General features: G+C 43.4%; 7 protein-coding genes and 4 long non-coding RNA genes across 27 annotated transcripts in view; 6 read left to right on the forward strand and 5 right to left on the reverse strand.

The window, feature by feature from the left end:
• LOC149916916 (uncharacterized) overlaps nucleotides 1-65281 on the reverse strand; it is a 137176-nt gene extending 71895 nt beyond the window's left edge. For both annotated transcript variants that reach the window (XR_016468992.1, XR_016468993.1), the window contains exons 1-2: nucleotides 64724-65281; nucleotides 63296-63347 (exon numbers count right to left, since the gene is read on the reverse strand). This is a non-coding gene — a long non-coding RNA (uncharacterized LOC149916916). The remainder of the gene's footprint in view (nucleotides 1-63295; nucleotides 63348-64723) is intronic.
• Nucleotides 65282-87985: 22704 nt separating this feature from the next.
• FOXD3 (forkhead box D3) lies at nucleotides 87986-90343 on the forward strand. The gene has a single exon (XM_031604736.2). It carries the CDS (start codon nucleotides 88184-88186, stop codon nucleotides 89375-89377), a length of 1194 nt encoding a protein of 397 aa, XP_031460596.2. The 5' UTR covers nucleotides 87986-88183; the 3' UTR covers nucleotides 89378-90343.
• Nucleotides 90344-95439: 5096 nt separating this feature from the next.
• ALG6 (ALG6 alpha-1,3-glucosyltransferase) lies at nucleotides 95440-116043 on the forward strand. The gene is made up of 15 exons (XM_031603764.2): nucleotides 95440-95540; nucleotides 97379-97490; nucleotides 100800-100884; nucleotides 103765-103854; nucleotides 104721-104809; nucleotides 106761-106843; nucleotides 107488-107552; nucleotides 109791-109976; nucleotides 110479-110614; nucleotides 112641-112726; nucleotides 113294-113378; nucleotides 114480-114550; nucleotides 114902-114970; nucleotides 115112-115310; nucleotides 115577-116043. The coding sequence occupies exons 2-15, from the start codon at nucleotides 97409-97411 to the stop codon at nucleotides 115772-115774; spliced, it is 1524 nt and encodes a 507-aa protein (XP_031459624.2). The 5' UTR covers nucleotides 95440-95540; nucleotides 97379-97408; the 3' UTR covers nucleotides 115775-116043.
• Nucleotides 116044-118255: 2212 nt separating this feature from the next.
• Nucleotides 118256-142566, reverse strand: ITGB3BP (integrin subunit beta 3 binding protein). Of its 2 annotated transcripts, none has more exons than XM_031603760.2 (9): nucleotides 142432-142566; nucleotides 139768-139810; nucleotides 137012-137147; nucleotides 133791-133854; nucleotides 130730-130808; nucleotides 129522-129615; nucleotides 127521-127580; nucleotides 120815-120913; nucleotides 118256-119405 (listed from the first exon to the last, which is right to left on the reverse strand). In XM_031603760.2, exons 1-8 carry the CDS (start codon nucleotides 142434-142436, stop codon nucleotides 120855-120857), a joined length of 540 nt encoding a protein of 179 aa, XP_031459620.2. In that variant the 5' UTR covers nucleotides 142437-142566; the 3' UTR covers nucleotides 118256-119405; nucleotides 120815-120854. The 2 variants fall into 2 exon arrangements, with proteins under 2 accessions (XP_031459620.2, XP_090002935.1); XM_090146809.1 differs by lacking the exon at nucleotides 142432-142566 and adding an exon at nucleotides 141120-141978.
• EFCAB7 (EF-hand calcium binding domain 7) lies at nucleotides 142492-170539 on the forward strand. 3 transcript variants are annotated; one of them, XM_090146806.1, is made up of 15 exons: nucleotides 142492-142630; nucleotides 145543-145730; nucleotides 149952-150163; nucleotides 151491-151577; nucleotides 152429-152624; nucleotides 152850-152912; nucleotides 153637-153755; nucleotides 158139-158280; nucleotides 159767-159876; nucleotides 160860-161017; nucleotides 161221-161354; nucleotides 163442-163590; nucleotides 165590-165799; nucleotides 167762-167869; nucleotides 168944-170539. In XM_090146806.1, exons 2-15 carry the CDS (start codon nucleotides 145544-145546, stop codon nucleotides 169016-169018), a joined length of 1950 nt encoding a protein of 649 aa, XP_090002932.1. In that variant the 5' UTR covers nucleotides 142492-142630; nucleotide 145543; the 3' UTR covers nucleotides 169019-170539. The 3 variants fall into 3 exon arrangements, with proteins under 3 accessions (XP_090002932.1, XP_031459578.2, XP_090002933.1); XM_090146807.1 differs by lacking the exon at nucleotides 142492-142630 and adding an exon at nucleotides 143159-143272; XM_031603718.2 differs by lacking the exon at nucleotides 152850-152912.
• LOC149916918 (uncharacterized) lies at nucleotides 153762-171687 on the reverse strand. Its single transcript, XR_016469388.1, has 3 exons — nucleotides 171276-171687; nucleotides 160832-160928; nucleotides 153762-154853 (listed from the first exon to the last, which is right to left on the reverse strand). It is a non-coding gene; the product is annotated as an uncharacterized LOC149916918 (long non-coding RNA).
• PGM1 (phosphoglucomutase 1) lies at nucleotides 170625-189852 on the forward strand. Of its 3 annotated transcripts, none has more exons than XM_031603751.2 (11): nucleotides 170625-170648; nucleotides 181023-181185; nucleotides 181561-181707; nucleotides 182418-182543; nucleotides 182785-182975; nucleotides 183384-183538; nucleotides 184114-184229; nucleotides 186948-187083; nucleotides 188485-188668; nucleotides 188967-189101; nucleotides 189617-189852. In XM_031603751.2, exons 4-11 carry the CDS (start codon nucleotides 182453-182455, stop codon nucleotides 189704-189706), a joined length of 1098 nt encoding a protein of 365 aa, XP_031459611.2. In that variant the 5' UTR covers nucleotides 170625-170648; nucleotides 181023-181185; nucleotides 181561-181707; nucleotides 182418-182452; the 3' UTR covers nucleotides 189707-189852. The 3 variants fall into 3 exon arrangements, with proteins under 3 accessions (XP_031459611.2, XP_031459603.2, XP_031459595.2); XM_031603743.2 differs by lacking the exon at nucleotides 170625-170648 and adding an exon at nucleotides 170877-171198; XM_031603735.2 differs by lacking the exon at nucleotides 170625-170648 and adding an exon at nucleotides 178434-178706.
• Nucleotides 189853-204072: 14220 nt separating this feature from the next.
• On the forward strand, nucleotides 204073-339422 carry ROR1 (ROR family WNT receptor 1). 7 transcript variants are annotated; one of them, XM_090146811.1, is made up of 11 exons: nucleotides 279045-279193; nucleotides 279377-279520; nucleotides 279944-279970; nucleotides 294502-294573; nucleotides 305198-305485; nucleotides 307017-307047; nucleotides 327452-327579; nucleotides 328228-328545; nucleotides 329370-329615; nucleotides 331991-332202; nucleotides 335552-339420. In XM_090146811.1, exons 4-11 carry the CDS (start codon nucleotides 294531-294533, stop codon nucleotides 336974-336976), a joined length of 2691 nt encoding a protein of 896 aa, XP_090002937.1. In that variant the 5' UTR covers nucleotides 279045-279193; nucleotides 279377-279520; nucleotides 279944-279970; nucleotides 294502-294530; the 3' UTR covers nucleotides 336977-339420. The 7 variants fall into 7 exon arrangements, 6 of the variants coding, with proteins under 6 accessions (XP_031459636.1, XP_090002939.1, XP_090002937.1 ...); XR_016469389.1 differs by lacking the exons at nucleotides 279045-279193; nucleotides 279377-279520; nucleotides 279944-279970 and adding an exon at nucleotides 204073-204407 and having other exon boundaries at nucleotides 335552-337482; nucleotides 337970-339422; XM_090146812.1 differs by lacking the exon at nucleotides 279377-279520.
• A 2415-nt stretch (nucleotides 339423-341837) lies between these two features.
• LOC116235581 (uncharacterized) lies at nucleotides 341838-343975 on the reverse strand. The gene is made up of 3 exons (XR_016469391.1): nucleotides 343843-343975; nucleotides 343532-343640; nucleotides 341838-343399 (listed from the first exon to the last, which is right to left on the reverse strand). It is a non-coding gene; the product is annotated as an uncharacterized LOC116235581 (long non-coding RNA).
• Nucleotides 343463-481926, forward strand: CACHD1 (cache domain containing 1). Of its 5 annotated transcripts, XM_090146814.1 has the most exons (30): nucleotides 343463-343666; nucleotides 349050-349126; nucleotides 356773-356876; nucleotides 391820-391977; nucleotides 424088-424150; nucleotides 434205-434353; nucleotides 445010-445116; nucleotides 451371-451497; nucleotides 453629-453773; nucleotides 455032-455248; nucleotides 457873-458022; nucleotides 459011-459244; nucleotides 460850-460999; nucleotides 461578-461701; nucleotides 462341-462458; nucleotides 463160-463328; nucleotides 465186-465328; nucleotides 465949-466139; nucleotides 467278-467388; nucleotides 469687-469809; nucleotides 471444-471543; nucleotides 471664-471780; nucleotides 472821-472981; nucleotides 473651-473737; nucleotides 473921-474037; nucleotides 475004-475155; nucleotides 475523-475684; nucleotides 476507-476584; nucleotides 477506-477631; nucleotides 480220-481922. In XM_090146814.1, exons 3-30 carry the CDS (start codon nucleotides 356840-356842, stop codon nucleotides 480456-480458), a joined length of 3855 nt encoding a protein of 1284 aa, XP_090002940.1. In that variant the 5' UTR covers nucleotides 343463-343666; nucleotides 349050-349126; nucleotides 356773-356839; the 3' UTR covers nucleotides 480459-481922. The 5 variants fall into 5 exon arrangements, with proteins under 5 accessions (XP_090002940.1, XP_090002941.1, XP_031459678.2 ...); XM_090146815.1 differs by lacking the exon at nucleotides 349050-349126; XM_031603818.2 differs by lacking the exons at nucleotides 343463-343666; nucleotides 349050-349126; nucleotides 356773-356876; nucleotides 391820-391977 and adding an exon at nucleotides 393242-393706 and having other exon boundaries at nucleotides 480220-481926.
• LOC149916919 (uncharacterized) lies at nucleotides 464250-465505 on the reverse strand. The gene is made up of 2 exons (XR_016469392.1): nucleotides 465443-465505; nucleotides 464250-464623 (listed from the first exon to the last, which is right to left on the reverse strand). It is a non-coding gene; the product is annotated as an uncharacterized LOC149916919 (long non-coding RNA).
• Nucleotides 481927-483292: the final 1366 nt, after the last annotated feature.

Below are 483292 nucleotides of genomic sequence, written 5' to 3' on the forward strand. Positions count from 1 at the left end.
GTCACTCTCCAGCCTCTCCAATCTTTTCTGCCAAATGATGTTTTCCTTAGCAGGAACTTCCAATGTAGCCCCAATTGTTTCTGTTTTATTGAGGGATTCCTCCTGAGTGGATTTTTCGATAGCATTTCTAACCACACCAGCAGCCACGCTCCTCTAAAGCAAAATTATCTAACAGCTTCCCAAGTTTAATAGCAGCAAAGGTTTTAATGCTATCTTACCCTAGTCCCCTGAGCCTGCAATAAGTTCCTTCTCCTAATATTCCATTATGTCTGACATACTCTTGCCATCCATAGAGAGAGATTGGATCTTGTACTGTGGGCTTCCAGGCTATCACATTTCTGCCTTTTCTAGCACATGTCCTGCTCTCTCTTGGAGGTCATTCTGTCTCCTCACAGCAGGCAACCACATAGAACAAGATTAGCCAAGAAATCTGACTTTGAAGAATGCTTTTTTTTTTTTTGGCAGAGGCAAGGCAAGTCTTTTTATATTATATAGCAGCTTTTGGTCTGGCTGTGTTCTTTCTTTCTAATGGTTATGAAAGCTGCTTCAGAATGAGCTGTTTCTCAGTAGCACGCAGGGCTCAACACGGTGGGTGACCGCTGGTCCTTGCTGGCTTGTTTGGATGCCAAGCAGACCCCACTGTACATGGTCATAATAACATGGGGTTGATACCCAGCAGATTGGAATTCAAGTCCCAGCTGTGCCAAAACTAAGCACTTATGGCACTCTTGATGCATCGATCCAAAGGCATGGAATGTGCCAGTGTTCTAATAGCTACAGTGATATTGGGTACAAGTTGGATAGAGACCTGTGGTCTGAGTTTTGCCAGCCAGTTTCAATTGACAACATGGCAACATTAGAGCACGAAGAGAGTTGGTTCACTGATACTTGAGATTCTCAGCTAAGAAGCACTTGGTGATATTAAATGCTGTACTTCTCTATCTCTGAATGCTAGATTAACCTACTATACAAGTCATAGTGTGTACACCTTTAAATATCTCTGCATAATCACCTGAAGACGGTTAGACCATCAGCAGTTGCCAAGTAATTCTCACTGTATTTACGTATTATCACTATCATCTCCATTACTTTAGCATGGCAGACACCAACTGCAAATACTACACTGCAATTTCTGACACATTCTCTAACATTTGAGAGGTATATTTATTTGTCTAGCCTCAGAATAGAATTATTGGAACTCATAAATAAGGGGTTGGTGAAAAAAATACGAGGGCAGCAGGGAATTCATAGAATCTTTAAATAGTTTAGGGCAGAAGGGACCTTAAAGATCATCTAATTCCAACTCCAAATTAACTATATTCACAGAGATAAAACTGTGTTATGTTAACGAACCAAACATACATCACATGTCTGTACTTCACCGGGATGCACTCATGTTTTCTGGTCAGAATTGCTTGTTTCTTCTTGGTGCTAATGCAGTTCTAACACTGGTAACAATATACGAGATTAAATGTTTGCCTTCAGCAAACATAACACTGTGGTAAAGCACTGCACCAGCAGCAACTCACCTGTGTCAGTGCTTTCACAGTTAGAACTGCAGGAGCACGAGCAAGGCATGGAACACTCATGTGGAGAACAGTACTGGATTTAACAGGGAGCCCATGCAGGGAGTAGCTGAAGTATTCAGATGCTGAGCCTCAGCTGTGAGCACTCAAACAAACCTAATAGGAGTAAGCAACATCAGCCCCAACCATCCTTACATGGCGAGGGGAACGATGAATGCATGTGGTAACTGCAGAGGCAGATTCACCAAAAGCTTCTGTGCATCTTGCTCTACATTCAGTCTAAATCCTTTACAGTGCTGCCATACTGCACCTTTTGTCCACAGAAGATGACTGCTGACTCCATGGACTTAAGAGTAATAGCGTTCTGGGCAGCCTGGTCTGGTATTAAATGTGGAAGTTGGTGGCCCTGCCTGTGGCAGGGGGGTTGGAGATTCATCATCCTTGAGGTCCCTTCCAACCTGGGCCATTCTGTGATTCTGTGATTCTGTGAGTGCAATCTGTATGCAAACAAAACATTAATATGACATATAAAAGTCCAAGTCAATAAAATAAGTTTGCAGTGAGCAAACTTGAGATCACTGAAATTCGTCTGTTCTTTGTGTCCTCCCTGGATTTTTCCCCATCCCTGTTATCTCCCATGCAGTTTGTATATATTGTGTGATTTGGCAGATAAAATTAAACAGCACCTTTACTGCTAATGATGTGAAATATAGGCTTTTACCTGGGCCCACTGCTATTTAATGACCTAAATACTATCCACACTTTTGATAGCTGGTTTAAAACTGTATTGATTTCCCTGAAGTTTCTGTTGCTTGCATTGCAAAGAGCTGCACTAAAAAGCAGTGACTCAGCTCGTCAGAACCTACAGCAGTTGTTAACATGTCTTGGGTGGGATAATGTAGTAAAGAAATCATAAGAGTAAGAAATTCTGGACTCAAGAGTTTCTTGACAAGCCCTCTGATTATTCTCCTCCTGCTCATTACTCTCCTTCTCCAACTCAGAAAAAGAACTGAAACAATACAGGATGTAGTTACCCAGCAGAGTACATCACTGCTCTACGTGTAGTTTAACACTCCTGCTTCTCTTCCTAGATTCACCCCAAAATCTCACTCTTCATCTCTCTCACCCATGCACTGCAACTGATTTTATGATTCCGTGATTTCACACCTTTCTTTCATAGGGTTTATCTTAACTGCGACATTAAATGCTGTGCTGTGCTGCACCTCTTGAATTCCACAGCACATATATGTTGAAGACTGCAAAAATTCTTCATTCCATTTTAAAGCAACTGGATGAAACTGAAGAGTCAACATTTAGAGCAACAGATCTTCTTTAGGATTTATATGAAGAATGAAGATTTGTTGTACCCATAAACTGAAAAAACCCTGACTTAGTCCATCCAGTCAGCACTCCGAGTTTTCAAGGCTCTGTGTTTGAAGTAATACTTATTTCAACAGTTCAGAAATATAGGGCTGTTTTCACAAAGTCCTATTTATTTCGTGTGTCCGTGTTTTGTATCTGTGCTTGCAAAAATCCCCACCTTCTTCATGCTCAGTTTGGGAAGAGCTACTGAGTCAAACTGAGCCTCACAGTGCAATATTCACAGCTCTTATGACTTTGCTTTTCATCAGTATCTCAGAACCCTACTTTTGCTACCATGGCACGCTGATGCTTCATCCCAGATACAGAATGGAACCAGTTTGCTTGGCTGAGTGCTGCTGGTGCCCCAGCTGAGCCCACAGACAAGGTGAGGTGTGAGCAGAGATGGAAAGAGTGCAGCAGAAAATGGATGGCTGAACCCATCGCTTGGCAAACCCGCATGAAACAGTAATGATTTGCAGGCATTGCAGAACAGATGATCTTTAAAGATTTAAAAGAGAATATGTTCTCTTCTTTAAAAGAGAAATAGTGACTTTTCAGGTTGGAACAAATCCTTAGGCCTTCACTTGCAGTTTGTATGGAGTCAAATGGCAACTCCAAAAAAATTCCCTTCCTTATCTCTAGTGACCTATTGAACACTGAGATTGTCTGGCATCTCTTCTAAGGCATAATAATAAAAATAATAACTACGGCGGTGGTTTTTCTATCAGCAAAAATATTTATAGTTGCATTTGAATAATATTCATCCCATTTTCGTAATAGAAAATAACCTAATGATGTGGCAGCTTATGCTAGTCCGGGGGTTACTTATTTGCAGATCAAGAAGAATTTTGTTACAGACTGGGAAATATAAATTAGAGAGATCTTTATTTCAGTATCTCTGCTTCAAATGAGATGCTGCCTTTAATCACCCCACAAGGCACAAGATTTCTTCTTGTGGAATATGCAATGTGAAGATTCTCCTCTGTTTACACTGGTGAAGGCAATTGGTTTTTCTTTCACAGGAAGGGATGACTCTACTCTTCTTTCATAGAATCATTAAGGTTGGAAAAGCCCTCTAAGATCCCCAAGGCAGCCCCAGCCCCCACCCCCACTGTGCCCACTGCCCACGTCCCTCTGTGCCACAACCCCACTGCTCTGGAATACCTCCAGGGAAGGTGACCCACCACTTCTCCAAGAAGCCTGTGCCAATGCTTGGCTACTCTTTCAGAGAATACAATTTTTGTCATATCCAACCTGCATTTGAGGGCGCCATCTCTGCCTTTATTCAGTGGCGCGTGCCTGTCCAGCTGATGGATGTAAAACAAGCAACCTTGCCATAAAGGAATCATGACCTAAGACTATCAGTGCCCATGGTTTCACTGGGCTTTGCATACAGCTCTTAGGGTACCAACGCAAGAATTAGTTTTCTTTTACTTCATGGACTGGAGTAGAGCAGTTTCTCTCTCCACTTAGCTGGGAAACTTTGACCCTTCCCTACTTCTACTTGCTCCTGCTTGTGCAGGTCCCTTCATTTCTCACTCTGTCACTGCCATACCTTAAAAAAGTAAAAGAATGAAGCACAGCTTCTATTGAAATTTTTACCCACAAATGCCATGCCTAAGTATGCATAGGACTATGTATCAAAAGATCTGAATGCACTTCTTTGGTGTCATTACCAATGTCATTTTATCTTCTGATGTGAAATATAACCATTTTGCATTATTACAACTTTAAATGTCTGTTGTTAGGACCTATTTATAACTACTGAAGTGTTTCCCTTGAGTACCCTTAGCAACTAATTTCAGGATCTGGATAAACGGAAAATAAACTTATGCCAGCCTATGTAGACATTTATCAAATCAAATGATTACAGAAAATTAATCTTTCTATAGTGGTTTATCAAGCCACAAGAAATCAAGTGCATTTTAAATGCATGAAGCTCAGTGTTAGCAAAAAAAAACCAAAAATAGAAACAACAACCACAAAAACTCACTTCCAGCCAACCATACAGATGGGTTGTATGAACAAACCTGAACCTGATCTACTGCCTTCAGGAGGAAAAATGAAAGGATGAATGAAAGGTTAAATGCACTCTTCTTCAAAGGCTTTGGGTGCTCCTTGAGGAAAGGATTTGCCCATTGTTAAATGAGATTATTCTTTAATTTATATAGTTTTGTTTTTTTTTCAAAGTTTCTTTCTAGGAATTCTGCAAGCTAGAATACTGAGGGCCAAACCTGGTAGGAGATTTTGCTGCTTTTGCAGTTGTGTCACCATAAACAAGGTCAGGATTTTGGCCCGGAAGCACCGAGCACTTTCCTATCTGCTGCTGGCACCAACTTGCGCTTGGCAAAGCCAGCTAGGACTGCTTGTGCATCTGTCACTCTCCTCCCTTTGAGCCCTAATCCCTTCATTTCCAGACACCCATGCACAGAGAATGCTGCCCTCCGACAGGTGATGGCATGAGTCGCTACAGCGATCAGCAAGCACGGCCCTGCCACACACAGCCTCTGGTTCTGCATATTCCCACAGCCACATATTTATTTAATGTTAATGCCTCGTTGTCTTGACATTCGTAATGTGCTAAGCTAGGAAAGTAATTAAAGTTAATTTCGACTTGGGGGAGGATGAGAAAAGGTGTGGGGGGGAAATCCTCACTGTACATTCTTATTCATATTTCTTCCCTGTTTTGTGATTCTCAATCGGAGTTTTCTAATAACAGATCATTTCTTTTTGTCTAACTTTAATCTGGCCCTGCTTGACAAGCACCATCCTTTTCATTGAAGGGTAAGACCACTTAAAGAAAGGCCAATAAGCCCTTGCACTGCTCAGCTGACTAGGGTGATTTGTCACCCTGTGCAGTGGTGGTCACACCAATGGATTTATCTCAAGGTAAATGGAGATGCTGAGACCTGGGACCTGGAGCTTTGATTAAGGCCCCCTTTTTGTAGTGTTGATAGATGTTGCTTGTGTTTATCTATTTGAAATGCCACTAAATCTGTGAATACAATGGAAAAAGAGAGTAGTTTGCAGCTGAAAACATATTAGTGATTTATGTTTCACTAAGAAGCACAATAAAGAGACAGAGGCTATTAAGAGGAGCTATTTTCATGAGAAATAGTTCTGCTTTAAAACATTATCAGCCACACCTTGATAAAGACCTACATGCATGCATAATCGTGTTTACTTATCCCTTTAGTTGAGTGCAGTATACGTTTGGAATGCACAGCCCCAAATTATTAATAAGCCAGTAGGTGCTTTGCCATGCAAATGTGTAAGAATAGGATACTTTGCATGTTAATTGTCTTTCAGAGAAAAAGAAAGTGTAAAGCTCTGACCCAGGGCTTCAGATGGACTCTGCATGCCTTAAAACAGCTTCAAATCCTAGTGACCATCACTGCCTGCATTTATTCACAACATTGTAGTAGAAATAACCAGTGGGGTGACACAAAAGGATTATAATGCATTGATATAACTTATAACATGAATCAATGTCAACAAGACGCACCCATTTAAATGAATAGGGTCAGATGAGAATGCTGTATCACCCTGACTTGTGTGACAGTTACAAATGCATAACCTAGTATGCATAATAGGAGTGTACAAACCGGTAGAGATTTGTAAACTTGGTTCATTTCAAGCAGAACTGACCCACGGGAATGGAAAAAGGAGAAGCCAACTGAGCTGTCTAGCAATGAGTGGCTCTGTAGTTTGTTGTTTAACGAAAGGCATAATTAGGTTTCATTTTCTCAAGCTTGAATAGAGCACATGGACCTAAAATACTATTAAGTAGCCAAACTGCTATTTATCTACAGCATTCAATTAAAAGAAAAAGATAACACATTCACTCCCAAACACATTTCTGTTTACAAATGCAAAATAAAGCTTCCTTGGTCTGCTTCATGTATGCAAATATATAGGCAAACTGCAATTACATGTTTGGAATTAACTGCGCCATGTTATGATTTATTGAAACATTCTGAGGATTTCTCTTCAGCACTAATGAACAGGGGGGGTGGGAGGGTTGCTGTATAATGTGTGTGCACCTGGAGCATGAAAACTAGTACAGTAAGTTATGTACCTGTAGGGCGATGCTCTGCTGTGGCTTGGCACTGCAGTGTGCTGACAGTCTAGCAAAGCTCTTAAATCTGGACAACACCTGCACCTCATTTGCTTTACAGAAGCGCCATGACCTGACTGCTGATGGTGAGCCCTCCCTTTCATCCTCAGGATTATGACAAGTTATTAATTGCCACCATTAGCTGCAGCAGCCTGCTTGAGATCTCTGCTGCTCTCTGGAGGTGAGAAACTATGTGTGTGTGAATGCAGAGAGAAAAGACGTGAAGCATTGGGGCAAACAGAGCAACAATCTGCCCAAAAGGGATTGTGAGATTGTGAATAATTTATTAGAAAACATTTTTCTTTGTCCTTCCCACAGACCCACAAATCCTCCCTAAGCGCTCTTTACCAGCCTTGCAGATAATGTACTTACACATCTCAGAGCTTGCTAAATAGACTGAACAGGCCACAGAGTTCACTCCTAAACACCGCATCTTCAGAGCATCTTGCACAATCAAACACTTTCATCTTTTTCTGGAAGCATTTCCTACAGATTTTTTTTTTTTTTGTAATTAGGTAGAATATAAAATGACAGTTCAATGCTAGGAAAACATTATTATTTGAGGGGCTTTTTTTTGTAACTATGTACTGAATTTGTCAGTTCCTAGCTCCAATAGGTCAAATTTCAGCATGGATTGACACCTAATTTCACCACTCTGCTCTGAAATTCCTCAACCTGCCTCACTGATATTTTCAAACACCAACATTTTCAGCCACCTAATTATGGCTGAATCTGAAATGCAAGAAAAAGCAAATTCAAAACAGAGTTACTTTGGTAACTTCATTTTACAGGCCAGAATGTTCATGTTTCTACCATCTCCATGTACAGCCACTAGCACACAATGAGTATATTTTGGTATAAGTAGCAGAAGATAGTAATTCTTAGACGGGACAGGGAGAGATGATGACAAGAAGCATGAAATATTAACTGATGTCAGCAAAAATAGCTTTGAGGGAGCTGTGCTGGTTCAGAGCACCTGCAGGCTGCCTGGAGATGGGCTCAGCAAGGGCAGGCTTCTGCACAGAGCTACAGGTCAGCAGGCTGGGTGTTCCCTGCACAGAAGTTCAGAGAAAAGGGCAAGTAGTGCATGTCTCAGCTTCATCCAGGTCAAGAGCTAGAACGGGATCAGTGTGGTTGCCTAGACCTAGAAACTCAGAAGGACCTCAGGAATACTGACACTCCAGTAGTCTAAATAAAGGAGAAGAGTTGAGCTGTCAGAGGCTCGAGTCCACCCTAAGGGAAGGACTACAAAACAAGAGCAGACTTCATTTACAGCTCCATCTTTCTCTGGCTTACAACAATAACAATGTTGAAAATGAAGTAACAACCTCCAGAACAGCTGCAAACTGAAGTACAAACTCCAGAACATGCTGCAGCCCTGGTGCTTTTCTCTGGCACCAGGCAGTACACCTGAAGCACACCCTGTTCTACTTCCCATCGTTGGGCTGCCAGTGCACCCTTACTTTGAAGCAGCATGTGGAGATGAAGAAAATTGCTGAATTAACCTGAATTGCAGACCATTTCCTTGTATTTCAGAAATCCTTTTACAGTCTTTGCAAGACATCCAATATCATCACATTCTACCTCTAATAGAAAAGTACTGTATATTTGACAGAATAGATTTTAAATACAATACATGATGTTTTTCATTTTTTTCCACATCTAAACTTCTAAATTCCTCTGCCTGGTCATCTTAAAATTTCATCTTAAATAAAAGTATTGCATTTATGTGTGAAGATAAGTTAAATAATAGAGAACGCCCACACCCAAGGCCTTATCCCTTATCTGCCAGGGCAAGAAGAGACCAGGAATGATTCTAAAGGCCATATTTAAGTAGAATGCATTTATAACTGGGATCAGAATTTAGAAAAATTAATTAATATTAATTAACATTAATTTTAATTAATTAAGGAAAAACACAGAGGCTACCAGAAAGCTCTTCAAGAACTACAGAGGCCAAACATTCTGTGCATGCAGCCCCATAGAGCACAGGGTTTCTCTACTTGTTATAGATAAGCTTAAAGTATTGCTCCAGAGTGCTTGTTCACATGGATGTTATTTCTCCATCTGAACTGTAAGAGCAGCACAGGATTTCATACCCCAGCATACCTTTCGTGCTTCATGTCAACAAAATCAAATGGGAGGTACAGTTTGTTCAGATCACTAACAGCTAACCAATAATAGTATTAAACTGTTATAAATAAAATAGAAGTTAAGGCTGAGCTTACCAAGATGTTTACTGAAACTTCAGGTCAAAGTAATGCAAACTTGCAGATCATTTTTCAGTTTCCTTCGTGTGGTGACCCTCCTGTCAGCTGTGAGGCAGCCTGAGGAACGCTCCAGTCAGCTCTGGGGTGAGAGCAGGGCACGATCTGGAGGCTGCACATCCAGCTCCAAACACTTCACAGCACTCCGTTGTCATATAAAGTTCAATTTTCTTTAAAAATGGTAGGTTTTTATGAGGGCAATCCTGACCTACGTACCCTGCAGCTGCCCCCCACTCTGCACAATCATGGCGGTGCTCTTCCCGCCCAGCAGCCCAGCTCTGTGCCATCATGGCGACAGCTCTCCTCACTCAGCAGCCCAGCTTTGTGCCATCATGGCGGCAGCTCTTCCCACTCAGCAGCCCAGCTCTGTGCCATCATGGCGGCAGCTCTTCCCGCCCAGCAGCCCAGCTCTGTGCCATCATGGCAGCAGTTCTTCCCGCCCAGCAGCCCAGCTCTGTGGCATCATGGCGGCAGCTCTTCCCGCCCAGCAGCCCAGCTCTGTGCCATTATGGCGGCGGCTCTTCCCGCCCAGCAGCCCAGCTCTGTGCCATCATGGCAGCAGTTCTTCCCGCCCAGCAGCCCGGCCTGGCCCACAGCGCCCACTCAGCAGTGTGCAATGGGCACTGTGTGGGCGCAGGGCAGGACAGGCTCAGTCACTGCAAACTGTTTGATGTGTGGTGATACGTTGGCTGAACACGGTCCTGTGAATGGTGAAATATACACAGCTGTGCTTTCTGTTTTGAGAAATGAATTTGAGAATGAGTTTCAAGATTGCTGGAAAAAGCATCATTTTGTGACATATTCGTGACTCCATTTACAGCCAACATAAATACACTGCCTGTGAATTTTAAATGGAATGTATATAGTGACAGTCTGACATCCAATTCCAAAATCTGACCATGTCTCAGTGCCAGACTTTTATCAGCCCTCTCTTACCAAAGCAATACCCCTCACTTCACCATCATGCCTTATTCACAGCATTGCTTTTGGCACTACATACATGTGTGACTAAGGATGAAGCGCAGGAAGAGTAAAATTTCATCCAAAATCTGTGGTGAACACCTTGAGAGCTCACTGAAAGCTGCAGCCAGTGCCATCAAACCAGGCTGATGCATTAGTGGCACGACAGTGAGACCGCATATCCCACTGGTTTTAGGGCTTTAGCTGCTCTTTTTTGATGTTTTAATAAATATATACAATGAAAGTTTTTATAGTAATATACATTAACAATATCATAGATTGAATATATGGCCCAAGACAATGCCCCTTCACTCAGCACAGCCCCAGCAAACCAAAAGGCCATACACCTATGCCGTAACATATTGGTTTCTTCACGCCCCCAGTCCCTCCCTTCTGATCAGCTTTTCACAGCACTGGAATGCTGATAGTAAAACTTCTCAGCCCTAGGTTGTGCCCGTCCATTAGCCCTGTCTCAGTCACCTGGCCCAGGAAGCCCAGCATGTCTAATCTCTTCCTCCTCATAAGCCTTAGAGCATGTGTAACACCATGCATTCAGCCTTTGCAACAAGCAGGAATGGCAAGCACTGCATTCTTTCATGATTTTACATTAAAAATTGCTGTAAAATGTTATCATTCAAACCTAATTTACAAATATACAAATATATGTAGAAACAACGACATTGTTTTCTCAGGATTGTTTTCTCAAATCAACTTCGCATTGCCCTTTTGTCTTATAGCAGTGTTAAAGCTGACCTCTAAAATTATTGTAAATGTTTTGAATCCTTTGTTTGCTTGGTAAGCTACACATAGTGCAATCCAATGAGAAAGGACAGTTCCTAAGGGCTAAATGAGAGACAGGATTTTCACATTTGAACTCAGAACCTTTCAGTACTGAGATCTTCAAGAACAGCTGCAAACGCACAGATACAATGGAATAATCAGAGAAAAGAATTATAAAGTATGAAACATTGTTACAGCTGAATAAGAATATCTATTTTTTAATAAAGATACTGACATAGATATTTTCTGTTGAGTGTATCTATGTAGAGTAGGCCTGAAGCCTTTGGCATCTGTTTTGAAATCACATAATTAATTCAACCAATTATTTATCACAACCCGAGCCATTCCTGTTAAGTGTTCTATAGAACACCTGGAGATGTACGAAGCATATAATCCCTTAATGCCCTCATTAATAAGCCTTAACTTTTCGTTAGCCCTGAAGTGGTTGGGCTGTTGGACTTGATGATCTTTGAAGGTCACTTCCAATGGAACTACTCCATTCTATTCCATTCTTCAAACGTTAGTCTGAGCTTCAGACTAGTGATACAAAAGCACTGATGCATTTTGAGGATCTCTATCAGACAGCTTAAGAGATAACTGAAACTTTCAGATAGCACAGCTGATTTGTTCTGCATTTCTGTGATGAAAATGCTAATATTTAGAATACACTACACTGTGTGGGCCACATAACAGCAAGTAAAACAGACTAATCTTGAGCTAAATCCTGTTAGACTACACAGTAAAACCTCCTGGTGAAATTCAGAGCATTCAGTGTTGCTCATGTATTATTCTTCACTTTCAGGCGCCTGTTTGCACAACAGAAAATGATCTGGTTGCACTTTTTTCTTATGGAGTACATAAAAATGTACTTTTCCTTACATTCAGCATCCTATGATATAAACATTAAAATACATTAAACAGGAAAAGAAATGTTGTCATTTTTAGCAAGCCAAAATGTTATGGTATCCAATATGGACACACACCTAAACCACAAATGGGCTTCCTCAGTGTTGGTTTGAGAACCAAGCCTCTCAGGTGGAGGCAGCACAGCAGAGCAAGAGGCAAAGAGGTTAAGCCATGGGCAAGCTGTGTACACACGCAAGGTGTGTTTGTTTCTGTAGGAATGAATAGAGTCACTGTGAGGAGCAGTGTTATTTTAACACCTCTTCTCTCCTTGGCTCTGTGGCCAGTTCACATGTAGCTGAGTGTTTCCGTGGAGGAGCGAATCCATCTGTGTTTTCTCACCTGCAGGTGTTGGGGTTTTAATTAAAAGCTCTAGCTAATATGTTGCTATTTTGTGAAGGGATGTAAATTATAGCAAAGACGAATTATGAATGATAATGAGAGGCAGAATAACTCACTTGTAGCCATTTCCTTCATTTTTCTTCAATGCTCTTTTCCACTGGAACATAGGGAAGTGTGCTTTAATGAAATAATCCAGTATTAACACTCATTTGCTCTCACACTCGCTTTATACATGCAAGCAAGAGGAATACTTCCACTTGCACAGGATTTGCATCAATTTAATAAGCACAACCATGTGAGGAACACACAAACCAAACCTTAGGATACATTATGCAGACTGGACTTCTTAAAAAGAGCTTAAACAATGCTGACGTTCAAATTCTGATGCAGGTAGCAAAACAATGTGCTATTTGCAATCACTTGCCATTTGAGCTGTGGCACTCTGTATGTACAGGCACACAACCAAGTGCCACAACTCATACGGAAGCATCCCAACTCTAAGATCTTTGGATGGTTTGGATCTTTTCTGCTCGTTACTATTAGAAAGCAAGATTGATCAGAAAGCTCTCACTTCTCTGCACATGTCAGGACTGGAAGCATTTCTGTATGTCTCCTACAGTGAGATTGATTTACATTTGTGAATCTCATTTTCAGAACAGAATACAAATAACTCTATCATGGCTCACCAGAATGCTCCTACATCATTCTCCTCATATCTGACATGATTGGTAGGGAAGAATCCCCCTCAAAAATTTTTGTAGAGGAAGTTTTTAAAAGTCCCTAAGTTATCATCAGGACTGTATATTTTAAGTATGATTCACAATATTCTGCCCTGGATTCTTATATCTCCAGACCTCAGCATGACATGAGTGCTAAGAGATGAGAGCAAACAGGGTCAGGCTGCCCTCGGTGCTGCAGGAGAAACCCAATGGAAAGAACAGTGATTAAAACTGACCCAAGAAAGCAAATGGAACCTGGGTCAATATCAGAGGACTCTGAGGTGTTAAAGAGCCATAATTTATGGTGCAAGCTACACTGCAATTCCAGAATGACATCTCTCACTTCCTATCAAAATACACCGTATAGATATGTCTCATGTCTGTAAAAATTTCAGAAGAATAAACTTGCCGTTCAAGATGAAAGAATGGGAGAAAAGAGAAAGCTGATGAAATGACAGAAAAAGGAGAAGAATGGTTAGTGGTGTGGCAAAAATGGAAAAAAAATAAATAATTCTGTACAGAGGTGGGAAATGGTTGGCCATTGGGTGAGAGGACATACCTGGGCACTGAGATAGCAAGGAGAGAATGAAAAAAAAAAAAAAAAAGAATAGAACAAGGGTAAAAACAACTGGGAAGAACAGCAGAGGCAGGAGGGCAGGAGAGATGAAGCCCAGTGCCAGAAAAAGCACTTGTTAATTACACCAAGGCAAGTTTGCTATAGGCAGTAACATAATCTGTTCATCAATGGGAGGTGAAGTGTGCACTATTTGTCCCCCAGCCATTTGTCTGGGAGAAGACGTGTGTTCAGTGGGTATGGATTCTTTTCTTCTTTCTTAATATACATGTTGAATTTTCAGTTTACAGATGGCAAGGTCAAACAAATACTCCTTCCCCTGCACAAAAGTGTCGTTTTGGCATCACGGAATTGAGTAGGGAGGGAAGAATCAAATACAGCTTTCAAAAAGAAAGAAATCTTCAAGTGTTCCTTGGGATATTTTATTTTCTGGCTTCTGGAATCATCTCACCTAAGAAAAGTAACACTGAGATCTTCAGCTTTGACCTTTTCTCCTTTCTCTACATGCTTTTTCCCTTTACCCTGCACAGGTACATCCATCAGGACTCTGCCTCAGATACTGAGCAGGACCACAGCCCTGCACTTGCCAAGTAGGCACAGAAGCTGCTGTGCAAATAAGAACATGGGCCAGCCTGCAGCCCTGCTACCCAGGGATCTACCCAAGTGCAACACCACACACAATAGCAAGATGGGACCTTTTTCCAAAGAAACCTACCATCTGGATGCATTTAGCTCAATTAATCTCTCAGCTCCATAATCAATGAAATAATAGAATAGAATCATTAAGGTTGAAGAAGATCCGTAAGAACCCCAAGTTGTAACCCAGCCTATCCACACTGTGCACTGACCACATCCCTCAGTGCCACATCCCCATCATTCTTGAACACCTCCAGAGACAGTGACTCCACCACTCCTTGGGCACCCAGTGCCAATGCTTGGCCACTCTTTCAGAGAATAAATTTTCCTTAATATCCAACTTGGTATCTTGCAGTAGGGCCCAGCAAAGGTTCCCCCGGGCTGTTTTAGCAGACTGGCTAACTGTATGTGTGTGTGTAGCACAATCTCGTTTGCATTCATAATTATATCCCTGCCAGTGATCTGACTCTTCATCTTTTTGTCAATCATCAATCACATCCAGACACAGCTGATATAACATTGTCACTTGCATGTTTTGAGGATGTGTCACAGCAAGAGTTCAGTGTGCCATAAATTAACTTGCAATGCATTGAGCACTCAGAGCACTGCAACCTGGAAGTAGCAGAAGACAACGTATGCACCAGGGTCACTCAGCACCAAACGCCAGCTTGGTGAGCATCACTAAGCAGCATGTTTTCCCTTTCCTTAAGGAAGGTATATCAGCGATCATTATAAATGCATAGTGATTGTAAGGCTACATTCCCATCAAGGGGCTGATGAGTCATTAAAACCCCTCAAGCTTTGTTCTCACAGTTTATTGCCTCATCATCATCACCACCCCTTCATGAAATTATTGTCTTTTAATTAGCTCTAGCCCTTTCATTACTGCTTGTATCATTGCAGAGAGAGAAATAGGGAAACAGCTCAAATAAAGTATCTGAGTGCCCCTTCTGAAGATAGTAAAAAGGTATTAGCAGTGTCATTTAAAATAATGGCTTTTATGATATGGCAAACTACTTTTTTTCCTAAATGAAGGAAAACCTTGTTACGTCCCTTGATCCCTGTTCCAGAGGTGCAAGGATTTCAAAAGCAGTTGTCCAGGAGTGCCTGAAGCTCCGTTCCCCTACAGCAATGCTGCAAACCCACGCGTTCTGCATCTCCAGTGGAAAATGTTGATTGGAATATATTAAATAATAGGAAGCATCCCAACTGTAGTCATCTCCTGTATTTAAAACACGGGTTTACATGCTTCATAAATTTCAGTATTTGTAATTATACAATATATATGAACGGAGTGAGTGAAAGCGAGCATATATATTATGTGAAGAAATAGTATTATCGATCCTGTATTGCAGTGCACAAGAAAATTAGTTAACCATACAGTTCATTGGTTTAAAGATGGCAGTAAAACTTAAACGCATTCTGTTGTGAAGTTAAATATAACAGCTAGGACACAAATAGAACAATTGCTTCACACGGATTTCCCTGGCAGCTGAGGGATTCATGGGCTGGATCCTGCCCCCAGCACGTGGCTGCAGACCCAGAATAACCCTGCAGGAATAAGCGGTGTTACTCCACATTTGCACCAGAGTAACCGGAGCAGGATTTGGGATCCTGAGGTTTAAATAAGGCTTATTTAATAAAAGGGGAATTTATAATGGCTCCCAGCGGAGCTGGAAGGCAAGGTGGAAGCTCAGCAACACAAACACCAGAAATGGACTTCAGATCCTCACCACAAGTTAGTTTATCTAAAAGACTGCTTCCTGTTGCTTTTTAATGAAAACAAATCTGACTAAGTGAAACTACTTCTGCATGGATATTAGGAAAAATTCCTTCTCTGAAAGAGTGGCAATGTTCTAGCAAGGGCTGTCCAGGGAGTGGGGGAGTCACTGTCCCTGGAGGTGTTCAGAGCCACGGGGATGTGGCACTGAGGGACGTGGGCAGTGGGTATGGGGGGTAGGTTGGGGGTGGGCTTGCAGATCTCAGAGGTCTTTTGCAACCTGAACAATTCTGTGATTCTAAGGGAGGGGCTCCTGAGAGTTCAGTGTAGTCTGCCACAGGCTCCTCTGTTTTTGATCACTCCCAGCTGTGTTGCAGACTTCAGACCATGTCTACACGGGTTGGAGGCTGGCACTCCAAGGCTGTTGTGGATGTTGGTATCTGGCAGAATGGGAATTTCATAGGAAGCAGCAAGATTTCCAAGCAAGAAACATGTCCCAGATCTCACTCTTGTTCCTACCAGGTTTTTGCTTTGTGAATTTCAATGTGTCCCTCACTGCTCCTTCCTCTGTGCGAGATGGATGGGGGCTACAGAGGAGATGATGCAAGGTTTAATTATCCTGCACTGAGGAAGATCTTCTGTCTCCCTTGGAGAAAATTCTATGAAAGCCCCAGTAATGTCAGAGTGCCTCACACCAGCCAGCCCCCCGCAGCCACCAATAGTTCCCCCCAGCCCGCTGGCTGCATCGGAGCCAGAAGGGGAGCAGAGCAGTGGCAGTCAACAGAAAATACAAGGAATTGCAAAAATACTGGGCAGGAAGATGGAAAAAATAATAAATTCTGCATTTAATTTCTCTCCCCCCATTTCATACAAATGTGATCTAATTTAATTTAACAGAAATCTCTCTCCTGAATGCTTCGAAAAGGTTAAAACGCAATTTTCTGAAACTAAGTTATTAGATAGAGGAATATTAACCTTTGAGCCCCATAGACTTTTACTCTTTTTTATCTCCTTTTCATTTTTGTTTGTGGGTCTATTCATTTTGGGCGATCTCGGCGGGTTGCTAGGTAACAGGCGCCCGGCGCGCAGGCATCTCGCTCCATCCGTCTCCTGGCTCCATCCGCCTGGTCCAGGCCTCCTCCTTCCCCAGCCCTGGCTGCCGGCAATGCAGGCCTGCACGGAGAGCATTTATCACGGCCTCGCTCAGTAATGGCCACTCAGTGGAGGGGAAATTGAGCTGACCCGAAGGCCAAAGCTGTTAGGGAGACTGGTGGGAAGGGTAAAAGGGTCACGGTACCCTTTTCCCACCCACTTAGTGGGCAGTAAGCAGTAGAACAGCAGTGCCACTGTTTTCACTAACATATCCTGAGGCTTTGCACCTGAAATAAATGTTTGTTTGACATTAACAATAAAAAAAAATAAAAATCCGGTTCCTTCACTGAAGCTGGTTATGCTGTTTAAACTTCTGCAAGGTAGGGGTAGAGTGGGGAAACCTGCTTAAGAGTGATTTGTTGCACACTCCAGACAATGCAATTATTTCCTTTTGATAGCAATAACTCTCATACGTTCCCATCCTCTTTGATTTAGAGAAGGCATGGATCACAAAACCAAAACAGTAAGTCTTTTGTTTCCTTTGGGTCAAAAGCACCACTTACCACGAGGTGCCTGAAGACACAACTTCTGTTGACAAAGCAAATAAAGAAATAAAGAAATTGCACCAGCCCCAAAGCAACCGAAGCGCAATTAGTCTGGTTGATGCTTCTGAAGGGCTGTGGGATACAGCCACGTTCTAACCCTAAGCTAGGGGATTCTCTTATCTGGAAGCATTCACCAATTGGGAGACAAAATATTTGCTAATAGAAATTGCATGGAAGATACTGGAGAGGCACTGTCCCACCTGTGTTGTGCCTTAAGGACCCGAACCTTCAAGTAGGATCTGGTGTTAATCAGTAAAACAGCATTGCTTCCCACTGCTTTCCTCTCAAACAGATGCGGAACTGTGAGAAGAATAAGATTTCTCCCACTGTATGGAGTGTTCTCAAACAACAATATTTAACCAACAAAAAAGAGACCGAGTCAATCTCGGTTTTAGTGATTCCCAGGAAAGTCATCAAATAAAAATGTGAACTTTAAAATTGATCAGGATTAATTTCACTGACACTGTATCATAACATATATCTCTTCGGAGACTCATTTGTTGGGCTGCAGATGCAAAGAAAGTAAGGAAAGAAATAAATCAGAATACAAAAAGGCAATTAGACTTTTGCCATTGATAGAATACTAAAAATGTCTGATTTATCAAAGCGTTAACAAACAGAAGTAAACACAAGACGTATATTTTCCAGCAAAATACCTGTTTAAGAAAAATAAAATAAGAATCAAAGCCATATTTATCAATACATTTAATTTTCTAATATTGTACCTTTTGATGCAGAATGCTATTTCAACTGCTAATTTCAGGAGTGCAGCAGTATAAAATGATTTATCACATGAATACCAATACAGCCAAAATCCTGTTCTCATCTCTATAAAATTATCTTGCCCAGAAGAGAAAATTCTCGTATATGCTATTATGTGCATATTAAGGATAAAATATTAAAGATTTACATGCACACATATACATGCGCGTATACCAATCTAATTTCACAAATATTATATTGAATTTCAGTGTGATTATGGGAGATTCCTTTAAAAACTCAATGATTTGGAGCTCTGCAGGATTTACTGGAGATCCAGATAGCAGTAATGCTCCTCATAATATTACTAAAGGCATGAAACACTCACATATTTCACAGTTGCTCCGTTATAATAATACAATGAAAACAGTCAGATTGCAAGCTTTATTTCCTATTTCTGGCTACAGTGAGGTAGAATCTAAATGATCTGATGTACTGCTGGCTCATGTATCACGTTTAAGCAGCTTACTGCGCTCAAACACCTGCAGAGATGGCAAAAGGAAGTTCAGAGAGTGGCTTCTGAAACATCTGAGCAGATTTAAACTTTAATCTGGAGAGAAGATGAGATGCTGGGTTACCTAATGAACTTGAGAAATATCTAACATCAGGGGGAACAATTTCATCTGTGGAATGGAAAGAAAGGAATCTCCTTCACTCGGGGTCTCTACAAAGGAGATTTCCTGCCATTGTATTCATCACTTTTGTACCGAATATCATTAGGGCATCTGAGCATCTCTAGAAAATTTCTAAGACTTGTATAAACGATTGTTCCTCAGAACAAACTCAGAGCTTTTCAGAAGAAGGAACAAAACTAAAAGAAATTAATTATTTTAGAAAGAAAACTGAAAGGTAGGGACTTGGGAAAAGGTAGTCAAATAATAGTCCTGCGAGTGTCTCAACTATTCTTGGTCAGATATCTGAAGTTTAAATTATTAATAATATATAAAAAATACTATGATAGAAATCTAAAAGGAAAATTACCTATGCAGCACCAGCATGATACACAGGGGTTATAATTCCCCATCAACTCCAGAAGATGAATTTTCCAACCAGTGTTTAAAACCAGGTCTACATTTTCTCGTATCACCTGCTTGCCCAACAACCAAACTGCACAGTTACATCCTATTCTAACTGGTGCATAAGCAACATTTTCCCTCACCAAACCTAAATGCTGGTTTCAAAAAGTGATCTGTAAATATCTTATTCCAAACAAGAAGGAATGAAGTAGTGACATCTTACTGATGTGGACACAACTGATTGCTCTGACCGATAAATCTGTTTTTCACAAACAGCAATGGGAAGCTCTTCACTGGAGTTACAGGTCTATGAACAGCAGAGTAGTATCTTAAATATGAAATTATACAGAAAACAAAGTACAAATGTTTAACTGCTTTTCTGTGATAGCATTTGTTCACCATAATCCTCCTGGAAACCAGACTAGATGTCCCGAAACACCCTGAACTGGTTACTCACTGATTACTTAAATCTGGAAAGCATAGGATAAATTATTGAGCATGGTACCAACCCGGACCTAAAAAGCTATTTTAAAAACAAAGCAGGATTGTACAGTCTGTAAAATAAAGCTATCATACTTTCCTCTCATGTCCCTGTTATCCATTCCTGGAAGTATAACATATTGTCTCTTGTCAGGAACCAACATGGAAAGGAAATTACGTGGCTGTCTAAAGTTATGTCTTCACTGCAGAACAGTCCTTCACTGTGGCTTTGCACTGATGGATCTCTGATGTTACAACACAAGAGAAGGCCCAGCAGTTTTCTTCTGTTGTAACTTGCACAAATCCACCTCACGCTGTGAGAGAGAAGCAACCACAGCTCACTACATTGGGGTGATGGTAACACGTTCAACTCCATTGTACTTACGACTTCTTCTAATTTGCAGAAAATTATATGTTTTAAAAATCCTATTTTTTACTTAAAAAAATTAAGAAAACAAAGGAAAGATTAAAGAAAATCTCGTGCAATGATGCCTGCTTGAATGTGATGCAAGCCTGATGCATTCAGAAGCACAGTTTTCTCTTGGTCACCTTATGCTAACTACATGAAAACCTAATAATTAAGCACAGATGTTGCTAATGACTCAAGTGTTATCACTTAACAGAAAGAGAAAAAAAAATAAACTTGATCTTTCCAGCATGCTTTGTGGACAGGGTGTGGTACATCTCCTCACTGATATTTCCTGAAGTTGAAATTCAGATGTTCCTGGTCATGTCTGTTGGTGCGTACCTGGATTTACGTCCTCCTGAAGTGTCTTATGATTACCTGCCCTCCCCATTTCTTCCCATTAGCAACAAGAGCAGCATGATTCCTAGAGCTACTACAACTTGTTATTGTTTTATTAAGCAACAAATATGACAGGCAAAAAAGTTGAGTGCATAGTGAAGTCCACTGCATGTTAGATCAAACTGAATCCATGAGGATTCATCAAATCATAAATATACAGTGGTTTAGAAATATTTACCAAGGAAGCATTTACCAGATATAAGAGACCAAGGCAGTCAGCACCTACTGATCTCCCATGGAGACCTGGTTCCTACATGCCATCCTTCAAAAAGTATAAAGCAGAAAAAAACCAAGTGGCAGCACTGGTCCCCATCCATCCCTGGCACACACTTCTGACTGTGCTCATTTCCCAGACAACCTTCCCTATTGCTGGGACTGTTCAGTTACTTTGGAAGCAACTTTTCAGTCACACAAACAGCACAACATGGCAGTTTGTCTCATGACATCAAGCTGAAACCTCCAGCAGTCCAGAAGCTGCTCTGCCACTGGCTGCTGAGCTGTCCCTGCAGAAGAGAGCAGCTCGGGTAGCTGGGGACAGCAGGTCAGGAATCCCACCTTAGATAACCATTTTTAGGCACACTCACTTTAAAGCTGTGAACATCTCTCTATGAACAACTCCGTTCCTATGAATTTTTAGATAACTTACGTCACGCTCTGATGAAGCCCTTAGATCTACTGCTCTTGAGAATGTTTAATTAGTGTTAAGGATGATGGGCTCAATCTGTAACCTTCTCTACGTGCAGCTGCCATTTTTATAACCACAGCCACCACAAGCACATGAGGAGCTGTGTAGCTTTGAGCTGCATGTCCTGAGGAGGTCAAACTGAGGGAGAGAGAATTTGCTCCATCCTGCTCCATTACACGACAGCAGAAAGCACTTGGAGAAAGGAAGATGCAGCAGCCTCTGCTCCCTTAGCATAGCATGCAAGGGGCACTTTGCTGCACCCATTGCCTTCTTTAAGGTGACAAGACTGCAAACCAACTTGCACCAGAAGCTTCAGAAGCTCAGCATTAGAGCCCTGCGCTGCTCCCCCTGCCCATTAGTTAATGCTAGAAAAATACAGCTGTCAATTCTCATGTAACAGCTGAGATTTGGTGGTTCCTAATGAAATACAAGCCGCATTAGCACGAGGCATGTTAAAACTGCTGCTTCAAATATGTGTTACTAAAACAGTCAGAGTAAGCTTCACTTGCTCTGAGCACTGTTTACAGACCTACATACCGCAAGTCCAAGTTAATGTGAATAAAAACTGAAACTAAAGTATGAGTGATATCCTTTTGATGTGGCTTATGTGTGCACTTTCCTTTTATAGCAGATGGATATTTTTCTCACAGGAGATTAAGCTTCAAATTGGGGAATGTTTTCCTTGACGTTTGCCACGACAGTCCTGGCGGAGATGAACGTGGAAAATGAGTGTGAATGTTTTTTTTTTTAATTAAAATGCTTATCTTTGTGCTCCTTGATGTTTGTGGATGCTGAGTAATGCCGTGCTGTGCCCTGCATTCACTTCATAGGTTCTATGCTGGCTAAATTAATTACAAGACAAGCTGTTGGAATTAAGTGTATTTTAAGTTCAGAGACATCTGTTTAGAGTCTTCTAATACCTCCGACCCCTTTGGAAATAAACTTGTTAGTATGAGAGGTATAATTTTCATTTCCGCTGGCATGGTGATAGCAGGACTTCTTCAGTTTCAGACTTCGTTTGACCTATCAAGGGCATAAACTCTGAAGACGTTTTCTCACTGTTTCTGTTTTCCTAACAGACAGAAGTGTAAAGATCCATTTAAATGTAACCCAAGGTATGAAATGAATGCTGTTCTTGCTGTTACTCTCTTTAAATGCCAGGATGATTGTTATTTTTAAAGGAATAAAAAATGCAGGCGGAAAAAAACGCCCTTAGGATTGCAGAAAACTGCAAGAACAATGTGTCTGTCTGCCCTGTAATTGGTGCAAAAATAAAATGTGTGAATAATGTACTAAATATCAAATTCATTAAGTGGAATGGTAGCAATCATAAGTAGGAGCAAATTGGAAATAAAACGGAGACTTCAGGAGGCTTGAATTCAAAGCAGGAATAGATTTCCTGCTCTAAAATGATGGAACTTTGGTTTTGTTTTATAATTACACTGTGAAGACACTGAATTTCATATAAATACTCAAGTGAAGGAAGAAATTCCTCAAGTTTCTGCTTACAAGGAGAGGATTAAAGCCTCCTTTATGCTGACAGATGTACGACCCACAGATCTGTAATGTTCTCAAGGACAGAACTGCACTGGCAGAAGAGAAACTGAGGCTCAGGGAGGGCAGCACAGATCCATCACGCCTGCATCTGTGCTCCCACAACGTCACCACCACAGCAAGGGCTGGATGGCAACCAAACACATCTACACACACCTGGGCTCCCTCATCCTAATAGGAAACAGAGATGGGCAGGTTCTCCCTAGATGTTTTTGTGCAGGCAACACAAAGAGCTTTGTCAGCACAGGGTACAAGGGGTGCAGTTGCTCTCCTGTGCCAGAGCTGTGGTCAAAGCTGTGTGCAAGGAGATGATGATGATGTTACCTGGCATTATGGCTGCCCGTCTTGGTGGTGGCCACAGGAAATAACTGATGGATGAGAGGAGCTGGAAGGAAGTTGGAGGAAACTACAGCAAAGGAGAAAGGAGTGCTGGAGAAGGAGAGCTTTACCTGAAGGAGACAAGAGGTTGGACAACGGTTGGACTGGATGATCTTTTAGGTCTTTTCCAACCTTGGTGATTCTATGATTCTATGATTCTATGATTCTAAGAGGGAATTGGCCTCTTCAATAAGCCTCCCCATGCCTTAGGGAGATGCTGCTCATTTCTCCCAGGCTCGTGAGGGTGCCTAGAGGGGCACAGCAGGCATTTTCTTACGCATGATCAGACCTTCCTTTATTGCTCAATGGTCAACTACTGGAATATTTAAAGAAAATAATAAGTGATCAAGTGATTCAAGACAGGCTCTGAAAGATTTTACTGTCATTTAAGCTCTTTATTACCCACAGTACTCAGAGCCCGTGCATCTTCAGACATTAGAAATCTTTCATTTCGATACAGTTATTCTGCTGTGTAAACTGGACACAGTTTAAAATGTCACCAGCTGAAAGTGAAATGCCAAAGTACACAGGATTTAAAAGGTCCTCAGCCATCAAGGGCTGTGGCCAAAGCAGACGTATCTTAGATTAAACATGTCAGCTCGCTAGGATACTTGTCATTGAGAGCGAATCTCTATGCAGGCTGAAGGGTGCCTGGAGTGACAGGAGCCAGCCTGCCCTGCTCTCCTGGTTGCCATTGTTTGGTTCTCATAAATGGAACGCTAACTTGGAATTAATTTCTTGACATTCACTTGGTTTTCCAAACTGCTCTCTTTCTCCCATTGCCTTTCTTTCCTCATCAAAATTATTGATATGTGTTTACAGCCTCATCTTCAGCTTAATAAGTCTTCGTCCTCTTTTTTCTTCTTTTTTTTTTTTTTTTATTTGGGAATTAAATTGTGATGATAGAGCATAGCTGGATGCTTCTGTGCAGAGTACCTTGGAAATCTGTATGTACTGTAAATCTCTTTCTATGAGCTGTGTTAATATTCTGCATATACCCTATCAGCCCATAATCTCATGGCATCATTCATTTCTAAAGCACTGCACATCCAGGTTTTGCATTAGCTTTTTCCACAAAAATTCAACAGATAGAGAGTAAACTAAACTGACGTGAAGAAACTCTCTTCATTGGAATCCAGGGAAAAAATAAATTGTGTTGGCACATTTTATTGTGTTTCTGAACAAAGCAATAAGGCTCCAGTCTGAGCTGAGAATAGCTGGAATTTTGGAACTCACCGAAAAAGTTTTCTCTTGGAAGATGGATTAAATTGATCATTTTTTCCTAGACGGAGTGCACTTCAGGCTCATTTTGCTTTGTAATTAAGAAGAAAGCCAGAAACATCATTTACACATTAAGAATTTAATAGATATATTTTTCTAGCTTTATGCATTAGCACAGGACAGCCCATTAATGAAATAAGTCTTCCTTCAGGGTCAATTTAGATGGGCTGTAATCTTCTGCAAATATATTGCAAATGAGGATCATTTAATGATCTTAAAACTAACTGCCAGAAAAGGATTGTTATAACTCTCCAGACAACAAAAAGGGATTTTGGCATGGCTTGTAGTACCTTTGTAATTAGCAAATGTTTAATTTCAACCAAGTGTTTCACAAAATTGAAAATATTATCTCTGGTGGAGGTCAGATTCAGGCTCTCTGACCTGGGACATTAATTCTGAGAAAGGAAAAAGCTGTAGTTCTGTTTGTTGGTCAATAAAACAACCGCTCCAGACCTGTTTTCAAATCTGGATGCTTCAGATTGACCTCTGAATCCTCTCCCTATATGACCAGATCCTGACCGCAAGGAAATTCTAAATGGAAAGATATAGTTAAGCAATAGCAAATGGGTGAGGAGAATGAACATTTTCTCTGAGGCTGAAATTAATAAATCTAACCCTGGCAATTGGGAAGCCATATTTTTACTTGGCAAGCACACAAAACCACGTTCCCAACTCCCACATTTTGTTTTGTCTCTGTCAATATCTTGGATTTCCTCGTGGTACCCCTAATATCTTCCTGCAATCATATTTTGTGCTCCAAGCAATGGCACAGACTCTTGAGAATGTGGGAAGTTCATGTGAGCATCCCCAGAGCAGTAGGGAACTCTGCCATGTTTTTGTAACTCACACAGCAGTGCTACAGTTCCAGTGTCTCTTACAGGACTCTTGTGGTACTGTGGCATCACCTCTGACTTGTGGTCCTTCACAGTGTAATGGCAATGACAGCACCTTGCTGAAGGAACTGGACAACAAAGTGTCCGTGTTTCAAAATTGGACATGAGGAGTTTGTGTAATAAAGCATCACAACTGCTGTCCACTCCTTAGGGCTTTCACCATGCCCTGCATTCACAACTACAGCCTGGCAGCTAAGCAGAAACTTGCAACTTCTTGCACCTTTCTACAATTTATACAACCATGATTATTCTGCTTCACCTTTCCAGCAGGCATTGAGACACCCAGCAGCAAACAGATTAGCTGGAATGCTTCCATTGCCCAAGCAAGGAGGAATTCCCATGCCTTTTCTCCTTTCAGAAGTCTTGCAGTCTTTCTGGCAGATTTTCTAAGGTAACTCACACAAGTGTGCAGTGGGCTAGCTCCATTTTGAAAAGTTGGTCTCCATAGAGCACTTATGATTTCATGTACCATTACAAAGCTTGGAACAAATTTTGTATTAGAACAAGAAACACATTCTTGATTCTATAAAAGGTTTCCAGTCTCTCTTCAAACTTCAGAGCGAAAATCAGTCATTTTCATATTTTCTTTGCTTTCCTTCTTTCCTTCCTTTCACAATTGCCTGTAGGCATCACATTTAGCTGACTCACATTTACTTGTTTTGTGCTTCATATACAAAGAGTAGCATTTTTTTGTAAATAGTGTTGGAGGAATGGTTGGTTTGTGCTTTGTTGGGAATCTTAACAATGAGTTTGACAAGAGACCATTTAGGTCAACACTGCATACTCATGGAAACTAACCTAAGCTTACTTAAATCTCTTTAAGTCCTTTTAAATGAAACATCCAGAGTTCAGGGCATACCCAGAACTAACTTTGGTCAGAAGTTAAGGATTCTGTGCACTTAGCAGAAGGCATAGGTCTTTAGGATTTTTTAGGACTTACTTTTAGCTGACTTCAAGTTTTGTTTAAAGACCTGAAAGCAGTAAACCGTGTTTCCCAAATTTTGATAATTATTTTTAGCCCTCTTTGCTATCTGAGAAGATACAATATTAGCCTGTAGCAAAGTGTGACTGAGCACAAGAGCTGGCCAATATGAAATAGATTTGGCCATCAGTTTCAAAGAGGGCTGTCTACTTCCTATTTGCATAAAAATTCATCGAGGGAAGGGTTTGTGTATCTCATAAGCAGTTACTTCTTTTTTATCTTTCTGTGTACTAAAAATGCAAGATTACATGCAAGTGGAATGGCAGTCATCCTAGTGAAAACTATTTGCCAGCATGACCGCTTTAATTCACTGGCTCAAGCTCTAAGAAATAGCAGAGCTTTAAAAAAGAGCCCTATACATAGCCTGTATTGTTGCAATCAATTGAACTCCTTAATGAAGAAAACCTCGGAGGCTAACTGGAGGCAGTCTGAGCTTCCCTCTGTTTTATTGCACAACCTTAGACACAATGTGTAAAAAAGGTCAAGACATCATGTAGGCTTTTGCATTAAGCAGCAGAACACTAATTAGTTTTACTGACAATGAGTTTTTGTGCTTGTGTTCTAATATTTTGATGTTTAGTTTTGCTTGAAAACTGAGTCTAACGTGATACAAAGCCTCTTCTATTCTCTGTTGTCTTTTCCTCGAGACTATTTTAAAAGTCATCATGTGTTCTCCAGCTTGAGTGCTAAGTGTTCTGTTACTTCGGTTTTAATTTGATGTTCCTACTCAAGCCAAAGAGAATAAAAAAGCAAAATCTAGTGGGCCATTGTATTCATCTCTGAAGTAGCATTTGTAGAAAACATCAGCCGGTAATCATTTCCTCTAGCTCTGTCTCTGAAATTTGTCCTGCTGATAGCCGGCTGCAGCACTGTCTCTGTGTATTTAACTCATCACTCTAAAGGCACATTTTTGCTTTTTTCCCCGGGATATTTGCTCTAGGTACAACGATCAGGGGTCCTACCTAAACAATAAGAAAATTTGTAAATAGGCTTTTGTAACCAAATGATCTTTTATGAGTGCTTTTTGGCTCTAGGAAATGCTGCCATTGCATTCATTTAGAGCAGAGCTTACTGCTGCTATGTATGCGTGTCGGAAACAAAGACCAGCCTCAGTGAGCCCTAAACCTCCAGCTCTATAGAACAGTTATGCATCTGCTTCAGATGCACAGTCAGTTGATTGCTTTTATATAAAAAGTTAAAAATATGTGGAAGTGTCTGCAAGATGAAGGTTTGTTAACATTGTGGTTCCCTGATGGATGTGAACGCAGTGCCTACCACAGTGAAATTCTGTCTGATTCACTAATGGGATAGAAGTACTATGTAATACTAATGATATATCACCGTTAAATTATATCCCACCAGTTCAAACATATCCATCGTGTGCGTTCCTGGAAGAGACAAGCTGCCTGACTGTGTTGTGAATCAGCCAAGTGCTTCAAGATGACTTTTGCCCAAATGCAAATCCAGTTTATTGAGCGCAGGGCTCTGGCCTGGCCTGAGGAGCCAACAGGCCGAATGCTCGGCTGCCCAGAATGGGCTGAGGAGAAATAACCTCCAGTTTTGGCACAGAAGTGCTATTTCATTCAAAACAATGATACTGTTAAAAGTACAACAGCTAGGAATGGGAGCTGCAGAGCCGTAGTCAAAAGCTCAATTCAGCAGCCACGTGACAGGCTCAGAGGCAGCTGTAATGGCAGCAGTTCAAAGGTCTACAGAGCTCAAAGAAGAAGGAAGCCAAAAGCTACTGCAGAGCAGAATTTGTCATAACTGAGGATTCTGAAGTAAGGATTCTGAAGTACCCAAGGAAATAAAACTAGTAAAAAAAGTGTGCTTTCCTCTCCTTCTAGAAGAAGCTGGGAAAAGGAAAGAAAACAGATTAATTCACATGTAATAAAACAAGATGGCGAATCCAAACATTTCCTTCTACTTTAATCACAGATCCACTGCACTGGAGAGCTCATATGCCAACGCCATCCCTGCTGCTGCTCTCCCTCTGCACCATTGCCAACCGTAATGAAGCAGGAGCCAAAAGTTGTCTGGGACTCCATTTGAAGGGGAAGCATTGCTGTACTGTGAGCAAAAATGGCAGAAACAAGGCTGGCTTTTTCCATAGTGGCTGGGAAGAAATTGGCCTAAGTAAAAGAGCTCTGATCAAATCTTTCCCCAAGTTGGACAGCTTTTAGCATCTCCAGTGTCGGGTCTCCTTACAGATGGCTTTTAGCACAGACCCCAGACAGGACTCCGGGTGCAACACTCAGAGGAGCCCACCAGCAATTCACTTGGCACATGAGTCAGAAAGTTCTGCAAAAGCCACATTGAAATGTCATCTGACCAACCCGTTCCCACAAGGAGAAAAGATGTCGAACTCTATTTGCTCATTCTGCATGTTTATAACACGGAGATCAGAAATTGGCTGCTGTTTGTTGGTGGGTTGTTGAGGTGGTTTTTTGAAGTTTACTTTTTGTTTTTATTTACTGTGTACATTGGAAGCAACATAACAAACCATTTTGGAAGGACATGGTTTTTAGTGCATCGCGATACACAGTGTGTCTCATTACACAACTCAATATTTTTAATTACTTGCCTTTACTAGTGAGACAAAATTTAGAGTCAAGTTTCAAGTAATCCCTTTTATTGGACTAATGCAGCAATATTGACAGCCGTTCTTTAGGGATACACAAAATTCCCTTGCAGGTCAGGAAGGGGTTGACTCTAAGGAATGGATTCCTATACCCAGAAAGCTGCTTTGTCAATAGGTACGTTTAGTCCAATAAAAGGGATTACTCAAACATTGGCTCTGCACTTAGTCCATAAAGAAAATACCTGAGCTTTTTAGTGAACACATTTATGATTCTAAGGATGTCCATTTTGAGAGGAATCATTCCAAACTTGACTCTCAATAAGATGTAGTTACAGCCTGTGTCTCCATCTTTGTGTTTACAAACATGAAAACAAAAACAAAACAAATCCACCCTTCTCTGTATGTATCTGAGTGGTTCTGAGTAGTTCAGGGAAGTTGTATTGACTGACACCAGCTAAGTCTATGTCTGCAGACTTCCTTGTAGTGTTTATGTACCATTCTTTAGAAAGAACTTTCCATAGATGCCCATAGTAAGACAGTCAAACTACAAAAAGCAAAAAAATCCATTGCTGTAGAAGAGCTACAGCCTCTTGAACCAAATCTGGAATTTGAACAAAAATGAATTTGATTATGGAGTCAGAGGCTCCTGAAAATAGTTTTTATAAGGTAATATAAACCCTAACACAACCTTAATTATAGTGACACAATCTCTGTGCTATAAATAATGACATCTTTGACCAATATGATGCATAGTAACATGAAAAGTGATGTAACATAAGCAATGTCACTGCTAAAAGTTAAAGGGGAGCACATTTTTCTCAGACTGAATACCCACTATCAATTCAGACAGCACATATCTGATCTAGATTTATGGCAGTGAATAATAGTGTCATGAATGCTAAAGTGTCTGCAGCTTTCAAATTGTTGGGCAAATCTGTACATCAAAATCAGTTTAAGAGAAGCACAACCCTTCATCTGAAATAATTGCAACTTGAATAACATTACATATGCTTTTAAAGTGTTAAGTAACTGCCTTCATTTTTTTGTGCTCTTAATAAACGCAGTGAAGATTGGTGTTACCTATTGACTGGAATGCCTGGATGAAACAAGATTCATGCAACAGTGAGAGGACAAAAGTCTTTGGTAACATGGGAATTGTTCAATCCCTATGGAAAATACATGGCTTTTTCTTCAAGACTTAGCAAACATTTTGGTTTAAAATACAGCTTTACTTCAAAAACTCAGATTCAAGCTGTTTCAGCATTTCATTTCTGATGCTCTTGAGATACCCCAGACAGTGACACAACAGACTGTGGCATCAGTGACATACATCTATTAAGCAAATATTTAAGTTAAAACCAAATATCTACATTATCCCCAAGTGCCTTAAACTGAATGGGACATTCCCATGTGCTCAAACCACTTAGTTATGGCCTGAATCGTGAATTCTGGACAAATTTTTGGTGGTTCTAATGAAACGAATTCCAAATTACTGAGTGTATTACTGGCTGAAAATGAAGGAAGAACTTTAGGATTTGGTCATCAGCCCAGAACACAGGTAATTTCCTCACTGCTTTCCTTCCTGGGGACACCACTTCTGTGACATCTTTAGTCCACAGAGCATTTATGGGAAATAAAGATGGTATCCCTGTGAAACACAGCCTGCCCTGGGCAGGAGAAGACAACAGTCCATACTTGGACAGACAGCTGCTGGAGAAGGCAATACTTTGCTGCTAAAGTAACACTACACCTCATAAAATGGGCTGTGAAATAGTGTGTAACTAGACAGAGAAATGGAAAGACTGACAGAACACCTGACAGACTGAGATGAGTGCTGGGAGCACGGGCATCCTGCAAAGCTGCAGGGGGAGGTAAAGAGGTACTGGGCTGGGTGCCTCCCACAAGTGCTCCCATTTCTCTGTGTCTTCCTCATTCTTCTCTGTTTCTTTTCCGAGTGATAAAATAGCAGGGCTCATATGTACTGGCCTGACAACGTGGCTGTGGTGCCTGGATCTCAGAGCTTTGAGTTCATGGCAGAGGCAACAAACCCGAGGAGGAGCCCACCAAGCAGATGGCCCTGGTTTGGCAGTGCTGTCTTGGGATTGAAGCACTTTGGTGCCTTCTCAGTCTAGAGCACAGGGATGTGTTGAGGCACGCGAAGGATGGGAGCACAATGCAAGCACTTATTTTGTTTCAAAGGGATATATCCAGATAATGAAAGAATATGCCTGGATGTTCTTACTGTGTAGAGGCGTTGGCTTGACTTCATCACTACAAACCAAGAACAACATCAACGAAATAAAGAGAATTATACCAGCACAAAAGCAATGTTCTTCTAAAGCATGATCACTCATAGCATACTGTAGACACGTGGTGACTCAAACTATACATAATTTTGCTATTTTGTGTTAACGTTGTTAATGTGATTAAACAAAGCCCAGAGAATACAATGGCCCTGGTAAGAAAAATGATTTCTTGCACATACATTTTAAATGAAATGCAACAAGACTTTGTGATTCAGACCTTAGTAGGCACAAAATTTAGAATAACTCTGTTTATCTGTGCAAACTTTCCTTAGCCTGTTGCAACTCCAAATGTTTTAACTGTTACACATGGGTGTTTGGTAGAATATACTAAATAAAAAGTTTACAAAGACTTTATTTTTCTCCAGCCTACAAAGGACTCCAAATCTTTACTGTTCAGCACAGCTGCCGAGAATAGGCACACTGGGGCTTTTGTCCAGTGAGTCAAACTGAGTGGGAGTGAATACCATTAACCCTTAAAACAGAATTATCTTATTCTTTTGATTTTACTGCGCACTGTAATATGTTTGTGGCCATATTTGGAACACATCCGGCTCAATCTAGAAGGACACAGGAATAATAGATATCATTCAGATCATAATTAGCCATGTACTTGCAATAGCGGGATGTAAAGTAAAAGGAAAAACACTAAAAATGTTGTTTTTTTGGACTGTGACAAAGAGCTTTTTAAATGAGTTTGGGCATTTTTAGTGTCTGACTCATGTCTGGAGATTTCTGCTATATTCCAGAATCCTTTAACTTTTGTGTTTTTTCTTTCTGCCTTTGACAATGACACACTAATAGCTTCAGGCTTCCTACTGCCTTCTCGTGCATACGGCCCTCCTTTGTTTTCTGTTAGAGAGAAAATGTCAGAATTTTAGATGGTGGATTTTGTGATCATGGCAGGAGTTAAGGAAATTTTGGTGGATCCAGTGATGACTGATTGGAGCTTCTTCAGCCTGAGTTTCCACTTTTTATCTTCGGTTGTCTTTTGTTTCGTGAGACCACACCATAAACTCATACCAGGAACAAGGAAACACATCTCTGAGAGCTACTGAATTATCACGCATATGTAAGTAGAACATTTTTGTTATTTCACCAAAGCTTTCTACAAGGCATTCGTGCTGGGGTGGCTACCAGTGTGTGCCAAGAATCCCTGCACAACTAAAAGGTCTGCAGGTCTGGGACCTCTGAATCTGGTCCTTCAAACAACTGAAATCTCTCTTTTCTTATCTAATTCTCATACAATTATTTACATTAACAATTTTATAACCATAGGTCTGCATGCATGATCAGCTGATACTACTAAATCCATTATAATTATTCAGATAATATAAATCTAAGACTGACATTTCAAAAGTAGCAATGGCTTGGGAAGGCACACCAGGATTTTGAAAATTCATCTTGAATTTGGTTTCAGAAAGGATCTGGAACACTGTGAACCAGCACGTCTTTGGCTTTCCATGAGACCTATACCTCTGACGGCCCACATCTCTCTGAAAGTAAGTCAGAGCCCATGAAATGTTTGTGCTATTTCCAAGCAGTAACTTGTGATGACTCACAGTGCTCACAGTAGCACTGCATCCAGAAATCCAGGAACACAGCACCCAGATCTCACTGCATCATGTTGGTCCATCACTGCACTTCCTCAAACAAAGTAGCTTCTTCCTTTTGACAGTGCAGCCCTGTAGTGTGCTGTTAGCATGCTCATCAGCTCAATGGGAAAAGCACAGACTTGCTCCTCCTCAGAACATCCTTTCCATCCATGCTGCATTGGTGCTTGATAAAAGGGTGCCCAGAAAGAGAGTGATATGGACATTAATGACTTCACTTTGGCATTTGATGGCAAGGAGTTTTGACAACATGTGCACGCCCATACTGGATAGAAGGTCCAATTGTACCCAGCAAAAAAAGAGTGGTGGGTGTGAGAGAGAAACAACAAAAGCCTGAAGTCTTTACTTTCTGACATAACTCAGAAGTAATTCTTTTGATGGCACCGCATTTACAGTGGTGTCAACCTGATAGTGGAAGATGTCTAAAGATGGCAAAGACAGATGAGCAGGAGGTTGGCAACAGGATGCAGAATAAAGTGAGAACAGATGCATATAGGATGAGCATAAAAATAGAACAAAGCCCAGAGCCACAATTTTGCAACAAGAGCAGCAAACTATTAATCGCAGCGCCGAGTGACAGAGCCTGCAGCACCCAAGCAGCCACAGTCCTGCACCTTTGCAAATTACACATACATTGACAGAAAAAAATCTGTACAAGCTCTCCCACATTTCACTAAACGAAGGCTCTAACTGATTGTGTAAAAGTAAGGAGGAGTTCCTAGTGTCACTGTACAAAGCTAAGAGGCTTCCAGAGATGTTAAATTGGATCTGACCATCATCTTGTAGGCTCCAAATGAAGCTGGCGGGAGTGATTAAGCAAAAGGGTTGTGAAGAAAACCTAAAACATTCAGAGAAGTAGAAAAAAAAAAAAGGGGGGCTTAGTGCAATCCTTTGCATATTGTTTTTCCTTTTTTCCCCCCTTTTCTTCTGCTTAAACGCTGGCTAGTAAAAAGGGCGATTAAATGGCATTGAAAACATACAGCTAGGTTCTCCAGGAATCCAAGGACAGGAACACTAGCTTAAGACTGAGGAACTACAAGTGCTTGAGATCAAGACATCAAGCAGAGAAGAAAGAGAAAAGGAGGGCATACTGAGCAGAAGGCCCCATGTTACCATCCTAAAAATGAGGAACATTCTTAGGTGTCAGGTTGCCTATAGTTCTAACGTTGAAACCAGCAGTGCCTGTACTTATATTTTCCTTAGATCTGCATCACTTCTGATAGTATTTCAGTTTCCTTTATTCACGAAAACAGCCCAGGAAAAGCCAAGGCATTGTTTCATGGATGCTGCTCCCATCCTGGCTCAACGCACAGAACTCTTCCAGCCAAGATGGGCTTTGTGCTGCCACTGATGGGGCTGGTCAGGGGGAGACAGGGCTGAGAGTGAAAGCTGTGCTCCAGGCTAAGAACAGCACAGGAGCCCCAAGAGTGCTGTGTTCTTGGACGCCCTTTGAAATTACCCTCTGACAGTACTTCTGGGACCCTGTCTCTTTGCTAACCAATCAGATAACCTTTTAAGGAACAATTATCATATTTTGTCATGGGAGCTTTGCTTGAGTATGCAGCTCCCTGCACCTGTGTTTTCTATAGCTTTACTATAACTGGATAAGCAAATAGCATCCAGGGGTGAGACCTTTCCTTGTAGCCTGTGGCTACATGACCTGGCTACGTGACCTGAGCCTTACCCTTCAGCTCCTTACTCACGGTTATGCTGTGACACCAATAAGATTTATGCTTTTGGGGGTCAGCACTGCAAATCACAATGTTCTCATGACATCACGTGCAAGCTGCCTGGTAGAAGGACACGTAGGACTAGTCACTATTCACAGTTAGAGAGCTTATCTCTGAGATGTTATGTTCTGAGCAGTTTAAGCAGATGGTTTCCACTGCTCCCAAGTCATGGATCTGTTTGTATGTCAGGACACTCAAGGACCTGGGAGTTCATGGGACTGAGGATGACCTGAAGTTGGTAGAACCTTGCACTGGTGGCCATGGGCACTCTTGTGCTTCCTAATACTCCAGAGAAGAAAGACTACAGCCAGGAGAAACACAGAAAGAAATAAGCAATATCTAAGATGGGCACTCTCAGCTAAGGGAGAAGTAAATTCTGATAATTTATTTTCATTTTTTATGATAATAAGACATTTCATATGAGAGACCTGACATTGCTCACACAGGACTGCACTGTGCAGTCATTTAGAAATGCTACAGGAAAATCAAGTTGTATGAGTTGCCATCATTCATAGCATTCATCCATCCTCTGGCATGCAAGCAGCAGATTTTAGGCAAAGGAGTTCTCACACTCACACTCCTTTCTGGCTGTAATAAACCCTGTTACTGCAATTCCACACTTTAGCTTCCATCTCCCTTCCCCCAGTTTCTACCTTCACTTTCCCTACTCATGGTTTTGTCAACATGAAATTATAAAGCTGCCTCTAGCAAACTTAGGAACAAAATATGGCATGAATTTTATTACTAGAGCAGAAGACAATACTTTGTTTTCACTGCTGTTTTGCTGTATTATCTATTGCCCCATACTGAGTCAACGGCAGGTATACAAAATGCACCATTTTGAAGAGTAAATGCAACAGAATACATAAGGGCAAAGATATTTTGTACTATGGTGTCATTAACAAAGTTTTCATACCAGGCCAAAATAGCTTTCCCAAGACCAAACATATTTGAAATTCATTCTCTGAAAATCAGTTGTTAGAAAAATGGATTTTGTACGGCTGGAGAAATTAGGAGAAATAAATGAAGTAGATGGGAAAATGAAAGAGATACTGAAAATTCTCCTCTTATTTATTAAGAGATAAACAGAAAAGCGGAATTCTTTGCAGAGCACTGGGGAAATAAACAGCAGAACACAGTCAAAGCCAGGTTGAATCAGGCAAGAAGCACAGTTATGGTTCTGCAGCTGCCCGTGCAGAAGTGATCCAAGCAACTAAGTCTCTTCCATGCTTGTCTTTGAGTCCTCAACCCAAGTGAGCAGGAACCATTTGAGATGGATCAGTGGGCAAGCAGCCTTCAGAGAGGATCCAGAATGAGGTTCAACTCCTGTAAGGTACCTTAATTGGTTTGACAGTGCACCCAGCTTAAAACAGCGAAGAAGCCAATGAAAATTAATGAATTAACTCAAATGACATTGCAGACTTAGATGGGAAGTATCCCTAAGAGAAAATGGTGGTAGAAAGACTAGTTTCAATACTAAATCAGACCAATGGTCCATCTAGTAGTAGATATAAAAAACTATAATGGACAGTTATGCAATAAGATACCCACCGGGGAAATTCCTAATACTTGGTGATTTTATTCTGGAGTAAGAGGGCTTACGTATTTCCTTCTTACCTAGAAGGTAAGAATGCCTACAGATATTCTTCATACTATGGCCTCATCTTTAATTTTTCGCCTTTTCTGCCTCACTATCTAGTGGCAGGGAACTTCAGAACTAAATATTTTCAAAATCCTTTTAGCTTTTAGTAGTATTACGGCCACACAGTCGTTCCCTTGTTTGAGTACTGGGACAAAAGTTAAATTGATCATATTCTTCTAGAGTATACATTTTGCACAACAGATCACATCAGCCTTCTTGTTGAGTTAAGCACAGGGACTTTGACTCCTACAAAATATAAGCTTTCTAAAATTCCAACTGCATTTATTGTTCTCTATTGCTCTTTTATCTCTTTCAAAATGCAGCAAGTTGAACTGACCAAGAAGTCAAAGACAAGAATAGCATCGAGCACTGACATGATGCTGATGATAATTCTATATTTCTAATTTTATTTTTATCAATCTTATTCAGTGAGAAAACATTTGTAGTACAACAGGTCCATATTATTTCTTAGGGCTTCTTTATGAGTGGTTTTCTCCATGATAGAGGAGAAAGCCATCAGATGAGTTATAAAGAGTGGTCTCTGACTGGCATCAATGAAGGTGTGAAGTCTCAAAAAGTTGTGTCAAGCTCTACAGCTGTGACCTTCTAAGCAGTGTACTACTTATCTTGATATAAAAATTTTGCACTCCTCTTTTGCAACACATCGGAGCGTTTCTGTAGTTTTCCTACAGATTTTGTAAGGCTAACTGAACTGAAGTTGCCTTATGAAGTATCACATACATATTGTCCATGGCAAACATAAAGAAGCACCAGGAAGTTGATTTCCATGTAAGGTCTCCGAAATTAATTAACGGTGAAAAAAATTCTGTAAGACACAGTAAGGGTCCTCTCATCTCTACACACACATAGATTTTAAGGTCAAAGGGGACTGTCCTCCTGCATAACAATGGCCACAGGACCTCCACACTGATTTCTCTAATAAGCATACGGTACTTTGTGAGCTGTAATCCATCTTGAAGGGGAACGTTCAACCTCAATTCGCGACTCATTTTTACAGTTTGATGAACTCATCAGCAATAACAACAAACTGCTTCAGGAGGAGGAAAACAGAATCCCAAATCCTCTGTGTGATCGAGACTCCACTAAAAGCACGTCGCAAGAAAAGGTGATGTTAGAAATTAAACTCTAATTTTTATCTTAAAATTTAACCTCATTTCTTCAGTCCCTGATTTTAACAAACTGAGCACTGTGGCCATGTATCATTTACTACCTCACATTAAGGGAGTATTAGGCAGATCCACTGAAATAATTCTCAGTCTATAAGAAAAAAAAAGGTCAATATTAGAATTTGTATCTTTCTTAGCCACTACGTCCTAAGTGCAGTATAGGAATCCAGACACTTCAATAAAGTTGAACATATCCAATAACTCTGAGTCCTAACAGAGAGTGTTACATGGGCTGTTCTTCATGTCCGCAAGATACACATATGCTGACAGCTTGTGACAAGAGAAAACAAGAAATTAATTCAGATAAGAATTTACAGGTATCGTTCTAGCTAAAGGTCATAAGTAAAATCAATCTTGTATAGGAAGCAGATTTCCCATTACTGAAATATCCCTGGTATCTCATGACTGCAAGATTGCTCAGTACATCTCCAGTAATAAGGTTAACTCTGGCCAGTATGACTTATCATATCAAGAGTTATATAAGAATTATGCTCGGAGAGCAAAAGGTGCTGGAATATGCAGAGGATGCTAATCGCAGCGAGGAATATTAATTGTGGTGGGGCTGGCATGAAGCAGAGTGGCTGGAAATAAAGGATCTTTGAATGGCAGTGTCTCATCTAACACAGAGTTTGTGGGATGTGAAAAATAAGGGCAATTACAAGATAGCATCCAGTGTAAGCTAGCAGGGAGTTCTGGTGGAGGTGGCAGGGAAGTGACCACACACACTACTTTTAAATGTGTTTTATTTGGGGCCAAGACAGGACAAGAGGAAAAAAAAAAGAAGGAAAAGGACACATAGGATGAAACTGAATTTCACAAACATCATAAATTGTTTTCCAGAGGAAAAGAAGTATTCTGGAACATAAAGAAGAAAGGACAAGAAAACCACCATTTGTCTGTGCTCCTGTGCTCTCTAATTAAGAAAAAGCAGCCTTGCAAAGTCACAGAAAGATAAATCCCACAATATATGATAGTAAACAAGGAATGCAGGGGGGAAGAAAGATCTAAAAGTAGATACTGTGTGCAACCACCAGGTGGTTGAGAAGTGTATGACATATGGGGAGCTGAGAAGAAGATCAGATGGCAGAGAGGATGATTGAGTGGATGCCAGCAGGGAAGAGGCCACATGAAAGACCAAATCCAAGAAATTGGGTCTATGTATCCAAAGCTCGAGGTGACAGTGTTAAAGCAATGAGATAAATGAATCAGCTCTCAAGGCAGCAATGATGATGGATAAGGTGGGATAGGATCAGCTGCCAAAGGAGTGTAAAAGGGTTCTAGAAATATTCAGAAATGCATCACAGAGACGAGGAGGGGAAGGAGGGGTATGGGAAGGAGTAGTTCATTTATTTGAAAGAAGTTACGGAGCAGAAGGCATCGGATTTTATTCACTGTCTCAGTGTCACTTTGCTTTGTGGAATTTGTTAATGACTTTGTATAATGGTACTAAATGAGAGAGTGCTAGAAGACTGTTTCAGGCTCCATCCTGATTGAGGTGCATTGTTTCTCTGCTCTGGTGGCTGGATATGTAGGTGCAGGACTTGCAGGTTGCTGAGCTCCATACTGGACCTAACTTGAATGCTCTTCAGAGACCTTGCAGGGGCTCTACTGAGGCTGGCTCTCACTAAAACCCAGAGGAACTAAACAGTGAATAAGGGGCATGCAAGCCAGCATGTTCACACTTGGCATACCAAGTCTGTGGGCGGTGAGGATGCTCAACCTCTCTCAGAGATGATGTTTTGAAAAAGAATATAAGGAAATGGCTATTCTATATCTTCACTGAACCTTACTGAAGTTCTGGTTAGTTCCAGAAATACCTTCACCTCTGCCTGTGAGCTCGGGCAACGTAATGCAGTCTCATGGGGATGTCCCAAAGCATCCTGCAGAGCAGTTCTGCCAAAGGTGCAGTGATCACTGAAAATCCCTTCTCACTGTTGCAGACTGAAAGTAAACTTCCAAATCTACCTCGCATCTGTAATACCCACATCGCCTGTGTCCTGAGCTTTCTTTATAAATAAAAGAGCAATTGTTTGGGCTCTCTGCTGAGCGAGGACAAAATCCTTGATTTTGTTCATAACAATATCAGCCTTCTGCTCTAAGTAAGGATTCCAGTTTCTTTAAAAATAAAATCAGAGATTGCAGTCCCATCTGAAAACAGTTACTCTGAGCCCAATCCCAGAAGGTGCTGGGTGCCTCCAACTCCCACTGCATTCATGGGGGACTAAATGTGCTTAATGCTGTACATGATCCTAGAGATATTCCTGAAGTGTAAGAGCCAGATTCCCCATATCTTTTAACCTGAGGCACTGCTTACTCCTGCAAATAGAGCACAGCTTGACCCTGCAAGTCCTTAGCATGAAAGGTTGCACTTACTGCTGTGCCCAGTACCACTGACAATAATCACTGCCATCCATAATAAAGTTTTGCAGGATGAAGCCTTAAATAAAATTTATGTCACTGACCTACAACCAACAGCTGCAAGAAAAAAGTAAGACTGCAGTGAAAATTCCCAGCCCATTAATGTGGATATTGCACTACCTCCGCTTCAGACAAAAGCTGCACTCACTCCATCCTTCAGAAATGGGCAGTCCAAACAGTCCAACTGGACTCTCATTAAACATCTTTTACTGAGTTTTACTATTTGATGAAGGGCCTCAAAATTTAAACATCCTTAAATATGATTCATCACAATTGTACTTGAAGGATGATCAGCGAGGTGAATGAATTCCCTGTCGCAGTCTCTGCTGTAGAACAGACAGATGCTTAGCAGCAATATTGGGCTTTATGTCTAGCAAATTATTTATTAAAAAATTACTGGAATGATGAGGAGATAGGGCAATGAACGCAAGCTCTCCACAAACTAAGGAGGAGAGAGAGATTTGGTCTGGCTTCATTGTCCCTATTTGTGCCACTATCTGAGAGCAGCTACAAAGAGCACCCAGGATTAACTTCATGCATCTGGCACAGCATGCTGAGCGTGCCTCCATGTGTTGTCTGCCCGTGAAATGGTTAAAACTTAAGGTTACCCATCCAAGGAGTAGAAAATGAAGGTTCTCAGTTTGATGGACAACAGCTCAGAGATCCCTGATGTCCCAAAATATTAGGTTTCTCTTCTAATAATGTTGGAAATATTGCCTACTGTCATGATTAATCTTAGCAGCATCTCCGGCTGATTGCAGGTGACGCAGTCACAGCGCAGTGCCTGTGTTGGTTTCCACACACCGTCAAATCTGCTACAAATGCCGGGGTGAAGGGGAAAGAACTGTGATACCAGGTATCCCGGTGGCTAATAGATTGTGACATGAAAGAAGGAAACCTTTATTTTAATTCAAAAAACAAAAGCCAAATAGCAAAACTTATGTACGTGCCTAACTTTTTTTTTCTTCCTCAAGTGGAAAACATTCGCCTGCTAACAACTCTTGGCTGGCATCAAGGGAAAGTGGAGGTATTTGCAGATGTGGAGGAAGACATACAAAACATTTTTCAAATCAAAGGCTTGAATTATTGCACTGGGTTCATGAAGTTTCACAGGCATGTAGACACACCATTGTCTGCACCCTGGAACAAGCTGCCCTTTCTTCGGGAAGGAAAAACAACTCAATGTTTCTTACAATCCGATCTGTATGTATCAGGGAGCTATCTATATTTTGAAATTCTTTGCATTGTCTGTGGTAAGGGTGTGCTGTTTTGGCCCAACAATGGCAACATTGATTTTAGAATTTCAGAATTTTGGTGCATAGAACAAACTGTGAAACAAAACCGGCCTGCTCTCAATAGTACAACAACAGTGCTCTTATATAAACTTGCCTTTCCTATGCCATTTTACATAGTCAAAGATCAATACCGCTCATTCAGCCAACATTATTAAAGCCATTTATCAGCGACTTTTTTTTTTTTGTTGTTAATAAAAGGATTTTGCCGACAAAGTTATGTCATCTTCCGCTCACTTGGTAGCAGAGCAGATAATTAGCTTTGTTGTCTCCCCAACAATTGGGCCTTGTTTATGAACTTACATTTATTAAGTGAAAGTATTTGGAAACTGATGGTACATTGAAGTTTGGTTGCCATGGGCAATAATCATCCCAAAAAAGTCATGACCTCCCTGTTATGCAGCTAGTAACTAATTGAAATGATACAAATTACTCCGATTCTCTGTCTGCCAATTTAGAGGCTGGTTGTGGTCAAGGGTCAAATGAGCTCCTATTCATGAAACTATGTTTGAAGTGGCTGCTGCCATAGCAAGGGGCTTGGTGTGGACGCAGCGACTCCTCTGGACATTACCCCATACTGTGGAGGAGAGTGTTGCACAGATAGCAAAACAATAAGCCTACCACCACTACCTTCAGCCGACACATCAAAAGCTTCTCTGTGTCAGTCATTTAGCAGTAGCTGCCTCTGACCAGGATATGCTTTACTGGGTAGAGATAAGTGCTGTATTCATCCCCAAGGGCTACCTTACACATTTAACTGGTGCTACAATGCCTTCTGAGGTAGGTTTAAGAAATCAAAGTATCGCCCTGTTTGCACTCGGTTCAGTAGGAAAAGCAAAGACCTCCTTTTCTTTGAAAAATAACAGAAGAAATTAAAATCTGATAGAGCGTCTGAAGCATCGTCCTTTAAAAACATCCAAAATAGTTCAACTGTGTGCTACAGGGAGACAGCATGTTTATCTCGGTAAACATGGGGACCTCAGCAATAAAAAGTCAATAGTGCAATGAGAGTTTATCCTTTAGGAAATTCAACGCAATTCCAAGGAGTGTTGCCCAAAAGCTGGTTAAATTTGTGCCAAATATACTGGTTTACTGGGTGAACATTCACAATGCCAGTAAAGAGATTTCTTTCTTTGTGTAAGCTTCTACAGCTTTAACATGTCTAAATCTATTAAAAATGTGATGGAAGAAACCATGCCACATGAACAAGTCAGGCTCCTTGGATAATGAAGATTAACATTTTCTATGTTTCAACATTCTTTGAAAGATTTACTTTGTAGTTTTAGTACAGCACATTTCAACAAATATTTCTGTCAACATCAAACGCGCTGTAGGCCAAAGCAACCATGTGCTGCACCATCTACGAGGGGCAGAGAGGATTCTTACAGCTGGATTGTCTCTTATCCAGCAACTTTTTTCACATTAGAAGATACCAAAAAGTCAGCTGTACATCTACTATCAGATCGTGTTATTGTGCTCTTTGTATCTGCTGTAGTTTCCACAGAGGCACTACTTTCGGAGCAACCTAGATTCAAGACATGAGCATGATACAGTCACAGGCACCAGCCCACAATGCTGACCAGTTACAGTGGCTGATTTGCCAGGTTTCTGGTCAGAATTTTAAAGAGTATTTTGCATTTTAGCTTTTGAAGCACTTCAGTCTTTCAGGTTTTGATTCCATTTTCCCTAATATCTTAATACGTGTTCACTGTGCTTAGCAGTATGTTTCTTACACACAATCTACCCAAAACACAGCACAGTTTTAAGATGTCTCTCTGATGCTCACTGTCTGCAGGCATAGGTACGAGGTAGAGTGAAACAGAAAACAGCAGTTCAGTTCCTAAGAAAACTATATCTTTTTTTTCCCATCTACATCAGTGTTTTCCTGGGAAAAATACTACTTCTTGTCAAGTAATAGAAAATGAAAAGCATTCATTTCAAAATTAAATACAGTTTTGAAGTGTTGTTTTTAACGAGACACTGTCACACTTAGAATAAAGCGAGCACCGGTCATGAAAAACATTCATAGAAGAAAACAAAATTTCTTTTAAATACACACAAAAAATTGACCAGTGCTATTAAAGAAGTCTTTCAGTGCTGTTCCGTGTCAGCACTGTCATCAGATCTCCTATTGTGAAGACAGTTAAGAATATGTCTTGTGCTGTGACAAGACATGGAGCGAGGTGGAGAAGCCACAGCATTGCTGGTTCACACAGACTGGGGGTCCTAAGAGGAATATTTAGACACAGTTCTTCAGCCTGTCACAAAAAGAGAGTGAAAATTATCTTCATGACTAAGAAACTAAGCACTATGCTGAAGAAAAAGTACTTCCTCACTATAAAACCTGTGTTAAATCCATCAGGTCTTGTCTAATTTCTGCTCTTACGGAGAGTATTTGGCCAACAGCTTCTCCCATCTGTGTGAAATGTCTGTCCCGTCACTTCCATGGAGTCACTCCTAATTTCCACCCTCATGAGAGATGATTCAAGCCAACCTGTTGGAGCTATAATGAAAAAACAGAAGTGTGTATTTTCCCTCACGGAACCTACCATGCAGTTAAACTGTGTAAGGCTTTCAGCTCTAACGAATTGCATTGGACTCCATCTTCCAGCCATGAGTGCAAGAATATGGGCAATTTTTGGGTCTGTATCCTCAAAGACAATTCAGAAAAGCTGTTTCAGAGTATCTCTTCCATGCCTTGGCTTTGCCAACAGCATGGCTGACTTTGGCTATGCAATACACACATTTAACATCACCCAAACAGGTTTTAGCACGTGGGAACATAGCAGCTTAAAAGAAGGGGCAGTGATTCGTTGAGTCAATGACATGTTTAATTCCGAGTGTCTAAATACAGTGCTGGGTGTTTAATCTGCATTTAAAAAAACCCTATAAACATACATTTACACAATAAAACATAACCATCTGAAAGAACCATTACAGCCAATTGTCCTTTGTCAACTAATTCCTTCTGTTCCCTCCCAAAAGGTCTCATCGAGTCTCCCTTGGAGCCCCTACTTCCAATAACAAGTCCCTTCCTCCCCAAGGCTGCCAGCCCTCACCATGGGGCCAGCCTCCCCCTGGATGGCAGGGAAGTTTCATTGGGGAATAAATGCAACGAAAGAATGTAATGAAAAAAAACAAACACTGCCATGAAATGGCAGGGAAAATGGATGCACAGCCCTCCTCTGGGATATATCCCTCCTTTTTGTAGGGGTATGTTACCAATTTGATGAGAGCAGAGCCTTCAAAATACCCAAACTCATAACCCTTATGCAACTCCTATGGCTGTTCAAAAGAGAAAAAAGCACATTTTTGAGGAATTACCAAAATACATATATGTGGTTATATGCATATACATAACTACAGACATATGCAGACATATGTAAGTACTATTTCCAAGAAAACCTGCTCTCTTCCAACATAGGGTTTTAGCACAAGAGCCACTCTCACAGCTCTTTGAAGTGGAGCTCATCCCACCTCATTTTGCACAGGTTTGGGCGCCGGGTGATCTAAAACCCTTTGCATCAAAATCTCACCCTTGAACAGAACTGGGAAGTACCCCAGGAACCCACTGGACAAAGCACGGGGCCCTTCTGTACCTCAGCAACTTTCCTCTTGATGTCAGTGCATCAGCTCAGAGCAAAGGATCTCCACGTTAACCTTCAGACTGCCGCAGAAGGTGCCACAGGCACCCACAGGGCCAGCTCCTGAGCACAGATCCCCGGAGAGGTGGGGGTGATAGATGCTGATGTATGTCTTTAATCCCATCTTTCTGCTCTTTAAGAATTTTCCCGTCTTAAAATCTGTGTCGTTATGTGTTGAATTGTTCAACAGTATGAAAAAGTTTCCTTAAACAAGCAAAATTAATTAATACACTTGGCTAAAATTCGATGAGAACAAAAAGTAGATACAAAAATGGCTATTAACTGCTTGCTACCCAATCCCACATCTCAACAAATAACAATGGTCTGTTTATGCTGCATTACTCTTCTCTAATCTCCACATATTACTATAATTATTAACTACTAGTCCTAAAATCTATAGAGTTATCATTATTGTTATTATTATGAAACTCAATCTCATTTTCATGTCATAAAGATAAACCAAATCTCATTTCAATTAGTTGCAGCAGGAGGGAATGAACTTTAAACAGACATTTAATTTCTGAAAAAAAAAATTAGGAAGTTCTTCATGGAAATGTTATGGCATTTTGAAACAGATTAATAGTTCAGTATGAACACATCCACCCTGCAGCTAAATGACGGCGGTGCTGCGATCAGCAGACAGGTTAAATGAGCAAAATCAGTTGATACCAGTGGTTTGGGTCTAATCAAATAGTATTCATTTTTATGACTTTTTAGCTACATTATTTTTTCATCCCATGTGCTATCGGAACTGCTGCTGTGGGCTCTCTGATCTGTAATTGGGTTATCCTTGTCTTTAATGCATCTGATGGCTGAAGAAGGGCCAACGAGGTGCTTTGCACTCCTGTTCCGGGCACAAATGGTTCAAAGTCACATCGTCTCCACATGAAGCCCATGAATGTGACGTGGCTGAAAAATACCATACTGTGAAGGGTGCAGTTCTGGGACCTCCAGGTCATGGAAAGGGAATCCAACACAATGTAGTTACTCATCAACTGAATCCCTGCTATATCCAAAAAAGAGATGTACTCAACACTATGACAGCTGCATCGGTGGGGACAGAAGCCCTGGAGCCTTGCTACCCTTTGCACCCCTTCTAGGATGATTTTGTACCTCTTTAAATAGTGGCTTCCTTTCTTGAGTGCCCAAGGATAAAACCATGGTGCAAGGATGCCACGTTTTTCTAAATAGAGCAAAATAAATCACTACAAAATTATTGATGAATGCTTTATTGGTGAAAAACATACTTGTGTTTGTATTTTGGTTTGCCCAGAAACATCACTAATATTTTCAAGAGCACAGAGAATAAGCACTGATGTTAAAAATCAGATTGCATTTTGCAAGTGCATCTTGTTGTTTCCACTTCAGATTTTGAAAGCTGAGTTTTACAGGTTCAGTTGTAAGGCCGAACAGCATCTCATTTTAGTGGACTGTTGGATTTAAATGAGATTTTTTATTCCCCATTTAGAGAGCAATGCACACATCTTGCTTGGTATTTTACTTTTCTTAAAAACTTACTCCCAGCAGTTAGTATTTTTTATTCTTAGCTTTGTTTGCTTGTCATCTTGGAGTACCTATTTGTTTCGTAGTGCTGAATATCTGTGCTGGAAACAGTACTGAGGAAATAGGTGACATGCTGGCACCATTCTAATGTGATCCCTGTAGTGCTGCATGGTGGAAGGACATGCGTGCAGCTTAGACTAAATGAGTGCCAGAGGCAGTGTCCTCCCTGCGTATCAATTAGCACAGGGAATAGTCAGATACCAGACCTGTTTCAAACACTTGTGACATCATTGAGTAACACATGTCTCGGGCAGCATCCCTTCTATGAAGATACCTGTAAAGCTACAAAAGTTACTTAATTATTCATTGTAATTATTCATTGCCCATCAGACCCAAGTTTGAAGCCAGGAGCCGCAAATCATATATATATATATATATATAAAGGATGGCAGCAGCAGGGATCTTCTTGCCTCCCCTTTATCTGCCAACTCTCCTTCCGCTTTTTCCCCCCAGTTCAATAGGAAAAACCAGCAGCCGTGCTGCTCTGCACCTCGCATAGAACACCCCCCCCTCCTGGTTAGCGCCCACATTACAGCCGCAGGAGACGTGTCGCCCACCCCTTCTCTCCAGCGGCAGTTCACACTATCAGGTTTTCACCGTCTCCTGAAGTTTCTTCAGGCTTCAGAACCATTAAATGCTTGACATTAGGCCAAGACTACGATATAGGAATAAACAGATATCCTCTAGACACCCGCAAGCATTTCGCAGAGCCTGTAGATATTTGGATCCAGCCCCATGAAGGCAGCGCTAAGAAGTTTCTCCTCCTCCTACATGCAGTTCCTCCATTCCCAGCACTCAGGCAGCCAGACGTGTCCCACCAAGAGTCACCTTACAGAGAAGCAACAAACTCCAACACCCCCATTCAGGAATATCAGAATTAAGTTTGAATCAAAGGATCACAGAAACCATAGAGTGGTTCTGGTTGAGAAAGCCCTCTAAGCTCCCCATGCTCACCCCCAGCCCACCCCTGTGCTCACTGCCCACATCCCCACAGCTCTGGAACACCCCCAGGGACGGTGACCCCCCCACCCTGGGCAGCTGTGCCAGTGCCCAACCGCTCCTTTAAAGATGAAATTTTTCCTTCAAACAACTCTAATTTAGCTCTCTTTTATATTATAGCACAGCATTTAGGAACATAATTACCTGCCATTTTGTCCTGCAGGACTCTCTGACTTCAGGGCCCTTAACAACCTTTTAATGGAGGGTTGGGGATATTTGGCTGCAATAAAAAATCAAGTGGCTTGTTTCCTTAAAGTAGATTAATCTTGAATTAAGGCTGTGTAATATCATTTGAGGTCTCTGGTTGATCGAGCAATGCTCACAGAGCTGGCAGCAGAGCTGTCTGTTGGCCCAGCAATGGAATTCCCACTTGCCCTTTCTTTGCTTCATGTGTATATGAACACCATTTATTTTTAAGGGAAAAAAAAAAAAATCAACTGCATAAATTCATCCAATTATCTCATATGAAATTACAGGTAAGATATAACAACAAAACATGTAGTCAAGATAGTTTCTATTTAATATTGTCACAAAGCAAAGAGGACTCCACATTTCTCTTTCCTGCCAAAGCACCAATGGCACCAAATGCAACAAGAACCCAAAAAGAGCTGGGAGAACTTTTGGAGAAAGCTGAGAAGTTCCACACGAATGTTACCCATCAGCAAAACCCCATGGCCAAGACTTTTAAAGGCACACACAGTATCAGCATGCACCTTTATAGTAGCTGCTTTTCAGAAGATAAGACCTTGGCATTTTATGGAAGCAGTCAGGCTCCGTTAGGATGATTCCCAATGAGCCTCCACACTCTCTCTGGCCGTTTTAATAACGTTGGCCCACATCACCCTACAGTCTTGTGTGCATCTACTTTAATACTTCCTCAAATGATTGAATGGCAGTTATTTTCTGAAAGCTTTTGCTCTGGATCAGTGAGATAGCAGCCAGTCTGTAACTTAGGAAAAGCTGCTGATTACCATCTGAATCACATGGATCACCCGAGTCATTCAGATCACCAAGGCTTATTTGTTTGCTCTATTTCCTAATTGTTCCTGGAATCAGCTCAGTGCTTTCCCTCAACAACGAGTTTGCCTTATTAAGCTCACCCATGCACAACAGACATAGATTCTTTACATGCCCAGGATTGCTCCTGTTCCCATCTGTGCTAACCAGCAGTGAAAAAAGTTTTAGGGTGCTTACAAACCTCCTAGCTACAAGACTCCTAAATCATTCCAGATTATGATTTATTAGGGTTGTTAAAACACAATGGGAGATGAAATTGTTATAGGTCTTGGAAACTACAGGGAATCGTCATTTAAGCCACGCTCAAAGCTCAAAGGAAATAGCATTCACTTGGGAACAGCAAAATACTGTGCTTATGGTGCTCTCACCACAACCAGTTTATATGCCAGAGTAACTTCCCTCTGCAAAGCAAATTATTTTAGACATTAAAGAATCCTAGGCATGTTACTGATAGCTTACAGTTTTGTTAATGGAGTCTCTGTATCTAATAATAATGATGATTTGTCATTATGTAGCATTTTCTATTTGAAGATTTATTTGGGATTCATCACAAATAGAGCCACATATGGAGTAGCAGGAATCAGCTATTTAGCAACATACTGTGATACCACAATAATGTCAGCTATTCAGAAGGGAAAGTGAAAAATGTAGTTCAGAGACCTCAAAAAGAATGTAGGAAGAGTGAACAGAATAATCCAGTTAGAGCCAAGGCGTTGGGGCTATCTAAAAAGAAATAAAAAATGTTCAATGTCCCCAGATTTTCAAGACTTTGGTGTCATTTTTCAAGCCAACACATACCATGTCCATCATGTCTGTAATACAGTGGGACATTGGGATGTTGTAGCTGTAGAAAGGAAGGGTGCTACCTCAGAGTCATTAACAGCCCTTCTGCAGTCGTGGTCAGAGTTGGAGATGTTCAGTTAGAAGTATATATATGTTATTACACTAGATAGTAACACTAGATAGTAAATCTTGAGAATTCAATGCGAATTTTGTGATTCCCTCTTAAAAAGTTATCTGCATGTAATGTTAACTGGATGCTTACTGGATGATGGTGGTGGTGATCAAAACAAAGGCTTACTTTAGAAAATTAAAAAATTGAAAATCCAGAATTTCTGCATTTCATGGAATGATAGAATCATTTGGGTTGGAAGGGACCCTTAAAGGCTATCTGGTCCAAACCCCCAGCAATGAACAGGGACACCCACAGTTCCATCAGTGCTCCCATCCCTTACCTTGGGTGTCTGCAGGGATGGGGCACCACTGTCTCTCTGGGCACGCTGTGGCACTGCCTCACTGCCCTTACTGTAAAAACTCTTCCCTGATATCCCATATAAATTTCCCCTAACACAGGATGGAGGTAAGATGGAGTTTCATCTTCTTGCTCATCCTTTATGATCAGTTCTGCTTTGCTTTCTCATTAGGGAATTGTACTACCAGATACTAGCAGGGTTTTATGTATGCGTGGATGTATGCATATATATAAATATAATTGTGTGTGTATATGTACACGTGTGTAGGTATTTATACAGAACTGATAGTCTTCATATAAATTAGCTAGACTTCTCCTCTTAAAGGTGCAAAAGGAAGCAGAAAACCCAACTCTTTCTCTCAAAACTTGCTTCTTGTGTACCCTGTGTACCACACAGCTGGTTAAAGTATTTATTCAAGGCCACACACTTATGCCAGATGCACAGAATGAGTCCATTGATCTCTGTAATAACCTCTTCAGAGCAGTGATGCTGTTCCTTGCTATGGAGCTTGCTGCCTAAACATTGATCAGCCTCTGCAATTCTTGGAGAGCTCCTGCAGCTGTGCCCAACCCAGCTGTGTGACAGCAGCCTTCAGCAAAGCAGCAGAACTAAACAAAATGTTCTGAGAAGGGTCATAGGGGGAAAAAAATGTCCATTAAACAGAATGTTATTGGAGTTCTTTTATTACTTCTCTATATTTCAGGGAGGGGTTTGCTATTAATATCTTTCCTCCTGATCCTTTCCATCCTGCTCGCCTTGTTTTCAACCTCCATTCTCTTAATTTTAGGGCTCTCCTCAATGGTTTATAAATGTCACCATTTGTCATGTGCAAATCCATTTGTAAAGCAGGCTCAAACCTTCCCAATTTGCCCTGCTGCAGTCCAACGATCCTCCCAGCTCCAGAGACAACCAACCATTTGTTGTCTCTGATACGCCCCCCTTGCAGTGCCTGACAGTGCATCTTACAGGACATGAGCTATCCCTTCTCTTCAAGTACAGCCTGGCATTTGGTTCAGAATAAATATAGACTTCAAGCAGCAGTGTGCAAGCAGAATAAATGCTAACCAGCCCATCCTTATGCCATCCTGAGACCAGGTTGTGCTCTTTGCACTGTGCAGGAGGGCAGAAGGAGGATGTGAGTTGCAGAGCAACTTTGGTGATATCAGGAGCTGCTGTAAGTTGGAGAGAAGCAGATGCTCTTCCCTGTGCCATCAGCACCCACTGGACATGATCTGTTCCTTAGAGCAGTCAATGTAACTGTTTGGGTAGCCATAGTTAGTCCAGATCCATCAAATGATTTGGTTTAGCTTAAAGAGTTTTAGTTCAGGAACACTTCTGACTGAGCTGGGTTAATGACTCATTATACAAGCAGTTGTGCTGTCACAGCTGAAGGTTGACAACTTGCAGAGGAAGCAGACACCATAACCCAGATCAGCTGCATTTGCAGCATCCCCTCAGACCCTGAAATGACTTAAACAAATCCATACAAATTCTGATCCAATGATTCTCAGAAATATAATGAAGCCTTGAACCTATCCCACAAGATGCTAACAGAAATAGCATTGCAGGCTGCAAGGCTATGTTAGCAGCAGAGGGACAACCGCATGTGATCAATCATTCTCACCTATTCTGGCCTGGTGAGGTTTATGCTACATAAAAACACTACCATGGAGATAATAGTAAGATACTACCCTTGTACCAAGGGTAACAACAATAAGTCAACGTAATGTACTCGTGCATGTATTTTACAGAGCTGACAGGGAATACTTAAGCATGAAGGATGAGAGAATTGAAGGCTTGGAAGAGTTTTTGCCTCAGCCTGTAATAACATTTTCTGTTTTCAAACCTTCTTCATTGTCTTTTGTGACCCTTTTGATGGCTGAGGCATCCTGTGCTGTACCTCTCTGCCTCTCACAAATACTGCAATAGCTCTGTAATAACAGGGACCTGTTCTCCAAGTTCTTAACTGAAGTGAGTAGGAATTTGTTCGTGGACTTCAAATTTGGAACTACAGACAGTTTACAAGTTTACCAAATGGTATCCAGAATGTTAACTGAAAAAATAATACCAGATCTCAGAGAAGTAGATCAACGACAATTATGAGCTTGATTTGCTCCTCTTCATAGGACTTTACCTTTTACTTTGGTAGCTACTAGATCATTTATAGAAATTAAACATCAATAAATTCACTGCAGTTTCACCTTACAATTTTACCAGAAAAGAACTAATACCTGGAAAAGATAATAATATAGCACAGCTGACTCCAGTCTGACAGCAAAGGAATAAAGCCAGAAATGGTTTTGGCTCTCCATGGCTTGTTAGTATTATTATTTGTCAGCATTATAAAGCCTACTAGAAACATGGCTGAGCAGACAAGTAAGCATGGGAAGAGCTTAGAAAGAGCAAAGTACTTGTTTTCCCCAAGATAGTGCCAGAAGCCAGCAGAGGACAAATAATGGTGCACAGCTTGCATGGAATGTCAGACAGCAAAGTTTGAGTTCAGCTGGCAGATGTCCTTGCAGTCTGCCCTGTGTCCAGAGACAGCTTCTGATAGGAAAAGCTGGAACACAGCACACCATGGGAAACCAAGACCAGAGGATCACAGAACCACTGAGGTTGGAAAAGACCTCTAGATCATCAAGTCCACCTGTCAACCCATCACCACCATGCCCACTAACCATGTGCACGTCTGCCCTGACCCAAGTACAACACCTTGCATTTGGCCTTATTGAGCCTCTTCAGGTTCATGCGGGCCCACTTCTCAAGCTTGATCCCTTTGGTTGAGGTAAGATAGACCAAAATTAGGATTAATCAAACACCATCCTCTGCATTGCTGTGAAAACACTGCAGGTACTACAGAAACTCCTGTTTCTGGCCATCCTGTGATCCTGTGATTTCTAGTCTCTGGCATACACAGTTACTATTCCCACCTATGCCAAACAGGCCAATGTATCCAAACACCTGTACATAAGGTACAGCACATACTGTACCACATACAAACCTGAACATAAGATGCCTGACATTAGGCATTTAATATTGCTAGCTCAAATTTCTTCCAAATGTTCTTGTGTGCCAAAAGCCTTCAGAATGAGGAATAAATGAGGTGGATTGAAGATGAATGGAATTAATCTAGCTGCAAGAGGGCAGCACTCAGACAACAAAGGCAGCTTCACCAGTAATTTCCATCTGTGTTTCCTTAACTTTGCCTACTTCTTCCACCTTTCATCTACCTAGCAGTGCTCACCTTAGCAACCTACTAGGCTGCTGTGTTGCTTGGGATGCTACGTATCACTATCTATGTGAGCAGTGGCAAGGCAAATTGCTGTTTTGAAGTAATAGATGTTTGAGTATGTCCTTGGTTCAGTTAAATTATAGCTCAGTGAGAGTTTCAAGAGAAAATTATGTGATTAAAGTCCAACTGATTATTAAGACTATGTTTATCGATGTGTAGTAAGTATCACTGATAAATTTTAAAAACATTCTTAATAATCCTTTAGTATCTAATTATCCTATAAAAACTCATATTAAATTTCAATCAAATCAGCAGCTGAAATGTATAATTTAAACTAAGTGCAACAAAAGAAGCATCCTAGATGCAAAAGGAAAAAAAAAAAAATAACACAGCAAATTAACAGCTATTTACAGAGGTTTTGTCTTAAACAGAATGGTCGTTACATTTACTGGGGCTCTTCCACATTGAGGTGCCTGACTCAGTCAGCCTTTGGTTAGTTGCAGTTCTGGTTGTCTTCAAAAGTTATCTTCTCTAATAGGCTATTTGTTAGAAAAATAAACATCAGCTCATTTCTTAAGCTGAGGCTGAAGCAGTAAAGTGCTTGATAGCCTTGCCTTCTCCTCAAATATATATTCACATATGTATGTATTTATATATATATATATGTAAGCTTAGAAAGTCTTTATTGTTCTTTTATTCCACATATCTTCCTGATCTTCTCCTGGAGTTCTGCAAAAACAGGAGGGTAACCCATTCCTCTGTAGCATACGCTGTCCTGGGGGGAACAGTGCACCACTCTGTGCTCTGTGTATGGCACCAGAGCAGCAACAGGGACCCTTTCATAAGCAGGGTGTAATAAGAGTGATGTGATACAGGGTTTGCCCTTACCATTTGTTGCATGCCAGCTACGCTGGTGTTGTCACAACACTTAGACATACTGATCTTGCAAAACACAGGGTCACCCATAGCCAGATTCAGCATAAAACAAAATCACTGCCCAAAACCTAAGAGAAACGAGGGCTGTGCAATCCTCAGGTGAGAAATCGTTCCACCCAAATGGACCATGAATGTAAACACTGACTAACGAGAGTGGTACAGATTGGGCCATTAAAAGCCAGGCAGAGATGAATGGAAACGTCTGAGCAGGAACATAAAACAGGCCAATTTCTGCCACTAAGTAGGAGTGGGAGTATAACAGTCCTTGTTATAGAGTTGCTGGCAGTGATGCTACTGTTAAGGCTGAAAAAGACATCACATTCCAAATCTCTCTTTTCACTTGTAAAACAGTAAGATTTTGAGCTTGATCCCTCACTTCAAAGGTAGCCACTGCCACTGCTTAACAAAGAGAAACATGAGATGGATGAGAAGAAAAAAAGCAAGCTGGCTACAAAAGGTTATAGAGACAACCCAGAGTGGGAAGTGTGAGATTTGAGTCACTGTGAAGTTGAGTTCTGCTTTTCTTTTGCAGGTACTGATTTCTCCCACCACAGAAAGCCAACGCAGAAATAGCCAGAGAATAACCCAGCTTTTGGTTTTATCCATCAGCAAAAGGTTTTCGTGCATCAAATCTGTTTGTGGATTCTAAAAAGGCTGATTCATGGTGTGGTTTAAGAACGCTGTTTGTTCCTTCAAGTTCCTGATTGCTTCCAGGGGATCCATTTGACTTCTCCTGACTCGAGCTGAGAGTCTTTTCAAGAATAGAGAGAACAGAGGCTCCGCAGAGCTGAGCCACAGGCTTTGAGGTCTGAACATTTGTCTTTGTTCTGATCAGAAATGAAACCTGAAATTTTCAATGAAGGAAAATTTGTACAATGTAGGAAACGGTTTCGGGGCAAAATTGAAACAATAATTCTAACGTGGCCTCTTAGAATGTGACCTTTTTATCTCTTAACAACATTTAAATATAATAAAGAATTTGAATATTTGAAAAGTAATTTTAACATTTGAAATTTCCACTTTTTTTGCTCTGAAAATGTCAAAACAGGATATTTCAGCTTTCTGGGAACTTCTTTCCCTCCCACTTTCACTTGAAAATGAGAACTTTCAGCCTGTATTGATCATCCACATGGCTCCCTGGGACAGCCAGCCACCAGCAGAAAGGGAAAGGTGATGGACTGCACCAGGTCCTGTGACACCAGGTGCAGCCATTCCTTTCCTATTGCCATTGCCCAATATAACTTATTATTGGATAGGCTGTGGAGGAAGAGGAGGGTAGGCTGGGAAGCATTTCTTTGTTAACCCCTTTGTCACTGTGTTAGAGACGCATGCAGTCTACATTTGTGGTTGTGTCTTTGGAGTGGCACAAGAAAATACTTGGACGAAGGAGCAGGCAGAGCTTTTGGGATCTTCAGTGCTTTATCAAAGATAACAGCCAGTTGTTTCCTGCTGCCTTCAGTGCTTCATGCACTGAGAACACCCATTGCAAGGAACTCCCACTGCGTGGTGCATGTAATCTGTAATTGTGTATAACTTGTTTACACTGAGCAGGCATGTTAAGCACTGAGTGATGTGGCTCCCACCCTTTGCAAAGCTCCCTACATTTAGGTGCCACTAAATCAGACTGCAGCCTTGTGAGCTTTGCTGGATGACACTGAAATACTTTGAAGAGTTCCTGATGGCATCTGCCCCTGCAGCTCTCACCACAGATGTTCCTGCCTCCAAGCTGTGTGTCTGCTCAAGCTGATCCACTCACAGCCTGGTGAATTTTTGCTATTTAGATCATTATTGCAACTATTTTAGGCTGAATATTGACTGTCAGCTGTTAGTGAGGGAGAAATAGCAATTCTAAACTCTCAACTGGATTGATTAAATCAAAATGTGACTGTGAATCATAAGTCTCAATCCACAGTATTGCCCTGGTGAAAACGTGGTGCAGTTCCCATCCTGGAAAAACAACTGTTCTGCTTGGCAGTGGAACACCTCCATCCAGCCATGCCTTGGGGACAGCTCTTGGCCAACAGGATGGTCTCAGTTCCTCTAAAATGGAGCTAATCATTCTACCCACATTTACGGATCATTTTGAGATGCATGAGTGAAGAGAATTACAGAACAACCAAAAGTTATTATGTACCGTGCGTGTGTTTGCCCATAAATAATAAATTCCTGAGGCAGACATAAGAACATAAGACATAAGAAGTTCCTCCTATCATCTTATGACAAATTCATAAGCAATCTCTGTACATGATTTCTCACCTGTTCTTTTTTCAATGGTAGGTGTCACTGGAGACTCAAATCCCCCTCTCTCCTTATCTAAGTTATATGGGTTGTGATATTTCAGAATGGAAACACTGCTATACAAAGCAGAAGCTGCAAAAAGTGCCATGGTTTTAATTATTTTTTCTCACTAATATTTTTCTAATGGTCTGTATCTTGAGTTGTTCTCCTGTTTACAGCCCACGAAGTTGCAAAACCCAACCTGTGCTGTGCTGATGTCTGACTGCGTGTCAGCATTACCAGCAGCCCAGCAGTGCCAGTGAACTGGTGGTGGTGGCTCTGCTGCACCCCATCCCAGTCCTGGCCAGCTGAAGTGGCAGCTGGGCTAATTTCCCTGCCTCTGTGTGTGCTCTACCAGGATTTTACGCTGGAAATAAATTGTCACATAGAGAATATTTAAATTCAGGAAACAAAATGTTCCCACTAATTCAATGTAGCCATCTCCTGCCTACTAAAAGTTATGAGTTATGTGTGAAGTAAAAAACCTCTCTGCTGCATGAGATAATGAGAAAACGGGAATTCTTTATTCATTGTACTTGTCCCTCTGCACATAACATTTGTATATCATGCTGGGACTAACCTGTGTCACTGCACTTATAGCCACAGACCAGACTAAATGCCTACCCTTCACTGTTTTTACGTCATGATTCATATACTCTCTCTGCTCTTTCTGACTGCCTGCAATTACTTGTGACAAATGATTCTTCAGTGTACTGTCTGCTTTACCTTTTCAAAATGTTTCCATGGTTCACAGATAAGTCAGCTAGTGTACACTGTACTGTCTGGTGGGAAGTAAATCCCAGGGCACACACAGGAACGAGTCCCACGCCACTTTACCAGCAGAACTGCAACTGTCCATTCCCTGTGGACCGTCCTTGGCTCCACTGCTGGGGCTCTGTAAGTGCTGTGCCACAGGGAGCCCAAAGGGACACACTGTTAGGCTCTGCACAAAGAACTTGGTATTATCCATGCCCCATCCTTGGAGGTGCATCTAGGGACTGGATGGGCCCTGGGCAGCCTGAACTGGTGAGGGGCAACCAGCCCATGGCAAGGCTTGGAAGTGGATTATCTCTGAAGTCCCTTCCAACCCAACCATTCTATGATTCTATCATTCTGTGATCTATAACAAAACATCCAATCAACAGAAAATCATTATTTTGGTGTCTCCCATGAAAGACTATCCTGCTGAATGATTTCCATCACTACTTCCATTGCTTTCCTCTTTAACCACGTGTATTTCCAGGGCTGAATGTTGCCTTGATTTAAACGTGTGACAATCTGGGTTGCCTAGTTGTCTCACTTGCAATAGTGAATGTCAGAGCACCTCCTCTGAGGTCAGCAGAGCTCCACTGATAATGATGCTGAGAGATTCAGTCCTCTGACTGCTCCTGATAGCACAGGGTGTGAGTTGGCATTCTGGTTTTTGATTTCCACCCCTGCAATACATACAGTGAGCTTATGTAATTCATGTAACAACTTTCATGCAATTATCTGTTCTTTGCCAACGCAATGGATCAAAACATGACAAACACACGATGTTTTCTCATAGAAAATGATCTTCCATTTGGAAGTGAAATCTATTGAAAAAGTCAGCAACACTTCCTTCTTTGAAGAGATTCTTTTTCTGGTTAAATTTCATTTAAAACATTTTTATGGCACCGTTTGCCTTTTCTATTGACCATAAGTTACACTTTCTAATTTCAGAACTTTTTTCTGTAATAAATACTTTTCTAAAAGTCGCAACATATTTCAGTGTTTGGAATTGTACAAGAAATATTGCAGAGAATGGATTCATTGTGACAGCTGTGAACTCACAACAGCTCTAGCACTGCATTAAATTACTCTCTTGTCCTTTACCAAAATCTGTTTAGGTGTGTGCTCATCTCTTCTCATCACGGTATCTTTGTTCAGCAAATCACCAAAACGAGATTCATACCACTATGCTACAAACATTTATTCTGGCCTTTTCTATGCACTCCCCTCTGCATTAGCCAAAGCAGGAATGATGAATCTTCAAACCAGTCCTGCCAGGCAGCCCCTCTGCCTGACTCTGCAGACCCTAACTCTCATCCTCGTGTCTGATAGTTAACTCACCTCTAAATTGCATCTGATCTCACCGTGTTTGTGAAGGTGTTAGGAGTGAAAGATACTGCAATGTTCCTGGCTGCTCACGCTGCCCGCCTCCAACATATTTCACATTCACATGTGGTCCTTGGCCTGCCTGTGCTCCTGCCCATCTGTTTGGGAGGCACTGTGCCTGCCTGCGAGTCAGTCGGGTCTTTGGCCAGACACCGAGGGGTTTGCATGGGCAGGCAGCACAGCGCTGCAGTGACATCTGTTCTGCATGACATGGCCCTCTATGGGGGCCCTGCTGCTGCACACTTCCTTCCACTCAATTACACCTGTTGACTGTCATGTGCCAAAGCAGAAGAGCAAAGCAGAGGACAGGAAGCAGCCGCTCACACACACTTCTGTCTGCCCCTCAGAGAGACTGGAAAGCAACAATGGTTTGAAGGTTTTCATGCGGTCACTGAAGAGAGTTACTCTTCTTGCACTCCATTTACAGAATCTGATTTTCTGGGCATTTTCTTGCAAAACAGATGCAAAATGCCACCATCAATGACTGTGTAGACACAAAGAAATGGGGAATAAATGCCTGCATGGACAAGGAGTCTCCATCCAACACAAAGGATGTCATGCAGAAGGACCTGCCGTTGAGAGGGTCTTATTTGTAGTGCAGGTGACCATTTACAATTCTGAACTACTCAGAACTAGTCCCAGGTGCCATACCAAATGAATGTAATCAAACCCCAGTAGCACAGTTTATGGGTGTCCTGGAAGAGCCCACTGTCAGGCATCAGAATTACAGAAATGAAACAAAAATCACCTATCAGCCATGCTGATGGAGCACCACGTTCCTGCCTGGGCTCCAAATGCAAGCAGCAGCCAAAAGCTCTGTGCTGGGGTTGTCGCATGTGGTAAAACCTGGTTCACCTTCCCCTTCCCTTGTTTTGTCAGCAAGACAGCAATCAGTGTGGGCATGCCTTCCCGTACTCCAGATGCACCTTCCATTCACTATTGAGTTGTATTCAGCAACACCATCGAGCTTCACAGACACATCCACATGACTGTAACTTTGGCTTGAGAGGAAAAAAAAAAAAAAGATGAGCCCTAGAGAGAAATCACAGCACAGAATGTGGGAAACTGACGTTCTTCTGAATGCTCTCTGTTCTGGTCTCTGGTAGCCCTGCTTCTGCCTCACAGCCATCCACAGTGCACATTCACCCAGCAGCCAGCTCAGCCCATTGCTGCTGCGGTCACAGCTGACTGTGCTGCCTCTGACACAGAAATCCTGAGCAGAGACCGAGGAGCTGGCATGGTGAAACCACACAGGACAGCAACCCTGCTCAAGTTATTTGTTTTTATGGATAGAGACACTGAACACAGACTCTGAATTGTCCCTCTTAGAATGCAGAATGCTACACTAAAAAAAAAAAAAAAAAAAAAAAAAAAAAAGAAAGAAAGAAAAGCAATTCAGAGAGAAGAAAAGGATGGAAATATCCATCATTCAACAGCACTGACAAAAAACAAACCCTGGCAGCAGCCTCCGATGCAATGCCTTGTTTATGCCAATGCTGGTTGCAGCTCCGTTCAGATCAGAAGCACAACAAATTGTCTGTTCCTTTGCATCCAGCAGCTCTGATCGCTAGTGACCATGCTGACAGAGCCCATTGCTGCATTTGAATGGGAACGATGAATAGCGGAAACAGCTTCACTTGAGCACATACAAGATTGTTTTTATAAAATTCAAGACTATTTACAAGTTTGGCTTGTATGGCCTGGGCATTTTATTTACTTTGCTGTTTTTTCGATAGGGAGACAGCACGAGGGCGATCCATCTGTCTGAACTGGAAGCTGCTTATAAATAAACAACAAAAAACAATGCATGAAATTCGTGTCCCCCTCTCCTGTTTTTTCAGCCTGTGTCCCCCCCAGAATCTAAATCAACAGGAGATCAGACTGTAATTTGTGAGTAAATTTCTTTCAGCTGAAACAAACAAAAATAGACAAAGATAACCATCCTCCTCATACTTTATGCACAGAAATGCAAGTTATTTTCCACTCCATTTAGACTTTTCACCTTCCTTTCATTTACCTTGTTTTTTACAGTTCAATAAATATTTTTCCAAGCTCCACTTGCCAAACAAAAGAGTTTAGCTTCAGTGTTACTCCTCTGACAAATATCCTTATGGTGTTGCACATGTGAGCCATTGATAAACAAATTAAAATTCTGTCCCAGCTCAGAGCTCAGCTGGCCCATTTCATCTTGCGGTATGGGTTTGTAAAGGTCTGGGTGTCTGTCATCCTCCCCTAACCTTGTCTTTGTCAAAGGGATACAAAAGCCTGCACGCTCGGGGCCTTACGATACTGATTAGTGTGAGTGACAAAGTGGAGTAGCAAGTCCACTCAGCCCTTCATAATAAATCTATCAAAGAGTAATAGAATTCCATCAATTCTGCATCATCCCCGAGGGTCGCTGTGCTGGGATGGAAAGTGTGTTCCGCTGGGATTGTACAACTGTTATTATTCAATTACACTCTTTTCTTCCTAGTTAAAGACCATGATATCATTATCACTTAATGAATACATATAATTGGATCTGGACTCTATGTTTGGCTGATGAATACCACTCACTATTCATTCAGTCTCAGCTCATCTTCTGACCATTTATTATAGACTTTTGGCTGAAAACCATGATGACAAAGGGAATTTGAAATTAGCTGAGATTTCACTCAATGCTCAGTTAGACACAAAGGCAAAATACAATTCCAACGCCTAAATGAGGCTGAGAACACATGGAGAAGTTGTGCCTAACTTAATAGCTGTTGATTTCTGCACAAACGCAATGAGGTAAATGCAAAGATATTTTTCAAGGCAGTCCCATAACTTTGCAAACAAGCAGAGATTTTCTCCCTTTCTTCCCCCAGCTTTAATATAGATATAGATGTAGATATATAGAGACTCAAAGGTAAATACTGAGCTTTTAAGTTGGTACTTTATTTCCCAACTTAGGCACAATATTAGCTTTAAAGATATCATCTGAGGCCATTATGATCTTTAACTCAGCCCTGCTAAGCCAAACACAATTTTATGATGAAATAACAGTTAAATCTGACAAAGCAAAAGTGCTTTCTATACAGTATATTTATTACGCCTAATATCGAGACCATCATTAAGTTTCATCAAACAGTGTGCCCCCAAAGGAAACTGGCCCTCCTATTCATATTGTTGGGAGTAAATGTAGCATACCTCCTTTGGATCACTGGTGAACAGGCCACCTCATTAATCCTAGTTAGTAGATGCTGCTGGGCATGTGGAGCAGCCAAATCCAGATGCTACCCACAGAGCCTCTCCAGGCAGTTAGGGAATCACAGAGTACCACCTCAAGCCCTCCATACATCACTTCAAATTAAATTTACATTAAGTGCTACTCCATCAGAGCTGAGAGAAGCTGACATCTTTGGAAAATGCAGATGATAATCCATTAAATCCTATTATATACATGTCTTCTAATTTTACTTAAGCTCATGCATACCAAAGTGTGAGTTTGTGTTAAAAATTAAAGACCCTTTTACTAGAACAAAAGACTTTATGAACTGTTGACTTTGGGAGGGTTTATTACGGGATCAGGCTATTCTGTCAAGACAAGTAGACTTTTTTTTTTTTTTTTTTTTTTGCCTGTAAAATTTCTGGTTAATCATTTGTTCCAGGGATCTTTTTTCAAATGCACAATGTGTCTTTGCTATTTCCATCTCAAACTCTTTGTTCTCTCGAATGGAAGTGCAGCCTCTTTAACTTAATCAAATGTTATGAATGAAACAGTGGGACACATATTGTCTCCTTTTGCAATTAAGAAAATATTTGCTGGCAGCTCCAAAACTGGCAACAGTAAGAAGATGCTATAAAATCATCACAGTGAAAAAGCTAAGGATTTAATTGCCCTATTATCACATATGTTAATCCCTTTATATTTTCATAGTCCTTAGTCACAGTTACTTCTACTTTGATGAGTCTCTTCTAATTTCATAGCAATGATCTTATTATTTTTGATTCAAGGCACTTAAATTTTTATATTTAACCACTGTATTTTATGTTTATGCTTCTGTCTGATTTACTTTTCTGCAAGACCTACGCTAAAATGGAAAACATACAATTTCAGAAGAAGGTAATAATTATTTCAGATATTAGGCAAAGCATACCACACACACACACAAAAAAAAAGCATATCAAGAAACAAAATACACACGTGGTCTTACATACACACTATTAATTTAAAAGCTATTTATCAAACCTTTTAAAATTTAATCAGAGTTTGGATTTCAGGCACTTAGATTTGCTTTAACTCTCAAATCACTTCTTTCCAAGCGTTTCACTGTATGCCTGCTGTACAACACACGCAGTATCAGTGTGTTAGTTTTTAACCACTGTCATTCCTCAGCAATTGAAGAAGTGGTGGGACAGACTGTCATCAACATAAATAAGAGTACCACCATAAAATTCAGCTGAATTAATGAACTGAGCAAGTTGAAGTTTTTTGAGTGGAATATTTCTGATTTGGATAAGCTGAGGATATTTCCCTGTATTATTTTATAAGAAAATAGAGGTAGCTATGTTTATAATGCTTATAAACTATGTTGATGGCTTTGAGACCTCTTGAAGAGGCTATTAACACTGATGAAATGCTTATGCCTAAACCTCCAGGTCTTATTTAAACTTCTACACTGTATTTTGAAGGTGCCAATAGTTGGGATTGGGTAAGTAGAACTCACTGTTCTCTCTATGTTACAAAACATCCACGACTGTCCCACAGAGAAATGAGTGGGTTCCATCCATCTGGAATGGAGGAGGTTTTTCCTTTACCTCAGGACATCCTCAAGCTCCAATTCAAATGCAGCATCTTATTAAGAAAATATCACACAAAATCTACCACCTCCATTTTCTTGTTTCATTTTTAACAAAAGGGCATAAGCTGTCTTTTATCTGCATCTGATGGGTCAAATTTTGTTTCCAGCATCACCAGCAAATTGAGATTGAATTGAATGATCAAAACAAAGTTAATCTCAGCTACCACACTGTATTTAGGATTAAAATGAGTCTGAAAGCTTCCTGACCTGTTGCTGGTTTCTACAGCTGTCTGCCAACTCCTTCTCTTTCTGTGACTTCCTAGAAGAGGAGCTGAGTGTTATTATTTACATGCAGAGATGAAGCCATCGCCAAGGTCCCAGTGAGCAAGACGTGGTACGTACATACAAACAACGAGAGGTAGCCCTTGCCCTCAATAACTTACAGTCCAAATAAACAAGACAGACAGAAGGTCAGAGAGGAAACAGAGGCACAAAGAAGTGACGTGATTTGCCTGTAGTCACCTAGTAGATGATTGGCAGAGTCAGGATTAGACTAATAGATCACTGAATCAATCCACTGACTAAACATACTGTTTCCCATTATTTCTTGGGAGGCAAACCAGGAAGAATGATCTCACCCGGCTAAGAGCCACAATAAAAATAACAGCAGCACTGAGGGCAAGTTCAGAGCTTTCTACACGATGTGCTGTGGATCAATTGGAGGAGAGGCTGCTCTCTCCACCGCCATATTTTGAATTGTCTTCACAGCAGGAATGATGGAAGACAGAGGAATGGCTGACAGTACTGAATAAAACCCCATGTAAATTTCCCTTATGAACATCTGATCAGTATTTATATGGGCATAAAGGGTTATTTATTTCCCTGTCCCCATGAATGATTTACATGCTGCTCTACATTTTTATAACACATGTGCACTGGGCTTGAGGAGGAATGTACTCTGACTGAGTCTTTTTCCAAAGAAGCAGTTTAGCAGAGCAGGAGCCTGGAGCCTGGGTGGGGGTGGGCACATTTCAAGTGGTTTTAATTCTCCTTCACGGTGGCCATTTCCTCCATCCTTTCCACTCTTAACCCTTCTGTTTTACCCCCTCATGTCACTGAGTTTCATCTTTCCATAAGTCTCTCTGGTCTCAAAATCACTCTGTATGGAACATCCCGTTTATATCTTTTAGGGGTGAGATTCAGGAAAGAGACTGCAGCATTTTTAACACGAATCTCTCAGAGCTCCCTCAGGTTTTCACATCGACGCAAGCTCTGCCAGTGTCACCACAAAGAGTTTTCCTGAGGACCTCAGCAGCATTTTTGAGAACTCAATACTTCAGCAACAAACTGGGATTCAGAACCTGATTTATTCTGAGTCCAGATCCACTTCTGTGGTTCATAACAGGCAAACTCAAAGTTCAGATCATTTTCTGATACAAATTTTACAGTTCACACCAAGCTCAGTGCTTCCCCTGAGTTTGTTTCCTTCTCCAAATATGCACCTTAACAGTGTGAGCAGAACTTGAACAGATGTGCTGAGGAATATTACACATAGATCTTAGGAAAGACTCTTGAAATTTGAATTTTGAATTTGAAAACCAAGAGGCTTTTGGCTTTCAAATTTAGGCAGGGGAGGAGGAGTTCACCTTGAGAGAGCGCATCTTTTTCCTGGATACAGTCAGGTGAAATACCTACCTGCAAACTCTGTGGGTGTTGTCAGCTTTCCTTGGCCTGCTTCCACTTGAAGGGAAGATGTGAGGGTCAGAACTGAAGAAAAACAACAGCTGGAACTCAAGGTTGTGTGCCACATGAACCAGGGGCTGGGTTAGGCCAGGCCTGTCCTGCCTGCCCTGCGGCCGCCCTCTGCCTCACGCCATCTTCCCGCTCAGCAGCTCAGCTCCGTGCCATCATGGCGGCAGCTCTTCCCACTCAGCAGCCCAGCTCTGTGCCATCATGGCGGCAGCTCTTCCCACTCAGCAGCCCAGCTCTGTGCCATCATGGCGGCAGCCCTTCCCGCCCAGCAGCCCGGCTCTGTGGCATCATGGCGGCAGCTCTTCCCACCCAGCAGCTCAGCTCTGTGCCATCATGGTGGCAGCTCTTCCCCCAAGCATCCTGGCCCATCCAGATTCACATACTACATTCATTTGTGAACAACTGATTTTAAAGGAGGAATCCCAGGAAGAATAAAATTTCATCAAAAATTTGTGACAAACACCTTGAGAGCTCACTGAGAGCTGCAGCCACTGCCATCGAACCAGGCTGATGCATGAGTGGCACAACAATGAAACTACCTATTCCACCAGTTTTAGGATTTTGTTTCTCTTTTTTTTAATGTTTTAATAAAAGTTATTTAAAAAAAAAAAAAAAGTTTTATTGCTTAAATGCATTGATTATATTACAAATGAGGGCTGCTCTGAAAGTAACGCCTCCTGTTTTACAAAGTCAGCCCACAATATCAGATGTTGGTGGTATGGCAGTAAAGGTTGGACCTTCCCACCAATATCCCCTTACTTTTGTTGCCATGTGGCCTACAGCAGCAAAAGGGCAGTCTGACAAAATGACATCTGGGAGCTTCAGCAGCCACAACAACCAACGATGGCAAATCCACAAGTGGCAGTCCCATGCTCAGCCTTTCCCAATGGGACAAGGCACTGTGGGATCACCAACCAGTTTGTAGCACTGCTGGCAGCCATCAGTGATAACATTGGTCACATTAGTGGGGGAATTTTCAGATGAACAGAATTTATAGGCCAACCAACGGTGGAAGAAATCACAAGGAGTCCACCCTGTTGGAAAGAGGAGACTTTTGCCATAGCTATCAGATTTTACTGTTGACTTAATAAGTTACCATAACAGAAATACAGCCAAATTTCAAGCAGGCAATGCAGCGAATGACCTTCTCTGGGAGTTTTCCCACATTTCAAGCCCTGGGCTTCCCCAGTGTGTGTGTTCTTGGTCAGCTTCCCCCAGCGACCTGCCTTCACTAACATTTTCTCACAAAACAAAAAAGAAATTATCATAAACAAAGATTACATTTGGTTCAACAGTAAGCTTTTCACCAACACTTAACCTTTATGGGGAACCAAATTATTTTTTTCCATGACTAAGAAAAATCTGGCGATATATAATTAAAACAACAAAGAAGAGTCCCATTCTATACAAGTGTAATTACTTTCATGTGGTATCACTGTAATTGAAACACAGAAGATGTTTCAGTCTGTATTAAAAGAGAATTTCTTCCAGTGGGTTTCCTGAAGCTCATTAGATATTCCCTGGCCTATTCTCCTAAGTAATTAGATTTTAACAGGATTTTCAACAGATCAGAGCAATCTCTGTGGGTGCCAATAGGAGACTCTCCCTCTGGCCTTACCAGCAGGGCAGCATGGATAACATCCAGGCTGGGAGTTAATAGGACAATTACTGGCCTCTTTTAAATGAGTTACATTAATGCACTTAAGCTAAATGGCTCTGCATATGATTAAATATTAACATCTGCAAAATATGAAATCATGATATGCAATCAAGTTTTGTTGTTTTAATTTCCCAAATGCCGGATTTTGGTGGTGTATGCAAATGTGCATTGGATAGTGTATGTTAAACTTTCAAAACACAGATCAACACTATTTGCAAATGGTTCTTTTGGAGCTACTTAGTTAAACATCTTAAAATAGCACAAGCAGAGAGGAAATTATCAAAAATGATATAAAAACAAGAAAAGGAAAAAAATTAAAACTTCATTTTGAATGTCTCAAAGGGAGCCAGGTCAAGACTTCCTTTGCAAACAACAAAAATCAAAAATTGAAATTTGGAGGTGTGATACCAGACTACTTCTCAGTAGGGATAGGAAAAGGAACAGGAACCAGCTGAAATACAGGGTGGTATGGGCAGAGTAGATGCATGCTGCAGTGGATAATATTTTTACAAAACAGTTTCATAGGGGTTGCCTACGGCTTCCTTGTGTTATATGAGAAGTTGTGGGTTTGTTTCTTCACACTCTGCATAGTGCACATACAATTAATAGAATGTTGAGTGCCCACAGATACACACATGCACGTGCACATCCACACATATATGTAAGACATATATACAGAGAGAGATGTTTTATTTAGTAAGAAATTTTGTCACCACACATTCAAAGGATTGAGTGATCAGGCCAGGGCATACCTCTCATTTCTAACATAGTAAACTGGGACTTGATGGAGTCTATTTGTAAGTTCATGCCTGCTGAGGAAAATATGTAAGCAGTAACTGAATTTGCAGCGATGTGGTGACGAGGGGAAGAGGGAGTAGTGTGCTGTACGGCTATACGGCTAAGATCTGTCCCACATTACAATTAGTTGTTGTTTTGCATATCTCATCTCCTCACCAGATCTTGCACTCCGTCCATGATAATCCTGACCCCTACTTACATGTCAGATGCCTGAGCACGGCCATGCCTCACGTTGACTCAATTATCCTGGAATGCTCATGCCCTCTCCGACACAATCACAAAGTCATCTGACAAGCTAAGTAAATAGGGCTTTTATCTGGGCTGGGAACACACTTGCTTTGCAAAGAGGAGACGGGCTGTGTCCTGATAATTTGGAAAAGGAATGGGAATGGGAATAGGGATAGGGATAGGGATAGGGATAGGGATAGGGATAGGGATAGGATAGGTTAGACTTTAACTGTTCCATTGGAAGGGGCCTATAAAGACCACCAAGTCCAATTGCCTGATGAGTTCAGAGCTCATCAGAAGTTAAAACATATTATTGAGTGCATCATCCAAATTCCTCTTGAATACCAGCAAGGTCTCTTGAAGTCCAACTCAAAAAATTTTATGATTATTATTTCTTGTTTTCAGCTGGATTCCAGTTCAGCAGGTGCTATTTGTATTTGACCAAGTCCATGATGCCTAAAGGAGGACTACCACTCTGGTCATAGGCTCTTTTAATTTCCCCCATGACCCAAATATTACCCCTTATCATGGTACTGTGTGTTGGGACTGAGCTTGTGATATTGTGCAGTGGTGTCTCTAGGTTACAGAGACAGCTATTTGTGTTGGGTAATGAGGGCTGACAAAAGTGTCCTACCAGTTGCCTTTGTTTGAAGAAAATTCAAAATAGCTTCGCTTTAGAAGAAAAGAAAAAAAAAGAATTTGCATTCTCTGCCCAAAGTGCCCAGACTTTCTGAGCAGTTCTAGCCATGCCCCAGTATGAACACTTGCCCCAGCTGTGGTTTGTGCTTCCAAGAGAGGGAACTCACGCTGGAGCTCAGCTCTGTCACCATCTGCCACCTGGAAGCACTGCCACAAGTGCTGGCCATGCAATAGCAGCCTCTCGCAAATCTGCTGGAGAGACACAAATGTTCACATGGTGCAGGAGCTAACGACGGCAGCTCTTGGAACCAACATGGAAAATATTAGTGTAACAGCATGACGGGAATGGAAAACAAAGGAGAAAATGCAGGGCAAAATAGAGACACACATTTGGAATACAAAACTGAGTAAGCACAGAGATGTTGTGGTTACTGATGTTATTACTTGCAGCATGTAGACTTGTGACCCACCCAGGAGTGAACCCAGGCAGACTCCCATGAAAAGCGCTATTATGAGACCCATGGAAAGTAGGGCAGATCAGTGCCTACAGTTAGCTTGTCTGACACTTCTCATTGTGTGAATCTTTCAGTTCCTGTGTCCTTGCTGGTCTGCACCCATCTGAGCTAAAATGTCCCATGATTGCTGTCTGCATCAAGCTGCATTATCTTGCAGATGTTTCAGGGGAAAAAAAAAAAGAAAGAGCAAAAAAAAAAGAGCAAGAAAGAGGATTCACATCTCCTGGCCATCACATTGAGGAGATCCCTCTTCGGTATGGATTAGACTTAAAATTTAGCTGCAGGGCTTCCATTGCTTCTGGGAGTAAGTCTTTGACTCTTCCCTCAAAATCTGTCTGGATTTAGTCAAGCTAAAAAAAACATTTCACTAGAGTTCTTAGAGTTGGCAACTACGTCCTCTGAAGACTTTTCCTCCTGCACATAGCACATTGCTTCTACTGATAGCTGCATCATCTAGGCAGCTGTGAGAGAACAAGGAGCATCTCACAGCCCTGGCACCAGAGCAGGACTTGGAGCTCCCTCCTGCTCAGGGCCACAGTTCCTCCTGTGCTCTCACTTCTCAGTGCAGAGGAAACAGGAGTCAAAGCTAAGGAAAGGCAGTAAGGAGGAGAACACAAACCTGAAACAAGGAGGTGGGTGTTAGAGACTGGGGTTGGGTGAGAAGGGGATTTGAGATGGAAGAATTTTCAAGCTGCAGGCACTGTAAAGTGAGCAGAGCATTTGCCATAAGTGTGCTGCATGAGTGGGCTCTATGTTTATGTAAGAGTTGTCTCCAAGTTTATGCTGTTTTTGTTGCAGAGTCTGAAATCGTGCAGCTGGAGATTCCCCATTCACATACATGACAGAGACAAATGAAGGTGACAAGAATAACCCTACATCAGGCCCTTCTCTAACTTCAGCACACATGGGTTGACATATCAGCACTTCCCTTGTGTCATTTTGGGTGCATTGATCTAGCTGTGTGAAGTGAGATTGGTGCCTCTGGGGCCAGAAGACCACATGGCTGTGTTCAGCAAGAAAACATGATGGTGGGATGGGGTATAGGCAGGAGGTGACAGCTGGAGGTTGTAGGAGGTTCAACTGGTGTGGAAAGTCTTGCAAAAATAAGAAGAGGCCATCAGGGTTTTGATGTGAGGGTGTCACATAATAGGAGAAGTCTTCCAAAGAGCAGTCAGCACTGGCGCAGGCTGCCCAGGAGTGGTGGGGTCACCATCCCTGGAGGTGGCACTGAGGGACATGGCAGTGGACAAGGTGGGGGTGGGCTGGGGTTGGGCCTGCGGACCTTTTTCAACCTGTATGATTCTGTGCTTCAATGATTCTATAACTGCTTCCCATTCACACTTTGAGTCATTACATTGGATTTAGCTGCACCCAAAATCTCTTAGATTTGTCCCCAATACTGTGGCTAGCAGTATCTGACTGGTGAGCTCAGTGCTTGCCAGCACAGAACTCAATGTAGGGCTCACATGTGCCACGTCTGGACATGGTAGGTAGAGGAGAATCCCCATACCTTGGGGTCTGTGTGCCCTCAGGGCAGCTGTCCCAGGGGCACATCTGGCTGCACACAGCAGCCTCACAAGAGAGATCTCCAGGCTTCCTTCTGTGATCCAAACCAGCACGGCTCATACAGTACCGTAAGGGTGCTTTTATGAGATTCACTCCTTGCAATGTGAAGGTTTTTATGAGAAACACGCCTTCCTCTCTGTCATTTATGATAAATAATGTTTATTGATGTTCACTTCCTTCGGTGAAATAAAGTGTCAAACAGCACGTTGGTATTTGCCAATTTTCTTTTCACATTTCATGTTATGTGCTTTTTATGTTACATGCCTGATTAAAAATTTAAACATTGTCACCGTCAGTGCTAAAATACGTTGCCAGAGCATCTCTAATTATGCTTCCTTGTCTGCTCTGAGCAGGGACTGACATTTCTGGGTCAAGATCTGGTTGTTGATATGCAGCACAGGAAGTATCCAATAGCCACTTGCTGAAAAATAGCTCCTTTTCTCCCGCACAATTACAGAACACAATGCAGAGCGGGTACCCGGGGGAGATGCTCACACCACGGCAATTCCTGGCTCTAGAGGCCCTCATCCACTTCCCACACCTCATTTTGCTTTGCAGCTGATTAACCCCAAATAAAGCAGAGCCGACAGAGTGCTGGAGGGCGATCCCCCTGGAGGCTGTGCCTGCAGGGAGGCGGGCAGGGCCCTACCTTTGGCATTTTGGTTTCCAAGCTCTTTTTCCAACACATGCAGGAAGCCAGGCAGGCCTGCAAGCATCCACTTGAGCAAGTTACGTGGTGGTGAGGGGCATCTAACAACACAACTGACCTCCAGGAGGAGCCTTTGCACATATAAAAATGCCAATGGTGATATACGCTGTTGGAAATATGACTATTAAAAAAAAAACTACCCTTACAGGATTTGCTACATTTGTTTGCAATGGCAGCACACAAAATGCTCTAGGTTTTTCCAAGGGAATCAATATTCAGAAAATTCAGCTGTTCTCCTTGGGAGCTGATGGTTGATGAACAGTTATGAAATCCAACCATAATTTACAATGAATGTTCAAATTAGTTAAAAGGTGCTGTTATAAATGACTCAATGCTTCACCGGTGCTTTAGGCAGTGTCCTTATTTGACCCATTAAATGCTCATTGTGTGAAGACTGATACGTTCAAGATATTGCAAAATTCCCTCCTTGTTGTTGCCAGAATTGTCTTGCATTTGTATTTGCTGTCAGAAACTATCACTATGTTCCCTTTTGAAAGAGGAAGAGCATATTAAAAATCTGAAATGAGGCTTCTTGGGCATCAAAATGTTTTTAAGTAACCATTGACGTTCTAGAGACTTTACTCAACTTTTCTGAAATCATTTGAATTATTTTTAGATATAACATCCTTTATTTGTGACCACTAGAGATGTGGCCCTGATCAGCACCAAAAGATTAAAGGGAAAAATGTATATGGCCAACAGGAATTTGCAGGCAGCTTGAAGACCAGCCATTGGCTTCTGCTCTGCTGAACTTGGCTTTAAGTGCAAAAAAATGGCAATACCAACAAAACAGTCAAATTTGGGACCTTGAATACCAAAAGTGTCTCTTTAGGCAGCCTTTAAGCATGATATGCTTTCAGGGTTGGACCAGATGGTCTCCAGAGGTCCCTTCCAACCCCTACAATTCTGTGTGCTTCTGTGATTATCATAAGTCATGTTGGTAGTGTCCAACCTGCAAAAAGTGGGCTTTCTGAACCTAACAGTGCATCCTCGTGTAAAAGAAAATGTGGCCTGCCAATATGCTGCTATATTTGGGTGGTGCATTTTGTTTACACTTGTAACCAAACTTCACATATTGACCAGTAAATCACAGAATTGCAGGGAATGGAAGGGGCCCTCAGGAGATCATCGTGTCCAACCCCACTGCCATGACAGGTACCCTACAATAGGTCACACAGCTGGGGGTCCAGACAGATCTCGACTATCTCTGTAGAAGAGGAGTCTGCCACCTCTCAGGTCAGCCTGTTCCAGTGCTCCATCACCCTTACTGTAAAGAAGTTCTTCCACATGTTTGTAGGGAGCTTCCTATGTTCAAGTTTTAGGCCATTACTCCTTGTCCTATTGCTGCGCACCACCGAGAAGAGCCTGGCCTCATCCGTTTGCCGTGCATTCCTTCTCCATCCAATAGCTGTTTAATTTGCACGATTTTGCCTGATTGGGATTTTGGCTTTTATGGGTGGTATCCTGGATACTGATTGCTGACATGGCTAAGGGTGAGGCTCAGGTATAGGGTCAAAATGCAGCATGTGGTCTCAGTGCAGACCTGAGCACGGTGCTGCTCTCCCTGCAAGGCTGAGCACTCGGTGATGCTGGGGACAAACAACAACTACAGAGCCAGAAATGGTATTTTCAATTTAAAAAGTGTTATTTTGCTTCACTTGCAGCTGTCTCCGTGGCATCAGGCTGGAGGTTGTTGTGGAAATCATGTCCAAGACCCTGAGCTCCAGCTCTGAACTCAGAAACCCGTTATCTCTAATGAGGAGGGGAGTCATTGTGTGGTAGTGGTAATAAACATTTGTTCAAACAAAAGGGAAAGCGAGATTAGAAAACATGCAATATGTTCCAGCATTAATGGAAAACCTATTTGTGCCATCTATTTTGGAAAAATTATTGAAGAACAGTTCATCCATGTGAAAATATTAGCACTGTAATTCTGTCAAGGTCAGCGAGACCTCGAGATTTGCTGAGAAATCACCTTCATTCCACCAGGTAAATAAAGAACTCGTTTTTCAAAGAAGCCTATTGAAGAAGGCACTCCATAGCAACAGTTAAATTATGAATACAGCACATATGTTCCATATCATATCATTTACAGCACACTTTAGCATAGACATAATGCTTAGTAACAAACTACAATACCATTCACAAAATGCATTTAAATAGCATAATTTAGTTCATTAAATTCAGTCATTTACAGTAAATCAAAATTATCACAGGAATTGAAGAGAGTACACAGTTGTTTGTTTGAATAGTTAAGCTAGGTAAGTCAATTCCTTTTTGAAGGTCAAGGACACAGTTGTTTCCATTTTCTGTTGTAAAAAAGATACAGCCTGTGTCATCAGATAATTTAGTGTCATCTGAATGCGACCAACTCCTCTCCCCCTGCTTGTTCCATATTATATAACTGGCACACCTAAAAGATATCTAAGTAAAAAAAAAACCACTCCACTTATAATGTTATCAAATGAGACTTCTTTTTCTTTTACGGACTGAACAGAAGTGATTCTGCCTTGTTAAAGGATTTCATCTTGCAAATCTGCAGCCTATTGCTTGGGAGCAAAGACGGATGTTTCCCCCTATTCCAGCCATCAATTGCTCGGCCTGTGGAAATGTTATTATAAAAGACAAGTGGATCTGGAGAAGAGAGCTTTTCTGAAAGAGAGATTCTGACTTTGTCTTTGGAGGTGCAGAAATGGCTTTGCAGGGCAGATCTATGGCACAGGGTGAGTCACTGTTCCCCATGCCTAAAAACCGTGCACTGATTTTCACTCCAAATCTGCCTGACTTCTTCTTGCTCCTCACTCTTGACTTGCCTGATTGATACAGATTGAAAAGACCGTGATAAAATTCCTGTTGCCCTTCTAGAAACTTCTAGTTTGTCATCAGCCCTGGGTTGGGCTCAGTGGAATCCTGTCCAGTGGAGTTCCACAAACTGGACTCAATCACTGTGGGCCCCTTCCAGGATATTCCATGATTCTATGATTCTGTGAGTCCTTTACTCCAAGGTGTGGTTTTCTGATCCCTTTAAACACCCTCCTGCCATCAGAACCACAGCCAGCCAGGAAGCAGAGACCTCCACAAGGTCTTCCCTCCCTCATAATGTTGATTGCAGCCGAGATACCTCCATTGCCAGTGGAATGCCAACGCTTTTCTGACCACTTGGAGGAGAAAAGGAATAAATAAGCAAAGATTTCCCATCAACAGATTATCCAAGAACCATTAAAGTGCTAATTCATTAAGCCTCATAACATCCTGCAGCGGGAAGGGATTTTTCTTTTTCTTGTTTAAATAGCTGCAGATGCTGTCTGCCCTCCTTTGGGCACACATGAGGTGTAGCTGTGTGGTGGTTGGGCTCAATGGTCGTCTCTTCCAACTTTAATGATTCTAGAATTCTAGGATTCTGGGATTCTATGATTCTATTCAGTACTAACAAAAGCTTCAACCTGGTTTTAGCACTGATTTTACTCTAAAAAGAGCTCACTATAACTCTGCTCTTCCTGCTCTGGTGTATTTCTTAAACAGTACACTTCTGAAGCAAATGGAAACCATTTCATGGAAGAGGCAGCATCTTTGCCCATTTTATAGGTGGAGAAACTGAGTCACAAGGAATACCAGTTCCTTGTTTCTGGAGAGATGCAGCCCAGGGAGAATCCAACTTCCCCAAACTGGCCTGGGAATTGTACAAAATCATTAACTCATCCTTGAAATTTTTTCATGATATGTTGTAACCCTTCAGCCTGCCATCTCCAGAGCCCCTGGTCAGAATTATAACCGTGCACCTGTGGCTGCAGCCAAAGGTAATAGGGGGATGCATCTCATCTGCAGCTGGGCAGTTGATAATGAAGTTATGTTTGGTTGCTGCTGGGTCCTTACCTTAACACTACAGTATTAATTCACCACCAAAACTGTATTTAAGACTTGCTACAAAGCAATGAGCTCAGGAGGAGAATTCCAGCCTCCCTTTGTGGTAATTATATATCTTTTCTGTTCAGAGACTACATTAAGGCTGCTGCATTGGCTCAGAATTTTATCTTTAATTTCCACTTCTCTCTGTTGCATGGGCTCCAGCCAGGGGTCAGGCAGAACACTGACAAAGGACCTCATTCACAACCAGCAGCAGCCCCTCCGCTGTGTCCCCAGTACCAAAGCAGTGGGGCAGTGACAGGGGATGAACTCCAGGCCTGCCCTGAAGCCACTGCTTCCTTCTAACACCGGTCTTGTGTGATTCCCTTGCTGTGTGCAGAGGGCATAGCAAGATGTCTGCACGCTGTGCCAGTGAAGGTGCTAGCATTCATTGGCCACCTGGTCGAGCTGCAAGAGGTGTTGAACTAGATGACCTGTTCATTGCAAAGGTGTTGAACAAGATGACCTTTAAATGTCCCTTCCAGCTCAAATGATTCTATGACCATCTAGTGCAACCCTGCTGCTGCGGACAGGGACATCTCTCTCCAGATCAGCTTGCCCAAAGCCCCACTCAACTCAACTTTGAACATTTCCAATGATTGGACATCCGAGCATCCTAGAGCAACCTGTTCCATTGCCTCTCCTTCCTTGTCATGGATTCCCAGAGCTCTAGGAGTAAGGGGTCATACAATGGCTAGGTGGGGAGCGGAACTAATGTGGTCATGTCTCCACAAACCACTGGGGACGAGGATGGCCATCAGCCCTATGGATCTCTGTGTGCCACTCAAGCAGGTTCTGGGTGCAGCCATGCTCGGTTAGAGCAAGAATAGAGATTTATGTTAGAAATAAGGAGGAAATTCTTCCCCACAAGGCCAGCGAGGCTCAGGCACTGCTGCCCAGAGCTGTGGCTGTCCCACCCCTGGAGGTGCCTGAAGCCATGGATGGGCTCTGGTCACCTGGGCTGTGGGAGCTGGCCTTGCCCATGGCTGCGGTTGGGATTGGATGACCTTTAAGGTCCCTGCAACCCAAACTAGACTGAGATTACACAATTCTATAATCCTGCGACTGCTGAGCAGGGCAGGCAGTGGGGAGCAGAGCTGTGTGCCCAGCCGGCAGCCAGCCAGCACCCAAACAAATGTCTCAGGCAGCCATAAACCTGTTGAAGGAATAAATTAGCTGTACAGCAAGGTTATGCTTGGGGAATGTCTCCGCCATGGCAAAGGTATCCGCTGTACCTGGTGATTAGGTTTATATTACAATGTGGCTTTTAAGGCTCGCTGTGCTGAATAAAAATTTAGGCAATTAGCGATCTTATTTCTTAGGAAGAACTGCTTGCTATCGTATATTAACACAGATTTTGCTCAATTAAAATTGTTCGCAGTCAGCAAAAACAATTTCTGCACTGTAATGAAATAATGAAATAATTATATGCAAGGGAGGACTTCTGATCTTTTTAATTATTCTATTCTTCATTTTTAAAAGGGCTATTTGAAAACGCAGTCCTGTAATTGATTGCTATAAATCAGTCAGAAACATTCTAAGGATCATAAATATTCTAACTTTTAAAAGACAAAGAAATGCTAAATATTCAATGAAATCCTTCAATATTCAGAAAATTTAATCTAGGGTAAAAGGATAGACTGCTCTTTTGAAAATAAAAAGTAAATTTGTTGTCCTGTGAAAAATGAAATATCTTGAATGTCAGTAACAGAAATGGAATTAACAAGAGATCTTTTTATTGTTTTTTAAGGTCATTAGGCTGTGAATTCTATAATTATGGAAATTGTCAGTCCAGTTCTGTGCAGTGTTTGCTCCCATCCATAAGGTATTGGAATGTTCAATCAGTCTCTCTCGTGGGAAAGTTAGGTCATAACTGTAAGTGTACCAGCAAAATTGAATTAAGCAAAGAGATTTCATTAGTATTTATAGCCAGAAGGCATCTGTAAAAGTACAGGGCAAAGAAGTTATGTGGAAGTCAAAGGAGAAAAAAAAATGGGTTTCTGGTGACAAAGGCGAATCTGAAAGAGATATAAGTGTATAATGAATAAGAGCTATTGAGCGCTGCTCCAAAGAGGGAGTTGCAAAGATGTCAAATATTGATTTTCTTGTGTATGCCTTTGGACTACATATGTAATTGTTTGGATTTGCTGTCTTCATGATACAACAATATTTGTTGTTGAAGGTTAAAAAGCAGAGTGTGAAACAACCCAAAAAGTCTGAAACGTGTCGGAGAATTACAAGAATTCCACCAGGAGGATCTCTCTAGCAAATAAACATTTTTATGACAATCAAAAGCATTCGGCCATTGAAAGTACTGCTCCCATTGTATGCAACGCCATCGAACCATGCTGCGTTTATTGACTGAAAATAAACAGTTTGTTTCTAATGAGTTTCTCCAACTTTTCATACTGGGAAATATTCCGTGATTGAGTAGATGCTCTCAAAGTGCTCTTTATGTTGCTGTGTATGCACACACTGATAGAAAAAACATTTCCTCTTATGTGAGTTATTTATATATGAATGACAAAGCCTCTCTTGGTCTTAATGCAGAACTGAGACTGTATTTCCTGATTCCAATTAATGCTTTAATTAAATAAATCTCCTGACATACTTTTTAATTCTGCACAAGCAAGTACACAAGTCACCTTAAAATTCTCCTCTTTAAGAGTTACAAAAAGCTGACATGATAGCTCTTGGTATTTCTACACAAATTGATATTGACCCTTTGGAGTGACCCAGCAGATGGGAAACTGTCCGTGTGACCTTCACAGTGGTGCATGGGGCAAAGAGATCTTTGTTGGCACTGCTGGTGATGGTGGTGTGATGCGGGGGACCCTGCAGCACCCAGAAGCAAAGGAAAGTTGGAGATAACCCACTGAGGTCATTCAGTCTCCTTTGAGGTGGTCACGTTTGGAGCTGGGGTCTTCATTTTCCAAAGTGATGGACTCAGCAGAAGCTAATGGGGTTTGACCTTCGGCTGTTGAACAAAAATGAAGAAGCCCAGCTGTAAATAAGAGCACAGATGGGATCAAACTTCTGGCGAACCCTGGCCTTGCTGAAGTCAACATCAGCCCTGATGCTCTGCGGTGCTGTGGGTTCACCCATTGCCTGCAGGGTGAGGAAATGGCTCAGTGCCTGGCAGCTGAGTGAGATGTGTGCACCATTCGCCTGCCCACAAGAGTGAGAAGCACCATCCTTATGTGTTCCTAATCCAGGAATAAGTCACTTCCCTGCTTGTGTTTAGAGAATGGCATTGGAGCACTTCATCCCTTGCAGCTGCAGTGCAATGAACTCTCCATACGAACCCACTTGGAGAGCACTCGTCACCTCCCTAGGATAAGGCTAATCATAAATGAAGTGTGCATTTGCTAATCTTAAGTAAGAATCCTTCATAATGGGATATGTTCAGCACCAACTGCTGTGGCACTAAGGCAGCCATCTCACATTGCTGGGAGGCCACAGGGCGTGCAGAGCCCCCAGCCCCACATCTCACTGATGAGCAGGGCTGGCAGTTTTTGGAGCCCTGCTGTCAGAGCACAGCGTTGCCTAAGCAAGCATTAAGAGATTATGGTAATCGTAGGTATGCTTATTCCAAATAAAAGGTTTCATTAATCAAGCCATATTGAGATAAACCTGTCAGTGGACAGAGGAAACTAGAAATCAAACGCTGTGAAAGTTCTGACAGATTGTTAAATAGAAACCCTTTAAAACTGAATTTAATTTACTGTGATATTACAGATATTTATGCATCGATAGGCAAGTGCAGATTGAGTTCGGAGGTCAGCTTCGGTGCTTGAAAAATAAACGCGCAGAATGAAACAAAAGGTGACAGTTACCTTTGTCAGAAATTACGGTTTATTAAACCAAATGCGGAGCTCTCACCTGATCTGCTTGAAGCAGAGAGCAGAGCAAGGTTGGGTGTGATTCAACGCGGGAGATTGGTGAACAACTCATAACAGAAAACACGGGCTCTGTTTGCAAAGTTTGAGGGATGAACTCCAGCAGAAGAAGGCGGGATTGGGCAGTGCAGCAGGGAGGCAGGCAGCAGCTGCATGGGGCAGTGAGTGCTGAGACCCTGGGGCAAGTTGCTCACTAATTATGTCATTATGGGGCAGCTCTCTGTCAGGCAATGTGTATTTGGCTTCTGTACTTTCTGTATTTAATTCCTCCTCCTGAAATGAGTTAAACCTCTCCCTTCTCGCAACAGCGGGAGAAAGGTGAGTTTAAGGAGAGTTTTCCATTGGGACTGGACAAAGCTGTTGGCCAATGGAAGTGCCATCACTCTCTTCCATGTTGTTCTCCCAAGGAATGAGCAGTCACGGAGGTGGAGTGGAAAATAAAACGTAGCTCCTCTTTCAGATGGTTATCTATATGTGTTTCTCTTTCAAAAGGAGGCTGCAATGGGAAGGGAAAATCTGGAATCAGTTGTGCTTCAGCTCTGCCAATGCCAAGGGTTCTGCTGGCTCTACCAAGCACAGGAGAAGGACCTAAATATGAGTAGTCCTAAGTGAAAGCTATGTTGGTGCTATATGATAGGAATATATTTATCAGTCAGACTTACATGAGATCATATCTAAATCCATGGCTCCAAAATGTATAGTATATTACGTTTCACACACATAAGAAACATGTGCAACATGCAGGACGTGTTAGCTAGAGCTGTATGTCCTTCCCAGCCTGCAAACTCCTCCTCAACTCAAGGAGATCCATGCAAATAATGACCACGATGGCAGTAACCTCATCAGCAAAGTTGGTCACATTGGTCAAGCTCAGCTTTCTGAGAAGATGTCCCATTTTTCCCATAAAAGAGATTAGGGAGCTGTTTTTCTCAATGGCTGTACAAAAGCCCAAAGGCAGAATGTGGTGATGAAGTCCCAGCCATGTGCCCACTACACTCATCATCTCCTGATGCGTCAAGGTCACATCAGAGCTGTGCTCACTGCATCTTCCACACAGCAGTGACCATTGCTCCAGGCTGAGGTTCACTAAGAAGTGAAAATAAAATGGTAAAATCTGTCAAGAGGAAGCCAGGAAGGAAAGACAGTCGTGTTTCATCCACACAGAGATGAAAATTTACCTTGCAAATTTTAATAAGACTTACCTTGGAAAATGAGAATCTAGTTCAGGTTTAGAATGTTAGAATATATGCTAACTCAAAGCATATATTTAAGTCCCATTCATTTACATGCTTTAAGTACTAAGCTGGAAACACGGGCTGGAGGGCTGGAGGAGTACCCAGGAAGCCCACATGTTCACTCCTTGGTGAGAGGAGAATCTCAGAGGCTAGAATGGAGCTATGGGCACCTACACAGAGGCAGATCCCAGTGGGCAGAGGACCCGTGACCATGTTCATCATTTTGAGACCTATGGCTCTGCTTGCTGAGAGTAAATGTTAACTCAGTACTGGTGGTGAGCTAAAATGAACAAATAAGCTCTGAAGAGTGATGATGAGTTAATGGAGCATCTTCCCAAAGAAAGGAGGGAAAATGAAGCAACTGGAAAGTCTGAAATAAACCCAAGGAATGTAAGGGTGAGTCCTCCAGTGGGTGGTGGACAATCCTACCCAGACCATCACCTCTAGTCCAACTCCAGGCAGTAGTACAAGGAGGGCTCTGGTCCCACACACACCCATTGCTGGTGATTGCATCTTAGTGGGCTTTTCCAACCTAAACTCTTCTATGATTCTACAGCAGAAGGCGACAGCAGCCCTCCATGCTGTATTTTCTGAGATGAGTTTACAAAGCAATTAAGACATTTTGGCAAACGTTGAGGTGCAGATTTTCTCCCTCTTGATAGATCATTCCTGGCTTTTTTTTCTGCTCTCCTTCTGGACTGATAAATGTTGCTTGGTCCCACAGATATATTATCTCTCTGTTTGGTCACTTAGAATCCATTTCACCTGCCTGTTGAACTCCTTCATCGTGTAATATTTCAACAAGAGCCCCCTAATAAACTTTATTTATAGACTCCAAATACTGCCTGATGCGCTCAATACACTGTGTCATCACTTTCTGAGCTGGAATTCCTCTTGGAAACCTTTAGCACCTGGGCAAAAGCAGGAAATTCAACACAAAAGTAATGTCAGTGTGGCTGAAGGAATAAGTTGCCAATGTGTGCTCTCATCCAGGCACTGTCTGCAGTCCCTTTGAGATGCTCTGGAATCAGCAGGGTTTTACAGCACTCTTTGGAAGGCATTAAAATACTTTAATAAAATGTTTAATAAAGATTCCTCTAATAAGATGAAGGATCTAAATTGAATTCACTGAAGTACTGTAATGGTCAAGATTTGTGGGGAATGGCAAGGAGCAGTTCTGCTGGAAATGATCCACATTGCCCCCTCCAGATAAAAAGTAAAAGAGAGAGAGAAAGAAACAGATTTTGGCCCCTCAAGCTGGATTTTGGGGAAAAAAAAAAAAAAAAAGCAAACTTTTTGGTTCTGAAACTGTCAAACCTCTTTCCAAGGTGTTTGAGGAGAGCACAGCTGAAGCCAAGCTACCTCCATTCTGCCATTAGGAGGTGGAGGAGAAAAATGTTGGAGTGGCTCAGACAGGGGCTTGGGACCCTGGTGACTGCTGGCTTGGTCAGGACATGGAGGGGCTTTGCTGTGTTTGTTTTCTTAACCAAAATGAATAAACAGAGTCCCCTAAAATGCATAATGGCACTCTCCAGACAGGGAGCTACCTGGCTTAGCAAGCGAAGAGCTGCTTGGGGAGGTTTTGGAAGCGAGATTATGGACCTGCTTGCATAAATACCTAGCATGGGCTTTAACCTGCATTTTGGGTAAAATTCAGCGCTGTGCAGAAGGCCCATAAAAGGCCCACGCAGTGCTTACGTGCCACCAAGGCACCATTTGGCGGGCGCGATGCCTGCGGATGGGGCTGCGCGCGTTGCGCGGCGCTGGAACTCAACGTGTTGGGGAAAAATATTAGCAGAGCGATTTTATTAACAGCAGTGATAACTCACTGCTTGTCTGTCTGTGTTTGTTAAAGGGAATCGAGGGTGTTACACGTGAGCCAGAGGAACGGCTTAGGAAAATATCCAGGAAAAATAACAAAGAAATGAAGCTTCTGCCCACCCTGGGAAGTGGGAGAGTGCGCAGAAGGCAGCTGCTCCCAGCTGGGTGATACAACGCATCCCAAACAGCTCTGGGTCCCTCAGGTGCTCCTGCAAAGGAACATCTCTGAGTTCTGAACGTGTTGGTTTTGTGGTGAGGACAGGACAGGGCCGTGCTGATGTCAGCACAGGGATTTCCTCACAATCCCTGGGAATCCCCTTTGCTTCCTCTCCACCTCTTGCATCTCACTCAACAACTGAGCAGGAAGCTGCCGTGCCTTCCTCACACCTCCTCCTTACCTGCATGCTGATAGAAGCACATTTAGCAGCAGGTTGGCCTGAACTTCTGCCACAGCCACTCTCAGACTCTCATTTCAGATTGTGTCCCCTCTTTTTGGATTACATCTCCACGTTTCCTGCCAAATACATCACATCTGCACCATCCCTTTTGGCTACAGTTCTGCATAGATGAATGGGAAAAATTTATGTCACGTTGATTTACTCCCCCTTCCTCAGACAAATAAAGTTGTCTCCAGACAAAATACAACTTCCCTCCTGAGCTGCTTGGGTCTCCTCTCTGCCTGTTTGTGGAGACACCTCTGGGTTTGGGAGGAGGAGTGAGGTTGGGCACAGCCCCCATCCTGCAGGTGAGGATGTGGCCCCCAGCCGCCCATCAGTTTGTGTAGAGGGCAGACTTGTAACTCAAAAATCTGAAGAATAAATGAATCTTGATTGAATAACTTTCCTTTCCCAAGTCAGATGGCAGCTAACTGTGCAGTCATCTTCTGCAGAGGGCAGTGGAGTTCCCCAGTTTGCCCAGCAGTTACTGTGTATTTGAACTTATTCCGTGAAATTTCATCTCTCCATGCTTTTGAAGCACCAAAAGCTGAATTGAGTTCCACTCTTCTGATGATTTTGTTTTATATTGTGAGCCCCACAAAGCCACATCCTGGGAACACCTGAGTACTGGTCTTGTCAAGTCACAGGGACCAGGACACAGCCAGAAGCACCCACCCACCTAAAGGAAAATGAAAGCTGAATTCATGGCAATTAGTAGTTTTACATACATGCTGCCTTTGGTAAGTGCTTGGATCCCCACCTGCAAGAAATGAGCAGGCAGAGGCTCAATAGGAGACCATGTTGTGAAAGGAAGGACTTTATTCCCATATTCAATGGGGTGGGCACATCCATACTATTCCATCTCCCTCCATATGAATCCATACCCCTCCATATCCATCTGCCTCCATCTATGTCCATCCATATCCCTCCATTCCCATCCATAGCCCTCCATCTCCGTATGCATCCCTCCATTGCCATCCATCTCCATCCACGCCCATTCATACTCCTCCATACCCATCCATCCTTATCCATACCCGTCCATATCCCTCCTCACCCCTCCACACCCCTTCATCCCCATCCATACCCCTCCATAAACCTCCATCCCCATCCACATCCATCCATACTCATCCACACTCCTCCATACCCCCAGCCCACAACACAGCTCTGTGCATGACCTCTGTGTAAGTCCTGGAGTGAAAGCTGGGCCTTGACTTCCCAAGGGACAGAGTCATCTACAGCCACACAGTGCAGAAAACCTGCACCTGATGAAACCCACATGCAGTGAAACCCACACCCTCATACCAGCACTCACAGCACCCAATGCATGCAGACAGTGCCAGGGTTAGGCAGCCCCACATAGGCACAGCTCCCACGGCTGCGTGGCTTCAGCTTCCCCCAGCTTGGGTTTCCCTAAAGGCGAACTGGGGCTAAATAATGAATCGATCTAAAATTAACCAGAGGAATGGAAATGCTCTAAAAATAAGTGAGCAGCTGCCGTGGTCGCAGCCCCCTGCTCCCGTGGGGCCGGGCTGGAGGAGGGGGTTCAGCCCAGCCCCGATTTATGCGGCTGCGCTCTGCGGGAAGCGAGGGGCATCTGTGCACCCTGGTGTGCGTGGAGCCCCCGAAATTCTGCTGTTGGCTTCTCCCAAACCCGATTTCAATCCATCCGTTCATCCATATTTATTTATTTATTTACGTTGTTTTACATGTCAGCATTCTGGGGCCGCCGGGTCGCCTCTCGGTGGCCGGGTCCCCATTCGGGGGTGCGGAGCCCGAGGATCGGGGCAGCCCCGGCGCTGCGGTGCCGCGGGGCAGAACGAACAGCAGCCGGCCCCGCACAGCGCTCCCGCACTCGCTCTGTTTCGCACCTCCTGCTTTTTTCCCTGCCTGCTCCCGTATTCTCCCAGCTTGTCTCTTTTATTCTTTTGTACTCGGGCGCGTTGTCCTGGCCGGCGATCTGGGGGATTGAAGGGAGGAAGGGGGGGGCGGGAGGGGTGGGGAGGGGGGGCTTCGTAAAACGGGACAGATAAAAACGAGCGACATCATATTGTTTGACAGAATGATCCGAAATGATCAAGTGCCTTCTCCGGAGCTGGGGGGGGGGGGAGGAGGATGGGGGGAGGTAGAGGGGGGGAGAGGCGGAATGGTGAATTCCTAAAAAACGAGAGCGGCTCTTCTCCCCGCCGCCTCCCCGCGCTGCTGCGGCCGCCTACGGGGATCCGCCGCCCGCACCGCACCGCACCGCCCCGTCCTCCGCCCAGAGCCCTCGTGCGTTTATTTGTAAGGGGATAAAGAAATGGGGAAGGAGGGGGGAGAAGAGAACGGCCCCGGCTCGGGACCCCCCGTTCTCCCGGCGGCGAACGGAGAGCGCAATTTCCGAGAGAAAGGCTCGTTTTGATTAAATCTGACATGCTGCTGCTAACTCCATGCTAATGGGAAATAATTAACATAATAGCCATAATTAAAAGCACGCTAACAATGCCATAAATTTATCACACAATTTTACTAGCTTTCTGCCCCTAACTGCTCTCTCATCGTTAATTAAACGTGTTGCCTTTCGCGGAATGGATGTTTATACATTTCCAATACAAATAAATCCGAAACCGTTTTGGAAACGGAACCGACTTGGTTTTGCACTGAGCAGTCCCGGCTTCACGGGCGGGTAGGGAAAGAGAGAAAATAAATAAATAAATAAATAAAAAGAAGAAGAAGAAAAAAGAAAAGAGAATGAAAGAAAGAAAGAAAAATAATAACCAAATACGTAGAAATAGAGGCCTTGGGGGAAAAAAATAATAATTATTATTAAAATAAATCAATAAAGGGGGGGATGTATGAGAAACTGCTCCAAAATGCGCATCTTTTGCGGACAACCCGGCCCGACCCTCCAGCCGTGGGGATGTGGGGCTCCCAGCCATGTGTTCGCACGGAGGTTCCCACCCGATGTGTTTCTTTCGAGGCTCCCACCCCACATAGTCGGTTTGGGGGTTGTCCCACCCGACGTCTTGATTTCGGGGGGCTCCCATCCCGTGTATTTATATGGGGTCTCCTCTAACAAAGCGGTGCTGCTTTAATCCAGGTCGGGGCAACGATTCCTATAACCCATAAGTGAAAGTCAGAGGCTCCGGGAGATGAAAGCGGACACCTTCGGTTTCTCCTTCCTCTAAAACGATGACAGAGGCAGAAATGCCCCCTCTGCCTCTCCCCGACCCCAGCTCAGCCTCCGCGTTTATTTTTAACTCTCCTCGCGGCCGATATCTCTCTTGGCCGTATTAAAGCCCGATGGAGTTGTAATTAATTTTTCCCTCTCTATCATAACTTCTCCCATCCTCCTCTCCCCGCCGCTCGCCGCGTCTCTATTTCCCTCCGTATCGATCCGGACGACACCGTTTGTTTTTCTCCCGTTGTTGAATCCATCCGTCCGTATGGGCGCCCACTCCTATCGCTGCGGCGGTGTCACTCGTGGGGGTTCCCAACCCCGCAAACGCTGCTTTAATTAATTCATCCCTCCTCGAAGCGCGGCCTTAAACCCTTAAACCCGGCTGGATGTGGGCTCGGAGCCCTTTTTCCCAGCGGATCGTTGTGGGGAAAGTTTCCCGTTAAGAGATCCCCTATATAAAAGCTTTTCTCCCTCCGAGCCCGCAGCGCTGTGGGGTTGGAGGTTCCCAAAGTTCTCCGCCGCCGCCCGGAGCCCCGCGGCCCGCACAGCCCCCAGGGCCGCCCCGTCGGGGGGGGACGGAACGGAGCGGGGATCGGCACCGAGCGGCCCTCATCGAGGGGAAACGCCGCGCTTCTCGAGCTAAGCGCCGTAATTAATGCGATGAATCAATTAATTTGACTTTTATCGAGTCGAAGAAAAAGCGCAACAAATGAAACAAGGGGGAACGGAGTTTGGTCTTTCTCCTCACTTTTACACCGGGGAAAGCGATGCGGGACGGGACGGGGGGGAGGGGGGGCAGCGGGAGGGAGCGGAGTGCGGGGGGGTGCGGGGAGGAGATGGGGAGGGGCGGGGGGGGGCGGGAGGTCCGGGCGGGGGGGTGGGTGGTGGATGATTTTATTTTATTTTATTTTATTTTATTTTATTTTATTTTATTTTATTGGGTTTGAGTCTGGTTTTTCTTTTTTATTTCCTCTTTTTTTTTTTTTTTTTTTTTTTAACTTTTTTCCCTTTATCTCTTTTTTTCTTTTTCTTTTTCTTCTTTTTTCTCTTCTCCTTTTCTTTTTTTTCCCCCTTTTTTCGTCTTTTCTTTCTTTTATTCCTTTTCTCTTCGTTTTCTTTTTCTTTTTTTCTTTTTTCTTTCATCTTCCTTCCCTTTCTTCCTTTCTTTTTTTTTACCATTTCTTCCTTTCTCCTTCACCTTCTTTTCATTTTTCTTCCTTTCTTTTTCTCCCTTCCTTCTTCCGTATTTTCTTTCTCGTTTTTCTTCATATTCTTCATTTCTTCCTTTTTTCTTTTTCTCATTTTTTCTTTCTTTTTTTCTTCTTTTTTTTTTTCATTTTTCTTCTTTTCTTCCTTTTTTTTTTTCTCTTTTCTTTCTTCCTTTTTTCCCCCTCTTCTTTTCTTCCTTTTTCCCCCCTCTTTTCTCCCCCACAGCCTTTCCTCACCCACCCACTCCCCTCCCGCACCATTCCGTCTCCGTATTCCCTCTCAACCCCACCACACATGCGGCCGCCGCACCACCGCGGCCACCACCGCAGCCACCGACCGCGCAGAGCCGGGATCGCTCCGCAGCACCGCCGGGGCTGAGCGGACAGAGGGCGGCCGGGCCCCCCCCGCCCGGGCCGGGGCTTACCTGGGGCCGCGGCAATGCGCTCCTCGCATTCACCCACACTCCCTCATTTCCTACTTTTTCATATGCTAACGTTCTCAATGATTAAGTCGTTAACACCTCTGGGGAAAAACAAAATAAAGAAGAAGGGGAGGGAGGAGGGGGGGAAATGAAAGAACAAAAAAAAGAAGAGGAGGGGAAAAAAAAAAGAAATAAAATCGGAAAAGAAAAGATAGGGGGAAAAAAAGGAAGAAAAAAAAGGGAAAAAATCAGGAAAAAAAAAAAATAAGGAGAAAGAAAAAAAAAATCAGGCGAAAGGCTTCTTTATTTATCATTCCCTTCTGTTATTTTACGTCTTTTTTATTTCTCCCTGCAACTAATCTCACAGATTAATCAATGGCCACCTCCGAAGCTCCGCTCCCCGCCGCCGCTGTTGGAAAAGCCCGAACGGCCGCGGGAGCGCGCAGAGAAGCGCCGTGGGAGCGCGGCCCCGAGGCTGCGAGCGCTGCCAGCGCCGCTCCGGGCGCGGCGGCCCCGACGGGGCGGACGGGCGGAACGGAGCGGAGCGGCCGCGGCTCTTTGTCGACGGCGCGGCGGCACTCGGAGTTTTGCGTGACTTCACGGCGGGGAGCCCGACGTCACGCGGCCACGTGACGCCGCCTCCGAGTATATCTTTAACGGGAAAGTAATCTATCAGGCAGTCCGGCCCGCCGCGCCGCGCCGCCGAAGTGCCGAGCGAGGCCCCGCGCCGCCCCGCGGCCTCTGCCCCCCGCCCCGCCCGGCTGCGGGACCTCCCTCCCTCCGCCGAGGGGGCGACCGACCGACGACAACAACAACAACAACAACAACACCGCCACCGCCACCAAAAAAAAAAAAAAAAAAGAAGATTTCTCAAAAAAAAAAAAAAAAAAGCAAAGCAGAGCACGCAAAGCGAGGAGCGAACGGCGGAGCGGTGCGCGGCGGCGGAGGGGCCCGCGGGCGCGGAGCGGTGGAGCGGAGGGGCCCCGCGGGCGGCGGGCGGGAGGCAGCGGCGCCGCCCGAGCCCCGATGCCCGGCGGCCGGAGCGGGGCGCGCAGCCGGAGGTGACCGGGGGGGATCCCCGGGAGCGGAGCGGGCGCGGCCCCCCCATGCCCCGCGGGGACGGCGCCGCGGGCGGCAGCGGAGCCGCGCGGGTGTAGCGGCCCCGCGCTGGGGGAGAGGGGCGCGGGGGCGGCCCGCGGAGCGGGGATGACTCTATCGGGCGGCGGCAGCGATATGTCCGGCCAGACCGCGCTGGCGGCCGAGGACGTGGATATCGACGTGGTGGGCGAGGGAGACGACGCGCCGGGCAAGGACGGGGACGGCGAGGCCCGCAGCCCCGCCGCGCTGCCGCGGCTGCCGCTGGACGAGGCGGCGGAGCCCGGCGAGCCGGGAGCGGGCGGCGAGAGCGGCAGCAGCGGCAGCGGCAGCCCGGCCCCGGCGGGCCCCGAGGGCGGCAGAGGGGGCGGCGGCGGCGGCGGCGGCGGCGGCGAGGAGGGGGCGAGCGGCGCGGGAGCGGCGGCGGCGGCGGCGGCGGGGCAGAGCAAGCCGAAGAGCAGCCTGGTGAAGCCGCCCTACTCGTACATCGCGCTCATCACCATGGCCATCCTGCAGAGCCCGCAGAAGAAGCTGACGCTCAGCGGCATCTGCGAGTTCATCAGCAACCGCTTCCCCTACTACCGGGAGAAGTTCCCCGCCTGGCAGAACAGCATCCGCCACAACCTCTCGCTCAACGACTGCTTCGTGAAGATCCCCCGCGAGCCCGGCAACCCGGGCAAGGGCAACTACTGGACGCTGGACCCGCAGTCCGAGGACATGTTCGACAACGGCAGCTTCCTGCGGCGGAGGAAGCGCTTCAAGCGGCACCAGCAGGAGCACCTGCGGGACCAGACGGCGCTCATGATGCAGGGCTTCGGCGCCTACGGGCTGGCCGGGCCCTACGGCCGCCCCTACGGGCTGCCCCCCGGCGCCTACCCGCACCCCGCCGCTCTGCAGTACCCCTACATCCCGCCCGTCGGGCCCATGCTGCCGCCCGCGGTGCCGCTGCTGCCGTCGGGCGAGCTGAGCCGCAAAGCCTTCAACGCGCAGCTCGGGCCCAGCCTGCAGCTGCAGCTCAGCAGTTTGGGGGCGGCGGGCTCCATCGTGAAATCCGAGCCCAGCAGCCGCCCCTCGTTCAGCATCGAGAACATCATCGGCGGCCCCGCCGCCAGCTCGGCGCCCAGCGCGCAGACTTTCCTGCGGCCGCCCGTCACCGTGCAGTCGGGCCTGGTGGCCCACCAGCCGCTGGCGTTAGCCAGGACCACCGCGGCCATCGCGCCCATCCTCAGCGTGCCTACCAACATCATCGCGGGGCAGTTCCTGCAGCCCCCCGCCGCCGTGCAGGCCAAGTGGCCGGCGCAGTGACCCCCGGAGCGGTGACCCCCGGCACGGTGACCCCCCCGGACGTATCTCTGGGAAATGGCGGAGGTCGCTTTCGGGGTTTTTATTTTTCTAACAGAGGCGAAGTGACGGTCGCGTTTAGGAGCCGGGAGGGCTTTCGCTTTTTTTGAAGGTTCCGGCGCTCCGAGCGGTTTTATCTGAAATAAGCGAACGAACGGGGAAAAAAAAAATGTATAAAAATATTAATAATAAGCGGGGGAAATTTTAAATATTAAACGAAAGAACAACAACGAAAAAAAAAAGAATTTTGGAGGAAAAAAAAAAAGGAGGAAAACGCTGTCGTTCTATTATAGAAGTCTGTTTATATATGAATGAATATATGTATTCTAAATGTTATCCCTTCGTGTTGTACACAACTTTGTAAATAAATTTTTCAAACGCTCCGCCCGTGTGCGTGTGCGCGCCGACACCGCGGCACTGCGCTGCGCTCCGGAGCCGCCGCTCTGCGCGTAACATCCGCGCAACCTCCGCGGGCAGCGCGCAGCCGGTCCGGTTCTGCCCCCGCTCCTTTCCAATCGCCTCCTAACAAACCCAAATTCCGATCCCCGGGCAGATTGGAGGGATCCGATCCGCTCCTCGTTGTGGTTTTATTAGTGTTTATTGTTATTTATTATTATTGCTATTATTTTGATTTTTCTTTTTCTCCCCTAATTGTAGGGATTTGCCGAAGCCCAACGCGCTGCGCCGGACCGTCCCCCTTCCCGTCCCCAACCGGAGCGCTGCGGTGCGGCTTTGGCGGCTGTTTCTGGGCGAAATGGCTCTCAGGAAAGCTTGGGGCGATCCGAGAGTCCGCGGTTTCCATTGCGGGAGGACGGCATCGCGGAGCGGCGGCACGGCGCGGAGCTTTCGTTTGCAGCGCCGAGTGCCGGGGAGCGGCTCCGCGGAACGGGAACGGCCTTTTTTAGCTCGTTCCGAAGGGGCGGCCGCGGGATGGAAGAAAAAAAAAAAAAAAAAAGCAAAAACCCACGACATTTATGTGCGGTTTTTGTGGCTGAAATCACGGCGGTGCTCAGAGCCGGATTCGGTCAGCGCTGCTTTGGCCGTCGCGAGTTTCGTTTTGGCCGCGTTCATTTTCCGCCCCGATAAATCCGCGGTGTTCGTTTTGGGACGGGGAGTGCGGGAGGAGCGGGACGGCAGCTCAAAACAAAAGCAAAGTGTCGTCGGCTCTGCCGCTGAGCCGTACGCGTTATTTCTCCCCGAGTCAACCTTCGCACCTCCGCACATCCCCTCCGAAACACACCGCGCGGCTCCGCCAACTCGGGAACGCTTCGGCGGTGGCGGCGGCGCTGCGGGAACGGGGTCGAACGCTGCGGGAACGGGGCTGAGCGCTGCGGGTGCGGGGCTGAGCGCAGTAGGAAGCGCACAGAGCGCTTTGGGTGCAGAGAAGCGCTGCTCTGCGCGGCCCACGGCTTCGCACCGGCGGCTATTTGTAGTGTGTCCCCCCACCCCGGGAAAAAGAATAAATAAATAGAGGAAGGAGCTCCAGCCTTCCTCTTCACTTATAGGTTCCAGAAGCTGCTGAGTGCGGGCTTCCCGGCGCCGCTGGGTAACGGGCTCATTCTACGGCTGAGCCTTTTGTTGCTTAGAAAATGACTCGCTCGTATTTCCGCGCGTAGCGGCGATACCTCGGGCTCGGCATGTGCAGCTCGGCCGAACCGGTGGCGTCCCCTCCCGGCCCCGCGGCCCTCCCTCCCCTTCTCGCCGCCTTTTCCCCACCGCAACGGCGGAGCGGCTCCGGAGCGGCCGCGGCCGGGAAAGGGGCAGCCCCGGGGCGCGGGGCCCGGCGGGCAGGTGAGGGCTGGGGGCTGCAGTGCCGCCGCGGGGCTGCAGGGGGCGCGGGGACCGAAAGCGGGACCCCCGGGGGGGGCGGCATCGCCGCGGTACCGGGCAGGGCGGCGGGGAGGGGGGGGGAACCCGAGCCCGCATCAGGCGGCGATCCAAGCGGCCCGACACCGACACAGAACGGCTTTTTCTTTCTCTTTCTTTCTTTCTTTCTTTCTTTCTTTCTTTCTTTCTTTCTTTCTTTCTTCTCTTTCCCCGTTGTGGTGGGTTTTTTTGTTTGTTTGTTTTTGTTTTTTGTTTTGTTTTTTTTTTAAATTTTTCTTTCCTTTTTCTTTTTAATTTCTTTTCCTTTTCCTTTTCCCCCCTTTCGCTTCTTTTCCCCTTTCTCTTCTTTTTCCATTTCTCTTTTCCTCCCTTTCTCTTCTTTTCCCCTTTTCCTTTCCTCTCTCTATATCCTTTTTCCCTTTATTTTTTTTTCTTTCCTTTTTCCCCCCTCTTTTTTCCTTTTCTATTTTTTTCCCTTTTCTCTTCTTCCCTCCCATTCCATTCGTTATTTCTCCCTCCTCCCCACCTTCTCTTATTTTTCTGTCTCTTTTCCCATTTTTCTTTTTTTCCTTTCTTTTTTTCCCCGTCCTCTTCTTTTTCCCTTCCCCAGACCGTCCGACGCATATGGCCAAACTTGACGCGGCCGCTGACAGATGCCTATTAGTATAAGACGTGTCATGTTGGTCTCTGGGGTGCATTGAAAGTAACTAGATCCTAAGCACTGGGAAAATGACCGCACTCCGCAGCACGGAGAGTTTACTCAGAGCCCCCCCAGCCCCGACCCCTGCGATTATTTATGACAACCGCCGAGGCCCCGCTCAGAGAAAGGTGCAATGAGGTTTAGTCCCGATCCCCCGAAGCCCGAATCACCCGGGTACGGGAAAGGACGGACCCGTCGGGGCCATTCCCTCGGGGCTCGGCTTAAGGTTTACGGGTGCAGAGCATTAAAAAAAAAAAAAAAAAAAAAAAAAAATCGGGAAAACCCCTTTTGTGATCATTTCAAAATGTTTCTTTATTGCAGAGGGATATTCCAGAGAGAGGATCTCCACTCGGGGAAAACGCGCCCTAAGGGCGAGGGTTGTTTTCCTTCCTCCTTTGAGTCCGCGGCAATGGGATCCCGGGGTGGGGGTGCGGAAGATGCGCGCTGGGAGCGGGCTGTAGCGGAGCGCGGAGCGCCGGGAGACATCGCGCATCCCGGGGTCAGAGCGAAGCGTTCCCGGTCCTAACCACGAAACGTTTTGGACTTCAAAGCTACAAAGCAGAGGTGTGACGCCCGCGGAAAGCGTGAGCGGCAGTGAGTGTTCAATGTAGCAGGTAGGGATGGACTCAGCGCGTCTCCCGGACTGAGCTGGGAGCAGACGCCGCAGCCGTAAAACGCACTTAACAGTCTATTTAATAGTGGCGAGGTCCTTGGAAACGCAATCTCCATGCTAATCTCGCTTTTTTTTTTTTTTTTTTTTTCTTTCTAAATCAGAAATGAAAAATAGGTCAGGAAGGTAGAATCTTCCCTTTCCATTGAAAATGTGGTATTTCCTCTATTTTAACAACTAAGACAACTTCGGTAATGAAGGATCCGGTGATGCCTGGTTTAAAGCAGCAAGGCAGGGCTCGGTGAGCGAGCGGAGGATGTACGACTTTACTAAGATCGCAAAACGAGAGCGCTCTCGAGCTGGAGGCTGGGTGAGATCCCCATGTCCCCGGGGCAAAGTGCCAACGGCCCAAAGACCAAAAACCAAAAGCCAAATGCCATCGCCGTCCCCTCTCGGGTCCGGGAATCGCGTGGGCATCGGGGAACAGAGCAAATCTCAGCCTCCCTCTGCCTACTTTTATGAGGTGCTGGCGTTTCGGGGGAACATAATAACAAAATCCTTCTTCCCGCAGGTTGGGCTGGTGTTTGCAAGCATGTGTCCTTCTGCTCTTGGTAGGGAAGCGGGATGGGCGAGGATCGGGGCTCAGGCGATGCCCGCCGGGCAGAGCTGGGAACAACTTCTCGCAGCCGCGGTCCGCCCGTCCCCGCTGCCACCGGCCCTGGGAGCGACTTTCTCGTTATTCCGACCGCGTTTCGCCCCGGATTTCTGGGGTAGCCGGCAGGAATTTGCCTTACCCGCGTTCGGCTTTCCATCACCCGAAGGGATGGCGTGAAGAGCCCGGCAAACTTGCTGGAGCCTCCCGAGAGCGCGAAGGGTTAAGGAAAGCCGTTTATCTGCTCATTATCGGTTTCTCTTTACTACTGAGAACCGAACCCGAGCCCCGCTCGTATCAATGTGTCCTTAATGCCTTTTCCAGTCATTGATCTGGTCAAAGTCACCGCAGAAATACTAGTGACAGAGACTCAATTCCAGACAACGTGACCAATGCAAGTATTTAGAAGGCATTCAATAAAAAACCTTTCCCGGAGAGCGAACGATTTCACCTTGCAACAAAGAGCGCTCGGCTAATTGAAATAATGCACTCGGATGTGCGGCCGGGCTGGGAGCCGGCGGGGGAGGGGCTGCTCGGTGCGGGGCCGGGGAGCCCCGGGTTGGGGGCGGGGGGGGGGGCGAGGAAACGCAGCCCGGCACCCGAATCCGAACGGCCGTAAGGAGAGAGCTGCAGGGCCGAGCGACCGTAGCTCGTACCTGGAAGCGTCTGCTCCCCTCCCTGCCTTCTTCTCACCTTCTTTGTAATCGATTCGATGTTGGGATTATGTTTATTTTACGGATCTATCAGCCCCCAGACGCCCCTTAGGATCTGATTCATCTCCAGCGCTACGTTTAATTCAGCAGCTACTCGCAGATAGATGTAAAACAAAAAAATGTAATGAATGTAATCTATCGTTTTCATGAGGTTTATGGCTCCAGACACACGTCAGGGCAGATTGCTGTGTGCACCTGTGTGAGGCCACGAGCTCCCTGTCTCCCCGTACCTGCCTGTTTGGGGTGGCATTCAATTGCTGGGGATGCTGCCATTGCTGCAGGTGGAAGCAGCACTGCCATCTCCACGTCATTTGTGCTCTGTTTGCAAACAGTCGGGGTTATGGAAATGCGTGTTACTGCATTGGAAAACCTTCAAGGGGAAAAAGCCATCTCCGGTGGTATTCAGTACTATTTATTTATTTTTTTAAAACAAATATATTTAAACACAAGTATGTATTGTTTGTGCATTTCGGAAAGAACCCATGCATGCTTAAAAAAAAAAAAAATAGGGGAATTGTATCTTCGTGGAATCTTTTTACTTTAATGTTCATTCTATGACATGAGATCAGACCTTTTTTGATCATACACTTTCACCTTTCAGTGGTTGGGTTCAAACCTATAATGAAATGGTTTAAATGGGTTGGGCTCATGCTTTACATGTTGGTCAGACCCTTAGGAGATCTGGTGGTTGGAATTGCTGTAGATTTCTTCAGACTGTTCTGTTCTATTTCCCCATCCCTGGAGGCATTCAAGGCCAGGCTGGATGTGGCTCCGGGCAGCCTGGTCTGCTGGCTGGTGACCTTGAACATAACAGGGGATTGGAATGAGATGAGAGCATTGTGTCCCTTTTCAACCCAGGCCATTCTATGATTTTCTTCTACTCTATTCCACTCTATCCTATCCTACCTTCTATTTTATTCCACTCTATTCTACTCTGTTTCTACTCTATCCTATTCCAGCCCCTTCCAACCTTTTAGCCCTTGGATCCCAGTCCAAGGACAGCCCTGCTGCCAAATGATCACGAAGGTTTGGCCACGAGAACCACATCATGTGTTCTTATTTACAGAAATAACCTGTTTTCTACTAAATTGCACACCCTACCCTCAGAGAGACGTGCAATAAGAGGAAACTCTGACCAACAGAGACTTCCTAATACTGGTAAGGGAAGTAGGAAGCTGATGTGGGATTATTCAGGCTGAGCATGCACTCTGCCAAGGCCTCGATGAGGATCACACAGCAGAAGGCGGTACAGCAGGAGCTGCTGACCAGGCCTCTCCTCAGGTCCTGTCTCCACACACAGCCGCTGACAGCTGCTTCCAGAGCTCCGGCGCTGCGAAGAACAAACCCTCCTGCTGCCACTTCCCTTCTGTAACAAGAAAAGAATAATCATAATGTGTCCAAAAATACCCGCTTCCGAGCACCCCCCCGCTCGGCCCTTCCGCAGCCCCACACAGCCCCACAACGGCCCAACGCCCGCCGCCACCTCAGCGCCAACACCGCGATCGGAGCTGCGCAGGCGCCAAGCTCACGCGCATGCGCACTGCGCCGCCCCGCGCCGCCTTAGGGCCTGGCGGAGGCCGGAAGCGTTTTCGAACGCGGAAGCGCGCGCGCGGCCGTTGTGTCCAGTAAGGCGGGAAGCGGGGAGGCGCGCGCCGCTCACCTCAGGGCTCGGCGGGACGGGACGGGCGGCGGGAAGGGAAGGGCAGGGTCAGCGCTGCGATCTGCTGAGCAGGAGCGTGGCGATGTGGGGCGGGTGCGAGGAATGAATATGTCAGAGTTAAACGTCTGACAGGGAGGAGGGAACGCCGTGGGCCTTTGGGTAAGCGGTGTTGCTGAAAGGAGAGGAATTCTCAGCTTGGTGCACGCTCCTGAGGGATGAAGGGCGCTGCTGAGCATCTCCCCGATTACCGCTTGAAGGGCCGCCGGCTCCTTGCCGTGACGGGGATTTTTTGTGCCTAAAGGCGCTGTTTTGGCTCCAGGCGCCCTCAGGTGCTGCTCCGAAGGCAGAGGGCAAAGCTGGAGCTGAGGCCGCCTCCTGGAAGCCTCCCTGAACGCTGGGCTCTGTGAGGTAGCAGCAGTTAAAGATCCCTGCTTTGCCGCCCGATTAAAGCACAGTGTTGGTATTCTTGAGGTATGGGGTAATTACTGAAGGAGAAAAGGAGGCAGGGAAGGATATTAGAAGGACCGTCAGAGTTGGCTGATGGTGAAACGCTCACAGGGTTGCAGCGTTTTGTGTTCATCATGCCTGTGTTGTTCCTGCAAGGTGTAGCAAAGGATGCACACAAAGATCAGCATTCGCTTTTCAGCCTATAGATGGGGATCTGCTGCTGTCACGGGTCTATATTGTTCAAAGAGCTGTATTTCCCCTCGGTGCTGGGGGGTCCCAGCTTTCCACAAGTGATAGGTATGAATTTAGTTTGAGCAGCGCACATCTTGTGATGTTGCTTTTCTGTTACTGAGACAGCATACTAGTGCTTTTTTTTCTGGCATTGTCAACTATGTTGCACTCATTTAAGCTGGCTGCTGCCTCTTTTGCCAGGAGAGGCCCTGGCAGCTGTGCCCAGCTGTCCTCTGCTCCGCAGTGCCTCACTGACATGAGGAGATGGTGCTGCTGGTACAGCTGAGGGACACCCAATAGATGTATTGCTATTTTCACTGTCAACTCTGGAACAGTTTCTTCTTTTTTAATTTTTTTTTTCTTTCTTTCTTTTTTTTTTTTTTTTTTTTTTCTGAGAGGCTGAACTTTAGCTTTGACTCTTCTGAGGCAAATTTTGCGTTTTCCATTTATGCTTTTTTTTTTTTTTTTTTTTTTTTTTTAAATAGGGCAACATCACCATTTTCCTATTACTTGGATCTCAGTGTTGATGCATGTGGCAGAATCAACATTTCTGTTGGTATAATTTTGGAATAACTTTAAGCCAGCAGAGAATCTTCTATCAGACCTCCATTTTCCGTAGCTCAGCTATGCTGTTTTTACTCCAGAAATTGACATTAACTTAATGCCATATATTCACTGCTTTAAACTGTGTGCTTGTTAACAACGTTTAGTCCTTTTTTCCCCTACTTTATTGAGCTAGGATTGTATATATGTTTCTTTGAAGGCACTTTCCTCTTTCAGGCATGAATACCAGTTCGTGGGCTACTGAAGATACTTAACAACTTTCTGTTGTCACAGGTGAAACGTGCTTTGTGTGTATAACAGATTGTGCAGAACTTATTAAGGGGAAGCTTAATTACATACATGTATGTACAGAATAGACTTAATTTGATAGCTGAGTTCTTCAAAGCAATTTGAAGTCTTTTACTTTCCTTTTGCTGTTGTTTTTATGCAGTTTGTCAGATCCCTGGCCAGCTTCTAGCTCAGAATTAGGAGAACTTGTCAGTAGTGCCATTAAATGGCTAAGAAACAAAAACAGATGGTGCTGTAGCTGTTTTTTTTTCTTTTGTCTGCTTGTTTTTTTAGGTACCTTTTGGCTTGTTACAAAGAGAAGCTATGGAGAAGTGGACCTTAATGACAATTACTGTTTTACTGGCACTTACTGTACGCTGGACTGTATCGCTTGGTTCTTATTCAGGTAATTCTTGTTCACAGTCTGTAGAACAACACTTGAAGGTGAATTATGGAGCTTGTGATAAATTAAAGTAAACTTGCATACAAAATCATAAGTAGGAAGCAGTGTGCTGCTTCAAGTATTGTTGTGGCTTAGGGCCTATTTCCCTAAGGCTGCTATAATAGCTTGGCTGCTTTGGTAAAAATAAGCACAATGATAAATATCCCAGCTGCATGGGGGGTGCAGGGAGGGTCGCTAATGCTTTGGGAGCAGCAAAAGAATGGCCGTCTGTCCGCTCCTATGCCTTTGTCACTCCTGTAGTTGCAGTGTATTACTACAGTCCAGCCATAAATTTGTTTAATCTTGTCCTTTAAGTTCTAGAACAGATGCAACCTTAACTTATATTTAGATAAAACTGTGCTGGTGATAATGAAGATGGTATAAAGGTGACGCGAAGTGAGTGATTGCACTGTGTCCCATAGCTATACTTACTTAAGGTTGTTTACAACGTGAACCAGAGCTATATTCTTTTAATAGATGAGTATTTCTCCTCCCCATCTCCAATGCTTGCAAAGAGCTAGCAAGTTTTTTCGAACCTCTCAGCGGCATTCCAACACTGTGCATACATGTGCACAAAGATCTCTCTCTGTGGGTTTTTATTTTTAAATGCCTCGTTACATTCAGTCCCCATCAGCTAAAAGAATCACAAGCTCAGTCAAATTCTAGTTTGCTGTTAAGGCAATTGGGAACTTCATCCCCTGAGCTGTTCAGTATGGTTCAAAGTGATTTTTGAACTGGTAACTCCTGAGTTTTATATACATGAAGGGATTTGCTTGAAGATAAATTGCACTTGTGACTTGTTACGTAGTTATTTTTAATTTGCTTTCTGGAAATGCCCTCATAAAAGATCTGTGATGGAGGCTCTCTTCTGCCCACCCGTGTGCAGAGAGACAATCTCTATGTTGCTGAGTGACAGTAAATTTCTGTTGTACTGTGCATATTTACATTACTAATTGGATTCTTCTGAGTTGAAAAGAATTGCAAACCAATCCAGGTTCTGAAAGTCTTAAAATAACGACTGAATTAAAAAACACATTTTTCTCTGTTTTTTATGTGTCTGTATGCACACACTTATTTCATACAGAGCAATCACACTTACTTCATACAGAGCGACCGTATAACTTCTTTTGGAATAGGAAAATCTGAATCCAGTCCAATCCAGCAAATTATCAGAGCACTTGTTTAACTTTCAACGTTGTCTGGGGGAAAAAAATTAATCTGAACGTTAGAGCTGTCAAATACAGAAGCATACTAGAATTCCTCCCTCCCATCACCCTGCTTTGATTTCCTTCACATGAAATAAACCTTGAATTAGTGGGGACAAGAAAGAAATCGGACAGGGTGATGTCTAAACTGACGTGGTCCATTTTTGCTTTCTGTCACTGAGTGCAATATAACTGAGAAAGGATTAGAAGCAGTCCGTGTTCTCAGAGGCAGGCTCTGGTTGAAGTGCTGATTCAGCACACTCGGAACCGTGCGTCGCATGGCTGACCAGATGGAGGGAGGTTAATTCTGCCCTCATTTACTGGGCAGTGTTGGATTGCGCTTTCATTTCCATTCTGTTGCTGCTTGCTATTTAGCATAGTTTTGGATCTCTGGCTAGAATTAGGGTGATGATGGGGATAAAACAGATAACTGATGCCTGGTTTTGAGTGGTTACTAATTATGATGACCTTAGAATAGTTGGTCTTGCATAATTACTGGGGAAAATTAAGCTTTGTGTATCTGAGGTTTTCATGCAATTACAAAGTTCATGCTAAATGAGTAGAAGCTAGATACTCGTGTTGAAAGGCAGCATCAGACCTTTAACACTTTGCTTCCTATTAATAATAGAACTGATTAAGACCACAGTAAATTAAAAGCATTTCAATTCATTCTGAAATGAGTTAATTTCTTTATCTATAGCTTTTTTACCTGGAAGGAAGGGAAATTGTCTGTGTATGTGTGCTACGTATACTCGAAAATCTGGTAACACATTTTTTCTATTTTAGAAACACTGTGACAGGTTCTTGTAGATTTTAGCTCTAGAAAGGACACTGATAAGAGTCCTATTGGTCAGTGAGCTCCCTGATTCAGGAAACTTCTAGTTGCATGTGCCATATGATGGAAATAATCTGTTCTGTCTCCTACTCAGGAGTAAGTTAGTGGAGATTTATTCTCTCTACTACTCAGAAATAAACAGAAGATATCTGAGCTTGTGTAGCTCCCACAGACTTAGATCATGGGGAAAAACTATAGATAGTTTTCCTGTGTTTTAAAGAAACTCTTAAATTTTGTCTATTTAGTGTCGATGTTTTAGTGGAAGTACCATCAGTCCAGCTTCTGTTCTCAGTAAGCAGAGGTTAATAGAAATAAATAAACTGTGATACAAGATGCTTAACATTCTGCCATTACCAGAGTCAGGCTTATGTTAAGAAATCATTGCTGAGTGGGCAGCTGAAGTATTTGCACTGATAAAGCTTTTTTCCATGGGAAGAAAGCTTTTGATTTCCTGAGAGATTTATGTGCATGTGTGTGAAAAGTATCCTTTAACATAATTTGCTTTGCAAATTGCTATCTAACAATCACTCACTTGAAAAATGTGAGAGAGGATTCCAGTAAACCAAAATGGAACAGTTATTTAGAAGTTTTCTATGGAAAAAAATACTCTAAACCAATTCTGTGTGCTGATCTGATAAGAGGTCTGTGTTAACTACTAAGAATCATGAGGTAAGGAACAGATTATATGATTTTCTTGGTAGCATCACAAAGTAATAGAGGAAAGGGAGAGGAACTGGAGGGGTTTTGGGAGGTGCTGCTTCTAAGTGAATTTAAAAATAAGGCTGCTTGTTAATTACAAAAGCAGTGGCGAGGTACCACAGCGTGACTGAAGCCTTGTCTATGGTTGCTTACTGAGGAAATGTAGTTGGTACAACATGGGTGTAAGATATCTGCTATGAATGTTTTCTTATTGCAGAGAAAGTGCCACGTTTCTCATCGGTACTTGGTAATGATTTTTTTTTGTCAGATGAGAAGGCTGTTCTTCACACTGGGATATCTTGATAAATGCTCATCACAGATATATCCAGAAAGCCGAAGGAACACGTGAAGCTTTTTTTGGTAATTGTTAGACTGTAGAACAGATAAGGTCTTTTTTTCTTCTCAAACGTAATAGAAGAATGGAGAATAAAATTAGTATTGTAAGAATATGCAAATACAGTTTGCTTTTTCTCTAGACATGTATAAACAGAATAAATTCATAAATACTGTAACCATTTTTTTTTTTTTTTTTAGGTGCAGGAAAACCACCTATGTATGGAGACTATGAAGCTCAGAGACACTGGCAAGAAGTTACTTACAACTTACCCATCAGGCAGTGGTACGTAGTGCTGTTATGTTATAGTTCAGGTTACCAAGGGGTAAATGGAGTGAAACTTTGTTTTACACCTCATTAAGTATACCTTCATCTGTCATGTCGGCCGTATCTTTTGCTGTTCTCAGAACTATTCTAAAAATACTTTTCTAGTGGCAGAGTATCACCTGGTTCTTAGACTGAAATACCGTTTTCTTCACAAAATAAGCAAGCTAAAATATGGAAGTTTGGCTTGCTGGATATTAGCTTTCTGGAGGATATTCTGACTGGTGATATTCACTGCTGTGAAACTCCAACTTTGTTTTGAACTGAATACTACAGAATAGAAGATGAATTCAATTCTATTTCTGTAAATATGCAGGGACAATCCTGAAAGCTTGTTGCTGTATGGAACTTTGCACGTGACTCTGGGATTCACAATATAGAGCCTATATTATCATTTTATTTTCCTCTTTCTGGGACGCCTAAACCTCTCATTATGCCAGAGCTGGGATAATGGAGAGATGTAATAATAGAGTTGGCAGCTTTGATCCGCTCTGTAGGCAGAACTGCATGTACTCAAAGTTCAGAGTTATGGCAGTCGTTATTTCTGGGCGTTCCCAGGGCTTGGGTGAGGCTGTGTTGCAGGCTGGGTTTAGCCTATGGGCTGCCGCTTGGGCATCGCCGTCTTGTTGTATTGGGTCTTTGTTTTATTTAGAACAGAAGTTTTACAGATTGTGGCTGCTTTGGAAACGGAAATCTGCAGTGAAGTGGTACTTTGTCTTGGGAGTTTGGAAAGGACATTTCAGCTGACACGCGAGGGATTGCTTTGTAGAAGAAAGCTGAGCTTTCTTTCTCCTCCTGTATTACAGAAATGCATGTATCAAGAGACACTGTGCTCTGGTACACTGGGAAAAATAGATGCTCAGATTTGAGGCTGAGATTTGAATTGCTTCTAGTATTATTTGCCTTAGTATTTAGAAAAGCTGTCTGTTCAGCAAGCACGTTTATTTAAGTAAGTAGAGCAGTTCTCTTATGAGAATGCAGTCCTATCAGATTTCTAGATCTCCTGATTTTTTTTCCCCACAGAATTTGTCATTATTACCATTGCACAGACCTGTATATGTAACATAGCTGCATATTCCGTGCATGTTTCCAATGATTCAAAAAACATTTTTCTTAAATACCAGAATAAGAATTTAAGTAGCTTTGTATTTTTAGATCTTCTCATTATGTATTAAGAGCTACGTAAAAAACATTCTTTCTTATTAAAATGTCTTATACTGCTATTTAAATCTCTGAAGGGTTTTTTTGTTTGTTTGTTTTTTGCTAAGCGTTACTGGGTTTCTGTTGGAACTGTGAATTTACAGAAGGTAAAATCACAAAACCAGCATGCAACTTAATTGGAAAGCTTTCCACCAAGTGGCAGGCTGCTAAAATCTGTATGAAGAATCAGAACTGCTTTGGCATGAGCAATATTGAATGGTAAAATAAGAAGCAGAGATGCAGCTCGAAGAAATATGACTTATCATGAGTTCGTAAGATATTTCAGACAGCTCATAAGGAATTCAAGAAACATCATTTAGAATAATAAATGTCAAAAATTTTTTGAGTTTGAAGGGGGAAACTGGAAAATGCAAGAGCTTGCCCCTTGGCAGTTATAATAGACTGGCATGTCTTTCTTGCTGTAAGGTATGAAGGATCTGATGCCTTATGTTTGTAACTTCTATTTTTCTTGGATAAAGCCCTTTGTTTCTCATTTGGAGGTGACTTAATTCTAGCTGCTGTCAGCCTTCCATAGAAATGCTCGCATGAGGGAATTACAAACAGGAAAATCCTTTTTCTTTGTGTCTCTCATGTCTTCCTCCTGAGTTTTCCTCTGAGGTAGGAACAGATGAAGTGCTTGTGGCTGACACAACTGATTGAGATTTGTAACCTGTTGGTTATTCAGGAGGCATTGCTCCATTAACTTGGTTTGCTTTCTAAAAGTTTCCTTGCCTCTTGGCTCCTACATTCACACTGATGGAATTGCCTCACTAAACCAGGTGTGCCATACTTTCTTCCACGTCTATGCTGTCCTTTGTTTATCTATGATATAGCTTGATATTGCCTTTTTTACTTCTGCTGAGTTGTTTTCTGGCAGCATAACTTCCAGTGAGGCTTTTTCAGACTATTGGTATGTTGAGCAGAAGCAGTTCTCAGCTTTGTAAGTTACACTGTGCAGGAGTTGCAGGTAAATTTTAACTGTTCAGAAATGGTTGTTGCTTATTAAATGTACCATCCAAGTCTAGAAAGAAAAAGGGGGAATCTGGGACTATTATAAGGAAAACAATTAGTAAATTCCCATTCTCTTGAAATTTCCATTTAATTGCATTGCTCCTATTTCCTTTTTGGCAAATTGACTGCCGTCTTCTGGTATAATCAACATACATAAGAAGTAGAGGTTGTGTTTGTAGATGGAAATGAGGATCTGCAAAACCTTCCACATAAATATCTACAACTGTAGATACTGATTTTGTGCAGGCTTTGTCTTAAATCTCTGGATTTTTTTCAAATGCAATTAATGTGAAGGATTTTTTTCCCCTTCAGGTAAGGAAACTCCAACAGTAGTTTGGTTGGTTTTTAGATTTTCTGTTTTGCAAACACAAATGAGCGTGTTTTGAATTGCTTTTGTTTTGTTTCTTGAGATTTTTTTGTGTGAAAAGTAAAGCAGCTAAAAGGAAGTTAGCAACATTTGTGAGTTTTGAGTACGTTGATTTAAAAAGAAAAAATATATAAATTGATTTAATGTTCAGTCTTTTCCTTGAGCAAAAGCAAAGCTGGAAATGTGGATTCTTCACCTGAGTGATTCTATGATTCTTTTTATATATGTGCATGTATATATTTATGTGGAATTTTTTTCCTTAGGTACTTCAATACAAGTGATAACAACTTGCTGTACTGGGGCCTTGATTATCCACCTCTTACTGCCTACCACAGCTTTCTGTGTGCTTATGTGTAAGTTCATTATTTCAAGTATTTACTACAGTGGAGAATGCAAAACACCAATTTCCCTTTTTTTCCTCCCCTCTGAGGAGTGAGAACAGGAGCTGAGAGCTATCAAACTGATGAGATGGAAAGTATTGTTTGCTACTTTAAAGCCAGGGAAATAAATAAAATGGGGATCCCTGTTGCTTGAAGCCAGTACTGCTATTTTTGTTTCCTAATTATTGCAAGAGGAGCTGAAGAGTTTTGTTATTTTGCCAGGCCCTGAAGTTTTATCAGATTTTGGTATGACCTGAATTTTACAGTCTTTCCCTGTAAGCTGTTGTTGGATCAGTGATGTACAGAAAAAAAACGCTGTAGGATTTGAGTGCATTGCATGGGAAACCTCTCTTGTATTGAGAGCCTGAGTGACATTTGATGACTGGATATCATGTAAATAGAATTCTGTTGTTGGAATACTTTTTCCACAAGAGCTTTACTGCCATTGGAATGAGACTTATGGAATAAGAATGTAGGTTAAAGTGCACAGGCACAGTTATGTGGGGCATCTATGTGAACTGTAAATGGTTTATATTTAATACTTAAGCATGAAAGGTATTTACAATTGTTTTTTTAAAAGTCAGTGGAACTAGAAGGTAGTTAGCTTGTCCTAATAAATAGTGTATTCCCTTTCTTTTTAATAGCTGAATTCTATAGCATAAGCAGATCTAGTGGTGACAAAAACCTTTCATTGATCACTATTGCTTTTTGAAATATTTCTTCTCATTCATCTTAATACTTGGAATATGCTCCTGTGCATGTCATCTTTATTACAGAAAGGAGTGTAAAGGGAAATGAGAACTGTCTCCATTTTGATGTGTCTGTACTTTGTTTTACAGTGCAAAGTTAATAAATCCTGATTGGATTGCTCTCCACACATCTCGGGGCTATGAGAGTCAGTCACATAAGTTATTTATGCGTACAACAGGTAGGAAAATGATATTTCCTTTGGTTGTAGGATGATCACACGGTTTGGTCTGGCTTATTAATTTAGCATGCTTAATTTCATACATCTGTTTTCACCAGTTGCTCAGTTCTTTGACTTGGGTGGCTTTGTGGAAAGACCTTTATTGTGAGCTTTTATACCTTACCTGGCAGTGGGAGATATTTGATATTTTGAAGATGTCACTTTTTTTTTCTTAGTGGTTGCTACTTCCTGAAAATAAATTTGTGTTAATAAAAAGTAAAAGTGTATTTTAGTACTTCTATACTGAATATCACTTCCATGCAGTTGCTTTTCTGACCGTTTGATTCTTTCAAACTGCTCTGACAAAGATAAGGGTAGAAAAAGAATGGAAATAACTGAATTTAATTGGCTCTTTTAGAAGGACAACAAACAGTGCATCCAGTGAACTTTTGTTCTCAGGGCAACAACAGATGCCAAATTACCTTGTTACTGTTTTCTAGCATTTTAAACCTGTCCTTTGCTTCATGTGCTGATATTGTTGCAGAAAATGCTTTCTGATTACAGTGGCAGAACTTGCTGTTCATCAATAGCTTTTCTGTACTTCATGAACCTCTCAGTCTGGTCTCTAATAATCGATTGAATTGAAACAAAAAAATCTCTAAAACTTAATTATCCTTGAAATGGTCTGTATTAATTCTGAAATCAACTCACTTGATAAACCACTGATAGATCTAGGAGTACTGATTAAACACTTCTTAAACAACAGCCATTAAAATAATGCATTAAAATAATTCAGAACATTCAGTGTCAGCTGTTCATGTTACACCTTTATATTAAGTGTCAGTGTATTTGTTTTGCTAATGCCTTGGGTACATTTGTTTAATTGTGGCTTAAATCTACAGAATTATTATTATACTGAATAACTGATACCTTTATAAACATTTTCTTCTAAAGCCTGTGATGGAATAATAGCACGTTTTCTGAAATCTGCTTATAGAAATAATGTAAGCTTAAGCTCTTAAGGCAACAATCAAGAAGAATTCAGCTGCTGGTTTTGACATAATCCTAGGCAGATGAACCTGCTGGTTCTTGTCTCACTGACCCTCTTATAACTACAAGCTGTAGGCAGATTATGAAAACCAAGGACCGAATTTAGTCTGTTTGGCCACATCCATAGTAGCTAACAAAAAAATAAGTTGGAATTTTTTATAATCTAAAGCTTGTTACATACATTTATGGCTTTGAACTATGTATTCTGACAAAAAAAAAAAAAAAGAAAAAGCTTCATTGGATCTAGTTGTAGTTGATTTCTTTTGAGAATTAAGAATGCCTTCTCTCATTTCAGCATGTGAGGAACTGGAGTGTGCCCCATTATTGACTGAGGCTGTGCCAGAAGTTAGGACAGCTGAACACATGGAAGCAGCAGCCTTTGGGCATCAGAAATGTTAGTGTTAGGAACATTATCTAGAGCAATTTCTTTTAGTCCTTTAAAGTGTAACGACTCTGTTTATTCTAATGAAGAACATTTGAGTATTTTAATGTTTACTTGCCTATATTTTTCCACTGTCTTATGTAAAATATTTGGACAGTGTTAGATGCAGTGTGACTGCCAAATTTGAGCTATCCTTAAAACAACAACATACTGCAGTACAACGTAAGACGATGGAAAAGCATATTCAGCTGAAACTATAATGCCTGCTTCTTGACCCTCAGTTGACTTGAGTGACTAATATGGAGTTTTCACATTAAGATAGAGCTGTAAAGCCCACATTCAGAGATAGTCAACAGGTCTGACTTCAGTGCTCTGTAGTTATCTGAGTTTTTACACAGGATGCAAACAAGATGTGGAACATCAGAAGGTTAAAATTAAGCAGTAAAATATTCACAGCCCACATGAAAATGGGCAATGTAAATTGTATTACGCTGAGTTACGTGGGAGGATTCTAATGTGGGTTTAATCTTTATTTTTCAGTGTTTGTTGCTGATTTGCTGATTTATATTCCTGCAGTTATTTTATATTGCTGTTCCTTAAAGGAAACATCTACTAAGAAGAAGGCAAGTATCTGATGTTTGTGTAATTAAAAGACAAAAACAATAAAAGCCAAGCTGTCAAAATGATAGAAACTGAACAGGGTGAGAATTAGTTAATGTATAGAGCACTGGTGTCAATTCACATAAAACCAATGACAGTCGGTATAGCTCACATTAGCAACTTTTCAGTGAAGAAAAAAAGGGATTAACTTATTTTATAGCAATTATTTTAAAGTTTTCAATAGCAATAGCAAGATGCACTGAAGTACTGAATTATATTTCTTTCTGAGTGTATTACTTGATTGGTAAAAACAAGATTTGAGCTGTGATGTTTGAACTGCTGTGCCTTGCACCCTCCTTGTGGCAGAACCAATATTCTTCTGGAATAAAAAGTCTTCCAATTTTTGGAGTGGTTTTGAGGCTTAAGATGGGTGTGAGTGATTTCTGAGCTGGTTGGCAAAGAGCAGGCTGGGCTTCATTCAGTGTTTTCTTATTTATGGAAATTCTGTATCCATTTTTATTCCTCAAAATATTACTGACAGATTAGTTGGAGAGAAAGATTCCTACATCTAGGATGCACCATGGAGGGGCAAATTTATCTACTGGAGTTGTAGTATGTTTTTTATGTCTAATTCTTATTTTCTTTCTTTTTTGATCCTTCTGTCCAGGTTTCCAGTGCTCTCTGTATACTTCTTTATCCAGGCCTCATTCTTATTGACCACGGACACTTCCAGTATCCTTTTTTTTTTTACAGTGAAGTGAAAGGAGTTTCCATTTATGAAGTAACACTGTTCTTTCAGTAATTGTCTTTTGCTGAGAGGGAGGCAGATGACTTCATCTCAGGGGCCTCTGCCTACCACAAAGCAGAACTGGTAGAGCAAACCATATGTCTGGAATATATTGGAGATGAAGAGTTGCTACTGGGACAAATCAATCCAAACATAAATAGTGTTCTTTCTGTGCCTGAAGCTTGTATTTCTGTCAGTCACTTTATTGCTGAAAATGTCAATGGTAGTATGACTGAAAAGAAGAATAGCTTGTGCTCCTGTGATTTGTTTGGAAAAGGAATTGCCTGAGATCTTTTTGATAGCAGAAGAGCATGTCAAGCACAATAGTGTGAAATGTTCATTTCTCTAAAATGTACCATTCCATCTTGTCCTTGCAATTACTCAGGAGTGGATTCACTTTGCATAATGCCTAGCCATTTAGGAGTTAGGCATCTGAGCTGTGTCACTGGAGCTAATTAGTCAGTGTTGGTGGTAGGCACCCCCACAGGTGGGTCTTTTTACTGTTTCTGTTCTTATGCCTGCTTCGCCCATCAGCAAGTAAATGTTGTTAGCTGGCTATTCCAGGCTGTGCTGCTCAGTGGCAGCTCACAGAGGGACACAATCCTGCAGGTGATAAATGTGGGCACTGAAGTATTTTAAGAGATATGAAATCTCAGCATCTGCTAAACCAAGTTTTGATAATCCAATAATTTACTAATTATGAGCTTGGATGGCAATGCATCTTAGAAAGAAGCTCTTGAAAGGAAAAAAAAAAAAATCATTGCATTAGATATTTGAGATACAGTTCAGGAATTCTGAAATTCTGTTTTTGACCTGCCTAAAGGTATAGATCATCTTTAAAAAGACATCGTGTATGGCCAAGAATAGGATGAATGCAGCTCATCTTAGATGAGAGGAGCTGGTAAAACAGTAGAAGGCCCAGGATTTGGTTTCTGGTGTGTAAGAGAGATACAACAAGGAAGACAATCTGGTTGGTAGTTTTCTTGTGTGTATGTCTTATGGTGTATAGAATCAGCAGTAATGTCCCTAAGCTAACCTAGGGAATATTTGGTTTTCAAATACATAAATAAATATCTTGAACCTTAATCACAATGACACGCTGGGACAGCTTGTCAGTAGAGGCTGTGGAATCTGCAGCACAAAGTTCCTTAAGAAAAGATTCAGCAAGTGTGATGTCAGTAATGGCATAGGTAGAGCAGAGTGATGTACTGCATGGTCTCCTGTGGTCTCTTCCAGCCCAATGACTGTGAATAACTTTACTATTTGTCACCAGCTCCCAAGAAGTCAATAGGTTTACTTAACCTTAACTGCTGCTGCTGCACATCCCTTAAAGATCCCAGCTGTTGGTTTAACAATTTGTCAGTGCGAAATTGATGAGATCTCAAATATTTGTGGTGATTTTGGATGGGAAATGAGTGGATTGAAAACAATTTAGATTATCTGAATGTGTTGTTATAGGTACTTATATTGACAAAGAGAAAGCAAAATAGAGAATACAAGCATATCTGATAGTTTCTGCCATGGTGTGAGACTAAGGGTAGGAGACAAAGCTGATCTTCTGTTGTATTTTAATTCTAACTAACTTTCAGTCTTCACCTGAGTTTGGGAACCTGTTTTCAAAATGCAAGGGATGTAACTGCTTTTAGTAACTCTTATTCATGGTTTATACAGTTTTAGCCACTAAGGAACCTCCTGGTGGATGAGGGTGCATTGCACATGTAATATTATCTCTCACACACGCACAGCAGTCCTGGAGGTAAAGAATACACAATTTACATACCAACACTTGAATATTCTTTAAGTATATTTGTGAGAGGAGAGGCTCGTGAAAGCTTTAATTATGGAAGTGCCATAGAAGTATATTCTGTTGCATCTTATTGCATTTTGTTACTAGTTCAACTCAAAGCTTGGTTGACTGACAATATTTTACATGTATAATTAACATAAATGCAAGATTTGTTCTCATTTTTGCCCATGTAATTTTTGAGTTAAGTCTTAGAAATATATTTTTTAAAGGCTTTAAATAGAAGTATTTCTCTGAAAATAGCCACAACTGACAATGTGGTTTCTAAAACTAGGGATAACTTACTTTGCATGCAATTTTACACTTGTCCCTCAGGGCACTCATTACTAATTTCCAGTACTAAGATGTGCATCTTGTCCTTAACATAAAAAAAAAACATATACAACTCAGTGAGCCTTGGATTTGCCTTGTGGGGTGTACTTTGCTTGTCTTATGACTGGGACCTTCTGGGGTCGGTAGCATTTTGCTTGGCCTTAAATTATAAGCAAATGGAACTCTACCATTCTCTGCCTTTTTTTTGCTATTTACTTGGAAAATGTTTCAAGAAGGGACTGAAAGGAAAGGGGTAAGTGGCTTTAAAGCATTTGATTTTGCTTAAGAATATACTCAGGCAGCCTGGCACTGAGAACGTGATTCTCTTTATGTTCACATTGCTGAATTAATTTCTAGAGGAAGATACCTTGTCCTAATGTATTCCTCTCCCGCAAAACAAGCGTTTCTTGTTGAAATCTACATGAAGTATTTCCACGTAAAGATAGCAAAATCTCTTAAGCTGTCTCTCCTCAGGACTCTGCCTTCTGTCTGCTAGATTAAATGTGGGCTATGATGGGCAACCCGATGGACAACCAGATTAGATGGACAGCAGTAGCTCTCCGCTTCTCATGGAGTTGTTCTTGCTAATCTGGGGATGATGAGCTTTTCCTGTGGTACTGGTGCCTCTTCTTGTTCAGGCTGGTTACCTTCAGTTCTCTTTTTTAAAAAAGACTTAACTTATAAAGAAAGAACTGACTTTTGTTAAGAGTAGCTGTCTTTATCGTCTCTGATGTAAACTATTCTCTTTATTGCAGGTTATTGTTGTTAATTAAATTAGCAGGGACAGTGGTGGCTTCCTTTGCTGTCTGCTGGCTTCCATTCTGTACTGATGTGGAACAAATCATGCAAGTACTCAGAAGACTCTTTCCCATTGACCGAGGCTTGTTTGAGGCATGCATGTTTTCTTCTCCCCCACCCTGCTGCAAATGTTCTGTATTCTTAGATCCCTTGAGAAACCTTCATCGTGACCTTTAGGGATTTCATGTGGGAGACACACCACAGAACTCGTAATTTGAGATGGCTTCTTCAGCAGTCATTTCTTGCCAGTTATTTAATCCAGTATTTAACCCCAGCTCAGCTGGCATCTTCCAGGATATTATACGAGTAGACAACACTTATCCCATCATCAAACTCATACTTCAATCCATACATTTTTCCACTGAGAGAGATTCCATAGTAATTGACAGTGTCAGAAGATATAACCTTAAATGTTAGCAGAATCAGCCTCTTTGATTCTACTCAGCTTTTTTTGACAGGATTTAAAACAAACAAACAATTTTGAGTGCAGTGTAGATGTTCCTTTTTAACCTGACTTGTACTTCTAGTGCAAGTTTTCCTCAATTTTTTCCCCAGAAGTTGTGAATCTATTCTTTTCCTTTCCCCAGGTTGTTTACACTTGCATACTGTGCAGTGCTGAGTGCTGCAGCCTTAATCCAGTAAAGCAAAGACTTGTTTACAGGAGTATCACTGGTACAAAAAGGGTGCTTCTTCCCAAAGTAACAGGGAGTTGTTGGTGCTTTGTTTAACGTGACACAAAACTTACTGTCACCTTTGCAAAAGCGAGTTCTCAACTTCAAGTTGAACCCAGGAAATGAAGCTCTGAATTTTGTTTCTTTTGATGTTGCAGGGATTTAAGCAAACACACATTGGGCTCATCTTGAATTTTCTTTTAATCTTCTTTAGATATAAATAATAGCACAACTGTCTTTTTTTCTTGAGAAGCTAATGCTACTGTACTGCAGGCAGAGTTTTGTTTAGGTGACAGCATTCTCAGAGTATATTCTATGGTTTCATGTTGTTGTTTAATAAACAAGTGCACAAAAGACCTCCTCAATCCCCTGAAAAACAACATCCCTATTCCTTGGGAATTATCTGAAATTTATTAAAAGTGTGGTGACCAAAACTATTTGTTCTTGTGCAGTTCGAAGTTCAAAAATAATACTTGTAAGTGACAATAACCAGTGAGTCTGAAAAAGCTTAAGGATTTTAGTCTAATATTAGCCCAGATATTTTGTGAGTTGATGAGGGGACTGACCTGCTGGATGCTAATCTAGATAAAATGAGAAATTGTCCACGTAAGCAATGTGCAGTAAATTTATACTGGGGTGCATGTAACAGGTTCTTTGAATTGGTTCCCATTTACAGAAGCAGTAACAAATGCTGATGGTTGTAAAATCAGATTGGCTATTAAGTAGGCGTCCCGTGTGTGTGCTGGTGCTGCCAGACCCTCTGTTCACTTGTAATCCTCAGCAGATTTGAAGCACATACTCTGTATTGCTGGTGAGCATATGAGGAAAGTGGCTCAGTTGTTGGTGCTAGTAGCTCTCTTGCTGTTATGTCTACACAGCTGTGTTTCAAGCAGCTGTTTAGGGATGAGTTTCATGAGCATGATAGCTGTAGTTACAAATTTAATTTTGAAAGTGATCCTAGCACAACTGCTAATGTCTTTAGACTTCTTGATTTATTAGTGGTTAACTCTGTCATTGCTAGCAAGCAGTAAGCACAGCTAAGTACATTCAGGTATGTAATGAAATGTGACAGTATACAGAATCTCTTCACATTTGGGAAAGGTTTCATATACCCCAGAGTTTTTCTAGGGACTGGTGGCTTCTGAGCCTTATTCTCATGAAATGTGTGATCTTGTGACCAGTTGTAGGCTCTTGTGCTGGAGAACTACTTTGCATTAGAACATGTTTCAGCTGGGCTTTTTGAAACTTTCTGTATTTGACTGAAAATGAGAATCATTTAAGTTACACCTCAGCTTATACTATATATTCACAAGTGTATTTTGGCAGTATTAATCATTAAAAAAAAAAATCTCCCCCTTTCCCCAAACCCTCTTTCTGTCTCTGACAGAAGCTTTAGTGGTGCAGTTGATGACTAATTGCCTATTTGTTTGTTTGCTTCTCTTCCCCAGGATAAAGTAGCCAACATTTGGTGCAGCCTAAGTGTCCTTATAAAGATAAAGAATGTAATATCACCTCAGACACAACTCAAGCTCAGGTAATACATAGCTGAAGTGCTTTAGATGTATTTCATCTGCAGTGTTTTTTGCAAAATCAGTAATTTTTTCAATGAATTACAAGAAATGGTGTTTAAAATCTTGAAAAAATATTTTCTTTGTGTTTTTCTTTCAAGTGATAAATGTTTCCCAAGTACTGTTAGGAAAATTTACGACTACAAAACTTCCTGCTTTTTTATATAGTGATCTTTAGCTACTTAGTTGGCTAAGACTGAATTAAAATCTGCATGCTTTCTTCTTCAAACAATAATTACAACTTTTGATGCTCTCCGAAGTTGGAGTTCTTCTTTTTCAGAGAAGTAAACAGTTTGAGTTTAGATTTACAGCAGCTGAAATCCTAACGAAACCTTCCTTTTTCAAAAACACTTCTACCAGTGAGGACCACTCAGTGCTCTCCATCTCTAATTGTTTCCCTGAGTGTTTTTTTTTTTGTTTCTGAAAATTACTGTTAAATTTCTAAGGTGCACAGAGATTTCAGAAGTGATTATGTGATACAGCTGAAGTAGTTACTCATATATTCAAACCAATTTTCTTGCAAAATCCCTTAGTTTTGCTGTAACATTCCTGAGCCTGCTTCCTACTTGTATCAAGCTGACTGTCCAGCCATCCCTACGAGGATTTAAATTAGCACTGGTAAGTGCATGTTTTTAATTGCTCCTTGTTGTATGTCTGCCCCTGGCTGCTGGTATGTGACCATTCTAATTAGAGCTGCCACACGTGCAGCACTGTGTGCCATTCAGTGCTGTGTTGGTTCTGCTGAAAAGATGGTTTTAAAAGCATATTGCTATCAGAGATGGCCAGGAGGGTCTGACTGGTCTTTTACATCCAGACTTAAAATCTTAGCTTCAGTTTTTAAGAAGCTTAGTGTTGTATTTTTATTATTTACCTCTGAAGAACCCCTACACGACAGAGATTCTTATGGAGTTTAGTTTTTTCCTTTCTTGTGCTTTTATTTTTTTAATGCATTGGCTGCAAAATTCTGTGAAAAAACTCACAGTGAGCATTGTAAGCTCATCAGTAGCTTGAAAAGAAAATTAGGTTATTTTCCCAAATGTTTGCATTTTAGTCTCCTCGTATCTTTGAACTTATCAGCATTTATGTTACTGTCAGTAAGTACAAAATCATATTGCCTTGAAATCAAAACGTTATGGAGCTGATGCTTAAGTAATAAGGTAGTTTTCCTTTTTTAATTTTATGTAAGTGCTGTTTGAGAGTTTATTGCAACATTGCCTGAGGCCAACACTTAGCCTTCCTGAGAATTGCTGTGTGTATTCCAGCATATTTCTATTTGACTAAAAAAAAAAATTAAAAAAAAATTGAAACCAGTTTGGGGTATTGGCTGTTGATGATGCTGTGCTCGAGTGATGTTCACAAGCTGAGCTGTTCCTGCTGTGACTGAGATCTGGCAACGAGGATGTGTAGCAATGCGTTCACATGTTGGGGAGACTTGTCAATAGGTCTCAGTGAAAGGGGCTTCTTTGCATGAAGTGTTTTCCGAATAATTCTGGGTAAGCCTTGTAACAGTGCGTTGGGTGGGTTTTCTGTAGGTATAGGTGGTTACAGAAGCAGCTCTGTGTACTTGCAAATTGCACTGGAGTAAATGTAGCAGTTCATTAGAAAAATCAGCTCATTTAGCTCATATATTCATACAAAGCCTATGGCAGCAGAGAACCTAAAGCGGTGCTTTGTGCTGCAGTCACATACGTTAATGTATCTCTGACTTCCTTTTCTCAGGTTAGTTGTGCGTTGTCATTTTTCCTGTTCTCCTTTCAAGTACATGAAAAATCTATTCTCCTAGTGTCGGTGTAAGTAAACTGTTTTTTCTGTATATTTATTCTGGTCTTCCTCATCTTATTACTTACTGCATGCTGCTTTCTCCCTTACAAATATAGCTGATGTTAAGTACACACTTGCTGTTCTGAGTAACTTGTAAATGAAAAAATATAAATACAACTGTGCTGGTCTTTCCTGCTGTAAGCTCTATACCTGAATCCTGCTGCAGGTGTTTGTGCTGGGCTGAACGTTCTGTGTGAGGCTTGGAGGAGCAGGGAAGCAGGGCACCCAGGCAGAGGATGTGGTGCTTAATGTGCTGCCTGGGTTTTCCTCAGCGCATCCGTGTTTGTTTGTTTGTTTTAATTTTAATTTTTATTTTTTAGACCAGTCTGCTTAATCATAAATGAAATCCCTTTTATGGCCACGTGGTTTCTACTTGTATCAACCTTCAGGTGAGTCAGACACTTCGCGTCATTTTAAGTGTTCTTCCCTGATCCTATTAAGTATCAGGGTATTCTTTTCTGCTCTTCTTTTATGCTTTGTGTAAGATACCTCAGTGTGCACTCACTTCTGTGCTCATTGTCTTCTAACAGTATGTTGCCTCTTCTTCTGAAAGACGGCCTGCTGTTGGCCTACGCTGTGACAACGCTGGCGTTCCTGTCAGCCTGTGTGGCTTCCTTTGCAATATTTGAGAAGACCTCAGCAAAGGACCTGCAGCTGAAGCCGTTCTCCCTGTCCCTGCGGGGCTACATCACTTGGTTTAAGCCCTTTCCCAAGATTGTCAGGAATCTGGTGAGTAACTTGAATTCCTACAGCCCTCACTTAAAGCTCGTCATGGTACTGAAATATTTGCATGAAGCCACATATGTCCATAACTGAATGAAGTGTCCTGCAGGGAACGCCGTGTTGTGTCGGGGTAGAGGTATGCTAAGTTTTTTTTCCTGTGATGTCATCTGTGTGTAGATTGAAGAATACAGAGCACCGAAGTAATGGAAGTAGCAGCTTATTCATGTGAGGTGTTAAATCAGTACTAGCTAACACATCATTGTGTCTTACAGTTCCTTCTGTCTGTAACCCTGATGGGCGTCCTGTCTGTGATGAGTGCTGCCATGCATCCTCCACAGAGGTTCCCGGATTTATTCCCTGTATCAGTGTCCAGTATTTCTTGCTTACATTTTTTATTCTTTTTGGTGTATTTTAATGTAATCATACTCTGGGACTCAAAAAATAGTAGGAATCAGAAAAAAGTCAGTTAACCTGTGAAGATTGTGGACTGAACTGTGAAAGGACAGTGGTTTTAGTGAGCAGTGTCTGACACTGCAGGTGAACTTGTTTATGATGTCATGCAATTCTTGTAAGCTAATGAAAATTGGGAAACGTAACACATTTAGCTGTGAAGTGATCAAAGACTGTTCTAAAGGTGTATCTTGAGGAATACTTGGAAGTGAAAGTTGATGTGTTTTCTTCAGAATTGTAATACTTGTTATTGCCTAATAAAGGACCAAATTTTGAATGAATGTTAAAATATCCTGGCTGTATTAGCAAAACAAAAAACTGTTCTGTTGGCGTTAAGTTCACATGTTTCCCAGCACAGAAAGCACATGTAAGTCAACGTAGTGTGGGTGAGTGGTAATTGCTGACTGGTAACTGTAAGTTGTCCTGCTGGATTGTTTTATAACACAGCTGCCTTGTGCAGCCTGTCGATGCACGCATCATTCTCCCATGTAGAGTGCTGCAGATCATCCAGGCTGCTGCTTGAAGCTGTGCATCAGCGTGGGGTGCTCCTGCTGCTGTGATCTGAGCAGAACGGCTGATTCTTCATGACTTTTTCTTAATTCATCTGACAGCAGGTATTTAAAACAAAAGAAAACAAGCGTGGTGGTGGTGGTAACTCTTAATATTAAAGACTTGAGCAGTCTGGCGGGAAAGTTTACGTGTACTAAAGGAACATTCCTTTCAACTATTAGCAAAGAGTCAGTGATTATTTCAGACATCCCCCTAAGATAACACTGAGTGCCATTTCCATAGGCCCTGCTGTCAGCTGTGCTTCCATACTGACACGCTATTTACTGTTTGGTTCCTCCTTAGAACTGGAGCAGTTAGCAAGCTACTGGCTTCCATGCTTTTTCTTCTCCCAAAAAAGTATTTAAGTTAGTTCTCTGTAAACTTGTGGCAGAGAAAAGGGGAGAGCAGAGGTGGAGATGCTGTCTAAATCGTTGTTCTCTTGCTCTCATCACAGTTAACAAAGCTTCTGTCTGACCTCATCTTTAAAACAAACAAAACAACCCCAAACCGACACGCATTTTGATGTTAACAGAGCTGTTAGCTTTTAGCAGAAATGAATGTTCTTAGCATAAGTTTCGTAGCCAGACCTTGGTAAGAATTGCTTTAGCACTGCACACCCTTGTTTAATGACTCCTGCCTGACTTCCCTGCTCTCTGCACATACCAAACTGTCACTGACATTAGCACATTCTGGAGCTCCCTCTTTGCAGCATCAGTTCTGTGTGTGTGAATCAGCTGTTCCGTGTGCTTCCAACTGTGAGTTATGAATACTGTCAATGAAGTGTCTCCAAGCTGACTATTTCTTCAGTTTTTCCAGCTTTATTTGTTGTGGAAAAAATAATCTCAGCCAACATTTGACCCAGGGTAGCTTAGACAAAAGGCATTCCTGAATAGTAATTATAACTTGAGAGGGGGGCAGTGCAGCTTATCTTATTTCTTTACCTACGCAGTAATAGTTTGCTGGAAAGCAACAAAACTTAAATGTTTTCACAAGCATTTAGAATTTTTCTGAGGGAGTGTCTCCCAGCGTGGCACACCAGATCTCTGCCACAATCCCTTCTTTCTTTGAGAACATGTAGGCTGAGCGGGCACCGATGTGTATCGGGATGCATACATAGGAATCTTTGTCTGCAGAGCTAAAGCATGCAGCATTCCCACAGGCGTGCTGAGAGACTGCTGAAGCTTCAGGAGCTTTGAAGACCTTCTGCTTTCATTGAAATTAAGTGTGAAACAGCAGATTAAGATGGAAGCAGAACAACTTCACGTTCTATGAGCCTGTTTTCTTGTGTTCATCACAAGATCAGGGCAGGGTCCTTCCCACCCGTATAAAAACATTAGTTTTGCGTGTATCTTTTTTCTTTGTCCTTGAGATGGCCTCCAGGGGTGATAAAGTGAGAGTCATCCGATCCACCTTGTGTGGAACTGGAAATGGTTCTTAACAGACCCAGCTGTTTCGGAAAGGCAGAAGCCTGGTACAGGGAGAGGTCAAAGAAACAGTAACTGCTTAAATAGCTAAGGCATGTGCCACGAGTATTTGCAGCAGAAGCTTAGGGTGAAAACATTGTATTTCCCTAAAAATGGTTAAGTAACAAATGTCATTGTGATAGGGTGAGCTTTGTGTAAATAAATTACTGCTGTAGCTGACTGTCCATCATCACCCATACTATAAAATTCTCTATAAAATCCTCTATAAAATTACTTTGTTCTCCTAAGACCTGTACAGAACAGCTTGCTGTAGATGGCATACAGTTCACTTACAGATCAATGATTATTTAATTTTCAGTTACAAAGGTTACAGTCAGGTTATATAAACTATTACCATTTAGTCCCAATTATTTATTTTTCCATTATCATGCAAACAATCAGCTGGTGAAGCCCATGCACATAGCAACAACAAAAAGCAGTGCAGACAAATGAGTAACAATTAACTTCTCACATTGAACTGCACAGGAATTAAATGCAAAAGTAATTTTTATTTATTAAAAACTCCCAAAGCTTCAGTACATCCACGTTTGACTATGTATATATTTAACTACACATTGTAATGTTTCTTACTCAGTGTTCTAGAAACTGGTTAGCAAGAAATGATGTTCAATTTTCTGTGTTTATATTGAACTTCACTCTCTGTTCATGAAATTTAAGGGAAAAAAAGTCATTCTGGGGAAAAAGTCATTCTATTGCACTCTCACCACAAGAGAGGCTGCACCTAACTAACTCAGCAGTTCAATTTTGAGCATAGTGAGCAAAGAGAAGTTGTTTGGTAAAAACTTCTCTACATATCATTTAATACTGAAACCAAACTAAAATGATGACGTACAAAGAATGTCAACAGAATGTTGACAGCATTAGAGAAAGCATCTTTGTAGATGGCAAATTTGTCCTTAAGTGGCAGCTATAGATGAGTAATTTGCCCAAGTATAAACAAATCAAAGGGTCAGCAATTGGAACCTTGCATAATAGAGCTTCCTTTATCTTTTGGTCACCATCATCATTATAAAAAGCTGTGTCACCTGTCAAATATTGTAGATTTTTAGGAAGTCTGTTGGAAACCCAGACGCAGTCATTTAGATCGTGCTTTGCTGCCTTATTGCTGGTGAGATTAATTGAGCAGCCCAGCAGGAAGCAGCCATTTCCTAGAGCATCATGCTTTGTGAAGTTTTCCATTGCTCCCTGAAGTTGTGGGATCCAATGCTTCTCTTTTACAACATTTTCTTCTCAGCAGTTCTTGCAGGAAATGCTTTACTGCAACTTTTTTTAAACCAGAGCAACATAACTATTTTACATTCTTACTGCAAATATATAGAAGAAAATAGTTAATATTCCATGCAGCAGTAAATCTAGATCAACGTTCTGTACACACGCTGGGATAAAATAACCACAAAGAAATGTATTATTTACATTGAGATTATCTGGTTGTGCACATTGTTAAGTTTAAATAGATGCCAGAAATTTTATCTAGAAGTGCACCTGCCTAGCACAGCAAGCAATTCCTAACTGGTATTTGCTGGGAGATAGGCTTACAGTTGGTCCTTCTCTCCTTTTAAGTACAATCAAGCAGATGTAGAACTTTGGGTTGATGTGGAATGCATTTTTCACATAATGCCTGTGGGGAGATAAGGAATGACTAAAATAAATTGCAGTTAGACAACATCATCATCATTCATATGATCTGCTCACAATTATAGTTCTGTCCTGTGTCCAGCAGCAGCCTTGCTGCTCAGAAAATAGATGCACACACATCCTAAGGCAATGCAGGCCAACAGATGGTCTCTGCTGAACTGCTGTAACGTTTGGAACTGTTTTAAGGAAATGCTATGTTCCTATCTACAGAAAAAAGTTGAATAAATAATGGTTAAAGAATTGTTTAGCTATCACAGCCATGTATTTGTAAACCACAAGAAAGCAAAGGGCTTTAGTGCACTGAGCCTCACAGGGAACTGGGCTCCATAGAGGGGGAGCTGGTTTGGAAGGAGGAAGGAGTAGGGAATCACTGGATAAGCAGCTGCTAGGTGCTGGGATGACAGCACCCTGTGGCCAAGCACAGCTTGAAGCTGTTTTTTTTTTTTCCCCTTCCAGGTTAATGATGGTTATGAATAAAATTTAACCTTCACTGAGAAGCAAAACATGTGTATGACTTCACCCCCATACTAGCTCAGTTGTACAGCTGGTAGAAACTGTACATCTGCTTCATATTCCTCAGTTACAACAACTTAGAGTGCTTCAGCTCTCCAAAAGGAGTGATGTTCTTACACTGCAAAGGGAAACACTACAACCTGGCGTTCTCCCCTTCTTTGGCTCACAGGGTTTATGAAACACACGAGCAGGCAGTTTTTGCATGCCTGGGTAACACCCAGTGACAGACAAGGTCAGCCTCTAACTGGGCTTTTCTTACAGCACTGCAACAAGGAGAAGCAGCCAAAGGTGGGAGAATTTAGAAACACTTAAATACGACTCGAGGTGTCTGTTAGTGTATTGTTTTATGCTTCGTGTTCTGGGAATGCTAAGAATGAACCATTCACAGGATTGGAGGAGTTGACCTGTTGTTTTGCAGAGGGCTTGTATAAATTTGCACATGCAATGGCACCTCGGGATGCTTACATCCCACGCTGTGATAACTGAATGCTGGAGGTGCCTGGGGTCTCCATGCTGTCCCTCCCCTGTACCCCTCCTGCCTGCTTGTCCTACTCCTGTGCATTCATCTTCTTGGTGAGCTGTAAGGAGTCACTCATGGCAGCTCAGAAAGCGTTATTTGCTGCAGTGCACACATTTTTGTACTTTGTTTATGTGTGTTACAGCTGAATTGCCACTCTTTGCAAGTATCCAGTTAGAGACTGACATTGTTTACAGGGAGAAATGCAACCAGGTGTTTTAGAGTGGGATAGTTTTTTTAGTATTTTCAATATGTCAACATTTCTCCCTTTGAACCATCCCAGTTTTGATTGCAAGCCTATATCATAGATCGCTCTGCACATGTTTGAAAATAGCATGTCTCAGTTCTCAGGGTCACGGTACCTGTGTGCAGCAGCTGGCGAAGTTGCACAGCAGACAGAGGCTACAGAGAGTTGAGGAGCAACTGCAGGAAGGCAGAGCTGCTGGCTGGCTGAGCGTACTCTGCAGGGGAAGAAAATCAGTGTTTTGTAAGCAGAACAGTGGTGTTTGTACAGAATTGGTGAAAATCTCCACGTAAATATGAGTTAAGTGAACTATGCAATAGTTGCAGAACTCTTCACTTCATACTGTACATAAAAAATCTGTAAGGACCGTAGACACGTAAGGACCATAAAGAGCTGTACAAAGGATTTGAGGAGAGGAGCAGCCATCCCTGAATCCCCTGAGGGAATGGCAAACAGCAGAACCTACCTGAGCCCTGCTGGCTGTGCCTGTCTCAGAGCGGCCAAGCGCAGGGCTGAGCAGGTGGCTGGGAGAAGGGCAGAAAGAACTCAGGGAATGGGAACATAAGGGGGAGGAAGCAGGTGCCTTTCTGGGTGGCTCTGCAGCAGATGATCAGCGCCGGGCTCTGCGCAGCGGCTGCTGACGGTTCACAGTGCATTTTGGTTCTACCACCACAAAAGGGTGAGGACGGAATTCAGAATTATTTGCAATATATTAAAAGTACTAAGGACCACAGGCATATTTGCAGTGTTTAAAGCTAAAAGGACTTCCTATGAGGAAAAGGGCTGCACAGAAGCCCACAAAGATGCATCAAAGCCAGTAAAGACACAGGTGATGGCAACGACAAGTCTAATTCTCACCATGCTCTGATTTCTCAGCTGCAGGTGGTGTGACACAGCAGCCTTGCCTGCAGTACCAGCAGAGGTGCCGGTGATGTTACATGGAGCAGGCCACAAATCCTAAACTACATCTCTTAAGATTACTCTCCAAAAAACATCCAGCTCAACTTTGCCTCAGGTACAATTTCACAGCATTATAGCTAATAAACACCCTTTCCTTATACAAATCGTCATTAAAAAACTCCCACCAGCTATCAGTTAGAATAGGAAACTCTCCAATCTTGTATGACAAGCTGCTCAAGGAGGTTGTGGATGCCCCATCTCTGGAGGCATTCAAAGCCAGGCTAGATGTGGCTCTGGGCAGCCTGGTCTGCTGGTTGGCAACCCTGCACATAGCAGGGGGGTTGAAACTAGGTGAGCATTGTGCTCCTTTTCTATGATATGATTCTGTGACAAGCAACAGAAAAGACTGAGATGCAATTACTAGCTGCTTTCTTTGGTTTCTTTGTGCTAAATGCAACTAATTCAGAAGTCTTGATGAGGCCTTTACTTGCTGACAGCAGCATTCATGCTACACAGGACCTAAAGAACCCATACACACAAGCAACCACACTGAGACCAGCATGTCACTCTGAGAAGGTGTCTTAAAAAATGTAAGCTGCCCAGATTCATGGAAAACTGACTCTGCTTTTTGTTCTAGATGTATACAATGATAGCACACTTCAATGAGCCATATTTATAGTAATATTTATACAGATGGCATTTAGATACTCAAAGAGTGAAGAAAATATATTATTTACTTTGCAGATGGTCCAGACCAGTACAGTGTTTGTCACAGCAGTTCTTTGGGTGAGCAGTTTATTCGGTGAGCTCACAAGGGCAATTTGTTGCTCAAAAAAACTTAAACAAAACAACCCTTCTCTCTCTCAGTATTTGACATGAAGAACCCATATGTAAGCTCAAACGTATCCAAGCACAGATAGCAATATCAGCCAAACTTCCAACTGAAAGTCTGCTGTGCCTGCAGCGGGCGGGCTGGGCAGGGCTCTCTGGAGCGACAGGAGGACAGGTCAGCACTTTGGGGCTGCTCGGCACAGTGCAGCACCCTAATGGTCACCAAAAAGCCTGGCCCCAGTGCCAGCAGGCCAACCTCCCTGCCGCCTCCTGCCCCAACCTGCTACAGCATCAGCAGGGCAAAATCCCAGGTTTCTTCTCCAACTTCCACTACTATTCTTTCCCAAGTTTGGCTGCCCTAAAACATTCGCAGATCTAAAAAGCGGAGAGAAAAAAAATGTCCACCTGTCAGGTGATATAAAACCAATCTTGTACTAAATGTGCCAGAATAATTTTTCTCCACCTCAACCACAGTTAAAACCGTCAGTCTATTCATTACTGTCTTTTTATAGTATTTTTATTTAATAAAACCTATTAAGACTACCATACAAATCTCTTTACTTATGCTTTTATCTTTTAACTGATCAATTTTTATATTGCTGACATCCCTTCTTCACCATTTGCTCATTTAAAAATTCATAGTATATGAGCTATGTCTCTGGAGAAAACGTCTATAAAATTTGTTACAGCTGGCAAATGTGTATGAGTCAGTGATAGCACATGACTAAATGCTTCACAGAAAATAAAATTTGTTTCTGTAGTAAGCAGAACTGTTTAAATGTTATTTATTTTTATGTTTCAAAGAAAATATATTGTGAAGTGCTGCATTGATTTAATACGCAACAATGTCTGTGTACACGCTGTACCAGGAAAATTTATGAAACCTTTGCACAACTCCTTTAATTGAATTTTCCAAATCTCTCACCACACACAAATAATCAATATCTTCTGCAGAGAAAACCAGTCAGAATTATTACAGTCTTTCTTTTCAATTTTGTTGTCATCAGCACATACAGAGCACCTGGATATTTGTAACGTCTGGATAGCAAGTTATTTACACCTCTTAAACATATAATTGCTTCTAAGTGAGTCCAAACTAATGTTTCTTTTCTTTTTTATTTAAAATAATTATATTCATGGGAGAAAGCAGTATTTATTCTCATGCAGGAGTTGCTACACGTAGCTGTTGAAAGTACTACAATGCTTTAATTTTTCATTAAACTTAATGCTCCAAAGTCTCGATCCGCTAGGATTAAAAATTAATGGCTATCGAGTCTGTAAAAAGGTACATAGGAAAATAGAGTGTAAACACGAGTGTGAAATTCATGAATAAATGTGGTCGACACCTAAACATAAAACGCAGGCTGACAGTTCTATGCGTACATAACGTCGGGGGCCTGTAGTCGTATGTCTCATGTGCATTTCTGTATCTGCCACCAAAGTTAATAGCTTAATATTTCATCTGCATTGCAGAAGATGTTAAATCATGGGAGAGGTTTGTAAATTGCCCCCTTCTATCCAAAAAGCTTATCACGCTGCAAGCTCAGGCCCAGGCACTTCTTAAATCTCAGGCTAAAGGTGCACTCCTGAGGCGTGGGTCCCATCCAGCTGAATGTGGCAGCAAACACTGCAGTGCTGGGGTGCCATGGGAGCACAGCCAGCAGCCCCTTACCTTTCAGCAGGGCTCCTGCAGTAGACGAGGCTGTTCGCCTGCACTGGGCAAACCACAAGCACTGCACTTTTTGGATAGCAGCCTCCGTGGTTCCTGTTATCTCTGCTGAACTGCAAAGGACTTTACGAACTGAAAAAAGAACTGCATGCATGGACTGAGAACACATCCTGCCAAATGTGCCTGAGCAACAGGTTTTCATCTGCAGTACAAATCAGCACACAACACTCTTCTCCTTAACGTGTGCTTTGGGGCAGTTTTACAATTAGTTTTGATTGTGAGTGCAGGAGGGTAGAGTGATTTCTTTGCATGGGGAGATTCGAAACAATTTATGATCAAACAGAGCAGGTGGGTCGGACTGAGCCCTCAGGTGTGTGCACACAGCACAGTTCTGCTTCATGCAGTCCCACGTACAAACGTACACACTGTCGTATAACTTAAAGACATAACTTGGATTTCATTGAAAGGATCTTGACCTAAGCTAAGAAACTTTTTTGTGTCAGTGAACAGTTTTTCCCAAACAGATTAAAGAACTGAAATTCAGAAATGAATTTATTCTCGTTCATTTGAAAATGAGGCAGAAATATGTTGTAAGATGGATTTACTTTCACTCACATCTATCCCCAGCAGGACAGACCCCACCTGTTTAGTTGCTTACATACAAAGACCCAATAGAAAGTCCAAACTCAAGCTGACATAAATTAGGATGAACTGTGGAATACTCTATTATTGCCATTCTGTTTTGAGAAGGAACTCTCCTTATTTTATTTTGCACTGTTTCTGAAACTGAATTGTATGCTTCGTGATGTATGCATGGTTCTCTTGGACAAAGAGAAATCCCGCAGAAGCAGATCAGAAGGCAGAAGTGGCCAAGAAGTAAAAAAAGGAATGCCTCACTCCTATGGCTGCGATATAATTTGTTTTGAGAAGATGACTACCAGAAATCAGCAGGCTGCAGAACTTGCAGTTGGAAATACTTTCCTGAGTGCCTGAGGATTCAGAGGCAGCAGTGTCAAGCTCAGATCTGCACTGCAAGGCAACGGAAGATAGAACTCTGAAACTCTTTGGAAGAGAATCCCTTAATACAGAAAGCCAAGTTTCCAGACGGGACAAGATGAACCAGTTTAGACTTCTTGCACAAGAAAATGAACTTCAACAACAAGTCTCTCCATTTTATTGCCTTTCTATGTAGCTCAGGGAGTTTTAAAGGTCATAACGAGAGATTATCCAGCCATATTTTAAGCCTAAAGCAAGGCGTTGTTTAGAAGAAAAAAAACATTGTATCTGTGCTTTTCATAGATGTATTTGCAGCTATGACTCTTGGACTAACAAAGGTGTTTGCCTGCTCAACGAGAGCACAGTCATGGAGAATTTTTGCATGAGTTTGAGCAGATTAAACTGGCTGCAAAAAAAAAACAGTCAGTCTTCTTGCCTTGTGGCAAACAAGGTTCAAGTGCCATGCTTCATAGCTGGTTACAAAGGTCAGCATTTTCACTGCCTTCTTTGCAAGGGACAGCAATGCTGGGCAGACAAGCTGGAGCTCAGTAGTACCTGGTCCCTAATCTCTGGAGTTGGCTTTCATTAGTAATCTCAGTTGGGTTAAATCAAAATCCATCTAGTCAACCCTGATCCAGTCTTTTGGAGAGCAGCCACTCATGTTTCAAAGAAGCAAACTTGAGGCCTTGCATTACAAGCAAATGAAAGTTAGGAACATTTAGAACCGAACTTAGTGGGGATGATCATATGTGGCACTGGATTCATCAGGGCGAACAGAGACAAATATAAAAGGGTTTTTTATTTGACTGTTAGGACATAGCCTGAAAATAGTTTTCCTGTTTCCTTCCTACACAGCAAATATTTGATCTTCTCTAACACTCCCTTACTGTTTCTTACTTAGACAGCAGAGTCATGGACATGATTTATGTCACTGTTTATTTTTGGGTAACAGAAATTATTAATATAATTTGTACAAACCATCTCAAATAGCTTTCCTTTGTAGAACACTGAAGTGATTAAATTTTCCTTTAAAATATGCATATCACAACCTACACATTCATTCTCAACACACATAAAGCATGTTTTGGACTGCAGCATACTGACTAGATTTCATCTCTTGGCAGCTGTTTTACAGTTTGCTTATATTCTATTCAAAAACATTTTGTTTACTGTAAATGCTAGTCATGGACAAACAATGATGGCATTTTTTATGCTGGTCACACAAAATGATATACTGAGTCCTGCATAATGCTGCCCATTGAGCAAGGAATGTTTTGTATTAAGTTGTTTTAAGCAGAGGTTGTTTATGTAAAGTAAATAAATTTCATGCCTCACCATGTGATGATAATGTGACATTCCATCAGTATCAAGCCACAGAATAGTCATAGGTTTTAAATTTTGAGCATAACTAATTACAAATAATTACAGAAAACCACATCCAAAATTAAAAGGCAAAGTAAAGCATCTCCAAATGCTTTCTTTTTATCTCAAAACTATTGGCCTCTTCTACTTCTGTGTTTTCAAGACTGCAAATAAGAAATTATTAAAACAAAAGTGACGTTTGAAACATCATCAAAAATCATCAACTTGAGCTCATATTCTATTTCCCATCACACTTTTCCCAAATGCTTCCTTTCTTCTCCAGTAAGACTGAACACTGGCAACGTGTTCAGTGGGCTTTTTACACCAACAATCGTTAAAGAGCAGGGCACGAGGGAAGCAGAGGCTGTACTGATCTGCAGTGGCCCACAGTGCTCAGCACTACCACTGCCTGATAGTGGCTGTGCTTATTGGAACAGAAGGACAAGAGGAATCTGAGCACCCCCCCCCCACCTTCCCTTAGCCAAGGCACTGAAGGGGCTGTGTGGACCACGTGAGATTAAACACCACCAACTTCAAATATTTTCACAGGCCTAGTTATGAGGAAACCTAATAGCTGGGATTTCACAGTCCCCTGGAGTGTGCTAAGTACCTCCCAGTACATACAGGGTGATAAAGGTTCTGCTGCAGACAGCGCGTGTTACTCGGCTTATATACTCCAAATGCGAGGAGAGAGAGGAGAGTGAGAAAGAACAAAGATAACTTGGATGTATGAAGGATAGGGAAAGTCTCAAGGGCCTGACTGCACTGAGTTCTGGATCGTGCCTCAAGTGCAGGGCTGTTAATGAGACACACTTTTACGGAGAAATACTCAGTACCACAAAATAGCTGAAAAGATGAAATTTCCATTTGAATAGTGCAAGAGTTTAGGCTGAGCTGCAAGTTCAGAAGAAATACATTTGATTACTGCCACTTTCATACACTAAAGGTTATCCAGCTTACTTCAGGTGGAAAGAACTAAGGAGGAATCAACTAAAAGGAATCGTCAAAACATCAGTTATGTAGAAGTTACAAAATTGGTCTGGTTTTGGTTTTTGTTTCTCAGTACCTCGGGCAGGAAATTGTCTGTGGTTCCTTTTCAACAGCTGCAGTTCTTCTGCTTGGCTCACTAGTGAAGAAAGAAACCTAAAATCAATAAATGATACCCCAGAGATTTCAAGGAAAACAATACCAATGATTTCTTATTCATTTGTGAAGCACTTGTATTTTCCTTCACGTTATTAATAGAAAGAAAAACACCAAGCGTATCTATGGATTGCTAAAAAAAATAAACAAAAATAAGTCGAGAAGAACATAGTTTTGAAATGTGCTTACAAGTCTTGTGTTACATTTTATTCCCATTTTTATCTTCTACTGTTGACTCTTTCTTCTAATCCAGAGAGTGGGGGAAATGAGGATTCTTTCCCATTTTGACGGCAACAGGAAGCTTACAGAAACAGTGCACATAATAAAGTGCCAACAAGAGGCCTGACATCTCATTTGCAACCTTCTCCTGGATGCGATAGTTGTACTGTCCTATCCACGTGTAGGGTAGTAATGTAAACATAGACTGTTTTCACAGAGCTTCCTTTTGTGTAAGAAAGCCTCTGGTTATCTGCATGACTGTGGGAACGAGCACGGTGTATACAAATGCAAAATGAAATCTGAATGAGCATTGGAATACAAGGCAGGAAAGAAATGTTAATTTAAACAACAGTAGTGCTGGAATCGTGTGGTGCATACATTCCACAGCTGGGGTGCATACACCTCATGCATTAGAGGAGTCTCAATGATCTTTGGTCAGAAAAATCTTGTGGCTTCCAAGTGCAAACATAAGCAGCAGAGTCAGCCAGCTGATTTCTGCTCTCCTGCAGCGAGTTCCAGCATCAGGCTCTGCAGGTAACAGAGCACCCTGATGGGTTCTGGAATAATGTATACCAGCAAAACATCACATTTGGTGCAGGATAAAAAACTTTGTATGCTTATCATCTTTGAATGCATGTCCCATGAGTGAACACTGTGACTGTGCATATGTATATTATGTTTATATTCCCTTGTCAGCTGGGAACTAAATTATGAGGTTAAGTGCAAAAAGTCCAGAGGACCAGTGTTATATAGGTGAACCTTGGAGGCGAAGCAGTCATTAGCTAAAAGTGTTAGACACACACCTGCATCATAAACATGCCGTGTGGATATGGATGCTTTCATGCTGCTGTGAAAATTAAGGAACAGACTAATCCAAGGCACAGAGATCAAGGCCTGAACAGCAACAGAACTCCTTAGTGCCTGCAGCTAGTTTGATCACTAAGGAAGGACCAGACCAGGCAGAGAGTTATTTTTTTCCTTTGGATAACCGGCAGCATTTTTTGGCTGTTAAGTGTAAGTCAGCAATGAATGATAAGGATTGGGTGTGGTTTTGTTTTTTTCTTGCATTAGAATACTTTCCTGTGACATATTTGCTTTCTAACTGCAGAGGCTGCTGGGAACTTAAGTACAAACACTCTTCTAGCTGCTGAAGATTCAGAAGTCCCAAAAACCTGTGGCTTGGAGTAAAGATAAAACTTTCCTAAAACAAACACGCATAAAAGAAAGTATTTGACTTTCTGAGTTCCTATTACAGATGTGCCATCGGTAAGGTGCCCCTCTCCCAGCACAATAAGCATCTGGTATGTCCATCATTTAAAGACAGATGAATAGCAATTTTTAAAGCCTGGAAACCTATATTCAGCTTAATCCTTCTAACAGGCAAACAAACAAAACAACTTCCTTCCAAAAAGAGAAGAAAGGAACGCAATCAAAGTGCGAACGTTTAGCCTAATCACTAGCTAAGTGCCCACTAAGTAGCTAACTATTTACATGAGAAAAGCTGTTGCTCTTCCAAGTTTTTCCTCTCCACCTGCGGCTGAGTTAGAAGTGTGTGGGTTTGCCTTTCTTTTGTGTCCCCATTGGGTGCACAGGGACGTTTAAGGTGTATTTGCTCTGACCAGAAGAATTCACGCGGCAGAGGCCCTCAGTACAGCACTCCATTCTAACACGGTGGTGTATAAATATTGTCGAAAATCCTTCTTACTTAGCGCTTGAGTTTTCTGCAGCTCAGCTCTCAAGATGCAAGACGAGTCGGAGACACCGATGATATTTTCCAGCTCTCTGCTGCCCTCTAAAGCCTGGAAAAAAAACATAATCAAAGACCGTTAAACCTCACTCCCAAACTACCTACACAGCTTATAACAAATTTCGAAAAGAAAGAACTTTAGGGATACTTTTCTCAATACTACACGAGACTTTCTCTTACAGGGCGAGCGGGATTAAGGAGTTTAAGGCTAAGAACATGTGTTACTTTTGAAAACGGCATTCAGGTGCTTTTGAAAGAGTTGCTTAAAAATCTCCTGTTATTTACGCTTCATTCAGAAGTCTTCAGCTGTTTAAACAGATTAACACTTGATCCCCAGGAAAGCAATCTCGGAGCATGTACAAGCTTGCTATAATACGTTAGTAAAAGAGAAATCTGCAAGCGTTTACCATTCTATGGAAATATTGAGTACCCTCCCAGCATGTGAAGGTAGATCTGAGAATATACAGTGGCAAATGAGAAACACAAAGGTTTTCTAAACAAACATTTCCACTATAGGATTTCCAATTATTAGCAATGGTGGTTTCTTTTTTCTTTTTTTTTTTCCCTGTGAATAAAATGCTGTCGGACCACATATAAATGAAAATAAATGATGAAATGCTCTCAGTATGCTGAACTATTTCAAGAACATTGATATTCGGCAGCTAACCTTGTCCTAAATGTATTCAAGAAAAGAAATCTGAGCAAACCAGAAGAATTATTTGCATTTTAGCATGTATTAAGCAGACTCTATTAAATGATGATACATTAGAGGTAAATTAAATAGTACAATCACTTCAACACAAAGGGATATTAAATCTTCAAGGACATATAAATCTGCACAGTAATAATTCACACTGCAAGTTATAAATAGTAGTTGGTAACTACTTCATATGCTTCTATTCATGTACAAAATGAGGAGAGAGACGCATTTTAAATAGCTTGCTTGGAAAAGGAACTTCTAATTCAAAAGTATGTATCTATTAAGTTGCCTTATGTGTGTGTATGTGGGCATGTGTTCTCTGTTCTTCCAGGCCAACTCTGCTTGGATTCCAGTATTTGCTTCCCTGTTCCTTTAAACTTAAACGTTGCATTGAAAGTTTTCATTCTTATTTCAAATTCCACACTAAAAGCCAAAGAAGAAATAAATAAATCGATGTAAATCAGACCTGTAGGCTTTTCAGGTTTTCTCTTGTTTTCAGAATTCTCACCAATGAACTTTTCACATTGGACTGCAAGGCTGCAAACCTGCATGTGAAGGTGAAAATAATTGCTATTAGCCACAAGGCACTGCAAAAAAAACCAAAACAACAACAACAAAAAAAAAAAACAGTGTTTACAGTGTATCCAACAGCTTCTTAACATTGTAACAGGATGGATGTAAACAATCTGTGAACCAACGGGAACCAAACCTGACTGTGCCATATAGCATCAAATACAGCTTTAAATATCAATATGGGAAGTGCCAAACAGATGTATCCTAATTTCAAGCATAGAAACCCAGGTTCAGTAATCAGGATTTCCTTACAGTCACACATCCAAACAGGATGACAGTGGTACAAACAGGAATGTGACTCGTTGGTACCATCACATCTATTACCCACAAATACATTTTATTGCCAGTGTGAATACCAGACTTTGTTATCTGTAAAAGAAATTAAAATCATACACCATCAGATTAGATCTAATTTCAAACCTCAGTGAATGATTGAGGATTTGCACTGAGTATTCCTTAAAAAGAAGTCCCACCATGAAGGTTTAGGCAAGGTTCCCCTGCAATGCACGCAAATCAAATGAGGCAACAGGAATCATCTACCTGCTGCATCTTCCCATAAAAGGGAGAATCACACTCATAAGAAACCCCAAATCCAGTGTTTAGAAAGAAAGAAAGTGTATGGAAGCTCACATAAATAGCAGTGTGTAAGCGTTCATTTTTAAATGTGTTTTACTGGCATGTTCCTAACTGCTTGTCTTTCAAACACTTGCCTTTTTTTTTTAATTAAAAAAAGAGCATACTGCATTATTGAATGCCAACATTTAAATGTTAAGAAATACCACGATTACATAAATCCTCCTGCAAGCTCAAGGTTACTGACACTGTGAAATGAGTCTGAGTGTTGACCAAGGGATTTACTGGTTCACCAAGAATAAAATAAAAGCTCAGATCCACACAGACCACCATCCCAAAGCAAAGCAAAAAGCCCTTTTATTGGAGTCTGCGGCTTTCCAGAGCTATAACTGTAAGATGTTTTTATCTTTCACTTTAAGTATTTCTTTTTTACAATCCAGCACACCATCCAGACAGTGCTGCTGCCTGGCAGGCTCCACCACTAAGAAGATACTTCCTGTCCTACAAGGAAGGAATTTCAACCTGATGGTGGGGGAAGTTTCCTTTACAAGACAAACAAACAGAAAAGCAAGCACATCAGCACCACAACTGGAATAATCAGACAGGAGAGTTACAACTTTAAGTGAAGGATTAATTATTTGAACAAATGTCACAGATATTATTATTAAAAAGCAATGGATGCATTAGTGGATCTAGTCCTGAGGTAATTTTTATCTGGGACATCAAATGCAAATACAAATAATTAATACAAACAACAGAATAGAGAAGCAGAATAACAGATGCATACTTGAACATATGATGAAAGTAACACATTCAGGTATAAAAGCCCAACCCTCTAATTCCAGCTTGCCAACTAGCAAGGTGATTCTTCCAGTGCCACCAATTGCAGCACAGCAGTTGCACTCTGCCTTCAGTTTCAATAGGACTTAAGGTAAAGGAATAAAAGGAAAGAACAAAGAAGTGTGCTGACAAAGCAGTGTGTGGCAATGGAGGTTGCCTTATGTTGGGAGGTAAGTTCTTAACAAGGACAAACTGCAATAGCAGGAAATTCACCTCAGGTATTTTGAAGAGAAATCTTCCTGACCTACAGACACGAGAATTTACATAACAATTGGATGCCCAGGAACTGGGCCTGAATGAAATACAGGAGAGTCACAATACACACAGTGAGAATAAAGCAGATCAAGTTGTAGAGGAGAGATGAAGACATGGAATAACCACGCTGATGCTGAGTTGTGAGTGAGACTTTTGGAGACAGATAGCAAGGATGGACGTCAAGGACATCAGAGGACAAGCTGCTGAATCCTGAATCACCAGCTGAACAGGTAGAATAACACAGAAGGTAAGATTAAAAGAAGAACAGTGCAGTCCTGGTGAATGCAGTTTTGGTCAAGTTCAAATAATGGAGAATGTTATAGGAATATTGAGGATAATTCATTGGATAACTTCCCAAGAAATCGGAAGGCATCCTCAATACAATCCAACACACAGAGATTCACAGGGAAAATGACCAAGTTCTATCACAGTAAAAACAAATATTTGCTTTGCCCAGCTCTTTGGAATGAGTGTGTTTGTTTGGCAGGGTACACAAATAACACAATAACACACATACATGGCACCTCGCTGCTGGCACAGAAAAAAAATCAGTTCACATTTCAGCTGAAATTTGGCAATGTTATAAACAATTCAGTGTTTCTCATAACAGAAAAGATCGAGCAATACTAATAACAAGAGACACTAACAGCCTCACCTGGAACAAGTTTTTGTCATTTCTCCTTCCTCACGTCTGTCAAGCTTAGGAAAGCACTTTTATCACATACCTTACCCAAAACATTTCTTAGTGCTTTCGTAGATGTGGACTGCTCCAAGTCCAAGAATCAGAAGATTATGGCTTAAAATAAGATTATGGCAGAAAATACAAGAATTTTAAAAGATTCTACCATGCAAATGTGAAGTTTTGTCATTGTTATCTGTGATCAGATCTTAACTGAAAAGCATCCCAAGGTTATTGTACCTTTATCTTTGGATGTTTATGATTCCAAAAAGGTAAAGAAGGTATGTTTTCAGGAGAGCCTGGATAGGCAAAGCATACTTTTATATAGATAGCTTAATTGTGATACTTCATTATGTAGTACTATGGACAAGACTCCTGTAACAGGCAGTGCTATATGCCTCATGCTGCCACTGAGACAGAACTGTTGCATTGCAAACCCTGCATTAATCCATACCCATAACCCTCCCATTCAGTACCTTCAAATATCCAATCCTGAGCAACTGTAAATATTAAAAATAATCCCTATTAATTTAATTCTATATGGAACATGAATCCCTCCCAGCTGAAAATGACAGCACTGCACCTACAAAGCACTTTACACACTTACGCATCCTTCACTGTTTGAGGCTGCCCTCTTCTGGATAATCTGCTTTCTGAAGTAGTTTCATTTCCTATGAGTTTTACAAGAAAGGGAAAAAAACAACAATGAGAAAAATAAATTATTAGCCTTCTGAAGCACATGAAAAGCTGTTAATATGAACCTTGACTGCTGAATGATCTTTCAGGAAGATTATGTTTCAATTATGAAACAGGGCAGATTCCTTAGTAATGAAACACCCTAACTTGATTATAAATTATTCTTTCATAATTTGACCTCTTAACAGTTCACATGACATTTATATTTGTGGAAATCTAGGGATTAGCATATTGACAACTGTAAGCCTGTGTAATTCTGACATAGTTTCTTTGTTCTACATGTAAGTTTTTTTATTAGTATAGCACAAAGCTTTACCATGAAGCACCATAATAACTGAGCAATGAAACTCTCACTTTCCTTTAATAAGAAATGCTTGGCCCCCAGCTCCATCTGGTAAACAACTACAAGGAAATAAGGTGCAAATTATTTCCAAGGGTTCTGACATACTGTATTGACAGTATCATGTTCTAGTTTGTCAAATGATGGGGCACGATAGATCATACCCCACTTGTCATTGCTCTGCATGTCGAGTCCTATTTCTGTATTTCAGCACTACTATGTTTTGGAAGGGAACAGGAATAGGTTATTACCACAACAGCCTGTTCCCATGGCTTTGTTAACAAAACCTCAACTAACACCTGATTTACAAGTGATATCTATTAAGCAGTGTAACACTTAAAATAAAAGTGTCTTTTCAGAAGGAAAAGAGAAATAGTGGGTTTAAAAGGACGACTTGTAACTGTGATATAAGAGGAAGTCTGCTCCACCATCCTGTAGCCACATGAATATGGGGGGAAAAAAGAATGCTAGTACTAAATAACTGAATAATGATTCATCTCAGTGTCAGCTATCATCATGTGATCAGTCTTTTCATAAAGAATGTTTCCTTATATCCATATTTATTAATGGTATGGAAATATGGTATGCATTCACCTTTCCATTGACATCCTAATAGACGTCCATTTTAGTACGAGATATTTTGCTCCATTTTTTCTTTTACCTAAGATACAAGGCATGTAATGCAAATGCCTGAAAACTGAAAAGTTTTAGAACTTGTAATAGAGTCAGACAGTGTATTACAACGTGTTGAGTGGCAGAAAGGCATCTGACTGAAACTAAACAAACAAGTCCTTAAAGCCAGAAATCAGATGTAGGGAATATCCAAGAGAACATATAAAGAGCCACAGTATATTTAATTTTGTATTTGACTGCTACCATCATAAATAATTCAAAGCTTTCTACAAAGCTAAGGTTTACAAGTACAGGTAGATATTTGCATGGGAACCATGAGATCACAGCCTGAACCAGTGATTGAGCACCTGGTGAAGGAGCATGGCCAGCCCTGGGAGCACAGGTGTGAGCAATTTGCTTGTGTAACCTTGGGTCCACCCCTCCCTAACCTCATTTAAGGGCTGGCAACTGAAAGAGAAGTATCTCTATTTGGAGATCACCTTCTTTGGAGTGTTCAGTGAGCCCCAATCCTTGGAAAGGGTTAAGCAATTCTTTCTTTATCCTCAAATTGTGAACTCTACTTTTCTTGGGTGATCTACAACTGGTTAACAGCAACTTATATCTGTTTCTGCCTATCCTTACAATATCCAGTCAGGTTGAAGTATAGTTTGATTACTGCACAGGCAGCCATGAAATAAAAATGGGCATTTCATTAAAAAAAAAAAGTAGAAGGCTGGGTTGTATATATTTATTTTTCTCAGAACCATTGTTGAGATGTGACTGTGCCAGTAAAAAAATTGACTGCTCAGAGTGCCTGTAGTGGATGGGGCATAGATTGTTCTAACCTGATTCTTTAGAGTACAAGGAATCTTAATTCAGTAGTCATTAACTACTAGGCTTAATGTGCTGTCACTTCACTTGAATCTAATTACTTGCTGTTGTATTCTGGGTAAGAATGTAGGATGCCACATCCTGCCAAGACAAGTCAGTAAGTATGTACTTGCACTGCAAACATCAAACTAGTTTTCAAGAGGCCACATGCTTCAACTGCATATACCTGCATCTTATGTAGATGTGAGGTATGGAATGGAATCATAAAGTTTGTTTTAAGAAAAACACGTCTTTAAAAAAAATATGCTTTTAGGGGCTAAACTTCAAACAGGGTTTATTCTGTTCTGCTCAGAATATTTCTGCTCATCATAACTCATGAATGTTGGTGAAGCCTTGATTACTGTCTATAAATTCCAAACTATATGGGGCATCAACAAAAAGACTTAACAAGAACTGATGGCTAAAAATTAAAGCCAGACAAATTCAAAATCAGCCCAGAGACTTTTATTTAATAACGAAGGTAACTGAACAAGCAATGTGATAACCAGAGAAGTTATTTAATATATATTTGAAGTCTTCAGAGTGAGACAACCATCTCTGGGAGCTGGCCTAGCATCTAAAGTGCTCACCCAGAGATTGAATTCAAGCCCTGTTTTGGCAATCAGCTCATGGAAGGTGAGTTGGAACTAAATGACTTTTACATTCCCTTTAACCTAGCTGTTATATGATTTTTTTTTTATAGGACTTGTACTGCAAGGAGACGAAAGATCTTGGGTTTTATGTGGAAAAGGTAAGTGCCTTTGTATTATTGCTTTAATAATTAACACTAGGTGAGTTTGGTTCTTCTACACTTAAAACATATGACATCCATACAAGCAGGTTATTCTACTGAAAATATACTTCATAGTTTGTTTGCATCAAAGTTGTCTGTGGAGATATGTCTTAAAAGGAAATGGAAATAATATAATTATAAAAGGGTGAGAGCTCATGACAATCAGAGTTGTGTTAGCTTAACTAGAAAGTGCCTTACTCTGAATAACTATGTTAAAAATTACATAGAAGGAAGCAAAGCAGGGTTAGACTAACTCAACTTCTCTTTGACACTTGATCTAACAACTTGATCTACATCACTTTCTAATGCTGAGTCTTCCTCTATGAATATGGAAATTCAGTATGTATGCATGAATTTATTCTACTGGCATGAACAAATAAATCTGTTCCTCCATCTCAAACTGGGAAGCTTTAAGACAAAAAAGAAATCAAACATACTGCACGAGACACATAAATCACTAAATCAAGCCAATAGCCAGAAAAATGTTGCAATAAGAAAGGCAAGATGTTCAACTAACCATGCGATAAGCAGTTTCTAAGATCCTCTGCATTATGACTTGAGGGAGATGAAAATGGACTTATCTGGCATGTTCCTGTTGTTGGTGAATAGCAGTTCAGCTGCTGCTTCTTGGCTGAAGGGCTTGCTTCAACTGGCTAAAATGTAGTAGAAGGCAAAAGAATCTGGATCAATATTGACTACAGACAAAGGAGTTCTTATATCCACCTGAAGCCACAAAAGTTACAGAATTTTCATCTGTAAACTAAATACATCCTGGCCTCTGTTTGTCTTATCACAAGCGCTGCATACGGCATCCCAAATCAGTCAGAGCCTCTCTGAAATCTATTTGATGAGACAGATTTCTAAGTAATTCCAAGCTTTATGTACTCTTGCTTATGGGGAACCTGTCATACGTGTGCAAACATCAGTTTTAGCCAAAAACGAGAAGACAAAGCACACTTCAATTACTAGCCTCCTTGTTTTCATCTAAAAAAAAAAGTACATGGCTTCCAAAGATTCGGATATTCTGGCATACGTATGTACATGTATTATTTAAACAATAGTAAAAAAAAAACTGGTGTTATCCTACTGAGAACTTAAGGCATATGGATATTTTTAGTTCCATCAAAAGATAGTAGAAATCGCTAATTAAAAACTAAACACAAAAGTCCATTAAAAGAGTCCATTAAAACCAAAACTTTGGCTTAGAATTTCAATATATTTCATGATACAGAAGTAGCACTTTAATGGTGTATGAGGAATTTTGCAGAGAAGTCTCCATTTCTGAACTATAACCTGGAGTGCAGTTTGTTTTCTAGATTGCAACTCTGAGAAACTGGGATTCCCCTGTGCTACCAATACTAAGAATAAAAACATGTTTGTTTGCACACAAAGGGCTTCGGTTCAGGCAAGAATTTGCTTCCAGCTAAGAAGTCTAGCAGCTTTATATAATACCATCAGTGACAGTCAAAAAGGAAACATATAGAGAAATAGAACATATGTACCTTGAGAATCCACTAGTATCAGCTGTATCTTATGTTCTCTGAAATCACTAGTGAAGTGACTTGGGATTTCTGCTTACCTATTAAGCAGTGTGCCCAGTTCCTGACAGTACCTCACTGCCATGTAACCAGTGATTCATGACTAAACAGAAGGGCAGGAATGCACACCATGCAGCAAGTCAAAAAACACAGCTTCTGAGTGACAGCTTTCCTGTTCTTGCCTAGCTCCCATTTTGAGGAGACAGTCAGCAAGTATGTCCACCACTGCTTCCAAATGAGATCAGCCACCTCCAAAAGTGGAGAATGTATACAATGTATGAGTGATTTCACTGTATTGACATCTGTCATGCAGACAAGGGGTAATTTAGGTGAAGCCACCTTTTCCATTCCCTTCCAATATTTTTCTCACAGGTTTAAAGAGGAAACAGCAGTGAAACAGAGATGCTGGTGATCTTATCCCCCCCCTCCCTTGAAAACACAGTACTATCAAAACAAAATGCACCAAGAAAGAGAATGAGAGACTTCTTCAGTTTTTTGTTACATCTCTGGGCCCTTGGAGGTTGAGGAGCAAATTGATTTGTCCCTATTTCTGCAACTGAAGCAAGGAAAGGAGTAATTCATCCCCTTCCCAAACAAGCAGCCTTTTCTAGCAGGTCAAGCCCTGTTCTGCACACAAAACTTGGCTTTAAAGCAGCAAAAGAACTGTGTGTAATTTCAGCTGGACCACTCACCTACAGAAACACTGCTACACCCCAATAAACAGATGTAGAATTACAGTCACAGCTGCATTCTGAGCAGAACAAGTTGGTACGCTAAGCTGCTAATTAAATTGCTAATGATTTTTTTTTTTAGTGCTATTGCAGAATTTTGCCATCTTTCTTTCAGCAGAAAAAAATCCTGTAAATTTTAAAAATTGTATATCTGTGTTTTGCTAACAAACAGTGAGAGCTCCAAGTATGAGCTGCATGTGAGCAGTTCTCTTGAGAAGGGCACAGATGTGGAGGTTTACTGGGAGCTCATTTACTGACCAGCTATTTCTCCTAATGTACTTTTATACATTTTCCCTTCATTTAAATGCTGCCATCCTCACAAAGACCTCGGTATGGTGTCTGCAGCAACACCCACTGTTGGTAGAAGCAGATAATAAACTGACATATGTCATGGCATGCTGCTATAGCTGCATTTACAAAAAGTAATAGCAACAGTACAATTTTATTTTTATTGTGATAACTGTGGTGAAATTTATTGCAGTGTAAGTACTTTATTGTTTCATTATGCCAGATCAGCTGAGGGAGGTAATTATAGCCTTGACATGAAAATGCCTTTAATGTTTTCATTTCAATTCTGCAGTTTATAATATGCAGATTACAGCATTATCATAATTCCATATTGTTACATGTACAATTACATGGCAGAACATTTGCTTCAGGATAACAGAGCTAATTTCTAATGAATGATTTCACCAAGTAGCTTAACTCATTCAGCTCTTGGGTAAATAGAGAGGGCAGCAAAAATATGCCTATTTCTCTCATTATATTCAAGTATTCATGCAGGCACACATTACTTAAGGCCAGGCAGTTGTAGTACGAATGAAACACTACAGATTATGTACTCATATTTGCATCTGTAATTGTGTGCCTTCTTGAGAATTTTCTAGATGAGCATCAATCTGTAATATTCTTTAACTAATGAGATACTGTGTTTATGTACAAATATATGTATACAAGCCTATGTACAAATATCTGACATTATTTCATACACCAAAAATACTTACATTATGTTTCTTAACACTGTCTAACTTCAGTGATCTCTTAGCTCTGCAAGATAAAAAAAATACAGGCAAGTTTTATGGCCATCGAGATACAAAGCTTCCAGGTAGTAAGGTTTATCATCTCTAATTTCAATGACATTTACCTCTCTCATATCTGGAATTTTTTTATGCTACACAAGAAAAATATGATCTCAACCAAAGCAAATATTAAGTAATTAAAATACACTGTAACAAAAACATTGCTTGTTTAGGAAGATTAAATGTTTCCATATGAAAATCCAATTTTCCATTTTTATACTAGAGATAAAAATCAAGACACTGAGGTGAATTTCACAGGATGCCAAATATACGCTTCTCTTAAAAACCATAAACAACGGAAAAATGCAAAAGCATTATTATTTACATACCTTCTGAGCAAGGGTTGAAATCATTTTTCCTTTAGTAGGATTATCAAGCATTTAAAATGCAGGTACAGCCAAGGTGAAAAAAGTGGTTCTTCCCATCATTTTAGCTCTTAACATGATTCAGTGCTACCAGACTATGACTTAACTGGGGAACAGATGCTCTATGTCTTTACAGGTCCCCAAACCATAAGAAACTATTTTCTAGTCTTCTCCACTATACTGATTCAGGAGCACGCCAAGCTCTCTCTGCAAAATCTGCTCTGCTGAACTGGATGCCCAGCTGTTAATGGCAATGCTAGGAGAGGAAAGCTGAATATTTATAATACTTTATATCGTACAGCTGTCTTCTAAAGAGCAGTCATCAAAATTTTATTGAATGCAGACTAAATGCTCAAAGGAAAGAAAGGTCAACATAAATTAAGACTATTTTTCCCAGAGACAACTGAAACTTTTAAAGTACATTCTTAAATCTTAATGGTTTAAAGCATTACATAAAACAATGAAGAGAAAAATTTAAAATCTTTGTAAGAACAGTCCCCAAGGAACATATACTATATCAATTTAAACAAGAAGATTTAGAAATGTGTTATATTTCAAGATCATAGCACAGTTTTTATCTTGGAAAAGAACATACTGTAAGGAATTAAGATGACCTCGTTCCAAACATATCCTCTTTTAATTTACAGTACCACTCCAAAATTGCAAATTTAAGTGTTGGAAAAATTGAATGAAAAAACATTTTTGAAATATAACTCAGGTGAGGGTCTTTTATGTATATGAGATTACAATGATCTCTATTACAAAGAGGAAAAGAGAAGTATTCTGTCTTTAAAAAGCCAAGTAAACAAGTAACACATTTAAAAAAGTGACGGAAACTCTTGCCAAAGGGCAGTCAAAGCTGTAGCAGTTTGATGGAATTCTTTACAATGTATTTCTTTATTTAATACCAACCCATGTTGCTTAAGGAATACAGACTCCATTACATCTTCTGCTCTGGTGGCAGCAGAGAAACATATTTATTAATACACCTACTCTGAAAGGCTGCTCTAGGGACCGATGCATTTGCATGTTACACTAAGGCATGTTATGATGGACGTTTTTATGACAGACTTCCAAAAGAGCTGGAAGCCAAAGTAAAGGAGAATCTAGACCCAACATAGCTGCAGGAAGAAGATAAATGAGAAACTATGTGAAAATCATGCTAAATTATAAATTGGAAAATTTCTTAGGGAGAAAGCTGTGGACCGGCGGAGACTGTATTATTTAAAGTCTGTCAAATATTGTGTACAGCAATAGAGTTGAAGACAGCCCCAATTGCCCTCTACTGGCTTGCAAAACCCTGCAAACACCCAAAGCCATGATGCTGAAGGAGCAGTCCCAATCCAGACAAGCACTTCTGCTGGAAGGAGCTGCATGGGGACAGCTTTGGCTTCAGGAGGTCGGCTTAGCCTTGCTTGTCCCAAGGTCAGATCCTGTCCCACTCAGCAGCCCAGTTTGCCCACAGGCTTCTTTTTAGAGATTGTCTCCCTGATTCTATAATGGGAAAAGTAAAAAGAGCTCTTGGCATCTGCTGTTCGCTCAGAACAAGTTAAAACCTGTGCTTAATCTACATGGACTCCTTGGCTGGGATCACTGAAATAAAACTCATCCAAGTTCAGTTTGGTTTATCTTTTTTATATGACTGGAAAAGCCTTGCTGTGGCTCTGGATGAGAATCCAATGTCAGAGTTTGAACAAGAACGGGAGGCAGAAAGATAACACACGTGATCATAATACACAATAACTTATTTACCTCAATCAGATTAGATCAAAATTACCTGACAGGAATTATTTTACTCTGTATAATTCAGAAAAATGTGATGGCCTATCTTTGTATCTAGCAAGGAACGTTTTGCTCGTGTTTCTCAGGTTAAAGCACCGTGTATTACTGCTGTGCTGTATTGCTGCTGTCTTGGTCGCATTTTCAGTTTCTCACTAATATCCTGTGACTTTTACTCGCTCACTTTGGACTTTGGGTCCTTTCCAACTCAGGCGATTCTACGGTGCTAAGATTCCTTCGTTAAAAAATACCCTAGCGACTACAGCAATCCGCTCTGAGGCCGTTTCAGTTTTAGCTCCCCCCACGCCCTCCTCAAGACAGAGCTCAGAACCGAACCCGCTCTTCCCCACACGGCGGCTGCCGCCCGCCCGCCTTTCTCCTCAGCGCGCCCCCCGCTAACGGCCGCCCTCAGGGTGGGCGATGGCGCCCGCGCGCCGCTACGTACGACATCGCGGCGGTTCGAACAGCTCCCGCCGCCTCGCGCGTCCCGCCCAGCGCCGTGCAGCAGCCTAACGCCGCCGGCTGGAAACGGCGCCGACGGGGCGGGGCGGTGGAACCGCGTCCCTCAGGCCCAGGTGTTCGGGCACTGAGTGAAAGGAGGGGCCGGGGCTGCCCTGCCTCACAGGGGAGGTTCGGCCGAGCAGGTTGGTTCCGTTCTGTGGGAGAGCGGGCATTGAACGTCTTCTCTGTGAGGGCGGGTTGTCAATATGGCCGAAGAAGCGGGGGGAGGCGGGCGGGCGGGCAGGACCGAGCGCGGCCGGGGAGCGCGGAGCCCGCTGCCCCTCAGCGGCGTTGGCTGCTCGCTGAGCTCCTCCTCGGCTTTCTCCTCCTTCCGTTGTGTTTAATGACACCGATACCCGTTTGTAGGAACCAGGCTGTATCGCCGTCCCCGGTGGGGTCCTTCTGATGCCAATGTCATACTGAAGCGTCAGGCAGGCGGGCTGCGTGTTACAGATAGGGCACTTCATCCGTGATAAGCGATTATTATCTTTCTTTCTCAAGAGTAAAAGACCTGTATAACTCAAAGCTGTGAGTGATTCAGGCCTCCGGAATAAGAACGTAATGAGTCCTGAAGGGGACCCTGCGATGCTGTTGTTGCTGGACTTGAGATGTTCAATTTGTTCTACTGGAAGATATTTTCTGAAATCAACACTGGGTAAAGTAATCTGAGAGGCTGTTAGACCAGCAGTGCACCGTGATGGAGAGTCCCTCTGTGACGGCCTTCTGAAAGCCTTCATCACCTCAGGCAGGAGCAGAAAGCTGCTGTTGGAGCTTGCTGGCCACTTGTGAGCAAACAATAGTACTTACTGCTTGGAATTGCTTTAATTTATAAAGAAATACACTTAGTGATTTTTTAAAAATTCTTTTAGAGCTATATTAGCAAATATATAGTGAACAGTTATATTAGTTCTTAAAAAATTCAATAGGACAAAAGGGAATAGTTTTAAATTGAGACAGGGGAGGTTTAGGTTGGATATGAGGAGGAAGTTTTTCAGCCAGAGGGTGGTGAGGCACTGTTCACAGGTTGCCCAAGGAGGCTGTGGATGCCCCATCCCTGCAGGCATTCAAAGCCAGGCTGGATGTGGCTTTTCAACCCAGGCCATTCTATGATTCTGTTAACGTACTAAGTTTTGCACATGCTTAATTTCAGACTTACCTAAGTATCATTGCCATAAATAAGTCTTAAAAACAGAATGAAAGGTCTTTAACTTCATATGCTTGAAATTTTGACCAACTTTTCTACTGGCCATTCTTCTAACATTCTTCCAACTGCAAAACCAGGAAACAAAAGCCCAACCCTTTTGGGCTGACACCAGAGGAAGAGTATGTAATCAACTTAACAATCGCATTTTTTTTTAAAAAAAAAAAACAAACCACTGAATGTTGTGTGGTGTTTATCATAGAATGGCCTGGGTTGCAAAGGAGCACAATGCTCATCCAGTTCCAACCCCCTGCTGTGTGCAGGTCACCAACCAGCAGCCCAGGCTGCCCAGAGCCACATCCAGCCTGGCCTTGAATGCCTGCAGGGATGGGGCATCCACAGCCTCCTTGGGCAACCTGTGAACAGTGCCTCACCACCCTCTGGGTGAAAAACTTCCTACTGATATCTACTTCCTACTGATATCTAACCTAAACCTCCCCTGCCTCAATTTAAAGCCATTCCCCCTTGTCCTATCACTGTCCACCCTTGTAAACAGTCATTATGTTATACGTCATCCCTGCTGGAGGCGTATGAAGCAAGATGGTTTTTCAGCTAGCTCGTGTAATGGAAATTGGCTTTTGAGTGTGTATAATCAATGAAAATTATATAAAGGAATATTATATAATCAAATAATATTAAGATGCTATAACAATGAAAGAAGCAAGAGAGTCAGGCACAGCAAGACAAAGAGAATAAATAGGATACTTACCCATGCTGTGGACTTGCTCAGGAAACTCCAGTGGAGTGGATCTTCCAAAGAGAGAGAGATCCTTCCCCACTGGTAGTCAGCTCTTAAATGGGTCTAGGAGAGGTGCAGCCAGGCTCCACCCCTTCCTGCAGCACAGGTGAATTGCTTTCACCTGTGCTCCCAGGGCTGACTCATTGCTCGCCTCAGGTGATCAATCAGAGGTTCAGGCCGCGACTCAGCAGTTCCATACAGAGTGACAGAGGGAATTCCAAGAAGTATACAGTCCAAAATAAGCATGGTTACATGTTGTTTTCTCTGAGGGACAAAGGGGACTTTTACAATGCTCTTCATACCAACAAGTGTTGCAGGGACTCCCACGTCACGTTAGTCAGTCATGATCATGCAGCTGCAAAGCTCTTAAATGCTGCATCCATTCTCTTTGATATTTACTTTGTTGTTGTTGTGAAAAAAGCTTTTTAAATTATTCAGTGCCTCCCACAAACAGTGGATTTTTTCCCCAGAAAACACTTTTTGGTACTTCTGGTGACCAGTAGCAGCAATGAGAGTGGCACTGTGAGCGAAACCGTCATAGGGATGGGATGTGATATGTTCATTCATTTTATCTCTGTGACAAATCATGCTGGACCAAGACAATGGTGGTGAAATCATCAGAGCCCACAAGTGCAGCTCTGTGCAAATTCTCCCACCATTTTTGTTATTAGCTAACATGGCAAGAGTGGAAATTTTAGTAGTAAGTTAGGACAAATCCTACTGATTTATTTCTAAACACAGCATCTATGATGCAAACCATTGCTAACTCAAAAATTCGTATTATGCTTTCAAATAACATGACCATGTAGTTGTTGTTATGTCAAATGTCTGCAGTGAAAATACAACACAATAAAAGTAGACCTTTTACTATCAAGAGAGTACAAATGGTGAATGACAAGTAGCTCAGTAGTTCAAGCTGTTTTTGTTTTGCAGACCTTGTGATACTTTTCTGCAAAGGTAGGTTAATATTCTTATCCCAGGGTTAGATGCTGGGCAGTGTGCAGTCTGAGGCTTTAGGATAAATTGTGGTGGTTGGTGTTTCAGAGGACAAAGAAGAGTTATTATTAAACAGGCAAAGGAGTGCCAAGTTGTAACTGTGATTGTGTTGTTCACAGAATGGCCAGCAGCCCTGGGAGTAATGCAGCCCTCGCTGATCAGAAAGGCACACACACAGAAGTCTCTCAAGCAAAGAAGTCTCAGCATGCAGAAGAAGCCATCTTTTACAAGAACTGTCGAGCAGCTTATCTGACTGTTTTCAAAAGCAGTTTAGAAAATATTAAATCAAAAGAACAACTCACTTTGGGTAATTATTTGATTATTTTTTTCCCCTCTAACTGTTGTGTGTGATGGTTGCAGTGGGTAGTTTACTAATAGCAGCTAGTAATTCAGTAGTGAGAGTATCCCAGTGTATAATATCAGTACCTCCTGTAAGGAATTTGTAGTAGTTTTAGCTAGGGTTCACGTTTCAAGCTCTGGTTGCTGTATTTTTGGAGATATCCTTTATTTACCCGTTGTAAAATATATCACAGTGATTTCTCAAAGTATATAGAAACTACCATTCCTCAATGCTTTTCATTTTCTTCAAATCCTTAATCTTTGTTGCTGGATGGCTCATGGAACTGGTAGTAGTTACAGAGCTTTTCATCTCTAAATCACCAGTATAAATGAGCAAAAGTCAATACCAGCTGACAGCTTACAAGGGTTCATAAGTGAGCTGTTGAACACCACCAATTTTGATGGAAACATTGTTGCTTACAGGGGATGGGAAGAGGTACTGCTCTTTGTTTGTGACATTTCTGCAATACCTTCTTTCCTATCCCTGACAAATAACTCAATGAGTTGATACAGTTCATTTCTAGCTGACAATTGCCACTATAATCACAGAAAATCACCATGATAACTGGCATTAATTGGCACACAGGTTGGTAGACTCATGTGAGAAGTTTTGTCAATGTTACCACCCTTACTGATAACCTCACTCATCAATTCTAATCTACTTTATATATGTGAAAATGCCACCTTTCTGATACCAAATTTATACATGGACTATTTCAGCCATTGGTGTTTTCTAAGGATTCTTACTTTTATTAAAATTGTTACTTAATTAAACAGTTTCTATAGACCTTATATATAGTATCTACGTACAAGTGGTATTGCTGTCAGCATGACCACAGGGGGAAAAGAAATCTGAATGTTTCAGTTGTGCTGAATAAAGGTGATAGTAGAGAATGAAAGCTGTGGAAACTATCAAATTTGTTTTGAAAGTCAGTGGCATTTCCATGCTGCTTGCATGGAATCATTAAGCATAATTACGTAACCTTACCTGAAAAATGACAGCTGTTTTTTGGAAATCATCTTAATGACAGAGTAAGATAAGGAATAAGTAAAATATGACTCAGTAATAATATGTTTCGGTTGTGAAATAGATTTTGCTTTCTCATATAAAATTTCTCAAGCAAATATCATATCAGCTGTGCCATCTGTTGGATTTGTATTGTTGTGGGCTGTTTCTTACCATTTTTTTTTCTTGGTTTACTTTGGTTATGTCATGAGAAGGACTATTTGTGGTTGTCTGCAGTAGTATGGGATTGTGCTAGGGCTGAAACACACTTCCTGGGTGCCCTGTTTTCTACCTGGAGTTTTGTGGTTATGTGAAAATCACAGCTGGCTTTATTTGGAAGAAATACTTCCAGCTCATATTGTTAACAAAGAAAGTATGAGAACGTAAACCTTCAGTTAGATGAAAAGAACCCAAATGTGTAATTTTAAAAGTCATGGTTTTTATTTTGATCTTATGGGTTTCAAGATACAGCTCATAATACACTTGGGAGTGTTGATATTAAGGTTGTTTTCCAAAGCTCTCCTAATAGATTATGATGCCAGCAAGCAGTTTGTGTGTTGTGTTTGTGTTGGTGTACAATTGTTTGTAATGAAAAAAAAAAAACAAAAAAAAGCCAACAACTAAAGGAAAAAAAGGCTTAAGGATGGTGACACAGTGCCCTCAGCTGCCCTTAACATGTGCTCAATACCCAGCAGACTTGGACTCCAGAGTACACCAAGGCAGGTCCAGAACTGGGCAGCAGAGCTGTGGTCTCTGTGAACAAAGTGGGCTTGGTGGTGATGGGCTGATGGTTGGACTAGATGACCTTTGTGGTCTTTTCCAACCTTAGTGATTTTGTGACTAAAAATCCATGCTGTATTATCAAATCATTTACTTAGGTCAGAATTCTAGTAACCACTTTTCTTTTTTTCTGCATATGTGAGGAAACATTTTTCACTAATTGCTGCATTGTCCATGGCTAAAATGCAGTAAGTATCTGCATCTAAAACCATCAGCACAAAAGCTCGGGGTATGTCTCTGATGCACTGATTTTTATTGTTTTTAAATTTTTGGTAGCTTCTTTCCTTATGTTGATACATGAAATTCTATGCATCAGCAAACACATTCTTTCTGCATACAACTTAGCATTATCAGGGCTTTCTAGGCTGTAATAAAAGTACTTTTATAACATCCTAATGATAGTTTTGGATGGTCTGGATTTTAAAATAGGAGCAGTGTGAACAAGTGGCATCTCTTTTATATGTGGTTTAGCTTTCATCTCTATCCATACCCTGCTGCTGTGTGCTTACCAGGTGTTTGGGCATTTCGGTTTCAAGGTCAGCTCAGGAAGGGCAAATAGTAGATCAGGCTCCCACTCCTCAGAGATGTAAGAACCTTCTTCTTTTATAATGTGAGAGTACTGAGAGTTACTGTAGTCTTATGTTGCAATTGAAATAAATTCTGGCATTTATCAAGTGAGCATGCTCCATTTGAAGCAGCTGTGACTGAACGATGTTTGAATAATAATCTGAACAGCAATATTCACAGAGAGATTGGCCCTGCAAAATGTTACTTTGCATACTGTATTATAAATGTATACAATATTGCATACTGCAGTATTAATTGGTGTGGTTAGCAGAAATGCTCTGTAAAGAAGGATAAATAAATACAAACTTGAGAGGTGTAGTGAATAGCAAGCACTGCTATGTCAGGCTGTGTAGAATGTAGTGTTGCCATGTATTTGAAGAATACTCAGTTAAATATAAGTTAATGCTGCACTGCACTGACCTTTCAGGGAGCTCTGCTATCCATGGAACCAAACACAGAGTCAGTAACCACCTTTCCTTGTCTGACCTTGGTACTGAAATCCAACAATAGCTGCGTGCCCAACTTTAGCATGGGTAAAGATGTAAGCTTTGCTATGTTCTCCTAGCTGCTTGTAGAGGGGTCAGGGCAGAAACCTTTATTTAGTCCTTGGCATTCAGTCTGAGATTAGCAACAAAGGTGTCTGGTTTTGTTTGTTTGTTTTTATGGTGACGCTGTTGCCTACTGAGCATTGTAGCAATGCCACCGCCTCATTGCGGGGATGCTGCTGAACTGTTCTCAGCTGGTACGGACTTGGTCAGCAGCCAGCTGGCTAAAAGTCAAAGTGCCTCGATAAATGTAGTCTCTTTTATGTTTTCCTAAAACACTTTATTAATGGGAAGATTTAAAAGCGTATCTCCAGTTTCAGGTAGGCTATGTTTGAACGTAGTCTAACGTCATACCTGCTCCACACTGGAAATTGATAAAAAACTGCTTTCAGGAAGGGCTTTTGGGAGGCAGGCTAGATCCAGCTGATTCATTTTGAAGAACACCAAATGTAGGAGCAGTGTCATTTTCCCTTTCCATTTAAAATTCATGTTGCATAATATGAATTGATAAGTTCGAATGTATAGATGTGAGTTAAAAGATTGGTTAAGATAAATCTACACAAGAACTTAATTCTTGGCAGAGTGAATGGGAAAACACAGTAGAAACAGCTTTCACTCTGCAAGCTTTCACAAGATATTGATATTAAAGCAGAGGATACAGACAATGGGCTGAATTGTACACTTGTCATTTAAGGAGGCTGTCTTTGAAGTCATGGGTATTTTGCTTCATTAAGGTTTTGACTCTGTTGATTTTATTTAAGGAAATCATCCCACTGACCTTAATAGAACAGTAGCAGTGAGTAAGCAGTAAGTGAAAACTGCAGGTCAAAGCTTTTAGCCAAAAACAACAACAAAAACAACAAAATCAAACAACAAAACTGTGTATTTTTTTTTCTGTTGTAAGAATATTGCACTCTGGCTTCTTCTCAACAATGTGGCACGTGTCATCTCTGTGCTGGATCATGGTTTGTGAGTGCAGAAGAATGCAGGCCTAGAAACAGAAACTGCTCCTTTCATGACCCCTTATCTGCCCCTCAGGCTGCTCTGACCTGTTTGGTACAAAGCACAGAATTGAAGGCTGGGGAAAGTCACAGTCAGCCTCTATCAGCAGAATGCAGGATTGAGACTATAAACAAAACTGTCTTTTACAGCTGGTTTTCCCTTGAATTGATGAGTCTTGAAAATACATGTAAAAAAAAATCAGAACACGGGAAGTAGTTAAAGGATGTTTTGAGACAACTCCTTTATTGGCTGCTGGAATATGGGCTTAATGTTTTGTTTTATTGTTCAGTACTTCAGCAGGCTGGAAGAAACCCATCTCAGAAGACAATTAATAAATACTGGACTTCACAAACAACCGCGCTGAATTTTGATGATTTTTGTACTATTTTAAAAGAAGAAACACCGGCTGCAAAAACTGAATTGCTTGAAGCATTTGGGAAAATAGACACAGATAACACTGGTTATATCTTACATGATGAACTTCATAAACTTCTGACAACAGTAAGTATCAGTAGGAACTTAATTATCCATTCTTAGCCTTTAATAGAGATTTTGGGAATTAGTGCAAGTATTCTGAGTGTGTAAGCATGTATTACTGATCAAAACAATTAATAACTGACTCGTGGTGGTTGTTGGTTTTTTTTTTTTCATTGCTCAGAAGTGAGTATAAGACAAGTTCAAGAAGATGTGGAGAAGAGTAAATTGGAAAAGAAGGAAGAAATAATTTGTATGATATATTTGTTGTGGTTGACCCAATTAACAATAATTATTTGTTAACCTCCATCATGCTGGCAGAACATTCAATCCTCACTCAATATGAACAAAAAAACGTAGTTGCAATGGCAAGAAAACATTCTTTATATGGTAGAAAACAGAAGTAACAGATATTGAGTGCTCCTGTAGTTGTGCCATAAATATCTATACATCCTGAAATGTGACATAAAGTCAGTGCATTGCTTTATACAAACCCAGACTGAAGAACTTACTGGACACGCCTGCAGCAGCAACTGGAGCTGCTCCAAGTGGGGAGGATTTGATTTGTAGCAATGTGGTACCAGGACCATATGTCCACATCATGTTCTTACCAGCAATGAAGTTCACATTAGATTTTGGTCCTGATTGACACCATGCATCTATAGCTAAAAAGTGACCTGAAGTAGATTTCTGTACGGGAGTTGCATGTTGCTGTGTCATGCTAACAGCCCCATCCATCTGTGTAGAGGAAATTGCTGGAGGACCTTTGTGGAAGGCTTGGTTTCTTCCTGACAGATATAACTCACACCCCTGTGGCAAGTGGGCCGCTCAAAATAGTGATGCAACTTCAAATGTGGTTCCAAAAGGAGAGAAACTGCTTTGAATTCACACTGATTCCAAATATAAACAGGTCCAAGGCAAATTCATGTGTGAAATAAGCCTTCTAGTGAATTGAACTAAACTGCAGATACAGACTCATCTACTGTAAGTGTAAGAGGGTAGCTTATGAGTGAAAAAGGCTATTAAGAAGCTAGAACTTGTTTGTTTGCTGTATTATAAGTGAGAATGACTGGCAACAGGAATTGGCCAGTATATGGAAGATCTGTGATTAATTTAAGTGTCATTCACAGGGGCTTTCCAGAAGGCAGCACAAAAATGTATAAACTGATGCAGTTCATCTGTTCAGTATTTAGTAATGTTGCAGGGACATATTTTTTATAATGTTGATCTCTACTTTGGTGAATCAAACAATTTAAGGGTATTAAAATAATCTTTCTTTGTGTTTTAGTAAACGTGATGTAGGTGGTCAGTATTCTTGATTAGGAACTAAAATTAAGTTGGCTTTTCATTGCAGGAAGGTGAAAAAATGACTTTGGATGAAGTGAATGCAATAACTAAATTACCTGATTTTAACTGTAATGGCAAACTGGACTACAAGAAGGTAAGGCAAACATGTTCTTGATTATGGCAGCAATGGTATTACTAAATGCAGTCTATACTGTTTCTGTGTGTTGGTCCATTGATGACCTTACCTCAGCCCACCAGCTGCCTACATTCTGAAACATAGTATGTATTCTGCTACATGTTTCTGTTTCCCTCACTTTATCTCACAGTATACAGCTCTTGCTGTTACCTCCTGCAAGTGAGCCTATTGTAATAAACACAGCCTAACAGTAAGCATGAAGCCAACAACATGTGTGAGGATAAGAGTGAATGGCAGGATAAAGAAGAAAATTGACAGCAAACTTAGCTAACCTGTGAGAGCTGCTGTGTCTGATATTTCATAATTCTTAATGTGGGGGACATTATTTTGTATATTGAGCACCTAATTTTGAAGATGCAGCACCTTATCAGTTATTCTGACAACGACTGTAAGCAATGACTAAGCTTTGAACTGAATAAACAGCCCACAAATATTTGCACATAAATATCATTTCATAGAGGAAAACCAGCTCCCTATTAAAATCCTATAAAAATAACACTCTTCAAATGCCGTAAGAAAAAATAAATCATCTCCTGGGTTGAAAAGTTCTTGGGCTGGAATATTTTCATTCCATATTTCCACCTCCTTGTTGAATTACAGTTCTGTTTTGCTGTCTTACTTGAGTAGTCACTCTGATTTAAAGAAATTAAAATTAGTATTGTGAGTAAATGTAGTAAGAAAAAATTCATTACATCTGTGCTTTGATTACTAATGTTACAGTTTTAATTTTTAAAACTGTGAGAAAGAATGTTTTGCTTGCTGCATTATCACAGAATCATAGAATCATCATTACTTTCCTTTGTCTCAAGTTTTGTGACTTATATATGACAACCAGTGAGCAGTGCTGCAGGGCTGCACTAGAGAAACTGGAGGCTGATGATCGATTGAGGCATCGGCAATTTGGAAGTGAAGCTGAAACTTCCCCTGAAGGGCTCACACTGCCAGTATCAAAACCATCACTGAAAACCTTGAGGAAAACTGACCACAAACCAGCACCAACCAAAGGTATTTATTTTTCATGTTGGGAGCTTTAATTTTTTTTAGAGATCACGTTCTGAGTTAATGAGCAATTGAGCACCATTTAATTTTTAATTTTTCTCAAATAAGTGAGGCTGTAATATTTATTCATTTCCACTGTGACAATTGCCTAAGTGTCTCAGTAGAATATCTGACCCATGTTTAAATGGACTTGGGCTGAATCTATTATCTGAAGCTGTCAAATTCTTAAAGGTGTATTTGGTGGACTCTCACGTGATTTTCAGACCAGAGAGAAGATAGAAAAGGAATGTTCAGGTATTGTAACAGCAAATTAATTATTTCCTTCCCACATCAGAGATGAAACCTTAAGCATCTATCAATAAGCAGTGTGTTTCAATTGTTGAGGCCACTTTTCAGGAAGAACATTAAACTCATGCTGGTTGTGCTTGAAGTTGCAAAAACTTTGCCAAACAGGAGGAAGTCTGATAGCTAATGGATTCCAGAGGTACCATATATGAAATATTTATTTATGTATGAGATGTGTGCTGTTTAAGTTACTTCAGTTCTAAGAAATACTGAAGAAGAGCAAAGCTAACAAAAGAACCATGAGGGCTGAATGTATGTAGCTAAAGCATCAACTGTACTAACTGTAAGGTAAGGAATCAGGAAGTAAAGGCCTGCAAGTAACTTTCTTGGGCAACTGTGGATTAGAAGCAGGTTAAACTTCTCCACTTAGGGCAGATTTACTGTGATTCCAAGGGAAGTTGAATCCCGTGGTAACAATTTCTTCTCCTTCAGGCAGATTTAGAGTCCAAGGTTCTGCCATCTGTATGCCTGTTCACCTGGGATGCACAGTCAGGAAAGTAAAGACATTTGGCCAATGACTGATTGTGTTAAATTATTTTAAGTGAAGTCAGCTTATCAGATAGAGAATCTTGTTTTCCATTGTTAATCTTTGTGAATCCATAAAGGTTTTATGAGAAGTATCACTAGAAGTAGGATAAATAATGTCATTGTATCTAAATATCTGTGTTTATAGGTGATAGCAGAACTTCTTCAAGACCAGCTCAAAGCTGCAAAGCATCCAGTTCTTCCACCATCAGCGTGTGTGCCAGTAGCAACAGAAGCACAAACCTAATTGAGCCGAGCACGATGAAGGTATCATGTAAGCTGGTCTGCTGAAATTATGCTGTTTTCCTCTAGACAGTTATGGTATTGCATTTTAAACAAGAAAGTGTTTTTCTCTGATTTTTAGCTTATGTTTTATTAACAGTTTGTCAGGGGCAGCTATAAACTATCAGAAGGTTTCCTGATATTATTATCAACAGTTTCATATACTGTTGGTTTTGCTGACATCCAGTTATTGAAAATAATTTTTCAGGTGTGAAGGTTTAATAGAACAAAGTGTGTTTTTTTATAAATGAAACCACTGCTGGAGAAAACGTTTAATGACTTTTTGAGAAATTTAAAATTGCATAATTTATTAGGTTGGTGAGAACTTCAAATGCTTAAGTAGTCTGAAAGATTGTGTATCATAAACCTTTATTTGAAAGGTAATTGGAAATAAATAACAGATCTCTGAGCATATTCTGTTTGTTGGGCATTAATTTGTAAATATATACTGTAGACTGAAAATATTGATTTTTAGTTAGATTAATATGTTCTATCAGTATTTTCTTTTAGATCAATCACTCATTCAATATAAATTCCTGTGGGAGAAAGACAACAAAGTCACTTTGCTAAGTCAATATTTGTAGAGTGTTAATATTGATCTTTTTCCTTTGTTTTCCCTTTCTAGACTGAACCTTTACTAGTTTTCTTTCAACAGAAAATAATAGCTGTAGAAATATAAAACATTAACTGGAAACTGCTAGGATACATTAAAAATGTGCACCTCGAGACCTCTGTATAAAAGGAAAAAAATGGTTATGGCCACATAGTATAACTGCTGCTAGAAAACTGAACTGATTGTTCTCATGAGTTACATTTTTGTTTCAAATAACAACTCTGTATTTGTTATTGAACTCTGAAGTCCTTTATATCTTTGACATTGCTATACAATGACATTTGTTCTATATTAAAATTTAAAAACATAATCTCTAAGGAATTTTTTGCAGTCTTGTTTTGGTATCTGGACCTCCATGCAATTTAACCTGCAATTTCACCTTGTTCAAATGTGATATGTAGTGCATGAAACCATTGCGTGCTTTCCCAATATTGGATCCTTCTTTCTTTGAATGAGCTGGTAAGACCTGACTGAAGAAAAAAAAAGAGGTGCAGTTATTGAATACTAGCAATAAGCATCATATAAGAACTAAATCTATCAGTAAACATGAGCAAGTGTAAATTGTACTACTAAATTTGTTAGCCCTAACTATTAAGGAACCAATACAAGCTCTGTCAAAGTCAATGAACATGTACACAGTGAGCCACTGAGCTGTGGATTGGAATCAGGTACTCAAAAATTCAGCACATTTATCTTAAGTGCAAAAAATACACTTATTCTGCATATCAGATAACGATAGCTCTAGAAATATAAAGCATTGACTGGAAACTGCTAAGATGCATTGAAGATGTGCACCTTGAGGGTACTGTATAAAGGGTAAAAATGTATAAATGGGGAAAAAAACAGAAGAGACTGGAGGCATAGCATCCTCTCAGGCAGATTGTATCCACTTTGCATGGCACTTGGCTTGCCTTTTAGCACCCCTGTTACACTGCTGTGTGTTTAAGAAATTATTAGACAGATATGTATTTTGTCTGCAGTTAACCTGTCTTGTTGGGGCAATAAGAAATTACTGCCATCATAAGGTTGGATGAAGCTGATTTCACTTTTTTGACAGTGGAGTGGAAGTCGAAACAACTGACCTGTTGGGCTTCTTGTGTAGCTGGCTGACATATAACTGATACATAGCTGATGGAGATTGCAAATCTCTGCAAAATATTCTTCTTGTCAGTATCAATCAAGTTTTAAAAAGTCAACAAAATAGATAAAGCAATGATATGTTCCAAAATCTCTCAGCTATGGTAGCTATGTTGTCCCTGCTAAAAAATCTCAACTTCTCATTCACTCTGCTGAAGTCAGTGAAAGACATGTATGCACAATGCTCAGCAAAGGAAATGCCTGAGGAAAGCCTTGATCTTGAAAGACCAATAGAGTACAGCAGTTCTGTTAGAAGGGGACCTTCAAAGATTATCAAGTCCAGCATCTTCTGGGCTGACCAAAAGTTAAAGGGTATCACTTAAATCCCTCTTGAATGCTGATAGGTATGGGGCATCAGCCACCTCTCTAGGATTCCTGTTCCAGTGTTTGCATCCTTGTGAAATTTCTGCCTCCACTCATATACCAAAGCAGCTTGGTGCAATTGAACTAGCAAGAATTTTCGTGCTTATTCATCAGGTATTGCACAAGACAAAGCATTGAACTGAAGTTCTTTAACTGCAGGAAGAATTCCTTTCACAAACGTTACTTTTTATTTGTAATTATGCATCAGTGCACAGACAGTTTCAATAATGACTTAAATTGTAATGGCAATTGTATGCACATTATTTGGACAGTGACCAGCAGTAGCAGCAGTGGTACTCCCTAATGTTTCCAGTACAAGCATTTCCCACTGTTTTAGCTATGATTTGATAACCTTGTGCTTTTATATTTCACATCCCCTGTTTTGCATTGAAGCTGCATATTAAAATCAAAACAGAAGATCACCTTTTAGCTGCGTTACGTTTACATTCCTGTTTGTGGTCTGACAAGGATATTTTGAGAATATAGCACCACCTTATGCTCACTGCAAGAATAACAGTTTAGGATTCCTAAAGCACGGTCAAACTTTTGCTTCCTGTTTTTCAGATCTTAATCAGAATGGCACTTCTTGAGGTATTTCCCTGCTTATCTGGGTAGTGTTCTCTTGTTGTAACAATATCTGTCCAAATGCAAAACTGTAAAAAATGCAGTCATCCATCTGAAATAACAGCCAGGAATATGGAAGATAAAGAGGGCAAAGCTACTTGCTTGGGACTGTGAGCTGATAATTGAAGACTGCTACGGCAGTGAGAAAGGGGAAATAGGAAGTGTTAGAATCATTTTTATATATGAAAACTGTTAGAGTATCTTTCTGAACAGCTAGAGTTTGGATGGCTGCTTGAACATTGTATTGTACACTTGGCTTTTTGACTTTGAGCTGTTTGGATTGTTATTTTTTCAAACCATTTAATAAGGTATAAAGCTTAGAGACTGTGGAAACTAACAAGTTATCTCAATTGTGTCAAGTTTTAAGGAAGGATCCCAATTTGGTACGTATTAATTTGGACAGGACTAAGGGTTCTTAAATCGACGAGTCCCTGAGAAATTTCTATTCCTATGGAATGTAGGCTTCTGAACAGAACATTTAAATTTAGGATCAGAGCTGCATGCATTCCTAACTGTGTTAGCAACCTGGGTACAGTTCACTAGGAAAATCCAGTTCTTGTCTGAGACCTTTTGATCACTGACTGTAAAGTATCATCAAATGAGCACGAAGGGATTGTGATGAGAACTGATTCTTTAAGAGGTGTGAAATGAAACCTGGGATTCTGATGAAGGCTGTTTGGCCTTAAGTGCAGCAAGGAGTCAGTCTATTTACTGGATGTTGCATGCAGACCTCTGCTTTTATCAGTTCATTTCTCAAATCAGTGCTAGTTTACTTCTTGAACTGAATATTCTGCACAGTTACAGCCACTTGTATAGAACTCTCTGTTGAGATTACACTGAAAGATTCCTTCTGCTAGGCTATGCTCAGAAACTTAACTTTCTATTGCTAGGAAAGTAACTAGAAATAATGGATTTAATCAAGACCAAGGGAGTGAAATCAAGAATGTCCTCCTTTCCTTATGGCATAGAACATGCCTACAATGACTTTATTTCTCTTCAGCTAAATGCTATTAGAAATTGAAAATTGGGGCCTGCTATTGGGAAAAAAAAAATAGTTTTGAAGCTTGTAGCAGTTTTAACATCTCAGTAAGATCATGGCTTCTTAAAGGAGGCTCTTCTCAAACACTGCTGTCTTCTGTTTGTGTCTTTCCAATGGCTGTGGCAGAAGACAAAAAGAAACACTTGATTTTACTACTACCTGTGCTTGTCATTTAAGCAAAGAACTCCTCGTTGTTCAGCTAATCCCTTATGGTTTTTTGCTTGATTGTTCTTATGGAACTAATGGAGAACAATCCCAATGTCTTGGTGGTAAATCACACAGCTGAGAGTCTTTCATGAATTCAGTTTGGTTCTTCACGACAATTAACATTTCATTTTAACCATTTGTGATTTGATGTAATCTGTGCATATGTGGAGCGTTTTCACAAGTAAAGCAATGTTACCAGCTTGTCTGCAGGAGTTGAAAAAGACTGAGAAAATTCATTTAAAAAAGAAAAGAGAAGATGGATGCTACACCTTGGGGCATCTTTTTATGCAGCCTTCCTTAAATAATCAAATTAATGTATTTTACAGGATGAACTTCTGTCTTAATCTTTTATTAAGGCAACATTTAATGTTCACTTGGTTTCTAGGAATGGCAATGTGCACAATCCAAAGGATGCTTCTACCTAGAGGAAGATGGTGAAATCGTTAGTCATAAGTACAGGCTGCATTTACCTCAAAGGTCTACAGTGTGCATAACTATCAAACCTTTACACCTTCGTCAAATAGAAGGTAAAAATATTTGTATCTCTTCAGAGAATTTTCCTTTCTAAAAAACACATATTTTTTCCCCACTGATACATCTTCCTCTCCTCTCTTGCAGTATTTAGTGATATTTTGCAAACATCATAATACTGCAATATTTTTCTCTGTTGGCAAAGTCCTATTAAAAATACAAATTACTTGCCATACAATTTTTTCTCCTTAGTTATTTTGTTCTCACTGTGTGGGCAGTAAAATAACATCAAACTGTGTTGTCTTTCTTTTTGTCTTACATTATTAGACTCCAAACACAAAATGTATTTGTATACTTATTTTTAACTAAGTATTTTAAGATGGGTTGGTAATTGAAATTGGCAATAAACTTCACTGCAAATAATTAACTGAAAGTAGTAATTCTCCAGTTCCAACCTGGCTGAAATGGGAACCTGATCAACAGACTTCTAATGGTAAATAAAAGTGATCTGAAGCTAAATGATTTGATAGTGTCTCAGTGTTCTGCTTATAGCTTTTGTTTTCTTTTTTTCACGTGTCAGCTTCTTAAATTGTGCCTTTGAATTGTTCTGCTGCAAAATTATTCAGGCATTCCTTGTAAATAGAAGAGTAACTGTTTGTGCACAAATTCTTCTTTTGCACATGTATAGAAATATCTTTGTATTTGGTTGTGAAGAGGAAGGCATAATACTGTTATGTAAGGGAAGTATTTCTCTTTTAGCATGACAGTTACCTTTTTATGAGATTCAAAATATCTTCAGATTTCTTACAAATTTGTTTGCTCCTTAGTATCCTGAACTCCTAACTGCAGAAAACTGAGTCCCTCCATTGCATGTATTCTTTTGCTGTAGCCTATTTAACTTCAGGAACACTAAATTGCCCATTGATTGACTGCTCTCAAGGACTGAGCAGCTACAAGAAATCAAATTGATTCTAATAGCACCAATCAACATATTTAAGACCTTCACTGCAGTCATCCTGACCTATGATGCTATGTATGGGGGTCTTGCTGTTCAAATCTTAAAATTTACTTATCAAAAGATGTGTAACTCTGAAAGATATCTCTAGCTTTTGCATGTAACATAAGTTTCCAGTTAAGAAGAGTTTAACAATGTTTTATGGAATGTCAGAAGAGATTGTAAGTTTGATATTGCCCTTAATTGCAAACATATTTGTATAAAGAAAAGTAATAAGAAATAATGTTCTACTAATTGTAGAAAACAATGCAAATATCTTCCTTAACTATCAAAGTATTTAATATTTGAATGATTAATAGCAATCATTATCTGTAAGGTAATTACATGACATGTAACAGTTTTTCTGATTTGTCTAAATAGGAAGAAAATGTTGATAGCATATAATGGTTTCTTTTTTTTTTTTTTAAATCTTACCTTAACAGAGACCAATGCTATAAATGCAATGGAATTATTTACTTTGGGATTCAAAGAACAAACAATTTCGTGAAATTATTAAGAATTTGTTTGGGGATTTTTTTTCTTTTTAGGAAAATCTTGTCACTGGTTGTCAGTGGATACGGTGTTGTATGTTCTGAAGGAAAATGAAACCCAAGAAAATCTGCAGCTTGTCTGCTTTACTGACCACCAAAACAAAGAGGTTAGATATTTCTGTTAAATTCCTAGATTATTTTTTATCTTTAATGTACCTGTTTTTGCTACATGGGTGAGTTTCCGTGTGTTTGGAAAGAGTTCAGAACTGTTCCTAATCAGACTAGAGGAGAGGAGAAGCATTCTGTGCATGTTGCCTTCCAAAACGGGCAGAATTTATGCAAGGTGATGTAATACTGTCTTAGTTCTGACCTTTGGATGGGCTGAATTGCAAGCCACGTGTTTGGAAATTTAATGAAGTTCCTGAGAGGGCCATATTATCAAGTAGCATGTTGGCAGGTATCCCCAAATTGCTGGCTCTCTGTACAGATACTCTGTGGAAACTAAGTTGCATTTCTGCACGCTCAAACCCAGAGTTCAGAATTATAACATTTGTTACAATTTCCTTTCCTTTTCTTTCTTTCTTCCTGACATATATATGATCTTAAACTTTATGGTTCACAGAATATTCTTGCACTGTAGCAGAAAGAAGGGAAGAGAGATGGCAGAGTGCAATGACTCTCTCCTTCCAAGCAACAGGGAAATCAACTTGCTTCTTAAAACCTGTCACTTGTGAATTTTTACATAGGAAGTTTTTGTTGCTAGTTTGAGCAAACCTGATAGAACAGGAGGGGAATGCAAAACTGGGTGGGTTTTTAGCATAATTTTGGCTGCTTTTGTATTAAAGTTTAAGATTTGAAGAGAGCTGATAATCTGAAAGATGATGGGTCTGCTATTAGACACTTCCAGTTGTTCTCCCCTCATCTCTGGTCCTGAATAATTTTTTAACTTGTAATGCAGTGCAATTAGGAGTAATTTTGGGGCCTTCAAAAAGGCATCACATGGCTTCTTCCATGTTTGTATTTGTCTTAAGGAAAGAAACTAGCAGTGTTTTCAAGTAATTAATCAATTATGTATAATTATTACTGCTAATAAAAGAAGGTATCATTTGACAAGTAACTTACAGGTTTGTCTGTCTTCCTTTAAGAGTAGATGTTTGGATGGAAAGGGGAGCTTCCATCAGGAGTTTACTGGCTACTCCCATTCACAACAGGCTGTAGGCTGAAAAAGGTAAAAACACCAATTGCTGGAGAAGCAAAACTGGTGTACAGAGATGAAGATGGTGAACTGGCTCTTACCAAAGAGTTCCGGTGAGTCCTTTTCCCAGATAGGTGTGGTCACCAATACAAAAATATGCACTCCAAATAACATCTAGCTTTTTAGTTGCTAAAATACAGCTGCATAGAATATTCTCAAGTAAATTCTTTACTGTATACCAACAGTGTTTGTAATTACTGAAACAGTAGAGAAAATGAAAATGTTTGGAAATGGTTCTGCTTTTTTCATCTTTTAGAGCAGCTTTATTGGATATATTTGAAACAATTGATTTGGATGGAAATGGCCTTCTGAGTTTGGAGGAATACAATTTCTTTGAACTGAGAACTAGTGGTGAGACATGTGATGAGGAAGTGTGGGCTATATGTAAGGGTAAGTCTGTTGCTGTGCAAAATACAACTACTTAGGACTATAAATCTGTTTGCAAACTGTTGTCTACAGCACCCTACTATGTATATAGTTTAGGAGGACTGAGTATTTTGTAGCCTATTCCAAGAACACATGTATATATTAATATCATGTTTTACTTTTTCAGTCTCCTGTCCCTCGTTTTGCTTTCTTCTGGTTTATGTGCCACTGTCCTTCTGTTAAGAAAATTCTTCCTATTGCTAATTGCAAAGCTCTGTAGATTAAAATTGTTACAGCTGCCAAAAACTACAGGTTTTCTAAGCACAGATCATATAGTGAATTGGGCTATAACAGATATTCATTGATTTAATCTCTTTTCTGCAACTTAAGCTGATACTGCTTTCATAGCTCATAAGGTGTTGAGAGGGGCATTTAATCAGCGTGTATAAGATGCTTTAAAACGAGGGCATCTTATTATGCTTGCTTAGAAAAGTAGACACTAGAAAATAGCTGTTGCAACTATATATTTTCTTCAGATGTAAGCAGTTTTTTCATTAGAAATCTGTCTTTTAAAGGTTCATATATGGTGTGTCAGTTTGTCCATATTGTGCTAGATGAGAACTGTGAGATTTTGAGGTTCTGTAAGTCAGATGAGGATGCTGACAGTTAATTTTCTTTCAGCTGTACTTTAGTTTCTGTCTGCAGATTCATGTCATCAATGTTACTGGACATCCTGCAGCTTGCAGGAGCAATATTGGGCCACAAACATCAATTATAAAGAAAAAAGAAATTCTGTGGCATTGCTTTAACCCTGCACATATTTACCTCCTAACAAGGCTAGAAAAATGTAACTACCAGTGGCTGTATGCTGCTCTGGTAACACAGTGCATTAAGTCAGTGGTTTCAAAGCATTGGCAGTTTATCTGAAACTAATGGACAAACTGGAAATTTAGAAGGTGTTGTGTGTAAACTAGAAGTTTCTGTACAAAAAATAGTTCTTCTGCAACCTGGGTCTGAAATGCCAGTATGGTATGCCATTATATATCAGCCCATGCCATCTGTTAGATATAACTCCTTTGTAGGCAATGACACATTGATTAATTTAGGCTAAAAAATACTTAAGATCTGGCAAGTCCTGCCAACTGTTTCTCCCCAAATCACTCAGATATATTGGAGTTTTTTCCTGAATTATGGAAAGATCATACAAAAATACTTCCCTATAAATCAATGTCTCTTTCGTCCCTTTCCATGTTATTCCTCACTGTATGACTTTGTCAGTGTTATGTATCTGTGAACTAGTCTCAGTGTGAATAGGAGGAGTGTGTGTGATATGTTTAAAAGAGGAAAGAAGAGAATATGGTGAATGTATTACCTGGTCGTTAATCAGTTGAAGGGTTCAGACGAATATTATAAATCTTGACACCAAAGTTACAGCCATTTATTATAGCATCTGTACCCTTGGATAGATTTATTAAACTGGTAATCCCTTTTTAATAATATATAGTAAAGATTTAGCATTGTTATGAAGATGAGAAAACCATTTTTAAGAATCGCTGACACAAGGACATTTCAATTATGTGTTTGCTGACATTAGATTGGTCAATCTACCATATTCCATCAAAAGAAGGGTGCTAGGATTACTGGCATTTTATTGCTTTTTAAGAACTAAGTAAATCACTCCTATATCAAGGACCTGAAGCACTAAGGATGCTGGCCCCATCAGACTTTCATTTCCCGTTCCTAATAAACCCTTTTCTGCAAATCTCAACTGCAACAGATACTGCTAACAAAAAAAAAAAAAGAAAGAAAGAAAGAAAGAAAATCAATATGAATTCTTTCTCTTTGGAAATCTCATCCTCTTTTAGGATGCACCCTTCTATACAAAGGTTGCAGTTTCTTGGCATTATCTAAAATCCACAGTGAAGCCCTGCAGAAGGCTGGCATCGAGTCAAGGGCATTCATTCCCAAAGCATGCTTAGAGAGCCTGAGGCTGCAAGATGGCTCTGTCTTGTAAATCTCATTAAGTACAAGTTTAGCTTTGGAAGGACAAAAGGTGTTTGCAGAGAGAACAGACGTTGTTTTAGTGTTACCTTGCATTTCTTTTTAAACAGAGAATTTTGATATGAAGAAGAATGAACTAACAAGACAAGGATTTATGGATCTGAATCTCATGGAAGCCAATGACCGTGAAGGGGATCCTAGTGACCTTTGGGTCACTTTATTGTCACTGGGCTACAATAAAGCATTAGAAATGACAGAGGTATGATAGCTGTACAGCAAAAGTAATTGCTTTACATACAACTTGCTGCATGTGTTTAATTGCAGTGCTGTTTCTGTCCATCATAAACCGACTTTGGTAGATCAGTGTTCCAACCCAAATGCTGCTGATACAGGGTTTACCTGATAATTTTTCAGTCACTATAGCATTCTGCTTCTTAGAATAAATGCCACCATTGTAAAACAGGATTTACCTTTTGCCTTAGACAAGGCAGTATTTTGTGGGATAGCAGCAGTGGGAATCTTGGGTTATATCCTATGAAAACATTCACACACCTTGCTGGTAAGCAGTGATAAGAAGATAGTGGTAGTAAACTGTGATCTGCCAGCAAGCATACAAAACTCAGAACTTAGCCACTTTCCTGACCCAAGCTGCAGCAGAAACCATCAGTCATGGTATAAAAGAAAAGTTACTGTAATGCAAACAAGTGATTACTGCTTACAGTAACTTAAAAACTAACACAAATATCAGATGGAGAATGAGGTGATAGGAATGGATTTCTAAAATATTAGAGTGTGTTCTATTAGCTAAGGTAAGATAACTTCAACCCCACCCCAAATATGACTCAGAGCTAATAATTTATAGTCGTGGCTAAATGGTGCCTTACACAACAGTGTCTGAATGGGTTCAATATAAATTTGAGTGAAAGAGCTTTGGGTGGCACTGTTTGCTTAAAGGGCCAGGTGTTATTTCTCTGATTTAATTATGTGCTTATAGATTCTTTTAAAAACCATATCAGCATTGGCATTAATAGTTCTTACTAAAGGAAGAGGGAATTTTGAATGAAGAGGGGAAAAAATTGAAAAAATAGTTAAAGACATAAAATATGCAGATAATTTCATAATTTATCTTGTTGGTTTTTTTTTTCACAAGAAAAGCTGATTTGTTTTTGTTTGTTTAGTCTTAACAGACTTATAGTATTTATTTAGCTTTAGTTAAAATAGCTTAGGACCATATGGTTATATAGTCCCCATATAAAAATGTGTATGAAACATAAATGCAGACCCAAAAAATCCAGTATGGTAGAGAAACTTTGGTTGGCTGTCCCTGAAAATCCTGAGATTGCGGTGAAAGATTTCTTAAGGAGTGGCACTTTCTCCTTTTCCTACAAGTAGGCCTAACATAGCAACTACAAAAGTGTCTTTCTGCATTGAACCCATAAGAGGGAGCTATACTCTAAGAAAGAAGATTTTTGGGGAGGTTTTATCACCTTAAAAGTTTCTTTCAGGTATGTTGTGTCTTATATTAGCTATGGCTTTATGTCTATAGTTCTTGCTTTACAAAGGAAAATGTAGCTTTCTGAATAATTTAGTTACTCATATAACAGGGTATATGTACTAAGTGGTGTCTGTAATTTAACCTCTTACTTCCTGGTTTTTCAGTGATTTAAAGTGTGATATTTCAGGAGCATTGAGCCTATCAAGTTCAAGGCAGAGCTGAAAAAATCCTAGTGGATTCCTGTAGCCTTTTGAAAGGCACCAAGGTGCTGTTACTTAGTCTAAGAAAAAGTAAACTCCTGGTTGTTAGACACGCTTCTCTCAGCTGTGATGTTGTGAGAGCAGTGTGCTTACTGCAACGTGGCAGATATTTAAAATCCATGTGAAGTGGCACAGATAGTGGAAGAGTGACAAGTGAAGGATATTGGTTTATTTCAGAAACTGAAATAAATTAGTACTTCATATTCATTCCTGCATGTTTTGCTATCCAAGAAAGGATTTCTTATGTTGGAGGAGAAAATACCAAACTGCCTATCAAGTGTATTGAAACTGGCATGAAGAACACTCTTTTGTCCTGGCCTTTTACTCTGTTCATAAGACCACCACAGCTCTCAGGTTTTGAATTTTTAATACCTAGTGACGTACTTTCATTTGGATAATTTTATTTCAGAGTATATATGAACATCCCTAGGAGCTATGGATGAAAATCTGAAGGAAAAAAACCAAGGCTAAATTGATGATAAAACTCTTCTTCTCCACTGCAGGCATGCCCCTTTGTCATTGACATCTGTGCAGAAAAATGCAAACCCAGAATTAAAGCCATATATCTAGAGGCAGGCAGCTGGCAACTCAACAGGGCTATCTGCAAGTCTGTTGTTAATAAAGGAGATGCCAAAGTAATGGATGGCTGTGAAAACATAATTGTCTATACCTATAGGACTGGCACGCGAATCACTTCTGTTATTGAAAATAAGGTATGGCATGATACTTCTGTAAGGTACTTTGTTTTAATGTCTGTTATTATTGTTCTTTTCCTTCCATGCTTCATTTTTGGGAATTACATTTTCTGTTAACTTGCCAGTCTTACTGGTCTACTTTGCTACTAATCAGTATGAACAAACATAAATCCAGGTAAAACTTGTTGGTGAGATGCAGATTTTAAACCTTTTTGCATAGATCTCAATGAATATTCTGGTAATTCTCTTTCATTTATAACAGGAACCCTAAGAACATAAATACTGTGCAGTAAGATGCTAAACTTAAGATGCTTGAGGTCTTAGAAGTTCATAACAAGAAGTGTATTTTTAAATGGGCAAACATGCAAAAGGGGATGGATTGGTGGACTAATATTAGGACTGAATGCAGAGGTTCTTTGGAGCCACAGGTTTAGAAATGCACTTCGCCCTTTAGGTAGGTATACTGGAGTTATTTATATGTTTAGAGGTATGTCAGAGAAGGAGACAAGATCTGTACTGAGGCAATCAGCTGGTGAAAATCACTGACCATTGCCATTTATACCATTTGGGTTTCATATGTAGCTTTGCTCTGCATTGAGCAAATAGTTACACTTCCTTGAAAATCTCGTTAGAGAATTTGTTGGCTGGAGACTTTGCACTGTAAATGTCTGGAAAGAAATAATGAAAGGGCAATTTTATGCAATCTGCCTTCTTTTAAGCTTCCCACAGTGCAAGCACTCTGATTGTATCTTCAGTTATTGTGTTGATGATTTCAATGGAAATAATTCTTTGTTATTTCTGTAATTAAACTGTGCTAGTTCTTGAGGGATTCTGTTTTCGTTCTGTGTATGCATTTCATCAGTGGGTAGAGAAAGGTGTCTGTCTTGTAACCATCCCCAGTCAGGATGCGAGCTGCAAAGATGAAAAGACCTCACATACAGAGCCTCAGTCTTCTCAGAGAATAGTAGAAATGAGTCTATTACTTCCTCATTTGCGTGACAGAAGAAATAGTTGGTGAGGCATTTCCTGTCATCCAAAGTGCAAACATGATCTAGGATGCCCTCTGTGCTCGGTGAATTTCTCTTACCTTCTTCCTGTTGCTTTAAGTATCTTCCTGTACAGATCATTTTCGTGGCCAAGTAGAAGTGAGGATTTCACCGAAGTGCCCAAACACCGGGAGATCACAATGATAATAAGATTAACACTGGATCGTCTTTACATTTCTGCAGCCAAAAATGGCCATATTTACACTCTGTGGCCCATAAATCCTTCATGCTGTGTGCACCAAAGATAGGCTAGAAAGGGCTGGCAAAAAGAGCTGATAGGAGCTTCTTGTGTGTCATAAGGCTGATTGCTTAAAGTGACTGTGTTTCTGTTCCATTTCTCAGTACAGAGGGATTGTTGGACAGCCTTGTCTAAGAACCAAATTTCCTAGGCTCTCTGCTGAGTGAATGGCAGAGTGTAGTAGTACGCCCTTAGATCCTGCATCTGAATATTGCTTGAGGTAAATTTGTGGTCAAAGAATTTTCCAGTACCTCAACTTTCAGTTTTATATATTGGATCCTTCTTGGAAGCATTTGCACACCTTTAGTAAGAGTGTCTGTTGAGTGATTGTACTGAAAGGAATTCTGCCCAATGTTTTAAAAAATCTCTATGAAGATGAGCTGCTTTTCTCAGGAGAATGCTTGGAAGAAACCATGAGCAAAAGACTGTGACAAGTCACATCTTGATGAGTGTCCCTTACAAACTGCTTTGTGTGCAGTATCTGTGACTTGTGGCAGTCCAAGTGAGGAACTCTGGTCATATCTGAAAGAAAACAAAGCACGAAAAGTGCTCCTACTCCTGACATGGAACATTTAACTTCAGAATTTAACTTAATAGCATAGCTGAGGAAATAGGAGGAATGTGTAGTTCTTACATAAAAAGAGCAGTGCTTTACCATTAAGACTAATGGGCTCTTTCATGTTTTTTTACTTGCAGTCTGATAACAAAGTGATTGTTCATGTCAACAATGAGCAGAGTAGGAACTGCCTAAGTAATAGAGGGCTTGCTGTTTTTGCTGTGGAAGTGGCACCAAAATCTATGATGGTAAGAATTTATTGTTTAGCTATCTAAAATCTAAGTGAAAAGCAAAAATAATTTAACAACTGTACTGTTTCCTTTTGCAAGTCTTTTATCATGATAATAAGCATGTGGATGGTGAAGAGGTCTGTCTTCATCACCAGGACAGATCAGATATCATTTTATTGCCCTTTCAAAGCTGAACACATGCTTGATAGAACCATGTTTCGCAGTGCAGATTGATATAAAATTATATTGCATTTAGTTTGTCATACATGTGCTCCCAGATTTTGGATGATAGTGCCTCTTTCAGTTGTCCACTCAATACATGTATCACTTAGTCATGTTTTTAATACTCTCTTTGTTTTTTTTTTTTTTTAAATTATTATTATTACTTAAATTTTAATCAGATGTATAGATTGTTCTGAGAAACAGACTGAGCCAGGCATGTGTCAGTAAGAGAAAAAAATATTGTGATATTTTCCTTCCTTCATTTATGGAGAAAAATCCAACTCTCTTTTCAAGAGGTGGAAACTATTTTATATTTCAAATATATTTCAAATATGCAAACTATTTTATATTTCACAGCTTTCCAGGTTGCATGCGTTCAGATCACTGTTACAAGTTGCCCAAGGAGGCTGTGGATGCCCCATCCCTGCAGGCATCCAAGGCCAGGCTGGATGTGGCTCTGGGCAGCCTGGGCTGCTGGTTGGCGACCTGCACACAGCAGGGGGTTGGAACTAAATGAGCATTGTGCTTCTTTTCAACTCAGGCCATTCTATGATTCTATGAAACAGATACAGCCCAGTGACACTGGCAGGGTGGGGGCCCAGCTAATATTGCTACTGACAATTCAGATAATTGTAGCCTCCTCCTGTAGTGTGTTTTATTCATTTTAATTTCTGCTTTGCTTAGTATAAACTGAGGCCCAGTGACCCCTGTGAATTCTTTGCTGTCATAATAGATGCTGATTGTTTTTCATTCACTGTTTGTCGAACGCGTACTGAAATATTTAATGTTGCTTGCATAGCATTCTAGGTTATATGCATACAATCCTTCAATAAACATCTATTTCACCAATGTTTTCTCTCTTGTGTACAGGTTTCTCAGCACGTGATGCCACTGAACGAGCAGGAAGAATGGCTGTATAACTGTGTGCACTCCCTCTTACGCTAAACATTGTAGTCAGAGTGCTGCTTCTTGGCAATGTTTAAATCACAGCTTCTGCAACACAACTTGTAGGTGTGTCCTCCAAAGCTGGTATGCTTCTCAGTTTTATTTGTTAAAGCCAATGAATCGTGTAAGTACTTATTTCTGGTATCCCATGTCTGCTAATAGCTTTTAAGAAACACAAATAGTGATAGCATAGGGATGGAATAACTGCAAGTCTGTAAAACTGTTTGACAGAATAGAATGTTCACATGCTGTCTAATGAAATACAGCATTGTGAAAGTGCTGAGATGCTAAAAATGAGTTCTGTTTGGTGATACAGCTGACAGTTTTAATAGAATTGTGTTTCATAAGGTCTGCTTCCCCAAATATGCCCTTATTTGCTGCAATAGCTAATATAGCTCCATACTGTAGTACATACTGGAGCTGCTTCACTGAGAAAAAACTTTGTTAAATTGATCTGATGGATTCCTAATTCAACACTGCCATGATTTTTATGTGAGAGATAAAAAGGGATGGGGTTATTTATCTCCTGACAAAGGATTTCAATTTTTTTTTTGTCATTTGATAATAACTTGTTCTAAAAAATTATCAGCTTTTAAAATACTCTTTTATATGAAATAAAATCTGCCTTTTCACATGCAATAAGGGAATAATATTTGTGCTCCTAACTGTTAACTGCAACTAATTATTTCCAACGTAGCTGAAATAAGAAGGCTCGAGGTACTAAAAGTATTCAGGCAGTTATGTTTTCCTCCAAGTGTCCATATAAAAAATGATGACCCTGGTCACTGAATGCTTCAGGAGTGCCTGAGTTTAAAATAGCCCTTAAATATATGTGACCTCATCTGAAAGGGCGGCGAGCAGTCTTGAAAAGCTAAATTTGTCTGCCAGCTACTCCTGCACTACGCTGTTGCTCTGCTGTAATCGTACACTGGGCAAGTAAATGTCAGTTACAAAATGAGAGTGCTGCTAGAGGCTGGCTGTGATTTATGCTCTTCAGTAACTGGAACTCAGGCAGGTCTGCTGGTGAGCTTTTTTTTTTTTCTTCCTAGCAAGTGCAGCAGATATCACTTTCATTTCTAGAACGGCCTAAAAGCAGTAGAAATTGTACTAAAAGACTGCAGAAATATTTGGTAACTTGCAGCCAGCCACAAAGAACCCTGTAAACACTGCCTGAGGCAACGTGTGGATACGTCAGGAGTTCCTGGTAGCATCTCTGAGAAGGAACTGGAAATAGAGAAACACCCACACATGCTGCTGGCAGTACAGAGCAAGCAGTTATTTGCATTATTTCTGTTTGTGAATTGGTGTCAGGCCTGGTAGACCTAGCAGGAGTCCATGTGCTATTCTTACTGCACTTCAGGAAAGAAACAAGTGCCAAGCTGAGTAATCACTGCAAAAAGACTTGATAGTGCTGTGGTTAAGGTCTGGTAGAACGTGACACAGCAATGGGGAAAGGAACCTTTTCCTTTACAGATCTCACTGTTAAGAAGAGTTTCACCAGCTCTTTGAAGGGAAACATAGGCTAGTTCTGTTTTCCATGGAATATCCACCTTTTCTGCCCAGGACAGTGGGGATCCCGGCTGTGTCTGCAGACTATTTCCAGTTTCCTTCAAGTTCAGGTACGACCAAGGTAGGAAAACATTCTAGCTACTACTATTAAGGCAGAACACAGGTGTCGGCTTCTTTCAACCGGCAGCCAGGAGGGAGAGGCAGCGTCTGCAGCAGCGGCAGCAGCAGCAACACTGCCTTCTGCCGTTCTCTCCCCGCTTAGAACCAAAGTCCCGCTGCCCTCGGCGCCCTGACAGCCGCAGCCCGGGCCCCGCTGCGCCTTTAAGGGGCGGGCGGCGCGGAGCCGCGCGGGGCGGGGAGCGAACGGGGCCGGCTCCCCCCGCGCCCGCCGCCGCCGCGCCCGGAACTCGCAGCCCCGGCCGGCCATGGTGCACATCGAGACGGTGAAAACCAAGGCGTACGCCGACCAGAAACCCGGCACCAGCGGGCTGCGCAAACGTGTCACCGTTTTTCAAAACAATGCCCACTACGCCGAGAACTTCATCCAGAGCATCCTGGCCACCGTGCCGCCGGCAGAACGGCAAGAGGCCACGCTGGTGGTGGGGGGCGACGGCCGCTTCTACATGAAGGACGCCATTCAGATCATCGTCCGCATCGCCGCCGCCAACGGGGTACGCGGGGCCGGGGCTGGGGCGGCTCTCGGCGTGGCCTCGGGCCTGCGGGGCAGGAAATGCGGTGACAGCGTTACCTGCGGCTTCGCGAGCCTTCGGAACGCACGGGCGGACGGTGACAGGCCGGGGGGAATGGCTTCCGACTGAAGGAGGTCAGGCGTGGGGAGGAAGTTCTTGGCTCAGAGGACGGTGAGGCTCCAGCTCTGCTTCCAGAGCTGTGGATGCCCCGTACGTGGAGCTGCCTGAGGCCGTGGATGGGCACTGGGCAGCCAGAGCTGGTGGGGGCTTTAAGTTCCCCTCCAGTCCGACCGTTCTATGATCTACGAGCGGAGTGGTTGGAGAGGCTCTGACTCAGTGCTCCTTCTTATTGTGGGCCAGAGCTGTGTTTCGTACCCAGCAGCATACACCAGTGGTGGGTGCCTCCCAGTGCTGCTGAGACCACAGCCGCGTGGGTTCACCTCTGTCACAGCACTTGGTCAGCCTGGGTCTAGCCAGGAACAGCTGGGCTGGAGCTGGGTTGGAGAGTGAGGCCTTTCCTTCCCCTTGGCCTTTTGCAAGTGGAGAATGCCATCCTCTCCTGGGCCACCTGGCTCCTGCTTGTCAGCAGCAGCCTTCCCTCCTTGCAGGGTGAGCAGAGGATGCTGAGTGGTTAGGGTCAGGCATTAGGATGGAACCTGACAATTACCTTCTTCAATTTCCCAGCAATAATCAGATCTGTAACGAATGGGCTGAAGGAGAACGTGACAAAATGTGAGATCACTGCTTCCTTATGGCACAAAGAAGCATATAACTGCCTTCTTGGACCATGTAGAAGTTTGCTTTCAGTGATGCATGGTGGCTGGTCAGCATTAGATGTGTGTCCCGTGTCCCTGAGCACCAGCCTTGCCAGGTGCACCTGTGAGTGATGGATGCTACAGACTTTTGTGTTGGGAAAGGCACAGCCACAGTTTTATTTATTTATTCTAAGGAGAGTTGGAACTGAAACATGCAGCCTGACAGCACCTTGGATGCCCATGAATAAGCTGACTGGGAGGTTTGTTCACTGGGACAAAGCCTTGGTTTGTTTAGGCTCTCACCCTGGTGGGCTGTGGCAGCCTTCCAGGCAGTTCTGCACTCTGTGCCTCAGTCCCAGCAGCAAGCAAGGGGCTGAAGGTGCACCAGGCTGGAACTAAGTGCTGATTGCTCAGAGCCCTCCTCTCACATCGTGCTGGTGCTCACGTATGTGCAGCATCGCAGCACTGAGCTCTGCAGAGCAGGTCCTGGAGCCTGCTGGCTGGTGGGCATCTGCTTTGCAGTGTTTTGACCAAATTGATTCAGAATGCTAGGAGAAAATTGGTTCTGAAGTGAGAAAAACGTTCTGGAAAGGCAAGAAGGGAAACAGGAAGCAGAGAGAGAAAAGAGAGGATGAATATTTGGGTTAAGAGCCAAGGTGCTGGTGTATGGAGTGAGAAATTTTACTTGACAAGCTTTTCATTCTGAATCATTAATTTATAAAGCAAGCAAGTAGCTGTGGCCCTGGGACAGGATGTTAGGCTTTTTCAAGCAAAAATTGATAGGATGAGAAGTGATGGCCTCACATTGTGCTATGGGAGAGTCAGATTGGATGTTAGGAGAAATCTCTTCTTCAAAGAGTGCTCAGCACTACACAGCTGCCCACGGGTGGATGTCACCTTCCCTGAGGGCGCTCAGAGCTGTGGGGATGTGGCACTGAGGGATGGGGGCAGTGGGGATGGAGTGGGGTCAGGCTCGGTGACTTTACAGAGCTTTTCCAACTGTGGTGATTCTCTGGTTCTCTACTGGCAACTCCTGATGAAGGTTCTTTCTGCCCTTGTGGCAGAACAGAGAGAGTGGTATGGACTGTTTAATAAATTTACAGTAGATGTAAATCTGAATTAGCAACCAGAAGGAGGAACCACGACCTGCTCTCCAAAATGCAGAGCCTAAAGAAGCTCGATACAGTTGTATCTGAGTGTGAATTGTATGGGCCTTAGTAAAACACAAGTGTTGCATTGCCAAACTTAAGAATGGCAGAACCACCAGAGATGAGGTGGATGGAGAGTTTCTTTATTAAATGCAAAATGCCCATTTTTAATAAGTTTCTATATATTTGCTGTCCTGTTTTGGAATAATTGGGAGATGCTTGCTTGCTTCCTGGTTTCTCTCTAATTAGAAATGCTGGTTCCCTGATAGCCACTGCAGTGCAGTTGAGTACAAGCCTACGAATATCCTGTTTCAACAGAATAAATGTGAAGTAACTGGATGTCAGCCACCCTTCCAAGAGAAAGGTGAGCAATTCTGTGTAAGAAACCCAAAGTTCTCAGGAACCTGCTGCCACCTGTGTGCAGTGTGCTTTCTTGCACAGTAGTACCCCATCCTTCTTTCTGGGCCTGGGGAGTCTCCTGATGTCAGCAAGCAGGTCTCAGTGCAAGGTTCAGTCATCTCTTGGTGAGAAATAGTGAGACATGTAGAGAAAATGCCACAGGTCGCTGTGCTGCACTGCTTTGTCTGCAGAAAGTGAAGAAATATGAAGATAAATCTGGGCTTACTGCCCTTTCTGACAGCTTCTCTGCCTGTTTCTGATCACCGAGGTGTGTTGTATGGGATGCACCTGCTTGTCTCAGCAGCCAACCCACAACTTGAGCCAAAGCAAGTGCTGGACAACAGTATTTCTGGTCCTAGGGGAGAAAGAGGTGATGGCATCAGTGCTTTAAGTGGCTTTAAGATCTGGTGTGGTGGAGTGGTCCTTCAGGTGCCACAGGAGAAACCCGAAGACCACAGTTTATGGTTGTTAGTTTCACAAAGTAAAGGGTAGGGATGCTGAAGAGAGTTCTAGTTTTGTCTCCACCTGGAACAGTTACCATTCACCTAAATGCTGGTGTTGGAATAGCAACAACTCAGTTTGCACTTCTGTGGTTAAGAAGTGTTTATCCTATTTATAAGGTTGCATTTATAAAAGTAAACTAACATAGACACTGTTGGTTTTGCCATTCTCAGTTGGCATCCAGCGTAGCCTACTGCTTTGTTTTGGTCTGTTGTGCCAGGTTTTCTTTGTGTTATTCCACTTAGTAAGCCTGACTTCTTAATTACATGAACAAAGCTTAAAACCTCTTTTTGTCATCACCTGTCAGAGTAGAACTGACTGGCTGTACTGTAGCTTTAAGTCAAAAGTGTGCACAAGTTACAGAACTGAGGTTGTAAATCTCGATCAGATCACGTACCCAGCAGCAGAGTGGTTCACTGATGTTGTCACCTGCTACTTAACGAGTTTATTGTGCTTCAGTTCCTTTGCAAAGAGAGATTTTGCAGTGCTGCAAATTGCTTGAAGGTGTTTTAAATGCTGGACAGTGCTTTGCATGCTAAACTCTAACCTGGATTTGTTTCACTGCTGCAGGATAAACAGTGCTCTACTGGAAATACTGCTCACTACCCTGCAAAGTTTGGTTTCCTGACTTGGCTGCTCTTAAGCTTTTTTGTGTTTGAATTCAGTTGCGCTGCTCAGCAGCTCTTTATTTGCTTAATTTGGTAGCTCTGCTTCGTTTTCTTTGTGTTCTTCTGCCACAGTTTCCTTTCTGTCACTGCAGCCCCCATCTCACTTGTTTCTCCTACCTGGATTTTAAGTTGAAGGCTGTCAAGGCAGTGATGATGCTGTCCGTGCTCAGTGCCTTTTGGAATAACTCCAGAAATTCCAGCTGAAGGGAAGAATTAGGGTGCTTTGAGTTAATCTTTGCAAATCCTGCAGACAGAGAGTTGAAATCCATACTAACAGAGGCTTAACTGTAATCTCCTGGAACAGTGGCTATAAGCAGACACCTTGGCTCTGGCTGTGCTGGTAAGGATCCTACAAGAGTCTGATGCCTTTGTCCTGGTAAAGCTTGGGGTAGGAGAGCTGAAGTTAAGGACCCAACTTCTGTGTCTTATGGCTGAGCTTCACCAGGAACAAGAAATACATTTGATGGGTTTGTGTTCTTTCCTCATGGTTCTCTTTGAACTAATCAGTAGAATGATTAATGCTTCAAATGACAAACTGAAATATATCACAGAAATAAAAAGAATTGTCCTAAGAAGGAGAAAAGCTAAAGGGGCAGAAGGAATCAAAATGTGGATGTTATCTGGACGTTTACAGCCATAGTACAAGCTACTGAACTTTGAAGCATCAGCTCTGCAGAACTGAGGATGAGAGTAGGTCACTGTTGGCTGTGTCCTGCAATTGTCCAGAAGAGCAAACACCATTCTGATATTTTCGGATAGTGTTGCTGTAAGTGAAACCCAGGAAAAGAAATCTTACAGGAATGTGGTGCCTGGTGTGGGATACCACCCCATCCCAGGGATGGGAAGCATGCTGTTGTTTGCAGCAGGGGAAGGGCAGCTTGTGGCCACGGGCAGGTGTGGGTGTGCTCCAGGGAGCTGACCTTTGGATGGAAGGTTTCTCAATTGTGATTGTTGCTGTGTGCTCCTATTGTGGCAAAGGGGATCAGCCCCTACCTGCGTGGCAAACCTGGAGCCTTCTGTGGGGTCCAGAGCAGCCCTGCAGGTGATAGCTCCATCCCCAGCTCTGCAGAGCTTTTTTCTCACATATCTTCTTTCTGCCACCCACCTGCCTTCTCTCCTGGTCCTCGTTGGGGTGCAGTGTAATTATGGAGCAATGCAGGAAGGGGGCAGGAAGGAGTTAGGGAAATGTCTTTTCTGTTCTAAAGCAAAGCCATGAAATAACTGCAAAACATCCTTTTTGGCTTTTGCACTGTATGCGTGTCCCATCCTCCCCCTCTTTTTCTTTCTTGAATGTCACATTCAAGACTGAGTGGAATGAGAGAATGTAGTGTCACAGCTCACATGGGGACAGGGGACGGGGCAGGGGTCAGCAACACCAAGTCCAGGGAGGAGTTGCATGCTCCAGTGTTTTGCTGAAATTCAGGTTCTCTCAAAATAGTCTTGTTTGTCTTTTTATCATTAACCAAAGTCAACAGTTCATAGCTTTGATTCTGCTCTTGCATGCCTAAAGTGAATGGGAACCTACGTGAGCAGATGGCTCTGCTCTGGCAGGTTGGCTGTTTGGAGGGGAAACATGGAATTGGAGACTTACAAAGTGTGACCACACGGGAAAGCTAAGGAAATTGGGGAATTGGGATTATTTCCTGTAGAAAAGAGGGGATACTGTGAGCCTCTGTGTTAAAGGATTATTGTAATGTGCAAGAAAGTGTCAGAAGGAGGATTATGATTGGTTTGTTCTCTGACAGCTCAGGAGGACTTAAGCTGCAGGGAGAGAGATGTAGGACAGACTGCAGGAAGATGCTTCTGACTGCTCTGGCACCACACCTGGAGACAGAGATTTCAAGAACAGGCTGCAGGAGCTTTCTGAAGGGTACCTGGGGGATGTTTGATCCCACACCAGATTTGGGGAGGGATCAGAGGACCTGCTGAATTCCTTTTCCTCCTGTAAGTGATTACATGTGCCTGAGCAAAGACTCCCAGGTGGTGAATCGAATGAGCCTTCCCCTCCCCAGGGCTGAGGTCTGCCTCTTGAGTCTTTTACCCTTCTGGATCTCCTGGTAAGCGTGCAGACACTGGCCTAATAGTCCTGGTTGACCCATTGTTGGTGTTGCAGGAAAGCCCTGGGATTGGGTGAGTGCCCCAGAGACAAGCTCCATGGTTATGCCACTTCTGTCCCTGTGCTTTGCACATACTGCCTCACAGCTGCATTCTGTATTTTGTTAGAAATAATGTATTTCTTTTAATGTATCTTAGTATGGCAACAGTGACTATCACCTTCCTCCCTATGCTGAGTTTGGTTCCTCTGCTCCACAAGTGCAAACTTCATTAGGTCCTCATCCAGCCAATGTGTGGGCACCTGCTCAGGGAGGACGAGGTGTACTGTGGCATTTTGTGGCACAAAGTGTTTGGCTGGGCGAAAGTGCTCACAGGCTTTTCCCTGCCAGGGAGGCTCGTTCTGGGAGCTGGGCTTTGTTTTCTGTGCCACTAGAGGGAAACCTCAGCCTTTGCATGGAAATGGAGGCACTGCAGCTGCAGGATGCTGGAACAGCACGAAGACATACATGTAATAGACACATGGATGGTTGCTGGCTGCATGGCACAGGCAGTCTTGCTGTTGGAACAAAGTAAAGATTGTCGTAAGAAAATCTGTCAATGTTTGGAGCAAAAAAGTCAGGAAACAATCCTGTGGGAGCCCCCACAAAGCGTCACAGTTCAGCTGTGTACACAACTCCTTTTCTCCTCCCCTCCTTAAGTATGGAACAAAATGAGTCATTAGGAAGTGTACGGTCCTTCATTATCCAGAAATATCTGTGAACTCTGCCAGCAGCTTGGACAGAGGACTCTAAGTGTCATTAAAAGGGAAACCATGGTTTCAATCCAGCATTTGAGGCTGACGGAGATGATGCCTCAATAACTGCTTGTATTTGGGTCTCTGGTGGGTGCAAGCTTTTCCAAAATTAATGACTTTGTTGTAAGCTGTGTTTGAAAGTTTGGGGTTTTTTCTAATAACTTTTGTCATGCATAGTGCCCAGGGTAGGACTCATGTTGGTATTCAGTTGAAAGCATTGCTTTAGCAGTGTTTTAGCTGGTAATGGATTTCCCTTAGTTAAGCAGAGGCTGGTTGTGCACTGCAGACGATGTCCCGTTATTTGGGGGAAGCTGGCGCCGGAGCTGTCGGGATGTCAGAGTGGGACTCGTGTAAGCAAAGTGTGGGTAACAGATCCGTTGCCTTCCATTTTAAGAGTGACCTTTAGCTTGCTGGAGGCTGCAAAATGCTGCCGTGCCCGCGGGAGGCTTTTCCTCCAGGGCCACGCAGATCTGCTGGGCTGGCAAAAACGCTGTGCAGCGCATCGGTGTGTGTGTGAGCGGGTGCTGAGCTGCTGACAGAGGGCAGGCGGACGGACGGTGCCGGCGGCGATAGCACAGAATGGTGAAGGGCCGTGCCTGGAGGGAGCAGAAGGTGGAGAAGGAGGCAGAAATCACCTTTTGCTGAGTGCTGGGAGAGCAGCGTGGGGTTGTGTGTTCTTCGTGACATTGATCCTCCACGGCAAGTGCAGAGAAACATCTTCAGTTACAGGAGCCGTGTTCAGCTCAACGTTCAAGGAGCTATTTTTGGGTGCTCGGCAACTCTGCTGAGCTTCTGTCCAGTAGGTGTGCCATTGCTGGTGTCAAGACTGATACATTTTTAAAAAAAAGTTATTCTTTTTCTTTTTTATTTAATCATAGTTTACTTCTTAAATGCATTTATCTGAAAAAAGAACATGGAAGCTGCTCCTCTGCCTCTGCTGACTGTGCCAACAGCTCCTTACAATGATCAGAAACCAGGAACCAGCGGATTACAGAAGAAGACCTATTATTTTGAATCCAAAATGAACTATTTGCAGAACTTTATCCAGAGTATATTTTTTTCCATAGACCTAAGAGATCGACAAGGATCTTCTGTGGTAGTTGGAGGTGATGGAAGGTACCTTAATAAGGCTGCAGTGGAACTGATAGTCCAAATGGCTGCTGCCAACGGGGTTGGTAAATGCTAGATGATTAAATTCCTATGGTTGTATAGCTGATAAATGCAGAAAACCAAAACAGAGTAGTCAGTGGGAGATCGAGTTTTCCCATAGATTTTACTCAACTGCTAACAGATAACATTTCGATGGAAAATCAGACTGGTAATACTGAAATTAATGTTTAATTACTGTTAAAAGAAAGTTAGCACTGAGCGGAAACCCATACAGTGATTTCTGGTTGTGTGGGAAGCAGATGAGCCAGGGCTGTTTGCAGCAGAGCATGGCTCAAGCACCGCAGTGCTCTTGGGGTTGTATCTGTGTTTCTTGTTGCTTTTAAGAAGAAAAGGCTTTGCTGTCTGTTCTGTGTTTCCTAATGCAGAGCAAAACTTTACACGAAGAGATCTGGCTTATGGGAATGTGTTTGACAGAAAAGCTTATCCGATCACAACAGGGTGATTTGTAATGAGCAATTGAATAAGAAGAGAGAGATATATATTTTTCTAAATCAAAATGTTTTCCAGCTGGAAAAGAAAAATCCTCTGGCATTGCAAATTAATGTGTTCCTCTTAAGTCAGTGTATGGGCTGAGTCAAAGAGCTGGAAAATGTGCACAAAGCAAGAGCCAGGCCTGCTGCCCGGGCTTCTCCACACCAGGACAGGTTTCCTGTTGGTGAAGATGAGATTAAGCTGATCTGCATCACTGAGACTTCTCTGCTGCATTTCTTTCCAGCATTGTGTCCTGTGCCTGGCTGAAAACAAGTTTCACTGTTGAGTTTGGTGTTTTTTGTTAGTTATTTCTAAGCAGTCTGGCTAAAGCCTGTGACTTTGTTAATCAGTTTTGTGCTAATCTTGCTCTGTAGAGTAGGAGAGATGAGTCTGAGGATGTGTTCGACTATAAAAAGCCACAAGGGAGGGCATGCATGTCATATTTTGAATGTGCAAAAGTGTCTGTCAGCATGTGGCAGAGACAGGTGCTGTCACCTCTGCAGATGCGGGATCAGCAGGATTTCTGAGCAGCACCAAGCACACCACTGTGCCAGTGGAGCACCATGCACGTCGTCTGCTTTAAATGCCAGTTATGGGGTTAAACAAGTGTTCAAGGTTATTTGTCAGCTTAATGTAAAGGGCACACAGGGGAAGGTCTGTGTTCAGGGCTATACTGCACAGAGTATGGCCTGTTTGGAGCTTTATGACCAGCATCCTCAGCTTGAAAAGCATGGTTTTGGGGTGAAGAACACCAGAAGCATCAGTCTGTGTCACTGGGGTGTGGAGGGGACCCGTGGGAGGCCCTTGCTGCTGGGACAAAGCATGAAGCCAAACCCACGTAGATCAGGCTGCTACAAATTTGATGTATGGCATAATGATCTAGATAGTTGGGTACTATAAGGGCAGCAATACTCTGACCAGTTGGTAGAAGGGCACTCACACCTCACACTGGGTTTCTAAGCTGCTGTTTCAGGTCTGTGCCCATAGCTTGCTGGAGACTGGACGTCTCAGCTTCCCACTTGCCTGGCAGCTGTGAGGCTTAGCACCCAGCTGTGCCACAGGCAGGAATGGCAGCCATCCCACAGAGCCAGCTTAGCACCGCATGGGGGATTCAGGCCGGGCAGGCTGGCTTTTGTCTTCTGGTTCCTCTTGCTTTTGAATGAAATTCCTCCTCTTTTCTCAGCTGTATTCACAGTCTAATCTCCTTGGCTGATGGAGAGTGGTCTGGTGTATTTTTAAATCTCTATCACCTCATTTGGGGGCTATGGTAAGGGGCACGTTCTTCCAGAAAAACATTTATCTTCTCTTTTACTGCGTGAACCCCAGCAACTGAGTCCTGATTACCTTGTGCTGCTTAGCACATTGCTCTGGATTTAATCTCAGTGATATTACCAAATTTATGGCAGGGAGGTGCATTACCCGCTGAGAGTAAGAGAATCTGCATGCGGTCCCATGGGAGCAGTGATGATGATCAACTTTTGTTTTGCTTTGGCTTCTCTCAGTCCCATTGTGTCTTTTGAAAGCAATGTTCGAGACCACAGGCAAAGGTTTTTTTGTTTTGTTTAGATGCCTCTGGAAAGCTCTGCTCTAGTGCAGGATGCCATTTCCAGTGTTCATAAGCAAGGATGCTAAAAAGGCATGACAGAGCAGGGTCAGATGCTGACCTTCAAGCTATATAGCAGAGAGCTTGCAGCCTCCCAGGTTCAGAATGTTTGCTTCAGGACCTCTGCCATCCATGTGCCCCTGACGAGGCCCTGCTTTACCTGTTGTTGGTGTTGGGGTGTTTGGTGCTTTGGCACTCAGAATTTGAGTCTCAAAGTAGTTTGTTCTGCCCTTTGATTTTCAGATTGGTCGCTTGGTCATCGGGCAGAACGGCATTCTCTCCACCCCAGCAGTGTCCTGCATCATCAGGAAAATCAAAGCCATCGGTGGCATCATTTTGACAGCCAGCCACAATCCTGGGGGGCCCAATGGAGACTTTGGAATTAAATTCAACACGGCCAATGGAGGTAAAGTTGCTTAGTTGATTCTTGTTTGCTTTGTTTCTGCTTGACTTGCCTTGTGTTGGCAACAAAGAACTCAATTTAATTGTTTTAACATCACAGAGGTTCAGTGAGTGGCCTGAGCAGTGGGTTTCCCAGAACATGGAATTAGTGTGGTTAAAGTTGGCAGGGACCTCTAGGTCCATTTGGTCCAACCCCTGCTCCAGCAGTGACTCCCAGAGCAGCTTGCTTGAGAACACATCCAGTGTGATCAATTTGCTCACTGGTATTCTTCTCCCAGTGAGGCATTCCCAGCCCCAGGCCTTCTGGTCTATCTCTGCAGTGTTCTCTCCTCATGCTTTGTTTCTTTAACTTCTCCCCCTTGCCCATTATATCTTGTAGGTCCTGCTCCAGAAGGTATCACGGACAAAATTTTCCAGATTAGCAAAAAAATTGAAGAATATGCAATCTGCCCGGATCTCAAGGTGGACCTGGGTACCATTGGAAAACAGCAGTTTGATTTGGAGAACAAATTTAAACCCTTTACAGGTAACTGACTGCTCTTCCCCTTGGGAAGTTTCCTTTCAGGTGAAACTGGCATGGGCCTCTGTAGGACAAGGACACTTGGTGCTTTGAAGGGCACGTGGTCTGACCTTCCCTTCTCATCTATTGGATGATCCAAGCAAGAATATCTGTCCTGGTCATCATGGATTTATTTATTTAATTTTTTGCCTTCATCTCACCTTGTCTAGATATTTTAATTATATTGTTTCTGTTCACTCGTCCCATTAGTTGCAAAGATGCAAATTTTAAGGCTATCAGGTGCAAAATTCATGCTGACATTGGTGGAGATTGAAAGTCTGTTTTCATATGTATTTTTGTTTCCTCTAATCCCACTCTACACATAACTGGAGTGGAATGGAAACTTCTCAAAGGGTATCTCCAGCTGCGGCTGGAGTCTGTGACTAGCAGAGAACTGGGGAAAATGTTTGCCTTCAGGATTTTGTTGGTCTGTTTGGTCTGTAATCCCATTAGCAGTGGCAGCCCATAACCAAATGTTTCTTAATACAGGAACATTATCATCATCTTTATGAAATGATTCTATGGGATGTTTAAAGGCTCTGTGCTGAGCCCTGGCCCTTTGCACTGAGGATTGTCAGCACAGTGGCTTGTGTACTAAAATTGCTTTTCTGCATAGAGTTCAGATTGTCAGAGTTAGTTTCTCTCTGTTTTTTCTTTTCTTTTTTTTTTTTTTCCAGTGGAAATTGTGGATTCTGTAGAAGCTTATGCAAATATGCTGAGGAACATCTTTGACTTCAATGCGTTAAAGGAACTGCTTTCGGGGAAAAACCACCTCAAGATTCGCATTGATGCAATGCATGGAGGTATGGGTGGGCTTGGCTCTGCTGGTCTGTATGGTGTTGCCTCCTACTTCCCAGAGAAGGGTTTTCCGCACTTTTTTGTTACTGATGTTTGAGAGCAATGAGTTCTGTTATGGTGCTGGATTGCTGTGAATCAGACATGCAGTTTGTCTTCTTGTCATTCTAATACCTCAGTGTAATTGAGGCGTAAGTCCTTCTTTACCCTGTACTTGAATTCCTTCCTTCCCACATTTTCCTATGGCAGTTGTGGGCCCTTACGTGAAGAAGATCCTGTGTGAGGAGCTGGGAGCACCAGCAAACTCTGCTGTGAACTGCACCCCACTGGAGGACTTCGGTGGCCACCATCCTGACCCCAACCTGACCTATGCTGCTGATCTGGTCCAGACTATGAAGTCAGGAGAGTATGACTTTGGAGCTGCCTTTGATGGAGATGGGGTAAATGGGCTGCTCTGTTTTCATCTTTTTACCTCCTGATGGAAAAGGGAGGACGTTGGCTCAGGAGGATGGATGTGAAAGCTTTTTTTCTCCTCTCCATTCTGTAGCTGCACAGGGATGGGAACTACTCAATGCAGTTCACAACTGTTGGCAGTAGTTGACTACTGTGTAAACAATGAAGTCCAAACTGTATTTAAATGGCTTTAAAGGTTATGAAAAATCAGCAGGATGTTGAAATACTGTAGAGGTGTTGCTATTTAACTTTTTCCAAATGCTGTATTTAGAGCAGTACAGTAAAAAATCCGTGTCCATGGGTTTGTAAGCTGTGCCAGCAAAGTAGCACAGTCTCTGCTTTGCAGCCTCTTTGCACAAAGCCAGGACATGAGCTGTTTCTCTTGTCTTTGTCAGGACCGCAACATGATTCTTGGCAAGCATGGCTTCTTTGTGAACCCCTCTGACTCCGTCGCTGTCATCGCTGCCAACATTCTCAGTATCCCTTACTTCCAGCAGACCGGGGTCCGTGGCTTTGCCCGCAGCATGCCCACCAGCGGGGCTCTTGACAGGTAGCACCTACCTCTGTGCACAGTGCCCTGACAAGGCAACAACTGTCTTTTTTCTGTGTCTGACACGTGTCCATAGTGGGGAGCGTGGGCTGCCCCATGGGCAAAGCATCTGGCTGCTGTGGGTTGAGTTCTGGAGTCACTGAAATTTAACGTATTAAATTCAGTTTGAGGGCATGGCAGAGCTGGGTTCTGCTCTTGGCTCTCTTTTGTCTATATGGATATGGTTCACCCCCTCCCCCCCTGCTTTGTGATTTTTAAATTTTAATTTTAAGCTGATAATCTATTTGTGAAATGCTTTGACATCTACAACTGCAAATCAATTTAGAAGAGCTGTATATACATATATATATTTATCTTTAGTTTTGTTCTTCCCAACAATCTCCCAAAAGGTAACACCAGGATAAAACGCAGCATTGCTGTACAAAGAGCAACTCTTAATAATAAAGCAGAGACATGATCTGCTTTTAGTGTTACCCCTCAGGAGATGTGTGGTAACTGGTGGGGCTCCTGCTGCAGTGTTTCACATGGGTGCACTAAGCCCAGCTGTGTGTGACGTAGCCTTCTTGCCTTCTAAGGGTGGCCCACGCGACAAAGATTGCTTTGTATGAGACTCCTACTGGCTGGAAGTTCTTTGGAAACTTGATGGATGCAAACAAACTGTCTCTGTGTGGAGAGGAAAGTTTTGGTACTGGTAAGTGGGTGTTCCTGATCTCACTAATGGAGGCACTATTCCTCTTCGTAGTTCTTTACTGTGCTGGCCTACTTGGGGTTTATTTTTCACGTGAGGTTAATGCTTCTAAAATCATTTAACAAAAAAGCTTGCAAGAATTCCTGGTGAAAGCATACACAGCGCTCAGAGTTCTGTCAGGCAAAAGAATCCCTGGTGAAAGCATACATAGCGCTCAGAGTTCTGTCAGGTAAAAGCTCTTCTTTTTCCAGAAGGCATAAGGAGATATGCAGGAAGTCTAAGGGCCTCTTTACTAGCCCGGTCATTGAGTCTGTGGGGATTAAGTGCAGCGTTAAATGTATTTTTCAACTCTTGGTGGCCAGGAAAACCTTCTAAATGTTTTCATTTCTGGAAAGAAATATGGTTTGGAGCATGCAGTTTTATTAGGGGAGGTTTCAGGTCACTATTAAATCTCCGAGCTTAATAGGGCCCTCATTTTCCTGTTCTAAAAACAAGGTATGATTTATAAAGTTTAAATTAACACTTGCCTTTGAACAGTCGAAGCGAGTTATTGGGTTACTGAGAAACAAAGCGAACATCTTTAGGAATTTACCAGGGGTGCAGTGTGATGCATGGCTGTTATTGGTGCAGGCTCTGCACCGTGCCTGAAACGTGCGGCGTTGTGTGGCTGTTAGGCTGCCACCATTCTGGGGTTTGTCTGGCCTGGGTTGTCCTTAAGATCTTGTTCTTCCATTGTGTGTAGTGCTCAGCTCAGTGGGGCAGCCAGAGGTGCAGGGCTTGGGGGGATCTAGGTGGGGTGGTTGGGGGTCAAAGCTTGCATGTTTCCAGCCCACCGCCTCATATTTTAGCCTGCTTTAAGGTGTTTCATGGAGTAAGAGTGGTTTCAAATACCAGATATGAAGTGCTTTGTGAATCTCTGTCCCAAAATGTTACCACCTGAGTTTTTGGTAGCTGAGGACATGGCACTGCAGACTGGCTGAAAGCTGGTTGCTGTGGGGCTGAAGAAGTCACCGGGGCAAAACTTTTGCTATCAGATGCTATTCTAATAAAAGAACTAGGCCTCAGTCTGGAAGGAAAGGGGAATTTTGGATGACTTTGGTATCTCTGTAAAGATAACTTGAGGGTAATTGTGAGCATAGGAAGATTTTGGAGTTTAGCCCTGAATGATTTCAGCATGCTTTAAGTTTATGTTGCGGCCTTTAGCTGGTGAGAATGGCTCAGCATTTAGAAAATACAAACAGCAGCAGCAAATGATTCATGGAGCTGCTGATAGGAGCTGGGCTCTAACGAGCAACTCTCTGAAATTGCTTCCATCTTCTGTTGCATGTGCAGTGAGCTCATGGTTTCTCTCCAGGCCACGATAGGTAGGTGACTACATTGCCAATAAAAGTGACTGAAACCACTTGCAATGGGGCTGAGAGGGAGGCTTGATGTTTTGGCTGTGCTGCATCACACCTGGGCTGTGCGCTGGGGTCGTTGTTGGGGGAACACTGGGAAAGGGTTGGGGCAGCCTTTGCTGGGCTCCCTGCAATGCAGAGGGCGTTTGTCTGTCTGGCAGAGGCCCTTTAAAGAATGAAATGGGGTGAGGGAGGTTGTTCGATAGCAATTTAATGAGGAGTTGTTTGGAGTCTGACAGTGTGAGTGCTGAATGGGAGCAAGGTGAAGGAGCAGCCAAAGAGACCCAGTAAAAATTGAAACAAACTGCGACCCGGCGGGACCAGGGTCCAGCAGCAATTAGAGTAATGCGACGTGACAGAATTCCTGCTTGCTTTCTGGGGTGTTTTATTCCAGCAATAAGTTGATACATCACATGGGACTCCTGTTTATTTAGCATTCCTCTCCATCACCTCTGCGCAGCTCTCAGCTGTGCAGGGCTGTGAGGATAATTTACCACTGCATCCACAATGTGGGGTTTGTGTCTCGCACCTCGTGGCCCCAGCTGATTTTTTGGGGGGTGAAATGGTGGCTCTGGCCAACTCTCCCCATTGGCAGGTGTGCCCTGGCTCCTTGGGGTTTTGGTAATACTAGCCTGGATGTTTTCCAGAGCCCAAAGGATAAAACCCAGAAGCTGTGCATTGAGCCTAGCACTGAGCTAACCAGTCAGGAAGATGGAGGCTGGGTTGGTGTGCTTTGGCTGCTGTTGGATCCCACATTTAAATCTGGTGTTTGGGGCTGGGATGAATTGATCTCGTTGTGTGAATGAAGTCCTCGTGCTGCTGCCCCTGTGTCTGCTGTGCTCCCCAGCACCCTGCAGTCTTGAAGCTGTTAGGGTTTGGCTTCCTTAGTGAGGGCTGGCATTTCTCTTGGTGCTCAGCCAGTGTCTGGACCATTAGGGTATACTGATTTGGCAGACAGTGTGTGACAGCTGCTCAGAGAGGCTGATGGTAGTTCTTGAGCTGCTCCTTTGCATTTGCCTTTTTATTTATTTATTTCCTTTTTAGTGCACATTCCCCCTCGCTTCCTTGGGAACAGAATGAAGGATCTGTGAGCGATGAGTATGTTTTAAAGGGAACTGAGTGTTTTATTTGGGCTATAGCTGAAAGCAGATGATATCTTGAACTGCTTTAACAACACATGAACATCCAGCTTGTGAAATGCCTTCCATTTGTGGGGCTGTACTACTGCCAGCTTGGTGGAGGAGTGGAGGTGAAGCAAAGCTGTGTGCAGGTTCTGGCCTCGCAGGAGGACAACATAATGTGTCTGTGCTGTGGCTCTCTGCAGGCTCCGACCACATCCGTGAGAAGGATGGGCTCTGGGCAGTCCTGGCCTGGCTGTCCATCCTGGCTGCCCGCAAGCAGAGCGTGGAGGACATCATGAAGGATCACTGGCATAAATATGGCAGGAACTTCTTCACCAGGTGAGGAAGTGCTCCAGACACCTCGTTCTTCCCTCTGCCCTATGGCCAACCAAGGATGAGCCCTCAGGAAGGAGCTCAACGACCTGAGCACCAACAGCACCAACCTTGCTACCACAGCAGTTTCTGCCTTGTTGCACACGCTTTTTCTGTGGTGTTGCAGTGGTTTGAAGGTCCCTGGCTAGTTTGTGCTGCTTCTGTGGGTCCAATAAACCTGTGGGTATTCACCTTAACCTTTCACGATGTCCAGGTTAGAATCTGTTACTATGAATACAATCTATTCAGTATCAAACTCTGTGAAGGTTGTGCAAGTCTTCTTATATCTATCTGACAGGTAGTATGTATGTATGTATTTATTTATTTATTTAATGGAGATCTTTTCTTGCAAGAATTTTTCCTACTTTTAGAACAGTATGCTTCTTTAGTTTACGTCTTACAAATTAATTTGTAATATCTTGAGTGATGGCTTTGCCTCACTGAATGGGCACCCAGCTCCTAGACAGTTATTTACCTGGTTGAATTTCTGTCCAGTTCCAAAATACTCTTACTTTGAACTTTGTCTATACCTATAGACACAGGAGATGAAAAAGGAGAACTGACCTGCACATGAGCAGAAGAGGTCACGTGCAGGTCATGATAGCTCTCTGCTATCTGGAGTGAGAGCATTAGGGTAAAAATCTTTCATTTGGAAGACCTACATGAAATTTCCGTCTCCAATGCTAAATGTAAGAACTTTTTTGCCTTTTTTTTTTTTTTTCCCATACCACAAAGCCAGCATACATCTAAGGCATTTAAAGCTGTGGAAGAAGTGCCAAAATCTAGTATAAAAAGGTAGTCTTCAAGCACCAGAGATATGTCTGCATAGAAAACTAGGTGGAATGGAAGGCAGCTAGCAATCCTGTGCATGCTCTGTCTGGCTGGGCAAATAAAAGCTGTACAGATCACACTGGCAGTCAGAGTACAGAGTCTCAGGTCCTGTGCACATGCTGGAGCTGGTGCTCTTTCTGCTTCTCTTACTTACATTAGCTAGATCAAAGCTGGCACTGGATGTTATCATGTGCTGGGATCACACTTTTGCTTTGCTGTGGGGACACACTGAGATGCTCAGGCAGAACTGTTATCAGGAGCCAGTTGAGATCCTATTAGAGGAATTGGAATAACTGCTTTGCAGCCAGTGTTGTTGGAGTCTGGCCCTTGATCTTTCTCAACTTTAGATGTATCTGAAATAGGTTGCTGTACAGATTTGTACTGCATTCATACACTGCTGCATTATCTTCTTTCTTCTGGTCCTTGTCTCCACTATGAGTAGAAAACAGGGGGCTGATCACAGCATTGTTAAACAAGAACACTGCAGAACAGTGCTGCTAATTACACACCTTCTTAATTTTGTTTTTACTGTCGTAGATACGACTATGAGGAGGTGGATGCAGATGCAGCTGGTAAAATGATGAAGGATTTGGAGACTGTAATGTTTGACCGCTCCTTTGTGGGGAAGCAGTTATCAGCTGGTGACAAAGTCTACACGGTTGAGAAAGCTGATAACTTTGAGTACCACGATCCCGTGGATGGAAGCGTCTCCAGAAACCAGGTGGGCACAGTGCTGCTTGGGGTGGCCATGGCCTCTGAGAGTGCTGAATATTGGGCATCTTTGTTCACTGCATCTGCCCTTTCTCTGAAGTCAAGGAGTGCATTTGACTCTTGGAAATGGTTTTTCTCCCTATCTTGGCCAGTGGGATCTTGGCCTTTGTGAAGGGAATGGCTGCCTTGGAGGGGATGCTAAAAGAGGGAAGGAAGGGTCTGGAGGCTGCTTGGAGCAGGGCCAGGCTGGGTGCCATGGACTGTGCCAGGGTACCCAAGGCTGAGCAGCTCTGCCCCTCTCTCCTCAGGGCTTGCGGCTCATCTTCTCTGATGGCTCTCGCATCATCTTCCGGCTGAGTGGCACCGGCAGCGCTGGAGCGACTGTGCGGCTCTACATTGACAGCTATGAGAAGGATGCTAAGAAGATCCACGAAGACCCACAGGTAGGTGTTAAATCTGAGTTGTGGCATCGCTGGTTCGCAGCCTTACTAAAAAGCATGGATATTTGCTTAGTACTGCTTTGCTTAGAGCCATGCGCTGGGTGTTTTGGAAGCAAGGGCTTTGATATCTTCAATCCCAGTGTAAATAGCTTTTGGAAAAGCTCTGTGTGGAACGAGCATTACTTATTCAGAATCTCTCACAGCTGCTTTTGCAGTCACGCATTAGTTTTCCTGTTTATGTTACATCTGTGGCTGATTCCAGGTGTGGAAGGACACTTTCCAACCTGAACTGACCTTCTGGGCAAAACGTTGCTTCGCTAGGGATAAGACGAGCTCTTTTCTGTGCATCACCTAATACTGAAAGAATCCTCATTTTCTATCCCCCAGCAAATAGAACTTTTTGTGCATGGCTTGCTGTTTTTGACAAAGACATAAAAAATGTGGAAGGTGGACGCGGTGCGCACAGGCTGCGCATGGTGCTCTGCCCCCGGTCCTGAGCCATCTCTCCCCTCTTGCAGGTCATGCTGGCTCCTCTCATTTCTATTGCACTGAAACTCTCACAGCTTCATGAAAGAACCGGCCGCACCGGTCCCACTGTTATAACATAAAGGCTCATCCTGGCACCAAGGGAAAGAAGCCAGCCCGTCGCCTCTTTTATTGTCGGGTCTGTCGCTATAAAAGGAATATTAATTTTATCTGTGTATTTAAGAACACTGCCCGCTACAGATAGACAATAAAAACCAGCTCCTGTCAACACTTTTTGTGCACATTGCTGTGCTGCTTTTCTGCGTCACGCAGCACTGCTGGCACGTTGGTTTGGTGCTCGTTAGCTCAGCCTGTTGGGTTAGCATATGTACTTCTTTTTTCTTTGCTTAAACAAAAGGCTCTAGAAATAACAAAGAACCCAACTCCCTGAATTACTGATGAATGTATTCTCTATCTTGGACACTTTCCTGGAAAAGAAGCGCACTTTACCCTTGTTAATATGTTGTCTTCAAAATTTGATGTCTCTAAATAAGCAATGGACGTGCACTAATAGTGAGTATTTTTCACTCACGTGGATTTTTTCCCTTTCAAAACAAATTATGTACATTGCTCTCTATTTACCTTGCTATCTGTATAAGAAAAAAACCACAACACAACCTCCCTCAAGAAATAAGCAGTAACAGTCATTGCAGGATATTAAAGTGGTATGAGCTACAATTACTGTTCAGTGTTCTTTTATTTTCTTGCACCATGATCTTCTTTTGAAGACCAAAAGACTGTTTTGATGAAGTTGTTTGGTTGAATGGCGAGATCCTTGGAATGATCACAGTTGCATGCATTAATGTGCCAAGTCTTTTCCAAGGGCATGGAGAAGGTGACTTTGGAAACAGCTGTAGCTGCTGAGTGTCAGTGCAGCTCCCTGCCCTCGTGCTGGGGCTGTCCTCTCCATGCTGAGCTGGGTCCTGCTCCCATCCTGGCCTGCTGCCATTGTGCTGGGGAGGATGAGGTGTGCTTGTATTGCCCTCAGCCACCAACATAATGCCCTTCAGCACAGGGGCTTGAGCAGGTAAACCCAGCTCAATCTCCCCTTTCTTTAGGCTGTTAAATGATGTTAATAGAAGTAGTTGCATTGGTGGGAGCAATGTTAGGGGGTTTTCCCTCTTTTGCTTTGTGTGCCTTTGTCACCCAAGCCATAGCTGGACTGGACGGTACAGGGAACACTGCCCACACAGCTGAAATTCAGGCTGGGCCCTGGGCAGGCCTGAGGGAATGGCTCTGTTTTCCAGGAATGTGAAGCATCCCACCTTTGCCCTCTGCACAGCGCTGCCAGCAAAACCTCTGAAGTTGATGCAGATGTGCTGACAAAAAGCTCTTTATCTCATCTTCTGTACAGAGGTGAGGTGTCTCTTCTGACAAGCAGACCTTCTGCTAAATCCATACTAGCAGCTTTGCTGGCAGAGCTGTTTTCATTGAATCACAGGCTAGTTTGGGTTGGAAAGAACCTTAAAGCCCACCCAGTTCCAACTTCTGCCATTGGGCCAAGACACTTGTCCAGGGCCCCATCCAGCCTGGCCTCCATGGATGGGGGAGCCTTGCTGCTGCTCATGGTGTGCCTGAGCCCTGCTGCTGGAGCTCTGGTCATCAGCAGCTGTGTGCTGGTGGGAATGCCTGTCACTTAATGAAGCACAAGGAAAGAAATGCAAAACCCCAGCATATGCTGTGGCTTTTGCATTCAGAGAAGAAAAGGAAAAAACTCTGAATCAGAAGTGATTTGTGTGTGAAAGGGAAGTTCAGTGTGGTCCAGCCCATGCTCTTTGCTTTACCCTCGTGCACAGAAAGGTGTCAAAGGGAGCCTGTGCAATCCAGGCTGTGTTCAAGGTGTGAGCATTGGTGCTGTTTGGGACTTTGATCCCCTCTCTCAGAAAGGATGCCTGGCTGAGTTTGGAGAGGAAATGCCTTTCACTTGGCAGTCATTGCCTTGAGCCTTCTCTGGGTGGTACTGGCCACATATAACTCTCTTGAGTGCCTCCTGAATCACTTCAGGCCAGCTCCTGCCAGGATGGCAGAGGAGCACGGGTGACAAGAACTGAAACCTGCTGTGTTTCACTCTGCTGTCACATCACTGCTCCGTTGCCCTCCTCTGGTGCAGCACACATGGGGTTTGTCTGCCCCTTTTTCTGTTCAAGCAAATTGCTGTTGGGAAACCTCCTTTTGGGTTATTTTCTATTTTCACATGTACTGGCAAATACTGTTTTCACTCTTGTGATAGATGTCCTCCTTCCCTGAGAGCTGGGCTGTGTTAAAAATGTTCCATGGCTGCAGCTGCCCTGTATTGGGGGGCTGGCCCCCTCTTCCCTTTTTAATCTGCAGTGGAGGTTTTTCGTTATGTGAGTGAAGCACTGGGGCTTTAATGAAGGATGCTGCTTCCACACCATGTCAGGCATCGTTAGTGCAGATGCCGCTGGGACTTGTTGCTAAAGGAATGGGTTTGCCAGTGCCCAAATTAATCCAGGAGTCGCCTGGCTTCTGAGCACTCAAAGCCTAAATCTACTTGACAGCTTCTGGAGGGACAAATATGGTGTGGAAACATTTGATCTCTCAGCCAGCTAATAACTTGAAAACAATGTAAATCAGTGATTGTAAAATGCTCTGAGAGACAATTTATTTACATTTGCATCATAGAGCTTCAGTCCAGCTCGACTCTCAAAACAAGCTGCAGTTGCAAATAACGCATCTGTACTTTGTGTGGACATCTTCACCTCTCAGAGCCCGTTGGAAAGCCGGGTCACGTCCTCCTGGTGGCACAAACTGGGGTGACCCCAGTGCTGTGTGCACTGCTGACACAGGAAAGCTGGTGTGCAGTTTGGGGGGAGCAGTGGAGCAGTCTTATTTGTGCCACGTGTGCTCCTCCCGATGGAGCCACGTTCTGGGCAAGTGAACGAAAGCCTGTTCCTTGGGGCTTCAGCAGTGTGTAACATCTCCAGGACCAGGCACAAAGCTTCCTCTGCTCTCACAGCTTTGCCATAGGTACAGTTGCTCCTTCCCCTAAAACAGAACACATTGCCCCACTGGCTCGCTGAGCAGCATGCAGCTCTCAGCCCAAGTGCCAGCAAGCTCACTGTGAGCACACAGCAAATGAAAGCCGATTGCTAGGATAACTCACGTAGCTCCAAGGGAGACCTCCACCTGGAGCTACCAGGTTTTGTTATTCATAATTTTCTCCGGAAATTCACTTTTACCCTGGAGCTGGATTACGGTGTGTTCCTTCCAAGGCAGCGGCTGCCTGCAGCAGCAGAGCAGTGTGCTCAGCCCATGCTGCTCTCACTGGGCAATGGAGGTGTTTGCAGAGCCTCAGCCCCTCCGAGCTTCTGAGTATTTGCATGAAAAATTACCACTGCTCTCTTTGCTTCTCTTCAGGCTCAAGCCGTAGGCTGCTGTCCCAAAGGAGCCCAATCAGATCCAGATGTCTCACCAGTTGTATGTTTTTTAATCTTTACCCCAACTTTACATAAGGCAGTATCTGATTTCTACATGCAGTCTCCACCGCCCAGAAATGAAAATACATCTCGAGCAAAAAGCAAGATATTCAAGGAGTGGAAATCCTCCCAGAGTGGAAAGAAGCACCAGATCTCAGGTTTCTCATCCCAGCCTCGGTGCCAGGAGCTGGGTGCAGCGGTGGCAGGGTCACTGGCACTTGGGATGATGGTTTGTTCTGCTGGGATTGGTGAACAGTGCACCCACCACCTCTTTGGGCACCTTGTGCCAGTGCCTCACTGCCCCTGTAACAAAAAAAAATTAGATCTGGGAAGATCAGGGCCAGCAAACCTGAGCTGGGGCTGAGGAGTAGCAGGGCCGTGTGGGTGAGGAGGAGGAAGGTTAACAGCAAGGCTCAGGAGCTGGTGCTGGGTGGAGGTGAGGAGCACAGGATGATGTATGGACACCAGAAGGAGTTCAAGTTTCAGAGCAATGATTGGTGGTGCAGGGTGACAGCCAGACATGCTGTGTGTTAGTGTGCAGCTCCCTGCAAAGGGCTCCTTGAGTCACTCCTGTGAACCGCCCTGCACCTACAGCAGAAAGAAAAGTCAGAAACAGTGCTTTTTGAAGGGAATGAATGGGCAAAGAAAGGCAGTGCTGTGTCCCAGTGAAGCTGCAGAGCTCTGTACCATTCCACTCTGTGTTTATGCACTGCTCCTTGGAGAATGGGAAAGCTGGAAGGGAGCGGAGGAGTTCAGGAAGTTCACAAGCAGAGTGTTTGTGTTGTTTCTGGCATGGAATTACCAACTGTGGGCGTCCCTTCGTGGTGCCATCCACCTCCCACAGCTACAACCAACCCCACTGCTCCCATTAAGGGTGGCTCAGTCGGTTCCCGGCACAGCAAGGCTTGTGCTGTGGGTTGGGGCCACAAGCAAGGTGCAGCCGGAGCCAGAATGAAGCTGATCAGTGTGGGGTGGAGTGCTGGAGGCAGCTGCTGCTGAAATGAGGCACAGTGCTCTGCCTGCTGCTCGGTGCCACGTGGGATCCCCACAGAGAGCCGCTGTCCTCAGCTTTGTGCACATCTGTGAGCACAGTCACTGATGTCCCTTTCCTGGGCAGAACACACTGCTGACGTCTCATTGTGGCTGTGCTAATGCTGTGCATTAATCCTGAAAGAGAAAGGGAAAAGAGAGAGAAGGGTTTGTGTCTTCTCCTGACTATGCAAAACCGAATGAAACAGGAGACTGAGGCTACAAATCCACCCTGTCCCAGTGCAGCCCAAAGATAAAAGCGTTAAAATGCTCTGTAATTAGAGCCAGCCTCAAAGAAGACATTTTATGACGGCAGTAGTCAGATGCTCAGCTCTTACACCCTATGGCACAGAATGAAAGAATGTAATTTTTCAGCAGTGCTGGGGTTCTCATTTGGCTCAGCAGCAGTTCAGAGTTATTTCTCCTTTTGTAAGAAATATGAACTGACTGTGAGATTCTGACTGCTCGGGTGGCACGGAAATATATTTAAATAATGGTATCTTCTGGTTCCTACACCTTTCAGCATAAGCACTGCCTTTTACAAAGAACCAAAGCAAAATGAAAGCATCAGTTATACACAGCATAGGCTCAAGAAGTTAATTAGAATGTTAAGTGTTATTCTGAACAGTTCCATCAGAGTTTGTTAGGTTGCTAAATGGCCCCCCAGGCCCTGATGGGCTTAGCCAGGAGCACACGAGCTCCTACCAGATTGCAGAGGTGAGCGTACCTTGTGCAGATCAGTGCTCAGCTTTGAGTGTCTTCCTGATTAAACTGTTGCTTTCGTGGAAATGTAGGCTCTAGGTTATATGGAGAGTAGAAAAGTCACAGGGCTTAGCTGAAGGGCTGATTTCTAATCTGGGATGACAGCATTCAGCCTGTGCTATAACCACCTATTTGAGCTTATTTTTGATATTCTGCTTTTTCAGTGCTCAAATTGAAAACTCAGTTACCAGCGATCCCCACACGCTTCCTGAAATCAAGAGCTGAACTCCTTAATGAGCAGCACATGGCTGTCACACCTCCTGCACATCGCTGCTCAGAGCTCTGCAGCCTCATCTCCTGAAGCCTTGGGCGGTCACCCACCTCTCTGCGCCTCTTCTAGGTGACAATGGGGGCTGTGGAACTGAGGGATGTGGTCAGTGGGCATGGAGCAGGTGGGGTATGGATTGGGGAGCTTAAAGGAATTCTGTGCTGCTGGGCATCACTTGTGCTGTTTGCAGCTTTAAAAACACGGTTTCAACACTTGAATTCAGGGATGAGACAGAAAGAAACATGGCAGAACACAGACAGAGCCACCTGGGTTGATGTAAGGGGAATGTCACCGTGCTTGAGAGTGTTAGGGTTGGGGTTAGACTTAGGCTTTGCGTTTGGGTTAGAGTGAGCTCAGCCTTGGGTTTGAGTTAGGGTTAGGGTTGGGTTCATAACTTGCTCTATTGATAGTAATGTGATGCCAGACACGAACTGCCAACTTTTAGCTGTGTGTGTGCTATTAAAGTGTGTGTGTAACAAGAGCCCTGAGGACAGCCCCAAACTGTGCACTGCTCTTGCCCAACTGTGGGTGCAGGGAACACACTGCTGGTCCTGGGATGTAGAGCAGGGGGACCCAGAGCTGCAGGGCATGAACAATTTGGCAGGCTGGTTTGTGCAATCAGGGCAGCGCTCTTAAAGCAAAGTTTTCTGTAATTGCAAGATAAACTTTCTGATTTGTGTGCTTGTTACTTTGAATGGAAGAAGCTTACTGTAAATTGAAGCTGTTTATTGTTTACTGTATTGCAAAGCAATACGTGGGCAGAGCTGTTGAGTAGTGCCCAGCTCCCAGCAACAGGTGGGACAGCAGAGCTTCTGGCACTACCTCTGGCATTCACTGCTGAAAACATTTAGGTCAGCACTGGCAATGTAGGATTTTGTGCTTCTGCTTTCACAAACAAATGAGAAAAAAAAAAAAAAAAGAAAAGATGGAATGGATCCATGCAGATTAAAAAGTAGCAGAAATGGAACTGGGCATTCACAGTTTTGAGTACTGGTAAGCTCTCTATCATAGAGGGAATCAAAGGCAATTTTTAAGCAGCTATTGTGTGTTCTGCTTTGAACTGATTGTTGTTAAAGTCTTATAAAAAGCAGCTGAGCTGCATTTTTCAATTTTTCATACTGGCCTTGAAAGCCCACAGAGTGGTTGACTGCTCCGATGGGGGAGTGGGAGGGGTGTTAAACTTCTTCAGTGGCAGAAAGAAGGTACAGAATAAATAATAGGCAACCAATTTTTTCTGCCTTGGCCAGGTGAGTTGATGCTGAAGAGCACATAACCCCAGGGTATTCCATAGGAATTGCTTTTCTGATGCAGGGAGGTGCTGGAGATTCCTCTCACTGTGCACTGATTCCTGCACAGTTGTGCGCTGTGATTTTGTAGCTCAGTGTCACTGATCTTTTGTCCACCTTAACTTCTGGACTTTTTTTCTTTTTTTCCCTACTTTGTATCCAACTTTTTCTTTTCTTTCTTCTCCTTCAGTTTTCCAACGTTCCATCTTCTCCATGCATAATATTTTTTCCCTTCTAGTTTTTCCCTTCTGGATTTTTCTCTTATGTGGTACAGGAGCAGACTTCTAGATCAGTATCTCCCTTTACCATCTGCCATTTTCCATTTGTCTGTGTTTTCAGCATCAACTGGAATTCCCTTTGTATAGGTCCAACTCGTGTGATTGAGGAGTTGCTGTACGATCAGGTAAGCTTGCAGACACAGCTGGTTTTATAACGTCCTCCATAGTGTCCACAAAAGCAGAGCCCAGCAGCAGCTCCCACCAGGAGTTTGGGCCATACAACCCGAGCTGTGTGGGTTTGTCCTATTAAAAGATGTTGTAATACGTATGGATAACTTGAAGCAAAGAATATGTTCCATAGCAACTGCAGTGTTTGTAGTAGCAATAGATGTGGGAATGCCTCAGCGCTGCACTTCAGTGATTGTCTGTATGGACATGCTGCAAGGGAAACTGAAGTAATGAAGCACTGCCTGGAAAAAATACATGCAAAGTTAAATTTTTACAACTAGTGTAAGCAACTTCTAAATGAAAATCACTGAGAATCAAAGGGAAAGAGCTTGTCAGGCACTACTAGTCCAAGCAGCATGACTTAAGCCACGTCTTGTCAGGTTGTATGGCAGCTCCATGCCATGGCCCTGTGCCCTGTGCCCTGTGGGTGTGCAGCATCCCAACAGCAGCAGCTCGGCACTCACCCTGCTCAGAATACAGACAAAAACTCTGTATGGGGACACCAAGGCACTGCTGGGCAACCAGGAATATTTAGTCCAAAAGGAGAAGCAAGGGGATATCTTTGTGCTATGTCTCGTTCCCTGAGCTCCAGCACTCCTACCTGCTGCACAGAGCAGTGAGGCCAACGCAAACCCCAGAGATCTTCTTAAAAGTTAATCTTGTTGTGGGATTAAATACTACAAAACAGCATTTAAAAACATAAGAAACAAGTTTTCAAGAAACAAGCTTGCTTTATTTTGACGCCCTTCATTTTTTTCCCATTAATAAAATTTGGCATTATTTTAAATCCAGGTCATGAGAGACCTTGAGTGGTCACCAAAGGCAGTGGTGGGATGCTGAAACCAGAGAGGAGGTGACTGGCAGTGGTAGGAGAGAGACAGGATGCTGGGGAGGGAGCACCTTTTGAGAGCATTTTCTCAGCAGTAAGGGATTTGCAAAGGGTGGAGTTTGTGGTAGAATTATCTGGAAGACATCTCTAATTTTTATACATATAAAGCTCTGTGGATTTTTAGTTTTGTATAACACATAGAAACTAATACAGATGTAAAGAATGTTTTAATGGACATCTTTTAGCATAAGTAATAACTCAAGAAATATAACAAAACACAAAGTATTGAGTTACTTCCCAGAGTCCCATTGCTTTTATTCCACGTACAAAGAAACGAATGAGCCCTGAAGCAGTTTGAGAGGTAAAGGTTAAATATTGGATACGTATTCAGCATTTTAAAACTAAGAAACTGTGGAGCTCTGCAAACCCTTGTACACAAAGAGCTTGTCAGCACGAGTTGCTGAGAGTGCTAGGAGATCAGTGCTGGCAGCCCAGAGGAGACGAGCAGGAAGGGTTTGAGCTGAAAAGCATAAAGAAGAAAAGAGTTAATCGTGGTCTATAAAACCAACATTTCTTGCATTTGTTCCTTTGGCATCACAGTGCCACTCCAAACAGAGGCCAACTGTTAACAGAGGCAAAGCCAACTTCATCCTTTGCAGGCTGACGAATGGTCATGTAAGTTACAAAATAACCCAAGACCTCAGGATTAAACTTCTCCAATTGTTTTCACATGATGCAACTTTAAATCTCTCTTTTGAACAGTATTAAATTTCCTTTCATTCCCATAAACTTCAGAAAAAGTTGACTGCTCTCACATTTCAGACTGTGACCCAGCTAACTTGCACTTTTCCCCTCTGCTAGTCTGGAGAACTGAATAATGAAATTCAGACAACGGTGACCAAATGTTGCTCCATGGAACTTTCCTTTTACAAAACAGATGAATGCTCCTGGGCTCCAAAACACTGCAGGGAACAAAACTTTCAAACCTTATGGAAATAAAATAGTAAGCCTATGCAGTGACTTCATCTCCTTTATCAGATCAGAGACGTTTTCGCTGGAATTGAAATGGATTAGAAAAAAACCTTCTAAGTAGAGGAAAAGAATTAAAATATCCCACTGAAGCCATTACTGAAATACTGCTTTATTTCAGAAAACACACCCACATGAGTGAACATTGAATTTCACAGAGAAGAAAAACTGCCACATCATCATTGTTCACAGAATCCACGTTGCAGATAGAAGTGTGCTATGGTCAGTCAGGAAAATAGAAAATAAATATTTCAGTGTTTGTGATCAAAGGAAAAGATAAGCCCCTGTGCTGTGTGATCTGATCCTGACAAAGGGCTGTAGAAGATGACCACAAATATGTGGCTGATGTGAGGGCTGGGATTTCTCTCTGGAGGTGCAGAGGGCTTTCAGATCTCCTGGAAACCCGAACAAGTTTGTCCATCCAGCACCTAGCCAGATGAGGCCCTTTATTTATATAAGGAGAAATACCCACTGCGCTGCGGATTTGTTGCTGTGTGAGTGGGATTGCAGTCATTTAGGCCCACTGCAAATGAAGCCACCAGAGTCAAAATAAAAGGAGCCAAAATATATAAATCCAGCAGACAAAGTTTATGGGGGAACTAAACCAAATATTCAACATGGAGATTTAGTGCAGCTGAACTGCTGTAACTAACCAGGGTACCTGACATCATTCTGTGTCCTACGGGCACGGTCCCCATTTTAGTGGCGCGTTACGCTCACGCTGATATCAATAAAAGTTTTACATGCAAAATGAGTGGAAAATACAAGATGTTAGATAGTACAGTACAAGTCTATAAAGCCGATACCCCTATCATGCTTTTGGCAACCCCAGCCAACTTCCATGCAAATTCCACCAATGGATCTTTACTGATTTTGTCTTAATTGAAAGCCTTAAAGGTGAATTGAAATGTTGGAATAAAAACCTGTTTAAGATGCCAAATCCCTAACAAAATCCCAGTGCAGGCTTACAAGTAAATAAATTGTAAAGGCAAATGTGCAGGCCTTCTTATTAACCTGTCAAACCACGAATTCTGGAATCTGTTCTTCTCTTGCAAAATTTGTGACATTCTTCTCCCCCTAATGACTGGAGTATTTTACTGCTTTGCAGGCCTGGCAACAAAGATGACATTGTTTAGGAAGGTGGTGAAATCTCCCTTGCTCATGGTGATGACTGGGGGACCACTTCCCCATTAATTTATGTGGAGAATTGGGAGGTACAGACCGGATGCCGTGGCCCTTTCCTGGCAGTGCTGCTCACTACACGTTGGGCTGGGGCTGCCCGTGAGGTCGTCTGACATGGTGTGAAGTCGTGGTTGGAGGCAAACGAGTGTGAGGGTAGTTCAGTTTTCCAAAGTATTGCTTTAATGACCTCCTCCCTGAATTCAGTTGTTGAGGACTGGGTCAAGTGATTCCTCTTGCAAAAAGCAAACAAACTCTGTAAGAGAAATTGTGGGCCCTTTGACAGTAAGGGCCTTCACCTGACATATTTTGCACAAACCTGATCATGCCCAAACTAAACTCAATCCATTACCTGCTTTTGGAGACTTACTTCTTGGGGTAATGAGGAAATCAGAGATGAAACAATTGCAATGCTTTCCTATTGAAAGATCCTTACAAAGCTCAGCAACTCAGTGTAAATCACCAGCTGTGGGACTTGGAAGCATCACTGCTGCATGCTGCTCCTGTTGCCTGTCCTGCTCTGCGCTTTGTCTGGGTGTTGAATTAATGCTTTGGAAGGGATACTGAATCTGATGAAACGCCGGGTGTCAGCATGCGGTTATGAAAATAATAACAACAAAAATAATGCATAATAAGCATCCCCATGTTTGCATGTGTTATTAAGTAGTCACTGGTGTTTGTGTCCCATTCTATTACCCATGTTCTTCCAGAAGGGTAACATTACATGTTACGGAGCTATGTAATTCAAGAATATAAAGAACAGAGTCCTTCTGCTATATATATAAAATTCCAACTTAGTACACATATGAAAGGCAAAGAATTGTGGTCTGTTTCAAGGCTTTTGCCTTTATCTTTTCCATTGCCTGCTGCCAATTTTCAAAGTACTCCCAGATCACAGACCGAGCTGGATTATCTGAACAAGAGCTCAGCCTCCCGGTCCTCCCTGCTACCACTCCCCAGGGATACAGCCTGCCCTCCGACCCCTGGCAATGCTTTCTCCCACTGCCATCTGTGGCTCCCCAGTCCTTTGCTTTCCTCTTCAGGCAAAGACATTTCAGCTTGAGAAGGAAGCAGGGCTGTGCACACTGACACCAGCACACCTACCTACTCCTTGGCTTTCTTGGTCCCCAAATGAAGGGAGGCCCTGGAGGGGCTGTGCATCCCTCCTCCTACAGACACACTGAAATATGTCATTATTTGGACTGCACTCACTCCAGAAAACTCAGCTGGGAAATGAAGGATGCGCTCATTGAGACAACGTCAGCGCTGCTGCCAGACAGAATTCCCACCCTAAAGAGTTGTCAGCGTAAGCACAGAGATTTGTTAGTCTCCAGTACTCAATAAGTACCACCAATTGCTGTTTCCTACACCATGGCAGCATTTAAAGATCAGTGGTGAACTCAGATTTAAATGAGGACTTTCCGTGGGTACGTGGATTTTAGGAATCAGTGCAGGGCCTGGCCCTGCCTTCAGCTTTCACCCTGGAAGCCTCACTGGGCTCTGATTCTAGTTGCATTTCAAGTGGGCAGAGGATGATTGTTAGGCCTCGGTGGTTGAAATGAGGAAGATCTGGAATAGATTAATGGGAGTATGAGAGATGGAAAGGAAAACAAGAACTTTCTTATAATGTGACACAATACTTAAGAACACACACTGTTGAGTCTCTCTCTTTGCTTGCTGTACTTCTGACACTGTTCTCTTAGAATATTTTGCTTATCATCCTCTTGTTAAGTTTATTGTACTTACAAATCATTCCCAGACAGCCAGCTTCTTAGATATCTTTTCATTAAAAAAAAAAAAAAAAGAAAAAAAAAGATTTTGTGTGTAATACATTTTCCCTGCAGGAACCGATTCCTCAGTGACGCTGACTACAAGCCTCTCCTTGTTTTAAAACACACAGTCATGCTTCAAGCAGCGGGCTCTTCTCCCCAGAGCCACCTCCTCAACCTCTATCTGTGCATCGCATCTCTGCAGCATCCTGCAAACCATGTAGGAGAAACTGCCTCTAATTTGTCCACCCACCTCGCAGTGTGCAATTACCTTGACTACTTCTTGCCATCAGATCCTTACAAATACTCTGCATTATTCTTTTTGGGGTGTTCAGGGCTGTGTCCGCTCTGGTTCCTTTGTTTAATGTATTTTTAGTTCTTCCACTGTGGTATGACAGAGTGCAGCATGTTCAAGGAAAAGTAGGGAGAATATTTGTATTGATTTCAAAATGCTGCAGATTAAGAGCAGATGTAGTATGTATTCCCCAAACGTATGTTTTAACTTTCATTTATGTGCTGTGCTGAACAGTCTTCAAGCCAGGAAGTGATTTATATTCGCTAATTGCATGCACTTTGGTAGATTTGTAGCTAAAAATAAGTGGTTTGTTTTTTAATTACAAACTATTTACCCTTTCACAGAGCCTGTATCTAACATCTAAGAAGCAAACCAAAGACTTGGGGAATCTATGTGCAGTTTCCTGATCTGCCACAGACTTCTGTGGTGTCCCTAGGCACTGGCCATAGGTTATCCCTGGGCCCAGGTGACCCCAGCAGTGGGGATTGGCCCACGAGGCTGAGCTGGAGGAACACTGCTCTCTTTTGTCCCATCAGAAGATGTTTTCCACATGATCGGTGGCTGAGTGGACTTGCTGCGATGAGCATATGGAAAGCAGAGATCTGTTTATTGTGGTCAACTTGCTGTTAGTTAGATCAGCTCAGAAATAACTTGAAACGTCACCCTAGAGGGCCAGGGCAAGTGAGCCCAGGCTGGTGTTGCAGAAATCCTATCTCAGCTGTACAGCCTGACCTTCTCACTGACATTTCCTCTGTAACTACATGGTAAGTGTTGGGGCCCTGAGGGCTCTTATGGGTCTTGATGGCCCTGACTGGGCTTACTTAGGGCCTGCCCCAAGCCCATTGCCTAGGGACTGTGTTTGAGCCCCTATCTGTGCTATTCACAGGAATGTTTGTAACATTACCTCAGCTACGACTGGTCATGGGCCCTGCTGGTTTCTGGAGGGAATTCCCTACTTGACCTCAAACCTCTCCTACCGCCACAGACCTGTCTGACTCGACCATCATCACTGGACCTGGCCCTCACCTGTGGCACACTCTGTTCCCTGTCCTTTAAGGACTAAGGAGCAAAGATAAGTGCTAAAGAACCACCCAGAAAGGTGGGTCGAGGTCCTAAACAGGGAGAAACTTCTCTGCTCTAAGGAGGTAACTGTCAGCTTAGCTCTTGAACCATCTCAGCTCCTGGTTCTTTGTGTCAGAAGCCAATTGAGAGGCCTCCATCTCCTTCCCTAACACACAGCTAGGCGCTTATCTGGGTTTGGTCCTCCTGGGGCTCTGTTAGTGTCTGATGAGAAACACGAGATTCATACGGCAGAAAGCAAACCTGAGGGGGAGGGGGGGGGTGGAGTGGGGGTGTGATTCAGGAGGAAACAAGGAAAAAAATCTTTTAATCCTGTCCTTGTTCCCATTCTGCTTATTAACTTCTTGTTAAACAGATTCTGACTTCCAAAATCCTGCCCCCAACCTCAGAGTCCTGGGGAAGCGATCGTTCCGAACGGAGAGCAGTTGTCACGGACGGTTGTTTGGCGGCGCCCCTCTGCCCGCAGCCATGGCACAACGGGCGCGAAGCGGCGCTTGGGGCGGCAGAGGGGACCGACCTTGCAGATAACGAGTGTGTTAAATGTTGATTTCACTGTGGCAGGGAGGCTTGAAAAGAGTTCCTCAGGTGCCAGGTGGGCTTCTGAGCTCCTGACTGACAGGAAGAGGAGATGCACAGCGAGTTTTAAGCTCGCTGAGGGGAAAATTAGAAACCTCTCAACTTGTGTGTGAAGGGCAGCTGAGAGATCGCTTTCCCAGACTGTGAGCTCGTGGTTTCTTTGCCTCATTTCAATGGAAACGATCTTAAAAGTAAAGCGGTGCAGCCAAAGAGCTCAGCAGGGTACACTTTGGGAGGCTCTGGCGCACAGGGCAGGCAAAGGCAGAGGCAGAGACGATCGAAGCGGGGCGATTCCAGCCTTCCCACAAACCCGCTCCCCACAGAGCCCCGACGGCCGAGCGGGGCAAAATGGCGCCCGGCGGCGCGAAGCGAGCGCCTCCCCGGGGCCGCGGGGCGGGAGGCGGCGCGCGGAGCGGCCGGCAGGGGGCGCTGCAGGGCCGGGCCGCGCGGGGGCTCCGCCGGGGCTGGGCCGGGCTGCGCGCGGAGCGGAGCGGGCGGAAAGTGACAAGTGAGGGCTGAGGCGGCCGCCCGCGCCGCCTTCCCCGCCCGCCGGCAGAGCGCAGCCCCGAGGGCGCGGCGCGGGACGGACGGAGGAGAGAGGAGAAGAGAGGCGGCCCCGCGGCGCTGCGCGGGCCGGGCCGGGCCGCTGCGCGGTGGATGTCGGAGTAACGCGGCGTCGGCTCAGGAATGCGGCAGCCGCCCCGGCCGGGCGGCGGGGACGGGAGGCTCCTGCTGCTCCCGCTGCTGCTGCTGCTGCTGCGTGCGGGGAGCCGGGCCGAGCCGGCGGACACCACGCCAGGTAAGAGGGCGGCGTGAGGGGAGCGGGCTGCGCTGAGCGCGGACGGGGCGCCGCGGAGCAAAGGCTGCGCTGCGCTGTATTGCGATGCACTGCGCTGTATTGCGATGCACTGCGATGCAGTGCGCTGACCGAGCGCGGGGCGATGGGCTCCGTGCTGCTCCGAAACTCCGCCGGGCTCCGGGGCGCAGAGCGCGGCACCGCCGGGAGCGTCTATGGGGCGATGCTTCGCCGTGCCGTAAAAACTTCGTCAGCGTATTTGTTTGAAAGAACGGCCTCGCGGAACGGCCCAGCCGCCGTGCTTTGAGGGCGCGTTCCTCGTCCCGCTGCTTTGCCGAGTGGGGATTTCAGCCCTACGGGCTGCGCGCTGTGCTGGGCGGAGCGGCCGCGCGGCGCTGGGACGGGGAGAGAAGGAGAGGGGAGACCGGGCTGAAGCGCGGGGCTGCGCGGGGCTGGAGGAGCTGCGCGGTGCCGGGCCGAGCGGGATGGAAACGTCAAACGCGGCTTTCCGGCGTCTCCAAGGAATGCCGAGCGCGTTTAATGCCGGTGGAAGAGAGAGGGCTGTCTGCGCAGGCGATGCGGTGCCTGTTCGAGCGGGGGGCTTTTTTCCCCTCTTATCGCTTCAGTGTAAGTTTCGAGCGTTTGGGTTGTGCTGTGAAGTTTTATGGGCTCCTGCGAGCCGGGAGGGAAAGGAAACCCCGCAACCAGTCTCTGCGAGTTCTCTTGGCAAGGATCTTTCGAAGTAACTTCACTTAATGCGCCTATGGTAATTCATGACTACTAATACAGTCGTTAGCATACAATTATTTTCTGCACTGAAGTATTTCTTATATCGTAACTGACGTCTTTGGCAAAAAAATTACAATATCGACTCATGGGAGGATGAAGGGATTATATATTTTTGGTGGACACGCATCTGTGTGGCCACATTACAGCCCTATGCTGTTTTCTCCTCCCTCCCTCCCCAATATCTAAAGTCTAGGCTTTGTAGAAAAATCCGGGTAATTAATGAAACATCTGAAATGCTAATTAAAAAAAACCAAAACATCAATAGTAGAAAGCATTGTGCAAGTTTCTTTAAGATAATTGTAATGTCTGTGGGGATGGATGTGTCCACCCCAGGAAACCTTCCAGCCAGAGCCCTTCAGGCCTTTACCCTTCACCCTCACCTTTAAAAACAAAACAAGAAAGCAGCTCAATGAGTTACAGACATCACTTCTCCTGGCTGTGTCAAATAAGGCCATCTGTGGCAGCAGCCTGCTGTCCTCCAGCCATCACCCAGTACTGCAGGAGTGGATGTAGCCTCTGCTTCCCGGAGCTGCGGGGCTGACTGAGAGCCCTGCGGTGCTTTGCATGGTCCCAACACCTGCACAGTGCTGCTCCCATCTGGGGATCCCCGCCTGGACGCCCGCAGCCAGCGCACATCTGCAGATGTGCACAAAGCGCCCCTGCGTGCGGGAGCGGCGGGATGTGGCCGTGCTGTGGGCAGGATGCTGAGCAGCCATTGTCACAGCTCGTCTGAGGGGATTCTGTGAGACTGAGCTCAGATTGTCAAATCTCAGACCAAAACTATTCTGCTGTGTTGCTTTCCAAAAGCTCTTCTTTTTTTTTTTTTTTTCCCCCTCGTTTCCCTGCTTCCTTTTTTTGTCCGTGACCTTCCCTTGCAGAGAGCACAACAAAACAAAAAGCACATTTTTTCTTTGTATGTTGGTGCTGTCTGTAATGCATGGTCTTCCCAAGGGTGCTCACAGCTCAGCCCAACAGCATTCTGATTAAAACCACACCAGTTCCGTGGATGCAAGGAATGGCAACTCTCTAACTTGGACGTGTTTTTATTCTTTGCAGCATCTGAGATGACTGTAGATATTACCTCTCCAGCTTTGTTATTGTTCAGTATCACCTTTGTGATGACTTGCAGCAGAAGAAGCCTGAGGAGTATTAAAATGCTTTAGGAGAGTGAAGTAAAACTGCAGATATCGAGGTGATGCTTTAGGTGATGCAGTGTGCTGTTCACAGAATCACAGTATGGCCCAGGTTGGAAAGGACCTCGAAGGATCATGAATTTCCAATCCCCCCATTGCAGGAAGGGCCACCAACCTCCACATTTCGTAGCAGCCCAGGCTGCCCAGGACCCATCCAGCCTGCCCTTGAACACCTCCAGGGATGGACAGGGCATCCACAGCCTCTCTGGGCAGCTGTTCCAGCACCTCTTATAGTGAAGAACTTCCCCCTGACATCCAACCTAAATCTTCCTTCAACTTCAAACCATTTCCCCTTGTCCTGCTATTATCTGCCCTTTCAAAGAGTTGAACTGTTGACTTCCTTGACTTGCCTCTGAAAGGATGAGAGAAGATTGTTTCATCGACCTTGATTGTAGTCTTAAGTTTCTTGATGGAAGTTCCTTGTGGTATCAACAGGTGATCTTCGGGTCGTTTGTTTGTTTCTGTAATTAAGGTCTGCTGGAACTGCTGTGCTAATTGTGTATGCGCAGGAACTTGAAGGCTGCAAATTAGATCAGGCTTGAGAAGCATCTGAAAGCTTGAGTGTGGATGTTAAGCACAAATACCTAAATCTAGGCAAAGAATGGAGGGGGAGAAAAGCTTCCCTGAGGTGTGACACTGGATACTGCTTCTTGGAAACACGTGGGGAAATGCAGTGATCTTCTGAGGCTCAGAAAAGAGCCCCGGCGTGGAGAACTCTTTAAAAGGCCTGTAAGTAAATGCAGCTGCTCTCCACATTGTGGTTGTCTCACAGACTGGAGATGGTGCTCAGCCAGAGGCAGGAGATGTCTGACCTCAGTGCCAGGGAAGGTTAACAACAGTAAGAAATAAAGGCACAAGAGCAGGGCACAGTACTGAGGAGTCTGAGCATAGATGTTGGGAACTTGGTGTGGGTGTTGTGCATTTATTACAGTGCTGCTGATGTGTTGCGTTGTACAAGGACATGCTTTCACTCTGCAGCAAGGCTTTGGTACCACCTTTACGGTAGGATGTAGCCATCCCAGTGTGCAGTGGTGCAGTTTCATAAGGAGATGAGATCTTGAGACAACAGTTGGTGGAGGCCTGCATTTTATTAAAAGGTTTTTTTTCAAGCTGGTCAGGTCATCTGCGGAAACTGATCCTTCCCAGTCCTTCCTGTGCCCCCATGCCCCTCTCTTGTGGGGCTGTGGGCTGTGCTGCCCCATCCCAGCACTCTGCACATCTGCTAGCTGGGCTGGGAAGGGACAGCATGGAGCAGTGCAGCAACCGGCCATGGGAAATGGAAGATCAGAGATTAGTGAGGGAAAATGTTCAACAACTTTATAACCTTGTCACACGTTCCCTCCAGAGTCTGGAAATAGCTGAGGATGTGCTTTTCTTATACGTGGAGCTTGAGATTATCGTGCTTCCAGATTCACAGCATGAGTTCCTCTGGAAAGATAACTCCTGTGCCTTTGCCTGGAGAAGGCACTGTCCTCCTTGGGCTGCTGGGCTGCAAGGGTCAGAGTGCAGGATGGGATTCTGTTATCTGCATGGCTTTAATCTCAGCTCAGGAGGACCTTGGAATTCTCCTAACTTAGGGAGGTGATGACCACTTCCAAACCTCATCAGAAGGCATAAGGCACAGGTCAGCTCAGAGGGTTCAGAGGCATTGTGATAAGGGGAGCTGATGGGGTGATGCAGTGAGTGAGACGTTCTGCAAGAGCCCTTTTAACATCACATCCGGTGCTTCATCTCTTGTTGGACTGATAGCACTCTGAAGAGAACCTGTCTTTGTGCTTCAGCCTTTTGGCCGCATCTGGGTAAAAGAGGGGATGCTGTTGGTAGGGGGAAAGCTCATCATTCATTAGCCCAGCTTGTGAGTGCCCAACATGGAAGCACCTGGGAGCAAGGCTGCTTGCTAATAAGGCCTTGTACAGCACCGCCTTCCTGTGTTTCTTTAAATGATGTAAACTGTGTGAATGCTTCCAGTCATGCATGGATCAGTTGATGGCAGAGGCTGCAGGTTACTATTTTGTTTTGTTTCCTCTAGCCCTAATGCTATGGAGGAGTTATTATGATATGTGCTGCATTAAAGTGTCTTCAATTCAAGCGACTTCCACAGTCTTCCAGAGACTTTTTGTCTGATTTGTGAACAGAATTGGAGTGCCTGGTAATAGGGCTGCTCTTCTCAAAGGCTTTGACATAAAAACAGGGAAGTAATAAGGTACTGCTGGCAGTATAAGGATTGTTGGATAACAGGGAGACATCAGGGTGGTGCAGGGAATTTTGGAGTGCTGTGACAAGGCTGGACTGATGGATGTCCTTGTAAGTTTGAAGTGTTGAGAAGGGCAACATAACAGAGGTCTCAATGTCCTCCCAGGACTGGTGGATGTGGAAGCACTCATATATCCTTGTTTAGTAACAAAAGCTGATACCAAGTTGAAGAAAGAATAAACAGTATGCACTGGGTGTGTTTTGGTAATCTGAAACAGCTTGCAAGAGACTGTTTTTTTTTGCAAATATTAATGTGGTATGGAACTGCTAATCATTGGAGTCCTTGAGATATTCAGACATCTGGAAAAAGAAAAATAAAAAAGAATGAGTCTGGACTCAGTTCACCCCAAGAGATCAAGTGGGAGTATTCCTGTCTTTCTCACACAACAAATTAAACGGAGCTTCAGTATTGTCATTGGATTCTTGCACTGGATGAAGCTTTAAGGTTTTCAGCTCACCTGCATACAATCAATATGTGGCTGCACACTGCTGCTCTGAGCTGCAAAGCGAGCAGTAAGTCGCCTCTTGGACATGAAGCTGTGTGCTGATGCTTGTGTTGCATTTCTTACAGTCTCCACATCCATACACTTGAACGCTTCTGGAATAAGTAACTAGGAGCCATGAGGTTGGCTTTTTTAATCATCAAATTCAGTTAGAATCACAGAATCATAGAATGGCCTGGGTTGCAAAGGAGCACATTGCTCATCCAGTTCCAACCCCCTGCTGTGTGCAGGTCCCCAACCAGCAGCCCAGGCTGCCCAGAGCCACATCCAGCCTGGCCTTGGATGCCTGCAGGGATGGGGCATCCACAGCCTCCTTGGGCAACCTGTTCCAGCAGTTCTGTCCTCAGAGATGACTGCTGTTGCATCCTCCAGAAGAGAGCAGAATTTTGGCCAGGAGACACAAAAGTAAGGTCAGAGCTGAGATTTGATGCCCTTCTAGTTCAGGCCTTGTTGCAGAGCTTCTGTCCCTGCTTTCCTCTTCATTGGAGCCATAAAGCCAAGAGGACAGATATCTTCTTCACTGTACTGTGAACACTGCTCTTGTCCGTGATGCCCTTACAGAGTTCCCATCTATCTCAACACTGAGGGGTCCATACTGTGTTTACAGCAGTTTTTATTGCCTCTCCCAATTTTTGCAGAAGAAGGTCACTTATCGCCATTGAACATCTCTTCTCCAAAATTAACTTGGCCTCAAATAAAAGGAATTATCTTTGTAATTGTTTTGTTTACCCAGCCTTTTTGATGTACTGTATAAGTAACAAGCGTTCTGTGCGTTTTATTTTCCATGTTCATTATGCATTCCATATGTTTTGATTTCATTTAGTTAGTTGGTTTAAATACGTTCTCTTTCCGGCAAATCGAGCAGAACTTAGCAGTGTGACAGCAACATCCCTTTATCTGCAGAACGAGTGGAGCACGGAGAGCTCTGCCTGCAGTGTGAACTTGTTTAATTCCCAGTTGATTTGTTGGGGAAATTGATTTATGTCACTAAAAACACTGAGAAGGCCACAGGGCAGCACTTGGTCAGTCTTTGCCTCTGACCGTTGGCTCTTGCATCTCAAGTCATTTCTCCTTCTACTTTTACAGCTCTTCTCTGAAAGCAGCTCCCAGCTTTGTCGTGGTGCTGATGCTTTCTGCACCACGCTTGCTCTGGAGTAGTGCTTTTGGGGTACAGTCCCCTTGCCCTGCATTGCATCAGTATTTCTGGTTGTGGGGTGCCAGCATCGCTGGGGCCACGACTCTGTGTGCAAACCCAGGGCCCCCTGCTTTTAAATTCACTTTTCTTGGCAGTTGGTCAGAGCAACCTTTGTAAGTGAGATGCAACCAGCTCACTTATTTGAGCTATTGGTCTGTCGCTGTGTTTTTAATTTACTGTAATTTAATAACTGACACAATACTGGAATAAATAAATGGGCTGTGAACATTCTTGTAGACTTTGGGAGTCCAGCTCAGGGCAAGCTTTGGCTTTTAATTAACGCTGTCCATGAGATTTATTGTTAAAATAGTATCCTTTCAAATAAGTAAATCCAAAGCCGGGTAAGAGATGAATAATTGAAACCTGGTGTGGGACATCAGAAGGCAGCATGGAGCCTCCCCAGCAGGGCTGTCCTGTAAGGTAGGGCTCATTCCTGCATTGGGTGCTGCCATTATTTATCCCCTCCCTTTATTTTCTGCATACAATGTGTTGCTGTGCATTGAAGAGCACGTGTTCTTCGTGCTGTTAGGGAAGGTAGGATGTGACACATGCATAAACCAGACTTCAAGCACAGTGTGGGGCGGTAGGAAGGCCGTCAGAGGCCCGGCTATGAAATGCCAAAGGCTTTTGGCTTCTTTTAGCCCCTACTGTTAGGTAAGGGCTCCAAAGAGAGGCCCAGGCAAGGGAAGAAGCTGCAAAGGCATCCTCTCATTACAGAGGAATCTTAGTCATTAGCAAACGTCTAATTCATCAGGGATCAAAAGAAGACATTCTCCTGATTTTCTTCAGTTATGTGGGGGGAGAAGATATCTGAGTGCCATTTTTCCTCGGAGACTGCTTGTAGGATGAGATTTATGGTCTCACATTCTGTTCTTGAGAGTTTTTTGTTGTTGTTTCACATAATCTTCTTTAAATCCTGATGAATATATCCGACCCTTACGACTGGTTGTACAATGAACCCTGACCAGCAGCGGGAAGCTCCCAAAGCTTGAGAGCACTTCATATGCAGAAATGTTGATGTTCCACATGGGCTGCTCTTAAGATCCTTGGTGTCCTGCTTGTCCCAGCAGCAAAACAAACTGTTCCCAATCTGAGGACCTCTCTGACAAACCTGCTCACTTTTAGGCTGAATATTCCCAGGGAATGGCAAAATGGGATGGATTTGCTTTTGTTTTTTTTTTGGTTTTGTCTGTGCTGTTCAGGTCTATACAGGTGTGTTAAGTTGGGCACGAAGCAGTTTGTCCTTCCTTCCCGAGCGGGACTTACTGGGGAGCTGGATTTGGCAATGGTCAGAACTGTCTGATTCCAAAATCTATGATCTGTGGGTCTGTGAATGTCACAGTAGTTCTGGGAAAACTCACTGATGTGTCTTGAAAATTCATTACGTCAATAGTTGTTACTGGGGTGGGGAGGAAAAAGTATTCTCAGAATTGATAAAATTAATTTTCAGGGGTTTTCTCAATTAAAAACAAAATGAGCCAGCTGCTACCAGCAAACTTGCTGCTTTTCCTTGCCAAAAAGCTGTTGCCTGGGCAGTGTGATCTTTTGTGTGAGCACTGCAGGTGGAAGCAGCTCCCAGAAATGCAGGGCCTTTAATTTACAATGGTTTTGGGGAGCTTGAAAGTCACACATACCTGTCCCTCATCCTTGTGTCCTGTTCAGCTCTGCTCTGATTTTTGAGGCCACTCTGAAGACTTTGGGTTTGGAGCTGTTGAGAACTGGGACAAAGTTTTAGGCGTGCAATATGATTATCCGGGGAAACCTCTGGAATAACAGTCCCATCCAGCTTTTAACAGCCATGAGTAAGTCTAAGAGCAGCCCCTGCTTTTTCCCCAGAGATTTAGCCTGCCTGCAAGCACAAATGTCTTAGCTGGCACCGTTCTTCCTGTGGTGTCAGTGAATGAGTGGATTCGTTGCCCCAGGCATCGCAGACACGCATCCAGCAAGGGTCATCCTAGCAAGAACAATGCTGCCATTGCCTTTGATTTGGGGAAATTGCAGCCTGTAGGGTTCTGCACAGTTTTGAGATATTTTTTGTCAGCTGTACAGCCATCTCCTGCCCAAACCCTGTAATTGTCAGAGGTTCGGCTGTGCTGCTCCCTTTGGCAGCAGTTATCTCAGCAGATTATCAAGGGTAACTTCACATGGACTAATTGTAATAACTGAAAAGGCCTAGGGGGAAGAATTCTGTCTCTCCTTTGCAAGCGGGGGATTACGTGTGTATACATCCAGTGTAATTTGCTGGGAAGTGTCTGTGTGCCTATCTGTCAGAACTGTAAAGTCACTTGAAATATTACGAAGGATTGTTATGTGGTGATACGGAGGCTCAGCTTTCTTTTGCTTTTGTTGAGCCATCCCATGGAAACTGGCTTTATCCACTTCTTTCTCTTCCCTTGCCCGCATGAGCTGGTGTTGGGCTCCTTGAGAAGACACTTAACTTCTGGAAGGATGATTGTGCTAATTCAGCCTTCATTTTGTCAGGTCTCAGGGCCTGCTCTTATCCTGCTGTTTGTGGCTGTGCTCATATGGTGACGTGCTGACACCAGGAAGATGACTTCAGTGCAGAAGGGAAATGCTAGCTCAGCCCTGCCAGCTTTGCTGTGGTAGAGATCCTGCATGCACATAGCAAGGGGGTTAAACCAGATGATAATTACGGTCCTTTGCAACCCAGGCCATTCTGTGGTTCTGTGATACGGTCCTCCAGGGCTCAGCAATGAAGTGAGGCAGGTGAAAATAGCCAGCTAGCACCAGGGCCAGACAGATTCTTTTGCCTGAGTCCTGTAAAGAATCCACAACTATCTTTCAGGAAATACAGTGGGCAATAGCTTCCAGTCAGCCAAAATTAATGAACTCACAGTCTTCCAGCTGACTTTGACTCAAGTGTTCTCTTCAGGATCTTATAAAATAACCTGAAAATTTGATTTTTCCATTAAAAAATGTTTTTGCTTAAAGCTATGTAAAAAACCCCAGGGCTGTAGTGTTCCTGGGGTTGAAGATGTGTCTTTTGAACTGGAACGTATTAAAGCACACAGGGGTCTGAAGCTATTCAGCATGTCAGTTTTATTTAAATAAGAGGTAAAAAGTGACCTATCTCACCATTTGAAAAAGTTTATCTGTCCTAACTTCGGCCTCTGGAATCGCTCTGTACGCTTTTCTTGGGACTTCTGAGGGAAACAGAGAGCAGGTCTCAATGTGGAAGTGATGTTGTGCAGTGCAGGTCCATCCCGTGTGCATGGTGATGTTATCACCTTAAAGATGTTGCTTTAGACCATTAGCATGAACTCGGTGTGGTTAATGATAATCTGCTGCCAGGTACAGAAAGCAAACTGAAAGATCACCTTGACATATTATCTTCATTTTCAGTATTCAATCCATTCCAGTTGTTCTTTTTCATAGCAGATAATGCTGCTGCTTTTTTCCAGGCACGTTTCACGTTGCAGTGATCAGCACAGCCCTGTTATGGAAAGTGATTTTGGGATGGGGTGTCCTGGAAAACCTGGTGCTGGGAGCAGGGAAGTGCAGTTGTTCTCATTGACTTCACTGGGACTTAAAGCACACGTAGTGCTTTGAAGAAATGGAAGTTCAGAGTATTTCAGCTCCTGCGCTCAGATGGGCTGTGATGGCTGTGTGCTGCTGCTTCTGCAGGGCTGTGCAGCAAAGGAAATGGTTTTAAGTTGAGGGAGGGAAGATTGAGGTTGGATGTCAGGGGGAAGTTCTTCACTATGAGAGCAGTGAGGTGCTGGAACAGCTGCCCAGAGAGGCTGTGGATGCCCCGTCCATCCCTAAAGGTGTTCAAGGCCAGGTTGGATGGGGCCCTGGGCAGCCTGGGCTGCTATGAAATGTGGAGGTTGATGGCCCTGCGTGTGGCAGGGGGTTGGAGATTCATCGTCCTTGAGGTCCTTCCAACCCTGGCCATTCTTTGATTCTGTGAAAGGAAATGTGCCTGGCACAGGGTGAGAGCTGAGTCCTGCCCGTGCCCCTTTTCCCAAAGCTGTGAGGTGTCCGCTGCAGGACGTGTGAAATGTGAATACTTTGAATTTTGTCTTCAGGCAGAATATAGTGTTGCGTTTGCTTCCTGCCCAAATGCCATGGGAGCAGGCAGGTTTTGATCCGCGCTGCGAGGTGTAGCTGTCTCAGCTTTCAGGGATGAAAGACGACTGTCATTTAAGGGCCATATGAGAGAACGGGGTCTATTCTTGCACTGCTCTTTGGGGGGAGGGAGAAAGCAAACGCTTTGCATACAGGAAAGTGTCTGCTTGGGGGGTATTTGATTTCACTAAACAAAATATTATCCAGCCTCCTTTGCATGACTTTCATACCATAATGGGGTTAAAATGAACAGCCAGATGCAAATGGTTTCTTTTCTTCTTCCATACGTGTTCTCATGCCCTCTACCAACCCTGACTTCTTTTTTCTTTTTGAAAAGAAATATATGTTATGAAATGGAAAAGGCATCTCGTTCTGCCTGGTGGCAAAGAGCACAGAGCTCAGCTGGCTCCTGATAATTAGATACTCTTTATTCCTACTAGAGATGCTTTGCAGGCTGGATGCGTGGCTCGAAACAAGCACTTTTTGTTTTTAAATTTTAAATTAATCTTTGCTAAGAAGGCATTTGTAATATTTGATGAAAGCTGATGCTAACTGGAACAGTTCTTGAAGCCTATATTTAGTAATTGCAATTCAAGGAGAGCAGTAGGAGCTCTCTGAGCATGAACTTATTTTTCACCTTTCGGAGGCATATAAATAAAGAAAGAAGGAAATGTTTAATGTGGTTTATTTAAATTAAAACTCTTGATTGGAAAACAGGTCCTGCTTTCTCACCTCCCCTGTGGCTTCTTTGGTCTTTACTGGTTTTTGCATCGCTTCAGAACTCTGAAATAGGAGTGATTTTTGTGTATGTAGAAGAAGGGCTTTTATAATCGTCCGGATTTTTCTGTTTCACCCAAATCTATCAAACTTTATTCAGAGAAGTGGAGGGGAAAACAGCTTGAAGTGACTTTTTCCTGTTACACCAGCTGTGATCCGTGCTTGAATTCTGCAGAACTTACCAGTTTGAGCCAAACCAGGAAACACTTTGGATGTTTTGTGAGGTTCATCTTTGATGTTCTGGGATTTGGGGCTTCTGTGGTGTATTTTGGATGTGAGCCCAGGTGAAAATGCCCTGGAAGAGGGGTGTACCTGGCAGGTGAGGCTCTGGCAGCCCCTTTCTATCCTGGGCCTTTTCACTTGGGTTCTTCTATGGGGAGCAGCGTGCTCTTTGGGCAGAGCTGCTCTGATGAATCATTTCTGCTGGCAATTCAAAGCCTTGGGGTTTTGTTTGGGTTTTCATGTATTCTTATGGCAGCCAACATCTGCTTGGATGTTTTCTATTAACATCCCTTTAATTTTGGGATATGCTTTGCTTAATTGAAACTTTGAAGCTATAGAGAGATATTTTGAACAAACCTGTTCTTCCTTATGCTAATGTAAATGCAGAATAAATACATACTGTGACCAATGCTGGTAATAAGTTGTCTTTGTTGAAGAGTCCATGATTTGAAAGTTTCCACTTCTCTTGGTTCAGCAAGCCTCCCAATCTCTTCACTATCTAAGCGTGTTGTAGAGCTTGTGCTGCTTAATGCAGAATACCTGGGAGGCAGAGCGCACCTACAGAGCACGGGCGAGAAGCAGTTGTTACTCATAACTGAACCATGAAACACTTTGCATTCATTTTTTTACCCCAAAAAAGCATTTAAATGTTTGGGTTTTTGTTGTACATGTGCCAAAAGCATGGGGCAGCTGTAGTCCTAAATGAGCATCCTGGTCTGGTGCTGGAAACGTGGTATAGTTCAGTTCTTACGTGCACATGATGAACAGCAGAGAAACGCAGCATAGCATGAAGTTATGCAGCAGTGGCAGCTCTTCAGTTGGTTTGTGTTTATAAGCAGATGCTTATTCTTTAATCTAGGGAATGGTTGGTATATTACCCACAGTGTGACTGATTTACCAAGAGATGCAGTCAATTTGTTTCCAGGCAGAGACGTGTCTGGGCTAACACAGTGCAGGCACACTAATGACAGTGCAGGTTTTGGTGCTTTTTTCCTTACTTTCCAGGCTTTTTTAGAGGCTGGGGTTATTAAAAATAAAAGTAAGAAATCCATCTGTTGCAGTTTATGTTTTGAGGGGAGAAGGTAGCGGGGGGCAGCAGAATTACAGATGTGCACGTGCCCAAACCCTCTGAATGGCGTTAGCAAGTGAGAGAGGTGCAGCTTAATGTTGGCATGTCAGCTAAAACCATTGACCTGTTTTTCTTTCGGAAACTTTGTTTATAGTAGAAGCTTTGTATCTCAAATAAAATTATCTTTATGCGAATGGGAACTATGCTTGTAATGATTTAGTTTAGAAAAGTAATGTCAACACCCCCAAAGGATTCCTGGCTTTGGATTTCCTGGTGTCCAATGGGAACTTTTCCTTGGGGCTGGCTAATGTCTCGTTTCGACTTCTGTTGCAGCACACAAAGAGCCTTGACAGCCTCCAAACCAATAATATCTTACTTATGTTTCAATATATGAGTAACAGCACAGCCTTCCAGAGATTATCTTTGTGTGATGTCGTTAGCTCTCTGACATACTGTAGCCAGATGAATGCGGGTCCTTCAGCATTTTGGAGAACAGGAATGTATGCCTTTAAAACAAATGTGTGTTGTTGCAGGGATGCACAGTAATGTTGCTTGCTGAGCCAGAGTTGTGCTCTTTTAATTAAGAAGCTCTGCTAGCAGAGCACATGATATTTCTTCCTCCTCATGCTGTTTCTTTCCTCTTTCCTAAACTCTTTTCTCCTCTGTGTGTTTTCACGGCCCTTGGGAGCCCCGCATTTTCAAAGTCATCCCCTGCTGACTGTTTTGAGGTCTGCCTCAGCAGTTCCTTCAGCTCTGATTGAAAAGAAGCCCTTTTATTGGTTACTTAAACAATTCCATTGCTGTGTGATGAGTTTCTCTGCAGCAGTGGAGGAGCAGCAGGGGCTGAGGCTGTCGGTGCCTCTCTGTCCAACCGTGGTGATGCTGCAGCATCCAGCCCACGTGGCTTTGGGGCATCCCTGCTTTGTCGCCCAGTGCTGGGGATGCTGTGGGTGACTGCAGCAGGGGGTGCCTGCAGGAGGAGCTGGTGGAGGAGCTGCACTGTGCAGCACATTGCTGGGAATGCTGGGCTGCTGATGGAAGAGCTGTTCCATGCACTGTGGCTGCAGATGTTCCTGGGTGAGTCTTATGGCAGGATCTGGTGCTTTGTCTGCTAAAGCAAGGAGTGAGAGCTCCTCCTGCTTATCTCCTTATGGAGGCAGTGGCTGTGGTGATGAAAAATGCCTCAAGCTGTTCCAGCTCTGCAGGCCTGGTTTGATTTTCCCTCTGTTCTGCAGCGTATGTGCACTGCCTGCGTTTGCCCTTTTTCTTCTATTGACAGTAAGTATCTTTTATTCACTCTTGTCCTGAGGCTTTGAAAACAGTAACTTGCTTTTTAATGTGATATCTGCTGGTTCCTAGATTACTGCTATACGCACAGAGTTGGGGACATCTGTGTTTGTTCAGGAAACAACGGGAGATGCAGCGGATGGAAAAGAGATGAGTTTGGTGAGGCACCAGGAGCTGGCGAGATGCACTGAAGAAAGTGTTAAATAACAATCTCTGCTTAAGGCCTCAATCCAGCAAAGCACTTAAACATATATCGTAACTGTAAACAGTGGAGACATCCAGTTGATTTAAATGGAACTACTTTTGTGTTTAAAGCGAGATATTTACTTGAGTGCCTTTCTGGATCAGGGCCTAAGTGAGTGAGAGTTGGAATTGTTTTTAATTGTGAGGATGAGACCTGCAAGTGAGACCTGACCAGTGCAGGGCTGTCGTGGGGCAGCCATGGGCTCAGGGAGCCTTCCAGGCCCTATCCCTGCTGCTGCCTTTCTGCTGCCTGCAAATGTGTTGCTGCTTCCCCAGCTGCATTCAAGCCAAGGGACTTGTGCAGGATATGCCTCTGAAAGGTGCCAGGAGTTCACAGGGGACAAAAAAATCTCTACCTGCAACATCGGGCTATTTACAGGGGGTGCCACGGATGGACTTTTCATCAGCAGGTAGGTAAGCTGTGCTGAGCTGGGGCTGGTGGTATCAAACTGAGGGGAAAGTCCCAATAGCAGGGTGACAGGAGCGAAGGTGAAACTCAGATTTGCTAAAGAATAGTACTTATTAGTATTGTTTTTATTGTGGGTAGCACCTGCAGGGCTTACACAAGATGTATGCCACGCTGTGCAAATGCCTGGTATGGCCCAGCTTCCTTTCTCTGGTAGCTTTATGGTCTGAATCTCAGAGGAAGGGATGTCAGTGGCAATGTCTTTCATTGCAGCAGGACTTTGCCTTAACCATGAAATGAAGTGTGAGAAGGAAGAGCGGCCCAGGGGAAAGGTTTGACCAAAAGTCACATTAACAGGTTAATAAAGTGAGGACTGCCAAGCATCCAGCAGCACTCTGGAGCTGCCTACCACACTTCTCCAGGGGTAAATGACAGAATATAGCAAGCTCTGAATGTAGCAGTTCTTCTGTTAATCTCCAGCTGTGGGCTGTGTGTATATGTGCAGCCATACTCCATAAAGACCCATCCAAGTGTTCCTAGTTATGCCCCAGGACAGGAAATACACCTGACAAGGCTGTAATTTGTAGCGCGGTGTGTAACACCTTTTCATAAGGCTTTGTTTCATATTCGTTTGGCTAAATCTTCCTACAGATTTTCCTAGCACACAAACTCTGTCATTGTTTTGGAAAATGCAGGTCTGACCACCGTAAATGGGTTTGTATTTCCAACAGAGCAGTTATTTAATTTCCTGTTGGAAGTCGGCAGAGGTTGGCACTGTGCTCTCGGTGGCAGGGTGCCAGAGGAGTTAACATCTCTAGTCTGTCCGAGATTGCAGTTGAGTTCAACCAAACCTTATATATTCAAACCAATATATATATATATAAATATATTTTTGATTAAACTTCTTAAAGTAGCTGGGGAGTGAAGGGTGGCAGGGGGGGAGGTAGGGTTCTTTCCAGCATGAGAGCAGCTTTTGTTCGTCCTTCTGCTTGTGCAGTCCTGATTTTCTTGCAGACTTGATCTCACTTCATAGTTCTCCAGCAAGGCACCACAGAAGGGTGACTGAGGTGTGATGCTGAAGCTGGCTCTTGCAGTATAAACACACGTTCCCTGATGCAGTGACCTCCTTGGAACCCACGGTGCTGGCGGCCGGGTGCCAAGCGTTGTGTGATGGAGCAGTGATGATGTTGAAGTCCTCACGTCCCCTGGGGCCCTTCTCGGAGGATCCGTTCAGCATCCACAGGGCTGAGCTGCTGGAAAATGTTGTCCTTAGAGATGAGCGCTTAGAAATTATTTGGGAGGCAAACTCTTATAAACAAAAGAGAGAGCCTTCCTCAGCGTTTGCTTTAAATACACAGACTGAACTCTGCAAGAATGAGTTGGACTTGCTCTCTGTAAAAGCACGAGATACCTTGGGTGCCTGATGCTGTATATTTCCTCTGCACAGCAGAGTTATGGCTCATGTGAACCTCCTGGAGCACCACTTTGGTGCCTGGAAGCCTTCAAAGCAAGGCTGCTGTCTGCACAGCATGCCCACAGCTGCGGTTTGCTATGAGCACAGGTTGCTGGGGGTAGGAAGCCGTGGCCATTGCCTTGCAGGGATCCGACTTGCTGTCCTTGCAGTCTTGAGTAACTCTGGCTGGAGGTGATACTTCACTGTAATCTGTTGGGATTCACCCTGCTGGGACCTGGAGCAGCTGCTGGTGCTTGGTGGGTTGGGCATCATCATAGAGAAACATGCACAGTTTCTGTATTGTAGTTAATGTCTGTGCTCACTTTCTCTGGCTTATCTGATGCTGTAGTACGTAAAGCTGCATGATGGAAAGCAGAAGAGAGATAAAAAGCATATTTTGAACAGGTGTCATACTTTGGTATTGTTTCTTGAAAGATATTCTTGACTGATGATAACATTTAGTGTAGACCATTGATACCAACTGAATCAGAACTGGGAGTAACTAAATAACTTCAGTTTGTCAGAAGAGCTGGATCTTTTTTTCACTGAGTTCTCAAAGAAAGCAAAATGGACATAAAAAGTGAAATTTATAAAGTGTGTAAAAAATGATATGCCTGAACTTATGTACCGCAGTCATATACTTCTGCCACTTTTTAATTACTCATTTAAGAAGACCTGTAGGTCTTTTTTCTTTGCTTCAGCATACAGATGAAGGCACTTCTCTGTATTTACATCCAGGAGGGCAAGTTAGAGTGTGTTCTTTCCATGTGCTCACGGAGCTCACAGTAATAAGTGTACAGGGACAGGAGACCCTCTGGTCCTTCACGGTCCCTTTTGGGGTGTTAAATTTCATGTAGAAAATATGGTTCTTATTGCAGCTTGGCAAGCTGCAGAAAGAAGCAAATCTTTCCAATGTTCCATCTAAAAGAAATACAACGCTCCCAATTTTTGTTTCTCTGCTGCCTCTTGGTAAGCTTATGCAGAAGTTTTCAATTGTTAGAGTAGGTTTGATCCAGAGATCTCAGATGTGTTTATAAACATTTTTTTAATTTTTTTGCTGTATAACACTGTGAGTTAGATATGTGTGTTCTCCATTTAGATACATGTAGAGGAATGTGGGTTTAATAGCTTTTCTGAGATCCTGAGAGAGAGAGCCCAGAGCAGGGAATGAAAGCCAGGGATGTTCTCTTCCAGATGCCTCTATTTTAACAAAATTCTAAGATCAAAGCTCTGTATTTTTGCAGTAGTTTGGGGCCCTGGCTGTGTGTGTGTCTTTTCCACCTGGCACATATGTGCATACTGTGATTTAGTGGACTCGCTGAGTTCATAAGATCCAGTGGGAAGCAACTCTAAAAGGTACATAGGGAAATCTGTGGCTCTTCACAGAGGCTGTATTTCTGATGCAAAGATGTTTTCTTATTATGCAGGAACGATGAGAGGTGCAAATGAAAGAGGTAGGGGCCTCAGGCACACGAGGGAAGCATTGAGAAACTGGAACTGAGTTTACCAAAGATGAGTACAAAATCTTGTGACAAACATAAAGCAACAAAACGAGCAAAGCTGCCACACAGAACGGGACTCAGGCTCTAACTGGTGATGAGAGCAGCAGAAAAAGAGCCTGTTGGCCTGGGATTTGATGCAGAGGAGCAGTTCTCAATAGGTGAAACTGAAGGGCAATGTGCCTGATATCTTTTTTTTTTTCTTCTCCCTACTGCTCTTTGCCCTGCCATGACAAAGCATAGACAGTGAATGCAAAGCTGTAAGGACTACGGTCTCTGTCTGGAATAAGCAATCAAGAGAATGTGTGTGTAAATGGGATGTTTTCTGATTGCTCGTGTCAGCTCTGTAACAAACCTCTGGGCTGTTTGGTCCCGGTCAATCTCAGGACTGATAACTGCTGTCTTTGCTCACTGATGGAAGGGCCTGGAAAACTGGAAAAACATAAAGCCTGTTAGCAAGGAGTGCTGAGGAATTGCACATCAATCTGCTTAACAACAGATAAATTATTTGCGGGCAGCTGGGAGATAACAAGGAGATAAATAGCAAAGCTAAAATGGTTTTGTCAAGCACAAATCCTGTCACACCAAACTCATTTCCTCTTGCAGCAGTGAACTGAGCCTCGTGGAGAGCAGCAGATGAAGTATCTAGAGGTCGTGTAAGCTTCCATTGTCACATCTCATGTGCTGCTCTTAGGAGCCATCCGCCAACACCTGGCCTTGGTGAAACCATTCAGAGAGAGGGCAGGGCTGGAACCATGGCTTGCCATGGGGAGCTCCTGGGGTCTGCAGGGAAACACAGCTTCCAAGGAGGTGTTATCTTAGATTTGAAATGTGATTAGACTGCAGCTCTTCTGAAACGATCAGGGAATTTTCATGGAATGGAAATGGAGCAGAGTCAACAGTGCTATACTGTGAGGAGAAGGCAAATGTTGTGCTTGGCTGTGTTGGTGCAGCAGAACCAGTGGGTATAAGAAGTTGTCTGTCCTGCTGCTTGGCTTGGGTGAGACCACAGCCGGAGCGGTGCTGGGCCCGGCGGTGGGAGGCACATCTTAGGGAATGTATGGGTCAGCTGCAGAAAGTCCAGAGAGAACAGCAGGGATTGCTGAGGAGCGAGGAAGGCATCACCCACGAGGACAGACTGATTGAGCTGGGGCTGCATCAGCATGTAAAGTAAAATAAAAAAGCAGATAGGAGAAGCCTTTGGTAAATAGGCTGTTAGAGGCAGGAGAAGGAGGACAGCTTCTTCCCAATTGCAGTGTTTGCTAGGACAAGTGATATTGGGAATACTTTACAGCAGAAGAGATTGGATTTAGATATGAGAAAAAGCTTAACAGGGTGAAGAAAATAAAGCCCTTCACAGTCCTGAGAGGCTGTGAAATCTGTGTTGCTTGGGGTCTTAATCAAGAGATGAGATTTGCATCTATTAGGAATGGGTTTGGGGAGTGAGGTGCCAAGAAGAGTCTGCCACCGGCTGATCTGGTGATTCAACAGAGATCCTAGAGAACAGACTTCAGTGAATAATCGGTGGACAACTCCCTGTCCTATTTCTTCCAGTGTTTACAAATATACACATTAATTAAAGCACTAATAGCATTGCGCCTTAATTATTTCTCACCTAAGACTTGGTGGAGAGCGAGGTGCTTTCTTCTATGAGAGCCCACACACAACAGAGCCTTTTCAGACCCGAGCCGTAAAGCACGGTCCTGAAACCCCCATCTTCCATTGCTCCTGGGACTTCTTAGCCAAGGAAGGATGCTGCTGCCCTGCACATCTTTCTTCTGCATGCTGGGGGAGGCCGGCAGTGCTGTGGGTGGTATTCACCTGCGGTGTTTCTCTGAAAGCCTATTAGTCTTTCCTCGTAACAAAGTACGTTTGTAGTTCTGTCCAAGGAGATGACAAATACATCTACTTTATTAATCACATGAGTCACTTGAGAACAGCAAAACATCAAACATTTTGAAAGGATTGAGTATGTCAGAATCTCTAATGTTTTTTCTGTATCTCTGTAATAGTCTTTGATTCACTCCTGACTTTCCAAGTAGTGCGAGTCTGCCAAAAAGCCCAATCACTCAACACCAACCCGCACCACTGAATAGACTTAGGCTCACTGTCGTTTTGAGTTAATACATCAGTGATGAGCCTAGGCCAAGAGCAGAGAAAAAAAAATCCATCTTCCAAAGTTGTGTGAGCCATTAAGAGGAGTAGCTCTGCTGGGACTAGTTTACATCTAAGTTAAATACCAGATATGAGGGCTTGTCTGTGCTGAAAAATAAGTAGTCTGTCGTTATACAGAAAACAGAGGCCCGTTTCTCTACGTACATGTGTCTAACTCACAATTTAGGCCCCAAAGGATGTGTCTGTTGAAAAGAGGAGGCAGAGATTGCCAAGAAAAAAAGGCATGCCCTGCTCAAATAACAAGGACTGCTTTCCCCTTTTCCTTCCTCCCCCTCCCCTATACATATGCACATATTCCCCTCACTCCCTTTTTTTCGTTAAGTACTCAATATTTTATTCAAATGAGTGATTTCCCTAGCTGGGTTGACCTGTGGTCTCCTGAGTCGGAGTGCTGTGTTTAATTTCTCTTCCTCTCGTTGGGAACCCCAGTGTGTTTTTTGCCACAGTAATTTCCACCTTTAACACGAGCCTCTTGTGAACTCTGTGGCTGCTTGCTGTCCTGTGAGGATCAGCTTCAACCTTTTAATATTAATTAACTGCATTTTAGGTAAGAAATATGTTGTGTGTAACAGCATCTGTCGGTCCTGCCACAATCCCAGGAGGCTGCCAGAATCTCACAGCGCAGACTACCTGGGTTTTATAGAACCATGCAGTGCTTTAGCATTGGCCATGGGGCCTGTGGTCCCTCGGTCCTATGTCCTGCTGGCAGCACTGCTGCCTTCCCCTCTGCCATGTCACACACGTGTGCTCTGCTTCTCTCTGTGGGTTTGGCTGTTTTTCTCCTGTGGCTCCTCCAGGCCTCGTAAAGCTGCACGTGGTGCAGAGATGTGTTGTGGGGGCCACTGGTGCTTCCACTCCAGTTGGTCTGCAGCGTGTCTGGTTTTGCAAATACTGCTTATCCAGACTTCGTTCTCACACTGTGTCCCATTCAGGCAGTGTAAATTGCTGTGAATGCAGGAGTGGAGTCCGACCAGCTGCACTTTGTTAAGCCTTTATCTGTAACTGTTGCTGGTGCTCTCTGCCTGGTATTGAGCAAAGGAATAAAGAGAGAGGTAGTCAACAAGAAATAGGTACTTGTTTGTAATGCCTTGTGGTGGTAAAAATGTACCCAGGTCTGCCTCACTTCTGATATTTACTTGAAAGGAACCTGAAGACAAATATGCAGGATCAGAGAGGTGAGTGGGCCTTCTTTGGGCTGTCATGGGAGCACACGGTGTCTTGCAGGAGGGGTGGTTGAAGCTCGATGGGTTGAGATGTTTAAATGGGACTGGACAGGGCTGTGGGGCAGCAGGCCAGCCCTGGCAGTGGCTGGGTTGTGCAGACTGCTCTGGATCAGGGCTGTGCTGGCTGAAGGTGCAGCTCCTGTGATCTCAGTGCATCTCTCAGAGCATTTTTAAACCAGCTGCCTACTTAGCTAACAGTAAAGTTAAGAGATTTTTCTGTTCGAAAGTGAAAGAGAACTTAACGCGAAGTCCCTGTAACGTGAGCCGTGGTGGTGGTCTTGGAAAAACCCCAAATGCAGATTTGGGTTGATAATGTGTAATGTAAATGCAATGAGTAGCATGTGTTTGTTTGTTTGTTTTCCTAAGGGAAAAATAAAGCACAGGGAACCCAGGCTCCAGGAAGGGGCTCCAGCAGGTCCTTCTGCTTGGTGCCTCGGGTTGAGTGACTGCTCGTGGTCTTTAAATTCCAGACCAACAAAGAACTGTATCTTTAGACTTGCAGATTATTTTTTTTTCTCTTTAAGAAAAGGTCCTTAAATCTGTTAAACCATATTTTTATTCCTAGAATTCTTTGGAAAAATAGCAACTGATCTTTTTTTTTGCTGTTGTTGTTTTTTGTTGGTTTCTTTGTTATCCTCTGAGCTTTGGCACCATCGCAACACGTTACTACTTATTTCTGTGGGAAGTGGGAAGACGTTTTCTCAGCCATCACACAGCGTGCTGCAGCTGCACAGAAATGGAATCGGCCCCAGCTCTTCTCCTGCCGTGCCCGGAATCCACGGGGCACATTTGTGGCCACCATTTTGGATCCTCTCCTGGATGTGCATTCTTTCCCACAGCCATTGAAGCTTTTCTAAATGTGTTTTTTCCATTGGAAAGACACATCTGGGCACTGAAGAAGCATTTAGAGTGTCTTAAGCAAATATAAAGGCGAGGAAGAAAGTATTTTAAATGGCCCCAGCAGACTTGTTTCTGCTGTCCCTGGGGTGAGCATCCCACGTGCACGTCCCTGATCCTGCAGGGGAAGCAGGAGCAGTGCAGCAGACTGTGTGGCAATAGATCAGCATGCCAGAATCTCAGTGGACTGAACAAAGTGTGGGGGATTGGGGCTTTAGGCAGGAGAGACTGTCTTGCATAGTGTGGAGAGAGTTCTTTCTCAGCGCAGGTATTTGTTGGCTGACAACAGATGGAGGGATGAGGGATTGAGGGTCAGTGATTTTCAGTTTTATTAAATAGGACTGCTGAGCTGAACCCATGCTGCCCTTCAAAGCGCTGCGCAATGACTTGCGGACTGATGCTGACTAAGATGCAGGGTTTCTTTTCCTATCTTCTGGTAATTACATGGTTCTTATCAGCATAACGATCCCATAGCCCATCTCTGACATCGCTTTCCTCACTGCATTCCTCCTAAGGCAGGCAGACGTGGATGTTCCCATTGCAGAAATGGGCCCCAAAGCCACAAAGGTGCTGCAGGGTGTGTGTGTGTTTCTGCAGGGCCAGACTGACCCCACTGAGGTTCCCCGCACTGCCACTCCTATGGAGCCTGTCCTTGGCTCTGCCACCCAGCTGCTTCACCTGGTTCATAGAGCAGCCTGTGCCTTCCATGAAGCAAAGTACTTCATTCAGCTTTTAAGCATGATATAAAAAAAATTACAAGATACAGTAAGGCACAACTGTATATGAATTGGTATTTATGTAGCACTGCAGTTTACAGTTTTTTAATCAGCTGCTTGATTCTTCACGTGAAGAGCAAGCACCCTGTTCCTCCATAGGTTGTGCTTGCAGCAGTTTTTTGTGTTGTCTGGGATAACAGCACGCCTTGTGCACTTTCTGTTTTACACGTCCTGTTCTGCAACAAAAAACCAATGAATTAATTCCAAGTGCTCATAAACTGCTCTTTCTCTGTCAGCACAGAGCAGAAGTCCCGGTTTTCTTTCCGTGCGACACAGATTTTCATACTTCCCATTTGCAGATGCTGCCAGATAACATCCTGCTTTCTGGGCACGGGACTGAGAGCGCAGATATGATCCCGTATTATAGAAGAATTGTCCTGTCTGTGTTACAGGCTGCAGAGCTCGGGTTTGGACAGGAGCAGGACTTGGCACTGCTTCTTGGCACCATATGTGCATTTCTGCCGGCAGTGGCGATAAGGAGCAGTCCCTGGGACCAGCAGGAGCTAACACAAATTGTCTGCTGTATGCAGAGCTGGGGTGTCAGGCATCCCAGCTTCCCACCAAACTGTTCCATTGTACTTTTAATGGCAGCTTTCTGTAGCGCTTGGCACTAAAGGCAAGCATTCAGCCTTCCAATTCTGACTGTATGGCATTTAGTCTAAAAAAAATATAATAATTGCAGACAATGATAGCCTTATTTAAACAGACTGTTTGGGGGAAAGGAGCTTTGCCGTATACAACTGAGAACATTCGATACGCTTCAGAATAGGGCGTGTAAATAAACAGAGGGCACCTATGTGAGATAACGCTCCCGAGTTAATCTTATCTCGAGTTTTCTGTAGAAGAAAAGCTTCTAAGTCTTGATTAGGGTGAGTGTCATTTTTATCTCTCCTTAAAGCACGGATGGTATTGCTGTGCTCTGTGCAAACAGTGTGAGCGCAGCACCCGGTTCGCACTGCCAGGCAGTGCTGCAGCTCACTGCTTAGTTTACAGGAGCACCCCAATACAAGAACTAAAGTCGGCTTTCAAGTGAGCGAATCCTCAAATAAATTTCAATTCTGCATTACCCCTTTGCTGCTGCACATAAACATCAGTGCACGAAGAATATTGCAGTAAATGTTATATACGCACAGAGGTGAGGGCAAATTGCATACCAGAAAAGCACTGTATTGCTAACCATACTTTCTGCAGGTATTTTTTCCATTGCACAGAGCGCAGAGCTGTGTGCAGAGCCTGAGGCCAGAAGCGTTATCCCGCTCTGTCACCCTGCAGAGTATTTGCAGCATCTGGATCTGTGCATAACTCCTGACCTGGCCCAGACAGCTGATTGACACGATGAGCAGGGCGTGCTGGAGCTCAGTGGGTTGGCAGGAACACAACTGCCTTGTCCTGACTTTCTGTGATCCCTCGGTCAGAGTCTTCTTGAAAATCATAAGGATGGAGATGTGGGATGTGCTGAAAGACTGACTGGTAAGATACTGTTAAAAGCAGGCAGGAGGAAAATGGTTTTTGAAGAATTTAGAGCCCTGTTGATCTCCTAACCCCTCTGAAAAGACCAGCTGAAGCAGAAGGTCCTGAAGGAGTTAAGTGGAGGCAGGCGTTCAGTGGACATGATGAACTATCTCCTTTCCAGCTCTCAAGAAATACCTCATTTCTTCATGAGGTGGAGAGACCTATGACTCTATAGACTTCTTCATTTCCAAATACTTTCTAAGGACCAATTTGGTTTCCCTAAGACCTGTTGTAAATATTCTTATTAAAAAAGCAAAGACATCTTCAGAGGGAAATTGCTTGCTCATCAGTTGGTGGTGGGGTTTTTTAGGGTACGGCTGTCTTTCTATAGCAGCAGATATCTATGTACAGCCCCAGGCAGTTCCTGTGTACCTCCTGCTGTAGGAGGGCAGTTTGGGAGCTGTGCTGCACTCTGTGCTGTGAAATGGTCACTGAAGTGCAGCCCAGTGTCTGCAGCAAGCTGTGTCCCTTCCAGTGAGCAATGTCAGTCTATGGTTTGCAGTGTTGGTGTGCATGCATGCAACTCCATAGGCATGGAGTTGCATTCTCCCTCCTTCTTCTATGGCGTCAACCTGTATTTGCTGGTTTTGCTGGACATCCCAAAACATGCCAAATGGCATGTATGGAAGTAGTGAAGAGGTTAATGAGGGACATCAAGAGAAATATTAAAAAATTCTAGGTTTTACTGGGACATCTGGCAACTCTTATTTCCAGGACCTCTTCTGATCTGTGGGTGAATCCTGAAAGCTTAAAAACTTCACAAGATGAGTTTGTGGTTGTGGTTTCTCCTCTGTCCTTCACAGCAGTGTTGTGGTGGTGCTCAGTGTTACGTGCCTAGGGCCACAGATGATCTTGGACAGAGCTCGTTTGGACTTGCCTGGACCCAGCAAATTAGCTGATTGCTGTTGTTTTCCCATTCCTCCAGCACTTCTAGGGTGGGTGCTTTTAGCTTTCCTTACTTTTTACCAGGGCTGCTACAAGAAATGGAGGGGTTTTAGGCAGCCTTTGGAAGGGTTGACTCACTTTATAATTGTTTTTGTGTAATTTATTTAAATTTGAAAAATCACTGCACATGCTAGCATGAACAAAAGGTTCTAGGAATCTTTCTTCTACCAAAATGAATTTTAATTTATCAAAAGCCCCTGACATCTCCAGGCGATGAGTTCTTTGTGTTTCAGCCCAATGCTGGCTCCCAGCCACTGGGCTGTGAAGGATCGTTTTCACCCGAGGCCTCTTATAGTTGGAGGAAATCAATCTTATGTGATACGAAACGCCTGAGTGCTGGAGGCATGTCCATCTTCAGGAACTTCAGACTCACTCCCTTCCTTTCAGGGACTTGGCTGGAAGGCGAAGGCTGAGCTCCCTTCTTGTCCAAGAAAAATGAATGAGCCTTGCAAAGATGCTTTTTCCTCTGCCTGGATGTCTATTGAGCTGGAAGACTCTGACTTCTCCCCGGAGCAGGGAAGATGTGGGTGGCCTGCTGCAGAGATGAGGCTGCTGAACAATGGGGCCATTGTCTGCGCTCCGCCAGGAGGTACCGGAGTGTTGCTTTAACACCATGGGTCTCTTTCTGGTGGGCTGCTCAGGCTGAGGCCTTGCTTTTTGTTTGGTAATTATAATGGTATTAGCTAAAGTTTTCTGCCTTGCTAGCATTAATTAATCAGTGCAGTTTGTGGGTTAGTCTGTCTTTGGGATTTCATAGGTGCAGGCACGAATCTGAGAAATGTGTGCATTCAGAAAACACACCTTTTGCCAAGGAATGAAAGTGAGGTAGCAGCCTTTGGCTGCTCTCAGCATTGTGATTGAAGAGGAATAATAACAACAACCAAGCTGCCATCAGAGCGTACCAGCCAACACACCTGGCATGGCTGGGGCACAGCTTTGTGCAGCCTGGGATGGCCATCTCCCATTGACCTCGTAGCCCTTTACAGCTTGTCTTTCCGGAGCAAAGCAGCTCATGCCTTCCAAAGTTAGTCTCTCTTCCATTACAACATCTGATTTGGGAAATGATTTAATGTAGAGTTCTGTCTTCTGTTTGTAATTCCTCCCTGCAGCTCTTTGGGAATTGCAGTTGTTTCCTTTGTTCAGGAGGCAGGACGATACCTGGCTGCAGGCCTTGCTGGGGGAAACCTTTACTGGCTGGAGATAATCTGGAGTTTGCTCTGTTTGCAAACAGCTGCTTTTTGGAAAAAGTGTGATTCTTTCAAATGAGAAAGAAGAAGCCTCTTTTCTCTTTGCTGGCCTATGTGGTATTTTACCTTAAAAATCTTCAATTTTAAGTGGTGGGATGCAGAGCATTACCCACAGGGACACGTTTTACACACACACAGCTGTGAGGCTCAGAGGGGTGCAATGGAGGGCACTGGAGGGCATGCAAAACACAGGAATGCATCAGGTGTGAGACGTCACACTTCCTCTCTGCCAGATGAGTTGCTTGATGCTGGTTTTTGGGGGGTTGGGGGTGTTTGGTTGGTTGGTTTTTGTCTTTCAAATAAGGGAAGACTGAGCTGCTGCTGGAGTCATTCGGGATGAGTCATAGACAGTAGGGATGGAAAATATTCTGAAATAATTGCAATTTAATGAAGGAAAACAAGCACAGTTTTGAGGTGATTTGCAGCATCATTAATGCGTGGCCCTGCTTCTCAGCTATACAGTGCTTGCAACTTTCTCTAATATGTACAACTCTGCTCAGCTTTCCTGCAAAGTATTCAAACCATGATGTCTTTGCTGAGAATGCTGGCCACGGGGCGTTCCATTCAGTGGGGAGGAAGGGAAGGCTTGCTGGGGAGGCGATGAAATTGGGGTGAAGGACTTTCTGCCATGCACAGCAGAACTGCTCTTTGTGTCTTGGCTGAGATTCTTGGTCTCGCAGAATTATCCATCAGCTGCAGTGCCGTGCTTCCAGACTGCCATGTTGTGTTACTGAAGGAAAGCAATGTCTGTGCTGGAGGGGAAAGATGACGACGACTCTCATGAGAAGTCAGCCTGTTGCTTTCTTAGTGGCAAATCCTTGTTGGCCCAAACCTCTGTGGCTTGTGAGCAGAAGCAAGAGAACTGAAGAATGAAACAGTTGTTATTTAATTTATTACTGACAGACATGAGAGGGCAGACATGATGACTGTTCTTCCAGTATGTGAAAGAGCTGCCACGAAGTGGAAGGCAATAGTTGTTCTCTCTGTCCATTAAGCCTGCAACTAACTATGGCCTTAAACTACTGCAGTGTGGACCAAACCAGAGGTTGTGTGATGGGTTTTCATATACAGCATTTGGGGAACTGCTGTTCCTCAAGGTCTTTTGGGGTGTCCAGCCTCTTGTGGTGCAGCTGATCCTGCTTTGAGCTGGAGGGAGGAAGGAGATGTGTCCAGCACTGTCCAGATCAGCTGGAAGCCACCATACTGCAGCATTTTCTTCTACCATTTATTTTCCAGAAGGAAACAAAGGATATGGTGAGTCCATGAAAGTTAATGAGTTCAGTGGACAGCAGGAATGGATGATTTCTGTTACTGTGTTTGTGTCAGATAAGCCGAGCAAAATCTCATGGCATTCAGATCTTTTCTACTTGCCGTAAGCAAGCATCCCTATCACTTGCCTGTGAGCAGTCCTGGTTAATGATAGTAATTCAGAGAATTGCATTGTGACCTTGCAGTTTTAAAGCACGTTGCAGGCATCAGCTGAAGCTCATGTAGCCACTGGTAGATAAGCACTGGCCTCTCCTGACTGTAGAGGAGATGGAGCAGTGATTTGGCAAGGGCAACAGAAGGAGTTATTGTTGCAAGCAACACAGAACTTGCTGGTTTCTGGCTCAAAAGCTCGGGTCCAGACTCCCAAGCATATGACAGAATTTACCAACGCTCAGCCGGGTTTTAGCAGTTTTAATGTCAGGCATATATCATCATTAGTCTCACTCCAGCAACTTATGTATTTTCCTTTGCTTTATTTTTTTCCTGAAAGCTGCGAGCAGCTCCGGTAATTCTTGAGAATAAATCTTATTTTATCAAAGTGAGTGCCTCGTCAAAGCCCTGTTTATCTTTACAGCTCTGTCTGGCTTTCAGTGCTTGCAAGGAGTCAGAAGTGGCTGCACTGTGCTTCCCCAGCAGATGTAGGATCCTGAGCAGATGTAGGATCCTGCGGGCGCTGGGATGAGGCACATTCCTGCCTGCAGTGATAAGATCTGTGAGGGACAGACGTGGTTTGTTGTGTTGATGCATACCTGTTTTTTTCCCAGAAGCATCTTGATTTGATAGGTTCTGTCAGGAGCATGGTGCTGTGAGGAGGAAGAGCAGGCAGATTTAATTCAGGTGTCTCAAAAATTAACCGTGTGCTCATTTGGTGATTCATTTTCACATGGATTCAGTTGATGGAATTAATAGAAATGTCATATGCAGATATCTGCATATCTTTAGAAAGGTACAAATGATATTAAATGTTGTGCAGAGTGACTTTCACTGATGTTGTCTTGGCCCCTAAGGGCAGTATTTTAAAGAGGAGCTTCAAATGAAAGGCATGACATCGTTTGGAACCTCTTTAAGTAATATTGCTACACACAGCACTGAAGGTGGTGACAGCTGGGTTACTACCCATGCTTTTCTTCTTTCCCTTCATAGTTTGTATTTTGTGTTCAGCTTTTGTCCCTTCCCACTCTTGCACGTGTATGTCTCCTTCCCTTTTGATGGGAAAGGCTGTGCTTTAAAAAAAATAAAAATGAAAGTACTAAAAAAAAGTAATGTGAGGACTTGAGAAATGTGCAGAATGATGGGTAACTTGGACATGAGTGTCTTTTGTGAAGGAAAAAGAATGAAGGCCTGTCCAAATGTTTTTTTTTTTGTTGTTAAATTATGCAAGCTGAAATTTGTAGGAATGAGATTTTGTTCACATCACTTGGTTAATTTTGTTATACAGATGCTTATGTGTTATTATTAACCACTGCCTGTGGTTTGCTTGTAGGTTGTTCAAATAAGCATTACTACATCAAGGTCTTCCATTAGCTGCAGCTCCACAAACCTTTGTGTGACCAACAGCCACTGGGTTTGATTGCATTTTATTCAGTTTGATGACCATTTTTCTTCACTTTAGATTGCTTCTTCTCATCTGTGCAGAAAGGAAGATGAATGAAAGCAGTTAGTGCCAAGCTTTGGTGTTTAAGTGGAGCGACTTGCTGCAGATGTTTGAAAAGGAACCTCAAATGTTCAGGTTTTTTTAATGCCAAAAAAATACCTCTTTATCTTAAAATCAGTCACGATGGGAAGGAATTCTTCATTCTTTACAATTTGCACAATGGTGCAGAAATCTTTGTTTAGTTTTCCTTTGAGGTCAAACTGAAGTGCAGCAATGAGATCTTATTACTTATTGCAGAAAAGCGTTTTCCTAAAAATGAAGGTATACCTGGCTGAATAAACCCCTTTGTGTTCACTTTTAAATGCTACTGTAATGGAAAGAGCAAGGTCGTGGTTTAAGTTAATTACTGTAATCTACAGACGCATTGAGGATAAACTGGAGTCCCGTGTTACTGGTGTGGCTCTGTTTCACCATCGAGAGACATTTAATCAAACACTACTTACATGCCTACGAAATTTTAATACTTAGGGTTCTGTAAATGTGACCTTTCTTGCTATGTAGTTTTGAAGTCATCTGCATTATGATTAAGAAGCAAACTCAAAGGAAATACCTGACAGTGCTGAAGAGCAAAGAGTACATGTAGCAATCAGCCCTTGGTTGCATTGATTGTAGCAGAGGAGGGCTTTAAATGGGCCCCGGTGGCTGTGTCTCTGCACAGCCCAGATTTCCTCTGTAAGGAAGGCCTGGTGTCATTGGCAGCTGCCTGCTGGGGCAGTTCCTGCCTTAGGTTCCCCTTGCCATGGAGGTGTGAGCTGTGCAGAGCACGTCCTGAGCTCTGATCCGAGAGCTGAGCCTGTGAATGACTGTTCCTTACACTGGGAGTCTCCTGGGCACAACAATTGAGGAAATACTTGACCTTCTTCTTGGGGGCTGGTTGTAGCTTAGCCTGTATTAACTCGGGGACTCAGGAGACAGCCGTCCAACCAACTGTTGATACTTTTAATTTAGCTTTTTTAAAATTCCTATCAGCAGCCTCAACCTAGCCAGACTGGCTGCCTACCTCCTCCCTGGACAGATTATTTAATTGTGGTCAGTTCTGGATAGTTACGATTTATGATCTGTTGGTTGTGCTCATGAATGCTTTGGGAACGGTGCTCTTTTCTTCAACTGAGTTTGTCCAGATGTATCAATATTTTGGTTTGGATGATATAAAATAAATGGTCAAGATTAACTGTCTGCGACATTCTCTTTTAACTGCGAGGTAGAACCATTTTTCACAGTGAGAGATGGCTTTAAAACAAATACTGAGGTTTGCAGAGCAGTTACAGCAGCACGTGCACGAGTGGCTTTCCATCAGCCTTCACTGCGTTGTCTTGGCATCGCCATTGGGTGCTGTGGGGAACTGCATGGAGGGCTCTGTGACAAAGCCTTTGGGTTCTGCAGTGCTGACCAGAATGGAAGAGGTACAGTCAGACCCCATCAGTGTGAAATCAGGGCCCTGCTTGGGTGTGTGTTGGTTGGCTGTGGAGCCGGGGAGGTGATGCAGTCCAACCCCCTGCTGCATGCAGGGCTACCAGCCTGCATATCTAGTACATATAATACATATCTAATATGCTGATAAACCACATGAAACTCTTACAGAAGTAGATTTCCACAAGAAACTTGCCCTTCTCACTCTGACAGTGCTCTGCCTGTGGCCACTAAGTTTGCTTCTGAAGTAGAATTGTACCTTTCTGAAGGTCATTACTACTGACACTGGGCTACTCTTGTTTTTGCTGGTGGATGCGTTCTGGTTAGTACCTGCACTCCTGGTCTGTTGTAGTCTTACAGCAGCAATGCCTTGTCTCATGTAGAATTAGCATGGTAGTTATGTCCAAAGACCTCTTACATGAGTTACTCAAGGTATGGCTACAGTGGGAACGTCATGTATTTCCTTTAAAGTCAGTTACTTTAACTGAAAATATTTGTCTAAACTTTCGTTTGGTTTGCTCACTCATTATATAGAAGTGACAGTAGTTTAATTACAAAACACAGTTTATATTTATGGAAAGTGTTCACATGCTGTTTTTTTGTGAGAGCTGAGGAATTCATGAAGGAACACAATGTTTCCCACAAACCATACATCTCTGCAATTCCCCAGTCTCTCAGCAGCTGGACTGAAAAGTTTTTAATACGAGATATGTGTTTAATTAGGGAAGGGAGCCTTGGCAGATCTTCTGACTTATAGTTCATTTTAAAGTCTTCCAAAAAAAAAAAAGAGAGAGAAAAATCAATCCAATTTGCTTTAATTGTCATCTATAAATGAAGAACTCATTTTTTTCCACTTCACAAAGCTATCTCTGTGGGCCCCTCCTGAAGGCTGGCAAGGGGCAATTACTTCCAAATGTGGAGCAGCCCTTTGGTATCTTCATATTGGGGATACATGATGGGTTTGGGTTCAGGTAATATTACATGGAGAGCTTAGCTTAAAAAATATTTGTATTTCTGTATTTTGGCAGGAAGTTTTTCAGCCAGAGGGTGGTGATGCACTGTTCACAGGTTGCCCAAGGAGGCTGTGGATGCCCCATCCCTGCAGGCATCCAAGGCCAGGCTGGATGTGGCTCTGGGCAGCCTGGGCTGCTGGTTGGTGACCTGCACACAGCAGGGGGTTGGAACTGGATGAGCATTGTGCTCCTTTGCAACCCAGGCCGTTCTGTGATTCTGCACTATCTCATAACAGATGATATAGAGTTGGATGCAGCTAAGGATGAGTGACTTTCATTTCTTTTTATATCTGAAAGAGGAGCATTTGTGGGGTTGCAGACATTATTAGTCCCATTCATTAACTGCCTTTAACGAAGCCCTGTGTGTCCCTGGGCTGCTTTGCAGCTCCGCTGCTGCCTCGCTGTCCCCTCCCTGCCCTGGAGAAGCCCCAAAGTTAAACGGGTGGCATTTACTGGATCTGACAGAGAAATTCTTCACGTCTGGCTGGGATGTCTAACTGAATTTGGTATGTATCTTGTGGGCTGGGGCAAGTGCTGGAAGCTATTAGAAGGCTGAACAAAAAGCTCTATTCAAGGACTATCGCCTTCTTGCCGGGGTAATCCAAGTATCAGAAATTTAAAAATATGGTCTGGGAGACTGTGGCTGCCACGGAACAGGGCTTTCAAAGGTGTCTGGAACATCTACTCACTTTAAAACGTTGCTTCAATGGTATATGATTAATTTGAAAAATGCAACAAAGAAACCCAATATAGCAAATACATATATATCCAATTAAGTAAAATTGAACACTTTTAATAAACTGGAGTTGCAGGCTGGTAAAAATTTTCTCTTGTCACTCAAAGTTAGGACAGGAAAACATTTTTCTTTCCCTTGAAATGGCTGTATTTATTATATCTGACCTGTTTAACATTGCTGGTTTTACTTAAGAACTAGAAAGAAACAAACGCTTTTCATTTGATGCCTTTGTGTAGCATGAAATTGTGTTACCAAGAAAAATAAGGTAGAAATGGTTTCCGAAACAGATCCAAGAAAAATCAAATATCCTTTTTTTTATTTTTAACTAAACCGGTTAATCCTAATTGTTTGAACTATTGTAAATAATTTACTTTCTGAACAGCAGCTTGTTCAGATTTTTAAGCTTTAAAACAGCTATGCACATCAGCTTCCACAAAGCTTGGGCTTCAGCTCTTCGTAGTCTCTCCAGGAAGGGTGGAAATGCAGTGAATGTACTGGGAGGGCTTGGAGAAAACCAGATCGTAACAACTTTTGGTTTTGACTCTTTGCTGAGTTGTCGTACCTTGATGTGGCTCTTAGTTGCTTCCTAATGAAATAGTTACAGAGAGTGAAGTCTGCTCTGTGTCCAGTTTGCTTCTAGTGTCTACTTTTGGCAGTATTTTTGAGGTATTTATACAGAATTTCTTTGTCATGTATTGAGATGGATTTGCCCACAGAGCAGATCTGCTCCACGCTGGCTGGGCTGAGCATCTTTACTGCACGGCCAGAATGTGGCTTTGGTATGTCATCTATCCTCCAGCTGCCTTTAACAAGGTCGTGTAAACCATGTACTGTGTGGATGCTACCAGGCAAGCCAAGGGAAAAACTGGCAGGCAGTACCTGCAGCCACTTCTTTGTCTTTCTTGCAGCCTTCTGAGGTTCAAAGGCAGCTGAAACAGCAAAAGCTCTGCTCTCAGGGCAGATGCTTTGCACTTACACTATCTTCTTGAGCAGGAATGTGAGCCAAAGCCTGTCCAAGGCAGTGTGGGTCTTTGCATTGGCTGCAGTAAGTGGTGGATTAGCTCTGTGGGGTGAAGGTTGAGACGGAAGGCATTGCTGTATCAATTTCTTTCAGTTTTTCTTCCATAAATGGCAGTGAGCCATGTTGGAAGTGATAACCTGCATTACAGAGCTCCTTTTACCTGCCGATTTCAGAGCGCTTTGAAGTTTGCATGAAATCCTCTGGTCAAAGAAATAGAGGTGTGTGGAAATCAAATTCAAAATCACGCGGTGCAACTGCAGAGCAGAAATAGCACTCAGCCTGATTTTCAGTCCTGTACAGCACAGCATCCACAGCTTTCAGTTGTTCTCCTGAGCCCACCTCGCAGTATTTTTGCCAACCAGAAGGGTGGAGGACAGCGTTAACAAGAAGGAATTAAACAGAAGCATGGAGACTTACAAACCTACCCTTTTTATGCCCAAAGGGTAATGGTCTCATACCCACATTGTCTTTTCAATGTCACGCCATATAAACATTACCTAAACAATAGCAAAAGCTATGAAAATTAATAGTATTAAGTTTTCCCTATTTTCCTGCTTTGTCAGCTGCCTTCCTCTTTGTCCTTAGTGGCTTCTCTGAAGCACGTTCCCCATTTCTGTTTTCCAGGAATTGTGGTAGGAGCTGCAGCTCTCACATCACAGCAGCACAGCCGTGCTTTAGACATGCAGTCCTGTTGGAGATGTAAGACAGGGTGCAGTGGGACAGGCACCAGTATGGACTGAATGCTGGGGGGTTTGTCTTTGCTTGCAGAGAGGGGATTTTTCAGTCTTTTGAAACGTAAGTAAAAGTTACATACCAAGTTTTTTTCTTTTTTAACTCCTCTATAATGGATGTTAATATTGCTTCAACTTTATGCTTACCAGGCCCATATACTATAAGTATGATCTTTCATCAGGTTTTTTTTTTCCAAAAAAATGAATGAATTTGGCCAAAAACACGTGCTGTTGGCTGGAGCAGGAGGCAGGGCTGTGCTGTGCAGCCAGCTGATGGAAGGCTGTGCTCCAGCTCTCTTTAGAGATGATATTCTCACAAATGTAACAGAAAAACCCAACAGCAGCGAGCTGGAGACTTGCACAGAACCTGCATGGATGGGAGACTAGAACAGCTTTGGTCTGTTTTCCGCACTTCAGATGAGATTTTTATTTTAGTTTGCTTGGAAATGATTATTTTAAGCTGTCCCATGCAACTCAGAGTGATTACGGTTGGCTCAAAACTCTAGATAGCATTAAAAAAATAAAAGATTCCAGCTCTTACACCTTCCATCCCCCTGATGTGAAGGCAGATTTCTCTTTTCTGCCAAAATGTGGGGTTTGGGGGGGTTTGTTTTTCCTTCTTGAGCTCACATGCTGTGAGCCTCACATGCTATGAGCTCACATGCTTTGTGCCTCTGTCAGAGGCACGCTGCTGGGCTGCAGCGGCTCCATGTCTGCTCTGCTCTCTGTGCAGGGAACTCTTGTAAGCCTTTATTTACCAAGAGCCCTTGTTTGGTAGTTCTGTAACATCAACATCATGACAAACATTAACATTCCCATTTCTATGAGTCTGTGAGGAAGTTTTTCAGCCAGAGGGTGGTGAGGCACTGTTCACAGGTTGCCCAAGGAGGCTGTGGATGCCCCATCCCTGCAGGCATTCAAGGCCAGGCTGGATGTGGCTCTGGGCAGCCTGGGCTGCTGGTTGGCGACCTGCACACAGCAGGGGGTTGGGACTGGATGAGCACTGTGCTCCTTTGCAACCCAGGCCATTCTGTGATTTGGTTCTGATAATTTTTAAAAACCTCCTTACTTGGGACTGATTTCATACTGAAGGCTGTGATATGTGAGCAGTGGGGAACAGCTGTAATAATTCAGTTTGACTGCAAGACTCAGGGCAATCCATCGTAGCTGGAGGGAATAATTTTTCTCAAGGGATGAGCAGTGTGATGTCTCGGTATGTGAAGGAGTTTTTGGTTGGGTGGTACACAGACAGTGGTAATTGATTTTAACTTCTGTCGCATTTGTTCAGGTAATTCTTGTGTTCTGACATTGTGTTTGCTTTGATAGAGCCACATGTTCTTTAGATGTAAATCGGTGAACCTTTTTGGCCTCCAGCCATTCACACCTGGCTGCACACAGCTTTGGAGAGCAGGCTGAGAAGAGTTTGGGAATTTTCATCATCTTCAGTGTGGTGCTAAGGCCAGTCGAGTGTTTTCTGTGTTTTTCCTTCCTTCTTTTGCAGAAACAGTGAGAAAAATAATAACAGAAAGCACCCTCCCACTTAAGACAAAGATGTTTTTAATTTCTTTACAAGTTAATAATCCCTTATTTTGTTCCTGTCTGTGCAGCTGTTAGTGAAATGTGCTGTAAAGATCTCCCTGATAGCCTGAAGAAAGCTGTTATATGTAACCATGCATAAAGAAATGCCATGAGTGCACAGAGCTCAGGTAGTGCAGGCATGGCTTTAAGCTTCAAGCAGGTACAGCAAATGCCATTAAAGTGAGAGGCAGAGACCAGCTGATAATCCAGCTCTGAGTCCAGTTTTTCGATATCATGGCCTTCATAGATTTCTATATGCTTTTTTTTTTTTTCATCTAGAAACAAACCTATGTTTTCCTTACTGCTTTTGTTCTCAATTTTGCTTATTCTCAACTTTTAAACCTGAAAAGATTCTATGGAACATCAGAAAGTTGGCATTTCATCCTGAAGATGCAGCCACTCTGAATGCCAAGGCTGAAATGAAGCACTCAAAAGCTTGACCCAAAGTCTGGTGGGTCAGCAGGAAGGCTCACACTGCATTTTAGTGGGCTTTAATGAGGCTGTGAGTAACGAACAATTTATCAGGTCATTTCCATGCGATTCCTTTTCTTTTCTGTAAGCCTCACAGAGGAAATAGGTTTTGTCAGTGACAAGGAGAAATCTGAAAGATAAATGGAGGGGAAAAGGTATGCATGTGCTGAGGGCTTGCTCCTGCTCTCAGCAATGCAGGTGTGGGGCTCAGTATCTTGTAGATCAGCTGCAGTACTGATTTTACACACAGGATCCAATGATTTACACCCTGTGCTCTGGAGCAGGGCTGGCCTTTGTGGTGCACACCTGTGTAGCTGGGCTGGAGCTCAGGGAGTGCAGGGACACCGCTCTGCCATAGCACTGCGCTTGGGTGCTGCTGCGTGGGGGTTGGGCTCAGTGCTCCTTGTGGATCCCCTCCAAATCAAAGCACTGTGATAGCTCAGTCAGGCCCTTCTTTGCCCTACGAAGGCTGTGTGGCAGATAACAAGTGCTCAGGTCCCACTGCTGTGTGTTCAGGTGAGGTGCAGGAGCTCGGATCTGGGGGAGCTGCTGGATAGGGGTGCCAGCACTCGGTGCTCACCTTGCAGCAACTTGTTTTTATGTCCATTTCCTGAAGTGGTTTTGCTCGTTTGGGCTCTTTTCTCATAGCTGTTTTTCCCGAGGATCTCTTGGGTTTTGTGTTTCTGTTTGTTCTGCTTAGCTGGTTGCTTTTGGAGTTGGGGTTGTTTTTTAAACGAACCGCTCCGTTTCACTGCAGTTAATAACACTCTTCTCTCTCTTTTTTTTTTTTTTCATTAACCACAAGTGGTTAAGACCTGTCTCCTGGTGAGCAGCACATAGAAAACCGCAGTAAGTTACACCGCTGCTGCTGGCTTCTGTGCTGCCCGCAGGATCTGTGGCTGGGGCTGCCCCTCACTGTCAGCTGAAGCATTTGCCTTTCTTCTGGAGGTCTCACATCAAGGTACTGACCCCATCTGACCTCTGTCCCCTTCTGTGACCTACAGACATGGCAGCCTGAGGGGCTGTTATTACAGGAACACCTGTGACGTGCACATTTTTTTCCCTGCTATTGCATTTGGGGTTTTCTTTCATACCAACTCCAGCTAAGCACTGTATGTTGTACTGTTCCAGTGGTAACCATTTGAAATTACTTAAATTTGCATACACGGATATCAATCAGGATTACAGAACTTACTATTCCATCAGGTATTTATAGGATTGTAGAGAAAAGGAGGAGGAGGGTGAGACCTCGTGCATTCTAGGATGATTTCTGCCTGTGTCAGGTCATGGCACACTTGGTCCTTGTTCCAACTTGTTGGGCAGGGATGGCTCTGAAGCTCATTGAGACGTTCTTCTCATAGTTCTTGCCTCTTGATGTTCACTGGGCAGTGGGAGGTCACTATAGTTTGTGTGAATGTATGCAGGGCATGGTTGTGAATCACTATCAGCACCAGCAGCTCCTTCACAGGGCCACATTTTGCTTAATCGTTTCCTATACCAGACACCAGGTAAACCAGTGAGCACCCTTGGGAAGTTTGTTACGAAATGCCTGCGGTTTGCCTTCATGTGATACACTTGAAATGAGATGTCTGGTGGGGAAACAGCAAAGCCCAGAGCAGCAGAGGCTGCAGGAGATGATGCCGGTGCAGGCCTGGCAGGTGAGAGCAGGTTGCTCATCAGAGATTGGTTTATGCCTTGTGGACCTTACAGGGCTGAGATCAATTTGCTCAGCAGCAATATGCTCATACTTGAGGTTAATGATATTTCTGGAACGCTTGGTACTTCGAAGTAAACCTTCTGGATGTCTCCTGTGTTTCTGTGTAAGGCCATATTGTGGCTAATAGGCTTTCAGTAATACAGCATTTTCTCCTGACAATGGATTAGGGAGAAGGAAGGCTGTTTCTCAGTGATTAAATGACGCTTATTCTGGTGCTCTTTGTTCAGCCATTCCCCAGCTGCTGACAAAAGGTGCTTTCTCTGAATACAAAGCAGCAAGCCATCTCCTCTGTGCTAGGAAAATACTGTAAATTCCAGATGCCTTGCAACTAACTTCAGTTGGAGCGTTGCATTCAGGAAAGAATAAAAGAAAAAAATTTTTTTTCTTTAATGTAATGCAAACGTTTTTTTAGGAAGTTCTACGTTTTGGAGCTTGCGTTTTCCACCTCGCCTTAATAGTATGTTCCTTTGATTTGAAATTCAAATGAAAAACTCAAAAGTCTTCTGGAAAAATTTCCATCGTTAAGGATTTTACCTGGGAAGAAAATGATTTCCAACGGGCTCCGATTTTCACATCCACCACTCTTCAGTTCCCAGCGCTCGTGTTTCTCTGTAGTTGTTGCGCCCTGAGAATTTTCACAGAGACGAAGTGTTTTAATGAGGCCTTTGCAAGCACACGTAGGCTTGCATCAGCGAGCGCCTTTATCTGCTCCATACGCACACCTTTGAACACGGATTTTTGTGGGAACGCTCATTTAACTCACAGTTGAAAACTGCTTTTCCCGTAGCTGCCTTGGAGCGCTGGCGCCAGGATTTCCTAGGGGAGATGTGCAGCAGCACTCGCTCCCATCTGATTGCTGGGACAGCGATTGCGGTTAGAGATAACGGGGCCATCTTTAATTAAAGGCTTGCTCTGCTCTGCAATCACAAGTGCGTGCCCCAGCACTATGGGATGTGCCCGCCCAGCCCGGCTCCCAGGTACGTGTTTATCTCATCGTGACCTCATTGTGTTCACAAAGGATGTGGCTGCAGTTTTTTCTTCTTCAACCATCATATGCTTTGCATTCTGCTGCATTGTTTGGGGATTTTCAACCTTCTGCAGCAGGCAGAGAGTTGGTGCTGTAGTTCATGTTGGGGTTATGAGTGCAAACAGCACCCGGTGCAGCCATACAATGGGAGCTGCTCTCCTGGACACAGCCCACTGCGTGCCTTTAGGCATGGCAGGGATCCTCTTCAGTCTGTTGGCCAATGGACAGTTTTTTTAACCTAGTTTGTAATTGTTCGAGTTGATGTAACACTTAGGTTTTTGCATCTGTGTTTTGAAGGGACGGCAAATTAAAACCAGTTTAAGTCAGGAATGTGGATTCACTACAGCTTTGGGAACACATTTGGAATCTGAAGTTTATGGCTTTGAAAGCACTCGCCCTCTTTCAAATGTTTCTAATAAGATAGAATATGGTGATTTACACCTCTTGAGATATTAAACTGTTATTCAAGAATGTTGTTCGGTTCTTAGGAAAAGAAGCAGGCCTGTTGGTGGGCCTGATTTTGGAGGAAAAAAAACACTGATGTGATTTCATTGAGACAAGCGTTGTGCATGTAAAAGAATCTGTTATTTAACACTTTCCCTGCAGTGCATTTGGGATCCATCAGCAGTTGGCTTACAGAGGACAGGAGGTGAGGACAGCCCTGCCTGAGCTGCGTTTCCTCCCACTGCACCAGGGCACAAAACGGGGCTCAGCTCCCACGTGGGACCCATGATGTCCCCATGCTGGGGTTCAGCCAGCCAGCAGCACTGCAGTGGGGTGTGTTTCATCCACCAAGTGAGAAGTGAAGCCAGGGAAGAAAGGGGAGGAAGCAGAGCAAAGCCTGCACAGCTGCTGGGAGAGGAGGGAGCAGGCACAGGACTTCTAGGAATCAGCAGCAGCATCTTGACTTGGTAGTCTGTGGGATATTGCTCAGGGTGATGGTATTTACCTTCATCTCCTGTTTAGCTTTTTTTTTTTTCCTGTCATGAAATACAGAATGTGAGATTGAAATGTTCTGGTTGTGATTTTGTAGGTAAGCTCTACTTACCCCATCCCTGTGGGCTGGTGCTGCTTCATCTGCACTCCCCCTGCCTTGTGTCAGAGCTGTCAAATCACATTTGTGGACCCTGAGATGAGTTAGAAATTGCATTTACCCATTCCTTTGAGCAGAAGAGCTGGGGAGGGGGCCTAGGTCTGTCCTGGTGACCATGGTTCATGTCTTCCTCAGTGTGGGATTTCCTGTGAGTGTTACAAGGGACAGTGAAGGGAAGGGAAACACGTCACAGCCCATCTGCATGCGTCAGCTAGGAGAATGAGTTGTATTGGTGGAGCTACCAGGACTGCAGCAGAACTGTCCAAACACAGCATCCAGGCCGAGGGAAGACCTGTTGGGGCCATGCTGCAGTTCCTTTGCTGGCTGAATGTGTCCAGCACCTTGCTGGCATGTGTTGGCTGTGGCAAATGAGTGCAGCAGGCAGTGCTTCAGCCACACTGCAGAGCACGGCTCTGGGAGGGCCACAGGGGTACAAATGCAAATGGAGAAACTCACTCTAACCCACAAAACTAGGAACGCTTTGTTCCACTTTCCCCCTTTAACATGTTTGTGTTTTTAAAGGATTAAAGCTTGAGCTGTGCGGAGCAAGATGACTGCTGCTTGTGGAGGACTGTGGCACCAGGAGGCTGTGGGTTTGTTCTGGGCTGTGTTGGAAGCCAAACCCGCAAAGTTCTCGGTGAGAGAAGTGGGGCCCTCGCTCCGGGCATGCTGCCTGGGGCTTCCTGCAAGACCCAGCTCTGCGAGCGATGTTTGTAGGCTTCGGGCTGCCCTTTAATCTGCCAGGTGGGCTGAAGGCAAGCCAGGAGACTGTAAGGCTTGGGAGCCACGGCTCCAATGTGTCTGGCTCAGCCGCTTTTGCCAGCTCTGGCTCGGCATCAGCTGCTGATGCTGGAGCTCCTGGGATGCCCTGGCTGGCTGCAGAGTGGGTGAGAAGGCTGAGCGTGGGGACGAAAGCACATCGGGGTGTTGGGTAATGGTCAGCAGCCCTGCAGGGCTCTGTGGTGTTTCAGTATGAAACCATCTCTGGGTGATGTTTTGATTGTGCAGTTTTGGCATTCCGCAGTGGAAACTCCCTGTCTTAAAGAACTCCTGCCTTAGTTAAAATCCAAGGATTTTTTCCTTTTTGAACAGAAGTGAGTTTTGTCTCTTAAACTCTTGCTTTTGTAGCAATCAAATCACCCATTTTTTTCCTTTGTGTTTTTGTTCCTCTTTACTATTCAAGATTTCTGTTTAGCCTCTTCTACCAGCTTCTTCTTCTGCCAGCTATGCGAGTGGCCGATCCATTCGTCTTCCTTATGCTAGAGCACAAATTGACTCAGGTGCAACTTAGGGAACGTCTGGCTCCCTCAGAATCCAGTGCAGATTTGAGGCTAATGAACTTTCCTGCAGCGTGCCACACTGGAAACGAGCCCTGGACACGTACTCAGGTTGACTTATGTGGCATGATCAAGAGATTTAGTGCATTAAAATTGTTGATCGAATCCTAGAGAACAGTTGGAAGGTGCATTGCAAACAGTGGTTGTTATTATCTGTCATTTTGTGATGAAATTCTGCACTGCACCTGAAGAGGGGAGAGAAGAAAAAATAAACAGAAAACCATCCCCCAAACCAGAAAAGCAAACCTCAGGGACCCAGGGAAAACCGCTAGCTCTCCAAACTGCTATAAACTCATACTCAAAGACCTTACATTATGTGCAGTTGTTGCACAAACGTGTTGCACAACAGAACACACAAACACGTCCTTGGAGTGTCTTTTCGGGGGTGGATCTCCTGTCCATGGCTGCCTCCCCCAGCCAGCTCCATCACAGCTCTGTGGGGAGGAGAATGGGGATGGGGGGGCTGGGCAGGACACCCCCTGGTGAGCCTGCACTGTGCATGCATGTGTAGTGATTTCATGGCCAGGCAGACTTCTCAGAGTTGCAAATTTCCTTTCCCAGCATCGAAATGACAATTTGGCTTTTTTTTTCCTTCATCTGCTGTTGTGCCCCAGCTCATCTCATACCTTCTGCTTTACCAGCGTGCTCCCTCTGTTCCATTCATGCTGTTCTCTCGAGTGTCTGTCCTGATTCTCTTCTTCTTATAGTTAAGCACTAAATCCCATTTGTGCCCACCAAATAAGTTGGTGCTACTTGACTGAAATTCTTGGTCCAGCCCAAGTTCTGTCCTTTTGAAAGAAGGTTTTATATCTCACAGTTGGGTTTCCTGAGAAACTTTTTCCTCTGCTTTGCTCATTGTTGCAGGTAAATAGGAGTTTTTGTGTGCAAGATTGTGTGCTTTTCCATTTTGCAACGTGCAGAAAGCAAAAGAGAGACCAGAGAGTACCGATGAAATTATCAGTGTGGGGAGGCAGTTGGGAAGACAGATGAAGTCCTCAGGTTTATCGGATGGATGGTGTCAGTAGCAGAGCTGAGGAGGCTTCAGTGCAGATGCAAAAGACCCTGCGAAGACTTCGTTGGGGATTCTGTGTGCCACTTTGGTCTCTGCCTCTGAACATTGTCACTGAAGTGGATGGGCTCCTCGCTGAGACTCAGGTGGGCTCTGCACAGTCCAACCAAGTGCTTACTACAGCTGGTGTGGCAGCTCTGTATGAATCGAAGGTTTATCTTCATGAATGCCAGGAAGGGAGGGAACGTAACTGAGGCAGAGATTAATGCTGACGCAAAATTAAATTTGTCTAAACGGGCCGTCAGTAAATTTAAGTTTCAAAGTGGAGCGGCGGTGAGGCAGACGCTGGAGCAGCTTTCCAGCAGGAGCGGTTGGGGCAGGAACCTTAATTAGCTGAAGATGGCACCAGTTCAGCTCATAAGCAGCGCAGCGTGCCTGCAATAAAAGGAGGCTGCTCCTGCTCACCCTCCCATCTTGGGGAGCCCCAGTGGCTCCTGTCCCCAGCCTGGCACCTCCTGGCAACCCCAGCATTCAGCATCCTGCCCATCCGGCTGCTCCCGATGCTCTGCAATGAAAGGGCATTCTGTGGAGCTGATTCACTGCTGTGTTTTTACTCTTTGCTCTTTTGTATAATCCTTGCTCTTTCAAGCTAACAGCTTCCCGTCAGATGGCTTGCCAATAGCAATTGTGATCTTAATATTTCATGCCAGGTTCATCTCGCTGTCCTTGCAGGATAAATGAGGCTTATGAACGCTCCAGAGAGTGCCTCTTCCCTTTTGTAAGGCCACAGTTAATTGCAATTAGACAGTCGGTCTTTCTAAAATTAATATTATTATTGCTACGCTATGGATGTGCTATAACTTTTGGAAAGGCTTACAAATGTAGAGCAAATACAAGGGTAGCCCTTTGCTTGCTGTTTTTTTTAATATATTTTAATCACCTGTTTGCCTTGGCAAAAACGTATACTTCAGATATTGAAATCAGTGGGAAAATAAACTGGTAACTTTGCTTCAAGTACAATCTGACATCTGTTCCTTTCTTCTTTTCTGTTCAGCTTCCTTCATTATGCTTTTTCACAGGTCTCTTTGTTCTCCGATATGTTAATTCCACGGGTTGTTTATAGCACATACCTACAGTGTGGGTTCCAAAGAGTTCTTTAAAATGTAAAGTTGCTCTTGTTATCCCCAACCCAATCCTACCACTGCTTGTACGTGCACAAACCCAGCTGGTGGAGCAGCCCATGCTGTGGTGCTGCTGACCCTGAGCGCTTCAGGCTGGTGGGAGCTGCTGTGCTGCAGAGCTGATCAGCCACCGGAACTCAGAGCGGTGTTTTTTTCTTGGAAGCACGAAGCAGTTTGGAACTGGGGTTTGATTGCACTGAGAACACCCTGTGAATGGTGCTTACCCTGGGGCTGACGTCCTGCTGACCCAACGTGAGCGCAGGTAGGAGGCAGCTGTCTGTAGGTCACACTATGGGTTACTCAGTCTGCACTCCTGCACGTGGCACAAAGGATGAGATGGCACGATGTCTCGTAATTAATGCATTATCACATTGTTCTGTTATACATTAGATATATTATTACATTATTACGTTATACGTTATTACTGTGTGACCTTGCTTAAAGAGCCATCAGTACAAGTGTTACTGAAGCATCTTATTTGGAAGGGGAATCAACTTTTTACAAGGGTAGATACTGATAGGACAAGTGAGGGTGGTTTTAAGCTGAAGGAAGGAAAGTTTAGATTGGATGTCAGGAGGAAGTTCTTCACAGGGAGTGATGAGGTGCTGGAACAGCTGCCCAGAGAGGCTGTGGATGCCCCGTCCATCCCTGGAGGTGATCAAGGCCAGGTTGGATGGGGCCCTGGGCAGCCTACGCTGCTATGAAATGTGGAGGTTGGTGGCCCTGCCTGTGGCAGGGGACTGGAACTTGATGGTGTTGCCATCTTGATCCTAAATGGACTGTTGCATCCCTCCGAAAGTGCCTCATGTGGTTCCCCAAATCTGCCCCCAATGTAAATAAATTGTCCTTAGAAAGAACAACCCAGGAATGGTGTTGCTCCTGCGGGCCCCCTGGGCTCAGTTGGGCGTGGGGCCGGGCTGCAGGTCATGGATGTGCTGCTGGAGCAGCAGGGCTCTCTGCCGAGCCTGGAGCTAGACAGCATTTCAGTTCTTCTCATGACTGGTTCCTAATGTTTCACAAGTACACATTTTTTCTTTCAAAATTTAAGAGAAGAAAAACTGTATTTTGACTGAGGAATGTAATTCCCTCTCCCCCAAAAGAGATATTTATTCAAAAGCTGGAGTAGGTCCAGTTCAAATGTTGAGTACTGAGCCAGTACAGAGACATACAGCACATGTTCATCACCATGCAGGTGCGAGGGGAAAGGGAGTTTAGGCTTGAGCCGTTCTTGAAATATTACTTTTACCTACATGTTTGACATTTTCTAGCCCTTTTATAAGGAGTGATGGAAATCTACGTTTTTCCTCCTTTAATAAAATGAACTTCTTGCTCGTTAAAGGTGCTAGATTGACAGCGTGGAGACTGAAGTCTTCTGTTTACCCTGAGAATAAGCACAGCATGGGAAAGCTGCAGTACAGACTTCCTTCAGGTGCTGCCTAAGCCAGCGTGCCTCAGCCTTGACCTGGTGAGAAATTCATCCCTTCCCATCGCAGCTGTAGCTTTTGTGATCAGACTCTGCAAGGGAGGAGCCAGTTCAGGGTAGTTTTAATGATGCTGTTATTCCTTCAAGAAATTTTTTGGACCTAAACAGACCACCCCAGGAGCTACCTCCGGAGCATGTGCAGTTAGCAGAATAACCTCATCATCTTCTCTTCCACTTTGTACACACAAAACTGAACACGTCTTTGATGAACCCCAGGTGAAAATTCAGAGCTTGCCATGAAAAATAAGTAGCAGGAAAAGATGACTAACTGAACACATACGTTAAGAAAACCTCCAACGACTCCTCATTTTCCTCTTCTAGTCTTAATCACTGGTGTGTTTGTCCTTCACAATTAGGGAATGCCTGAATGTGTGTGTTTCAGGACAGTAATAAATAGTGGCTTTGCATTAGGAGAGGTCTGGTCTGTGAATCCAGAAAAAGTGAAGGAGAGAAACGGAGTGTATTTTAGTTTTCTGACTAGTGAAATTCAGACAACTTAGGTTTGGAAAAATAGGAGACACGTAGGCAAATAGGTCTTCTTCAAAGCCAGTTTGTAGTGATTGACTAACTACCAAGAAGAAAAATACAAACACTCCAGTTCAGCAAATCACGAATATAAATGTATGTGTAATGGTAGTACTGCTGACCTCAAAAATTTAACTTGCCAGTTAATATTGATGAGGACCACATTTTCATTGCTGCCCTGTCCTTTAACCCGTTTTTCTTTCTTTCTTTTTTTTTTTTTTCTTTCCAATTTTCCAGTATTACCAATTCAGTGGAGAGCTAACCTTTGGTAAACTCACTTGTGATGAAGTGGGTATCAGATTTTTGCATGACAGGCTTAGAGAAAGTCATTCTGATGTAATGCAAGAAATGAGAAGTTTACGGGGTTTGCAATAAGTAGAATCACTAGGTGCTACTCTTGGTGAAAAATGTGCTTTGTTTTGGAATAAGTCCTCCATTATGTTGCAAGCCTCCATGAATACAGTTGTATGAATGCAGTCCTACTGCACTGCTGTTAAGGAGACAGCTAGACTGTGGAAACAGATCCTTTTGCATTTTCTTCTGCAATAGATGTCTTTGATGAAGAACTAAGGGCAACGAGTTGTTCTGATGCACTGAGTCAGCATTATGGATGTAAGCCAAAAGAAATGCTGCTTGTGCCAAGGTGACTTTGAAGGGCAAGAGCCCTGTGGATGACCTGGTGCTGTTCTAGATTTCTCCAGTAGAAGAAAGTCAGTTGGTATAATTTACTTCTCTGCAAAGAGAAATACATTGTAGTTAAAGCATCAGAGGAGATTAAGACACAGAAAATGGCAAAATAGGGTTTGCTATTGAGTATAAAGCAATTTTTTGGTATTAAGCTCACAAGGTGTGTGAAGGACACTGCTATAGGACAGTGAAGATCTCTTCAAGGAGGAAAAAAAGGGAAAGGAGCTTTGTGAAGAGGCTGTTCAAGGCTGTGCTTTGCTTAGAAGACATCGCAGCCTGGGCTGGTAATGCCAGAGCCCAGCATCGTGCTGCTGGGACAGTCGTTTTCAGATAAGGCTTCCAGACATGATTTTTGTGTCAGGCTTTGCCAGTACTAACATTAAACAAGCTTATGTATACATCTGTTTTTTATATCATCTAGATATGTGGTGTTATTAACGTAGCTTTTAATTTACATGTCAGAGTAGATAAAACTCGTTTGGATGAGTATCACTGTGAAACTGCTGAGGTGGTGGATTTGGGGTGGTGACTGTGTCACACCGAGGAAGGGAAAAAGCAATCAAATGCAAGAGGGCTGAAACGCTTCAGGGCTGTTACAGATCCCATATGGTGAGAAATCACTTTTTTGGCAATTTTAAAGAGATAGCGATGTGATTTCATCCCTTCGTGTCTGTCACCACATCATCTAGTGTGGAGAGCAGCACAGAGGAATGTGAGACAGCAGGAGCCAAACTCTTCTGCTTTTAGCACTCTGGGGCAAGTGGCCTTCATGTTATCCTTTCAAACCTGACTCGTACTGAGATAGCATTTTAAGTTCATTTTGGTTTGAAGGCACGCGTTACCCTTCCAAGAGACCAGTTAGTGACTACATGGAGTGTAGGAAGGTAATTTGCACTGATCCACAAGTCTGACTTCTGCGTCAAAACATTCACTGTGCTGTGGCGTAGCAGGAAGAGGAGCACTTTGCATTTGTGATAAACCTGGAGCTGAATGACTTTGGGAGATGATGTTGTGATGGCATTAATGCAGCTGGCAGGTACGTGCTGGGTTGCCAGGGATGTGATCACACTTCATTTCATAGTGATGCCAGTCCCAGCAATAGAACTGCTTTGCCTATCTTCCTTACCTGTGTTATTTTACCCTACTATAGAATCTAGCACTTGTTATTGGCATGGTATTAAAGGTATTCAAAAAAAGGCAAGAATATGAATTACACATTATAATAATGTGATCGCCCATTTCTTACTTTCTACAAAGACAGAATTTCTATTACTTCTTACTCACACATGCATCATCTTATATTACCTAGGGAGTTACCTCCTGCAGCATTGTATTGACCTTTACCTTCTCAAGTCCCATTTGAATAATCAGAGGTGAGCACTGAAAATTCTACTCTCTGCTTTGAAATTTGTTACAAAAAGATGACAGTAGAAAAGACTGCTAACTTGCTGTCAGTGTTTGAGAATATGTGGTTCCACTTTGGCTAACCAGAACTGTTTTCCTAATTCTCTGTGTGATATCTGGATGTTTTATGCTTTGATACCTGAGATATCATCTACAAAAGCTAGCTGTTAATGGCAGTGTTTATTATAAATTACTATTGCTAGGGAGTTAGAGATTTGTAGCTTAAACAGCTCAGTTATCTGTTTTTTCCTTCTTCTAAGAAAGGTATTTAGTACACATTGTCTCCCCTTACTGTTTATCACCTGAAATTCTATTTTGCCATATAAACAAATGCTTACCCATGTAGTGGTACCTGATTTCTCAGGAGTTTGTGCAGAGACATGCTGGAGATAGCAGCAGTGCTGTTGGTGAAGCACTCTGCTGCTTCCTATTCAAGAAAGAAACATTAAATGCTTTCCCATACCTTTCCAGTAACTTCATTCAGACTTTCCTAAAGGTTTTTCGCTCCATTTTCAGTTTAGCTTCTTTCTAAATGCAGGTTTTGATATTCTTGTTCCTTCGTTCCTTTCTGCTCTCCCTTTTTTTTTTAAGAGGATTGGTCAGAATGCTGCTGTCTTGTTACTGTTCCTTTGCTCATGGTTGAATGATGTAATTTATTAAGCAGGCTCTCACTATGTTCGTAGGGTGCAGGAGTTTAGCAGGCCTGCACACGGGGAGCAGGGAAAGTCTTGCAAGAGCTGCGTGCAGGCGGAGTGTTTAGATCCATTTTGCCTCGCAGTGACCTCTCCAAGAATTTCACACACACTCTGGGCACTGGGTTTCTTTCCACGGGCTTACCCTTAAGTGCAAAGCCATATGTTTTAGGGAAGGTTAAGCAATCAGCAGGCTGCACACTTAACCCTTAAGTACCGTATCTGGGACTGGACGTTTTTATTACATTGCTTCAGACTATATATTACTCTACTACCAAGTGAGAATGTAAAAGGTTGATGCAGGAGCCCCTTGAATAGTACGTATTTTTGTAACACGTTGATTGATATTTGTTCCAGATGCGCTTCGTGGTGCAATTTATTTCTTTAGCACATCTCAGAGCTGCAAAACTGTCCCAGATCGGTGGTCCTCCTGCAGGACTGGATGCTTTTCATCCCACAGAGGTAAATGGCAAGTGAAAGTGCCTGTGATCTGTGATTAGGGCCTCATTTCATCAGACAGATGCTTGCCAGCCTTTATTTACCGGCGCTGTCTTAGTGGTTACTCTATATTCTGCCAGCTGCTAGCATTTAAGGAGCTATACAGTGTCAGTACTATACGTGAGCGCTGTCCTGTTGTGCTCTGACAGGAGAATGCCAGAATGCAGCAAATCAGTTGTAACGCTCCTGAGAGCTGCCCCTCAGCTGGCAGCCTGCTGGCTGCATGCAGCTGCACTTGGTGGAGCTCAGGCTGCTCTTCTTCCCATGCGGTTATTGCTGTGACCATCCAAATTAAGGTAACAGCCTGTGTGCTTCTCTAGCAGCGTTCACATGGACGGTGTGTGGTCATAAAATGCAAAACTCTACGTATGGCTTTTGCTTGGGAATAGGAAGCTCATCACCTCCTCTCCTGCCCATGGAGGACACAGTCCCACGCCGCCCAGCTCCATCCTGGTGCTGCAGAGCAGTGCCACGAGCTGATTAATGGCAGGGATTAGCAGAGCCAACGTTTGGGGTCACATTTTTGAAAGACACTTCTAAAATAGAGCCTGTGATGTTGTTTTACAGCCTTGTTTTATGCTTTGAAATTCCTCTAGCAATACAGAATGTTGTTTTTCCTTTTTATCAATGTTTAAGGGTATTTCAGCCATTAAACTTAGTGACTCCAGCCAAAGAACATACTACAAATAGCTTCTTTGACCTGATAAATAACAATTCTTCCTGTATTAGCTAGAGAATAAATATTGCTTTGTTTGTCATCTTAGAAAAGAAAGTCTCAAAAGAGGATGGGAGAAGCAGGCAAGAATGCTTGGGACAAACTTTATTGTGTAAGAGGATGGCAAGTATAAATTTTTATAGTCCAGTTAAATTTAATGCAGCCATCCCAGGATCCTGTTGGCAAGGATCTGTCTTGGACTTCTAAGTCCATCCTTCGAGACCCACTGCAAGGTGCCTGCCTGCAGGTGAACTCCTAATGCCAGACTTGCAGATTTACTGATTGTGGTTGGCAGAAGTGAAGATGGAGCTGGGGAGGCTCCCAGTAGTTACCAGTATTGCCCAATGGATGCTCTGTGGGATGCTGTACTGAAAGAGATGTGCTGTCCATTATTCTTCAAGCGTGGTGGCACGGTGTGATTATTAGCAGTAAGTTTTTGTCTACGTTTTCAAATCTATCTAGACTATTTTTTTTTTCATTTCTGTTGTGAAAGGAGTAGCTAGGATGGCATCTTTCTGCTTAATACATGAGTTTCTTTTTGTTTAGAGTTTTTCTGCTAAATTCATCCTTTCATCTCTCCTATTTCAAGTTCTGTCTTGTGTTACATGTGAAGCAAAAGTGGAAATTCTTTCCTGTTTTTATGAGAGATTGTCTTTAAAAAAAAAAAATCAAAACTTTTCAGAATTGTATAAAAATGGTTTTGTTTTTAGTGTGACGTTTTCCAGGCAGTGAGCTCACTGTATGGACCCGTGCCTTTTGGATAACTTGGGTAGCGAAAACAATACAGATGGAGTTACTTTGTTCCTTTTGGGGGAGTCGTGCTGCATTCCTGTTTTTCAGCAAACATTTAATAAGGAATTGGGGCTCTTGGAAGCTGCATGCGTGGTAACAACCAAACAGTCTCTGCATTTAAGACTCCCTAAATACTCGTTGGCACGATAGCTTGTAACTGCTCCAGTGCTGTGAAACCTACAGGTCAACAATTACCTTTGTGAAGGTCCCCAAATGCAGGTTTGTACTATGGAGTTTTTCAGAGTCTATGGGGTGAATGGTATCACTTCTTCCCCCTCCTTTTTTTCTACCTTCTGACGATGTAGTAGAGCTTCTTTGATACAGCCAACATCTGTTTTGAGTGGGAGATCCTCCACCTCTGTACCAAATGGAACAAGGGTATAGCTAATGTGCAAATCTACATCTTAAAGCTATTGAACTGCTGGTGGAAAGACTCCTTCTCTGGGCACCAGCTCAGTGGGCACCTTCAGAGCTTTGTTTGCTTAATCAAACTTTGCAATTAAAAGATACATAAATGATTGGGCTTCTTTGAGATCAAGAAAGCCACCATAGCCCTGTAAAAGGAAACTGGTCACTCAGGGAACTACAGAATTCAGTTTCAGTGCAGCATCATCCCTTCAACTCCGTTATCTTCAGGTTGTGTCTGCTGCTGTAGCAGAGCATCCTCGCAGGTCGCCATGGATTTGCTGCTGCAAGGCTGGAGATTGGCTGAAGCCAGGGCAGCGTTTGACCTGTAGGTTCTTCAGTGCTGGGAAAGAAGCACAAAACAAAGGCAAAACAGTTTTAGTCCTGAGTAAAAATTCTCCGACTTCCTGATTTTCCTGGGGTCCTGTGGCAATGCTCTAACACAGTATTTTAATGGGAGTTCAGTACAAAATTTCAGCATGGCAGCATGAGCTTGCTATTGTACTACTTAGCTGTAAAACCTTTCACGATCTCAATTGAAAAGCACCACTTTATACATAGTTCTTATAAGCCCCTAAATTGTCTTTTTTAAAAAAGCCATCTTAATTACTGCTTTTTAATAGCCGTGACATCCATGTAAACTCTGTAGACTGAATTGCAGTCGTATTGAGAGACTTCAGCAATCGAGGCTCTTGCTCTGTGTTTACAAGTGTATTTTAGCCGTGTTGTTAAAGGCAGGCAGCCAAGCGAGCTGTCCCTGAGTGATAACTGCTGCATGGTAGGTGGCACAGTCATCTTCTGGGAAGGAGCAGCTGAGTCTGGTGCAGAGCTGTTCAGCAGCTGTCCGAGCTCCTCCGATGGCAGACGGGACATCCAAAGTCAGGTTGGGGCTGCTTTAATTCCCTGTCTTCCTTAAACAGTTCCATGCACACATGGCATCTTGCTGAGGAGGTCTGCAAGCTCAGCTACCTTTCATCTTCCCCAGGGATTGTTCTGGGTAAATGATGAGGGTGTTAATGGAGTGGTGCTTGAGAAAGCTAAGCTGCTGCACGGTGTGCTTTTAGAGCTGCATGGAAAAACATGTGCCTGTTTGCTCAAGACTAAACATGGCCCCAGAATCAAACTTTACAAAACGAATTCACCTACAGAACAATATATGTGCTTTGTTAGGCAAATACGTACAGATATATATAAGCATGCCTACAACTTATGGGATAACTTCACTGCAAGTATGAATATTTGTGTGGCTGCGTTAATGGAATTTCAGGAGAAATGATCATGAGTTCTATCTAAAAACCTCACAGGCAGAGGTTTTCTGTGGGTGGATTTTATATTGCCTGATACGTGCGTTATATCAAATTGAAAGATGCTACCTGTGACGTTCAAGTGGAAATTCCAACTGATTGGCACTGAGCCACCAGACTGCATGGGTGTCCATGGCTGTCCATCATCTTCTGGCTCATCTGGGATGCGTTGAGTGGAGAGGAATTCTCTTGGGCTACATATAAAATACATAGCATAGTTAATGCATATAAGTAACAAAACTTATATTTTTTAATCAAAGCTTTAAAAAAAAGAGTGGCACAAAAGCATAAAATGAGTGGGTTGGACATGTGTGCACTAGATAGTGTTTTACAGTATTGGCCACAGATTAAGCAGCTGCTTTTGTGATCGAATGTTTTGTATTACTGTTTGTAAATTTGGGCTGTAGTTGGTGATTTTCTGTGATTCTGCCATCACACACTGTGTGTAGGTAGATCTCTGCATACCTCCCAATAAACAAGCTGTCAGGGCTGTTTGGATAAGAGCTGGGAAGGGGACAATAATAAACCAGAAGTACAAGATGGCTTGAAAAGCCAAGTTATCTCAGACTGTTTATTTTTAATGGGCTTCCACAAATAAGAAGGTACTTTATTGTCTGTGGTACAAATAAATATTAAGAAGTGTGCAAGTCCTTAGCCACTGCTGAACCCCAGAAGTTGAGTGGTTGGCAAAAGCCTCTGATTTTCCTTCGGAAGAGCCCATCCTGTGCAGAAGAAAACAACTTGTACACTCTCTCATGTCAAAAAGAGACTGGAATTCCCTCCCATTGCATCAGAAATCACAGGTAAATGCTGTGTGCAGACGTATGGAGCTGTGGTGTCTGGGCACACAGGGTGGCTGGCTGCGAAGCCTGCAGCTGCCCCTTTTTAAATGGAGAAGTCCACTCTTAACTAAAAGGTTGCCACGTCTGGTTTTTATCATTTCCTGCACAGACTAAATAGAAAGAAATCCTGCTCCTCTCCCGAGCCCTGAAGTGCAGGTATGGGGCTAGAAATCCCCATGACATCTTTTGCAGATCAAGGCTCCCTTTTCCGAGCTGCTGTGCAGACCTTCTCAGGAATATGTGCTTTAAAATCCCATTGCTGTTCCTGGCAGGGACCTGGAGTGGTCCCAGCTGCCCTCTGCACTTCATCTTGTTGTATCCCTGTTATCTCCATAACATCTAATGGAGATTTCGGCAGCTGAGTTATGAATGAACCTCACTGAACTAAATGTAACGGACAGAATACAACTCCTAGATGAATTCTACCATCATAGTGCATTTGACCACGTTATTCTTCCGCATTTTGGTTGTATGTGAACAAATGGCTTATAATAGGGCTTGTGGTAGAGCAGATACACTCTATTACTTTCATTTTTCTTCTTATTAGGCCTTATTACTATACGCCTACCAGCCACTGGGGAACTGTTTCTTTTGGTATAAAAATTCAGGTTCCTACAAGAGGAGCAGCTTGCTCCAGTGACTCCAAGCAGAATTTCCAGGGCTGTGCTGGGTGGCTCAGCCCAGGTGTTCTGCACACCAAACCATCCAGTGAGTCCCAGGATTGCCCTGCTGCTGAGGTTTGTGATTGATCAAACCAAGCACGGGCTCTCAGAAGTGCTCCTCTCCAAATGGCTCTTGTTTCATTGCAGTTATCCATGGAGAAAGTTGCCTTTTCCAGCCTTCAGCTTTATCACTGCTGCACCTTTACCTGCATTCCTTCTGTTCCTTCTGCGTTGCTTCTTTCCATCACATCCACTCCTCCACTGCTCAGCCCCAGCCAGCAGGGACACACAGTGTGCTGCCATGACAAATCACTTGTGGAGTCCAAAGTTTGGATGTGAACTCGAATCAGTCATGTTTTTTTTCTCTGAGCAAAAAGTGGGGCTGAGCATTGGCCCATGGTAGATGTTCAGAGAAATAGGGCGTTTGGTGTGGGACAAATGGAAAATGAACACTTAAACCACTGTCAAAACAAAATGTTGGGTAAAGATTCACTTTGAGTCAATGAATTTCATTAGAAAAAATCGAACCATCTTACCATCTTTCTGCTTGAAGTTTTCAGTTGTGTTCGGCAAGAATTTGAAATTAAAGGTCATTTTGAATGAAGTAATTGCTGTTTCCCCGAAGCCATCTAAAGAGGATTCAGACTGGTATGAAGCTTTTGTTTTTACATAAACAATTCATTAAGGTCAGCAAGAACCTGCAAAAACTTGTGTCATAAATCAGCACGTGTTTCTGCTTAAAAAAAAAAAAAAAGAAAAAGAAAAAAGCAAAACAAAACATGTTCAAACCAAGAAATCTGGGTTGATTATTTTGCATCCGCGCAGATTTATGTCTGGCTGTAAATCAGCTTTCCCCTCCTACGTTGTAAACCAGTGATAATGCTGCTCTTGTTCACGTTTTGGGTTTAGATCTGAAAGCTCCCCAAGGGGAGGCCGTGCTGTGTAGCCTGGCTGGGTGTAGCTGGGAGGCCACATGGAGTCCACTTGGGCACGTATGTAACGTCAGGAAAAGGTGAGGAAGTAATGCAGCTCCCTTTGGAGATGGCAGTGTTGAAGTAGTCCAAAAGAGGGCTTTTATTGACATTTAGCTTCAATTACTGAGAACGGCACAAATGGTGAGAAATGTGGTCTCTTTCTCACTGCCTGCGCAGCCTTCTGCTGGGAATTAACCCCTAGCTTTGGTGGGTTGTTTTTCTAGCTGTGAAGCAGCAGGACGTTATCTGGTGTGGCTGAGGGCTTTGGATGGCATCGCGTTGTCACAGAACGGTTTGGGTTGGATGGGGCCAATGGCAGAGACAGCTCCTCATCAGTGGTGGGCAGGAATCATAGAATCATGGAATGGCCTGGGTGAAAAGCACCGCAATGCTCATCCAGTTCCAACCCTCTGCTATGTGCAGGGTCACCAACCAGCAGACCAGGCTGCCCAGAGCCACATCCAGCCTGGGATGGTATAATTCTATGTTATTTCTCTGTCACTGCTTATTTTGCCAACGTTTGTTCATGCAGCCAAAGAGGTTATTTTTTTGGTTTTATTTTTGAGTCTCAAACTGGAGAATTAAGTGCAGTGTTTTCTAGCTGACTAGTGTTGATTTTGCTTGTGATGTTTTTTAGCATGTGTTTGCAGTCGTCATTTCCTTGAGGGTAAGGTTCCCAGTGTTTATTCGAGATTTATGTTTAATCTTACTTTCAAAGAATCTGAAACATTATAACGTGCTTCTTTCAACCAAGTCTTCATTTCAAGGAAACTGTGCTTGTTGGAGCTGATCTACAAAATAACACTCATTGTTACAGCACCTATCTTCTTTTCAAAGAGGCCTTGCTAACAAGCTTTGCAGGTTTTCCACGCTTAAAGAAGGGCAGAAACGTGGGAATTGGGCTCTTTATTGGATTGAAGCAGATACTGCCAGAAGCTTTTTGGGATATGCAGAAATCTTTTTGATATCTGTCATCCTATGGTCAGTTTCTGAAGTGAATTCTGTTTTATTTCTTAAAGCAAAAAAAAAAAAAAAAAAAGAGTTGTTCCTCATTCTTCACAGTGACCGATACTTGAAACTGCACAAATTTCATCTTACAAATCTTATAAACCAGTAAAATATCTTCATTTTTTTGTCACCCCTAGTTCTCCTTAACCAAAGTTTGTCATGGGACAATGACATTGTTACTTGAGTCAAACATGTGCCAGGTTAGAAGACAGAGGATCCTGGAAGCACATACATGCAAGATGTGAGATTAGATCAGCGTTACTTTTAGTCTTGTGCAAAAGTCCAGCAGGCTGCAAGAGATCAGTTCTCATCTCTGCTAACAAGGGTCAGTGCTGTGTGATCACCCCTATCTACACGTTATTTGGAGAGTGGAGGGTCTAAAACCCATAGTGGGACATGTCCCAGTGGGGATGCCTGGTGAGTGCTCTTGTCCTGGACAAAACCAGGGGAGTAGTTCTCTTTCAATTAAACTGATTTTATTTCTTCTTTATTATGAAGTTCCCATTTCTTCCTCTGCTTTCAATCAGGTTACTTTTTTCCTTGATTAAACCCAGTGGATGCTTCTTTTATATCTTTACTCTTGAAACTACAGAGCCATACTCTATTGCTGATGGGACAAATGGGTCTCTACCTACAACACCCCTCCTCCCCACTCTTCAGAGTCCATAGGAGACAGGTGGGCTGTGGGCTTATGCCTGTTTGGGAAACTCCATTTAGTGATGGAAGAGAGATGAGAGATGTCTGTGTTGAGTAAGTGACAGTATTTCCTTCCTGAAACTTTTCAGAATTGAATATTTTACTAGAATGATTAATTTTAAATTGTTTTTTGTAAATAAGTCACATAGTCTGACTCTTAAACGTAGTACTGAACGTGTTCTTAGTTGAAACAACTGGCTGTTGTTTTGCTCTTGGGTGAAATAGAGGGCTTATCGTACACTGTATTTTTACCTGTCTGTGGTTGATAAGAGCCAAGTGTACTTTTCAGTGTATACAGAGCGGGTGTTTTCCTGAGGACAGTTCATTTCATGTCATACAGGGGTGCTGGAGATAAAACCTGGGTCCAGTTTAAGCCTAAGCAGCTGCATCAGTGGGCTTTGGCCCGCTTTACTGCTGGAGCTGGATGTGCCAGCTTGCAGCTTGCTGACTGTGAAGGGAAGAAACTTCCCTGCCCAAGCTGCTGATTCAGGGAGCAGCAGCCAGGTAACCTGCTCACAGCATTTTGCTGATCTGGTGTTACAGCAATTAGGCACAAAGGGTTCTGGACAGCAAACGCACGGGCTGAAATCTTCGCTGGGTGTCAGATGCAATCTGTCTGACATCAGTTGCTCTGGGTTGTTTCAGTCATGCGATGTCATAACCTTGATGACATGATGTGATGTGACAGCCAGCCCGACGGAGTCGCGTGTGCTGGAGAAGGAAATTTGGGGCGAGGTGGATGGATTGCTTTCCCCTCCTGATGAACCGCGCACAGAGAAGTTCTGGCCAGCTGTTCCTGCTGAAAGCCGGGTGGGATCCCAGCTCTGCAGCTCTCTGTGCTCACACTGCCAGAGCATTTCTCACTGATGGCTTTTGGGGCGTGTATTCATCTAAAGAAAGCAGCACTTCTGGAAGAGATACGTGGGATGGGGATAAGACTTTTTCACCCAGTGAAAGCCTTTTGTAATGAGCAGCATCTGTAGGAACTTGCCTTTAACCAACTGTAATCCTGACTGCCACTTTGTGTAAGCATTAGAGGAACAGTGACAAGGGACAGCAGGAGGGCTGTGCTGCTCCCTGACCTGCCTCTCACACCTTGCTGATCCCGTGAGAGCATGCCAGCATAATGTGCAGAATTTAGAAACCCTATAAGAAGGTACTGGGCAGGAGCCTTGGAGACTGGCTTGTTCAGAGCAAGCCTGCAGGCAGCCATGGATCACCAGGGCCTTCTCCAATCCGGTGTTGGAAATGCCCAAAGGTGGAGATGCTCCAGCCTCCCTGAGCCTCAGCCCTCGCAGCACCCTGCTGCTCAGCTCTTTGTTGCTCTTCTCCATCACTGGAAAGGTGTGGGAGAGTCCAAGCTGGACTCCAGATGTGGCCTCACAGGTCCCAGGGAGTGTCTGCTTCCTGCTGCCAGCTGGCTGGGCTGCTGCTGGCCATGGCCCTGTGGGTGTCCTGCTGGTTTGTGCTTGGGGCCCTCTGCCCAGCCCAGGTGAGAAGAAGCAATCAGTGTGTCTCAGTGGTGAGGAGAAGCATCTGCATGTCCAGCTGGCACTGCGAGTTGAGTGCCAGACTGCAGCTGTAAAGGCCTGTCTGTTAAATGAGCAGTGATATGCATTGTGTGACATAAATGCTTTGTTTTCCTGTGCCTCTGGTACATCTGCAAGATGGATGATGATGTTTTATTCCCTTTTTCTGTTTTTCTGTCCCTTGAGCTATAAGCCTGTGAGACTGGGAGTTGTCTCTTAATGTGCTTTGACAGTAGCCAGGAGTTTTCTGGGGATCCTCAAAATAAAGTGTTTCAGCGTGAAGCAACGCTGAAAAAGAGACTGCAAGACAAAAAACTGTGCAAATCTTTCGGAGATGCTTAGAAAAGCCCTGATTTTTTAGCAAGGTAACGGTCAAATGTCTTAACTAGAAGCATAGCTTCTAACCAAACCAAGTTAGACCAGCTGTGAATATCTAAACCTTTTTTCTGTAAGGTCTATAAAATTTCATTTCCTACAAATTGTTAGGAGTTTTAATCATTCTTTCTTCCCTTTTCAATTTTCTGAGGAAAAAGAGTCTTAAGCTAGCATTGAGACAAGGAGAGAAGAGATGCAGTTAACTTCAGGTTACTGCAAATACAATAGTATGGAACTGGTTTTGCTTTATATAGAGAACTGCTAATTGGATGTTAGAGGCTGCTAACTTTATAGTCTTGTAAAACAGCAATGGCTGAAGCTGACACTTGCATGAGGTCTCTGGGGAGAGCGGAAAGTTTTCATGTCTATGGAAGGAAAAGGTTGAGAAAGAACTGAAAGAGCAGTTTTGGTGTTTGTGTTCTACTTCAGTAATTCTCAGCTCTGTAATATAAGCAAGATTTTTGACATCTTGATGATGCAAAATAGTTGCAATTGTAAGTGCTCCTACTGAAAGGAGTGAAGCAAATTTTACAATGACGCAGACTTTTCACATGGTCGGCATGCATTTGTATGTCCCCAGTTCCTTCTGTGACTTCCAGCAATCCTGCGGGCTGAAATGAGTTTGCTGCGAGTTTGCACCCGCAGAATGCAGTCATCTGCTCACTTTGGTGCATTTATCTTGTGCATGGGACGGATTACTTGCTTGCATCTATAAAACAGCGTGCATTGAATTTTAAGAGCAAACTGAAAATATTTTCTGTGGATGTTTTCCAGAAGCAGACAGCTCTGTTGTCTGCCTTTAGCACCCATTTTGCTCGCTGGTTGCATTTTACCAAACCATGCTCCCAGGGAGGGCGCAGGGCAGCTCTGCTTGCAGTGCTCTTCGAGCCCACGAGCATCAAACCACTCTGCCTCTCCGGTTCCTCCCAGCAGAGCTGAAAAGAGCAGTTGTTTGTTTTAAATACAGGCCACCTACGTCTCATATCCTTTCTCTTGCATAAATATCAGGAATGACAGTGAAACGGTCCTTAGGATTTTTATAAATCAAATCCGTTTGAGAGGAAAAATGCATCATTTCCTTGGCTTTTAGGATGTGTTAAGGGTGTATAAATCTGTGTTCTGGGCCTTGAGGGACTGCACTCCTGGACTCTGCAGGTGCACACAGTAGTAAAAGCAATAAAACACGCTAAGTGGTCGATGTACTTTTGTTTCACCCGGATCAATTACCGTGTTTTCATGTATGGAAACTGCTGTGCCAACGATGACCTCGTTCCTTTTAAACACTGTAATGAAATGCAGTGTTTCAGAAGGGTGAGGTTAGAAATAAACCATTTCTTGGAGCCTGATGTGGGTCGTTGTGAGGTAGAACCCGACAGTGCCGGGTGTGCAGCAGGGTTTTGTTGCTGAAGGTGCTGAGTATGGCGGAGATGGAGCGGCCATCGTGGCTTTGTGGCCTGAGGTGATGTGGTTTCCTGCCCTGTGCCGCAGGCACAAGGTGCTGAGTGTGTCCCAGCTGTGAGCTGAGTGCTGCGCGGCCTCCATTAGCAGGCAGCGGGCTGTGGAGATGGAGCTGGCAGAGCCCCCAGGGCAGCTGCAGGCTTCCTTCTCATCCTCTGGGAGGAAGAGAAGCGCTGTGAGTTGTGCCATGTTACTCTTAGTGAGGGAAATGAGTGATGAAGTGCACACGGGGCTCGTGAGTGTCCAGCCTTGTATCAGTGCTGGTATTCAAACTATGCGCAGCGTATCAGAGAGGAGGAAAGTATTTCCTCCTATGTGTGTCTGCCTTTCTTCTTGACTTTGATACAAAGATAAGGCTGTGCCGTAATGAATCGCTATTATGGGAGATAATATAAGATTGATTAACCTATTACTGAGTGAATAGGTCAGATGCCTGAAGTACAGAGGTAGACTTCAACTCGGATAGCTGTCAGCTGTGCTTTTTATGTTTCCCCTGCCCCCAAAATAGCTTTTATATCTACAAAGAGATGTTTAGCTCTTTAAAACAAGTCTCTTTACAAAATAAAACAGGGACTGTGGTGATGCTTTAGCTGTGAATCTTCATAGCTTTTGTAATGATGGCTCTGCAGCTTATTTTAGTGTTGCACAACGTGAGTGACAGTTCTCCACTGCCTGTAAGAAGAAAGCAGGTGATTTCAGAAGATTTCCGTGCAGCTGGGGTTGAGTTTGCATGGCACACACAGTGATAATCAGCTTGCTTTGAAGCAGGTATGTGGTAGTGCTGAGCTGCCTCGTGTTACCTGTTCTGGCACTGCTGGGAGCACCTGCACAGCTTGCTTTGGCGTACGGCGTCGGTTGTGGTTTGGTTTGCTTTCCATCTCGTGTGCCTGTTTGTTTCTGAAGGATGCGTAGTTGTTTATCTCGATCATCAGGGAATAGCAAATCTGTTGACATGTAAATAAAGGAAATTGTTATTTGTAGGGCTTTTGTGGTCTGCGATCTATTATTATGAAGTTTTTATCTGTGCTATTGTATTGCAGTGTTGCATTTGTCACTGGTTTTGTAAACTAGATTTATGCGATTTTAATGCGCGCTATAAAATAAAAAGCAGTGAGTAGCAGTCAGACTATGCACAAACCAATTAAGTTCACAACCGAGCAGATCCTTACCCTGATACCACTGGAGCCATCCTCGTGAAATGAAACCATTCTTTGTGGATCTGATGTCTGTGAAGGTACACGTGTGTATGCGTTGTCCTTTGGCTGTACAGCAGCGGTTGGTTGGAAGTGCTTGGGGTTCCTCCAGCTCTCTGACACTGACCAACCAAGACCCTTTGGCAGCAGCTGGTCTGCTGGGGGAGATCAATGTCAGAACTTGGTTAGCTCTGTTTTGGTGTCCTACAGCAGCCGCTGGAAGCATGGGAGCAGATGGAGGTGGATGAGAAATGCTCCCATCGCTGTTAAGATGAGGGCTGACTTTGGGCCATTTTAAAGAAAGAACCTGACTGCCGAACTGCGCTGTGGAAGCCAAGTTTTGTAACCAGCTTCTCTGTTTTCCCCTTTCATCCATTATCTTTACCTCAGGGAGATTACTCATGTAGGTAAATGTTACTGATGTGAATCAAGTTTTCAGGACCGGGTCCATAGACCTCAAGTTTGTACTGCTGTTAGATTGCAGTTTCACTTAATGGGGCAGCATTAAGTACGCCTTTGTTGCAACATGTTAAATTGCTTCAAATATAAGCAAGCTTCACATCATGCTTTGGGTTGATCATTGCCATACTTGTAACAGGAAGGCTGAAGACATTTTCTTGGCACACTCCGGACTACATTATGCAACCCATGAGGCAGTTACGTATTGGAAGGGCTTTTGTACTTGTAGGGGAATGGTTACGGGCCAGGAGCTGTGGTGTGGAGAGGCTGTCATGTGTAGGGCTGAAATCGACAACGATGTAAAGACTTCTGAAAGGACCTCATGCAGTAATTCAACTTTGCTGAACTAGATTTAGACAATTTTACTTCTAAGATCTTTCAGGTTACATTCTAATTATTTCAAATGCCCCGTATGACACAACTGAGATAACACTAAGTGGTTGTAGTTTACTTTTGCTGTTAAACTCTGCATTTAGAGGGAGTTTGTCGGTATAGATTTGTTTTCCTTGACACTTGGCGTAGCCAGAAATGCAGAGTCTTGATAAAGGCAGGACGGCTGAGATGGCTGTTAGCTCGAGTGGGCTCCAGATTTGTTTTCATACATCCCTCTGCAGGTTTTGCAGGAGGAGAGCTCCAGCTGGCTCGCCAAGTTCAGCCATAAAAGCAAAGCTCTGAAGTGAGTGCACCAGATTACTGTGCTTAGCCTGGAAACCTCAAATCTCATTTGTCAGCTCGGCTTTTTAGGAGCGGTACTAAAATTGGATTGTGAGCAAGAGATTTCCAGGTAAAATTCTAACTTCCTTCAGATTTGATTATAGGATAAATATTTCAAAATTATCACTCTGCTGAGTTGAACAGAAACTTCTTAAATCTCAAAGTTACCGAGGAGCATTAATACGTATTTATAACATTTCACGTGGTTTCAAACAATGAATTCAGTCATTCTGTGAGTAGCTCCTGACATGCCATTGTTGCTGACCATGACATTACTCTATAGGCAGCTATCACGTTTCAAAGTTATTAAATGTGATTCAGCCCTCCTCTTGCCTCCCCCCTCGAAATTCCCTCAGCAAGCATGTGCCACACGGTAGTCCCACTTGATTAGACCCTGTTGAGAAACGTGGAGGTGAATGATCTTTTTGTGCTCCTGTCCGCTGCAGTGCATTATTTGAGAATCCAGGAATGAAGGCTCCTGTTGCCCCTGCAGGTTGCTGTTAACTCTCTGAATCCCTGTGTTGCAGCAGCACAAGTTCAGCGTACGCCTGTGAGTTTGCTTCTCCACTGAATGCTGAGATGGAGTCTCTTCTATTAGTGCAAGGGCAGCTCTCTAGGAAGAGCTATTGTAGCTTTGGCCACTGGGGCAGCAGAATTTCAGATTCCAAGCAATTCAATTATTATAATTATTGTTTTTTCATACCAAAACAAATAGCAGAATACCCAGAGGCATTAAAGTGCAGCCTTGTGGTGAGTTGTCAGGCCTTAATTTGGGAGTTGAATTAGAGGTAGGTGATGAGGACATAAAAGCGCCTAAAGGAAGCATGTATGAACTACATATAAACTATGTGGAAACTAGCTGCAAGAAGCATCTCTTCCTCTTTTTCCACTTAGAGAGCTCACAAAATTGCTTGGAATCCCTCAGGATTGTATTTGAATGGAGAAGGTAGAAACCAAGATCAGCACCTACCCCTGAGCCTCAGGGACAGCAAGGGCTCAGAGAGGGTGGGAATGCATTATCAAAAGCACAGTTGTAATTATTACAATTCAGCCCTGCTAGCAGCTCCCACAATGTCAGCTCACATGCCGTGTTCTCCCCTCCAAGTTTAGGACGGCACACAGCTTTGTGGGAAGCGCTGGCTGCCTTGAAGTGGGCGGTGTTGGAGAGTAAAGAACCAAGAAAAGAGAGGAAATGTTTTAATGTAGTCCAAGGGAATGGTGGGTGAAACTGAGAAATGGAAAATACAGAGCAAACGTCAGGAATGAAGTCCTTAGTGCAGAAATATTCAGCCCAGAAGATTAATGATGAAAGTAAAATGGTGGGAACCCCGTTGCTTGGATCTGCAACACTAATGGGAAATCAGCTTGTAACAGACTGCAGCAGGGAATAGCACTGCATAGGTAGGAGACGGGGGGAGATAAAGGTGATAATGTGATTTTCCAGCATAGAAGAGAAAGTGAGACGCTCAGAACGGTCTGTTTAAGTCTCAGCATGATTTAACTGTATGCATGTTGCCAGGCTAACTTAGCAATTGTTGATTAAACAAAATAAAATAAGTGTTCTTCAGGCCCTGCCTGACCGTGTCGCAATTTTGGGGCTTTTTATAAGCTGTTAAATGAGATGCTGACATCCTGTGTCTCGTATCCACAGATAGGCTGATCTGAAAGCATCGGAGACCCTGAGGGTCTGACCTACATTGCTGGTACTGTCAGAACAACGAGCTCGTATATCTTTCAGGCTTTTTGACAATTTGAAGGGCAGGCAGCCTAGCCCAACTGGTTAATCTCTCTTCTCTCTCTCTCTCTCTCTTTTTCCCCCTCTAACATTCAAAGAGAAGTGAAAGCGCCAAGGAAAAATTTATTAGAGCACAGCATGCCCATTTCTCTTTTAAAGTTAAATAAAAGAGTGTTGGATTTAGTTAAAATATGTTTTTGTTAAAATGGAAAGGGATTTAACCTCTTATTTTCCAGCAGTGAGGAGTGAAGAATTTATACAATGCCTGTGCCAGTGATAGCTGATTTGTTGTTTTTAAGTTAAAAAACACACATTGTCTTCTGAAAGTAGAGTAGTTTCACCCTGAAAATCACCATTCAAAAGCAGATGAGCTCCTCAGCCAGCAAAAAACAGTCGTGACAGATGCGGGGAGGCAAACTATGGACTATCTAAACCCATGCAGTGCGTGTGGGGGCCAGAGAGCCTCCCGACTTGCAGATCAAAGGCTGCCTGAAGCTTTTCTCTGTGCCCCTTTGGGAAATCAAAAGTCAGCACCTACACCAGGGCTCCTCCAAAGGCAGCAGCAGGGAAGCAAGACACGTGCTCCATTTCCCCCGGTTTTGTAGAACAGCTTGTCTGCTGCAGAGAGATGAAACAACCTTTCATTGCTAAATCTGCATCCAGTTTTCTCCTTGCTTTGATCAATGCATTTGTTTGTTATATACACAGCTTTATCATCTGCGTGCTAAGATGAGGGCCAGAGGCATGTTTTCCCTCGTGCTTTGCAGTTCGACAGGGGGTGAGCACCTATTGTGTGTAAAAAGTCCATATGTAGATAAACGGTAGAATTGGTGCATGTTTGTGGGGCTCCCCCACAATAAGCAGGCAGACAGTCTGACAGTGGTTTGGAAGCAGAGGAAACCTCTGTGAGAAGCAAACTGCCATCCCTGCCTCGTGCCCTGGAAGCAGCCAGAGCCCTGGCTGTGCTTTGGGTGCAGAACCAACCCGCCTGCAGCCACCGGTGGACTTGGGCAGAGTGATGCTTGGCCACATTTCCAGCCCCAGGGAATTGTGTGGTGTGAATGATGTGAAATAGAACCGAGTAGGAGCACATGAACAAGGGAAACATGGTTTCCTGGGGGTTTGTGCTTTATGGCATGAACTTTCACATACCAAGTGTTTGAAAAGAGCTCTTTGCCATGTAGGTTCTGTGTGGTTGTCAGGGCTGACCTCATACTTCTGCTGCTCCTCCATCAGGGTATGTAGGACTTCTCTATCCACCCATCTATACTAATTCACAGGAATTTAATCATATTACGTATGAGGATGTACACCCAACTAAGAGCCAGCCCACGAGGGGTTAAGGAAGATATAGCTGCTGCAGTGCAGGAGAAATAAATTCTCCATCCTTTTCCCAGCTTCATTTGCTCTGTGTGCTTCGGCTGCCTCTTCTTCCTAGGCCGTGTCAGATGCAAGCTGCTTCCCTTCAGTTTTGCAGCCTGCTCTGGTCTCTATCAGATTTCCTCGGGCTCTGAAGGGGGCTGCCTGCCTTTTGCCAGCTCAGCCTTCATCATCTACTCATTAAATTTCCAAACAAATGACTTTGTGTTTTCTCCTACCTCTCCCCTCATGCATGGAAGGAGCTTCCTGGTGGTATCTGCAAGGCTGTTTCATTATACTGCTTCTTATGCCATTCTTAAAGCTCTCCTTTGCTGAGATGCTTACAAAAAAGCCTTGTTATCAGTGGGGCTGAGCCCGCGGCTGGTCACACTGACCCTACTGTTTCCTTGAGCCTTCCTCTCTCTGGGTCACACAGCTTTCTAATTCTTGCAGGCAGAAAATGCATGAAAAAATTCAAGCTGCTTAACCTGGGCCTCATTTTGATAAGGTTTGGGAGGCAGGAGGGTGGTGGTGGAGGTAGACTGCAGCATCTGGGGACGTTCAGGGTGGGCAGGGGGATGGTGAGGGAGGACAGAGGTTCCTAAGTCTCACTATGCAATGTTTTAAGTTTTCTGTTTTGCTCAACTCAATGACATATTTGAAGGCTACGCCTTTCTTGTTAAAATTCTGTAAAATTGCTTTGTGGCCTTCCAATACTTGAAAGGAGCATATAAACAGGAGAGGGAACGGCTGTTTATGAGGGTGGATAGTGATAGGACAAGGGGGAATGGTTTCAAACTGAGACAGGGGAGGTTTAGGTTGGATATTAGGAGGAAGTTTTTCAGCCAGAGGGTGGTGAGGCACTGGAACAGGTTGCCCAAGGAGGCTGTGGATGCCCCATCCCTGCAGGCATTCAAGGCCAGGCTGGATGTGGCTCTGGGCAGCCTGGGCTGCTGGTTGGTGACCTGCACACAGCAGGGGGTTGGAACTGGATGAGCACTGTGCTCCTTTGCAACCCAGGCCATTCTGTGATGATTCTATGAAATGATCTGGGTCAAATGATGGGTAGCTGCTGTGACCAACCTGTGAGACAAGTAATCTTTCCTATGGGCTCCTTAGTAGGAAAGCAGTATTGATCCAGAATGGACGAGGTGTTGCCAGCCGCTCTGCTGTGTTGTTCTTGCTGACCTGAATCCTTCTGTATTGCCCCCGAAATCCCAGTAAGCTGGAACAGGCCGAGGAGAGGAAGCAGCTGCAGGATGGTTTCTACAATCCAGGAAACAAGTTCAAATCATCTAGATATTTATCAGTCAGTGTCAAGATAAATTTATTTGTGAGTTTAACTTAAAATATGATAGAGCCGCTCTATTCCCGTTGTTTCTCTTCCTGTACCATGTGCTTTCTCTTTCTGGGAAGCATTAAGTTGCTCCATAAATCCTGGTAATCCTCCACTCATAGGATTTAAGGAGAAATATCCAGGAAGAAGGTTGTCAGGAGAATGGGCAGTTCTTCAGCAATTTAGAGCACGTGCTGCCAAACAGCTAATTGCTGGGGTGCTAACAACGCTCCTGCCTGGTTCTGCGTTCACTAATGTGGTGGGCTCTGGTGACAGCTTGTGCTGGCACATCAGGCTGCTTGATTCAGGAGATGTTCTCAGGCAGAAAAAAGAGGCGTCCTCCTCAGTTAAGGAGAAATTTCATTCCAAATGTGAATTACTGTGCCACTGCTGTAGACAGCCTGGAAATCTCTTAAGGTGGGAACAAATGGCCTTGCTAACGTAACAGTTTGTGACTGCTGAAAAGCAGTGATAGCACTCCTCCAGCCAGCTTTGCACGTTGCTTGGGTTGGGTGGGACTCCTTGAGCTGTGCTGTTACTGCACACCTTGGGGGCAGTCAGCAAAACAACCAGATATTGTATTGGTGGAGCTTTGCAGAACGCCTTGCATCTATTTTGCTGTTAAACAAACATCTGAATAATTATAGAAAGTCTGCTCTATGATCCGTGTGCCCTGCAGGGCTGTACATGGGAGGTGGGCAGAGCAGGCAGGGCAACGTGCCACTAGAACAGAGCAGACACAAGCTTAATCTAAACAACGATTCTTGATTTAATCATAGCTCTGAATTATTCCTGTCTTTATGATTCTTTCCCAGATTGGTATCCCAAACGTCAGTGTATTCGCAGTGAAAAGTCCTTCATCTTCATAATTATCCTTAAAAAGGACAGCAGGTCAGACTGAACGCTGCCATTGTCTTTCATTCAGGGGAGGTGCAGATAGGACTTCCTAAGCCCAGCCTTTCACCTAAACCCATCATTTTCCCTCTGCGTTGGAATGCGAGTTAAAATGGCTGCTGCAAATAAAGTCATAACTCTAAGCACTAAAAAGGGTGAAAATAGTTCTCATCCCTCTGCTGTGTGCATTTCTCAAGGCTTAGATCTTTCCTTTTGTATGCAGATACTTTTCCACAAGTCATGAATATCCTAGGATACTTGTAGCACGTCATTCTTTAGAGATCACGTGTGATGGGTGAGGGAAACCGTGGATGTAAGCCCAGGAAGCAGGTGAGCAGAGCAAGCTCCAGGCCACGGTGCTCTGCTCTGCCTGTCAGGGGCAATCCCAGTTCAAAGCCAGTCAAACTCTATGGAAAATCTCTGTGCCTTCAATGGCTTTTGGATCTTGGCCCTGGCTTCCCACCTTGTCTGCAGCTGCTGAAGCCTATTGAAAGAGGCTAAAAATACATCAAATAGCTTTCTGACATTATTTTTTTCCATGTAAGCAACTGCCTTATTTGCCACTTTGTCTTGTGGGTGGTCCATGACCCTAATTATTGATACGTGGTTAATGCTGGACAGGAACTAGGAGACTCCAGAGTGGATGCTTGAGCAGTTAGCGAGTATAACTTAGAGATGAAGGAACTGTACAAGGAAAAATGAAGAGTGAGGCTTAGCAGCTGTTACTGGCCTCAGTGTGCTAATGCAAAAAGGGATGGTGTAGAAAGGAAAGAAAAACAAAGAAGTATATATTTTAAACTTAATCTTCATTTTTGAGGAGAGAATGCATGTTCAGTATGTCATAATGTGTGTAAGGCTTGATCTATTGAACGAACCTTGTAAGGCTACGTGTGTGCCTCAGCTCTTTTCGTATAGCCAGCATCCTTTTCTTCAGGGTATTTCTCTTTTTACGTGACAAGATAGTGGCAGTGACACTTTATTTCTCCCTACCCAAACAAACGCTGTGAATCGAGGCACCAGCATCTGAAGAAGGAATCTCAGCTTCAGCATTGCAAGGTTTCTGTTTGAATCAGCACAGATTTCTCAGATTTCGGCAGAACTTGGGTGAGGTTCCAAATTGGAGTTGTTTTTGAGGAAAGCAAATATTCATCTTCTCTCAGAGCAATTGCTTCATCTCTTCAGATGATGAGTAGCAGGGGCGAATCTTGCTCTTTATCAGCGTGGTCTTTCAAGCATGCAGTAACTGATGGTAGCAGTAGTGGCGATATTTTCTCAGGCACTGTCTCAGGAAATGCCTGACCAAAGCCAGCTGCATCAGTTCCCAGCTCACAAGATTTCTGATTCATTTCAGCGATGTGTCAGAACATAACCCAAGGATTTGGGATAACTCTGAGCTTTGGATTCTGCTCTAAACTTGAGTACTGCTGCTTTACCTTCTGGAATCAAACTCTGCCTGTGAGCATCTGTGAACCCTACAAGCTCAGAAACCAGAACCAGACCCTCACTTTGTGGCTTCAGCCCATCTTTCATTCATTAATTTCTAAAGTATTTTACGGCCTTGGTTATCTGGCCACTTCCTGATGCCTTTAACAGCTTCCTCGTAGCAAGTGAAGCTAATAAATTTACAGTCGCCATTCTTCTTAAGCAGTCTTGCTTTCTTTTTTCTTTTTTTTTTTGAAAGTAAGGGGAAAATGTTCTTGTTTGATGCCTTTAATGTCTTACGGTTGGTAGGGAGACAATACAAATAAACGTGACTGATGAAATGTTTAGGAAGAGAATTTGATAATTGGGCATGCAGGAAAATGTATGGCCTGGAAGATGCTGGACCAGTCCCTGGAACCCGCTGTCTGGCAGAGGAAGCAGTATTCCCTGCTGCATTCCCAGCTCTGGGCCCTTGTTGCGGCACAACTTGTTAATCATCACACCATCAGGCCGGCCAGAATGCAGCCAATATAACTTAGGCTTTTGTGTTGCCGTGGATGCTATCTAAGCATTCCTGGAACAGTAATTTCCTTTTTGGCCTCCATGGAAACAGTCATAAAACAATTCTTAAAATGTCAGAAGCGACTGCATCTAATGGTGGTGCTTCGGCCAAAGAAAACATACTTCAGTTTTGAAGCATTCCCACCAAAACACTGAAATCTTAAAGCTACTAATAGGCTGTGCATCAGTGCCTGAGCACTTTACCATGACGTTTAATAAAATGTAATTCATCTACCAGCTTTGCTGCAGTCACGATATCCACCAAGGTGCACTAAAAACTTTCCAGAACAGATCAGAAAAGAGAGGAGGGCACGGGTGGCAGCAGGGCAAGCAGCAGAGGCCAACTGCTTGGGTTGTCTGCCCTGATTATCTTACTTGCTAATTGGCAGACGTTTAACTGGTGCCACTGAGAGATGTATCACTCAGTAGTGGCACAAGTGTCTCATTGGATACTGGGATCAATTTCTTATGTGGCACTGAGGGATGTGAGTGGTGAGCATGGGGGGTGGGCTTGGGGAACTTGGTGATTCTATGGTACTAAGAAAAACGTGACATCTCTTGCAAAGTCAGTCCACGTGAACAGCACTGGATGTCTCTGTCTTTGCATACTGATAATAACAATAATAATAATTATTATTATTCCTGTTACTGCTTTTTTTGGCAGCAGGGAAAATGAAAAGATTTCCTGTATGTTTTTCCAGTCAGCCTCCTGTGTTTTTAGTGAACTTGAGGGAGGAAGGAAGGGATAATCAAACTAGGTGAGCAATTGCAACTCCTTTTTATTGATGCATTAATGTGTTTGATGTGAGTCATTCCTTGCAGTCCACAGTTGACGGCTCAAAAGCCTTCAGCTGATGCTGCCTTGTGTCGGACTGGATCCAGCATTCAGTTCTGTGAAGCAGGGTTTCCAGGTTTGCTTCAGTCAAGTGCCAGGAGCAGTCGTCCCCGTTTGTCCTGAGCGGCAGGCATGTGGTAAGGCCAGATGTTGTGCTGGGAGACACCGTGCTTCCTCTCTTCTGTGAAACCACCGTGTTGGTGCACGGTGTTGTTAATGCACCCCCAGCCTCACGTTGTGCTGGGGATGTCCATCAGCTATTTCCCAGACAGCTGCTGGCCTGGCTGTGTTGTGATGCTGGTGTCCAGCAGTGCTCTGGCAGGACAAGCTTCAAAACATTCAGAGATTCAGTTCAGGCAAGCGCACAAAGTTCAGCTGCTCGTGAGACGCCAAACCAAGCATCTCGAATGCTGTGGGGCTGGCACAGGAGCTGCGAATCTTTCAGGGTTAGGCTCCCTTCTATCTGCTGGAGGATGGCGGTTCATGTTGGCAGCAAGGCTGGAGCACAGCAGAACAGAGGACTTGGACTTTTTCTGAGATTTGAGTTTCCATCCAAATAGTTATTGCTTGAAATAGTTGCGATGAGAGATACGGAGGAGAAAAGAGCACTTAACCAAATGTCCTCACTGCTGGGTACGGCCTGGGCATGCTTCACATGTTTGATGAAAGCTGAAGCTGGCTCTTCATTAAAGCTGGCTCACACATCCCATGAGTTTGCAAGTCATGTGTGCTCCTGCTCTGACCCCACGTTTCTTTCATTCACACATGTTTTCAGATTGCCTTCATCTTTTCACCCTGAGATACTTTCTTTTAATACCACGTTAAAATATAACCCAAGTGTGGAAAGCTGTTAAAAATTCTACACAAAACGATGAGTACAATATTTAAACTGCACTTTAAAACCTTCCGGACTTCTTGAAATATTTCTCTCCACTGTCTGCTCTCTTAAGCCCTATGTTGCAGTTTTGAAAGATGCTGCTTTTTTATCTTTACAGTCTTATTTTGCTGTGTTTTCCTTGAAATTGGTACTGAGCTAAGCTGGGTCTGGTTACTGATATGGGTATCATTTTGCTGATGGGGTGTAAACTTTTACCCTTAAGACAATTTTAAAATTATATTTCTAATCCTCTTATCTCTTCCATAAATCGTCAATCTTGCTTGTGGGTTTTCTGGAGAGAATGATTTCATTGTGAATGAATTCTTTCCGTTTGGGTTTGTTTATTTTTAAGACAGATAAGTTATCTTGCTTTCTCTGGGAGAGATTAAAATATTTCTAATTATAAAATGTGAGAGTGGTGCAGTTCGGAGTGGCTCACTGTCTCTGTTTGCTGGCATGGCAGAAATACAGCTGGTGAAATATAACTGGTGCAAAAGTGTTGGTAAACTGATGAGCCCGTGATTGTGAACATGCAGGTGGAGGGATGTGAAAGGGCAAAGTAGCGGAGAATTACAGCAGCAGCAAAATGAATGGGGCTGTGCTATCAGTGCACCTTTCTCTTCAGCTGCCATTTAATTTGTGGCATTCCTAGTGGCTTTTACTATTCATCCAGGTCGTTTTCTTGGTGTAGACAAGTTCTTTGGAAACTTTACTTGAGAAAACCTGTAAAACGTACTGCCCATTATTCCTGCTGCTTTGTGTGTAAGAATAAGAGCTTTAGGAGGTGAGGCTGGGGCTGGTGGTGTGTCTGCAGTCACCTGAAGGGACAGAGAGCTGTGGCTGTAACTGATACCAGAAGGGAAGGATGTGGGTAAGCGTTGGACTTAGCAGGCTGTGGATGGAGGAACAGAGCAGCTGCACGTGAGGGCAAAGCTGCTCATACAGAAGATGCTGAAGTCTTATTAAATTGAAGCGTGCTGAAGGGCTTTGCTGAGCCAAGCACTGATACACGTTCAAGAAGAATGGATTTGAGGCCGTTTTGTTAAATTTATACCAGCACTGGGATGCAAAGTGCGTGACATGCGTGACTCCGAGTAATTAACATTCCTCTTCAGGCTCCTCTAAAGGTTCAGCACTCTTTCAAAGAACCCGCCTTACACCTTTGACCCGTCAGACTATTTCTAACGAATTGCAGGGATGGATACGGTTAAACCATTCCGAGTTGCTCCTTCCACAGGATAATGTGATGTGGAGCTGAGCGGGCAGGCAGTGCAGAGCATTGGGCAGGGCTGCTCTTCTCCTGGAGGAGAACATCACACCTCCAGAACTCCCTCTCCGCAGGGCTGGAGCACGAAGCATTTTACATGCTTATCAAACCCCAGCTTGTAGCTGTCGAGGTGAGTTATGAAGCACAGCATCCAGGAGATGAGCACAGTGCTGCTCACCTGCGTGGTGTTGGAAGAAGACCTGGCTTCTTTGTCACCTCAACCCCACATGAGCACAGTGCTGGAAGGGCAGTGCCATGATATCGAGCATGCAAACACAGAAGGAGCAACAGAGTGAAATTTCACTATATTTGGGTAATCCTCTAACACTGAAGCAACTCAATATTCCGTTTCAGATGGCTGATTTTTTTCCCCTGTTCTTTTCTATGTGAGCGAATTGGTGCTTTCTTAAATATTGACATTAATCTCCTCAGTTGGAAGCGAACCAAGCTTCTGTATTTCTTATCCTCCCAAATCATCTGTACTTCAGATCTGTTTACCAAACGGACTATATTGCATTCCCATAAATCCCGTACTTCGCGTTTGCTGTGATATTAATTTATTGGTACGCATGCATTTTCAACATCAATTACACTCAGTCTCAACAGACATAACTCTCTTCAAAGGACGTGGAAAGCCGTGCAGCTCTTGGCTTGCAGAATCCCCAGCCCTGCCTCTGCCCTGCTGCAGAGCTGAGCCCTGCTTCACCCACCGGGGATCTGCACGCTGTACAGAAGCAAAGACACGACTGAGAAGCATCCCAGCTGCAGCATGATTTGGGGTTGGCCTAATATTTTGCTTAAAGGCGGTGATCATTCATTTCCTTGAAAGCAAAAGCGCTGCGCTGGTGTTTGTAGGAAGGAGCTCGAAATTCTGGTGGGAATGCACAGTTCCGAATCAGCCAGCAGAAGAGGGCATTGGCATTCAGAGTGCTGGAGTTTGGAGTCTGATTTAAGATTCTGACAGGGAGGAAGAGCAGCAACTTTTGTTAAGTGAGCAGCTGAACAGCTGGAAGAAATGTCTAAAAACGTTCAGGTCTTCATTTGCAGACAGAGCTTTTGTTTACACCAAACACTGCCGGATAAGGGAAAGCAATACCAAATGTTTATTCCTTATAATGAGAAATGACCAAAGACCATCATTTGAAAAAGAACTTCTCACCAGAGTTAATCTAATATTGCAATATCTGAATTAAAAATGACAAAGGAAAAATGCCTCGGTGAAAAAGAGAACCACAAACCACCTTTGTTTGCTTCCTGCAGTTGAGCTGGAATGTAAATGGTGCCTTGCAAGTGAAAAATCACTTTTCCTTCAGATGACCTGTTTAAAACTGGGAATGCTGTTGCAGTTTCAGAAACGCTTGTCAGCCCTGGTCACTGGTGCATAGGATAGAAATGAGAAGCACATGGGACTTTGATCCCAAATTGTACGGTTTTGCCCTATACTTGTAGGCATGCAGGCTTCTCCTCAGGCAGCAGTTCTTGCAGAAGGTGTTGCATTTTGTTAATACAGATTTCCAAAACTACAAACTGGTTTTCCTTCATCTCCTGTTACTGAATTTGCATCAAAAAGTGGGGACTTTTTGGAGAGCTTTTTACCAGAATTAGTTGTAGGAAATGCCTCTGTTTATTTCACTGAATATTCCTGCAGTTGAGGAGGTTTCCATACTTAATAGTGAAACGAATCCATTTTTTACTTTTTTCCTAACAAACCAGTGAATAACTGCAATCCAGATGCCTTTCTCCCGTGCTGAGACTTGCAAGGACTGGAGGGAGCAGAAAACCCTTTGCCATTTGCTGACTTCCTTTCTGCTGCTGCCTCTGGATGGGGCAGTTCTGCATCCCATGATGGAACAAAAGGCTATTTCTTGTAGCTGTCCCCTGAGATTTATGCCCATTCAAGCTGCGACAGCAATTCCAGTCCCTCCTCCCCTCTTTCTAGGTTTTCCCCACCTTCCTTCCATTTCTTTTTTTTTTTTAAGTATGTTTCCCCCTTCGTTTTGTTCTGCAGTCGTTATTATTTAGTAGCTTATTAATTCAAGTGGAAACGGAGTGATTTTTTTAAATGCCTTTCTGTTGGGGTACCTTTGCAGCTCGCCACACTGAACTGCAGCACAGATGTTATGCACATTTAACTGTGCAGTCAGCGTGCATATTTTTAACATAACTTGTCTTGAAAATATTTATTCAAGCCAAGACAACAGAAAATTAGAGTAATTTGATTGCTCAGGCTTAAGGAATAGATTACTACTGTTCCAGATGTAAGAAACAACAGACTACTTACTCTCCCTAGACTGAAAAAATGTCATTGGCTCCTGATACCAACCATATTTGCTATTATGTTCATAGTAAATCTTTTAAAAGTTGGATACCTTGAAAGAGTTTCAGTTCAAACCTTTGCCAACCAGCATTACGAGAATTTCCCCGCTCCCAAATAAGCTCATTATGAAGGGTTTCAAAATACCCAGTGATCCAAAGGTGCAGTATTACAAAGCCAAGTGATAAATCCTCCTTGCCATGAAGTAAGAGTGCCAGATATCTCTGCAGTGGACTCGGGCTCTGCGAGGCTCTCAGCAGTCAGGCCTGATTACATCTGAAGATCAGGCTGCTGGCACCAAGGATGTGGGTTCTCACTCAACGTTTTGGACTTGTTCTTACTGTTTCTCTTTCTATGACTTAAGTGCAGTTATCATATTTATGCTTATTATTCTTCCTTGTATCCCTCACCGCATTTCTGAACGTATAGAAATAGGCCAGAGGAGAGCAAGACAGCAATGCTAGCTCTTATCCAGTCTTACCCAGGGTTCAAAACACGTGTTGCAACAATCATAGAATCACAGAATGGCCTGGGTTGCAAAGGAGCACAATGCTCATCCAGTTCCAACCCCCTGCTGTGTGCAGGGTTACCAACCAGCAGACCAGGCTGCCCAATGTTCTTAATACTTTGTTAGGAACTGTATGACCAGATTGCCGAAGTATTCTGACATCACAGAAGGATATTTTCAGATGCTTTTCTGCAGCTTCAGCTTCTGTTTCAGTCCCTCAGAAGCATGCTTTGAGATTCAGGCTTATACGGCACCATAAGATGGAGGTACCTGAGCTATTTTTGTGTGAGGTGTCTGTAAGTGTAGCTGTGGTCCTTTCTGCAAGAGGGACCAGCCCTCACTCTGCATATTTTTCCATTCGTGCATATGTAAACTGCCCTTGTACCATTCACTTGGATGTTTTTATCTCTGTGTCTTCTGACTTACGAATATAAACGTGATGCTCACAGGTGTGATGTACCAGACCTGGAAGCCAGACTCATGGTTCTCTGGGAGCGTGATTTCCCAGTGCCTGCAGTGAGATGGAGCTGAGCTGAGCTCCATCTCATGAAATGACCGTTTTTGCTTTGGGTGTTGTCTTCACTTTCCCATAGGTGAGATGTCCATTAAGTCTTTTCTTGTTGGTGGTATGCACTGTTTTATGATGCTTTTGAAGCCAGAGAGTCAGGGATTAGCAGAGAGAGAAGCAAGGTATGGGTGTTTCAGAAGCTGCACCATATGACTTAACATGTGCCTCATTGTGCATCATCCCTCTCTATCCCACCAGTGGCCTCTGCTCCAGTCGTACATGGAGAGGAGACCATAAAAACTTTGGTTGCTGTCTGGTTTTACTTAAATATCTTATTACTTTAGGGTGAAGATGAGTGTGAGGAAATAGTCTTCATAGTTGCTCTTGTACAACAGCTCTCTATGTTGGAAATTCCTCCCTTAAGCCCATCCTTCTCTTCTTTGGACAGCAAAGAATGTCATATTTTCATTTTTCTATTTGCTGTAAAGCTGTATATTTCTCCTGTCAGAGCTGCATGGAAGGCACCATTCAGCAGGTAAGTGGAGCACTATTTCTTCTCACTTTTGGATTGAATCTGGGTGTAAATAGGGCTGTTCTTATGGCCCAGCCACTGTGCTGCTTAAAGCCAGCCTTAGGCACCAGTGTGTGCAAGGAACAGCACTTGGAATTGCAGTTCCCCTAAAGCTGAGGTAATGGAAGGAAGATTTTAGTAGATGAATGTTTTGGGGCTGCTAATCAGGGGCTCTAAAAGTGCTGTGCAGGCTCTAGCTGCTGGAAATCCAGTTTAGGTGTCTAAAGGGAGATTTTCTTCATTCCTATCTTTCCACGTTCACCTTTTGAAGAATACAAATGTTTGTGTATAAAAGGTCATCGGGGGCTGCCTTACAACTTCAGTCCCAGCACCTTGTGTCATTTTTCACGTAATAGCCAGGATGGAGCACAGCACCCTTTCAAAAGGAACTGTTAAATGTGAGTTGACAGCCTAGTAAAAACAAAAGTCTTCATTTTTCTTATTTGTCCGCTTTCTAACCAGCCAGAAACTGCGCAGAGCGCCCTTATTAGATCTCCAAGTATGCAACGCTGAGAAATCCTTGGATTCTAAAATTGCTGAGTACACACGAGCGGTGCCACAGCGTCCTCTCCTTGTGCCAAAGCAAATTTCTGAGTTATGGAATTCTTCTCTCCAGTGTTTGAGTTAGGTAAAGCGTTTGGCATGTCGCAGGGCCTTAAGAGCACCTCGTCTGCAGGGTCCTGCAGTGCATCAGGGTGTCACCAGCACCTCCGTTTTGGCCAGTTGGAGCTCATAGGACAGAGAACCGGGGAGCACCGTGCCTGCCTGCTAACCCCAGTTAGTCCAGAAGGCTTTTCACATTCAAGAAAAGCCCAAGCCAACAACCAGTGTCAGCCACTGGGCTGCAGATGCACCCCGTGAGACCAGGTAATGATTCCAGTTCTCCTGGTCCCGGGCTTATTTTGTGGCTGAAGTCTGAACCTATCATCTATGTGGGTTCCTACACTTCAGTAGGATAACTGGTGGCTTCAAGGCAGGTGTTTGTTTTTTTTTTTCCCCTCTTGTATATTATGATATACCTAGCATGTGTAAATAAACATTACCTTTCACTAAAACCCAGGCCAAGATGAAATGGCCTTCAGTATATTGTGCACAGATGAAAAGGGCTGCTAGAAGTTATTAGCTGCTTATCTATGGTAGGCTGTCAGCATGTGATGGTTTAGAAGGGCTTTCAAACATTTCTACCTCTTTCTTTGTTTTTATTTCACTTTCTTTGTTTGCACTGCTTGTAACTTCCAGAGGAGTTGTGGACTAATAACTTCGTAAAGCACTTCTCATCCACTTATGCGGCTTTCAGAAGTGCTCTGCCTTTCCTAATTCAGTAGCAGCCTTACTGTTGGCTTCAGTGGAAGCAGAAGTGAGACCAAGTGCTTCTGAAAAGCCACACTGGTTTCCTCTGCGTTTTGTCTTTCAGTCTCTTCCAGTTCCTAGAATGACGTCTGTAGCATCATCGAGTGAGATTGTAGGTTAAAATTTCAGCATGTTCCCCAATTTCTGTGCTTGATGCAAGGGTCGTTAGGCAGTGCTTTTGCTGAAGCTGTGGTAGGGATGGAGCACACGCAGATATTAATTAGCTGTTAAGGAAAAGTTCCTACTTAAGTCTAACGTGTCCCCTTGCATACATGGGATTTTTTTCCATTTCTGATACTGCATGTGGGTTTTGCTGTCCATTGAACTGCTTGGTGCTGGGGAACCCCCTGCTGCCTGGCTCTTGCCCTTCATTTCTGATGCTGCTCACTGCTGGGACTCTCAGCCCAGCACATCAGAAGCTAATTCCAGCACGCTGTTCTGTGCTGACTTCCAAGTATTATGAAGTAATTTTGTACTTCTTTATTTAAAAAATAAACCCACCTGCATTGCTTTACATAAATACAAGCCGAGATGTCCAAGAATCCTGTGTCTGCAGCACAGTGTTTATCCACTTGGAGCAGAGATCGAGTTCTCCTTGCCTGGCACAACGTCAAGCATAATGGCACTAAGCAAGCCAAGCCCTGGAAGCTTTGGGCAGGCCTTTATTTATCCTTTTTAGACAGAACTGCCTCGACCATAGCAGGGACTGGGAAGGAACACATGGATGGGAGGCTGCAGGCAGAGCTCAGGGCTGTGCAGGGCTGGCTCTGCACAGGGTAGCCCTGCCCACAAAAGCTCAGCAGCACTCACGTGTGAAGGTGTACCAGAAAAATAAATAGGCCTTTTGGATCTGAAAGAACAGCCACAGTTTGTGCCACACAGTGTGTGAATGCAGTGATTATGTAGTGTTTCTTCTCTCCCACTGCCATGCTTAAAGGTCGCTAGATATAAAGGGAGAACTCTTGCAAGAGTCAGCTGGAGCATCTGTGTTGTGCCTCATTCTTCTCCTCCATCTTCTCTCACCTCTGGGAAGTGAGAGTCCACCCTCCCATCGAGGGGCCAGGATAAGGCCTATGAGATGTAAGGACGTCAGCCTCCTCTCTGATTCTGTTTAAGGGAGTTCATAACCCAGTCAGATATCAAAAGAAGTTTGTTTTTGTGAGGCAGAGCTGGGAAGTGTGATGTCCAAGCATCACAGGAGGCTCTTTTTTCTTTGCTTACCTTCCTTGGTCACCTTTAAAACCTCTGTCTTGGGCTGTGCGTGCCACTGCCTGCTACGTCAGTGAGTGGTTCTGCTTGCTGGAACAGAAAGCCTGAAGCGGGACAGAATGATGTCAGCCACCACAAGAAATGTTTGTCAGTAACACTGCTTTGATTTCTGCTGTAAAATTTCTCTCAGGTGAGATGTCTGTGCTGTGATGTGACACTGCATGTGCAGGATTTTGTATCTGAATGCAGGGTCTGCATTTGCTTAGTGTGTGCATGCATGTGTTTGTGTGCATATACGTATGTATGTGTGTATTAAATGGTTTCAAAGCTTTAAGCCAGTAATGCAAGGAAACCAAAATCACAGGGCATGATTTGCTCTGTGGTTTGGAGAGAACCACATCTTCTGAGTGCTCCTGCCTTCAGCATACCAAACCCAGGCATTTCAGACAAGACTCAATTTGCTGAGAAATGTAGTGAAAAAGACATTTTCACATGATGGATATTTACAGTTTGTGTACGTTTACACTGAAGGTCAGAATCACAGAATAGTTTGGGTTGGAAGGGACTGAAAAGGCCATCTCATGACAGCCCCTTGCCATGGGATGCTTCTCAGCACTGTGGTCCCATCCCAGTGGTCTTCAAGGCAGCTGAAGTTAAATTGATCTCTTTCCCCAAGATGTGCCTCTCTGTTGAGCTCTGTCCTCCCAGTCTATTCAAGTGTGATTAATCTGTTTGTGAATACAGCTAATGTTGGAGCTCATATTCTTTTTAATTTTCTTTGTTATAAATAAAGGACATTTTCAGTATGTATTCCTTTGAGAACAGTGAGATTTGCTCCATGCACAGGCTTGGGAGTGACCTGCAGTTCATGGTCTGTCTGGGCTGAGTTGTAATATCCTGGAGAAGTCCTGGCAGAGAAACCTCTCACTGAGAGAGAAAGAAATTAAATCCTTGGGGTTGCCAGCTGGGTCACTCCACTGGCTGACTTTGCTTTCTGCAGCTGGGGTGTTTGGCTGCTGGCAGCTGGACTGGGACCACAAATACAACGTTGTTACCCATTCAGGTAACCTACACGAGCATCTCTTGCTTCTGTACCACCTCTTCTGAGTCTTTATTAGCTAGATTTTTGAAAGATGATTGTAATGCTATAATCTGTTATGGCTGGCACTCCGTAAACAGCATGACTAACAGCAGCATACAAATCATGTCAAAGTCAATTAATTTGAGAATCTGGGTAGGAAAATACACTACTTAGCAGTGCTGTGTTTCAGGAGGACTGAGAAACGTAACCTGAAGCAGCATTCGAGATCCAAAACTTGTGCTGGATTTTGCAGGTAGCTCAGTACAGTTTGCATAAGGTTCAAAAATTCCTTGAACATCCATGTATTAAATAATGGAAAGGTTTTGGTCTTGTACAGACAAAGAAAAAGAAGTCTGATAACTTCAGCATTGTAATTTGAACTAAACATGTGGTTGATTACAATACTTGTTCAGGGCCATGAAAATGAGAAGGTAATCTGCCAGAATCAAAAATAAGCATTTCCAGCATCTTTCTGATATCACTGATAGGGCAGTTAGTCATTCTGCAGTCATTGCTGTGAATCTTTCAGGCAAGAGCTCCTGTCCCAGAGCTGCTGCCCCCCCTCAAGAGACCACGTTTATGGTTGTGCAGGGTTGGTCTCCATCGTTCCTTCAGAAGCCTCTTTGGTACCTTTGTTGGTTTTTTTTTAAATGAAGCCTTGTAGAAGATGGGCAGAACAGAGAAGTGGGACAGAACAGGTTCTGGGGCTGCTGGTACAGTGAGGAAGGGACCTGCAATGAACTTAAGGGAACTTGAAAAGTTAAACAGCAAAGTAATTTGGCTTGACCATAAAGAGTGGTTTGGGAACTAACTATGGATGAGTGGAGAGAAATTGGAGGAGCACTCTGTAAATTAAAGTATAGAACTAACGAGAAGGCCACAGAACAGTCTGTCATTTCATTTTCCTAGTGTCCCATTTGCTTTGAAGGTTTCGTGGAAATATGGGTTTTCATTTATTTGCAAATAGTTTGTACAAAACGTTTCAAGTGACTCTGGATCAGAACTAAATAAGGTTCATTAACTCACCAGTCAAAATTAGCAATAAGAATGTGCTCATTGGAACTCAGCAAGTTCTACACACACTTGGGCTTACTTTGGCAGACATTCACTCTCATCACCTGCTGAGCTAGATATCACTGCAGTCCTTTGGCCCAAAGAAATTAGGACCAGCAATTAAAACCCTTAGTGCAGTGCTGTGGTTTGCAGCTCCTAGGCAAGCAATTGGTCTACGCTTAGTCTGGGTGCACTGCTCTCAGCTTGTTTATTTGGACTGCCTGCCTTGCAGAGAAAACCTATATCCGCTTCCAAGCTAACGAGTTTCTTAAAGTATGGCAATTGCCACAGCTTTGAAACATAATCTCAGTAGATCTGCAGTAATGTTACATCCAAAGCCTACCATCTTTTTTGTTGGGCTAATAAAAAAATCATCAGTGGTTTATCCTTCCACAAGGCTTCCGTGGCTGCAAAAGCACTTAAAATTGAACAAGCCAACTTTGCCCTGCTCCTGTTTATTTCCTCTTGTACAGGCTATTAACTTTTAGTGACTGTTTTTTTTTTTGTGTGTGTGGCATGGCCATTACGGGATCATGAAGGCTACAGGTATTTGTACTTCTGGGTGCAATTAAGACAAAGGCTTGCTAAGGTCGAAGGCTCAGGAGAACGACTTTGCCAAAGCTTTGAGTTTGGTGCTTGTTAAGCTGCCTGCATGGGGCTCAGACTGCGTGCCTGGGATGGGAGTAACCAAATCTGGGGGGTGATGCTGAAACCATTTCTGTAGCAAGTAAGCTGTGGCTAGTCAATCAGTGTGTTAACTCATTCCAGCAAGGAAGTGTTTGAAAAAGAAAGAGCTTCCAGAATGTGACTGTAAACCTTCAGTGCAGGCTCATTACCTATAGAACGCTCATGCTGCTGCCACCTGAGGCCTGGGCTGCCAGCTCCTATGGACAGGTGTCATCTGCTTGGTTCAAGGAAAATGTAAAAAACCCAGCATTTTAGGAGAAGAAATGAAGGCTTACAGCTACCTGCTAAAATGTGGGGGCTTTAAGGCCCTGACATCAGGCTTGTGTGGGTTTAGACCAGGGTGCAAGTTCCTCTTGAACAATCAATGTAGCTTAGTCCTGACTTGGCCAAAGCAACCAGCTCTGGCATCAGTTAAATATTTACATTCCCCCCTTTTTATATAAATTGTGCTCTATTAGCATACGTTTCACAGTGTATCCTTGTGTTTCAGCCTCTTTATAAATTTGGCAGTTTGTACATTAATCAACATCAACCGATGTAAAATCCTAGCCATGAGGCCGAAGCCTTCAAATGTGCAACATTTACTGTTTCATTGTAGGCAGCCAATAAGTCATGTTGCAATGTATGCCTTGTACCAAGAGGATATGGTATGAAATGGAGCGTGTTTACACTAGGGAGACTTCTGTGTATTTAAGAAGTAATTGTTTCAGGCCCGTTCATTAATTCACAAGCTGACATGGGTACATTTTTCCTCGCTGCAACAAAAATAATTATGGAGCTCAAAAAATAATAATGAATTTGCACATGGCAGGCTTTTTACTGTAATTTTCTTCACAAGTTATAAGGGTTTAATTGTAGATTGGTAGTAGCCTTATCCATTTCAATCATTTCTGGCCCTCAAGTGCTGAGGTGCAAGGAGTTACGGTGTGCTGCGATTTATGGTGGATGTAAATGATTTCTTGTTTGCCCTCCCTGTTCTTGGCTGGGTTTGCCTTCTTTAAAGCTTTTGCAGATGGATTTAGTGCAGTGGCACTGATGGAAGCCAGGGACAAGCAAGCAGGTGCAGAGCAAAGCCCTGTCCAGGCACTTCATCCTTCGTCTGCAAACACGTCTGTCCCCACCGTGAGCTTTTGGGCACTGCTTGGTCTTGCTGCTTTTTGAGATACATTTTTGAGAAATGGGAACCCGTGTGCTGGTGGTGCCAGTAAGGGGGCAGGACCCAAATTGCTTCTGTGGGGCATTGATGCCTTCAGTAGAATAAGCATCCTGTGGGGGTGGTCTGGGTGGCTGGAGCAGTCATGAGTTCATCTGGGATTTGTGAGAGCCTCCTGCTGCAAGGAGCTGCTGAGATCCTTTGGTTTGTTCGGCCCAGAGAAGAGGAAGCTGAGAGGGAGGCCTCATGGCAGCCTACAGCTCCTCATGGCAGCCCTACTGCTCCCTCCTGACCCTACAACTCCTCATGGCAGCCCTACAGCTCCTCATGGTGGCCCTACAGCTCTCCATGGTGGCCTACAGCTCCTCATGGTGGTCCCATAGCTCCTCATGGCCCTATAGCTCCTCATGGCAGCCCTACAGCTCCCACATGGCCCTACAGCTCCTCATGGTGTCCCTACAGCTCCTCATGGCAGCCCTACAGCTCTCCATGGTGGCCTACAGCTCCTCATGGTGGTCCTATAGCTCCTCATGGCCCTATAGCTCCTCATGGCAGCCCTACAGCTCCTCATGGCCCTACAGCTCCTCATGGTGACCCTACAGCTCTTCATGGTGGCCTACAGCTCCTCATGGCGGTCCTACAGGTCCTTGTGGCCCTACAGCTCCTCATGGCAGCCCTACAGCTCCTCATGGTGGCCCTACAGCTCCTCATGTCGGTCCTACAGCTCCTCATGGAGCTGGAAGCCCAGCCTTCCTGTTCACCAGGTTTGCCTCACTCCGTGGCAGCAGAGGCAGAGCCCATGCACCAGGCCAGCACCCAGCCCACCAGTGCCACCCCTGCTTTGGGTGCCTGACCCTCATGCCTGGGCGACGTGCGGAGGTGCCGTGGCATCACATTCCTTTAGGGCTGAGCACAAAGGCTCAACTGTGAGCTGCGAGCTGCTGGCCCTCGGCCAAGCGGCCATTTCTTTATTTCGTTCCCTGTCTTTAAAGCTGTGGGTCGCTCCAGGGTGCAGTGTTTTGCTCTTCTTAAGTGGAACTGTTAACGACCCAATTTAAGCAATGTAAAGTGCGCCCAGATTCCACAGTGACTTTTAAATCCGTGTAACATTAATGATAATCTGTAATTAATAGCGGCAGTGAAAAGGAGTTGTAGTTCAGTAATTAGAAATGCAGGATTAAAGTATTAGTGTATAAAAGAGGCTTCTTAAAAACCTCTTCTTCCAAGAGACAACTCTGATCCCTTGGAAGAAAACAGTTTTAATCTGATACAACCTCAGCCAAACTCCAAGTTCCCAAAAATACCAGGGTCAGCCCTGACTTGTGTCGGTCATCAGCAGGCTGCCACAGCGTCGGGAGGCACTTCGCTGGTTTGCAGGAATTGGGTACTGTGCAGTACTCAGCAATGTCATCTTCTGATGGTATCGCCTGTTGATTTTGCAGAACAAATGCTGAGAATGATGGGTTTGAGAAGGAGCTTCAGTCTCCCCAGCGGGCTGTAGGGTGGGTGTTTTGGGTATCCTGTTAAGTACAGGAAACCCCAGCGGCTTCCCGCCTTTGAGCCCAAAGCTTTCCTGGTGTATCCTCATCAAAGAGAGCAGGTCTGCGAGAAAACATAGGGCAGAGGTGTCAAGTGCATGCAGTGTGCTTGGCTTCCTGCCTGCAGTCCCACACAGGGCTCCGTGTTCCCCTCTGACTGTGCATCAGGAATGGGCTAATCCTTCCATTTATCACCAACCTGCAGGAGCCTGAGGCACGCAGAGGCTCCCAGGTAGAAAGGCTGCTCATCGCCTACGTGCTGAAGAGAGTGCCTGGGGCGGTGTTGGGGTGCTCTGATAGATGGAATAGGCTGTGATATAAATGAGGTTCCTAACAGCTTCCAGTCCTGCACTAAATCAGATCATCCTGTTGCACTTCTGGCTTTTGAAGCTGAAAATTAATGCGTTGGATACGTGAAATCCACAGAGCTCGAACTGGTGTTGAAGGCTTCCCTATCTAATGCCAATTATTAACCTACCCCAGGCTACCAATAATGATATATTACAGATAAATAACAGGTCGCTACGCCTGGGAGTCTACATCATAGGAGCGAGAACAGCATTAACCATTTGACAGCTGTTAGCATCATGCAGTACCAGCTCTGCCCTTGTCTGCGTGGAACAGCCTGAAGAGCTCTCGTGGGTCCTTTGCCAGCAGAAGGTGTGGTGTCTGACAGTGATCAGCTGCAAACTGCAGCAATTGCCTTGCATCTGCCTGTGTAAGGGCTTGGCAGAACCAGCTTGGCATTTGCTTTTCCAGCCTTAGAGTAAGCGGGCTAATGACTTAAAGTGAAGCATTTAAAGGAGAAATGCTGTTGTGCAACATTTCATCTTGCTTACCAAACAGATCTTCAGTTAAGGGCTGTTGTGCAGTTTTTATGGTACCTAATGTATCGGTTTCTCTCTTGCAAGACGTGTAAAGGTGGGCAGTTCCCCCAAGCATGCAAGGCCAAGTCTTCCAGTAGGTATAGATTTTTGCTGTGAACTGTGCTCGCTGCAGACACGGGATAGACAGGTATTTTATACAGATGATCATGTTCAGAAATTCCTTTATTCTTAATCAATCAACAGAAGGGGAACGGCTGTTTACGAGGGTGGACAGTGATAGGACAAGGGGGAATGGTTTTAAACTCAGACAGGGAGGTTTAGGTTGGATATTAGGAGGAAGTTTTTCAGCCAGAGGGTGGTGAGGCACTGGAACAGGTTGCCCAAGGAGGCTGTGGATGCCCCATCCCTGCAGGCATTCAAGGCCAGGCTGGATGTGGCTCTGGGCAGCCTGGGCTGCTGGTTGGTGACCCATAGCAGGGGGTTGGAAGTGGATGACCTTTGTGGTCCTTTTCTGTGATTCTATGCCATATCGTTAAAGGAAGCATAAGGGCAGTCAGTTCACCTTGAGAGACACCTGGCCTATCTGAAGAGCAGAAAAGCTCTCAACAATTTCCCCTCTTCACTGCAGTTCTGCCTCATCCCGCTGGCTGGGGGATTTGGGTGATTCCTGCCTCCTTTTGAACAGCAAGAATTGTGTAATGCAGACATGTCCACTGACACGCAGAGACGCTGATGCTGTGGAAATAGGATCCTCTCTTACATTAAAGATATGAGCAGCATTTGAGGTCTACATTATGGAAATTTCAGGAAGGTGCCAATTAAACAGACAAGAAAATTAGCAAATAATGGGTCGTATCCATTACAGTCTGCAGCAGGTATGTCTCGATTTCCTTCAGCACCTCCAGGGTGGGCTGTGGATGGGTTGGTGATGGGTGGATTGCAAAATGCAATGTCTTGGGAGGTGAAATGAAAACGTGTGGGGAGCTTCGAGAGGAGCAGTGAAACAGTGAGAGCTGCAGGAAAAAGATGGTGGAGATAGGGCTAAGAGAACAGCCACAGGGCATCTTTGTGGGGAGATGTTGGAACGGATCAGTTGGGTAGGAACCAGACAAAGGGAAGGGTGAAGTGTAGATGTGGAATGTGCAGAAAAGCAAAAAATTCTGAACACTCGGTATAATTAGGGTTCAGTCTCATTCTGTGTCGTCTTATCTACGATTCCTGTTATCTCAATACTACTTTCAAGTAATACAGCTAAAGGAGATTATTTTCTGATGATTTTAATTCAGCTTTTTAATGTCGCTAATAGATCTGCTGCTGTAATGTTTGCCAATGATTTGGCCAAATAGTGGTGCCCAAATGAGTGCTGACCTTCCTGTTGGCGTGGGACAGCTTCCCATTGTGTGTGTGGGAACGCCTTGCCCGATCTTGTTCTGAGTGTCTTGTGCAATCTGGGTTTTATCACTTCCTTAGGCAAATTCCTTCAGAGGATAACAAATCTCAGCACAGGGTTTCTAAGCAGCTTCAAGAAGAGATTTGCAACTGGAAAACTTCATTTTTATTTAGTTTAATTTTGCATGGTTTATTTTATTACTCAGACCCGTAGCTCCTTGGCTACTTTAAATACCTCCACGCTCTTCTAGCTATTTTGGGTATCCCACAGTGAGATGTGGGTTGCAGATATTGCAGTGCATTCACTGAAGAAAAATGCTAATCCAGACTTTCTTTAGGGCATGTAATGAGGGTGTAGAAGGACCCGGTATGACACATAACAGGGGTTGCCCATTACATTTTGAAGACATTTTGATTTTTTGTGTGTGTGCTTTAACTAGACATATCTTCTGCCTCAAAAAGATGGGTTGCTGCAAGGCCTGGGATTCTTTCAGTTCGGCCAGGAGGAAAGCAAGCAGTGCAGACATGCAGCCCTCGTACATTGCTCCTGCTGCCTTGCAAGCAAAACATCCACATTTGCAGACGTATTTTGCTCTCTGCTTTGTTTCTCTATAGCAGATTTATTTCCCATTAAAATCTTCAATCATTTCTGGGTTCAGTGTCATCTTAGCTATCTGCCTTCTTCCTGTTTTGACTTTTACTCTCTTTCCTCCATGTTACAAATGCATGGTGCAGAGATATTAATTAGCCCGGACACAGGGCCTGGATTGTCTCCTTTCATTGTGGGGCAGCAGATGAGGCTGCCCTGTGCTTGGCTGGGGCTGCAGCCCTGCGGTGCAGACACAGCCCCTGAATGATGGCTGCTCATGGTGAGAAAATGAGGCAGCGGTGTGTGCCTGCGATAAGGACAGGCTCTGCAGTTCTTCTTCCTGGGCAGCTTTCTGTAAACCTTATTGAAGTTTATTTAATCACAAAGGCTTTCAAATGACTGACTTGTGTGAAATTTGCTCGGCACTTGTGCAATATGGTAATAAAGTCAGATGTTAGCCAACTTCTCTGTGGGGAGGAGATTTGAATACACTTTGCTTGGCTTTTCACAGAGGTTTTAATTGACTGTTGTGATTTCTCATTAACTTAAGACCATGGATGCATTCAAGGCCAGGCTGGATGTGGCTCTGGGCAGCCTGGTCTGCTTGTTGGCGACCCTGCACATAGCAGGGGGTTGGAATTGGATGAGCATTGTGCTCCTTTGCAACCCAGGCCATTCTGTGATTCTAAGATGATTCTGTGACCAGCATTTCTTCATTGGGACAGAGTTTTGAACAGATATTTAGCTTTCGTGCATTAAGGTTCTTCATTCATCAGCCAATGAAATCTTACCTGGATGATGGGCCTCTGCCACTTGCATTAATGGACCTTTCTCCAACGGGCTTTTTGCAAACCACATCTCATTGTTCATATGCTTAAAGCAGGGCACAGGAGGGCATTTTTAATAACTAAACATCAATTCTACATCTCCTTGTTTGATAACCAATTGCAGTATTAACATATGGGTTTTGTTTGTTTGTTTGGTTGGTTTTTGGAATGTTGGTAGGTTGGATAGTGGGAAAAATGCATTCCCTGAAGGAGTGGGCTGGCATTGGCACAGGCTGCCAGCAAGGTGCTGCCTTCAGCACCCCTGGAGATGCTCTCTATCCACAACTTGATACGGTATGCAGTATCAAGAATACATGAGGGAGCGACATGTTTTTAGGCTCAGAGGTGCTTTGGTGGGCTGTTAAGTGTGGTGAAGGCTGAAACAGCCCATGTAACCTTCCTGCAGTAAGGAGGTGTGCTCATGTGCACAGGGCTCAGCTACTCCTTGCACCCCATCCCTGTTCCTGTGGCTGCTGCTGGGGTGTGCTATGAGCCAGGTTATCAAACATCACCTTACAAGATGTAATTCAGACACTTTCTATAAGAGCTTTCCAAGCACAGGAGGCATTTCCTAAGCGAGCTGGGAGTTCTTCTGTGCATTTGAGAGCACAGTAATCTTGATTTCACAAACGCAAAGGAAGAAAAGCCCTACTTGGTCTGTGTTTTCTGAATGCATTTTGCTGCAGGAGGCAGAGCTGCTGAGTGAGGTGCAGCAGGAGGCAGCCCTGCTCCTGGGGGGAAGCAGCTCGAGGCTTTGATCCCCTCCCCTCTTTGTTTGCTCGGTGACTTTTTGTTTTCTGCATTAACTTAGAATTAATGGTATGTCCCCATGCTGTGTGGCTGCTCAGTGTGTTCCTTTCAGTCCTACGAAGTGTTTACTGAGGGCATAGAAATACCTTGCTCTGAAATCAGAGCTTTAATTCAGGAGTATCAGAAAATTGCCTTAGTGATGCATAAGGCCATTTCACAAACTTTAACTTGGCTTTACCTCCTGGGGAAAAGTGAGCATGTCTCCCCTTGGAGTTTGGTGTCGTAGTGTGGCTCCTCCTGGAAATCAGGCAGTGGCTGTGTGCTCTGGGAGGTTTACCATCACGCTTCCAAAGGCTATTCAAGAAAAAATTGATACAAACACTCTTGGAGCTGCTCCATTCTCAGGTAGAAGGGATGGGAGCACAAGGCAGAGATTGAACATCCCACCAAACACGTCCCGTTGGATGTTTGGCCCGCTGCTCTTTTGTCACATACCCAAAATTTCAAGTCCCGGTGCCATTGGCCATGGTGTCCTCCTGCTGAGTGATTGCCATCATCAATGAGCTCTGCTCCAAGCTGCTTTCCTTCAGCCTGGCAAGTTGCTCAGCCCCCAGTCCCTAACGTTTGGGTTAGTTAAGAGGCTGAAGTGCCCTAAAAGCAATACAGCAGGAGGGGAGTTTGTGCCAGTGGTGTTTGGAAAAGCCCCAAGAGGTGTGCATGGTTGTGGGGATATCTGAAGTGACAGCAGTGCTAATACAGACAGCAGGAGCCCAGCTCTGCTGCTGCACCCATAGCAGTGGGAAAGATGGCAACAGCTTGGGAAAGCTTGTGCTGCACAAAGACACAAAGGCATTAAATAATGCAGAAAATAAAATGAAAAAAAAAAAAAGAATGTAGAGGAACAGACACAGTGGGACAGGATCTTGGCTTGCATCATGGATAGCTTCACGGCGATGCCGCTGCACACGGGCTCAGGATCTGTCCCCATCAGTGGGTTTGTGCCCTGCACATCTGCACAGGCCGGGGACTGTGCCCGTAGGTGAGTTATAATGGCTGCAGGTTCTGTGTTTACATTGGAAATACTTGACAGAGCCTTAAATAAGCAGTGCTACCAGGTGGGCTTTTAAGAAAGACGATATTTATAAAAAGTGCAGTGGCTGTATCTGAACTGAACTGCCGTGTGCGTTTGTGTGACATTGTGTTTACAGTTTGCTCGTGATTTCTTAATGAACTCGAAAGTTGCTCACTGATCAAATAAAAGCAGGAGGTCTTTGGATATCCTTGCACTGAGGTTGCTTTGGACTGAAAGGACGGTGCCAAAATAAAAATGTTACGCTTTACAATGTCCTTTACAGTGTCCTACAATGTTCTTCTTCTGAGTGCTGCTCAGCATCTCTGTGCATGTGCTGGTGCTGGAGATCCAGCCAGGGACAGGGTCAGCCTTCCCACATCTCAGATATGTGTGTGTTAAATCCCAGGGAAAATATATAGCAGCAGTGAGGAGATGCTCCTGATGTTCAGACCAGTCTCTGAGGCATGTGTTTCCATGAGTTACATCAGGGTTACTCATACAAGTAGCCCTGTTAACTTCAGTGCATAAACGGTATCTTTTCTTGTACTCATGGGTTCGCAGGATTAAAATCTCCATAAATGTTAGTAGATAACATGTTCAGCAGCCTCGGAGTGCTGTGTTTTTCTTAGCTGCAGCACTGTGCAGTCATTCTACCTCTATAAAACCCAGGGAGGGACTTTAAGGTGGGCCAAGCACATCTCAGAGCTTGGCTGCTTGATTAACACAAGGCCTCCCGGTGACAGCACAGCCAAACAAGCTCCAGCCCTGGCCCTGTGCCTTTTTCCACTTCGCTGCTTCTGCTGCCCATATGTTTCAGCTGCCAACACAGAGCATCGGGCGCATTTTAATCACTGGTTTTCTTCAAATAATTTTATTACTGTGAGAGCAAATTTACAAATGCCTTTTACACTCTTCGTGATACAGAACTGCTATAGTAACAGCATTCTTTTTTTCTGTTTTTCTCTTCCAGGAGCAAATTCGTCAGTGGTTGTTGATTTCATGCCTACGTCATCATGGAACATCTCAAGTGAGCTAGATAAAGGTAAGTGGACAGAAAATGTACAAGTATGTGAAATCAGACTTTAAAATTCTAATAATTCTTCTTGACTCGGCCAAATCAACAAACAAAGGGATGAGGGAGCATTTAAGATAAGCCTTGTTTGCCTTGCGATCATTTGACATTTAATTACGTGCTGTTCTGTGATTCCTGGAGATTGCTGTGTTCGTTTCTTGTTCCAGTAAAATGTTCCACATGGTAAAAGCATTTCAAGATGTGAGCTCTGCTGGTTTATGAACTGCTTGACATTTTGTCTGGTGGATCTTAGGCTCTGAAAGCAAAGTTAACAAGCATCGGGCAGAGTCATTTTGTCTCATTGTGCTTTATTATGAATTTTAAAGGCTTTAAATTAATAGAAGGGAAAAAGACATTTGCAAGTGGTAATTATGTGTGATTTTGAGCTCTCTGAAGAGGTTACAGTGAGAAAAAGAGATATATTTCTTATTCCCCTTCATTTTGTAAAGTATGCACCACCAGCACTTTAACCCAAACTGCTTAGCTTCCTCTAGCCCATATTCCAAGCCTGCAGCTTCTGAGTCAGTCTGCTCTTTGAAACCCTTCTAATGCACCGTTCACAGTGGAGGATGCTGCTCACCTCACTAACTGTTCCATTTGTCAAACACTCTCTTTCCATTTGCATATAATTTTGTCAAACATTAACTATTTAGACTGACATTTCCCATCATGGAGTTCTGCCACGGACTGTTTCTCCAAATCTCATAGTCTGTGTTTTGTTAATTCTTTGTATGAACATGCGTGCATAAAGTTTTATGTTGAAACATAAATGTGTTTTCTGTACTAAATATGAAGGGAATCTCTAGTTCTGGTGGTTAACTCTTTCACTGAAAGCAGTTATGTGTCAGTTCTCCAGGCAGCATTTACCTACACGGCAGGGTTTCCACTAGGATGTGGTCCCTCATCACAGAAGTCAGGGTCATACCTTGTTGAGGCGAAAGAAATATTCTTTGCCAACCACAATTGGTGATGTATTCTTCATTCTCCATGGTGAGCCCCACTGGTTTGATTGATAAAGAGCCTGCAGTTGGTTCGCTCTGTGTCACAGGGGAAGGTGTGTGCCTCCAGCCAAAGACAGAGGGAAAGGTGCACGAATGATACCAAAGGTAATGTAACTTTTCAGCAAATCCAATCTGAGCTGAGCTGAAAAATAGCCCCCGGTAACTTTCTTGTTATTATTTATTATTATAGTTTTGTGTCAGATGTTTTCTTATGATCAGGGTGATTTTTTACTGGTACTTTGGCCAGGCCTGCACTCTCAGCAGGACATACCTCCATGTGAGCACTCTCCATCCTTAGTTTGATTGACTGAGCTGGGGAGCAGAGCAATGTACTTGCAGGCAGCATGCACTGCATGAATGACCCTCTGTGTTCTGTGTCCGCTGCCTAACCACTAAAATCACCAAAGTACCAGGCTATACCAGCTGGGGTTTGGATGTCCCAGTGAGCAGAGGTGAAGCTTTGGGCACTGAACCAACCTATTGCTCAAACCAAAGCCTGTAGCTTCTGCTCCAGCACTGAGCCTGCCCTCAATGTTCACAATCAGAACACTCTCCATGTTACTTCCATGGCACCTGTTGCTGAGTTATTTTGTCAGAAACAGGTAAAATGAAGTTTCACACTTCTAATCCACCTGGAATGCAGCAATTATCAGTGGCTGGGCTGAATCCTGCATTCCTGGGGGATTACCGGCCCCTTTGCTTGCCCTCATTAGCATTTAGACAGCTGTAAGCTCACACACCTAAACATGGATTTACATATGTGATTAAAATGCATTTGCTGCCCAAAAAGCTTAGTCAGAGGGGCAGGTTCCTCTGTGTGCCCACAGGCCAAGCGAGGCACACAAGCCTTGTCTTGCCCATAAAAGCAGGGGCTTTCATGTGGGTGCTGCCATCTCTCAGGAAGGTCTTTGAAACCCTCACAAATGGAAAGCAAAATACACTGCAGCACATGCTGATAGAGGCATGCACTTTGTTTCCATTTCTTTTTGCAAGCAAGCGTCTCGAGGCATCAACATCACTTGTCTTTGCTGCAGTCAGCCATGAGGTCATGCGGGCGGCCCAGTAAAACTTATTTTAAAGCCTATTAAGTTCACCACATGAAAGCGGTTTCCAGCCAGATTTCCCAATTAAGCAGCTGTCCACATTAAGTGGCTCTAACTCTATCTGCTGTCTTGTGGAAATAAGCATGTCTTCCTTGAACACTCCTTCGGCATTTGGGAAGGAGGAACAGCTCGTGGGCTCGTTAAACAATATTCTGCGTTTTGAAATAATTACTTAATATGGTGCTTTCCCTACCTCGGAGAGTTCTACAGCGATTATCTTACAACTGAGCCCTATTCAGGTTTCAATTTCTATTAAATAAGCTAAATCGACAGCGTTAAACAGTTGCCTGTTTATTCTTTTTAACAGGAAATGAATTTAAAAGAGACGCAGCCACCCGTGAAGAGCTGTTGAAAGCAACGATTGATGGGAGGGAGGAGGTGGTTTCTCACCAAAACCTTAAAAAAACAAACAAACTATGCATAAAAATAAAAAATAATCATGGTTAAAATAAGAGAAACGTAGCTATGAGCGTTTTCCTCTTTTCCAACTTGGTAAATCATGGTGTGCAGAGGGACTGCCACCAGGGAAAAGAGAAATGAAAACGCGATCAAATAAGTATTTAATTATATAAGGAGAAATAAACGGACTTCAGGGGAAGAGAGGGGGCCTGGTGGGAGGGAAAAGCCCATCCCAGAGGGAGGAGGCAGGATGTGAGCCTCCTGCCACAGGTTGCTGCCTAAGGTTCCCCTTTGGCTGGGAGAAGCCACAGCACTGCTCTGTTTGGGGCATGGTGCTGTGAGGGACAGGCTTGACTTTCCTGATGCTTAAGACTCTCTGGTTTCCCGTTTCTTTGTACCTATGCATCACCTCCCCAGCGTCAGCCAGGCTCCAGCTCTTGATTTGAGAAAGTTTTGCATTTACCATGAGCTCTTGGTTCCCTGATGGAACCAAATGGTGGTGGAAGAGTTGGCTTTTCCTTGCATCAGATTTGAAAGAAAACCTTTCCCTGTGAGATCTGCAGATCCTGCGCGTATTCCTTTCCCTTTTCACAAAGCCCATCTGCTTTGATAAGCAAGTATAAAACACGGGAATGGTTCAGGGCTTGGGATCCGTTTTCATTTTGAGACATCTGCCATCCCAAGCCTGGGCTCACAGCTCCCTGCTGCTCTCAGCTCTGCATGGCACAGATCTCAGTGCAGAGAGCAAACATTCCCCAAGGAGAGGGCAGCAGGAGGCAGGATTTTGCAGAATGTGCCCCAAATCCACTGGTGGTGGTTTGAGGTGGAGCTGGGATTTATCTTCATGCATTCCAATGCACACCAAGACAAGGATCGCCTGCAGCAAGGCATGGTGTGGAGCAGCAGAAAATGACCAGGGCAGGGTGAAGCAGGGCATGGAGAGCTGCAGTGTTTGCACTGCTACCCTGCACATCAGTGACTTTTGGAGAAGGCAGCTTTGCCATCCGTGCTGACAAACCCATGCTGAAGCTGTTGCCTCAGCAATTCCTTCCAGGCAGGGATATGCCCTGGCCTTGAGTCTTCATAGAGAAAATCCTTCTGATGGCCTGGGGAGAATTTAACTCTTAGGCAAACTACATCTTAAGAAACATCAACAAAAGCAACCGTGGACAAAGCCAGGAGGGTCGGGGCCTCCTGACTTCGGCCTCAGTCCTTTAGAGATTTCCAGATTTTCTTTTGAAATCACTGGATGTGAATTTGATACGTGTGGTGAAAGGAGAAGAATTACAGCTTTCGCATTCATGCACAATTTACCTTTTTATTTTCCTTTATTATCTGGGGGATATTGGGTAAATCAGGCTCCCCCGATGGGGCTCAGGGTTCGGATTCTCTTTGTGGGGTCCGGTTAGTAGCAGGGCAGTAAATTACTGCTGCTTTGTTTGAAAATTTTTTTAGCCACAGTACATTAGCTCCTTTTGTTTGCTTTTCCACTGACGGAGCGCGCGTTTCTATTTGAGAATTTGTGTTTCTTGAATGTCTCATTTATAAATAACACAGGGTGTGAAATTTGAAGGTCGCGGGACAAAACGAGAGAAAGAAACCACCCTGGGTAACACGTGGCATTTGTGGCAGAAGCCTTGCACGAAATGCTTTGCTCACGTGGGATTTTGTGTAACCTCAGTGTGTGCAGCGAGTGTCTGACCATTGTACATAAGGTAACTATATATAATAACCTTTTCCTGGCTCATCCAGCTATCTTTGTTTATTTGAAAGATTGATAGATCAGAGGGTCAGGGGACGTGTTTTATTGTAAGTTTCTGTTCCAAATTTCCTGACATTTTTGGTTTTAAAAAAATAGAGCTTTAAAAGGCACAGAAAGGGCTAATAAGAACCAGATCCTCAACTGATGCTATGTCAAAATGTCAAAAATAACAGCTTTTCTTTGACTCGACGACATTAATCTTAGGGCACATACCTTTCTGTGCACCCTTCCTTTAATAGCTGGAGTTTTTGTGTGCAGCTCTTTACTGCCGAGCAGCTTCTAAAGTGACAACAAAATCCCTTGATGGTTTTCAGTAGTTTGGTTTATAGCTGGATGTGGACGTTTGTTTACCTATTCCAAATCACTTTTTTTTTTTGTGATAAAGTTTAGAGGCTTCCTACTTGCGCTATAAAACCGGTTCCTAAGTAAAGAAAGGCTTCATTTCCCCTTGCTGGATTACAGCATCAGAGCTACCACCGAGGCGGCCGTCCTCAAACCTGGGAGTAAACTCAGCAAAGCAGAGGCAGATGTGAGCCCTCACATTCATAAGAGGAATTCAGAGGTGTGAAGGGCAGCGAGGTGTACAGCCCCCATCCCTGAGCAGTGGGATTCAGGTGCTCAGCCCTGATAACTTTGAAAGGCCAAAGGATCCGTGCTCTGCTTCCCTCCATCAGCCCACCCACTCTTATAGCCCGAGGCAGTCCTGAAGCTGCTAATGATCGGAAAGCAGCAATTAATTATGAGAATCTCAAATGCAGTGAACGTCGCGTGGGGATGTTGAAAAGCTGATAAAGCCTTGGGCAGCAGTCAGCCTGTTTCAGGTCAGTGTGTACAGATCCTCGGGTGGCATTCATGCCTCAAATAATGGCTGGCAAGAGAAAGCCCTGCACACAGCTGCAGTGTGTATCCTGAGTTGAGCATTGCACATACACAGTGCTGAGGAAAACGAGCAGGGCGAGCAAATACAGGAGTGTGTTTCCTTTTGTCCCAAGAGATCTGACATCGAATATTTCCGCTTGTTTGTTTGGACTTCTTTAACTCTGATATCCTTCATATGGGTTGCCAAATCGTGGGTCGAGTGCGGTATCCCTTTCCTCCCACTGCCATTCCTCTACTTTTATTCATTTGAAATAAGTGAAATTCCAGCCGGGACTCTTCCTTTTGCCCCCTTTAATAACAAGGGGCTGTTGATCGGACCCGCAGATCGGACCTGCCGGGAGTTCTCTTCCTTTGTGAGTTATGGGCAGACGAAGCAAGCCATGGTTAATCCTTTTTCCAACTGAGAAATATGTGCTCTGTCAATGGCCACGCTTGGGTAAGAAATTCTGCTGGTTCCTTCTTCAGCTTAACTGGAAGAGCATAAAACTCTGCTCAGCTGAACATGTGAAGCAAACAGAAAAACCCATCCTGCAAGTTCTGGGTGGGCTCGGAGTTGTAGACTTTCTCCCTTGAGAGCAATTCTGTATGGAACATTCCCACTGCTGGAGCGGATGGCGGTGCTGATAAATGGGAACGTGGGCTGCATCCACATGTAGCGTCACCTGGGCTAATGTGGCTCATCTCAAGCTCGGAGGAAATGGAAATCATAGAATGATTAAGGTTGGAAAAGATCTCTACTACAACAAGTCCATCTGACAACCCATCTCCACCATGCCTGCTGCAGTGCCCAGTGCCCCACTGCACCTGGGTTTAAGCTGCCCTTGCGTCTGCAGTGACCTGAACGAGGGTTTGGATTTGAGCTTTTTCCTGAACGTTTTGAAAGATTAGAAGGGCTCAAAGAAGAGGATAAGTGAAACAATCGTTCTTCTCATGAAACGAATGGTTCAGGGACTAATCCTGCATCCCCACCGTGCCTTAAACACCTAGTGAAACCAGAAACGCGGAGCACGCACGGTGCAGCAGAACCCTCCTATGGACAGGGAGGCTTTTACTGCTCTGAGAGGTGTCTTTGGTAATTTAAGATAGAGCAACCATGTGGTCGCAGAGGAGATTAACATTCCTTGGCCAGAGAGGATGAGCTTTTATTTTGAAAGCCACCTGGGTTCCACTTAAAAGTGGTGGAATACTTCAGAATTTATTACGGCTGAGCAGGCTCCTATTTAACAATGTCAAGACATAGCTGTGGAAATACACACACTTTTCTTCTTTGGAGACACGCAACGCACTACAGTTCGTCCTCGCACAGCTGTTGCTGTTCTGTAACATCAAACCAGCTCAGAGTTTGGCCACGAAGGATACCTAATATTTGGATTTTATATGCAGTGTCTCCAATTTATGTGCTTAGAATCATGAAGATGACTTATGATGTGTTGTGTTTGCATTGGCAACGGCTCAAAACCAGAAATATATTTCAGGCTTGGCTTTCCAGATATTATCTCAAGTCATTTAAAAGTTCATTATAGGGCACCCGCTAGTGCTGCTATAGTAAAAGGGCTGTCAGCATTTTTCAAGGGTTTATAACTCAGCCATTAAAAAAAAAAATGTCTGTGGGCTGAAACTTGGCATTCAGGGGGTAGACCCAGCAGTAAATTGTTTTTACAAATTAAAAAAAAAAAAAAAAAAAAAAAAAGTCAATTTGACTATTATTAAATTATAGGTGGGCTAAATTTTATTTAGAACTTATTCAGGCTATTCTCCTGTACTTCTGTAAATTAAAATGTGTCTGAAACGTTCTCATGGAGTGCAGCTCTAAAATACGGACCAGCTGTTGTTGTTCTTGAAATCCTGAGATTGAACTGAAAATATAACAACAGCGCTTATCCCAGCATAGCACTTTTCACCTTCAAAGTGCTTTACGAGCATTATCTCATTAATGTACATAGCAGCCTCCCCATGATGTAAGAGGGATTATTATCCTCACTTTATAGCTGGAGAAACCGAGCCAAAAGGTTTAAGGCTGTTTTTAAAAGGACTTAGTTGCACAAATCCCGTGTGAGCTTTGATTGGCTTTGGGTGTCTGCTTCCCTTCGGCTCTTCTGAAAATCCCAGCCGGGGTGATTCACCCAGCGCTGCTCGGAGCCAGCCCTGCACTCACACTTTCCAATGGCTGCTGCCACTTGAGCGTCGTTAACTTGTGCATAAGAACCATCATGTTTCTAACAAATTATTCTTTTGGGCAGAGAGAGGCGGCAGCCATGCTCACCCCCTGCTGAAGCCCAGAAGGAGGATCTACCCCTGTTTTTCTTGGCCTCTTTTGTCCCAGCGTTAGAGCTGATGGCACCAGAGAGCGGCTGGACAGAAACCTGAGGAGTTGCTTTGTTGTTGGTTGTCGTTAGGGAGAGGATGGTGATGGTAGCTTTGGGGATTTGATGGGCTTTGGAAGCTAAGGGTTAAATTTGAGGGCTGGAAGTAGAATTGGGCTTCCCTTTGGCTGCCCTGTGCTAGGTGAGGGCAGCAGTTCTCTTAGTCCGGTATTCCTCAGGTTCCCAAACCTGGCATGGTTTGGAAGCACTGTTGGACCTTCAGCTCACTGTCAGTAACAGAAATGCTTCACCCATGAGAAACTTCTTGTGAAGATTCCAGCTGCCTGGAACTTTCCCTGCTCACATCTCATATCAGGTGTTTTACAATCTGCTGCCTGAGCTGATGTAAGATTTGGACGCAAATTGCATGGATTGAAGGACTAAGCTAAGCTGAATTTTGAAGATGCTATTTGTTTTAGAGTTCCTGTAATAGTTTGCAGAGAAGGCAAAGAAAGCTTGGGGAAGAGTGGGAAGTCCTGGCACCAGAGGCTGCTTCTGTGGGTACCTGCAGAGAAGCAGCCCCATAGCTCTTGCTGCGATGGCTGTACTTCCCCATTGCCTCACTGTTGGCACTGGTACTTTGAAATCCTTCTGCATCTGGTATCCTACCCAACATCATTATTATTCCTTTATTTGCTTCTTCTGCACACTCCAGGACCTTTAAAATATTCTATTTACTGTTGCTTGTCAGCAAGACCATCGCAGGACTGAGGCCATTCTGTTTTCTGTCTGTATTGCACTGAAGGTGTTTGAACTTCTGTCTATGAAACAAAATCAGGAGTTATGTCAAGGATTGTGATGTAGAAATGCACTGGATCATTAAGCGTGGTTATCCACTTCCATGTGATTAGTGTGACTCTGTTAAGCACTCTGTGGGGAGAGCCCAAGAATACGTGTGCTGATTTAGATGATACTTCCCAATGAGGTTATGAAGGTGCAAGTCAGAAATGCTTTTAGTCTCGCAGAAGTGGCTTTGGAGAGGTAAGGAGCAGCCTGGCACCCGGGGTGGGATGCTGAGCCCATTGTCTGCCTTCACCACTCAGCTGCTTGGACACCAGACACGGTTTTAGCTAACCAGGTCTATAGGAGCACAGTTAGCAGTATGATTTTGCAGTTTCATATCTGCGTGTTAACAGACTTGATCAGTGAAAGATTGCTGTGTGGGCAGCTCCTTTGTGCACAGTGCTTATCCTAACAGCACCTCGGGAGAACAGGGATGTGCTGCACGCAGTGCTATGCAAATCCAGGGTAAGAACTCACACACTAAGGAGATTAAATACAAAGGGGAGAGATACTGATACTCACAAGACATAATGAAGGGAGTAGCCAGTGAAGACATGATTAAAATAAGTAATTAGGGAAGTGGATTAGTTGAGTAAGGTACTTAGCCAAGCTGTTTTTATTGGGTGCTGGAGATCTTTCTCCTAATTTCAGGCAGGCTTGCTGCTGCAGGTAACAGTGGATGCAGCCGTCCGTGGCCGCTCCAGCAGCACAAGTTCAGTTACTGATGGGCCTCATCCACCTCCCAGCCCTGGGTTTCCCACTGCCTGGCTGCCCTGCTGAGACACTGCTAATGGGCTCTGCCCACTAATGACCACATGGGTTTGAACCTGTGACACCGAGATGAAAGCCCGCGTATTCCGTTCCCCTAACCCAATCCATCTCGCTCTCTGCCTTTAAAGGATTTAATTAAATGCTGAGTACAGTTAACTAGAAATGGCCTTCTTCCTGACTGGTGCGGAGTGAAATAGCACTTGACAGGAGAAGGCAATGCTCATGAACGGATTAGAAGAGATTAATTTTGTGAAATTGTGATTTAACATTCTCTGTCTTAACAAAATGAAAGAATTCTTGATCTTATGCTTGCAACTATCATGAGACCTATTTCAGATTAAACTTCAGTGCCTTCCCCTGAGGAAACACTGAGAGGAAAGCCTTCATCTCGCAGATATGATCCCCATTCCTTCATCTGTGCTCTTAGTGCTTGCAGAACCATTTGCAACGTATCTGCACTGCTCTGCAGCTCCATTAAAAATGGCTCTGAGGTCCTCGTGGCTGAGTGGCTTATTTCATACATTGGTGCATTCTGTGGATGCAGACGTGAGCAGGGCAGATGTGTGAGGCACAAACAATAAAATAAGCAGCTGAATTTACAGTGGATCTTTTTGCATTTACTGGTTAGCGAAAAGGAAAAATAAATTAAACAGAGGTGAGGCATTACATCTTTCTGTTGTGTTGAATGAAGCCGAATACAGGATGATGCTGAGAAAGTGAAGAAAATCTATGGATGTACAAAGGAAAAGAAGCTTTTGAGAACAGTATGACTACTGTGTGACTACTATGAGTACTGTGTCCAGGTCTGGAAACCCCAGTACAATAAAGACAGGGGAGCTGTTAGAGAGGTCCAGAGGAGGGCCACAAAGATGATCGGGGATCTGGAGCACTTCCCGTATGAGGACAGGCTGAGGGAGCTGGGCTTGTTCAGCCTGGAGAAAAGAAGGCTGCGGGGTGACCTCATTGCAGCCTTCAGTACCTAAAGGGAGCCTACAAACAGGAGGGGAATCAACTCTTTGAAAGGGTAGATAACTGCAGGACAAGGGGAAATGGTTTTAAGTTGAGGGACGGAAGATTTGGGTTGGATGTCAGGGGGAAGTTTTTTACAGAGAGAGCGGTGAGGTGCTGGAACAGCTGCCCAGAGAGGCTGTGGATGCCCTGTCCATCCCTGGAGGTGTTCAAGTCCAGGTTGGATGGGCAGCCTGGGGCTGGTATTAAGTGTGGAGATTGGTGGCCCTGCATGTGGCGGGGGGTTGGAGATTCATCATCCTTGAGGTCCCTTCCAACCCGGGCCATTCTGTGATTCTGTGACTACAGTGTAGTGAAAATAGCAAAATGTGTTCCTTTTTTCACTGTGCAAAACTATGTGGAACCCAGAGTGGCCCTGAAACACAAATTAACAAGGAGAATTTTTGGTGAAACCCAATAGCCACTTCCTTCATTTCCCTTTCAAAGATAGGAGAGAGAGCTCTTTCAAATAACACTTCCCGAGCTGGATTTTTTTAACTCACCTTGTTTCTTTTTCCACAACAGATTACTTCTTGACGCTCGACGAGCCGATGAACAACATCACCACCACCCTCGGCCAGACCGCAGAGCTGCACTGTAAGGTGTCTGGCAACCCTCCGCCCACCGTGCGCTGGCTGAAGAACGACGCTCCCGTGGTCCAGGAGCCCCGGCGCATCTCCTTCCGTGCAACCAGCTATGGCTCCAGGCTGAGGATCAGAAACCTGGACACCACCGACACCGGCTACTTCCAGTGCGTCGCAACCAACGGCAGGAAGACTGTTTCTACCACCGGTGTGCTGTTTGTCAAATTCGGTACGTTATCTCCTTTGAAGCTGTTCGAATTGAAAATAGCGCAGGTAACTCTGGATAAAGTTCTCAGTAGAATATCCCACATTGGAAGGGATCCATGGGATCTTCAAGTCCAGCTCCTGTGTTGTATTAACCACTGAAAACATGGCTACTGACCCTGGAAGCATTCAAGGCCAGGCTGGATGTGGCTCTGGGCAGCCTGGTCTGCTGGTTGGCGACCCAGGCCATTCTGTGATATGATTCTGTGATGGAATGGTGTCAGCCAAGCAGCATTGCTCACTGCTCAGCTGAGATGCCCGTCATGCCAGCTGTAATGGTGGTCTTTAGTATACAAAAGTCCAATAGAACCAGGACATAAACAGGGACCGCTGAGCAGCAGTGTTCATTGGTACACCAGCAGGGTGGATTCAGACCAGATGATAAAAGCTGTGATTTTCTCAAGTGCCCAAGTGACATCCTCTTCTTCTAATAAGTGAGAAATCCAGCTTGCAGCTTGGAGAAGATTGGAGGTGGAGTGAAAATGTTATGTGTAGACCCATTAGTGATATATATATACCTTTCAGATAAAATAAGCACTTCTTCGAAGTTCATATTGAGGCAATTGCCTTCATAGACAGTCTTATGACTGGGATGATTCCAGACATGAGATGGGTTTTGTGCATCCTATCCATCTTCACTCAGGGTGAAATACTTCACCGAGGTGAGGATGCTTGCATAGAACCCCAGGCAGTCCTCATAGCAACACAGAAGGAATGATGTATCTGATGTGTCCCAGAGTCTTTCATCATGAATCTCTAAATTCTAATAAGAAATTGGTCATTGGATTTTCTCATAAAGTAATTGTCCTTTAGATTATATCTGAAATTTAGGATATTTTTATCTAAATAAAAAATGGCACTTTATAGACACTGCTGTAGAAAACACAGAATATTTTTTCTGGTTTGCTGACTGGAGCAACATTTAATCTTACAACTCAATTTCTAAAGCAAATGCTCATTAATATGAATGTCTCTTAAACCTGCTGCAGCTGACTCTTCAGTTTGCTCTGTGCTGCTGAACTGCATTCAGCTCAGCCAGTCCAGTATTTGCCAAATTATAAACACCAAAGGCACCACCAGCGAAACACTGTCAGCCAACGCCTGCAAAATCAGGCCAAGGATGAATACCCTGAAACACAATGAAGATTGATAGAGGGAAGTGATGCTGTTTTCTCCCACTTATAGTTAGAACATGCTTTTGTACAAGCCTCCTGTGGTTTGCTGCAACCTTTTTTGTCGTGACCCCAAACACAGTCGAATTACAGAATCAGTCCCTCAGCTGTTTATTACCCTTATCTACAGCATTTTGCAGACAGTCACTGCTACAGGATAGTCTTGTCTTTGCTATTGAGAAATGGAGACCTGCCTGTTAAACTACATAAACCACATTCAACATGACAGACTGTTACTTTTATCTTTTAAAAGGTTTTGAAAAGCTTCCTGCTTGTTACCTCACTATAACTCATCACACTGTTTTTCTTCTGTCATTTTTCCAGGTCCCCCACCAACAGCAAGTCCAGGATCATCGTAAGTTGTTTCATGTCTCTTAAGTCGATTCATTAATCTTGCATTTCAGCAGTCAGAAGTTCATTTTTCATTTTGTGTGACAGAAGCACTTTTACATTCCACTTTAAGTCAGATAGGATCATAATTTATTGTAACTGAATTATCTGTCTCATAGATAAATTTTCATGTTATCATGTCAACTCCTATTTCTTAAGCTAGACCTCTTATTTTCCAGTATTTTTTCCTTTAGGTCCCCTGGTGCCTTCAGCCTTTGAACTGATTTCAGTGTACATACAGAATGCACTGTATGAGGTGAAACCGACCTTCTTAGTCATAGCCCAATATGGATAATATTTGACTAAGTAGATGTTACTACCTAGGGGATTTTTACTTATTTAATGGAACTGGTGGTCATAACCTGGATCTGTGTCCATCTGTGACTGTATTAGTAAATAGTTGTAAAAGTCCTTAAAGATCAGGTACCTGGGTGCAAGTAGTGGCTGTTTTCACAGCAGCTCCCCTCTATCCTGGAGCCCACGATCTACTGCTGGCTCTGAGCAGTTGCCACCTTGAGTTTGGCACTGGAGCTTCTGTCAGTGGTAAGCTTTGAGAACACATCAGTCTCTCATTTCAAGATATATGACCAGACTTGCTCTCCTTTTATAATCTCCCATTATTTTCGAGTCTGATTTTCAGCTGTTCAGAAGTTTGTCATTAATGTTATGATTCTGTGTCCAGCTAATTCACACCTTGCACCTGTGAAGTAATGCTGAAAACCCACCTGTCCTGATGATGAAGCTGTGAATGTCTCTGACTGCCTGTACAGAAGATCATTCACAAACTATTGCAGAGAGTATAAATTAGGGAAAGCATCTGACCACAAAAGGACATGCTAGGATGCCCTCTAATGGAACGCTACAAAATGTGGTTTTGTCTTTTGAAGGTACCTGCAATGAAGTTACTGGGTTTATTTAGGAAGGGGAACTCTTTGCTGGGACTCAGAGCCCTCGCTGTGAATGCGGTGCTGTGGGGAGCAAAGCTGCACTGTGGGAGGTGGAGGCTGCTGTGCACTTCAGCAGCTGGGAGATGTTTTTAATGGTTTGAGAAGGTGTGCATTTTGCATCTGCTTCTGACAAGTTCAGAGTTTCTAAAATTTGTAAGGTGAGGCAAAGCTGTCAGAATCCCATAGGAAAGCAGTGTGAATGCAGAAGGCAGGGAGCTGTGCTGGAATTTTGCTGTCTGGACTGCTGAGGATTGCCTTTTGTGGGTTTTTTTGGTGTTTTTTTTTGTTTTGTTTTGTTTTGTTTTTTAACAAAATTGGTTTGGGAACCTTTTTCCAGTTTCTCTTTCTGGCAATTTATCTCTTCACTAAAAGCCTCACCCATTTATAGGGAAGTGACAGCAAATGTTCCCATTAATTCAGGGAGAGTCAGACTGAGCTCTAGGGTAATGCCTGCACATCATCATCCACAAGGGAAAAGACAAACTACTTCTGTTGGGTTTTTTTTTTTTTTCCTCTGTATGCTCCATATCAAACATTACATTGACTTTAAAGGGATTCAATCCAGGATTTTCATTTTGCTCTCAGCATGCCCTGCCCATTGTTATACAGGGGTACGAGCACAAAGACGTGAAAAGGTGAAAATAAAGTGAGACTTCCTCTGCAGTAGTCCACTTTACAATCGTGCCTTTAAAATTTGTAACCAAGAAAGATATTTAATCACACTTCATTACCCTGAGAGGTTGTGGGTCTGTCTGATGAGAGGACGCATTGTTCTGAACTTTGGAGGGTAACATATCCAAAGAAACGTGCGCAGGCATCTCTGTTTTACTGAATGGGGAACGTTTACATTCCTGTAGAAGCTAACCAGATTTAATCTATGAAATGAGAGAAATCAGGAAGAAGCTTATGAGAGAGAAATGATAAACTTGGAGCTCGTACTAAATTGGAGTAGAAAGAATGTCAGTGGGTCATAATGAACCTGGTTCATATCTGCTGCCAGTGGCATGAGTGCAACAGCCTCATGGATAGCAGCGCTTGGCGAGTTCCAGCTGGATTGAGCTGAGCTGCAAAGAGAAATTACGTGTTGTGGAATGCAGGAGGAGGGCTGTTTGCTGGTCTTTCCATGCAAAAAATATCTTGAAATATCATATATAGCATGCTCTTCGTGCAAACTAGCAAACAAATTATTAGCTATGGAATAAATGGAAATTTGGTGAAGTGTGTGTGTTGAGAGTGATTCCACGTTACGCAGGGAAGTGCCACAAAGAGGTGTTTGAAGGGGTACTGGTTGAAAGCAGCAGTGCTCTTTGTTGTAGGGGAACAGATCATCTTCAGCAGCTCTGGTGAGCTTTCTTATCCGAAAATATTTATTGACATTCTAGAGGTTAATAGATCTCAAATATGAAGAGAGCCTGGAGACCATTTGCTGCAGGATTCATACTTTAGTAGTGCTTGTGCTTTATCAGCATGACTTTCTTCACAATCAACCAAATGGATGGCAAGTAGCATCTCGTCCTCGGTGGCTTTGCTTTTCCCATGTTGTCTTTATTAATCTACCACGAGAGGAAGGTTCTGTTCATTTAATTGGAGGATCATGTTTTTAAAAAAATCCATATGCTCAGCACTTTTCTTCGTATAATTTATAGGTGCAGAGTTCTGCACTTATGTGTTGGCAGAAAAATAGATGGTCCAACTGTAAGTTAAAAAACAAAAAGGTTAAATGGATAACTTCTGGAAAAGAGGACAGGCAATGCGAGAAAACATCTTCATTCTCATGTGTGTTATATCCTTATTCTTTCTGCTTTCCTCAAACACTGCTATGGTTACTTAGAGCCAAATGTCTGCTTGCAAATGGGTCCGAAGCAAATGAAAGGAGCTCCAGCAGCAGCGTGCCACCGCCATCCATTGGGGAGCGAGGAAAGAGAGGTATTGCTGTAGTGCAAAGCCTGGCTGACCTGAGTGTCCTTCCTTCAGCTCACTGGTGTTTGGCAAAGGTCAGCTTTAAAGCCTTATCTGCGGGGCTGAGGAGCTGCATTCCATTGACATGCTCTGCTGCTCGATATGTGCAACACAGCGTAAATATGCTTCTCTTTATTTTTTTTCTTTAGCAAAACCACACTCCTGCTTTATAAATAAATTGTTATTTTATCTTTGTTCTGCCAGAAGGTGCTACAGATACAAGGCCCATTCCAGGCACCCAGGGAGCTGAAGGCAGAGTGTGAATGCTGCTGTGCACAGCCCGGCTGTGTGCCTGGAGCAGGGCTGAAATAGATTCCATGAAGTGGGGGCTGCCAAGGGCACCTCCAGAGCAGGCAGCAGCCAGGGGCTCCTTATCCAGCTGGTAATTCAGGTCCTGCTTGGCTCTTGGTGTGAAAGGCCAAATCTACTTATTTAGCACTTTTATTTTTTCCTGTTCTGATGCTTTGTGTCACTTTGAAATGTTTTTGTCAAGGTTTGGTCCTTTAAGTATGTGGCAGCGTGCATCCCAACCTCAGATCTCTCCAGGGGCTGCAGGGAAAGGGCTGAGCACAGCAGATTCCAGGCAGTGAGAAAATTCCCTGTAACAATAGAGATCATTTGGCCTGGAGAATCATTGTGCGTTCAGTTCTTCCCCACAATTATTATTGTGCATTTTTCCTCTGTATTGTTTCCACTACCTGGAGCGATGCTCTGTGCTTGCCTTCAACTTTTCCTGCTTGTTCCAGGAAGAATCCTGGGTGTGAGTTGCTGAGGGTTGAGCAGGGGGAGCTCACTTGTACTCTGCTCAGGAGCTGCTGTACTGGGAGAGAAAACAGAAATGCCTTTTTCTATAATCCAGTCGAAAAATGAACAAGATAAAACCCAATGGCATGTAGTTCAATGGGAACAGTTCAGGAAAATGTCAACTCTGCGTTGAAGTTGTGCAAAAAAAGTACAAAATCTGTTGTTTTGAGAGCACATTTTGAAAGATCCTAACCTGCAGGTGACGTGCAGCACCTGGCAGGACGGGCTGTTGGCCTTAGTGCAGTGGAGCCGTGGGAAGAAGAGCACAGCACCTCTTAGAAGTGTTCTGTAAGTTCACAAGACGTGGTGTTTTAGGTGTTAAGGCTAAAAATGCCTGTTCCATCAGCGTTAATGCTGTGGGATGTGCAGTCTGTGCTGCGTGGCAGAGACAGTGCATCTGGTGTCAGGGCTGCCCTCTGACTCTTCGCAGGGCCCTCTGTGTATGCAAGCAAAGTATGGCATTGTTTGCTCTTTATTTAGCCACTTGGAATGAGGAGAGGAGGCAAAGAGGAGAGGAGAGGGCTGTAATTTTAAGGGGCATTTGATTCATAAAATCAAATGGGGTTTGTGCTTCTCAGAAATAGCTTGCAAGGCTTGTGAAACCACAAACCTCGCAGGATTCTCCCATCCTCTTTTTCAGTGATTAAGATTTTTATGGTTTTTTTTTTTCTCTTTTTTTTTTTTCTCAGTTAAACACATCTGGGATTTTTAGTAGAACAGATCTTTTGTACAGTGGCTCCATGTGGCTGGATGTCAGCATAGTTCTCTTCAGCAAGAAAACACATAACCACTGGCCAGCATCCAGGTGAGACTTGGCCAACTGTGCGTTTGACTGAGCATTTCACAGAGGCTTCTTTTGACCTGAGAAGTTAAATTTTATAGAAAAAGATCTCAAAAACTATAAAGAGGAAAGACTAGATTCATCAGGGAGCTGCTTCAGAGCATCCTGAGCCCAACCCTGCTGCTGCTGCCCACTGCACCCACGCTTACCCCAGTGCTGGAACAGCTTTCCTTGCTGTCATTGCCACCAGTGCTGCTTTTGGTGTTATGGAAATGCTGAGTGAGGACTGAAGGCAAATCCCACAGGTGTGGGGGCTGGCTCCTTTATAGCCCTGGTGTGTGTTGGTGCAGATGCCACAGGGCAGACTTTGAGTGGGATATTGTACATGGAGGCCAATATAAATACATTTGTGCAAAACAGTTGTGCAGTGTGAAGATGAAGTTGGAGTGGCTGATGCTGACAGAAACCACGTTATGTTCTGTTGCATTACTTCACTTGACTGCAAGTAATACCCCCGTGGTTTTGCCAGGGTCTGAGAGCCAAATTAACTGCTGCGGGCCTGCTGGTTGTGGAAATGAAGTGTTTCCAGGAAAGGCTGCTTTTTGCTGTGTCTTTGATCTGCGCACTTATCTGCTAGGCAGTGTCTCATCTTCTCCCTGGTTACTCGTCTGTGATTTCCCTGGTGATATTCCTGTGGCACCAGGGGTTGGTGGGGGGACAGCTGAGGCTCCTGGGCCAGGAGGGGCTGTGGTCATGGGCAACCCTGAGCAAGCAAACATCAAGTAGAAACCTCTGGGTGAATGTAGTACTGCATTTAGGGTGCTGTATTTATGTCTGCTAGTAAATGAATTGGTGTTATACTGCATTTTATCCACTTCAGGGTACTTGTGTAGCTAAATATACACATTATCTGGGAACTCCAGGCTCCTTTGCCTCTTTACCTTTTCTTATCTCCCAGACTACATAAGTGAAGCTGAGCCAGAGTAAGATTGAAGGTGTGCTCGGTTGCCTTCACTGCTTTTTGCTGGTTTATATGCCACTGAAATTGTGCTGGTCCTCCTGTCTGGGTCTGACACCAATGGGTGGTTTGCCCAAGATTTTATATATGTGGTAAGGAAGCAGAGAACTGAGCTCTGGAGGCCCAGCCCAACACCCGTGCTAATGGGTTATCATTGCCAGCTATGGCCGTGCATCAGCTGTGGGCTTTCGTGTGAGCAGTGCTGCAAAAATGTGAGGTCTGTGCCACAGAGCTCTTAGCCCAGCTCTTATGATTAGAGAGGGTGAAATTGGAGTTTGTTATGCTGTGGTAAATCTGCAGAAAGGAAGCTGGCCTGGAGTTTGGAGTGAGATTTAACTTAGTACTTTTCACTTTTGAAGGGGTACCTGATAAATACTATTACCTATTTTAATTGAAGTGTTCCACCTGTATCTGTCATGTAGTAAGAGCAGAAAGCCCTTCTGTCTTCAAGAGGTCTGAAGGAAAGGTATAACACAAGATGGAGACATGGCTGTGTTATCTGAAAACAAATTAATCACACTGATATCAATATCTTTCAAGTGGGGAGAGAGAAGGGAGCACAATGCATTTTGACATGGACATTAGGAGCCAAAGTTGCCTAATGCATTGTTATCCTATGTAAGAAAAGACAATGCACTATTAAGAACTGTATCTGTTTTCCTTCTGTTCAGTATCACCCATAGCAACTACCTAAGTAAATAAATGTTTGGTATAGAAACAGCCTTTGTGGAATGCTGCAGATAATATTTAAAGAGTGTTTGTGCTTTTATTCCTGCGAGGCTTTGATATGACCCAGTTGCACGGCTGGTAATGACGTTGCACACAGGGATTGTGGCAGGACCCCAGGAAAGCTGCGGGGCCCAAGAATGGATTTAGGAACACTCAGAAGCCTTGAAGGATACATAAAGTGCAGGAAGAGGATAAACTTTTCTTTCTTTAAGGAGTTTCGATGAATCATTAGAAAATTTGGTTTATATAAACACTTAAATCCTGTAATTATATAAATTGAGCCCGAGTTGCAGACTGTGGGCTTACTTTTCTGATTTATTTTAGATGAGCAAAGTGAGGGTCATTTTGAAGTTTCTTTATTCTGTTTGGCAACAGAATGGGAAAAAAAAAATCATGAAAAGCTGAAAAGCTGCATTCCTTCCCCCGATCGTCTCCTGCAGCCTTTGGGGAACTGCATTTGTGGGGACCTTCTTTAAGTGTTGCAAAAAAATCTGATCATTATGCACAGTTGGCAATCTGCGTTTGACTAAGTCTGTTAATAAACTGAGTCTTGTGAGTTAAACCAAATAGTCAGACCGGCCAAGTATTGTTCTATTAATGCTATAGATCCTTCATGTTCCCCAGAGCCCTCTTCCCACCGAACTCTCTGGCAGGACAGCCTGGGTTGAGCACACGCTGGGATGGCCAACCCATGCTGCTAAGCTCCATGGTAGGGCTGCCACCAGGACTGCTTGGTTGGTAACAGAGAATTGCTCTCGATTAACAACATTGTGCCTTCAGTATTTGGTTTCATTCGTTGTTGGAATGAAGCTAAGAGCTTTAGGAAGTGCTGCACAGCCCCAGCCCAGCAAGTGCCCACTGAATGAGAGGAAGACCCCATCTCCCTTGTGGTCGTTCCCAACAACAGCAGTTTTGTGGCCAAGTTCCCTCTAACCCAGAAACCCCTTCTGGAGCTGCTATGAGATTGCAGTGGCAATGTTGTCCAAACCACTGTATTTTTATGACACATTCCAGTTTTCAGAAGAGATGATGTTTTCTAAGACAATTCCCATCTAAACAAAGTCTCAGCTAGTTCTAATCATAGGGGTGATTTAAATGCCTTACATGGGTTTCTTTGAGCCCAAAGTCTGGGAGGCAAGATTCGACCATAGTACAGCAACAGTGACATTCACCCTTCCCAGTCCATGCCAGGTTATGGTGCTGGCTAACAGAGCCTGTCCCAGGCTGCTTTCTGGGGAAGGGCTGGCCCTGAACGTTTATCCTGTCCTCAAAAAGAGCAATAAAAGATGATTTGGATGTTTTGGAGAAGGACTACAATTCACGTGTGAGGAGTCCAGGTGTGTTGTATTCAGACAGTGTGGGATGTAAGGTTTCTAGCAGTTGTTCTGTCTGTGTATAGTTACAGTACAGACCCTTCTCCAATTCTCCTTCTCTCTAAGAGCTGGGTACTGCTGTCCTGGGGATGGAGCGGTCAATTTTAAGATGGAACTCAAGCACCAAAGCCTCGTCCTTCCCAGTCCCAGCTCTCCATTTTGTTTTGGACGTTCAGCCTAAGAAATCAGCGTTACAGGAGAGTATGCTACTTCTGTCCCATGGGACGTGGGCTTAAAAGTCTTTCATTGTCTTGTTTTACCTGAAAGCCTGCACTTTCTGGTGGTGAATGTTCTTGGGGTGCTTCACTGGGATCTGGCAGCCATGGGATTTAGTCAGGTGGAAGGGATGAAAGAAGGAACAAACATTTCAGCAACCAGTTAACATCTGGGGTCATCTCCAAGGTGCGCTGAGATTCTGCTGTGCAGTAAGGCCTTTAATTATAAGGGAAATCCTGTTTCAAGGCTTGTAATATTTCTGTGGTTGTAATAAAATATTCTGCAAAACCAGGTAGTAAAACCTCAGTGAGAAAATATCTTTTTCTTGTTTTGTTCTCGTACTTTAGTGCCCAGCTCCTACTGCTGTTCCTTAAACAAATCTTCTCCTGATGTTTTCAGTTTGTGCTGATGGGGAGCGGTGAGAGATCTGTTGGAGGTTCATCAGATCCCAATGGTGTGCAGCCACTCAGCCCAGGGCAAAGCTTTGTGCAGGTTTCTGCTCATCCTGCTGCAGCTGCTGGGCTGGAAACTGAGTGACGAGGAAGCACTGAAAGCATTAGCAGTGGAAGCTCCTGTTGCTCGTGGTAGCAATTATTCAAGAGAAATAACAACAACAACAACAACAATAGTAATAACAATAATGATGATGAATTACAGTCCTACAAACATGCTGAGCTTGCAGTGCTGCACAGCATTGCGAGGATGTGTCCATCATCCAGCATCAGCTTCAGGGTTTACCTGCAGTTTGCACAGCCTGCAGCAGGAGCAGTGGTTCCAGAGTTTATTTAGTCTAGTAAAAACATTACAAATGCGAATAAACCTGCTTTGACCCATGCTGCTTTCAGTCCTGCCATGCAGTATAAAACCTTCAGAAGGGGTTTTCCAACCTTGATAAGATCGCTGCATAGGCTGCCTGCATGAAGTTACCTGCTTGGTTGCAATTTGTGTTACTTCATCACAAAGTCATTAAGCACGAGGAGGATTATAAGGTGTTACGTTATTTATCCTGATAATTAAAAACACGCACGGCACTCTGGCCTTGGCTGTTCAAAGCAGTAACCCGGGGCAAGTTCAAATACTGTAAAAGGAGTTAATCATCGATTTCAGAATGTGTCAAGTTTATTGATCTTGTTAACAGGAAAATCCGTGTGTGGCTGCCTTGGTGGGGAAAGAAGGCAGTTATCTGAGCTGTGAGGAGTTGGATGCTGTTGTTGATGCCTGAGCCAACCACAGCCGGTGTTAAGCAAAAACGAATTGCAAACGTTACCCTGCCACAGTTTTCCAGGCAAATGTCTTGTGTCAGTAAACGTACTGACAACACATTTTTTCTCAGTCATGATTTTGCTGGAGGAGAGTGCACACATTCTTTGCCGCGGTGCCATCCGGCAGCCAGCACCTACAGTGCATACAAGTGATCCCTGTCCCAGGTTCACAGCCTCTTTTAGGGTGTCAGAGGTGAGAAGGGACTGCTGTGTAGTCCTCCATCTAACCAGCCTGTATGAGGGTGGCTGCACTTAGGTTGTCTTCCCCTCAGTTGTTACGCAGGTGCTGCAGTGCCAGAGCCTCCAGGCACCACAGGAGTGGGAAGTTAGCCCAGGTGCCAGATCTCTTGAGATCTCATTTTGTTGAAAAGATGGGATTTCAGTAGCTGCTATCTTAGGTTGCCTTCTTAGAAGGTAGTTACGTAAATCACTTCTCCATTTTATCTGCATTATTATTGGTGGTTCTACCATTTCCAGCTTGCAAGAAGGAAATAAGAATTGTTTTAGAATCTCTTAATCTGGAAGCACTAAAAGCATGGCAAAGCCCTTTTCTTTACTACCTGCAGCTAAGCTGTTTTCTGAGTCCTCCTGATGGGACTTCTGCTTCTCGAGGCAATTTTTGGCATTTATTGAATCTTTGGTGGTGTCAGTTTGTCCCTCTCTATGGATGCAGATGCCTGAGCACAGCCAGCAGGTGAGGACCTGGACTTCAGTGTAAGTAGTATTGACGAGAACAAAAGATAACAAGAGCAACTATGCTTTTAGCAATGAGAAATGCAGAGGAGTGATCTGGGGAATGTTTGCTTGCACAGGGAGCTGGTTTGGAGGCCATAGCTGACATCAGGAGCTGCCACTGAGCTGGATTCTTTGACTCAGCTGATAGGGATAAACCCAGAGCAGCTCCTGGATGTCTGCAGAGCTGCCCTGTCTTCTTCTGAATGTGAAGAAGAATGTTACTCCACCTGTGACACAGAAGGCGTTTTTATGGGACAAAACAGACAAATATCATCATGCCAAAGTACCCAACAGGATAAATGGAACAATGGTAGACAAGTACTGGTGTCTCCTCGGGTTCTCACGTCATGCACAGTGTGCATAAATCACCTTGCTGCATGGGTTGTGTGTGTGCATGCCTTTTTAGATGAAGGTTGGCATAATCCTCATTTAATTTTTTATGCAGTTGTGAAATACTGTTAATGTGTTTTATGTTACCATACCATGATAAGAGTTAGTGTTGATACAAACCAGCATTTCACCACTCAGAGATAAAATACAGCTTTTAGATTTGATAAAGCACAACTGCAAAAGCGTGCCAGGACAGACTTTATTTAAGCAACGCTTTAGGAACAGTTTTTGGAGCTACTTTTATCTGAAATAATATTTTTTCAGTGAGGGAATGCATTGATATCATTTACAGTGTGCGTATAACTTTATCGATACCAATTAATTTCAGAATTACAGCTGAAATGTGTCCCGTGGCTCAACCCACTGTGCTGAGCCTGGGAGCAGACCCTTCCAAGGAGTGGTGCAGCTGGGTGCTGTCAGGGCTCCAAATGTCCTCTGCATCAATGTATGGAAGAGATTGCTTGCAAATTGTCTTAGAATTCTGTCATCCAATACATGGTGGTAAGTTAGCATAATTACTTCTAATGCAAAGCTTCATCAAATTGGTATCTTCAGTTGCTGTCATGCTGGAATAAAAATAATAATAATAAATAAACAGCATAGTTTTTATCTCTTGGTAAATATCAGGTACTTGTGTATCTTGCAACCAGTCCAGAAAAATATGTAACTTTTTCTTCTTCTGCCATTTGAACAAGAAGAAACAGTGCTGGTTTGGGAAGCAGAAAGGTGGTTTATTTCCCCTTGAAGAGCAGCTACTGGCTGCAAATGAACTGCCAGATGGCATTATCTTGCATGTTTTGTACAAACACCTTATTGCAAATGAGCTGGGTTTTCCTTTGAGTTCCTTGGACAAACATTTTAAGCTGGCAGTGTTTCTAACTGCTTGGCCTTGCAAAATCAGCCATGTTTCCTTCTTTACTTACAGCCGGGATAAACAGAAAAATCTAAGGGAGGTCAGAATTTACTTAATAATTCTTTCAGTGCTGCTGCTCTAGGATAGGAGGGAAGGTGTGTTCAGGGTTCATTCTTTCAGGGTAGCAGGAGAAAATGGCAGCGACTGCATCTTTTGCTGAGAAGTTTGGATTGATATCTGGCCCATTTCTGAACAGGCAGCTGCCATTTTTACACAGCTCTTTCTTCAGGTCAGGATCTCTGTCGTTTAGGCTGGGCGTCCTTTCAAGGCTAACTGAAATAGGAATCTTCTGGTCCCACTTACTGAAGAGTGCTTCATGCTGCTCTGTGCAGCGAGGTGTAATGCTCCTAAAGAAAGCAAACAAGTTCCCTATGCCTTATTCTATTACCTTTAGGGAGTGGATGGACAGATCTTAATTTTCACCGAAGCATATTTTCCCTCATGTTTGTTGTCTTAAGAATGAGTTTCTTATCTCGAAAGCAATCTTTTTCAGAAGGCATTCTCAGTGCAATATAACTCACGGTACCCTTTCAAGCAGACTGGCTATTCCCAGCTGGGTAGCCTCTATTTATGTGTGTCTGTCAGTAGCAGAATTTATGATAGACCTGCAAGTTATGTGAACTTTAAATGTTTTCACAGTTGTTAAACTTGACCAACTATTTCAAATAAGACTAACTGCTTAAAATGGTCTGGGGCTTACCAGCTACCCCCAGCCAAAGCACAGCATTATGCTCATCAACTCAGCAACCCCCAGACTGCTCATCAGCAGGGAAAAACGCTGCCTTCCTACCTTGACAGGATTCCTAAGAAAGCCCTGTAGAAAAATGTGTTTTCCACTAGATTTTTTAAAGGAGTCTGGAATGTCAGGTCATCTTTTTCCACATAATCGCTCTCCATCCAGCGTGCTTGCTTTGAAGTGCTCAGCCCAGCAGAAAGGGCCATGTATACATTCCGGGCTGGAGTTACCACATCAAGAGGAGCAAGGCTACGTACCTGCACAGGTAATTAGTTACCTCAACTTGTGTCTGCTGCAGGAGCAGGGCATCCAGCAGCCATCTGTTTGGGTCTGGGTGTGCTGAGGTCTGTGCCTGTGGGCAGGCAGCCCTTGCACAGAGTGTGCCCCAGCAGCCCCTGAGCAGAGCTAAACAGCTTCACCAGCATCTCTGTCAGCTTTGTTAAGTAAAAGGAGAAGTAAAACAGCTAATTTTGCAGGCAGCTTAAGCTTGTGGTGGTTACTTTTATATTTGTAGTGACTGCAGGCTGTAGTGGTTATTGATGGGTGCAAATTTTTGGTCGAATAATAGTTTAAACAAGCTAACATTATATGTATTATTTTTAATTAACTTCTGCTGAGGCATGTGTTTCACTTTTAATTCAAGTGTCAGATTTGTGAAGTCTGTTTTTCATCATGCTTAAGGTTAAAATATTAGGTCACCAGAAGAAAGACTTATTTGAGTCACATAAGACAAATTAAATGTTAGAAGGAAGGAGAGGGGAGGGAGGAGAAGAAAAAAAAAAAGAAGCTGTGACTTAAGAAAATAAGGTAGAGCAGGAAAAGGTTAGTGAGAGATAAAATGGGCTGCAGAAGTCCTCAAACTCCCTTTGTAGCATTCAGATTTGGCTCATGGTGCCACGGAAGATTTACTATCAGTTATAAATAAATAGTTCAGAGCTGTATTTGCAGTGTCCTGAGGCAGAAGGAAGGAGTGGGATGTTGACTTCTGCAAGGAGTCCCTGTGGGCAGCGAACAGTCTGCACTAGTTTTAGCAAGGAATGAAACGGGTCTTTAAGGCACATCACTGGAGAATAGGATGTTTGGGTGTCTTCTGTGGGAGAGAAAGCAAATAATTTGTAGATTGGAAAATTAGCTTGAAAATGTACTTACTTTCCCACGTTATTGAAATGGTCTGTGTGTTAGTATCATAAAAATATGTTTTGTTTTGAATTAAATGTTTGCATTTGTGATATTTCAATTTATGAATGTGGATTATTTCCTGTGTGTTCTGGAAGACAATGATCCTGCTGCAAAAGCTGGTATCATATAGCAGCAAACACACTCTCTTGCTGAATAATTTCCATTGTTGATAATGAGTAAGCAGTAGTGGGACAGACAGGAATCATTGCAGTGCTAACTGGAAAGTTTAAAATGTTAGTTTTTCCAAAAAAGAAGGGACACGTGACAAAGGAGATTTAATGTAAGGCAAGCAAAAAGGTGTTACTTAAAACTTTGTTATTATTCTTAGTCTTTTCTAATCACAGGGGTTCACAGTGCCCTTTCTCTGCTGTTTTCTCAGAGCAGCACACCTCAGAGGACCCAGCTCCTTATACATTACAGCCAGGTTCTGCCATGCGTTTGATGTAAAGAGAGCTTCTCTTGCGGTATCAGTTGCATGAACGCTCACTCTGAGGCCACATTATGCCTATAAAGGGGCAGTTAAATTTTGGGGAATAAAGCCCTTAATGTCCAGAAGAAGCTATTTGAAAGGTGTCTGAACCCTGACTGTATTACTGTATTTCTGCTGCATTTAAAGTTGCTGGGGTTTGTTGTTTTTTTTTTTTATTATTTTTTATTTTTAAATACATCACAAAGGTGCACCTTTCTGTGAATTTTATGGGGGAAGAAATCCAGTTTGCGGGGAGGAGACACGCAATGTAATCTCCAACTTATTTTATGGCAGAAAGAAGGGTGAATGACCTCCTTTGTGTGAGTGAGTAATGAATAAATTTCTTGATGTTGAGGACTTCTATCTGACAAGAGACAGAATGCAGTCTAAGTGTGTCCGTAGTGATTTGTCTCACTGTTTGTGCTCCTGGTGTAAAGCCCCTGGGAGTTCCCTGAGGGGCAGGGGTTGGTTGTTCTCCCATTCTGTTGTCAGAAAGTGCCTCGTGCTGTAGTAATTCTCCTGTATGGCAATGCTAAGGGTCAGGAGAGACTCCAGGGAACAACAACATCCTGGCCAGGGCGTTCACTCAGATATCTGCAGTGCCTGTGGAAGCCAAGAGATGGTTGATGTAGGAGCACCTTTGGATCTGGAGGCTTTTTGTTGCTCACACCAAAAGAGCTGCACCAGCTCATGGCAGCGGCTTGGTCAGACTGTTTGAGGGTTGCTCCCTGATGAGATGGATGTAGATGGGATGTGGTCTGGTCCAATTCATTTGCACCTGGTCACTGTCAGACAGGCCTGGTATGGCTCCTTGCGGCCTGGTCTGGCTCCCATGGCCTGGTATTGCTCCTTGCGGCCTGGTATGGCTCCCATGGCCTGGTATGGCTTCTTGCAGCCTGGTATGGCTCCCATGGCCTGGTATGGCTCCTTGCGGCCTGGTATGGCTCCCATGGCCTGATATTGCTCCCATGGCCTGGTTTTGCTCTTGCAGCCTGGTATCACTCCTGTGGCCTGGCATCACTCCTGCAGAATGGCTGCAGCAGAATGATGGTGTGCAGCAGACAAGCGTTCCATCAAGCCCTCCTTATCTAAAGGTTAATGCCTGATGAGAGGCGGATAAGGGATGTGTATGTGAGATCATCGTGGCTCCGTGAGAGTCCGGGGGGGAAGGAGCGTGTTTGGCTGTGCAGCACAAAGCTTTGCTACAAGAGGCAACACTTAGCACTTGTAATCTTATCCTGCCTGACTGCTCTTCAAAAACATGTTACATTTTTTCTCCTGCATCTCAAAACTTGGACAAAGCGACCTTCCAAACATAACCCTAAAATAGCTTTGTCAAACAGAACATGAGTGCGAGAAGTTTCCTGCCATTTCCCTAACTGCGAGCATATGATTTGCAGTTCATCTTGAATAATGATGTAACAGATGTGCCAGGAAAGATCCAAGCACTGTTACCAGGGTCGTTCCCTAACCAGCTGCAGCTGCCGAGCCAGCACACCGCCCAGCCCGTGCATGGGGCCACTGCCTGTGTGAGAGGAGTTTGGGAGGGAGGGGTTGTTATATAGAGTGTTTAAGAGGAGAAAAAGAGTGAATCTCAGAGGCTAACATCCCAGATAATTTGGTTGGTTTTGGTCAGTACTTCATGACTACAGGTATTGAGCTCATCTAGGCAGCTTTTGCTTTCCAAAAATGAATGATTTTGATAGAGACGCTGTAAAATTTCCTTACAGTGACAAAAAAAAGCATGCAGTTGTGAATTGGTGCATCCTTGCCAAGGGATTAATTGTGTGGGAGTTGTACTTTATTAAGCTTCCAAACTGTGGGTTCCACACTGCTGCCCGCCTTTGGTTAGCAGAACCACTTGTGGTTCCAGCTGCCTTCCAGCACCCAAATCCCTGACCAGAAGTGAGCAGGGTGGTGAGCGCAATGTTTGGCAGCCCCAAGCAACATGTCCATGTGATTGGGAGATTTGGGGTGATCCGGGAGCTCTGGCTGTCCCAATTTTAGCAGGGAATGGCCGTCATGTGGCCGCAGAGCTGGCCTGGGCCACTGGCTGCCCTCCCTGTGCTGAGCCCTGCAGAGCAGCAGCCCAGAGGCACATCCATTTTTGATGCTGTATCCATGTCCAGGTTGGAGGCATCACATAGAACCAGCTGTCAGTGGGGAAGAGAAGAAATAACTAAATGAAGTCACTGCTCAGGCAGATCATCCTTGCTCATTGAATTATTTTTTGATTATGGTTGGGAAAGAGGTGTCTCAGCGGTGCTTTGGGAGTCTGTAAATGTAACGATGACAAAACCCAGCATTACTAATTTTTTATTTTATGCCCTTGCGTTTCTAGTGAGCTGGTTAAACCCTATCTGCCCTGTGACTTTAGAGGGGTGTCAAAGCGTCAATAGCTTATATTACACAGAACTTTTTCTTAAATTACACGGTGACGTGCAAGTCTGGGCAGTTCTCTTCTTTTTACAAAGTAAAATGCAGCCTTCCCATTTCTGAAATACTGTTATGAAACAGAGCCAGTACGTTCCCATTTTCAAAGTCAGGCACAAGCAATGGGTTTTTGCTCTTTGGAAAGTCTGACAGAATATTATTCATCTGTTTGCTTTAAGGGATATCTGCCAAGTGGAAACTCTGTACCTTTTATTCTGAGCAAAGCTGGAACACGAGTATGGAACAGAACACAATTTATTTGACAATGTAAAATAATTTATACAGCATTTAAGCATGCACAGAGGGTGTATTTGATACATGTGGTAATAAAAGTTTATTGATACACCTTTTAATTAATTGCAAAATTTTATGGAGCAAGTTTCTTCCCTCCACGCTGTTGCCCGTCAGCGTTTGTTATGAACTCAACTCCTTCAAAGCAGCACCATCATCACCCAGGCTGCGGGTTGCAGATGTGGGATGTGTCAGTGCAGGTTTCAGCAGCAAGCAGGGCCCTCTTGGGGCAGCTGCTGAGGGGCACAGGGGTTGTGCAGGGGTGGTGGGACCGAGCAGTGTTCCCTTGGAAGAGAAGGGCATAAAGCAGTCAGTTGTCTGAGCTGGGCAGTGCTGGCTGCGTTTTCCCATCACTGCTCTGCTGCTGGATATAAATTATTTAGATAAACAGCTGTGACTAGTTGAGTGCTGCAGTAAAAAAATAAAAAATTAAGCAAGACAAAATGCCTTTCACTTTGTAAATGAGAAATTGTCTGGACAGCCTTCACACAGAGCCAGCGCTATTCCTTCTCCACTGGGTGGATCTTAGAGATAATGCTGCATTTATTTGCTGTCGCTCCTCATACCTGTTAGTGGTCCTAAAACAGGTTTTGCACACATGCCTTAATCCCATGCTGGCTTTACATCACCATCTTCCTCTGTCAGTGCACATTACAGTGTCTTTTCCTGGCTGCTTTTTGTAAATCCTCGCTGTGGTAGTGCATCTAGCAGTGTGCCAGTGCTGTAAAGAGTGTCAGAAGGGAGAGTGGGGCTCCTGTCTCTTCTCTTGGGACATTCAAAGTGTTTGGGACCTGGGCTTGCCTTGTCCTCCATCTCTCATTTGCCCAAAAACATATCAAAATGGTTTTGTGAGTCTTTCTCATCAAATAATCATGCAAGTCCTGCTCAAAGCTGGAAAAAAAAAAAGAGAGAAATCCATGGGGCGTGGTGCACAATTACACCATCTTTGGAATATTTAACTTCAGTTAATTGGATGTTATAAAAATAAATACAACATGATCTCGGAAGGTCCAGCTTTTCTATTAATTTATTCAATCTTTCATAGTAAAGTCTGGTAACAAAACTTTACCAAATCGAGTTCCCTGGCCTGCTGTTGGTGTGAACCCCGATGAGTTCTTTGTCAGTTGTTGGCAATTTTGTTTTGTGCTGTGAGTTTGATTTTGTGCAATCAGATATTTGAGGACACCTGAGTACGGTGTAAGCTTAATCCGTGGCACTGTTATCTCGTGGAGCTAGAAGTGCTGGTGCATGGGGAGCTGCAGCAGGATCTAACAGCGATGGGCAACATCCAAGGTAAACATCAGGGTTGGTCTAACAAAGAGTGGAAACCAAATGTGAAAAGAAATAACATTAAAACAGTTAAGTGCTCTATCATCTGTCAGGCATTAAAATCCAGTGCTTTCCTTCTTCTGTGTAGTCACTGTGAGGGTTTGTGAGGTGTGGGATGTGCAGGAGGTGGGGCGCTGTGTTCATGTGTCTGTCCCCAGTCAGCAGTGCCCACAGGTATGGATTGTCTTCTCTCTCATTAGGACTTAAGCCTGTCTGTTGATTTTAACATGTTAATTGCAGAATGGCTCCTATCTTACCTCCTGTCGAGCCACAGGACCCACCATGTTGCTGTGGGTGGGGTCATATCAGGACCATGAAGCACGGGAGGTGTGCATCAAATGGGTTACGTGGGAGGAATCGGCAGCCTCGGCCTCCATCCCTTCTGCATTTAAAGCCAGCTAGAGGCAGCTGCCAGCTGGCAGCAGGAGGTGCGGATGTGTTAAGGCCAGGCAAGAGCTCTGTCCCACTCTGCTGCTCCCACTCCATTTGATTTATCTTCTGCCCCAACATGGAGCTGTTTTCCAAGACAGTTCAAGCCAGTGCCTCCATCTGAGCCACTCATTTTCCATCGTCCCTCTGCAGATTCTGCTCTGGCATGCAGAGGCTTTGGGATCTCAGCTCTCCTCTTTCCTCTAATCTTCACCTCCCAAGATAATCTCCCAAATCCTGTTCCTTGGGGCATTTCCATCAAGGTAAGCAGGTGGCCCTGCTCACCAGCAAGCCGTGCCACTGCAGCCATTGCACATCAGTCTTCTTTAGTTCAAAGGTGAATCTCAGTGCGAGGGGAATTTGCTTTGCTGATGTTAACTGCATTCCTCCTGATTTTGTGTTCTCTAATTGAGTGCTTAAATTGTGCATCTTGGTTATCTATGAGAGCGGTTGTTGTTAGGTGCAGTCCTTGAGTTAAATCTCCTATTAAACTATAATACAATTAAATATATATATATATGAATTGTTAATAAGTAATGAGTTTTATTCTGTTTGGGGATTAATTGATTAGAAGATGGAGCATTGGCTTCCAGAGCCTGCGGTAAGTGCTGTGCTTTTCAGTGCATTTCAGCTGGTGCTCTTTCAGGAACCAGCAGAGGATTTTGGCCATCTCCAACTGTGCAGAAACACGCCGATGTGCTCAGCTGTCTGCATCACCAATGCTGGCCAGCCTGTTAGCATTGGCTGTGCTTTACCCAGCACATCTCAGCCTACCACTGCTCTAGTTAATGAAGATCGATTGGCAGTTTAGAGATGATGCCTTCACACTCCAGTTTCCAGTATCCTTGAGAACATCTTGGGACCACCATCCAGTGATACCTGGGCCCCTTCCCACCCGTCTCTCAGCAGATGGCAGTTGGCTGTGGAAGGTTCCCACTTCCCATCCAGCCCTCTTCTCCATCTCCACTCCAGGTGCTGTGGGAGCCCTGGGCCCACGGTCCAGCAGCTGCACAGAACAGGGAGGTGTGTGGGGTGTCCCAAGGGGTGATCCCAGCACTTCTGCCCTCTAATCCCATTAGTGACAGGGCGCTGGGAGCCAGGCTGGACGCTGCTCTAAGCCCTGCACACAATGCAGGGTGACTTCAAAGCAGGACGTGCCATTTGCATTTCCAAGCTCTCACAGCCAAGGTCTCCGGGAGGGGATGAAAGTGGCTTTTGTTAAACCTAATAGCAGAGTTGATTAAAAAAGATGTGATTTTCCCCTATTAGCAGCATAGTCTGATTGTGCTGCTATGCTTTCAGTGTCTGGGGGAGGATGAATTTAGGGGAAAGAAATACAGAAAGTAAGTAACCTGTTGCCTAAGCCAGCTACGATCATACCTGGGGGTATTCCAATATCACTTTTCCTCGCTTGAGAGCCGTATAGGATCTGTCTAATGTGGGTATTGGCACGAATAGCAGAAAATATTAATGATTCATTAAGCTTCTCCCTGCACCGTGACCTCAGCAGAGCCGAGGTGTCTGCTCAGGAGGTGGGTCCCAAATGTCTCCAACTGGGTTCTCAAAGTGAGAAAGTGAAAGGGCAGATTCTCGCCTGCAAACCCCTGGTGGAAACCCCCATAAAGCTGTGTGCCAGCAGCAGGCTGTGCCTTACCTGCTCAAAGTAAGCAGTGCCTGCTCTGGTCTTCAGAGGCTTAGTCATTTCCTTTCTTTGCTTTGTTTGAAGAATATTGGCAAATAATTTCACATCTGGATTTATGCATTGAATGTCTCCTATAGTGTATAAAACAAAGCACCTAATGAAAGAAATCTGGCTTCTTAACTCCTGGTTTAGCTGTGGTTCTGTTTTAGCAATAACTATTGCCACACCGGTGGAGGACTGAGGAAACATTTCCTATTTGGGGGCTGGGAGGGGTGTGATTTTCATATACACTTCTAATTCTGTCTCTGCCAGTGTAACTCTTCCCGCTGTGCTCATCACTGTTAAAGGACAGGTTTGGTTCAGCAACAGATACCCGTTTTTACCACGCAGCTGAACACTCAGGATGTGGTGTGCTCCTTACGTTCACTTCAGAATCATTTGTGACCTCCTGAAAACTACCTGCGGCGCTGCGGGGATGCAAAGCCTGTGCCGTGCCCTCTGCACTACCTAAAGACCATATAATCCCTTATCACAGGCTCTTAATGGAGGCGAGGACGGCGTGCAGGCACTGCACTGCGCCAGCATCCCCAGAACGAATCGCGGGCTGCAGGACAAACGCTGTGAGCTCCTCAAGTCGGGCGCGGATAATCCGAGCGCCAGCACCCCGGGGAGACGTTTTGTTGCAGAATCGCGTGTGAAACATTTCACCCCTTTGTGTTTATGATTGATTTCAGGGATGAGTACGAAGAAGATGGGTTTTGCCAGCCCTACCGGGGGATCGCTTGTGCACGGTTTATTGGAAATCGGACCATTTATATGGAGTCTTTGCATATGCAAGGTGAAATAGAAAATCAGATCACAGGTGGGTAAAAAATGCACTTGTCTGTTTCCTAGAAAAATTCTTTGAAAAAGCTGCTAATGCTTTATAAAGTGCAACGCTTTTTGTTTTGTTTGCTGCTGATCCTCTGTTGCTGTGAGCTCCTCAGCACGGATACTGGTTTTCATGAATCATAGAATGGTTTGGGTTGAAAGGGACCTTTAAGATCATCTAATTCCAACCCCCTGCTATAGGCAGGGCACCTCCCTCTAGGCCAGGTTGCTCACAGCCCCATCCAGCCTGGCCTTGAATGCCTCTGGGGAGTTTTGTCATTGTGCAGCCTGCAAGCACTTTGATTTTCACTTATTGGTCCAAAGATATCCAAATATCCAGTGACTTTGCAAGCCATTGTAAATTACTTGGGGAAATAATGTATAATTAGATTTTGGGTTTTGGTAACGTGCTTAACATTAGGCCAGTGTTGAAAACCAGATGTGTTTTCTCTGTCAGCGAAATCAGCATCGTTAATAACTTTTAATGCAATTAGTGCTGTGTATTTCTGGAAGGTCTGTTCGTCACCTGGATCTCTGAAAGTAATAGCCACAGTGGGAAGGGAGGGCTGTGCTGGGAAGGCGAAAGCACAGGAGTGAAATTCCCACCGGGTTAGGTAAAATCCTCTTGTATATTTTGCAGCTGCCTTCACCATGATTGGCACTTCCAGCCATTTGTCGGATAAATGCTCCCAGTTTGCTATTCCTTCACTCTGCCACTATGCCTTCCCCTACTGCGATGAGACCTCCCCAGCTCCCAAGCCACGAGACCTGTGCCGCGACGAATGTGAAATTCTGGAGAATGTCCTGTGTCAGACTGAGTATATTTTTGCTAGATCCAATCCCATGATTCTGATGAGATTAAAGCTGCCCAACTGCGAAGATCTTCCCCAGCCAGACAGCCCCGAAGCCGTCAATTGTATTCGGATTGGGATTCCCATGGCAGATCCCATAAATAAAAGTAAGTGAAAAGTGGTTGTATGTCCATGCAGAAAATGTAATGGTGAAGGGGACGAGGCTGCCTGTGCCTCAGCGCTGGAGCTAGTGCTGGGTTGTGAAAGTGCAAAGGCACTGTGCTTTACCACTCTCCCTTAGGGCACTTCTGCTCACACCAGTCTGGCGTGGGCTAAATTCAGAAATATTTTTTCAGTTATTTCTTTAGCTTTCCCTGTGCTTACATCAAAATCCATTAATTTGGTTCTTACCTTTTGGAATTAATAAGTAGAGGGAAACAATGGCAGCATAAGTATTTGAATACTGGGGAATTAGAGAATTAGAGAACTGTTTGAGTTGGAAGGGACTCGTAAAGGTCATCAAGTCCATCTCCCCTGCTATGAACAGGCAGCTTCAGCCTCCCTGTGCAGCTCCAGGGTGCTTACCTGCATCTCTTGGGTCCAGTCCAGGGTTGTCCCTACCTAATTCAGCCACCGAACTCAGCCTTCGGTCAGGCAGGTCTGCTGCCTGCTCCCAACCTTTGTACATCTGAATAACCAAGTATAACACATGGCTTCCACAAACTCTCCACCTTCATGCGAAAATAATGGCTGCAATTCAGGTTCCTACTGTAGTTTTTACTTCTTTTGTGTATCTTATATTAAAAACGCTTGGCATAAGCTGTTTTCATTACAGAAGCATAAGCTTTAAATCCTCCCAGGAATGTGAATGCAAAGCAGGCCCCGCATTGCAGCCGCAGCAAATTGGAAGCCCGTGCTCCTGAGCTGGCTTCACAGGCCTCGGGCCAGAAGAAGCGTGCAAATCCTTGCTTTCTGTTATCTTCTCTTCCAGATCACAAATGCTACAACAGCACAGGGGTGGACTACCGGGGAACGGTGAGTGTGACCAGGTCAGGGCGGCAGTGCCAGCCGTGGAACTCGCAGTACCCGCACACACACACCTTCACTGCCATCAGGTACCCTGAGCTCAACGGGGGGCACTCCTACTGCCGCAACCCCGGCAACCAGAAGGACGCCCCGTGGTGCTTCACCTTGGATGAGAATTTCAAGTCCGAGATCTGCGACGTCCCGGCATGCGGTAATTACTGTCTTACCATAGGCACTTACTATATATTATCACACAATACGTTGGAGGGGACCCACAAGGAGCACTGAGCCCAACCTCCCCACAGCAGCACCCAAGCCCAGCTCTGTGGCAGAGCGGTGTCCCAGCGCTCCCTGAGCTCCAGGGCTGACCCACTGCCCTGGGAGTGGTGCTGTGCCCACTGCTCTCTGGGGCTCAGCCTTTCCCTCACCCCCACCTGACCCTGTGAGCATTACTGCCTGTGCCACTGGCAAACTAGTGGCATGAAAATATTTTAGTAAGGAATAGCTCCCCTGGAGTTGGTAGCTCAGCCCGAGCATTCCAGGATTCCCAGGTTGCCATTGGACTCCTCAGTCCAAACAAAATGCCTTTTTGGTTTGTGTTTACCAAAATGCCCTGGCTGCATTTTGGACTTGCAAATAAAAATAAAAATAAAAAACTGAGATTCAGATCACATTTTATTTTCCTTTTCTAAGACTTCTAAGGGGAAGTGGATTGCAGACCTAAACAAATGGTTCCTAATGGTTTAACCTGCATTAAAAAATAACAGTGCCTATAGCATGCCAAGAAAACTAACAACTAGTAGCATGGTCATGCCAGAAATGCACACAGAAATGCTCTGGAAATTCATAGTACAAAGTTTCACACACAATTTTATGTTGCTTCCAAGTTGTGACAGTGACATTGCCTTTTCCCTTGGAAAGGAGATACCTTTTAATGTTACTGTTCAATGGCCAGAACCAAATCAAATTATTTCTGGTTATGGTTATGAACATTCCTCCAGTGAGACATGTGCCAAAGTCTTTTTCAATTATTGGAAAGATGGGAATCAATGCCAAAATGGGATCTAAATTATGTCTTTAGTGAAAGAATAGATTGGGGACAGGCAGACAGTTTGGGATCATCATGTACATCACAAACCCTCTCTAAAATTCATATACGGTTTTCAGTCCTTTATCTCTTTTCATGCTGTTTCAGTTCTGCTATTTTTCTTCTTCATTAGGCACAGTGATGGACTGCACAAGAGTAGTTTAAGCTATATAACATGGACCCAGGCAGCAGTCAGGATGTTCCACAGGTCTGGTCAGCCCTGGGCTGTCTGCTGCATGAGCTGCAGGTGCCTGGGTTGGTCCAGGTGGGGGAACCTGGCACAGCCCATGCCTTCCATAGGGCATCTGGATAATTGGGTAATTAGGAATTGCTGGAGGGGAGCTGCTTGCAAGCCCCCCTCTAGATGGGCTCTGAGATCCCAGGACTGTTTTGGTCTTTTGATGTGTACTAGCTGAAAGCAGAACACTTTTGGCTGTCTTGCAAGAGTCTCTGGTTTGAACATTTTACTAGATAATAAATGAGATAGGAATTCTTTGAGCCAGCCAGCCTAACAAGGGTTTTAATTACCTCTCACCACTGCCTTAAATGGTACTTGCTGTACAGCTGGGTTGTATGGCATTATTATTTTAAGTACAGACAAATAGAGCTATATCAGGTGAGCAGTAATTTAATTGTTGAATGCTAATCAGCATAGTAAAACCCAAATACCAAGTGGGAGTTGCATTCTGCTGTTTTTGGACGAGCTGAAAGAGCCGTTTCAGGCAAATTTTAATAAGTATTGTGCATTCTGTCTAACCAGGACATGCCTAAATGGGAAATGAATTTAATTGGGGTGGCTCTCAAGAAACCTATTAACCTAATGAGGCTTCGTGGCAGGGGCTGCTACTTAATAAGAATAATAATCTCCTTTGATTGAAGTAGCTCAGGTGATGAACTAGTGCCCAGGTCTCCATCTGCTTCATGCTGCTGCTTTCTTTTCCTTTCTTCAACTGTATCTTTCAGTTGTCTCACAAGCTGCAATAGATACGTTTCATAAAAGTTTGTCAACTTGGATATGGGAAACATGGAGCAATTGAAGCATGAGCCTTAGCAAAGACAAATGTAGTGAAATGCTGAGAACAGGAGGCTGGAAATAGATGAGAGACGAAACTGTCCTTTTCAACAGCTGCCCACAAACCTGCTGAAGTCTTTCTTCCATAAGCCATTTTAGAAATTAACTTCTGTGGGGCTGTACTGAACCATTGCTTCATTTGACCCCAAGCATTAGCCACATGACAGCAGTCAGCTATTCTGTGACGCGAGGAGGTTTGAACCCACATGCTGCAGTGAAGTGGTTCCTGGCTCGTTGGTGTTCCTGCCATTCTGTACTTCTGGGGAATTGTTACTCAACAAAATGAATTGCTCTGTTATTATTAAGGAAGGTGGACTGTAATAGTTTATTCTTCTAAACACTTCTAATTGACCTAGAGACATGTTCAGCTGCGTGGAGACTTCATTCATGGCTTGTTTGTTTGTTTGTTTGTTTTTCCCCTAACTAGATTATAAGGATGCCAAAGAAAAGAACAAAATGGAAATCTTGTATATCCTGGTGCCAAGTGTTACTATTCCCCTGGCCATAGCTTTGCTCTTCTTCTTCATCTGCATCTGTCGCAACAACCAGAAGTCGTCCTCCCCTCCAGTTCAGAGGCAGCCAAAACACGTCAGAGGGCAGAATGTGGAGATGTCAATGCTCAATGCCTATAAACCAAAGGTGAGCCCGCAGCTCGTTCCTGCTTTGACTTTTTGCTGCCTGTAAGGGCAGGGAGTGCAATGCTTTGATCAATTCAGCGCTGAAAAGTTAAACTGATTTCCAACTTGTGGTTTCTGCTGGTGCCTTTACTTCGGGTGAGCGCTTCTCTTGTCAGCAGCAGCATAGCGAGTGTGGACCTGCAGAGTCCACACTCTAATTCCTGTCCACACAATAATTCCTGTATTGTTGTATCTGCAGAAATAGAAGCTGGAGCTTTTTGTAGCAGCCCATTCCTGAAGTACCTCTTGATTACTTATTTGGAGGCCTTTCTGAAGTCAGAAAGTAGTGCAGATAAAATACATGATTCAGCATTTTCTCAAGAGAGTTTTTTCTTGGGTCTGCTATAGACTCATGTCACCTCCACTCAGCTGAAATCACTTTGGAAAGATTTGCTCCTTGTTTTTTCAGGCTTACCCATTCTCTCAGTTAAAAGAGAAATTACTGAAACAGAGCCCAAGGATCTGTCTCCAGCTCTGGCCAGCACAGCTGGTGTGGAGCTGCTCTTGTTACCAGTGTTGTTTTGCTTCACTGTAGTCCCAGGTTCATGAAGCGCTTGCTTTTAAAATCATTTAAGATTTAAGCACGATTAACCTTGAGCTCCTTGTTTATCAGCAGGGCAGCCAGCATGCAGACCTGCATGGATCACCCACTCGGGGCTGTAAATGCCTTCTGCCACCTACAGGCAGAACAGTGCCCTGGAAAGGTTACTTCATTGTCTTCTTTCTTAACACCGTGCCAGTTCTCTTCAAAAACAGCTTAAGGGAAGTGAAGCATTTCACAGGGAAGACCAACATATACAAGTAATTAGAAACTGTAGAGAGTGATGTCTGAAACACTCAGATTTGCCTTTCACAAGCTGTTATTTTTGCAGAAAGATGAAATAGTGAAATTAACCCAGATTCTGATTTTGTTGAAGTGTTAGCAGTGTGAACACTAAGCGTTGCTTCTTCAGATTTTGCTGCTTTTTTTCAAACATTGCTGTTGTAAGTGTTCTTTCCACACTGCAGAGATCACTACAAGGTCTGTATAAGTTCGTGGTGTTGCACAGCATAATGCTCACACGAGGCTCCTTGTTTTAAATAGTGACAGATAGTGGGATTGCAGGAGGGGACAGGCAGAGTTTGGTCTGCACAGCAAATTTGTCTTTCTTTTTCCCTTATAGTTCTTAATTTCAACTTCCACGTACAGCTTAGAGCATCTGAAAATGCTTAATACGTGCTTAATAACAAAATACCTGCTTAAAAACTAAGTGTGGGTAATAATTAAAAACCATTTTGCTTGGTGGGTGTCACAGCTACACCTTGCATTCAACTTCTGTGGAGTATTTTGATGAATTTGGATTTGCTTCTTGGTCCCCATTCAAAGATATTTTGCTAAAATCCTCACCAAACTGAAAATGATGGGAACATCAGATTCATTTGAACAAGGCTCCATTTTCCCCCTGGGCTGCTGACACACTGATGCCTCGTGCCTGCTCATAGGAAAGCGACTTACCCAAAAGTATTTTGCAAATATAGAGCACACTGTCTTCTTGTTATGTTTCAAGTCATATGGTGCAAAAAGCTTTCCATTTTATTTATGCTCATTCTATATTTTCCTACTAGGAAACTGAGCTCTGCCTGTTTCAGATGTTTTGATTGCCTTTCAAACAAAATTTTAAAAGAAAGGAAGTGGAATCCTATTTTTAAATACCGTATCCAGTATTAATGTCAACTTGGGGTAAAACCACTCTTAGGCTTTAAGCTCCAAGTGAGGTGGATGTGTTTGCTCGGACAAATAAAAATGTTAGCATTTCAGCCCGCTTCAGTTTTAAAGGATTTTAATTGCCTTCAAAAAATATAATAAACGGAGCTCATCCTGTCATTCACCTAATGGAAGGGGCCGATGCAGAGATAGGGGCGGTGGGCTTCGCTCCCATTGCTCTGCCTTTGTACTCAGTTTACTTTGGCGTGCTGCCTCATATGTATTTTACACTTCTTTACATTTTGTACACCGCTGTATGACAAATACTTGTCAAACAAAAACTAAGCAGATTTATAACCGCTTAACTTGAAATGAGCCCTTCCTGCCAAAACTTTATGACTTCATTTTCTTTCATAGTTTTCCACTATGTTGGTTCAGACAAACCCTGCCCGAGGTCAGACAGAGGTCATTTCACTTTCATTACTAAAATATAATTTACAATATGCCAGACCTAAACAAGTTTTAGCCTAAAGGATTTGTATAATATAAACCATCTGTTCTTCAACAATATAGCTAATTTCCTGCCATCACCGTACAGTCTACTGGCTGCCTGCTTAAATGGCTCGATGATGATGATGATGATGATTATTTATGCAGTATTTGTCTAAAAACTGAAAGTGGTCAGTACAATTAGAATTCGTTTCTTCAGAAATGCCACTTCTAAACGATTTTTTAAAACATCAGTTAATTTTCCTCTGTTGCTACTGTAAAGCTGCAGCTATAATGTTTCAGGAATGCAAATGCTAATGTTTACGTACCTTTGCAAAAAGTAGATCCCAAACTCATTAGCCTTAAATTACTACCTGTAGCGATACAGAGGGCCCAAAATGGCTGTGTTTGCATGTAGGTTAACAGCACGTGTGGAAGTTGATACTTGAATATAATGCAACTTCTTTATGGCCTAAGAGCAAACAACTACAGAGTTTCAAAGGGTTTCCCTTTCTCTTTTTACCAGTATCTCCTTTTTCCAGCAGACTGTCCTACACGCTTTAGGATTGATCATTCAGTCAAGGGTGAACAGAAATAGTCTCTCCTGTACATGGAAGGGTTAATAGCAAAGTCAAGGAAGAATTGGCTACGAGAACATAGCTTTAAAAAAAAAGGTTTCTGCTAAAACCGTAGGCGCTGGCCCAGAAAGCACTTCAGCGTGCACTTAGCTTGAAGTATGTGAATTGCCTCAATTCCTGAGATCAGTCAGGTTCAATTGTAAGTATATAAATGCCCAAACCCAAGTATATAAATGCCTTTGCTGAAATGCTGATGGTTCCTGCACATATTTATATTTCATACTTACTGCTTCTATCTGATCTTGTGCAGAGGGTAAAAAGTAATAGTAAATTTAGGTTTGGAACAGGGTTCAGAGTAAGATAAAGCGGCTTCCAGCCCTGAGCTGTGCTGATGCTGGGATGCTGGTATCCCTCAGGATGGATCTGGACCGGGGCCGCTGCTGTGCTTGCGCTTGCATCTTGCAGGGCTGTGCAGCCCCAGGAAGGAGTTCTAGTGTTGGTTTGCATGGCTTTCAGAGTTCCTGTGTGAAAAGACCTTCTTGCTGTCATTTCTTTCCCAGAGCAAGGCTAAGGAGTTGCCTCTCTCTGCTGTTCGTTTCATGGAAGAACTGGGTGAATGTGCTTTCGGCAAAATCTACAAGGGACACCTCTACCTTCCGGGCATGGACCATGCTCAGCTCATTGCAATCAAGACACTAAAAGACTTTAACAACCCCCAGCAATGGGCAGAGTTCCAGCAAGAAGCATCTCTTATGGCCGAGCTCCACCACCCTAACATCGTTTGCCTCTTAGGTGTGGTGACCCAGGAGCAACCTGTCTGCATGCTCTTCGAGTACATGAACCAAGGAGACCTCCACGAGTTCCTTATCATGAGATCACCACACTCAGACGTTGGGTGTAGCAGCGATGAGGATGGAACTGTAAAATCCAGCCTGGACCACGGGGATTTCCTGCATATTGCAGTCCAGATTGCAGCAGGGATGGAATACTTATCAAGCCATTTCTTTGTCCATAAAGATCTTGCGACTCGTAACATTTTAATTGGAGAACAGCTTCACGTGAAAATTTCAGACCTTGGACTCTCAAGGGAAATCTACTCAGCAGATTATTACAGAGTTCAAAACAAATCTCTTTTGCCGATTCGCTGGATGCCACCGGAGGCGATTATGTACGGCAAGTTCTCTTCTGATTCAGATATTTGGTCATTCGGAGTTGTTTTATGGGAGATATTCAGCTTTGGACTTCAACCGTATTACGGATTTAGTAATCAAGAAGTCATAGAGATGATCAGGAAACGACAGCTGCTGCCGTGCTCTGAAGACTGTCCTCCTCGAATGTACAGCCTGATGACGGAGTGCTGGCACGACCTGCCCTCTCGGAGGCCGCGATTCAAAGAAATCCACGCCAGGCTGCGCTCCTGGGAGGGCCTCTCAAGCCACACTAGTTCTACCACCCCCTCAGGTGGGAATGCCACCACTCAGACAACTTCCCTCAGCGCAAGCCCCGTTAGTAACCTGAGTAATCCCAGGTACCCTAACTACATGTTTCCAGCACAAGGCATACCACAAGGCCAGATCGCCGGGTTCATAGGGCCGCCCTTACCTCAAAACCAGCGATACATCCCGATCAACGGGTACCCGATTCCAGCAGGTTATGCCGCTTTCCCAGCTGCCCACTACCAGCCACAGGGCCCACCCAGGGTAATCCAGCACTGTCCTCCTCCAAAGAGCCGTTCTCCCAGCAGTGCCAGCGGATCCACTAGCACAGGTCACGTCACGAGTTTGCCATCTTCAGGATCCAACCAGGAGGCAAACATCCCTTTGCTATCCCATATGTCGATTCCCAGTCATCCGGGCGGAATCGGTATAACCGTTTTTGGAAACAAAACTCAAAAACCGTACAAAATTGACTCGAAGCAGTCTTCCCTACTAGGAGACTCGAGCATCCACGGACCTAATGAATCTATGATTTCAGCTGAATTGTAAATAAGTGAGGCCTTTGTAAATATAACTATTTACGATACAAACTAGAAAGTAGTAGAAGAGATTTATATTCAAATATTTTATTAAAGATTCTTCTGGTTGTTTAACAGACATCGCAGCAAGTATCTTCTGTGAAGTTTAACTGCTTAACAGGATGGGCAGAGCAACCAGACAAAGATCCTTGTGGTATGAATACTCAGCTTTGTGAATGGACGCATTGTTTCTCCAAGTGCCACCAACAGCTCAAAGAGGGGAAGGGGGAATTTTTTTAAAACAAGAACATTTTATCATACGCTTTTTCACAGCTTGTTAAGCCTCTGATGTGGTTTAAATCACAGAAATTTTTTAATGCTGAAAACATATTTTAATATTTGTCTCTTTTTTTAGGAGATGCAAATATTCGGCGATCTACTGGGTGTGCAATTTCAGTTCCAATAGCTAGTTAAAATATTTGCAGTCGAGGATTATGTTTCAAGTATGTGACCTGAGAGCTGGATAAATTCCTTCAGGTAGGATTTTGGTCTTGTGTTACGTTGGGAGTCTGAGTCCAGATTCAGGCCAAAAAGGGTGTTTTATACAACACCACAATAGCATGAGTTAATCAGCTTGAGAAAACCATCTGCTATTGGCTGCTGAAGATGGCTAGAGTTGTAAGAAATTGCCTTAAAGGAAATGAAATTAAAGTATTTTAATTTCAGAACCTGAATCAACTTCTTCAAAGATAACATTTCATAATTTTTATAGGTAGATAAAGTGGAAATTGTATATCCTTTTGTTGCTATGCAACTGTTTAATGGAAAGGCTCCAAACCACACTTTTATATATGACAGTTTTTCCCAGTAATATTTATTGTTTCAGATCAATACGTAATTTCAGTGACTCTGACTCCAGTAACCCTGAAAGAAGGGAAACTCGCATTCCATCAGGCAGCAGATCCGTTGATAGCAATTTACTGTCAATTTTAATAATGTGAATTAATGTTAATTTTCATCCTAGAAACATGACGTGCATAATTACTAAAATGTATTCAGGTATGAGCAATCTACAATATTCATTTGAAACCACTTTAATGAGTTACAGAAGTGCTGTACATTAACGACTTTTCGCAGTCTCTCTTTTGTACTGAATCGTATTTTTTCTTGTACACAATGGAAACAATCTTTGCTCAATTGACAATGTTGTATAATATGACTTTATTTTTATCTTTTTGCACAAAAGTGTGATGATGTTTTGTACAGCAGAAGTGAAAATACATCTCTGCATTTTATATCTTGGTCTGTTTCTTTTTATTTTTACCCTGATGTAGATGTTCTTGAAATATATTATGGTGATATTCAGCCACTACCTTATACAAATATTTTTCTTTGTTTTCACTGCATGCGTTTAATCACTGTATTACTTGACGATTGATTTATTAATTACGGGCATTTCAATTAGGCAAGCATGAAAATGTAATAACAAAGGCTATTTTATAACTAAGATATGTGCATTTTTGTATTTCACATGCCAGAGATGATATTAAACACTGATTATTTTATGCTGCTGTTTATTAAAACGTTGTATTAACATAATCATATCAGTATATCCTCAATTTTGGTAAAAGATGTATGAAAAGTGTTGTATTTACAGTGAGATGAAATGTGCTTGGATGGGAGTCTGCCCAAAGGCTCACTTGAGCCAGGCACGGAGTTCTGCCAATAATATCTGCAGTCATTGCTTAAGCTAAGATGAATGCTTGACCACGCAGAGCTGACAGAAGAAGAGGGATAGCATAGATGCACTGTGAGAAGGATGCTGCCAATGCTGTGATCTTACAGGGGCAGTGTAGCCCATTACCAAGCACCCTTACAGCCCCGTACCTAAGCTTTATGTCCTGCTGCATGGTGTGAGTTCGCCTGGTGCACTGCATTGCGGCTGGATCCGGAGCTGTCAGGCTTCCTCTGTTGCACAGGCACAAAGCTGTACTTGCAGCTTAGGATCAGTAATTATATAGCAAGGACTTTTTCTGACTTCTGAATACTTCATGAATCTGAGATGTCAGCTTCCATGTGGTTCAAATTTAGATCTGTATCAGTAATGAAAACATGTTACGTGTTAGGTAAAATTTAATTTTGACTGAAGATTCAGACAATAATTACATCTTATTAACTTCTGTGTCTGTGTCAGGTTACCAGGCTCCCAAATGCTAAAAACTTACTTTTGAACAGAGGTGCTTTACAGGAACTGATGAGGTGTTTTTTTCTCAAACCTATTAGCTCTTAAGTGAGCAGTGGCTGGAGAATTGCTCCTTCTCACTCATATCCACAGCTCTGTAGCACTCAGTCGGTGTCTTGTTCAGTAGACAGTATCTGTATTGTCATTCTTGAACCATTTTTTCTATGTTCCTACTGCATACTTTCAAGAGGATGTATCAGTGCAAACAGTTATTTTGCATCCTAAGCATGAAAAGTTCACTGGGAAAGAAAAATGATTTCTTTCGCCTGTGTTTTATGATGAGCTTTCTTAGCCTATCCTGTTAAGGACTGAAGTTTCCAACTCAAAAGTTAGTCTGCCACTTTGTACATATCATGTTTGAGAAAAAGAAGAAACTATATGCAGCCAAACAGGTTTGTGGTCCTCAGATTACGCAGTTATGCAAAAGTTTCAGTAAAATACATGCTGAAAATGAAGTCAGTGGAGAAGAAAGAATCTCTGCATCATGGATGACATGATGTATGTGGAAAAACAGTGCTGAAAAGGATCTTGACAGATCACAGTCAGTGATACCAAGGTATTTGCTGTCAATAAATGTATGAAGAAAATGAAAGTATCTCCAGGAGGCCCTCTTTGAACCTTCACAGGCTGGCAGAACCAGCTCATAGGCACCTGAGCAGCTGGCCTCTGCTGGATGGAACACCAAGGCTTATCTGACCCACTGGGACAAATTTGAACACACTGGACATGATTCCAAAGACAAGAATGAGGCACACTGAAGCCAAACCACGCTTACATCAGTGCTGTGCATGCTTAGCTCCCACAGGACTGCCTCTTATCTAGGTGGGCACAGCTGTGAATTTGCATACTTAACTTTAATCACCTGAGTAGGAAAGCAGTAACCTAATGCTTAGTGGAGCAGCAGTGGGAATAGTCCCTGACACACCTTGTGGTTTTACGTTCAACCAGAAAAGCTCACTCACAGTTCAGTTTAGCTTTGTTCCGCTTTGTTTCAAAGCAAGCTGTATCCTTAAGGTTAAAATATTTTTAGGCTCACAGTTAGGAGCTGGAAGCCAGCACTGCACATTACACCTGAAACCTCTTATGAAGACCTCTTCCTGCCCTCCTCTCTCTCTCGGCGGTTGAAGTTTGTGAACTGTGAGGCTGAAATCACAGTCTTGGCTCACAAATGCTGCTAAGGGAACAAATGCTAGAGCAGAGAGGCAGGAATTCATCACAGAGAGATTAGAGGGAGAAAAAAAAAACCATCTTCTAGAAACCGATTAGATAATGTGAAGAAGAGATCCTGCCAGATATTAAGAAATTACTCCTCAGGTGAGAATGCAGACCTGCAGATGAAAGCTATTTTAATGGCAAAAGAAGGAAGAGGGAATTTTCCAGATTGCTGTTGCTAAATGCTAGAATCATCTTACCTTCTTCCTTCAAAGCGATAGGGCAGCCAAGACTTGGAAATGTAATAATGGATTGAGAAGCTCTAGAGGTTTGGAAGTAAAACTCTGAATAAACACTGATCAGTAAGCCTTCAATCTGGAGAATCTCATCCTCTCCGGCTTAGCTTATATTTCATTAAAAGAGAATAAATATTTTCTGATTTAAAGACCAAAATGCAGAGGTTGAAATGAAGATTTGTATCCTTTGTTCCCACAAAGGAGCTATTATAGTGGGTTTCTGCATCATCTGGATTGAAAGCAGAAGGTAAGGCAAAGAAGTACTTGTGTGGAAATTTGAGCTGGGAAACTCAGAAATACCAGTCCATGTTTATCCAGAGCATGAGAAATTGTCAAAAAGGAATCTACTATTTGCTTTGCATGAATAAGGATATCCAAGAAAGTTTCAGGCTTGGAAATACTCTATTACGTTTGCTTATTGTTCCAATATTGTTCTGTAACCTACATTCACCAGAAGAACTTTAAAATGTCCACCTAACTCAAAACACTCCTGACAGTATGGCAGGCAATGCAAAAACTATCTCAAGTACAAACACATGCTGTTCCCTATGGACCATTTCTATGAAACGAGTACCTTCCATATCTATTGGCTCCAGTTAGTGTATTTATCAGAAGGGATTTGGCTCGTTGGCAGGATCTCATTTCAGTATGCCCTTGCACTCTGTGCATAGCACTAAGGTAGCTGGGACTTCATGATCCGCATGCAAAAAGAGGGTAGAACAACCCCTTGCAAATTATATGTATTAATTAGAAATTAATGAATGTGATAGAGCTGCAGGTGGTGAGCAAGAGCCACCTACGTGTGGTGGTAATATCACTTGCAGAAAACAAGCTTCTCAATGTTCCTTGTGGAACCATCCATAGGAGTGTTTGCACTGATTTTAGTGGTGTCTGAATCAGTGTTTTTTACCTTCTGGAGTCTTGAGGGATTTTAATGAACTTGATAAAAGCCTGAAGCTTCAAGCTGTACATTTGGGAAAGCTCATAAACAGTTTTGATGCATGTGTTCAGATTGTTATAAAGCAGGTTCCCAAGCCAGCCAAAAGAGACATTAACATATTTATTCAAAAGAGATTAAATTGGCTTTAGTTCCAAGGTGCTACAATAAACCAAAAAGAGTCTTCTTTTTAGTTCACTGTTTATTGCAGCACTGTTATTATTTGCCAGGAAAAAAAAAAACCCACCATCTTCTTGTGACTGTATGTCACAATATTTTAACCAGTATTTCTTTAGAATATGAATTCATCATTCTGTGGTCAGGGAATAGAGTGAGCAGACATGCAGAGCTGCATTTCACCACCTCTGGTTCCTCTGGAGAACCTCAGTGGAAAATCAGGGAAGCTGGGCTTCTGTCTGCGGGAAGCTCAGCTCATGGAGAACAAAAGCCTTTTGGAGGGGAACTGGCTGTGTTCTGAAGTGACTCCTTGGAGCACCTCCTTTGTGCCCCCATCTGATCTGTGCACTGATACTGCACTGATAAATTCCCCCCCCCAGACATCACAATGTCTTCATGGTATGTAAACTCATACCTTTGTCCCAGATTTTTTCTTGTTTTGCTTGAGACAGAGCCTGCGCATTTATTCCAGTGAAAGGGTAGTAGCCAAATGGTTCTCGGATGTTGCAGTGCTAAATGGAGGAGCTGTGAGGGTGCTGGGACCAATCTTACACCATGTAGTCACACAAACCACATCCTCAAGTTCTGGGAGAGCATGCTTGCTTTTGGCTGCATCTTCAATGGCTCTGTGTTTTGTTGTTTTTTTTTTTTGTGGCCCCAAGTCTGCTCTCTCTGTGGGCCTGAAATCCTCTCTTAAAGATGTGACGTTTGTGGAATCTGAGAAGCAATTTTTATCTAGCTGTGGGCTTGCTTTTATAGGGGGAGAGAATATTGCCCCCAACTCAGTCACTCTCTATCCCGTCGTATTTCTTCCTGTTTGATCTCTCAGAGATTAAAGTTCAGTATATTTCAGGACAGTTATATTGCTGAGGTAATATAAAATTATTAAAAACAGAGAGAGAGACAATATTGTGACTACACATCAAAAGCTCTTTAAGACAAAGGAGGGAAAACTGACTTGAAACTGGAATTATTAGAAGCATCTGTGGTGTCCCTTATTTCCCATTTAACAGTGCAACACATTTTGGAATGTTTTAACTATTCCAAACTGGCAACCTGGTACTGACGTTGTTTTCTGATTTGTACCCTAACACTTGTGGTTTATCTGCTCCTGCAGAGGGAAATAACAGCTGTTGATTAATGAGCTTTGACCTCAGGGTACAAAGGAATGTTCTGCCATGCTGCAGCCTGTATGAAATTGGGTAATTTTTTTTTTTAGTCTTTGGAGGAATTTAAAACAAAACAGAAATATCTATTAGGTTCATAAGAAGCACATTATTTTTTGGTATACTTTGCAGCACGTAGCTGGTGCTCAGAGTACAGCGTGCATATGCTTGTTTATATGTGTGGGTACATGTATCTATAAACACTCAAATATTTTGGGTATTTATTTCCACAGTTTAAAAAAAAAAAAAATCTAATAATATTTTGAAACAGTAACTAACAGGAACCAGAATAACATTTATTTCCAGTCATCCTCCACGTAAACATAGGCGAACATATTTGGGCAGATGCAGAGCTCCCAGTGCTGTTGTGGGATGATCCTGCCAAGCAGGGAGCCCAGCTGCATGAGGACCACGAGAACAACCCATCCTTGCAGAAAAGATCCCCTAAATGAGATCACATGCTGCCATACGTATGGAGAGCATCCTGTTTTAAGGGGCAGAAAAGAACAGGTGCTCTGATTTCCTAACATTGGCTGCAGTACGTAGCCTTTCTTGCAGCGAGCCCTGAGCTCTGCACGAGGCAGGGGGTGGATCTCCTGTGGGGCCAGCACTGCACCTGTTCTGTGGAGCCCAGGTGGTCTGACTTGTGCTTAATTTGCCTCAGGGATGAAGATGGTTACCTGTCTTCCCTCCTAGTGGTAACAGCCCGCTGTGAAGGTGAAGAGCTGCAAAAGAGAGTCTCTTTGTGATGGTAATACGGGGTAAACGTGGAAAGAAAGAGCTGAGGGCAGGTGGGATGGAGGGGTTGAGGGTGTTGTGTGGAGGTTGTGAGGGCTGAGGGAGGAGTGGGGATGCAGCAAGGCAGAGAAGCACATGGAGGAGGTGGGGGGAGATGGCAGCAGAGGGTCTGTGGAGGAGCAGACACACCCGTGCGTTGTGTGAGAAGGGATAGGAGATGACAGTGCTCCCACAGACAAGAATGAGAGATCTGGGGACAGCCGTTGGTGTGTCTAGTTGCAGGGAAACAGGTGGCCATGACAGCGCAGTGGCACAACATGGCGCCCAGCCAGTTACCTCAGGGCGGGAAGTTGCTTCAGGGAGGGCAGTTAAGGCAGTTGCCTCAGGGAGGGCAGTTAAGGCAGCTGCCTCAGGGCAGTGCCCCGAGGAGCCAGCTGCTGTGGAGATAGCAGTTGATTTGCCCTCTGGTGGTGTCACAGCCATCATGTGGGGCTCATCCCATTCCACCAGGGCTGGGCTCAAGGCTCGGTCAACCCCACAGTGAGGAGCAGAGCCCCGTGAGATGGTGTGGAGTGGTAGCTGTGCCCTGCGTCCAGCTCTGAGTCCTTTCCCAAGCCCTACATGCTGACTTACTGAGAGAATAGGGAATATATTTCCCTATCCAAGGTCCAGGTTTCCCTTTGGTTACGTTCACCTTCTCATACCTAGGTTTGCAGCAAACAGAACAAAATCTCAGTCTGTTGAAGTCATGGCTTGTTTTTGTTAAAGACTGCTTTGTTTTCCGTTGCTATCACACAAAATCATTATGCTGAACCTAACATTGTTTAAACAGACTTCACTGTGCACGACCCTGCTCTGGTAGGCCTTGCTTCTCTCAAATTTCACTGCAAGCTACAGGAAATGTGATAAGAATCTGAGTTGAGTCCGAATCAGAGTTCATTCCCTGGTGCAAAGCCTGCATGGGCTCTGGGCAGCTTCACATCACCCACGTGGCCCTGCAGCCAGGAGCTGAGCTTGGCTCTGGGGTCAGCAAACAAAATCTATATGCTGTTCTGTTGATGTTACACTGAATATCACTGAATAATGGCTGTGTTCTGTTGTCTCTAAAGTGTTTTTATGCTCCAATAAATGCTTCTGAGGTGTGCATGTGTGTGTGTGTATATATATATATACACACATATATATATATTTTTTTAAAGGCAATTTGTACTGAAAGGTAAGACAGTTGAGATTTACTGTCTTCTAGATGGTCTTGGTGCATTGTTGCCTAACCTGTAAGCAAAAGCTGCCCAGGAGGGCTAGCAGATGCCCAGGGAGTTGGGGATTCTCTCTGGGAAGGTCTCTCATGTTCCTAAAGGCAGAGTGTTTGCAATATCGCATGCCATGTTTATTTCTACTTTATTCCTTCATAGAATTTCTATGGAAAAAGACACATATGCAGATTTAACAGCGCAATAATATTCAGGTTGACTTGTTAGTGCTGTCTTGAAAAACGTGTGCTAGTGAGATAAGGATGTTGCTAGAGGAGGGAACTGAACAATGAGGTTTTCACATGACTTCACGCAGTGATGCTGACTTTTGGAAGGAGGGATGAAGAATGGTAAGAACTCCAGCTGGAAGGACAGCTGTAGCCGTGGAAGGTCATATTTTCAGAGATCTGTGTAGAGTTCATTGGTAAGCAAGAGCAATGTGAGTATTTTTCACTGAGAAGTGGGCATTGTTCTTCCTCTGGGAGATCATTGCCACCTCCTTTGAGTCAGATCATTTTGGTAACTCCTGTTGGGATCTCATGCTGCACTGAGGGCAGCAGGCCCCAGTGAGAACAGCACAAGCCCTCTGACCAAGGTGCCATAATGTGGGTGAGAGGGGCTCTGTGTCTGTAAAACCACCGTAGTCCCACCTGCAGAATGGTGTGTATGTCCTGTGTGCTAGCATTTCAGAGGTCCCATCCAGGCAAACTAACATGTGCGTGTTAGAGAAGACACAAAAAAACAAGTGATCTGGACACTCTCTTCTGGTATAGCAGGAAGTGGTGTCAGAAGCAGAATAATCATTCCAAACTAGGTTTGCAAAGCCCCAATCCTCAGAAAGGCCTGCCTTTTTCCAAAAACAGTTGTTATCAAGTGAATAGGATAAAAAGGTTAAAATTGCTTTTGTACAAGTTACTTTATGCTAAAAAGGCCTCAAATCCTAAGGAAGTTGGCTTTCCTAAGCAGTCAGGCTGTGAAGATTGCCCAAGAAGCCATAAATCTGGCATTTCCTAATTTCTGAGTGTTCAGCATTGCAATATAAATAATATTCCTTTCAAACATTGCTTTGTAGCAATTTCTTTGCAATATAATTTATGTATTTATTTTCTTATCTGGTAGTTAGACCAGTCTTGAAAATATGCAGACCGTTTACAGACCGCGATCAAGACTTAACATTATAAGTCTGTGCCATACAAATGCTGCTGCTGCACGTGGTGTAATAGTTGAATATGCTGTACATGCTGAATTGTTTCATGCTGGTGCAAAAGGAAGGGTCTTGCACTGTTTCTCCCTTATTCTGCTATTGCAGCAACTGCATGGATACAGGCGCCTGGTGTGCATGCCAGTGCTTTTCATCTTGCTGCCTGTAAACATGTGTTTATTCAGTGCAGGCTGCTTTGTGCCTGTTTGTTCAGCTCCTCAAAATGATGCTGCTCAAAGCAGCTCGTAGAGTGGCAGACACCCAGCTGGGGGCAGAATTCAATTCCTGGTTCAACCCTGGAGCAATTCAAAGCATTTAGGGGTGGATTGTGTCAACCTATAAGCTGTTTGCCATGAAGGAAAGGACAGACTCACCATTTCACTTTTGTTCGTTCCTATGTGTGTCTGACCTGTTGAAGAGCCAGTTTTGCTCACTAAGCTGGCAGAAAATGGTGTAAACAGGAGGAAAAGTGGATTGTGTAGGGAGGAAATGCTTTTAGGACACTACGTGGCCAGGTGTGGGCACGTATTTTCAAATAGGAAAGAGATGAATGAGGAAGATAAGCAGTGGGTCACCTTTGCAGCGTGTCCATGTTTCTCTCCGGATGAAGAAGCAGGGGCAGCTACAGCAGGTAGGACTTGCTGCATACTGCCCTTCATTTTAGCAGTGCTTTTGCCATCTGAATGTACAGAGCTGAAAAACAACAGACTGGTTGGAACCACTGAGCTGTTGTTCTAATCTGACCAATAAATGTCTAAAAATCTTGGACAAATACAGACATGTTAACAGTTTTTGCCAAGAGAGATTTTTCTGGGTAGAAAAAAAAAAGTACATATTTGGAAAACCAGGCAAGTAGACCCATAGACAGGAAATGTGCAAATAGGATTTGAGTCATTTAAAAACAGAAGATATACAGGGCAAACAGCATCGATCTCTAGTTCCTTTAGAGCCTGGCAACAAAGCTGGTGTTTCTTAAAGCTGTGCAGCATCTGAAGGTCTCCCCTTTCTGCAGTAGATTGGTATGGGGGGAGGCCATGTATAGGCAACCCCAACAACCCTGAGAAATGGACAGTTAATAATGGGTAATATTTTACTTGCAATCCAGGTAAGGAAAAAGATGGACTTCTATACGTCTGCTCTGTAAGAAAATGTTAAAATTATGCAGTAGCTGTGGATTTTAAAACGCAGACTCTTGGTTGATTCCAGAACTTGGGTAAACGGGATCTGTTGGCCCTTCTTCCTAAACAGGAATTATTTCTTCTCCCTTCAGCGTTTGCTCAGCGGTGGCTGATTTGGCAGCATCTTAACTAATTTTTTTTGTGAAGTAGCCTTTGCCCTTCTTTATGTCCTCATTTCCAGCCTCACTGTCTGCCATTGCCTTGGATAATACTATACTCTCTTAACTAAGTACGTTCCCCAGGCATACGTGTGATTTTTCCAGACAACTTCATATTGATTATGAGTAAAACAAATGACAAAGCCATGTGTCATCTGTGGCTGCCCGCTGGGATTTATAAAGGAACAGGGGAAATGGAAAGAAGCGAGAAGATGATGTCTTTGTTTCAAAATAACAAAATTAAAAGACTAATGTGATTATTCCAGCCACAAAGCAGCCAGTTTAACAAAATAGAGCCGTGTAATATTACTCATTAAATATGAACGTGGGGTTTTGATGACTTTATAGTCATGTGCATGTTCTTGTTTCTCCAGGTGATGACTATGTTTTCGTATTCAGTAACAGAAAATGCAGTGAATGTGGATGCAGTAGTAATGCCAAAACTCGATATATCTTTTTGTAGGCAAAGAGTTCTGCCATGTGACATAAAAAGCCTACACCCAGGAGGTAGCACTGTCTCTATTTTGTTATTATTCACAAAGAAATGTTCGGAATGATTAAATCTCTTATAAAAGTTTTAAAATCTAATTAAAAAAAAAAAAGTATACTTCAATTATGATGTCATTTTAATGAACAAGAACCTGCAAAAGAGCAAGGCAAGATGTGGCCTGAATTGGGGTATCTGCACTTACAAAGGATGTGGTGGTGAATGAGACCCAGAGAAATTCGTGTGCTCTGAGAAGCACAGCTGAGATGAAGCAGGGAGTTGGGAAGTGCTGACCACTTCTGTGACACACCAGCTGGTTTCTGCACCCTCCAGCCTAAGCACAGTGCAGCCACTCAACAAATATTGGCTTTATTTCAAGGAAACAAACAGAAAACAAAGCTCTGTCCTTTCAAATCATCTAACGAAATGCATCCTGAAACCCTCATTCAAGTCTCTTTCTCCTCTGCTCAGCTGTTTCTGTACTTTTCTGAAGGAAAAAAAATCTTCTTTCTCAAAGGAAAGCCCCTAAAATTCCTCCACCTTCAGAAATACCAATTTCTGCTATTTCTCCCTGGTCTGCCCTCAGACATTCCCTTGAGCCAGGAATCCTGGTCCTCCCTGGTTCCCAGCAGTGGGATGCTGTTCAACACAGTGGGGCGAGTTCATCCCCAGGGCTTGTAAAGGATGCTTGTGTCCCACTTGCAGCACCAGGATGGAGCTGACTCAACCCAGTGCTTCTGTTTTACAGTGCTCAGCTGTCAGAATGGATTGCTTGTGGGCTACAAAAGTGTCAGGAGCCTGGGGATCGTGAAGGAGTTCCCACCCCTCTGAAAGCAGGGAAGCTGTGCTTCCAGAAGGCCATCATCACCATGGGGCAGTGAACTTTCCAAGTTCCTTCCTTTCCCATGTTCTTGTAATGTTCTGCTGGGGGGAGATATATTGCATGCAAACGGGAATCAACCCTGATCCCAATCCAAATGCAGGCGTAGCTCTTGCCAATACATTTTGGGATGGAGAGGACGTTCCTCCTCTGTTTAAAGTCAGCACAGTTTGCACTGAACAGATTAACTTTATACTAAATGAGATGAGAAATGTTTTAGAAGACCCCATTTTTCTTTGCAGAACTTCCTTGTCTTGGAAAGGACTGTGTTTCTTCTCTGAAGTTTTACCAGCCAGCCAGAGGGTCTTGGCATTGCCAGGTAACAAAATCCATTCTGATTTCACTGCCGCTATTTCAGAAAAAGCAGCTAAATCCAGGATGTTTGGGGTCTGTAACCTAAAGTGAGCAATTATTTTCTTTTTCTTGTTAGTGAATATTCTCAATTATTTAATTTCCCATGGAGACATTTGGCAAGCAGTTTCCTTCCCAGCTACTGCCAGTAACTCTTGTTCCTAAATGAAACAAGTTCTGGGCCTACAGGAGCACAGCCAGGAAATTTGTCATTGTTGGGCCAAGTGATATTTTTATTTGACCTAATCAATGACATTTATTTCAGGGGATACATATTTTAAGGTCATTTATTACATTAATAAATGTCACAAGGAAAACAGTTAATTCAGTCTTTAAAAAAAAAACCAAAACACCGGGTCATTTTTATGATGTATTTCTTTTTGTAGTGCTTGGGTTGTACGTGGCATCACTGTTGAAATATTTCTGAAGCTAACTTTCAGACGAGCAGAGGGAGCCAGATTCTGTTTCTCAGTTCAGTTGCCTTTGCCTCACTCCAGAATTTGGCAGGACTTGGCCTGCTGATGGTTTTCTTCAGGACATGAAGTTCTCAGCCCCTCTAATGTTAGTGCAGTGGGTTCCTAACTTGTTCTTTTTCCAGACCTGAGCCACAGAGGTGTGTGTGGGACATTAAGAATAAAATCTTGGCCCTGCTGATGTTAAGTTCTACTGCACTTCTGTGGAAACAGGATTTAATTGTACAGCTTTTGCTCTTTGTCAGACATTGCGAGATCAGATCAATTACAAACTCCAAACAAATAGCTTATTTGTCTTCAAAATATTGTAGTTCTAGCTCTGCCCTCAGTGTTCAAATAGTTTTGCCTGCTTTCATCCCAAATTCCAAGTGTGGAATGGAAGGAAATTGAAATCTGTAATGGAAATGTTTCCTTTTATGGACACAGCATTAAATTTTGCTAAAAGCAAAAGGCCTCTGGCAAGCAGTTATGACATCTTACAGAGCTACAATGGCAAGGGAGGTTGGAAGGATATCAAAGAGACAAAAATAATGTTAATCACTGAGCTCGAGGGCCCACGTTTTTTCATAACTGGTGTCTTCCTCTCACTTTCATTGTTACCTCCTTAAAGATAGTAGACAGTAGTGGGATCACAGGGGATTTCATAATTCAGACAGTGGGTGATTCAATGTTTTGTTATGTATAAAATTACACTGGTCCAATATGTTTTGTTTACAATTTAGTCTGCCCCCACCCCAATAACTGTTTTTATAGAAGCAGGAGCAATAAGAATGAGATAACGCAGAGCTTTAGGAGGGCGCCAAGTCAGACAGAGCAGGCTGGCCAAGAGTCAACAAGAGTCTGGTGGAAGGTGCCAGCTTTTGGTGGAGGCCAGCAAAGGGGGTGCAATTTTTAATTTTCCTCCTTCCCATAAAAACATCTTCCTAAAAAAAATCTTCAGCGTTTGCAGTCATTTCAAATGAAGTTCTCTGAGATGAATCAGCTCGGCTTCGTGGGAGCCTCTTTCAAGGATGACACTCCGTGGGACTTTAAACCTCACTAAAATGGCTGTGCTCCTGCTTCCCTCCCCCCAACCGCAGCACCAGAGCCTTCATGACCCGTTGGTGTCCCAGCTCAGGAAGCTGAACTAAGAGAAATAGGATCCTTTTCATTTTTTCCTTAGCTTTGTGATGCCTTTCCCTCTCAGTTCGCAGCAGGATCAGTTGAACCCTGGGGAGGGACAGGAATGTATGGGCAAACGTACAGCAGAAGGTGGGGTCGTGGCCTGGGCTCCTAGAGCTGCCAGGAAACCAAAGGCCACCCTACCTTATGTAGGTTCAGCTTCCCTCACTTGATTTAGTGAGAGGTGAAGCAGGCACACAGCATAACCAAGACAGGAATACGGCATGAATAGCCCACACAGTGATGTGGTGAGCCTTAGAGGAATCTCATTTATGCACTTCGCTTCATTTATCGTCAGTGTTTGTGCAGTAACTTTGACAATGAGACAGAACCCAAAAACACCAAGTGGATTTCACAAAACTCTACCTAATGGCAAAAATATTCCTTGCCTTAGTAAGATCTGCTATATAAACAATTTTAAACAATATTTTATTTTCCTTGGCATAGAAGGAAAAGGCAGAATATTCAAATAATCTTTGCTTTTGCTTCTAACAGCAGAACTGAGCAGCCATAGCAATGCCTTGTGGAAGTCATTCCTCTCGGGTTTGCAGAGCTTTGTGTCTATTTCTTTCTGTCATTTGTCAGCCATCAACACTGTAAGGGTTTTAAATCCTCCTCACTGAGCGTGTTCTTTTGTGAAAGCTATACCTGAGTCTGCATTAACAAATTCTGTAATTGCCAGGAACTCCTCCCTTGTTCTGTCCTTATGTTTTCAGAGGGATTAGAAGCATTTCATTTGAAGCTTACCACAGGACATGGTCTAGAATCTCTACATCAAAAGCAAGAGAGCATTTTGTACGTTGGTGTAAGATGATAGGCCTGTTGTAAGAACATGAACATAATGGATTTGATACTGTCCTCGTGCCAGGTTTATCCTGGTGTAACAATTCTGATGGGATGTGGGCTGTTTTTGCAAACCACAGACCTCAGGTGTCTAAAATTTGCAGCCTTATGTGCTGCTGTGAGCTCATGTATGCCCTAGGACAGTCCTGCAAGTCCAAGTTTGATCCAGACACCATCAAACTAAGCAGTCATTGATTGCAGGTATTAAATATCATGAGGTGAGGAGACACGTGTGTGCATGTGTCAGCTGTGGTCTTTGTGGAGACTAACATTCTGCTGCAGGATTTTGCTGGAAGCCAGGTAATTGGTAATGATTTACAAAGGTTTTACATGGGCTTACTATTAATCTGGGTTTGCGGCATGAGCATGTTTTATTAGTCGTTGTTGTGCTGTATGGAAAACAAACAGCAGGCAATTCCCGTTTGGGGTTTTCCTCCTGCCAAGCAACTCCGTGCTAATTCTGGACTGCGCTCTGAATATAACTCTAGCTGGTTATGCAGGAGGCTGGAGGTGGTGGGGAGGGAGGAAGCCAAGCAACACAACCAAAGGAAAAGCCTCCAGCAGCGCTACTGCTGCCAGCTCAGGTAGCTGCTCGGTGCTCAATTCCCCATCTTGGTCCAGGCAAATCTGCTGGCAGAAGAAATGGGGTCTCAGGCAGCATATCAATGTGGAATTCCAGGAGAGGGAGCACATCATTCTTCCCTTTCCTTTGCTCCCACACACTTGTGCAGTGCCCAGGCTTTGAAGAGATCTATTAGTGTGAGACCTGTGGAGATGGTCTGAGCTCTCCTGGAAGCACAAATTCTGAGGGGCTCGAGGAGGGGACACCATTCTGAACAAAGGCAGCTGCCCTTCCTCTCATCCTCTGGTGGCCTTAAATGTGGCAGAGATGCATTTACATGGAGCAGCATCTGAGCTAGGAAGTGCAGAGAGCTGTGGTCTACGCAGAGCAAATGCACCTGTGTAAAACTGCTGGCAGCCCAAATCCACTTACAGGCAAAAAAGAGTAGCTGTGTGTGTGCTGTACCCCTGTCAGTGTAAGTGGACAAATTCAACCCTAAGTCATGCCATAAAGTGTTAAAGTGATTTTGATAGAGTTCCTTTAAATTTGCCACCCATGGATGTGAGATGAGAGGTACGGCATGAGGTCTGTATTTAATGGCAGTGCTCAGCACTAAATTGGCCATGTTCTTGTGGAAATCTGCAGGAAAATCCATAGTGACTTATAATAAAATTAAATATGTATAGCAAAGTATAATAAAAATCAGATATATATTTTTTATAAGCGCTGCAAATATCAGAAGGACTTTGTATAGTGACTGGATTTGGAGAATTTAATGGCTGGTGAGTAATTGTAGTGAAATGTAATTCTCTATAATTATGTCATTTTAGATTCTGGAGATTTGTGTGGAAATCCTATGGCTGGAAGGTAAAAAATGAGAACAAAACAGAAGAGTGGGATGAGTGTGTGGAAGTTTAAATTGCTGAATATCTACAGCAGGGGTCTTGGTGAGTGCAGGGGCAGCATTTAGGTGTGTTCACATCTGGCTGTAGTCCCTGTGAGACCTGAAGTTACAGCAGTTCTCCCCTTGTCTGTATGCCAGGCCCCTGCCCACAAGCTCTGCACCAGGGCCCCCTCACAAGGGATGCTCTCCACTAAACACAGCTCTGGTGCCAGAACCAACTCCTGGCTCTAATGTGAGGTTGCACTCTTAGGGTCATTGTAATGTGTGATCAAGGTTCTCACATTCTGCCCGTGACACCGAGTCTGTGGGAAATTGTAAGGAAACTGCAAAGCAGGATGGTGTCTTGTCTCCAGGGAACTAGAGATTTCTTCCTTCTGATTTCTTATGTGGTAACTCTATAACTGCTCAAAAAAAAATCCCTTTTCCCTTTGGATCCCATTTGTTTTCAACATCAATTAGGAAGGAAAGTACTGCTTCATTGAGTATGAAGGACAGTAAATCCTGAATTCAAACGAAGGGGATATTTTTTTTCTTTCGCAAGAGGCACCGAGAATATAGGGTTAATTTTCTTTTGACGTGCCTTTCTTGTTTTTATTTCCTTTAACAGAACCCCTTTGTTTCATACATTTGATAATTGTTTCATTATGTAGTGGCACACCATCCTGTGAGACCGCGGGAAAGGCTCCAAATGTCCCTTCTTGTGCACGCAGCTCAGACAACCTGGAGCTGTTTTAGTACGGGGTCTTCACCTGCAACTGGAGTGACTTTCTCCCCCCCCCTCCAATAAATCCAGCAGAACTGGAGAGGAAATTGCAAAGGTGAACTTTCTGCTTTGTGCGGATGGGGACAAGCGCTGCGATGTGCGCGGGGCGCAGCCCGGTGCCACCTGGCGGCAGCAGGTAATATACTTGTAGCAGATTGCTTCGTGCCTTTGAACTGCTGGCTCTGATTGATCAAAGGCGGGTCCGAACCTCCCGCTGCAGGTTCAAACACGGGGTTGCCTCTCATTTGGTGTGCTCTTTTTTTTTTTTTTTTTCCCTTTTCTTTTCTTTCTTTTTTCCTCAATTGCAACCAGCTCACAAAACATGCTTGTTTTCTAAAAGCTCGCAGTCTATTCTTAACTCCTGGCATGGGATAAGAGGGGAAAGAGGCCAAAATTTGCTGACATAAGTGCAGGAGAAGAAATCTTAATTTCAGTTATATAAAGAGGTAAATGTTCATACTTAAATATGTTTTCTTCGTAAAATTGGGTCTCTAATTTCAATTACTTCTATAAAAGAGATTTGAAATACGGCTTAGTTTTGTGTAATGTGCTCTTTGCATTACTGCGAGCAGTTGTTGAGTTTTTACATGTTCATTAATTACAGTGGCACTAAGGCAAATCCTACTTCATTAAATTGGTGTAAGCCTTCAGGGACGGGCGATTTGTCCTGCTGTAATGAGCAGTTTGCTTCACATCCTCTGTAGGAAGAACCCGTTGGGAAGTGATGGTGAAACACAAGAAAATGCGTAGTTGTAAGGGATAAAAGTGTGACTGTAACTTGGGGAGCTTTGAAACTCATGAGGCAAGAAGCAGAGTGGATGGTGAAGTGGCATTTCAGCGGTGCGGGCTGAAGGCTGCTTGCTGAGAGGCAGAAGCGGTGCTTACCATGCAGGGATACAACAAATAGAAGTGAAAACATTTTCAGAATGGTTTTTGAACAAGCAGAGGGGACTGCTGCTTCTTCAGTGCCTGTGGTTTGTACCAGCTTAATGTAAGGTAGAGTAGTTCAGAGGTGTGGTTGTAACGAGAGTTTCAGTACAGGCTGGAAAAGCCACCAGAGAAGATGAGTGAAGTTCAGGTGGGCAGAGAAGCTGTTCTGCAGGCCCTGAGGCAGTGCTACAAGCCAGGCTACAGCCAGCTGACCTATTCCTGCAGCAGCTGTGCTTACAGCCACAGTGCAGGTGAACGAGTGCCCAAGGAAGGGTGCTGGGCACCACTGAAAGCCACCCATCAAAAATGTGCACAGCAGAAAGGTACTAAAACCCTTTAGATCTTTTCCCCTTTCTCTCTCTGATATAGCAAGCATTCTCAGCGCACAAATCAACTGCCCTGTGCTCTCTAAAACCCACTGTTGCTAAGATAAGATAGCGATGAACAAACTCACCGAGACCTGGTGCCTATGTTTTGCAAAAACACAGAGGTGCTGCGATCGAGCTGCGTGCTAAAAGCTGGTTTGCCATCTAGTGGCTGCAGGGAGAACACAGGAACCAGATGCTCTACGCCGATGGCCACTTGGTTTTTGTTCACGAGAGAAAAATTAACCATCTGATTAACAGCAGCATAGTGAGCGACCGTTTTTCCCCACTCCAAATAATTCATGAATGTTCCAGAAAGCATGAACATAAAAAATATCCTCTATAAGCCAAGGTAGAGTGGCACTTGGTGTTAGACATGCTGTTGGGCTGGCCTGTATTGTAAAGGATGTTACTCTCTGATTTTGCTCTTCGCAGAAGTTTTCTCTCCCACTCTCAGTTTTATTTTGACAGAGCAGAGGGGCTGGGAGGTCAGACTGAAGAGCAGTGCTTTACTTATGGGGAGTGGAAGTGGATGGTATGAACAATTTTTAATAATTGTATTTTGTCCCTCTTTTGTGCTGTTTCATCCCTAGTTCTCTACTGCTTTTCAGGCTTCTGCCTTTTGTTTGCCAGATTTAAAATAGGAAGAGAAATTGTTTCCTTACTAAAACTGGAAGAGATGTGGCAAGTCTGAGAACTGTTTTGTGTGGTAGGAACAAAGCCACATGCACAGACGTTGTTAGTATCACCTTGTTGTTGTTGTTAGGTTACATGCAGTGTGGTACATTCGTTGGTGTTTTTTCCTGGTTACCTTTTACATTTCTTCCTCTTGGGGAATGTAAACCATTTCAGCCTGTTTTGTATTTTTCTGAAACTTGGTCCTCTGGGGAGTTCAGCAGTCCAGTTATGAGCCAGCAAAGTTCTTACTGACTAATTGTCTTCAAAACAGACAACTCAGCAATTATCTCTGAGTTGTTAATTTGGAGTGCCTTAACAGTATGTGTGCAGTTGTGTGATTAGGTCCTGAGGCTGGATCAAAGTTCTCAGCATTTTACAGGATCAAGCCTCCATTTCCAATGTCATTTTCAGCTCTTTGTTTACTACAGCTGCTCAGTCAGGTGGCTCTTGCATCTTCTAATGCTTTCTCATTTAAAAAGTGTTCTTAGGAAGAGATCAGAAAAAGAGACAAGTGTACGTGCTGTACTGCTGGCTGGGGATATGGGATGCAATAGTCTAATTCTCTGCCTTGACTCGAGTATGAAATTTGGCTTTGATCTCCAAGACCAAAGCAGTCTTGGAGGACAGAGCCCAGCACAGAAGTGGAAAGTCGTCTTTTTCAGTTTAGACACTTCAAGATCCTGAGATGTCGACAGGAATGACATCCTGGTCAAAACAAAAAAGGGGTGATGTGTGTGTGCATCACCTCAAGTTTGGTTCGTGAGCAAAAAGCAAAACCGACCACCTGTCACATTCATTTGGTCAACTCCCATAAGGCTCTGCCTCCAATTGCTTTTTATAAACACTTTTGTATAAAAGTGCCTTTAATATAAAACACTCTAAAGCTATTGTATACTACATTAATTTTATTCATCAAGTGATATTTTTGCTTACAGATGCAGTGCTGTCATCTCTCAGCTCATCGGAAAATGAAGGAAGCAGACAGCAAGGGGACTGCTTGAAATGAGCACAGCAGAGCCAGCAGACTACCCACCATCAGGTAGAGTTGGTATCACATGCATTTATCTTTCCTATGACAAGATTTTCCTCTTGTTCTTTCCCCACTGTGAATCTGCACAACTTCATTGTAATTCAGTTATCTTGGGAGTCTTGAATGACGTGTTTTAATGCTGTCATTAATGGATTTGACTGTGTTTCCTTCAAGGGAAAAGATTATTTTGGAAATTATGGCCAGAAAAAGACTATGGAATAAAATCAATGTTACTATAAATGTATTTGAAAATCCACAGTATATTTGTAATGATCACAGGTTATTTTTTTTTGACCTATTTGGGAGCAGTAACAATAGATGACCTTTTATTCACCGCTGCTTAACTGGGAACCTGCCCTAAGCCAAGGAACAGATCCTGCTTTTACTGAAGTCTGTAGGTTGCATTTTCTCTACTAGCTGAAGGAAATAAGGATCATCTTGACTCACATATGTAGCTTAACCAAAATAGAAGTAATATAAATGAAAGAAGAATTGAATTCTACATATTTAAAGTTCAGGAGGTGGATTACATGCTTTTATTAGCATAAGGTTTTGTTTGTAGGTTTTTTTCCTTCATTTCCCAATAGAGAAAAAAGAACAGATGTAAAGTTGTTAGATAGTGGTGCTGTAGAAATACAGCTGTTGCACATTGGTTTTAAATATTTATTACTTCAGGGGAGCACTGCTAATGGTTCTCCAAAGATAATCAATGTCTGTTGATAAGGGAGTCTTTGTAGTATTCCTGATACAGTTTATGTCAACCCTGTGTTGTTTTTTTCAAAGCAGTGCTTACTGAGGTTGCTAAAATACCAGATTATCAGAAGCTCAAATAGTTCTGCATTAAATTCATTTGTTGCAAATGACTCGAGGCCTAAGATAAAAAAGGAAAAAAAAATATATTGGCACCATATTTTCTTATCTTGACCTAGAGGAGAGCTTGAGCCTGTACCTAGTAAGAGGACAATCTTCCCTTTCCTGCCCAAGGCAAGAAGCTGGCAGGCACATTGGATGTCTGCTCTGCACCAGAGCTGTGTCATGGTGACTCAAGGACTTGTGAGCCACCACTGAGCTGCTGACCCCAGCCGCTGGAGGGCTGCCAAAATGGCAACCTCCTAACTGCAGAGACTCTTGTAAAAGCCTGTACCACAATCACTGCAGCTCCAACCTTCCATTCTCAGCAAGAGAGGGGCAGGGCTTCGGCTGACAGTGCAGCAGGCAGGGGAAGCTGTTTATTGAGAACACATGCCTGAGTGGTGAACTCTGCAGCTTGATTACACTGTCTTATAATTGCTTTTTCCCTTATAAGCCTAACTGTTTTCATTACCGAGCCTGGGCTTGAAAAGAGAATAGGTGACACATTGAAACCAACTGTTTTGTCAGTACCTCAAAAGGAAAATATCTTACTTGTAATGTACTTCATGGGAATATGGGGCATTTCTTCATGACCTGAAACAGTTTTGCAGTGTGTTTTGTTTGTGGAAAAAAATATATTTGCTATATATATATGTATGTATATATATATTTTTTTCAGTATAGTATACAAAGCAAGAGCTTAGTGGTTTGGAGCATTGTGACTTTTTAGCATTCAAAGTAAATGACATCACTAACTGGCTGGAAATTAGTCAGGAAAATGTTTAAAAATAGCACCATTTTCTCAATAAATCTGTTCCTTGTTTGTATTAGAGGCATATGGGCTTACTTAACTGACAAAAACAAATTATAATACCGTTAACACGGCAGAGACCTAGAGCTATAAAAGACCAAATAGAAATCCTGCTGACAGAATTGTTAATACTGATAATGTTGGGGGTGGTAGAAAGGATATTTCACTCATATAGAACATTGCCATACTCAGAGCTTCAGATAGGAAAAAAAAAAAAAATCCTGTATTTTTGACAGGTTGAAAAGCACTTGGCCAGAATAGCTTGGAAGAACATATGAAGTTAGAGTTTAAATGGGTTAGTGGTCACATTTCAAGCAGAACTGTCATACAGATGAAAAAAGATATATTTTATTACATTATTCTGCAACTTGTTACACAAATACTCCTCTATTTTTAGTGCTTGTGAATCTGCTTGCTCCCTCTGAGTTTCCAGCAGATGCGGTTTCATGTATTATGACAAACTTGGGTCTGAATTTGAAACAATAAGTATGTTTTGGCTTGTTTTAGAATCATCCTTTCTACTCATCCTTCTGCCATTCGCTTCCTTCAGTCATTATTAATTTTTTCTTATTTCAAGCAGCTGTGCCTGGCTTCCTGTCAGAAAGGCAAACAGCTGATGAAGATGGACACGACAAGCAAGTAGAACTATGGGAGAGGGAGTGGGCCAATCTAGTAGCTTGGACTAACTCCCTGTCTACATTAAAGGATTAAATCAGAGAGGCTGTATGGACAGAGAAGTACTTTGTTATTTTTAAAGTCACAGGATTTTTTTAAATGCAATTCCTACCAGGCAAATCTTCGCTGCTTGTTTTGTTTGTTTGTTTTCCAGCATGGTGCTATCATCTTCAGTAAGAGATTCAGTAGGAAGGGAATAAGAATCTGTTTTGTGCATGCAGGCTTGTTGTTTTATCAGGATTTGTGCCTTCCTCTTGTTCTTGGTAGTTTGCTGCTATAATTGTTTGGCTCTCTTTACCAGAACAGTTTGGTGTCTTTAGGTGTTCTAAACTCTCCTGGGCCTATTACAATGGCCAATGTTGGCATTCCTATGAAGAAATATCTCGCTTTGGATGCAAAGGAGAGTACACTTGTTGAGCAAGGAGATGCCATAGCTTGTATGAAAAGATTCCAGAATGAGAGTTGATGGCTTTAGGTTGTGCCAAGGGGAGGTTAAGTTGGATATGAGGAAAAATTTCTTCTGTGAAGCAGGCTGCCCAGGGAGTGGTGGGATCACCTTCCCTGGAGGTGTTCCAGAACTGTGGAGATGGGGACGTGGTTGGTGGGCTTAGTGATCCTAGAGGTCTTTTCTAATCTTAGCAATTCTATAGAAAATCAGACAGGTAATGTTCAGAACTGAAAAACCAACAAGGCTAATTTTGTATTCTTAACTTTAAATCGGATCCTATGTTTTTCTGCTCTTTGAACATGCAATGTGTGAATGTGGCCTATTGTTCTCCTAAAAGAACTGTACTCATCTCTGCGGGGCTTATCAGCTGCAGCCATCACTAAGTAATAACACAGCTGTGCTGAGACTTATAAAAAGGGCAAATGACATGTAGGTAGAGAGGACAGTAAAGATGTGGCTCGAGGCTCAGGTTTCAAGAGGCAGCCAAATACAGTCATTAAGTAAACCAGAGCCACCCTGTTAACAAAGTCTGCAGGCTCACATTCACAGAACATCTCATAGATTACAAAAGAAATGTTTTTGCACTCCTCAAGGGACTGGCCTCTGAACATGTCTATAAATTGCCTAATGAGAGATGTAAGTGTATTTTAATACTTGTACACTGTGTCCCAGGGAAAAAATAATCCCTAGCACTGGAGCACAATGGTGACAGACACGGGCACTTTGCCGTAGGGATCCATTAGAAATGTCAGTCGTATAATTAAACTTCAAAAATATTTCTTATTGGAATATCTAAAGATAAGGAAGATATGAATGTCAGACCTCTGAAACCCATTCCCAAGCTGACACAGCGGGCAAGCAGAGCAGCTGTCATAAAGCAGCCCTATGTCACAGCTTGGGGCCGTATGTGTCTGTAAAACACATGACATTTCTCCTCAGTAAAAGACATCTTGTGATTTCTGTGACTATGAAGATGGTTCTGAAAGAATAAAAACACTGAGAACAGTATGATGCCAAACTGCAACCAAACTTGTAGGCACTGCAGTCTCTGAGAAGAGAGCACAGGACTGGAGGATGGATCTCCACATCTCTCCACAGCTGTGGCACTATGATGTGACAGTGGTTAGGTCACCTTCATAAGGCTTCCTTCTCATTTCACAGAATCACAGAATGGCCAGGGTTGGAAGGGACCTCAAGGATCATGAATCTCCAAGCCCCCTGCCACATGATCCCCCCATCTCTTATTTGTTAGGATGGTGAAGGTACAGAGTTTGTTTCTGTGAGATGTATTTCCATGTTCAGAACATGCTTTTCTTGCTCTGGAAAGACTGCACCATTTTTCCAACAAGGCAGGACTCTTGGAACTGGTCAATTTACTCTCTTCTCTAATAGAATTCTCACACTGGCCTTGCAGTATGATGCAATATACCTTTTGTGCATTACAATCTCTGCGTTCTGACATCTCATTAGTTTCAGCAGGGAACATAACCAGGGCTTTGATAAATATCTCTGCATCCTGTTGAAACCTACATCTTGGAAAATCAGTGCCTTGGCCTGAAGGTGGTACTCACCATCAGCAGGCACAGGCTGTGAAGTGAGTCCAGGTGGGTATTGGCTCTGTTGTACAGCTCCTGAAGGCATGCAGGGCTCTGTGCTGTGCCCACTGTGCTTTCCTAGGAGCTGCTCACAGCCAGCAGTGCGAGCTGTATGGAGTTTGCCCTTCAGTCTGTGGGTGCAGATGAAAGAACTTTAATCCTATGAAAAATATCATGCAGCTCCAAATGTTTTTCTATTGAAAATCCAGCTCCAGATTTTCCCCAGTACAAAGTAATGGGACACTGAACTGCAGTCTTCTAAATTTCACACTTCTTTATGGGCTCTTATCTGTGACCTTTGCTTCGTACAACACACCGTGGGCAGTTCCAGCTGCTGCAGACAGGCAGCGCAGAGCTGTGGCGGCTTCGTTCGAGATCGGGATTGCTCTTTATCCCTCTTTATCAGGACTCGGAGCCGCCGTGGGTCCCCTCTAGGTGGCAGCGCACCCCCGCGAGAAGCAGCCTCGGCTCCGGCGGCAGCTCCCGGAGGTCCGCAGCAAATAAATGGACTTTCGTTAACGAGCAGCGCTGCTCTGCTGTCTTCAGTCTCCCATACAGACGGCAGCGATGCGAATAGGCACGCTCACACGGAGCTGGAAGCGTCTCCTGCTTGCTGTACCTTTTGTGGGCTTCACTGTACTATTCTCATTTCAAATAATATTCCCTCAGCAATCCTGGGAAAATCAGCAGGGTTGCATGCAGAAAAAAAGATATTAGTTGCTCCATACAGCAGGATCAGAGTTATATTTCACATTAAGGATGGGCTGAAGAATAGGCTAGACAGGGTTAGTAAAGGACAGCAGACCAACCTGGGAGTCTAACATGTCAAGAAATTATTTGTTACCCCTGGTAGCAACTTCCACTGACACAGTACATGTAGCCATATGTAGTGCTTTGCCTGTTTAGCTTTGCAGGATATTTATAACAACCACATACCCCTTTTTAAATTATGGCTTTCCTTGCGTTAAGGGTGACCTCTCCGAGAGCCTGGCTGCAAGCTTAGGTGACTTCAAAGTGTTGCCTTAGATCAGCAGAAAATTCGGATGGCAAGGGATTGCTGAAAGGCTTCCTCCGGTTCTATTCTCACCAGGGGTGTCCTGCGGTTTAACATCCAACAAGCAGGTTGATCAAAGGTATCCAGTGAGAAACAACATGACTGGCTCAAGTGAGGGGTGAGGGAATGAAAGTTGAAAGATCTCTTTTATCTTGAGCACACTGTAAAATATGTTAATAATTTAGAGCATCCAAGGACAAAAAGATAGCACTTGAAAGCAGCTAAATCAAACAGATCTTTCATTTGTCTTTAAGCATAAGAAAGAGGTGCGAACAAATTCTTAACGATGCCCAAGGCAAAGAGCTTTATGCTAAAGTTAAGCTTCCTTTTAAATAAAATAAGAAACAATCTGAAATTTGTTGCCAGGTTCCTCATTTTGTTGATTGTTGTTGTTAACAGCCCTAAAGATTGCAAGATTTCCCCTGAAGCAAAGCCCAACCTGTGAGAAATTTCTGCCAGCATCATCATTCCTGTCCTGCCCTTCTCTCCCAGCTGCTCTGGGTAGCAGCCATCAGGCTGCACAAGTCAGGCCTTGAGTGCTGCTTTTCTGCATTCAGTCTGAGATTTCAAAGATCTTAGAAGGCTCTTAGATAACCAGAGGACATTCTTGGATGCTCAGCTGAAGCTGCACAGCCTCCCTGTACGGTCCCATGCTTTGGAATGTGAGCAGGGAGGTGGTTGTTATGTTTGTTTGTGCTTTCCAGAGAGTAGCATCCCATCTTCTGCTAACAGCATCCTATTACCTCATCTAGTTTTTGATCTCAAACTTTGCACAGGTCTGAATCTTTTAACTTGACTAGTTTAGCAGTTCCAAATATAGAGAGGGCTAAAGAGTAGATCTCTGTCTATCTTGCTCTTAATGAAGCAAACTTTCTTTCAGTGGGTGGGTTAAAAAGAGCTTCAAAACTTCTCTATATAGTTTCTGTCTTTATTTAATCTTCCCTTGGCTATAGCTAATACTGCTTCTTTAACGTATTTGAGTATAGTTTAAACGACCTGAACTCACACAGCTCTTGTGGTTAATGAAAAATTAGTTAGTAACAGCAAATATGTGATCAGACTTCCTTGGGTGCAAGCAGTGTTGTTCTGCCCTGAAGGCAGTAATAGTCCAAAACAGGCTGGGGGAAGGGTGGGGGGAAAAAGCAGAATGCTCATGGCTGGGCAGCTGAGCCTCCCAGAACCCGAGGCTTTGAAAGCTTTCCAACTATTATCCCATCTCTGCTGGATATTGCGGCTCTGATGATTTTCATGTGTCTGCAGAGCAAGGACAGCTGCAATTTAAAATGATGGCACATTAATTGTTAAATTACATCGGAGAGCCCAGGAAATGCTTGTTAGAGCCACATTAAAGCCACGTTAATTTATCGTGATTAATTGCACAAGGAATATCAAATGAATTATTGATTGCTCTCTTATTACCGTAACAGCTGCCTGTCATTACTCTGCATGGTGGTTTGTGATAAGTATTACCCTCACCATTTTCTGGGCTAAAAGTCTGTGATGAACCATTATCTACATTCCCACAAATAACAGATGCCGATTTTCCTGTTTTCAGTGGTCGGATGAGTAGGTATTAAAGTTTAGTGTAGACACAGGCTAAATAATCTGGAACATTTGCTATGTTGTTAAGGACTGGAGAATTAAACTGTCCTGGAAGTGCAACGAAGAAGGGCAGCAAGTTGCCCCTGAGTACCTATTATTGCAGAAGAAGAAAGCTGACAGGTTCTGCTCAGCTTTGATTTTGACTGCTCTTGCCTTGAGTTCAGTGCTGTGCACTGTGGGTCAACTCTGTGTAGTTTGGCATAGTGGGATTTATGCTGATGTGAAACTCATTTGGGCTTGCTCCATTGTTTTCCCTTCGAGTGAGATGAGGTGCAGGAGCCTCAGTCACAGCTGGGCACTGTTTCTATCCGTTGACAAGTCATATTTGTGCCCAGCTCAGAGTGGGCACTGGGTACTTTTAGTCCTGAGTTTGCAAAGGCACCAGCATATTCTTAATTTTTAACTATGGGTTAATTTGGGATAAAATTGTTGTATGTGGAGATTCTCATCAAACACAGTGCCCAGCAGTAGCTTCCTCAGGATGCTTCTCTTTGGTGACGTTCGTGAGCAAGCTTTGTTCCTAACACTATAGGAACGACTCGGTGAGATGTGATATGTGAGGATTATAATGCACCGAGAGGGTATGACTAATTGCAATGACAGGGCAGAGCTGGTGGATTCATTGCAGAGAAATTAAATAGTGCATTCCACACCACTGTCTGATCAGCTGTCGGCAAGAGAGGAAGGCACATACAATGGGAGAGAAAGGCCAGGCTCCAGAGACAACACCCAGATGCCCTCCTCAGCCAGTCATCCATTCATACTGGTAATTATACCAGTGTATGTATGTCAGAAGAAGCCAAGCTGACATAATGGCCATTGGTGATTGATTAGTGAAATAAAAAAGAAAAATGCAGGAGCAAAGACGAGCAAAAGCATCTCCTTGGGGCAGGTATTATTCATGCTGTGCTGAATCCAGCGTGTTTTTGTCCTTGCCCACCATTCTAAATTGATTTTAAGTAAAACTATTAATTCTCACAAGTCTCAAACTAAAATGGAAAGCTGCACTTTCTGGTGACAATGCGTAGAAAGAATTGTTCACTTTATTAGGAAAAGAATCATCTCCAAAGCTGAAGTTGTAATAAGGTGGATTATATTCAAGTGACTGTGAGTAAGAGAAAGAGGCTGCTTCCTAAACCCTACAGGAGTGGATTGCAGCTTCTACCAGCACTGCTGCCTCTGATACCAGGGATGGCATTGTGGCCAAGCTGTATCTGTGCAAAACCCCAAGGAACCCCTTAGAGTACCAGTACTGTTTCAAGCTTTTGCTTAGCAGAATTTGGAGGTTAATAGCTTCCAGGCTGTGGATCTAAATATAAAACAAGTAAGATGCTGGCTAAGTCAAGAGTAGAAACCATTTTGGCAGCTGATTTTCCCTTTCTCTAGGGATATGTGTTTGAATTCATCTATTAAAGTAGAAAACCACAGTCTTACAGTAACTTTTCCCTCTCTGCGTAAGACTTACAAAAAAAGAAAAAAGGGCAATTAAATATTTAAACCTCTCAGGCTCCTTTTCTGTGCAGTGATACTAACACATGCAAACCTAGACTCTACCTAATGACATGCTATTTTTAAAATGCACTGATGTATAGTATTGCAGCAACTGGATCCTAATTGGTGTAAGTGGATGTGTTTGCATTAGCTGAATGGACCTGCGCCAGCTCTGACTCCTTGTTTTGAAAGATGCACCTCTCCTAAGAACAACAGGATATCCTCCTTATACCCAAAAGTAAATGACAAAGCATGCACTTTTTCTTTGTGAAACCAGCAGCTCAAGTTTGATGGGGTTAAATGAGAGCCAGATTGTACCCAGATGTGCACTGCAAGCTGAAAGAGGAGAGGATCTTCAGTCACTCTTGCAACCTTATACCAGCAGCAGAGCTCAGTGGGGTGGGGTAGGTCATCCTCCTCACCCCACGCCTGGCAGCAGTGGGGTGGTTGCTCACAATCCCTGTGCTGCTCCCACTCCAGAGGACAGGATTGTGCCTTCCTGCTTTGGATTCAAAATCGCAGGGACTGATAGGACTTTGATGTCAATAGTTTGTAGCCATGTAAGTGGAAGGAAGGGATTTTTGGAATTGTTATCATAGGCAGCATTAAAGCAAGAGGCAAAGACAAAAAACACACTGCTTAGGGATGAAGGAAGATGTGACATTTCTGTGCCACTTTCTCAAAATAAGATTTAAGAGGTAATGAAGCCCAGCTGCTTTCTTTTAGAGGAAGCTAGCATGGAGCAGGCTGGTGCAAAGCAGCTGCAGGCAGGAAACTCAAGACAGACTACTGAGGGTGCCATGGATGGTTCCATGCTCCCTGAAAGGAGGCTGGTGGCTGCAGGACAGAGCAGAGCTGCAGGAAGAGCTGATATTGAATCTCAGTTCAGCTGTTCATCCCAAGGATCTGGAGATGTGGTGCCAGACTGCTTGCAAATCGTGGTAGGGGCAGCCAGTCATGCACCCACAGAGGGACAAGTGGATTGGTTATCTAATAACCTAATCAATTAGATGTGACCATTATGTGGTCAGTATTTTCTTAAGAGGGATCCTGTACAGACTTTTTTGGAAAAAAAAGTTTTTTTGGGAACTATCCCAGGTCTCCACCAAGAACTCCTCTTCCTGAATGGAAAGCTGTTTGGCCATCAAGAATAGACTTTGACTTCCTTTGGTCATTTTTTGTGTGCCTGGTTTATAACACAGGAAGGTGATGAGGAGGAAATTGAAGGAGTGATTGTACTGCTGCTGAAATCAGGGCAATTCATTGCAATTCTTGTAAGATGTGTAATATTCCCAATTCAAGACAATTCTTAACCTAGTCTTTACTCTAACGGACTTTTTCTCTCTCACTGAAAGCTTTCTCCATTAGCCAATTCTTCCAACAGTAGTTCCTCCTCCTTTTTTCTCTATTAATTTCTCCATACCCCTTTTTTATTTCTTCTTACCCTTTAGTCCCTGTTCTTCATGCACTGTGTTTATTGTGCAGTGAGTAGGTGCTGTGAGTTTACGTTCTTTTTAACCTATTGCTTTTAATTTGGGAGTGGACCTTGGTTCCTCAAGTACTCTCTTTTCTCAGAGAAAACAAATATTTTCTGTCCTAGGTGTTCATTAAAGACCTCGTGGTATCTTTCAGATATATGCAGCTTGTTTTCATGTCAGTACCTCACAGCTGCCATTTTGGATGTTGGTAGTTCAGCATCAATTGGTTCTTGAGAAGAAAGTATGTCCTTGACAGCCTTGGACTGTATTGTAAAAGTTTGTTCATAGATCATAGATCTATGATTCAGCTGGAAAGGAGAAGGAAACTTTGGAACCACTGTAGGAAAGCCTGATTGCCAGAAGAGCCCAGAGGATGAATGTCCTTCTGTATAAGAAATGAAAATTATATAAAGGAATATTATATAACCAAATAATATTAAGATACTATAATAATGAAATAAGCAAGAGAGTCAGGCACAGTGAGACAAAGAGAATAAATAGGATGCTTACCCATATGGTGGGCTCCCTCAGGAAACTCCAGTGGAGTGGATCTTCCAAAGAGAGAGATCCTTCCCCACTGGTGGTCAGCTCTTAAATGGGTCTAGGAGAGGTGGAGCCAGGCTCCACCCCTTCCTGCAGCACAGGTGAATTGCTTTCACCTGTGCTCCCAGGGCTGATTCATTGCTCGCCTCAGGTGACTAATCAGGTTCAGGCTGTGACTCAGCAGTTCCCATACACTCCACCCCTTCACAGCATGAACCAATGATCAGGTTGACTAATGGGTAAGCTTTTCCTAATACAGAGACCCACTATATCACGACGCTTATACAATTTCCATCGCGACGCATGTTGGTACAATTCAAGACAAGTGATGATTAGTGAATGTTGATATTCTTGTATGGGCCAGTGCTCGATGAAGTTACTGGAGGCATGCAGTCATCAGGTGCAGGTCCGCCTTATGTTCCATCAGTCCCATATAGGCCATCACCAGGTGTCGCACGTGATCTGACTGTAACACTGGAACACTTTGATGGCATTTCATTCCTTCCGGTGATCCTGAAGGCTCAAAGACTCACGGGGAATAATACAGATGTTTCAAGGGTACCAGGAGGGGAAGTTCTGCTCTCCAGGGCAAGATACAGGCCATATTTCTATCCTGGGTCAACACTTCCACTTGTACTGAGGCACGTCCCGGCCGCCTGTACCACACCTTCTGGCCAGGTATCTGTGGCTGCATAACTATGTCAGGCACCAAAGGAGGTGTCCTGATCTGCCATAGGGAAATGATGGGGGTCCTTTAGCAGTGAAGATCGGAGTGTTGACCACAATATCAGTAGGCCATGTACCTATTACTGGAGGAACTACTGAGCCTCCCACCTCCAACAATCTCCCCCAAGGTACAAGTAGGCCACACCACTTGGGTCCTACCTTCACCTTCCAAGGCCATTTTATTCTATGGGTGCCTGGTTCTAAATTCTCAGGGGCAGGGAGCTTGTTGTAAAATTAGGTCTCTCATCCCTGCTGAGAATTGGACCAGATCCAGGCCATCAGAGATATATTCATAAATTGCATCCCTTACACCTAGTTCACGGATATAATTTTGAAGGTCCCCCATGGAGGACCACACCCCTGTATGTAAAGGAATATCAGATTTATTGGGCCATACCATATGGCAGGCCGCCATTAACCATTCTCTTATAGAATGGTTTTCATCATTATATTGATTACCTGCATATAATCACTGTCTGAGAGCAGGATGGACAGTCATAGTGGCCAATTTGGCTATTTCCGGGCCATCCACCAGAACACTTTCTGCCCCAGAATCCCACAGTCTTAATAACCAAGCTGGCACACTTTCTCTAGGTTTCTGCCTAAATTGTTGGACTAAGTCCATCAGTTCTGTTGCCGTGTAGGGTTGGGCTGTTACGTGCAAGTGGGTCTGAGCAGGGGGCCACTGATCAGGCAGCACCCCTGCTGGTCTGTCCTGTACCTTTTTTGTTTTTTTTGAGTTATAACAGGACGGACGTCTAGTGCATCTGTCAAAACTGGAGATTCAAGATCTGATTTAGATTGTTTATTTTCCTGATCAACACAGTCTGTTGATTCAGGAGCCTGGTCATTGTCTATTGAAATACTACAAACTTGACCTATTGGAAGATGTAGATTTGTTTTTTTTCTTGTTAATATGCCAAGTTCCTGTTCTAACTTTTCAATACAGTCTTTTAAAAGTTCATTTTCATTCACTAAAGTATTATTCCTTATTTCAGCATTATTTAAAGCATTTAATAGTGGCTATGCCACTGTAGAAGCAGCTAGTTGTCTTTCTCTTGTGAAGAATACACCTTTGCCTAGTCCCTGAAAGTAATCTGCTAGGCAATATGGGGAGATGTTTCCCACAACCCATAGGGGACCCCATTTTTCAATGATAACTGCTAGTTCATAATAAGGGGATCCCACAAATCCTGGGATCTGCCCTGGAATCATTTTTATCTAGGGGGGGGTAGTGTTCTCCCCCTTGAACCATTTACAGAAACTCCAAAGAAAGGACATAGCATAAGTTTTAGTATATTCAGCTTGCCTGCCTGGCTCGCCAAGTGTATAATCAATGAAAATTATATAAAGGAATATTATATAATCAAATAACATTAAGATGTTATAATAATGAAATAAGCAAGAGAGTCAGGCACAGGGAGACAAAGAGAAAAAATAGGATGCTTACCCATGTCGTGGGCTTGCTCAGGAAACTCCAGTGGAGTGGATCTTCCAAAGAGAGAGAGATCCTTCCCCACTGGTAGTCAGCTCTTAAATGGGTCTAGGAGAGGTGCAGCCAGGCTCCACCCCTTCCTGCAGCACAGGTGAATTGCTTTCACCTGTGCTCCCAGGGCTGACTCATTGCTCGCCTCAGGTGATCAATCAGAGGTTCAGGCTGTGACTCAGCAGTTCCCATACACCTTCCAAGTCATTTCTCCAAGTTAACGTTTCCTTCCATCCCCGAAGCTCAGACCAGAGAATAAAGCAGTCTGCACTACTACCAGAAATATTCCTCTTCTGTTGCCTGCTGGCTTTGCTAAGAGCTTGTGAGAAGTGCAGCAGGGAAGGCAAACAAGTTAATAAATGGCCTTGGTGGTGCAGACTGCAGTGTGGCCACCGGACACACCTCTGAAGCCAATCTATTCATAGCAAAATGCCATGGAGTACATCTGCCTCTGCTAAAATAATTTACCACCGTGGTGATTCATGAACTGAGCCTTGCCATATGTTTTGCTGCTCACGTATTTTTGAGAGAATGGAAATTCATGTTTTTAGTGCAGAAGAGAACTCTCTCCATAGCAGGCTGGAAATGCCTGTTGGCCTTGCTCTCCATGCCTGCTGTATCTGAGCTTTCTTGACAGCTGGGACCTAGGTTCAGGCAAGCACAATTTTCACTGGTTAGGACACAGCAGAACTGGTTGTATGTTGTAAGCCTCAAACCCTGGAATACAGAGCCTTTCTTACTATTTAAAACAGTCAGAGGAAGACGAGCTTTAAAAACACTGGCTTTTAAGCAGCCAAGCCACCTTTGCAAAGTGAAGAATAACTTTGGAAACCAGAAAATTACACCAGGAGCAATTCTGTAGGAGCTGGTGATGTAAACCTGAAGCATCCTCTGTACCTTGCTGAGGTCTGTGTGCAACATCTCAACATTTAGACCAAGTTTGCCATGGCCTCCTGATCTTTATGATGAAAACTGCATGTTGCCTTTTTTTTTTTTTTTTCTTCCTCTCGTCTCTCCTGAAACACAAATGTGAAGAGGATTTATGAGAAGGAATTCCACTGGTTTCCATCTGTTTGGGATGCAAAGCCTTGAAAAGGAAATCCTTTGTCATGGTCTGTCACCAGTAGGTCCCATAGTTTTATCTAATTACACCTTTCATTTGTAGATCTGAAAACATTTCAGGTTTAATTAAGCTATTTATAATCTACTGTGAAAACTGAGTTGTGATCTTTGTGCTGCTATTCAGCAAAATGCAGAAACCCAGGGTCAGAGAAACTCCCATTCACATTGCAGTACCTGAAGCTATTTAGAAATGTGTTCAAACTGGTTATTTAAACTTTATGAAGCTGCTTACTGCAAATTCCATATAATATTTTAATTAAGGAATACCTGTGTAGACAGCTGATCACTTATGGTTTTCTGTTTGCTTGTTTGTTCTCAAATGTAGGTTTTTAAAATACCATAATCGTCCAGTTGAACAAGTAAGAGGCTCTTTGGTTAATATATTTATTAGTGAGCTGAACTAATAACAAACAGCTCCTTTTGATTTGCTGTTATTTGTGAATGAAAGCTGCATCTGATGAATATTCAAGTATAACAAAATTAATTCTTTAGCAGTTAATGTAGCAGCACGTAGGGCTGTAATAGTCCAATAGTCTTGACTAAAAGCCTGCTTTTATAAGCTGAAAAATAGCACTAAGGGTCAGGAAGAAATATCCCTGTTGACCATAGCAACAGTTTGCTGAAGTGTAATGAGGTGGTTGTGGCTTTGCAGCTGATCTCCCAGCTAGGGGCACATCTCACGTCTCACATCTCACTGACTCTTCAGATCGTGCTTTGTGTGTGTGTAGATAACAAAGTCTAATCTGGTCTATCTGAGGAACATTTATGATATCACAGAACCTCAAGTATTATATGTACATGGGTTTCGGATGGCATTGTCTATTTCTGACAGCCTTGTCTATGTAAATGGTATTAGGCACTAGCAGAGAAAAGCGTGTATGAAATGAAAAACTGTGATTATGCTCTTCCTTCATCTGTAAAGTAGTTTAAATAGCATCATTCCAGTCCGAATATGTAATTTGGCATTAAAATCTCATAACAGGATTACCCCATCACTCAAAGACCCTGCAAGAATAATTTTAAAGGAAGTTATTTATATGAAGAAGCCAAGACACTTGTGCTTTTTATGGGCAGATAATGGAGACTGAAGAATGATTTATACCAAATGGAAACAATTTCTCATAATTGTGTGAAGTGCTTAATATTCCTCCACCCCCATGAACAGGAAACTGTCTGGGTTTCAATTTATGGTTAATTTGTAATAATCATATATTAAATCTATCAGTTGCCCTCTGAAATGCAGTAAGTGTTTTCCCCTGAGAGCTGCCTTCCCAACCTTCCCCAGCCCCTTGCTGTCTGCAGCATAGCTTTCCTTCCTTGTATCACATTACTTTAATCAATCAATCTGTAGCCAAGAGTTACACATTTAATTTTGCTAGTATTTGGGAGTTAAATTTGTGCATCTTCTTCTTGTGCCCATCGCTAGCAGAACATGCATTTCTGAATACACTGCATGCGTGCCAAGTAGGGAAAGTACACCTCCTTTGTGCTGCTAGCTGGGAAGTAGCAGCAGGCATAATGCAGGGCAGCAAGAGCTGTAGAGAGCTGTGTGTGCACAGCTCCTCTGGCTTGCTAAAGGCCTGGACTGTTGAAGGTAAATTAGGATCTGCTCTGTATCCAGCACTGGCATCAGAAGAACTCACCTGGGAATTGCATTATATTACTGTGGTATGTTCTGTAGCTACAGATTTTGGCTTGAGCTCTGAATAAAAACCCACAGCTTTTAATGTAGTGGGATGGCTCGAATTCTTGCTCCCCTCCAGCAGACCTTGACATTTACCAGCTTCCCCAGCACCTCTTCTCACTGTGTAATTATAACCTGCAAGTGCTGTAGAGCGTGTGTGCCCAGGAGGGCAAGGAACAGATTTTTGAGGCTGTGGGAATGCAAATAGACAGAAAATTGAAGTTGGAAATGCACTGGTTAGGTTGATCATTAGAGGGAAAAAATGCACAGGCTGGTAATGAGACATTTTCATAATTTTCAAAGGGAAGGAGAAGAAGCATAAAACAAAGCTTCTTTCAGTTAGATGTGAAATGTAAAAGCCATGAAAACTTTGCTGTAGGAAACAGCTCTGCATGGACCTGAGGCTGGCATGGGAGCCTTTCTTTGCAGTGAAACCTGGAGTCTAGTCCTGCAAGCTCTAAATAAGACTCCATATGTTTATTCCAAGCAAACAGAATGTGAACATGGAGCCATCAAGACTGGAAGGATCCACTGCAGGTACTTTGTGAGAAATTAAGTTGCGTGTGGGGTATAGGACAGCAGTTATGTTTTCCTCTAACAGCTGCTGATAGCTTCCTGATTTCATCAACAAGATGAGTGGAAGTCAGGTTTGATCAGTCTGCACAAACCATCCACAGACCCTGAAGGATTTGTAAGTCTGGGAAAAAGAAGAGCAGTTCTACAGTGACGTGTGGTTACAAATGAATCTTACACAGCCCAGCACAAAATGACCAGAGGGTGTGCTGTGATCCCAAAGGACAAGATCACCAAGTCTCTCACACATTTCAATTTTTCTGAGTCCAAGAAATTTTAAAGGTCATTCCTGAACATTCATAGGAATATCCTGATATATGGAACATATCCAGTCGCAGTCTGATAAGCAATTGGTTTTATCAATGACTTCTTTGTGATCCCAAAGATACCAAAACATCTGTATTATTTATAATCCCCTCTGGAATGTATCTGAGTTTAGAAATATCTTTCTCTCTTCTTTTGACGCATCCCTAGAAAGACACTTCCCAGGCACTGGAACCGTTTTTGAGGATCACACCTAAGTGCAGTCTGGGAGTCGCTGCTGATTGCAAGACCCTGCTTGTCTTAGACAACATCTGAGGAAACTGACCTTTTAAAACCAGGAAATCTGCTTATTTTGTCTTGCATTAACAAAATACCTGGAAAACAGCTTTGCAAACACTGCTGTACTTGCAGGCATGCTGTGTATGCACAGCAGACCCCAAGCTCCTTCCTGAAGCTTTTTTATCAGCACTAAGTCTGCTGTAGCCCAGGATTGGAGAGAGACTGGGAACAACGTGAGCATTTTATATTGCCATTGTAATTACCAAAAGCAAGTATGTCAGTAAGCCTCTTATTAAAACCACATGAGAGATACAGATAAATTAAAGAATTAAATTGCAACATGTATGGACTCATTAACAATATTCACTGGTAGTCTGGAGGAACAGTTCCTTCCAAGAACAAAAATATTGGAAAAGAAAGGCTTGCAAGAGAAGCCAGAGCACAGGGAGTAAAGCAACAGCATCTGGCATCTTTCTTCTTTTCGTCCAAACAGATCCTCTCCCCACCTCTCCAGGGACAGGCAAGCAATGCATTTTGATTACATGGGACATGGGGCATAATTTGTGATGTCTGAGTTGAGTAGGACTCCAACATTGTCAAGAATAATGCAGTTCAGCACTACACCCACCCTTGCATGGTCCTTCTCTCACTCCCCTCTTTGCTGTTGCTCCGGTGGCTTTTCCAGCTGGGACTGATCCAGGCTGTGTGCATCTGGCAATCCTATTTCCAAAGACAGGCTCTCAGCTAAGGCTGCTCCTATGAAGGCAAAAGCTGAACAAGAGTCAGAAATACAGCTGTTGTCAGCAGGCTGCAGTTGTGATGAATGAAAAGTTAACTTTTCGCGTATGCTCACCCATTCTTTCCAGTTCCTCCATCTCCATTGCATTTATCAACCCTTTCATCTTGCTGCTGTGTTAGCAATGGTGCCTATGGTCAGAAGAGCTCTGCCCCTTGGAAATACCGTAATGTATGTTGACAGGGAGCTGAACACCAAAGGGAGAGGTGTAGCCCACAGCCATGGCCCACGCTGGAGGTTTAACGGTTCAAAAACATCACAAGGGGAGCATCTGGAAGAAATAATAATCAGAGGTTTGCACAGCTGGTTAACAAGCAGCACTGCTTGGCATGCTCTGAGCAGGTTGGGCAGTGCACATGCAGTAGTGTAATGCTAAAATTGCCCTGTAATTTTGGACTCTTCTTGTAGATGCTTCAGTACTAGAGAAGGTACCTCCTGCTCCCACTGAAACCTGCTGCTGGGCTTTAGCCCCTGGTGAGGATTTATCCGTAAACGCTGCAATCAGAGTCAGTCCTATCCTTTCATTTGCTTATGTGCTTAGCAAACATATGCAGAAGCAGTACATATGCAGAAGTAGAACAAAAGGCAGTATTTCTAAATGATGAATACTCAATTACACAGGCATGCACATGCAGCTAATAATGTAATGCATTTGTTTTGTATTAATGTAGCATACGATGTTATAGCCTGGTACATCTATACTTAAATACACCATGTATGTGCATACACACACGTACAGATTCTTACATGTTGTTTATATATACCAACCATGACGTGGCTGTATATCTAACCCGAGCTCTTGCACAGCTGGTCCAGGAAGAGAGCAGACAGCTGAGGCACGTAGCAGGCTCTGCGCAGCAGCTTCTCCAGTTTTACATCCCTCAGTCTCAAACCTTGAAGAACAAAAGTCCCAAAGTTTCCTGCTGTCACATCCCTCTACCTCTGCTGCCTTCTTGGCTGGGAGGCCGAGGTAGCATTCAGCAGGTATCCATGATGAATTAATGGTTTTCTCCTTTTCCCCGGTCTCTCAATGGCGAGCAGTGTTCCCCTGAAACTCCCCAGCAGACCGCAGCCCAGTGGGACAGCCAGGTTTTGCAGCAAAGTGATTCAAATTTACACCAACAGAATATCTGCATCATTAAATCTAAACACTGGGGGAGGTGTTGGATTTCATCCTACAGGCATTGTCTCGCTGTTGATAGCTGTGATCGTGGGCTGCAAATTGCCATTACTCCCTTCTTGTGTGGAAGTCGTGTTTCCACTAAGGAAGTCTCACTGAACCCCATCCGACCCCACGCATCAGCTAGGCTGTGTCCTGCCCCATGGGCTGTCTCAGCCTCAGTGCCTCAGTGTAGGAAAATGGCTGAAGGCAGTCCACTGTGTTTATTTTCCCCAGCTTTCCTGCAGATGCACCCAACCCAAAATGTGATCTTGATTATTTTTGTCATCATGCATGACAGTTGTGATTCATCATCTAGTTTTATTTTCTTGCACATAATAACTTCTATGGAGCAGAAATATACTTCAAGCTGCACATCTGTCAGCAAACCACAGTTTCTCATCCAAGTAAACAAAATAACTTATTTATTCTTCCTAACAGAGACTTTTTCTAAAATGTGCTGTAAATGCTTAGAATGAGTTGCGTCGCTGTATGATCTTTACATGCCCCCCAGATATTTCCATCACTGTGCTCTGTACCAGAGAGCTGGATTAAAATACAAGGTCTGTGTCCCTCTAAGGGGGCAAATCGTAGCCTCAAAGCCATTTGTAGATACACAGAGTAATTGCTCTTAGCACACTTGAGGTGCAAAATGTTTCAGTTTGACTCTCACTGCTGTGTATGTACTCAAAGCAATAATAACTGTATTAATAGCAGAAAGAAAGGCTGTAACAGAGCCCAGTGTGCTGCCCAGGCAGCTTCACGTGACATGGATGCGTGGGGATGGCAGCAGGGCTGCTCCCTGCACAATTAGACCTATGGGGAATGGTCTGGACCATCTTAAAGGTTTCCTTTCTATAAACATGGCAGCTAAGAATACCATTGCACTCAATAACTATGGGTTATTTAATACATCAATTGTTCATTGGCTGTGTTTCAAATATGTGTGAAATAAAGACAGTTCTACAGTTAAATGAAGCTACATTTTACAGTAAAAATATTTTTAATATAAAAGAATAGCTTTCCTTCCTCACAGTGTTCGAGATCCAACCATTACAGCCCAGAGAATCTGTGACTGAGGCTGACTTCAAAGGCTCCTACATCTGAACTGAAATGTGAAATACAGCCAAAGAGCAAAAATAATGACAAATAAGCTGGAGGTTACCAATTTATTCACCATTAAGCCGACAGTTTCTCTTTAAATGAAGTGTTGTGGCTTGAATCATTTGGAGTAAAGCAGTAATGAGGCACTAGCAAGGAGGTGTTTGGGTTGTGCTGGAGTTGCAGCAGCAGCGTGCTGTGTCTGGCTCAGTTGGGTGATGCCACCAACACCCCAGTGACACAGGCAGTTTTCATCCTGCATGAAAAGAGCAGAACTGGAAGAGGAGAAACCCTGCTGTGTTCCTGCCTCTTCCTGTCAGGGCAGGGCTTCCCTGCAGCTGTCTGTGGTGTTTTACTAATATAAGGGGTTTTTCACACGCTGGTGTTGTCTGAGTTTAAATTTTGTTCTTATCGAAATCAGATTAAGATGAGAGTAGAGGATGGGATTTATGCAGGGCATGCAGAGGACAGGTGAGCCTCTGCACATGGCAGTGGGACATTGGCAGTGGGATATTGGCAGTGGGATATTGGCAGTGGTTACGGCCAGGGTTTTCAACAGAGATGGAAGTGTCAGACTGTGTAAGACTGAAGGAAAAAGGCAAAAGAGCCTGCATCCATTTGGAAGCATGCAATAAGCTAGTTGCAAACATGACAACAGAATGCAGAAAGAAAATTCTTGATCTTGCAGCAAAAAAGTGTGGAGCTGCAAATGTGGATTGACAATAGGAATTGGATTGGAATAGACAATAGGAATAGGATTGGAATAGAATAAATCATGAAATGTCTGCTCTTTAGAAGAGCACTAAACAAGGTACTGAATGCATCAGTGGTATTTCGAGGAGAAAATATAAATTAGTGTCATACAGATTACCTGCCTCCAGCAGGGCTCAGCTGAGCTTTCACAGAGCCTCAGCTCTGGCATTTCCTTCAGTCTGAATGTTTATTTTTACAATCTCAGTACCTAGGATGTGTGTACGTGCATACATGCACAGCCATGAAATATATATACATTCACTAACCTATAGAGGAATTAGCATTTTTGTCATGTTCTTGCCTAGACATTAGCCTGGTTAATCACAGCACTCCTCGTAGGGGAGTGCACAAATCTGTCCAAAGCTGCTCCCCTGCTTTTTCCATTCCCATCAGCAGCTGTGACATTGAGTGACAGCTGGGGGGGACCTACACAAGACCCCAGTGCAGATTTAGGAGATCAGCCCCAGGGGTTGGGCTAGAAACCCACAGTGTCTATATGACCTTCTCCTTTGCTTTGCTGGGCCTGGCAGATCTCAGCAATTCCTATGTGTTATTGATAAACGTTGGAGCTGCAAAAAGAGGACAAAGAAAGTTTTTTTTTGAGTATCTAATATAAATCCCTCTCACTGTGAATTAGTGAGTTTTCTGCTAGTTTTATGCTCAGTGGAAGCGGAAACCAATTGGTAATTGTCTCCTGTAAAGTAACCTACAAGGATTGCCACAGCCTTTTATCTGTCTTCATCTTTCCGTATTAAGCCAAGTCATCGTTCCCCAGCTTTCCTCATACATCTTTAGAAATCCATTAGCATTTCCACTGCTCTTTTCCGACCTTCTTTCCCTCTGTCTGTTGTGTGGGCACAGAATAACCACATCTAGTCAGACATGACATTCCTGCTTGTAGCTGGCAGACCAGGCTCTTCCATAAATATTGCAGCAATGCTCTGCCTGTGCCTGGCTCAGAAGGAGGACTAATGAGCAGTTTATTTCTGCAAAGCTCCATCCTCCTCTGCTGAGACACAGCCAGTTCTGGGCTCTTCATCTGGCATTTACTTTTAGGTAAATCTTTGCATATCAGAAGCAGCCCAGCAGAGGGGGTGCAGATCTCCTTTTTGAAGAGGGCTGAGAGATGCTTTGCATTGGAATGCATCAATTGCTTTTTATTCTTGTATTGCCAAAATATCACTTTATGCTGGATCTGTAAACATGACCAGATGGTTGCTATCACCCTCCGTCACGCAGGTAAAAGTTGATTGAAATATTTGCTTTGCTGATGCTTGGAAACAGTCAGAGGACCTGAGGTCCCTCAGCAGTGTTTAATCAATGCTTAATGGGGCAATATTCTCTTTGACCTCTGATAGTGCTGCTTGAGCAGGAATTGCAAAATTCAGCCTTCGGAGAACAGTGCAGATTCTTATTACCTGTCAAAGCAGCACAATTTATAAAGCAGGCTGAGAGCTGAGGGGAGCCTGAGGGACAAAGAGAGATTTTGAGCTTTTCCCAAAGGCCAGGATATAATTTCAGGTTCTGGATACATTTGTCCTAGGAAAATACTTGCAGCAGCAGAGCTCAGGCTCTCAACTGAAATCAAGGCACAGTTCTCAGGGTCGGATTTTCCAGGTGTATGCAGTGATGATGAGCATGGCAGAAGCTGTTAGTGTATTACTGAGGAAAATAGCCCCTGAATGGGAAACAAAAATGTTTGCTTCAGTCATATCTGTTCCTACTAGAATGTCATGAAACATAAACAGATCTGGATTGTCTCTCAATAAAGCAGTGTGTCAATGACATGTAGGACTGGTGCAGCTGAGGAGAGACTTGGGATCATCAGATAAAATATGTCTGGGCTTTGCTATGTTGACAGAGTTCCTTAGGTCCTTGAGAGGCTTCCTGGTTAAGTGTGCAGGCTGCGAGCTAAAATAACAGCGGGATAAATGTGAACTTTGTCCATTCCTCTTAATGGAGAGCTAAGATAACAAGTGGTCTGGCCAGACAGGCTCTCGAGTTGATGCTTTTGAAAAAAGCAAATGTACTAAAACATGAAATGCTGCAGTCCTATCACGTGAAATGAATGGCAGCAAGACACCTCTGTGCACTGCAGCTTGAGAGGCTCCTTGTTGTGGTGGGGGCACTTCTAACTTTTGGTCATTGTGCTTTTTCATCTTGCAATGAATGTGTAGCTTCAACTGTGCCCAGGCTCTCATGGTCACCTTTTAACCGTGAAAGATTTAATAAGGTCAGAAAGGGAGAGTTGAAAAGAGGAAATATCCTGCGACTAGTCCCAAGGAGACTCAATGAGACAAGAGATATCCCAGTGTCTGCCCCTCAGGAAGCTCCAGATTTCTGCTGAGGCAGTGGGATGGAATTAAACAGGCCAGCCCTATGCCAGCACTGAAAGCATTCACTGCACTGGTTTTGAAGCTCTGTTCCTCTGAACACAGGTTATTGAAATAAACAACAACCTGACCCACCTTTGGCATTGGACAAAAGGGGACTTGGAGTAAACTTAGTGGAGGCGGAGGGGAAGCAGGCACTCAGGACAAGCCAGAACGTGAGGCCATCGCCCCATCCTGCCTGCCCCACCAGAGCCAGTAAGGAACCAGAGGCAATCTGAGGCACCTAGACTTCTCACCTGAGAGATGGAAACAAACTTCTGAATGCTTCTTCGTAACAGCTGCTCTTGTTCCCCCCACATCCTTCTCATCTGTGAACTCGGAGCTCTGCTGTCCTCCATCTTGCACCAATTTCCCCAAAGACCCAACCTCTTTGATCTCCCACAGCCACACACTGCCCTTCCCTGACACAGACGTGACAGCGTGTGTTGCAGTGGCAATCTGGATCCTCTTTGTGCTCAGCATAGAAAGTGAAGGTGTGTTTGCACAATGAAGAATTCAACCATAATTAGAGAACAGAGAAGTGTGTCAGCTTCCATCCAGGTAGAACCACAAGCAGAGCACTGGAGGTGTGGCAGCTGGGCACAGCAGTGAGCTCCAGAAAAAAAATAAAATTGATCATCTATTTCCATTTTTAGCAACCTGTCTTCACAGAAATTTCTCAATGATGTCTATCAACCAGCATCCAAAGTTGGGCAAGACCTTGGAGGAACCAAGCCCAGACCTGGGCTACCACTTGTGTGGGCAGGAGCGACCCATAGTCTTCCTTGCCACACTGTGTTTGAACATCCCACATCACAGAATCACAGAATCACATGGAAACAACCATGAAAGTGCCCAGCACAAGCACCTCTTCTTTCCTAGTGCCATTTCAGCATTTTTTAATACAAAGATAATCTTTTCACATCACCAAATGTGCATCCCTCACTAGCAAGTCCTGAAGGCTCATACACCACCTATGCACCATGCACAGCAGAGGCACGGGGCAGGACTGAAATGCTCTAGGATTCAAACAGGTAATACTGCACAGGAGCTGGCAAGGATAACAAGTCCACCAAAACTTTTAAACAATTTAAAGTTTAGATTTTTAGTGCATCTGATACGTGTGGAATTTTTGCTGATTATTTATAATGATTCCTCCGTGAAATGGGAATGGCAGGCTTTCTGCCAGCTAGCAATAACACTGCATTTTTATGACATCTCTCATCTGAAGATCTCAAAGTATTTTAAGAGCATTAGTGAACTGTGACACCACACCTGTCAGACAGGTAGATGAAGGGATAAAGCAGCAGCCAACTTCCCCAGGCACTGGAATGTGGTGCAGTGGCTCAGGGAGGGAGAAGGAGAGTTCTGGGTGCATGAGGAGTGTAAATCCCTATGGAAGGAGCTGATCAGGGCAGCACTCCATAACCCATGCTGAGATTAGCCCTCTCTGCATTCAGAGAGTAACTGTGAATGTTATGGAACAACACTGCCCTGTGGTGCACAGTTTGGTTTCAGGTCTTTTTCCAAACTAATAAGAGTCAAGCTTGCTTTGAAAGGAAACTTCCTGAAAAAGGTGCCCTGGCTTACAAAATCCAAAGCGAGCACTTCAGTCTGAAGTATAGAACACTGAACATAAAGAAATACAGAAATAACAATCGTACTCACCACCCATGAACTACCCAAACCATCACAACTGTTGCTCTACCCCAGCATTTGCACACGTGAATAGATTCTGCTTCCCCAAAGGACCCTGATTGCCCCAAGCAGCCTGCAGCAGCTTTGTGCCTCGGATGTGATGTTTCCTGGTGGGGTAGCCTTTATTATCTGCTCCACTATTTATTGCTAGAACCATAGAATTGCAGGAAAGCAGGCTCACATGAGATTCTCAGCCAGGCAACTCATCTTCCAACTGCTTTTCTCAGTGAAGCATGAGGCTTTCTTCGCTCTGTTCTTCCCTTTGGACAGCTGTTCCAAAATGTCATGTCTTGGTGGCTAGGGACTGTCCAACCTCCTATCCAAACATGCTTGGTTGTTTTTTACTTGTGTGTTCTTCAGGCTAGCATTGCTCCTGAACACAAACAGACCTTCTCCCCTGCTCCTGCTCTCTGCCTCTGGTGTCACCTTCCTGATGTTCTTTCTATTTTTATCTATTGACCTCGTGCAAGTTACAGCTGAATATTTTCAATGCTCTTAGGATACCTGATGATATCTTAGAAACTTGCTCCCTTGGCTCAGCAGTCCTACATTTCCGTCCCTGGATGCTTTTTGCTCCCGAAAATCTTTTCCTTTCCATCTTGTCTGAGCCACCTGGGGGAACTGGTCAGAGTGAAAATCACTTTTTTCCCCAAAAGCTCAAGTTTAATTTGTATCTGTGGCCTTGGCTGACTCCTCATCTGTCCATGTGAGTTTTGAGCTGCAAAAAAAAAAGAGGAAGGCAGTGCAGGGAGGGACGCACAGTCAGGGGTGGAGAGCAGTTGGGATGGATTTGCTGGTTTCACCGTAACATCTTGGATAGCAGAGGTTTGCAGTGGACAACACGAGGCTTTTCTGTGAGCTCTTAATCTGCACCAGTATTTGAGGTCGTTTCTTTATTTGCTCCAGATGGGCTGTAATAGTTTCCTATCTTCCTTCTTGGGTCTTTTTATCTTTTATTTCAAACCAAACAATCTCTGCACTTCTTGCCAAGCTGTATATTGTATCACATTCTTGCTTTCTTCAGACACAATATCCTCCTTGACCCACATTGGCAGGTTTCCACCTGCACTGTTGTGTCTGTTCCTTCTACAAACTCCTATTTCAGCATTAAAAGCAAAAGCAGAAAGGACGCTGTATCCCTTGTCTGCCATGCTGGTTACACACTGTATCTCCCAGGCATGAGCAGGACTGGGTCCCATCCCCTAAACCCCTGCAGCCTTCCACAAGGGTTGGACTGAGACCTCCACATGCTCTGCAGCACCCGCTTTGGTGCATACTTTTGTTAAGCATCTCTCTGAAATGACTCATCTGTTTGCACGTACACCCAGCCTATCTTTCAGGTTGACTCCTGCAGTTGTCTACTGCCAAAAATTTTACATTTCTAAATTGTTTCTGCTTAGCAAGTCAAGACATTGTTTGAGTGCGCAGATACTCTTCTGTATAAGCACACAGACTCACTTCACCATCTGCTTTAAATAAAAAAATAATAATTTTATTTGTTCCAATTTGTTATTTCTATACTTCGGTGTCTAGAAGAAAAAAAAAAAAGTGAAGAAGCTTTAGAGTATTTATACGTATTTCTTCAATATTACCAATACAACCTCTGCATGTCTTTTGAGGTAAAGCTAAAGATGGCCTGTATGTAGAAATACATGAAACTCCTGCTGGTGGAGATACAGATGTGAGGTATGGATGGTGCTGTCCTGTTGTCATTTCTCAGCACCCACGAGCAGGAGGCGATTGTCCCATGAAGCCATGCTCACTGCAGGGCACTGCATTCCACAGATGATGCTGAATTTGCTTCCAGCACATCTGTTTTCTGTTACTTTTAAAGCTATTTTACATGGACAATTCAAAAGAAAAATGAAAAAAGAAGGTAAATGATTATAACATATAAAAGAGGGAAACTGCTTTACTTCACAGTTGAAACTGATGAGACTAATAAGTCAAAACTAATTAAATTAAAATAGCATTCTGGAATAATTCACTGTAACTTCTAAGTAGGTGCAAAGATGCATTTGAGTAGCTGATCCGGCCCACAGGTCTGTCAGAGATTTTTGTGAGATTAATGATGAGCAAGAGAAAGGCTATGGTTTGACTCTCAGTCTGTGTGAATATTAACGAGTTTACACGAGCCTAACTTGGCCAATTTAAAATAAATTTGAATTTATCTGTAGCACTGTAGCAAACCCTTTATTCAGAGCTAGTTACAGTAGGTGAAGGGTATTTAAACTCTTTTTCTTTTTTTTTTTTTGTATGTTTAAAATAGATTTACTTTGCACAAGCTCAAATTTTCTGTCGTAGTAGCAGCTTTTTAACTTGGGATAATTGAGGTCAGTACGTAGGCAAGAGAAATGTTTTTATGTTGTTATCTAAGCAGATTTGAGTTGATGTTCTATTATGACACATACTTTTCCTATAATAGAAATGCAGTTTAAATTGGCCTAATTGTTAAATAATACATAAGGAAAGTGAGAGAATTAATGTATCTGTGGAGTCAGGTGCACTCCAAAGGATGGGCTGTTATTTGTAGGCTTGCTCTGATGTATCTGATGCTGTTGTATCCATGGCCCCATCTTAATTTGTCATTCACACTGGAAAGCAACTAAAGGGTCTGCTGGGAGATCTTTTCATTGCTGTTGTTACAAAAGGCCATTTTCTTTGCAAGCCATTTGTCTCTGCCTTGTTTATAACAGCAGGAGGCATGGCTGCACATGTCTATCATATTTTAAATGGGCATTGGTGATAAGATGATCAAAAGAACGCAGCCTCCTTGCAACCACTTGAGTCCAGCAGGCTATATATATCCAGTATGACAAATGGATTAGTCTAATTTTCTCTCATTTTAAATATGCAGTCATTTCCAAGAAGTCTGTTGAGTACAAACACGTTCTGAAGAATATATACAGGGGTTATTATGCAGTGTTGTTGGGTGAATAATTAACCAACAAGGAGTGTCATATAAATGATTAAATTCCTCTGTCTTTGATGAATTAGTAGAAATTAATTTTCAAGAGATTTCATGGAAAGCCCCAACAATTTTCCCATTGCAGTAACAGTAATTTCCTATTATTTTGATAGTGGTTAGAGTTAGGCATATGGAAAATGCTCATTCTGTAGCACACTAAAGCAATTGCCTCTAGTAGATATTTCCTTTTGGTTGTGGCAAAGATCACCTCCACTGATGTCTGGAGATTGCTGCATTTATCACACACTCACATTATGGTATAACCTACCGTTTCAGGTGGGGATTGAGACAAACCCATGATTGTTCTGGAGCTCATCATTGCCATAATCATTGCCATCATTGCCATAATTGCACAGCATCCAGGGCTGCAGTGTTCCAGAATGGACAGCAAACAACGGAGTCTTGCCTCTTGCATTAAAGGTGATGGCTCTGCTGATTTCAGACCACACTGAATATCTTTATATATAAACATGTAGATTCCCTCTCAGGAAGGTTATCAGTGCCTGTATTCTATGGCAAAAAATCACTGCAGTATTTCCTGTGGAGCTGTGATCTATTTAGAGTGTAGCTATCATTACATCTCATTTATTTCAGCGTACTGCTGCTGCAATGGAGACATGAAAAACAGGCAAGTTGGTGATGTATTAACAAGGGATTGTTTTCTTTTCTCCTAAGAAAAAAAGTATATTTAACTTTCTTAAATAGTCTTTCTTTAATGGTGTTCTTCCATTTTCTTTCTTGATTGGATGTTTGTAGGACCTACAAACGCCTCCAGAATGACCATGGTGTCTTGACTGCGTTCTTCCTAAGCCTGACAGCACAGGCAGAAATTATAAGCAAAGTCAAGCTATGATTACATTATTTATTACATTCACTGTCACTGGCCAATCTACTAAATGAACCTTTTAAAATGTTATTATCATTCTTGTCTGCCCTCTGACTCTACTTTCCTCTTCTCCCATGAGGAGGACTGCAAATAATGCTCTCTGACGTTTAAATGCACTCACCCAAAAGAGGCATTTCAGATGTGCTGGGTTCAGCCTTCATGATAAAGGGCATGAATAACCGGAAAATAAAGGTCTATTGCCTTACCACATTTCAGCTGTTCATTAACTGCTGGAGCTGAAATCTGCGATAAGAATCGGGAGGCAGGGCCCAACTGATAAGTATTCTAATCCTGTTGATGGAAGAAGAAAAAGGAAGCCAGCTGGGATTTTTCACTCTTTGTTTTTTTAATTAAGTCTAGACTGTAAGTGTTGTGCAGTGTGGAAATATCTGGAAATATTTATCGAGTTGCAATCTGATTATTATGTCAAAACTCAAAGTAAAAGCATGAGCAGAGAAGGGGGTTAGGAAAGAAATATCGGTTATAAGGATTCTTGTTTCTTAATGGAACATCACTGAGCTTCAAAGGCAGGTACGTCCTTTCTTCCCAGTCTGTAAAGTACATTTTAACCAGCAATTCTGATTCCTGTGAGACAAGAATTTTACATCACCAGTGCCAGAGAAGTGACACAAATGAGGTGACTTCACATCTTGCCCTCACGGCCTTCCATTTAAAAAACAGAATGCCCATTTTAGTCTTCAGCACATCTTGTGTACTGGAATAAGAAAGCAAGTATACAATTTCATGATCTTTAGTGAGGCAATTTAGTCTGAGGTTTTAGTTTTCACAGAATGTGCACTATTCACTGTACTCCTATACATTGCCTGCTAAAAGACTGTCTTTCGTAGGATAACTCGGGCTTCAAGTATATCTTATGTGTGTCTGACTTGATGCTAGAGGAGAATTTCAGATGAATATTGGTGTGCTTTAGATACTGTAAAACAGAGGCAGGATTGGAGCTTTGTGTTGACTCTTGCTGTAACAAAGAACAAAAATAGGCACGGACAAAGAGTAAGCCAAAAAAACCTGTGGAGGCAAGGAGTAGCACATGATGTTAGTCAGGTATGCAGATATCACTCGTCCTCCTGCTTCCTCAATAGCTACAGTACTGAAAACAGCATCTAATCTAATCACAAGTCAAATTTTGGAGGAGTGTTTCTGTACGTGCAGTCCATCATCAATGACATTTACTGCTTTTTCAACAAAAAACCTCCAACATTATTTTTCAGTTATTAGAATGTGCATTTCCGTTATTTCTGTTGGCTGTAATGAGTGGCCAGACTCCAAACTACTGGATACAGTGAGAACATAACTACTTACACATGGTGTCATTTAGGCATTTACTTAGGCACACATTAGATATCTTTAACAATGTAATAAAAGAGAATTCCACTTATTGAGTGCCTAATTTCAGAGACTGTAACCAACTCAAGGTGTGCCTGGGCTGCAGCAGCAGTTGGGTGAGGACCCCCACACAGCACAGCTGCAATGCACTAAGGGATGCCAGATGTTGTGAAGCAATGGGAGGGCATGAATCTGGGCCAGAGGAAGGTGTTCACGAGGCAGGAAAGAGCCTTGGCCTTCGTTCTTGGGATTATATTTCAATCCATGGTTGTTGAACGTAAAATCCAGAAGAGAAGAGAAGACCTGTGGCTTGGAAGCCTTGCTGCTGAGGGATGCAGCCAGCAGGTACACCTGGGAGGGTGATGACACTACTGAGATGGCTTCACTAGGCATGGTGAAGACACATGTCCACCCTGTCCTAACTTCAGAAAGGGCTCCCTAGAATGGCTGAGAGATGGAGAGAGTCCTGATCCTGCTGAGCACACAACCCCAGATGGCAAACCGCCTGCATCCCAAGACCAGAAAGAACTGCTGGCACCTTTTGGAGCTCACGTTCTTCCTTGTTCTTGTTTGCAGCCCTTCTCAATTTCTGTTCAGGTGCTGGAATTGAAATTTAACTCCATGGGAGCGTTGATGCCGACCCATTGGTGAGAGTAGCACAGCACACTGCCCTGCTCCCAGCAGCATGCTTGGGCCTCTGCTTAGTTAGAGAATGCATTCCTGGAAACAAGAGTTTTGTCAGCCTGTGTTTACAAAGCGCTGCATCAAGCCTATCCGGGGGTGGAGCAGAAGTTGTTACCTCACCCTGCAAGCTTTGCCTTGTGCATGGCTGGGCCCTAGGTGATGTTGACATTAACAGCAGTGCAACACTGTGTATAAAGTGCCTGCTCAGCACATTGACGGGGATTCAGCTCAGGAATCTCAAAGAATTCCCACTAGAGCCACAGCTGAGGTGCATTCTGTTTCTCAAGGGATGGCAGAGAGGTGGACAACTCTCACGTTCCTCCTGTCAGCAGCTCAAGTGTTTCCATCCACATCATCTCCCTGTGACAGCGCAGCCATCACTGTTGTGTTTGTGCTTGATCTCATGGCAAGACATGGCCCTCCAGGCAAGAGAGAAGGGAGCTGCTCCTTGTCACTGGGAGTTCAGCAGCTGGTGGAAAATACACCACTACCTTTTGCCTTTTTCAAATAATAAAAATGAACTGATTTCAATTTTGAGAATGGAGCCAAAGGAAAAGGAAAAGAAGAATAAACAATTTGGTGCCGAGTTCCATGACATCAACATGAAGATAAAAGAAGAGATGCAGAAGGAAGATAAAGAGATTACAGTATTGGAATTATCACAAATATTGCCAGTAGCAGTGCCTGTTCCAAGGCTGCCTGCCATTTCTCAGTGATAGGATCCAAGTTTTCAGAGTTTTTTTTCTGTTTGTGTTGGAAAGCTCCTAGCTATTTTCTGCTGTAGGGTTCAAGATATTCATGCTGAAGGGTTCAGCCATTTCTACAAATGAGATAATAGAAAAATATAAACAAACTTGTTTCTTTGAAAAGTCTTGGTTTAAGTTATGCCACGCTGGTCAAAAGCATGCCACCTAACCTTTGAAAACCCTGATTTAGCCCTCTTGCAACTATGGCTTGCATATATTCCCTGAGCCTTTGCAGGGGTCTGGTAGCTCCAAGGATGGAAACAACTGTCCTTGATGTGGGACTCAGTGGGACTCAGTGCAACCCAAGCAGGGTTGCAGAGCAGCTGGACACATCCTTGTCCCCGGTGCCACACAGTCTACATGACAATGGCACTGGCTGGGCTGGTGGGCCCTACAGCCATGAACTGATGGAGTTATGCCTTCAGGCACAACCTTCTAAATAACAGCAAATGTGACACTCACTTGGCATTTTAGATTTTTTTCCCCTTTATTTTACTTTTAATTGAAAAAAAACAAAAACAAAAACAAAAAACAACTATTGCTTTTTTCAGAAATGTTTTTTTTCAGAAATATTTTCTTTCATATTATTCCAAGAAAGGACAAAATAGTGCAAGTAGCATGATATTCTGATTTTTGCAATCATTTCACAAATAGGGTCTTCCTAATCATGTTTGATCTCTCCTTTATATGTGTGTAGATAAAAATTCATCCAAATGAGAAGAACCACAGCAGAATTAAGAAGTCAAGAAATGTGAATTAGAAATTTGCATCCTCTGTTTCACAGCATGGGCACATCCTTTCATCCATGAGCATGAGAAATGCTTAATAATTTACATGGTCGTGATTCAGGAGAAAACCACCAATATTCAGAGTATTTCAAAAGCGGCCTGACTCCCATTCACAATTTGTCAGGGTTGCCATCTGATGAACCACATCATTCCTTAATAGAGCTCCCTCCTGAACTGGGTGCCGTGTTGCTGAAAGATCTCTTTACATGTGTTATATATGGACAGCATATGTATGTATGCACATACATGTATATTTGCACACACATACGGGCTGCTGGAGCAAGGAGAGGTGCTCAGCCAGAGTCAGGCTGGGTTCTATTAACCCCAGATTGCAGCTTTCCTGCACTGTCAGGTCATCTCTCTCTTTACATTGAGATAAATTATGTCTGTTATCTTTCCTGTATTGTGAATGTCTGTTGTAACATCACGCTCCTGCAGTGGTTTTGCCTGGGTGATATTCTGCTAGGAGAAACAAGATGTGCTGAGCTGCCCTTGTGCCCACTTTTCCCAGTGCAGACTAAGAAAATGCCCATCTGGATGGTGCCCATTTTCTCTCTTTAGGGCCAGCAGGAATAGCAAACTTCATGTCCCATCCATCAGCCTCCAGCTCCCATTCTGCCCCATCCCCCCACCCTGTTGTCTTCCTCTTGTGGCAGGGATTTTCTTCCTTACATCAATTCTTGGTTAAAATCAATTAAGAAAGCAGTTGACCTGACAGAAGACCACACTCAAATTGTGGTGACCTGACTGTGCTGCTCATATCAGGCTTTTCCCATCCCGAGCTCTACAGCTGGGCACAATGCTCACTTTGAAATCCCACACCACACACTCCGAAACTACATAACGTGATGGCTTTCATTAAAAATATTATCTGGTGATGATGGTGTTATGGAAAGAACGCTCTCACAGGCACACTTACAGATGGGGGAGGACTGCAGACATTTTTTCCATTTTCTTCACTGGTTGTAACCCATAGGGGAGTGATGGATGAGGTGGGCAGAAGCTGCACTGGGATACAACTTGGATTTTACAGCCTTATTTGTCCTGCCACATAGATGTGAATATGAACATGTGTAAGGGCTATGGGTACAAAGACAGCTATACAAATGCTCTCCCCGTCAGAAATTAATGAAGGATGTTCAAGGGACAGTTGTTTCCAGTATAACACATTAAAAGATTTAATTTAGTCTTTGCTTTGAGGAAAGCCACAAAGTGTTTCCCAGTTCCTTGGGAGTATCCTGCTGCCTTTAAGGGACTCACGGAGCACAGCTTGCAGGCTGAGCAACCAGCAGAAGGCTGTGGAGGATCCAGTAGGATGCATGAGGCTGCCAGACAAGCCTTCTGCCTGCTTCACCACTTTTGGAATGCATGTAGTATTGCTCGCAGGTGTGAAGATCAGTATCATCAAGAAATGCCACTTTCAAGGAGATTTTTCCAAAGATCAGGCCATGCCTTTCCAACTCACAAAGCTCCTGGTTTGCTCAGACAGCACAGGGACTTGCCACAAAGTGAAGCAAGTACAGCAAGCTGAGGATGGCTGCTTTTTTTCCACAGAGAATTTGGTATTCATGTGGGTCTGTCCCTGGATATGTAGTTAGCTTACAGTTTTGAAAATACAAATTTAGCATCAGTAAAGGAACTTCAGAAGATCAAGAAAGTCATGATCACAACGGAGGGATATATGCAGTGAATTAACCTTGGCTCAGTACCTTCTGCATCACGTGCTACAGAAACAGCTTTCCTTTGGTTCTGCTGTGTCTATGAGCTCCTGCAGAGGCATCACGCAGTTCTGTTCCCTGTGTTGGCACACGCTGACCTGTCTGCTGACGCTGTATCAGAAGGACTCTTACTCTCAGCATAAGTTCCTCTTCTTCCCATTCCCTGGCACTTAAATTTCAGATTCATTTTTTTTCCTTGCTGTTTAGGAAAAGGACATATTTCTAGCATGGCCTCTGAATCTGAATGGCTGAATTATTTATGCCCAAATGCTGGTAGCGCAGCAGAGATTTGATCTCTTCTCCTGGCATTTGCATCTCACCATCTCTTCCTCCTCTTTTGGGTGCACCATGACTCAACCACACCTATAGGTCTCTCTTCCCCTGGGCTTATCCCAAAGGAACAGGAGAAGGCTTTAATACACAACTGCATCACCATCCAAACACTTAAGGAGCAGCCTGGTTCGAGAGAGCGCTCCGCCTCGGGTTGTTTGTGTGGGCAGCTCTTGGCTGATGTTCCGTGACTCCAACTATCACACCATTTGAATAGCAAAGCATTTTTTAGATATCACATTCGTTTTTGGGTTGGTTTTTTTTTTTTTTTTTTTCCCTGTGGTATTTTGGAGGGAGCCATTTCCTATTTTTCCTTAAAAATCCAGATGTGTGGAAGCTGATTTCGAGGTGGCAGCGATGGTTCCAGGAGGAGGTGGGAGGCAGCACTGCGAGGCTGCAGTGCCAGCAGCCAGCTCTGCCTCCAGGGCTGCCAGGTGCACCACTGGGCTGTGTATGAAAGCCATAAGCCTGTTCCATCAGTTACCTTGCCATCAGCAGGATGCTGGCACTGTGGAAGCAGAAGGACAGTTGCCTCATTCATTTCCCGAGGTTAGTTTGTTAACAAGAAATAAAAAGGAGTAAGACTATTTGTAGTGATTTCGTGATTGGGAGTGTGAGTTTGGGGGCCTTGGATGGATGGCGATTCAGTGGTTCCAGCTGTTGCCTCAGTGGGATAATGTTTTATATGACAAAGTTTACAGAGAGAGATTTTTCTTTTCAAACATGCAGCTGGGGTCAGAAGTGAAATTTTAAAAATGCGGGTAATGTAGCCAAGATGTTTGAAAACCACTTGGCTTTTATAATGCAAAACCTTTGTGTCCTCCACTAGTGAATCCAATAAAAAAAAATCATAAAATGTAATATGAAAATGACTGGTGCTAAGAGCGAATTTGGCTCCCTTCAGCTTCTCTCTCTTTTGGACCCAGGGAAAATACTCCAACAGAAGTCCAAGAGCCTCAGCATGATGGAAAGAAAATGCCTTGTCGTTCAGGTGGCCAATGCTGCCTTAGCCATGGAAATAAAAGATACAGCAGCTTGGAGACGTGTCACTTGGTTCAGTCCTAAACCAGAAGTACTGCACAGGGTAAGTGGAAAAATATTTTAGAGTTGTAAGTCACCTAAAAGAGCAGAAGCCAAGGATGAATAGATAAGGCATTTATGTATTCTATTTATTCGACCCAAGCACAAAGGCTTGAAGCACAAATCCTGTGGGGAGTGCCTGAGGGAAAGGGGACTGTTCAGTCCAGAGCAGAGGAGGCTCAGGGGAGACCTCATTGCCTCCTACAACTCCTCCACAAAGGAGGTTGGGGTGAGGTGGGGGTTGGCTTCTGCTCCCAGGGAACAGCAATAGGGTGAGAGGTGGCGGCCTGATGCTGTGAGTGGAGCGGGGCACATTGGTTATTAGGAGAAATTTCTTCTCCAGAGAGCAGGTGTGCACTGGCACAGGCTGCCAAGAGGGTGGTGGGGTCACCATCACTGGGGGGATTCCAGGGCCGTGGGGATGTGGCACTGAGGGATGTGGGCAGTGGACATGGGAGGTAGGCTGAGGGATTTTCAAGGTCTCCTCCAACCTTAATGGTTCTATGAATCTATTAATTCACGTAAGTCTGGTGGCAGGGAGCCAGGGCCTGGGCATTGCTGTGCTCAACTGCCAGTGCGTGGGAAATGTCAGGAAACCAACCATGAAAAGTGGCCAAAACTCCATTTATAGACATTTTCTATTGCGTGAAACAACATGGAAGCCGTACCAATGGTGTTTTGTACGCCAGGCACAGACTGTGTGCAGTATCTGGGGGCCACGAGGGTCGCACGAGGCACGGAGATGTAAGGCCACCCAGCCGGGTGCCGGTGCTGATGGGTCGTTAAGTCGTGGGATGCTCTGCTCCAGGACACCAGCGCGCTGCCACCAAAAGATGCACCTCGCAGTGGGTCTCGGAGCATCTCATCGCTGCAGGACAGATGTGTTGAAAACCGCGCAGACCCTCGAGGCTTTGAGGTGAAGCCCGCAGGGCTGGCGCTCGGCCTCGGGGTGCTGGAGGGGAGGAGGCGGGTCTTCGGACGGGAGAACTCTGATTTAAAAAAAGGAAAATCAGAGGTAAATACAAACGCGCGTGGAGATGTCCGCCTCGCAGCGCCGCGCGGAGCCGCGCTCGCTCTCCCGGCCCGGGCCGTGCGCAGCTCGTCCCGATTCCGTTCCGCTCCGCGGGCTCCTCGGCCGGGCGGCAGCGGGGGGCGGCGGCCGAGGGGAGGGGACGGGACGGGACGGGACGGACGGGAGGAGGGGTCCGGCCCCGCGCTGCCCCCGCCTGCAGCGCGCGGCTCCAGACACCTCCCTCCCTCCCTTCGCCTCGCCTCGCCTCTCCCCGCCGCGGCTCCGCTCCCGGCCCCGCCGCTCCCGCTCCTCCTCCGCTCCGCACTTTGCGTCTCTCCGCCGCCGCTCTCAGTCCCCGCAGCCGGGCGCGGGGCGCAGCGCTCTCGGAGCCGCCGTCCCCCGCATGGCGGCCGCCCCGCGGCCATAGCCGAGCCCCGGCCGGGGCGGGAGCGGCTTCGCGGCGCGGAGCGGAGCTGAGCGGGGGAAGCGGCGCCCTCGGCTCTCCCGCGGCGGCAGCATGGCGCGGGGCGGAGGGAGGCTGGAGGCCGCCGCTCGGGGCCGCCGCCCGCGGGGCCGGGGAGCGCTGGGCCTCCTGTGCCTGGCAGCGCTGTGCGGGCTGGGCGCCGCCGAGGCGGAGTTCTCCATCCTGGAGGAAGCGCAAGTTCTGGCCACGCAGATGAGGAAGCTCGCCACCGAGGAGCTGGGGGTCGTCACCATGCAGGTACGGCCCGGCCGCCTCTCCCGCCCGCCTGGATTGCCCTTCCTTTCTTGCTTCTTTCTCTTTCTCCCGCCCCCCCCTCTTTTTTTTTTCCCCCCTGGTTCTTCCCTTCTTTGCAAACTTTCCTTCCCTTTGTGCCGGCCCGGCGCTGTGTGCCGCCATCCCCGGTGCCCGCGCGGCACAAAGAGCGCAGCCCCCCTTCCCCCCCCCGGCATCCCGCCCCGAGCCCCGCCGTGCAGGTGGGGACGGAGGGGGGCTCTGCGAAAAGGAACCGGCGGTGGCAAATGCGGCTTTAAAAGGTTCCGAGCCGAAAGGGCGATGAGCAGCGGGGGTCTCTACCCAAATGGCCTTTGATCTCCTCCGAACTGCCTCCGTTCTGTCACCTCGAGGCAGCGGCGTGTCGCGCTGTCCGGGCAGCGCCGTGCTGCCTCGTGTCCTCGATGCTGAGAAGACGCGAATGCGAGTGATTCCGCTCGCAAGGTGGATTATTGCTATGCCGAATGCAGGAAAGTCACTTTTCCCCGCGCCGTGCGTGCATGTATGTGTGTGTTTCTCCGCGATAACGTAATGGTGGGGTCTCCGCTCAGTGCGGATTGAATCAGGGTGATTGTATCGCTGTATCTGCTTCGGGTGCGTTCAGAAAACAAAACAAACCCAACCAACTGAACAAAGAAAATCACAACTCTCCGAACTTGATCAGGGTCGTGGCTGACACACGTTGGCTGGATGGGGCTCTGAGCACCTGATGGAGCTGTAGGTGTTCCTGTTCATTGCAGGAGAGCGGGACCAGATGGCCTTTAAAGGTCCCTTCCAGCTCAAACGATTCTGAGGTTCGCTGTTGTCTTACAGACAAGCACAAGGTTACCTCCCTGCAATACTCCAGTGAACCTTCCTCCTAGGGATGGTGCTGGTTGCAGCCATCTGGGTGCCAGCACACAGGGATGTGCGTAATGTAAAAGCACCATGTTTACCATCAGTTGGATTTTTAAAGCCCCAAAGTAATTGAATGCGGTGAGACCGGTAGTTAAACTCTGAAAACCCTTTTCATACTGAGCTCTATTTTTATATGCTTAATATTTTGGCTGCCTTAACTCCCATCAAACTAATGCGCAGCCTGTGCTTTGCTCTCCCCTGTAACATTATTACAGCTGTTTAAGATTAAAACCCAATGAAAATGAACCACCCCTGATTTTTGAAGCTTCTTTGCTGACCTCCTACAGCAGAACAAAAAATGTTATGACATGTGTCACTGCAGCCTGTGGTTCGTGCTTGATTTTAGGGCTGAAGTTGCCCAAACCTGCCCAGACTGGTGCAGTTACCACTCTCTGCCTGTGCAGAGCTATGGAGAGCGTGGTGCTGTGGGAACATCACCTGGTGCAAGCAGGTGCTGAGGGGTAAGGGTGGGATTTGGGGGAAATTGAGAACACTTTTGTGCTTGAGTTGGTTATAAACCTAAGGGCATTAAGCTGGTTTTGAGGCTATGTGGAAATAGGTCCAAAATCAGGTGGGAGCACAGAGGTGGGGGACACCAGTGGCTGTGATGAGCGGACGGATGTTGGAACCATCCAGAATTAGGAGATGGAATGAGTGTAGATGGTTTTGAGAGGAGGGAGGCAGGTGTCTGTGGGTTAACACTTGTCATCTGGAGCTCTGTTTAGTTTTGTGTATTGTAGAGGAGGAAGCACCAGGACTGAATGCTCCTCTTGCACACTGCTTTCATGCTCTGGTCCTGCTCAGCTCGGCTCCCATGTTATGTCCTGGTGATGGGCAGGAGGTGGTGTCACCTTCACTGAAATGGCACAGAACTGTAGGAGAGAGTTCTGAGGACATGTGGGTCTGAGTTAGAGGTGGGGAGGAGACATCCAATGAGGGATGGAGCAGGTGGAAGTGATTGCTTACATAGAGGGAAGGTGAGGGGCTGGTTTGGGTGTGCTTGAGTCATACAGGCTGGAAACAGAAAACTGGAGACAGAGCTTCTGTGGAGGAACATGAGGTGGAGCTTCTAGAGCAGATGTTAGAGGAGTGAGTGGAAGAGGTAGGAGGAGAACCCCCGAATGTCTGAGCCTTAAATGCCTGTGCAGAGGGGCGGGGTGTAATGGGTTTGGAACTGGGAGATAAACAATACATTGGGTTTCTGCTGGAGCAGCTATCAGTGCTGCAAACAAGATCCATCTCGTCTGTGCAGCATCTACTTCCTGCAACGTGTTCTTCTTCTGCCAGTATTTCACATAGTTAGCACAGCAGTAAGACGAGCTCAGTGTTTTTAAGCTAATCGCATTACTTTCCATAGCTGGGAGAAGTGAGGTGTGTGTTCTGCATTGTAACACAGGCTGAAGCTACAGGAGGAAAGAGGATGGAAGATTCCTGATGCCAGCATCGCTCTGACCGTTGTTTTTGGCACTCACATCACAGCTCTCTATTTATAGACACATGCATGAGCGCGCCGATGCTGTATCTGACTCTTGCTTTTAAGTAGTGCTTTCTTTTCTTGTACCTGCAAGTATTCCAAGTTCATATATAAACTTATTCCTTTCATGGTGCTGCATGGAGCAGCTAAGATAATGTAAGATGGGGGACAACTTGTGGGATGCATCGCCGGCTGAGTGTACTGCACACAAGGTATGTACCCAGACACAGCACCCGTGTGCCACTGCTTCCTGCTGTGTGCTGCAGCTCTTGGTGCTGCTCCCATGAGAGCACTTAAGTGGAATCCATCAATTGTCTGACTTCCTATATTGCACCATTAATTGTTCCTGCTCTGACGGTTCCGCAAAAAGTGCGGTTAATGGCAGTGCTGTAGCTGAACATCACATGCATTGTGGTGCGAGCGGTGTGCGTGCATGTATGCCCATCTTTCTGTGCTTGGTCAGAATGATCTGTTTGAATTTCTCCCCAAAGTTCATCAGCGTCGCTCCCTAATTAACCAGAAGCAGCTGCACCACTTTTATTCCTCGAGTGCCGGAGCGCAGGAGGAGAAACCTTTGCTGGGCATGTGGGTAAATGAAGCGACAGCAATGCAGAAGAAATCTGCCATTTTAAGCTGCAGCATTATTGTTATAACTGCAGTAGTCCTACACCCAAGAGATGAAATCTAAGGGAAGAGAGTTCTTTTCTTTGCAGCGAGCTCACGTACTGTTGTTTGCCCTGTGGAGAGAAAACATGCAGAGAAGCAGGGCTGGAAGCAGCAACAGGATGCAGCACTGTGCAAGGTAACAGCAGCCCTGTGGTTATCAGGGGTACATTTTAGTTTTTAGCAGACTTCACCCTTGGAAGATGATTTGCAGTCACATCTCTGCTGGAGCCTGAGCAGCAGAACTGCCTTTTGTTATTCAGTAGGTGTGAAATAGCCTGGTGTCCTGGCTCACTGAGGGCTGGAGCCTGGGAAGGAGGAGCTCAGGTGGCAGGCTGTAGTAGGTTCTCCTGGACAGAGACATCCCTCAGCAGTAATTAACAATTAAGGCGCGCTTTATACTGAAATTATAGTGAAATTGATGGTGGTTGTGACCTCATCTAACAGTGGAATTTCCCTCAGCTCCGTTACTCGGCCATCCCCTGCCTGGCTTCTCCAACACATTTGAAATTACAGAGGAGGTTCACGCAAGCGAAGTTCTTTTCCTTGTGAGGTGAAGACAGAGAATAAGTAAAATACTTTGTGAGCGTTTGGTTTGTTTTTGGTATGGCTGAACCCTCTGATGGGCACAGGGCAAGGTGAGAACTGTTGAGCTGCGCTTTTTGGGCACGGTAACATTTCCACCCACAATGTGGGGTTGCGGTGCTTTCTGGGAGAGTTGAAAGGATTAGGCAATGCTTTGAAGATGAAAAGCTCTGTTAAGTGCTTCTATAACTTTCCAGCTACACGCTGATGTTTCTAGCCAGGTAGTAACAAAAGTTATAAGCCCAGAGGGCCTTTGATATTTTGAAGACAGCTCTGCCACCTTCATCCTCTGCACCTCGTGAAGGAAGCCGGGTTCTTCCTCACTGTGTGTTGGTTGGAGGAAATAAATGTATTTTGACTGTGAAAATAGCAGTTTGATGCCCATTTTTTCCCCTTGCTTCCTCGCTGTGGATTTTGTTATTGTTTCTTTTAGTGTTAATACTTGCTCAGATGCCGTAGCAGTGCGTAAAAGCAACAAACAGTGCAGCACATGCTTCTCCAGGTTGGCTGGCAGACACGCTGTGTTTATTTTGCTACTAACTTGTCCAGCCATGTGTTTTGCAAGACGAGCAGATGGCACAGAACACCACCATGCTGCAGGGATGTCCTGGGGCTCAGGGGGAGGCTGATGTGCCTCCTTCCTCCGGAAAACCTGTAGGGATTTTTGGGTAATGGCAAGGAGTTACAGCCACAAGGGCTGTTTGCCCATATAATCACTTTGGAAATGAACGCTGGCAGAATACAAATATATATGTATATTTCTAGTGGGATGCTCTTCTGGTTAGCAACAGTGGATTTACAGCCTGAAAGAGGGAAATCCCATTTCAAGCTGCACTGCAGACCGGCTCAAGTACACCAGAACTGCAGTTCTCCACTCTGAAATAAGAATTCCTCATGCTTCTACCCTTCTCTCCATGAGCATTTTGCACAGAAAACTGCTTCCCTTTCATTCTTCGTATATTCAGGTTGTTTCCGCTTGTGGAATTGAAATGCAATGGGAAAAAAAAAACTAAGGAAGGCTGACTAATGTTTGAGTAGAATTATTCTTCTTTTTTACATTTGGCAGTGGTGCTCAGTAATAATTACAGAGCAGAAACCATCAGAGCATCTCATCTGTTTGACGTGGTGATGTCCTGGTCCGAATCCAGCTCTGACAGATGCTGTGAAAGCCCAAGACCGCAGCAGTTTTTCATCCTGTTCCACTCGGATTCCTTTTTTCCAGCATGAAACGTTTCAGAAAGGCAGGGAGAGGTGCAAGTGGAAGGGCAGGAGAGCAGTCGCACACGGGAGATGCAATTGGAATGTTTAATTCGGCTTTGAGCCGCTCCTTCAAAGCACTGAGGCATCGTCGGTGGTGTAAGCTGTGCTGCATTTGCTTTTGTGCTTTGCAGCCTGACATTTCGCTTCAAACAGGGGGAACGCAGCTGTCCTGCGCAGATAAAAGGTGCTGGATGCAGCATGGCAAGGTGGGCTGGTAGATAATGAGCTGTTCCCTGCTGAGGGACCCTGCGTGGGGACAGGGCTCTCATTAGCATGGAGGCATCCAGGTAAGCCACGAAACACTGGGGCTCTCACAGCCATGGCAGGGCTGATAACACACGTGTTAAGATGGCAGGGAGGGCAATACAGTGTGCGTTGGCCAACTTGTTTCTTTGCTTCATTCAGCAGAGGAGAGGTGAGTGCCTGATGGTTGTAGTGCAGCAGGAACTCCAGCACTTATTATTTTCATCAATTATCAATGAAGAGATTGGCCAAAAAAAAAAAAAAAAGATGGGAACCTTATCAGTTCTGCACACTGGTGTGGAAGTGCCCAGCTGAAGGGAGTGTCCTCCATTCCCTATTTCCTTTGCAACACCATAGCTGGAGCTCCCGTGGCTGTGACAGCAGGCAGGTGGGCTGGCAGCCTGCTGCACGTTGGGGCTCGTGGGAGCTCATAACAGCTGGGAGAACATCCTGGTGGTGATGGGTTTGTGTGAGGTTGGGGAGGAAAATGATCACTTTGGGGTTTTTCTTTTTTCTAAACGTGGGTAATAGAAGTTAAACATTTAAGTAACTTATTTGATATGTGGGTTTTGTGTCTGTGCGTCAGAGATTCCAGCAGTTCTAGCTAGTAGCTATTCTACCCCTTCTTGTACAGTTAGATTAATACAGAATAAACTGAGATTATGAACTACAGAGCATCGTAAAAAGCAGAGTGTTCTGCTGTCAGCACTTCCCTGAAGCTTATTTTTTTCAGGTTACACGTGGTGTTAATGAACTCGGTAAGGGTGCTCTCTTTCCAATGGAAAACTGAATTTAATAATATTGATATTTATCCAGTGGCTGTTGTAAGATGTGACTTATGTAGTACAAACTAGAGAATGTGCCGAGGCATGGCTGGAATCCTGTGTTATGTGAATTTCAATCTGGTGCACGTTTCTGTAAGGTACTGTTCTGCCTCTGCATTTACAAAGGAAATCTGAGCTGATTTTGAAACAATGGTGTCACAAATCAATAACAGCCTGATGCCATAAAAGGTTTTACCGGCACGGCTTTTATCAGCTGTGGGTAAGGTCTCTGTAGAGACTCCCAAGTGATTTTGCAAAAGTCTATTTGCACGTTTCCAATCGTTAGTTAAAACAAACCATTACATCTCCTTTTGCCAGCTTCTCAGCCAGAAGCAGCTGATAAAACCAACTTTTCACTGGTGTCATTTCCCTTTGAATGCACTGTTCTGCTCTGCTTTGACTGTGCGGTTCGAGGCTGTGGCCTCTCTGCTGGCAGGGAGAAAAACCACCACCACGCTGCTGAGAAAAGCTGTGATGTGACTCTGAGCAGTTGTGTGGGGCTGTCTGGTGAGCAATTTGTCCATTTTTGGCCCTCTTCTGCATTTACTGCGACGCAGCAGGCATTTTTGGCTATGCTAAGGGTCGTTACAGGTGGGAATAAGGCTGGAGGAAACAGGCTCTCAAAGAGACACATCTGGCAGTTCCTGTAAAGGCGTCTGGAGGTGGGATTCCTCAAGGGGAGGTGGCTGTGCATTTGCTCTGGTAGGGTTACTGGAGGGTTTCTGTGTCAGTTTTGTGCATTCTAGAGCAAGAACGTGTTGTAATTCTTTAATTTTATTATTTTTTAAATTTTTGGAAAATTGTCTCTGAGCCTTCATCCCATGTCAGACCCGAGGGTGTCGAGCATCCTGAGAGAATGCGATGGAACCACACGAAAGGGGCCGGGTGCTTTCATCACCTCCCCGTCTCCAGTTCAGCTCCTGGTTCTCTTGCTTTCCGCAGAGGAACTATTAGAAATATTTCCTCTTGGGCTGTGCTTTCCCCTCAGAGGTAACATTGAGCACAGCCAAGGGAGGTGTTTGTGGTGCTGGGACAAGGATGGATTCCCCACACAGCTGTATGGGGTGGGAACTGGCTTCCCAGGACAAACCTGGGGTTGCCCTTCTGAGTCCTGATCCTTCGGTGGTGGCTCCTCGGATGCTGTGATTGTGGGAAGCTGCCAAGGAAAACGTAGGTAAATTACTGCATTGAAAAGTTTTGTTAGATGATGGCATTTTAAAGTTATTTTCTAGCATTTGGAGGCTTCTGAGATCTGCTTTGCCTTTTGTTTGTTGGAAAAGATGGGAACCCAAAACACGTGGTCTTGGAGCAGGAGGTCTTACAGCAGGCTTTCCTGTTGTGTGGATGTTGTGTTGGTACTGAAACAAAGGGTGAGTTAGTGGAGCATCTTGGCTTTAACCAAACGAGCAGAAATCTGACCATTTGGTACAGAAAAAGGTGGTTTTTGGTTTCTTTGTTTTTCTTTCCTTTTGTACCTTGTCAGTGAGATCGCACATTACCAACTTCTTACACAGGTGGGTAGTGATTGGATGTGTGGAATAGTTTTCAGCTAAAAGAGGGGAGATTTAGCTTAAATGTTAGGAGAAAATAGTTTATTCAGAGGGTGGTGAGGCCTCGCACTGCTGCCCAGAGCAGTGGGTGCCCATCCCTGGAGGTGCCCATAGCCACAGGTGGGCCCTGGGCTCATGAGCTGGGGGTTGGAGCCCAAGCTGTCTGGCATTCAGGGCTTGTAGGTTATCTTCCCTTTCTTTTTTTTTTTTTTCCCTAATACCAAAATCATAGGGGGTGTCTGGCTTTTGATTTTGAGACCTAAATGCTGTTTGGAGGAGAAAGCAGCATCTGTCATTGTGGTGATGCTGTAAAGCAAAGGAGAAAAGGACACTTCACGGCTGCATCATTGATGGCAGCCCTGGTGCGTGCTCCAGACCCTCATCATGGACTGCATGCTCAATAGAGGCCATGCCAACACTTTGGAGACAGAATCTTTGCGTTGTGTAAAAAGTACATGGAAGATAAGTACATGGAGGATGCTTATTTTAAGGGTAACACCTTCAGCAGTTTCAACAATGAAAGGGTATTGAATTTAAACCTGTTACAGCTGTGGTGCAGGTATTCAGACACCCTTGGCAGCAGGGTGGCTGGTTGGTCAGTCATCTGTTTTTAAACTGTGAGTTTCCAAGTCTTTGGTCTGTGAGATTAAAATTAGCAAGTGTTATTCCTGGACACACAGCGGCCTGTGTTTTGTGTGTGGGAGGCTGTGATTTAAAATAAGTAAATACAACATATTTGGGAAAAGTTTCTAAATACATTGCAGGAGGAGGATGAAAACTGCAAACATCGACTTATTTTAGCTTTAGATTAGTTTCACCAATGTCCAGTTTGCAAGGGTAAAACTGAAGGGGTTTGGGAAGCCTGCCCTCCATCCTCATTTAAACCCAGCTGCCCCTGTAGGCTCTTATTGCAACAGTTTTACTCAGCTTTTAATATTTTAGATACTGACCTACTAATGCTATGCTGTATTTCTGTTAAAATACAGTATAGTAGCAGGCAGCTAGCTTAATGTAAGCCACCTGCTAGTGATTTCTCTTTGGTAAGAGATGGACCCAAATGAATTTTAAAATGCTTTTTCCCCACGTTGTCACATAAATGTTATTTTGCCCCCCTTCTCATATTTATGCTTTTGGTAAACTGTGAGTCTGGCCATTGCAACCTCAGACTTTCAAATGCTTCTTTCTCACGTGTGTCCAAGAGTAAAATATCAACCTCCAAAAATGGATGAGAAGCAACATGAATTAGCACAGCTTTCAGTGTTGGAAAAGGCGGATTTCTTTGCAAGGAGCAGAGGTGCAGAGCTGTTTAGAGAGGAGAAGGGAAGATGCAGAGGCAGAGCCTGCAAGAAACGAGTGCATGCAATGGGAGTGCAGCCTGCTGCATTGTGCTCTTTGCTTCAGATGTGTCATCTGAATGATTTATTGCAACTTGAAGATGGGTGCTATGAGTGAAAAGAATAACCAGCTAGGATGAGATAATACAGTCATTACAAATTCTAGCGGAGGAGCTGCGTTGTTTTGGGTTTCTTTGAAAATGTAATAGAAGCTGATGCCACCTCTGAGCCGAGTTATCATAGAATCATAGAATGGCTTGGGTTGAAAAGGACCACAGTGATCATCTCGTTCCAACCCCCTGCTGTGTGCAGGGTCACCAACCAGCAGACCAGGCTGCCCAGAGCCACATCCAGCCTGAGTTATGTGAGAGCAGCTGGGCTTAGTGATGCGTGGTGTGTAGCTGGGGCACATTCACGCTCTTGGCTGATTCTTAATAATCCATGTTTTGGTAGTTTTGATACCAAAAATATGAGTTCTTGTGTGTCTGTGGCCTCATGAGACAAACTTTGACCAGTATGGAAGTGTAGGTGATGAGTTGCATTCCCACAGCATTGTACTTGTTAGCACTGAAGGGCTGGATGTCTGCTGCCTTCCAGCAGGTGCGTGGATGGACAGAGCTGCTCTGCCACGACCAGGGAAAATGTGGCCGAAATGGATCCCTGGTGGTGTGCACCTGATGGGAGGTTTCCCTGCAGGGCTGACAGGGAGCTGGGCTGATACCTGGGGCTGCAAATCTACAGACCCAAAGGTCTGCACTGTGCTGTCTGTGTGACAAAAGGCAGCGATTTCACAGCCATCCACTCCATCCCTGCCTCTGTAATGAGGAATAGGACTACCTTTTTTGCTGCTGCTGCAAGGAGATGATGTTTGGTTTTAAAAACAGCCGCATTCACAGTCTGTTTGGGAGCCCTGCTCTGAAATAAGGTTAGAGCCAGCCTGATTGCCTGCATGTCCCAAAATATATTACAAATATTAAAATCTTGTTATAGTAAGTCTGCGGGCTGGTGTTGTGGCTGGCTGCAGATCAGCAAAGGCTGGCATGTGAAGCTGGAGGGAAGCCATAGCCACGCTGGTGGAGACTGTCAACTTGTGGCGTTGCTTTGATGCAGGAAATAAAAAAGATGTGTTCTTTCATTTTCCTCTTTTGGCTGACAAAAAAAAAAAAAAATAATAATAAAAAAACTTGCATTTTCCCAGGGCTGGCAGGAATGTGAATCTATCTGACTGAGTGATTCAGATTCCTGGGAGAGCCTGAGCCCCTGTGAGCAAAGGAAGGGGAGAAAAAGATAGATCAAATAGCTGTTTATTGCTTTGGTTTTGGTGAGAACAGAAGCAAACACTGAGGAACAAGTGGCATCTCATCAGTTCATCTGGAGCCGCCAAGGAGAGCAGCATCCGCATCAGGCTGCTTTTGCAGCTTCCCGGTGGCAGTGAGATGATGCTGTGGATCTTCCACAAAGCCTGTCCTGCACGGCAGGCTGGGCTGGACCAGGTGTTTGGGCTGTGCATCCCCAGGTTATGGCACTGGAAACTCAGAGGGGTCTTGGGATGATGAGAAGTGACCGGTGCAGGGCAGGAGACCCCAACATCTGCCCTCTTTTCCACTGTGCCCAATGGTACAGGTCAGTGAGAAGTTGGTAAAGCATTTCAAGAAGGTATGGGTGGGAGACAGGGACTGCACAGGTGACTTTTAGCCTGGGAGATGTCAGTGCTCCCTCAGTTTGAGTGATGTGAGCTGGGGTTTTGTGTGACACACCTGTAACCCCAAGGAGGCGGAGGATGCTGCTATCACGTTTTGTGCAGATAAGGTCTTGGGATCTGACTCACCCGGTTCATTTCCTATCTGAATGGCACTGAATGCAGTGGGATCATGGCTGGAGGTGCCCATGTGTCAGCAAATAAAGAAATGGAAGCATTAAAGCTCACCAAGTACAGCTCTGGCTGTCGCTTGTAGCTACCAGCCCCATTTGAGTAATACTACAGAGGAGTTACGAAGCATTCCCAGCTACTCATTTAAAACCCCAATTTCCTACTAATAAACTTAAAAATCTTATTGTGCAGCCGAGTTAGTGACTGAGTCTTCACTTTATAATCTCTTTATAAAAATGTATGCACATTAACAGGACGTATTTAATAGACACACTGCCTGGATGAAAGGGTGCTTTGTGGAGGGAGGCTTTTGTGCATTTTTTGGATCTCTCAGCAATTCCTGCAGAGCTTCCCAAGTCTGGCTGACACAGAATGGCAGAGGAAAAGACCTTCTCACTTTCAGCTTGAATGGAGAATAATGGGGAGCGAGAGGGAAGGGGGAGGAAGCCCGGCTCGGCAATGCAGAGGTGATTGGTATTGGCACTCATGAGCCGAGCATTTCACACTTTTAGTCCTTCCTACCCCCAGCTGGGGCTTTGCATTTGCAATGAGCTCGCTGCTCTCCTGCCAGTAAAAGTGGGTCTGAGTCAACAACAGCTTCCCAGCCCAGGGAAACTGAGACAAATTTTCACAGCCCAGGTAGTCCCTTTTCTCTTCTTTCTTTCTTTCTTTTTTTTTTTTTTTGTTTTAATTAAGCCCAAGAATTAATTAGGTTCATCTGTAGTGCCCTTTTCACCAGAACAGCATTTTATTGTATTTTTTTAATTTGAGACCTGATGTTGTCTTTCATCTTCTATTTAATCCATCAGCTGGGTTTTGGTATTTTTCATATCCATGGTGTACCACTGGTTCTTGGCAAGGGGATGGTTTTCTTTCACAAAAAATGAGGTTGTGAACTCACAGGTCCCTTCAGTTTGACCTTGCAAATGTCTTTGTGAGAGCAAGAACCTAGTGGGCACAGCATTGAGTTTCCACCTTCGTTCATGAACTAGAGTAGCTTTTCACACATCAGCACTGGTCTAACTTCATAGCATTTTTCTCTTCTTTTAAAGTCAGCCCTGCCTGTCACATTCCTGGAATTGCAGTAAAGCCTCTCTGGACTCATCCAGCCTCTGTGTGTCTGCTGATACATCAGTGCATCTGTGTTCACTTCTTGTGGCTGCCGTCGTGTCTTAATGAGTTTTCATCCATGTCTTCCATGTGAGCTCACAGTGGGGTGACCCCAGGTATTGCTTCAGATTCTGAGGAATCCCAAAGAATCGTCAAGAAAGAGCAAAATTAGGTCAGTGTCTGGCTTGAGCCAAGGGTCTGCAGTTGTCCCAAGGCACAGAGCAGTTGGGACGTGGCTGGGGGAAGTCTGGGGTGCATTGAGATAATGCAAGGAAGCTTGAAGGCATGAAACCGAAAAACATTGCAGGAGGGGCATACATAGCCAAAATGAATGTAAATCCAAAGGTGCAGGTGCAGTAGACTGGGCTCTGTGTTCCTGGGTAACACAAGAAGGCATCTCTCAGGATAAGGAGGCATTCAGGGCCAGGCTGGATGTGGCTCTGGGCAGCCTGGGCTGCTGGTTGGCGACCTGCACACAGCAGGGGGTTGGAACTGGATGAGCATTGTGCTCCTTTGCAACCCAGGCCATTCTGTGATTCAGTGATTCACAGAACTTGTGGGGTTGGATAGCAAGCCTCCATACAATTATCTAACACACCCCTGTCCTCGTTGCTTGGTGGAATATTGAGGAGTCCCACTGTTTGCTGAGGTTGTACTGTAAAAAACAATAAGCACGCAGGTTCTGAAACTTTTAATTTTTCATTAATTTCTTTGCATATTGAGCACAGGGGAAAGCAGGGAGGACTTTAAGTGAAGGCTTTGGTTTGCATTTACTTCAGTTTCTTTAAGGATAGTTGAATACTGAATTGAAAATCAGGTTCCTGGTTTGTCAGGTGCTTATTTCTCACAAAGAATATATATTTTTACAGCTACTGCATGCTTTGCAGAATGGGATAACAAGTGTTCAGTATTTTGCATGAGAAAAAGCCCACTATTATTGTTATTTTATTTTTGGTGACTAAATACTGAAACAGGAAATGACCCCAGACACAGTTTCCATGACTCCCTGTCACTTGAATCCAGTTTTCAAGAAGATGAAAGGCCGAAGCAGCCTTTTGATAGTGAGCAGCTAATTGGGAGGCTGATAGAGGCAGGTTCTTTATGTGGGGGAAAAAAAATAAAGCAGAAAAGAAGTGGAACAGCTGTGTTTCAGTGCAGATATACAATCCCAGATAGATCTCTGCAAGGACAAGGTAATATATAATAGTGCTGTAGCGAAAGAAAAACTAAAAAATGTTGAAAGCATAAATGTGACTTTTCTCTGGGGAGGAGGAGAACATATTTTGGATTATAACCTGAACCAATGGTGCTGCTAGGTGATGGATTTGTGAAGTGACAATCAGTGTCTTTGCTTCTTGCAAAACGTGCTGTAGGGCTCTGTTTTGTTTTGTGTCGAAGCAGATTCCAAGGAAATGGTGGTGTGCTCTGTTCTCCCCTCTTCCCGTTGCTGAAGATGTTCCTACCTGTGGAGCTGTGTGCCTGGCTGTCTCCTGCTCTCACTGCAATGCAGCCTTGGATTTCCCTTCTCCTCCTCTGCTGTACATTAAACATGTCACAGGGAACCAGCATGTAGACATGGATCTTCTCGGAACATAGATTGAAATGTGGTGGTGATAGCTGGGATCTGATCAGAGTGCTAACAGATGTCATCCCAGCATGGACAATAACCTTCCTGTTACTAATTAGTGCCAAGCTTCTATTCTTGGCTCGAGGGATGAAGTGGAAGGAATCCTCATAAGCAGTGTACAGAAGCAAGGTGTGAGTGAGGAGAATGCAGCTTCTGAGCAAAGCAGCATTTGTTTCTGCCAAAGCATCTCTATGTATGATGCTGTTTTCTCTCCCTTCAATAGCAGCCATTGTAGGCATCTTTGTTTTTTAAACTCTGTGAAATTGCCCTATCCAAATAACAAAGTGAGAGATGAGGTTTTAATCCCTCAACTCCCGACTAGCCTGGGTTTTCACGAGTGCTTTCATGGCTTTCTTCTTCTTCAGGAGGTGTTTTTCTGTCCATGTGGAGAAGCCAGTTGCCTTATCTAATCCATTTCTTGCTGCTCTGCGTGGGTTACCCTTATTTTCCCATGAAGTTTTGAATACCTGGAAGGTAAAATTGTTGTAGGAGTGTTTTGAGGACCTGTCTTGGCTCTTGCTGGTCCTGTAAATGTTTCCAGCTATTTCCACGCATTGTTTTGTCCTTCTGAAATATTTTTATGCAGATTACGCCATCTAGGTTGACATACTTCAAACTAAGGCAAACAGTCTGCTTTTATCCCATTCGTATCAAAGTGAGCCTTATTTGAATGCAGGAGATTAGGATCTCAGCAATGAAAGCTATCTCATCCAACCAGTTGCTGCTCTTTCATAAAGACTTGAAGAGTTTGTGAGCCTAACATTCTGCTGCACATGGCTAACTGGGACAGGAGGTGGGTCTGGGGGAACTTGGCACAGCTCTGCTTGAAGCAGAGCCTTTGGCTTCTCTGTCATACCTTCCTAACTTCTGCAATGGTGAGGATTGCTGGCTGATACTGCTGCTTTAACGTCAATGCAAGCCTCCAAAACCAGCTTTCTGCTAGCGCTGGGCAGCTCCTCTGCCTTCTCCTATGAAGATTTTATTAGGCAACAGCTGTGGTCGTGCTGCCTGAGTACATGCCAGTTTTTCTCTTCAGACAGAGCCTCCGGGACTGCTCGTTAGCTGCCTGCCTGTCTGCGAGAGAGCAGAATGTAAAATTAATACAGGAGGAGCTTGCTGCGATCCGACAGGCGGGAGTGCAGGTGGGCTGGAGCAAGCTGATGGCTGCAGTGGGCCTGGGGGGCTTCCAGCAGCTCCCTCCACTAACAGAGCTGTCAGGGTTGTGTTTTGTGTCAGATTCCTGGGCAGTATTTGGTGAGAATTTTGAAAAATGGACACTTGTGCCCAAGCTTGAAACCGGAGGGTGTTTGTTTATGAGCACAGCGTGGAGGATGGTTCTGTTCCTGCAATGCTGAGAGTGGCATTTCCCAGTTACAGTGCTTGCAGCAGAAGTTTTGGTGCACTCAGAAACTGTAAAATCCATTCTTCTGCCCATGTCATCCCATTACATGTGCACTGTGAGAGGCTGAAATAAAATGCAGTCCATCTGCAGTTGTGCTGTGACCATTCTGTGGTTCCTGCCCCCCCGAGATCTTCTCTCCCTGCCTCTTTCCTGCAGCAAAGCTGTTTCACTTGAGAGTGAATGAAACCAGCCTGAAAACGAAAAGTGTTAGCGACCTATCCCAGAAGTAGCAATTTTATTATCACTTTGAAACTTGATGGTTAGAAAAACAGGTATTTCAAACAGATACTGTTGCTGGAGCCCTGTCAAAACGCATTTATTTTCATGGGTACTGTTCCGGGAAGGAGTTAGCAAGCAGGAAAGAAGGAATCTTTCTGCGCCTCTTACAAACATTTCTCTTTGGGACAGGCAGAACAAGAACTGTTTTTGGACCTGCCTGTCTAAAACTGTTCAGGAGGCTGTAGAACAGATCAGGGAATAGGCAACAAACATTTTGGCTACAGGAAAGGTTTAAAAAAAAAAAAAAAGGAACCCAGGTCTCCTTTTCACTAGCACTGCTTTACACAGTGGTGCAAATGCTTTTAGGGGCTTGCAAATGGGATGTATTTCCATTTCAAGTATCTTGTATGCTTCCAGCAAAGTGCAGAGCAGCAAGTAAATGAGCATCAGACTCTAAAAGTGCCCAACTGGCTTTGTGTTGCATCAGCTCTGCCACTTCCACATGCTGACAATCACTGTTTCCAGCAGTTGTCCTGCTTGCAGCATGCAGGGTGGTAATTTTGGGATAGCTGAGCTGATGGTGCCCTGCAGAAGCACAGGGCTGGCATGGTTTGCTCATGTCTGTCTGCATGGAGCTGCGCCCTTTGAGGTCCAGAATAATTGTCTGTAAAACTTCCGGGTGTAAAGGCTGGTGAAGATTGTATCCCAGTCTCCAAGAATTCACCCTTTGGAGGCTCGTTCTCGTTTGCTTTGGTATGAGAGGTACGTGGAGAGGCAGTGCCTACTTGCCCTGGTTCAGCTGTTGGGGTTGAACCTCAGGGGTGAGCACTGAGCAGATCTGGGCACGTGAGGGTACCACGTGTACAGTAATAAACTAGATGGAGAGCTGTTGTTCAGCAGTTTGCATTCATGGAGCAGATACTGGAGGGTTTGCCTATTAGTGTTTAATACCCAAAGAGATGTGAAGGGACCCTTAAGGCTGTTTTGGTGTTAGCCAGGCTGTCAGTGGATGTGTCATAATACAAAGGGTGGAAAAAAACTTCAGCACTGAACAGCATGCGTGCATCCCAGGGGTGCCCTACTTCACACAGGGGACATCCAGAGCTCTTCCTAATGACAAAGCACTTTTTGCTTATCCCCCAAACTGTAAAGGCTTTGTGCTATCCATTGCATTCCAGGCTCGGTTTGCCTTTGGCAGATGCTTGGCATAGTCCTGCCCTGTGCTCACAAGAGGACGTGTGATGTGAGCAGAGCCTCAGAGACCTCGTTGGCTGTTGGATCTTGCAGGGTTGGGTTTTGTTGTTGCTTTGAGTGTTTGTTCCCCACTGTATGCTTTCCTGTTCTGCCTCGGTGCCTGCACCAGACTTGCCAAACTCCTGAAGTAATGCTGACTTTGGTAGTTGAGAACTCAGTGGCACGTGCTGCAGAAACTGCTCATCTTATGTCCTTCAGGTGTTTAGAACAAGAAACACTTGGAAAAAAAACTCATTCAGGCGTTCCTGCCCCGGTTTTCTTCTGTGTATTTGATGTTTTTTTTTTCATATGAATCTCTGAAACTGGTATGATATTTCCCTTATAAAATTACAGCCTAGGGTAGGGGGCATGGATTCCATCTGAATTATGTCTTAATACAATTGGATTAAAAATGACCACTTCTCCTTGCAAATAATAAGGATGCAGTGGATCTTTCATGTTACAGTCACTTTACCATTGCTTTGCTGTAGGCTGCATTTTGCACCAGCAGAGCAAAACCAGAAGGAGCTCTGATAACATCTGGGGAACCAAGCAAGGAGGATTTTGGAGTACTGCATGGCCAAGAGTTGGGAAGGGCAGGGAGAAAGCACACGGTTACTTTGGGTTTGGACAGAAGGGCCTTAAGACTGATAACACTTCAGGATCAAGCCAGCAGGCCTTCCCAAGCACTGCAGAGACAGTAATAAAATAAAGCAATAACACAGGGCACCATCTGGAAATTACTCCTTCCTTCATTCTCCCTATTGCTGATCTAATTAAGGAAAAAAAAAAAAAAACACCTCCTTGTAATTGTTATATTTTGTCATGCAAATGTGTTGTAGACTTGGATGGTGGAGGCTTTGCTCTGATGCTCATGCTTTCAGGCTTTGAACAACACCTCGGTGTCCTCACTGCTGTAGTTGAATAGAGGAGTTTGCAGCAAGACATCAGCTTTTCAGGTGGCTTTCATATGAATAATGGCTTGTGGCTGTGAATAGGTGGAAATTGGTTGCAAATAAATGACAAAATACTGAATTAACATAAGCAACTGTTTGTTTTTGTTCCCTCAAGAAAATCAGCTGGTGCAATAAATGATGTTTTCTTTAACTTTCTGGCTGCCAAATACTGGCAGCAGGGCAGCAGTAACTGTGTTTGACATCCAGGAATACTCATTCTGTGAGCAACGTTAATCTGGTTCAGTTCTGGCAATATTCAGAGCACCATTAATGCCTTTATTTCTCCTCAGTGGCTGAATTTGCTAATCGTGACCCAAAAGTGGATCACAGTTTCACTTCTGTGTGTTCAGACATGCATGTGATGGATAGATAAGTGCACAGAAAAGCAAAAGCAAGGGGATGTATTTGGGTGGCTGAGTTGGAGGCCGTCTCTATACAACCTTACATCTGTAATTCAGCTTCCAGATTGCCAGTTGGTTCTGTTAACTCTCTCGGGGAGGGAGAAAGGCATGTGTGCAAATTGTCGAATGTTTTAAAAGCATTTGGAGTTGCAGGTTTCAGTAAAATGCTGCTTTTTTCTAACGCAGATACAGACTTCTCATTGACGTAGCTATTTTTGAATGTGGCTAAAGCTTGCTGTGACAAATGCTAGCTTGGATTTCCTGAAAAGAAGCAATTTGAAGAAGCTGATAGTAAACATTGCAAATTGAGAACTCTTTTGACTGGTCAGTGTTTTTTACGTGCACTGAAGCATCCTCGAAAAATTAAATACGAGTCATTGAGATTTTATAATTCCAATCGCAAATGACAGCCCAGCAATTCTTGATTCATCTTTGTGAAGATGACACTGTGCACACCATCAGAAGGAGGGCTTAGATCAGGGAGTTTGTGTCAGTGGTGACTTCTGGAGGGAATCGCAGCAGAGATTTACTTAGAACAGATGAGCAGTTTTTATCTCCAGAGGCTCAAAAACAATTTTATTTAGACAAAGCTAAGCACGTGTTGAGATTTACAGGGGGGTCAAATGATTCTCTTCTCTTTTGAAACTCTTTTGGTGCTGGAAGGGGCTGCCCAGGGAGTGGGGGAATCACTGTCCCTGGGGGTGTTGAAGGAAGGTGTGGATGTGGCACTGAGGGACGTGGTTCAGTGAGAAATACTGATGGGAGGTGGGTGGTTGGGCTGGGTGATGCTGGGGGTCTTTTCCATCCTTGGTGATTCTGTGCTTCTACAGAAATTGTTTTAATCGTGTTCATTTATCAGGAGCAGCATAAGCATTTACTTACGGCTTGTAAATGTTTTGTGAGAAAGCAGCTTGTAAGAATATTTACAGAAGCACTGAAAAATAGTAGTTGCCTCAGCCGTTGTCTTAATGCTAACAATGTGTGCACACAGTGAGGCTTTTTTGATCTTCATAATAGGTACAGCCCAACTGGCAATGGCATCAGGTCATTAGGGAGCCTACGGAGGGGACAGGAATCAACTCTTTGAAAGGTTAGATAACAGCAGGATGAGGGGAAATAGTGTGAAGTTGAGGGAGGGAAGATTCAGGTTGGATGTCAGAGGAAAATTCTTTACAGAGAGAGTGGTGAGGTGCTGGAACAGCTGCCCAGAGAGGCTGTGGATGCCCCGTCCATCCCTGGAGGTGTTCAAGGCCAGGTTGGATGGGGCCCTGGGCAGCCTGGTGTAGTATGAAATGGGGAGGTTGGTGTCCCTGCGTGTGGCAGGGGGTTGGAGATTCATGATCCTTGAGGTCTCTTCCAACCCTGGCCATTCTGTGATTCTGCGATCAGGTCATTCCACCATTACCCATTCCTAAAGTTGTTTTGTGTTTCTTTAAGAAGTTCATTCCTTCCCATTTAACTTCCATTCTTAGCATGGAAGGCTGTTCCCAAGTTCTGTTGTCTGCTCTGTTCCTCCCACCCTGGTGGTGTTGTGCAATGTTGACCATAAATTGCAAGACTGTGTGGCTGTGCAGGATCCCAGCACTGTGCCTGTAGGCTTGTAGCAACCCCCTGCAAGGCTTCTCTGTGTTTTTAGATTGGAAGACTTGAATTTGATGGGAGTCAATTCCAGATTTTTGTTCTGTGCCTTATAGCTGGGGTAGTGCCGTTCTGATTCTCCTCTGCTGTCATCAACATCGACAGCAGCTCAAAGTGGAGGAAGAAAGCAATGCTATCTTTAAAATAAGTAAATAAATAAAAATCTAAGGTGTTTCTAATCATCCTGAAAGCTGTTTTCATTCTCTTCTTTCCTCTTTCCTTGGCTTTGCAGCTTCTTGCATTGTGACCTTGCTGGCACGTTCTCCTGTATTCCTCAGTGACACCATTGGCAGTGCTGGAAGCTCAGCCTGCTCAGACATGGTGTTGAATATCACAGGAGAGGGGGTGATGAATATACAACCAGGCTGGGTATTGATACAGTCCCTTAAAAACTTGAGCTTATGCTAACCATGTGGATGGAAACCTCTGCCACAGTGGGTGCGCAGGGATGGTAAAACACAGCAGCTGGAAGATGAGTGGTTGGTGGGATGTATGTCTTCCTGCATCTCCAGGAGCAACACGTACAAATTTCAGCATTTACAAATTATAGCATTTGTTTTCAAAAATAGAAGTAATTCAGGTACTTTTCATCTCAGTGTTGCTCATCAGTGCATCAGAGAAGGGTTAGGGTTAGGGTTAACTCTGATTTTTACCTTTCTTTTCATCATCATTTCTAGCTACCAAGTGTTTGAAAGATAAGTGCTTTTGTAATAACTTCAGCAAAAATGTCCTTTTTAAAAGGCCAAAACATTTATTTTCAATTATTAAGTACTGTAGAACTATTCCACTTGGAGTGACAAAGTTGATTTCATGGTGTGCATTTATTTTCTTTGCTTAAGATATTAATGCTGGTGTGCAGATATTCACACAATTACTGGGAACTCTAATCTGCTGCTTTTGTTTTCTGAGTTATTTTCCATAAGCCTTTTATGCTATGTAGTCTTCTTTCCTTGGAATACGATTGATGTTAGTGGCTGTTTTGACAAGAAAAGCAAACTAACTCCTTTTTTTATGTTTTGAAGCCCTGCTTAAGCCCTAACAAAATGTTAGGGAGCTGTAGAAACCAATATAATAGCTACAAAAACTCATCATGAAGTGTTGAATCATGGAATCTGTTTAACTGAAGTAATTGCCCCTCCACGGGTAGCACGGACCTGAATGCTGTTCAACAAACTTGAACTTCCTAATGCTCTTTTTAATGCAGAAATGGACACAGGGACAATCTGTTGTATGTCTGCTTTGGGGAGACCCAGAAGTGGAAAAGAGATGTGCCAAAGAGCCATCCCTCTCCTTTTTTTATTAGGCAGACTTTATAGTGAAAACAAAACGAAGCCACTAAAGGGCAGAATATGAGCGAGCTCCTTCTGCTGATGCCCAGCATGGCTGGGTCTGGCCAGGGAGCAGATCCTCAGCTCCACACCATCCCACTTCCCTGTGGTTTGTTGGTGGCGTCACTCTGTTCCATCTTCTGCATGTCTGTGGTCCCAGCCCTGGTGTCCTTGCAGCCTGCTCAACATCTGAAACAACGAGGGTATGAGATAAAGGCCTGCGCTTTGCAGACCATCTGGTACTTTGTGCTTCCAAAGGCTGGGTGTAGAAATTCTCATGGGATGGCTTGGCATGAGATTTGGCTCCAGTGAGATTGTGCCACAAAAGACTGAGGCAAGTCCTCCTCTTCTTCGGCACTTTCCCTCATTAAATATTGAGCTTTCTCTCCCATTTCTGGGTTGGAATCTGTTCTGCTCTTGATTAACACTGGAGTTTTTGTTTGTTGTTCTTTTTTCTTCCCTCCCCCCCTTTCATGTAAATGATGCCTTGCTTTTTTACTTGCTTTTTTTTTTTCTTTTTTAATTAGAAGAATAAATGCTTGCATTCATGCACATATTGCTTTGAAGTGCTGCAGGAATTCAATTCATGAGCCTCTCCTTGGTCTCAATTTTTAATTTTTCTGTGAGCAGATAACATCTAACGGCTCTGCTCTTTCCCAAAGATTGTATTTGTTTTCTGCAAGTTGCTCGACCTCCTCCTGTGCTCTGAGATAAGTTGAACACAAGGAAGAATGGTGAACCCTGGGCCCTCCTGCAAGGTTTTGTTCCATGCGGCAGTGACTCATGTTTGACTGCAGCTCTGAAAGGAGGGAGGAGTGGTCCTGGGGACCACTGGATTGCTGGGATTCCCTGGGAAATCCTCTGTTCAGCCATCTTCCTTTGCATCTGTACATTGTTGGGCTGCAGTACAGCGTTTGTTTCTGTTATAGGTCTGTTCTGTCTTGTTGATGGCCTTCTGACTCATGAAACGCATGGAGAGAAACTGTCAGATGAAGGGTCTGTTAATGACCTTACTCTCTGAGCTCATTCCATCCTTGTTTTGGAACCAAGAGAAGAAGTAGAATGTTTCCAGTGGTACCTGATGGGTAGTTCTGTTTGCACGAGCTCTTGAGAAAACTGCAAATTGTTTCCTGATGCTGGCAGAGAGGATGAGGGGAGTTCAAATGCCAAGATCGGAGGGTGAAAACCAAGCCAAGTTTTTTCTGCTTTTGTAAAAAGTCTGGTGATTTATCCACTTTTGTTTATTTTCATGGTGGTCCCAGCTGTAGGACTGGCACCACGTGTGGCTGAGCTGGGCTGGGGCACGGTGTACAGCATGGCTGCAGCTGCCCAGAATGTGGCTGGTTGGGACTTTGGAGTCTGCATGGCTGGAGTACCAACACAGTGTTCTCCAACCAAACCAAGCATAACGAGTGCTGCCTCTCCCTGCATGCAGGCCTGGCTGCCTCTGCCCCAAATGCTGTTTCCACTGTCCATTTTTAGGCAAATGCCTATATGCCTAATGCCTATAACGTCCATTTGTCTCACCTGGCTGTGACATAAACTGGGTAATATAGGAATTGAGAAGTATTTCCAAAGGCTCCATTTATAAGTGGGATATCGACCCTAGCTTGTGCAGTAATTCTTTCTTTCTAACCTGTAAAATCTGTTAACATTAAGCTGGAAGATTTCTTTTTTTCATTTTTAAATGTATTTGCTGTCCTGCACATCTTTGCCAGGAACACCATTTTCCAGCTGCAGCGCCTAGGAGAGCAGCCTTGCCAGATCCATCCATGTGAGAGCAGCTGGAGTTTGTTTAGGACAAACTTTCCAAAGCGTGTCCAGGTCAGCTTGTGCACACAGCACACAGATGGGGCTGTCCTCTGGGTGAGGTGTGCCCAGGGCCAGCAGGAGTAGAACAGCCATTTGAGAGCAGCTTTATGCCCAGGTTAGAGAGAATGGTTGAGATAATGAAGGTAATGCAAAGTGTTTATCTCCTTAATTTTTTAACTCCTTTTAAAATTGAGCTGAGAAATTCTTGGGACAAAGAATTCCTCCTGTTCCTTTCTTCTCAAAACAAGGAAACGTACGCAGTACATCAAAGAAAAACAACACAGATGAGATGTAGAAATAGATGAGCTTAAAACTTCTGCTTATGAATTAACATTCTACTTTCTGTTATGGCTGCTGACTCAGACAGCAGATGACTTACAGACAGTCAGTTTTAGGTTACTACCAATAAATTACTTTTCTCTTGGCAAAGGTGTAAGTGCCTTGCTTGGGAACTGACTACAGAATGCGTTTTAAAGTTGTAAAGCTCATCTCTTTCAGGACACAGGCAATATGGGGGCTCTGATGGGCAGCACTGCAGCAGTGGTCACAGGGGCAGGCTGTTATCGGGGTGTTGGCTCAGTATGTTGATGGCTCTTGCTGAGAGATCCTGAAAAATGATACTCTTGGACATATAAAGCAAACAGTTCTGTAATTACGTTAGCATCAGCCCATTCATTTTATGCACGGAAGTTCAGTGTGATGATTTATGATCTATAAATTCCTATGTTTAAGCTGGTCGGTTTGGGATTTTTTTCCTGATTCAAGTAGATCTTTTTAGTATGTTTCTCTAGCCTTAATGTTTCTGTGCTGCAGCATTTGTCCAAACAAAACCGAACAGCTTCTGCCTTGGTTGTGTTAAACAGATCGGTGAAAAAATCGGTGTGCTTTCAGGGTTCCCCTTTCCTTCCTCTCTCCCTTATTTTTTTTTTTTCCTTTTGTCTTCACTGTTCATTTACACAATCCTGGCTGGAATGTTACATAAATGGATACATGTTCTGTATGCTGAATTCATGACCAAATTGGACAAGCATGATAATTGTACTAAAATGATACTCAATTCTTTTGGCTATAGGATTGCATGTTTACATCTATCAGTCTGCTGCTTAACTGTTTCACTATTCTCAGTTAGTCATTTTCACATGAGCTTAAACAGAAACCAGAAAATGAAACCCAGAGTTCTCCCCACTGAAAGAGGTTTCAGTTTAATTTTGTTCCTGGCAAATGCTGGAGTTTGCTCCCCTGGGAGGAAGGTGGTTCTGGGTGAGCGGGACTGGCTCTGGCAGGGAGGATGACAAACTGGAACTGTGTTTTATAATTCTGATGTAGTGGCCTAGAGGTAATTCAGTACAATTATTTGAGCGATGGGCACAACATCCAGCCAAGTTCCAAACACAGCCTAAGAAGGAACAGATCTTTTCAAAGACGAGTAAGAGACGCCGAGGAGATATTTCTGTCGACTTCGGAACGCTGACGAGATGCAGTGAATTGGCAAATGCACATTAATCAGAAAGGACTCAAATGAAGCGCTGCTGAGTGCCATTGTTTGTTATTTTTACCTGCAGAGCAATCCTTAGAACCGTGTTACAGCGCTGCACTTTGCCCTGCGTGTGCAGCTCAGGCATGTGAGATGGGGACCTGCTTGCCTGTGTTGGTGTTGGCCCATCTCAGCCTGCATGGATGGATGGCACATGGGCAGGAGCAGATAGCACTGCCTGAGCACTCTGCCTTCTGCACACCTCATCCTGGGGATCATTCAGATTTCTTCCGGCCGCTAATACCAGCCAAGAGAGCAGTCCCTGTCCTTTTCAGTTGTTGCATCTCTTCCTGAGGTGGCTGCAAGGCACAATGCCATTCAGCAACAGGGTGATGATAGAGGTGTGATTGCTGTCGGTCTTCTTAAGCACTTGGGCAGCAAAACTGGGATTCGACATTTTACTGCATTTGTTTTGCTTCGAGTTGCTCTGATAATTTCAACTGCATTTAATTATAGACCATTAACCTGTTCTAAATATACTGGAAATATGAAGAAATCCATATCGATATTTTAAATTTCACATCCTAAAAGCTATAATGAGGGATAAACGTAGGGAGGAAAAGAGCCAATCTCGTTGAGAAGACCATCTGCTTTGTATTTTCAGGTCGAGCAGCATAACTTTCCTTTTTCTGAAATACTGTGATAGACATTGCCACGAGTATAACTTTAGTCAAGTTACATTGGCTAAATGTAAAATCTTTTTAACATGTGGAACTGATTTTCCTGGGGTCTTTTCCCCTCTTACTCTTTTCCTCCCTCTTCTCTGGTCCCTTGAAAAAAAAGAGGGAAAAATCTGCTGGTGCTTGATTGCATTTTTGGCAGTTACTCAGTTTTCCATAGTTTTCTCTCATTGTAAACGCCTGGAGTTTTCCAAGGAAACGTGTTTCTAAGAACTGTGCTCAGTTTGACTGTTTCCCAGCAATGTTGTACGTACTCACCACCTCTAGTTCTGAATACAACTCTTCAAACTATCCAAAACTCTGCTACCTCCCACAGGCTATAGGTAGTAGATAAATTATAAATTATAAATGCTGTCTGTGATGCTTTCTATCCTCAGAATTGTGATCAAAGCTGAATGCTGCTTCTTCTGTTGACTGATGCATGATTCATGCATGAGTTTTGTTCCAGTGCTGGTTGTGGAGCAAGGAGGTACAGTGGGCTGGCAGTGTTGGAAGATGATGGTAGCTTAGTTTGTAAATAGAGTTGGTGAAAGTGTGTTTCATTAAGGTAAGAAAACTGGGAAGGTGGTGCATCTGCAAATGCATGCAGATTTGTGTCGTGAATGCCAAGAAGTTCTGTGCTCAGTTTGCTTATGGAAAGGCTGTGTTTGATCTTCTGAGCTTTTTCTCACAAGTGAATTTCTTCCACATATTCCTGTCCATTCCAAGTAGTCTTCTGTAAAACTCACACACAAAACACACAAAATCATTGAAATGAAGCTGCCAAAGAATGGTGATGTGTTTTAACAACACTCCAGCAAGGAGGACCAGCAAGTGTAGAATAATTTGCCTACTGGCAACATACAGAGTCTCCCTGAGCAAACTGCGGATGATGGTGCAGGAGCAAATACTGTTCTTGCACTGAGCAAGTGTGATGTGAACAGGAGTGGGTTTCCATATGGTGTCCAAATGCCATTGTCAGATAGGGACCCCTGGATGTCTGCTTAGGTACAGTCAGGTGTACCTTGTCACAGTTTTGCAATCGTTTACCATATCGATTGCCTGCAGCTTTGTCTGAAACCTAATGTGGATGTTTGGGAGAGCAAGCAGAGGTTGAAGGTAGTTGGAGGATAAGAAGGACCCTGGGGTCTCAGCATCTAGCTGTGCCTGGAGTGCTTGCTGCATGATGGGGCTGGAGCAGAGCACTTTGGCACTGGCTGTACACAGGGCTCAGCTCCTCTGGGAGAGGTTACCTCGAGTTTTTCACTTGCACAGAACCATTTTTGCAGGATGGTAAACTGGTGATGGCCCTTGTCAGACTCTGAAGGAAGATGAGTGTTCAGACGCCTGAGGTCAAAGCCAGATGCTCTGCTTACTTTTCCTGTGATGAATCAAAATGCAGCTTCCAAGGTAGTTACTACCTGTCCTGAGCAGTGCTGTGAAGGTTTCTTATATCAGCATTGCACTATTGCATTCCACTCCTCTTCTTTGCCATTGGTTTCCTCAAAGCAAGAAAGCTGTCGGCCACCAGGCAGTGGTGTAAGGTTTCAAACACCTCTCTGGTGTTTGACTCTGAACGCCAGGATGTGCAGGATGAGTAAGAGACACATCAAATAAGGGTTGCCCTACATGTTTTCCTCTTAAAGGCAGGAATCAAATTTTGCTTGAATCCCACCTGTTTACACATGAATAAGCATTTCACCAGAGTTATTGGTGATCAAAACCAAAACTTGTTTAAGTTATGGCTCCTTTTTATCTGCCAGTCAAAATCAAGACCTGGAGATTACTGCAGATGTGTTGTGGTTGTTTTCCCTATGAATCCCAGGCTGCTGTGAGATCCGGTCACTGAGCAGCAATGAAGACACTGCAGTGAATCCCTGCAGAACTGCCTTCCATCTCTCCCCTAAGAGAAAGACATTGGCAGTACAACATGGGGACGTTCTTTTGGGATGCTGAGCTGGGCTGGACAGGGGCTGTAATGCTGTGCTGCTGGCAGCATTGCTTTCATTTGATTTTCCCTTTTGCTACGTGTAAATATATATGAGAGAGAGATATATATATATATCAATTTCTTGTGTGTGTGTGTATATATGTGTGTGTGTGTATGTGTGTGAAATTTTATATATATGTATAATTTCTTGGAGGAAAACACAAAGCATGTCCTTGATCTCGTGGGAACCCACTATTTAATGTTTCTCAGTTTTAGAAAATGGTAACAAAACAGAACGTGATACGGCTTCAGACACTGCAAAAACAAACTCCAGAAAGAAGCCACAGGTTTCCCTCATAACAATCCAACTCTGTGAGTTTCACCATAAAAAGGATTTGCTATATATTTGTTTGCTCACTTTAAAACGTTAACCTTTAAAATAAGAAACAGACCCTGGTTAGTTGCTACTTGAAGTTAAGAAGTACTGCAGTCCTGCTGAGTTAATACAGCTTCGATTTGACACGTGCACATTTTGCTACTGCTGTTCTGTATCCTTTTTAATATGGTTCTTTTTTCATCCAATTGTGATCCAAGAGGGATGGATAGCAGTAGTCTATATCTGAAATCTGCCTAAATATTTTTTCTTTAATACATCCTTTAGTATTAGAGACTAAAGCTTCAAAACATTTACAGCTCAGTGAATGTTTTATTAATCTTGTATTTGCTTTTCTTGATGCTCTTGCCCTGTAACATTTTGTTTCTGTTGGTAGGGAAATGGATTCGTATCTCGTCTGACAGTAATGACGTGGCTGCTGTTCTGAGGAGTGCTGGTTCAGTTTGGTTGGGGGTGGGAGGCCTGGTTTGGGGGTGGTAGTCTTTTTGTTTATTTGGATGCAGCGCTGGCAGTCGAGTTGTGGCCTTTTGAAGAGCTTTCTGTTGCAGTGCCTTGCTGCTGGGTTTGTTTCAATTTCAGGGAACAAGTCGGTTACTACTTTGCTTTTTATGCTAAGCTCAGTTTGGAGACATCTCCCAAATGCAAAACTCACTGCTTCCAGCTTCAAACTGGGAATAAGAGTGCCTGGAGCCCTGTTTCAGTGCACCACTGAGCCAAACCTGAGCTGCCCCTTATCTCAGAGGCTCAGTAGGAAACCTGACCACTCTCTGGAAGGAGACCCCGACTGTGGATGTGCTCCCATTCATCACTGTCAGATGCACCTGTGGAAGGCATCGTAACAGCAGCGTCCCAAATCTTCCCCTCCCAAGGGGTCCCCACACAGATCCTGCCCTTGAAACCTCTCGTTGGGCTCTGATTTATCTTGCTTATCAAATACTTGTCCTGCTGCGTAAAGCTGTAAGTGAGGCAGCTGGTGGCACTGAGAAGCACTTGGTTACAAAGTCGTTAAAGTTGATCTGCGGATGCCACAGAGGAATATTTTCTGGGAAGTTGCAAGTAATTTGAACCAGACAGGTAATTAAAGATCTTAGGGAAGTAAGAGTCTCTAATGTGTTGAAATGTGCATTTGTAAGACAAAACCTGGTTTTCTCAGGACTCCATCCAGGCTGTGGTCAACCTCGGCAGCTGATGGGAACGCATTGTGCAGCTCTCCTGATTTCTGCACGTCCTGGTGCCTCTGATCTGGAGCTGTTGCTGGTCACTGGAAGTCCTGCAGCAGTCCCTGCAGATAGCAAGGCTGATTTTTTTCCCCGGAGTTCTGTCTGTAGGTGGGACATGAGTGCTGTGCTTGGTGCAGAAAGAGGAGGATGAAGAGCAGTTCAAGCAGCAGGCAATGCAATGAACCAGCAGATGAACATGAGCTCCCTCTGAGCATCTTAGACACTGAAGCGATGTGGAAAAAAACTTCTGCTTTCATTGACTTTCCAATACTGTAAATTAAGCAGGGCCAGATCTGGAATGACACACTGCTTCTAAAGCTTTCTTTAAGAAAGAAGTGTGGAAAATGCAAATGCTTTCAAACTTATGTAGGTTTTGAAGAAGTTTTCAGTTTTGTTCGCTTCTTATCACTGTATTTGGAGCCGTAATGCTTTGTGGTGGGAATGGCTGGAGTGAGTGTCGCAAAGCTGGCTTTTGCCATGCTGGGCAAGCTGGGGTGGCATGGAGGTGCTGCAAAGTGATGGGTTTTACACCATTTTGCAATTTAATTCGGAGTTTGGATTGGAAAACCAAAGTTGCTTTGTTTTTTATGTATTAGTTTTTAAGTGAAAAGAGTTTACAGAAATCTGCTTGAGGAAATGGATGGAGCTGTGTGGGCCGCCATGCTGGAGCTGTGTGGGCCACCATGCTGGAGCTGTGTGGGCCGCCATGCTGGAGCTGTGTGGGCCGCCATGCTGGAGCTGTGTGGGCCGCCATGCTGGAGCTGTGTGGGCCGCCATGCTGGAGCTGTGTGGGCCGCCATGCTGGAGCTGTGTGGGCCGCCATGCTGGAGCTGTGTGGGCCGCCATGCTGGAGCTGTGTGGGCCGCCATGCTGGAGCTGTGTGGGCCGCCATGAGGCTTCTCCACAGTCTCCTCTGGGCTGAACAAACCGAAAGTCCTCAGCTCCTCCTCACATGTGTTGCCCTCCAGAGCCTTCCCCATGCTCGTAGCCCTGCTTTGGGTCAGCTTTGTGCTGAGGACAGAAAATCCCGTTGGCGGTAACTGACAGACTGCTTCCTCCTCGCCCCTTTTGATGTCTGCAGACTAAATGCTGCGCGGAGAGAAAAATTCAATTCATTTGAAATATTTTGCATCAAAATGACATGCTTTAATGTATTTTCTTCTGATGTTTAAATTATCTTTTCATCTCATGAGGAGGAAAAAAAAAAACCCCAAAACATGTTCATAGTTACTGTGCCCAAGTAGAACTTAAAACAGAGCTCTGGAAGAAAAGGAAGTCTCAGTATACAGGCAGCTTTCAAGAGTAGATGCCTTTCCTATCCTCCCACCCCCCCTTGGCTCTCTGAGACTTGTAAACCGAGGAGATTTATTGCTGCCCTTCCACATGCAGGTTTGGAATTAAGAGTTCAAATTTCTGAAATTCCTGCAGTCCTCAGGAGGGAGAGGGATAAGGGAAAGCCGTGATGGTAAACGCAGCAGAACACAGCAGAGGGTTCTGCAGGCTGTCTCTGCCAGCTGTGGCTGTGTGCGGCCCTTGCTGGGAGGAAATCAGCTAAACCTGCATCAAGAAAACTCTTGGAGTTGCTGACCGATGATTACACTGTGTTTGGAGGACGTTTAGACTTCTTTAGTAATTGCAGTTATTGATAGTCGTTTGGAGAGCTAATTCTTGGCTATTTCTCCACCAGCACATCAAGGAAGGGCTCAGTGCGGCCTTTACAAATCGCTGTCTCTATGAGATGTGGCCATACCTGCAGGTCGTCCTGCTGGGGTATTTGACTTTGTGCAGATGAATGTGGAGTCCATTCTGTCAGCAAAATCCCATCTCACTTGCTGGCTGGTATGGGAAAATCCCTTTGATTTATTTTAAAATTTTGTTTGTTCTCCTTTTATTCTCATATATTGTTCTAAATATCTCCTCCTTCTTAGTACATTAACAAATGCTTTGGAAAAGAATCAACTGTTATGTTTTTGCCTTCAAACGCAAGAACAGATGCTCCAGAAGTGAACAGATCCAGAAGCAGATATAGATGAACTTGATACCCCTTAGGCACACCTCACATTAGAGATTCCTAGGTGAAGTGGTCCGTTTCTGACAGATTTCTCACGTGTGCCTTTTGAAACTGCTTTAACTTGACTTTTGAGAAAAAATATCTCTTACACGTCCTTTCTGATTTTTCTTGCAGAGGATATTCAACTCCTTCATGTACACAGAGAAAATATCGAATGGAGAAAGTGAAGTTCAGCAGGTAAGTCCGACCTCCTGCCTGCCTGCTGCTGCTCAGTGGCATGCTGATGAAAGCACTGGTTTGTTTTGCAAAGACAGAGTTAGCAATTACAGTTCTATCTGGATTTATTGTAGCCATTTTTCTAACGTATGGCACATAGGATAGTAAACAGAATAGAGTGTAAATGGAAGTGCATTGTGTGAGCTGACTGTGTATTTGAATGTTTTCTGTTGTCTTGAAAAGGCTGTCCATCTGCTTTGTGTGAGTCCTTCCCCGAGAAACAAAGGAGCAAAGGCAGAGCTGGGGCCCTCATGTAGCATCTCACATTAATTGACTCTTTTTCGTGTTGGAAGGCTCTCTATTAAAATTGTCTTCATTCAATCTAAAAGCACTAATATTGTTTGTAAATGTGGAAATGGTATCAGTTGCTGCGTGTAAATATGGGACAACTACAGCCTGGTGCATAACAATTGTGGTTTAGGGTTTTGTTTTTTTTGTGGTTGCTTCACGATCCTCTAATGAGATCAGATTTGAAAAAGTGAGGAAAATGCTCTTCAATTTAATATTGAAGTGATATATCCTTGAATGTGGGAGCTGTTTCCACTTTAACTCATGTATGCATTTGGAAGAATAATTGTGGATAAATGTAAAAAAAAAAAAAAAAAATGAATAAAAGTAAAAGTTTCACTCTGAGAGTGGTGATGCACTGTTCACAGGTTGCCCAAGGAGGCTGTGGATGCCCCATCCGTGCAGGCATTCAAGGCCAGGCTGGATGTGGCTCTGGGCAGCCTGGTCTGCTGGTTGGTGACCTGCACATAGCAGGGGGTTGGGACTGGATGAGCACTGTGCTCCTTTGCAACCCAGGCCATTCTATGATTCTGTGTTAAAGGCAGATCAGATAGATGTAATTTTCACTAAGGTGCCAATTCTATATTCTCCCAGTTGCACCTTCATGCAGCACCCAGTGAGTTTCGGTAGCGGTGACAGGTGCTGCCTGGGGGCTGCAACAAAGAACCGGCTTTTCCTTCCCATTTAAGAACAGACCCATTTGTGCAACCTTCTGCGAGTAACCTGACCTTCCTAGCTCCCTATCAAACCAGAGTTAATGTTCGGTACAAACAAAAGTGCCTCAGAGTGGAGTTTTCCCTGGGGAAAAGGGAATTGCTTTCTCACAGCAAGGGTAGTCCGGTGTGCACGCGAGCTGCTCTTGTGCATTTCCAAGAGAGTATCATGTGTGCACATGTGCATTAAAACGAATCATCCAGCAGCAGCGAGTTTATGCTTGCTGTAAAATAGTAAATCTATCAGACATTCCTTTTTTTTTTTTTTCCCCAAGGAAAGATAAAGCAGAAGTGGATCAAGTGGGATTTTAAATGTATGGGCAATGCATTTAAGCTTTGGCTGAGTTTGAACTAGGGAGCAGAGCTCAGATCTTCTTCACTTTCAGAACAAACATGGTGGCTTTTGATAGGATTATGATCCACGTGGGAACTGAGTTAATCTGCCAAAAATGGAAGAGCGCAAGAAAAGTTCCAGCAATGCTGGGCTTCTGCTAGACAAAACCCAAGTATTTGGTGCAAAAATGTTCTCCTGTACCAATGCTGAACTGAGGTGTGTAATAATGCTATCCGATAACTTTGAAGATGGAAGATCCTGTGATTAATGATGTGGGATTTAAGTTAGACTGTGGGATTGACATCAGACATGTTTTAATGTGAATCTCTTGTGCGGGTTATCAGAAGAATGGTAAGGTTTGTGTTTAAAGAAGGCTGCTTGCACTTCACCTTTGGTGCTGCTTCAGTCCGTCTGTGTCAGATTTTTGTTTGGTGAGATACAGATGTGTGTGGGAAACAACAGAAGAAACAAGAGTGAAGCATTAATTCTAGTAAATTACCCTAATTCTGGTATGAACAATTGCTTGACCCTGTGGATAATAGCATCTCAACCCTTCCAACAGATGCTGTGCTTTGCGGGAGTTTTTCCTAGCGGCAGTCAGTCAGGGGACAGTTATGTGAATCCATCCTGTGTGTGTGCAATTTAGCTGTAGAAGTGGAACTAAATAAAAGATTAGACAAGCTGTTCTCACCCCAAGCTGAGTGGAAGGTATACAGTTTTTTGAATGCCTGAATTTGAATCCTGTGCAAGAAGTTTGCTGCTTGAAAACGCACTATTGCTTCTGCCAGTAGCTGCTGCACGTAGAGCCCAGGTTGGGCTGGGAGCTGCAGACAGCAGGGAGGGGCTGTGCTGAGTGGGTGTCAGAGCCCAGGCACTGCAGTGAGGCTCCCTGCACAGGTGTGCATGCTTCTGCAGAGCAAGAACCATTGCATGGCTATAGAAATGTGCCTGAAAGCATCCCGACATTGGAACAGAAGGGCTCGCTGGCTTTGATTCAGTGATAGGGTTTTCACAAGTATTTCTGGGTGGTCCGCACACCACAAAAGGGCCATGTGGGCTAGATTATATGTATCAGATGGCTCTTTAGAGCCAAAAGCGTTTTTTTGGGAAACCAAGAAACCGAATTAAAACTTCTTTGAAGTCTTGACTATAGATTCTCTGCTTAGAGAAAGATCCCGCTTGTTTCCCGGTCACAGATGTACACATTGGCTGCAAGGAGATGGAAATAACTGTCCAAACACTGAAGGTAGTGTGATGAATTCTGAGCTGTCAGAGGAGAAAAACGAGACCCTGGTGAAAGATAATTACTGCAGTTAAAAGCTCAACAGTGAAGTGGATAGCAAAATAATTGAGCACTTCTGTTTCATTAATAACCAGGTCTTCTAGCTCTAATGAATCATAAGCAATGTAGCTGGAGGTTTATGAGTAAGAGTTGTACATTGAATGGGATCATCTTGAGCAAATGCAAACAAATGTAAGCAAATTTACATCCCCCATTGCTCGTTCCTGTTTTTGTCATTCATTAACATTTCTTAGCAACTGACACCCGACGGCAATTAATTACAGTTTTATGTCAACTGGGATTTTTTTCTTTTCTGGCAGACCACTGCAGTGTTGTGTGGATTGGCTTTTTATATACCAAACTGTGTTAATTATGACTTTCAGTTTGTTGGGAAAAGCAAAAAACTACAGCTGTTGGCCTTCGGCCTGGACAGTTTAATATGCTTGGTTCTCTTTGTGCCACACAAGGAGTGGTTTACCTTTGGATGTTAAGCTGCTTACGCTGTAGGATTGCTATCCTAAGTAACAGAGTGTTTTTCACTTTGAATAAGTTAATAAAATTTGGATCCACGGTATCCAAAAAGAGCTTGAATACCTTTCCTGTAGGTTATTTTGATATTGGAGAAGCAAATCTTAGTGATGCGAACCACTGATTGTAAAAGCTAGAAGATTAGTTTTAGTCAAGGGAATGTCGATGATGAGCCATTCTCAGGGAAGTCAATGTGTGTTCAGCCTCACGTGAGACATCTGGGCCTTGTGGTATGGAGAGCTTGGAGCTGGAATCCGAGGGATGGTGGTGCAGCCATCTGTCTTGTGGTTATTGCGATGTAAAACTGGATTATTGACATCCCTTTGCGTTGGGTTTGTGAGCTAGGCTAAAATACCTCTAGGTTTAAAACCGACTTAGGAAATGCTGTGTGTTCAAATAATCTGTTACATTTTGAAGCTTTCTCCTAGTGCTGGCTGTATTTCCTTGTTCTCCCTGCCCCTAATGGCATGACACAGCTCAGATAGTGTCCCAAGTCCTGCAGCAAAGGGTTGTGTGGCTCCCCAGCAACATCCCTGCAGAGAGAAATTTGAGGTCATGTCTCTGCTTCTGTAAAGTCCACCTGTGTTGTATCCTTGGTAATTGCTTCAGTTGAGATAGCCAGCTGTAAGTACAGATATATCAGTTGAAAATCACGTTGCTGGAATGTTCTTGAGCGTAGGCACTTGGATTTCAAGGCTGAGAAGGACAGGGGACAAAAGGAAGGATTTTAATTTATGGGAAATAAGTGTGTAAGCAGTGAGATGTGTCCTTTGTCATTAGGTTTTACCTTTTTTAACAGAGTCCATTCTCCATGCAACTCCTATGCTTAGAGCTAGAAAACTGTCATTTCTTTTCCTACCAGTTCCTCCACAGCATAATTATCATTAGCTATAAAAATATCTGGAGAATTGATGCTACGTGAAGCTGTTAGGAGCTAGTCAGTAATTGCAGGCAGTTAGGAGCTTCGGGAACAGAATTTTAAGGCAAAACACAAATATTCACGTTTGTTTTCTAATAGAAACATGTGTATATGTTTGTTTCTAATAGAAACAGGTTACCAGAAGTACTTTTTTTTTTTTTTTTTTTTAACAAATCATTTATCTAAAAAAATGTAACAAGTGCATCTCTGAAAGCTGAAATCATCAATGACTTGGGGTTGGGATTGGATTATGTCTGCCACAAAAATCTCTTTAGGAGAAATACAAAGCATTCTTCTTAGAACAGCAGAATATATTTATAATTCAGAAATGATGCTTATGTCTTAGAGCCATAAAAGCCAAATCAAATTGTTAAAAAACGTAGACAGGAAATGAAACTTTGAATCAGAACTTGGGGATCCACCATTGGCCTGCATTGATCTGATATCCTTAGGGACAAAAATATTCCAGATATTGATGTTGCTGTCATACTTGGGCAAATTCTGGGAAACATGTTTGCAATAATCGGAAATTGTGCACAAGTGGGATACAGCTGCTGAGGCTTTTTCACATGGGTAGGACTGGTTCTCAAGGATGTTTTCAGCCAGAGGGTGGTGAGGCACTGGAACAGGTTGCCCAAGGAGGCTGTGGATGCCCCATCCCTGCAGGCATCCAAGGCCAGGCTGGATGTGGCTCTGGGCAGCCTGGGCTGCTGGTTGGCGACCTGCACACAGCAGGGGGTTGGGACTGGATGAGCACTGTGCTCCTTTGCAACCCAGGCCATTCTATGATTCTGGGATGTTTGAGGTGATAACTCGTATGGTTATGGTTATGATAACTCATATGACTTAAAAAATTAGCATCTATAGAGAACAACAGCTGAAAACACAGGAAAGGATGGATGTTGAGCTACCATGCCAACTAACCTGTGTCCCTTAAAGCCAGACATCCTTTCCTTTCCATTATTTTCTGTTCCATTTCTTACTTTGTCAACTATTTTCAGAAAAGAGGAAGCAGGTTTGGTAACCAGTCATTGGTGAGACTGCAAGGGACTCCTCCTGTGGTTATTCTACTCTGAGGTTGGGAAGCGTTGCAACACTGTTAATGAGCAGAGGGGCAATTAAAATACAGCCACAGCAATCTCCTGACCTTTTAGCAAGAGGCTTGTCTCATATCTCTCAAAGTGTGGCCCTTGTTGACAGGCACAGCTCAAATTGCCAAAGAAAGTCAGTATGTGAGAAATGAGGATTTTAGGGTTAGGCATGACGTCTCCCTGGCTGTGAGGCATGATGTGGTCTCAAGATGTGAATTTGAGGTCAATTAATTGTGAGGCTTGTGCTACAAGGTATAATATATACAGTGTTTAACGTATTTCCAGAATGACTTACAGGAGTTGTGGTCCTTTAGCTTTTGCTGTGGAGCACATTTGAAATCTCTTTCCTTTGGTGGATCTTGGGAAGCCTTGCCAAAATTACTGCACAATCACAGAATGGCCTGCAAAGGAGCACACTGCTCATCCAGTTCCAACCTCCTGCTGTGTGCAGGTTGCCAACCAGCAGCCCAGGCTGCCCAGAGCCACATCCAGCCTGGCCTTGGATGCCTGCAGGGATGGGGCATCCACAGCCTCCTTGGGCAACCGGTGAACAGTGCCTCACCACCCTCTGGGTGAAAAACTTCCTCCTAATATCCAACCTAAACCTCCTTGTCCTATCACTATCCACCCTTGTAAACAGCCATTCTCCCTCCTGTTTATACGCTCCCTTTGGGTATTGGAAGGCTACAATGAGGTCTCCCTGGAGCCTTCTCTTTTCCAAGCTAAACAAGCCCAGTTCCCTCAACCCTTCTCCATAGGAGAGGTTCTCCAGCCCTCTGATCATCTTAGTGGCCCTCACTTCAGATGAGTGCTGCTCCCCTTGAAGAAATGTGTGGGAATTCAGTTCTGCATCCCAATGGAATGGTCAAGGCCATGTTTCCATCATCATCGAGAGTAGGAGGAATGGTTTGAATCTACTGACACAAAGCTATGTGACTCTTAGCCCCTTCTGAAGATAACAAGACCCTGCTCTGAGATTGTGCAAAAAGCAGTGGCTCCTTTGAGCGCCAAGCAGTTTGGGTATACTTGTGTTAAAAACCCACCAGAATCACAGTCTGTGGATCTGCAGCACCATGAAGCTGTGATACAGCAGGGGAGGGCACAGTGGATGCATTTTGTCCCACATTCTGCTGGTTCACAAAAGGAGCTTAAAATACCAACTGAATTGTTCAGCATGTAAGCAGTGCTTCCCAAGGAGCTGCAAGTCCACTCCGACATCCCTGCCTGCCAGCATCATTGATACATATTTTATATACAGTCCTGGTAACATAAAAAAGTATCTCTGCTTTTAAGCTGCAGCCAGAAATAAAACCTAACCTTGGAGCTCTGCTTTCCTCGGTGCTCTCTGAAAAAGGGACACTTCACAGCAGCAGAGCTTTGAGGGGAGCAGAGCTCTAACAAAGCTCGAGGGAGCGATGCAAATGAGCAAAACGTCTCTGGGAAAATTAGGGAAACTCACTGATGTTGTGATGAAAGGTTGTCAGTGGAGATGGTGACAACTGAAGTGCATTACCCATGGGTGCTGCTGTAATAGGAACAGGTGTTACCGTCCAACCTGTCTGCAAACTGAAATGTGCTGGCTGCCCGCCAGCTGCCGAAACGAGGGGAAAACAGGGCTAATGGCTGCATTGTTTGGGGTGAGCCCTGGGTTCCTGTTATTTGGTGCCTTAAAAAAGAAGCAGACAATGAGTGCTGAACAACCTGGATTTTTTTCCCTTTTTTTCTAAAATGAAGCAAAGAGCACTTTGAAAATTCACTTGATGATGATAGCATTTGATGTCAGTCTCGAGATATCCAAAATTATTTTAGTCTGCATTAAAAAGAGTGAATTGGAGCATTTCTGTGGGAGGAAGAGATACCCACCCATGGGTACCTCTGGGATGTGAGCCTCTGTCACCTTCTATGTGCTTGATTTCCATTTTATCTTCTAAAATATTGTACATACCCCAGTTGGGATGATGTTGTGTTTATATGCTCTGTTGTTTCACAATTTGTTCTATGTTTTGTTTCTGTATCTTTGAGTTTTTGCCATAAATGTGGGATAGGTCGTGCATCCATCAGTATGCAGTTCAGCTCTGGGCAGCTTAGAAGAGGCAGAATGTGTGCTGGAAAAAACAGTGAGTGATTTTTAGTAGAAGACTTCATTATTATTATTATTATCATTATTTAGAAAAAGAAGGTGATTGAAGGCTGTAGCTTTTATTCTGGCAGGCTCTAGCAGTGCAGTGCATCCCTTTGCAAACTGAGTAATCCCAAGCTGCTGATGTGGGAGCACACATGAGGCAGATATGAGGAGCTGGGAAGTATGTGGTGTTTTTTTGCTGCCATTTTAATCACCAAGATCTGGAATGACTGCTCCCTGTCCTGCCTTTAGGACATCATGCGCTCCAGTGGAGCTCAACCACGGAAGTTAAATTAAGTTAGTTTTGTTCATCTTCACCCACATCATACGTCTCAGTTTGATGAATTAAAACCAGATTTTGGGTTCTTTTTTAACTAACTTTTCAGCTGGCTGACGTGTTATCCTTTGAGTCTTAATACAGTCCGTGCTTTGTGATCAATCCTTAATGAAAGAATTCCTTTTGGATCACATTGCCATTGTTGGCTGGTTTTGAATCAGCTGTTCTTAACGTGCTTTGGTTGCTGGGGGTTATTTCTCACTGTTGGAGTATGGCATTTTTCAGGGCACTCAGATGAGCTCAGTTCCATCCACGCCTGTGTGTGGTTTGGGCAGGCTGGGTTCCCTTGCTGATGAAACGATGTGTGGCTGAAGTGCTGGGGCCCATTTAATAAACATAATGCGTTGACTCTGAGCCGTTGAGAGGCTTTAGCTGGGACGTGCAGTTCAGGCACTAAGCTCTTTATCGACTCCTCTGCCAGCAGATTGCTCCTATCTGCAGGCTGAACTCAGAGTGTGGGTGCTCTCTTCGTTCCACCTGAAGGAGAAAACTCATCACTACCTCAATCTCACTTTGTGCAGCATTTACTTATCAGGGAAAAGCAGCAATTCCAAGCGAGAGCCCTTTTGTTCTGATGCTCCATGGTGATTTTGTTCTGCTGATGAAATTCTTGTGGTCGCGTTTTCAGCAAACTCCTCCTCATTTTGTGAATACTAATGAAGAAACCAATAAAGTGTTTAAAAAAAAATAAGAAATATTTCCAAGCTTTCAGCATTGCAGTGTGCTATGGCTGGTGACTGCACAAGAGATATGTCGGTATGAGAAGTGCAGTGGGTGCACCTAAGCGAGCTGCGTGTAAGTCTGATGTAGTTCACTTTATCCCTCTTCATTCACTTTGAATGAAAGACAAGGAGCAATAGCCCTAGGAGACATTCCTTGCAAAACCCAGTGCTCCCTAGAGATTGTGTTTACTCTCACAACTGCTCAAATAGCAGCCACAGATATTTCCCTTCCAATTTCCCCCTGCAAAGTCATTAGGCAAGCTGTGAAGACCAGCAAGCCCTTACCTGACAGCAGAGCATCTTCCACAGCCCTGCTATTAAAGAGAAGTACTCAAATTAGTTATTTCTAAAGTTAGGGATTAGTTAGTGCTCCATCCCTGGAGGTGTTCAAGGCCAGGTTGGATGGGGCCCAGGGCAGCCTGGTCTGGTATTAAATGTGGAGGTTGGTGGCCCTGCCTGCAGCAGGAGCTTCATGATCCATGAGGTCCCTTCCGATCCAAGCCATTCTATGGTTCTGGGATAAAGTTAGAATTTGTTTTTAGTCATTGCTTTTTTATTTATTGCAAGTTACTTTGTCATAGTGGCTAATTTCTGAAGATCTGAGAACTGTTGAGTCAGTGCAATGTTGGGTTGATTGGTTTTGCTTTCTGAAAAGAGAAAAATACAGTCATATGCTGCTACAAGTTAGAGAGCAACTTCTAAACCTTGTCCTGGTTTGCACGTGGTTACCTCCATCAGAGGGGACTGTGACAGCCAGAAAGACCTTGTGTGAGATGTTGGCTTTTTTCCCTGTTCTCTTACATTTTTATTAAATAATATTGATTTTTCATTTTGTTGTTTGAAGTTAAAGAGCTGTAGCTTATGGTGTGCCATGGTGAGCTGCTAGGTCAGTATAGAAAATCACCTTGGAGGTGCTCAGCTCTGGCCATGGAAAACAGCAGGAGCTGCAAGGACAGATCTGAGAACTGGGAGGGTTTGTTTGCCCAAACTGCAATGAAGAGAACTATGTGAAAAGAACTGTGAAATACATCTGCACAGATCCTCCTGCTCAAGGAGGCTGTTGGTCAAGAGAAAAATGTTGATGGCTTTATTTGGGGATGCCTGGATCCTGAGCTTGTTCTTCTATTTGATGCACTGGCAGTGCCATTTATCTGTTTGCTCCCAAAGCAGTGCAATATTTAGCTGCATTTTTGTAGAAGGATAACATTCGGAGTGAAGCCTTCTGTAAGACTATTATTGGGGCCCATTTGTGGTCTTTAGGTTGTCTTTGGGCCTCTCTTAGTCTCCGTCTCATCTTTGTCAAGCCTCAAAAGAGCTCCATGCTGGGAGCAGTGAGCACGGTAGGATGGGTAGAACCAGATCAAGGTGCTCCTCCTTAAAGAACAGAAGGAAATTTCACTCTTTGTGTGTGCAGAACACAGTGTTCAAGTACCCATTGCTAGATGGTGAATGTATTTTGTTGTGTGTACTGTTTGCTGTGGCTAATACTGTGAATTACATGACGTGGCAGTGCCTTGAGCCAACAAAACAGGGAGTACAATGACAAAGCAGACAACTATTAGCTTTTGACATACGTGGTTTTTACTTTTCATTCAAGTTTGTTATTGAGGAACACAGTATTACAGAGAAACAGAATGAATTTTCATTTTACTTCTTTTTTTATTGATTTATTTTTTCAGTTGGCAAAAAAAATTCGGGAGAAGTTTAACCGTTACTTGGACGTTGTGAATCGTAACAAGCAGGTGGTGGAAGCATCGTACACTGCTCACCTCACATCGCCACTGACTGCAATCCAGGACTGCTGCACTATTCCACCATCGATGATGGAGTAAGTATTACATTCTGAAGTTAGTGGTGTTGTCATTTAATATGTGAAGAAAAAAGAGGAAGGTATTTATTTTGCAGAAATAGAGTGTATTTTTCTTCCACTTTGATAACTTGAGGAAAATGGGAAGGCAGTACTCCAAACACGCTCCTTAACCTGTCCCTGTGTGTACATTTCAGTGAGGAGCTATAAACAAGGTCTGGGATTTGGCTCAAATGGAAAAAAAAAAAAAAAAAAGGTTGTTCAAATTTTAATTGAATGAAATAGACTTTTATACAGAATGAGTCTGTGTGCAGGGTTCCTGCTTAGCTTAGATAACTCTTCTGATGCTGGTCATGGGACTTTTCCTTTGAAGTTCAGAAACCAAGATCACGAGTTGGTCAGTCCATCACATGCTAGAAGTATTGCATTACAGCTTAGTCGAGATGATTTGCTGCTGTTTGATACACAGAGATGTACAGAAACTGAGGACGTTGCTTGGAAACCAAGTTTGTTCATTTTCAATTTGTTTTGGTTATAAATGCAGGCAGTTGGTTGTCTTTAATCATCTTATATTATGTTCCATATTTACAGGAACTTCTTTACGTTTCCTAATTGTAGGAAGGTGTGATGGAAGGTCTGTTTTTTTCCAATAATTGTGTAATTATTTCTTTTAAACAATCATCATTTTAAATGCTTCACTTCCATATGTGCTTGAAAAGAACAAGAGTAACATTCTCGTCATTTGTTATACACAGCAAACTTTGATTACAGAGTAAATTTTCATTATTTATTCTCGTTCTGATTTAAAAACATTTTAGAGAGGAAGGTAATTTGGGTAATAAATATTAAAAACATCTGTAATTTAGCTTTAGAAGACAGCTTGGCTCCTAATGTCAGTGTTCTTTCATCTTTCCTGAAGTATGGCACAATCCTTTGTTTGTGCACGGTGTTAAGATGCTCACTGCATTCAAATTTGTGGTATGAATCTGTGCCTGAAGAGAAAGGCTTCTTCAGCTTTTGTTTATTTTGATTGGCTTAAAAGGAAGAAATCTGGATAGAGCTAAGCATCAGGTGGTTCCAAAGAAACCAGTACCTCTCTGACTGTGGCTATGGGGTAGATCTGGTGGCCTCAGTGCAGTTCCTACTGGACAGAGTGGCCATGTAAAATGCTAGTGCCTCTGGTGCTAAATGGGCAGGCTCCTGGCAGCATTAGCAGGAAGGTCAGGGATGAATTGAGGATGGATGCCTTTCAGCTGCCTGGTGTCTCTGTGTAGGGGCTGGGGCTGGCCACCAGCAAACTTGAAAGCAAGGGGTGAAGTAAAGGAAGAATGAGGAAATTTATAACCCCCTTGTCAGGATTGCATAATTTTTAATAAAAAATGAGCTCTGCTCTTAGCCTAGAAACTTTCATGAATTTCTTTTCACATTGTCCTTCAAAATGTCTTACCTTGGAAGTTCTTTAGAAGTTTCTTTTCCTGTGGTGGACTCGCATGAGAATCCATCAACAAAAGCAATTCAAAAAACAAACAGGAGGCCACAGCTGGCAAAGCACAGGCATGGATTTTCTATTTGCAGGGCTGCTCATCTGGGCTCTGTAACACTATTTTCATTATTTAGTTATTTGGCTTCATAATAACAAACCCTCTGAAGTGGTTACCAGGTTGGTCTGTCAGTCTGCAGCATCTTCCAGACTTTGCTTCAGCAAGAGTCTGTCAAGTGTTTATTACTGAAGAACTGTAGTATGGAAGTATTGGAAGTATAGCCACTGCCATCTTTAGGAAGCTGTCTGCAAGTCATACTGAGAAAGAATGTAAAATCTTGGTTTTCCCATGAAACTGAACTTCCAAGTTGTTAGGATTGTGCTGGTTGCCATATTTTCCTTTTGTCATTTCTCTCCCTCCCGCCTCTCCTCCCTGTTGGTCCTCCTTCCATTTTCCATCCCTTTGTGGCATCTCCCTCAGGGAGATTTTCCACTTTTTGGTTAAATTGTCTGGAACGAAAGGTAATGGTGGTATTGAAGGTGGCATTACTGGAACTGGTATCTAACACAGGGATGCCACGAGGAAGGTGAAATTGTTCATGTGGAAGGAGGTGGTTGTTCATCTGTCAACTTGATTTTCTCACTGTGTGGTATGGCTGTGTAAGTGGTTGAAAGGCTCCCCTTCCAATTAAGTCATTGAGACACCAAAATGCAAGATGCTGTTTTGTAAAAGGATGTGATCCTCACTGAAAACTCTTGTACCTCGTTTCTGTCCATCTGGAATAACCTGAACGCTTTGACAGGAGTGGAAAAACCCCTGAGATGTCCTTCATGTTATTTGATTGCATGTTACTACCCATTAAAATAAGGTGTATCTGTTAATTGTTCTGTTGGAAAGCTGTACCCAAAATTATTAGAGTGTTATAGTTTAAAGTGGTTTTCTCTTCTCCAAATATCTTTGTTTGAAAGTTCCATTGCTACGCAACTTTGCTAGTCTGTATGAAGTGGAGATAATGAAATACTCCCTAGAGGACTGAAGTAAATGAAGATACCAAGCCACTAGAAAAAAAACTCAAAATAATCTTATTTGTTGTTAGCATTAACAGAATTGCCCACGTGTGGCCTTTTGTATGCTTGTATTCGTCTTGAAAATCTAAGCATTGGCTTACAAGACAGCTTGCTGTGTTGCTTGAGATAAACTGTGAGGACAGAGGATACCACACTCTGTGACTGTAAATAAATGATATGAAACAGAACCAACAAAGCAAAGCTGGAACATAAAATGAACTTGGCACTTAAAGTGCTTGTTCAGTGGAGCGGTGAGATATGATAAGGAAAACATTTATTTTATTGCCATTATGTGATGTTGGCTTCTGCAATGAAGAGCCCTAGTGGGTAAGTTTCCATGCAGCTATGATTCCAACCCGTGGTGAGATGCATGCTGCTCTGAATCAGAGTGAGCAGACTGACTGTGCTGCTTTTGGTTGCCATACTGTACCCAACATACAGCAACCAAACTGGTGTATCTACCATCAGTCACGTACTTGTCCTCTCCGCCGAGGTGGGCTTGTGCAGTGGCACTGTCTTGCTTTGGAAAATAGTGAAAATTAATAAACTAAATATGGCAGATCTACTTGATGAGGCAGTGCAGCTGGTGGCTGTTGAGCAATTCTGGAAGTGATTCTTCCATCTTCATCTGGTTTACCAAAGCATTTTGGTTTGTGCTCACATAAATGGAAATGAATCATACAGTTAAGTATATATGCAAGTATTGTGAAGTAGAGGTGGATCTTTAGCTTTTGCTGTTCCTTGCTTCAGGTACTACTGTTTGCATTTTCTGTTCTACTTAAGATTTGGAGATGAAAAAAAACATAGTGGCAATGGAAGGAGAGACAGTAGGTGAGAAGAGCAACCAGACAACATTGCTTCAACAAGCACAGAAGCAGATGGCACTAATATTCCATACCCACTCTCACATATGGGCCATATTAGTGCCCATGAGGTCAGAGCGTGGCACCTTATGCCTTTTTCTGTGGCTGTGGCCATGTGCAAAAGGATCCTGATGCCACTGAGATGAGTACAGCCTGTGGCATTGCTCCAGCCAAGCAGGGTTAACATGGATAAAGTGCTCTGGGCTTCTAGCAAGGCAGATTGGTAAACTGATGGGAGATAAGGAGAATGGAAGTCAAGTGTCATGAATCTACTAATCCTTGAAGAAACTCCTGGAAAGTAAGGCTTTGTGTTTCCTCACTAATAAAGGCTGCCGAAGAAGCTATGAAAACAGATCTCAGTCTCCAGACATTCTATTAGGGTGGTCAAGACAGTGTTTTAATTCAAGTATCTTTCTGCTGAAGGGGATAATGCCTTTGTGTGCAGGAGGGTATCTCCTGTTTGTCACCAGATGCTTCTGTCCCATGAAGGCCTTCATGGCGTCACAGAATCCTCGAATAGCTTGTGTTGGAAGGGAACTTAAAAGCCCCACCAGCTCAGGCTGCCTGTGCTCAGAGCCAATAAAAATCTTGTTGTGTTGGATAGTAGTGAGTGGATCAAGTAGGTGAGTTATACTGAATTTTTGCAGCTGAAGGAAAATCAAACGTTTTCCGCATGAAAAAACAAAAATAATTAATTTGGTGGTGTGTCATTCTGGAGTGGTCATCACCTGCCAGGTGTGCAGAACAGCCTTTTTGGGAGGAGTTGACTGCTGGCTGTCTCATATGGAGAGCTTTGGGAGGTGGCGTTGTGCAAGGTCAGCTTTACCAAGCAGGGTAAAGGCACTGTCACACCACTGGCCACTTGCAGGCACGGTTTGTGAGTACAAGCTTTATGGAATTGGCATTGTCAGCATATCAAAGCTCTGTGTGTAACTGCAGTCAGATGGCTGCCCCTCTCCCCTCCACCCCCCAATTGAAAAAAATAAATAAATAAAGGAGTCAATAGCTTCAAATTCACTTGCATTTGTTAGAGAACGTGCAGCTGCCTCTGCAGCTTCTCCACCACAAAGGGGGAGAGGGCATTTTTGAAGGGAGACAAAGTATTCCTAAAGCAGGCCTCCTCCTCTCCTCCCCTGCCCCACTCTGACTCCCAATGCTGTCCTGGTACGTGCTGGGAATGTCCCCCAATCTCCTTGTCCCCTGAGAACAGAGGTGGGTTCCACTGCTGGAGTCTATGGAAGATGGTTGCAGGTCTCCTGGAGATGCACGTTGCTATGCAGTTAATGCTTTACTAATGCTTTACTAATGCTAACGTATGTGTTTCAGAGCAGCTGGAAATCTGGTTTTGTTCCTCACTTAACAATGCTGATAAGTGCCCAAGGAATGCATTTTATCTAAATTTATGAAAGGAGATGGAATGGAGAAATATTTGTTGGCAGCGCTGTGTTACGCACCCATAGCAGAGCTGTTTGAGTAAGTGAATTTACAAACCTATGTTTGAAAATCATTTACTCCCAGACTATGGTGCCGCCTTCAGAAGTGGTCTGGATTTTCCTTTTTAAACAGATGGTTAAATATTTGCTAATGCAGTTCAGTTTTATCGCAGCTCCTTCAGTGTTTATCTTTCCTCTCTGAGCAGTCAAGTGGGAGATAACGGGGATCCATTCAGCTGCTGCAATATCTTAAGAGCTGCACTTCCAAAGCAGAAGTGGGTGGGCCACGCTAAAGGGAATTTAAGATGCATTTCCTCTTCTTATGGAGTACCTGCAGTAATGAGTGTGGGTTTCTAGAAGATGCAAGCAGCATGCATGGGGCCAGTCGTGGCACATTGTTTTGTTCTGGAACTGCACAGGAAATTGTTTAGGAAATGGCTAAATACTCTTTACATACAAATATACTTGGACTTTTCCAAGGAAGACTTGAAGTAATCAGAGCAACCTCTGTGCCTTGCCATGAGAAACTGGTGAATGGAATCATCAACAGTTAATGAAACTGATCGTACAAAAACTGCTTTTCCAACATTCTGTTTATGTGGTTCCTACTGTACCTAAGGATTTAAGCACATAGAATACGAGTGAAGACCTTTTCCTACTATCAGGAAGATGTGCTTAGCTGAGAATCTAAAACGAAATGCCAAATTTTCATTGAACTTCCATCATTCCATTTGCATACTAAAATTGTCCTGAAATTGGTATGGGTGGAACAGGACAGAACAAAATGAGTTTCAGAACAGTGAGAGCCCCTCAGTCATTGCTCAATTGTCATTTCTGTGCACTGCTCCCTTATTTATCCCCAAACTGAAACTGTACAAAAGAGGCTGATTTACACTGCAAATTCAGGCCAAACAAAATCCAATTGGAGCTCACTTGAACACTGTTTTGATGTAAGATTCAAAGCTCCTGCAAATTTATTTTATCTTCTGCATTTGCTGATCTCCTGCTTGTAAATCCTGTTGAAGGAGAATAAAAATGAGTGCAGCCTGATGGGAATTAAATGTCTGAAGTTCAAAGCAGTTTGCACATCAGAGCAAACGTCAATCAAGTGAACATCTTGCAAGCCAGGCAGGGAGTGCATTTCTCCATGGGGAAGAGATCAAAGTGGGAGTCGCTGCTCTGTTTGCTCCCTCGGGATGCAGTTTCGATCGGTTGTTCATTAAAGTGAATCCAGAAGGAAGGGATTTTTAGGGAGAGGGGGGTGGGGGAATGGGGCTGGTCTTGAAACTGAATTTCAGCCAATGTTTTGTTTTTTTTTTTTATTTTTTCTCTTGTTTGAGTGAGTACAAAAACTAATTGCATCTAAACATAGCGTTGTGGGTTCTTATTTTTCTTTTCCTGGTAAGGATTTTGGAGGATGTCCATAAAGGTTGGCTGTGGCACCACGCTTTGGAGCCAGATTCCAAAAGCGGCCTCAGTCAGACAGCTTATTTGTTCACTTTGCCCAATCTGTTGTCTTTTCTGCTGGCAGAAGTGGGAAATGTTGTTAAAAATTCAGCCTTCCTCATACAGGGATCAGTGATGCCTGTAAATCCCGAAATACAAATCTGAAATAACTTCTTCCAGAATAAATGACATGAAGGTGTGCACAGCTCTGGAAAATGTGTCCTGTATACATACACTGTATGGAACTTGTATACAGACAGTAGGAAAGGTACAGCCAAGGAAAGCAGTGGTCGCTGCAAACACCCATTGCAGTGCTGAGGCTTTGGGTTTAATTGCTGCTTTAATGTTGATGATCACCAAACTGTTTGACAGCACATAACTGAAACAGCTGAGAGCAGCCCTAAGAAGCATGTGGGAAATTCTCCGCTGTGATTAAAATGAGTGTGAATGTTGATATGTCAGCTTGCCTCAGTGTTGCCTCTCCAGGTTCTGTTCTGGGCTTCCTGAGCACCCACACCTGAGCCAGGAGCTGCTCTCCCTCCTCTGGGTCTGTGTGTCACAGAGCTGGCTGTATCCAGCAGGATGCAAAACAAGGCACTCCAAGGTGAGCTGTGCTCAACTGCAGCTGGCAAGCAGATACCTGCTCAGCTCAGAGCGGGGGATGACAGCTCTGTCTGAGGGCTGCTGTTTAATTCATGGCCTTATAAAAAATTCCTCTTCTGCCTGTTTTATTTATACCGCTTTCCCCTTAACTTTATTCTCCTTTTGCTACGTGTATGCTGTAGTAGGAGAAAGGAGGGCTGACCTAGGCTGCAGGACTTCTTTGCTTTCTTGTCCCAGCTCTGCTGCTGATCATTTAGGCATCTGTCCCTTCTTTGTCCTGATGGGCAACAGAATACTCACCAGCAAAAGCTAAGGGACTTGCCTGTGTCAATTCTTGCATTGAAGTGCTTTGGCATGCTCAAGTAAGAGGAGCAATGCAAACAGGCTGAGGCAGGGCAGCAAGAGGTGGTGGTGGCCATGGGATGGCCATGGCTTGAGGGCACAGCTGGGGTCAGTTCTTCTGTTTTTGCCTTCCCAGAAGTGGGCCAGAAATGGACCTAATGGTCATCTGCTCAAAACCCTGTGCTAAGATCTGACATGAGGGAGTGATGTAAAATGCAGCTCGGCAGCTTTCATTGCACAAGGAAGCGATGGAGCAAAACAGCCAACGTTTTAAACCCAGAGGGATGCAACCTCCCCATGGGTAGCTGGCAGCCAGTAGTGTGAGTGGTGTGAGAGTTGCATGGCACGAGGCAAGCGGCGTTCTGAGCGAGTGTGAGAGGTGATTTGGGCAAAGTGTGATGTAAGGGCAGAGGAAAATTCCAGGTGATTTTGAATTAAAACTCAGCGTTTATTGAAACGTGGTTAATGTTAGTTGCTAATGAGGTATCCTGTTGCTGTCGCTAATAGGTTTTGATGGGAGCACTGGGGCAATTAGCTAACATCCTGAAAAGTCATTATCCTTCCCTAAGAGTTTGTCTAAGGGTATCCCTTGGAAATATTTCTCTAGCACTGAGATGTGTCATTTGCAGTCTCTAGCTCTTCCCCAGCTCGTTTTGCTCAAAGATAAACATGTATTATATGAGGCCCATCCTTTGCTAATTAATCTCAGTCCTAAGATTCGTTATCCAACAAAAGAATGAGCACCATATCTGCTCACTGGGTAGGAGCAGTTTGTGTGCAGTGATGTGGCTGTCGAAGGACTGAGGTGTGGGAAATACTGCAAAGAGAGGAGAGAGAACCCATGTGTGTCCCACTGCTCTGGGACTCCCTCTGTGCTTTCTGTACTGAAGTACAGAGAAGAAAAAAGCAAAAATGTTCACTCTGTACATATCTGTATCTATACGGTGATTTTCAATGTCAAAAAATGCATCTTTTCACTACTTTATATATTAGAGTTATGTTTAAACTGTCACTATTCTAAATAATTTTTAAAGGATTGCCTGTATGGAGGGCACTTAATTACATCCATCTCACTTTCCCTTTAAGTCTTTTAAGTTTGAGAGGGGATCATGAAGCATTGGTGCCTCGGTAACTTTGTGCACTGACTCATTCATCACTTTTACAACTAACATAATTACATTAAAATATGTACAGTGTTTATGAATATTGATGAAATGACTTAACAGTGTGCCAGCTGAAGGAGACACTGTTTTCACTGATGCTTTTGTGCTACAGTGAAGACACTAAAAAGGTAACAAATAGTAATCAATAATGATTTTTTTTCCCTGCATATTCAAAAATTAAATTTGATCAGATTTTCTTTGAAATGAGCTTGAACCATGTAATAAAACTGGGCTTCTTGTGACTCTGCAGCACGGCGTTTAACCTGATGCAAAGGCCAAAGAAGTGTCTGTGGTTTTGTTGTGTGTTTGCATAAAGGACTGGTTATTTGTGAATCAGGAAATCATTCAGGAGTGCACTCCTAAGCTCTCAGGAAATGACTCCTCCACTTGAAGAGCACACTTCTGAACATGGGGAAAGCTGTGCTGCCCTGTTTGCTTGGAAGCTAAGCCTCTGCATTAAGCAAAAAATGCAGCCCAGCCTTCAGTGTGGCTGTGCTGGCATGAGTGGTGTGCAGGATGCCAACCTGCAATCTCTGCAAGCTCCTGTGCCTGCTTCAGTAATGCTTGTTTGGTTTTGTGATACCAACGTTTCTGCAAGTGGATCCACTTATATATGGAAGTGGTGATCTTAAGCCTACTAACAAATACTTTTCCTCAGTCTTCACAGATCTCCTCTAAGGTTCTTTTGTGTCCCACATCTGAGTATCCCAAAACCAAGAGATGGGCTCACAGCAGGTCCTGTGTCTGGCTGTCCTGGGGCAGCTGCTTCATTCCTTTAGGAGGAAAGGGCTTTGAACAACAGGACTGAAAGAAAAGATACTGGAGTAGGAGGGATTTAGTTTGCTTTAAAAGACTTGCTTCCTGCAGTCAGAACATGACATTTCCTTGCAATAAACAGTTCCATCTGTCTATGGCCTCAGTTTTTGTTTCTGTTAAATGTTGTTTTAATGGGATGATTTAGGAGCACGTTGTTTTATTATCTGTTTGTGTCTAGGAAGCCCACCAAGTGCCCTACAAGGACAGAATGAGGCAATCCATCTTGTCTGTTTTTACTGGCCTCCACTCTTGGTGCAGCTTTTTGAATTTCAGTTTCTCAATTTCAATTTTCAGCCATAAGAATGGTGTTTGTTTTCTTTATCAGCTTTTCTCCCAATATTTTGGGCTTGTATTATGTTATAGCACATGGGTGTGTGTATTCGTAGACATGCTTATACACATATGTGTATGAAAAAGCATAACTGGTTAAATTAAGAACTTTTAGTGTGTCTTCAATGTGTATTGCTTTGAGCTAAAGTGAAAGCATCAGGGGTGGTGCTGGGTGAGGGCTGTATGCACATATGTAAGTTATTGAGGTGCCGTTGGTATGAATCAAGTTGTTCAGGATCTTTTGATGTAGATATATTTTATCATTTGCTATTGTAGTCTTGACAGCATTGAACAAACTCCGGCTCTGCCCAGTTTCTCCCCATGACTTGCTTCTTAACAGCCAGCATTGCAGCAAGGCTCCTCACATAGAATGTGATCTTCTGCAGGCCTCACTGCAGTTTCTTGTCATTGCTCAGAAATAGATTGATGGTAGAAGAATCTTTCAGCGGAGACAAATAGTTTCTGAAGCCCCAGAATAATCACTGTAAGTCAAATCACATCAAATGCTCAAGGCCACAAAAATATTAACGAGTAAAATCGGCCTATGTAAACAGTACAAAACTACCTTTAAGTCTTCAAGAATTCAGAAATGTTTATAGTAACTTAGAACCCTTTAGTATTAGTACACGAAAAGTGCATTAAGCATTCCTCTGACTCCTAGATTTTTTTCCTAAGGACTCAAAGAAGAAATCCTTTTCTTCCAAGATATTTGGTATACTTTTTTAAAAGGTGAATGAGGAAATGTTCATGCTGGTGAAGGTTCAACCACAGGAAGAGACAGGTGCTGATGGCATACCTAGATGCTGTGCATGTATCCCAAGCTGGAACCACTACTAATCTAGATGAAAGAGCTCAGTCTTTCTTGATCATAGTTTCCAAGTAACACTGCAAGGAAAAATTGCAACCTACTGTGGTAGAGAGCTGATGCAGTCCAACTGTGATGAGTTTTCAATCACCTGGTTTGGGGTTTCACAGTTTTTCTTGGGCCCTTAAAATATGTGTAATGTTGGAGTTTCTAAACTAATAATTATTTCTCATTGGACCTTTGAAAATATTTATGTCCATTGCAAATGCTGTGTACGTTTAGTAGGTAATGTCAGATTGCTCTTCTAATGTTGCTGTTGTCATTTCAGATTTGATGGCAATTTTAACACCAACGTTTCTAGGACAATTAGCTGTGATAGACTGTCCACCACTGTCAACAGCAGAGCCTTCAATCCTGGACGTGATTTAAATTCTGGTAAGTAGTAGAGTTTGGGTTATTTTCTTTCTGTTATAGATTTTTCCACTGGACTGTAACATTCCCTTGGCACAGGGAATTAGCACTGATTGCCATAGCAACGAGCTTTTATTTCTCCTTGAAACTGTCACAATGCTCTTAATTTGAGATTTCATGATTGAAAGATGATACCTAAAGTAATGCCCTTAGCCTTAAGTACTTTATAAAAATGTCATGAAGATTTGATTTCAGCCTGCCGTGGATAATTTTGTTGTGGTTTATGCACTTCTTTCTTCTTTTTTTCCTTCCAAGGTACTTTCCTTCCTAGGCATGTCTGCTTTGGCATCAATAGTGTCAGCTCTTGATGAGGCCAAACACAGAAGTTTCTCTGATCTTCTTAGCCCAGTTCAGCTAACGTGAGGCTGTGTTTGCAAAAACTGCAGAGTATAGGAGAACATTCTGAAATATTCCCTTTCTTTGTCTTCTCAGAGCATTTCTGCCTTCACTGTCAACCCATTCATTGCCTTGACACACTTCAAGAGCTAGGAGTGTGCTTTAGAACCAAATGCATGTGATTTATCCCTGAGCAATTAAGCTTTTGTTTCTGCAGTGTGTCACAGATTTATTTATTTTTCTTTATTTTTTTACATGATCAACTTGCACTAATACATGGCTTTCAGGTTCCTTAGTAGTGCTTTTGTCTAGCTGTTGTATCTTGCTTCTCAACTTTTTATGATGATAGTGCTGTAAATTAGAGAATACTATAGATTTGGGTTGTAGGTGCTATTTGGCTGTGTTGTTGGGTTTGGTTGTTTTTTATTTACCAAAAAAAAAAAAACAAAAAAAAAACCAAAAAACCCAAACCAGAACAGTCCCTTCAGGTTCCTTTCCATCTCGTGCACTGTACATCACATCTTTGCTGGGCAGACAAGCTGATTTCCTGGTATATGTCTCATCACCATCATTTCTGTGGTGCTTTCAATACTAAAGTTAAGCACACTAGCTGCTTTCATGTTAGCAGCTCTCAAACTCAGCGTCTGGTGGGATCTTTTCTACTGTTAGAAGATGCCCTTGAGAGAAAAAATGGAATGGAAAGACTGAAATGGAGTAGCAAGAGGTTTCTTTGAGAACTGGCAGCTGATGGGTACACACGTAGTGAAACCGAGGTTTGCTGTAGGTGAGCTGCAAGCAATGAGTCCACAGTCCTCTCCTCTAATGTTTTTTAGAAGTACCAAGCTTTTGTCACCTTTCTTTCTTGAAACTTTTTCTTCCTGGCTCGTGGTGCAGTTCTGTAGTACCATTTACCTCAGAGGATGCACACAGGAGAGAGCACCTTGTGCAGGAGCTGTTTCTGAATGAACCTATGTAAATATATTTGTTATTTCTAAACTAAAACTCGCTTTGAAAGAGGGTGAAGGTGAAGCAACAAAAAGGTTTCCCTGATTTTTCCTGCTCCTCTCTTCAATGTCCCCATGCAGTGCAAGTGAGAATATCTGTTGTGCTTTGAATCCAGACTCCTAGCTGAAGTATTTTCCTGCACTGAGAAGCCTCCTAAGAGCTGCTGGTGCTTCAGGTTGTTTGGATCACGTATTTTTTCTCCTGCCTCACTTTGCTCATTCAGACTTTAGGCAGGCTGGGCAGCCACAGCTTCCCCCAGATTGTGCCATGCTGGCTCTTCCACTGGACACATGCATTGGGGGGGACCCCACACTGGTCAGCCATCTAGAGAAAAGGTTTGAAAGTCCTCTGTTCCCCCAGCTCCAAAAGCAGGATCTCCTGTGCTCTCCTTTGCCCACGGTTTCCATAACCAGGCTGGCCGGTCTGTCTTCCAGCTTGTCTTCCTGAATGGACTGATCATTTCATTCTCAATATAAAACAATTCCCATGGGTATCTCTCTTTCCCTGCCTAAGTTTTGCCTACGAAATAATCTGTCCTATAAAAAGCTCTCGGTCAAACATAAATTTAAACTCAGCTGTGCTTGGCCTCAATCTCAGTTCTTTAAATGTTAATCTTGGCTGGCTCCATGCACAATGTAAGAAAGTGGGGTTGGAGTGGGAAACTTGTAGATGTTGGAAGGAAATGGAATCTGCACCACAGGCTCCAGGCAAGCCACAAGACCGAAGCCTTGGAGAGCCCCTGGTGCAGACAGCAGGCTTGGTTTCTAGGCAGAACCATTTGTTAAAAAGGGTAAGTGTAGCTCAGGAAACTTTCAACGATGAAAAATTTTTTGTGTGTGTGAAATTTTTCTTTACAGAAATTCTTTACAGAGAGAGTGGTGAGGTGCTGGAACAGCTGCCCAGAGAGGCTGTGGATGCCCCGTCCATCCCTGGAGGTGTTCAAGGCCAGGTTGGATGGGGCCCTGGGCAGCCTGGTCTGGAGGAGGTTGGTGGCCCTGCGTGTGGCAGGGGGTTGGAGATTCATGATCCTTGAGGTCCCTTCCAACCCTCGCCATTCTGTGATTCTCTTTTGGAATTTTATAACATAGGAAATATAACTGTAGGGAAAGGGAGGAGGAAGAAAAAAATAGATGCATTTCTTGCAGCCTTTAAGAAATCCTGCTTTTGCCACTTTTTTTCTTGAGGTTAGGTGGGGTTTTTTGTTTTTGTTTTTGTTTGGTCTTGTTAGTTTTGGAAACGGTTTGTTTTACGTTGGCTTGAGTTTTCCATTTGGATTACTTTTTAGCCATTACTACAAGACAGATAAGGAGAGAGTTTTTATTCTTCAGATGGAATCTCAGGCTTCAGTCAGTTAGATTAAGAGATCTGTCCTCACCATACGAATAGTCCTTTACTTATTAAACGACAAACTTGTGCCCAGCACCAGTGCTTTATGTTATCAGATTCCTCGTTCTTTATCTTTTTTGGATAAACAGCGAACCAGTAAATCTTTCATGTTCTCAGCCTCCAAAACACCCAAATGTCTGTTTCAAATCAAGCAGCATTCGCAGAATGTTCTTCCCCAGGGAGATGAGGGGATGGGACCAGGTCTCTGTTCAAGGCCTCGTTGTCACATCCCACCTGTGACACTTGGTCAGTTGAAACATGGAGTGCTGTGGTCGTGCTCCTTGTATTGCTGTACTTGGAAATGATAGGCAGAGTGGGTGAAAGTAGTTGGGCTGGCACCACCTCCAAATACTTCCCGTCTGCTCAAGTCCTTTCAAGCTAGAAAGCCTGTAAATGAGGGGTTTGTTACCTCTTTGCCCTTCAGAGCCAAAACAGCTCCCCAAGAGCGAGCTGGCCTCAGGCTGGGTTGGTGCCATCAGCAGAATTTTAATTGGATCTTTTATTTCTGGTGAGAGCACATGAGCCAGAGTACAGTTAGAATCAGAAAATCCTGGATCAGGCATACGGGTCTGGAGAATTAGGGTATAAATATAAAATGAGCATGTTTGCTGTCTGCTGTTGTTTCTGAGGAACACTAAAATATCTTCAGAATTGTTGTTTTTAATGGAGGTTTCTCTCAGAAAGAACTGCACCGTGTGTGTTGCTCTGAAAATTCATCTTTTTTCTTTTGCATGGTGAGAACCATGAAGGCTACAGCTCCATAAATGTAATGGTGAAGGACTGTAAGAAACTCCTTTATAATGAGCAATTATGTTTAGCAGTTCCTTCTTTTTTTTCTTTCTTTTTTTAAAATACTGTTTGTGCTTCTCTTTGAAGATTAATTAGTTAATGATTTGACTATCCTTTGAAGATGTAAAGTGGTATCTAGAAGTGCTAAGTGTTATCATATCGCATTCCCTTTGAAGTTTTATAAACTATCACACAGGACTTTCTTTCTAAAAGTCCTTTTTGCCTTCTTAGATATTTATAATTAGAGAGAACGACGATTCAAATGCTCTCTTGCTAATACTCCCCAAGTGCTGCTGGCTGCAGCAGTTTGGGGTCAGCTGGTGCCTCGTGGTGGTGGAGAGGCAGTGGCTTTGCAGCAGTTTGGAGCTGCTGGGCATGTCTGTCCCCAGGCTGTGCACCCAGTTAAGGGTACCACTGACACGTTTGCTTTTACATTTAGATTCTGCCTTACTCCAAGCAATGTGATATTGAGGCTGGGCCTTGATTTAGTTCAGTTTAGAAGTGAACAAATTATTACGTGTAGTCAGCAACACCAAACAGTTTGTAATTTGTGTTACAGCAGGGAGATGGGTAGCTGGTTACCTTTGCCAGAATGACTTGAAAGTGCCAGAAAATGAGAAAAGTAGATTGGTGTTCGGGTTGAAATGGGAGCCACAGGTCTTAGCAAGCAAATGGCAGCCTAGGAAATGAGCAGCAGTGAAGGACCCTGTGCACGTATCTGCTAGTGCTGCCACAGAGGTCATTTGGGCACAGTTAGCCTCTGGCCCTACATACGTACACAGATAGCTGTGCATATATTTGTGTATCTGTCCAAGATTTTGATGCTTTTTAAGCAGTTGGGGGTTGTTTGGTTTGTTCCCCCATTTGAAGTGTTATCTTTCAGCTTGATAAAAGGTTATCAAATACTTTCCTGGGTTCCCACAGCCATGGCCATGCATTGTGTTCCTGTCTGGGCTGACACACTGTTGAGGCATTCAGAAGTGATGGTAGGTTTTTGCTGGCAAGGCTTTGGGGAGGAGAATACAGCAGGTGCTGGGGAAGGGGCTGAGGAGAGGAATTTCTGGAAGGCCTAGTGATAAAAGCTAGAAACTGGGCATGGTTTAGATTTATTTCATGTGTAATGAAAAGTGATTTCTTTCCCAAAGTTTCCATTTTGGCAAAAATAAATTTTCACATTGCTGTGTCCCTGCTGTGCAAAACTGCTCATCTGTGACTGAAGGAACCTGCTTTTTTGCAAAACAGAGGTGGCACTGATAAATTCACTTCATCTCACGCATGAAGCCAAAATGAGGACTTCAGTGAGAGCTTGAGTGAAACAAATAAACAAATGGTATTTGCAAATTGGTTGGACTGCTGCTTGTAGGATCATGGGTGCAATGCATAGAAGGGGGAACTTCTTTACCAAGAGAGTGGTGAGGTGCTGGAACAGCTGCACAGGGAGGCAGTGGATGCTTCATCCCTGGAGGTGTTCAAGGCCAGGTTGGATGGGGCCCTGAGCAGCCTGGTGTGGTATTAAATATGGAGGTTGGTGGCCCTGCCTGCAGTGGGGGGATTGGAGCTTCAAGATGCTTGGGGTCACTTCCAACCCAAGCCATTCTATGATTCTGTGAAGTTCTTGAGAAAAGCAGTGCATGCTCTTAAGCATCATCGGATTGATGTTACCTCTGCTTAAGGCAGAGAGAAATGAGCTCAGGCATCTGTGTGGAAAGCAGATGCCATGTTCATCTTTTCCTTCCTTGGTTCTCTTCTTCATCTCATTCCATCCAGCAGCATCTTCTTCGAAGCAGAGATTGCACAAAGCTGCTGTCACTGGGACTGGTGGGCACTGTGGAAACATAAACAGCTGCAGCAGAAGAGGGGGAACAAAGATAGTGGTTTTTACAGGGTAATTACTCTGAGCTGAATGCTGGGAGAGCATTGTGGCTGCAGCCAGTCTGGGAAACTTGAGAAAGTGCTAAACTGCTGTGGATGTGAACTGAAACCGTAGGCTGCTCGGGTATTTTGTCATAGGGGGATCTAGCTGAGGCTTGAGATGTGCCCTGCAATGATTTCCAACACCAATATTGGGGTATTTGATATGATTTGAATGAGATCCAGGAGATGATGAAGCTGTCTATGATTATTTTTGGCCTCCCTCCAAGGAGGAATACTAAAAGCTAAATGCTCAATAGAAGGTACAGAGCTGTACATCACATGCTTATGTAGGCATGTTTTTTAACAGATGCCAGAATAGGTAATATTAATAGATGAGGTTACAGAGGTAACCTCAACCAGCAAAACCTATTTTATATTTTGGGGTTACCTCAATGTAGTAAATGTATAATTTTTTTAACAGTATTTTTTTAACAGTTTTTTAAATCTTTATTAAAACTGTTGTTTATCATTGTGTATATATATATAATATAGTTGCTTTAATCTCTTCCTTCCTTTCTCCTGCCTTGGCTTCTTCAGCCTTGGATTCCTCAGCCTCAGAGATTCAGAAATGTCATACTATTAACCTGTACCTATCACGTCTCATGTTAGGTTTCTAAAGGACTTGAACAGTTTGTGAAGCAGATGTGAAGCTCTGGCCATCAGCTGGAGCTGCCTGAGGTTGGCCTTGGGTCCCTGCTTCTTCTCCAAGTAGCTGTGAGGCGTTTGTTCATTATGCCTCCAAGCCTCATCTCCGTTTGTAACCCCACTTCTTCCTGTCTAACTTTCAGTTCTTGCTGATAATCTGAAGTCAAACCCGGGGATTAAATGGCAGTATTTCAGCTCAGAAGAAGGCATTTTCACCGTTTTTCCAGCCCACAAGTTCCGGTGCAAAGGCAGCTATGAACACCGCAGCAGGTATGATGTGACCCCTCCCCTTTAGTGGACACAGCACTAGAATTGCATCCCTCAACCTCCAGTGTTTTGCTTTTCCAAGCCAACAGCATTTAATGACCAGCTTCTATTGGAGTACCTCAGGTTTTCTTAGGTTTGTTTTTTAAAGTACTGGTTTTTGTTTTTAAGAAACTGAAGTAAAATAAAATTGCATACAGGTTCCTCAGGTCTCCCAAATCAAATAAGTTGTAAGTAGCTGTAATCTGTAAACTGTTGGTTGGCCCACAGGCAAGATTTGATTTGTATTTGGCTCATATTCGGTTCCTATTAACAAAGCAATAAGCACATATTGTACTGATTGGGCAGGCATGTTGCTTTGGGAAAGGGTGCTGGAAGGGTGACAGCTTGGAAAGGCTGTGGGCAGGAGCACTTCTGCAGTCTGCACCATCACAGGCAGCTGGGAAGCAGCAATAGTGAATGTTTTCTGTTTCCACTCAAAAAATTGTAGGAAAAAAGGATTGAGTGGTGACGTGGTTTTCCTGCTCGGGGTAATAGCCTGCCTACTCTGTAAGCATGCAGCAGAGCGGTTGTGGTTTGGTATTTCTCCCCTGGCCTTTGCTGCCAATATTATGGATCAAGTGGATTCTTCTGAGAAAATCAGAAGAGAAGGCTTTAGTCACTGTTAGGTCACACATTAGTTAATTGCACCAGTTAATCAGTCTGTGCAGGAGAAGCATTAACCCATTCCAGTACATTTCCACACAGCTGAATGCACAGAGAGCAAGCTGTGCTTGTGGTTGAGCAACCAAATGTTTACAGGTGCTCTCTTCCATGTATCATCAAAGCTTGAAGCTTGGGCTTGACTAAATTTGCCATGGTCTTGGAAAGGTATGATCTGAAGAGATGAGAGCTGGGAATACCGAAGTCTCTGTCAGAATTTTGACACTAAAACCATTGGTGACTTCATACAAGTTGCCTAATCGTGTGCTTAGTTTCTCCACAGCTAAATTAGGGCTTTTTTTTTTCTTTTTTTTTTCTAGCATTTACCTAAGAGGGTAGTTTGGGCAGATTAATTAGTTAATGCTGAGTACTTTGAAGATCAAAGATGCTATTTAAGTTCTAGGTATTAGGACCAGTGAAGAGCTGCAGGCTGTTCTGCAATTTAGACCTGATTTGTGCCAGCTATTTGCTGCAGAGCCTTGTCTAAAACATTCTGCATTTCCTTGGCTGTTAATAAGATTTCAGTGGCTTTGATATAATAAAAACAGTGCCCGCAACACTTGACTGTAAGTGAGTTTGGGTCTAGGCTAAAGAGGGAAGAGAGTTCTGTCGTCTTTTCCTCCCTCTTCTTGGTGAAGTTCCTCCTAATTTGTTCCATGTTGAAACCTTGGCAATAGAGCTTGTGAAATCTTTCACACATACCTCACAGTATTGGACTACATCTGAGAGTCGCTTCACTGCAACTGTGGTTTTTTGATGTTAGCACAAATAATGCATGCAGCACTGAGAGCCCCAACCAGGGGTGAGGCAGATGGACCCATGTGGTTCAGACTGCACAGGCCTGAGGGGTTGTGGAGCATAACCCGTGTGAAACCCTTCAGGGCACCAAGAGAAAACCCTTACTTGGCCAGAAGCCTTCTCTTATTAAAATAAACCAAGCTCCCTATGTTAATACAGCTCTACGTGGGCACACAGGTTTTTACTTGTCACATTACCGGCAAATACCAACCATTGCACTTACTTTCTAATGTGAGTAATATTCCTGGCACCCAGTGTTTATCATTAAGCAGTTCTTGCTTGCCATGCGTAGTCCAAAGCCTGGTGTAAGTTCTGCAAACAGGGGTCCCAAATATGCGGCTGCTTCAGCAAAGTTGTTTATTTCTAGCTGAAAGCAACTGCTGTGATACAGGGAGAAGGATCTGACACCAGGCTTGGGTTAAAAACAAAAGGAAGTAGGAACGAAGGCATTTTCTTTGGGTTCAGGTCCTCTGCTGGTCTCTTCTCGTACTAACTTCCATAAAATTCAAAATTCCTTTTGTATTTTATTATTTCTTCATGGGGGTGTTTTTGTTTTCAATTCTTGATTGTTTCACTTACAAGCATTTTAGTGGGAACGATGACTCATGCCATTGGTTTACATTCCGTTCTCCTTCAGGCCTGTCTATGTTTCTACTGTCCGACCTCAATCCAAGCATATTGTTGTCATTGTGGACCATGGAGCTTCAGTCACAGAAACGCAGCTTCAGATTGCCAAAGATGCTGCTCAGGTCATTCTGAGCTCTATAGATGAACACGATAAGGTGAGCTTCTCTGTATGCAATGGCTGTATTTTCTTTGTTTTTTTGGAACTATGCTTGATATCTTCAGCCAGAGCAGTATTTTTTATCTTGCGGTCCATGGACTCGTGGGGACTCGTGGTCTACCTCTAATGAGTGAAGAAGACTTGAACTCATGTTTGGAAGCCTGTGTTATTATGGCGGAAGCATTTGGGCATCTTGAGGCTGAAAAAAGTGAAAACCACTGATCTAAGGGAAAATCTTGTTTCTGAGTAATCCTTAAATGCTCATTTGTCTTGGCACAGACTTTAGGCACTGCTCAGCAGTGTGATACAGTGTGAAATTAGGAGACCCACGCTCTGAGCTTGATGACTTCTGAGGTACAAGATTGCTTTGAGTAACTCATTTTTACCTCTGTGGCTGTCTTCTTGCATGCAGGAAATGGAAAAGATTTATTCTGCTGTTACACTGGAGTGATCTGAAACATATGTTACAATGTTTGGAAGATACCCAGAATATAGTATAAAAATGCTTACAGTTTAGCAGAATTAATAGTATTTAAATGTAAGCGTCAAACATACTTGTCTGAATATAGGCCTGTAGTGAAGAAAATGAATTTGAGAGAGAGATTACTTGGTCAGTAGCTCAGTGGTTATGAAACCTGTTATACGAGTAAATAATTACTGCTTTATTCTATGACTTTCTTGCATCAGTCATAATTTATAATAAAGTATGCCACTCACTTAATAAGACTGGTATGTTGAAGGTATATTAATGCAAATGTTGCCACTACATGCCATTACTTATTTACAGAATTAAAATTGATGGTAGATTTGGCTTGCTTTGATTGAAACATTAAAAAACCGTAACGCTTCTCCTGTGAAAACTTCCTAGGGGGTTTTCTTTTTTTTCATTTTCTGTGTGCCCTCCACTTCTCCAAAGGAGCCCAAGGATTTACTGGAAATGCTGTCCGCTGATTTTGTGTTCAGATACCTCCAGTCTGCTGAGGTTTCTGCCCAGAACAGTGTAGTAGCTATTATGTGTGAGCAGTGTGAAGCTGACTTCATCTGAGAAACAAAGACTGAAGTCTCTTTTTCTAGAAATCACCATAAGTCTAATCCTTTTCAAATCTGATGGATTTATGCCTCAAGCATTTATTTCTTAACAATTGAATTTTAAATCCACAGAATCTCTTCAGTTGGCTTATCATTGTGTTTTCTATATTGGTTCATAAAGAATTATAATTGGTAAGATAATCCAATATAGTTTCTTCTCTTTCAAGATCTCCGTGTTAACCGTGGCAGACACAGTAAGAACCTGCTCACTGGATCAGTGCTATAAAACGTTTCTGTCTCCTGCCACCAGTGAGACAAAAAGGAAGATGTCCACCTTCGTTAGCAGTATAAAGTCATCTGACAGCCCCACGCAGCATGCAATAGGATTTCAAAAGGCTTTCCAGTTGATACGAAATACAAACAATGGCACAAAACTGCAAGGAAGTAAGTCTTTTCTGTAATCCTCTTTCAAATTTCAGCTTCTCGCTTTGACAGAGGCCAAAGGACTGTGGTGTCTCGAACGTCCAAAAATTTAAAAAAAAAGCTCATGTTTTTATTAAATAGCATTTACTCGATCCAAAATCTGCATGGGTGACTGTGCAATGTGGCCATTCCCTTTTGATTTATTCTACTTGCTGACTTTCCTTTCTTTTGAACTATTATATGAAATTGCAGGAGCGACCTGCCAATAGCTGAATTATTTGCTGGAGATGTGCAGAGGGATCCTTTAAATGAAAATGGCTGTTGCTGCAGGGTCATTGACAGATTGCTAGAATGTATGTGTAGGGGTATCTCCCTAACTGGAATCCTTGGGAAGTCATCCTTGCTACTTAAGAAAAAGGATTTCCTTTAGAGAATGCCAATTATGGGTGATATTTTATGGGATCTGAGGTTGGCTGGGTACATTTTCCTTCATCTAAGAATATCCTTCTGAATTTTGGTGTATGCATTATGGGCTTTCTCCTTCCCATTTCCAAGCGTGGGGTTTTTTATGTGTTTCTGTTGTAATGAGGATGTGGTGAAAGATGTGGAAAAGATGGATACGAAATGGAGTGGCATGTTTCTTGCTTGCCAGGAAGCAGAGGAAAGCAAGTTCTTAAAGCTGTGCTCCAAGTGCTGGAGCCCAGTTAACACTGCCAGTGCCTGGCAGGGTGGAGAGAAAGCAGGCTGATCTTTATCATTTCAGTCAATTCATTTATGTAATGCAGATCCCATCGCTTGGTGCTGTGACTGCTCGGATGATTGCAAATTTGTCATTGTTCTGGAGGGCCCCAGCTCAGACTGCTGTACAGAATATAACGAAGTTAAAAAGCAAATTAAAGTGTTTTTGAAAGATAGAGGGAATGCGCTCCTATTTCAGGTCCCTTTCCCTCAGTTTATAAGATGGTTTTTGCTATTAAAGGTTTATTCAACTTCTGAGCTTTAGGCCACAGATAAAATGAAACGTTTATCTGTCTGTACATTGCTTAGCTGAAAGACAGGGTTGTCAGGGGCAGGTTTTTGCCATCCTCTGGCAAAATGATGAAAGGGGTGCGACTTTCTAGAGGGAAAAAAATCCATTGCTGCTGAAGCTGGCTGGGATAAGACGTGTTAGTCATGGGTGGTTATTCCAAGAACATCGGCTGTGCAGTCTTACAACATCCTCCTACGTACCTGTTCTGTTTGGCATTGTGTGTTAGGATCAGAAGGTTTCGGTGTATTCTTCACTGATGTGGAAAAAAGAACAAACACATTTTGTCCAGGTTTCATGTGGAACAATTATTTGGGGGCACATGTACGTGAAGTTAAAATACAAGGCAAGTGGCTTTGTTTTTTTTTCTTAAGATTGAAGGATTCTGAAGATCTAAGGTGTCTATATCAAGCTTCAGAATTCACAGAACGAGACGCAGTAGATTGCAGAAGAGGATGTTAATAAATCATAACTTGTTTTCTTAAAGTAATCTTTTCATCTTTAAGAAAAAAAACAAACCAACAAACAAGTAGAAAAAAGTATTATTCATATTACTGTTAATTTTCTCACATCCTGTTCCCGGAGAACAATGTGTGGGTGTGTCAGGGAAGCTATAGAGATACAGCCTTCCTCCTGAATTTGCATTGGAAAGCTTAGAAGGAAACTACTGGGATGTGAGGGAGGAATTGTGCTGCTGATCACGTCAGGATTTCCTGCTTTATGCCAGTTCCTATTGCAGTCCTGCTCAGGAGACCCTCATCTCAAACTGTAAGAAAATACTCTGCCTCTGAGAGCCAGCATTACTTGAAAACTCTAGGTAGTGTGTCTTGAAAATGGGTATTGTGTCTGGATCTATATAGAATTGCAGAATACCTCCTCATACTTGTTTGTGTTTGATTCTGATTGAAATTCGTTTTAAGTCATGAGGACAAAACATACAAACCAGAGCACTCAGGGCATTCATCCCTATTTAGGAAAAAAGAAGTTCAACAGGAGATGGGTCAGCAGAGTTGGCGTGTAACCATCTAACGTCGTGTGCTTTGGGTTATGTGGTGTTGCATGGTCACTACAAGTGCCCTAATTATACACATAGAACTTGTAATGCAGAAACATAACATGATGAAATCGGATTGTGTGTAAGCAAAGATTTGAATTTGCATCTTCAAAGGTTTCGAGGCCATTCGTGTAGAACAAACTCAGCTTGAAAAGCGTGTTTGGCATCATGCAAAGTGAGCAGGGCTGTGCATCAGTGGTGTGTTTCTCAAGCACTGCTCTCCAACCTACAACACAGGAAGACGTAAGGTGCCTTTCATCTCTGCCTGCTCATCTCCAGTGTACCACAACGTGTTGGTGGGCTCTGCTCTGCCAAACCCATCAGCGTGGCTGCTGGCTGGCTGGCATTAAGTGGGTGGTTGTTAAATGCTGCGAATGGAAGTTTAATAACAAAAGCAGTAATTCTTAAGGCTATGCTGTGTTCATCCAATGTGCATTGCTCTGAGTCTTACGAATGAAGCTATTGCTGTGTTTGTTTGTAAGCAGGTGGAAGGAATCTTACCGCAGTCCTTTCCCAAGTTAAAAATCGAATGCAATTTCTGTTGTATTTGTAATTCTTTTTTAGATACCGATATGGTCATAATTTCTCTCTCTGCTGGGATCACATCGAAAGATTCCTCAGAAGATGATAAAAAGGCAACTCTACGTGTCATCAATGAAGAAAACAGTTTTCTCAATAACTCAGTCATGATTCTCACTTACGCTCTTATGAACGGTGAGAAATGCTCTCCATCCAATGGATGCAAATTGCCTTTTGTAGCACAGCCAGTTTATTAAGCTCATCCAAGTGTAATTCCACACCCTGTTGGGAGCAGTTTGTTAATTGATTTTGGCCCATGTAATCCAGAGGCTGTATCCAGATGTTGCCTCTTTCATGTATAAAACTCTGTGCTACTTTGTGCTTATATATCAAAGTGCAGCTGCTCAGCATATGAAATATTGTTGCCTAAAATGTCTAGCTTCAACCAGACTGAGTAGAATTTGGTGACTATTGCAACTGTAAGCCTTCCTGGGATTGCCATTGTTTCTTGCTCCTGCAAAAAGGAGCATACCCATGATTTCCATTTCAGTCATTAGCCACTGAGCATGAATGTAACATCAGTCAAGCTGAAGTGCTTTGATAACTTAGGTCCTAACTTAAGAAGTTAAATATGAAGATCACTCATTCAGTTTGGCTTCCTGTGTTTTTCCAACAAAGCTTTAAGTAAGAAGGCTATACATTGTATTACTGAAAATTGCACAGACTCCAGCCAAGGAAACTAATGCTGAAGCTAATATATCATTTTAGTGTAAGTTTAAATACTCATTTGAGTTCTAATATGTACAGAAGTCTTTGATTTGCCTGCAGGAGTTGAGCCTGTGACTTATGTAAAGTGGGAGGCTTTAGTGTTTAAGCTAAAGAACAAAGCCTGTTATCTCTATGGGCATATGATATGCTCCTGGTCCTTTCTGTGCACTAGCCATCAGTGGAGAACAAAGAGCTGTCCTGTGGATTTATAGGTCACATAAGTCTTCGTTAAAAAAGCCTTTGTTTAAAGTGGTGGTGTGAGTAGCATGATGAATTTGTGCATGGAGTGTATGAAAGGCAACCTTATTACCTTTTGTACTTGCTAATTACTTGTATTTATGATACTACAGAATAAGATACAGAAGCCTTGATGCTAAGTAAGCTTTTTATCCTCTCCCTTCTGTTTCTGTTTCAGAGGGAGTGACAGGTTTGAAAGAACTGGCCTTCCTCCGAGACCTGGCAGAGCAGAATTCAGTGAAGTACGGCGTTCCAGATCGAACAACCCTGCCTGTGATCAAGGGCAGCATGATGGTCCTAAACCAGCTGAGTAACCTGGAAACTACAGTTGGCCGCTTCTATACAAACCTCCCCAACCGAATGATTGACGAGGCGGTCTTCAGTCTGCCTTTCTCAGATGAAATGGGAGATGGTAAATACTTACATTGAATTTGGGTATAAAAATCAAAGAGAGATTGTTGTATGTTGTCAAAAATTTGCTGTCAGCTTCAGCAGAGTTGGGCTGCGCCCGGCACTGGGTGGAACAGGAAGCCTGAGCTGGCTATTAGTGCCCCCAACCAGTCTGGCAGTGAGGCCTAAATGGAATTTATTGGATGCTTTTTAGTGTCTTAGGGTCAGTTTTTCCTTAGACTGTGATTGCATCCAGAATACCTTCATACAGCAGATGGCTGTAGTGTGATTCTCCCCCCAGTGTCTCATTCATGTTGACGAGGTGGAAGGCACTGAATCTGCCCGTTTACCTTACATTTACCTTACAACTTGATGCCACTTGAACAAACTCTGTATGCTCAGCTTTACCTAATCTCACTACTATATCCAGATGACAGAGAGACTTGAGGTTCTTGATATCAGTGGGTGTCAATGATAGATACCAGTGATATCTATCTAGATAAGTGATAGATGTCACTTGAAGGGTCAGTGCTGTAGGGTTTAGCCCTGCTTGGTCTTGGGTGGCTCACCTGACATTTCTCTAGGGCTGTTTTGAAGAGAGTTGTTAAAAACATCACGATGGTGTTAGGGATTACACCTGTGGTTTCATATTGCTCTGACAATGTAAAAAAACTCTGTAATTTGTTCATTCGAGACTTTGCATGTACTTAGTGTTCTGTGATTCTGTAATAGTTGGTTATGCTGAATGGTTTTCAAAGGCACTTGAGTTTAGATTGGGCGTTTAGGCCCTAACCATATTTAAGGCTATTCCAGACTAAATCTCCTCTGAGTCAGAATGCTTGCAACTTGCTGTGTCTCCTAACATCAGCTTTTTCTCACAAAGCTATATCGAAGCATAATGGAAAATTTGAGCAAGGGAAGGATTAGAAATGGTGCAACAGAGAAGGTTTGTCTTGCATTAGCTTTAAGTATGCTTCAGTGTTTATTCATGCTGTATTTATAAATTGCTGAGTTTCCAAACAGCAATGGCATAGAAAGTAAGAGAAGTAAGGTATTACCTAGAGTTCTTACCTCAGGCACATGAGGTGCTTCTCAAATCATTGTGCAATTATGAGAATAATTCCCAGTGTGGTGGCTGTGCTGGGATTTAGTTAAGCAGCAGAGGTGTAACATTGTGAATACACAATTAGATGAGCAATAATTCATTTCTATTGTTGCTTTACAGGTATGAATCCTCCCTTTTACTTCTTCCTCCCCTTTTTTTTTTTTTTTTTGGTAATTGTGTTAAATGACAGCATTGAAGGAACAAGATTAATATCATGTGAATGCATTTCTTAGTATAAGGTATCCATTTATAGACTGATAGAAAAGCCCAAAACGTTAAATGTACTGCATGTTTTAGTAGACTGATGGAATGCACCTCAGGGCACTATCAGAAACATAGAAGGTAAGTGGGGAGAGTGGCTAAAACCAGCCAGACCTGGCAGATAACCTGCTTGGCTTCCCTGTAGAAGCACCATTTTTGTTCATATTCCAGTAAGGAGTACTGTATAAAATTTGTCTAACACTTTGTTATTTTGTAATTATTTGTTATATGATGTTTTTATGTTATTTGTCTCTTTCTAAGGCCTGATAATGACTGTAAGTAAACCGTGCTACTTTGGGAACCTGCTGCTAGGGATTGTTGGAGTAGATGTTAATCTTGCATATATCTTGGAAGATGTCACCTATTACCAGGACTCATTGGGTTCCTACACATTTCTCATTGACAATAAAGGTAATTTCTTTTGTTAAAATAACCTCTTCTATTTCCACTGAGGTCATTAGCCATCAAAAGTACATGCTTAATTCTCATGTATCTAAATTGTCTGTAAGTAATGAATGATAGTGTTAATGAAAGGAGTAATGGTGTGGTGTTCAGTTAGATTTGCCTGAGAGCTGAGAGCCAGCTAGAATCTTATGGGTGGATTCATAATGTGAGATTTCTTTATGGGAGTTTTGATGTGGAAATGCTTATTGCTGCTTTAATTGTACACATGGAAAACCTTAAGTTTTCTGTGGTGTGGGGCAAAAGGCAGAGCTGGTGTACATGTATGTTCAGCTGTTTTCCTTTGATCCCACATTGTTTTTATTGCCTGGCTCTTTGAGCTGTCTTTCATTGCCAACTTAGGAAGTTGTTGCTTTGCAACCTTTTTGATAATATTGCTATTTTGTTTACTTCTATTAACGTGTAAAAATTAATCAGTGCTTGTACTTAATTACTGTATTAGTTTTCTTTTTATTTCCTAAAAGTTTTCCTCTTGTGCTTAGTTGTTTCAGTGAGTTCAGTGCATGTCATTGTCTTTTATTTTTCAGGGTACACTCTTATGCACCCATCCCTTACCAGGCCCTACCTGCTGTCTGAGCCACCCCTCCACACAGATATTATCCATTATGAGAACATCCCAAAATTTGAGCTGGTGCGGCAGAACATCCTCAGGTATGGAATCCAAGATTCAAGTCTGAACGTTAGCAGACCTTTGGGCACCAGAAGTAGTTTTAGAGGAGCATTCAGAGAACGTAAAAAAAATGCAGAACTGTCCTGTTTTGATTTTTTTTTTTTGTTTGCAGCTAAGGAAAGCAAGCTTTCCCCAACCAACACGGCAGATATTCTCTGCTCCACATCAGGCAGGTTTTCCCATCAGGTTTTCCCAATATTTGGTTTCAGTTTTTTATCCTTCATCTAATATGAATTTTTGTTTTAGCTTCAGAGTTAAAACAGCTCCTCACTTTGAGCTTCCGTCTTCCCTTCCTTGCAGTCAGATTGCATTCTGTTGAGCCTTTCTTAATTTAAATTTAAATTGACAATAAATGAAGACTGATGGGTCAGGCAGTGGCGAGTGGTGATCACGTGCTGTATGAAGCCACAGAACAGAAATTGAAATGTTTTTTTTTCTTTTGCTGCAAAAGATTTTTCTCAAAATGTGGTGGTAGGCACATGTTCACTTAAGACAGATGACAGCTGACCTCTTCAGAGCTTCCAGTATTTTTTATGAACATACTGTTTAGGAGCTTTCTCAGTGTGTATTGAAATGTGTTTTTGAAAAGTGTGTGATGGATGCTGTTTTTGCCACTGTAGCATTCCCTTGGGCAGCCAGATCATTACTGTCCCTGTGAACTCCTCACTGTCCTGGCATGTAAACAAACTGAGAGAAGTTGGGAAAGAGGCCTACAATGTCAGTTATGCCTGGAAAATGGTAAGTGCTTAACGTGACACTGTTGCATGGTGGCACTGAATAAGTTAATGTTTAGAAGAGTATATGAATGTATTGAATATAGTGAAGTACAAATAATTGCTGTGGTCTTTGATTCTTCAGTTTAATTTTTGAACGTATTTGAACACTAATCTTGACCCTGGGATTAAAACAGAGCGTAAAATTAAGTGTAATCCAGGTGAATTTTACTGATGCCAGAAATAATTGGCTACTTCTTTGTGCCAGCAAACTTAGGAGGGTACTTGTGGATCATTTCACAGCCTTAAGTTAAATACAGCCTTAAAGATTAAGCTGAGCAGTTTTAACAGATTAAATCTGTCACTGGATAACAGAAATTCACAGAGGAGGCTAATGTTACAATGCTACACTGAATACCAAACACCCTTACTGAGCAGTTGGGCAAGTTTTGCCGTTCTGTTGTACTACAGAGTACTAAAATAATACACAAACCAATAAAGCATGTGACCCATGCAGCACACAATTAAGAATGATAAAATCTCTGGAGTTAAATTGTCAGTATTTCTCATAATGGGAGTATCAGTGTATGTTTGTCACCTTATTTGTGAAGCTGAACCCTGGCCTCTATTAATGACTCTCCAGTAAGTATCTATAAAGCAGTGTTAGAAATGATTGTTGATGAAGCAACAAAATGAAGGTCTGGGTGATTTGCTCATGTTTTCCAGGTTCAGGACACGTCCTTTATTCTGTGTGTTGTGGTGATACAACCAGAAATACCTGTGAAGCAACTTAAGAATCTCAACACTGTCCCCAGCAGCAAGCTCCTGTATCACCGCCTGGATCTGCTGGGCCAGCCAAACGCCTGTCTGCACTTCAAGCAGCTGGCAACTTTAGGTAGAGCTCTCATGCATGCTTCTGTAGAGTGTGGCAGCAGAAAGTCAGACTGTGCTCATAAAATGCTGGCAATATCGTCCTCTTGAGGGACATTTTTCTCCAGGGCTGGTTCTCTAATCAGCCATACCCATTGCTCTGTTCTCTCCATTGATCAAAACTAACTTTCTCATTGGTGAGCACTTGAGTGGATGAGTGCAGTGGGGCTGGGGAGGAGGTCACAGCACTGTCAGTCTTGCTTGATGGAGTTTCCAGAAAGTGGAGTGGGAAGGGGGAAAGATAGCTCACTAAGTTCTGTTCTCTTGGCTGCAAAAGAGCTTACTGACATCATTCTATGATCAGTTCTGTGAGTATGTCCTAAGAACATAGATTTATTTTTTTTAGATATATATAAAGTTGCAAGCATTTACACTTTAGTGAAAAGCCTAAGATCAGTACTTAAATCTGTGCTATTTCGTAGGAAGTTCTGAATTAACTGCTTTTGTTTGTAGCAAAGCTTGAGGGGTCTCATGGTGCGTTAGAGCCACAGTTGTGGTATTTTCTTATCTGTGTTGCAGTGCCACAAATAGCTAAGTGAGATTAGACTGGAGAAGTAATGGAGGCTTTTCCAAAGGAAACCTGCAGAAATTGCTTTGTCAATTGTTTAAAATACAGGGTTTTTTCTTTCTTTCTTTAATGTGGTGCCTATCTTGATTGCCTTATATCCAGAAAGATAAGATATAAATAGAAAATACCCCAAAAACATGGTATTAAGCTGACAAGTGGAAAAACTTCATACAAAGCAAAATGCAGTCAAATCAGAATATTTGGTCTGGGAAGCAGATGAAGGCCTATATCAGAAGTTCATAAGTGATGGCTGCAGTACACATGGTTCCTGGATGTGTGGTGATGTGTTTTAGAGGAATGTGAATAAAAGCAGATCACTTACTTCAGTGATTTTTTTTTTTTTTCCTGTGGAGACCATTATGTACTGAGAAATTGGGTTCCATGGGTCAGATGTTGAGAAAAGATGTTCTTCTCAACCTTCATCATCATTTTTCCTTTAAAAAGAAAAAGCTCTCAGGTATTACATTTTCTGCACAATGAACATCTAGTTTCTGATCTGTTCTGAAAAACAGCCCAACCAGCTGCACATTTCTTGGTGAGTTTCCTCTTCTGCTCTTGTAATTCTGTTTGTTCTTCAGCTGGAACTGAAAGTTGCTCTTTTGTGTTTTCTTCTGCTATAGCCAATCTAAACATGGATAATTAATCTCTACCTCTTTATCACAAAGTCTTGTTCTCCTCATGGAAACCGACTTCTGTAGGTTTTCAAAAAATAACAATTAGAAGTTATTTGGACTTTGAGAACAAGGGCACTGGAATCTACCAAATAACCCATAGAGATCAGAGGGAGTGGATAACTTTGTCACGTCTGTGTTTGAAATGAGAAAGGTAGTTCACCAGCAGTAAGCAAGTAAGCATGCTCTGTTGGGTTGAGCTGGCTTTGGGCTTTGGAGTTTATGGTGGTGTTTGCCATGAGAGATGAAGTCCCATGGTGTTTTGTATGCCTTGCCATATGGTGCTGCATCAACTACGCCATCCTTTGTTTTGTGCAGCATTTGGGAGCTTAGGGATGCAGATGCTTGATATAGGACCAGCTCTGGCTGGGTGAGGACAGGACGATGACTGCTGGGTTCCTCCAGCTCTTGCACTGCCTCCTTCTGGGTTTGCTTTTGAGAGGAATAAACAGCACAACTAGTGTAATTCTTCCACATATCCTCAGATAGAACACCACATTCATACCTTTCCTGGTATGAAGGCGTTTACAATGTAGTTAATCCAATTCACTGCCCTTAACTTTCTATATCTTGCTCTTTTTAGAAAGCCCTACAGTAATGCTCTCTGCGGGCAGCTTCTCTTCTCCTTATGAACATCTCAGCCAGCCCGAGACAAAGCGGATGGTGGAGCACTACACGGCGTACCTCAGCGACAACACGCGCCTGATTGCTAATCCTGGCCTTAAGGTACATCCTTGCTGTTGGCCACACTTCTATCCCTGCTTTCTTCCCAGCTTGGGCCTTTGGCTTGACCTCCTGGATGGTCAGCTCGTACTACATTCATCCCAGAGAATGCGGTACCTGCGTTTATTTCCTGATGCTCTTAGGGCTATAGGGTGGTAGTGGTGCTTTGGAGTGGTATCCTCGTGCCTGGAGAGATGGCTGTGGGCCTCAAGGAGCAGAGAGAAGACAGAGCATCTTTCCCCAGGAGGCGGAGAAAAAAAGCTGATGAGCAGCTATTGAAATGAACATGAGAATAAATAAAGCTGCAGAAAATTCCAAGTGGAAATTATTTTGGTGCTTTTAGGCATGTAAATGTGAAAACTCTATTCTTTTTTTCTGCAAGCGGGGTGCTATTTTTATTTACCTGAATTAAAAAAGCCACAGAGGTAATGACAAGGCTATTTCATTGTAATAAGCTTTTCCTTTGCTTGGAATGTGCTGGATCCGTCTGGTGTGAGAAGACTTTAAACAAGTAATTGAGTTTAGATGATCTCTGATGGAGCTTTAGGAAACCCCGCGAGCAGCTTATTATCTTTTCATGCAAGTCTTAGAGGAACCCTGCTAGGTCTGCCTTTGTTTTGCAGTTCTCTGTCAGAAATGAAGTAATGGCTACCAGTCACGTCACAGATGAATGGATGACACAAATGGAAATGAGTAGTTATGAACAGTTGAACAGTTATATTGTGCGCCGTTACATAGCAACCCCCAATGGGGTGCTCCGAATTTACCCCGGTTCCCTCATGGACAAAGCATTTGATCCCACCAGGAGACAATGGTGAGTTTTAGGGTTCTGTTATCAAAGCTTCAGATAATCTGGTCGGGCAATGAGGAAAAGATTTGGTATCGATTTCATAGCCTGGGTTGTTACGGTCAGCTGTAAACTGCTTAAGTAGAAATGTTGTCATCGTGGGTGAAAGGCTGCATGCGTACATGCAACTAGTTAAAGCCTCTCCTGCTTCTAATTCCAACCCCTTTATTTTAAATGATAGCTTCTGTTTCATATCTGTGCTGTAGCAGATGGGAATATAAATATTCAGAAAATGAGCATCCCCTGCAGGGATTCACTAATTCAGCTCTCAGAAGTGTTTTCAGCTCCTTGTGCCTTCTTTGGCTGTGAATATTTCAGTCCTCTTGTTTGTTTGTTTGTTTGTTTGCAGTGGGTTCCCTCGCTGATGTAAAATAGGAATCGACTGGCTTGTCTGCAAGCTATTAATTATGCACTAGCAGCCAATTTGGGGAAAATATTTGTATACATTACAAATGAGAGCCTGAGACTGGCGAGCAGTGTGGCATGTGTTGTGACACACGCTTTGTTGGAAGCAGGCAGCCAGGTGCTGCCCTGCTGTGATTCTGAGGGAGCCCCTGGATGGCTGTGATGCCTCCAGCTGCACACAGGGGCTCGTGCTGGAGCTCCTCAACCCACTTTTCCCCTGAAAAATCATTTCCCCTCATTTTGATTCTTTTCTTCAGGTTTTCTTCCTCTTTGTCGTTGCTTATGTTTTTACTGATAAAGTGATGGAATATTGCTCTGTTTTTGCAGTGAGACAAGGGATTGTAAAGGCCTCTCGTTATTTTCATTATTGATGCAAAATCAGACAAAAGCCATCTTTTTATTTAGAAGTCAGTCAGGCTGCTTGTGCAATGCAGCACAGCCCTGTAAGCTGCGTTCTGGGCAGGGGAAAGTAAGGTGACAGCTTTTTCATACACTAAAGCATTTTCAGCAGTTAAAGTGTTTCATAAATAAAGTGCTTAGGAACTTGTTTAGTGTTGAGAAACATGAATTTGGTAGCACGCCGTTGTCAGTGTGCAGAATTTAATGCTTGACTGCATTTTTACAAAATCAAGGATATGGTCTTAAATTTTAAAGCAACAGTTTCTCCCTAATTACCAATGTTTCTTTTGCTTCTCTTAAGGTACTTGCATGCAGTGGCCAATCCAGGGCTAATTACCTTTACTGGTCCTTATTTAGATGTTGGAGGGGCAGGCTACGTTGTTACCATCAGTCACACCATTCACTCTTCCAGGTAAATTTTGTTTCCAGGTTTGTGTCAAGTAAGATTATTCTCAATTATCTTCTAAAGAGATCTGTTTTGGATAGGAGAGAAATAGACTGAGTGATAGCTGTGTGGTCGAGAACTGAAAACCAACCTGGTTTTAAAGTGTGTTTGACATAATGCAGTATAACCTTGTGTAGATTCACTGGAAATAGGATATCCCTGGGATACGAATAGGTTTATATTCAGAAGGAGGCTTTAGTGTGTGAATCATAAGAGCATAAAGAAAGATTGAGTGAGTGAGGATGTGCTGCTGGATGGCTGTGTGATGAAACTTCACATGTGTGAGGTGGGAATTGAGGAGAGGGACTGTTTCATTGGGAGATTTGGGGCTGCTGGGATCAAGACAGTCTCTGAATTTGAGGAAGCTTGCTGAGGTTATGCACGCATAAGAGTTGCATGCACCATGGTGGTGCTTAGAAGGGAATAAAGTTAAGGCAGATCCACCAAACTGCCAGCGGAGGCCAGCCCAGCAAAACTGCTTTCTTAAAGGTCAGTTTGTGCATTTCTGTTGGAGTTTAGGAGTATGGACAATGTAAGAAAAAGTCTATAAGCATTAAACTACACTTACATAACTGCAGAAAACATCAGAATAAAAACAGCAGCCTTTGCCTTTGGGGTTAAAGCACCACATGTAGCTAAAGGAACGTCACATCCATATAGGAAGAAGCATATTCACTGATGTTTTCCATGATTTAAAGAAAGGAAGTGGAAAATGCTAACATACCTTCCTTTAGAGTCAGTCAGGAGAATCTCGGTGTTTCCATCATTCTCATGCAGTTAATATTACTGCAGAATTGTCAGTGCTGAAGTGACCCTTTCCTCGAGGACCAGACTTTGTTTCACCTCTCTCCTGCCAGGCCCCCAGTGTAAGGAGTGGTTCATTTTGAGATGTAAGGTGCTTAAAGGAGTTTGGTGGGTAGAATATGTACTAAATCATACTGTAATAAATGCTCCCAGGATTCAGAAATACTCAGGTTTCTATATGGAGGCTCTTCACTGAGCACATGACTTCTTTGCATGCTCTGTCTAAAAGCTGACTGATAAGGAGGTGAATTCTAACACTGCAGTGGTAAATCCAGATCTCAAAGCCAGCTGAGTTTGGGACAGTTTTTCTGTTCTTGGACACATCTCAGCTCCATTTGAGGTTTTCCAGCACACAACATCTGCCTCTTCTTTGTAAGGAACAGCAGTGCCTAATGCCTGTGTGATGCTTTTCACAGAGAGATTTCTTCAAGGGAAATAAGCACTTTTGTAAGAAGAGAAGTGCATTTAATCAAAATTCTGATTTTTATCTAGGGAGAGGTATTCCAGCTGGTTTTAGGAATGTAGAGGTTGCATGGGTTATTAGAACATGATTAACGAAGAGTTAAATGAAGTTTGGCAGATGTGAGTGTGATTCTTGGGTAAATATGACCTCTAAAGCTTATAGTCACATGCAGTTATAATCCCTAAAGAAAAAAAAGTGGGGGGGGGGGGGGGAAGAAGAGGATCAGTGGAGTTAATAGATTTACTTGTTAGAAACAGCTGTGTGGGTTTCAATAACATTAGTTTGGAACTCCCATTTCATGTACATCTTCCTTCTTTAGAGTCTGGGTATAGAAGACTCATACAAGAAGTTACTTAATGCAGCTTGCATCAGTAAACCACTGTACAATCACAGTACTGATGGTGAGGAACGTTAAAAAGATGAGACTGAGCAAAATTAGCAATTCTTTACCATTATAGAGCTATAAGAAAATACACTTCCATGCATCAGCCTGAGAGAATGGCTTGTAGGCTTTGATGTATCAGTTGCTAAGGCAACCAAGTGCATTCCTGAATTGGTAGAAATGGGCACATGAACACATTTTCAGTGTGAGCAAGACATTGCAATGCACAGCAGCCCTTCCTGCTGCTGTCCATAAGCATCCACAGAGGCATCCACAGAGACTTCATGTTCTGCACTTCCCCTAAATGGTTGTTCTATAGTTGCCCTTCATTGGAGGGAAAATAGCAAATCAAAACATGATGGGGGATCTGCAGTCCTAGTTTGTGTTGTGAAGTCGTAGATGGAAGATGCATGGTGATTGGATTTCAACTGATTTATTGGTATGCACTGACTATTTCATTTAGAAAGCAAAGAGTAGAATGATAAGAGATTGTTCTCTTTATTTACAGTTGCTGTGCCTGCTCATTTAGATGTGGTTAGAGAGATCTGAGCTTCAGTGTATAAGTATGGATTTGAGTTGGTGTTTTACATGCCTTTTTTTCCCCCTTGTTCTGCAGTGCACAGATGTCTTCAGGGCATTCGGTGGCTGTGATGGGCATTGACTTCACCCTGCGGTACTTCTACAAAGTTCTCATGGACCTGCTGCCAGTTTGTAACCAAGATGGAGGAAACAAAATCAGGTAGGCCTTTTCTTTCTGTTCATACTTATCTTCACAGTTCTGTTCTGTTCTGTTTTTCTTGGACCCGATAACCCACTGGTACTTTCCATCCTGTCTTACTGTGGAATTCTATTACATTCATAGAATGATAGAACCATAGAATGGCCTGGGTTGCAAAGGAGCACAAAGCTCATCCATGTCCAACCCCCTGCTATGTGCAGGTCGCCAACCAGCAGCCCAGGCTGCCCAGAGCCACATCCAGCCTGGCCTTGAATGCCTGCAGGGATGGGGCATCCACAGCCTCCTTGGGCAGCGATGTCTGTTCTCTGATTTGCACTAGAACTTGTGCCTTTTCTTCTCCTAAAGATTATATGGACTTTTTGTTGCTCAAGATCAAGATCATGAGCTAAGAAAACAGTCATTGGTAGTGCAAAAAGGAAGATTGCCATTGATGGTATTTTGGCTTCGCTGAAACCCTGGGTCAAAACAAAAAAGCAAAACAGCTTTATTAAATGAACACACTTCTCTTCTGTTTGTTTTCATTTGGGGCTGCCCTAGATATCTCCTTTTGGGGACGACAGTGACCTACCTAGTTACTGTGAGCAGTCAGTATTCACATGTAATAATAAGTCCAGCTCTATTCATTTTAACAATTATTATTAAAATATACTTTTGCTGTATTTTTAAAAACCACCAGCACAGCACGAGTTGCAAGAGGTCCAGTTTCATCTGGAGCAGCTAATTTTAGTTTGACCTGTGTGAATGGAATTGTTCCTTTTTCCTTGGCCTTTGAAAAATCACGTGGTTGGGGAAGGATTCTAGTTTGGATCTGGTGTAATGTGATAACATGGTTTGGGCATTGTTGTTGTTTCTTTGTTTTTAAACTCTAAATTTGAGAAGGGAAGTGGTTTTCTGTCATCCTCCTGGTTCTTTTCTGGTTTGGGTGTTTTTTGTATATCTTATTGTGTTTAAAATGCATTTCAGGATTTCTGGTTTGGCATTCTTTTTTTTTTTTCTTTCCCTTCTCCAGCTAAAAGCTGTTAATAATAAAAGAATCAGATAGTTTCCTCTGTTCTGCATTCTCTAAGTTGGAATTTTCAAGCATATTATTGTATGCATCTTATATAATATTATGATGTAGAAGCTGGATGCTCTAATGCTTAGAGCCTTTCCATAAATACTTACAGGTATCAAGAGATATCAGCTCCAACTACTTGGCAGGAATTCGTTCATTTTAAAATGGATCTCTACAAAGCTTTTCTCTCCATGATCTTAGTCACATGCCTATTAGTTCTCCTGTTTTCTCCAACATCTTGAAAATCTTATGTGGGAAGACACAGGATCCACAACATGAGTTTCTAATGCAAACCCCCATGAATGTGGTGGAATAAAGAATTAAAAAAAAAAAGAAAAGAAACAAAACCCTAAAATATTTTCCTGACTCCGTTGTAGACCTTAGGTAGCGTTGAGTGGCCACAGTAACCACCTCCCCTTGGGAAACTGATGGGAATTGCTGGAAAGAAACAGCTGGGGAGGCTGTGAATGATGCCCAAGTGTTTTCTATGGGGTGGGATGTCATTTAATGAGTGTAAAACCTCTCTTTAATTAATAAGGAAGTCTAAAGGAAGGCTGTTTGCTCTTCTTGCCGTGGGCAGGTGCTTTATCATGGAGGACAGAGGGTACCTGGTGGCACACCCAACACTCATCGATCCCAAAGGACACGCGCCAGTAGAGCAACAGCATATTACACACAAGGTCTGGCTGCTTTTTCCTTAGTCTTACCTCTTCCAGCTCCCAAAGTGGGAAAGACTGCAAAGAAGTTGCTGTTTGTGCCCGATCTGAAAGGCATAAAATCCTGTGTTTTTTTTCACGCAGGAGCCCTTGGTAGCAAATGACATTCTTAACCACCCAAATTTTGTCAAGAAAAACCTCTGCAACAGCTTCAGTGACAGAACAGTTCAGCGGTTCTATAAATTTAATACCAGCCTAGTGGTAAGTGTGTTGTTTTTTTGTTTTGTTTTGTTTTTAATTATTATTTTGCTTTTGAATGTACTTTGGTTGGGTTGGGTTTCTTTTGGCGGTAACAGAAATTCTTGCCAGGATCAGCAGACATGAGTCTAAGCCAGCCTGCTGTGTGGCTTGGCCTCTGTTCACCCTCATCCAAACATGAAATCAGTGATCCGGGCTGCACAAATAGTTCTCGCTTGAGAAGTCAGTTGACACACAAGGGATTATGGATGGGCAGCTGTGGTTGATGTCTGCAAAGCCCAGTCCAGCATCACGAAAATTGGGAGAGCTTTGTTAGGCAAGAAAACAGATGTTTTCACCGATGAAATGTTCATGAGCATTTTCAGAATATCACTTGTCAGACTGCAGACTGGAGGTGTGGATTCCCCTTGTGCTCAGCCATGCTTAGAAGTCCAAGCCAGAGTCTGTCATCTCGTGCTGTATGGTGAATGCTGACTGCAGTGCCACAGATCCACCCTTGCAAGATAACTGCAGAATTACTGAAAAGATGTTAAGCTCTGTGGGAGAAGTTGTTCTTTAAATAACGCTTCTCGACGTTTAATGAGAAGAGAAGGTGGGAAATGAGTGTCAAAAATATTTGAAAATTATGTCAGAATACATTGGTTTATGTCAGGTAGACTTAAACGTTTCCCCCACATTTGAAATGCAAAGTAGAAAGTGTATTACTCTAAAGGAAACTGTATGGGACAGAGCAAACCCTTAAGGCTGTGCTGTGTAAATCAGAAGGGAGTTGGCCTACCAAATAGATCACAGCTGTACAATGATGGTTACAAACTAAGTGCATTTTTTCCATCCTCAGCAAAATCCTTCCACCTTGTAGTAGTCTGGAAGATGAGCAAAACGCAACAGGTTGTTAAACAGATGTATAAACCTCTTATTTCTAAAGGCGAGTCTCTGTACATTTGTGCTCCCTCTGCTCTGCATGTTTCAGAAGGGGAAAAGACTGAAGCTCCCTAGGGACTGGTTTTCTTGCTGTGCCATTAACAACACCTGTTTTTCCTTAGGGAGATCTGACAAACCTTGTGCATGGCAGCCACTGCTCCAAGTACAGGCTGACAAGAATACCGGGCACCAATGCCTTCGTGGGCATCGTCAATGAGACCTGTGATTCACTTGCTTTCTGTGCCTGCAGCATGGTGGACAGGCTGTGTCTGAACTGCCACAGGTCAGCTGGAGATATGGCACAAGTGGGCATTTATGGTGTGGTTCTTATAACCTGTTCATTTGATAAGTTAAATGAAAACATGGAGTGCAAAACTGAAGTGAAAACAAAATTTACCCATGCTGTTTGTAAGGGACATGGTGATTTAGTATTCCATTAGTCCTTTAATCTGTATTGTCACTGTATTAAGGGTAGTTCATTCTTGATGTGTTCATATGTCATGTGTGGATAAGTTTTAAGACCACAACTGATTCAGTTTGTCAGGGGGAGTTAGCTGTGGATCAGGCCCTTTGTTCTGGCATATTAATACCCACAATTTTATACGAGTTGACGTGTAGTTTTTCATCATGGGGGTCCCAGCAACTGCAGGAGATTTTGGCTACACCATATGTTTGTTCCACTGGAAAGAAGGATCCTTACATCTGGCTCTCAGACTTGCCTGGGGCTGTCTGCTTTTTCAATTTCAGTGGGTGGGTAACTGATCGGGGAGGTTCAGTTAGTGCATTGTCCTCAACCCCAGCACAGAGCAGGAACAATTCCTGCCTTCCCGGGGGTAAGAGAAAGAATACCGAGCAGCTTTCTCCATGGTGAGCAGCCCTTTTGCAGCTGCACAGTAGGGTTAAGATTGCAGTGATGTCTAATGCGTTGTTTTTGTGTTTTTTGTCTCTCAAGAATGGAGCAGAATGAATGTGAATGCCCATGTGAGTGCCCTCTGGAGGTAAACGAATGCACAGGCAACCTCACAAATGCTGAGAGCAGGTGAGACCAAACGGCGAGTAGTGAAAGTTAACAGAATAAAGTGCTTGCTCGTGCTAACCAGGATAAATATACAGCATTGTTCAGGATAAATAAGCATTTGATATGTAATGGGTAAAGGTGATACATTTTTCATTACTTGACTGCAGCTTCTAATACAAGGCTTTTCCTTTTGCCCCATTATAGGAATCCTAGTTGTGAAGTTCATCAGGAGCCAATGACTTTCACAGCAATCGATCCGAGCCTGCAGGATGCTCTCCCTCAGTGCATTAACACTCAGTGCAATCAGAGAACAGAGAGCGGGTAAAGTGCCCTTCTCCCTCCCTGAGGATATATGCTGTTCCTGAAATAATTCATGCTGTTCCTTAAAGTGAAAACAGCTCCTCCTTACACAGTTCAAACAAGAAAAGAAGGGATAAAAAAGGAAATGCAATGCCAGGATGAGATATTATAGCACACACCAACAATAACGTCATGCTGCAGTTCAGAAACATAAGACCTCAATATCACTGAGCCACACAGCACCATTAATAGCAAACAAATGGTTTCCAGTCACACTTTGTGACTCTGTGAAGAACTGAGGGTTGTGCAATTACAAGATTTGCTGTCGAAGGGACAAATTCTTCCTTTTAGCAAAGCAGACAGCACTGCAATGTTTGTCTGCCTTTTGAGGGAAGATGTGGATCAAAGTGCTTAGAGAAATGAGACAGTACTTTAACAGGGGTTACCTTGGAGCACACTGGAGATGTTAGCTGCCTGTCAGCTTCCTGCTTCTCTCTTCCACTCCAGGCATTATGTAGAGAAACTTGAGGGCCTATTTATTTTTTGGTAGTTATGAGTGGTCTCTAGGGAGCTGAGATTGCTAGAACACATTGTGCTCTGACCAGTCTTCCAAATCCTGTCTTACATCTTGCAGAGGATTGCAGAAAAGGGGTGGAACCGCAGTCAGGCTTTACTATGCTGAGAAATGTCATAATAGAGGAGTTAAAAAAGGAAGTTCTTTCTTTTACTCAGTGTGAGAGAGGAAGAAAAAGAAGGCAAACAGGCTTGGAAATGTGAGCTCAAGATGCAGGTCCCCTGTCTAAATTTGCCTTATGCTACCTGAGCATTTTACTGATGAGTTTTTGTGGCAAATGTTACATAATGCACAGGTTTATAGATGATTTTGGCCTCCCTTTGTCTCTCGATTCTAAAATAGTCTGAGCTATGTCAAGTGAAAAGTTCTGGAATTGACAGTAAATGTGGTGGTCTTCTGGTTTTAATTTTCAGGGATTGCTTTGGTGTGTTGGACTGTGAGTGGTGTATGGTAGACAGCGATGGGAAAACCCATCTGGATAAGTCCTACTGTGCCCCTCAGAAGGAATGCTTCGGTGGCATCGTGGGAGCCAAGAGCCCATATGTGGATGACCTGGGAGCAATAGGTAACTGTTGTTCTGAACAGATGCTGCATTAACTCTTTGTAGTTAGTAATGAATGCCTACAGTGTCAGAGCATGCTTCAAATTCGTCTTCTATGCTATTGGTGAATGAGCATAAAATAGTACGTAAAGGAATTTAAAAATAATAAATAAAAACAAGGTATCAGGGCTGTCCTGGGCATGGTATTTTTGAAAGTCTCAACATGTAGCTGAATATACTTTGTAACCTTCAGATGTGCTCTCTTCAGATTTCTTCTCCTGTTTAAACTATGCTCTCCTGTTTGTGCTGTTGCACACCTAGAAACCCTTAGACCTTTCTGCAGAGCACTGATGTTTTTTTTTCCCTCTGTTTTGTCCCTTTTTTGATTTAGGAGATGAAGTAATCACTTTGAACATGATAAAAAGCGCACCAGTCGGCCCAGTGGCTGGAGGCATCATGGGCTGCATTATGGTGCTCGTCCTAGCAGTGTATGCCTATCGTCACCAGATACATCGGAGGAGTCACCAGCACATGTCACCTTTGGCAGCACAGGGTGAGCTGATTAATCACAGAATGGCCTGGGTTGCAAAGGAGCACAGTGCTCATCCAGTTCCAACCCCCTGCTGTGTGCAGGTCGCCAGCCAGCAGCCCAGGCTGCCCAGAGCCACATCCAGCCTGGCCTTGGATGCCTGCAGGGATGGGGCATCCACAGCCTCCTTGGGCAACCTGTGAACAGTGCCTCACCACCTTCTGAGTGAAAATATCCTCCTCATATCCAACCTAAACAGACAAACCACCTCCTTCCTTGGTTTTGTTTCTCTCTCTTCTGTGCTTCACCCTTTTAATTTCTCTGTGCCAGCCTCTGTAAAAGTAAAGTCCTATCCTCATAAGGGTGCCTGTGTATTGCTGCCCTCTTCTGGGTGCAGTCTGACCTGCTGCCTACAGAGGAAAGTCTGTCCAAGGAACTCAATAGCATTTCCTGTTAGGAAGCTGAAGTTATGATTTTTCCAGAGCTCAAACAATAAGCCCAAATTCACAGCTTTGTGTGCCTTGTCGTAACACACCGGTTATATATGTTCATTTCTGCACAGGAGTGGTGATTTGGGGAATACATTTTTCACACCCCTTCTGCTTGGCTTGTTTGAAACATGCCTGTTTCTCAGATGTATCCCTGCTTCTATTCAGTGTGCTGTTCGTGGGATCACAGATACAAAAAAATACCCCTATGCCCCATCTGTCTTCAAAAGCATGCTGAGCTCAGGCTGCACAGTAATGCAAGGTGCTTCCACTGCATTACCAGGGTGACAGCCATTAGTTAGTTGATGGAAAATTTTTCTCTTAACAGTTGCATTTTTCTGTTTGTAATGGTGTGTAGAAATGTCAGTGCGTATGTCGAACCTGGAAAACGATAGGGACGAGAGAGATGATGACAGCCATGAAGACAGAGGAATCAGTGAGTACCAAATCACTTCACTGTAAAAAAGGTTAAGAGTAAACGAGCGGTTTGTTTTCTTAACAAGCTGGAGTTAAAAACATACATATGAGGAAATGCTGTGCTGATGAGCAGTAGAAAATGACTTTGCAATGTTTTAAATTGTAACTTCAAATGCACTTTCGGTCTCATTTACGTTTCTTATTTTTAGAATTATGTTTCTTATTTTAAAATGACTTTAATCCGTGTGGAGGAAGTTTGTCTCTTATGTTCCCTATCATGACCATTTCCAGCAGCAGCTGAGCCACAGCTTAGAAATTACAACTGTGACAATACAGGCTATGCAAAGCTGCTACCTTTGTTCAGCCTTGGAAAGGAGAGGACAAGTCTTCAACAAATATGTCAGTAAATCTATCTTGCTTTGATTTAGGAAGCTCGTTTTAATTTGCCAGTCATTAAAAATGACACTTTGCATGTAATGGTGCTGTATTGCAAAATGACACAAGTGCACCAAAACTCTGGGAAAACTCTGGATTCAGACCAGGTCCCTGGCTCTCATCCCTCACTGAGAGAGGGCTAAAAACAACTCCCAAGACTCTAAACTATGTCAGTACTTACAGGTGGAGAAATAAGCATATCTGAGTTTGATGGTCTACTGCTTCTCCAAGTCCTTGTTAGCTCCAGTTTGAGTGGGCTTGTGATACTGCCATGGTTTCTTTGGCATGGGTAGGATAATTCTCTAAACTGCTTATTTCAAGTGAGTGAGTTTGAATGAATCTCGATCTATTCTATATTTAGATACAATCTCTTTACTCCCACTGCTCTGTCACTTGACAGTCTTAAAATAGTAATATTTGAGCAGTCATTTTGCAGAAAGCCTGTTTCACTGTGTCTGATGTGTCCCACAGATAAAATTGAGTAAAAGCACTTCCTTTTAAACAGGTTCTGTTTCTTTTTCTGCCCCAGTCAGTAACACCCGATTCATAGCAGCGGTAATAGAGCGGCATGCCCACAGCCCAGAGCGCAGACGTCGATACTGGGGTCGATCAGGAACAGAGAGCGACCACGGTAAGACTCTGAATCACCATCCTGGACACTGTGGTTACTCACAGGTCTGGCATGTTGCAGATAAGGCTGCAAAAAAAAAAAACAAACAAACCACCTTTGCACCTTATTGCTTCACAGTTAAGCAGTTTTGACACCTTCCAGCAGATGATACTGTCCAGTGAAGGAGTGGTAGAGTAAAAGCAGCTAAATGCCATCCTACCCCTGTCTGATTCTTGGGATCTGCCAGCTTAACTGGGTGACCAGAATTCAGATTGACAGATATGTTACTATATTTACCATACTGGTTTTCCACTACCAACCCTAACAATTTAGATCTTCAGCTGAGATAATGGACCTCTCCTACTCTCTTAGTAAGGGAAAGCAATCAAGTCAGCATCTCTGCTGCTCTTTTTCTTGGATGGAACATGTGTATCTTTCATAAAATTCCACCAACATGCTGGATGCCTGCAATTGCTAGGGGTAAAGTAAGTGTGGGTTAGAGGTCCGGTGCCTCCTTAGCCTTTCTGCTGCATATTCAGCCAATACTGTCAGCATAGAGGGCATCTTATGCAACTGTTAAGCAAATAACAATCAGCATTAACTGTGTACATGTATAGCAGTGAAGGGTGTCCAGCCTTGTACGTTTGTTTCCTCTCCCTCCCACACACACCATACATACTGTTTAGATTCTGAGAATTTTGATACACCTCTCATGCCTTGAGACTACTTCTTAAAAGCAGTTAGAAAGATGTCATGCTGGTGTCTCATGAGGAGGACTTAATGTAAGTTAAGAGAGGGTTAGGCAAGGTAGTCTGCCACAGACAGCAGCATGTCATAGTGACCATCTACTAGAAGATCTAGAAGATCTACTCAGTTATTAAGACAGTGGTTGCACTAATGGAACTCCTGGGGGACGGGAAATCTCAAGGCCAAAACCTTGGAATGTGAGTGAACAGATGTCCAAGGGGCAATCTTGCTGTAGGAGGCATTATCCTGGATTTGGGGTCAGATTACCTGTGCTGAGAAAGATTTGCTTGACTAATACTCCCTTTGCACCAATCCTTGCCATCTTCCTAGTTAACAGGACTAGCAGGGTTCCTGTATACCTGAAATGTGCACTTCTGTTTTTTATCTCTTTAGTCTTTAGTTTCATCTTCTTCAGAGGGCTGCCCGTTCTTCTTCCCCAGCCCCCCTCTGCCAACTAGAAACCATCTCTCAGACCACAGAAAGAGAGAACCAGCCTTCAGTACTTGGCCTGATACTTCCAACACTCTTTGGCTAGGTGTCTCAAGCTGAAAACTTGAAAAACAGAAATGCTCAGAAGCAGTAGGGGTTTTTTCAGCTCTTAGCCAAAATTTTCTCAGAAGGATTATTATTCTAATGAAAGACATATCTTTATTTCTTTAAACTTTTCCTGCATTTCCATGTTTAGAAATACTCAGGTGTTTTTGTTTAGGACACTGCAAACTGATTCTGAGTGGCAACAGCCGGTTTCAATGTTAAATCAAATCTCACAGTAACTATGAACACCTGCTTCAAAGAAAGGGACAAAAAGTGCCAAAGGGACATGTTACAAGATGACTTTCTCCCTGAGAAGGCACAATCTTGTCTTGCAACAGTTAGCTGCTAGCTGACTTTCAGGTGACATAATTTCCTTAGGATAACCCTGTGAATGCAGTGTTTCATTGCACATAAAGATGGCTGATCTGGTTTTCTTCAACCTCTCCGCCTTCAGTAGCAGTTATTTTAGCCAAGGGAGAGCCTCTTGTTAATTTATGCTGTGTGCATGCCTAACTGGAAGAGTTGATACTATTGGGCTTAATGGAACAGTGCAAAATGCTTCCATGTGGATTCAGTAAATTTCTTTAACTGTATGGAAAGCTGACCAGCATTGCAAACATATACTGGATTTTTGCATGTTGACCCTAACAGGTAAAAAGTGTTCCTTTCCTTCTAAAAATATAATGCTGTGATTATATATAATACGTCAAGATAATGTGAAAAAGCTTTGTTACCTCCAGCCATTAGCCAGTGGTCCTTACTAGGATGAATGTAGCTGGATAGGGACAGAGGTCGTGGGACCCGCTGAGTTTTTGTCTGTTTGTGACATTCAAGTAATACAGAATCATAGAATGGTTTGGGTTGGAAGGGACCTTTAAGATCCTGCTGTAGGCAGGGACACCTCCTTCTATAGACCAGGTTGCTCACAGCCCCATCCAGCCTGGCCTTGAATGCTTCCAGGGAGGGAGAACAACTTCATGAGCAACCTGTTCCCGTGCCTCACCACCCTCATGTATTAAAGGTACCACTCCCAGCAAAGTAACCCTTCTGCTATGTTTTGTTTCTGAAGTTAGTGCAAGCAATTCATCCATAACCAGCTGTTGAATGGTTTTGCTGCTGTGCATCCTACAGATTGTAGGTTCCCAAAGTTTATAAAGAAAGATGGGCAGTGCAGACAGTGGTCCCTTTTTCCTTTTCTCTCAGCTGAAGCAGCTCCTTGTTTATTCTCTGCCAGGCGCCAGCTGTGTCTGATTGCAGCAGGGTGTGGCTGTGGATATTGACCTCCAAGTCTGACTTTTCATCCTCAGCTCCGCCGTTTTGTTTTCTAGGCTACAGCACTATGAGTCCTCAGGAGGACAGCGAAAATCCGCCGTGCAATAACGATCCGCTGTCAGCTGGTGTTGATGTTGGAAACCACGACGAAGACTTAGACCTGGACACACCACCTCAGACAGCGGCCCTGCTGAGCCACAAGTTTCACCACTACCGGTTGCACCACCCCACTCTACACCACAGCCACCATTTACAGGCTGCAGTCACCGTACACACTGTGGATGCAGAATGCTAATGAACAAACACGAGCAGCAAACCTTGTGAACAATGATCCGTGCAGCAATGGGCACCTTTGTTTCTGTGCTTTTTTTTACCAGGAACAGTTTAACAAACTTCCTGAGTAAACTCTTAGGCCATAAGAGCTTTACATTCTCATAAATGTAAGGTTGGCTCAGAAATGGAAGGGAAATGTGCTTGATGAATGGACCTGCCATAACATTTAATAAAATGGAACAGGAGGCACGTTAGACCTCCAAAACCAGGGATGCAAGTTTATACAGCAGCCGAAGCTTTGGAAGCCCTGTTATGCTGAGCCAAGAGAAGGGAGAGCTTAAAAGAGCCAGAGACGATTTGGTTTCCTTAACTGGAAGAGCAGAAAACTGTGCAGCTGAAGACTAAAAAGGTGCCAGACAGAGCGGGGGGGGTCAGTCGGGTTCTCTGCAGTTTTGTGCTCTTAGAAAGTTCATTGCTCCAACAATTGCTGTATGGAACCTGGGACAGTGCATCTCAAGATTTTTAAGTAAAGGATTATTTTTCTACTATTTATTGAACTTGAAACTATGGGGGGAGGGAGGGGAGAAAATGTTAGGAGTTTTCAACAGCTACCACATATATTCTGTGATGGTGAAGTAGTTCTTCTGAGGAAGACGTCTGTTTCTTATTAGCTGATATTCATCCACTGCCCCGCTCTGCAAAAGGGAAAATGAAGAAGTCGTCTCCGACATGTTTACATTATGAATGCTTTCTTTTCCACAATTGTTTTAATTTTACAACCTGATTTACATGGCAGTATTTTCTTCCTATTTGCAGAGGAGAAATCCTGTATTTCCTTACTAAAATTCTGCGAATTCTGCCCATAAATCTCTCCATCTTTAAACTCTTTGATCATCCCAGAAGGTTTCCTGTGTGGCAGTAATAAAGGATTTATTTAGCGTTGGTTACCAGAGAATTCCAAATGAAATCTGTGCCATTGTAATGTTTCTTTAGGACACCATCAAGATCAGGAGTAGGGACAAAGCAGTGTTCTGTAAAACTTGGGTTACTGTGGAAGGGATCTGTTTGAAATCATGATTATAAGCTGCTGCTGTTTGTCTGGAATTTAACATTGCTTGGTAATTCAAACAGAGATTAATCAATCTGACTGCAACACAGTGCAGCATAATCATAAATTAGTTTTAAATCACAGTGTTGTATTCTAGATTCACATTTTGTGATTACGGTGATATAAAATCATTCTTGCACTGTGCATATGATAAACATCCATTTATATGTAGTTTCTTTTAAATCTCTTGTTTTAATTAATATGGTACTTAATACTGTATTATGTAAAAAAAAAAAAATAATTGGTTCTTAAACAGTACGGTAAAATAACTATATGTGTGATATCAGGATACCCCTTTATACTATGTATAAAATTGAAATCTCTAGTGAAATAAACTGTATATAAAGTATAGTTCTGTGGATACCTGGCTAGATGGAAATCATTCTGTCTCAATTTCCTTTAATATCCCAGCTGAATGAGGAACGAAGCATTTGATCAGGTTGCTCCTGTTTTTAGGAGCTGCCTTGAAAGATGTAAACTGTAGCTGTAAAGCTGTTGATGTGTTTTAGAGCTGTTTGCTTTTCTGAGCCTGTCAGTCACTGCTTGGGAAAGGAATGCTTTGGGAGTGGTTGGTGACTGCAGACTCACCAGGGTTAATCACTTTGCTTCTCATTTGTGCTACTGAAAGCTCAGTCATGTTTTGTGTTGGCCTTGGTGCTGTGTTTGTATAAGAAGGGCTGTGAGATTGCTTTTGCTGAGCAGACAGCGGTGGAAATCTATTAAGCACTGTGCTATGTTTTCAAAGGGCTGAATTGGATGTCCTGTAACAGACTGTGGTTCCATCTGTAGACACAGTTTGCTACGATCTCTAATGTTGTATCCAAAATAACACTGGCTTTAGGGCACTGTACAAATGGTTGTTTTTTTCAGGTTTGCCTTTATAAGAAAATGCATTACTTTAATGTTACTGCCTGACCAACAAAAACATCCGTGGCCAAGAAGTGGAATCCTTAAGAATGAAGGGCAGATAGCTGTTGAACTTTCCTAACCCCAGTTCTGCAGAACCGGAGGTGTTCTCATTGAAGCTCAGAGGTGAGATGTGACACTGTATCCAGGAGTCTGTTTGTTCCAATCTATCCAGCCCAAAGTTGCCATAGTGTGATAAAAGTGTCCCTGGAAGTTACCAACTTGTGAACAGAACCCAAATGTTACCTTGTCCATCTGCATATGAAGGAATCTCACTGTGCAGTAGTAGTTCCCCAAATAGAATATTTGCTCCCCAGTTGTAGTTTTTGAGGGCAGGCAGCATTAGAATAGTCCCCTTGCATGTAAGGTAGCACTAACAGAAGTGAAGGAGCACCTTTGGCTTGATCTGCACTTGCTTATCTGTTCTGGTGCCAGTTTTAATTTAACCCAGGTAAGATCGTGGATGGAGCACATTTGTAGTGAGAAACAAATTATTAATTCCAGCTCTAACTAAATATCTCAATGGAGGGATGCTGTTGTTAAAATTACTTGCTGGGCAGAAACTGCTTGCAGTGCTCTCTGTTGCAGCTCTGCCAGAAAGATATCTAAGTGCTATATAACATTGCTCTTTGAACAGCTATCAAAAAGTCCAAGCAATCACAAGCCCCTTGCTTTTATCTTGCTTTTATTTTTTTATGAGTTGCATCTCATTTCTGCCTCACCATTTCTGTTCTAGGACATACAAAGTGTTCCTGGTTCGTGGGATCTGGACAACCTTGCTTATGCTCCAAGTAATGAGAAGTGCCAAAACTGTTGCTATTAAGGAGTAATCAAGGGAAAAA

This window comes from Phasianus colchicus, chromosome 9 (genome assembly GCF_987193195.1).
Source record: "Phasianus colchicus chromosome 9, bPhaCol1.hap1.1, whole genome shotgun sequence".
In the NCBI taxonomy this organism is placed as follows: Eukaryota; Metazoa; Chordata; class Aves; order Galliformes; family Phasianidae; genus Phasianus; species Phasianus colchicus.

Bases quoted from the DNA above. Each gene is read 5' to 3' on its own strand.
- FOXD3 (XM_031604736.2), top strand. From the start codon at position 88,184: ATGACTCTATCGGGCGGCGGCAGCGATATGTCCGGCCAGACCGCGCTG.
- ALG6 (XM_031603764.2), top strand. From the start codon at position 97,409: ATGGAGAAGTGGACCTTAATGACAATTACTGTTTTACTGGCACTTACT. The intron at 97,491-100,799 runs GTAATTCTTGTT...TTTTTTTTTTAG, and splicing joins ATCGCTTGGTTCTTATTCAG to GTGCAGGAAAACCACCTATG. The intron at 113,379-114,479 runs GTAAGTGCATGT...TCCTTTTCTCAG, and splicing joins GAGGATTTAAATTAGCACTG to GTTAGTTGTGCGTTGTCATT.
- ITGB3BP (XM_090146809.1), bottom strand. From the start codon at position 141,148: ATGGAGTCTGTATTCCTTAAGCAACATGG. The intron at 130,809-133,790 runs GTAAGTGTGTAA...CTTCACATGCAG, and splicing joins CCTCAAACAGTGAAGGATGC to GTTTGCAGCCTTGCAGTCCA. The intron at 120,914-127,520 runs GTACTGAGAAAC...CTTCCCCTGCAG, and splicing joins CAGACAATTTCCTGCCCGAG to AGTACGCTCAGCCAGCCAGC.
- EFCAB7 (XM_090146806.1), top strand. From the start codon at position 145,544: ATGGCCAGCAGCCCTGGGAGTAATGCAGCCCTCGCTGATCAGAAAGGC. The intron at 161,018-161,220 runs GTGAGTCCTTTT...TTCATCTTTTAG, and splicing joins GCTCTTACCAAAGAGTTCCG to AGCAGCTTTATTGGATATAT. The intron at 161,355-163,441 runs GTAAGTCTGTTG...CTTTTTAAACAG, and splicing joins AGTGTGGGCTATATGTAAGG to AGAATTTTGATATGAAGAAG.
- PGM1 (XM_031603735.2), top strand. From the start codon at position 178,449: ATGGAAGCTGCTCCTCTGCCTCTGCTGACTGTGCCAACAGCTCCTTAC. The intron at 181,186-181,560 runs GTAAAGTTGCTT...TATATCTTGTAG, and splicing joins ATTCAACACGGCCAATGGAG to GTCCTGCTCCAGAAGGTATC. The intron at 189,102-189,616 runs GTAGGTGTTAAA...CCCCTCTTGCAG, and splicing joins AGATCCACGAAGACCCACAG to GTCATGCTGGCTCCTCTCAT.
- ROR1 (XM_031603776.2), top strand. From the start codon at position 204,296: ATGCGGCAGCCGCCCCGGCCGGGCGGCGGGGACGGGAGGCTCCTGCTG. The intron at 328,546-329,369 runs GTAAGTGAAAAG...CTTCTCTTCCAG, and splicing joins GGCAGATCCCATAAATAAAA to ATCACAAATGCTACAACAGC. The intron at 332,203-335,551 runs GTGAGCCCGCAG...TTTCTTTCCCAG, and splicing joins TCAATGCCTATAAACCAAAG to AGCAAGGCTAAGGAGTTGCC.
- CACHD1 (XM_031603818.2), top strand. From the start codon at position 393,503: ATGGCGCGGGGCGGAGGGAGGCTGGAGGCCGCCGCTCGGGGCCGCCGC. The intron at 445,117-451,370 runs GTAAGTAGTAGA...TCTAACTTTCAG, and splicing joins TGGACGTGATTTAAATTCTG to TTCTTGCTGATAATCTGAAG. The intron at 469,810-471,443 runs GTAGGCCTTTTC...TGCCGTGGGCAG, and splicing joins GATGGAGGAAACAAAATCAG to GTGCTTTATCATGGAGGACA.